Source organism: Hemiscyllium ocellatum, chromosome 7 (assembly GCF_020745735.1).
Source record: "Hemiscyllium ocellatum isolate sHemOce1 chromosome 7, sHemOce1.pat.X.cur, whole genome shotgun sequence".
NCBI lineage: Eukaryota > Metazoa > Chordata > Chondrichthyes > Orectolobiformes > Hemiscylliidae > Hemiscyllium > Hemiscyllium ocellatum.
Genome location: NC_083407.1, coordinates 12157642 through 12686242, shown reverse-complemented (window position 1 = coordinate 12686242; position 528601 = coordinate 12157642). Strand labels below are relative to the sequence as shown.

General features: G+C 43.6%; 1 protein-coding gene and 1 long non-coding RNA gene across 3 annotated transcripts; one reads left to right on the top strand and one right to left on the bottom strand.

The window, feature by feature from the left end:
* Positions 1 to 83543: 83543 nt before the first annotated feature.
* adcy5 (adenylate cyclase 5) lies at positions 83544 to 508124 on the bottom strand. Of its 2 annotated transcripts, none has more exons than XM_060828269.1 (21): positions 505865 to 508124; positions 317586 to 317735; positions 303832 to 303953; positions 236053 to 236164; positions 235049 to 235176; positions 207406 to 207564; positions 203993 to 204134; positions 202154 to 202279; positions 186122 to 186150; positions 172337 to 172484; positions 168639 to 168736; positions 167206 to 167293; positions 124299 to 124415; positions 116805 to 116969; positions 112770 to 112945; positions 105550 to 105576; positions 102561 to 102693; positions 95294 to 95557; positions 93392 to 93596; positions 90431 to 90555; positions 83544 to 86787 (listed from the first exon to the last, which is right to left on the bottom strand). In XM_060828269.1, the coding sequence occupies exons 1-21, from the start codon at positions 506804 to 506806 to the stop codon at positions 86659 to 86661; spliced, it is 3585 nt and encodes a 1194-aa protein (XP_060684252.1). In that variant the 5' UTR covers positions 506807 to 508124; the 3' UTR covers positions 83544 to 86658. The 2 variants fall into 2 exon arrangements, with proteins under 2 accessions (XP_060684252.1, XP_060684253.1); XM_060828270.1 differs by having other exon boundaries at positions 172337 to 172481.
* On the top strand, positions 507571 to 522476 carry LOC132817731 (uncharacterized). Its single transcript, XR_009644908.1, has 3 exons — positions 507571 to 507634; positions 512819 to 512869; positions 522262 to 522476. It is a non-coding gene; the product is annotated as an uncharacterized LOC132817731 (long non-coding RNA).
* The last annotated feature ends 6125 nt before the right edge of the window (positions 522477 to 528601 follow it).

Sequence of the window (528601 nt, the reverse complement as noted above, 5' to 3'; positions counted from 1 at the left end):
AGCTGTGCTGAGCTTCACTGGAGCACTGCAGCAAGCCTGAGACAGGGATGTTGTTAGGGAACAACATGGTGTGCTGAAGTTGTAGGCAATGGAAGCTCAGGGTCTTTTTTGCGGACAGAACATAGGTGTTCTGTGAAGCAGTCGCCCAGTGTATGCTTAGTTTCTCCAGTGTAGAGGAGACCACATCGGGGCAGTGAAGACAGTAGACTGGATTGAGTAAAGTGCAGATAAAACATTGGAAGGTGTGTTTGGGAACTTGGATACTGAGGAGGGAAAAAGTAAATGGGCACCTTTTATGATGGCAAGGGAAGTTGCCATGGAGCTGTGGGGGCATGTTGGGAGTGGAGGAGGATTGGGCCAGAATGTCCCAGAGGAAACTTCTTGGGGAAGGTTGACAAGAGAGGGGAGGGGAATATGTGTCTGATGGTGGCATTTGACTGGAGTTGGAAGAAATGGTGGCTAATGCGGGAGAGAGGGTGTAAGGGCTGAACTGTGGATGAAGGATGGACCCTGCTGAAGGCCCTCTCAACTACAGTGCTGGGGAATCCTCAGTTGAGGAAGAAGGTGGGCATTTTGAAGGCCCCCTTGTCAAAGTTGGCATCATCAGAATCACTGGTGAAATGGTTAGACTGTACAGTTAAGGTGAACCCTGAGTGTTGGTTTGAGGAAAGCCAAGTATGTTGGACTAGGAAAATGTGAATGTAAATTGCTGAAGACAAATCTTGCAAAAAATGTTAGGAAAATCAATTGTTGGCTGCATAAGTTTCTGGAATAATCTGATAATACTCCTTTCTAGTTAGTGCTTATCCCTTTGTTAGAAATGGATGGATTTAAGTCTGAACTCAAGACTTCAGTTTGTAATTCCAGCTACTTGTGTTACTAGCATTTTTAGAAATTCTGTCCTTAATAATGTATCTGCACAGACATAAAAGATGCTCCTGGCACTTGGGAAGAAGAGGGAATTCTGGCATAGCAACCAACCTAGGCACAGGAGCAGATTATTTGCTCTCTGAAGCCTGTTCTACCCTACTGCTTATAAGTTGAAACCAAAACAAATAATAAAACTATGTACCCAGTTTATTAAAATGTTGGTGTTCCACAGTTAATCATTCTCCAACAAAAGAAATACCAAAGCTGACTTTATTCTAATTACTTCTATGTAAATTAGCACATGAAATTCAATATAGAGACTGAGCTAAAGCAATTACAATAGCAGAAAAGCTGATCCTAGCATTTGCTGCAATCGATACTGAACTAAGACATGAACATCTAATTTGCTGTTGATTTTTATAAGGCACCAGCCCAGTCTTCATCAGTTTTGCAGTGAGAGTATTTGTGTTTGAGAGTAAATTAGAACTACATCAAACGGAAGTGTGGAGTTATGCCTTTAGGGAATTCAAATGCAATCTACAACTTTTCTTCCAAATGGTAGAACCATTTGCAACTTTGAAAGTTCCTTCTCAGGTGTAGCCCGGACTTCAGATTTAAAAACATAATTGTTTTCTCTTTATCAATGGTAAGTTATACCTAAGTATCCTTCTAAGCTCATTGGAGTGCGCTCAAAAATAAAATTGACAAAAATCAGTGTAAATGACCAGTAGTTATTTTAATCATACTGCTCAGAAATGTTATGACACACCTCTGAGACAGGAGGGACATGAAAACAGCTCTTCTGGCCCAGAGGTAGGGACACAATCACTGTACCACAATGCTATCGAATTTTTAAATAAAAGCTGGGAGAAACACATCTTGTGTTCCTGAGGGGATACTAAAGCTTTAGTGATATTTAGGTATGGTTTCAAACTGGGAGTGTTTGCATGTCAGATGTGATAAAATTCTACACTACAAAAATACACCATTCTGAAATGACTCGCCCAACATGGGGCTGGAAACTGGGACCTCGAGGTTAAATATCTCATGTTGTCCTAACTGGGCTAGTAAAATTCCAACCACTGTCACTGTAGGGATTGAACCCATGTCCCCAGAGAATTAACTGGGGTTGATGGATTGCTAGTCCAATGGCATTACCATGACACTACAATTTCCCCCAATGTGAGTTGTGTTCACCCGTTCACCAATGGGTCCAATGTGGGGATATCTGATCCTGGAACTTCTGGCCCAGAGGGAAGGGTGCTGTACCACAAAAGCCCTTCAACCTCAATGATCAATGGCCACTACCCCTCAAAAATGTCAAATTCAAATCACTGTATTCCTTCCCCATATCTTACACTTAGAGTTTTAATTCATTTAACATTGTTTGTGAAGCTAATCTGTAATTAACAAAGCTTTTCAGTTCTTCCATGACTTCAGCCATTCAAAGTTTATACAGACAGACTGATAGGTTAAGTAAGTGAGTACAAAGAAGGCAAATAGGTTATAACTGGGCAGCTCGGTGGCACAGTGGTTAGCACTGCTGTCTCACAGCGCCTGAGACCCAGGTTCAATTCGCGACTGACTGTGTGGAGTTTGCACGTTCTCCCCGTGTCTGCGTGGGTTTCCTCCGGGTGCTCTGGTTTCCTCCCACAGTCCAAAGATGTGCAGGTCAGGTGAATTGGTCATGCTAAATTGCCCGTAGTGTTAGGTGGGGGGTAAATGTAGGGTATGGGTGGGTTGCACGTCGGTGTGGACTTGTTGGGCCGAAGGGCCTGTTTCCACACTGTAAGCAATCTAATCTATAACATGTGAAATTGTACATTTTTGATGGCAGCACAAAAGAACAGTCTTATTTAAATGGAGATAAACTGCAGAAAGCTCCCATATAAAAGGTTTTGAGGGTAATTGTGCATGAAATATAGAGAGCTAGTACATAGGTGTAGCAGGTAATCGGGAATGAAATGTTAGCCCTTATTTCAAGGGGTTTAGAATATAAGATTAGGAAAGTCTAACTGTAACTGTACAAGGTGCTGGTGAGACCACATTTGGAGTATTGTGAGTAGTTTTGGTCTCCTTATTTAAGGAAAGACATTATTTAATTAGAAGCAGTTCAGAGAAGGATGGTTCCCAATACAAAGGATTGTCTTATGAGCAAAGGTTAAACAAGTTGGAAGTCTATTTGTTGGAATTTAGAAGAATGAGAGTTGATCTCATCGAATCATAAAAATATGACAGAGTCTATGCTGAGAGGATGTTTCCCCTCATAGGAGAGTCTTGGGCTGGAGGGCAGAGTCTCAGAATCAAAGGGACACCAATTTAAGACTGAGACGAGGAGGAATTTCTTCTCTCAGAGGGTTGAGAGTCTTTGGAAGTCCTTACCACAAAGAACAGTGACAGCAGAATCCTTACATATATTTAAGGTTCTTGATCAGTCCAGGAATCAAGGGTTGCAGGGAAAGGACAGGAAAGTGGGTGTGAGGAATATCTGATCAGCCATGATCCTCTTAAATAGCAGAGCAGGCTATGGTATTCAAGGAACAAAAAAATTCAAAGCATAGCTCCAGTGTGGATTCTTATGTGGGAAGGAGTTTTTAAAAAAAGGCCTTAAGAAATTGTTATTAAAATTCCAACAGCAGGTTTATTTCCTGTTGTATCTGCCAATTTGATACCCTTAAATGAGCAAAATTGAGATGTCATGGACCAGGCATGACCCCTTTAAAAAGTTTTGAGAATAGACAATATAGACAATAGACAATAGGTGCAGGAGTAGGCCATTCTGCCCTTCGAACCTGTATCACCATTCATTATGATCATGGCTGATCATCCTCAATCAGAGCGTATCCCAGACCTCAACTTTCATTGTTGTTTTGAACAGGTGAAAAGTGTATGTACCAGGAATGATGTAGCTGGCCCAAGTATTCCGTGTTGACCAAAACAGAATTTATTCATACTTGAACAAAAGAGAATATAGAATAACATAACTTATCTGAAAACCCAATCAACTGTATTGCAACTTAATGCTGTTCCAAATACTTGCAACATTCCATAAAAACCCCTTGGCAAAAAGGTAAGTTCAAACACAGGTTCTTACAGGAGAGAGATTGCAGAGAGATTTAACATGGAACCTCCTTCCACTGGAGCTGTTTCTTTTGATTCTGCAGTGTAAACTGACCAACAGCTTCAGAACAGGCAGACTGCTAAAACCAAAATAAAACAGAGAAAAGCTGAGCTGGGAAAAGTGGCCACTCTGCTTTCGTTGTACAAGTGATTTTTTTAAAGCTTGAACATCTGAGGCAGTATCTGTTGGTGATAATCAAACTGGCCTTAAAATCCAAACAAATCAGACACATTGGAACCTATGCATTTATGACCCCTCTCAAAAAACACAAGGACAGAATAACCTTGTCAAAGGAGCAGTATCATCATAAAGAAATAGTTAATTGATAACAGAGATGAATTCTAATGGAACTTTTAGAAGAAATAAAGGACACTTGTAGTACCTGGATAATTTGCTTATAACCAAAATTTCACAAGTTTGTGAGCCTTGTAATTTGCTTGTGCTTAGATTATGGGACTAGAGCATTATCAGATACAGACAGTACATTTATTGAATATTGTCAAAAAATATACATTATGTTGGAAGTTTTCATCTTGCACTCAGGAAATTTGTAACGATATCAGTGTAAAAAAATCTTTAAAATTGTTTAAATTTAAACAAAGCTTGACAGTTATCTGTCAGTCATCCTATAACTGGTACATTTAGCACTCTCTTCTCATTCAGTATAAAATGTTGTTCCCTTTTTCCATTTGTATTTCTTGCAAATGTCCAAATGAATGCAAGATCAAAAGCTTGAAAAAATGTATCTTTTAACAGAAGTACCCAAGGAATGAATGAGCAAAGTATATTTCCTTCCCTAAAGGATAATTGTGAACCTATTAAATTTTAATGATGATACATTTTTTTTTTCAAAACTGACATAAACTTTGATTATGATTTCAGATTTGTTTGTAATTGAATTCAAATTCTCGAATTTGATTTTGATTTGATTTTGATTTTTGGTTTGATTTAATTTATTATTGTCACATGCTGCGATACAATAAGAAGTATTGTTTTGTGTGCTCACCAGACAAATCATACGTTACATAAATATTTCAGGGTAATAGAACAGAATGCAGAAATATACTGTTACAGCTACAGAGATGGTGCAGAGAATGACCACATCCAATATATGAGAGGTCCATTCATAAGTGTGATAACAGTGGGGAAGAAGCTGTTCAAAAATCTGTTGGTACATGCTTTCAAACATTTCTATCTTCTGCCTGATGGAAGAGTGTGGAAGACAACATAACTGGAGTGGGAGGGGTCTTTATGTTGGTTGCTTTCCTGAGGCAGTGGGAAGTGTAGATGGAGTTACTGGAAGGACGATTGGATTTCATAATGGACTGAGCTGCATTCACAACTCTCTGTAATTTCTTGTGATCTTGGGAAAAGCATAGAACATAGTACAGAATAGCACAGTACAACAGTATAGGCCCTTCGACACATGATGTTGTGCCCGAGCATTTATCTTAATCTAAGGTCAACCTAACCTACACACCCCTCAAATTACTGCTAGTTGCCACACCAAGCTGAGATGCATCCAGATAGGATGCTTTCTATGGTGTATCGACAAAAATTGATAAGAGTCATTGTGGACATGCCGAAGTTCCTTAGCATTCTGAGGAAGTAAAGGTGTTGGCGTGCTTTCTTAACTGTAGCTAGACCAGGACAGATTGGTGGTGATATTTATGACCTATGAAGTTGAAGCTTTTGATCACCTCCACCTTAGCACCATTGACACAGTTAGGGGTATGTCCTCCACTCCGCTTCCTGAAGTCAATAACTAGCTTCTTCGTTTTGCTGACATTGAGAGAGAAATTGGTGCCTTTATACCATACCACGAAGCTGTCTATCTTTTTCCTATACTCTGTCCCGTCATTGTTTGCAATCCAACCCACTATCGTGGTGTCATCAGCAAATTTATAAATAGAGTGGGAGCCATACAGTTGTGTGTATATAAGGATCACATTAAGGGGCTGAGCACACACTGTTGGGGGCCACCGGTTTTCAGGATTATCATGGAGGAGGTCTTGTTGCCTATCCTTACTGATTGCAGTTTGCGGTCAGGAAGTCGAGAATCAAGTTGTAGAGGTGGGAACACAGTCCTAGGTCTCAGAGTTTGGAGGTGTGTTTGGTTGCAATTGTGGTCATAGAATCATAGAGAATCCCTACAGTGTGGAAACAGGCCCTTCGGCCCAATAGGTTTACACTGACCCTCCAACAAGTATCCCATCCAAACCCATTCCACATTACTCTACATTTACCCCTGACTAATGCACCTAACTTACACATCCCTGAACACTATGGGCAATTTAGCATGGCCAATTCACTGCACCTGCACATCTTTGGAATGTGGGAGGAAACTGGAGCACCTGCAGTAAACCCACGCAGACACAGGGAGAATGTACAAACTCCACACTGACAGTCACCCATACATCTGGGAAAATGGCATCTGCCATGGACCTATTGTGATGCTAGGCAAATAATAGTGAATCAAGACAATCTGGGAGGCTGGAGTTGATACGTACTATACCAACCTCTCAAAACACTTCATAATGGTAGATATCAGAGCCACCGGGTGGTAGTCATTTATGCTCATTGCCTTGATTTTTTCTTTGGTACTAAGTCAATGATGATCTTCTTGAACCAGGTGGAAACCTCACACTGCTGTAGGGAGAGGTTAAAGATGTCTGCAAATACTCCCAGCAGCTGGTCCAGGCAGGATCTGAGTGCACGGCTGGGGACTCCATCCAGACCAGTCACTTTCCATGTGTTCACTCTGAAGAAGACCGATAGGACTTCTGCAGCCGTGACTGTGGGTACAGGTGCACCCAAAGTGACATCAATTCACTGGCTTTTTTGAAACAAGCATAGAAAGCATTGAGTTCATTGGGGAGGGATGCATTGTTGCCAGCGATTCTACTCAACTTTGCTTTGTAGCGCATTATATTGTGTCAGTCTTGCCACAGCTGACTTGTGTTTGTGTGGTTAGTCTCATACTCTGGTTTAGTCTGGTATTGTCTCTTGGCATCCCTGACGGAAGATCATACTTAGTTTTCCTGTATAGGTCAAGGTCCCCCAACTTGAATGCCTCAAACCTGGACTTCAGTAGGGAGTGGATCTTCTGGTTCATCCATGGTTTCTGGTTGGGGATTAACTTCTTTGGCATACATTTAGAATTTGTCTAAATTTTTACTGATGAAATCTATGATAATAGTGATATGCTAATGTAGGTTGGCCACTGAGTTCTTGAATATATATCTGTCCACTGACTCCAAACACTCATGAAGGAGCTCAGACCAGCGATATATGACTTTTTGTACTGGATCCTCACTCTTCAGTTTCTGATGTAAACCAGGAGAACACAGTGCTACAGTTTGATTTACCAAAATCAAAAGGGGATTGAGCGATCTTTGATGGTTGTGTAGCAATGGTCATGGGTGTTTGGACCTCTGGTGGGACAGGAGATGTATTGGTGTTATCTTGGCAGCACATTCTTGAGATTGGCCTGGTTGAAGTCACCGGTTACAATGAACAAGATCTCGGAATATTCCAACTCAAGGCTATTTGTAATGGTATATATTTCATCAAGCGTGCTCTTCACTTCCGAATGGGGTGGGATGTAAACTGTTGCCAGGATAGCAGAAGTAAACTCCCATGGCAGGAGTAGGGATGGTACTTCACTGTTAGATATTCTAGGTTGAGCAGCAGTAATTTGCCAGGGTCATCAAGTCCAAACACTTAGAGATGTTGATCAGAAGGCAGATCCCTCCACCCTTTACCTTGCCCAAGGACGCCATGCGGTCTTTCTGGTGGATTGAGAAGCCCTCAGGTTGTAAGGCACAGTCAGATGAAGCAGGAGTGAGCCAGATCTCTGTAAAACAGGGCACATAGCAATCTCTCAATTCTCTTTGATTGGCTGTCGTGGTAGGATCCGGAATCATATTGCTTGGTAGAATATTTTGGCACAAAAATGAACAAAAAACTGGGGATGCTGGAGATCTGAAACAAAAACAGAAAGTCTTGGAGAAAGTCAGGAGCTCTGGCAGCATTAATGGAGAGACGTCAAGTCTGTTTTTATCTCCATAGATTCTGCCAGAACATTTAGGCATCTGGATTACTCAATCATTAATGTAAACATCACACCATTGTGATGAAGGGCTTTTGCATGAAATGTCGATTATCCTGCCTCTCGGATGCTGCCTGACCTGCTGTGCTTTTCCAGCACCACTCTAATCTTGACTCACACCACTGTACTGATCTGCAGGAAGGGGTTAAAACAGGGGAGAGGTTATAATGGGAAGGGGAAATGTAATGAGATGAGTGACCCTAGAGAATGAGTGACAAAATAAAGAGGTATGAGAAGAAGAGTGAAGAAAAATAGGGGACAAAAAAACAATCAATCCACTTGTGTTGTTTCAAAAGCAGTCACATGTCTTAACCATAAAAGAACTGTTTGGAAGATGGATCTGACAAATATTCAATGATTTGATGTGTACATGTCTACTGGTGGAGATTTGGTCAGCACAGATAGCAACTGTGTGGTTCAGAATGGTGTTAACAACATAGGTTCAAATCCTGGTCAGCTAAAATAAATTTGGGACTTTCATCTTCTCTTTATATTTAATAAGGAGTGGTGTCCCTCAAATTGTACCTATTAGAGCGATATGCCTCTACAGAGTCTTGTGAATGATAGCTAATTAGTTATCTACCTACTCCTGATGGTTTACAGAATGTTGGTGTTGCTGCTGAAAAATGTGATTTGTCCCCTGTTTTAGACTGTGTGGTATGGATGACATAGGAAGGTAGGCAGTGCGTACGCTGAAATGCAAATTACAGGAAATTTAGATTTAAAACATAAGGGTTGTGTTATGTCTCACAGTTTTTATTCAGTATACATTGAAGAGATAAGCTCATGATACCCTCACCATATCAAGGACATAAAGGTAACAGACTCCATCCGAATTGGGTCCACTTGAAGCATGACACGTTGGATAAAGGATGCTTTTCTTTTGTAACTAAAAGCTTAATATTAGCCTAGACGTCAAAGTTACTGTAATATATGTAAAGGGTAGAAGATTTAAAACAGATATGGAGAAATCACTTCTCTCAAAGGTTGTGATTCTGTGGAACTTTATCCCAGAATGTGGTGGATGCTGGGACCTGGAGTAAATTTGAGAAGACGGAAGACAGATTTTTAATTAGTAATGGGTTAAAGGGTTATGGAAAGTGGGCAGGAAAATGGAGTTGAGACCAACAAGAGATCAATGATAATCGTCTTGAATGCCAGAACAGGCTCAAGAAGCTGAATTGCTTACGAAAAATAGAAATTGCTACAAAACTCAGCAGGTCTGGCAGCATCTGTGGAGAGAAATCAGAGTTAACTTTTTTTTTGTAAATATACTTATTAGCAAATATTTTTTAACTTTAAAAACATATAAACTTATTGAAAAAAAAATCAGTAACAAATATTAGTATAATAAAAAGAAAAAAATCCACAAATTACAATACATCTACTATCTATTAACTACTGGCCTACCCTGTAATGCAAAGCAAACCCTAACACTGTGCAAAGCAACACCAGAAAAAAAGAAAGAAAAGCAAAAAAAACAAAAATAAACACAAAATTCAGAACAGCTATGCTTGGCGCAAAGCTCCCAAACAAAGGAACGGGAGCATTGTATATATACCCGTATTAACTCAGGAGACACCCTCCAGGGCCCAGGGCTTGACAAATCTAACCATTCTGGTTAAACAAACACCCTCGTTAAGATAACTGACAAATCTATATCCAAATAACTCAGTAGGGCTGCCATGTCTTATAAAAATGTCTGTTGTGTGATGCACCATGTTTGTAAAAAAATCCAAGTGAATGTGCTCCATAATTAATTTCTGCCATCCCAGCAAGCCCAGTGGGTTCTCAGACAACCAATTCATCAGAATATTCTTCCGTGCACAGTATTCAAGAATATTAAATAGTTTCTTCCCATGCCTGTCTAAAGATGGTAAATTCGGTAGACCTAAGAGGAGAGATTTCGGGTCTACTTTGACTTCAGTCCTCAATACCCTCCCTATCTCTCCCGCCACAGCATTCCAATAAACACGGAGCCTGTGGCATGTCCAGAAGCAATGGGTAAGACTACTTACACTTATTTTATGTTTGAGGCACACTTGCCCCTTTTTTAAACTTCCCCAGATGGTCTGGTGCCAGATGAGCCCTGTGAAGAACTTTTAACTGTGTAGCATGTCCTAATACTTGAGATCTTTCAAGTATTCTCCCACATGTTCTCCCATGTTTCAGAAGAGATCTCCACTCCCAGCTCTTGCTCCCAGACCTCACATAACCGGTTAATATCCTGCCAGGCCCTGCCACCCAGCAGGCGATAGAGGGCACTAACTGAAAGGGTGCTCGTGGAACATAGTAACAATCTCTCTGTATCGGGCTTATAGGGCTTAGTGAGAAGCATGGTCTTCTTCTGGATGAAATCCCTAACCTGAAAAAAACGGAAAACGTCTCTGCTGGGCAACCCGTTTTTGCAGCTCAGTTGCTCAAAAGACATCAGAACCTCCCCCTCAAACAAGTCTCCCAAACTAGAAACTCCTCTCGCTGCCCATAGTTTGAACCCTGAGTCCATCATCCCTGGTCGGAACCCTGGCATGCCAACTATAGGCGTAAGTGGCGAAGTCTTGGGTAAACAGCCCTCACTCCGACGCATCGCCCTCCATGCCTTGACTGTACTAATGACAATGGGGTTCTGGCAGTGGTCCATAACTGTCCTCATCTTATCCATGAACAATAGGTTAATAAGAGGGCACTTTGCCTGGGAGGACTCAATATCCAGCCATCTTGAGTTTGGATCGTTACCTACCCAGTCGCAGACAAAGGACAGCAGGGAACTGAATTGATACCTCCTGATGTCTGGGAAATCAACTCCTCCTCCTCCTTGAGGCAACTGCAATTTAGTAAGTTTGATGAGGGGCGGCCCACGATGCCAGACAAAGGAACCAAACCTTCCCATAAGTTTCCGCAGCATTGACTTGGGATACATTATAGGGAGCATACGCATGGGATAAAGCAAATGAGGAAGAACATTCATCTTAAAGAGAGATATTCGGCCCAGCCATGAAATTGGAAGATCCTCCCATCTCTGGGGATCTTACCTAATATTGTAGAGCAAGTGAGCAAAGTTAGTCCGAAATAACAGATCAAACTTGGGGGTAATAAAAATGCCGAGGTATCAGAGCCCTGCCCGTGACCACTTAAAAGGGAACTGAGAGCCACCTTCAACTTCTGGTACATCCTTAAGGTTCCCCAAAGGCATCGCCTCCGATTTTGCGAAGTTAATCTTATATCCTGAAATAGCCCCAAATGATTGATACGTTGCATCAAATGGGGTACGGAGGTCATCGGGTTCGATAAAAACAGAAGGACATCATCTGCATACAGTGTAATCTTGTGTGCCCTCGATCCCACCTCCGGAGCGGTTATGAGGACATTCTGACGAATGGCTTCTGCCAGCGGCTCTACCACCAACATAAACAACAATGGTGAGAGCGGGCAGCCTTGCCAACTACCCCTACCAATCCTAAAATCCCCAGACTTCACCCCATTGGTGATGACCGTGGTCAGAGAGTGGCGATATAAAATGTCTACCCACCTCACAAAGACTCCACCCAACTCAAACTGTTCTAAGACATAGAAAAGATACGGCCATTCCACTCGGTCAAATGCTTTCTATGCATCTCAGGAAATCACCAATCCCTGAAGCAATCATTGCTGACAAGCTTGGATCATATTCAGCAACCTTCTAATAATATTGGAGGATCCTTATAAAGCCTGTCTGGTCCTCTTTAATAATATGGGGCAACGACCTTTCCAATCGCAGCGCCAGGATCTTGGACAGAATCTTGAAATCTGAATTTAATAGAGAGATGGGCCTGTATGAGGCACAATCCTCAGGAACCTTCCCTTGCTTAAGAATTAGGGAAATATTAGTTTCTCTCAAAGATGGTGGTAGGCGTTCATGCATATAGGAGTGATTGTACATCTCCAACATCGGCTCTGACAGAATCACTATAAACTCCTTATAAAACTCATCCAGAAGACCATCAGGGCCAGGCGCTTTCCCACTCTGGAGTTGCCTAGCTGCCTCCTGTATTTCCTGAACTGGCAAGGGGGCATTAAGGAGAGAGGCCTGTTCCAAGGTTACCCCTGGGAGATCCCAGTTCTTAAAAAATGTCTCCATTTTAGTCCTCCTGGCCTCGCAACCTTCAGACCGATACAATTCTGAGTAAAAGCTCTGAAAAGCCTCATTAATTATTTTAGCATCATATGTAAGGACCCCAGCGCTGTCTCTGATTGCAGTAATGGATTGGGAACATGCTATTTCCTAGTCAGGTATGCTAAACACTTCCCTTGCCTATCCACATATTCGAACAGCCTTTGTCTAGCAAAAGCAAGTTCTTTCTTTGTGTTTTGTGTCAGTATTGAATTCAAGGCAGTCCGGAGGGTCGTGATCCACTGTAGCTTAGTCACCGAAGGCCGCACAAAATGTGCTGCCTCCGCGGCTTTCAACCGCATCTCAAGTAGACGCTGCTGTTCCTCCTTCTGTCGTTTCTGGCTAGCCGAATAGGAAGTAGCTAATCCCCTAGCAAAGGCCTTAGCAGTCTTCCATAGCAGAGATGGACTACTAGCCGTGCCTGAGTTGATAGTCAAGAATTCCTGAAACTCCTTCAAAAGGTATTCCACAAATTTGGAATCCTTAAGGAGAAAAGGGTCCAAATGCAAGTGCCGCAAACCTAGCCCCTCACTCTTGGCCTTAACCTCCAAGTACACTGCTGCATGATCAGAGATAGCTATATTCCCAATTTTACAATTCATAATCGAATCCAGAAGGGCCGAGGGAGCCAGAAAGAGGTCAATCCTCATGTGACATTTATGTGGGTTTGAAAAATAGGTGAAGTTCCTGCTGGTAGGGTGAAGACAGCTCCAAATATCCACCAGCCCCAACTCCACACATAAGTCAACCACCTGCTTGGCCTGCGAAGAAATAGTTGGGGGCCCACAAGGCATCTTGTCCACTGTCGGATCCAAAAGACAATTAAAGTCCCCACTATAATAATGTGCCGTGTTCCAAAAGCAGTCAATTTAGAGAAAGCACTAATCAAACATTTGAGGGGATGCGCCGGAGGACAGTGGACATTTAAAATGCCATATTCCTCCCCATGTATCAGGGCTTTAAGTATCACAAACCGTTCCTGCTCATCTTTCACTTGCTCTAATAATGTGAACAGAAGATTTTTCTGGATAAGTACCACCACTCCCCTACTTTTAGTAGTAAAGGATGAAAAGAATACCCGGTCATAACCCCCCTGTTGTAATTTCAAGTAAATAAAGACTCATAGAGTCGAAGAACTATATATACAAAAGCTACTCTATCATAACTATAAACAACTATTACTACCAAAAAACTATAAAAAAAACAACTATAAAACCTTGAATGGAAGACTCTTCCCCCTGCCCATAGGGGGCATTCACCCTACCCATCCCCTCCTTCATAGCTTCTTCAAACCCGGACTGTGCCCCAGCCTTAGGCCAGAAAAATAAACAAGGAGATGATCCTGAAATCAACAGAAAAAAACAAAGTCAGGATGAGCACTCCACCCATCCCTGGCTTCATGTCACCCCTACTTGTGATTAAAAGAGAAGCAGAACAAACAAAAAAAAGGGGGAGAGACAACAGAGAACATCCACAAAATTTCTCATCAGAAAATCCAGTTATTAAAAAAAAAGGAACAACTTATTCCAAGGTCTTCCCCCCCCTTTCCAAAATGGAAATTATTAGGGAGAAAGAAAGGAATTAAAACAAAAGGGAAAACATGGGGAAAGATAGAAAAGAGAACAAACATTAACCGTATTTTTCAGGCCAATCTGTCTATTTTAAAGTGTATACAAAGCTTTTAGCTTTATCTGCTGAGTCAAATTTATAAACTGAGTCCTCGTGGCTGAAATGGAGCACTGCAGGGTATCTCATGGAGTACTGGATGCCCAGGTTCCTCAGCCTCTTTTTAACTTCATCAAAGGACTTCCCCTTTTAAATTACAGCTGCAGAGAAATCCTGGAAAAACATGATTTTTGACCCCTTGTACAGCAGTGCCTGTGGATCTTTACCCAGGGATCTGGAAGCTTCTATGACTTTTGCTTGTCCTTATATGAATGGAAGTGCACTAGGACCGGGCAGGGGCGCGGCACTAGCCCTGACCTGTGCACTGTAACCTGATAAGCCCTTTCAATCTGTAGCCTCTTGGACTCGATGTGAAGGCCCAAAAAACTTCGGCAGCCAGTTTTCAAAGAAACTGACTGGCTGCTCACCTTCCTCACCTTCAGGGAGCCCAACAATTTGGAGATTTATCCTCCGACCTCGATTTTCGAGGTTGTCAATATGGTCTCGCAAGGCCCGCACCTCTCGCTCCAGCACCTGGATCCGACTGGATGAGGACTCCATTGCAGTTTCTGTGGCCTTAGTTCGACCCTGCACCTCCTCCAGCCTCTCCCCGAGGCCCTGGATCTCCTGCTCATGCTTCTGCAGCATGGATGCGATAGGTTGGACCTGGGCTCGAATCTCCCCACGGATTTCCTCAATCGCAGCCCCAACTTTCAAGGTAAGTCTCTCCATCACCGCAGCCAATTCCTGTGAGTCTGTCAGGTCCCCGGGGGCTTCAGGAGAGGCTGCTGCTGCTGCAGTCTCTGGTGTGGTAGGTGTTGTAGGGGAGTGTCCTCCCTGCTGTTGTTTGCTTGTTCCTTTTCCCTTTGGCATCCTTCCCACTCCCACATATTAACAAATATGTGTTCTGTAATGTTTTAAACTTATAATTCTACCACATAGGTTTGCCAGGGATGGCAAAAAAGCACCAGTATGCCTTGGCTGTTAGGCAGAGCTGTCCACAGCAGTTCTACAGAATCGTCACCATCTTCAGAGTTTTGGGTCAAGTGACCTTTCCTCATGCACTCCCTTCCTCCTCATGCGACCTGAAATGTTGACTCTGATATCTGTCCACAGTTGCTGTGAGAAAACATCTGCAATCCTTTCAGTTTGAATTGCTTATTCCTGCTTCCAGTCCTTATGTTCTTATGTGCAGTGATAGAATATGATTGAATTAACACTGCATTTTGAAAGGGAGGCAATAGAATCAAAAGAAATGGTTTTGGATTTAAAATATTAGTGTTGTGTTGTTTGGCCACCATACTCAACTCTGCCGCTGACTCTCTTGAATTTTTCAGAGATTATTCTTGTCTTCCACTGTGAAGACTGACATGAAGTAATTATTCAGTTCCTGAATAAAGGCAATTTCAGACATATGAGGGAGGAGCTGGGTAGAATTGACAGGGAGAGGAGCCTAGCAGAGAGACAGTGGAACAACAATGGCAGGGGTTTCTGGGAGTAATTCAGGAGGCCCAACAGAGATACATCCCAAGGAAAAAGAAGCATGGTACAGGGAGGATGAGGTAACCAGGGATGACTAGGGAAGTCAGGAATAGCATAAAAAGCAAAACAGAAAGCATATAATGTGGCAAAGGGTAATGGGAAACTAGACAATTGGGAAGCTTACAAAGACCAGTAGGAGGCAACAAAAAAGAAATAAGGAGGGAGGAAATTAAGTATGAGGATAAGCTAGTCAGTAATGTCAAGGAAGACTGGAAGAGTTTCTTTAGACATATAAAAGGCAAAACAGAAGCAAAAGTGGGCATTGGGCTGCTGGAAAATGATGCTGGAGAGATAATAGTGGGGAACAAGGAAATGGCTGAGGAACTGAATAATTACTTTGTGTCAGTCTTCACGGTAGAAGACAAGAGTAATATCTCATAAATTCAAGAAAGTCAGGGGCAGAGTTGAGTATGGTGGCCAACACCAAAGAGAACGTGCTAGAAAATCTGAATGGCCTGGAGGTGGATAAATCACCTGGGCCAGATGGATAATACCCCAGAATTCTAAGGGAGATAGCCAAAGAGATAGTGGAGGCATTAGTGGTTATCTTTCAGGAATCACTAGAATCAGGGAGAGTCCCAGAGGACTGGAAAATTGTTAATGTGACACCCTTGTTTAAGAAGGGAGCAAGGCAAAAGACGGAAAATTACAGACCAATTAGTCTAATCTTGGTCTTGGGTAAGATCCTGCAGGGTAAAAACAATGACTGCAGATGCTGGAAACCAGATTCTGGATTAGTGGTGCTGGAAGAGCACAGCAGTTCAGGCAGCATCCAAAGTGCAGTGAAATCGACGTTTTTTTTGTCCACATCCCATACCTCCGCCCTCAGACCCCACCCCTCCAACTGTAACAAGGACAGAACCCCCTTGGTGCTCACCTTCCACCCTACAACCTTCGCATAAACCGCGTCATCCGCTGAAATTTCTGCCACCTCCAAACAGACCCCACCACCAGGGATATATTTATCTCCCCACTCCTTCTGCCTTCCACTAAGATCCTGCAGTCTATTGTGAAAGATGAGATTTCTGAATACTTGGATTGTATGGTAAAATAAAGCAAAGTCAGCATTCTTCCATCAAGGGTAGGTCATGCCTGACAAATCTGCTAGAATTCTTTGAGGGAGTAATGAGCAGGTTAGACCAAGGAGAACCACTGGATGTTATCTACCTGAACTTCAGAAAGGCCTTTGACAAGGTGCCACATAAAAGGCTACTGAGTAAGGTAAAGGCCCATGGTGTTAGAGGCAAGATATTAGCATGGATAGAAGTTTGGCTAAATGGCAGAAAGCAGAGAGTGGGTATAAAAGGGTCCTTCTCAGGTTGGCAGCCGGTGACAATTGGTGTTCCACAAGGGTCAGTGTTGGGACCACAAATTTTCACTTTATACATTAATGATCTAGATGAAGGACTGAGGGCATTCTGGCTAAGTTTTCAGACAATACAAAGATAGGCAGAGGGATAGGTAGCATTGAGGAGGCAGGGGAGGCTGCAGAAGGACTTTGGACTGGTTAGGAGAGTGGGTAAAGAAGTGGCAGATGGAATACATTGTGGGAAGGTGTGAGGTCATGCACTTGGTAGGAAGAATAGAAGTATGGACTGTTTTCTAAATGGGGAGAAAATTCAGAATACTGAAGTGCAAAGAGATGTGGGAGTTCTAGTCCAAGATTCTCTTAAGGTAAACTTGCAGGTGAGTCAGTAGTTAGGAAGTAAAATGCAATGATGGCATTTATTTTGAGAGGACTTGAGTATAAAACCAGGGTGTACTTCTGAGGCTCTATAAGGCTCTGGTCAGACCACATTTGGAGTATTATGATTGTTTTTTACACCTTATATCTCAGGAAGGATGTACTAGCCCTGGAGCGTGTTCAGAGGAGGTTCACAAGAATGGTCCCAGGATTGAAAAGCTTAATGTGTGCGGAACGTTTGAGGACTCTGAGTTTATACTCGATGGAGTTTAGAAAGACATGGGGGGAATCTAATTGAAATTTACAGGATACTGAATTGCCTGGACAGAGGAGATGTTGGGAAATGTTTCCATTGGTAGGACAGACGAGGACCCAAGGGCACAGCCTTAGAATAAATGGAAGACCTTTTAGAAGTGATAAGGAGAAACTTCTTCAGCTTTAGCATGTGGATCAGTAGTGTGTGTAGGAGTGTTTGAGTGGCTGTGGTTGTCTGCATGTGTGCATCTGTCTATGTTTGTGCATCTGTCTGTTTGTGCGCACAGTGCAATGGGGTCACCTATAGTGTGACATGAACCCCAGGGCCCGGTTGAGGCCATCCCCATGGATACCGAACTTGGCGATCTGCCCCTGCTTGCCCACTTTTCGTTGTTGCCTGTCCCGAAGTCCGCCTTGGAGGACGGTCACCCGAAGGTCCGAGGCCAAATGTTTCGGACTGCTGAAGTGTTCTCCGACTGGGAGGGAACACTCCTGTCTGTTGATTGTTGTGCAGTGTCCATTCATCTGTTTCTGTAGCCCCTGTTTGGTTTCACTAATGTACCATGCCTCAGGGCATCCTTGCCTGCAGCGTACAAGATAGACAACATTGACTGAGTACCTGCCACCTACATGGTGGGTGGTATCCCCACGTGTAATAGTGGTGTCCATGTCAACACATCTTGCATCATCTACCGTGGCAAGGTTGTATGGTGTTGTTCTGAAAGCCGGGCAGTTTGCTACGAACAATGATCTGTTTGAGGTTTGTTGGTTGTTTACAGATGAGAAGTGGAGGCGTGGGGAAGGTCTTGGCGAGGTGCTCATCCTCATTGATAAAGTGTTGCAGGCTGTGAAGAACATGGCATAGTTTCTCGGCTCCTGGGAAGTACAGGACAATGAAGGGTACCCTGTCAGTTGCAGCTTGTGTCTGCCTCCTGAGGATTTCATTACGGTTTCTCATTGTGGTACATCGGAACTGGAGGTCGATGAGTTGAGCACTGTACCCTGACTCATGCGACTCAGCCAACGTTGTCTATATCATACGTTGCAGGCAAGGATGCTCTGAGGCATGGTACATTGGCAAGACCAAGCAGAGGCTACAGCAATGGATGAATGGACACCGCACAACAATCAACAGACAGGAGTATTCCCTCCCAGTCAGAGGACACTTCAGCGGTCCGGGACATTTGACCTCAGAGTTTTGGGTGACCATCTTCAAAGCGGACTTCAGGACAGACAACAACACAAAGTGGCCGAGCAGAGGCTGATAGCCAAGTTTGGTACCCATGGGGATGGCCTCAACCGGGACCTTGGGTTCATGTCAGACTACAGTTAGCCCCATTGGACTACACACACACACACACACACTTGCACACACACACACACACTACTACAGACAAATGCACTCTCTTACAGCCCATACACTCACGCAGACCCTCTCTCATACGATCACACATACACTCCCACGGTCACACGTGCATCCTCTCACAGACGTACACTGCTTTACATTCACACTCACACACATACCTTCTCTCACAGACACTCATAACCTCTTCCCCTCCACTGTGCCACACACATACCCACATGCACACATACACATATAAGTTTGTGGGGTGAATTCGTACTTGCAGAATTACATTTTACTTTGCTCAAAAACTGCGTGAATCCATGTAAGTACATTTATGAGATTAGAATCAGTCTGACCATTGTGACACAGACAGTCTCACACAGGGCAGCTCACACCTTAAATACATTATCTGGGCTGACATGACACCAATTGGTAAAGTTCACTTGAGAATGTAACTTTTAAGTAAAGATCTGCGATTTACATATGACAGAACCGAAACCAACATATTCATTCGAAAAGGTGAGAGACTTAACAAACAATCCAGGTCTTTTTCAATACATAACTTCAGTTGCACCACACTGTAAACTTTTGCTATAAATTCCGTGTCTTACGATCTTATACTACAGAACCACCTGATGAAGGAGCAGCATTTTGAAAGCTAGTGCTTCCAAATAAACCTGTTGGACTATAACCTGGAGTTGTGTGATTTTTAACTTTGTACACCCCAGTCCAACACGGCATCTCCAAATCATTACTTTGCTTTGTGGTTCACTCAGGGACTGTATGAGCAGCAATGCAGAATGCCTGGAATGGTGTGTGCTTCCTGAAGTAATTAAAAAATGTTGCCTCTGAACATTTGTTGCCTGGTTTTTGGATAATTTGTCCCAAAGGTTTGCTCTCAAGAAACAAGAAAATCACATCTTAAATGCCGCGAGTTAGAAGTGAATTTCCAATTTTAGTAATCAGCAAAATGGCCTGAATAATGAATTTTCCTCAACACTGGAATGTTAAAAGGAATAATTTGTACGATAGGATTGAGCAGATAAAATGATGTGCATTAAAGGTTGGTAATTTGCTTTTGAATTATATCTAAGACCAGAAATTATTTGCATTAATTGTGATAGGGATCACACAAAGCTCACACAGCTGAGGATATGCTGAATCTATCCCTGTTCAGCCTTTTTCAGTACTTAATGCATAAAAGAAAATTGAAACCTTTTCTCTTATAATTGTTTTGGCTTCATACAATGCCCATTAGCCAGCTGTTGGGGCACTGAACTTGGCTGCTGTTTAATCACATCATGTTATTGGTGCTTTACAAAACAGCAATCCTCTGCAGTTGGTAAGTCTTTGTTGGTTTCGTTACATTAAGAAATGAAATTTTATTAATGTGGTAAAATGTGTGACATAGGCAAGATGGGTTTGTGAGCTAGCTGCATAGATAGACTTTTTAAATCTTCCTTGATGCTATGAATCTGAACTCATCCAAAACAAGGTTCCACCAAATCTGATACCCCTTTTACGAGGTGGTGATGGTGCAGTCACTGGGCTAGTAATCCAGTAGTCCAGTCTATTGGTCTGGGGGCAATGGTTTAAATCCCACCATGACTTATGATATAATTTAAATGCAATTAATACAACCTGAAACTGAAAGCTAATCTCAGTGGTAACTGTGGTAACTATTACTGAGTATTGTACAGATTTTTTAATTCATTCACAGGATGAGGGCTAGCATTTATTGTCCATCCCTAATTGCCCAGAGGGCAGTTGAGAGTCAACTACGTTGCCATGGGTCTGGACTCACATTGGGCCAGACCTGTAAGAACGACAGTTTCTTTCCCTAAAGGACATTAGTGTGCCAGGTGAGTTTTTTTTAACAGCAATCAACAATATGGTCATCATTTGACTCTTCATTCCAGATTTTTTATTGAATTAAAATTCAACTAGCTGCCATGGTAGGATTCGAACTCAGGTCCCAAGAACATTACCTGGGTTACTGATATAGCCGTCTACTGATAACACCACGAGGCTATCACCTCCCAAATCTGATTCACTATTGTTCTTTAGGAAGGAAATCTGCCATCCTTACTTGGTAAAAACAATGACTGCAGATGCAGGAATTCTGATGAAGGGCTTTTGCCCGAAACGTCGATTTCGCTGCACCTTGGATGCTGCCTGAACTGCTGTGCTCTTCCAGCACCACTAATCCAGAATCTGCCATCCTTACTTGGTCTAGCCTAGATATAATTACCGACATTAATGAGGTGAACTCTTAATCATCCTCTTAAGTTATCTAGCAAACCACTCAGTTAGGATGAGTAATAAATGTTGGATTTGCCAGTTAGATCCGTAGTCCAGGTGTTAATGTTTTAAAAAAACGAACGTGACTTTGTATGCTGGCCTGTAATGGCCCCTGTTTTAGAAAATAGAACAATACAGCGCAGAACAGGCCTTTCAGCCCTTGATGTTGTGCTGACCTGTGAACTATTCTCAGCTCGTCATCCCATCATCATCCATGTGCTTATCTAAGGATTGTTTAAATCTCCCTAATGTGGCTGAGTTGACTACATTAGCAGGTAGGGCATTCCACACCCTTACCACTCTCTGCATAAAGAACCTGCCTTTGACATCAGTCTTAAATCTATCACCCCTCAATTTGTAGTTACATCCCCTCGTATAAGCTGACATCATCATCCTAGGAAAAAGAGTTTCACTGTCTACCCCATCTAATCCTCTGATTATCTTGTATGTCTCTATAAAATCTCCCCTTAGCCTTCTTCTTTCCAGGCAGAACAGGTCCAAGTCTCACAGCCTTTCCTCATAAGACCTTCCCTCCAGACCAGGCAACATTCTGGTAAATCTCCTCTGCACCTTTTCCAATGCTTCCACATCCTTCCCAAAATATGAGGACCAGAACTGTATGCAATATTCCAAGTGTGGCCACACTAGCGTTTTGTATAGTTACAGCATAATATGGCAGCTCCAGAACTCAATCCCTCTACGAATGAAACCTAACACACCATATACCTTCTTAACAGCACTATCCACCTGGGTGGCAACTTTCAGGGATCTATGTACATGGACTCCAAGATCCCTCTGCACATCCACATGACCAAGAATCTTTCCATTGACCCAGTATTCTGCCTTCCTGTTATTCTTCCCAAAGTGCATCACCTCACAGTTAGCTGCATTGAACTCCATTTGCCACCTCTCAGCCCAATTCTGCAGTTTATCCAAGTCCCCCTACAACCTGTAACATTCTTCCAAACCGTCAACTACTCTACTGACTTTAGAGTCGTCTGCAAATTTACAAATCCATCCGCCTATGCCTCCGTCTAAGTCATTTATAAAAATGACAAACAGCAGTGGTCCTAAAACAGATCCTTGTGGCATACCACTAGTAACCGGACTCCAGGATGAATATCTTCCATAAACCACCACTTGCTGCCTTCTTTCAGAAAGCTAGTTTCTAATCCAAACTGCTAAATCACCCTCAATTCCATGCCTCTGCAATTTCTCCAACAACCTACCATGTGGAACCTTATCAAAGGCTTTACTGAAGTCCATGCATACCATGTCAACTACGCTACCCTCATCTACATGCTCGGTCAACTTCTCAAAAAACTCAATGATGTTTGTGAGGCACGACCTGCCCTTGATGAAATCATGTTGACTATCTGAAATCAAATTGTTGCTTGCTAGATAATTATAAATCTTATCTCTTATAATCCTTTCCAAAACCTTTCCTACAACAAAAGTAAGACTCACTGGTCTATAATTATCTGGGTCATCTCTACTGCCCTTCTTGAACAAGGGCACAACATTTACAATCCTCCAGCCCTCTGGTACTAAACCTATAGACAATGACGACTTAAATATCAAAGCCAAAGGCTCTGCTATCTCCTCCCTAGCTTCCCAGAGAATCCTCGGATAAATCGCATCCGACCCAGGGAACTTGTCTACTTTCACTCCCTCTAAAATTGATAACGCCTGTTGGTAACTAACCTCAATCCTTTCTAATCTAATATCTCATAGCTCATTCTTTAATAGCTTTAAATTAAGGGGTGGTAGGTATAGGACAGATGTTAGGGGTAGATTCTTTACTCAGAGAGTCGTGAGTTCATGGAATGCCCTGCCAGTAGCAGTGTTGGACTCTCCCTCTTTATGGGCATTTAAACGGGCATTGGATAGGCATATGGAGGATAGTGGGCTAGTGTAGGTTAGGTGGGCTTGGATCAGCGCAACATCGAGGGCCAAAGGGCCTGTACTGTGCTGTATTTTTCTATGTTCTATATTCTTCTCCTCTACAATATTCTCCTTTTCCTGAGTGAAAACCGATGAGAAACGTTCGTTTAGCACCTCTCCAATCTCCATTGGGTCCACATTCAACTTCCCGCTTCTGTCTCTGTTTTGTTTCTTACACATTCATAGGTTGTGTGTATCACTTGCTAGATCAGCATTTATTCCCCATCCCTAACCACTGTGAGAAGGTGATTGTGAGTTACCTCCTCAGAACACTGCAGACCTTGAGCTGTAAGGACACCTGCCATACTGTTAGGGAGTTCCAGAATTTTGATCCAATGACACTGAAGCAGCAGCAATATATTTTCAAGTCAGGATGGTGTTTCTATCGTCTGCTCTTATCTTTCTAGATGGTGGAGGTTGCAAGTTTGCTGGCACTGTGTTAAAGGAAATGAATGTTAAAGGTGGTGGATGTGGCTGCTTTATCCTGGATGCCATTGAGCTCCCTGAGTGTTTTTGGAGATGCACCATCCAGGCACAACATTGAGGGCCAAAGGGCCTGTACCATGCTGTACTGTTCATTTCTATGAAATAAACAGCATGTACTCAATCAGCTGAATGATCGCCTTCCCTATCATTAATAAATCTATTGATTCAACATTGTGTTTTCCCCCTCTGTGTATTTTCATTATGGAGGCAATTAAATATGACAGCTGCTTAGCACACTACCTTCCTGCTCACCCCCAAACTGATTCCTTTTGATTTTAGGGTTGGGTAAGGCAGCCATTAAATGCCCTGACCTTTAGCCTATTGAAGCTGATTATTGTCCAGGTAGGGAACTCAATCTATACTGTTTGTTGGGAGACTGACAAGCCACTTCCTTCTCACCAAAGTTGATATAAAGATTGTACCTCTCTCCCTGTCTCCTACTTGGCCCACTTAGCCCAGATCCCCTCTTCCATTGGATACCTGATCCCACAAAAAAGCTCAGAACTTACCCATTTTGGTACCTGTGATGGGTGACTAGCTCACATCTATCCTGTCCATCCCTGATCTGATCCAATCCCATTAGTAGTGGTGAGGAGGTTGGTGGGGTAGAGGCTGGAAGAGGTGTAGGAGTTCCTTACAGTCCCAGCAGGGTCCACTACTCTTGTTTGGTGTTACTGGGCCTGCAAAATCACTCTCAATGATGGGGCTCCTTTTACTGAGGGGTAAATCAAATTCTGAGCTTGTTAAGGCCACCCAGAGTGCAGCTTAACTGCTGGACAGCCATTCTTCTAGAGAGGAGAGGGTTAGTGAAGTGGGAGGAGGGCAAGGAGTATATTCACCCCCTCCACCACCCCCCCAAACCCCCATTAAAAAGTCAGACCTATTACTCTAAAATGTAATTCTTTGACCATGCAGTATTTTGCTAATTTCTCTTAAAATTGCCCTATGTGTAATTCTCAAAGCTTGTTTTATTAACAGTCCTGTGAGATGCCTCAGGATGTTTTAGTCTGTTAAAAGGTTATAATATAAACAGAAACTTTGTGTTTCAATTAACTGAATCCCATCATGCATTTCCCATATATAGATCTGAAACCTAATGAGTTCCTTGAGGTTCTCTGAAGTTTTATTTCCATTTGCCATGCTAAGATGTGTATTGAACACATTTCCCAATAATCAACACAATTAGTTAGGAATGCCCCAGAGCTGCTGAGATGTTCTTCAAAACATGCATTGGGTTTAAAACAAATACTGTGAGAAAATGATGTCCTCCAGTGAAAATCAATGAATTTCTACTTTTCTTTCTCACTTCTTCATCCTGAATGAATCCAGTGCGTTAGATTTTGTTTTACTCCCTCTTGATAAGATTTGGTTGATATTTGTGTGGTTGCTGTGGCAAATGGGCCTATACCAGGCATCGCATGGGAGCCCACACTTCAATTATTTCTCTCACTTGGGACAGTAAGGTCTGGTGGGCCAATTTCAGAATGATAAGGTTTGACATAACAGTCATCATTTAAAAAAATAAAATAAATAAATGATTAATAAATATGACCTTTAAAAATTACCAGCAGCAGATCATTGACTGTCTCTTTGCCTTTCTAGGTTAAAAAGCAGAGCTAAAGAGACATAGGCTAAACCTCAAATCCTGATCAGCAAGGAGGGGGAGGGAAAATGGGCCTGCGCGAAGGAGTTGGAGTTTAACTAGAACAGACCTTGTTACATCTCTGGTGGAGCACTCTGCAAGTTGGCCTCGATACCACTCATACGAAGAGTTGGAAGTGAATTACCTTTCAACCTGGTTTCTTTGGTTCACTTTGGGAGAGAAAGGATGAGAAAAGAAAGGGTAGATATATGTCAGGTTCACTCTTATGCCTCAGAATTCATATACTTCCTTCCCATCCCTCTTCTGTTACAAGCTCACAGGACCATAGTTTTTATGGTATTGTATTTTATTGAATTCGCTGTAAGATGAATATTTGCAGTGAGCAGCTCAATAAAAGTGGCATGACTGCAGTAAACCAGGAGGTACATTTGTAGAGTATTAAATTTTGATCCCAAACATCCTCCTTTTCATACAAAAACAAAAAAAGTGCAAGAATTATCACTTACACTGCAAATCACTCAAATTACCAATTGTACACACCACTGTTAGCAGTTTGATAGTCAGTGATATAGTCAGATGCATGCCTGACCGTGACCAAAATTCCTGGACTGCATGTGGACTCTGCATTTGACGGAAGGTACTGAGAACCTGAATTACAGCAGCCCCTTAACTTGGCAAAGGACTGTGCTCCACATAATTTGAGACGCAGTTCAATTGCTTGAATGAAAATGCAGTGTATTCGCTGCACAGGCAGCTAACATATGTTACAGATGTAGGATTGACATATTGTTGTGCTATACAGCAAGCTATCCACCCCCTGGATTAATCTCTCCTGACAAGTATGACAAGCAGCCTGGCTTTGGATGTGCATGGACCAGTAATATAATAAAGCGGTACTATGAGCCTTTAGGCTCTGATTGAAGCACCAATGTATTAAAAGGCACAGCACAGCCTGGATGCTGTGAACATGCATGTAGGTGCTGAGTGAGTGAGAGCTAGAGTGCAAATAAGCAGATGTTTGGACCAAAACATGAGCTGGGTGCCTGTCCCTGTGCACAAAATAACTTTGCAGTTCCATTGCAATGCTAGACAAAAGTGAGGACTGCAGATGCTGGAAACCAGTTTAGATTAGAGTGGTGCTGAAAAAGCACAGCAGGTCAGGCAGCATCCGAGGAGCAGGAAAATCGACGTTTCGGGCAAAAGCCTGAAACATCGATTTTCCTGCTCCTGGGATGCTGCCTCTCCTTGCAATGCTAGATGCCAATGCCTCTCAAAGTACAAGTTTAAAATTCAAATGAATGCATTTGAGATGCATGTGCTGGTGACCTGAAGCATGCTCTGACACCATGATTCCAGGCATCTAAGATATTGGCCTGGAGGAACAACCAACTAGCTAAAGTTGGCAGATACCTACACAGACTTTCACATCAAGAATTGTTAACTTCTAATTTACTCACAATGAGTGATAGAACAGGCACCTGGATATTAATGTTCATGAACAATAATCCTTTTTAATAATCATCTCACTGCTTCCTGGCAAGAATCTTGTCTCAATGTCCAGAACTCTGCTTGAAAATGCAAAAAGGTACTCCCAGTATCAAGAAAGACTTTGTCCAAATTCTCACACCATTCTCTCACAGCCCATGCCATTTGTGTCTCTATAAGATTCTGCCAATAATATTTAAATTATGCCAATTTCTTAACAAGGCACACTCAGTTTGTCATTGGTTATTCATCTGAATGATGATACTTCTTTGGGGAGTGCTGTTCTTGTGTCATCTCTTGTTGCCGTAGTAAATGTTGCACTATTTCCTTTGTTGAAGTGCTATGGATCTCTTGGAACTGGGGGTTGATATGTGGTCAGTGCAGGTGGTGAGTTCACATCTTCCTAATCAGCTACATTGTCAGAATTTTGGAGTTTGGGATCACAGTTACTTAATATAAACAATTTCTAATAATCAATGATTGACTGCTTATGCTTGGGGAAATGACAGTTATTTGAACTCTCAAATTATGCTGAAAATGCTAGAAGAAAATCAGTTTTTAAAAAGAAATTTAATTTCCATCAGTTTGGGCGGCACGGTGGCACAGTGGTTAGTACTGCTGCCTCACAGCGCCTGAGACCTGGGTTCAGTTCCAGACTCAGACGACTGACTGTGTGGAGTTTGCACGTTCTCCCCGTGTCTGCGTGGGTTTCCTCCGGGTGCTCTGGTTTCCTCCCACAGTCCAAAGATGTGCGGGTCAGGTGAATTGGCCATGCTAAATTGCCCGTAGTGTTAGGTAAGGGGTAAATGTAGGGGTATGGGTGGGTTGCACTTCGGCGGGTCGGTGTGGACTTGTTGGGCCGAAGAGCCTGTTTCCACACTGTAAGTAATCTAATCTACAGTTGTGCTTATGTGCCAGCAGTTATAACAGGTACATTGTTTACTCCTACCATGTATGATTGAAGTGACAACTGCTCCACACAAGTATGAAATTAACACTTGGGCTGACCTTTATGGAGTGTTGAAGGTTTGTACCCTGACTGGCTCCCCAGTGTTCAACTCTGGCAAGATTTTGACTGTTTAGTCAAACTGTCATTTCATCCAGATTTTGTCCCTCACAGCTGTTACTACATCTGGCTTCAGCAGCACTATTGCCCTTGAAAGAGCAGTTTGGGGCCAGCAAGACATTAGTCATTGTAATGGATTACTTCTTCATCCATTCAGTAAGTGTATTTCTTCACTCAAACATTATCCTGTATACATCTGCATGTGATTTGCTTGACTTTCTTACAAGTCCTTTGGTGAGTTCACTGCCATTTCTACCTTTGCATTTGATTGGGGATGCTGTGGTGTATTGAATTTTGCATACATTTATGAATGAATGAGTTCTCCATTCATGAACTAAGGGCCATTGTTGCCCATCACAATGTTAGGAATGCCATAATGGCTTGAGTATACTTGTAGGCGTTCAACCATTAGATTAGATTAGATTACTTACAGTGTGGAAACAGGCCCTTCGGCTCAACAAGTCCACACCGACCCGCCGAAGCGCAACCCACCCATACCCCTACATTTACCCCTTACCTAACACTATGGGCAATTTAGCATGGCCAATTCACCTGACCATGTTGAAGGGAATTAGACAAATCCAGTCTGATTAGGTCATAATAAGATGGTCTTTATTCAAGCTTGTACCAATGTGATGTGGGAGAGGCCTCAGTCAAGCTCCAAGACATCGGCCATTTACAATTCAAAACAACATATTTATACATTTTTGCATCACAATGGTAACATTCAATATTAGCAAATATAAACCATATGTCTGTCATCAATTGCAAAAACAGGATTCAATTTAGTTTCTTGCAAAGTGCTGAATCCTCTGATTTCAACAGGACTTCCTTTTCAATGTTATCTTCGGGGCTTATCTGTCCCCACTATCTGCTCCTAGCATCCAAGTCTTCCCCTATAATTAATGCTTGCATGAATATCTTAGCTATATAATGGTCTCTGGACCCTAGGTAACTGCTGGCTACGTTGTATGTTGCTAATGATCTGTGATCTAGGCGTCGTATAGTACGACCACCTTGTCCAACACAAATAACAGCTGCTCCTTCAGTTAATTGCAAAATGATCCTCTTGTGGATGTGCAGTTAAACTACCTGAAACACACTATTTCCTTATATGAATATATCTCAGCAAACTGGTTACTTAAGCTATTTGCTGTATCCCATACACCACATTCCAGAACATACAACATTATTCCAACCTTATACCCATCTACCCTTCTTCAGTCCATCTCAGTGGAATACAGGAAGTCAGCTAGTCCAGCTCCCAGTAATTAGAATAGTAGCCCATAATAACAGTACAATCAGATTCTACAAGTGAGATCTATCCCAGCTCTAACTATGGTCCGTCTTGGATGTCATGTGCTGTCAGAGGCTCTTTAACTGGCTTAGCTTGGTATTCATTATAAGCAATACATTAGCTGATGTGGTCATTGATTTCATTGTTTAGATCAGAGTGGTGCTGGAAAAGCACAGCAGGTCAGGCAGCATCTGAGAAACAGGAAAATCGATGTTTCGGGCAAAAGCCCTTCATCAGGAATGGAGGCAGGGAGCCTCCAGGGTGGAGAGATAAGTGGGCGGGGGGAGGGGGGGGGGGCAGGGGTGAAGGTAGTAAAGAGTACAATAGGTGAATGGGGGTGGGGATGGAGGTGGTAGGCCAGAGGGGAGGGTGGAGAGCGGAATAGGTGGGAAGGGAGATTGGGAGGTAGGACAGGTCATGAGGACAGTGCTGAGCTGGAAGGATGGAACTGGGGTAAGGTGGGGGGTGGGGAAATGAGGAAACTGGTGAAGTCCACATTGATGCCCTGGGTTTGAAGTGTTCCGAGGCAGAAGATGAGGCATTCTTCCTCCAGGCGTTGGGTAGTGAGGGAGCGACGGTGAAGGAGGCCCAGGACCTGCATGTCCTCTGCAGAGTGGGAGGGAGAGTTTTTAGATTAGATTACTTATAGTGTGGAAACAGGCCCTTCGGCCCAACAAGTCCACACTGACCCACCGAAGCGCAACCCACCCATACCCCTACATTTACCCCTTACCTAACACTACGGGCAATTTAGCATGGCCAATTCACCTGACCCGCACATCTTTGGACTGTGGGAGGAAACCGGAGCACCCGGAGGAAACCCACGCAGACACGGGGAGAACGTGCAAACTCCACACAGTCAGTCGCCTGAGTCGGGAATTGAACCCAGCTCTCAGGCACTGTGAGGCGGCAGTGCTAACTACTGTGCCACCGTGCCGCCCTCTAAATTTTGAAATGTTGAAATGTTGGGCCACAGGACGGTGGGGTTGATTGATGCAGGTGTCCCGGAGATGTTCCCTAAAGCGCTCTGGGGGGAGGCTCCCCACTGATGAGAAGACCGCATTGGGAGCAACAGATAAAATAAATGACATTGGTGGATGTGCAGATGAAAATTTAAAGAGTGTGGAATTCTCCTTTGGGGCCTTGGATGGAGGTGAGGGAGGAGGTGTGGGTGCAGGTTTTGCAATTCCTGCAGAGGCAAGGCAGGGTGCCAGGACAGGAGGGTGGGTTGTTGGTGGGGGGGGGCATGGACCTGACCAGGTAGTCACGGAGGGAATGGTCTTTGTGGAAAGCGGAAAGGGGTGGGGATGGAAATATACCTTTGGTGGTGGGGTCCGTTTGGAGGTGGCGGAAATGTTGGCGGATAATGCAGTTTATGTGAAGGTTGATAGGGTGGAAAGAGATGATCAGGGGGATTCTGTCCTTGTTATGGTTGGAGGGGTGGGGCTTGCAGGAGGTGCAGGATGTGGATGAGATGCGTTGGAGGGAATCTTCAACCATGTGGGAAGGGAAATTGCGGTCTCTAAAGGAGGAGGCCATCTGGTGTGTTCTGTGGTGGAACTTGATCCTCCTGGGAGCAAGATACAGCGGAGGCAGAGGAACTGGGAATACGGGATGACATTTTTGCAGGAGGTAGGGTGGGAAGAGGTGTAATCCAGGTAGCTGTGGGAGTTGGTGGGTTTGTAAAACATTGATTTCATTGCTCATTGTTGGCCAGTAGAACACATCACTTTGCTTCCTCTGATTCAACTCAATTCCTTCATTGTTTGCTTGGATGCATTTCAATGTCTCGCTTTTCACTCCTTAGGAATGATGACTCTATTTTCTTTGTACAATATGACATCTTGGGCTGTCAATTATTTTCTGTATGCCCAAAATATACTTGTTAACACAGCGGTGTCTTGATGCTTTCTGGTCATCCTTTCATTACTGTGTCCTGCTACACTTGATTCAATGCATCTTGTTGGAGAGTTTGTTTGATTTGAAAAAGGTATCTTTCTGTTATATTCAGTGTCTCTGCTGGGGTGATGATATACAGAGTATAAATGTTGCTGCATATTCGATCTGCAAGATTTCTCACACTATCACAACAGCCTCTACTTTTTTCATAGCTAGTACAGCTCTCAACAACTTGTCAGTAACATACATCTGCTTTCCTTGCTAGTATGTCACATTCAGATGCTACCTCTTTAATCAAAGTAACATTATTTATGGATACTTTAGAGAAGATAACAGCAGCTTGAGAAAAAAGGTTTGGAGTGTCTTGCGGTCAGAATCCTCTCACTGTCACTTCGAAGTGGGTACTGATGAAACATTTTCATAAGCAAAGCCCTCTTTCTCTGAACAGAGCATTGATCTCCTTCCCTAGATACCCTGGATACAAATGTAACCAGTGCTGCACTCAGACTGCTCCAAGTCCTGCTTTGTAGGCATCATACTGCAAGGTGACATCACTATTTAAGATATATTATTTCAGCACTGATACTGCCTCTCCTAGCCGCTTGACTTTTTGTGAATGCTATTTCTTGCTGTATGCTCAATACCACTGCACCTCTTTGGCAGTGAGATGGCATGATAGTTCACACTCAAGAATTTTTCTAAATAGTTAATGAATCCAATAAATTAATGCATTGCTTTTATATCTAGGAGAAAGTGAGGACTGCAGATGCTGGAGATCAGAGTTGAGAGTGTGGTTCTGGAAAAGCACAGTCGGTCAGGCAACATCCAAGGAACAGGAGAATCGATGTTTCTGTTTAAGCACTTGGTCACCACATTGCTGCTACAGCTCTCAATATATTGTGATCTGGGTAAATAAGTTTTGCTGTCATGACCTATGCACTTCACTTTGGGCATTGTAATTTACACTTTCTTCTTGTTCAGCTTCAGGTTTATCTGGTGAATTCTATTGAGCAGTCACAATGGATTTTATTTGTGGTCAGCAACATCTTCCTCCATTGTCTCTCCACATCCATAAACTAGCAGTTCATTCACCATAGTTTCCACCCTTGGAAGAGCATTAACTATCTCATGTTGTGTGTATTGATATTCTTCATGCAAAACCATCTGTATCTTTCAAAAGTTCTTGTACTTTTCTAGGATATGTTCCATGATCAATAGCTTAATGACTGTGCCAAGTTGCAAATCTCCTTCAGCATTGAGAGTTACCTGTCCAAGTTTTAGACTAAGTCCAGATGAGTGGCTTTTGTTTGCTGCCTATGATCTGGAACTCTAAATCATTGTTCTCTTATGCATTGACTCTCAAATTAGATAGCGTCAACCCTACTTTTGAGGAATTCATTTTCTAATTCACATTTTGTGCTACTTTGCACATGTCTGTGAAGGTCATGATGATGCATGGTACATCAGTCTCTATCTGACATTTATGTCGATCTGATGTTCTCATCCTGCAGTTATCATTCTAACAGTCATAAACAATTTATCATCAATTGACCTGACTGAACCAACCTGTTATTTGGTGTACAGTGATTCATCAGAATCTTTCGTTGGTGGCTCTCCCAGACATGCTTTCTTTTCCTTTATATTCTGCAGTATTTGTATTGGTGTTTGTGATCTTTCTGCCCTTTCAGCCTGGAATGTCTATTAGCATTATACAAGACTTGGTCTGTTCTGCCATAAATATGCTGAAGCTGCTGACATATAACCTCTGTACTTCTCTCAGTAGATATGTTCTCATTGCAGATCTCTCATGCTTGATACAATCCTGTCTTTAATTAAATGACCTTTTTGTTGTGTCACAGGATCCTGCAAGCTGTGATAATGATCATATATTGATCAATTAACTTTCTTTCAACATGTGTCTTAATATTGAACACTTATCATTCATAAGCTACATTCAGTTGAGGTTCAAAGCATACTTGCAAGCATTCAAAATTTCAGCTACCCTTTTCTTTTTGACTTTTGGAGTGAAATAAGTTCACATATTTTCTAGTATGTTCTTTCCACCAAACAGTGATACAAGTGTAACGACACCAAGCTATTCTGGTCACAGAGTCATCCAGCATGGAAACAGACCCTTCAGTTCAACCAGTCCATGTCGACCATGTTCCCATAAGATCATAAGACATAGGAGTAGAAGTAAGGCCATTTGGCCCATCAAGTCCACTCTGCCATTCAATCATGACTGATAAGCATTTCAACACCACTTACCTGCACTCTCCCCCTATCCCTTATATCCTTGCAAAATTAAGAATTTATCAGTCTCTGCCTTGAAGACATTTAACGTCCCGGCCTCCAGAGCGTTCTGTGGCAATGAATTCCATAGGCCCACCACTTCCCAAACCAAACTAGTCCCACTTTGGCCCATATCCGTCCAAACCTTTCCTATTCATGTACTGATCCAAATGTCTTTTCAATATTGTAACAGTACCTGCATCCATCACTTCCCATGGCAGTTCATTCAACATATGAACCAGTCTCAGTGTAAAAAAAGTTGCCTCATCCTTTTTAAATTTTCCTCCTTTCACCTTAAAAATATGCCTGCACCCCGCTCCCTCCACACACCCCCAGTTTTGAACTCTCCCACCCTGCAGAAAAGACCTTATCTATGCTCCTCATGATTTTATAAACTTCCATAAAGGTAACTTTTCAACTTCCTCCATTCTAATGAAAAAGGTTCCTGCCAATCCATATAATCATACTCTCCATTCCCCACAATATCCTGCTCAATCTTTTCTGAACCCTCTCCAAATCTGTCCAAATTTTGTAATTCTACTAAAATGAATAGAAAAACTGCCAGTTCTACTTCATAACTTGTTTTGCCTCACCTAGTGCTAGGTGAGGAAAGCATGCAGCCATTGTGTCTTATCCAGTGCTTTCAGCTATGGTCTGTGCTTTCCTTTTTTTTGTGGCTCCATGTGACTTTCAGCAGCTTTCTGTAGGTCTGAACATTCCAGTGTCCCTCTTTTTGGGTTCCTCTGTCCTGAAGAAGTGTCACAGGACCTGAAACTTTAATTCTGATTTGTCCCCAGTGATGCTGCCAGACCTGCTAAGATTTCTTAGCAATTTCTGTTTTCATTCCTGTTTTAGTAATTATGCTTCTATACAGCTTTTCAACACAAATCTCAGCTCCATTCTAACCTTCAAACAAACAGAGGATAACAAAGAAAGTAATAAGGAAGGAGAGGATCAAATATGAAGGTAGGCTAGCCAGTAATATTAGAAATGATAGTAAAAGTTTCTTTCAATACACAAGAAACAAACGACAGGCAAAAGTAGATATTGGGCCACTTCAAACTGATGCTGGAAGCCTAGTGATGGGAGATAAGGAAATAGCAGAAGAACTTAACAAGTACTTTGCATTAGTTTTCACAGTGGAAGACATGAGTAATATCCCAACAATTAAAGGGAGTCAGGGGCTGAGTTGAGTATGGTTGCCATTACAAAAGAGAAAGTGCTAGAAAAGCTAAAAGGTCTTAAAATTGATAAATCTCCTGGCCCCGATGGGATACATCCTAGAGTTCTGAGAGAGGTGGCTGAGGAAATAGTGGAGGCATTGGTTGAGATCTTTCAAGAGTCACTGGAGTCAGGGAAAGTCCCGGATGATTGGAAGATCGCTATTGTAACTCCCTTGTTCAAGAAAGGATCAAGACAGAAGATGGAAAATTGTAGGCCAATTAGCCTAATCTCGGTTGTTGGTAAAATTCTAGAATCCATCATTAAGGATGAGGTTTCTAAATTCTTGGAAGAGCAGAGTCTGATTAGAACAAGTCAACATGGATTTAGTAAGGGGAGGTCGTGCCTGACAAACCTGTTAGAATTCTTTGAAGAGGTGACAAGTAGGTTAGACCAGGGAAACCCAGTGGATGTGGTCTATCTAGACTTCCAAAAGGCCTTTGATAAGGTGCCACACGGGAGGCTGCTGAGCAAGGTGAGGGCCCATGGTGTTCGAGGTGAGCTACTGGTATGGATTGAGGATTGGCTGTCTGACAGAAGGCAGAGAGTTGGGATAAAAGGTTCTTTTTCGGAATGGCAGCCGGTGACGAGCGGTGTCCCGCAGGGTTCAGTGTTGGGGCCGCAGCTGTTCACATTATATATTAATGATCTGGATGAAGGGACTGGGGGCATTCTAGCGAAGTTTGCCAATGATATGAAGTTAGGTGGACAGGCAGGTAGTACTGAGAAAGTGGTGAGGCTGCAGAAGGATCTAGACAGTTTGGGAGAGTGGTCCAGGAAATGGCTGATGGAATTCAACGTGAGCAAATGCGAGATCTTGGACTTTGGAAAAAAGAATAAAAGCATAGACTACTTTCTAAATGGTGAGAAAATTCGTAAAGCCAAAGTACAAAGGGATCTGGGAGTGCTAGTCGAGGATTCTCTAAAGGTAAACATGCAGATTGAGTCCGTGATTAAGAAAGCGAATGCAATGTTGTCACTTATCTCAAGACGATTGGAATATAAAAGCACCGTTGTGCTACAGGGACTTTATAATGCTCTGATTAGGCCCCATTTGGAGTACTGTGTCCAGTTTTGGTCCCCACACCTCAGGAAGGACATACTGGCACTGGAACGTGGTCAGCAGAAATTCACATGGATGATCCCTGGAATGGTTGGTCTAACATGCGAGGAACGGCTGAGGATCCTGGGATTGTATTCATTGGAGTTTAGAAGATTAAGGGGAGACTTAGTAGAAACTTACAAGATAATACATGGCTTGGAAAGGGTGGACACTAGGAAGTTTTTTCCATTAGGCGAGGAGACTAGGACCCGTGGACACAGCCTTAAAATTAGAGGGGGTCAATTCAGAACAGAAATGCGGAGACATTTCTTCAGCCAGAGAGTGGTGGGCCTGTGGAATTCATTGCCGCAGAGTGCAGTGGAGGCCGGGACGCTAAATGTCTTCAAGGCAGAGATTGATAGATTCTTGATGTCTCGAGGAATTAAGGGTTACGGGGAGAATGCAGGTAAGTGGAGTTGAAATGCCCATCAGCCATGATTGAATGGCGGAGTGGACTCGATGGGCCGAATGGCCTTACTTCCACTCCTATGTCTTATGGGCTTATCATGCTGCAAGCTCACGGGACAACAGTTTCTATTGTGCCATCATGGACCATTTGGCACCGACATAGGCACCAGAAATAACAACAGCAAACTCCGACCTAAAATTGTCCCTACCAAGGTCTGGGGGCCAATGTTAAAATTGGGATAGCTGTTCACATAAATTAGTTAAGCAACAGCCTGACATAATCATACTCATGGAATCATACTTTGCAATGTTTCTGAAAAAAAAATCACTATCCTTGAGCATTTCCTGTCCCATTGGGAGGGCAGAACCAGCACAGGTGGTGGTACAGTGGTGTACAGTCAGGAAGGAGTTGCCCTGGGAGTCCTCAACATTGCCTCTGGACCCCATGAAATCTCGCGGCATCAGATAAAACATGAGCAAGGAAATCTCCTGCTTATTACCACACACTGCATCACTCGGCATCCATGATGAACACTACTTGGAGAATAAACTGAGGGGGCAAGGGCACAAAATGCACCACGCGTGGCTACTGAGGGAGCTGGTCAATTTCTAAAGGAAAAGGCTACTAGACTGTGTCTTCTGCAGGTTGTGAGAGAAGTAATAAAAGGGTAAAACATACTTAACCTTATCCTCACCAATATGCCTGCTATACGTATATTTATCAATGACAGTATTGGTAAGAGTGAGTGTTGCATAATCCTGTGGATACACAAGAAGCTTGACATGACAGGAGAGGCAATGACCTGGTAATATTACTGCAGGACTGTTTATCCAGAGATCCAGATGATGGTTTGACTCGGTTTGAATTCTGCCATGGCAGATGGTGAATTTGAATTCAGTCTAAAAAACCTGGAATTAAGAGTCAAATGATGAGCATGATTCCATTGTTGATTGTCATAAAAATCCGTCTGGGTCACTAATATCTTTTGGGGAAGGAAACTGCCATCCTTACCTAGTCTGACCTAAATGTGACCTAAATGGGTAATTAGAAATGGGCAATTACAGCTCACCAGGCTAACAATGCCCTCATCCTGTGAATGAATTAATTAAAAAAAGAAATAAAGAAAGCATCACTCTGGACAAATCAGAAGCTTGACTGGCACCTAATCCACAACGTTCACTCTCTCCATCACTGATGATTAATGAGGCATGATTAGAATGTTTGCTGATGACACTGAAATAGGCAGTATCATGGACTGTGAGGAAGGTCCTTAGAAATTGCAGCAGGGCCCTGATCAGCTGGGGAAGTGAGCTAAGAAATGGCAAATAGAGTTTAATAAAGATAAGTGTGAGGTCTTGCATTTTGGAAAGTCAAATCAAGGTAAGAGTTTCATGGTGAATGGTAGGGCCTTAAGGAGTGTAGTGGAATAGAGGCATCTTGGAGTTCAGGTTCACAGTTCTCTGAAAGTGGAGTCACAGGTAGGCAGGATATTGAATGAGGCTTTTAGCACACTGGCCTTCATCAGTTAGGGCATTGGGAAATTATGGTGCAGTTATACAGAACGTTGTTGAGGCCGCACTTGGAGTATTATTTCAGTTTCGGTCACCTTGTTATAGGAAGAATGTTATTATAGAAAGAGTGCAGAAGAAATTTACAAGGATGTAGCCCAGACTCAATGGTCTGAGTTATATGGAGAGGTTGGACAAGCTAGGGCTTTTTTCTTTGGAGCATAGGAAACTGAAGGGGGATCTCAGAGGTATATAAGGTCACTAGAGGCATGGATAGGGTGAATGCACTCAGTCTTTTTCCCCAGAGTTGGGGAATCGAAGACGAGAGGGCAGAGGGGAAAGAATAAAATTGAACCTGGTGAGCTACTTTTCTACACAGAAGGTGGCACACATATGGAATGCGCTGCCAGCTGAAGTGGTTGAGGCAGATACATTAACAATATTTATTTGGCATTTGGACAAATACATGGATAGGAAAGGATTAGCAGGATATGAGCCAAGTGCAGGGAAATGGGTTTAGTGTGAATGGACATTTTGGCAAGCATGGGCCAGTTTGGGACAAAGGGCCTGTGTCAATGCTGTAGGACTCTGTGATGTGTGCTACCTACGATAAAAACAGAAATTGCTGGAAAAGCTCAGCAGGTCTGGCAGCATCTTCGGAGAGAAATTAGAGTTAATGTTTCGGGTCAAGTGACCCTTCTTCAGAACAGTTCTTAGGAAGCGTCACTCGATCTGACACGGTAACTCTGATTTCTCTCCACGGATGCTGCCAGATCTGCTGAGCTTTCCAGCAATTTCTGTTTTTGTTAATGATTTACAGCATCTGCAGATCTTTTGGTTTTATTTATGTACCATCTACAAGTTGCACTGCACCAAGACTCCTTAGACAGCTCCTGTCACACACAAGACTACCACCATCTATGAAGACAAAGAGCAGAAGATCCATGGGAGCGCCATCACTTGAAAATTTCCCTCCCAAGCCATTCACTATTAGATTAGATTTCCTACAGTGTGGAAACAGGCCCTTTGGCCCAAACAATCCACATCGACCCTCCGAAGAGTAACCCATCCCTCTCCGACTAATGCACCTATCACTATGGGCAATTTAGCATGGCCAATCCATCCTAATCTGCACATCTTTGGACTGTGGGAGGAAACTAGAGCACTCAGAGGAAACCCACGCAGACACAGGGAGAATGTCTGTATGGAGTTTGCACAATGTGCCCGAGGCTGGAATTGAACCTGAGACTGTGGTGCTGTAAGGCAGCAGTGCTAACCACTGAGCCACCGTGCCACCCCTTTGTAGCCTGGAAGTGTATTGCCATTCCTTCAGCAGGTCAAAATCCCAGAATTCTCTCCCTAATAGCACACTAGCACTAAACAGATTACAGTGGTACAAGAAGGCAGCTCAGCACCCCTCTCAATGCCACTGATGCCCACATCCCATGAATGAACTTTAAAAATACCATAGTGGAACAAAGAAAATGCAAAACTGGCCTATGCTTCCTAAAGTATATTGTTTTTATGATGACATCTGTAAATACCATTGCCTTCATTCCTTGATTGATTAAAAAGATGAAATTGTACCACTATTCCAGAATTTATTCACAATCTGGAAGTCTTTGAAGATAGATCTATCTTAAGTCTTTTCGCTGACAATATGCCTTTTCTTATTTAACTAACTGATAATGGATATTCCATCAAACCTGAATGGATGGTCCAAGAAGCTCCTGGCATTATTGATAAGGCCAGTATTCATTGCCCATCCCAAATTGGCCTTGAACTGAGATGAACATAGCACATGCTGGAGAAACTTGGCAGGTCTGGCAGCATCTGGTGAGTGAGAAACTTCAATAAAATGACTCTTCTTTGGAAGTTTTTGACTTTGAACTGAATGGCTTGCTCAGCTATGTGACAGGATGGTTAAGAATCAACCCACAAGTCACAATGTATGCTAAATTGGCTAAGGATGGCAGATCGTTCCCTAAAAAGCGCAAGTAAACCAGTGGTTACTATTGTTCAGGGGCAAAGTGAGGACTGCAGATGCTGGAGATCAGAGTCCAGAGTGTGGTGCTGGTAAAGCACAACCAGTCAGGCAGCATCTGAGGAGCAGGAGAATTGACGTTTCAAGCATAAGCTCTTCATTGGGAATTGTCCTGCTCCTCGGATGCTGCCTGACTGACTATGTTTTTCCAACACCACATGCTCGACGGTTACCATTATTAAGACTATCTACCACCTCTCAGAACCAACTGATGGAGGAGCAGCATTCCGAAAGCTAGTGCTTCCAAATAAACCTATTGGACTATTACCTGGTGTTGTGTGATTTTTAACTTTGTCCAGTTTTATTACTAATTGTGTTCAAACTTCCAGTAGTTGCTGTGGTGGGGTTTGAATTTGTGTCCCCAAAGAATTAGCCTCTGGATTATTAGTCCAATAACGACTACTGCATCGCCATCACCTTTAAGCATCCTTTTAATGCCATAGTTATGAGGTTGATCTATGCTGATACTAATCTCATTTGTACAAGTATGTTCAATGCATTATGGTTCACTTTGCTGGAATTTTACAGTAATTTAAAATATGGCTTCAGGATCTAATAACACTGTTTTCTTCAAATGTCTTTGAATAGACAACACATTCTTGAATGTCAGCACAGAAATGATGATTGAAAGCCTATTTTCCACACAACATGCATTCAGGCTCAGAACTAGAAACCATTGTTTTCAAGTTATAGCAGGTTAGAGGGTAACTTTAATTAATCGAATCTTTGGAATATAGCAAATAATTGTGGTCTAAGTGAACAGGCAAATAAACATTAACTTGGACTTTGACATTTCAAATGAAGCTTCTTTCTATGAAACTTTTAATTTTTCAAGAAAATTGTAGCTAAACAACTCCGTATTTCCTCATTTTTGACAAAACTGGGCAAATGCAGGTCAAGTCAAAACAGACGGTCAGGCAGCATCCAAGGAGCAGGAGATTTGACGTTTCGGGCATAAGCCCTTCTACAGGAATCCTGAAGAAGGGCTTATGCCTGAAACGTCGAATCTCCTGCTCCTTGGATGCTGCCTGACTTGCTGCGCTTTTCTAGCAACACATTTTCAGCTCTGATCTCCAGCATCTGCAGACCTCACAAAACAGACGTTTTGCAAATAACCAGAGCAAAACACTCTCAACATTCACTCTAAGGTCCTCTTTTTAAAGAATTTAATTTTACTTGTACAACCAAGTGAAAATTTAAGTTTATATTATGATATTGCAACATATTGGACCTTCCCTCCATCAGAAAGTCAGAAGTGGGGATGTTCACCAATGACTGTGCAATTTTCAGCACTATCCGTGACTCCTCAGCTACTAAAGCAGTCTATGTTCAAACACAAGAAGACATGAACAATATCCAGGCTTGGCCAACAAGTAGCAAGTAAAATGCGCACCACTTAAATGCTAGCAATGACCATCTCCAATAAGACACAATCAACATGTCACCATCACTGAATCCCCCACTGATATCCTGGGAGTTAACATTGATGAGTAACTGAACTGGACTTACTATATAGATAGCCAGTCAGGCAGCATCCAAGGAGCAAGAGAATTGATGTTTCTGGCATTAGCCCTTCATCGGATTCCTAATGAAGGCTTACACCAGAAATGTTGATTCTCCTCCTTCCCGGATGCTGCCTGATTGGCTGTGCTTTTCCAGCATCACACTCTTTGACTCTGATCTCCAGCATCTGCAGTCCTCACTTTCTCCTACTATACAAATATAGTGGCTACAAAAACACATCAAAGGCTAGGAATATTGCAGCAAGTAACTCGCTTGACTCCCCAAAACCTGACCACCATCTATAAGGCACAAGTCAGGAATGTAATAGAATACTTGCTTAGATGACTGCAGTTCCAACTACACTCAAGAAGTTTGACATCATCCAGGTCAAGGCAGTCCATTTGATTGGCATCACATCCACAAGCATCCATTCTCTCGATCACCAACGCACAGTAGTAGCAGTGTGCACTATCTACAAGATGCACTGCATAAATTCAAAGGTCCTTAGATGGCACCTTCCAAACTTATGACCACTTCCATCTAGAAAGAGGAGGGTAGCAGATACACAGGAAACCACCACCTGGAAGTTCCCCTCCAATCCACTCACCATCCTGACTTTGAAATATATACTACTGTTCCTTCACTGTTGTTGGGTCAAAATCCTGGAATTGTCTCCCTTATGGCATTATCGGTCAACCTCCAGCATGTGGACTGCAGTGCTTCAAGATGTCAGCTCACCACCAACTTCTCAAGGGCAACTAGGAACGGATGATAAAGTCCTGGCCAGCTAGCAATGTCCACATCCAACGAGTGAATTAAAACTAATTACGTATAGCATGTAACAAGATGCATTTAACTGGAATTGAAAAGATGTTTCTTGCGGGAGAGACTAGAACCAGGGGATACAGTGTAAAAATAAGGAGTCTTCCATTAAAGATGGAAATGAGGATTCTTTTTTGAACTTTTGGAATTCCTTTCTCCAGCATCAGTGGAGGCAGGGTTGTTGAATATTCTTAAAGCAGAGGTCAATAGATTCTTGATAAATAAGGGGGTCAATAGTTATCATGTGGAGCAGAAGTGGGAATGTGGAGTTCAGGCCATAGTCACAACCATAGATTCACAGAATGGCAGAGCAGACTCAAGGTGCCAAATATCCTGTTTCACTCTTATGGTTTCTATGTTTGTATTATGACCTCTGATCACCAGGGCAGGATGTGCTACAAGCCTTGGCCTGCATCTGGCTTCTTACTGTGGGCTGAGTCCAGCCACTTTTTCAATTCACTTGTCATCCAACCTGCATTATAGACATCACTGAAGCAACCAGGTCAGCTTAACTTCACAGTCAAAACAATTTTTGCTATACTGTTACATTATAAAAGGCAAATAAACTACTAACCTTTGGTCTCTGTTGAGTTCTCTTCACAATAAAATGAAGTCTACTTGTCCAGGACTTACTGTCTAAGGACATAAATCATGAAATGGTAATACTCTTGCAAATATTTTTAATGGCCCGATAATGATTGGAACTATACCTGAAGAATAAAGAATAGAAAGTCTTATTCCATAATTTATAAAAAGTGTGAAAATAAATCCAGAAGTGATAGACCAGTTAGTCTTTAATTGGGAGGATGCTCAAGAGACTTATATTGTATGATACAAATGTTTATCTAAGGAGTACAGATACCATCTGCAGTCGAGTTAGATTTAGAAGCAATTCGGCATGGCTCATTAATCTTCTTAAAATTTGAGCAGCTGAACTAGTGGACGAGGGTGTAATTTCCTTTGGTTTTCAGAAAGCGTTTAATAACATCTCACACCTGAAATACCTGAAAATGCTTCAGGCTCATGGAATCAATCAGCTCACAAAATGAGGCCATGATGATGCAAGACGCTGGATTCAAAGCAACAAGAAGTGATTTACAGATATGAATTTTGCTGGTTAAAGAGACATAATGTCAAAGGTGTTTTGATAACTTTGCACTCATCAGGTCAGACAGAAAATGTTAAATTTCGAATAGAGCAACAATTTCTACTGCATGAGAAAATAGTACTGATTGGTTGGTAACATAGAACATAGAACAATACAGCACAGAACAGGCCCTTCGGCCCACGCTGTTGTGCCGAACATTTGTCCTAGCTTAAGCATCTATCCATTTACCTATCCAATTGCCGCTTAAAGGTCACCAATGATTCTGACTCTGCCACTCCCACAGGCAGCGCATTCCATGCCCCCATCACTCTCTGGGTAAAGAACCTACCTCTGACATCCCCCCTATACCTTCCAACCTTTACCTTAAATTTTTGTCCCCTTGTAACACTCTGTTGTACCCAGGGAAAAAGTCTCTGACTGTCTACTCTATCTATTCCCCTGATCAGCTTATGAACCTCTATCAAGTCACCCCTCATCCTTCGCCGTTCCAATGAGAAAATGCCTAGCACTCTCAACCTATCCTCGTATGACCTATTCTCCGTAAATCTCCTCTGCACCCTCTCCAAAGCTTCCACATCTTTCCTAAAATGAGGCGACCAGAACTGCACACAGTACTCCAAATGTGGCCTTACCAAGGTCCTATACAGCTGCAACATCACCTTACGACTCTTGAATTCAATCCCTCTGCTAATGAACGCTAATACACCACAGGCCTTCTTACAAGCTCAATTCACCTGAGTGGCAACTTTCAAAGATCTATGAACATAGACCCCAAGATCCCTCTGCTCCTCCATCTTACTAAGAACCCTGTTAACTCTGTATTCCACATTCTTATTGGTCCTTCGAAAATGGACAACCTCACACTTGACAGGGTTGAACTCCATCTGCCACTCCTCAGCCCAACTTTGCATCATATCTAAAATCTTTTGCAGCAGACAACAGCCCTCCTCACTATCGACAACTCCACTAATCTTCGTATCGTCTGCAAATTTACTGACCCACCCTTCGACTCCCTCTTCCAAGTCATTAATAAAAATTACAAACAGCAGTGGACCCAGAACTGATCCCTGCGGAACTCCACTTGTAACTGGGCTCCAGGCTGAATATTTACCATCTACCATCACTCTCTGACTTCGACCGGTTAGCCAGTTCTCTATCCAACTGGCCAAACTTCCCACTATCCCATGCTTCCTGACTTCCTGCATAATTCTACCATGGGGAACCTTATCAAATGCCTTACTAAAATCCATGTACACTACATCCACTGCTGTACTCTCACCCACATGCTTGGTCACCTCCTCAAAGAATTCAATAAGACTTGTAAGGCAAGACCTACCCCTCACAAATCCGTGCTGGCTGCCCCTAATCAAGCAGTGTCTTTCCAGATACTCATAAATCCCATCCCTCAGTACCCTTTCCATTACTTTGCCTACCACCGAAGTAAGACTAACTGGCCTGTAATTCCCGGGTTATCCCTATTCCCTTTTTTGAACAGGGGTACAACATTCGCCACTCTCCAGAGCCCTGGCACCACCCCCATTGACAGTGAAGACGAAAAGATCATTGCCAACGGTTCTGCAATTTCCTCTCTTGCTTCCCACATAATCCTAGGATATATCCCGTCAGGCCCGGGGGACTTGTCTATCCTCAAGTTTTTCAAAATGCCCAACACATCTTCCTTCCTAACAAGTATCTCCTCTAGCTTACCAATTCGTTTCATACTCTCCTCTTCAACAATATGGTCCCTCTCATTTGTAAGTACCAAATCCAATATGGCCTCCCCTCTGGTTGGACAATCTACATACTGAGTTAGAAAAGCTTCCTGGACACACTGCACAAACACCGCCCCGTCCAATCTACTTGATCTAAAGAGCTTCCAATCAATATTTGGGAGGTTGAAATCGTCCATGACTACTACCCTGTGCTTCTGCACCTTTCCAAAATCTGTTTCCCAATCTGTGTCTCCCCCTCTCTGCTGCTCTTGGGGGACCTATAGTAAACACCCAACAAGGTGACTGCTCCTTTCCTATTTCTGACTTCAGCCCATACTACCTCCAAGGCAGATCCCCCTCAAACTGCCTTTCTGCAGCCATTATACCATTGCTAATTAGCAACGCCACCTCCCCTCCTTTTTACCACACACCGCCCCCCCCCACCCAATCTTACTGAAACATCTGTAACCACAAACCTCCAACAACCATTCCTGTCCTTCTTCTATCCACGCTTCCGTGATGGCCACAACATCGTAGTCCCAAGTACCGATCCACATCTTAAGTTCACCCACCTTACTTCTGATACTCCTTGCTTTGAAGTATACACACTTGAGCCCATCTCTGTGTCTGCAAGTATTCCCTGTCAGTGCTACCTTCTCCACAGCCTCCCTACATTCTTGGACATCCTGAAAAACAGCTAACCTACTTGCTGGATTACAAGTCCAGATCCCATCCCCCTGTCAAATAAGTAAGACGGAACTATTTGGTTAAAACGTAGATGTGGAGAATACACCAATTGTTCTTCATCTTTTTGTTTAATTCAAAAGGTGTTAAGTCTGGACAGATTTCTTATATCTGCAGAGGACAGATATGAAAAAATATTTTACATTCATTTATGGGATGTGAGCATTGAAGACTTGGCCAGCATCTGTTGCCCATCCCTAGTTGCCCATGAGAAAGTGTTGATGGTGATAAGCTGCCTTCTTGAATTGCTGCACTCATTGGGAGTCAAGAACACTCACAGTGCTATTTGGGAATGAGTTTCAGGATTTTAACACCGAATGCATGGTGATATGGTGAGCGTTGTAAGATGGTGAGTGGCTTGGAGCATGCATTTTAGATGTATCTGCATATACGCAGCTTCTGGCATGCATAACCAAAGTACATGGTGAGTCTAATTAATAGACTTGGTAATTAGCGTAATTCTCAGCACACTAAAGATTGTTCTGCAAGTGCTGACATTTGGCATCCTTATGTATGTAAGAGATCCTTCTGAAAGTAAGAGATATGTCTATCATGTAAAAATAAATAATTGAGGCAATTACACAAAGTGTAGTGGGAAGCAGGCTTGCAGCTTCCAATATAGGAATACACAACATTACTCCACTCAACTTAAGCTAGTTGATGGTATTTTTTCCCAACTCCATCTACACTATTTCCCTTGTTGGTTTTACATTTTTTTACCAAATACTTTTCATCATAGTTATACAATTAGTCTCTAGAATTTGAGGAACTTAATTGAAGACTGAGGTTTACAGGAATAAATCCAGGGACAAGGAACATCAATTAAGAGGATAGATTGAAGAAATTGGGATTGTGCTCGTTGGAGAGACAGGACCTCGACACCGTCCTGTCCCCCTTAGTCCAAGAACTCCCCACCTACGTTCAGGACACCACCCACGCCCTCCATGATTTTCACTTCCCCGGACCCCAACGCCTTATCTTCACCATGGACATCCAGTCCCTATACAACTCCATCCCCATCACGAAGGCCTCAAAGCCCTCCGCTTCTTCCTTTCCCACCGAACCAACCAGCACCCTTCCAATGACACCCTCCTTCGACTGACTAAACTGGTCCTCACTCTGAACAACTTCTCTTTCCAATTCTCCCACTTCCTCCAAACCAAAGGAGTAGCCATGGGCACCTGCATGGGCCCCAGCTATGCCTGCCTCTTCGTTGGATATGTAGAACAGTCCATCTTCCGCAGCGGCACAACATTGTGGGCTGAAGGGCCTGTTCTGTGGTGTACTTCTCTATGTTCTACGTACACTGGCACCCTCCCCCCACCTTTTCCTCCGCTACATCGATGACTGTATCAGCGCTACCTCAAGCTCCCACAAGGAGGTTGAACAGTTCACCCACTTTACTAACACTTTCCACCCCGACCTCAAATTTACCTGGACCGTCTCAGACTCCTCCCTCCCCTTCCCAGACCTCTCCATTTCCATCTCGGGCGAATGACTCAACACGGACGTTTACTATCAATCAACCAACTCCCACAGCCACCTAGAATACACCTCCTCCCACCCTGCCCCCTGTAAAAATGCCATCCCATATTCCCAATTCCTTCGTCTCCGCTGCATCTGCTCCCAGGAGGACCAATTCCAATACCGAACAATCCAGATGGCCTCCTTCTTCAAATACCGCAATTTCCCCTCAGACTTGGTTGACGATGCTCTCCACCGCATCTCCTTCACTTCTCGCTCCTCCGCCCTTGAACCCCGCCCCTCCAATCGCCACCAGGACAGATCCCCACTGGTCCTCACCTACCACCACACAAACCTCCAAATACATCGTATCATCCTTTGTCATTTCTGCCACCTCCAAACAGACCCCACCACCAAGGATATATTTCCCTCCCCTCCCCTATCAGCGTTCCAGAAAGATCACTCCCTCCGCGACTCCCTTGTCAGGTCCACACCCCCCACCAACCCAACCACCATTCCCGACACCTTCCCCTGCAACCGCAAGAAATGCAAAACTTGCGCCCACACCTCCCCCTTTGCTTCCCTCCAAGGCCCCAAGGGATCCTTCCATATCCGTCACAGATTCACCAGCACCTCCACACACATCATTTACTGCATCCGCTGCACCTGATGTGGCCTCCTCTACATTGCAGAGACAGGCCGCCTACTTGCAGAACGTTTCAGAGAACACCTCTGGGACACCTGCACCAACCAACCCACCGCCCCGTGGCTCAACACTTCAACTCCCCCTCCCACTCCGCCAAGGACATGCAGGTCCTTGGCCTCCTCCATCGCCAGACCATGACAACACGACGCCTGGAGGAACAGCGCCTCATCTTCTGCCTAGGAACCCTCCAACTACAAGGGATGAATGCAGATTTCTCCAGCTTCCTCATTTCCCCTCCCCCCAAATTTTCTCAGTCCCAACCCTCGGACTCAGCACCGCCTTTTTGACCTGCAATCTTCTTCCCGACCTCTCCACCCCCACCCCCTCTCTGGCCTATCACCCTCACCTTAACCTCCTTCCACCTATTGCATTCCCAGCGCCCCTTCCCCAAGTCCCTCCTCCCTACCTTGTATCTTAGCCTGCTCAGTACACCCTCCTCATTCCTGAAGAAGGGCTTATGCCCGAAACTTCGATTCTCCTGCTCCTTGGATGCTGCCTGACCTGCTGCGCTTTTCTAGCAACACATTTTCCAGCTCATTGGAGAGAAAGCTAGGAGAAGATCTGATCGAAGTTTTCAAAATCATGAGCAGGTTAAATGGATAAGGAGAAATTGTTCACATTCATAAAAGAAACCAGAGCTACAGAGCACAGCTTTAAAGTGATCTGTGACAGAAGCTAGGGTAAAGAAAAACATCTTTATTCGGTGCATGGCTTGCCTGGAAGTGTGTTGGAGGCAGGTTCAATGGAGGTATTCAAGAGGACATTGGATGAGTATTTGGATAGAAATAATGTGTAAGGGTATGAAAAGAAAAGCAGATTGGCACAAGGTAATCATTTGAGACAGTGCAGGTACAATCAGCTTCACATTTGAAGACCATGCAATTGATTTTCTTGACTGCAATCTATGCGGATGAGTGAAATAGAATATGCAAGTAACATGAACATAGAAAAATTATATGTGTAATCTGTCTCATGAGGTGACTAAGCCTCAACACTCCACAATGGTAACTTTTTTTGGATGGAGTTAGGAAAGGGAAAAACGCTAGCCCATTCCAGAACAGATACGTATAAGAAATGAGTGCAAATCCTAGAAATCAATCAAAGCAAAGCAATCTGAAACCATTTTTAAAAATCCAATTCTCCACCTACCAGGGGCAACTCTAGGCAATCCCAATGAGCAAAGTCCAGAATATCAGGTCTGGATATTGACTCGATATTGTATGGGAGTATTTCTGTTCAATGAATGTGGGCTTCTCCCACCACAGAGTGTAGGTGAGACTCCCCCAAGGTACTTCAAAGACAAAAATCAAGGCATGACATGATGTTACCTGAAATAGATACAAAGAATACAGAAAATAGTCAACAGGCCAGGGAGTAAACATAGAAAATGCTGCAGGAACTCAGTAGGCCTGGCAGCATTTGTGGAGAGAGAAAAACAGAGTTAACATTTCAAACTTGATATGACTTCTTTAGATTTTTTATTACCAGAAGGTCAAAAAGCATTTATGAAGAGAGAAAGCAAGTTAATTGTAATATGACAAAAGGTTGTCGACTTGAAATATTAACTCTGTTTCTCTGTGCAAACGCTTCCTGACCTAATTTAGGACTAATTAGATAACATTTTCAAAGAGGCAGCACAGGCTGGTTGATTTGAGTGAATTACTACTTTGCAGCAGGTTTCTGTGAATTTAAATAAAGTAAATTAAAGCAAACGGCTGCAGATATGATATAAATGCAGAGAGTGCCATGAAAGGCCAGCAGGTCTGGTAGCATCTGTGGAAAGAAAAACAGAGTTAATACTTCACTCCAATGTTTAATTCCATTTCAGCTCTGTTTTTCTCTCTAAACCTGCTGAGTTTTCCTAGCACTTTATAGTTTTGTATTAAAAGATCAAACGCAAAAAAAAACGTTGTGATGGAATAAGTCTCTTTTTCTTTCTTGCAAACATTAGCAAAGAGGGTCAGAATTTTTACACTCCTTTGACAAATCATGGCCATCAAGCATCTATTTTAATCTATTTCCATTTCTTGCCCTGTAGCCTTGTATACTACGATGTTTCAGTTGTTCATCCACAATGTCTTGAGGATTCCTGCCTCTACCACTCTTTCAGTCAATGAGTTACATATCCACACTACCTTCAAGGTTTAAAAGAAAACTTCCTCAAATCCCCTTTTGTCTCTCCTGCTTGTTACTTTAAAACATGGTTATTAATCCTTCTACGATGAAGAAATATTTCTCCATATCACTACAACTCATAACAAAACTTTCGGGGCTGGTTCACGAAAAATTAAAAGAAAACGTGGTTTTCCTATAAGATTGATTTCTTTACGTGGGTGTCGATTATATTCATTGACAGAAAAAAGGGTAAAGATTAGCAAGCGGGCTGGGGAAAAAGGAGGGCGCAAGGCGGGGGAGGGTCTCGGGCTTTCGACGAAAAGCCACGAGAAACAAAATGGCGCCCAGCAGCCACGCGCCGCCAACGGCTGTCAGTTCAATTCGGAAGGCGGGGAAGGCGGAAAGCGGGGCCGTTTTGTGGCAACCCACCAATCACAAGGGCGCAATGGCTTGAAGCCCCGCCTCCCCCTCCTGCGGCAAGGACAACGGACGGAGCGGACACCCACCCGCAGAGTCACGTGAGCGGCTAATTGTGGATCCTTCCATTTGCCAGTTGGCATCAACTCCCTCATAACCCCTGCAGCTGGTGACCACTGAAATTGGACAGGGTGGGTTAGCTCGGCATCCAGTGCAGGCAACAATCGCCACACCAAACCCCCTTTTCTGAAGAGAACAAAACAAAGCTGCCAAGATCCCAGCCTGTCTCAAATCCTCCAGCAGTTTTACAAAATAGAAAATAACACAATGAACATACTAAAGCTTCACCGCCCGGTAGGTACCTTTCTCTCATTTTGGCAACCCGTTTTATAACAAACGTAAAGTTTTTCTTCACATAGAGTCATAGAGATGTACAGCACGGAAACAGACCCTTTGGTCCAACTTGTCCATGCCAACTCTAAGATAAAAATCACACAACACCAGGTTATAGTCCAACAGGTTTAATTGGAAGCACACTAGCTTTCGGAGGGACGCTCCTTTGACACAATCACCTGATGAAGGAGCGTCGCTCCGAAAGCTAGTGTGCTTCCAATTAAACCTGTTGGACTATAACCTGGTGTTGTGTAATTTTTAACTTTGTACACCCCAGTCCAACATCGGCATCTCCAAATCAGAACTCTAAGATAGTCTTTGGAAGGTTGATTGAAGCTTTTCAAACCAAAATTTGTTCGTTTGTTTGGGGTTGGGACTGTTATGGGACTTTTTCATGTTTTTTATTCCATCTTCGGTTTCAGTTGAGGCTCAGTTCCTTACTAGCATCTCTATTCAATGCCTTTGTGTAAGCTAATGGATTTGTGGCTTCCCCTTAATGCTTCTCACCCTCCAAAGGGTAAAACCAGAGGAAAGCAAACAGCCATACTTGGAAATGAACATACCGGACCTCCATTTTGAGGCAGTCAAAGAGGGGTTGGATCAATATATGGCATTTGCAAGTGTTCAAGAATTTTTATTGCAGGCTGGCGCGGTCAGTTTTGAAGTATTGGTGGTATCAATGTGGTTTGCTTGTGACCAGTTCCATGCACCATAAGATCCCACCCCAAAAACAGCACCCCACCAAGCTTGTTTTGATAGCATGAAATCATTTGCATGAGCAGAAAAGTGCACAGCTGAAAATAAATTGCTCAAGAACTCCCTGAGGGAGGTGAGGCCAATTTTATACTGTGGTTGTTATGATTTGGATCATGCTGCCAGAATGGATGGCGGCAGATATTGTAATCTGTTCCAGAAGGGAATTGGATTAATATTTGAAAAGAGAAACATTTGCTTTGGGACATTTGATGCTATGGAGAATGGCCAGGAGAATGGGATTAGTTGTATAGTTAGTTATTCAGTGAGAGACAAAGAAACTGCAGATACTGGAATCCAAAATAGACAGACAGGAAGCTGGAAGAACACAGGAAGCCAGGCAGCATCAGCAGGTTGATGTTTCAGGTGTAACTCTTCTTTCAGGGCTGGGGATAGGTGTGGGGGAGCTGCAGATAAAGGGGTTGGTGGGGGCAGAGTGGTAAAAGTGGGGACAGCTGAAGACAGGTCGAGGGTACCATCCGGTTGGTAAGTGATAGGAATGAATCTGGTTGGTGGCAGGGAACAGTGGAAGGGATGGGGAGTGGCTGGGAAGGGAGTAGGGGGATGGGGAGGAAGGGTTATTTGAAATTGGAGAAGTCAATGTTGAGTCCTCTGGGTTGTAGCCTGCCCAGGTGCAAGATGAGGTGTTGTTCCTCCAGTTTGCACTGTGGTTCGTTGTGACAATGGAGGAAGCCAAGGATGGTCATGTTGGAAAGGGAGTGGTTATGGGAATTAAAATGGGTGGTGACTGGGAGGTCTGGTCGGCCTCTGCATGCCTCGCTGTGATGCTTGGCGAACTATTTCCTAAGTTTATGTTCAGTCTCCCCTAGACAGAGACTACTGAAATGTCTTTCCAAGTTTGCCTCTTCATTGATGTATAGGCTTTTCTGTCTGTGAAAAAGATGCTTAGGACTGGTTTGAGCAACTTTTTCAACAATTTAGCTAATTAATGTTGTGTGGAACCAGTCATGGATAACATAGGGTGTCAATAGATGTTGTCCATTTTTTGTTATGAATCAAATTAGTCAAATGGTAAAATAAAACTGGAGCAGAGCAGCTGTGAGAGAGTGAGTGGGTGCTACTGAAAAGAATGGATTGGTTGGACAGATGCATTCTGTTTCATTGCTGTAATTTCTGTGTATAACATAAGTGGAAATGAGAATGTGCTTTTTTGAGGAATCCCGGGTGAGCCCTGAGAACAGTTTAATTAATATGTTAAATAATGCTGACCATACAGTATTTCAGTTTTGTTGGCTTGATGCGATGAGACCAAAAACATCAAAATTGAAAACCTCAGTGGTGAAAACTGGATCCTTTGCCTGAATTATGGGCAAGACATGGCATATTTTAACATATTTTAACAGATTGATGAAAGGTGGCTGAGTGAGGTTGCTTCATGAATCATAATTATGTTTTTAATTTCTGTTCATATAGAGAACATTTGAAGAGAAGCGCAAGATTTGTTTATTTCACACATTAGTCATTTTACAACCACCGACTAAAATTGCCATTTCGAGTTGAGTCATTACCATTTCTTTTGTCTCTCTATGACGATAGTCTTGAGCTAAACTCAGGTCTCAAAGATCAAGTGCTATTTTCTAATACATTATACATACACATTTCCTGAAGGTGATTTCCTATTTTTGTGCAGACCTAAAGATATCTCATAATCACTTGATTTTATTCCCTTGTTCATAATTTTGAGTTAGAAAAGCATTTCATCACCTAGGAACCTCCAGGGACAATTTTTGTTGCTTAGACCATAGCTAATCTTTCTCTCTGCCATGGATGATATTTCATTTGGCAGATCTGTCTTGGCAGCTGGAACCTTTATTCCTTTGCCAAAGTATACTTACTTCTTGGCTGGAAGTCCTACTTTTACTCAGTCATGAACAAATTCTGGACAATACAAATTTAGTATGGAGAAAGATTGTTGAACTTGGCATTGTAAACAGCACCCAGTCAATTTGGTTCACCAAAATTCTTCAGGGAAGGAAAACTGTTCAGCTTACCTGGCCTAGCCTACATGTGACTCCAGGCCCACAACAATGTGGTTGACTCTTAGGTCCCCTCTGGGAAATTAGAGATGAGCAATAAATACTGGCCTAGCCAGTGATGCCCACATTCTCCAAATGAATAAAAAAGTTAACATAAGAATGCAAAATATTTTTTAAAAAGCGCAATGAAAAGACATACAAGACAATGGGCCAAATGCAAAAAAATGGGAATAGAATAGCTAGATGGTTGTTTTTGACGAATGCATCTGAAATGGGTTGAAGGGTCTTTTTCTGTACTGTAGGTCTCTGTCATTCTATGACTTTATGAAGTGGATAATTCTCACTAGGAGTGGATGAATTATACCCTAGGCTGTTAAAGGGAGCATGGGGAAATGGATGCTCTGATGATTTTCTTATCCTCATTAGATACAGGTGATTATTAGAGAATTGGAGTTCTGCAAATGCTATACCATTATTCAAGAAGGATGCAAGGGCTAGGCTAAATAATAGGAGAAAGTGAGGACTGCAGATGCTGGAGATCAGAGCTGAAAATGTGTTGCTGGAAAAGCGCAGCAGGTCAGGCAGCATCCAAGGAGCAGGAGAGTCGATGTTTCGGGCATGAGCCCTTCTTCAGCAATGAGGAAAGTGTGTCCAGCAGGCTAAGATAAAAGGTAGGGAGGAGGGACTTGGGGGAGGGTCATTGGAAATGCGATAGGTGGAAGGAAGTCAAGGTTAGGGTGATAGGCCAGAGTGGGGGTGGGGGCGGAGAGGCCAGGAAGAAGATTGCAGGTTAGGAAGGCGGTGCTGAGTTCGAGGGATTTGACTGAGACAAGGTTGGGGGAGGGGAAATGAGGAAACTGGAGAAATCTAGGTTCATTCCTTGTGGTTGGAGGGTTCCTAGGCGGAAGATGAGGCGCTCTTCCTCCAGCCGTCGTGTTCTATGGTCTGGCGATGGAGGAGTCCAAGGACCTGCATGTCCTTGGCAGAGTGGGAGGGGGAGTTGAAGTGTTGACCACAGGGTGGTTGGGTTGGTTGGTCCGGGTGTCCCAGAGGTGTTCCCTGAAACGTTCCGCAAGTAGGCGGCCTGTCTTCCCAATAGAGAGGAGGCCACATCGAGTGCAGCGGATGCAGTAAATGATGTGTGTGGAGGTGCATGTGAATTTGTGGCGGATATGGAAGGATCCCTTGGGGCCTTGGAGGGAAGTAAGGGGGGAGGTGTGGGCACAAGTTTTGCATTTCTTGCGGTTGCAGGGGAAGGTGCCAGGAGTGGAGATTGGGTTGGTGGGGGGTGTGGACCTGACAAGCGAGTCACGGAGAGAGTGGTCTTTTCGGAATGCTGATTGGAGAGGGGAGGGAAATATATCTCTGGTGGTGGGGTCCGTTTGGAGGTGGCGGAAATGATGACGGATGATACGATGTATGTGGAGGTTGGTGGGGTGGTAGGTGAGGACCAGTGGGGTTCTGTCCTGGTGGCAATTGGAGGAGCGGGAAGTGGAGGAGATGCGGTGGAGGGCATCGTCGATCACGTCTGGGGGGAAAATTGCAGTCTTTGAAGAAGGAGGCCATTTCGGTTGTACGTATTGGAACTGGTCCTCCTGTGAGCAGATGTAGCGGAGATGAAGGAATTGGGAGTATGGGATGGCGTTTTTACGGGAGGGCAGGGTGGGAGGAGGTGTAGTCTAGGTAGCTGTGGGAGTCGGTCGGTTTGTAGTAAATGTCTGTGTTGATTTGGTTAAGCTAAATAATAGACTAGGCTAGGCTAGTCTAAATAATAGGCTGTCAGTTCGACCTTAGCAGTGGAAAAATTACTGGAATCAATATTCAGATGGGATTAACTGTTTGTTGGAGAGGCGTGGATTAATCAAAGATAGCCTAGTTTTCTGAAGAGAATATTGTATCTTACGGACTAAATTGACTTTTTTGAGGAAGTAACAAGGACAATTGATGAGGGTGGATTTTGCAAAAGGTAAGCGGTTTCCAATGGTGTTCCACATGGCCCAGATCCGGGTCCCTTGCTATTTGTATTAAGCATGAATGGTTTAGATGTTTATTCAGGTGGTAAGATTGGAAAATTGGCAGATGAAACAAAAAATGACCATGTAGTTAATAAGGAAGGAGATGGCTATTGACTGCAGGAAGGTATCAATGGTCTGGTTCAGTGGGTGAAAAAATAGCAAATGGAGTTCAATCCGAAGAAGTGCTAGATTATACATTTGCAGAGAACAAATGAAACAAGTCAGTAAACCATAAATGAGAGGGTATTGGGGAGAGGAAGTGACAGAACTTGAAGTTCATGATCACAGGTCCCTTAAAATGGCAGATAAGTAGTAAAGAAAGTAAATAGAATGCTATCCTTCATTTGGAGAAAGTGAGGACTGCAGATGCTGGAGATCAGAGTCAGGAGTGTGGTGCTGGAAAAGTACAACAGGTCAGGCAGAATCGACGTTTTGGGCATAAGCCCTTTCTGTATTGGCTGAAGTTGTCATGAATATCTCTTTTGTAAGTCCTGATGAAGGGCCTATGCCTGAAACATTGATTCTCCTGCTTCGTGGATGCTGCCTGACCTGCTATGCTTTTCTAGCACCACACTCCTGACACTGCTTTCCTTCATTGGCTAAGGTATTGAGTATGAGAACAAGATTGTAATATTGGAACAATATAAGACTCTGTTTCAGACACATTTGGGGTTTTGTGCATGATCCTACTCACAGGTTACAGGAAAGACGTAATTATTCTTGAGATAGTATGAAAATGTTCTCGGGCTTGAAACTTACAGCTCTGGGGAAAGGTTGGATAGTCTGATGTTGTTTTCCTTTAGAACAGAGGAGGCTAAGGAATAACTTTATTGAGGTGTACAACTTACTGCATGAAAGAGTAGTTTTTAGTTCAGATGGCTGGATGACTAGTTTGCAATGCAATGTGATGCCCACAGTGCAGTTTCAGTTCCTGTACTGGCTAAGGTTACCATGAAGATCTGTCCTTCTCAACTTCTCCCCTTGCTTGAGGTATGGTGACCCTCAGATTAAACAGTTACCAGTAGTGTCTCTCTAATGGGAGAGCAGCCCCTATGGTCCTCTAGGAATATGGGTACTTTACAAACTAAGGCGAAACTTAGAGTGGAGAGAGACGACCTATTTTTTTTCCCCAGAGGAGAGATCGATTACCAGATTTAAAGTGATTGATTGATAGAAGAATTATAGGGAGTTTGAAAGCCATTTTCACCCAGCTAATGGCGAGTGTCTGGAATTTGCTACTTAGTTTGGTGATTGCAATGGCTACCCTCAATGGCGGCATGGCAGCACAGTGGTTAGCACTGCTGCCTCACAACACCAGGGACCCGGGTTCAATTCCCGCCTCAGGCGACTGTCTGTGTGGAGTTTGCACATTCTCCCCGTGTCTGCGTGGGTTTCCTCCAGGTGCTCCGGTTTCGTCCCACAGTCCAAAGATGTGCGGGTCAGGTGAATTGGCCATGCTAAATTGCCCGTAGTGTAAGGTAATGGGGTAAATGTAGGGGTCTGGGTGGGTTGTGCTTTGGCGGGTCGGTGTGGACTTGTTGGGCCGAAGGGCCTGTTTCCACACTGTAAGTAATCTAATCTAAACTCTTTTTAAACAATTCCTAGATCTGCACCTGAAACAAGATTACAGACTAAATGTGCTAAATGGGGTGAAATGAGTGGCTAGTTAATTCAACCATAATGGACATGATGAGCTGACTGGCCTTTTTCTGTGCTGTGACATTTCCATGGTTTCTGTGCTATTTTTTGTACCAGAAAAGTGAAATAATTCCACAAAGGACGGTTACCAAGTCATCCTTTATTTACACGTGCGTAGTACGTGACACTAGCCCAGCTAGCTCAGAGCCGCCTCCCAGATTGAATGGAGCTCCTGACACTTCTGTTTATGTCTGTCAGCTAGGACTCCCTGATTGGACATTGTTAACCCTATTCAGACTGACCTTGTTGCATTCACTACAAAAAGACGTTTACTTTCTGTTCTTTTGCTTCCTTTTCAGATCTTTGCCAGCAGTGTTCTTTCAGTCACAGTATATAGAGTCTTAGAGTTGTGCACCATAAAAACACACCCTATTGGTCCAACTCATCCAGACATCCCAATCTGATCTCATCCCATTTGCCGACATTTGGCCCATTTCCCTCTAAATCTTCCCTATTCATTTACCCATTCTTCTAAATGTTGTAATTGCCCACAAAGCTGGGTAACTGTTCAAAGAGGGAATAAACAGTCAGTGCAGGGATCCTCTGTGGTCGTTCCCCTGAAAACAAGTATACCATTTTGGATACACTTGGTGGAGTGGGGGGAGGAGGTGGGGAGCAGTATTGCAGGTCTCTGGGAGTCTGTCTCTGTTGCACAGAAGGGAAGGAGGAAAAGGAGGGGAGAGTGTTAGTCATTGGGGAGTCAATAGTTAGAGAGTCAGATAGAAGGTTTGTTGGGAACGATCAAGACTCGTGGTTCATGTGTTGCCTCCCAGGTGCTAGTATCCTTGATGTCTCGGATCGTGTCTTTGGAGTCCTGAAGGGAGAGGGTGACCACCGCCAAGTCATGGTCCATGTAGGTACCAACGACATAGGTAGAAAGAAGGATAGGGATGTAAGGCAGGATTTCAGGAAGCTAGGGTGGAAGTTGAGAGCTAAAACAAGCAGACGTGATATCTCTTGTTTGCTACTTGTGCCACGTGACAGCGAAGCAAGGAATAGGGAGAGATATCAGCTGAACACGTGGCTGCAGGGGTGGTGCGAGAGGGAGGGTTTCAGGTGCTTGGATAATTGGGGCTCATTCTGGGGAAGGTGGGACTTGTACAAACAGGACAGTCTTCACTTGAACCAGAGGGGTACTAATGTCCTGGGTGGGAAATTTGCTGATGCTATTCGGGTGGGTTTAAACGAGTTCAGCAGGGGGATGGGAACCTGAGGTGTAGATCTAGTGCACAGGAGGTTGAAAGTACGGAGGGCATGGACTGGATTTCATGCTTCACAGGAATGTGCTGGCAAGCAGCAAGCTGCTTTTAAGTGTGTCTACTTCAATGCCAGAAGTATCCAAAATAAGGAAGGCACGCTTACAACATGGAAAGGTACCTGGGACCTTCTGGCTATTTGTTGTGGCCATTTCAGAGACATGGATAGAGCAGGATGAGGAATGGATGTAACAGGTTCCAGGGTTTAGATCTTTCATTAAGCACAGGGAAGGTGTGGCCTTGTTAGTCAAGGACAGTATAACGGTGGCTAAAAGAACTTTTGACGAGGGCTCGTCTACTGAGGTGGTATGGGTTGATGTTAGAAACAGGAGAGGAGAGGTCACACTGCTAGGAGTTTTTTTATTGGCATCCGCAGAGTTATATGGATGTGGAGTAGATGATGAGCAAAACAATTCTGGGTAGGAGTGAAAGGAACATGTGATCATTATGGGGGACTTTAACTTTGACTGGAAATGCTATAACTGTAGTACGTCGTATGGATCAGTTTTTGTCCAATGTGTGCAGGAGGGTTTCCTGACACAGTATGTTGAAGGGCCGATAAGGGGGGAGGCCACACTGGATCTGGTGCTTGGTAATGAACCAGGCCAGGTGTTTGATTTAGAGGTAGGTGAGCATTTTGGAGAGAGTGGCCACAATTCAGTGATGTTTAGTTTAGAGATGGAAAGGGAGTGGTACATGTCACAGGGCAAGAGTTATCGATGGGGCAAGGGCAATTATAATGCGATTAGGCAGGAATTAGGATGCATAGGATGGGGTAGCAAAATGCAGGGGATGCAGACAGTGGAAATGTGGAGCTGGCTTAAGGAACAGTTATTGCGTGTCCTTGATAGGTATGTACTATTCAGGCAAGGAGGAAGTGATAAGTTAAGGGAACTGTGATTTACTACAGAAATTGCATCTCTTGTTAAGTGGAAGAAGGAGGGTTATGTGATGATGAGACAAGGTGGTTCAGATGAGGTGATGGAAAGTTACAGATTAGCTAGGAAGGATTTAAAGAGAGACTTAAGAAGAGCAAAGAGAGGACATGAGCATTCTTTAGCAGGTAGAATAAAGGAGAACCCTAAAGCTTCCTATAGATATGTGAGGATTAAAAGGGTGACTAGGGTAGGAACAGGGACAGTTAAAGACAGAAGTGGAAAGTTGTGTGTAAACCCTATGGAAATCGGAGATGTGCTAAACGAATATTTCTCATCAGTTTTAACTCAGAGAAAGGAGAATATTGTAGAGGAGAAGAATGAGATATGAGATGCGAGACTAGAATGGATCGAGCCTAGTGAGGAAGGAGTGTTACCAATTCTAGGAGGAGTGAAAATAGACAAGTCCCCTGGGCCAAATGGGATTTACCTGAGGATTCTCTGGGAAGCTAGGGAGGAAGAGGTGTTGGAGCCTTTGGCTTTGATCTTTGAGTCGTCATTGTCTACAGATTTAGTACCAGAGAACTGGATGATTGCAAATGATGTGCCCTTGTTCAAGAAGGGCAGTAGAGATGACCCAGGTAATTATAGACCAGTGAGCCTTACTTCTGTTGTAGGAAAGGTTTTGGAAAGAGATAGGATTTATAATCATCTAGCAACAATGTGATTGCAAATAGTCAACATCGTTTTGTTAAGGGCAGGTCATGTCTCACAAACCTCATTGAGTTTTTTGAGAAGGTGATCAAGCATGTGGATGAGGGTAGGTCTGTTGACATGGTGTACATGGACTTCAGTATAGCCTTTGATAAGAATCCACATGGTAGCCTGTTGGAGAAAATGCGGAGGTTGGGATAGAGGGTGATTTAGCAGTTTGAAATTAGAAACTGGCTTTCAGAAGGCAATGAGTGGTGGTTGATGGGAAATATTCAACCTGAAGTTCAGTTGCTAGTGATGTGCCACAAGGATCTGTTTTGGGACCACTGCTGTTTGTCATTTTTTTATAAATGACTTAGATGTAGGCTTTGGTGGATGGGTAAGTAAGTTTGCAGGTGACACTAAAATTGGTGGAGTAGTGGACAATGTTGCAGGTTGCAGGGGGACTTGGAAACGCTGCAAAATTGGGCTGAAAGATGGCAAATGGAGTTCAATGCAGATAAATGTGAGGTGATTCACTTTGGGAAGAATAATAGGAAGGTAGAATACTGGGTCAATGGACCGATTCTTGGTAGTGTGGGTGTGCAGAGGGATCTTGGAGTACATGTACATAAATCCCTAAAAGTTGCCACCCAGGTTGATAGTGCTGTTAAGAAGGCATATGATGTGTTAGGTTTTATTGGTTAGAGGTGTTGAGTTCCAGAGCCATAATGTCATGCTGCATTTATACAAAATGCTAGTACGGCCGCACTTGGAATATTGTGTACAGTTCTGGTCACCCCATTACAGGAAGGATGTTGGAAGCAGTGGAAAAGGTGCAGAGGAGATTTACCAGGATGTTGCCTGGTCTGGAGAGAAGGACTTATGAGGACAGGCTGAGAGACTTGGGTCTGTTCTCATTGGAAAGAAGAAGGTTAAGAGGCATACAAACCTTATGATAGAGACATACAAGATGATCAGAGGATTAGATAAAGTAGACAGTCTTTTTTTTAAGATGATGACATGAGCTTGTACGAGGGTGTCTAGCTATAAATTGAGGGGTGATAGATTTAAGACAGATGTCAGAGGCAGGTTCTTTACTCAGAGAATGTCCTGCTGCCAATGTAGTTAACTCTGCCACATTAGGGAGATTTAAACAATCCTTGGGTAAACACATGGATGATGATGGGATAGTGTAGGGGGATGAGCTTAGATTAGTTAACAGGTTGGCGCAACAAGGGCCTGTTCTGCACTGTATTGATCTATGTTCTATGTGTCAGCCTCCATCACTTCTGGCCAGAAATGCCCTACCCTTTGTGTGAAAAAGTTGCCTCTTATGTCTCTTTTCAACATTTCCCTCTCACCTTAAACCTGTGCCCTCTAGCTTTAGATTCCCCCACACTGGGGAAAGGCCTTATCTATTCACGCCATCCATGCCCCTCATAATCTTACAAATGTCTATAAGGTCACCCTGCAGCTTCTCTCATTCCAGGGAAAATAGCCCCAGCCTATTCAGCCTCTCCCTATAGCTCAAACCTGCCAAGCCTGGCAACATTCTTTTCTGAGCCCTTTTAAATTTCGCAACATCCTACCTATAGGAGGGAATTGCACACAGTATTCCAAAAGTGGCTTAACCAATTTCCTATACAGCCGCAACATGACCTCCCAACTCCTATACACAATGCACTGACCAATAAAGGCAAGCATACCAAATGCTTTCTTTACTATCCTGTCTACCTGGGACTCCAGTTTCAAAAAACAATGAATCTTCATTCCAAGGTCTCTTTGTTCAGCAATACTCCCAGGACCTTACCATTAAGTGTATAGTCTCTGCTCTGATTTACCTTTCCAAAATGCAGCACCTCACATTTATCTAAATTACACTCAATCTGCCACTCCTCGGCCAATCTGATAAGATCACGTTGTACTCTAATGTAACCTTCTTCGCTGTCCACTACACTTCCAATTTTGATGTCATCTGTAAACTTACTAGCTATGTCTCATATGTTCACATCCAAATCATTTATATAAATAAAGAAAAGCAGTGGACCCAGCATCAAGGCAGACATTGCTAGATATTAAAGTGATTGGGGATATTGTACGTAAATGGTGTTGAAGTAGTAAATAAGCCATAAGGGTGAACAGCCTTGAGGGACCAAATGGTTTAGAGGGATCTGGGCCAAATGCTGGCAAATGGGACAAGATCAGATTGGGATGTCTGGGTGAGTTGGACCAATAGGGTCTGTCTTTGTGCTGTATGACGCTATGCAGCTACCTAATTCCCATTTAAAATAACTTATGGTCTCTCCTACTGCCAGGACTGCATTTTAGTTTTTTGTTGGCTCCTAGGTTCTATGATTCTGTGTTTTTATTGCCTGTTAGGAATTTTATGGTCCAAAGACTCCCAGAAAGACAAAATAAAGAAGGAGTTGGTCTTGGTTTTCACTCACAGCTTAAATTAATTGTTTATATGCTGTACCTCATATTTCAGAAGGTTCCTTGTACTGCAAAATTTGATGAAGAATTACGTGAGGAGTCAATCGTAGTTATTAAAGGAAAATTGACTGATGATCCCCTCAGGTAACGTTAATTTTAAAATCCAATGATAGCATTTAGACAATAAAGAAATTGTATATTCATACAATTTGCACATTCATTATCATGCATGTGTTAATTTTCAAAGAAATGTTTGATCCAAGTTTTGTTTAACATTAGCTGCTAATATGGTTATAAATATTGTATCTAAAGGAATCGTTGTTTAGGTGCTGAACACCAAATTTGTCCCAAATATCTTATTTTATTGTGTGAGTGTGAACCTGGAATATATTCTCGACAAATCTGGTACATTCAATTATACTACAAGTAAGGTGGTATATTGTCATTTTAGGTTAAATGCACTGCTTATATTGCTATTTCACAGATATATTTAATGAGGAATATGGAAGTACAAAGTATACATTAATATGTTTTTACTTGCTGAAGTACATGTTTTCTTGAGGTAGCTTTTGGAGTGCAATGACCAGCATCTTAAGAAATCCATTGAGGCAGATATAGGAGGAAGAATGAAGAATAAATCATTAACTGCACCTTTTATAACAATTTAAGATTTTCAGTTTTGTATTTCACAATTGTAAAACATGTGGCACATAAATGTACTTATTATATTACAGCCTATATTTCTTTTCTTGATGATTAGCCATTTCCTCAAACCCTTTTTATTGCATCTTGATACTTGACATTCAATTCCAATATCACATGGAAAAATGCATCCAACTGCCTCCACCATGATTGGCCATGCTTCCCATTCCTGCCTATCAATTTCTTCCTTGTTTGCCTCATTAATCTCATGTAAAAGTTTTCTCATACTCCTTTGCCCTCTTTCATCCATATCAGAAGAATTTACAGTGGAAAACAAGGAAATGATAGAGAAGCTAAGCAGTTACTTTATACCTGTCATTATGGAAGATGGTACAGAAACTCTCCCAAAAGCAGTAGGCAATCAAGGGACTGGTGCATCTGAGGAGCTAAAAGAAATTGGTATTACTTGAATAAAATTAGCTGGATTGAGATGTTATAAACCTCCTGGACTAGATAAGCTTCATCCAAGAATGTTCAAGAAAATACATCAAAATCTCATTCTCCATGGTAGGTAGGGGCATGAAATCTGTGGATAAGAGCGAACATGGATACAAGCTACCCTGTAACTCTCCCATCTATTACAAAGCACTGTGCAATCAGAACAGACAGATCTGTGAGAAACAAAATGGGGCCTGGGGCTCACCTGGTAAGTACATCGATCCACAGGCAGCGAATCCACAAAAATAAACGAGTGAGAATAGTTATTGGGATAATGGGTGCATTGCTGATTATCTCTTATTATTCTACAGATTATGGAAAGGTTCTTGCTGACTGGAGGGCAGCAAATCTAACCCCATTGTTTAAGAAGGGAGGGGAGTTGATGAACTACAGGCTTGTTAGCTTAATATCAGTAGTAGTTATAAAGGATATAATAAACACTTTGAAACGAATGGCAGAATTGGGCATAGTCAACATGGATTTGTGAAATGGAAATAGTGTTTGACAAATTAGTTGGAGATTTTTGGGGATGTTACTTGTAACACGTAAATGAGAACTAGTGAATGTGGTAAATGCATGGCAGGTGAAAGATAAGGTAGATAAATGTGGGGTTAACCACTTTGAGGCGCAAACAAGAAAGCATATTATTATCTGGATGGCAATGGTTTGGGAAAGGGAGATGTCATGAGATTTGGGTGTCCATGTACACCAGTCTTTGAAAGTAAGCATGCAGGTGCAGCAGATGATAAAGAAGGCAAATGGTATGTTGGCCTTCCTAGTGAGAAGGTTTGAGTACAGGAACAGGAACGTCTTGCAGGGCCTTGGTAAGATCACAACTTGAGTACAGTAGCCCCTCCATACCCACGGGGGATACATTCAAAGACCCACTGCAAAAGCCCAAAACCATGGATAGGAGTGAACCCATTCATTTAAATGGGAAATTTACCTTCCCGGCTCCCCGCTTCGCTGGTTCTGAAATGTTCCCTGTAATATGTTCGGACCGCGGTAAACCGTGGGTAACTGAAATCACAGTAACAGGACCCACAGATACGGGGGTTGCCCTGTATTGTATGCAGTTTTGGTCTCCCTATCTGAGGAAGGGTACTGATATTAAGCTAACAAGCCTGTAGTTCATCAACTCCCCTCCCTTCTTAAACAATGGGGTTAGATTTGCTGCCCTCCAGTCAGCAAGAACCTTTCCATAATCTGTAGAATAATAAGAGATAATCAGCAATGCACCCATTATCCCAATAACTATTCTCACTCGTTTATTTTTGTGGATTCGCTGCCTGTGGATCGATGTACTTACCAGGTGAGCCCCAGGCCCCATTTTGTTTCTCACAGATCTGTCTGTTCTGATTGCACAGTGCTTTGTAATAGATGGGAGAGTTACAGGGTAGCTTGTATCCATGTTCCCTCTTATCCACAGATTTCATGCCCCTACCTACCATGGAGAATGAGATTTTGATGTACTTTCTTGAACATTCTTGGATGAAGCTTATCTAGTCCAGGAGGTTTATAACATCTCAATCCAGCTAATTTTATTCAAGTAATACCAATTTCTTTTAGCTCCTCAGATGCACCAGTCCCTTGATTGCCTACTGCTTTTGGGAGAGTTTCTGTACCATCTTCCATAATGACAGGTATAAAGTAACTGCTTAGCTTCTCTATCATTTCCTTGTTTTCCACTGTAAATTCTTCTGATATGGATGAAAGAGGGCAAAGGAGTATGAGAAAACTTTTACATGAGATTAATGAGGCAAACAAGGAAGAAATTGATAGGCAGGAATGGGAAGATTTATGAAATTTATTCCTGGGATGGCAGAACTGACATCTAAAGAAAGACTGGATGAGTTAGGACTATATTTACTATTGCTTGGAAGAGTGAGGGGAATCTTGCCTTCGAGCAGGCTCGAAGAGCCAAATAGAGCACATGGGTTGAAACGAGTATATGAATAAGGATTGAAAATTAGCTAATAGTCAATATAAAGTAGGATTAAACAGATCACTTTCAGGATGGCAGGCTGTTACTAGAAGGGAATCACAATGGTCACGGCTAGGTCCTTAAGTGTGAATTTATTCACTTTGACAGAAAACACAGAGAGAGAAAGTCATTCTTAAAAACTTGTTTTGGTGTCCAAAGGGATCTCTATGTCATGGAGTCATAATGATGTACAGCATGGAAACAGACCCTTCGGTCTAACTCGTCCATGCCAACCAGCTATCTCACTCCAATCTAGTTCCACCTGTCAGCACCCGGCCCAAATCCCTCCAATGCCTTCCTATTCATATACCCATCCAGATGCCTTTTACGTGTTGTAATTGTACTCGCCTCCACCACTTTCACACACACTGTACCCTCTGTGTGAAAAAGTTCCCTCTTAGGTCTCTGTTTCCATGAGTCATTAAAAGCTAGCATGTAGATGCAGTAAGCAATTAGGAAAACAAACAGTGTGTTGACTTTTATTTCAAGGGGATTTGAGGACAGAAATAAATATGTCTTGCTGCATTAGTAAAATGCCTTGAGGAGACCTCACTGGATTATCATGTACAGTTTTGATCTCCTCTTCTAAGGAAGGATACTCCTGCCGTAGAGAGAGAGTTTGTAGAGGTTCTTCTGAATAATTCCTGGAATGACAGGTTTGTTTTATGAGGAGTGATTGAGGAAACTGGGTCTATGTTCCTCAGTTTATGAAGAAGGAAAGCAGATCTAATTGAAACTAAATTCTTATAGAGTGTGACAGGCTGCATATGGGAAGGGTGATTCCCCTCTGGTGATTTGAGAATCAGAGAACAAGTCTCAGGTTAAGGAGTAAGGCATTTAAGACTGAGGTGAGGATTTTTGGTCAACTCAGAAGTTGATGAATCTTTGGAATTCTTTACTGCAGAGCAGTATGTGACTCCATAAATGATTATATTCAAGAGATTAATAGATTTCTAGTGATTAATGGCATGAAGAGATAGCGTGGGAAGATGATCAGCTGTGCTCTCATTTATTGTCAGGGTAGGCTCAATTGACTGAATGGCTTATTCCTATTCCTATGTCCCTATGACTTGATCATTCAATTTCCTTCTTGTCCCTGTTGCCAACTGACATTATGAATGGCTAGCTCTCTGTCTAATATCCTCAATGAGTCACAACTTTCTGCAACTAAATGAGAAGCCAAAGCCATTTTCAGCTCACAATGTGTGTAGGTGATAGTCCCTTAGAATAAGGATGGCACTTAGTCATGGTAAGGAATCTGCACATGGAGTCTTTCGATGTGTGGAAGCTGTTGTGCTACAGCTGCTACATGGTTCTAGCTGACTAGACAATTGACCCAAACTTACCACCTGCCATAAGCATATTGGAAGGATTTACAAATTAATAATCTGTTTATCAATGTTATGACATTCCTTCTATGGCCACAAAGTGGGATTTGAACCTGGAACCTCCAGCCTAAGGGCAGTATCTTGTAAAATTACTACATTTACAAACCACATTTCTGGTCAAACCAGTCTTGATGTTTCATGTTAGAGAAACCAAAAGTCTTCTCATATGTGCCATTTATGATGGATATAAGAGCAGATCAGGCAAGAATGTAAATGTGTTGGAGAAATGCTGAGAAGGTTTACCAGACTAATATCTGCTTGTTTTCTCACATCACTCTTGCTTCTTTTTCACATCACTTTACAACTATACCTCTCATTTTTGTTTCTTCATGGCATTGGGAACAGCTCCTCTTTGCTCTATCCAGGTGACAGAAAAGTCTAAACTTCTTCCATCTATCCTCATATCTGCAGTTTCTCATTCCTGGAGCCATTCTTGTAAATCAGTTCAGATCTCTCACCCATGTTTTCACGTTTCCTATAATGCAGCACCCTCAATTGTATACCTAACGTCTTTGATTTAGTTTTGATATTGGTTTGATTTTTATTGTCACAAGGCGGCTCAGTGGTTAGCACTGCTGCCTCACAGCACTAGGGTCCCAGGTTCAATTCCAGCCTTGGGCAACAGTCTGTGTGGAGTTTGCGCTTTCTTCCTGTGTCTGCGTGGGGTTCCTCCGGGTGCTCCGGTTTCCTCCCACTGTCCAAAAATGTGCAGGTTAGGTGAATTGGCCATGCTAAATTGACCGTAGTGTTAGGTGCATCAGTCAGAGGGAAATGGCTCTGGGTGGGATACTCTTCGGAGGGTCGGTGTGGACTTGTTGGGCCAAAGGGCTTGTTTCCACATGTTAGGGAATCTAATCTGTAGGGAATTGACTATGTACCGTGATGCAGTGAAAAGTATTGTTTTGCATGCAAACCAGACAAATCCTATCTTGCATATGTATATCGGGTAATAGAACAGAATGCAAAATATAGTGTTACAGCTACAGAAAAAGTGGAGAGAAAGATCAATTCTAATGTCTGAACAATCTGTCTGATAACAGCAGAGGAAAAGCTGTTCTTGATTCTGTTTGGTAGGTGTTTCTTTAAAGAGGTAACAGTGGATATTATCTATCTAGACTTCCAAAAGGTCTTTGATAAGGTGCCTCATGGGATAAGATGAGGGCCCATTGTGTTCAAGGTGAGCTACTGGCATGGATCAAGTATTGGCTGTCTGACAGAAGGCAGAGAGTTGGAATAAAAGGTTCTTTTTTGGAATGGCAGCTGGTGACAAATGGTGCCCCGCGAGGTTCAGTGTTAGGGCTGCAGCTGTTCACTTTATATATTAATGATCTGGATGAAGGGACCAGGGGCATTCTGGTGAAGTTATGCGAATAGGCAAGTAGTACTGAGGAGGTGGGGAAGCTGCAGAAAGATTTAGACAGTTTAGGAGAGTGGTCTAGGAAATGGCTGTTGAAATTCAACGTGAGCAAATGCAAGGTCATATACTTTGGAAAAGTGAGTACAGGCATGGACTATTTTCTAAATGATAAGAAAATTCATAAAGCCAAAATGCAAAGGGATCTGGGAATACTAGTCCAAGATTCTCTAAAGGTTGACTTGCAGGTTGAGTCCGTGATTAAGAAAGCGAATGTAATGTTGTCACTTATCTCGAGGGTTGGAATATAAAAGTAACGATGTGCTTCTGAGACTTTAAAAAGCTCTAGTCAGGCCCCATTTAGAATACTGTGTCCAATTTTGGAAGGACATACTAGCACTGAAGCGTGTCCATTTCACACAGATGATCCCTGGAATGGTAGGCCTAACACATGATGAACGGCTGCGGAACCTGGAATTGTATTCATTAGAGTTTAGAAGGTTGAGGGGAGATCTAATAGAAACTTGCAGGATAATGCATGGCTTAGAAAGGGTGGACACTGGGAATTTGTTTCCGTTAGACGGGGAGACTTGGACCCGTGGGCACAGCCTTAGAATTAGGGGGGGTCAATTTAGAACAGAAATGAGGAGACATTTCCTCAGCCAGAGGGTGGTGGGTCTGTGGAATTCATTGTCACGGAACGCAGTGGAGGCCGGGACATTGTCTTCAAGGCAGAGATTGATAAATTCTTGATTTTGCAAGGAATTAAGGGCTATGGGGAATGTGTGGATAAGTGGAGTTGAAATACCCATCAGCCATGATTAAATGGCAGAGCAGATTCAATGGGCCGAATGGCCTTACTTCCACTCCTGTGTCTTATGGTCTTAGGGTGTTTTCAAACTTTTTAAATTTTCTTCTTGATGGAAGAGAGTATAACCGTGGGCGGAGGGATCTTTGGTTATGTTGGCTGCTTTTCCAAGGCAGCGGGAAGTGTAGACGGAGTCAGTGAACGAAGGCTGGCTTGCATGGTGGACTGGGCTTAGTTTGCAACTCTCTAGTTTCTTGCAGTCTTGGACAGAGCAGTTGCCATACCAAGCTGTGATGCTTTCTATGGTGCATCTACAAAAATTTGTAAGAGTCATTGTGAACATGCTGAATTTCCTAAACCTTCTGAGGAAGTAGAGGCATTGGTGTGCTTTTTTTGACTGAAGCATTGACATGCATGGATCAGGATAGATTGTTGGTGATATTTACTCCTAGGTCTACAAATCTTATATAAATTGCTCCTTGCACTTGTACTTTTGTTTCTGATGAAGGCCTTATGCCCGAAACATAGCTCTCCTGCTTCTCGAATGCTGTCTAACCTCCTGTGCTTTTCCAGCATCACATTTTTCGACTCTGATCTCCAGCATCTACAGTCCTCATTTTCTCCTCCTTGTACTTGTTAATAATGCTGAGGACACTGTACAAAGTTAGAAGGGTCGTGGATTAAAAAAGTTTTGTGATTTACATATGAAAGAAGAGAAACTATCATGGTCATTCTAACACATGAGAGACTTAACAAAGGTATCTTTCAATGTATAATTTGTTACATCACGCCGTAAACTTTTGCTATAAATTCTAGGTCTTACAATTGTGCACTCCACAACCAGCTGATGAAGGAGCGGCGCTCCGAAAGCTAGTGTGCTTCCAATTAAACCTGTTGGACTATGACCTGGTGTTGTGTGATTGGTAACTTTGTACACCCCAATCAAACACCGACATCTCCAAATGAGGACACTGTATGCTTTTTGAACTGTTCTCTCCATCTGTCCTGCAATCTGCAATCCACATTTACATCCAGTTCCCTCTGCTCCTGTAATACCTTTAGTATTGTAACCCCTGTTTTATGTTGTCTTTCAATGTGCTTCATACCAATGTGCATCACTTCACACTTCTCTGCATTGAACTTCATCTGTCACTTGTCTGCACCAACTTGAAGAAAGTGAGGACTGCAAATGTTGGAGATAAGAGTTGAAAAGTGTGGTGCTGAAAAAGCACAGCAGGTCAGGCAGCATCCGAGGAGCAGGAGAATCGATGTTTCAGGCATATGCCCTTTGTCAGGATGCTGCCTGACCTGCTGTGCTTTTCCAGCACCACACTTTTCAACACTCCTCCAATTTGTCAATGTCCTTTTGGAATTTCACATTGTCCTCAGAATTTACAGTTCTTCCAAGTTCCATGTCATCTGCAAAAATTAGCCCCTGTGCATTAAAATCCAAATCATTAGACAAAGCATGGGTTCCAATATCAACCCCTGGGGAACTCCATGACAAAACTTCTTCTAGCCTGAAAAATATCCATTATTCTGTTTCCTATCAATCAGCCAATTTTGGATCCATGCTGCTACTGTTCTCTTCATTCCATGACCTATACCTTCCCTCACAAGTTTGTTGCGTGGCACTGCATCAACACCTGGAAATCCACATCTCCCACATCAACCATGTTATCCTCACAAAGCCTTTCTATTATCTCTTAAAAATACTCCAGCAAGACAGTTAAACATGATTTCCCCTTTAGAAATCCATACTGACTCAGCCTAATCAACTCCTTTCCATGTCACTAATAAATCTATCTTGAGTAATTGTTTCTAGATGCTTCCCACCATCGAAGCTGACTTGTCTGTAATTGTTGTGTTTGTCCTTACAAACTTTCTTGAACAAGACTGTAAAGTTTGTAATTCTCCAGTCTTCTCACATGTTCCCTGAGCCAGAGCAAGACTGAACATTTATGGTTCAATTCCTTATTGAATTGGACATGTACTGCTGTAGGAACCCTCCAGAACACAATCTAGGAACATTTGCCTCTTGTTGCCCCTTATACAGCCTGTATCCTAATCTGCATATGAGTAATTAAAATATCCTATTAATAACAACTCTTTAATGTTGGCATTTCTCTGTAGTTTCGTTGCAGATTTATTCCTCTGCATCCTTTCCATTAGTTGCTGGTCTGTAGCCTAATTGTGCTATATAATTGTATTCTTTTTCTTTCTTAGCTCCAACCAAATTAACTCTGTTCTTGACCCTTCTGAGACGTCTTAATTTTACTTTGTTAAAGGTGCTAAGTTGTATCTATTTTTTAATTCCTGACTAACCACCTGCTTTTGTTAGATAAAGTTAAGTTTCTATCACAAAAATCACGCAGGCAATGTTTGATCAATTGAGGGAAGGATGAGAGCTGTTACATATGTGATACAAGTCCCAATAAAGAGAAAATCAGTGCAAGATTTGGTTCTCCTCTTCAATGTATATTTGATTTCAAGAAGTTACTCAGTCTTCCATTTCCATGATATGGATGTGCTGGTGTTGGATTGGGCTGAACAAAGTTAAAAATCACACAACGCCAGGTTATAGTCCAACAGTGCTGTTTCTCCTAGCTACCTGACTAAGGTGCAGTGCTCTGAAAGTTTATACCTCCAAATAAACCTGTTGAACTATATCCTGTGATTTCCCATTTCCACGTAAGGGTTAGCAAGGCCACCAAGTTGTAATGTGACTAACCACGGTAGCTACCTGTTCCTAATATCAATTGTTTATTAAAGTGCTTTGAAGTCAATAATATGATTACTTCTTATCAAGAATATCTTTTCTTTAGATTCGATGTTAATTTTCAGAAGGGTGACCATCCTGATGCAGACATTTTATTCCATTTCAATCCCCGTTTTAAAGAGGACCTTGAGAAAGTGATATTTAATTCTCGGGGACCGGATGGTTGGGGATTTCAGGGTGAGAAGTATGAAAAGATTTCTTCCAGAAATTCTCCATTTAAGCTGGTGTTCATGGTGTGGAACAATTCTTTCCAGGTACTGTTTTACCAGTCTTATCTTTAAGGAGAATATCTACTATTAAAAATGACACATGATGGCATAGTGGAATACCAACATTCCGAATTCTAAAATATGGGCTGATGCCAACTATCTCTTACATCTCTGCTTATTTCACCATGTGGACATCCTAGGTAGAGTCTTGATTCTTGCCGAAAGAGTGATATGCTTTTACAGGGCACTTCTGGCTCAATAATGTTATTCTAGTACTTTTGGGTAATATTCATGTGAACATCCCCTTAAGGATAGTAACCTCAGGATTCCTCCTGGTTCCATGTGCTAATGAGAGTAGAAATTGGAGGATAGGGCATATGAATGCAGGGGACAGGGTTTCAGATTTTTGGGATCTCTTCTGGTGTACTGGTGTCCTGTGCAAGTGAGACTGGTTGCATCTGAACTGGTGGGGACCAGTATTCTAACAGGGTGATTTGCTAGAGCTACTTAGGAGGGTTTAAACTAGTCTGGGGGCTGGGGAGAGTCCCTAAACAATTGCCAGGCAGAAGAGAAGGTTGAGCTTAGTACGGAAGTTAAAGAGAGCAAGTTAATTAGGCATGGCAGGGGACGAGGGAAGACGATGAATTAAATGCATTTATTTCAGTGCAGGAGGCCTGATATAAAGTAGATGAACTCAGCATGAATGGGTACATGAGACTGAAATTACAGAAAGCTTGACTGAGGGAGGACAGGACTAGCAGCTCAGTGTTCTGGAGTGCAGATGCTACTGAAAGGATAGAAGGGGAGGCAAGAGAGAAGGGAATGGTGGTTTTGATTAGGGAAAATAACATAGTAGTACTTTGAGAGGATATTCCCAAGGTTTGTCCAGTGAGGCTGTATGTGTGGAACTGAGAAATAAGAAGGTGGTCACTTTGAAATTGTCAGTGGGAAATTGAGGACCAAATATGTAGGAGATTGCAGATACCTGTAAGAATAATAAGGTTGTAATAAAAGGAAATTTTAGCTTTTCAAACATGGACTGGGATTGTCGTAGTGTTAAGGGTTGGGATGGGGAGAAATTTGTTAAGTGTGTTCAGGAAAAAAATTCTCATTTCAATATGAAGATGGCCCAACTAGAGAAGGAGCAAAATCTGACCTCCTCTTGGGAAATAAGGCAGGGCAAGTGACTGAGGTGTTAGTGGGGGAGCACTTTGGGATGACTGACCATAAGTCTAATATTTTAAGATAGTTATGGAAAAGGATAGGTCTGGTTCACAAGTTAAAGTCCTGAATTATGGAAAGGCCAATTTTTGATGGTAGTAGACAGGAACTTTCAAACATTGATTAGGGAAGACTGTTTGCAGATACAGGAGCATCTGACAAGTGGAAGGCTTTCAAAAGTGAGATAGTGAGTGTTCTGGGCCTGCATGTTCCTGCTAGAGTAAAGAACAAAGCTGCCAGGAGTAGGGAACACTGGATGCTAGAGATTGGCTCTGATCAAGATAAAGAATGAGGCATATGTTAGGTAAGGTAGCTAGGATCAAGTGAATCCCTTGAGTAAAAAGGGTGTAGGAGTACACGTAAGAAGGAAATCAGGAGGGCAAAAAGTGAGTATGAGGTAGCTTTGACAGATAAGGTAAAGGGCAATCTAAAAAGATTCTACAAGTATAAGGGCAAAAGAGTAACTAGGGAGAGATTAGGGTCCCTTAAAGATCAATGAGGTTGTCCACATGGGACCCACAGGAAATGGGTGAGATCCTAAATGAATATTTCTCGTCAATATTTACCGTGGTAAAAGACTTGGAAACTAGGGAACTTGAAGAGGAAAACAGTGATGACTTGAAATGAGTCCACATTACAGAAGCAGAGGTGTTGAGGTCATAAAACGCATAAAGGTAGGTAAAGCCCTGGGACTTGATCAAGTGTATCCCAGATTAGATTACTTACAGTGTGGAAACAGGCCCTTCAGCCCAACAAGTCCACACCGACCCGCCGAAGCGCAACCCACCCATACCCCTACATTTACCCCTTACCTAACACTATGGGCAATTTAGCACGGCCAATTCACCTGACCCACACATCTTTGGACTGTGGGAGGAAACCGGAGCACCCGGAGGAAACCCACGCAGACACGGGGAGAATGTGCAAACTCCACACAGTCAGTCGCCTGAGTCAGGAATTGAACCTGGGTCTCAGGCGCTGTGAGGCAGCAGTGCTAACCACTGTGCCACCGTGCCGCCCACAAATGTTGGAGCTTTGGAAGAAATTGCGCAGCCCGTAGTGGGGCCACTGTTATACTAGAGATTTTCATAACCTCCTAATCTATGCCCCTATTTATGAAGCTTGGAATACTGTATGCTTTATTAACAGCTCTGACTACCTGACCTGACTTGTGCACATACACACCGCTGTGCTGTGCTCTTTATTTTGTGCTGTCTCTCTATGTTCTTTGTATTGAAGATCATGATCTCCCACATTTCTGCATTGGACTCCAACTGTACCCTATTCTTCCACTAACTTGTTTATGTTCTTTTGGAGTTCCATGCTCACCTCATTGCAGTTTACATTTCTCCCAAGTTTTGTGTCATCCACAAACCTTAAAATTGCCTCCTACATATCAAGATCTAGATCATTACTATATCAACAAAAGCGAGAGACCCAATACTGACTGCTGTGGAACTCCACTACAAACCTTCTTCCAGCCCTTAAAATATTCATTACCCAATTAGTTTTATTTCCCATCTGTTAGCCAATTTTGTATCCATGTTGTTACTATCCCATGATTTTTGTCACAAGTCTGTTGTTGGGCACTGTATCAAATATCTTTTAGATGCGTACACCACATCAACATCACCATCAACCCTTTCTGTCACCTCTTCAAAAATCTCCAGCACATTAGACAGAACTGCAGTTGCATTGGAATCTTTCTTAATTTGAGATATACTTTGAAAATGGGGTGGCCATCTGAGACTAGGATATTTTCAATCAGAGGGTGGTAAACCTTAGCAATTCGCTACCCCATTGGGCTGCAGAGCTTAATCATTGAGTACATTCAAGACCAAAATTGGTAGATTTCTGCATTTTAATGGCACCAAGAGATAGGAGTATCTTGAATGGTGGTGTACAGGTAAATTATCTTACATTCTTTGTTTAAATGACACAGCAGGCTGAATAGGCTGAATGTTTTCTATTTTTCTATCAAGTTATGTCAAGTGGCAATTTGTTGTACATTTTTACTTACTGTAATGTGTTAGATGTACTATTTGTTGGCTTTTGTTTTGAAATTTATCATTTATGAATTATCTATTTAGGTATCTGTGAATGGTAGACATATCCTTGACTATCCACACCGTTTAGAAGATTGGAAGCCAGATACTGTTATAGTATTTGGAGATATACAAGTAGAAAGTATTGATGTTCTCAAACTTTGAAGCTAAAAAAAGTAAGTATAATTTGTAATGTAATCCCATGAATATTAAATTATATTTGTGAAGGTAGATTTATGGGATGTGTGGATTATGGAATCTGTGCTTGTAGTTTACTTTATGACCATTGTAGATGAGTGCATATAAAAGTGATGATATGATTGGGTTATCCTATGTAAACTATTGATTCACTGTAAGTTTTCCATTTGCGTAATCGTTTTAATTGTTGCTGTTAGTTGGTATTGTAAGTGAGAGGCATGTGTGTATTTTGGTAGTTAGACACCTTTACAAAAATGACAATTACTTTTGAGTAAGGGGTTAGGACTTAACTCCAAGGAGGACTTCAACTAACGGGATTTGGTAGTGTTCATGCACATTGACCCTAAGTTGCTTGAGTGGAAACTTAATTTTTGCCAGTAGTGTAAAACACATGATATAACAGAGTTGCTGCCCCTAATGTACCTCTCCTCAAAGTTGGAATTGCAGATCATGAGGGGATGTCTGATGGATCACAAAATCAGTATCGCAGATTTGTATACCGTTGAATAAATTTAAAATTATCTCCATCTCGCTGTTGAAACCTACATCTTATGGGTTTGGGTAAAGCTCATGAAATGAGTTTTCCAAAAGTACAGCTCAGCTGTAGAGAATTAGATTGTACCCCACAGTTGAACGAATGTCTCCTGTAGGTGGTTAGGACACTTGGGACCTGTGAAACCAGCATTTCCAGAATAATGTTACTACTGCTCAGATTTGTGCCATGAGCATAATTGCAGAAATGGTAAAAGTTTGCTCCCCACTGGCAAAATGAGGGATTTCATATAGAAAAATGTTCATACTAAATCCAAGAGTTTATACTCCTAGAACCAATACAACATTCTTGAATTTAAATCACTACACTATATATCTTTTGTAATTACGTATTTTATGTGAACATGTTGGGGAACTTATTTGTCAAGGTTTGTATTATGTTGTAATTTACAAAAGTAATATCTAACTTTCATAGATGCCTATAGCTCTCATACTCTTAACTATTTTAAGTGTGAATCTCCAACAAGTGCCCTCAATTTATTGTACTCCTATTAACCTCTGCATATATACCAAGTATTATATTGGAATTAAACACTTCATTTATAATTAATTAGTTTATAATTTATTATATTGGAGTTGAACTGCCTTTATATCTAATTTATTATACTTCAATTAAACACTTCATTTATAATTAATTAGTTTAAAATTTAATATGCTGCAGTTAAACTCTTCATTGATAATGAATTAATTTATAATTTATTATGCTGAAATTAAGCACTGCATTTGCATTCAATTTATTCCACTGTCATTAATGTTATACCACGTACACCCATGTATTTATACTCAATTTATTGCACTGCTGTTAAACTCTACAGGTTGTCAATTCCTGTGTCCCAGTGTGGTTGTGTTAGTGTGGTGGCAAGCACCACATTTACCAAAATCAATTTTTCCTGCTCCTCGGATGCTGCCTGACATGCTGTGCTTTTCCAGCACCACTCTAATCTTGACCAAGTCAGAGTTACCTACATGATTCGCACTTTATTTATCAATTTAAACATTCACACCCTCTGCCACTGACAAACAATGACAGTAGCATGTACAATCTGCACAATGTACTGCAGCAACTCACCAAGGCACTTCCAACAGCACCCTAAGTTGCATGAGTGGAAATTTAACTTTTGCTAGTAGCGTAAAACCGATGCTATCTCTCCTGACGTTGGAATGGTGTATGAGGAGGTGATGTCCAATGGATGGCAGATCAAAATTGCACATTTGTATCTTGTTGAGTAAATTTAAAATGATCCCCATCTCTCTAATGGAACCCTACATCCACAGTTTGGACAAAACCCTGTCCTCCAAATGTATGGCCGAGCTGTAAAGAACTCATGACCTCTATCTTTTAGAACAATGAGACATCCGATCCATGGAAATACCATCTGCACGTTCCCTCCAAACCATACACTTTCCCGACTTGGAACCATATCGTTGTTCCTTTACCTTCTTTGGTCAAAAGTTCTGAACTTCCTCCCAAATATATCTCATCTCTGGTCATACCCATATAACATGCAGTGAATCAAGATGGTGACTCATCATCACATTAACCTGGTGCATGCAAATTGCACATATTCTACTGCACAATCCAACCCTGCATGTATAGACATTTTATCACACGACTAGTAATTTCATACTTGATTACCCAATTTAGTATAATGTAATTAACACAACATTTATATCCAATTTATCGCCATTGATGTTAAACTTTGGTTGTGTTTCCATTATTACCTTACCATTAATCTTGTGCACACACACCCAATTGTCTCACTTTCATTAAAATCTGCATCTAATTCCAATTGATTGCCTTACAATTAACCATCGTGTTTATACTCTATTTAATCTTGTACTTAATATCTCTATATGCAAATGATAATATTGCTATTAATGTCATTTTGTATTTTTTCCCCAATCCTACAGCTTAAGGTACAGAGTGAAACTTCTAAAGCAAAATTGAATTGCACATCAAGAGTTAAAGTAGCAGTTCATCAAATTCTGTATTTCTTTTTGTTTATACTTGAAAATTGTGTTAGTTCGTGATGACTTTAGATATATTTCTTACAAAGCCAACACTGATTCACTTTAAACCATAAGGAATGAAAAGGTGATTTATATTGGGCATGTGGAAGAGTTGGTTATGTATATCTCATTGTTCAGTCAATGTTATTTTCAACTGGATAATTAAAACGATATTCTCTTTAACAAATCAATGGTATTCCTTTCATTTTAATTTATGGTATTGTTTGCAAATTAAATATGTAACGATTGTGTAAGTTATTTGCAAATCCAAAAGAAAATAGAAATCAGCGAAGAAACTGACCCTTAAAAGAGGGGTAAGTGTTTTGGCGGAACTTTGCAAAACCTAATAAGAAAAAAAACAAAAAAACCTGGAAGTGACTGATGTTTTAATATGTCAGTGGTGTGATATGTCGGAGAAAATGCAGCATAGGTCCATGAGGTCAGCATCCATAATGAAACAAATGTTAGCCAGTTATAAAGAAAGTAATTCACAAGATTTGGCAAGAGAGTAAGCAATATATCTCAGCCAAAGTGGGTTTGTGAAAGGCAGGTCATGCCTAATAGACTCAGTGGAAATCTCTGAGGTAATGTGGCTGACCTGCTATATCTTAACTTTTTAAAAAATCCACTTGCAAAAGACTTATGGCTAAAGTAAAAGTTCCAAAGATCAAGGAGGAAATCATAAATTAAATGATAAATTGGCTAAGTTTGAAGCATACTGTAGTTAACAGTTAAACAGTTCTAACTGTAAGCATCCACCCACAGATTCTTACCATTTATCATCTGCTGAGTAATGGTTTCAGTGAGGTTGTTTTAGCCTCTGGATGATACCAAGTTATATGGCAAAGCAAGAGAAAATACATCTATTGAATAAATATCTTATCCTTGAATTGAGGCAGAGTTGCTAGTGTGACTTGATATTCTAAGTGGAAATTAAATCACATAAGAAACTTTTTAAAAAAAAATCCTTAAGCTGTATATTGCAATGGTGGTATATTGTAATAGTTATCAGTTCTGAGGTCAGGGATTTCTTCCAAATTTTGCCCAACCTTTTGATCTATTAAGAAGAATTAGGGTAGGTTTTCAATCCTATAATGTTTCCATGGTAACTATTAAACTTACATGAGTTGGAAACATCCAAAATCTCTGACTTTAATTCAGAGTAAGGTACATTTTTGGAGGGTTTCAGACCCTGGGTATTTCCCTTGAGACAATTTCAATTCCTTGGATAATTCCCACAGTGTGAGTATTTATTCATGGTCTGAACCTGCAGTTCCACTTCATTGCTGCTGCAACAACTATCTCCCATCAGAAATAATTGTATTTTGATGTTACATCTAATTTTGATCATCCTACTTACGAGAAGAAAGACCTTAGAAATGGCTCAATTTGAAATACAAATTATGCGGATCTGAGTGAGCAATCAATTATAATGTAGCACAATGTGAAATTATCCATTTTGACAGGAAGTATAAAGAAAAAATTCTAAATAGTGATAAAGCTCAGGTGCAGAAGGATCTGACTATGAATCACAAAAGGTTAATACGCAGGCACAAGAAATTAGGAAAGCTAACACAATGTTTTTGCTTATTGCAAAGAGAATTGAACTAAAAAGCAGGGAAATTGTGTTTCCCTAGGGCATTGGTGATGCCATGTATATCGTGTACAGTGTTGGTCTCCTTATTTAAGGAATAATGTAAATGGTTCAGAGAAAGTTTACTGGACTGATACCTAGAATGGATTGGTTGCTTTATGAGGAATGTTTGGGCAAGCTCGTCTGTATCTGCTGCAGTTTATAAGAGCAAGAAATAACTTTGTTGTGAAATATAAGATCCTGACAGGTGTGGACAGGGTGGACATAGAATGGATGTTTCCACTAGAATCTAGAACAGGGGTACTGTTTAAAATGGATTCACAACAAGAATTTTATTCACAAAACATCGCATTTATTGATACTTCCTGTTGCTAAATTATCTCCTATTTCTGAAAATGCCAAATTAATTTTGAAATGTTTAAGATATTTGATCACACCTGCAGGGGCTGAATACACTTTCATGTATTTACAAATACAAAGCATAACAGCTGCCTCAGAATATAAAACAGAATAAAAAATTCAAATTCAAACCATGATATAACCTCTCAAGTATATCCAATTGCAAATTAAATAAATATTGCCGGAGCAGAAGGGCTATGCACATTGGAATTTCATGTTCAACTAACTAACAGTGGTTCAAGGAATTGCAGATGGAGTGCCAAATCTTAAAACATCAAAATAATAAGGTAAATTGTAAAATGCACTCAACTAAATTGTTGTGATATAGGTGGCGTGGTGCCAACACATAGGGCTAGTGATTCACGGGTATTCATTTAGACAAGTAAAGTAGGAGAAGGGATCACAGTTGTGCATTTTCCAGGTAGTGGTTTATAGGACAGCATTAGCAGAACAATAAGGTTTCTGGTTAACATAGACGTGACATATGCATTAAAAAACTTGCATTTATGTAGCACCTTCCACAACCTCTACACATCCCAAAGTATTTTATAGCCCATGAAGGACTGAAAGTCACTATTGTATGAAAGAGACATGACAGCCAATTAGTGCAAGTTTCCACAGCTTGCAATGTGATTATGACCAGGTGACTGGGGGGGTTGTGACTTTATTGAGATTTTTAAAAACATGAGGGGCATGGATAGAACCTTTTTCGCAGAGAGGAGTCCAAAACTAGAGAGCATAGGTTTAAGGTGAGAGAGGAAAGACTTCAAAAGGCTGTAAGGAACATTCTTTTCGAGCTGGGGTGTGTGTGCGCGTGTGTGTGTGGAATGAGCTGCCAGAAGAAGTGGTGGAGGCTGATACAACTACAACATTTAAAAGGCAGCTGGATGGGTATATGAATAAGAAGGGTTTTGTGAAATATGGGCCGGGTGCTGGCAAGTGGGACTAGATTGGATATGGAGCAAATGCTGGTAAATGGGACTATATTAATTTAGGATATCTGGTTGGCATAGATTAGTTGGACCAAAGCCTAGGGAGTGTTGCTGAACAAAGAGACCTTGGAGTGCAGGTTCATAGTTCCTTGAAAGTGGAGTCGCAGGTAGATAGGATAGTGAAGAAGGTGTTTGGTATGCTTTCCTTTATTGGTCAGAGTATTGAGTACAGGAGTTGGGAGGTCATGTTGTGGCTGTACAGGACATTGGTTAGGCCACTGTTGGAATATTGCGTGCAATTCTGGTCTTCTTCCTGTTGGAAAGATGTTGTGAAACTTGAAAGGGTTCAGAAAAGATTTACAAGGATGTTGCCAGGGTTGGAGGATTTGAGCTATAGGAAGAGGCTGAACAGGCTGGGGCTGTTTTCCCTGGAGTGTCGAAGGCTGAGGGGTGACCTTATAGAGATTTATAAAATCATGAGGGGCATGGATCAGATAAATAGACAAAGTCTTTTCCCTGGGGTGGGGGAAGTCTAGAACTAGAGGGCATAGGTTTAGGGTGAGAGGGGAGAGATATAAAAGAGACCTAAGGGGAATATTTTCCCCCAGAGGGTGATATGTGTATGGAATGAACTGCCAGAGGAAGTGGTGGAGGCTGGTACAATTGCAACATTTAAAAGGCAACTGGATGGTTATATGAATAGAAAGGGTTTAGAGGGATATGGGCTAGGTGCTGGCAGATGGGACTAGATTGGGTTGCGATATCTGGTCGACATGGATGGGTTGGACCGAAGGGTCAGTTTCCATGCTGCACAACTCTATGACTCTGTTTCTAAGTAACGGTATGGATGCTAGTGATGGTTATTAGATGAAAAAAATACTTGGGGTGATTTGGTGAGGGGGATAAAAAATGTTTAGTTAGTGTGTAAGAGTAATTTTGGATATGCAAAAGAAAATTGGCCAGGCCACCAGTGAGAACTCAAAAGACAAAGTGCTGAAGAAACGAAGTAGGTCTGGCATTATCTGTAGCGAGAGAAATAGAGTTAACAGTTCAAGTCCATTATGGCAGTTCTTCAGTTCCAAAGAATATGCAATAAGAGGGGGCTATTGAGGCGCAGAGATAACTTTGAGGAAACGTTTGATACTCAGAAAGGATTTGAAGAAAATCCCTGGAGAGTGAGTTTGAGAAAGAAGGGAAGAGACTTGTGTGGGGTATAATGGCTAACTTGTCTGCTGTAAATAGCATGTGATTCTATGTAAGGAAAAGATTTTTCTTTTGTGGGATGTGGCTGCCCAGCATTTATTGCCTGTCCCTAGTTACTCTTGAGAAATTGTTGGTGACCTTGAAATACTGAAGTCCACCTGCTTTGGGTTGATCCACAATGCCATTAGGGAGGGAATGCCAGGAATTTGACCCAACAACAATGAATGAACAGTAATATATATTACCAAGTCGGGATGGTGAGTGGCTTGGAGGGGAATATGAGGGTGGTGATGTTCACACATACTGCTGCCCTTTTCCTTCCAGATGGAAGTGATTGTGGGTTTGAAATGTACTGTCTGAGGATCTTTGGTGAATTTTTAGTGCATTTTGTTGATATTACATGCAGCTACTACTATACATTGGTGATAGAAGATGTGGATGCTTATGGATGTAGTGCCAATCAAGCTTTGTCCTGGATGGTGTCAAGCTTCTTGGGGGTTGTTGTATTCCATCACACTCTTGACTTGTACTTCGTAGATGAAGCACATGCTGTGGGGAATCAGGCGGTGAGCTGCTGCAATATTCATAGCTAATGATCTACTCTGGTAGCCCCTGTGTTTATGTGGACAATGATAGCCCTCAGGATGTTAATTGTGGGTGATTCAATTATGATAATGCCATTGAATTGTCAAGGAATGGTGATTTGATTCTCTCATGTTGGAAATGATTATTGCCTGGCATTTGTGTGGCACAAATGTTATTTACCACTTAGAACATAGGATATTACAGCGCAGTATAGGCCCATCGGCCCTCGATGTTGCATTGACCTGTGACACCACTCTGAATCCCATCTAAGTTTTTCATTTTCATTCATATGTTTATCCAATGACCATTGAAATGCCCTTAAAGTTGGTGAATCTACTACAGTTGCAGGCAGGGCGTTCCACGTCCTATTACTCTCTGAGTAAAGAAACTTGGCTTGTCAGCCCAAGTGTAGACATTGTTCAGATTTTGATGCATCTGAACGTGGACCACTTCAGTATCTGAGGAGTCACAAATCGTGCCGAATACTGTGCAATCATCGGTGAACATCCTCGCTTCTGACCTTATGATGGAGGGGTAGGTCATTAAGGAAGCAGCTGAAGCAGGTTGGGCCTAGGGCACTACCCTGAGGAACTCCTGCAGAGCTGTCCTGGAACTGAGATCACTGACTTGGCAAACACCACCATCTTCCAATGTGCTGTCTCCAACCAGCAGACAGTTTTCCCTCAATGCCCATTGTTTCCAGTTCTGCTAGGGCTCCTTGTTGCCACACTCAATTGAAATGCAGCCTTGATGTGAAGGAATTCAGCTTGTCTCCATTTTTGAACCAAGGCTGTAATGAAATGAAGTTGTACTGAGCAGTTTGTGATGTGGTTGGTTAGGAACCATTGCCAGTTGAGCACATTTTGGGAACGATTTGAAACAGCTCCATTGACTGGTATACACAATAACAATGTCACAGTAATATCCAGACATATTCCATTTGGAGAATTTAAAAATTATCTTTATTTCAGCCAGATGCTTGCCTTTACTGTTACAGATAGGAGGAACAAAATATTCCTGTTCAAATAATGCCTTGCAGAAATAGATCGTTGAAAATAAATATGACAAAACAGATTAAATGACTATTACCAACAATAGATTTTTATTTTAAAATTAGTTATTCTTTGTTATGTATAAATATTACGAGGTCAGACACACATCTAGATGTGGTACAGTTTCAGCATTTTCAGTATTTGTTGACTCGATCACCACTTTGGGGGTGACACTCCAGTGCAGAACCAAAGGAGTACTGCACTACTGGAGTGCAGTCTCTTGAATAAGATATTAAACTGAGGCCCTGTCTGGCCTCAAGTGGAGACGAAAGATTCTACATTGGCAGAATTTTGAAAAAGACAGCAGAGGTGGCTCCAATGTCCAGGCCAATGTTTATCTCTCAGCATCACGAAGAGGAGAGTGTGAAAGAAAAGAGTGAAGAATAAAAGGATGGATAGAAGAATGAAAGAAGCAGAAGTGGCGGTGAAGGATAGTGAACAAAATAACTGTGGTTGACAGAGAGAGGGAAAATTGTGGTGGCAGAGGGCTGAACTCTGAAAATATGCAGAGTTACCCTTAGATTTGACTCGTCAATGTTGTCCTGGCCAGACTGCCATCTCCCACCCTCCAAAACATCAAGCTCATATGAACCTTTGGTAGCTATATTTTAACTTACACTACGTTACGTTCATCTGTCACCCCTGTGATACTAATCTACATTGGTCTCTGGTTGACCGATGCCTTGACTTTAAAATTCCCACCGTTGCATTTAACGTCCTCCAGCCATACAAATCTCCATGGTATTTGTGTTTGTCCACTTCTGCCTAGTGTGTATACCTGATTTTAATTATTCCACCACTGGGATCATGCCTTCAGGCGCCTGGCTGTAAGCTTTGTGATTGTCTTCCTGCTCCACTGTTCTTTTCCTTCTTTAACACACTCCTTAATATCCCTCCCTCTTCGACTAAGCTTTTGGCCTTTCTCTTACTATCTATTTATGTGACTCAGTATCAAACTTTGATTATCGCTTTTGTGAATTGTATTTATGGTGTTTTACTGCATTAAAGGTTTTATATAAATAAAGTTTGTTATCATGGTTCGTGTTTTGGATTACATTTTGGGTCAGAACAAGATTGACAATTATTTCCTTATTGAGTCCTAATTCTACAGCTAGACACACCGACAAACGACACACAGGACCCCTTTCCAGTGAAGCAATATCTTGTTTAATACAGTTTGTAATAAATTATTGAACACATTTCCATTTCCATGGGAAATTACCATAATGTCTGCAAGATGTGGATTTAAAAAAAAGTGCATTTCCCTCTTATAAATCACAAAATTTAATCTTTCCAATTACATTCCAGCAGTCAGAGACCCATAAATGACCCTCTCCGTTCACAAAATATTAATTGTGGGCTACTCAAACAGTGGAATCAGGTGTTTTAACATGAAGGGAGGAAAACCAGGAAGATGGGGAGTAAAGTGTTAGTGTTCAGAAGTGGTGGATACGTGAGGGTTGGTCAGAGATCAGTAAGTCTTTTAACCCACATGCAAAAAAGCCATATTACAATCAAAGATAATGTGTGATGGGAGAGAGAGAATTACACAGAGAGAGCGCTGCACTTAATCCTTGTAATAGCATTGAATACATCAGAATAATATACACTGGTGTACATAGCGTCTGCTATTATCATTACAAAATATAGAATTCTAGTGCTCTGCTAAGTCTGAAGTTTAATATTACAAACTAAAATAACAAGTGGTAAATTCAAAATTATTTTTGGCCCCCTGCAGCCTGTGGTGTGGAAGGCGCAGTCAGAAGAATATCCAAAGGTTCTCATGGCTGTAGACGCATAGTCGGACTCATGACAGTGCCCCAAGAAGTCTGTTGAATCCATTAAGAACAAGAAAACACTGTGAGAGTAATTGTCAGCAACTGATCCTCATTTCCACCAGGTATACCATTGGTGGAAACGATACCTGGCCTGAATTTAACCCATTCACACTGGGTATCTTCTGTGTCACATTGGCACTGATGGCAGTTCCCTGCATATTCCCAACATGTCAAAATGTAGCCGGGATGTCCGTAACTTGCTACTGGCACCAATCTGATATTCTGTTGAGCCTGTGTTTCATCCCAAAGGGGCTTTGCTTTGTGTGAAAGTCTTTATGTGTGTGTGTGTGTGTTTTATATATGTATATAAATGTTTACATGCATGTATGCCTGAAAGTTGAGTATAGTTAAGTGTTTGTGTGAGCATATGTTTGCTGGTGTGCATATTATGTGTTTATGTAAAAATGTGGCTATATCTGTTAGTGTCTTTGTTTATCTTTGTGTATTTATATGTAAATGTATGTGTGTTAACGTATTTACATGTATATATTTGCTTATGTATGTTTGCATGTGTAATTTGTAAGATGCATTTATGTAAGTGACCAGTGTGCGTGTATTTAAATGTTGCATATGTATATATGCTTGCATTAGAGTTCATGTGTAAGGTGTGTATGCGTGCATGTGAATGCATCTGTGTTTATATTAGTGTGTATGTGTGTTGTATATGTAAGACTGCATGTTTGAGTGTTTACGTGAATGCTTTTGTGTAAGTACGCGTTTATGTAACTGTGTATGCATACATGTATGTACTATGCAAGTGTTTGTGTGTATATGTAAATGATATGTGTGTATATGTATGTGTGGTTGTCATTAACACACTAAAATCTCCAGAACACTATTATTTAATATATATTCTTTGGTTGTGTGACATTAGAAGTGATAGGAGGGGAACAGTTATCAAATCAGATTGCTGGCCAGAGTCTTCGTCATGGTCTTTATGCCTTTGACTTTTATAACATTATGGGTGGATGGAGTTCAGCCACAATCTCACAAATACAGAGCAGGCTCAAAATGCTGAATGACCTCCTCTAGTTTGTATGTTCCCATTTTCTTCTAAGTATTTTTTGCTGGGGAAGAGGGGAGGGGTGTGTTCTTTTGGAAAAGTCTCTGTCTTTTGTTTATCCTGTTGAAGTCAAGAACATCACCCAGCTGTGATTCTAACATTGTACACCCTCAGTCCATTCCTCGCAATCACATGTAGGGCACAGGATTTCCAAGAGTTTTGACAAGTGTAGTTTTTTTTTGCTGTGCCTGTCGTTGCTAACTGATGTCAGGTCCCTCGTTCAGGAAATACGTACACATTTCTCCTTTGCCCTTGACTTTAACCAGTCCCCGATACTCCAAGTGGTAGTTTTCAGCTGACAGGACCTGGTACATATCTGTAGTCACCTGAGGAGATCATGGACAATCAAATTAAAGGATGACAACAAGATAATGCAGTTAGAGAAATCAGGGAAATTACAAATGACTGTAAATATATGAATAAAAGAAAAGTAAAAACAGCTATTACTTTGTGCATAATTGGGGGCAGAATTTATAAGGACTATTCAGGAGGGTTTCTTGACACAGTCCAATCAGGAAAGAAGTTATACTGGACCTGGTTTTGGGAAATGAGCCTGGCCGGGTGAGTGAAGTTTCAGTGGGGGAGCATTTCGGGAGTAGTGACCATAATAAGATCCTCATGGATAGGGATACCAGAGCCCTCGGGTGAAGCTGTTAAATTGGGAGAAGGCTAACTACAACAACATTGGGCAAGAACCTGGAGATGTGGGAGTACTTCAAATGGCTGTCGATATGAGTTCAGGAGCTGCACATTCCTGCGAGAACAATGGATCGGTCTGGCAGGTTATGTGAAGCTTGGATGACCAGGGATATTGTGACCTTGGTCTAAAGAAAAGGGAAGCATACATAAGGTCTCGGAGGATGGGAACTGACAAAGGCCTTGAAATATATAAGGAAAGTAGGAAATAACTTAAACAAGGAATTAGAAAGGCCAAAAAGGGTCATAAATACCTACAGTACAGAGGTAGGCCCTTTGACTCAAACTGGTCCATGCCAAACAATATGTCCATCCATGCTAACCCCATTTCCCAGCACTTGGCTCATATCCCTCTAATCCTTTCCTATTCATGTGTTTGTCCAAATGTCTTTTAAATGTTGCTAACGTGCCCAACCCCAACCACTTCTGTTGGCAGCTCATTCCGTACGTGTACCACCCTCTAAAAAACGTTGCCCCTCAGGTTCCCTTTTATTCTTTCCCCTTTAACCTTAAACTGATGCTCTCTAGTCCTCAATTCTCTAACCCTGGGAAAAAGACAGATTGCATTCATCCTTTCTATGCCTCTCATGATCTCATACAGTTCTTTAAGACGCTTCGGTTCAACCCGTCCATGCCGACATGATATCCCAACCCAATCTCGTCCCATCTGCCAACACCCAGCCCATATCCCTCCAACCCTTACTATTCATATACCCATCAAAATGCCTCTTAAATGTTGCAATTGTACCAGCCTCAATCACTTCCTCTGGCAGCTCATTCCATACACGTACCACCCTCTGCGTGAAAAGTTGCCCCTTAAGTCTCTTTTATACCTTTCCCCTCTTACACTAAACCTATGCCCTCTAGTTCTGGACTCCCTGTTTGTTGATATATAACAGGTTGTTAACTATACATTAATTACTTTGAATTTTTATTGAGACATCTAAGAACTGCAAAATGGACACTGTTTCCTCTTAAACCTCATTCTCCTCTGGATAAGCATGGAGTTAAACATAGTCTGGTAAGGAAGGACCCAGCTCTTTAGCCTCAGCGTGTCACCTTGATCACTTCATTCCATTCTAGCACTATCAACTGCAATGTCAGAGCTGGTTAAGCAGATGAGGAGGAAAGGGTTAATTCCATAGAGTCAGAGAGAGGTACCTTTGTTCCAACCCATCCATGCCGACCAAATATCCCAACCCAATCTAGTCTTACCTGTCAGCACCCGGCCCATATCCCTCCAAACCCTTCCTATTCATATACCCATCGAAATGTCTCTTACAATTGTACCAGCCTCCACCACTTCCTCTGGCAGCTCATTCCATACACCCTCTGCGTGAAAAAATTGCCCCGTAGGTCTCTTTTATATCTTTCCCCTCTCACCCTAAACCTATGCCCTCTAGTTCTGGACTCCCCGACCCCAAGGAAAAGACTTTGCCTATCCATGCCCCTCATAGTTTTGTAAACCTCTATAAGGTCACCCCTCAGACTCCGACGCTCCAGGGAAAACAGCCCCAGCCTGTTCAGCTTCTCCCTGTAGCTAAGATCCTCCAACCCTGGTAACATCCTTGTAAATCTTTTCGGAACCTTTTCCAGTTTCACAACATCTTTCTGATAGGAAGGAGACCAGAATTGCACGGAATATTCTAACAGTGGCCTAACCAATGTCCTGTACAGCCGCAACATGACCTCCCAACTCCTGTACTCAATACTCTGACCAATAAGGGAAAGCATACCAAACGCCTTCTTCACTATCCTATCTACCTGCAACTCCACTTTCAAGGAGCTATGAACCTGCATTCCAAGGTCTCTTGGTTCAGCAACACTCCCTAGGACCTTACCATGTTGGGAAGAAGTTTCCATTGGTAGGAGAGATTAGGGCCAGTAGGCACAGCGTTAGATAAAGGGAAGATCTTTTAGAACGGAGATGAGGAAAAACCTCTTCAGCCAGAGAGTGGTGAATCTATGGAATTCATTGCCACAGAAGGCTGTGGAGGCCAGGTCATTGAGTATATTGAAGACTGAGATAGGTTCTTGTGTATGAAGGGGATTAAAGGTCATGGGGAGAAAGCGGGAGAATGGGGTTGAAAAACTTATTAGAGTTGGAAAATGTGGTGCTGGAAAAACACAGCAGGCCAGGCAGCATCCAAGGAGCAGGAGAATCGACATTTCGGGCATAAGCCCTTCTTCAGAAATAAGGCTGGTGTGCCAAGTGGGCTGACATAAAAGGTAGGGGGGAGGGAATTTGAGGGAGAGGCACTGGGAACATGCTAAGTGGAAGGAGGTGAGGGCGAGGGTGATAGGCTAGAGAGGGGGTGGGGACGGAGAGATCGGGAAGAAGATGGCAGGTCAAGAGGGCAGTGCTGAATCCGAGGGTTGGGACTGAGATAAGGTGGGGGGGAGGGGAAATGAGGAAGCTGGAGAAATCTACATTCATCCCGTGTGGTTGGAGAGTTCCTAAGTGGAAGATGAGGCGCTCTTTCTCCAGGCGTCATGTGGCCAGGGTCTGGCGATGGAGGAGGCCAAGGACCTGCATGTCATTGGCGGAGTGGGAGGGGGAGCTAAAGTGGTCTCCTCTACATTGGGGAGACAGGCTGTCTACTTGCGGAACGTCTGATAGTTTACTTCCAAAATTTCTCTCAGCAGTTTCAATATTTAGTTTTTTAATATTCAGGGTTGGTGTGTCGCTGGCATGGCAACCATTTGTTGCCCATCCCTAGTTACTCAGAGTTTAGTGGTTTTCATGGGCATTTTGCTGGCCATCCCTAATCATGCTTTGAGAGTGGCCATATTGAGAACTATACTACTGAGGACCCCCCCTCCTCCGGCCCCATATTCTCAGAACTTGAATTTGGGTCTCTAGATTGCTGGTACAGTGACATTTTCACTACGCTTATCATCTTTCTGTCTCACTTATTAGGTAACCCCAGAGGGCCATTAATAGTCAATCCTGTTGGTGTGGGACTGAAGGCGTCTCCCCCACCTTTATGGTGATCAATTGATAATCGATTGATTAGTAGATGCTTGATTGGTTTTTCTCTCAGCTATGGAGCAATGCTGGATATGTGACCAAACGTGTAAGGGGTAAACAGCCATTAAATTAGGAAGAAAACAATTCAATAGCTCCTGAAAAGAACAAAATATTCATCTCAAAGCTATGGAAGTACGGTGGCTTAGGGAGAAACAGAAACTTGTTTTGCGTGCCATTTGCTTTCACTTTGTCATGAATTCAAAGTCAATTTAAGGCATAGGGCAGAGGTTTTTTTCATTTACCTGAATTCTGTCAGGGACTCCTGTACTGTCCATTCTACTTGCCACATTGACTGTGTTTCCCCAGATGTCATACTGAGGCTTGCGGGCTCCAATCACTCCTGCTACAACAGGGCCAATGTTGAGTCCTAGATAGTAAAGGAGAGATGAATTATCACTCCTGCGCACTCACATTTATTACAAATCTCCAATCTCTTCCCAGAACCTCAGGATATCGAACTGCTCATTCGTTGCTTCTATGATCCACAGATTTTCTAACCTCACATTTATTATCAGCTAACCATTCACTTTGATTCATCTCATGCTGATTTGAGAGATTGAGAATTGTAGGGCTACAGGATTAAAGTGGGAGAATAGGACTGAATAGATTGCTCAGCAGAGAGCTGGCAAGGACTTAATCAGTTCAATGATCTCTGTTATGTCATGACTCTATAATTTTATCCCAACTTGTTGTTTCTCTGCCTCAACCCTCGCTCACCCAAGCTCAAACAGCTACTGGACTATAGAAATGAGGAATTCACTATTGCCTGTCATCAATGCAATGAAACCCACAACTTGACTTTACTGATTAAACACATCAGTCAGCTCTTCTGCAGGATCCAAGTATGAGAAAGATTTTCACTACACAGAATAAGAGAAAAATGAAATATAAGTCAGAGTTACGATGCATGTATGTGAATACAATGAGAATGGCAAATAAGAATGGTGAGTTTCAGACCGGGAGAAAGTGAGAACTGCAGATGCTGGAGATCAGAGCTGAAAAATGTGTTGCTGGAAAAGCGCAGCAGGTCAGGCAGCATCAAGAGAATTGAAGTTTCGGGCATAAGCCCTTCTTTGGGAATGAAGGCCTGAAGGGCTTATGCCTGAAACGTCGATTCTCCTGCTCCTTCGATGCTGCCTGACCGGCTGCACTTTTCCAGCAACACATTTTTCAGCGAGTTTCAGACCAGATTGGCAAGTGGAAGTACGATGATGTTGCTACAACAGAGACTTAACTCAAAGAAGGGCAGGACTGGACATTAAACATTCCTGGATACAAGGTGTTTAGGAAAAAATGGGAAGGACAACACATATGGAAGGGTGGCAGTATTGATGAAGAAGAGCATGGCAGTACTGGAGAAAGTGGATAACCTATAGATGTCATGGACAGAATCAAATTGGATACAACAAAGGAACAGGAAAGGTGTAATTACATTGGTTGGTGTAGTTCATAGGCCACAAATAGTGGGAAGCATGGAGAATTTTCAAGGTAATTACAGAGGCATACACGTCTTACAGTAGTCACAATGGAGGATTTAACTAGACAAATATAAACTGGTATTGTAAGGTAGAGGGAAGAGAAGGGCAAACATTCCAACAAAATGTTCAGGGGAATTTTTTATAGTTCAATGAGAAAGGAAACACTTCAAACCTGTTTCTTAGAAATGAAGTGGGTCAAGTAAATCAAGTGCCAATGGAAGAACATTTGGTAAATAATAATCGCTTTATTGAAATATTTGGGTGACTATGAAAATGGATTACGAACAATTCAAAGTAAGAATAATTAATTAAGGGAGGCCGACGGTAATGGGGTGAAATGGATCTTGATCAAATAAACTGGAGTCAGAGTCTGACGTTGACAGGAAAACTGATTGCTGGACAATGGACTGCATTCAAAAAAGAACTTGTTCAGGCAGTCAAGTTATCTTCCCTTGAAAGGGAAAGGTAGGGCAATGAAATTCAGAACTTCCTGTATGACAAAAGAGGTAGAAATTTGATCAGGGACCAAATTGGGGATTTACACATCACAACAGATGGCTGGCTGCTTTGAAAGCCTTGATTAAATCTTTGCATCTGTCTTTAAAAAGGATCTGAAGTAATTAATAAAAGTAAAAGGTTATAGATTGGAAATCTTTTTCATGCAGTGAATGGGTAAGACCTGGAATGCTCTTCCTCAGTGTGGTGGAGGCAGGTTTGACCCAAGTTTTTAAAAGGGAAGTAGATGGTAATTTGAAAAGGAACAATGTGCAAGTTTTAAAGGGGAAGACAGGAGCGTGGTAATAAGTGGGTGGCTCATTCAGAGAGCCAGTGCAAATATGATGGACTGAATAGCCTCCTCTGTATTGTAACAATAATGTGAGTTTGTGACAATGTTTTTGCAAGAAGTGAACCCATACACTAACTGGCTGGCAACTCTGGATCATAGTTGAAAATGTGTTGCTGGTTAAAGCACAGCAGGTCAGGCAGCATCCTTCCTATTCCTTGGATGCTGCCTGACCTGCTGTGCTTTAACCAGCAACACATTTTCAACTGTGATCTCCAGCATCTGCAGACCTCATTTTTTACCCGAAGATTTTAACCTACTGCGAATCCTCTTGCAAGGATGCCTTCCTTGAAGAAGCTCTCTTGAATTTCCTATTCCTTGGATGCTGCCTGACCTGCTGTGCTTTAACCAGCAACACATTTTCAACTGTGATCTCCAGCATCTGCAGACCTCATTTTTTACCCGACAACTCTGGATCATAGGAGAGCACAGCACAGGAGGAAGCCATTCAACCTATCTTTCTTTGGGCTGGTCAATTAATTCCACTTACCTGCAATTTGCCACATTAAAAATAAAATGTTTCCTCATGCTACCTTTGTTTATTTTTCCATGATGATAAATCTGGTTACTGCTACTTGAAACATTCTTCTCTACGAAATGTCTTCCTAGTCGTGATCACCTGGATTAATTTGCCTTCTTAGCCGGTGATACTTAATGAGAGGCACTTGTGGTGCAGTTATAATGCACTTGTCTCTGAGCCAGGAGGCCCAGGTTCAAGTCCCACCTGCTCCAGAGGTATGTAGTAATGTCTCTGAACAGATTGATTAGAAAATATCTTGCTAATTTTAAAGGAATAATCTTCAGTTTCTCAGGTGCACCCACAGAATTGAAACAACTTATCCTGAGCACCATTTTGGTAATTGTCTTCTGGCTAAAATTACCTATTTTCATCTGGAAGTTATTGAACGAGTGCTCGTTGATGTACTTCATCTGGTCCATCAGCCTCATGGCATAGTCTGCCAGTGCCTTGATGTGTGTCTTCCCAACTTTGTCATAAGTGGAATCATTCAGACCCGATGCTGCCATATATGTACTACCTATAGTTTTAATCTTCTCCAGCTGTTGGAATTGTTCTTCGCTGATGATCTGCAATGAACCAAACAACATCGGATTGGAATTCGACCAGGAAAATAGTCGACTGGGAAAACTACCACCTTCAAGATCCCCTCCAAACTACACGTCATCCTGACCTGAAACGGTACAAACAAGGAGCGGGAGTAGACCATTCAGTCTTTTGAGTCCGCTCCACCATTTAATAATGTCATGGTTGATCCAATTCGATGCTGAAAATGTGTTGCTGGAAAAGCGCAGCAGGTCAGGCAGCATCTAAGGAACAGGAGATTCGACGTTTCGGGCATAAGCCCTTCTTCAGGAATGAATTCCTGAAGATTCCTGAAGAAGGGCTTATGCCCGAAACGTCGAATCTCCAGTTTCTTGGATGCTGCCTGACCTGCTGCACTTTTCCAGCAACACATTTTCAGCTCTGATCTCCGGCATCTGCAGACCTCACTTTCTCCTCCTGATCCAATTTTATCTCATATCTGCAAAGCTGCCTATTCTGATAACCTTTCAACCCCTTGCTTACAAGAATCTATCCACATCTGCATTAAAAATATTCAATGGCTCTTTGCCACTGCCTTCTGAGGATGTGAATTCCAAAGACTCATGACTCTGTGAAATAAAAAAATGCATCTCTTCTCTATTTTAAATGCGTGCATCCTTATTTTTAAACAGTGGACTCCTAATTTTAGATTCTCCCACATTCTTCCTTCCACATCCTCACTGTAAAGACCTCCTCAAGATTCTGAATGTTTCAATTAAGGCACCTCATACTCTTTTACAGTTCAATGGATATATGTCTAGTTTGTTCAATCTTTCCCCATAGCTAGCCCATTCTAGGTATTAGTCTGGTAATCTCTGAACTGCTTCCAACATATTTACATTGTTCCTTCAAAAGGATGACTGACACTGCACAGCACTCAGGTGCAGTTTCAGCAGTGCCCTGTATAATTGAAGCACTGTTGCTTGGTCCAAATTTTGGGCGTTATCCTCTCTCTGTAACAACAGTTCAGTGGACATGGCACAGTGGTGTAGTTGTTAGCACTGCTGCCTCACAGCACTGTGAACCTGGGTTTGATTCCAACCTTGGGTGATTATCTGTGTGGAGTTTGCACATTCTCCCCGTGTCTGCATGGGTTTCCTCTGGGTACTCTAGTTTCCTTCCACAGTCCAAAGATGTGTGGATCAAGTGAATTGGCCATGCTAAATTGCTCCACAGTGTTAGGTGCATTAGTCAGAGGGAAACGGGTCTGGGTGGGTTACTCTTTGGAGTGGACTTGCTGGGCCAAAGGGCCTGTGTCCACACTGTGGAGAATCTAATCTAAAAAAATAGTAATGAATACACTTGTACTCCAGACGCCCACGTTAATTATCTGAGGACATGGGGTTTAAGCCCCAAAATAGAAGCTGATTGAATTTAAATTCAGTGAATATAAATCTGGAATTAATGCTGTCATTAATTGTCATAAAAATCCTTCAGGTTCACTAAGGCCTTTTTGGGAAGGAAATGTGTCGTCCTTTCTCGGTCTAGCTTACACGTAACTCCAGACCCACAGCAATGTGGTTAACTCTGAAATGGTCCGGCAATCGGTTCAGTTCAAAGATAATGAGTAATGGGCGACAAATGAAGGACTTGTTAGTGACGCCCTCAAAACATTAGAGAATGTATTTTCTACAAGTCCTGTGTCCACTCAGCAAAGGTCAGTACCACCAGCAACACTTACCTCATCAAAGTCAGCAATGATCTCATTTAAAAGTCGCAGGCACTCGACTCCTTCGTTGTTTGCCTCCAACTCAACGTAAAACTCAGAGAAGTTACTGATGGAGGCGAACATGACAGCAACACATTCACAGGACTGGTAATACAGCTCATCATTACGCCGCTCACGTGCAAGAAAATGTGCCGCAACGTCTTTTGGCAGGATGTTGTGCAGAAGGCGTCTGTTGTAGGCCTGAAGTTCCTCCATTTCTTCTTTCTCTTCAGTCGCCTGGGCCAGGAAATGCAAACAGTCATTACTGTGTTGACAATCTCCAACACTTATTTTCGGCTCAAGTCAGGCTTACAGTGTGCCAGATCACATTTACTGTGCAGTATCTGACCACATCTCTCAGGTATGATAAATCATTTATTTTATTTAATAAGGTGGTCTTTCTCCAAAACACGAGTACACCATTGCTGCACATCTGGTTTTAATAATAACATTGAAGTTTAAGAAATTAAGATACACGTTGTTCTGGTAAAATGCCCATTTCGTTAATGCAAATTCACTATAACACAATTGACGAATTAGTGCGAACTTTTAAAGCATATAGTGGTTACAACATGATTCCAGCCCTATTTGATGCTGCTTCTACATGATTTTCTTATTACATGGGGTTGCATGAGAATGGATCTACCACATTATACCAGAACCGACTGTAAAGTAGAAGAAACCACACTACTTAGAATAAACACAATTTGTAAAATTTTGAGATGCACAGTAAAAGTAAAATCCTCAATCTATCCCAACAGCATCCCTTCACAGTACTCAAACATTAGAGAAAATTCCCTTCTCTATCACTTGTCTAGGTTAACTATTGCATTCAATTCCTAGTCTTGAAGGTGTGATGGCCCTTTCTTTAAGTATTCACACAACTTAGCTTAGAGTTATAACTAAACACTACCTGGTGTAGAACTTTCAAACTGAACCCTCACACTGAGTTAACCTATTTATAATTTTTCTGAACTAACTCCTTGCTCCAGGAAAACTGTGTTCTTAAATCTAACTTCAATCAGGATGTCTGCAACTGAAATCAAAAGATTCCAGAGCTTTGGGCACTTCAAACAAGAAAGAAAATAAATCTTGATACTTCTAACTGAAAGCAGGTTAATGTTATTTACTGTTTGCTCTGTCTGCTTGTAAAATTCTCCCTGTGCAAACAAAATCCCATTAACACTTCAGAAACTTTCTCTCTCATATTAATTTTAAAAAGACTCCAGAAATACTCACAAATTAATCACTAAATACCCTCATTCACACAGACCAAAACCCATATGCCACTAGTTCAAACCCTAAGCTCTAAAATGAATGACAGTAAAATAAATAAAATATATTAATGCTATTTACTGTTTGCTCTGTCTGCTTGTAAAATTCTCCCTGTGCAAACAAAATCCCATTAACACTTCAGAAACTTTCTCTCTCATATTAATTTTAAAAAGACTCCAGAAATACTCACAAATTAATCACTAAATACCCTCATTCACACAGACCAAAACCCATATGCCACTAGTTCAAACCCTAAGCTCTAAAATGAATGACAGTAAAATAAATAAAATATATATATATATATAAATAAAAATCACACACCTTACATGGCAATACTATGCATTTAAAATCAGTATATTAACACATGATTCGAGAATATTTAAATCCTTAAAAAGAAACAAAAGAAAAATAATACACAAACAAAAACAAATGCTGCTGGTAAAGTTCTGGTCTGGTAGCATCTGTGAAAAGAAATCAGAGCTAACATTTGGAACCACTGACCCTTCCTTAGAATTGATGGTAGTTAAGAAAATGTCACTTTACAGGCAGAAGATAGGGTGGAGGAGGGGTTAAGGAGCAAATGATAGGTGGAGATAGAGCCCAAAGGGAGAGAAGAACAGTTGGACAGAGAAAAGAGTTGATTACAATCTGGCTGGGAGGGTGAATAGCTGTTAGTGGAGACTGTTAGTGGCTAACTGTAAGTAATGGCAGACTACATGATAACAAGGCTTGGGTATGTGGAGTGGGTGATGAGGACACGGGAGTGTTCAGGCCCTAAAGTTATTGAAGTTGATATTGAATCCAGAGGGCTGCAGAGTCCCCAAGTGGAAAATGAGGTGTTGTTCTTCCAGCTTGCACTAAGCTTCACCAGAACACTGCATCAAGCCTGAGACAGAGACATTGGTCAGGGAACAGGGTGGTGTGTTGAAGTGGCAGGCAACTGAAGCTCAGGGTTTTTTTTGTAGACAGAATGTAAATGTTCTGCAAAGGAGTCATCCAATCTCTGCTGCGTTTCCCCAATGTAGAGGAGACCATATTGTGAGCAAATGTAGTACACTAGATTATGTGAAGTGTAGATAAAATCCTGCTTCACCTGGAAGGTATGTTTGGTCTCTCGGATGCTGAGGAGGAAGGGAGTAAATGAGCAGGTGTTACACCTTCGATGGTTGCAAGGGAAAGTGCTGTGGGGTTATTGGGGGATTGTTGGGAGTGAAGGAAGAGTGGACCAGGGTGTCCCGGAGGGAACAGTCCCTGCGGAAAAACAATACACCTGTCTTCATTTTATTCAACCCTGTTAAAACATCCTTATCACTTCATTTTCAAGCTTCAAGTTTCATTATGGGAGTCTAGACTCTACAAAATCTGCTAGGTCTATTTGTTAGTAGAACACAGATATATTGCCATGAAATTGAAGCATATTCTGTTTTTAATTTCAGTTTCTTCAAACATTTCTTGCTGACTCACAGAAAGCTTCCTGACTTTGCAACGAGTTGAAATTAAATTTAAAAATCACACAAAACCAGGCTATAGTCCAACAGGTCTATTTGGAAGCACTAGCTTTCGGAGCGCTGTTCGTTCATCGGGTGGTTCATCAGCCTTCATCAGGATCCTTCATCAGACCGAACAGAGGCTATGGTAACAGATGAATGGATACTGCACAACAATCAACAGACAGGAGTATTCCCTCCCAGTTGGGGAACACTTCAGCGGTCCAGGACATTCACACACTCCCTCACATATGCTTGCATACACACCCCCTCCCCACACTCACATGCACACATGCACCCTCACAAACTTATACTCTTTTACACTCACACTCACACACATACACACATTCTCTCACAGACACTAATAACTCCCCGTCCCCAACACAGTCTGACCATTGTGACAAAGACAGTCTCACACAGGGCACCTCACACCTTCAATGCATTATCTGGGTTGACATGATACAAATTGATGAAGGGCTCTGGCCCGAAACGTCGAATTTCCTGTTCCTTGGATGCTGCCTAACCTGCTGTGCTTTAACCAGCAACACATTTTCAGCTATGATACAAATTGTTAAAGTTCACTTGAGAATGTAACTTTAAAAAAGTTCTGCGAATTACACATGAAAGAACTGAAACTAACATGTTCCTTTCAAAAGATGAGAGACTTAACAAATAATCCAGGTCTTCTTCAATGTATAATTTGAGTTACATCACACTGTAAAAGTTTGTTATAAATTCTGTCTCTTACGACCTTTTACTCCACAACCACCTGATGAAGGAACAGCGGTCCTTTCAATTAAGCCCATTGAATTATAACCTGGTTTTGTGTGATTTTTAACTTTGTACACCTCAGTCCAACACTGGCATCTCTAAATCTTGCAACTAAATTGAAGAGATTTTCCTAAACAAAAAAAATCCTTTGAATAAATGTACTTCCCATTCTGAACCACTTGGAGGCACTATTGACCTTGGTTTGAATCCATCTTTACTCTTATTACTTAGCAATGCTGAACGGACCCATTCAACACAGTAATGTTCTATTTAATGCAACCAGTCAACGAATATCACACACTTTGGGCACTCGAATTTTGAACTCAAGATCAAGATGTTGTGAGTAATGTTAGGAAATGCTGGCAGAAACACTCATGGGAAAATAAAGACAGTGGGAAAATTTAGGTTTCCCTTTTATGGAGTCATAGAGTTGTACAGCACGGAAACAGATTCTTCAGTCCAACTTGTCCATGCTGACCAAATATTCTAAATAAATCTGGTCTCATTTGCCAGCATTTGGCCCATATCCCTCCAAATTCTTTCTATTCGTAGACCCATCCAGAATTGTACCAGCCTCCACCACTTCATCTGGCAGCTCACTCCATGCATATCCTCTGCATGAAAACGTTACCCCTTAGGTCTCTTTTAAATCATCCCACCCTCACCTTAATTCTATGTCATCTAGCTTTGGACGACACTACCCTGGTAAAAAGACTGTGGCTATTCACTCAATCCACGTCCCTCATGACTTTATAAACCTCTGTAAGGTCACCGAAAGCAAATCTTAGGAGGATTGATACACTTGATGGTAAGGTCCTAGGGAGTGTTGCTGAACAAAGAGACCTTGGAGTGCAGGTTCATAGCTCCTTGAAAGTGGAGTCGCAGGTAGATAGGAAAGTGAAGAAGGCGTTTGGTACGCTTTCTTTTATTGGTCAGAGTATTGAGTACAGGAGTTGGTACGTCATGTTGTGACTGTAAAGAACACTGGTTAAGTCACTGTTGGAATATTGTGTGCAATTCTGGTCTCCTTCCTGTCGGAAAGATGTTGTGAAACTTGAAAGGGTTTAGAAAAGATTTACAAGGATGTTGCCAGGGTTGGAGGATTTGAGCTATGGGGGAGGCTGAACAGGCTGGTGACCTTACAAAGGTTTGTAAAATAATTAGGGGCATGGGGAGGGTAAATAGACAAAGTCTCTTCCCGAGGGTGGGTGAGTCCAGAACTTGAGGGCACAGGTTTAGGGTGAGAGGAGAAAGATATAAAAGGGACCTAAGGGGTAACTTTTTCACGCAGAGGGTGGTACATGTATGGAATGTGGTGCCAGAGGAAATGGTGGAGACTGGTACAATTACAACATTTAAGAGGCATTTGGATGGGTATATGGATAGGAAGGGTTTGGCGGGATATGGGCCGGGTGCTGGCAGGTGGGACCAGATTGGGTTGGGATATCTGGTCGGCATGGATGGGTTGAACCAAAGGATCTGTTTCCATGCTGTACATCTCTATGACTCTATGACATCCCTCAGCTTCCGACGCTCTAGAGAAAATAGCCACAATCTATTCAGCCTCTCCTTGTAGCTCAAATCCTCTGACTCCGGCAACATCCTTGGAAATTCCTTTCTGAACCCGTTCATGTTTATTGTGCTTTCTGGTGGCTCAGCCAGTGCAATGGTCAAAGAGGAAAACCCAACATATAAGCCTAATGCTTTGGCAGAGATAATCTCTAACCCTAATCATTATCCAAGTCAAATCACCAAACCTAAACCCCAGACCCAAACTTACCTGCATTCTTGGCTGTAGCTAGATCTGACAGAAGTCCTGGATCACATCCTAAACGTTGCCTGAGCCTTAATTATTTTCTGATCCTAACCTTCAGAATGATGCTTTACAAAACGAACCCAAAAACTAGAGCGAATACTAATCATTGCATTAACTGTAGCTTTGACCCCAAAACCACAGGACTATCCATAACCCTAAAAGTGACCCAGGTTCAGATTGAATCCTACTTGCAATACTAACCTCAGCACCTTTCCTATCCCTATAATAACTGTAACCATAGGCCGCATCATAACTTTAACTCTCAATCTTATCCTAATCCTATCACTAGTTTCGATACCCAGCCCTGACACAAAATGCAATTCTATACATGTCAGTTGTTGCTTCCTGCCTGCAGCCAATAGAAAACAATATAGTTAATGTTTTATCTCCATTTTATAGCTGATTAGATTAGATTCCTGAAGTGTGGAAACAGGGTCTTCAGCCCAACAAGTCCATATCAACCGTCCGAAGAATAACCCACCTCGACCCATTTCCATCTGACTAATGCATCTAGTTCTACGGGCAATTTAGCATGGCCAATTCACCTGATCTGCATATCTTTGGACTATGGGCGGGGGGGAGGCCTGATGCAGACACAGGGAGAATGTGCAAACTGCACACAGACACAGCCTGAGGTGGGAATCGACCCAGGTCGCTGGTGCTGTGAGGCAACAGTGCTAACCACTGAGCCACTCTGTCACCCTAAATGAAGGTAACATTTTTCAAAATTATATTGCAAATGTTTTCAAACATGAAATGACACAACATTAACAAGAAAACATCTTCAACCCAGCATTATCAGATTAGTCATGATCTCACTGAATGGTGGAATAGAACTGATAGGCTTTAGTAGCCTACTTTTGCCCCTGTATCTTATGGTTTTATTAATATTTTGGAGCCACTGCTTTAAAATTAGGTTCACAGAACCTATTAAAAGGTCTGGCTGAGCATAAGTCTTGGGTGGTTTGATTCTTAAAGATCAAAGAAATGCTTTGGTTATTCCACTGAGAAGAAAGTGCAAAGCCACACACTTGGGAGACCATGGTAGCAACTCCTCATTTTGTGATGAGCAATCTCTAAGTTTCCTAAAGTCCCAGAAAGGTATTGCATGGGGGCGTGACCCTTGGATATGGACGGTCATTGGAACAGGGTTTACTACTGATGGTAGAAACTCTCTAAAAATTGAGGAACATGCCTAAAATTGGTCATTTTAAATTAAACCTTGGTGAAGCGACAATACAAAACCCATTGGAAGCCAGGATCAGCAGCGGACTGTTTTCTAGAACCATTGCATGGAGAGAGCAATATGTATAAAAGGGAAATGGTTCTCTCTGTGGGTTAACGTGTGAGTTGCCTACAAAGGGAAAATAGTGTCTTGCCAATAGTCATTGTCGTCATTTATTACAGTAAAAGTTTTAAAATCGTGACATGCCATTCGTTGAGCTCTTAACCAGAAGTTCAAATTTCTTGTTAAGTATTACCAGTCTATCTGGTGGAGATCATAATAAAGTCAAAGCTCTAACTCTTCCTTATTACTGCAATGGAATATCATAAATAATTACATGTTCAAATCTCCAAAGTGGGACTTGAGCCACTCATTGGGATTCACTTGCAACACACTACAAAGCTAACTTATTCATTTCAGTTATACCATTTCCTTTTTATTGTGCCTCCTTTCAACATCACCACATAAACCTTTAGAAACATCTGTAAGAACCACTGTGGTCCTCTGTTAACTTTCTCATTTGTCAATGCACGAACGTAAAGTGTCACTTGGACCTTGCACCATTGTTGAACTGACTGGGGATGTCATGTCATTGTTTTCAAATTGGAGTCACTTGGTGTTGAAGAAAACTTGGCAGCAGAATAATGGTTGTGGCTGACTTCCTACCTGCAGTTTCCAGAGGAAATCCAACCTGGCAGTTGATTCGACCTGCTGAGCATGTAGATAGAGTGCCAGAACAAACACTGTGATTACAATAGGAGTCATGATCTTCAAGGCGACCTTCGAGAACTTCAGGGGGCTGTTACAGGAAGGAAATAATACGAGCTAACAGCTGTAACCAAAGGAAGTCTTTGCTGAGTTCTCACATTATAGCCAAAAAAAAGTGATTGGGACATACACGAGCAAGTTAAAAGCTGAGCAACTCAACCGAGTTCTGTGCTTAACAATCAAGCTTCAATTTGTTTCTAATGCTCTTTCCTCACATCTCCACTCTCCAAGTCACACTGGCTCTGTGTCTGAGTTAGATGACTTTCAAACTTTATATACTAATGTTTTTGGACAATTTAAACCATCATCACATTATTTTAACTCTTTTATCTTCACTGATATAAAATATAAATACATTTTTGTTATTGTCTTAGCCTGATGACACTACCTGTGTGTTCTTGCTCTTCATAGGGGATAGATGTACCTTGTATGCATCCAGGATTGAGTGTGGTGCTGGAAAAGCGTAGCCGGTAGGCAGCACCTGAAGAGAAAGAGAATCAATGTTTCGGGCAAGAGCCCTTCAGCAGGAATTCCTGAAACGTCGACGCTTCTGCTCCTCGGGTGCTGCCTACCTGCTACGCTTTTCCAGCACCACACTCAACCCTGGATGCATACAAGGTACATCTATCCCCTATGAACAGCAAGAACACGCAGGTAGTGTCAGCAGGCTAAGACAATAACAAAAATGTATTTATATTTTACATCATACAGAGAAGATAAAAGTGTTAAAATAATGTGACAATGGTTTAAATTAAATTCCAGCACCACACTCTCAACTCTGATTTCAGCATCTGCAATCCTCACTGTATGCATCCAGTCTAACTTCGTGCGATAACAAATTTCCCATGAATACAAGAGCCTGAATGATAAGCCCAGTCCTGAATCCTCCAGAGACTGGATCCCCTAATTTCTCAGTTTGTCTCGACCACAATATATTCGAACAGGAAATGCCACAAGTAGAATTGGCATTTCTCTACAGCTGGGTCCCATGTGTGTGAGTTTTGGTGGCTGTGTTGGTATAACACTTCCCTTCTTTCTTTTGCTCCTGAAAAGAAATTGCGATTCTATTAATGCCTGGATTAGAAAGAGTATTTTCAGGGACTAGATTCAAACACATCACCCAAGCTGGAGAAAGAGGTCTGGACAAATGGAACACAACATTCCAATTTTGCATTTGTATTCTATTTCTGTGCTGTCAATTCAAAGTAATCCAATGATTCCCCCAATACCAGAGAACAAATACCAAGTGCTTTAAAGGTGCTGGCCTTTAATTTTCACTTGTATTGATTTTTTTTTGCACGCATTGCAAAAAATTAATTTCATTTATCATTAGATCATACCAGGAAATTGAAGAAATAAATACTATTGACTTCAAAGCAGTGAAGTGAGGAAATGAATCTTGCTGCTGACATACATGAGCAAACTTCAACTGTAAAACCAAGCTCATATAACCCTTTCAGACCTTGTGCAAGAAGAAATTTGATTTTTATTCTGGGTTCAAAACATGGATTCCAAGTGAAAGGATGGTTTGAATTTAATGCACATAATCTTTCTCCCAGAGGCAGGGGATCTTGTGGTTGGTCAGAGGGTATGGGTGGAGATTAGCTGCCTCCTCCAATCAAATACAGAGTAGAAAACTTTCAACTGCCCTTCCCACCTGGGGGCTCATTGAAGTCCTAAATGGCAATTAAAGGGGCACATCCTGACTCTAGCAAAAACCTCCAGCATTAGGTGAGGTTCGTCATCTGAAAAGATTAGATTCCCTACAGTATGGAAACAGGCCCTTCGGCCCAACCAGTCCACACTGACCCTCCGAAGAGCAACCCGCCCAGACCCATTTCCCTCTGACTAATGCACCTAACACTATGGACAATTTAGCATGGCCAATTTACCTGACTTGCACATCTTTGGGCTGTGGGAGGAAACTGGAGCAAACCACACAGACTCAGGGACAATGCGCAAACTCCACACAGAGAGGCACCCGAGGCTGGAATCGAACCTGGGGCTCTGGTGCTGTGAGGCAGCAGTGCTAACCACGGAGCCACTGCATAACAAACTTCAAATTCCACCATCCACTGTGGTGGGATTCGAATGCAGGTCCCCAGAGAATTAGCTGAGTTTCTAGATTAATAGTCTAGTGATAATATCAATAGGCCATCGCCTCCCCTACATTAGTAGGCCATCATCTCATTTGTTTGCAGTCTTCTGGGATTGGGTTGGTGGTATGGAGGGATTCCTCTCCCTCATGTATTCTGTGCCTGATTGAGGGACCCAGCATTGAGAAATGAGGACCAAGTGGAAAGCCAGACCGTGATGCTCACTAGCGACTCACCTCCCCACGCATTGTCACTGCGGTCTCACCACACTTACTCCAGGAATTCCATTCCACCTCACATCCCTGATTCCAATCTTCTGCTTGGCACCCAATGCAATACTAGCAGTGGCCACTACTCCAAGAGGCACTGCAGAGCTGCTGGCCTCTGACTGTGAGCAAGGACTTGGGAAAAGGGCAGCAGAGTAACAGTGGGTTTGAAAGTCATTTAAAAACTGCACGGATTGTAAAAGGCCTAGCATTTCTAAACCATCCAGACTCAAACCTACATAACACAGAGCCCAAGTTTTGGATTGAAACTGGATCTTGAGCAGGAAGGCAAGTCCAAGAGGGTAAAATGCAGTCAGTGATATGTGGGGGGGGGGGGGGGGAAAGGCCACAACTCAGAGGCTGGGGAGAAACCAATCGAGTTGTACAGGAACTGATGTTAAAACTAATCTCATAATGCTCAATAAAATTACAGGCCTCATGAACAAAGAAAAACCAAGTTAAATGGGACAAGTTTAAAGAAGATCTACTTTATAATAAATGTATCATAATCAGGAGAATACTCACCAAGTCCATGTTCCGTTGATGGGGCTACTGGAGAGGAAAAGAAAGAATCAGTCAGCAACAATTCACTAAAAAACATTCAAAATTACTCCAAAATTATTCGAAGTATTCTGGTGGGTCAGGTTGGAAACTTTCCAATAAAGTGCAAGCATGTGTATAAAGCATGGTTTTATAATCACATCACATTTGGAGCACTGAGACGATCTTCCCGTGAGTCAGAGATCTGTTTTCTGAAATTTACTCTTTCATGAGATGTGGGCATCTTTGCCGCCTATCACGAGCTGTCCTTGAACCGTGTGGTTTACACGGACTGGTTCTGAGGACAGTCATGAGTCAACCACATTACTCTAAGTCTGGAGTCATGTGGAGGCCAGACTGGGTGAGGATGGCAGAGTTTGTTTTCAGAATGGCATCAGTGAACAATATAATTACCATATATACTCGTGTATAGGTCAATCCCATGTATAAATTGGCCCCTTATTTTTGGCCAAGTTATCTTGTATTTTCCATTTATCTCGTGTATAAGTTGACCCTAGTTCTTCACAGTTACAGATCAACACTTATAAGTCAGTGTGCCTGCCCACTGCATTCCTCTCCAGCTTTCCAGTCTGCTAGCCGCATCGCTCCATTCTGGGTCTTCCAGTCCACCAATAGTCACTCTCCACTCTAGGTTTTCAGAATTACTGTAATGGTATGATAGTACAGGACAACCGGAATTGGTTTCAGTTACCCACGGTTTACCACGGCCTGACAGGGAATAATAGGGAATGTTCCGGATCCAGGGACTGGGGGCTGCCAGGTTGGTAAATTTTCCATTTTATCTAGTCTATTGATAAATACTCATCTCCTCGAAAACATTACCTCATGTATAAGTCGATTAAGATTTTTAAAAAGTCTTCAAAATTCGATCTATACATGTGTATACACAGTATCAGTGATCATTGTCACCATCATTCCTTTTGTATTCCAAATTCATTATCTAAATTTAAATAACACCAATTTAAATAACCTACCAGGCAGCCTCATGGCTCAGTGGTTAGGATAGCTACCCCTATATTGCCAGGAACCTGGGTTCAATCCCAATCTCGGGCAACTGTCTGTGTGGAGATTGCATACTCTTCCTGTGCCTACATGGGTTTCTGCCGGATGTTCTGGCTTTATCACACAATCCGAAGAAGTGTAAGTCAAGTGGATTGACCGTGCTAAATTGTCTGTAATGACCAGGAATGCCTTGGCTAGGTAAATCAGCCATGGTAAGTGCAGGGATAGGGTAAGGGCCTCAGGGTGTGGTACATTTTGGAGGGTCAGTGCATATTCAATGGGCGCATGGCCTCTTTCCAAACTAGGGATTCTATGCTGAGGTGGGATTTGAACTCAAGTCCCCAGAGCCTCAGAGTAAAGCCTCTTGTTTACTAGTCCAGTGATATGGTCACAATGTCACCAAATCTTTGTTTGCAAATTGGCTGCTGTGTTTTCTAGACTAACATGGTGACTACACTTTAAAAATACTTCATTAATCGTTTCTCATTGAAATACAAGTTTTTTTTAATGACAGATGGTCTCTATTGCTCAAACCTGCAACACCCTGCATGATTCCTTGAGGACACCCTTATTCTGGAAAATCCCAGACAATTTTCCTCAGTGAGGACTGACTTGCCTCCTGCTGGAGAGTTCCAGAATATTCCTGTGTTTATTTTCCTCATAAGGCTGTGGGTGGAACAGAATGCTCCAATATAGCTATGGGGTTTGAGGAGGGGGTGGAAGAGAGGAGGCGAAAGATCTCTGCTCATAAGTATCTGTTCACATGCTATTGTTCATCAGCAAGTCTGAAGCAACAGCACGGGGACAGACACAAATAATTGTACCACTCTGTCCCTTGACAACTGTCAATGAATTATGAGGTAAATTCAGATTGACAAATTTCACATTTACATTTCAATCCAGAGACCCATTATGATTCTGCTCATTAATCAGCCACAGTTTTCGCATTCCCTTCTGTTGCATTAATATTTCACTGCATCAAGCAGTCATTTCACAGCTTCATGATACCCAGCAAGCAATAGTAGGATGTAAAATCAATTGGAAAACGCATGTGTTCGTGTTCAAATGTCAATGAGGATTTCAGTAAAATGGGCAAATTAAATGTTTGAGTTAGGACAAATGCACTGCTTGAAATAGCATTGACTGAATAACCATAGCTCATAGTCATTTAAACACAACAGAATCATAATCTACTTTGTCCTTTTTTGATTATAATCGATTCCAATATTAAAAATCTCCTGTAACATTTTTAAATGTTGAATTTAAAGAGAAGGGAGCATCATCAAGCTTCTGCTTGTGAGCCAGAGACACTGGGAGATACCACAGCACAATGCTGAAGGGATGGCATTGAACTTTACCCATGTACCAGCCAGCTTTTATAATGCAATTTCGCAACACTGAATGGAAGTCAAATCAAAATATTTTCTTAGTGATGGGAAACAAAAAACTGTAAAGGCAGAAAGGAATTTTCATGGACCATGTGCGTATATCACTAAAAAGAAGTGTAATTTGTAAAGAATTCCTAAGAATCTATACAGAGGTAGCTTTCTATCTAAGATGGCACCGTAAGTGGCAATTTTGTAAAATTTTCACTGCACTCATGTGAGTTACATGCAACATGCATTACATAAATCTAATGTTAATTTTAATTCTAAAAGAAAGACATTTCAAAGCATTTTATAGCCAATGGAATACTCTTAGAAGCCAGCTGCCTTTGTAATGTAGAAAACACAGTTACCAATTAGCTCCCACGAACGACAATGTAATAATTACGGGATATTTTTATTGTGATATTGATTAATGGATAAATATTAAGCAGTAAGCCTGAGACAGCTCCCCTGCACTTCAAAATATTGACTTAGGATCTTTTACATTTTCCCAAGTAGGTATCTTTAAGCTTCAGCTGAAGGACAGCACCTCAGACAATGCAGTGTTTCTCTCAGTACTGAAATGTACTGCAAGTATCAATCCCGAATTTTGTGCATAAAACTTGAAATGGGACTTGAATGTTGGTCATTATGTCAATGGAACTTGAGTGCAAAAGTATGGTTCTCTTTCACACCTCCTTGGACAGAATCCATCTGGGGCTCAACAGAAATAAACATTGATTCTGGGTCAGGGGATGGTGGGATCAAGTTTCCAACTCCAGGACATAAACAGGAACTTTACGCTGACACTCCCAGTGCATTAGTGTGGGAGTGCTGCGCTGTCACATTTGTCACTTGGCGAATGAAATGTTAAAATGAGGCCCCTTCTCTGATGGAGAGTCAAATAGGTGCAGGTTAAATGGATTGGCCATGTCAAATTGTTCATAGTGGTCAGGGATGTATAGATAAGGTGGACAAAGTTAAAATCACACAACACCAGGTTATAGTTCAACAGGTTTATTTGGAAGCATTCACTTTCGGAACGCTGCTCCTTCATCAGGTGGTTGTGGAGAATAAGATTGTAAGATACAGAACTTATAGCAAAAGTTTACAGTGTGATGTAACTGAAATTATACATTGAAAAAGACCTGGATTGTTTGTTAAGTCTCTCATCTTTAAGAGTGACCATGTTGGTTTCAGTTCTGCGCGTTATAGTCTTATTCTCCACAACCACCTGATAAAGGAGCAGCGCTCCGAAAGCTAATTGGACTAGAACCTGGTGTTGCGTGATTTTTAACTTTGTACACCCCAGTCCAACACCGGCGACAGGGTAAGAAGGTGGGTGCAGGTGGGATGCACTTTGGAAGGTCGGTGTGGATCCAATGGGCTGATCGGCCTCCTTACAACTGTAGGATTCTATGATATATACCATTGTGTAAGTGAAGACCATAAGACCTACTGAGAGTGAGAAAAGTATCCTAAATTAAGGACAAGCTTGGGATGCAATAGATTCAGAGCAGAAGGCAGAGGCATAGTGGTAATGTCACAGAATCAAGTGTTACAGTGCAGCAGGAGGACCTTCAACCTTTCACACCTGCACCTGTTCGTAAAAAAGACCATCATTATCTAGGGCCAATCTCCTGAATTTACGCCCATACTCTTGCACATTATTTTTTCAAAGTAACAATCTCTTGAATGCCTCCACTACACTTCCAGGCAGAACACTCCATATCCTAACTGCTCTCTTTTGGAAAAGGTTTTTCCTCACTTCACCCTTCTTTCAATTGCAGATTTCTTTAAATCAACATTTTCTTGTACCTTTTATGAGTGGGAACACTCTATTCAGCCCACTCATGATTTTGAAAAGCTCTATCAGATCTCCTCTTAGTCTGCTTCTTTACAAGGAGAACTGTCCCAACGTCTTCACCCTATCCTCATAACCATCAATGGACTAATAACCCAGACCTTTAGGTGAAGGTTTTCTTGAATTCCAAAATGGGAGATGGTGAAATTTGAATTAAGTAAGGAAAATTATTGGAATGCAAGTTAAAAAGCTAGCCTGATAGTGACCATGTAACCTCTGTTAAAAATATATGGATCACTAATATCGTATAGGGGAGGACATCTGCCATCCTTACCTTGTCCGGCCTACATGTGTCTCCAGACTCACGTGAAATGTGGTTGACCCTTACCAATTAGGGATCTGTGATAAATGCTGGTCGAGCCAGTGGTGCCCACATCCCATAAATGAATCGAGAAATCCTCATTGACGTTTGAACATTAACACATGCATTTTCCAATTGATTTTACATCCTAATATTGCTTGCAGGGTATCACAAAGCTATGAAATGAGCAGTCTAGTGGGACATTGCAGTACAGACACCCAGAGGAAATGCCTAATGTAGCTACAGTGGGATAAAATCCATGAAGGACCAAGCACAAAGACATGAGTCTACAAGAGAAATATAATAAGACACAGCTGCTGTGGTACAAGGCATGGTCACGGGAGTTGAAACCTTGATCGATATTTACTCCTCAACATTAATCACTAAAATTAATGATGTGATCATTAATTTCACTGCTGTCGGTTACAGCTTGCTACATGTTCAAATTTATGCAACAATTTCCCTCTTTACAACAGTAACTGCGTTTCATAAAAGCATTTCATTGGCTGTAAATGTTGGTTCTATAAGTGTGAAAGACACTGTATAAATGCAAACTGCTTTCTTTTCATTCGTTCATGGTATATGGGCATTGATGTCTGGGCCAACATTTACCACCCACCATTTAAGGTGGTGCTGAGCTGCTGCCTTGAACTGCTGCAGTCCATGGAATGTAAACACAGCCACAGTGTGGTTATGAAGGGAGTTCCAGGATTTCAATCCATCTTATTTAGAAAGTTTCTACCTGTCTTTGAAATCTCATTGTGTTGAACTTGGGACATTGCTAATGGACAAGGTGTTTTCAGAGGTATGCTTGACTTTCGATCTTTTGGAAGTGTATGGTACTGTTTGGTTAAGAGAAACTGCTGGCTCGGATGATTTAAGAATTGTTTGCTCTTTACCTGATAGTTTCAGAGTCCTTGATATCTATCGGGGAGCAGGAGAGGCCTTGGTTTTAACAAGTATGTGGAGAAGATGACTCAGTCTGGGAAGAATCCACCCACTTAGTGAGAAAACTGTAAGGAAGCTACAAATAATGCTGGCCACACGCAGCAGGTTTATTGGTACGTGTCAACAGTAAGTATTGACACCTGCCAAATTAAACTGTCTTCACTCATTCGAAATGCTGACACCTCTGCATTTTCAGTGTCTGTTGCTTGCATGCTAAGTTTGTAATTTTCTTTGAGAATATAAGAAACCATCTAGCTCTCAGGAGTTAAAAATAAAACCGATGGGTTTGCAATTACTCATTGATTCTCCAGTTACTTTTGTATTGTTATTGCAGCATATTTGTTGACATGCTGACTCACTCTTCATCCATATCTTTGTCATATTTTAAACCCTCTGGTTGTGGGGAGGGGAAGATGGACTCTGAAGTTAATCAAAGAAACACATGGTAAACAGCTTGGATGAGTGGGGTCCCAAGAGCACTCAAGAAACTCAAGAACGTGCAGGACAAAGTTGCCTGCTGGATTGGAATCCTAAATGCCCCAGCGTGAGTCCCTACACCACCAATACTCAGTAGCAGCAGTGTGTACCATCTACAAGATGCACTGCAGCAACTCACTAAAATTCCTTCAAAAGCGCCTTCCAAACCTAAGACTTCTACCACCTAGGAGGGCAAGGGCAGCAGGTATGTGGGAGCACTACCAACTGTAGGTTCTTCTCAAAGCCATTCACCATGTTGAGTTAGAACACAGGATGTAGATGTCACCCAGCATTTATTGCCCATCCCTATTGCCCCCGAGAAGATGGTGGGGAGCTTTCTCCTTGAAACACTGCAGTCCTTGGGGTCACAGTCACATTTCAGTCTGATTCGAAACATTGACTCTGCTTCTCTCTCCACAGATGCTGCCAGATCTGCTGAATTGCACTCGCATTTTCTACATTTTACTTCAAATCTTCAGTATCTGTAGCATTCTGCTTTTATTTCTGATTGAATGGAACTGACTCAGGGGGCTGAATGCTCTCCTTTGGTTAAAAGCAAATTACTGTGGATGCTGGAATCTGAAACCAAAAGAGACAATGCTAGAAATGTCAGCAGATCTGGCAGCATCTGTAAGGAGAGAAAAGAGCTGACATTTCGAGTCTAACTGACCCTTTGTCAAAGATTTAACAAAGGGTCAGTTAGACTCAAAATATCAGCTCTTTTCTCTCCTTACAGATGCTGCCAGACCTGCTGACACTTTCTAGCATTGTCTCTTTTGCTCTCCTTTGGTTCCTGAGTTAATACGGTCGAATCCTTAAAATTGGACACCTTGCTGCAACCTAACCAGTGATTCAAAAAGGTTTACTACACACTCTTTGCTTGCATGACCGTATTTAGCAAGCTGGTAAAAACGATGACTGCAGGTGTTGGAAACCAGATTCTGGATTAGTGGTGCTGGAAGAGCACAGCAGTTCAGGCAGCATCCCAGGAGCAGCGAAATCGACGTTTCGGGCAAAAGCCCTTAATTCCCAATGAAGGGCTTTTGCCCGAAACGTCGATTTCGCTGCACCTTGGATGTTGCCTGAACTGCTGTGCTCTTCCAGCACCACTAATCCAGTATTTAGCAAGCTATCAGCCTCCTTTTAAAATTCATCATTTTGTCATGGTATCATAAATATACTAGAATTGCAAAATAAAGCAGTGGGTTCGTAAATGGCTACTTACAGACTGTTGGCAGTAACCAATAGGTCTGCATTATCAAAAAGGGTGACGCCAGGCAGCTCCATCATGACAATGTAAACCAGCTCAATGATCAGCATGAGAACGAGCTTTCCAATGCTGCTGATCTGGAGGAATACAGCACAGGCCAGTAAACTCAGCAGCACACAGTAGGTGAAGTACTGTTCAAAGGAAAGCAGACATAAACAGCTTCATTAGAATAGGTTTCCTTGTACAAAGGGAATCATTCCTACTCGTGTAACTTCTCCATCTACAGTGTTCATATGAGCCGCCTGCAGCCGTTACCTGGTTGTGAAAAGATCTGCTTTGGGCAGATCTGATGCCAACAAAACATCTTGTGACACTAGTCTGCAGGGTTTACTAGCAGTGAGTGGTGAAGGATTAACCACCAACAGGTCATCAGCAAAAGAGGCAGTGACAAGAAGTAGAGTCATAGAGTCACAGAGATGTACAGCATGGAAACAGACCCTTCGGTCCAACCCGTCCATGCCGACCAGATATCCCAACCCAATCTAGTCCCACCTACCAGCACCCGGCCCATATCCCCCTAAACCCTTCCTATTCATATACCCATCCAAATGTCTCTTAAATGTTGCAATTGTACCAGCCTCCACCACTTCCTCTGGTAGCTCATTCCATACACGTACCAGCCTCTGTGTGAAAAGGTTGCCCCTTAGATCTCTTTTATATCTTTCCCCTCTCACCCTAAACGTATGCCCTCTAATTCTGGACTCCCCGACCCCAGGGAAAAGACATTGTCTATTTATCCTATCCATGCCCCTCATAATTTTGTAAACCTCTATAAGGTCTCTCCTCAGCCTCCAACGCTCCAGGGAAAACAGTCCCATCCTGTTCAGCCTCTCCCTATAGCTCAAACTCTCCAATCCTGGCAATATCCTTGTGAATCTTTTCTGAGCCCTTCCAAGTTTCACAACATCTTTCCGATAGGAAGGAGACCAGAATTGCACGCAATATTCCAACAGTGGCCTAACCAATGTCCTGCACAGCCCCAACTCCTGTAGACTCTTACAAGATAACAGCTTAAAAGTAGCTTAGTACTGGTCAATTGCGTTAACATTAGGTAAGAGATATTATTATTACCTAATTCCTTATTTAGGGAAAGATAAAATTTCATTAGAGGTAGTTCAGAGAAAGTTCATTAGGATGATCCTCAGTATGGAGGGATAGTCTCATGAAGGAAGGCTACTGACTACTGACTAGAGTTTAGAAGAATGGAAGTGATCTCATTAAAGCATGCAGGGTTCTTAAGGAGTTGACAGGGTAAATGCTGAGAGGATGCTTCTCCTGCCCATCTCTAAGAACCCCGGAGAAAGTTGTTTTAGATTAGATTAGATCCCCTACAGCGTGGTAACAGGCCCTTCAGCCCAACAAGTCCACACCAACCCTCCGAAGAGTAACCAACAAAGACTCATTTCCTGACATTTATCCCTGACTAAAACACCTAACACTGTGGGCAATTTAGCATGGCCAATTCACCTGACCTGCACATCTTTTGGAATGAGTGAATGTCTTGAACCGCTGCTGGGTTTGGGGTGTAGGACATCCACAATGCTGTTAGGGAGAGAGTTCCATGATTTTGATCCAGTGACAGTGAAGGAAAAGCGATATAGTCAGTCCCCCTCCCACTCTGCCGAGGACATGGAGATCCTGGGCCTCCTTCATCATCGCTCCCTCACCACTCGACGCCTGGAGGAAGAACGCCTCATCTTCCGCCTCGGAACACTTCAACCCCAGGGCATCAATGTGGACTTCAACAGTTTCCTCATTTTCCCTTCCCCCACCTCACCCCAGTTCCAAACTTCCAGCTCAGCACTGTCCCCATGACTTGTCCTACTTGCCTATCTTCTTTTTCACCTATCCACTCCACCCTCATCTCTGACCTATGACCTTCATCCCACCCCATCCACCCATCGTACTCCTTCCTACCCACTCTCCTCCCTCACCTATCACCTCCATCCCCTCCCCCACTCACCTGTTGTACTCTATGCTACTTTCTCCCCACCCCACCTTCCTCTAGCTTATCTCTCCACCCTTCAGACTCTCTGCCTGTATTCCTGATGAAGGGCTTTTGCCCGAAACGTCGATTTTACTGCTCCTCGGATACTGCCTGAACTGCTGTGCTTTTCCAGCACCACTAATCCAGAATCTGGTTTCCAGAATCTGCAGTCACTGTTTTTACCCAATTGAGGTGGGGTGATCTGGAGGGGAACTTGAAGCTGGTGATGTCCCCATGCATCTGCTGCCCTTGTCCTTCCTTCTTAATGGTAGTGATTGTCTGTTAGGAAGGTGTTGTTGAAAAAGCCTTGGTGAATTTCTGCAGTGTATCTTGTAGATGATACACACTGCTGCTACTGAGCGTCAGTAGTGTAGGGAGTGAATGTGGAAGCTGATGGATATGGTACCAAGCAAGGGGGCTGCTTAACTCTGAATGTTGTTGAACTTCTTGAGTGTTTATGGAGATTTCCATTCTGAATGGCTTCACTCTAATATGTTCTGGACTTCACCTGCACAGGAAATAGTTACTCTCTATTTATCTTACTGAATCCTGGTAAATCTCCTCTGCACCCTCTCCAAAGCTTCCACATCTTTCCTAAAATGAGGTGACCAGAACTGCACACAGTACTCCAAATGTGGCCTTACCAAGGTCCTATACAGCTGCAACATCACCCCACGACCCTTGAATTCAATCCCTCTGCTAATGAATGCTAATACACCATAGGCCTTCTTACAAGCTCTATCCACCTGAGTGGCAACTTTCAAAGATCTATGAACATAGACCCCAAGATCCCTCTGCTCCTCCACCTTACTAAGAACCCCACCGTTAACTCTGTATTCCGCATTCTTATTTGTCCTTCGAAAATGGACAACCTCACACTTGACAGGGTTGAACTCCATCTGCCACTCCTCAGCCCAGCTCTGCATCATATCTAAGTCCCTTTGCAGCCGACAACTGCCCTCTTCACGATCCACAACTCCACCAATCTTTGTATCGTCTGCCAATTTACTGACCCACCCTTCAACTCCCTCTTCCAAGTCATTAATAAAAATTACAAACAGCAGAGGACCCAGAACTGATCCCTGCGGAACTCCACTTGTAACTGGGCTCCAGGCTGAATATTCTGGATTAGTGGTGCTGGAAGAGCACAGCAGTTCAGGCAGCATCCAAAATGCAGCGAAATCGACGGTTCGGGCAAAAGCCCTTCATTAGGAATCATTTCGCTGCTCGTTGGATGCTGCCTGAACTGCTGTGCTCTTCCAGCACCACTAATCCAGAATCTGGTTTCCAGCATCTGCAGTCATTGTTTTTACCTCCAGGCTGAATATTTACCATCTACCACCACTCTCTGACTTCGACCGGTTAGCCAGTTCTCTATCCAACTGGCCAAACTTCCCACTATCCCAAGCCTCCTGACTTTCTGCATAAGCCTACCATGGGAAACCTTATCAAAGGTTGATTAGAAAACAGCTGTAAATATAACTTTTCTGAGATCTTTGTTAGGTCTAGACATCAGTCCAACATCAAAACGACGGTAAGCTTCAGCTGAAACGTTATATCCCATCCTGGACTCCAGGAAGGATGTGAAGGCTTTACAGACAGTGCAGAGGAAGGTTACGAGATTAATACAACGCTGAGGATAATATTGGAGAGATTGGGGAAAGTGGGATGTTCTTCCCCAGAAAAAATCATTTGAGTTCAAAATAGAGTAAATATGGAGCAAATTTGGCAGGAAGGTTGTAACTCGAAGAGATTTATGGTAACTGGCAAAAGATCGAGGAAGTAAATGGTTTTACACAGCAAGTTATAATGATCTAGAATGCATTGTCTGGAACAAGTTGGTTCGATATTAAACTTCAAAAGGGAGCTGCATAAATACATGAAGCGGAAATGTTTTTACGTGAAATATTGGTGAAAAGTGGAACTGACTGGATACGTTTTCAGTGTGCTGACACAGAAGTGCTCGGCTGAATCGTTTCGCTCTGTATTAAGAAATAAGGTACCTCAGGGAAATTACAGCTGGGTTGAAGTCCCCCGCAGAGACCTGTCTCTAGGTCTAGACTATGGTTGGCAAAGGAATTGGCGACATGACAGGCATTGACATTGTTTGGAGTTGTGTTGTACTCTTTAGCCACACAGCTGTGCAAATCCTGGGTGTTGCACACAAACTGGAAGAAGAAACAAAGCAGAGAATCACAGGTTACTTATCAATTCACCTCGAGTTTTCACCCTATTTTTCTCCTCGGTTGTCTAATGCTCTTTCTCCTATGGGATACAGTTTCCCAGACAATGGCAGCCCTAAGATTGCTATTAACTTATTGGATGTTTTTCATCTGTGAGCCTAAAATATTGAGTGCATTTTTCAAATGTATTTGTTCATGGGACATGGACAGTCATCACTTAGTCATTGTCCTTCTAGAACAAAGAAGAACAAAGAACATTACAGCACAGCATCAGGCCCTTTGGCCCTCCAAGCCTGCACTGATCCAGATCCTCTATCTAAACCTGTCACCTATTTTCTAAGGGTCTGCTCCCCGCCTTGTGTATCTGTCCACGTACAACTTAAATGACACTATCGTGCCCATCTCTACCACCTCCATTGGCAACGTGCTCCAGGCACCCATCACCCTCTGCGTAAAGAACTTTCCAAATGTATCTCTCTTAAACTATTCCCCTCTCACTTTGAACTCGTGGCCCTTAGTAATTGAGTCCCCCACACTAGGAAAAAGCTTCTTGCTAACCACCCTGTCTATACCTCTTATAATTTTGTAGACCTCAATCAGGTGCCCCCTCAACCTCCGTCTTTCTAATGAAAATAATCCTAATCTACTCAACCTTTCTTCATAGCTAGCGGCCTCCACACCAGACAACATTCTGGTGAACCTTGTCTACACTCTCTCCAAAGCATCCACATTCTTTTAGTAATGTGGCCACCAGAACTGTACGCAGTATTCCAAATTGGCTGAACCAAAGTCTTATACAAGTGTAACATGACCTGCCAACTCCTGTACTTAATACCCCATCCGATGAAGGAAACTTTGCCATATGCCTTCTTGACCACTCTGTTGAACTGCATTGCCACCTTCAGGGTACAATGGACCTGAATACCCAGAACTCTCTCTACATTAATTTTCCCCAAGGCTTTTCCATTTACCCATATATTCTGCTCTTGAATTGGATCTTCCAAAATGCATCACCTGGTGCACCATTTGCCTGGTTTGAACTCCATCTGGCATTTCTCTTCCCAATTCTCCAATCTATCTATGTTCTGCTGTACTCTCTTACAGTCCTCTTCACTATCTGCTACTCCACCAATCTTAGTGTCATCTGCAAACTTGTCAATCAGATCACCTATACCTTCTCTATCCATCTAGCTAGTACACCTGGACTCCATGTGACTTCACTTTCTCCAGCAGCCTACCATGGGAACCTTATCTTACTGAAGTCCATGTATATGTCATCTACAGATATTCCCTCATCAATCAACTTTGTCACTTCCTCAAAAAATCCTATCCCTCAGTATCTTCTCCAGCAGCTTCTCACCAGTCTAAAATTACCTCTGTTACCCTTCTTAAACAGGTGAACAACATTAGCAATTCTCCAGTCTTCTGGGACCCAACCCGTGTTCAACAATGTTGCAAAGATATCTGTTAAGATCCCATGTATTTCCTCCCTTGCTTCCCTCCGTAACCTGGGATAGGTCCCATCTGGATATGAGGATTTGTCCACCTTAATTGCTTTTAGAATACCCAAAACGTTCTCCCTCCTTATGCTGACTTGACCTACAGTAATCAAACATCTATCCATAACCTCAACATCTGTCATGTCCTTCTCCGCAGTGAATACCGAAACAAAGTACTCATTAAGAATCTCACCCATTTTGTCTGACTCCACGCATAACTTTCCTCCTTTGTCCTTGAGTGGACTAACTCTTTCCCTAGTTACCCTCTTGCTCCTTAGATATGAATGAAAGGCTTTGGGATTTTCCTTAACCCTATTTGCTAAAGATATTTCATGATCCCTTTTAGTCCTCTTAATTCCTCGTTTCAGATTAGTCCTACTTTGCTGATATTCTTCCAAAGTTTCATCTGTTTTCAGTCACCTAGACCTTATGTTTGCTTCCTTTTTCCTCTGAGTCTTAACAGTTTCACCTGTGATCCATGGTTCCCTAATCTTGCCATTTCTATCCCTCATTTTCACAGGGACACGTCTGTCCTACACTTTAATCAACCTCTCTTTAAACTCCAGGCGGATGTGGGTACTGCAGATGCTGGAGATTACAGTCAAGATTAGAATGGTGCTGGAAAAGCACAGCAGATCAGGCAGCATCTGAGCAGCAGGAAAATCAACGTTCGGGCAAAAGCCTGATGACGGGCTTGTGCCCGAAACATCGATTTCCTGCTCCTGTGATATCCTCTCTGACCAGTAATACAATTCATCCACCCTTTTTACCTCCCTTTCTTACTGGTTAGTAAGTCTCCCTGAGGTCAAGGGGGATAACCCTTACAGGAAAGAGATATAAGTTCTTTGAAGTAAAATGAAACTAGACAATGTTTTGGAAGTTATCAATAAGTGTGGCGCTGGAAAAGCACAGCCGGTCAGGCAGCATCTGAGGAGCAGGAGAGTCGACATTGCAAGCATAAGCTCTTCATCAGGAATGGTGGGGTGGGGGTGTCGCAGGGGCTGAGAGATAAATAGGAAGGGGGTTAGGCGGGGGAGGGTAGCTGGGAATGCGATAAATAGATAAAGGTGGGGAGTGATAATGATAGGTCGGAGCAGAGGGTGGAATGCATAGGTGGAAAGGAAGGTAGGACAGTTCAAAAAGGCAGTGCTGAGCTGGAAGGTTGGATCTGGGGTCAGGGAGATGACAAAACTGTCATCAACATTGATCTTATGTGGTTGGAGTGTCCAAAGGCAGAAGATGAGGTGTTCTTCCTCCAGTCATTGGGTGGCTAAGATATGGCAATGGAAGAGGTCCAGGACTTGCATGCCCTTGGCAGAGTGGGAGGGGGAGTTGAAGTGGCCACCCTCAACTCCCCCTTCCACTCTGCCAAGAACCTGCAAGTCCTGGGCCTCCTTCACTGCCAAATCCTAGCCACCTGATGACTGGAGGAAGAACACCTCATCTTTTGCCTTTGGACCCTCCAACCACATGGCATCAACATCGATTTCACCAGTTTCCTCATTTCCCCTCCCCTCACCTTATCCTAGATCCAACCTTCCAACTCAGCACTACCTTCTTGAACTGTCCTACCTGTCCATCTTCCTTCCCACCTAATCACTCCACCCTCCTCTCCAACATATCACCATCACCCCAATTCATCTCCCTATTGCATTCCTAGCTATCTTCGCCCCAGTCTCACCCCTCCCATTTATATCTCAGCCCCCTTGGATCCACCCCCATACATTTCTGATGAAGTGCTCATGCTCAAAGCATCAATTCTCCTGCTTCTCGGATGCAGCCTGATCGGCCGTGCTTTTCCAGCGCCATACTTTTTGACTCTGATCTCCAGCATCTGCAGTCCTCACTTTCTCCTAATGTTTTGGAAGCTAGCAATGAAACATCAAAACATTAGCAGTGGTCACTCCAGCTGTACAAAACTCGGGTGTGGCCGGACTTGGAGTATTGCATATAGTTCTGGTCACCGCATTACAGGATGTGGAAGCTTTGGAAAGGGTGCAGTGGAGATTTACTAGGATGTTGCCCGGTATGGAGGGAAGGCTGAGGGACTTGTGGCTGTTTTTGTCAGAGAGAAGAAGGTTGAGAGGTGACTTAATAGAGACATATAAGATAATCAGAGGGTTAGATAGGGTGGACAGGGAGAGCCTTTTTCCAAGTATGGTGACGGCGAACACAAGGGGGCATAGCTTTAAACTGAGGGGTGATAGATATAGGACAGATGTCAGAGGTAGTTTCTTTACTCAGAGAGAAGCAGGGTGTGGAATGCTTTGCCTGCAACTGTAGTAGACTCGTCAACTTGAAGGGCATCCAAATGGTCATTGGATAAACATATGGATGAAAATGGAATAGTGTAGATTAGGTAGGCTTCAGATTGGTTCCACAGGTCAGTGCAACATCGAAGGCCAAAGGGCCTGTACTGTTCTATGTTCTAATGTTCTTTAAAATCCAGCCCCATAACCCTGATACTTCAGATAGCTCCAAGTGCTGTACTGCTGGAAGTGCTGTCTCTCTTGTGAGACATCAAAGTGAGCGCCCATCTGCTCTTCCAGCTGGGTGTAAAAGATCCCATGGCACTAAGTGACAATTAGCAGGGGACTTCTCCCCAGTGTCCTGGGCCACAGATATCTCTCCGCCAAAATCAGTGAAAGAAATTTTCAGGTCATTATCACAGCGTTGTTTGTTGGAGCTTACTATGCAACCACATTTCCTAAAAAAAGTCCTTTTTTTTCTTTAAATTTCATGGAAGGGTGTCATGACAGCATGAGAGACAGCGTATAAATGCACATGATTTCTGCATGTTACAGAGATTATTAGAAACTAAGGTTCATTCAGGTTTATAGGAGGCCTTACTGAAACATGTAAGATTCTTAACGGGACTTGACAGGGTAGATGTGGAGATGTTGTTTCCCCTTTTGGAAGAGCCAGAGGGCATTAGCTTAGAGTAAAAGAGTTGTCCGTTTAAGACAGAGACGAAGAGGAATTTCTCCTCTCAGAGGATAGTGAATCTGTGGAATTTTTTATTGCAGAGGGCTGGTGAGGCTGGGTCATTAAGTACATTCAAGGGTGACAGACAGATTTCTAACTAGTAAGGGGAGTAAATGTTGTAAAGACAGGGCAAAAAAGTGGAGTTAAGGCTTTTTAGATTGGCCATGATCCCATTGAACGGCAGACCCGATTTGATGGGCCAAATGGCATGCTTCAGTTCCTACGTCTCATGGTCTTATAACTGGGGAAATATTTCCATTTGATCAAACAATTGTTTCAGTCTGGGTCGGTGTGTGAGGATACATCCATAACTTATATGTCAGCTTATATATACATGTGTGTCCTTGCCTGTGTGTGCACGAGTGCTATGGATTTGTGTGGGTGTGAGTGTTGAATCCTTTGCATGTGTGGTTTAGGTTTGGGAAGTTAATTTTAATTTGCATTGTCTGATTGGAAAGGAAGGTTGGTCAAGTTGCAAACCTGCTCTTGGAGGATCACAAAGTTTAAGCCTACTCCATGTGCGCATTTATACGAGTAGTTGGTTTGAATTTAGGATTTAAAACCAAACAGCACAGCAGGATATAGCAGGAGCACGTGTGGCTAATTGGTTAGCTCTTTGAAAAAGCCAAAGGGCTGAATAGCTGTCGTCTGTGCAATACGTTTCCATGTATTAATAACATAGCATTCTGGCCGGGAGTAGTTACAGAGCCTGACAAGAGGGAACTGCAGTAATATCAGAAGTGATGAACTCGTTAACACAGGATGTTAGAAGAGGTCATTGACCTAGCCAGCAGCAGAGAGCTGGAATGAGATCAGTTGCAATATAATCAGGAACATGGAGGGGGAGGGGAGAGGAGGGGAGAGCGAAGGGGGAAGGATACTGAGAGGAATTAATGATCCCAATGGTATGAGGAGCTGAATTAATAATAGTTGAAATACAATGATTCAGAAGTCCAAAGGGGTTGTGTAATTGTAAACCTTCTATTGTGTGTTAATTCTATTCGCTATTATTCATTCATGGCTGATTTCCTTAGCTGTCGAGGATATTCATTCTTTTAAAGGAGAAATGAACTATACATGAGCAAATGATTTATATTTATACAGTTTCTTTCATCACCACATCCTAAAAGTACTTTAAAACCAATAAAGTACTGTGGAAGTGTAGTCACTGTTATAACTTCATAAGAATAATATCTGAGTTTGACACACTCCACACTTTGCATTATTTGTGAGTTTTTAAAATTCATTAAAGGGATGTAGGCATCATTGGTTGGGTCAGATTTTGTTGGCATATGAAAGAACTGAAACCAACATGTTCATTCTAAAAGATGAGAGACTTAACAAACAATCCAGGTCTTTTTCAATGTATAATTTCTGTTACATCACACTGTAAACGTTTGCTACAAATTCTGTGTCTTATGATCTTATACTCCACAACCACCTGATGAGGGAGCAGCGCTCTGAAAGCTAGTGCTTCCAAATAAACTTGTTGGGACTATAACCTGGTGTTGTGTGATTTTTAACTAATTAGACACTGCTGGTTTGTGCATTGGTGATGAAGGGTGTAAATGTTGAAGGTGATAGATGCCAATTAAGTAGGCTGCTTTGTCCTGGATTGAGCACAGTTCTAGCTGCCCTCTTCCAGGAGCTAGTGAGGAATATTCTATTGCACTCCTCACCTTTGTTTTGTACATAGTGGACAGGCCCTGGGGATTTAGATAAGTTATTTGCTGCAGGATTCCTAGCCTCTGACCTGTTCTTGTGACTACATTTTTTATTTGGCTTGTCAAGTTTGGTTTCTGGTTAATGGTAACCCCAGGATGTTGATGGTGGAGGATTCAGTGATGGTAATGCCATCAAATGTTGAGGGGCAGGAGTTAGATTCTCTCTTACTGGAGATAGTTATTGCTTGGCATTCAAGTGACACAAGTTGCCACTTATCAGATCAAACCTGGATGTCACCCAGGTCTTGCTGCAAATGGATGTGGACTGCTTCAGTATGTGAGGAGATTTGATTGGTGCTGAATATTATGCAATCATCAGTGAACATCCCCACGCTGACACTACCCTGACCAACTCCTGCAGAGATGTCCTGGAGCTGAAATGACTGACTTCCAACAATTATCTTCCTATGTGTTAGGTATGACTCCAACTTGTGGAATCTTTTCTCTGATTCTCTTCGAACACAATTTTGCTAAGACTCCTGTCAGGCAGGTTTCAGTCTTGTAAACACACTCTAATACAATCAAAACTCAGTGTTACCCTTGGTTTAAAAGATTCTAGGTTATTGTGGGTGTAACACACTGCTGGCTCTACCTACCATCGTTCTGAGGAAGGGTGACTGGACCCAAAACATTAACTCTGATTTCTCTCCACAAATGCTGCCAGATTTGCTGAACTTTTCCAGCAATCTCTGTTTTTGTTTCTAACGTATTCCAGACTCTGTTATCTTGGATCTAACACACTGCAGACTCAGTAGTGGGTCTAACACCCCTGATGAAGAACTTTTGCCTGAAACGTCGATTTTGCTGCTCCTCAGATGCTTCCTGAACTGCTGTGCTCTTCCAGCACCACCAATCCAAAATCTGGTTTCCAGCATCTGCAGTCATTGTTTTTACCTACACTGCAGACTATGTTAACCTGGATTGAACACACACTTCAGACTCTGTTATCCTGATTCTAACACGTATCAAACTCGGTGTCATCCTGATTCCAATGCATTCCTTACTGTGTTTTCCCAGTTTTGATGGTGGGGTATCTTCCTGTACTGATTTGTAATGGGATGTTAACGCTGTTGAACATAAGCTCCCCTCATGCAGACTCCACCTACCATATTAACGAATGCTGACAGGAATACCAGGGAGATGGTAAACACCCCAACTATGGTGCTGTTCAATTTCGACTGGACGATCTTCCTTGATAAACGTTGCAGAGGGTGAGGAAACAGCTGGGGGCAAAAGAAGGATCAAGATCTCAATTACTTAAAGTTTTAAAAAAAAAACTCAGAACCTTGTTTGTTACAGTGACAGAATCAACAATTTGAAATCCATTTCACAACAGCAAAGTCTAATCCCAACCCATGCAACTTAGTACCTGGGGGGTTTCACCTTGTCTGACATTCTCAGCATACTCCTTGTGGAATATTCTCCCGCCTCTTGATACAATCAGTGACTTCCCCGGGGAATTCCACCTTAATGCGTTCAATTCTGTAGAAGGGTCACGGGACCTAAAATGTTAACTCTATTTTCTCTCAACAAATGCTGCCAGATCTCCTGAGATTTTCCAGCAATTTCCTTTTTTCTTTCACAACACTCAGTGTTTAAATGGAGTTCAGATATAGACCAGCTACCATTGAGTTATAGAGAGGTACAGCACGGGAACAGACCTTTCGGTCCAATTCATCTTGTACCGACTAGAAATCCTAACCTAATCTAGTCCCATTTGTCAGCACTGGCCCACATCCCTGTAAACCCTTCCTATTCATACACCTATCCAGATGCCTTTTAAATGTGGCAATTGAACTAGCCTCCACACTTTCTCTAGCAGCTCATTCCACACATGTATCACCCTCTGCGTGAAAAGTTGCCCCTTAGGTCTCTTTTATATCTTTCCCCTATCACCGTAAACCCATTCCCTCTAGTTCTGGACTCCCCCATCCCAGGGAAAAGACCTTGTCTATTTATCCTATCCACGCCCCTCATGATTTTATAAATACTCTATAAGATCACCCCTCAGCCTCCGATGCTCCAGGGAAAACGACCCCAGTCTCTTCATCCTCCCCCTATAGCTCAAATCCTCCAGCCCTGGCAACATCCTTGTAAATTTTTTCTGAACCCTTTCAAGTTTCACAACATCCTTCTGACAGGAAGGAGACCAGAATAGCACACAATATTCCACAAATGGCCTAACCAACATCCTGTACAGCCGCATCTGAATGACAAGCTAGATTCAAGAGGCTGAATGGCTTCTATTATATGGTGTACGCATTATTATATATTAAATCCAGGAATTAAAGTAATGAATGACTGTTTCAGTAAGTTAAAGATCTCACAACGCCCAGTTATATTCAATAGGTTTATTTGGGTGCACTAGCTTTTGGAGTGCTGTTCCTTCAGCCCAATGAAGGAGCAGCTCTCTGAAAGATAGTGCTCCCAAATAAACTTGTTGGACCATAGCCTGGTGTTGTGTGACTTTTGACTTTGTCCACCCCAGTCCAACACCGGCATCTCCAAATCACATTTCAGTAAGGAACATTTTCACAGCTGCAGCTAGACAATGAGAGAGAACCAGTCTGAACTGGTCTGGCACGGCATGGACGGCGTTTCTCTCTTGCAATCAACTTGCAGAATAAACAAAATAGAGTTCTTCTGACTTGAAGCTTGAATGTTGACATTCAAACTTCACAGAACTCGTCTCAACATATCAGCTTCCTTTTCTTCCTATGCTTTTTTTCCATTCTAATTAAAGAAATTGGCTTAAAGATGATCCTGTAAATAATTTTTAATCCATTCCTCTCGGCCTGACGTTTCCAATCATGCCTGAGATTGTAGAATGAGCAAAGTGAGAGAAGTTTACACTGAACTGAATATTCATAATAAACATCGATTGAGTGGGCTTTTGTGATAGGACATGGGTGGGGGTGGGGGTGGGTGGGCTGAGTCTGATTGGGCTGTCTTCAGAGGGTCAGTGTAGACTTGGTGAGGTAAATGGCACTGAATTATCTGGTTCCCCCTACAATTATGTGTCCATTTGATTCAAAAGGAGCATCTGTCCAGCTTGAGCTCACTTTAACACACATTTTGTACAGTGTGACAGGTGTATTGCCCCAGTCAAATTAAAGCTATGTCCCCTCGTGCTAGCCACTGTCATCCAAGGAAAAAGGCTCTCACTGTCCAACCTATCTAACCCTCTGATTATATTATATGTTTCAAGTCACCTCTCAACCTTCTTCTCTGTAACGAAAACTGCCTCAAGTACCTCAGCCTTTCCTCGTAAGAACTTCCCTCTATACCAAGCAACATCCTAGCAAATCTCCTCTGAACCCTTTCCAAAGCTTCCATATCCTTCCTATAATGCGGTGACCAGAGCTGTACGCAATACTCCAAATGTGCCCACACCAGAGATTTGTACAGCTGTAGCATGACCTCATGGTTCCGAAACTCAATCCCTCTACCAATAAAAGCTAACACACCATATGCCTTCTTAACAACTCTATCAACCTGGGTGGCAACTTTCAGGGATTTATGTACATGGACACTGAGATCTCTCTGCTGGTCTACACTACCAAGAATCTTACCATTAGCCCAGTACTCTGCATTCCTGTTACTCCTTCCAAAATGAATCACCTCACACTTTGCCGCATCAAACTCCGTTTGCCACCTCTCAGCCCAGCTCTGCAGCTTATCTATGTCCCTCTGTAACCTACAAAATCCTTTGGCACTATCCACGACTCCACCAACCTTAGTGTCTTCCGCAAATTTATTAACCCATCTTTCTATGCCCTCATCCAGGTCATTTATAAAAAGGACAAACACCAGTGGACCCAAAACATATTCTTACGGTACCCCACTAGTAACTGAACTCCAGGATGAATATTTCCCATCAACCACCACCCTCTTTGTCTTCTTTCAGCTTGTCAATTTCTGATCCAAACAACTAAATCACCCTCAATCCCATGCGTCTGTATTTTGTGCAATAGTCTACAATGGGGAACCTTATCAAACACCTTACTGAGATCCATATACGCCACATCTACCATTTCACCCTCATACACCTGTTTGGTCACCTTCTCAAAAAACTCAGTAAGATTTGTGAGGCATGACCTACCCTTCACAAAGCCGTGCTGACTTTCTAATCAACTTATTCCTTTCTAGATGATTATAAATCCGATCTCTTATAACCCTTTCCAACACTTTATCCACAATTGAAGTAAGGCTCACGATCTATAATAACCAGGGTTGTCTCAACTCCTCTTCTTGAATGAGGGAGCAACATTTGCTATCCTCCAGACTTCTGGCACTATTCCGGTAGACAATATATAGTACCGTTGTAATGAGAGTTGTGTGATTTGTTTTATATAAATTCATAATATCGTTTTGAGAGTTTAGATTTCAAACAATGGCATATGGGTGGTAGTTACTTTGGTGAAAGGACTAACAAAAAACAAAGTCAGACAGTTCTTCCAATCCATGACCTAATCCAATATGTGTCAGATAGCAGATGATTGAAAGTCTCCTCGAGTGTTATAGAGTCATTGACACAGACACAGCACGGACACAGACTCTTCAGTCAAACTCGTCCATGACGAACAGATATCCTAACCTAATCTAATCTAGATTTGCCACCACCTTCTAAACCCTTCATATTCATATACCCATCCAGATGCATTTTAAATGTTGTAATTGTACCGGCCTCCACAACTTCCTCTGGCAGCTCATTCCATATCTGCACCACACTCTGCGTGAAACAGTTGCTCCTTAGAACCCTTTTAAATTTTTCCCATCTCACCCTAAACCTGTGCCCTCAGAGTCAAATATGGTGTCTCTGCTAGATAGGAATATTGTACCTTTCAGGGAGGGCTCAGTAACCTTGATGTACAGAACAACTTTGATTATCTGAACGAGATGGGTGGGGAGTACTTTGTTCAGATAACTGAGAGTTCAGATAACGAATTGTTGAGATAATGGATAGCGTTTTTACGGTATCTTGAGATCTTGTTCAGATAATCCGAAATTCGGATAATTGATGTTCAGATAATTGAAGTTATTCTGCAAATGTTTAGCTTGTGAAAGTTCCAGATCAGGAAAGATTGGCATAAATAGGCAAATTATTAAAAGATTGAGAATATTTAAACTTTCAATATTATACGTATACATTGAAACATTTTCAGAGTGCACAGGACAGAATTTGGGTTTGGCACTGATGTCAAAGCTAAAGATTTGGTCATTTTCTCTCTGTATTCATTCACAGACTGTTGGTGTTGCTGGCTAGGCAGTATCTATTACCACATCCTAATTGCCCAGAGGGTAGTTAAGAGTCAACTATGTTGCTGTGGGTCTGGAGTCACATGTAAGCCAGACCAGGTAAGGGTGGCAGTTTCTATTCCAAAAGGATATTAGTGAGCCAGATGGTTTTCCCTGACAATCAACAACTGATTCATAGTCATCATCAGATTCTTAATTCCAGATAGTTATTGAATTAAAATTCCACCATCTGCTACAGTGGGATTTGAACCTGGGTCCCCAGAATGTTATCTGGATCAACAGTCCAATGTTAATACGACAAGGCCATCACCTCCCCACTGTATGGAAGGATAATTTCTCTGGAACTGAAATGGTGCACATTAATGATATTGGAGAATATATTAGAGTTTTTCTTGTGTGCTTTAAGTTCATTCAAACTGTGCTCTATATTTAGATGGGCTTGCTTATTTTATTTTCCTTGTAGAGGTGTATGTCATAAACCTTTGTTTGAGAATGAAAGAGAAAGAATATAATGTGCCTATGTTTCTGTGAATGACGACCAAGTTAGTAAACTGAAACAGATCTATCAAGCTAGATTTCATTTTGGGATTTCACTTATCCAGTTGGAGCATGAGCTGGGATCATAACACCATTTTGTCAGTATCGCTGAATCCAAATCCTGATATCCCTTTCCAACAACTGTGGGTGCAATGATACCCCAAGGACTGCAGCAGCTGAAGAAGGCAGCTTAGAAATTCTAAGGGTAGAAAGACCCTAATGGGAGTTATCGACTGGCCCCCAAACAGTAATGTGGATGGAGGGTGTAAGTTGAATAAGGAGTTAAAATTGGCCTGTCGCAAAGGTATTACTACAGTTATTGTGGGGGATTTCAACATGCAGGTAGACTGGGAGAATCAGCATGATACGGGACTCAAGAAAGGGAGTTTGTGGAGTGTCTCCAAGATGGATTCTTAGAACAGCTTGTACTGGAGCCTACCAGCCTCTTACCCGCCCTCGATCTACTTATAGCCAACTGCCGCCGCGAGATTAACCGCCTCAACCTGTCCACCCCTCTCACCCACTCCAACCTCTCACCCTCAGAACGTGCAGCCCTCCACTCCAACCCCAACCTCACCATCAAACCGGCAGACAAGGGAGGCGCGGTAGTAGTTTGGCGCACCGACCTTTATACCGCTGAGGCCAAACGCCAGCTCGCGGACGCCTCCTCCTATTGCCCCCTTGACCATGACCCCACCTCCCACCACCAAACCATCATCTCCCAGACCATCCATAACCTCATCACCTCAGGTGATCTCCCATCCACCGCCTCCAACCTCATAGTCCCACAACCCCGCACCGCCCGTTTCTACCTCCTGCCCAAAATCCATAAACCTGACTGCCCCGGCCGACCCATTGTCTCAGCCTGCTCCTGCCCCACCGAACTCATCTCCGCGTACCTCGACACGGTTCTGTCCCCTTTAGTCCAAGAACTCCCCACCTACGTTCGGGACACCACCCACGCCCTCCATCTCCTCCATGATTTTCGCTTCCCCGGTCCCCAACGCCTTATCTTCACGATGGACATCCAGTCCCTGTACACCTCCATCCCCCATCACGAAGGACTCAAAGCCCTCTGCTTCTTCCTTTCCCGCCGCACCAACCAGTACCCTTCCACCGACACCCTCCTTCGACTGACTGAACTGGTCCTCACCCTGAATAACTTCTCTTTCCAATCCTCCCACTTCCTCCAAACTAAAGGAGTTGCCATGGGCACCCGCATGGGCCCCAGCTATGCCTGTCTCTTTGTAGGATATATGGAACAGTCCATCTTCCGCAACTACACTGCACCACCCCCAATCTTTTCCTCCGCTACATCGATGACTGTATCGGCGCTGCCTCGTGCTCCCACGAGGAGGTTGAACAGTTCATCAACTTTACCAACACCTTCCATCCCGACCTCAAATTCACCTGGACTGTCTCAGACTCCTCCCTCCCCTTCCTAGACCTTTCCATTTCTATCTCGGGCGACCGACGCAACACAGACATCTACTATAAACCGACTGACTCCCACAGCTACCTGGACTACACCTCCTCCCACCCTGCCCCCTGTAAAAACTCCATCCAATATTCCCAATTCCTTCATCTCCGCCGCATCTGCTCCAAGGAGGACCAGTTCCAATACCGTACAGCCCAGATGGCCTCCTTCTTCAAGGACCGCAGATTCCACCCAGACGTGATCGACGATGCCCTCCCCCGTATCTCCTCCACTTCCCGCTCCTCCGCCCTTGAGCCCCGCTCCTCCAACCGCCACCAAGACAGAACCCCACTGGTTCTCACCTACCATCCCACCAACCTCCGTATACAGCGTATCATCCGCCGTCATTTCCGCCAACTCCAAACGGACCCCACCACCAGGGATATATTTCCCTCCCCTCCCCTATCAGCGTTACACAAAGACCACTCCCTTCGTGACTCCCTCGTCAGGTCCACACCCCCCACCAACCCAACCTCCACTCCTGGCACCTTCCCCTGCAACCGCAGGAAATGCAAAACTTGCGCCCACACCTCCTCCCTTACTTCTCTCCAAGGACCCAAGGGATCCTTTCATATCCGCCACAAATTCACCTGCACCTCCACACACATCATCTATTGCATCCGCTGCACTCGATGTGGCCTCCTCTATATTGGGGAGACAGGCCGCCTACTTGCAGAACGCTTCAGGGAACACCTCTGGGACACCCGGACCAACCAATCCAACCACCCTGTGGCTCAACACTTTAACTCTCCCTCCCACTCCACCAAAGACATGCAGGTCCTTGGACTCCTCCATCGCCAGAACATAACAACATGACGGTTGGAGGAAGAGCGCCTCATCTTCCACCTGGGAACCCTCCAGCCACAAGGGATGAACTCAGATTTCTCCAGTTTCCTCATTTCCCCTCCCCCCACCTTGTCTCAGTCCTAACCCTCGAACTCAGCACCGCCCTCCTAACCTGCAATCTTCTTCCTGACCTCTCCGCCCCCACCCCACTCCGGCCTATCACCCTCACCATGACCTCCTTCCACCTATCACATCTCCATCGCCCCTCCCCCAAGTCCCTCCTCCCTACCTTTTATCTTAGCCTGCCTGGCATCCTCTCCTCATTCCTGATGAAGGGCTCTGGCCCGAAACGTCGAATTTCCTGTTCCTTGGATGCTGCCTAACCTGCTGTGCTTTAACCAGCAACACATTTTCACTCCTACCAGGGAGAAGGCAATTCTGGATCTGGTGTTGTGCAATGAACCGGGTTTGATCAGTGCCCTCGAAGTAAAGGAGATAGTGACCATGTTATGATAAGTTTTAATCTGCAATTTGAGAGGGAGAAGGGAGAATCGGAAGTGTCAGTGTTGCAGTTGAGCAAAGGGCACTATGGAGCTATGAGGGAGGAACTGGTCAAAGTTCAATGGTGCAATACCCTAGCAGGGATGGCAGTGGAATGACAATGGCAGGTATTTCTAGATATAATGCAGAAGGTGCAGGATCAGTTCATTCCAAAGAGGAAGAAAGATCCTAAGGGGAGGCAGGGATGGCTGTGGCTGACGAGGGAAATTAAGGACTGTATAAAGATAAAAGAGAAGTATAACACAGCAAAGATGAGCGGGAAGCCGGAGGACTGGGAAACCTTTAAAGAGCAACAGAGGATAACTAAAAAGGCAATACGCAGAGAAAATACGAAGGCAAACTGGCCAAAAGTATAAAAGAGGATAGTATAAGCTTTTTTTTTAGGTTATGTGAAAAGAAAAAAAATGGTTAAGTCTAAAACTGGGCCCTTGAAGACAGAAACGGGTGAATTTATTATGGGGAACAAGGAAATGGCAGAAGAGTTGAATAGGTACTTTGAATCTGTCTTCACTGGAGAAGACACAAGCAATCTCCCAGATGTAATAGTGGCTGAAGGACCGAGTAATGAATGAACTGAAGGGAATTTATATTAGGCAGGAAATGGTGTTGGACGGACTGTTAGGTCTGAAGGCTGATAAGTCCCCGGGGCCTGATGGTCTGCATCCCAGGGTACTTAAGGAGGTGGCTCTAGAAATTGTAGACGCATTGGTAATCATTTTCCAATGTTCTACAGATTTAGGATCACTTCCTGCGGATTGGAGGGTGGCTAATGGTGTCCCACTTTTCAAGAAAGGGGGGAGAAAGAAAACAAGGAATTGTGGACCTGTTAGCCTGACATTAATGGTGGGAAAGATGCTGGAGTCAATTATAAAAGATGAAATTACGACTCATTTGGATAACGTAACTGGATAGGTCAAAGTCAGCATGGATTTATGAAGGGGAAATCATGCTTGACTAATCTTCTGGAATATTTTGAAGATGTAACTATGAAGATGGGCAAGGAACAGCCAATGAATGTAGTGTACCTGGACTTTCGGAAAGCTTTTGATAAAGTCACACGTAGGAGATTAGTGAGTAAAATTAGGGCATATGGTATTGGGGGCAAAATACTGACTTGGATTGAAAAATTGGCAGGCTGACAGGAAGCAAAGAGTAACAGGTCCCTTTCAGAATGGCAGGCGGTGACCAGTGGGGTACCACAAGGTTCGGTGCTGGAACCTTAGCTGTTTACAATATACATTAAGGATATAGATGAAGGCATTAAAAGGAATATTGGCACATTTGCTAATGACACAAAGCTGGGTGGCAGGGTGAGGAGGATGTAACGAGAATAAAGGGTGACTTGGACAGGTTAGGTGAGTGGACAGATGCATGGCAGATGCAGTTTAATATGGATAAATGTGTGATTATCCACTTTAGTGGCAAGAATACGAAGGCAGATTACTATCTAAATGGAGGCAAGCTAGGTAAAGGGGAAGTACAATGTGATCTAGGTGTTCTTGTACATCAGTCAATGAAAGCAAGCATGTAGGTACAGCAGGCAGTGAAGAAAGCTAATAGCACGCTGGCCTTCATAACAAGAGGCATTGAGTATAGGAGCAAAGAGGTCCTTCTGCAGCTGTACAGGGCCCAGTGAGACCACATTTGGAGTATTGTGTGCAGTTTTGGTCTCCTACTTTGAGGAAGGACATTCTGGCTATTGAAGGAGTGCAGTGGGGTTCACACGGTAAATTCCCGGAATGGAGGGACTATCATATGTTGAATGATTGGAGTGACTGGGCTTGTATACACTTGAGTTTAGAAGGATGAGAGGGGATTTGATTGAGATGTATAAAATTATTAAAGGATTGGATACTCTGGAGGAAGCAAGTATGTTTCTGCTGATGGGTGAGTCCAGAACCAGAGGACACAATTAAAAAATAAGGGGTAGGCCATTTAGAATAGAGTTGAGGAAAAACTTTTTCACCCAGAGAGAGGTGGATATATCTGCAAATGTGTTGCTGGTCAAAGCACAGCAGGTTAGGCAGCATTCTCTATTCCTGAGATGCTGCCTAACCTGCTGTGCTTTGACCAGCAACACATTTGCAGCTGTGATCTCCAGCATCTGCAGACCTCATTTTTTACTCAGAGGTGGATATATGGAATGCTCTGCCCCAGAACGCTATGGAGGCCAAGTCTCTGGATACTTTCAAGAAAGAGATGGATAGAGCTCTTAAAGATAGTGGACTCAAAGGTTATGGAGATAAGGCAGGAACAGGATACTGATTGTGGATGATCAGCCATGATCATAATGAATGGTGGTGCTGGCTTGAAGGGCCGAATGGCCTACTCCTGTCACCAATATCTCGTCAAGGAAAACTAAGGATTAGCAAAAAAATGCTGACCTAACCAGTTATGGCCTTGAAAAAAATTCTTAAAAATTAGTGTAAATAAAACAAGTCACTGATTTAACTGTGCACAATGAGAATTCCAACACAAAAGGCTCTATGTAAAATAATAGATACAGACTGGTACTGGGCTGCGGTGGATCAACTCTAATGTTATTCACTGCAGATGGGGAGAACTACCTACAAGATAAACAAAACCAATTTCAGCTTTTAAACCACAAGTTAAAGTTTAAAAAAGTTAACTGGAGATGGAAGGAGGTTTGGAAGAAATTCTCACAAAAGCAGTCAAAGGTTGATTCAATTCTTTAACTCATTGGTAAAAAATCAGACCTGCTTACAAAATTCTTGTAGACCTTATGGGACAAAGGGCTGACTGGAATCATCATTCATACTACAATAGCTTCTAGTTCGTGTAATTATAAATCCCAAGACATTTGTGGGCGGCACGGTGGCACAGTGGTTAGCACTGCTGCCTCACAGCGCCTGAGACCTGGGTTCAATTCCCGACTCAGGCGACTGACTGTGTGGAGTTTGCACGTTCTCCCCGTGTCTGCGTGGGTTTCCTCCGAGTGCTCCGGTTTCCTCCCACAGTCCAAAGATGTGCGGTGAATTGGCCATGCTAAATTGTCCGTAGTGTTAGGGAAGGGGTAAATGTAGGGGTATGGGTGGGTTGCGCTTCGGCGGGTCGGTGTGGACTTGTTGGGCTGAAGGGCCTGTTTCCACATTGTAAGTAATCTAATCTAATTACAGAGAAAAATTCAACTTGAGGAGATATTAGGGCAAATGACCCAAAGGTTGGCCAAAGAAATGAGGAACAAAGCAAGATAGTGAGATAAGAGAGAGACCTAAGGATTGAATTCATGAGTTTGGGGTCTTCATGCCTTTTGAAGGCATGACTACCAATGGCGGAGCAATTAAAATCAGGGATATTCAAAAGGCTAATATTAGAGGGAGCTAGAGCAGTTGTCACCGTTTTAGGATAAAGGGTAGCAATTTAAAACAGAGATGAGGAGATATATAGAACAAAGAAAATTTATAGCCTAGAAACAGGCCCTTCGGCCCTTCAAGCCTGAGCCAATCCAAATCAACTGTCTAAACCTGTCGCCCAATTCCTAAGCATCTGTATCCCTCTGCTCCCCACCTTACTCATGCATCTGTTCAGACGCATCTTAAATGAATCTACCGTGCCTACCTCTACCACCTCTGCTGGCAACGTGTTCCAGGCACCTACCACCCTCTGTGCGAAATACTTGCCGTGTGTATTCCCCTTAAACTTTCCACCTCTCACCTTGAAAGTGTGACCTCTCGTTATTGAATCCTTCACCCTGGGAAAAAGCTTGCCCCTATCCACCCAATCTATACTCGTCATGATTTTGTAAACCTCAATCAGGTCCCTCCTCAATCTCCTTTTTTCTAATGAAAATAAACCTAACCTACTCAACCTCTCTTCATAGCTAGCACCTTCCATACCAGACATCATCCTCGTAAACCTTCTCTGCACCCTCTCCAAAGCATCCACATCTTTTTGGTAATATGGCGACCAGAACCGTACACAATATTCTAAATGCGGCCGAACCAATGTCTCATACAATTTTAACATGACTTGCCAGCTCTTATACTCAATACCCCGTCTGATGAAGGCAAGCATACGATATGCCTTCTTGACCACTCTATCCACCTGTGCAGCAAACTTCAGGATACAATGGACTTGCACTCCCAGATCTCTCTGCCCATCAACTTTTCCCAAGGCTCTTCCGTTTGTTGTATAATTCTTGTCTAAATGCATCACCTCACATTTGTCTGGATTGAAAACCATCTGCCACTTTTCCGCTCAACTCTCCAGTCTATCTGTATCGTCCTATATTCTCTGACAGTCCCTTATGCTTTCTGCTTCTCCCTGAATCTGTGTGGAGGATGATGCAACATTAAGTAAATTAAGGAGGAGGCAGACAGGTTTCTAATTAGCAATGAGTTGAAAAAGTTATGGAGAGCAGGCAGAAAATAAAACTGAAACTGAGATGAGATAAGCCTTAATTAATTGATAAGCCGTATTAAATAGTGGAGCAGGCTCAAGGAACAACGTTGCCTGCTTCTGCTCCTACTTCTATATTCTTGTGAAATAATAGAGATAGGAAGAGATGGGTTGATCAAAGGATTTAAAAGCAAAGCTGAGAGTTTTTAAAATTGTGGTATCATTTCATTGCGATCCAGGATACGTCGGAGTATAGGGCCTCAAAAGACTGGCATGGTGGTTCAGTGGTTAGCTACTGCTACCTCACAGCACCAGAATCCTGGGTTCAATCCCTGCCTTGGGTGACTGTCTGTGTGGAGTTTGCACATTTTCCCCTTGGCTGCGTGGGTTTCTTGCAGATGCTCTGTTTTCCTCCAAAGGTGGGCAGGCCAAGTGAATTGGCCATGCTAAATTGTCAGTGATGTTAGGTGCATTAGTCAAAGGTAAATGTGCGGGAATGGGTCTGGGTAGGTTACTCTTTGGAGGTTGGTGTGGACTTGTTGGGCCAAATGGCCTCTTTCTACGCTAGGGAATCTAATCTAAAATCTGCAAGTTTACAGAGGATGTAATACTGTAGACTGTTCAAGAATTCACTCGCCTGGTGAAACTGCATGTTACCCAATGCTCCCTTTCCACACAGTCCAGCAATTTTCTCCCCTTCAAGTACTCATTCAATTCCCACCAGGAGATTACTATTACATCTGTTTCCTCCATCATTTTTGGCAGCACATTATAAAAAGTGTCAAAAAAAAATTCTGTGCTCAATGGGATAATCAAAAACTTGTTTGAAAAATGGTTGAAAATTTACTTTTTATCATAATTGAGAACTGATATCATGAAGCTGTTCTGCATTATTTATAAACAGTGCACTAATAAAAATTCAAAGGTATTTATTCATCATGTGTACATTTGGAAGATTTACTAAGATTCGCCAAGCTCAACAAGAACACTTACAACTCAGGTTGCCAACTTAAATTTGACAGTTCCTGGACCTTTTGCTGCATGACCCCATGACCCGGACCCTCCACTCATACAGGATTTTCTCTTCCAAATCCAATATTTTACATTATCAATGAGTGAAAATGCTCAAAGGAAATGATTTAAAAACGCACAATTAATTTCAATGCCCCTGTGCCGACATTAATTTGTAATTGCAGAGTTCCATAGTGTCATAGAGTCATAGAGATGTACAGCACGGAAACAGACCCTTCGGTCCAACCCGTCCATGCTGACCTGATATCCCAACCCAATCTAGTCCCACCTATCAGCACCCGGCCATATCCTTCCAAACCCTTCCTATTCATATATCTATCCAAATGCCTATTAAATGTTGCAATTGTACTAGCCTTCATCACTTCCACTGGCAGCTCATTCCATACATGTACCACACTCTGTATGAAAAGGTTTCCCCTTAGGTCTCTTTTATATCTTTTCCCTAACACCCTAAACCTATGCCCTCTAGTTCTGGACTCCCCCACCCCAGGGAAGAGACTTTGTCTATTTATCCTATCAATGCCTCTTGTAATTTTGTAAACCTCTATAAGGTCACCCCTCAGCTTCTGATGCTCCAGGGAAAACAGCCCCAACCTGTTCAGCCTCTCCCTATAGCACAAATCCTCCAACCCTGGCAACATCCTTGTAAATCTTTTCTGAACCCTTTCAGGTTTCACAACATCTTTCTGATAGGAAGGAGACCAGACTTGCACGCAATATTCTAACAGTGACCTAACCAATGTCCTGTACAGCCTCAACATGACCTCCCAAATCCTGTACTCAATACTCTGACCAATAAAGGAAAGCATACCAAATGCCTTCTTCACTATCCTATCTATTACTTTCAAGGAGCTATGAACCTACACTCCAAGATCTTTTTGTTCAGCAACATTCCTCAGGACCTTACCATTAAGTGTATAAATCCTGCGAAGATTTGCTTTCCCAAAATGCAGCACCTCATATTTATCTAAATTAAACTCCATCGCCACTTCTCAGCCCATTGGCTCATCTGGTCAAGATCCCATTGTAATCCGAGGTAACCTTCTTCGCTGTCCACTACACCTGCAATTTTGGTGTCATATTCAAACTTACAAACTCTTATGCTCACATCCATATCATTTATATAAATGATGAAAATTAGTGGACCCAGCACTGATCTTTGTGGCACTCCATTGGTCACAGGCCTCCAGTCAGAAAAACAATTCTCCACCACCACCCTCTGTCTTCTACCTTTGAGCTAATTTTGTATTCAAATGGCTAGTTCTCCCTGTCTTCCATGAGATCTAACCTTGCTAACCATTTCTCATGGGAAACCTTGTCGAACACCTCACTGAAGTCCATATAGATCACGTCCACCACTCTGCCCACATCAATCCTCTTTGTTACCTCTTCAAAAAACTCAATCATGGAGTTGTAAAGCACAGAAGCAGCCATTTGACCCACCATATAAATGTTGGTCATCTACCCATATTCCACCCATGTTCAGCACTTGGCTTGTAGCTTTGCATGTTACGGCATTTTAAGTATTAACCTAAATAGTTCTTAAATGTTCTTGTGACAGCTCTTTTTTCTATCACTCTTTTCTTTCAGACAGTATGTACCAAATGCCTACCATCCTCTGAGTACCCATAAATCCCCTCTAAACTTCTCCCTTCACTTTAAATCAATGCCACCTGCTTATTGACCTGTCTACTAAGGAGAATTTTTTTTTCAATCTACCGTATGTATACTCCCAATAATTTTGTATACTTCAATCATGTGCCCCTCGGATTTCTCTGTTCTACAGAAAGCAATCCAGCCTATCTTATCTCTCTTCACATAAGTTTTTCAGTTATATCTGCCTCTCTGATTTCTATACCTGCATCATCCTTCCAAAAAAGGTAAAATCACCATAGTCACAGCAGACAAAATGGCTGCTCACTCATTAAACAGAGGTGAGTGATGGTGACTTTAACCAAAAGTTCACTACTCCTCAGGCAAGGGTTGAGGTTGACAAGAAAGGACCTTAATGTTAACCTCAACCAGTGCAAGAGTTGAACCTGCGCAGGCGAGGAACCCGAGGCACTACAGGGGTAGAGCCTCCCACCCGCCCTCCTCCTCTAACCTAATAATAAGACCCGTTGTGGTAAGCAGGTAAGTTCTGCATTTTGCTTGTTTGTTTCTTTAGATCTAGTTTTTAAAGTTTACCTTTTAGAGGGATGGCAGCGAAGGCAGTGCAATGTTCCTCTTGCAACATGTATGAGGTGAGGGAAGCCATTAGCGTCCCTGCTGATTACACTTGCAAGAAGTGCACCCATCTCCAGCTCCTCCAAGACCGTGTTAGGGAACTGGAGCTGGAGTTGGATGAACTGCGGATCATTCGGGAGGCAGAGGTGGTCATAGATCAAAGCTTTAGGGAAGTAGTTACTCTGAAAGTTATAGAGAGATGGGTGACAGTGAGGGGGAGTGGGAGGAAGAAGCCAGTGCAGGGACCCCCTGCGGTCATTCCCCTCAAGAACAAGTATACCGTTTTGGATACTTGTAGGGGGGATGACTTACCAGGGGTAAGGAACGAGGTTCAGGCCTCTGGCATGGAGCCTGTCCCCATTGCTCAGAAGGGAAGGGTGGAGAAAGGTAGATCGATAGTTACTGGGGACTCAATAGTGAGGGGCAATATGGGCGGTTTTGCGGGGGTGACAGAGACTCACGATTGGTATGTTGCCTCCCAGGTGCAAGGGTACGTGATGTCTCTGATCGTGTTTTCCGGGTCCTTAAGGGGGAGGGGGAGCAGCCCCAGATCGTGGTCCACGTTGGCACCAACGACATAGGTAGGAAGAATGGTGAGGATGTTAGGCAGGCTTTCAGGGAGCTAGGTTGGAAGCTCAGAGCTAGAACGAACAGAGTTGTTGTCTCTGGTTTGTTACCCGTGCCACGTGATAGAGAGTCAGGGAATAGGGAGAGAGAACAGTTAAATGCGTGGCTACAGGGATGGTGCAGGAGGGAGGGATTCCAGTTTCTGGACAACTGGGGTTCTTTCTGGGGAAGGTGGGACCTCTATAAACAGGATGGTCTACACCTGAACCTGAGGGGCACCAGTATCCTTGGGGGGAGGTTTGCTAGTGCTCTTTGGGAGGGTTTAAACTAACTCTGCAGGGGCATGGGAACCTGGACTGTAGCTTTAGGGTACAGGACCTTGAGTGTAGGGAGGTTAGGAACATGGCATCGATCTCGAAGGAGGGTGCCTGTAAACAGGAAGGTGGCTTGAAGTGTGTATACTTCAATGCCAGAAGTATAAGAAATAAGGTAGGTGAACTTGCAGCGTGGGTTGGTACCTGGGACTTCGATGTTGTGGCCATTACAGAGACATGGGTAGAACAGGGACAGGAATGGCTGTTGCAGGTTCCATGGTTTAAATGTTTTAGCAGGGTTAGAGATGGGGGTAAAATAGGGGGAGGTGTGGCATTACTTGTCAAGGATAGTATTACTGCGGTGGGAAGGACGATGGAGGAAGACTTGCCATCTGAGGTAGTTTGGGCTGAGGTTAGAGGTGAGGTCACCCTGTTAGGAGTTTTCTACAGGCCTCCTAATAGTCCGAGAGAAGTAGAGGAAAGTATTGCGAGGATGATTCAGGAGAAGAGTGAAAGTACCAGGGTGGTTGTTATGGGGGACTTTAACTTCCCAGAAATTGACTGGGAAAGCTATAGCTCGAGTTCGTTAGATGGGTCAGTGTTTGTCCAGTGTGTGCAGGAGGGTTTCCTGACACAATATGTAGACAGACCAACAAGAGGGGAGGCTATACTGGATTTGGTTCTAGGTAATGAACCAGGCCAGTTGTTAGACTTGGAGGTAGATGAGCACTTCGGGGACAGTGACCACAACTCGGTGACTTTTACTTTAGTGATGGAGAGGGATAAGTGTGCACTGCAGGGCAAGAGTTATAGCTGGGGGCAGGGAAATTATGATGCGGTGAGGCATGACTTAGGATGCGTGGATTAGAAAAATAGGCTTCAAGGAAAGAACACAAATGATATGTGGAGATTGTTCAAGGAACAGCTAATGCGTGTCCTTGATAAGTATGTACCAGTCAGGCAGGGAGGAAAGGGTCTTGTGAGGGAGCCGTGGTTTAATAAGGAATTGGAATCCCTTGTGAAAGGGAAGAGGGCGGCCTATGTAAAGATGAGGTGTGAAGGTTCATTTGGGGCGATTGAGAGTTATAAGGTAGCCAGGAAGGATCTAAAGAGAGAGCTAAGAGCAGCGAGAAGGGGACATGAAAAGTCCTTAGTTGGTAGGCTTAGGGAAAACCCAAAGGCTTTCTATAGGTATGTCAGGAATAAAAGGATGACTAGGGTAGGTATTGGTCCAGTCAAGGATAGTAGTGGGAAGTTGTGCGTGGAGGTGGAGGAGATTGGAGAGACACTAAATCAATACTTTTTGTCAGTATTCACTCAGGAACAGGACACTGTTGCTGATGTGAATATTGAGTCACAAGTGATTAGAATGGATGGCCTTGAGGTATGTATGGAAGAGGTCTGGAGAATACTGGAAAGGATGAAAATAGATAAGTCCCCTGGGCCTGATGGCATTTATCCTAGGATCCTCTGGGAAGCTAGGGAGGAGATAGCGGAGCCATTGGCCTTGATTTTTATGTCGTCGTTGTCTACGGGAATAGTGCCAGAAGACTGGAGGATAGCGAATGTGGTCCCCTTGTTCAAGAAGGGGAGTAGGGATAGCCCTAGTAACTATAGGCCAGTGAGTCTCACTTCTGTTGTGGGCAAAGTCTTAGAGAGAATTGTAAGGGATAGGATTTATGAACATCTGGATAGGAATAATGTGATCAAGGATAGTCAGCATGGTTTTGTGAAGGGCAGGTCGTGCCTCACAAACCTTATTGAGTTCTTTGAGAAGGTGACCAAGGAAGTGGACGAGGGTAAAGCAGTAGATGTGGTGTATATGGATTTTAGCGAGGCGTTCGATAAGGTACCCCATGGTAGGCTAATGCAAAAACTACGGAGGTATGACATTGAGGGTGCATTAGAGGTTTGGATTAGGAATTGGCTGGCTGGAAGGAGACAGAGGGTAGTAGTTGATGGTAAAGGTTCAACTTGGAGGGCAGTTACTAGCGGTGTTCCACAAGGATCTGTTTTGGGACCATTGCTGTTTGTCATTTCTATAAATGACCTAGAGGAGGGGCTTGAAAGCTGGGTGAGCAAGTTTGCGGATGACATGAAAGTCGGTGGAGTTGTGGACAGCGAAGAAGGATGTGGTAGGTTACAGCGGGATATAGATAAGCTGCAGAGCTGGGCAGAAAGGTGGCAAATGGAGTTCAATGTAGCTAAGTGTGAAGTCATTCACTTTGGTAGGAGTAACAAGAAGATGGATTACTGGGCTAATGGTAGGCTACTTGGTAGTGTGGATGAGCAGAGGGATCTTGGTGTTCATGTACACAGATCTCTGAAAGTTGCCGCCCAGGTAAATAGTGCTGTGAAGAAGGCATTTGGCGTACTGGGCTATATTGGTAGAGGAATTGAGTTCCGGAGTCCTGAGGTCATGTTGCAGTTGTATAAGACTCTGGTGCGGCCTCATCTGGAGTGTTGTGTGCAGTTTTGGTCGCCATATTATAGGAAGGATGTGGAGGCATTGGAACGAGTGCAGAGGAGGTTTACCAGGATGTTGCCTGGCATGGTAGATATTAGATTACTTACAGTGTGGAAACAGGCCCTTCGGCCCAACAAGTCCACACCGACCTGCCGAAGCGCAACCCTCCCATACCCCTACATTTACCCCTTACCTAACACTACGGGCAATTTAGCATGGCCAATTCACCTGACCCACACATCTTTGGACTGTGGGAGGAAACCGGAGCACCTGGAGGAAACCCACGCAGACACGGGGAGAACGTGCAAATTCCACACAGTCAGTCGCCTGAGTCGGGAATTGAACCCGGGTCTCAGGCGCCGTGAGGCAGCAGTGCTAACCACTGTGCCGCCCACGGTGGCACAGTGGTTAGCACTGCTGCCTCACAGCGCTTGAGACCCGGGTTCAATTCCCGACTCAGACGACTGACTGTGTGGAGTTTGCACGTTCTCCCTGTGTCTGCGTGGGTTTCCTCCCACAGTCCAAAGATGTGCGAGTCAGGTGAATTGGCCATGCTAAATTGCCCATAGTGTTAGGTAAGGGGTATATGTAGGGGTATGGGTGGGTTGCGCTTCAGCGGGTCGGTGTGGACTTGTTGGGCCGAAGGGCCTGTTTCCACACTGTAAGTAATCTAATCTAATCTAATTGGTAGGAAGATCGTATGAGGAAAGGCTGAGGCACTTGGGGCTGTTCTCATTGGAAAAAAGAAGGTTTAGGGGAGATTTGATAGAGGTGTACAAGATGATTAGGGGTTTAGATCGGGTTGACAGTGAGAACCTTTTTCCGCTAATGGAGTCAGCTGTTACTAGGGGACACAGCTTTAAATTAAGGGGTGGTAGGTATAGGACAGATGTTAGGGGTAGATTCTTTACTCAGCGGGTTGTGAGTTCATGGAATGCCCTGCCAGTAGCAGTGGTGGACTCTCCCTCTTTATGGTCATTTAAGCGGGCATTGGATAAGCATATGGAGGGTATTGGGCTAGTGTAGGTTCGGTAGGCTTCAGTCGGCGCAACATCGAGGGCCGAAGGGCCTGTACTGCGCTGTATTTTTCTATGTTCTATGTTAGTACCAGTCTGCATTGCAAACAAGTTGTCCAGCAAACTGAACTAATGAGCCCCAATCCTTCTCTCCACTGAATACAGATGCAAAGTACTCATTTAAAACCTTTTATGTCTCCTGACTATACTCACAGGTCTCGCTAATGGGCTCTATTCTTTCCTTGGGTTTTTTTTTGCCTCTTCTAATTGCTTTTGGATTTTTATTTACTTTAACTGCAGGAGTTTTTTCATGTCCCCACTTTGCTTTCCTAATTTCTTTAAATTAACCCCCTGCACCTTCTATACTTCTCCAGGCTATTTGGTGTTTTGAACCGGCGGTTATTGAGCTTAAGCTTCCAGAACATTCCTCAGCATCCAGGGGTCTCTAGACTTGTTGGTCCAACTCTTCAGCTTTATGGGAACATGCTGGCTCTGCAAATTCAATACAGTCCTTTGAATGCCTCCCACTGTTCTGATGTACATGTTCCAGCAAGTAGTTACTCCCAGGAGAAAGTGAGGACTGCAGATGCTGGAGATCAGAGCTGAAACTGTGTTGCTGGAAAAGCGCAGCAGGTCAGGCAGCATCCAAGGAGCAGGAGATTCGATGTTTCGGGCATGAGCCCTTCTTCAGGAATGAACCATTCCTGAAGAAGGGCTCATGCCCGAAACGTCGATTCTCCTGCTCCTTGGATGCTGCCTGACCTGCTGCGCTTTTCCAGCAACACAGTTTCAGTAGTTATTCCCAGTCCACTTTGGCCAGATTCTGTCTTACCTATTAAAATCAGCTTTCCCCCAACTCAGCTTTTATTTTTGGTCCATCTTTGTCCTTATCCATAATTAGCTTAAATCATACTTAATTATGGTCACTATCACAAAATGTTCCCCACTACCACTTGCTCAGCTTCATGCCCTTAAATTAGATCCAGCAGCCACACAATACCCCAAATGCAGCCTAACTAAAATTCTATATAGCTGCAACATGACTTGCCAACTTTTATACTCAATGCCCTGACTGATGAAGGCAAGCATACTATATGCTTTCTTTACCACCTTGTCCATTTATGTTGTCACTTACAGGGAGCTGTGGACTTGCACCCTCTGTATATCAATGTTCCTAAAGGTCCTGCCATTTCATCTATTGTTTCTTCTTATATCTGACTTCACAAAATGTATTATCTCACACTTGTCTGGATTAAACTCTACCTACTTATTCTCCACCCCAACTTTTCAATTGATCTATATCCTGCGATATCCTTTGACAGCCTTTTTTACTATCCACAACTCAATGAATTTTCATGTCATCTGCTAACTTACTGATCAGACCTTCAAAAAGCAGAGACCACCTTCACTCTGTGAAAAGCAAATCCCTGTTTGCTGCTCTCATTTTAGCCCCAGTCTATCGGATGAGTCATACTGCAGTCAGTTCTTATGTAAGCTTTATTACTAATTCAGAGTAAATTCTCTTTCAACACACAGACTGATCCTAAATATGTAACAGAACATGATGATACAGATCATATATTTTTAATCACTGTTGCATAAAATAAGGTACCTAATCGATTACCATTAATTACAAAGCAATTTTATTGAATTAGATTAGAAATGTTGTGTAGCTATGTTAGGTTATTTCCTCTGTCTTGTCTAATGGTTGAGAAATAGAGATTAGGTGGAGGTAACTGCACAAAGAATAGTTTGAAATTGCCGTTGATTAAAAGGATTCATAGAATTCAGTATACAGGGCAACTTCGATTATCCAAACGACATGGGCTTTGTTCAGATAATTGAATATTTGGATAATCGAATGTCCGGATAACATAGTTTACCCAAGCATCGTGACCAAGAGATTTTGTTCCGGTTTATTCGAAATTCAGATAATTGATGATCGAGTAACCGAGGTTTTTCTGTATAGGAATCAAAAGAAGATTCTTGTGGTGTCCTTACTCCGGAGTCAGGAGGCCAACATTCAAATCCCACCTGTTCTGGAGATGCAGTATAACACCTGGAAAATATCTAGGAGTCCAAAAGTACATCTCCCTACTCTTTTGTGTGGACCAGCAAGTATTGCCCACTCTAATTTCCCTTGAACTGTTCAGCGGCTAGTTCAGAGGTCAGTTGAGAGTCAAGTTCAGATTAGATAGTAATAGCAGATTTCCTTCCCTAATGGGGTATTAGTGAGCAGACATCATTTTTAAACAACCATTGACAAATATTCCTGAAGAAGGGCTCATGCCCGAAATGTTGATTCTCCTGCTCCTTGGATGCTGCCTGACCTGCTGCGCTTTTCCAGCAACACATTTTCAGACTCTGATCTCCAACATCTGCAGTCCTCACTTTCTCCCCCAATATTACCATTAGGCTAGATTTTCATTCCAGGTTTATTAAACTCACTTTACATCATCGACCATGGTGAAATTGGAACCCATGTCCCCAAATCATAAGCCTGGGGTGCTCAATTAGAAATCCAGTGATGTTACCTCTACACGCTCTTCTCCTCCCTAAACTTGGAAACTGAAAGTGACAGACATGTGTCTATGAAGACCCTGAGGTTACATGATTGGACTGGATGTTCAGAGTTCACATCCCACCATGGAAGACAGCCATTCCTGGACTAACTTGAACAAACTGTAATAAAACAAAGAACACAGATGCTAGAAATTTGGAACAAAAATGGAAATTGTTGGAGAAACTCAGTGGTTCTGCAGAGGGAAAACAGAGCAAATGTTAGGGTCATTGAGCTTGAAATGTTCACTCTGTTTTCTCTTCACTGATACTGTCAGACCTGCTGAGTTTCTCCAGCAATTCCTATTTTATTTGAACATGGTTTGCCATGAGAAGCCCCACATCTGGTAGACTGAAGATGGAATTTATGCAATCAAGACTAGAGTCATAGAGATGTACATCACGGAAACAGACCCTTTGGTCCAACCCGTCCGTGCCGACCAGATATCCCAACCCAATCTAGTCCCACCTGTCAGCACCTGGCACATATCCCTCCAACCCTTCTTATTCATATAACCATCCAGATGCCTCTTAAAAGTTGCAATTGTACCAGCCTCCACCACTTCCTCTGGCAGTTCATTCCATACACGTACCACCCTCTGCATGAAAAAGCTGCTCCTGAGGTCTCTTTTATATCTTTCCCCTCTCACCCTAAACCTATGCCCTCTAGTTCTGGACTCCCCGACCCCAGGGAAAAGACTTTGTCTATTTATCCTATCCATGCCCCTCATAATTTTGTAAACATCTATAAGGTCACCCCTCAGCCTCTGAAGCTCCAGGGAAAACAGCTCCAGCCTGTTCAGCCTCTCCCTGTAGCTCAGATCCTCCAACCCTGGCAACATCTTTGCAAATCTTTTCTGAACCCTTTCAGGTTTCACAACATCTTTCCAATAGGAAGGAGACCAGAATTGCATGCAATATTCCAACAGTGGCCTAACCAATGTTCTGTACAGCAGCAACATGACCTCCCAACTCCTGTACTCAATACTCTGACCAGTAAAGGAAAGCATACCAAATGCCGCCTTCACTATCCTATCTTAAAATTGATAAATCTCCTGGCCCCGATGGGATACACCCTAGAGTTCTGAGAGAGGTGGCTGAGGAAATAGCGGAGGCATTGGTTGAGATCTTTCAAAAGTCACTGGAGTCAGGGAAAATCCCGGATGATTGGAAGATCACTGTTGTAACCCCCTTGATCAAGAAAGGATCAAGACAAAAGATGGAAAATTATAGGCCAATTAGCCTAACCTCAGTTGTTGGTAAAATTCTAGAATCCATCATTAAGGATGAGGTTTCTAAATGCTTGGAAGAGCAGAGTCTGATTAGAACAAGTCAACATGGATTTAGTAAGGGGAGGTCATGTCTGACAAACCTGTTAGAATTCTTTGAAGAGGTGACAAGTAGGTTAGACCAGGGAAACCCAGTGAATGTGGTCTATCTAGACTTCCAAAAGGCCTTTGATAAGGTGCCACACGGGGGGCTGCTGAGCAAGGTGAGGGCCCATGGTGTTCGAGGTGAGCTACTGGTATAGATTGAGGATTGGCTGTCTGACAGAAGGCAGAGAGTTGGGATAAAAGGTTCTTTTTCGGAATGGCAGCCGGTGACGAGCGGTGTCCCGCAGGGTTCAGTGTTGGGGCCGCAGCTGTTCACATTATATATTAATGATCTGGATGAAGGGACTGGGGGCATTCTAGCGAAGTTTGCAGATGATATGAAGTTAGGTGGACAGGCAGGTAGTACTGAGGAAGTGGTGAGGCTGCAGAAGGATCTAGACAGTTTGGGAGAGTGGTCCAGGAAATGGCTGATGGAATTCAACGTGAGCAAATGCAAGGTCTTGCACATTGGAAAAAAGAATAAAAGCTTAGACTACTTTCTAAACGGTGAGAAAATTCGTAAAGCCAAAATACAAAGGGATCTGGGAGTGCTAGTCGAGGATTCTCTAAAGGTAAACATGCAGGTTGAGTCTGTGATTAAGAAAGCGAATGCAATGTTGTCATTTATCTCAAGAGGGTTGGAATATAAAAGCACCGTTGTGCTACTGAGATTTTATAAAGATCTGGTTAGGCCCCATTTGGAGTACTGTGTCCAGTTTTGGTCCCCACACCTCAGGAAGGACATACTAGCACTGGAACGTGTCCAGTAGAGATTCACACGGATGATCCCTGGAATGGTTGGCTTAACATACGAGGAACGGCTGAGGATCCTGGGATTGTATTCATTGGAGTTTAGAAAATTAAGGGGAGATCTAATAGAAACTTACAAGATAATACATGGCTTGGAAAGGGTGGATGCTAGGAAATTGTTTCCGTTAGACGAGGAGACTAGGACCCTTGGACACAGCCTTAGAATTAGAGGGGGTCAGTTCAGAACAGAAACGCGGAGACGTTTCTTCAGCCAGAGAGTGGTGGGCCTGTGGAATTCATTGCCGCAGAGTGCAGTGGAGGCCGGGACGTTAAATGTCTTCAAGGCAGAGATTGATAGATTCTTGATTTCACGAGGAATTAAGGGCTACGGGGAGAATGCTGGTAAGTGGAGTTGAAATGCCCATCAGCCGTGATTGAATGGTGGAGTGGACTCGATGGGCCGAATGGCCTTACTTCCACTCCTATGTCTTATGGTCTTGTGGCCTATCTACCTGCGATTCCACTTTCAAGGAGCTATGAACGTGCACTCCAAGGTCTCTTTAGAACATAGAACATTACAGCACAGTACAGGCCCTTCGGCCCTCGATGTTGTGCCGCCCTGTCATACTAATCTGAAGCCCATCCCATCTACACTATTCCATGTACGTCCAATGACGACTTAAATGCACTTAAACTTGGCGAATCTACTACCGATGCAGGCAAAGCATTCCATACCCTTACTACTCTCTGAGTAAAGAAACTACCTCTGACATCTGTCCTATACCTATCTCTCCTCACTTTAAAATTGTGTCCCCTCATGTTTGCCGTTCCCATACTTGGGAAAAGGCTCTCCCTGTCCACTCTATCTAACCCTCTGATTATCTGATATGTCTCTATTAAGTCACCTCTCAACCTTTTTCTCTCTTCAGCAACACTCCCTAGGACCTTACCATTAAGTGTATAAGTCCTGATAAGATTTGCATTCCCGAAATGCAGCATCTCGCATTTATCTGAATTAAACGCCATCTGCCACTTCTCAGCCCACTGGCCCATCTGGTCCAGATCCTGTTGTAATCTGAGGTAACCCTCTTCGCTGTCCACTGCATCTCCAATTTTGGTGTCATCTGCAAAATTACTAACTGTACCTCTTATGCTCGCATCCAAATCATTTATGTAAATGACAAAAAGTAGAGGGCTCAGCACTGATCCTTGTGGCACTCCACTAGTCACAGGCCTCCAGTCTGAAAAACAACCCTCCACCATCACCCTCTGTCTTCTACCTTTGAGCCAGTTCTGTGTCCAAATGGCTAGTTCTCCCTGTATTCCATGAGATCTAACCTTGCCAGTCTCCCACGGGAAACCTTGTCGAACGCCTTACTGAAGTCCATATAGATCACATCTACTACTCTGCCCTCATCAATCTTCTTTGTTACTTCTTCAAAAATCTCAACCAAGTTTGTGACACATGATTTTCTATGCACAAAGCCATGTTGACTATCCCGAATCAGTCCTTGCCTTTCCAAATACATGGACATTCTGTCCCTCAGGATTCCCTCCAACAACTTGCCCACCACCAAGGTCGGGCTCACTGGTCTATAGTTCCTGGCTTGTCTTACCGCCCTTCTTTTTTATATAATATATTTTCATTAAGAAAAAATAGATTTTTAAATATTACAACAAATACAAAACAATGCAATTCGAAACAGTAAAAGAAAGTACAAAACTAAACCCAAATAATAAAAACAAATTCCCCAGCCCACCCTCCTATACGAATGTATAAACATATACAGAGAAGTATAAAATTAAAAAAAACCTAAACTAGCTATTTAACTAACTAAATAAATACCTAACAACAAACAAATAAATAGTAATAACTCAGCCCAGCCAAATAATACACTCATACATTCACAGTTCCTCCTCCCTGGATATTGGACTCATGAAACACAATCGTTACGGCTATATAAAAGCCCTTGTTAGTGTGGCAGATAAATCTGTGTCCAGGTATTTCAAAAAGGGTTGCCATGTCTTGTAACAATTCTCAGTTTTGTGGTGTACCATATTTGGGAGAAAATCCAGGGGAATATGCTCCATAACAATCTTCTGCCAACCCGACAGGCCTGGGGGGTTTTTCTGATATCCAACCTAGCAAGATATTCTTCCTTGCACAAAATGTAAGAATATTGAAAAGTTTTTCCTTATGTGAGTTTGCAGGAAATATAATGGCTAGGTCCAAAAGGAGCAAAATAGAGTCCTTCTCCACCCCTACACCTAAAATCATCTCCATTACACCCACCACAGCGCTCCAATATGTTTGAAGCCTGTCACAAGACCAAAGACAATGGGTGAGAGTACCCGTACAGACCTTGCACTTGGGGCATGCTGAAGATGCCCCTGGTTTAAATTTTGACAAACGGTCTGGGGCTAAGTGGACCCTGTGGAGAATCTTCAACTGTAAAGCATGGGTCCTATTGCAAATTGATATCTTCCTTGCATTCTCCCAAATATCCTCCCATGCCTCTGAAGAAACTTCAACACCCAGCTCTCTTTCCCACATCTTGCAGAGTCGATCAGACTCATCTGAGGTGGCACCCCCCAACTGGTGATATAGAGTACTGACAGAGAGTGTACTCTTAACCCTTAGTACCCCTCTTTCTATGTCAGATTTGTAGGGATCAGTCAAATGCGTGGTCCTTTTTTGAATAAAATCCCTAACTTGAAAAAAACGAAAGAGGTCTCTATTAGGTAACTTGTACTTCCGTACTAACTGATCGAAGGACATTAAATCTCCCGCATATAAATCATCCATGCAAGATATACCCCTAGCTGCCCAATGTTTAAATCCTGAATCTATCATACCTGGTTGAAAACTCGGCATACCCACTAAAGGTGTCAACAAAGATGTTTTGCCAATATTACCTTCCCTCTGCTGAATTGCCCTCCATGCTTTAACAGTATTGATGACTATTGGGTTATGGCAATATTCCCTAACTATCCTCACCTTGTCCAAAAATAGCAAACTGGTAAGGGGGCACCGTGCCTGGGAGACTTCGATATCTAGCTGAAAATGTGTTGCTGGTTAAAGCGCAGCAGGTCAGGCAGCATCCAAGGAACAGGAAATTCGACGTTTCGGGCATAAGCCCTTCATCAGGAATGAGGAAAGTGTGTCCAGCAGGCTAAGATAAAAGGTAGGGAGGAGGGACTTGGGGGAGGGGCGATGGAGATGTGATAGGTGGAAGGAGGTCAAGGTGAGGGTGATAGGCCGGAGTGGGGTGGGGGCGGAGAGGTCAGGAGGTTAGGAGGGCGGTGCTGAGTTCGAGGGAATCGACTGAGACAAGGTGGGGGGAGGGGAAATGAGGAAACTGGAGAAATCTGAGTTCATCCCTCGTGATTGGAGGGTTCCCAGGCGGAAGATGAGGCACTCTTCCTCCAACCGTCGTGTTGTTATGTTCTGGCAATGGAGGAGTCCAAGGACCTGCATGTCCCCCTCCCCCTCCCACTCCACCAAGGACATGCAGGTCCTTGGACTCCTCCATCACCAGAACATAACAACACGACGGTTGGAGGAAGAGCGCCTCATCTTCCACCTGGGAACCCTCCAACCACGAGTGATGAACTCAGATTTCTCCAGTTTCCTCATTTCCCCTCCCCCCACCTTGTCTCAGTCGATTCCCTCGAACTCAGCACCACCCTCCTAACCTGCAATCTTCTTCCTGACCTCTCCGCCCCCGCCCCACTCCGACCTATCACCCTCACCTTGACCTCCTTCCATCTATCACATCTCCATCGCCCCTCCCCCAAGTCCCTCCTCCCTACCTTTTATCTTAGCCTGCTGGACACACTTTCCTCATTCCTGATGAAGGGCTTGTGCCCGAAACGTTGAATTTCCTGTTCCTTGGATGCTGCCTGACCTGCTGCGCTTTAACCAGCAACACATTGTCGGCTCCGATCTCCAGCATCTGCAGACCTCACATTTTACTCGAAGACTTCGATATCTAGCCATATTGAAAGAGGGTCCCCACAAACCCAATCACTTACATAGGTCAAAAGCGAGCTTAATTGGTATTTTTTAATGTCTGGAAGGTCTACTCCCCCCAATCTGTGAGGTAACTGCAGTTTGGCTAATTTAATGAGGGGCCATTTATGGTGCCAGATAAAGGAGCTGAACCAACTGTTCAGTCTCCTGAGTGTTTGTATATTGAAAATCAGGGGGAGCATCCGTATAGGGAATAGCAAACGAGGGAGAATATTCATCTTAATAAGTGCTATCCGACCCAACCATGAGACTGGAAGTGCCACCCATCTTTGGAGATCTTGTTTAATTTTTTTCAAATAATTGAGTAAAATTGGCTTCGAACAGCCAATCCAGAACTGGAGTAACGAATATGCCCAAATACACAAAACCGCCCTGTGACCACCTAAGTGGGAATCTATAGTCACTCTCAAGAGCCAACTCTTTCGTAAGACCACTCATAGGCATAGGCTCTGATTTAGCAAAATTAATCTTATGCCCTGAAAAAGCGCCAAACGTGTGAATGCATTGTATCAGACGAGGCACTGAAACTGCTGGATTTGTCAAGAAAATTAGAACATCATCTGCATTCAGCGAGATCTTATGTAATTTTGACCCCACTTCTGGAGCTGATATATTGAGATCCCCACCGAATGGCCTCTGCCAACGTTTCAATCACCAACATAAAAAGTAATGGTGAAAGGGGACAGCCCTGCCGGCTGCCCCTAGAAATATTAAAATTGCTTGATCATACCCCGTTGGTAATGATCGCAGCGAGAAGTACACTGTAGAGAACCTTTACCCATCTTATGAAAACTTCACCCAGACCAAACCGGTCTAGAGTATAGAAAAGGTACGGCCACTCAACTCGGTCAAATGCCTTCTCTGTATCGAAAGAAATCACCAATCCCTCTATTGACTGCTGTCGGCATGCTTGAATTACGTTAAGCAGCCTCTTAACGTTATTGGAGGATCTGCGACCCTTTATGAAGCCCACCTGATCCTCTTTAATAATAGAAGGTAACACAGTCTCCAGCCTTAACGCAAGTGCCTGAGAAAGGATCTGAAAGTCCACATTTAAGAGCGAGATGGGCCTGTATGAAGCACAGTCTTCCAGATCCTTCCCTTTTTTAAGGATAAGTGAAATATTGGCCTCTCTCAGAGATGGTGGGAGACAAACATGAATGTATGAATCATTAAACATATTCAGCATCGGGCCTGACAATATACTTATAAATTCCTTATAGAATTCACTGGGAAGTCCATCAGGACCGGGTGCTTTTCCACTCTGAAGCTGTCTCACAGCTTCCTGCACTCCTTGCTCTGATAATGGGGCATTGAGAAAGGACTGTTGTTCAGGAGGCACACCCGGGAGCTTCAGATCTCGAAAAAAGAATTCCATTTTGGCCTGCCCCTCTTCACAATTCTCAGACTGATATAATTTAGAGTAGAATCTCTGGAACGCCACATAAATCTTTTTAGAATCACATGTTAGGTTTCCAGACTCTTCTCTAATCGCTGTAATGGTTTGTGGGGCACTTCTCTTTCTGGCAAGGTATGCTAAGTATTGCCTGGCTTGTCACCATGCTCGTATAGCCTTTGCTTTGCAAAAGCCAGCTCCTTATTTGCCGTCTGCGTGAGCACAGAATTTAGTGTAGACTGCAGCACCGTAATCCTCTGTAGTTTGATCAACGAGGGTCTGTCAAAATAGGCCTTCTTGGCTGCCTTCAACTGTGCTTCAAGGAGACGTTGCTGCTCACCCTTCTGCCACTTCCTACTGGTGGAGTATGAAATAACTAACCCTCTGGCATAAGCTTTGGCAGTTTCCCAGAGAACAGATGAGCTATCAACCGAGCCTATGTTGATGTCTAGGAATGCCCGAAATTCTCTAGAGAAGTACTCCACAAACTTGCTGTCCATGAGAATAAAGGGGTCCATTTGCCAGTACCTTGAATCCACTGTAACATCTTTAATTTTAACCATGAGGTACACTGGAGCCTGATCAGAGATGGCAATCTTACCAATCGTACAGGATGCCACCAGATCCAGGGTTACTGCAGAGGTCAGAAAAAAATCAATCCTTGTGTGACATCTGTGCGGATCGGATCTGTAGGGTGGAGATACCTCCAGATGTCCACCAATCCTAATTCCCCACACAAACCCACTGTTTAGTTTGTGTCGAGGGTATCGAGGGATCTTTAGGCAACCTGTCTACTGTGGGGTCCATGAGGCAGCTAAAATCTCCTCCTATAATGATGTGCCGAGACTTGAAGACTTATCAATTTAGAAAAAGCATCTATCAAGAATTTAAGAGGATGAGCTGGGGGACAATAAACATTTAAAATGCCATATTCTTCCCCATTTATCAAGTCTTTAAGAATTACAAACTTCCCATTTGTGTCTTTAACACGTTTCAACAATTTAAATGAGAGATTTTTCCTAACCAATATAACCCCTCCCCTATTTCTGGTATTAAATGATGAAAAACAAACTCGATCAAAGCCATTCGACTATAATTTCAGATGCTCCTTGTCATCCAAATGTAACAAAGCAATATCCACCTTCTCCTTTCTAAGACTCAAGAGTACCTTCTTCCTCTTAATTGGAGAGTGACTTCCCTTGATATTCCAGGTACACCATTTAATTAAATCATTAGCCATAATCTTCTGCAATTATATTTAACTTCCAGAGGAGGAACCCGAACCACAAATTGCTGAGCCTTAGTGTTGCATGATCCACCAAATATAAAACTACATAAACTAAAACCACTACATTTAACAAACATACAAAATTATTAAAAATAAAAAACAACAAAAACCAGAAAACAAACCAACATATAAAGCGCCAATAGCGCTGAGCAGGGGAACTGACCCCCTGCCCGGAGGGGGCAACTACCCGTTCCAAACTGCCCATAAATAGGCATCTAACCATCTCAACCATCTTCACTTCTCCCAGCTAGAGCCGCATCGCAAGCACAAGCTAAAAAGAATAAACACCCCATAGAATTTCAATATGAATAAAAAAAAATTCTTTTATTAAAAAAAAGGGAATAAATACCCCACCCATCCTTTGGTATGTCCTAACTTAGAAATCTAAAATGTAGATCTTAACCACTGCCAGACATAGTTTGAACCAAATTATTATCAATTGAGGAAAAAAAAGGGGAAAAACAAAGCTCCAACCAGATTTCCTCCATTCTTTTACAGAATGATAAACGCATACCCAAGCAATGATATATACATACCAGAATTGTTTAACTTAGGTTAGTTTGTCCACAAAGTCTCTTGCCTTCTCCAATGTGTCAAAGAGATGCATGGATCCAACTAAGGTGATCTGAAGCACTGCCGGATATCTCAGGGAGTACTGAATCCCAAGCTCCTTCAATCTTCTCTTGACACCATCATATGGTTTTCATTTCTGGATCACCGCCGCTGAAAAGTTCTGAAAAAACATGATCTTCGATCCCTCGTAAATTAGGGCCTTTGATTCCTTCCCCTGGAGTCTGGAAGCCTCCATTACTCTCTCCTTATCCCAATAATGATGGAATCGCACCAGGAAAGGACAAGGGCGTTGACCCAGACCCGACCTCCGTGCTGCGACCCGGTGAGCCCTCTCTATCTTCAATCCTCTCAGGCCAGTCTCCAAATCAAGGAATTTCGGAAGCCGATCTTCAACAAATTCCGCAGGCCTCTCACCTTCCTTACCCTCAGGCAGACCGATGATCCAAATGTTTTTTCTCCTGCCCCTGTTTTCAAGATCATCCACTTGGTCATGCAAATTACGAACCTGCGTCTTCAGGGCTTGGATCTCTTCCTTGAATGAACTGGCATCAGCTTCCACCACTGTGACCCTGTGCTCCACCTCATCCATCCTCTTCTCCAGGTCTCCCAGCTGCTGCTCATGCTTCTGCAACATGAGAGAGACTGGAGCCAGCTTCTTTTCAATCCGTTTCCCCAAAATCTCACGAGATTTCGAGAGCTGGTTCACCAGATCCTGGAGAGTAATCTGCTCTGAGGCTGCTGCAGGCTGAGCTGCAGGCCTGGCCTCAGATGCTCCTCCTCCCTTTTTAGGCATTTCTGGACAGCTGAAAATACAGGTAAGTCAATTTTTAAATGTTTCTTGGGGCTCCACAATCTTTCCAACATCCCAAGAAATCCTGATGACATGGGTTGGGTGGGTTAAAGGACTGTCCTGCACCTGCTGCGATGCGAAGTTCTGCAGTGTGATCTTCTCAGATCGGCGCCATCTTAGATCCCGTTTAAGGCCCTTCTTAAACAGTGGCACCACGTTTGCCAACCTCCAGTTTTCCGGCACCTCACCCGTGACTATCGATGACACAAATATCTCAGCAAGGGGCCCAGCAATCACTTCTCCAGCTTCCAACAGAGTTCTCAGGTACACCTGATCAGTTTCTGGGGACTTATCCACCTTTAACCGTTTCAAGATATCCAGCACTTCCTCCTCTGTAAACAGGACATTTTGCAAGATGTCACCATCTATTTCCCTACAGTCTATATCTTCCATATCCTTTTCCACAGTAAATACTGGTGCAAAATATTCATTTAGTATCTCTCCCATTTTCTGAGACTCCACACAAAGGCCACCTTGCTGATCTTTGAGGGGCCCTATTCTCTCCCTAGTTACCCTTTTGTCCTTAATATATTTGTAAAAACCCTTTGGATTCTCCATAATTCTATTTGTCAAAGCTATCTCATGTCCCCGTTTTGCTTCCTGATTTCCCTCTTAAGTATACTCCTACTTTCTTTATACTCTTCTAAGGATTCACTTGATCTATCCTGTCTATACCTGACATATGCTTCCTTCTTTTTCTTAACCAAACCCTCAGGTTCTTTAGTCATCCAGCATTCCCTATACCTACCAGCATTCCTTTACACCCTGACAGGAATATACTTTCTCTGGATTCTTGTTATCTCATTTCTGAAGGCTTCCCATTTTCCAGCCTTCCCTTTACCTGCGAACATCTGCCTCCAATCAGCTTTCTGAAGTTCTTGCCTAATACCGTCAAAATTGGCCCTTCTCCAATTTAGAATTTCAACTTTTAGATCTGGTCCATCCTTTTGGGAGAGATGTTCTGCTTCTTTTTTTGAAGTAATGCCAAGGAATCTTTTTTGCCACCTGACAGACTGGACAGAACTTCTGTCAAACGCCCCATCTGAAAGCCATACCTCTGTCAATGCACAGGAGGGTTCAGGTTACATTCACCCTCAGTTCCTCTGAATTAAAGGCGGAGTGTTTTGCAAGTTTACAATTAGCCTTCAGCTGAGATACCCCTAGTTTTTCACCTCTGTCTTAAGCTACAGCTTGGTACAGGAGGTCAGTAAGAGTCGCAAACTCTTGTTCAGAATCATTGAAGAAAGCGTCAGCGCTGAATACAGGATTGTATTGTAGAGAAACATGACTTCAATGCTTCTTTTCTTGGCTGTGCGCAACAGATTCTAAGCAACAGCCTGGGTCTAAATTTAACGCTCAAGATATATAGGGGTGGCAGGCTGCAAATCCTCAATATCTTTTGAAGGATTTACTGATGAGATTGACCAATCAGGGAGAAATAAACAGAACTGAACGAAACAGTGAGATATGTTGTGTTATATGTCACAGTCAGAATGTCAGTGAGCCTTTAATAGATATGCTCATGATATCATCACTGTATGATAGCGTGTGATCTGGGGAGGGAAGAAGTCTCATTTTATCTGAGATACTTAAATCACAATATTCTACGGGAGCACACTGCTGTCCTGCAATCTAATTGCTTAATACTGGCTCGGACACTCGTACCTAAGGAATGTAATGTTTGCACATAATTGCTAACTGTTGTAAATATCTGACAGATTCTTCAATGCTATGATATCCACAGCCAGTTCCTTGTGTTACCGGCGATAAAGTAAGCATCACTGCATCAGGTAAAATGCCCTGCTGGAGGTAAAGTCACACCAGCTGCCCTCCAATCAGCGGCTGGTCCTCTCACATCTCTTGCTGCTGATAGGTTCACTGGTGAACCTCCCTTTCTCTACAATCCCATCCAGCCCCACTATCCTCTGTGCTCTCCAAATCTGGACTCTTGTACGTCTCCTCTTTTAATCATTCCACCTTTAGTGGCCATCTTTTCAGCTGCTTATACTCCAAGCTTTGGAACTCTCTTCCTCTCTCTTTCTCTCCTCCTTTAAAACAATAATCAAAAACTACTTCTTCGACCAAGTCATTGGTTTTCTGCACGAATAACTCCTTATGTGCTCCTTGGTGTCAAGAGAAAGTGATGGATTTTCTTTTAAAAATCACATAGAGAGAGTAATACAATCAACTGGGGATGCAGTGAACAATGGTGCAGTGGTAACTGCAGTGGACTGATAATCCAGAGGTGAAAATGTGTTGCTGGAAAAGCGCAGCAGGTCAGGCAGCATCCAAAGAGCAGGAGAATCGACATTTCGGGCATGAGCCCTTCTTCAGGAATGTTCCTGAAGAAGGGCTTATGCCCGAAACGTTGATTCTCCTGCTCTTTGGATGCTGCCAGACCTGCTGCGCTTTTCCAGCAACACATTTTCAGCTCTGATCTGCAGCATCTGCAGTCCTCACTTTTTCCTTGATAATCCACAGGCCCAGTTCTAAAGATATAAATTCAAATCCCACAAGGCAGCTTCAATTAATTAAATCTGGAATTGAAAGCTTTCAGCATTTGTTGTAAAAGTCTGTCTGTCCACTTCAGCTGTACTGGTCTACTCTTGATTCCAGATCCACAGAAATGCAGTCTGAACAAGGGTCACTGGACTTGAAATGTTTCTCTCTGGAGAGATGCTGCCAGACCTGCTGAGTTTCTCCAGCAATTTCTGTCTTTGTTTCAGATTTCTAGCATCCACATTTTTATCAACATAACTAATGAAATAGTCAAGAAAGCCACATTATTGAAGGGCAATTAGAGGTGGACAACAAAATGGTGGCCTTGCCAATGACGCCCACATGTAAAAAGTGAGATCTGCAGATGCTGGAGATCAGAGCTGAAAATGTGTTGTTGGTTAAAGCACAGCAGGTCAGGCAGCATCCAAGGAACAGGAAATTCGACGTTTCGGGCCAGAGCCCTTCATCAGGAATGACGCCCACATTCCATGAAAGAAGGAAAGAAAACACTTGCAACAACATGGGCTCCAAGGCCACTCACTGGAGAACTTTCGATGACCTTCACTCTCACATATGCTAAAGCTTCAGAAATTGGATGTAAGTTACACAGTAGTGAAAAACAAAATAACCAATGGAAGATGAAAAAGCAAATAAGGATCAAGTCAGGACCAAACACACAAACAAAAACTTGCAGTTCATTAAAGGTCAGGCACATACAAGAAAACATTTGACATTCTTCTCCTCAACCTTGTAAAATTCTTACGTTGATTGGTCACAGAGCAGAAATATGAACTATGTTTTTCTTTCTTCACTGATTTGTGTATGGGGGTGGGGATGTTATTGGCAAAGCCAGCATTTATTGTCCATTCTTCGAGGTCTCTAACATTCACAACATTTTACCTTTGAAATCAGATTGTGCTCCACACAATCCAGCATTTTATGATGAAAGCAGTTGTTAATTTGGTGCAAATGGTAAACCAGCTTGCACTGCAAGAACAGTAAACAACCAAAAAGCAATGAGACCAGAATAGACCAGCAATCAAACTGGACTAGGAAGAAACACGTCAATCACAGACTGGATATGGAGGTATTGATTTAGTAACATTAACAGGGACAAATTGTGTTGCTATGTTGGAAGAAAGCTAGAGACATTTGCTAGGTGTTGATCCCCTGACTATGCTTTTATGGAGCCCTGAGTTATTCAGGCTCCAGTGTGTTACTGCTAATTTCCTCTCACACGTTTGTTTAAATTTGTCACTTTTTTTTCAAGATTCAACGATACTGAGGATGAGTAATGAAGCAAGTATTGCTTCCATGTGTTTAGATGGTATCAGGTGATTGAAACACAACTGATTTTTAAGTGACAAGAAGTCCAAAGCTTGAACAGCTTCTATTAACCCAATGATTCTTAAATGTTTTTCATTGAAGGACCTTTTTCAAATGTGGTGAAAGGTGTGTGATTTATATACAATTATATAACTCTTTTGCAGAGCTTAGGTTTTAAACTAATGGGTCTTGGTCTCTTTTTGGGAAGGTCCTTAAAAATCTATCAGGTCTGTCTTTGTAGAACCATGATTTTAAACCAGTTTTGCCTCCTGAGTGTTAATCAAAGCTTCTTTATGCTGTAGGGGTTCATAACTGTACAGACAACAAATATTAGGCCACTAGTGAAGCAGAATCTAGAATAAGCAATTTTTTGATAAAAATTTTAAAAGCTTTGGGCAGTTCCAAGTCAACTTGCGTCAGAAACAAGTATTGCCTCCTCAGGACAAGGAGATTGTTTGAAGCAATGAAGGAAATAAGTTACTTCAGTGAAACAGTATTGTTTGTGAAATTTCCAGACCACGAGTGTTTGAATAGAAATCTGTATTGGTTATTCAAAACTGACGAAGTCTAAGGTTATATTTACGTGAATTTTCAAGGGAAAAGGGCTTCACGTCACAGGATTGGAACTGAGAGGAAGCCATTAAGCTAAACCTACGTATTTCATAGGCGAGGAATATTACTCTGGACTTTGATTAACTATAAAGGACGGGGATTTCAGGAGTTCATGGTGCTTTTATTTATCGTATTTTCTGAAATGAGTTGAACTGTGTTATATTTGTGCTAAATTGCCCGTAGTGTTAGGTGAAGAGGTAAATGTAGGAGAATGGGTCTGGGTGGGTCACGCTTCGGCGGGTTGGTGTGGACTTGTTGGGCCAAAGGGCCTGTTTCCACACTGTAAGTAATCTAATCTAATCTAATCAAATCTAATATTTGGATAGCTTGCTTTAGTTTATTTCTGAAGTGATTAGAACCAGGTGGATCACGTTGAGTACAAGATCTTTGTTTGGGGTTGTTTACCTGGGCCAATCAGGAAAGCCCTAGATGACCAATACAACCAGGAGATAACGGGACCATATATATATTGGAGGTGGGCATTTATACTCCCTTTTTGATTTTCTTAAAAACCTCCTCCTCTGCTTTTGGTTGCACTTCAGTCCCACGCTCCTGATCTTCGGGCACCCGGTGCGGAGGAGGGAGGGCGGGTCTGAAGACCTCCTCGTGGGTCTGCTCCTGGGCCTGGCCAAACTGGCCATAAACAGGTCCAGGCAGCGGGCCGTTGAGGGGGTCGTTAGGGCCGACTGCCTGCCCCTCTTCCGCGGTTACGTTAGGGCCCGGGTGTCCTTGGAGAAGGAGCACGCGGTGTCCACCAACACCCTGGAGTTGTTCAGGGAGAGGTGGGCGCCGCAGGGAGTGGAGTGCATCATTTCCCCCTCCAACTCTATTTTGATTTAGTCCCTGCCCTCCCCTTCACTGTTTTGATCACACAGCATTGCCCTTTGATGTGAAGGGCACTGCTCGTCACAGGCCACTCGGGTGTTTTCCTACTTTTCCTGGTGGTGGAAATTGAATAAAGATTCGTGCACCTTGTGTCTCACACCTGCACACACACACACCATGGGTGCTGGGGAAAAAATAAGCACTACCGCAGTTAGGCGGTAGTGTGGGGGTTAAAAAAAAAGTGTAAGGGCACTGCTTAAAACAAATACAACCAGGAGATAATGGGACCATGTATATATTGGGGGTGGGCGCTTGTACTCCCGTTTTTGATTTTCTTAAAAACTTACTTCTCTGCTTTTGGTTGCACTTCAGTCCCACGCTCCTGATCTTCGGGCACCCGTTACGGAGGGGGAGGGCAGGTCTGAAGACCTCCTGATGGGTCTGCAGCTGGGTCTGGCCAAACTGGCCATAAACAGGTCCAGGCAATGGGCTGTGGAGAGGGTCGTTAGGGCCGACTGCCTGCCCCTCTTCCGCGGTTACGTTAGAACCCAGGTGTCTCTGGAGAAGGAGCACGTGGTGTCCACCAACACCCTTGAGCTGTTCAGGGAGAGGTGGGCACCCCAGTGAGTGGAGTGCATTATTGCCCCCCCTCCCCACTTTTATTTTGATTTAATCTCTGCCCTCCCCTTCACTGTTTGATCATACAGCATTGCCCTTTGATGTGAAGGGCACTGCTTGTCCCTGGCCACTCGGGTGTTTCCTTTCTTCCTGGTGGTGGGAATTGAATAAAGATTTGTACACCTTGTGTCTCTCACTGTGTCTCACACCTGCACACACACAACATGGGTGCTGGGGAAAAATAAATAAACAGGAGATTTAGAGTTTCCTCAGTTTAGGGCACTGACAAAATACAACCTGGAGATTGTGGGAATTCTCCCCCTTTCTCTCGGGGATGGGGGGGGTGGGGGCTGAGGGTGCTGCACGCGGCACTCCCCTGCGACTGCAGATTGTGGTGTGTCACGGACTCCCAGCCCAATTGCTTGTTCTGTGGTGCTGCGGAGTCCGTGGACCAGTGTATATTGGGGGTGGGCGCTTGCACTCCCTTTTTGATTTTCTTAAAAACCTTCTTCTCTGTTTTTGGTTGCACTTCACTCCCTCACTCCTGATCTTTGGGTACCTGTTGCGGAAGGGGGAGGGTGAGTCAGAGGATCTCCTTGTGGGTCTGCTCCTGGGCCTGGCCAGGCTGGCCATAAACGGGTCCAGGCAGAGGGCCATGGAGAGGGTTGTTATGGCTGATTCGAGATCCTTTCCTGATGAAGGACTTACGCCTGAAATGTCGACTCTCCTGCTCCTCAAATGCTGCCTGACCTGCTGTGCTTTTCCAGCACCACACCCTCAACTCTGATCTTCAGCATTTGCAGTCCTCACTTTCTCACAAGTAGATAAAAGGTGACTTTATGATGGGATTCCTGCCTCTGTGCAGTTATTTCAATTGTGTGTAATCAACATCTTGGAGGGCCAGGTTAATGAACATGGCAAAACCGGTCATCTGATGTGTATTTATTTTAATGCAAGGAGTATAATAAGTAAGGCAGTTGGGCTTAGAGCCTGGATTAGTACTTGGAACAACGAAGTTGTAACTATTACAGTAACGTGGTTGAGAGAAGAGACTGGTAGATTAATGTTTCAGGGTTTAGATGTTTCAGTTGTGAGAGGATGAAAAAACGGTGGAAGAGTTGCATTACTGATTAAAGAGAACATGACAGGTGCAGTAAGAGAGGAGAGCTTGGAGAGTTCATCCAGCAAGGCCATTTGGGTAGAACACAGGAATAAAAAAGGTACAGTTACTGTGATGGGGTTCTACAGAGGCCTCCCAACAGCCAGTGGGAGGTAGAGGAACAGATATACAGGCAGGTCATGGAAAGCTGAAAAAAAGTGGGTGATTTAAACTTCCCCAATATTGACTGGGACTCCCTTACTACCAGGGGCTTAGATGGAACAGAATTTGTTGGGTACATCCTGGAGGGAGTCTTGAAACAAAACAAAGATAGTTCAACCAGGGAAAAGGCCATATTAAACCTTGTACTGGGGAATGAGCCTGGCCAAGTGATCGAAATTTCAATGGGTGAGCATTTTGGGAACAGTGACCATAATTCTGTAAGTGTTAAGACTGTTTAGATTAGATTAGATTAGATTAGATTCCCTACAGTGTGGAAACAGGCCCTTCGACCCAACAAGTCCACACTGACTACTGAAGAACAACCCACCCAGAGCCATTCCCCTACACGGTGGGCGGCACGGTGGCTCAGTGGTTAGCACTGCTGCCTCACAGCGCCTGAGACCCGGGTTAAATTCCCGCCCCAGGTGACTGACTGTGTGGAGTTTGCACGTTCTCCCCGTATCTGCGTGGGTTTCCTCCGGTTTCCTCCCACAGTCCAAAGATGTGCGGGTCAGGTGAATTGGCCATGCTAAATTGCCCGTAGTGTTAGGTAGGGGGTAAATGTAGAGGTATGGGTGGGTTTCGCTTCGGCGGGTCAGTGTGGACTTGTTGGGCTGAAGGGCCTGTTTCCACACTGTAAGTAATCTAATTTACCCCTGACTAATGCACCTAACACTACGGGCAATTTAGCATGGTCAATCCATCCTAACCTGCACATCTTTGGACTGTGGGAGGAAACTGGAGCACCCGGAGGAAACCCACGCAGACACGGGGACTTTATGGAAACGGATAAGATTGGTCCTCGGGTGAAAGTGCTAAATTGAAGGAAGACTCATTTAACCAGGATTAGGCAGGAACTGGAGAAATGCGGCTGTTTGAGGGTGTTCACGTCTGACGTGGAGTCTTGAAAGGCCAATTGATCAGTGTTCAGGACCAGCATGATGCTGTCAGAATGATAGATGGCAAGATTCAGGAACCTTGGATGGCAAGAGATGCTGAACATTTGGGCAAAAAGAAAAGGAAGGTATGGGAAACTAAAATCAGATGAGGCACTTGAGGAATGTAAAGGAAGCAGTAAAGAATTTTAACAAGGAATCAGGGCTAAAAGGAGCCATGAAATGTAGGATTATGCAGAATAAGCACCTGAAGACAGCAGGAAAAGTCTCCTGCTGCCAATAATAATGTGGTCATGACCAGGCCACCTCCTTATTATGTTGCAATCTCCTGGAAAGTCTCTACAGACCCCAGCCAGAGACCAGATGAGGATTACAGTTTTTTTCCCATAAGTGACATTAGTGAACCAGATGAGTTTTTCCAACAATCAATTCATGGCCATCATCAGTCTCTTAATTCCAGATTTTTACTGAATTTAAATTCCACCATCTGCCATGGCAGGATTCAAACCCAGGACCCTGGAACATTTCCTGGATCTCTGGAATAACAGTCCAGTGATAATGCCACTGGGATGTTGCCTCCCCCTAAATGCATATGATGTCTAAGTTGGGGCAACAGTGTGCTTGACAGGAATATATGGCCAGGACATGCATTTATATAGCACCTGTTCATAATAGGCGAACACGGTGAATACATGAAACACAGCAACTAAATTTATTCACAGCAAGCTCCCACAAGCAGCAAAGAGAGACAAAAATAGAAATTACTGGAAAAGCTCAACAGGTCTGTCAGCATCTGTGGAGAGAAATCAAAGTTAATGTTTCGGGTCAAGTGCCCTTTCCTCAGCAATGAGATCATGACTAGATAAATTTCTTTTGACTGTAGCTGGTTGAGAATAAAGTTTTGGCAGAGTATCCCACAGGCTCATCAGTCTAGGAGAAGAAATTTCTTCTAATTTCATTCCTCAATGGCCTCTCCTGCATCCTTACACTGCGATCCCTGCTTCTGGACTCCCCGGTTTTATAGGTTTTCATGAGATCCTCCCCTATTCTACTAAACTATATTGAATATAGTCCGAACTGATCTGAAGAGGGTTGGCAATGGACTTGCAGTTTTAAAGCTGGACTATCAATCCAGAGAGGCAAAAGTGAGGACTGCAGATGCTGGGAACCAGAGTCTAGATCAGAGTGGTGTTGGAAAATTACAGCAGGTCAGGCAGCATCCGAGGAGCAGGAAAATCGATGTTTCGGCAAAAGCTTTTAATCAGGAACAGAGGCAGGAAGCCTCCAGAGTGGAGAGATAAATGGGAGGGTGGGGGCTGGGGAGAAGGTAGCAAAGAGTACAATAGGTGAATGGGGGTGGGGATGGAGGTGATAGATCAGAGAGGAGGGTGGAGTGGAAGGGAGATTGGCAGGTAGGACAGGTCTGGAGGACAGTGCTGAGCTGGAAGGTTGGAACTGGGGTAAAGTGGGGGGAGGGGAAATGAGGAAACTGGTGAAGTCCACATTGATGCCCTGGGGTTGAAGTGTTCCAAGGCAGAAGATGGGCGTTCTTCCTCCTGAGCCTCCTTCACCGTGGTAAGGAAACGACGGTGAAGGAGGCCCAGGACCTGCATGTCCTCTGCAGAGTGGGAGGGGGAGTTGAAATGTTGGGCCACGAGGCGGTGGGGTTGATCAGTGCGGGTGTCCCAGAAATGTTCCCTAAAGCGCTCTGCGAGCAGGTGTCCAGTCTCCCCAATGTAGAGGAGACCACATCGGGAGCAACGGCTACAATAAATGACATTGGTGGATGTGAAGGTGAAACTTTGAAGAATGTGGAAGACTCCTTTGGGGCCTTGGATGGAGGTGAGGGCCTTCCCCCCAACCCCCTCCCATTTATCTCCCAACTCTGGAGGCTTCCTGCCTCTATTCCTGGTGAAGGATCTTGCCTAAAACATCGATTTTCCTGCTCCTCAGATGCTGCCTGACCTGCTGTGCTTTTCCAGCGCCACTCTGATCTAAACTATCAATCCAGAGACCCAGGTAATGGTCTGTGAGCCCAAGTTGGAATCCCATCACGGCAAATGGTGCAATTTGAATTCAATACATATCTAGAATTAAAAGTCTCTTGTTTTAAAACCTCCTCTAGTTTCCTTTAGGCAAAGAAACCGCCAGCTTTACCCGGTCTGGCCTACATGTGACTTCAGGCCCACAGGCATGTGGTTGCCCTCTGGGTAATTAGGGATGGGCTATAACTGCTGGCCCGGTCAGTGATGCCCACAACTCATGAGTGCATAAAAGAAAGGCTCTCTCTCAAGTCAGTCCTGCCATCCCCAGGAATCAGTTTTGTAAACTTTGGTGTGCTGCGTCTATCATCAGAACATCCTCCCTCAGATAAGGTTGAATGGTTTGCTCCTGTTCTCATGTTCATGTCAAACACTTACCTCTAGTGGACAGGAGCTGTAGAGGCAAGAGATAGTGCAAGGTGGGGAATTTCAGGCATTCTTAGTTGCTCACCTTGACACAGCAGTAGATGGTGGAAACGAACAGTACACTGGCCAGGACCAAAAGGCAGGACAGGTAAAAACCGAGCATTAACATAGAGCTGCAAGCAGAGGGTGAGGGAGTGGGGGAAGAAAAGAAAGATATATATGTATATATTTATACATTAGTTCCAAAATCATTCACACGATGCAGACATCACAGGCTGTGCCATTATAAAGTTAAAAATCACACAACACCAGGTTAAACTCCAACAGGTTTAATTGGAAGCACATTAGCTTTCGGAGCGACGCTCCTTCATCAGGTGATGAAGGAGCGACACTCCGAAAGCAAGTTTGCTTCCAATTAACCCTGTTGGACTTTAACCTGGTGTTGTGTGATTTTGAACTTTGTACACCCCAGTCCAACTCCAAATCATGTGCAATTATACTTTTTGACACTTCAAGTAAGTTCAACACATTTCATTCATTGTGAGACCCCCAGAGAGAGACTGTGCATCAAGAGTCCTTACCTCACAGACATGTCTAGTAACAGGCTAAAGCAACTGAAAGATATAATTTTAAGGGGAGGGGCAGGAACAGACACCTGGGAAGGTGGAACCCTCGACGATGGCAGTACAAGTTGAAGAAGCTTTTTTAAAAGATATCTTTCTTTTATCTTCTTTCAAAGTCTGTGGTTATTGCTGACTAAGCCTGCATTTATTTCTCTTGAAAAGGTGATGGTGAGTTGCCTCCTAGAACCATTGCAGTCTCTGGGCTGCAGATGTTCCCAAAGTAAAGTTAGAATGGGAGTTCCAGGCGTTTGACCTATTGAGCCCAACTGGGACTTTGTTAATAGTGCGGCATCTCCTCCAAGTGTAAAACAACAAATTTATGCCAAACATTTGTAAAACACCAGTTAGAACTTGGCTAGAGTATTGGGCGGACGTGTGCTGTCAAAATAAGGGTGAAGGCAATAAAGCACTCCATTTTTTCTGAGTAAATGGCACAGCAACCTCAGATGAGGGGCAAAGGTGTGATTAAACATGAATATCCAAATAATGCTGCACAAGTTGTGCTACAAAGTGGAAGCAGTCCATTCGGCCCATCAAGTCCAAACCAACCCTCCGAAGACTCACCCCATCCCTGTATTCCTGCCTTTCCCGTGACTAATCTACCTAGCCTGCACACCACTGGACGCTATGGGCAATTTAGCATGGCCAATCCACCTAGCCTGCACATCTTTATGGGAGAAAACCAGAACACCCGCAGGAAACCCACACACACATGGAGAACGTGCTAACTCCACATAGACAGTCACTCGAGGCTGGAATCGAACCCAGGTCCCTGGAGCTGGGAGACAATATTGCCATTGTGCATATGCATGTATATACTCCCAATTCATGGTGAGATAGTGGCTGAGACTAAATGAGAAACTTCCTTCAAGTAAAGGCAATGAAGCAGACTTACTGGGGCACTATGGTTATCTGAATACAGCAGATAAAGACGAAGACAAGACAGGAACAGGCTACATAGGCTCCAAATCGGTCATCCACCTCCTTTGAGTACTGCAATAAAGAAGACAATGACAATCAGTTGGATATACACTCATAGAAACCTACAGAGCGGCAGAAGGCCCCTTGGTCGACTGTGACTGAGCTGGCTCTTGGAAAGAGTAGTCAAGCTTAGACATCCCTCACCCCATGGTTTTTGTTCATAGCCCTGCAAATTCCACATTTTCCAATATCTGTTGGTTACATTGTTATATTGTTCAGAAAGAAATAGGATCCAACTATTGTGAGAATGTTTGTCCTGGAGACCACACTTCGCCGCTGCACTGTAGTCATGTCCTGGTCAGATAGCGAAATGTAACTATACACTCAATGAAGTTCCAGCATTTTGATTGTGATTACTTGTAACTAAAACATATAGCCATGTTTAGCTCCCTTTTAAAACTGTTTATTGATCTGCTTCAACTAGCTTTCAAATTTGAGAACTTTCCAGATCATAACTCACTGGGTGAAAATAGTTCTCCTTATCTCTACTCGAGATCCTTCATTAATGATTTTAAATGTATGAACCTACTCACCAGTTTAGATTCCCTACAGTGAGGAAACAGGCCCTTCAGCCCAACAAGTCCATACTGACCCTCCGAAGAGTAACCACCCAGACCCATTCCCCTCTGACTAATGCACCTAACACTGTGGGTAATTTAGCATGGCCAATTCACCTAACCCGCACGTCTTTGGACTGTGGGAGGAAACCGGAGGAAACCCACGCAGACACGGGGAGAATGTGCAAATTCCACACAGTCGCCCAAGGCTGGAATCAAACCTGGGACCCTGGTGCTGTAAGACCAGTGTTAACCATTGAGCCACCATGCTGCCCTGTTAGAATAGGTTTTTTTCCTCCAATAAAACCTATTAAAGAACAAGGACAGCAGATACATGGAACACAACCACTTACAAATACACTTTCAAATACTGCACCATCCTGACTTGGAATTATATTACCATTTCTTCAATGTCACCAGGTCAGAATCCTGAAACTCTCTCCAATAATAGCACTAGGGGCGTACTTACAACAAATGGACTTCAGTAGTTCAAGAGTGTAACTCATCATCACTTTCTCAAAGGTGATGGGTAATAATTATTGGCCAATCCAGTAATGCCCACACTGCATAAAAAAAAAACAAATTATCTTGAAAAACATGAGCAGGTGACCATTTAATATTCACTGTTCCAGGGAGTGCAGAAATTTTCCCAAAATGTTCTAATTTCTCCTCAGAGCTGAAGTCCATCATCCCAAATGATCTTAGTCTTTGCTACTGTCCAAACTCATACCTAGTCCCCTACCTGCCCTGTGCCCATTGACGACCTTTGACATCTGGTCAAGCAATAACTTTATTCCAAAATTCTCATCATTGTTTTCAAATTCCTCCATGGTCTCTCCACTGCCAATCGCTAGTACCCACAGTGTTCTGTGAGATCTTCAATCATTGTATTCTGAATTTCATTGCTGTACCAGTGGTGATTATGTCTTCAGATTCCTCAGCCCAACGGTTGGAATTCCCTCCTTACACTCTCCACCAAGCTGTTTTGGCCTTCCTCCATTATGACGCTCCATGAAACCTACCTCTTTGACTGATCACCCGACCTAATATCTCCTTATGTGGCCCAATGTCATATTTCATTTGGCAATGTGAAGCATCCTCGTATGTATTAAGGTGCTACGTAAACATTGATTGTTGTTGTTATTAGATGAGAAGCCAGTTTTGGGTACCAAGAGAAAGCTCACTCTGTGCCCCTGTCAAAATTTACAGGGTCAAGAGTCTCTAACCAATGTCTGAATGGCAGCTGTCTGCCTTATTGGATACTCAGGAGACCAATTCCAGATGAAACATTCAAGGGACGGTTTGGTTGTGGTGGCAAATCTGGAAGAACCGAAGAGGGGTGTGGAGAGAGTTGGTGCTGCTAGAGAGGAGATACAGTCATAGTGATAGAGATGTACAACACGGAAACAGACCCGTCAGTCCAACTCGTCCATGCCGATCAGATATTGTAACCTAATCTAGTTTCATTTGCCAGCAATTGGCCCATATCCCTTTAAACCCTTCATATAATATGCAGATACACTACTGCGTCCATTTGCAGTGTAGGTTACTTTCTCTTTCTCTCGCTCCATCCTGCTTCAGTCCTCAATGCCTCTGTCTGTCTTTCTTCCTTTTAAAGGTGTCACTGATCAAAGAGGAGAATGTGTTACAGATGCGTGGGTGTGTTCTCCCTTTGCACAAAGCTTCAAAATCACAAATACTGGTTCGCTGGCCTGAAACAATCTCGGGCAGTTAGCAGCTGCTCCAGATATGGGATGGCCATATAAGATTCAAGACTCTACCTCACAGCTAGGAAGCCTGGATTTGTCCTTCCTGCTCTACAACATGTCTCAACAGACGGATTAGAAAATATCTAAAATACTGGAACTGGAGGAGTCTTATTATGCAGTAGGGTGGTCCTATTATTAACCAGGAGGCCTGGCTTCAAGTCCTACCTGCTCCAGTGCTGTATCATAACATTGCTGAACTGGTTGGTTATACAATGCTGGAAATGATTAGCCGGCCCATGGAAAGAGGAGAAATGAGTTAATGTTTCTTAGTTTTTTACAAAATGCCAACCATCTGGTTCTCTATCCACTGAATGTTTCCAGCATTTTCTGTTTCTCAGTCAAAGGCAATTGACCGCAAATGTGTGCTGGTACAATCGACAGTTACACTACAAACCCTTTTGGGAATCGGTCTGTAGTCACCTGTGGAAACTTTTAACAAAATTGCTATGTGGTCACCATTATATATGCCGGCATTTATTGCAGAGAGGGCAGTTAAGAATAAACCACATTGCTGTTGGTCTGGAGTCACGTGTAGGTCAGGCCAAGTAAGGATCACAGCTTTCCTTCCCAAAAGGACATTAATGAACCAGGTAAATGACAACTGCCAGGAGTTACGTGGTTACACTTAGAGCCCACTGTTATTGCAGAATTGTTTTCTTGAATTCAAACTTTGCCATTGGCCATGGTAGGACTGAAACCCGTGTCCCCAGAACATTAACCTCGGGTTCTGGATTACTGGTCCAGTGATGTTCACTGCACCACCATCTCCATTAAAGTGTGCGGAGGTAAGTGCTGTGAAAATTTGTGCCACGTGTGTAGTTCATATTACATCTACATCATCTTGGACTGTGTCAGATGATCGAATTGGCTTGTTTCTGGAATGATTTTATTGTTGTCTGACCATAGTTTGAGCAGAATGGGTCTGTCCTCTCTAAAATTTTAAAGACTGAGGAGTGATCTCAGTGAGTTATAAAGACTTTGTAGTAGGTTTGATAGATTAGATGCTGACATCCCCAAGCCAGTAACTCTAGAAATAGGGGTCAGACCCATGTACGACTGCAATGATGAAAGATTTTGTCATTCTAACAGTGGTGGATTTTTAGAAGTGTCTATCCGAGAAGGTGCTGGTGCTTAGTTGTTGAGTATATTCAAGAAGGAGACTGAGGAACTTGACATGCACCCAAGGGCATCAGGAGAGAGGACATGAAGGTGGAGTTGTGGTTGACCACCCCTTATTGAAATGGCGAAGCAGTCCTACAGGACCATTTATTCCTGCCAGGATTTACCTTCTTCTCTAGCTCAGGTTTTCTGAACGTCAGTAGGAATTTCCGCACGTGCTCAGAACGTAGGCGATCAATGCTTCTTGCATCGATGGCTCGCCCAAGGAATTCATCCACTTCATCCTCAGGGTTCATGTTCTCTTGCGTGTTTCTGCTGAAGGAAGGAAGTCAAAAAGCAATTAGCAAACAACTCATTTCAAGTGTAAGTTAGCTCTTTCATCAGTAAAATATTTTAAATATCAATCCCTTTCCTTAAACCTCTTTTGCTCTATATGCTGCCCGATTCCCCTGCGCTGGCACACCTATGTTGGTGAACTATTTATTGGCCTTGATCTGTCAACAGTTGTTCTTCTGTTGAGTGCACCGTTCCTAAAAGGGTAATAACCAACATGCAAAGTGTAAGGCATTATTCTCGACTTCTTTCATCCCTGAATCTGAAAAGATTAAAACAGTCTGTTTGTAACTTTGGCATCACACAAAACAAACTTCTGACATCCTAGTTGTGCTGTCACTGAGACTCCCTGTTCCTAAACCTCTCCAAAATCACCTGACTCCATCCCTGTGTAAGCTTATCAGCTGCTGAAATCCTCATCCATGCCTCAGTTACCTCTAGATTTCAAAACAATCCTGTTTGGTCTTCTATATTCTACTGTCTGCAAATATAATACCCTGGATGTAAGTTTGTTCGCCAGAACCTCCTGAACCTCAACCTGAGCTACAAATCTTCTCAAAACTCACTTCACAAAACTCTGAACTTGCTGCTCCACTGGCTGTTGTATGTTGACCTGTAGTGACTCCTAGTTAACTGATATCTTGATTTTAACATTTTCATCCTTGACATCAAATCTCTTCATCACCTCGCCATTCCTCATCTCTAAATTGACCTTTGAGGTCAGGATAACAGCGAAGCACTACAGATGCTGAAAATTTGAAATAAAAACAGAATGTCAGAGAAATTCAGCACGTCTGGCAGCATCAGTGCAGAAAGAAAACAGAGTTAATGTTAATGTCCACTGTGACATTTTTTTCAGAACTAAATGGCAACATGGTTGCCTCTTAACGGCCCTGCAAAACAACTGTGCAAGCCAGTCAATTGAACTGAAACATTAAGAAGTCTCAAAATGTAAAAGGTTGAACTGGATGGTTCACCAGGCATCAGGCTAGGCATTGGAAAAGGCAATTGCAAACACAGCTCTGCCGACTCTGCAAAGTCCTTCTTACTGACACCTGGGGGCTAGTGCCAAAGTTCAGAGAGCTAACTCACAGACAAGTCAACAATAGCCCCTGACACTATCATACTCGTGAAATTATGTCTTACAGGTAATGTCTCAAAGAGACCAGCATTATGCTCTCTGGGCATGTTCTGTCTCACTGGCAGAATGTTGCAGCAATCACAACAATATTCAGCCAGAAGCGCTGAATAGATGATTCATCTTGGCCTCTTCCAGAGATGCCCAGCATCACAGGTGCCAGTCTTTAGCCAATTCGATTCATTCTATGTGATAGAAAAGAAATGGTTGAAGGCACTGGATGTTGCAAAGGCTATGGCCTCTGCCAACTTTCCAGCAATAGCATTAAAGATGGGTGCTCCAGAACTTGCCGCACCCTTAACCAAGCTGTTCCAGCTGCAAAACTAGCATCTACCCGACAATGTGGAAAATTGCCCAGGTATGTCCTGTACAGAAAGAGCACGAAAGATCCAACTCAGCTAATTACCACCCCATCAGTCTACCCTCAATCACTTGATCGAGGCATGGTGCGGCATGGTGGCTCAGTGGTTAGCACTGCTGCCTCACAGCACCAGGGTCCCTGGTTCGATTCCAGCCTTGGGTGACTATCTGTGTGGAGTTTGCACATTCTCCCTGTGTCTGCGTGGATTTCCTCTGGGTGCTCTGGTTTCTTCCCACAGTCCAAAAATGTGCAGGTCAGGTGAATTGGCCATGCTAAATTGCCCATAGTGTTCGGTGCATTAGTCAGAGGGAAATGGGTTTGGATGGGCCACTCTTTGGAGGGTTGGTGTGGACTGGTTGGGCCGAAGGGCCTGTTTCCACATTGTAGGTAATCTAATCTCATAAGTAAAGTGATGGAAGGTGTCATCAACAGTGCTGTCAAGCAGTACTAGCTCAGCAATAACACTGTTCAGTGACTCCCAGCTTGGGTTCCATCTGGGTCACTCAGCTCACTTCAGCCTTGGTTTAAACATGGACACAGAGCTGAATTCCAGAGGTGAGGTGAAAGTGATTGGCCTTGACATCAATGTCTCATTAGACCATGTGTGGCATCAATGAGCCCTAGCAAAACTGAAGACTATGGGAATCAGGGAGAAAACACTCCACTGATTGGAGTCATCACCTGGTACATTGGAAAATGGACGTCAGCCATCTCAGTGCCAAGACATCTCCACAGGAGTTCCTGAGGGTAGTGTCCTCAGCCCAACCATCTTCACCTGCTTCATCAATGACTGTCTTCCTCTATCAAAGGTTAGAAATGGTGATGATCACTGGTGACTGCACAATGTTCAGCACCATTCAAGACTGCTCACTTGAATTCAAGAAGCAACCCAGCCCACATATAGCAAGGCCTGGAAAATATCTAGGTTTGGCTTGAGAAGTGGCAAGTGAAATTTGAGATGCAGTGACTATCTCAAGAGCAACTAGGGGCTGGCCCAGCCAGCGATGCCCATATTTCCTGAATGAATAAAAGAAAAGTCGCTCCAACATTAGTTGCCTTGCCTTCAATTGCTTGGTCCCAAGGAGGTCCCTTTCTATACTCCAACTTATTGTACCTCCCTTATGACACTCTTTAATACAAAATTTATTCAATTAACCTGACCTAATAGCTGCTCATGTCTGGTTTGATACTGTTTCGGTAAGCAGAACAGTTTGCACAATATTGGCCACGTTCTACCAGTCCTTGAGGGACAGGCTGAGAGGTCAGGAGAGAGACTGTAAAATTGTGAGGCCAAATGGACATTTTCTAATCAATCTGTTTAGCAACGTTCTTATACACTTTTGAAGCAAGTGGGACCTGAATGCAGACTCTCCCAGCTCAGAGGCAGCGATAGTACCACTGAACTGCAACAACCCTGGTGTGGAGCACTGGGGAAGGTGGAAGATGACGTTCCTACACAGTGTGCCATTTATGTGGCCAATCAAGGTCCTCGCTGCACAGTGAGACAGCCTGCTAAGCCCTCTGAAGAGATGTGGCAGCAACTGTGGCACTCCAATTCAGCAGGAGGGCTGACCTCATGGTAATAGCCAACCCCATTGTGGCAACAGTGCTGCCTGCCTTCAGAAACCCATTTCCCTCCCAAACTTTGGGGCCTGTCCCATCAAAAACCACTTACCAGGTTGGGATGGTGTTTGGCCAGCAGTTACCGATGACAGTCCTTATGCTAAATAGCAGTGGAAACAAATACATTTATTCATCTTTATATATTGAATAGCAGAAATGCACTCCTGGAGAGGTGAACTGAGAGTTAGGAAACTGGACAGATTTCGGAAATAGTTGGGAGCTTAACCAGGGAGATTGTAGAATAGGTATTCAGGCTGAAAGAGACCAAGTGAACAGCAGGATATTCTTCATCTAATCAGATCCTGTGTTCTATTAAATGTGTCTATGAGTGTTTTGGAAAGTCGGTCTGCTATTCTTACTTGGTCTATATGGGCTTCAATCCTACACTGTCATAGTTGACTCTTAACTGTCCTGTGAATTAGCCAAGAAGGTCACTGGTTCTTGTCAAACACCGACTGAACACTGTCTCCATGGCCAAGACCTCTCAGGACAGCTGGTGATGGATAGTAAATGGTGGATTTTTCAGCGTCAGCCACATTCCAAGAATGAGTAAAAGTAAAAAAGCAAACCTATCTACACTGCATTTATAACCTTCCTTTATTACTGTCTCCTCCTCTCTTTAGTTCTGGTCAGTCTAATGAAGAGACTTCGCCAATGTCACCAAGATAGGTAGGAAAGTAAATTGTCAAGTGGTTGTAAAGAGCTCTAGATATGTTAAGTGAGTGAGCAAAACTTTGCCACATAGAGTAAACGTGGGAAAATGTGAACTGGTTTACTCTGGCAATAAGAATAAGGGTGGTATGTTTTTAAATTGCATGAGATTGCAGAACTTGGCAGATTTGGGTACCTTAGTACATGAATCACAGAAAGTTAGCATGCAGTAAATGTTGGGATTTACTGGCAGCAGAATTGAGTATAAAGGACGGCATCAGAAAATCATTATAGAACATAGAACATAGAACATAGAAGGATACAGCGCAGTACAGGCCCTTCGGCCCTCGATGTTGCGCCGACCGAATCCTACCTAACCTATACTAGCCCAATAACTTCCAAATGCCTATCCAATGCCCGCTTAAATGACCATAAAGAAGGAGAGTTCACCACTGATACGGGCAGGGCATTCCATGAACTCACAACCCGCTGTGTGAAGAATCTACCCCTAACATCGGTCCTATACCTACCACCCCTTAATTTAAAGCTATGTCCCCTAGTAACACCTGACTCCATTAGCGGTAAAAGGTTCTTAGTATCTACCCTATCTAAACCCCTAATCATCTTATACACTTCTATCAGATCTCCCCTAAACCTTCTCTTCTCCAATGAGAACAGCCCCAAGTGCCTCAGCCTTTCCTCATAAGATTTTCCTACCATTCCAGGCAACATCCTGGTAAACCTCCTCTGCACTCGTTCTAAAGCTTCCACATCCTTCCTATAGTATGGCGACCAAAACTGCACACAATACTCCAGATGAGGCCGCACCAGAGTCTTATACAACTGCAACATGACCTCAGGCATCCGGAACTCAATTCCTCTGCCAATAAAGCCCAGTACACCATATGCCTTCCTCACAGCACTATTTACCTGGGTGGCAACTTTCAGAGATCTGTGTACATGGACACCAAGATCCCTCTGCTCATCCACACTACCAAGTAGCCTACCATTAGCCCAGTAATCCATCATCTTGTTATTCCTACCAAAGTGAACGACTTCGCACTTAGCTACATTGAATTCCATTTGCCACATTTCCGCCCAGCTCTGCAACTTATCTATATCCCGCTGTAACCTACCACTTCCTTCCTCACTATCCACAACTCCACCGACTTTTGTGTCATCCGCAAACTTGCTTACCCAGCTTTCAAGTCCTTCCTCTAGATCATTTATAAAGATAACAAAAAGCAATGGTCCCAAAACAGATCCTTGTGGTACACCGCTAGTAACTGCGCTCCAAGATGAACATAATCCATCAACTACTACCCTCTGTCTCCTTCCAGCCAGCCAATTCCTAATCCAAACCTCTAATGTATCCTCAATGCCATACCTCCGAAGTTTTAGCATTAGCCTACCATGGGGAACCTTATCGAACGCCTTACTAAAATCCATATACACAACATCTACTGCTTTACCCTCATCCACTTCCTTGGTCACCTTCTCAAAGAACTCAATAAGGTTTATGGTGCAGAAGGCGACCATTTAGCCCATCATGCCGGCACTATCTATGTTATCTAATGTCAATCTCCTGCCTTTTTCCATACCGATGTGAAGTACCCATTAAGGACCTCATCCGCTTGGCTCCATGCATAAATTTCCTCCTTTGTCCTTGAGTGGAATTACCCTTTCCTTGGATACCCTCTTGTTCTTAACTTACATGCAAAATGTCTTGAGATTCTCTATAGTCTTACTGGCCAAGGACATTTTGTGGCCCCTTTAAGCTCTTCGAATTCCTTGTTGAAGTTCTTTCTTGCTTTCTTTATATTCCACAAAGGCCTTGAATATGCTTCCTTTTCCTTTTTGACTAATCTTTCAATATCATTCATCATCCTGGGTTCCCAAACCTTGTTATCTTTATCTTTCATTCTGACAGGAACACGCTGGCTCCCAACCTCTGATCAAGTGGCCTTTAAAAGATTCCTACATGTCTGAAGTATATTCATTCTTAAACAGCCACCCCCCCAATCTAATTTTCCAGTTCCTCCCTAATACAGTTGTAATCAATCTTCCCACAACTTAACACTTTAATCTGAGGATCATCCATATCCTTATCCATAACTATCTTAAAACTTACAGAATTGTGATCTCCATTCCCTAAATGCTCCCCCACAGAAATATCCTTCATATTCCTTCAGGGCCTTCTTGGATTTCAGTTTCTTAAACCCAAAATATGCTCCTTTTTCTTTTTGGCTAAACTTTCAATAACTCTTGTCATCCAGAGTTCTTGAATCTTGCCATCTTTATCAGTTCAAAAAAATTCCACTAGACAGACTCCTGACATGAAGATTCCAAGTCAGAACAGATTTTCAATCAGCAAGGGTCAAGGGTTACAGGGCAGGCAGGAAAGTGGAGTTGAGAGCTACAATCAGATCAACTATGACGTTAGTGAATTGCTGAGTAGGCCTGAGGGGCCAAATAGGTTATTATGGTTCCTAATTCCTCTGAGTCTTGTATGTTCTTTTTTTCCCAGTTCTGATAATGAATCTTGGGCCGAAAGATCTATCTCACAGGATTCTGACGGATGTGCTGTGCAGTCCCAATGCATTCTGTTTTTGTTGGAGATTTTCAAAGGGTATATTGTCAAATTTTTCATCTGCATCCAGGTCTTGGCTGGTAATTCTCAGCATATTGCTGCCTGGCAGGAACTTGTTTTGACAGCACCTCTGAACCCACAACCTCCACCACACAGTAGGACAAGAGCAGCAGATGGAACACCACCACCTACAACTGCCTCTCCAAAACACTCACCATCCTGATGTGGAGACGTATCACTATTCCTTCACTGTTGCCGGGTCAAAATCCTGAAACTCCCTCTCTGAAAGCATTGTAGAACTGCCAACAGCATATGGATTGCAATGGTTCGAGAAAGCATCTCATCATCACCTTCTGAAGGGCAATTTGGGATGGGCAATAAATACTGGCCAGTCAGCAACATCTATGTTGCACACATGAACGTAAAAAAAGTCACACACTATCCTAACTTGAGAGCTACACTGGAGTTCCTTCATCGCTGCTGATTCAAATCCCGTGACTCCCAACAAATTGCTACCTTCACCATAGGGACTGCAGCAGTTCAAGAAGGTCATTCACCATCATTTTCTTGAAGGCAGGATATTGGTTATCTTAGTTGGCTAGATGGCTGGTGAACGATGTCAATAGTGTGAGTTCAATCCCTATACCAGCTGAGGTCGCTATGAAGGATCCATAATTCTTATCCTCACTGCTCACCTAAGGTGTTCTGACCCTTAAACCATGAGTTATCTCTCTCTGAGACAGCAGTCCTCTGGGACAATGGTGACCTTACTTTTATCCTTGAGAGCAAGAGAAAGCTGCCATGTTAGTCCTCATTCAGAGAATAATTTGGTAAAAAATAATTATCTGTGGGATCAAACTGGGTTTTGAAGTTTATGGGATGAGAGTGTGCCAGTTCATATTGAACTTGCAGAGCGAATAAGGACAGTGCAAAGTACAACATAGATTATGTGGTGTGCTTACAGAATGGAAATGAAAGGTAACAGGATATTAGATTATGTATTTAGGTTTCTTTATTAGACAATTTGGGAATTTGAGAATTACACAGTACAAGTAAAAGAACTATAAGACTATAAGACAAAGGAGCAGATTTAGACCATTCAAATCCATTTCCAGCACAGAAGCAAGATTGTCATGGTTGGCAAAAGGAAATGCATAACGAGACAAATAAAGAGTATGTGCTTGACCCTCTCATACCTTGGGACAGTTCAGTGGACATGCATGTGAACAAATAATTTGGCATTCCACTATACCACTGAAAAAGGCAACAGATATGGCGAAATGAATATGGCTAAGACCTCTTATCAGGTGGTTAATCAGGTGAGGCTTCACTCTTACAATCTAAGCCTTTAAGAATGTTTTTCATAAGGAGTGGGAATCACTGGCTGGGCCAGTACTTATTGCCAATGCCTATTGCCTTTAGTGAAGAGCTATCTTTTTGAACTGCTGCAGTCCATGTGCTGTGGGTAGACCCATAATGTCCTTAGGTTGGGATTTCAGGAATTTGACCCAGTGACGGTGAAAGTATGGCGACATATTTCAAGTCAGAATAGTGATTGGGGTGGAGGAGAACTTGCATTTCATGTCTTTGCAATATATTTTCTGTCCTTGTCCTTCTAGATGGAAGTGGTCATAAGTTAGGAAGGGTCTTTGGTGAATTTCTGTACTGCATCTTATAGATATCACACAGTGGTATCTGTGGTGGATGGTGTGGTCGTTTGTGGATGTGGTGCCAATCAAGTGAACAGCTTTTTCTTGGTCAATTTCCTGAGTATTGTTAGAGCTGCACTCATCCAGGCAAGTGGGGAGTATTCCATGACTTGTGCCTTGTAGATGATGGACAGACTTTGGGGAGACAGGATGTCAGTTACTTACCGCTGTATCCTTAGCCTCTGACATTTACAAACAAGCCTGCATATGACTGAGACTTCTCATGAACTGGGTGACCCCTTGAGGCTCCACCCCTTACACCATAAGCATTTAACTACAACAAACAAGACTGCACATTACTGTGACCTCTCAAGGGTTAGTCGGCCCAGTGAGGCTTCATCCCATGCAACATAAGCCATTAAGAAATACAAGCAAGACTGCATGTGACTGAGACTTCTCATGGGCTGGTTGACATTGTAAGTGTAACTGCACAGAAGCAGCTTGGTTACAAAGGAGCCAAGTAACTGATAAGTGGAAGCACAGATGGCGTTGAGGAAGCAGGGAGGATGCAGAAGGACTTGGACAGACTAGGAGAGCAGGCAAAGAAGTGGCAGATGGAATACAATGTGGGAAAGTGTGAATATGGCAGGAAGAAGAGGTTTGACTATTTTCTAAATGGGAAAGGCTTTGGAAATCTGAAGCACAAAGGGACCTAAGAGTCCTAGTTCAGAATTCTCTTAAGGTTAACGCTCAGATTTAGTTGACAGTTACGAAGGCAAATGCAATCATTTCAAGAGGGCTTGAATACAAAAGCAGAGGTGCATTGCTAAGGCTGCATGAAAGTTTGGTGAGACTGGATTTGGAATATTGTGGCACTGTGTCTAAGGAAGGATGTGTTGCTGTTGGAGGAGGTTAGTACGAATGAAGGGCTTGTCATATAGGAGCGATTGAGCATTCTGGGTCTGTACTCGATAGAGTTTGGAAGGGTGAGGGAGGAATCTCATTGGAACTTACAGAAGACTGAGAAGCCTGGACAGTGTGGAAGTGGAGAAGATATTCCCACTTGCAGGAGAGACTAGAACTTGAGGGCACAGCCTCAGAGTGAAGGGACAACACTTTAGAACTGAGATGAGGAAGAATTTCTTCAGCCAAAGGGTGACTAATCTGTGGAACTCTTTGTTGCAGAGGGCTGTGGAAGCCAAATCATTGAGCGCATTTAAAACACAGATAGACAGCTTTTTGATTAGGAAAGTGATTAAGGGTTACAGGGAGAAAGCAGGAAAATGGGGTTTGAAAACCATATCAGCCATGTTTGAAAGGTGGAGCAAACTCAAGGGGCTGGGTGGCCTAATTCTGCTGCTATATCTTATAGTCTTGTGAAGAAATTTGTACTGATCAGAACTTGGATGAAGAAGTCTACCCACCGGTTACACGCCTCATGGATATGTTGGTTTTGTGAACACATGCTCTATCTTCTTCTGCCTACCACATTTGTCTATGGATATAATTCCAGTGATCTGGGATCTTAATGAGTATTTATGACATGTTAATTAAAATAGGTTTCCAAATATGAAGACTGAGAAAGCTGGCCCACCTGTAGGATTCCAAGAACAGAATAGCAAAACCTTAACCTGCTACGAAGAAATTCAGCTCAACAAGCTTAACAGCATCCAGAATAAAGCCACAAACTATACCAACTACAAAAATTCACCACAGATTCTTAAACAGAACCTTCCAAATCCACAACCACTACCCTCTGGAACGCAGCAGATACATTATTTGAAGCCACTCACCACTCTGATTTAGAAATATATCACCATTCCCTCTGTGTAGGCCAAAATTCTGGTACTCTCTCCAGAATAGCATTGTGGGTCTATCTACAGCACAAATCTACAGTGATTCAAGAAGGAATCTGACCACTACATTCTCAAAGGCAAACAGGGACGCGCGATAAATGGTGGCCCAGGTAGCAATGCTCAGACCCCACAGCGATTTTTAAAACAAGTCAATCTTAGCTCTTTGCCTAATTAAGTTTCTCTTGCCTGCTGTTTGAAAATGACCCCAGAAACTTTCACCCTCTGCACAAATATTGCCTGACCTGCTGAATATTTCCAGCATGGTCTGCTTTTATTTCTCAGCAGTGACAACTTCAATAACCACTCTCCGATACTTACATGTAACCCTATATCACATAAACCTACGCTTAATATAAATCCTACATAATAATGCAGAATATTTAACTCTCTCTATGTAACATTCCAGGACATATGCCCTGTGAATTGAAATCAGGCATGTTAAAAATAAAAACATACATTTATGTCATGCCTTTCACAACCTCAGGTTATCTTAAAACTTCAAATGCCAATCAAGTACTTTTTTGATATTGGGCGGCACGGTGGCTCAGTGGTTAGCACCGCTGCCTCACAGCGACAGGGACCTCAATTTGATTCCACCCTCGAATAACTATCTGTTTGGAGTTTGCACATTCTCCCCGTGTCTGCATGGGTTTCCTCCTGGTGCTCTGGTTTCCTCCCACAGTCCAAAGATGTGCAGGTTGGGTGGATTGGTCATGCTAAATTGCCCATAGTGTCAACGGATGTGTAGGCTAGAAGATTAGCCATGGGAAATGCAGGGTTACAGGATAGCGTGGGGGGAATGGATCTGGATGGGATGCTGTTCAGAGGGTTGCTGTGGCCTTGATGGGCCAAATGGCCTGCTTCCACACTGTAGGGCTTCTATGAAGTGCAGTCACTGTTAAAATGCAGCCAATTTGTAATAAGCAATGTTCCTTCAACAACTGTGCGTTGATAAGGTAGACAATCCGTTTTTCAGTGATGTTAATTGAGGGACGATTAACCATCATAACTAACCGTCATCTATCTGGTTCACATGACCCAGCCAGGAGATTCACCGCTAACCCAAACAGGTCAACTGACTAGGAATCCCTTCTTTCTAAGGGACCTCCACATTCAGCACCGTCTTTAGCCAAGTCATATCTCATATTCATTTGAGGCAGTGAGGGGATAACACTTCAGCCTCTCTCCTTGGCTTGTTTGGGTTCTCTGTGCTTCAATGCTATAAGGTGGGTGCTGAGAACACAAGACTGATACACATAGAGCTCTGCATATTTGGTTAATTTGCTATCGGCCCGCCGTCTCAACCTAGATGTGAATGCTATGGTGTTGGTAATCCTGATGCATCATAGGACATACATACATCATAGCAAGCTTGTCATAAGCACAATTCTGGATTAGTGGTGCTGGAAGAGCACAGCAGTTCAGGCAGCATCCCAGGAGCAGTAAAATCGACGTTTCGGGCAAAAGCCCTTCATCAGGAATAAAGGCAGAGAGCCTGAAGGGTGGAGAGATAAGCTAGAGGAGGGTGGGGTTGGGGAGAAAGTAGCATAGAGTGCAATAGGTGAGTGGGGGAGGGGATGAAGGTGATAGGTCGGGGCAGGGGGAGGGTGGAATGGATAGGTGGAAAAGAAGATAGGCAGGTAGAACAAGTCATGAGGACACTGCTGAGCTGGAAGTTTGGAACTAGGGTGCGATGGGGGAAGGAGAAATGAGGAAACTGTTGAAGTCCACATTGATGCCCTGGGTTGAAGTGGTCCGAGGTGGAAGATGAGGCGTTCTTCCTCCAGGCGTCTGGTGGTGAGGGAGCGGTGGTGAAGGAGGCCCAGGACCTCCATGTCTTCGGCAGAGTGGGAGGGGGAGTTGAAATGTTGGGCCACAGAGTGGTGTGGTTGATTGGTGTGGGTGTCCCGGAGATGTCAGGAGGCTCTGCTAGGAGGCGTCCAGTCTCCCCAATGCAGAGGAGACGTCATCGGGAGCAACGGATACAATAAATGATATTGGTGGATGTGCAGGTAAAACTTTGATGGATGTGGAAGGCTTCTTTAGGGCCTTGGATGGAGGTGAGGGAGGAGGTGTGGGCGCAGGTTTTGCAGTTCCTGTGGCGGCAGGGGAAGGTGCCAGAATGGGAGGGTGGGTTGTTGGGGGGCATGGACCTGACCAGGTAGTTACGGAGAGAACGGTCTTTGCAAAAGCCGGAAAGGGGTGGGGAGGGAAATATATCCCTGGTGGTGGGGTCTTTTTGGAGGTGGTGGAAATGTTGGCGGATGATTTGGTTTATGCGAAGGTTGGTAGGGTGGAAGGTGAGCACCAGGGGCGTTCTGTCCTTGTTACGGTTGGAGGGGTGTGGTCTGAGGGCGGAGGTGCGGGATGTGGACGCAATGCGTTGGAGGGCATCTTTAACCAGATGGGAGGGGAAATTGCGGTCTCTAAAGAAGGAGGCCATCTGGTGTGTTCTCTGGTGGAACTGGTCCTCCTGGGAGCAGATACGGCGGAAGCGGAGGAATTGGGAATACGGGATGGCATTTTTGCAAGAGGTAGGGTGGGAAGAGGTGTAATCCAGGTAGCTGTGGGAATTGGTGGGTTTGTAAAAAAATGTCAGTGTCAAGTCGGTCGTCATTAATGGAGATGGAGAGGTCCAGGAAGGGGAGGGAGGTGTCAGAGATGGTCCAGGTAAATTTAAGGTCAGGGTGGAATGTGTTGTTCAAGTTGATGAATTGCTCAACCTCCTCACGGGAGCATGAGGTGGCACCAATGCAGTCATCATTGTAGCAGACGAAGAGGTGGGGAGTGGTGCCGGTGTAATTACGGAAGATCGACTGTTCTACGTAGCCAACAAAGAGACAGGCATAGCTGGGCCCCATACGTGTGCCCATGGCTACCCCTTTGGTCTGGAGGAAGTGGGAGGATTCGAAGGAGAAATTGTTAAGGGTGAGGACCAGTTTGGCCTAACGAATGAGAGTGTCGGTGGAAGGGTACTGTTGGGGATGTTGGGAGAGGAAAAAAACGGAGGGCTTGGAAGCCCTGGTCACGGCGGATGGAGGTGTAGAGGGATTGGCTATCCATGGTGAAGATGAGGCGTTGGGGGCCGGGGAAACAGAAATCTTGGAGGAGATGGAGGGCATGGGCGGTGTCTCGAACATATGTGGGGAGTTTCTGGCCTAGGAGGGATAGGACAGTGTCGAGGTAGGTAGAGATGAGTTCAGTGGGGCAGGAGCATGCTGAGACAATGGGTCGGCCAGGGTGGTCAGGCTTGTCGATCTTGGAAAGGAGGTAGAATGGGCAGTGCGGGGTTCCCGGACCATGAGTCATTGTTTTTACCCTGTCATAAGCACAAGACCAGCATATCACCCGTATCGGCAATAGAAGGATATCAATGCATGGAATGTGGGCTGAACTAGCATTTATTGCCATCACTATTTGAGATGGAGAATGATGAACCACCTTCTTGAACTGCTGCAGTCCATGTGCTGTCGGTTGACCCACAATGCTGTTTGGGATGGAGTTCCAGGATTCTGAATCTGTGACACTGAAGAAATGGTGATTTATTTTTAAATCAAGATAGGGTGAGTGGCTTGAAGAAGAGTCACGTCAGACTCAAAATGTTAACTGTTCCTCGCTCCACAAATCTGCTGGATCTGCTGAGTTTCTCCAGCATTCTCTATGATTGTTTCAGATCTCCAGCACCTGCAGCACTTTGCTTTCATCATGAGAGTTTATGTACACAGTCTGTTAAAAAAGATCCAGCACTTACTTGTCCTTGCCCATGTAGTCCACAATGCCCTAGAAATGAGAGGAGAGAGAACAAATACAGCTCATTACTGTCAGCTAAGTGACCTTGTGATTTGTGCATTAATAGCTACTAACAATCTCCATCAGTCCCACAATGCCCTGAGATCCTGCACGCCTCCAATTCTGGCTTCTTACTCATGCTCATTTTCCACTGTCTACCATTGGCGTCTGTGCCTTCAATTCCACAGTTTTGGAATTCCAACAATAAGCCTCACTTACCTGTCTTTTGTCCTTTAACAAGATGCTCCTTAAACCCTACCTCTTTGACAATATTTTGGTGTCAATTTTGCTTGGTCGTCATACTTTTGAAACACCTGGGGAATATTTCTCTGAGTTAGCGTTTGATACATTACAAGTTCTTGCTGTTGGTGTAAGGCAATAAACCCTTTCCAAACATAAAGTATGAATTGAGTCAGGGTCTTCTGGACCTCAAGCACATTCCCCAGCAGACCACATGCTGGATTCTGCCAGATTAGCCTCCAGAGAAATAACTCTACTTGCCAAATTTTACCAAGCTTGGCTAAAAGACTTGTATCAAGCTCCAGTTAGTGAATCCTGTGTTGCTGGTTACAATTTCACCCTTGATACTCAACCCTACTGCCAAGAAAATAGAGTACTGAATTTTCTCCAGTCCAGATATAATCAGGTTCATTTTTGTATTTGTTCATGGGATTGTTGATTAGTAAGGGGATCAAAGGTTACAGGGAGAAGGCAGGAGAATGGGGTTGGGAAACGTATCAGCCATGATTAAATATGGAGCAGACCGCATGGGCTGAATGGTCTAACTCTGCTCCTATATCTGATGGTCTAATGGACATAGGCATTACTGATGAGGTAACGTTCATTGTCCATCCCTCACTCATTCTGAGAAGGTAGTGGTGTGCTGCCTCCTTGAACCACTGTCCCACAATGCTGTTCAAGAGGGAATTCCAGGATTTTGATCCAGTAACAGCAAGGAATATTAACATATTTCCAAGTCAGATGGTATATGGGTTGGAGGAGAACTCGCAGACTGTGGTGTTCCCATGTACATGCTGCTCATGTCCTGGATGGTAGAGGGTGCGGATTTGAAAGATGCAGTTGAAGGAGCCTTGGTGGGTTAATGCAGTGGATTTTGTAGATGCTGCTGTGTATCGATGGTAATGGGAGTGAATATTGATGGTGGTGGATGGGATGCCAATGAAGCAGGCTGCTTAGCTGCATTGATCTAGGCAAGTGGAGATTTTCCATCACACTTTGACTTGTGCCTTTGTTATTATTCATTCATGGGATGTGAGCTAGGCCCACATTTATTCTCCATTCCTAAATGTCCTTGATCTGAGTGGCCTGCCAGGTCATTTCAGAAGGTGGTTAACAGTGAACCACACTGTCATGGGTCTGGAGTTACATGTAAATGAGACTAGGTAGGAATGTCAAATTTCTTTCCCGAAAGAGGATTAGTGCACCAGATGGGTTTTTAACAACAATTACCAGTGGCTATATGGCTGCCATTAGGTTAACTTTAAATTCCAGATTTGATTGAATTCAAAACACCACAATTTGCCTTGGTGAAATTGGAATCAATGTCTCTAAAACGTTAGCCTGGGGCTTTGGATTACTAGCCCACTGACATTACCAATACAAACCAGCAAGTCTTTCAGATGGACAGGATTAGAGGAGACAGGAAGCACTGAATTGTACAGTGCCACATGAGTTTGTAGATCGAACTAATCATGACTATGTGGCTGCAGTGAATATTTCTCTGAATTATAGATTCAGAGGAGGTCTCTCTTTTGTTTTACCACTCTGTCAGGCATGGTAAAATCCATGCCTCTTGAGTTGGAAGGTCATATAGGCATAGACATAGACATGGAAATACACAGCACAGAACACGCTCTTTAGCCCACGATGTTGTGCCAAGCATTAATCCAAATGTAAAATAACTTAACCTATGCACCCCTCATGTGCAGGTCCAGCAGGTGCTTAAATGTCCCTAATGACTCTGCTTCCACCACCACCGCTGGCAACGCATTCCATGCATTCATCCTCTCTATACCTTTCTCCTAATATCTTAAAACTATGACCCCTCGTGCCAGTCAATCCTGTCCTGGGGAAAGTCTCTGGCTGTTGACTCTATCCATGCCTCTCATTAGCTTGCATACCTCGATCAGGTTACCTCTCTTCCTCCCTCTCTCCAGAGAGAAATGTCTGAGCTTAGTTAACCGTTCTTCATAAGGCAAGCCCTCCAGTCCAGGCAGCATGCTGGTAAACCTTCTTTGCACCCTCTCCAAAGCCTCTGCATCTTTCCTATAGCAGGGCGACCAAAACTGGACACAATATTCCAAGTGTGGTCTCACAAGGGACTTGTAGAGCCGTCGCAAAACCTTGCAGCTCTTAAACTTGATCCCCCTGGTTAATGAAAGCCAAAACGCCATATCTTTCTTAACAAACCTCTCCACTCGGGTGGCAACTTTGAGGGATCTATGTACTTGAACACCAAAATCCCTCTGTTTCTCCACACTGCCAAGAATCCTGTCTTTAATCCTATATTCAGCATTCGAGTTTGACCTTCCAAATGCATCACTTCACATTTATCCAGGTTGAACTCCATCTGCCATTTTTCAGCCCAGCTCTGCATCCTGTCTATGTCACGCTGTACCCTGCAATAGCCCTCGATTCTATCAACGGCACCTCCAACCTTTATGTCATCTGCAAATTTACTAACCCACTCCTCAACCTCCTCATCCAAGTCATTTATAAAAACTACAAAGAGCAGAGGCCCAAGAACAGAGCCCTCTGGGACCCCACTCACCACTGACCTCCAGACAGAATACTTTCCATCTACAACCACTCTCTGCCTTCTGTCAGGGAACCAATTCTGAATCCAGATAGCCAAATCTCCCTGTATCCCATACCTCCTAGCTTTATGAATGAGCCTACCATGGGGAATCTTATCAAATGCCTTGCTGAACTCCATCTATACCTCATCCACTGCTTGACCTTCGTCAAGCTGTCTCGTCACCTCCTCAAAGAACTCAATAAGGTTAGTGAGGCATGACCTGCCCCTCACAAAGCCATGCTGACTTCCTTTAATCAGGCTATACTTTTCCAAACAGTCATAAATCCTATCCCTCAGAATTCTTTCCAAAACCTTGTTGACCATAGACGTAAGACTAACTGGTCTGTAATTGCCAGAGATTTCCCTATTACCCTTATTGAAAAGAGGAACAACATTCGCCTCCTTCCAATCCTCCGGTACATCTCCCGTGGACAGTGAGGAAGCAAAGATCGTCGCCAGCGGCTTAGTATCCTCCTTTCTTACTTCCCGGAGCAGCTGAGGATAAATCTGGCCTGGCCCTGGGGACATAGCACTCTTAATGTTTGCCAAAATCTCCAGCATACCATCTTCACCAATCCTGATCTCTTCAAGCCTGTTTCCCAGCTCCTCAAAGTTCTCATTCACAACAAGGTCCCTTTCCTTCATGAAAACCAAAGCAAAAAACTCATTAGGGCTTCCCCTATCTCTTCACCCTACACACACAAGTTCCCTACGTTGTCCCTGATCAGTCCTACCTTCTCCCTGATCATTCTCTTATTCCTCACGGATGAATAAGATGCCTTTGGGTTCTCCCTAATCCTTCTTGCCAAGCCTTTTTCGTGCCCCCTCCTGGCTCTCCTTAGTCCATTTCTGAGCTCCTTTCTAGCAAGCCTGTAATCCTGTAAAGTTGTGCTAGATCCTTGCTTCCTCCACCTTGTGTAAACTGCCTTCTTTTTGACGAGAACTTTTCTGTTCTCATCATCCAAGGTTCCTTAATCTCACCCCTTCTTACCCATCTCAGAGGAACAAATTTGTGCATCACTCGCCACAACTGCTCCTTAAACAGTCTCCATATGTCTGCTGTGTCCTTTCTTTGGAACAATTGCTCCCAGTCTGCACTTCCCAACTCCTGTCTAATAGCGACATAATTTCTTTTTCACCAATTAAACGTTTCCCATGGTAACTGCTCTTTTCCCTCTCCAAGGCTATACTAAATGTGATGTCACTGTCACTAAAGTGTTCTCCCACTGCGAGATCTGACACCTGTCCTGGCTCATTGCTGAGAACCAAATCCAAAATGGCCTCTCCCAGTCTGTCTACATACTGAGTAAGGAAACTCTCCTGAACACACCTGACAAAAATGGTTCCATCCAAACAATCTTCACTAAGGAGGTTCCAGTCGATATTGGGAAAGTTGAAATCACCCATAACAACAACCCTGCTGCATCTGAATTTTTCCAAAATCTGCCGGCCTATGAGATCTTCAATCTCTCTACTGCTATTAGGTGGTCTGTAGAAAACCCCTAATGAGGTGGCTGTTCCCTTGCTGTTCCTATCTTCTACCCATACCGACTCAGTAGAGAAACCTTCCTCAATAACCTTCGTTTCTGTAGCTGTGACGCACTCTCTGATTAGCAATGCTACACTCCCTCCTCTTTTTCCACCCTCCCTGTTCTTTTTAAATGTTCTAAACCCTGGAACATCTCGCAACCATTCCTGAAACCCACGTTTCTGTTATGGCCACAATATCAAAGCCCCAAGTACTGATCCATGCTCTAAGTTCATTACTCTTACTTCTGGCACGCCTTACATTTAAACACGCTCATATCCTACTCTCAGGTTACACTCCCACTTATCAAAATGAGGCAATGCCGCTTTTAAAGCCGTTTTAAGTGAGCAGTGGAGCCTCAATTTCCAAAAATGGCACCACCAACAATGCAGCACTCCCTCCATATTACATGGGAGTAAGAACCTGATTTAGAGTCATACAGTCCTACAGAGTCACAGAGTCATAGAGATGTACAGCATGGAAACAGACGCTTCGGTCCAACCCGTCCATGCCAACCAGATATCCCAACCCAATCTAGTCCCACCTGCCAGCACCCAGCCAATATCCCTCCAAACCCATCCTATTCATATGCCCATCCAAATGCCTCTTAAATGTTGCAATTGTACCAGCTTCCATCACATCCTCTGGCAGCTCAATCCATACACGTGCCACCCTCTGCGTGAAAAAGTTGCCCCGAGGTCTCTTTTATATCTTTCCCCTCTCACCCTAAACCTATGCCTCAAGACTTTGTCTATGTATCCTATCCATGCCCCTCATAATTTTGTAAACCTCTATAAGGTCACCCCTCAGCCCCAGGGAAAACAGCCCCAGCCTGTTCAGCCTCTCCCTGTAGCTCAGATCCTCCAACCCTGGCAACATCCTTGTAAATCTTTTCTGAACTCTTTCAAGTTTCACACATCTTTCCGATAGGAAGCAGACCAGAAATGCATGCAATATTCAAACAGTGGCCTAACCAATGTACTGTACAGCCACAACATGACCTCTCAATTCTTGTATTCAACATACTCTGACCAATAAAGGAAAGCATACCAAACGCCGCCTTCACTATCCTATCTACCTGCTACTCCACTTTCAAGGAGCTATGAACCTGCACTCCAAGGTCTCTTTGTTCAACAACACTCCCTAGGACCTTACCATTAAGAGTATAACTCCTGCTAAGATTTGCTTTCCCAAAATGCAGCATCTCGCATTTATCTGAATTAAACTCCATCTGCCACTTCTCAGCCCATTGGCCCATTTGGTCCAGAGCCTGTTGTAATCTGAGGTAACCCTCTTCGCTGTCCACTACATCTCCAATTTTGGTGTCATCTGCAAACTTACTAACTGTACCTCTTATGCTCGCATCCAAATTATTTATGTAAATGACAAAAAGTAGAGGACCCAGCACTGATCCTTGTGGCACTCCACTGGTCACAGGCCTCCAGTCTGAAAAACAACCCTCCATCACCACCCTCTGTCTTCTACCTTTGAGCCAGTTCTGTATCCAAATGGATACTTCCCCCTGTATTCCATGAGATCTAACCTTGTTAATCCGTCTCCCATGGGGAACCTTGTCGAATGCCTTACTGAAGTCCATATAGATCACATTTACTGCTCTGCCCTCATCAATCTGCTTTGTTACTTCTTCAAAAAACTCAATCAAGTTTGTGAGATATGATTTCCCACGCACAAAGCCATGTTGACTATCCCTAATCAGTCCTTGCCTTTCCAAATACATGTACATCCTGTCCCTCAGGATTCTCTCCAACAACTTGCCCACCACTGAGGTCAGGCTCACCGGTCTATAGTTCCCTGGTTTGTCTTTCCCGCCCTTCTTAAACAGTGGCATGACGTTTGCCAACCTCCAGTCTTCCAACACCTTACCTCTGACTATCGATGATACAAATATAGGGTGCTGGTGTACACCAGCAACCATCCCAACACACACACACGGATGAAAAAAAACCACCATTTCGACTGGGACAACACATCCTGGGACAGGTTAAGCAAAGACATGCCAGAGAATTCCTAGAGACCTGGCATTCCAACCACAATGCCATAAACAAGCACATAGATCTAGATACCAGCTATAAACCCTTCAGAAAACGAACAGGAAATGACATCACCACAAACCCCAGGAACCCCATCCAGGAGAAAGATATATATAGAAAGCAGGAGACAACAGCTTCGCTACAAACCTTCACAAACCTTGTGATACAAATATTCTACTACATCCAATACTACCTCTGCTGTGAATGGACTGGCCCCAAGATATCTCCACTAACTTTGCCAAGTTCTCAAGTCTTCATGGTAAACACAGGAGAAATCTTCATTGAGAAACTCGCCCATCTCCTGCGGTTCTACACATACATGTCCACTTTGGTCCCTGAGGGTTTCCCCTTCCCCCACCTCACCTTAATTCCAAACTTCCAGCTCAGCACTGTCCCCATGACTTGTCCTACCTGCCTATCTTCTTTTACACCTATCCACTCGACCCTCCTCTACCCTGACCTATCACCTTCATCTCCTCCCCCAGTCACCTATTGTACTCTATGCTACTTTCTCCCCACCCCCATCCTCCTCTAGCTTATCTCTCCACCCTTCAGGCTCTCTGCCTTTATTCCTGATGAAGGGCTTTTGCCCGAAACATCGATTTTCCTGCTCCTCGGATGCTGCCTGAACTGCTGTGCTCTTCCAGCACCACTCTACTCCAGAATCTGATTTCCAGCATCTGCAGTCATTGTTTTTACCTGGGTCCTATTCTCTCTCTAGTTATTCTATTTCCTTTAATATACTTAAAGAATCTTTTTGGATTCACCTTAATCTTCTCAGCCAGGGCTATCTCATCCCCCTTTTTGTCCTCCGGATTTCCTTCTTTAGTAAACTCCTGTATCCTCTATATACTCCAGGGATTTCCTTGATCTCAGTTGCCTGTACCTGAGTCATACCTTCTTATTTTTCTGGTCAAAGCCTCAATATCTCTTGCCATCCAGGGTTCCCTATTTCTGTCACAGGAACATATAGACCTTGAACTCTAGCTATCTCACTTTTAAAGGCCTCCCATTTGCCGAAGGCCCCTTTGCCTGCGAACGATCTACTCCAATTAACCCCTGCAAGCTCCTGATGAATTCCATCCAAATTCGCCTTGCCCCAATTTAGAACTTAAACCTGTGTCCCTCTCCACAACTATTTTAAAATTAATAGAACTATGGTCACTGGTCCCAAAGTGCTCCCTCACTGTCACCTCAGTCACCTGTCCTAACCTATTTCCCAAAAGTAGATTGAATTTTACCCCTTCCTGAGTAGGACCCTCTATATATTGCTTGAGGAAACTTTCCTGAACGGACTTAACAAATTCCACCCCACATCAGCCCTTAATGCTCTGACAGTCCCGGTCTATGTTAGGAAAATTAAAATCCCCTACTATTAGAACCCTATTATAACTACAAGTCTCTCCAATCCCCCTGCACATTTGTTCCTCTAATTCCAGTTGACTATTTGGGGGCCTATAGTACAACCCCAATAACGTCACCATCCCCTGTTATTTCTTAGCTTCCCCCACAAAGCCTCACTGGATGACCCATCAGTTATTTTACCTCTGATCACTACTGTGATACTCGCCTTAATCAAAAATGCAACCCCCTCCCCCCTCCTTCCACCACCTCTATGCCGCCTAAAGCACCTGTACCCTGGCACATTAAGCTGCCAGTCCTGTCCCTCTCTTAGCCATGTTTCTGTGTTGGCTATAATATCCCAGTCCCATGTAACTATCCACGCCCTGAGTTCATTAGCCTTACCTGTCAACCCTCTTGCATTGAAATAAATGCAATTTAATCCAACAGGCATTCTTTGGTCCCTGTTGTGTTCCAGCCTGACCTGTATCTTCAACTTACTATTTCGGATGACTGTATTTCCTTTGAGCCTTACACCTGCCTCCCTGCTGTTGAGGATCCCACACCCCTCCCCCCCACACTGCCCCACCAATCTAGTTTAAACCCTCCCTTGCAGCCTGCCCGCCAAGATATTAGTCTCCCATCGCTCTTGAACAGGTCACCTCTGCCTCAGAAAATATCCCAATGATCTAAAACTCTGAATCACTGCCCCCTACACCTTCGTCTCTGCCACATCTGCTCCCAGGAGGTCCAGTTCCAATACCGTACAGCCCAGATGGCCTCCTTCTTCAAGGACCGCAGATTCACCCCAGACGTGATCGACGATGCCCTTCACCGCATCTCCTCCACTTCCCGCTCCTCCGCCCTTGAGCCCCGCCCCTCCAACCGCCACCAAGACAGAACCCCACTGGTTCTCACCTACCACCCCACCAACCTCCGTATACAACGTATCATCCACCGTCATTTCCGCCAACTCCAAACGGATCCCACCACCAGGGATATATTTCCCTCCCCTCCCCTATCAGGTTCCGCAAAGACCACTCCCTTCATGACTCCCTCGTCAGGTCCACACCCCCCACCAACCCAACCTCCACTCCCGGCACCTTCCCCTGCAACCGCAGGAAATGCAAAACTTGCGCCCACACCTCCTCCCTTACTTCTCTCCAAGGCCCCAAGGGATCCTTCCATATCCGCCACAAATTCACCTGCACCTCCACACATATCATCTATTGCATCCGCTGCACCCGATGTGGCCTCCTCTATATTGGGGAGACAGGCCACCTACTTGCAGAACGCTTCAGGGAACACCTCTGGGACGCCCGAACCAACCAACACAACCACCCCGTGGCTCAACACTTTAACTCTCCTTCCCACTCCACCGAAGACATGCAGGTCCTTGGACTCCTCCATTGCCAGAACATAACAACACGATGGTTGGAGGAAGAGCGCCTTATCTTCCGCCTGGGAACCCTCCAGCCACAAGGGATGAACTCAGATTTCTCCAGTTTCCTCATTTCCCCTCCCCCCACCTTGTCTCAGTCGATTCCCTTGAACTCAGCACCGCCCTCCTAACCTGCAATCCTCTTCCTGACCTCTCCGCCCCCACCCCACTCTGGCCTATCACCCTCACCTTGACCTCCTTCCACCTATCACATCTCCATCGCCCCTCCTCCAAGTCTCTCCTCCCTACCTTTATCTTAGCCTGCCTGGCACCCTCTCCTCATTCCTGACGAAGGGCTCTGGCCCGAAACGTCGAATTTCCTGTTCCTTGGATGCTGCCTAACCTGCTGTGCTTTAACCAGCAACACATTTTCACCCCTACACCAATTCTTTAGTTGTGCATTCATCTGCCATATCCTCCTGTTCTTTAAAGGAATTGTATGATGGCTGGCTGGACAGTGTGAATCCATGATCTTTTGACGCACAGAGTATTGGGTATGAGATCCAATTATTCCCTTGGAATGATCCAGAGTCCTTCCTATATGACTTTTGTAATGAACTCACTGATTTTGCAATAAAGCTAATACCCCTGTTGCTTATGTGCCATGTGAAGTTCATTGAGGCAAAAGCTACGAGATGTATCCTGACTTTTAATTAATTTTAGTGACAGCATTGTGTACAAATGTTTGGAAGTCTTCCAGTGGTCAAAATCACACAGTGAACCAACTCAGTTTGGATGAACTGCCCGAAGGGGCAGCAGAAGCAGATTCAGTAGTAACTTTCAAAATGGATTGGATACATCTTTGAAAAGAAATGGAAACATAGTGAATGTGAGTGTGAAGTGGCTGAGGGGCAGGATTGAAATGCTAATGGGATAGCTCTTTCAAAGAGATAGCACAGGCTTGATGGGCTGAATGATTTTTGACCTGTAAGATTCTTGTTGACATTTTATTGCTTCAAGTACAACCAACAGGCTCTATCGCTGTTTTATGAGGCTTATTGAGCACTGTCTTACAAAAATGTTCAAATGCTGTTTTACAAAGTTTCTCGGACACTGTTTTACGAGGCTAATACATTGGCCTCATTTCAGTGTTTCCCCACTTCAACAATATTCTTGTGCGGAATTACTGTTTACGTGAATGTTGGCTTCAGGTTTTCCGCTCAGAGATTTATGTTTGTATATGTCAAGCAGGTGTTGTAAAGATGTGTTGCCAAGAAAAAGGGCAGGTGTTTAAGACACACCTACACATTCAAAATGGCAACTGCCTTCATCAACACCAGCAGTTCTCATTTCAGATTCAACATGTAAGTTGATCTTCATTCTTGCAATTATTTTTCAAAGCTTCAATCTTTGAATAATGTTTCCAAGAAGGAGTTAGATATCATTCTTAGAGCCGCAGGGATCAAAGGGTATTCAGTACTGAATTAGGCGATGTTATGATAATATTGAATGGAGAAGCAGGCTTGAAGGGCCAAATGGCCTACTCCAGTTGTTTTTTTTTAGAACATCCATGTTTAACTTATATGTCATGAACTACAATAAATCTATCACTTACTGAGAATGACCAGTAAGATTAACAGCAAGCTTTCTGTCATAAGATTCTGAAGCTGCATTGTCTGTTGTTCGAACATGAAATGAATACCTTATTTTGTTTTCTTATTCCCTTTGGTTTTGTTCCCAATCCTCTCCTAAATGAGCTGACTGTGGCTAAAGCACACCATCATAAGTACCAGAGTACGTTAAGGTCTCTCAACCAGAGCAGATTTGAAAGTCAGTGAACAGATGGTCAACCATGTGTGGCATCACCAACAGCCATACACCTGCATCACCCACAATCCACAGCCATGGAATATATCAGGAATGGTAATTCTAATTGAGGTCAGCAGGGACTTATTGGATTGTACTCTCACCTCTGCGTTATGATCATTTTGGGTTTAAGTCTTCTCCAAAGATTTAAGCAGATAAATAGAATAACACTCCAGTGCTGTGCTGTTGAAGGTGACATCTTTCGCATGAGACATAGATTATCCCATTCGCCCTTGTAAATTATCACAGGGAACTATTTTCAAAAAGACCAGGGGAGTTCTCCCTCATGTCTTTTGTCAATATTTATCGTTCAACCAAGAATCACTAACAAAGAAAAGGACTGTCAAGTCATTGCTTTTGGGAAGATAGGTGGGAATCACCAAGTTGCACATTGCAAGCTCCCACAAACAGCAATGGAACAGTTACTACATTAGCGATTTTCACCAGGCTATCAGGGAGAATGCTTCTGAAAACAGCAAGTATGCAACGTATCACACCCAACAGATTGGGCAGTTTGGGTTTAATATCTGTTCAGCTTCTGATAGTGCAGCTTTTCCTCTGTACACTAGTGGAAGCATTAGCCTGTATGATGTGCAATAAATTCAACTGAGAATCTCTCAGCCAAACCTGAATTTGCCTAATTACTCTGACTTATCTCTTCACTTCTGCTCTCTCCAGTTAAACAGTTCTCCTCAACTTGGTTCCAAACCTAACATTTCTCAGGAAAACCTGATTAGTAGAAGGAGACTGATATGTGCTCAATTGCATGCAGTTGGTTCCATTTATCATTTCCTTGGAGATAAGGATGAATTTTAAAAGTAAATTATGTCCTCTTTTTGAACTTTTAATTCATCTTTCTGAACCTCTGCTATAACCAACATCCGTTCGGAGCCACATGACGTTGAAGTAAGTTCGGGAAACATGACAGACAAGTCGTAAGGAGAAGCACACAACAGTTTTTCTGGCATTTTTCCAGAATTTAAATCAGTCTAGGAGATAGTCTGGACACAGAACATAACATTGGACTGAATCCCAGTACTGGACCAGGATTCATGTTTTTTTTTAAATTTGTTCATGGGATGTATGTGTTTATAGCTAGACAAGCATTTATTTCTCATTGTCCTTGAACTGAGTGATTTGTTAGGCCATTTCAGACAGCAGTTAAGATTCAACCACATTGCTGGGGATCTGGAGTCACATGTAAGCAGGTTGGGAAAGGACAGCAGACTCCCTTCTCGAAAGGACATCAGTGAATCAGATGAGTATTTACAACAACTGATGATGGTTACAGGGCTGCCATTAAGCTAACTTTTAATTCCAGAATTTTACCAAATTAAAATCTCACAATTTGCCTTTTGGTGAGATTTGAACCCTTGTTCCCCTTAACATTAGTCCGGAACTCTGGATTATACTTAATGGATTTTCCAGCACTGGCCATATCTCATATCAGAAGAAGAAAAAAACAGTTATTCTTCCAGTTTTTAGCTGGAATATTGCGTGCAATTCTGGTCTCCTTCCTATTGGAAAGATGTTGTGAAACTTGAAAGGGTTCAGAAAAGATTTACAAGGATGTTGCCAGGGTTGGAGGATTTGAGCTATAGGGAGAGGCCGAACAGGCTGGGGCTGTTTTCCCTGGAGCGTCGGAGGCTGAGGGGTGACCTTATAGAGGTTTACAAAATTATGAGGGGCACGGATAGGATAAATCGGCAAAGTCTTTTCCTGGAGTCCAGAACTAGAGGGCATAGGTTTAGGGTGAGAGGGGAAAGATATAAAAGAGACCTAAGGAGCAACTTTTTCACACAGAGGGTGGTACATGTATGGATTGAGCTGCCAGAGGAAGTGGTGGAGGCTGGTACAATTGCAACATTTAAGAGGCATTTGGATGGGTATATGAATAGGAAGGGTTTGGAGGGATATGGGCCAGGTGCTGGCAGGTGGGACTAGATTGGGTTGGGATATCTGATCAGCATGGATGGGTCAGACTGAAGGGTCTGTTTCCATGCTGTACATCTCTATGACTCTATAAATAATGGGAGCCATTGGCGTTTCTGATAATGTTTTTTGAGATATTTTTTGGAAGAAAGACTAAAATCAAGCAAAATGAAAATCCTATACTTTTGACATTTTATTTTTCAAGGATGTGGAGCAGTATAGTTTAATAATATTTACACTGGTGTAAGAAAAGTGTTTATATATACTTCAGGGCATAGAAACAGGGCATTCAGACCAACATGCCTAGGCTGAAGACTATGCTACGCAAAAGCCTTCATCCACTCCTCTCTATCTAACTCTGGATATAGAGTTATGGAGTAAATAGAGTCACATGCAGTGTTACTTGCACGGAGTTAATTATAACACAGAAGGATAGCCATTCAGCCCATCAAGTCCATGCTGACATTTGATGAACCAAACTCAGTCAGTTCAGTTCCCTGCTCTGTCCACATAATTCTGTCAGTAGTTAAGTAATCCCTTTAAGCATCTCACCTTCAGGAGATCCTGCTTTTTTTTCTGCCTTCAATGCATCTGTTAACTCTCTCAATGGGCTGTTAAGGTTGGGTCATTAAATATATTCAAGACTGAGATAGACAGATTTTGAATCATCAAGAGAATCAAGGGTTGTAGGGATAAAGCTGAGAAATGAAATTAAGGTTTATCAAATCAGCCACGATCTCATTGAATGACAGAACAGACTCAATGGGCTGAATGACCTACTTTATGTCTTATGCTCTGTCTTCTTGAAGATTTTCATCAATGATTTTCTTTAGATTAGATTAGATTACTTTCAGTGTGGAAACAGGCCCTTCAGCCCAACAAGTCCACACCGACCCACCGAAGCGCAACCCACCCATACCTCTTACCTAACACTACGGGCAATTTAGCATGGCCAATTCACCTGACCCGCACATCTTTGGACTGTGGGAGGAAACCGGAGCACCTGGAGGAAACCCACGCAGACATGGGGAGAACGTGCAAATTCCACACAGTCACTCGCCTCAGGCGGGAATTGAACCCGGGTCTCTAGCGCTGTGAGGCAACAGTGCTAACCACTGTGCCACCGTGCCACCCACCGTTTCCTTCCATCATTAGTTCAGATATGGGGATTTTCACTGATGATTGTATAATGTTCAGTGCCATTCATCACTCCTCAGGTCCTGTGTCCAAATGTATCAAGACCTGGACAACATTCAAGCTTACACTGATAAGTTGCAAGTAACGTTCATGTCACATAAGTACCAGGCTATGATCATCTTCAACAAGGGTGAATCCAATCATTTCCCCATTACATTCATTGGTATTACCATCACTGAATCCTCACTATCAACATCCTGCAGTTGACCAGAAACAGAACTGGAAGAGTCACGGAAATAGCAACTACAAAGGTAGATCAGAGACTGGGAATTCTGTGGCAAGTAACTCACCTTCTGACTCCTAAATGCCTGTTCACAATCTACAAGACACAAATTTGGAGTATGATAGAATACTTTCCACTTGCCTGGGTAAATCTATCTCCAATAAACCCAGGAATCTCAATACCATCCAAGACAAAACTGTCACTTTAAACCCATACCCTAGCTATAACCATGTCCACCATTTTCGACACACACTTTGTTCACCACTGACACACAGTGGCAGCAGTACATACTATCTGCGTAACTCACCAAGGTTACTTCAACAGCAAATGTGTGACCTCTGCCACCTCGATGGACAAGGACAACAGATGAATGGAACACCACCATTTTCAAGTCTCCCTCTACCATCCGACTTGCAAACTCCCAGACCTAGCAGTACTGTTGTTACACAGCATAGAGTGCACCTACAATGCTAGGACTGTAATGGTTTAAGAATACTGCTTATTACCACTTCCAAAATAGCATTTAGGGATGGACAATAAAAACTAGCTACTTTGCATAATTAAATAAAAAAACACTTTTACCCTCTCCCTTGACTTTTCTTTCACGTCAACATTGTGCTTATCGGGCTTTGCTTATTACTGATTCCCTGACCACATGGGTGTTTTCCTGGTGGTGAAAATATCGAATGTTTTACACAATGGTGTCTTCACTGAGTCCCTGCACTTACACACACACACACACACAACATCGGTGTTGTGGGGAAAAAATAACAATTGCTAGTGTGGGGATGGAAAAAAAATATTTAGACAAAGGATTTTTAATCTCTTCAGTTAAAGAGACTGACTCCAACAGCCAGTGTCCTAAAAGAAAACTTTTAAAAGTTGCAAGAAAACCCTCTTTGTGCAAGTTTTTGATACTTGTCCTATTATCTCCTTATTTGGCTTCTCGTTAATTTTGTTGTCTGATCACATTCTTGTGAAATTTCTTGGGAACCTTGATCAAATTAACAATGCCGTACAATTGCAACTTCTTGTCCTACAATAAATTACTCACACTTCTACATTATGTGTTATTAGCTGTTCCATTACTGCAATGACATAAAATCATCTGGACACTGAAGAACCTATTCAACCCCTGCATTTGCTTCTGAACATTAAAACATTATATAGTCCAAATGTTACAAGCACCAGTCCCAAGTATCTTGCAAGAAGCAACACAGAATTGACTGGGCACATCTATGAGGTATCCCCAGTATGATTGTGGTAAGATGGTAATGCCCCTGGACTGGAAATAATCCAAGAGTCTTGGCTACATCTTTGGGATTCATGGGTTCCCAATTCTAGTGGGTGGAACTTAAATTCTCTTACTAAATTTGGAATGTAAGGTTACTCTCAGTGATGGTGACCATGAAACTGATCTTTTCATTGATGTCCTTCAGGGAAGGAAATCTGCCATCCTTACCCAGTCTGGCCTACAGGTGACTCCAGACATAAAGTGATGAGGTTGACTCTTAACTACCCTCTGAAGTGGTTCAGCAATCCATTCCTCATCATTAGGGATGGTCGACAAATTCTGGCCTTGTCAGTAACATCCAAGCATTGAGAAATGACTTTTAAAACTTGATTTGACAGTGAGATATGTGATTTATTTGCTTACCATGGTCTTCATCTCCTTAGAGATGTGCTTGTAGAATTGGCGCTCCACATTCCACGGTGAACCAATGTTGGATATTGAATTCGACCTTGTCCTGTTGAGCTTTGCAATCATTGCTTTCTCATCCTTCTGCAATGAAGATGAAGTATAGAAAGCATTAGTCTTGAAAGTGAAGGAAATTCTGGACCAAACCGGAGAAGAAGACCAAGGAAGGGGAGAGGCACAGCAATGTAATGGTTATAGCAATGGACCAATAATTCCACAGATCTAGACTAAACATCCAGTTGGAATGTGAGCTTAAATCTCAGTGGTTTGAGAACTGAGATTCAGTTTTTGAGACAATGGATGAAATGGCTCTGTTCTATACTAGATTATGGAAGGGACAGGCTTTACAAGGACAATAGCAGAATTGAAGGATAATGCCTCTTAATGTGAGGGACCCATCTCTAGAATAGACAAGAATAATAGGTGACATAACAAAGGTCTTTACAATTTAGAGAGAACTGATAAGCATAGATATGAAGAAAACGTTTCTATTTTTGTGTGAGGAAAAATATTAGGGACTATAAATATACAAATAGTATGTTAGTATTTAGTATAAATTAGTTACTTCTAAATTTAACAGAACTCAGGAGAAACCTCTTAACCCAGAGGGTGGTGTATTGTACAATACTCACACTAGAGTTCCTGTATCTAATGCTTTTGTAGATTTAAGTGACTTATGTCTTCAACTTACAGACTAGAACTGCAGATAACTTCTTCCTGCTGCTATTATACACCCGAGCTTCAATGAACTCAGCTTTAAGTGACCTCTTCAGAGTTTTATTCCAACACTTCAGGTCTGGGAGTAACCCTAAAGGCAATTGAACTGACAATATATCCTTCCCTTCTCAGAAGCACTGGTCTACACAATAATTCCATTCTAAGAACATCGCAGGACTGCCCAAAACCCAAAGTAAAACTGAAACTAAAAATCTCCCTCTCAAAGCTGTGAGTGTTTCTATTAATTTATATTAAAAAAATACAAGTTCTAAACCTTAAAGCCCCATTATTTACCTTGCTGTATTGCAAAACATTGCAAAACAAACAAAAAGTCAGTTAGTGGCGCACATTAACATATTCACTCTAAAGCCAAAGATTAAAAATAGTTTTAAAATAAATCATCATTTTTTAGACATACTTATAAGTTAATTTTTAACTTCAGACAACAGAAAATCCTCAGGTTGCTAACTCAAAACCCAAAAAGCTAAAACTTAAAATGTTAAAATATTTAATTCAAACAATTTGCATTATAATGCATATTTGGTGTATTCTGAAATATCCCCTTCCATTATTGCCACTGTATCTCTATTGACCCATTTGTTGACTATGATCAAGGCAGGGCTCAATAGAATTGTGGGGGTATTAAGGGTATGACTGGAATGTGTAAATGAAGTATAAAATGTGTAAAGTGTATACGTATAAAGTCATGAAAGGCATTAAGGGTAAACCCATGAGGGGCATAGATAAGGTGAATAGCCACAGTCTTACCACCAGAGTCGGTGAGTGCAAACTAGAGGACATAAGTTTAAGAGGGAAAAGATGAGGAGCAAACTTTTCTCACGGAGGGTGTTCTATTTATGGAATGAGCTGTCAGAGAAAGTGGTAGAAGCAGATACAATTACAGCATTCAAAATACATTTGGACAGGGTAGGAAAGATTTGGAGGGATGGGGCCAAATGGCCTGTTTCTGTGTTGTATGCCTACGCAGAATCATCTCTGATGCTAATGAATAGTGCAACAGGTTACAGAGACTGAATGGCTGACTTTTGCTGCAATTTCTTATGGAATTCTTTTATTTACCCGTTTTTGGCTACATCCCACAATGAGGTATGTCTCAATGTTATGATCCTTCAAATAAACGTTCCGCTCGCCTCCAAAACCTGCCTCCACTTCATAATCCCCGTTCAGATAGTTCAACGTGGCTTTTGTGATGTGGATTCGCCTAAAAGCAGGAAGAGACACTTATCAGAGAATGAAAGGATTAAGAATGGTCGAGCAAATTGCAAAAAAGAATCACCGACACAGCATTTTCCCTGGAGATTTCAGTCTCCAATGTGATTTAATCCAAGGGTTTAGAGACTTAGTGAATAGTGGGCATGAGGGTATAATTTACAGACTGGAATCTATTTGATGATTTAAGAGGTTTATAAATATAAAATTGGATGCACAGGAGAGAGTTATAGACTGGAATCTAATTGAGGGGTTCAAGTGTTTAATACCATGGAATGTAACATCATTTGAGAACACCATTTGTAAATTCCCCATCAAGACATGCACAATCTTGATTTGGAGCTGTTTTGCTGTTCCTCTACTGTCATTGGGTCAAAATCCTGGAACAATCCTCATAACTGCATCCAGGGGCTCAGGCGGTTCAAGAAAGCAGCCCACTATCACTTTGTCAAGGGCAACTAGGGATGGACGATAAATATTGGTCTAACAGTGACACTCACATCTGATGAATGAATCACAGGAGGAGATTATTTGGACTATCTTGCTTGCACCAGCTCACTGGGAGAGCTATCCGACCATACACACTTCCTCTGCACCTTTCTCCATAGTCCAGAAACTTGATTTCCTTTTACGTATTTCTCCAATTCCCTTCTGAAAGTTACTATCGAAGTTGTTCGCACCAGCCTTTCAAGCAGTGCTTTCTAGATTTCCAACTTTCTGTATTCAAATATTATTTTTCTTACGCTGCCATTGTTTCTTATGCTAATTTTCTTATATATGTATTCTCTGGTTGCTGATTCTTTTGCCATCTCACTAGCACATAGAATAATGGGCAGTTGGGAATGAGTTGCAGGTTAGTATTTTAATGTCCAAATCTGCAAAAATAAAACTTATCTATCAAGTCAAGCTTCACTCTAAGATCTATCACATCCAGTATTATCATCACTGGCTCAATCTTCCAATTTTTCTTTGATCATGGAATATGGCTGTCACTGATTCAGCCACCATTTTTGTTCATTGATTAATTGTGCTTGAGATGGTTGGGTTGAGCCAACCTCTTGCTGCTGCAGCCCATTGGGTGTAGGTTTACCCATACTGTTTATGTGGGAAAAGTTTCAGCACTGAAGGAACAGTGACGTTTTTCCAAGTCAGGATGGCGAGTGACTTGGATGGGATCTTGCAGGTGATGGTGATCTCATGCATCTGCTGCCCTTGTTTTTATAGATGATGTGGAGGTGCCGGTGTTGGACTGGGGTAGACGAGGTCAGAAGTTACGTGACCAACAGAAGTCACACCACACTAGGTTATAATCCAACAGGTTTATTTGAAATCACAAGCTTTCAGGGCACTGCCCCTTTGTCAGGAGAAAGTGTTCACCATTCAGTGTTTTGTAAAATTTCACCTTATGAAGGAGCAGCGCTGTGAATGCTTGTGATTTCAAATAACCCTATTGGACTATAACCTAGTGTGGTGTGACTTCTGTTATTATAGATGGTAGTGATGGTTGGTTTAGGAGGTGCTATTGCAGGAAGCTGGGTGAGTTTCTGCACTGCGTCTTGTGGGAGTGAATGTTGAAGGTGGTGTCAAAGAAGTGGGCTGTTTTGTCCTGCATGGTGCCAAGCTTCTTGAGTGCTGCTGGAGCTGCACCCATCCAGGCAAGTGGAACGTAGCCCATCGTATTCCCGATTTGTGCTCTGTCAATGGTGGATCGGCTTTGAGGAATCAGGAGGTGAGTTATCCTGGAACACAATGCTAACAACACATGGACTGCAGTGATTAGATGGCCCATCACAACCATCTCTTCAGAGTGATGAGAAATGGGGGTTTAAGTGATGGTTCTGCCACTGTTGTTTAAACTCCAAGAAAAAATTATAAAAATCTTTGTACGCAAGTTACAACTGTGATAGTAAACTATTCTAACATGGGGACATCACCGTTAGGGCGAATTTGGTCCACATACATATATACCTTTCAATTTTAAACTCCTTCAACAGCCCTTTGCCAATGCTTTGAGAACAATGTGCAGGAGCAAGGACTGAGCCAGAAGAGGCCCAAAATTTTTTAAAACTTTATTCGGTCAAAACTCTGGAATTTCTTGTATATCCCTCTACTATTTGCAACTTCTAGCATTAGCAAGAAGTCCTTCTGGTCTCCATAGCCCCAGTGCCTATGCTATTCTCCTACATTATCCCTCAGACACTTTCTCCCACTCAATGATCCCATGGGTCCCAGGCTTAATCTTGGTTTCATATTGGTGTTCTCGCTCCAACACTGATTTCATGGGGATTCAAGGGAAATTCACCAATATCAATTTCACCCTTTGTCTGCTCACTGCTGAGTTCAAACAAGCCCTATTTTTCTTGGAACATGGGTCTGATACTGTATTGCATGACTTTTTTTAACTACAGATGTAAATGCTTATAAAAATGGATTAGGTATGTGGTATTGTCAAGCTCTCAAATTAGTTAAATCCTTCGCCTTTTAAATTTCGATGAAAAAAACTTCATGTGAAAATAAATTTAATGTCTTTAAAGATCAGCTTTTTGATTACATAACCCTGGGAGCTAAGATTTTAGAATTATTACTGGTTGATAGCACCCATAATCTGTCATTATTTCAGTGATGGGTGGTATACATTGACAGCTTGATCAACCAAGTGGTTATTAAAGGATCAGCTTTTTTGATATATGACTTTAAGTAAAAATGTTTGTTTTTTTAATATAAAGGAATAATTCCTCAAAAGGCCTTACATCAATGAGAGCTTTTTTCTTTGTGATGCAGTCTGTAATAGATATTTAGATCTTTATTTTATTTCTTGTTTTGACAACCACCTGATGAAGGAGTAGCGCTCCGAAAGCTAGTGCTTCCAAATAAGCCTATTGGACTATAACCTGGCATTGTGTGATTTTAAATTTTATTTCTTCTCAGCTAGGTTCCTGACATCTGTTAAAGTACGTACTGGCTGAGGGGAGTCATGAATCCGCTAAGCGGGGAGTAAATGTCCACACGATACGCTCAGGGCAAAGGGACACGTTAACCAGTGTGTGAACATGTGCAGAACAGCCAACATGCTTAATATAGTTTAAGTGGTGCTACTGTGAATGTCACTCTATAATGATGACCAAAGGGCAGCTTTGTTGACTTAATATTGATGATCATGTGAGGAGGGCAGACAGGAGGTGCCAGTTTGTGGTTTACGAGGCTGAGGATAAGTGCCAGGTGTGTTGCGAGCAGCTCAGTTTTGGGCAGCAACTTAATCTTACCCAGCCTTGCCTCCTGCTTCCATGTGGTTAGCCAAGGTGACATCATTTGACCACACGTCAAATTGCCACTTGCGGAGTCCGAGGACTCCACAGTGTACTCGTCCGCTGTGAATCCCGACTCGCATGTTTACATTCACACCTGTCACCTCTCGGACCAACCTACACGGGGCAAGAAAAGAAATGATAGCAAATGATGCAGCATGTTCATGTTGCATGCATTAACATTTCAATGATCAGCATTTTCGTTTAAGAACACCATTCAAATGTTTTCTTTTGAGAAAATTATACAAAATTTAACACTTTTCTCTGAAAGTTTAAAGGAGAAACACAGTGGGGGCCAACCTAAAGAGAGAACAAATCCTTGCATTTGTATAGCACCTCTCAGTACCTCAGAATACCCAAAGGTCTTTCACGGCCAATTTAAGTACTTTTGATTTTGGAAATCGGTGTGGTAATTTAGGAAACACAGCAGCCAATTTGTGCAAAACAAGCTCTACCAAACAGCAGTAAGATGCCATCTGGATGGGTATATGAATAGGAAGGGTTTAGACGGATATGAGCCAAGTGCTGACAAATGCGACTAGGTTAGGTTAGGATATCTGGTTGCCATGGACGAGTTGGACTGAAGGGTCTGTTTCTGTGCTGTACATCTCTATGACTCTGTTAGGTAAAAACGAGGACTACAGATGCTGGAAACCCAAGTCTGGATTAGTGTAGTGCTGGAAAAGCACAGAAGGTCAGGCAGCATCCAAGGAGCAGGAAAATTGACATTTCGGGCAAGAGCCCTTCATCAGGAATAGATGAAGGGCTTTTGCCTGAAACGTCAATTTTCCTGCTCCTTGGATGCTGCCTGACCTGCTGTGCTTTTCCAGCACCACTCTAATCCAATCTCTATGACTCTATCAACCCATGTTGTGATACTGCCTGAACGAGAGAAAGGTGTTGCCTGAGGTTCGGGGAGAACCACTTCACTTCTATGGGATAATTTAAATCCATCTGTGAGGACACATAGCCCAGAATTTTAGGAAACTGAGAGGTGATTGTATTGAAACATATAGAATTGACAGGATATATTCAAACAGGTTGTTTCCCATTGTGGAAGAGATTAGGACCAGAGGGCATAATGTCAGAATAGAGGGTCACACATTTAAAACTGAGATGAGGAAGAATATTTTTCTCTTAGAAATTGATGAATCAGCGAAATTATTTCCAGCAGAGAGCAGTCGAGGCTGAGCTGTTAATTATATTCAAGGCTAAGATAGACACATTTTTAAGGAAATCAATGATGATGGAGAAAAGGTAAGTAAGTGGGATTGAGGATTGTCCGAACAGCCATGATCCCAGTGAATGATGGGCTCAATGGCATACATTTCTTTATTCATTCACAGGGTGAAAGTGTCGCTGACTATTGCCCATCCATAATTGCCCACAGGGCAGTTAAAGGTCAATCACATTACTGGGTCACATGTAGGCCAGGCCAGACCAGGCCTGGTAAGGATGGTAGTCTCCTTCCTTAAAGGAGCATCAGATGGGTTTTTCTGACAATTCATGGTCATCATTAGTTTCAGATTCTTTTTTAACGCACTCAAATCCCACCATCTGCCGTGACAGGATTCAAACCGGGATCCCCATAAAATGACCTAAGTCTTTGGATTAATAGCAAAAGTACCACTATTCCATGACCTCCCACCAACTGCTCCTATGACTTCTGGTCTTATGGTTCGTGCTCTGATCCAAAAGATGGCGCTTCCCTCAGCACTTCATTGGGATTGCCAATGTTAAATTTGTGCTCAAATCTTTTGAATGGCCTTGCACCTCCAATCTGCTGACTCAGGGACCAAGGTTTGCTGGAAGGGATTAAGGATCTCACCTCAAGGGAGAGAAAGATTCATGCATCTGATATTTAGCATGTCCTGTAAGGTCAGGACTCTTTCTAACACATGCAAAACATCCTCAGTTCTGACAGCTTTAATCTAAATATAAGACATAGGAGTGGAAGTAAGGCCATTCGGCCCATCGAGTCCACTCTGCGTGTGAACCCACGTATCTACACCAAGCTGGTCAGATATCGGCACTTTGATTACTGAGCAAAACACAAAGAGGCATAACCCAGGAAGAAATTAACAGAGAGCCAGGGTTCACTCAGCTGCCTGTCTTTAATTAATCTTGCTATAGACCTGCTAATGCCTAACAACCTTGCGCTGTGCAGATACTGAGAATGCCAGTGAGGGAAAGAAGGCACAGGGACCACAGTAAACAGGAAACCAACAGGATATCTCCTTAGCCACCAAAGATAAAAACTAGAAAATAAATTGTGCAACGAGAAATGAATTTCATGGCAAATCAGGTTTACATTCTTTAACGGGATATGGATGGTAAAGAGTCGAGATGGGTCCACAACTGGTAAGGTGATGGGGAACAAGTGCTAGCCTTTGCCATCCACATGGAGATAGTGAGGACTCCAGATGCTGGAAATTAGCATCGAGAAAGTGTGGTGCTGGAAAAGGCACAGCAGGTCAAGCAGCATCAGAGGAGCAGGGAAGTCCTGATGAAAGATTCCAAACTGAAATGTCGGTTCCCCTGCCCCTCTGGTGCTGCTTGAGCTGCTGAGCTTTTCCCAGCATCTGGAGTCCTCACTATCTCCATGTGGATGGCAAAGGCTAGCACTTGTTCCCCATCACCTTACTAGTTGTGAACCCAGAATCATATATAGGCCAGCCCTATCGGGAGGTAACAGTATAGTGGAAATGTCACTGGACTCGTAATCCAGAAATCCCAGAACATTAGTCTAGGGACATAGATTTGATTCCCACTGTGTGGTGAAATTTGAGTTCAAGGAAAATAAGGAATTATAAAGCAAGCTTAATGACTATCAATTGTTGTTAAAAACCCATATGGCTCACTAAAGGAATTCTACTGACTTATAAGTGACTCCAGACTCACATCAAACTGGCTGACTCTTAACTGCCCTCTTGGCAATTTGGGATAGGTAATAAATGTTGGCCCAGCCAGTGATGTCCAGGTATGAGTAAAAATGACAGCAGATCTCCTTCCCTAATGGGTAATAGTGAACAAGTTGGACTTATACAATAATCATTTCACGGTGACCATCACTGTGACAAGCTTTCAATTCAGGTGTTACTAATGAATTTAAAATCTACCAGTGATTTCAGTGGGGGGAATATGAATCCAAGCCCCAGAGCATTACCATAGATTATCTATCCAATACCACTCTCCCACGGTCTTTCTCTGCAGAGGGAGAATTAGAGAGAGAAAAAAAATGGAAAGAATAAGTTAGAAAGAAAAATCAATTCCAATTTGATCTTTAAAAACTGCCTCCAAAATTCCAAATGCTGAGAGAATAAGATTTATAATAACTAAATGAAAAAAAAATAAAGAACCGCAGATGCAGGAAATCAGAAACAAAATCAGAAATAGCTGGAAAAAGTCAGCAGGTCTGCAGAGAAAGCAGAGTTAACCTTTCGGGTCCAGTGACCCTTCTTCAGAACCTCTCCAAGTTTGACGAAGGGTCACTGGTCCCGAAATGTCAATTCTGTTTCCGCTGTGCAGATACTATTAGGGCCTGTTGACGTTTTCCAGCAATTGCTGATTTTGTTTGTAATAGCTAATGTTGGCACCAGACAGGTTACTTAGCAGTAACTAACACTTGGCACATTCTTAGAATCGGAATTAGTTCTGGAACTGCTACCAGAAGCCATTATTAAACAGTACTGGTCCCAGCAACAACCTTGCACAGAAAGTCAGCTGCATGCTAGGAGTCATAAATCTTAATCATTATTAACATGAGTTATTTCACTAGTTTCATAAAAGCTTGACCACATAATGGACCCATACCTCCAACAGAGGTAATCATTGACCCAGGTCACCTTAACATGGGGTATTTAGGCACATAATTTAATTTCTCTCGGCTAATCATATGATCTTATAGCAATTAAAGGGACCATTGATAGCATAGTCAAACACACTTAAGGGCAATATTTTTCTCCTTTCCAATTTTCCCCTGCTTCGTCCCAAGGCACACCAACTCACATTTCCTTATAGATGTAGGTTTAAGGTAAAACGGGGTAAGTTTAAAGGAGATGTGAGAGGCAAGGTTTTCTTTATACGGAGAGCAGTAAGTGCCTGGAATGTGCTGCCAGAGGAAGTGGTGGAGGCAGACACAATCGTAACGTTTAAAAGGTATCTTGACAGATGTTTGAATAGGCAAGGAATAAAGGGATATGTACTTCAAACGTTTTTTTGTTTAGAAAGGTGTTATGAGTCGGCACAGTTTTTGGTGCTCTGAAAGGTCTGTTTCTGTCCAGTACTTTGTATAAATAGTGATAGACAGATAAAGACTTTCTGGTCTGACAAATTTGCCACACACAATTGAGATATTCCTTGTATCATAATACATACAGCCTCCAATCTGGATCTTGGGTCCCCTCACTATTTCCAAAGGCTCACTGATTTTGTCTAGAATGATGGATTCCAGTTAAAACTTTGATTTGCATTTACAATGTGCCATTCACAACCACAGGACATCACAAGATGCTTTGCAGTGAATGAAATACTGAAAGGTAGTAATTGTTGTAATGTGGGAAATGTGCCACTAGTTTGAGCAAAAGCAATTTTGTTACTGAAGTGAAACAAGGTAGATTAACTTTGTTTGCATACTGCATGTCTTTTGGAATTTGTTCGTTAACTGCAAAACATTATTCTCCTATTTTCTGGAACTCCTTGGACTCTATGATTAAATTTCACAGAACACTTGCAAACTCAGTCACAAGATAAGCTTATGATAAGATAAAATAATTTGAAGAGAGAACTGTACAACGGCGATTGTTCCTGAATAGAATTGTGTGTCAATCATGGTCAGACAGAGATCTCTGATTTATGTTTGTTTTTATTCTGAGGACAGCTAGGTTAATAATGTTGCCACTGCCAGTTTGGCACAGGGCACAGAATAGGATTTTCTATTGTTCAAGAAACAGTCAGTGTTGTCAAGATTGTTTAAAAGTAAGGGGCCTTCCATTTAAGGGTGAGATGACATGAGAACATAATGGCATGGTGGTAATGTCATGGGTGTAGTAGTCCGAAACTGGGGGCTAATGTTCTAGACACTTTCCTGATGAAGGGCTCTGGCCCGAAACGTCGAATTTCCTGTTCCTTGGATGCTGCCTGACCTGCTGTGCTTTGACCAGCAACACATTTTCAGCTAATGTTCTAGAGACATGGATTCAAATCCCACTCTAGCAGATAGAGAAATCTGAATTCAACAAAAGTTTGGGAGTAGGAAAAGCATATAGTCTAGCCATTGTCACTTGTTTATAGAAACCCATCTGGTTTTCCAATGGAAAGGAAATCTGTATGGCCATACCTGATTGGCATATATGTAACTCCAGAACTACAACAGATCTGAACTGCCCTTTGGACAATTAGGGATTGGCAGTACATGCTGGCCTATATAGTGATATCCACATCCCATGAATAATAAAAAAAAGTTGTGAGGCTTTGGAACTCTCTTCCATAGAGGCAGCAAAGGCAAGTAATTAAATATGTTTAAGCTTAAATTAGACAGATTCTATGTTGACAAGGGAATCAAACACATCAGGAGTAGATATGAAAGTATCAGATCAGCCATGATGTTACACATGCCAGGACAGGTCTGAGGGCTGAGTAGCCAACTCCTGCTGTTAATTCATATTTTTGTATGAGATGGAGTTGGTGGAGGAGGCGAGGGTTGAGAAAGAAGGAATTGACTGAAGACAGTAAAGGGCAGAAGATTGTTCTTCCTTATAGCTGGTGATGAAAAGAAAGTAAAAGCAAACGTGATCCATGCAGTGAATATCATTTTCTTCTTTTGGTACATTTGTAATGAATGCCGGCATGCAATTTCAAGATCACAGTCAGTGTTGATTATTCCCTAAAATAATATCCATTTACTTGCAAGACGCATTGGACGGCAATCAACAACAGAACATGGTGATACTTATTTTTTGTTCATGCTGTAGCCTTTAGCCGCTATGTTGCATTACAATATATTTTGTCAACTGGCAGCAGAGTAGACCTAAGGTTCGTTGGAATATTTCCTGGTCTCAGTCAGTGGAAAAGGTGAAATTAGACAAGTGGGTTGGGTTAGTGGTGACTAAGAAGTAAGGCTTGCGGCTTGCTTGACAACTGCATAACATGGCTTATCATGATTAAATGCATTCAGATTTGTATATCAGGTAGCAATTCTGGCTGGAAAAGACTGTGATTGACAGTGTTTGGTTTAGGTGTCTTTGTGCAATGAAAGCACATGCAGGAATTTGACACTGAGTGCCAGTGAAAATTCCACTCATTAATTTTATTGTGTGGAATTCCTGTTATACTTCAAATCTTGAATTCCAATGTGAAAAGGGTGCATGTCTGAAAAATGGTCCTTCTCACGCTTTCAAGGTGAGAGGTCATGCTTTCAAAGTGAGAGGTAAAAAGTTTAAGGGGGATACACGCGGGATGTACTTTACACAGAGGGTGATAGGTGCCTGGAATGCATTGCCAGCAGAGGTAATAGAGGTAGGCACTGTAGATTCATTTAAGATGCGTCTGGATAGATGCATGAGTATGTGGGGAGCAGAGGGATATAGATGCTTAGGAATTAGGCAACAGATTTAGACAGTGGATTAGGATCGGCTCAGGCTTCGAGGGCCGAAGGGCCTGTTCCTGTGCTGTAAATTTTCTTTGTTCTTTGTTCTCCTACCTCCTGGGGAGAGAGTGAGGATTGCAGATGCTGAAGATCAGAGTCGAGAGAGTGGTGCTGGAAATGCACAGCAGGTCAGGCAGCATCCTGCTCCTCAGATGTGGCCTGACCTGCTATGCTTTTCCAGCACCATACTCTAACTCCTGTGGAGGTCCTAGAGAGTTGGAATGAAATCTATTTCAAAGCACTGTCTGTTTGTCGAGGAAACACATTTTTTAATTGCCATCTGTTGCATTTTCCTTCTGTGTACTAGAGAGATTTTTCTATCTGTGGTTTTAAATTCCTCCATCTGCACCATTTGCAAGGAACTCACAGGATTCCTTATCATCAAGATTAAGACCTTCAGAATTAGCTGCCTTTCCACTTGCTGAAACAGTAAAACTAATTTTAACGCTAACACCCTGCCCTACCTGAACCCTCAGCTTTCTTTAGTTTCTCTGCCATCTTCCCTCCATTACCTTCTCAAGCTTATCTTATGTATGAGGCCCAACTTCTGGCTTTCTCAATCCCGTTCCCAGTAAACGGCTGACCACCCAACATTCACTTCTGGTCTCCACCTTCGCCAATATTGTTCACGCTTCTCTTTCTTCAGGTATTCACCTACTCTCCTTTTCAGATGCGCTATCAATGTCCCTTATCAAAAAAAACCCTTGACCTCAATATCCTTGGAAATATCTCCAATTTGACTCCAGGTGACTTTTTCTTCGACATTGTGATGGATCTGGCCTGGGAATTTGACGATGGCTAGGGGTGGGGGAGGGGTGGAGGGGGTGGTGGTCAGAGGCTCAAGCCCAGAGCCATAAAATGAACTCAGGTGGACTTTGTCTTGAATTCATTGTTTTCTTTTTCTTTGTTATATTATGGTGGAAGGATTTATTCTTAACTTTTTATCGCTTTACTTTTGAATTTCTACTGTTGAAGGTCTGTAGTGCTGGACCTTTTATTTTCCTATTTTCTAACTTCTTTTCCCTAAGAATTTGTACTCAAGAACCCAGACCTAAGATGGCAGCTTAAGTGGTGACTTTTCTCTGTATTCAGGCAAGTACATGTGACAATAAAGCTAATTCAATTCAATTTCCACTTTTCTCCTCTCAATTCTCTAAATATCGCTCTTCAAATTTGTGCCCATCTTTCCCAGAACTATTAGAATTCCACAATGTATACAATTCAGAGCAGAGTTTGTTCTTTATATATTCACTCATGGGACGTGTGCATTGCTGGCTCAGCCAGCATTTATTGCCCATCCCTAGCTGCTTTTGAGCAGGTGATGGTGACCTGTCCTCTTGAACCACTCAAGTCCACAAGTTGTGGGTTGCCGTACAATGCCCTTTGGGAGACAATTCCAGGATTTTGACCCAGCGACAATGAAGAAACGGCAAAATATTTCCAAGTCAGGATGGTGAGTGGCTTGGAGGGGAACCTCCAGGTGGTGTTGTTCCCATGTATCTGCTGCCCTTGTACTTCCAGATGAAAGTGGCTGAATGTTTGGAAGTTGGTGTCTAAGAATCTTTGGTGAATTCCTCCTGTGCATGTTGTAGATAGCACACTGAGTGCTGGTGTCGTAGGAAGTGAATGCTTGTGAATGTGGTGCCGATCAAGCAGGCTGCTTTGTCCTGGATGTATCCAGGTTGTTGAGTGTTGTTGGGGCTGCACCCATCCAGGCGAGTGGGAAGTATTCCATCACTCTCCTGACTTGTGCCTTGTAGATGACGGAGTCAGGAGGTGAGTTCCTAGCTGCAGGATTCCTCGTCTATGGTTTGCTCTTGTAGTTATTGTATTGGCAAGTCCAATTGAGCTTCTGGTCAATGGTAATCCCCAGAATGTTGATAGTGGGGATTCAGTGACAGTAACACCATTTAATCTCAAGGGGTAATGGTTAGATTTGCTTCTTATTGGAGATGATCATGGCCTGGCTTTTGTGTGGACCAAATGTTACTTTTGCCACTTGTCACCCCAAGCCTGGATATTGTCCAAGTCTTGTTGCATTTGCACATCGACTGCATCAATATCTGAGGAATTGTGAGTGGTGCTGAACATTGTGCAAACATATATGGGTGGCACGGTGGCACAGTGGTTAGCACTGCTGCCTCACAGCGCCTGAGACCCGGGTTCAATTCCTGACTCAGGCAACAGATTGTGTGGAGTTTGCACATTCTCCCCGTGTCTGCGTGGGTTTCCTCCGGGTGCTCCGCTTTCCTCCCACAGTCCAAAGATGTGCGGGTCAGGTGAATTGGCCATGCTAAATTGCCCGTAGTGTTAGGTTAGGAGTATGGGTGGGTTTCGCTTCGGCGGGTCGGTGTGGACTTGTTGGGCCGAAGGGCCTGTTTTCACACTGTAAGTCTAATCTAATCTAATCTAATCTAAACAGCAAACATCCCCATTCTGACCCTAATTAGGAAAAGGCATTGATGAAGCAGCTGAAGATTGTTGGGCCTTGGACATTAACCTGAGGAACTCTTGCAGAGATGTCTGGAGCTAAGATAACTGACTTCCAACCACCACACCTGTCTTTCTATGTGCCAGGTATGACTCCAATCAATGGAGAGCTTTCCCCCCAATTTGCAATGATTCCAGCTTTGCTGGGGCTGCTTGATGCCATCCTTGGTCAAATGCAGCCTTGATGTCAAGAAATGTCACTCACAAATCACTTCTGCAATTCAGCTTTTGTCCATGTTTGAATCGAAGCTTTAAAAGGACATTGTTAAGTTGAGTGGACTGATAGGTGGCAGATAATTTTCAATTCAGAGAAGCATAACGTGACAAGTGTTGGTAGGAAGACCACGGAGAAATAATAAAACAATGAAATGTGCTATTCCAGTGAGGTACATGAACAGAAACTTAGGTGCATTCGTACGTAATGAATTAAAAATGGAAGGCCAAATGAGAGAGCTGGTGTTAAAGCATATCTTATCCTAAGAAAAACAGAAGTTTTAAATCTGACCAAAATGTAAAGGTAAAGTTGCCATAGTTTTACCAGACTATAGAGCTGCTCCCTCATTAGAGAGAGACAACTGGTGTTGTTTTAACCTGAGGGTCACTACACATCAGGTGAGGGTAAAGGTTGAGACAGAGAATCCTTCCAGATCACCTCAGTTGGTGAAGGAATTGATCCCATACTGTTGGTATCACTCTGCATTACAAATCAGCCATCCAGCCAAATGAGCTAACCTTCCTCCGATTTAGAACTTTAACTTTTAGATTCAGTCTATCCTTTTCCATCACTGCTTTAAAACTAAAAGAATTATGGTTGCTGGACCCAAAGTGCTCCCCCACTCAGTCACTTGCCCTGCCTTATTTCCCAAGAGTAGGGCAGGTTTTGCACCTTTTCTAGTATGTACATCTACATATTGAATCAGAAAATTTTCTTGTACACATTTAACAAATTCTTCTCCACTCGAGCCCTTAACATTCCAGTCTATGTTTGGAAAGTTAAAATCCCCTATCATAACCACCCTGTTATTCTTAGATAACTAAGATCTCCTTATAAATTTGTTTTGCAATTTCCCACTGACTACTGGAGGAATCTATAGTACAATACAAATAAGGTGATCATCCTTTTCTTAATTCTCAGTTCCACCCAAATAACTTCCCTGGACATATTCCCAGGAATATCCTTCCTCGGTACAGCCGTAATGTTAGCCCTAATCAAAAAAGGCACTCCCCCTCTTCTCATCCCCCTTTCGATCCTTCATATAGCATCTATAATCTGGAACACTGAGTTGCCAATCCTGTCCATCCCTGAGCCATGTCTCTGTAATTGTCATGATATCCCAGCCCCATGTTCCTAGCCATGCCCTAAGTTCATCTGGCTTCCCTGTTAGGCCTTTTGAAGTAAATGCAGTTTAATTTATCAGTCCTACCTGGTTCTCTGCTTTGTTCCTGCCTGTCCTGACTGTTTGACTTGCTCCTTTTCCCAACTGTACCAGTCTCAGATTGATCTTTTTACTTACTATCTCCCTGAATCCCATCCCACCTCCCCTCCGCACCCCCCAACCTTATTAGTTTAAATCCTCCTGAGCAGCTCGAGCAAATCTCCCTGCCAGTATATTACTCACCTACCAACATAGGTGCAATCCGTCCTTCTTGTACAGGTCACTTCTACCCCAGAAGAGATTCCAATGATCCAAAAATGTGAACCTTTCTCCCCTGCACCAGCTCCTCAGCCTAGAAGGAGCCAGGTTAATGCTTCCACACATGGCAAGAAACTATCATCAATTGTTGTGAAAACCTACATGTGACTCCAGGCCGATATGGATGCCCTCTGACATGGCCTAGCAAGCCACTCAGTTCACTAGTAGTTACGGATGGGAAACAAAGTGGCATTTAAAGGACTTTCAGGTCAGCACACAAAATGCAAGGAATGGAGGATGTCGACTGAGGGCAGGAAGAAGGGATTAGTCTAAATTGGCACAACATCATGGGTCGAAGGGCCTGTTTCTGTGCTGCACTGTTCTATATACCAAATGCTGGCCTTGCCAGTAAAGCCCACTTCCCACGAAAAAATATTTTAAAAAAGATTAACTTTTCACAAGGCTGCTGCTAGAAAGCCCCACAACAGAATCCTTAGAGAAATTCAGGTCTCAGAGGACATGGAGTAGACTGTAGAGAGTTAGATAATGGGCAGAAAGCAATAAGTCAGGATAAACTGATGTTCACTGAGATTGGAGAATGGATGGAAGTGCAGGGTTGAAGATGCGTCTATAGATAATTTGAGTTTGGATGTAGAAAGCACAATCTCTGAGTATGCCAAAATGAAGGAGAAAGCAGATAAAGGGGAGTGGAAGGCTGGTGGAACTGGCAAACAGATGGCAGACACATTTATTCCAGTGAACTGTGAAAAGTAATATATTTTAGGGAAAAGAAACAGGAAATGGGAGCATACAAACAATGGAATGACGTTGAGGGATGGGAATAAAAAGATAAATCTTTGTCAAGTCAGTTATGGCTCAGTATCAGGACAGGAGATTGTGAGTGTCGATTCCAAAAGCTTGAGCAAAACATCCTGGAATGATAACTGAGAAAGCACTGTACTATAGAAATGCTTTCTTTCAAATGAGATGTTATGTTTTCCATACGAGTGAACACGTTGGATCCAATGACATTATCTAGAAAGGAACAAGGTTGTTCTGTCAGGTTTCTGGGTCAATATCTATCCTACGTCACCAAAGCAACAGAAATATTTGTTATTGCACAGCAGTTTGTAGGAAAATTCTGCAAATGGCTGCCGTGATTTCTATATTATAACAGTGAGAGCACTTCAAAAGGTCTTCATCGGTTCTAAAGTTCTTTGGGGGACTTTGGACAGTCCTGTACAAATGCAAGCCTTCCTTTTTTAAAAGTCGTTCCATAAAAAGCGACCGAAGTCGGAATTACTTTGAAGAGTTCATGCTTGGAATCGGCAGTCAACTTGTCCATTCCAGATGTTACAGATTAAATCCATACAAAAGTCACCCCCCACATCTGAAAGCATTCTGCGCTGCTCTGTTAAATGCCAGAATGAAATTTTAATGTCGTCATGAATTAAGATAACATCGGCCCTGCTGGGTCATTTCCACTCAGTTTTAATTCTTTTTTATTTGTTTGAAATATTGATAGGTAACAGTGCAGGACAAGTTTATCATGATCAAATTGCTGTTAATAGACTATCGTTCTTTTTTGGATAGCTGCAGACATCAAACACTCATTCAAGAGAACAATGGACAAGAAATGTAATGTGTCATTTAAATCAAGAGATTGTGGGTTCAATTCCCACTCCAGGCTAGCATTGGCAGTGACAGCACTGAAGAAATGCAGCACCGATGGAGGGGCTTGTCTTTCTGATGTGATGTTAAACTGAATTGGAGACTTCACTGCCCACCCCCTCAGCACCACATCTTTCCTCAAATCTCCATATCCTTTTATAGCCACTCTTCTCAATCCCCCACAGTCACATCTTGTCCCCTAGATCTCCAAACCCATCTATCTCCAACAACCCCCTTTCCATGCCACAGCTGTTCTTTAAATTTCCACACTCCTCAGTCTCCATCCCCTCTCCCCAACTATATCTCTTCCTCTAACCCTTCACATCCCTTGATCTCCAACTCCACCTGCCACATTTCTTCCCTCAAATCTCCACAATCCTCAACCTCCAAAACATTCCACACCATTTCTATTTCCCCGGATCTCCACACAACTTCTCTCCAGCCACATCTTGTCCCCTAATCTCCAAACTGTTTGACCTCCACAACCCTCCTCCTCAGCTACATATCGTCCCCAGAATCTTCACACCCCTCAATCTCTACTACCCTCACCAACCACATCTCTTTCACTAAATCTCCAGTGCCTCTCAATTACTACATTATACCACCACTCCCAAAATTTATTGCCCTCTGCTGCCCACAGATCTCTCAGACTGAACAACAGGAAATTCTCCCAAATGTCTTTGGAACACATCCCAGTCTGATCCCTGAGCACAATGGATGCTCAGTCATTCAAGAGAGAGACTGACAGATTCTCACGCACTAAGGCAATCAAGGGGATGTGGGGTTATGTCGGGAAAGTGGATTTAGGTAGCTAATCATCCATGATTGCATCGAAAAGTCGAGCAGACTGGAGGGTCCAAATGGCTTACTCCCACTATATTTTCAACCAAAAAAGCAGATTGCCTGGTCTTTATCCTAAAGTTGGTGATGGAAACTTTCTCTGCAAAATTAGTCTGGACAACAGGAACAGAAACCAGTAGCAAGGTTAGCTATTCAGCCCTTTGAGCTTGTTCCATCCATCATTCAATTTGGCCACCGCTGATCATTCCAACTTAATACCCTGTTCCTGTATACTCCCCTTATTCCCTTTAGCCTTAAGAACTTTTCTTCAATGTTTTGGCCATTAACCACTTTCTGTGGTAGAGAAATCCACAGGCTTGCCATTCTCTGGCTGAAAAGAAAATCTCCTCATCTCAGTACTGAATGGCTGAACCTGGAACCTTAAACTGCAACCGATGGTTCTGGACTCCCTGGTTACTGGGAACATCTTTCCTGTATTTACCCTGTCAAATCATGTTGGAATTTTGTGGGTTTCTGAAAACTCCCCCCCCCCCCCCCCTCATTATTCTAAACACTAGTGAATCTAGTATTAACTGATCCAGTCTCTCTTCATATGTCAGTCTTGGCATCTCAGGAATCAGCCTGGCTAAGTTTCCTACTTCATAACAGTAACCACAACTCAAAGATATTTCATCGGTTGCAATGCACTTTGGGATATTCTGAAGTCAGGAAAGATGTCACATGAATACAAGCTTTCCTTTTATAATTAAACTTCAATAATAAGTACTTTTTATCTACCAATGTCACAAATTTAGGTATTTTTCCTTATAGGATTATTCAGCAATGGAGAAGGCTGTTCAGTCTGCTGTGTCTATGCAGTCCTTTCAAAGAAATACTTAACTAGTCCCACATCCCCAGGTCATTCCATATGCGCTGTATTTATGTCAAATATTTATCTAATTCATTTGAAAGTTACTATTGAAGATTTACTTCTCATTTACTTAAAATCCTTTTCATGTTGAACACCACTGCTAAAGTTCCCCTAAATCTTATCTGCCTTAAGTAACTACATTTCTGGATTCTCTTGTCTTTGTACTGAGTTCCCGCACGCTAATGGTTACCAAAGCCAGGCATCATCACTCAGTGCTGGAACTTATCTTTAGCATTATCTTGGCTTATTACGAAAGCCAGGCCTCATTATTGCTAGTGACCAAATCCAGGCCTAAGCGAGCCTCATTGGTCCTGGTAATTGTTTAGACAGAAAAAACCTTGGTCAGCCAATATAAACTGGCTCCTCACATTGTTCTGCTGACTGAGCTTCTTGGCCTCATTCTAATTAATTATGCAATCCGACTAATTACATCCAGCCTGAGCAGTCTCTGGGCAAACCTTAATCCAGACAGATTTTAGGATATTTTTCTGATCATTCTGTTCAGAGATGTTATTACACACTTCTGCAGCCATTGTGATTTGAACCTGGGCTTCCTGGTCTGAGTTAGGGACACTACCTCTGCACCACGAGTCTTTGTTCGAATTTATTAACCCCCAATTCTCATGAATTTAGAAGGATATGTTACAAACGAGGAATGGAGAAGTTAAAGATTGACTTTGAGAATGGAGAGATTGAGTCCTGAAGAAGGGTCTTGACCCAAAATGTCAACTTCTCCACCTCCTGGTGCTGCCTGGCTCACTGTGTTCTTCCAGACATCTATTTGTCTCATTTTTTTCTTGGTCTGATATGCCATATTGAAAACCTACATATATCAAATACCTTACATGTATGAAGATTTGGCAACTATGCCAAGTTGTCACAGATCAGCTCCTTAACTGCAGTCCATTTGACCTTTTTCCTCTTTTGAAGGCATCAAATTATGATAGTCTGTAGTCAACTATTGACAGCTCATCCGAATGACCACTCTTGTAGAATTGAGTCGATAGGGATGACTGTGAAGGCTCCCATCCTGTCCTTACTTGACCAGCCTCTCTCCAATGGAAGCTATCAGGAACACCAGCTGATAATTCGCTCTGTATCCATCCATCCTCTTTCTTCACCACGCCCCCTCCCCACCACCACTGTATTCTGTCTCCATCTCTCCAGTACCCCCATCCCTTCTCACCTCCTCCCTTCTTGATTATGACTATACCTCCAGCCTCCTGTTCCCATCCCGCCACTCCCGATCCACAATTCCCTCTCTCAACTGCTTCTTTGCTACCACAAAGTAGCAAACCTACAGCACACCCTAGTGGCAGGCTGGCTCAAGTCAGCAAATTCTACTTTAACCCTAACCCTAAACCTATCTCAGGTCTTAAACTGGGACTTGCCTGTCCTTCCAATTTCATTACCACAGCTGATGATACCTTGGTTAGTTAAACCATCAGGGAAAATTTATGCAGTCAATGCTAGTTACCTCTGGTGCTATTTATTATGCTTCTGGTGAGTATTTGGTAGCAAATTAATTTGAAGGAGTTCTTGATGACCAAGAGACTAAGATGTCTACTAGAATGACAAGAGTCAGGGGTGAGGTTAGTATAGTGGCCATCACAAAGGGGGAGGCGCTGGGGAAACTGAAAGTTCAAATCACCTGAACCAGATGGACTACACCCAAGAGTTCTGAAGGAGATAACTGAGAAAATTGTAGAGGCATGAGTGGTGATTTTTTAGGAATCACTGGAGTTAGCGGTGCCCAGAAGACTGGAAAGTGGCTAATGTAACACCCCTGTTTAAGAAGGGAGGGAGGCAGAAGATGGAAAATTACAGGCCAGTTAGTCTGACCTCGGTCATTGACAAGGTGTTAGAGTAGATTGTTAAAGGTGAGATTGCAGAGTACTTGGAAGTGCATGATAAAATAGGGCTAAGTTGGTGCAGCTGATTAAGGGGAGGTCATGCCTGGCCAATCTGTTAGATTTCTTTGAGGAGGTAACAAGCACATTAGACAACGGAGAACCAGTGAACGTGATCAATTTGGATTTCCCAGAAGGCCTTTGACAAGGTGCCATGAGGAAGCTACTAAATAAGATAAGAGCCCATGACGTTAAGAGCAAGGTACTGGCACTGATAGAGGATTAGCTGACTGGCAGAAGACAGAGAGTGAGGATGAAGGGGTCTTTTTCAGCATGGCAGCTGGTGACGAGCGGAGTTCTGCAGGGGTCTGTGTCGGGATCAATAGACAATAGACGTTGGTTCAGGAGTAGGCCATTCGGCCCTTCGAGCCCACACCACCATTCATTATGATCATGGCTGATTATCCTTAATCAGTATCCTGTTCCTGCCTTATCCCCATAACCCTTGAATCCACTATCTTTAAGAGCTCTATCCATTGCTTTCTTGAAAGTATCTAGAGACTTGGCCTCCACTGCCTTCTGGGGCAGAGCATTCCATAGATCCACCACTCTCTGGGTGAAGAAGTTTCTCCTCAACTCTGTTCTAAATGGCTACCTCTTATTTTTAAACTGTGTCCTCTGGTTCTGGACTCACCCATCAGCAGAAACATTCCTGCCTCCAGAGTGTTCAATCCTTTAATAATCTTATACATCTCAATCAGATCCCCTCTCATACTTCAAAATTCAAGTGTATACAAGCCCAGTTGCTCCAATCTTTCAACATATGATAGTCCTGCCATTCTGGCAACTGACCTTGTGAACCCACACTGCACTCCCTCAATAACCAGAATGTCCTTCCTCAAATTTGAAGACCAAAACTGCACACAATACTTCAGGTGCGGTCTCACCAGGGCCCTGTACAGCTGCAGAAGGACCTTTTTGCTCCTATACTCAATTCCTCTTGTTATGAAGGCCAGCATGCCATTTACTTTCTTCACTACCTGCTGTACCAGCATCCTTCATTGACTGGTATACAAGAACACCTAGATCTCCCCTTTACCTAGCTTGACTCCATTTAGGTAGTAATCTACCTTCCTGTTCTTGCCACCAAAGTGGATAACCACACATTTATCCACATTAAACTGCATCTGGCATGCATCAGTCCACTCACCTAACCTGTCCAGGTCACCCTGTATTCTCATAACATCTTCCTCACATTTCACTCTGCTACTCAGCTTTGTGTCATCAGCAAATTTGCTAATACTACTTTTATACCTTCATCGATATTATTAATGTAAATTGTAAACAGTTACGGTCCCAGCACCGAATCTTGTGGTACCCCACTGGTCACTGCCTGCCATTCTGAAAGGGATCCGTTACTCTTTGCTTCCTGTCAGCCTGCCAATTTTCAGTCCAAGTCAGTACTTTGCTCCCAATACCATGTGCCCATTTTTGATCACTAATCTCCTATGTGGGACTTTATCAAAGGCTTTCTGAAAGTCCAGGTACACTACATCCACTGGCTCTCCCTTGTCTATCTTATAGTTACATCCTCAAAATATTCCAGAAGATCAGTAAAGCATGATTTCCCCTTCGTAAATCCATGCTGACTCTGACCTATCCAGTTACTGCTATCCAAATGAGTCGTAATTTCATCTTTTATAATTGACTCCAGCATCTTTCCCACCATTAATGTCAGACTAACTGCACCACAATTCCCTGTTTTCTTTCTCCCTCCTTTATTGAAAAGTGGGACACCGTTAGCCACCCTCTAATATGCAGGAAGTAATCCTGAATCTGTAGAACATTGGAAAATGATTACCAATGCGTCCACGATTTCTAAAGCCACCTCCTTCAGTACCCTGGGATGCAGATCATCAGGTCCTGGGAGCTTATTGGCCTTCAGACCTAACAGTCTATCCAACACCATTTCCTGCCTAATATAAATTCCCTTCAGTTCATCCATTACCCTCGGTCCTTCAGCCACTATTACATCTGGGAGATTGTTTGTGTCTTCTCCAGTGAAGACAGATTCAAAGTACCTATTCAACTCTTCTGCCATTTCCTTGTTCCCCATAATAAATTCACCCGTTTCTGTCTTCAAGGGCCCAATTTTAGTCTTAACCACTTTTTTCTTTTCACGTACTTAAAAAAGCTTTTACGATCCTCCTTTATACTTCTGGCCAGTTTGCCTTCGTACCTAATTTTTTTCTCTGCGTATTGCCTTTTTAGTTATCCTCTGTTGCTCTTTAAAAGTTTCCCAGTCCTCCGGCTTCCCGCTCATCTTTGCTTTGTTATATTTCTTCTCTATTATCTTTATACAGTCCTTAACTTCCCTCGTCAGCCACGGCCACCCCTGCCTCCCCTTAGGATCTTTCTTCCTCTTTGGAATGAACTGATCCTGCACCTTCTGCATTATTTCCAAAAATATCTGCCATTGTTGTTCCACTGCCATCCCTGCTCGGGTATTGAACCATTGAATTTTGGCCAGCTCCTCCCTCATAGCTCCATAATTCCTTTTGTTCAACTGCAACACTGACACTTCTGATTCTCCCTTCTCCCTCTCAAATTGCAGATTAAAACTTATCATATTTTGGTCACTATCTCCTAATGGCACCTTTACTTCGAGGTCTCTGATTAGTGGGCGGCACGGTGGCATTGTGGGCGGCACGGTGGCACAGTGGTTAGCACTGCTGCCTCACAGTGCCAGAGACCCGGGTTCAAAACCCGACTTAGGCAACTGACTGTGTGGAGTTTGTACATTCTCCCCGTGTCTGTGCGGGTTTCCTCCGGGTTCTCCGGTTTCCTCCCACAGTCACAAAGATGTGCAGGTCAGGTGAATTGGCCATGCTAAATTGTCCGTAGTGTTAGGTAAAGGGGTAAATGTAGGGGAATGGGTGGGTTGCGCTTCGGCGGGTCGGTGTGGACTTGTTGGGCCGAAGGGCCTGTTTCCACACTGTAAGTAATCTAATCTAATCTAATCTAATCAAATCAGGTTCGTTGCACAACATCAGATCCAGAATTGCCTTCTCCCTGGTAGGCCACATTTATTCACATTAACGATCTGGATGAAGGAACTGAGGGCATTGTTGCTAAGTTTGCAGATGGCACAAAGAAAGGTGAAGGAGCAGAAAATGTTCAGGAAAAGCACAGGCTGCAGAAGGACTGAGACATGCTTCGAGAGTGGGCAAAGAAGTGTCCAGATGGAATACAATATGGGAAAATGTGAAGTCATGCACTTTGGTAGGAAGAATAGAGACATAGACTATTTTCTAAATGGGGAAAGGCTTCAGAAATCTGAAGCAAAAACTGAATTTGGAGTCCTCACTCATGATTCTCTCAAAGTTAACATGCAGGTTCAGATGGCAGTCAGGGAAGCAAATGCAATATTAGCATTGTTCTCGACAGGACTAGAATACAAGAGCAGAAGTGTACTGCTAAGGCTGTATACAGCTCTAGTCAGCATGCATTTGGAATATTATGAGCAACTTTGGGCCCAATATCTAAGGAAGCATGCTCTGGTGTTGGAAGGGGTCTAGAGGAAATTTACTGAAATTGCCCCAGGAATGAAGGGCCTGTCATATGAGGAGTGATTGAGGACTCTGGGTCTGTACTTGATGCAGATTGGCAGAGGGGGGTTTCTCATTGAAACTTACATATGACTGACAGGCCTGAATAGAGTGGGCGTGGAGAAAAGGTCTCCACTAGCAGGAGAGACTAGGACCCAAGGGCACAGCTTCAGAGTGAAGGGACAACACTTTCGAACTGAGTTGAGAAGGAATTTCTTCAGTGAAAGTTGAGTCTGTGGAATTCATTGCTGCAGAAGGCTTTGAAGTCCAACTCATTGAATATTTAAGCGAGAGAAAGATATCTTCTTGATTAGTCAGACCATCAAGGGTTAGAGGGAAAAGTCGAGAGAATGGGATTGAGAAACATATCAGCCATGTTCAAATGGTGGAGCAGACTCGATGGGCCGAATGTTCAAATTCTGTTCCTATATCTTTAATAAGGGATGCCCATTTAAGACAGAGATGAGAAGAACCTTTTTTCACAGTAAGTAGTTAAAGCAGAGGTTTTGAATGTTTTTGAGGCATAGGTAGTTGCATTTCCATTTAGTTTGGGACTGAAAACATATCAGAATTATGTGGGAATGTAGACTAATCATGATTTTACTAAATGTCAGAATGTGCTGAAGGGGCCTAGTCCTGTTCCTGTTTTGAATGCATGAGCTTATGTTCTTGCAAAGATATGATTCTTATTTTATTTCCACTGATTTTGCCCCATAATAATGATAAAATTTCAATTTACTCATGAGTAAAAATAGGGCAGTTTGTGATACCAAGACTGGATAACATTTCTGTGTCTCGTTATCAAAGGAACGTCCTTGGGATTAGCTAGTGTCTACAATGGAATCCGGTTTTTAAATAAGACATTTTACAATTACAGACAATTTGCTAATTAATTTGGATGATACCTTAATCTGAAAAGACAGGACAGCAAGGACTGTGTCAGCGCTCTTGTTAAATCTCTATTTCACAGCTTTTAATACATCTCCTCAGTGTGAAGCCAGAGAAGTCAGACCACAATGGGTCTGTATTTCTGAAACATTTCCTCCTGTCTGGTCCCTTCTCTCAGGGCCATTGCAACCTCGCTGAAGGCTAATTTTAATGTTTCTGGAAGGCTGCCTTCTCAGGCAGATGACATGTGCTGTCAAGATGAAAATGCAAGGATCCCAAAAGACCTGAAAGTAGCGATTGGCAAAATAGTTGACATGGCTCAGTACTTTCAATGCTCTTGCCTTTGGGTCAGAATGGTTGTGGGTACAAATCCAGACCAAGCCAGTATCATCATGGGCCGAAGAGCCTGTTCAGTGCTGTACGTTTCTATGGAAGATGACAATCTAGTACAGCAGTGAAAGACTGCTGCACTGTTTGAGATGCTGTTACTTGAATAATATGATAAACTAAGTTGCCAGGTGCCCTCTCAGGTAAGCATATGTCAAACAGGTAGAGAAGTCTCCCCCGATCGCCCCACCAACATCCCAAAACCTGGTTGATATTGCACTGCTGTTTATCGGAGATTTCTATGTACAAATTGAACATTGTACTTCCTAAATTACAAGTGAATCTCAATTTCAAAAATACTTCATTGGCTCAGAGTGTCTTTGGCATGTCTGTGTAGTTTTGAAAGGTGTTATTTAATGCAATCGTGACTTTCGTTCTTAAAGAGTTAGACAGTCCTTGTAGTTTATGATGAGAACAGGCAGACCTGTGGAGTCTGATTCCCAAAGTACTGTCAGAAGCCTGATGTAGTGAAAACTGAATTAACTTTGTCATGAGGCCCACAGCCAGCAGTTTCCGTTAAGACTTACCAAAGTGTACGGTGCATGTCCACCATTTGAGACTATGTCAGTGGTTATCGTGACTGGCTGCCACTTCTCCCGACACGTTTTAAGTACCTTTTTAAATTGTTCATAGAATGAGGGCTCAGCCACCATTTGTTTCCCATGTTGAACTGGCCCTTGATTTTAGTGGCTTACTAGGGCCAATTGAGGGGTCAGTTAAGTGTCAATCACATTGCTGGGGATCTGGTGTTGCTCTGTAGCATGCTGCCTCTAAGACAGTAGGTCATGTATTCAAATTCTATTTAAGTTTTTTTAAATTTGTGGAACGTGGGTGTTGCTGGCTGTGTCCGCATTTATTGCCCATGCCTAGGTACCCTTAAGAAGGACAATTTGAGAAGATGGTCATGGGCTGTCTTCTTGAATCTTGAAGTACATAGGCTAACACTCCCAATGTAGTACTGAGGGAATACCTGATGGAAACACTGGCTTTCAGTTCAGTTCTGTTCCAAAAACCCTATCTGTCATCTCAGATGATTTTGAAAAAGCACATGGAAATTTTTCGCCAGTGATCCTTCAATCTTTGCCTCAATTTAATTCAAAAAGAGGAATTGCTGGAGAATCTTAAGTGAATTAGCCTTGCTAAATTGCGCATAGTGTCCAGGGATGTGCAGGCTGGGTGGGTTAGACATACGAAATGCAAAGTTACAGGGTAGGGGGATTGGGTTGGGTGGGATGCTCTTCAGAAGGTTGGTGTGGACTTGGTGGGCCGAATAGCCTGCTTCCACACTATAGAGATCCTACGATTTTAACCCAACTTGCTGTTCTGAAGAAGGGTCACTGAATCTGATTCATGAATTCTGCTTTCTCTCCACAGATGCTGCCAGACCTGCTGAGTTTTTCCAGCAATTTCTGTTTTTGTCTCAGACTTCCAGCATCCACAGTCCTTTGTATTATATTATAACTTTTCATTGATGTATCTGGGTGCTTGCTTGGACAAACTGGCTGCTACTTCTCCAACATGTTATAAGTAACTTTTAGAATTGTTCATGGGGTGTGGGCTCAGCCACCATTTGTATCCCATGTCGAACTGGCCCTTGATTTCAGTGGCTTGCTAGGGCCAATTCAGGGGCATTTAGGTGTCAGTCACATTGCTGGGGGTCTGGTGTCACATGTAGGCTTCACCAGGTACGGACAGCAGATTACCTTCCTCAAAGGTTGTTAGTCAATCAGATGGCTTTTTATAACAAGACCGTTGTTATATGGTCATTGTTGGGCCAGCTTTTCAATTTCAGATTTTTATTGAGCTCAAATTTCACCATTTCTCATGGTGAGATTTACACCCATGTTGCTAAAGCATTAGCCTGGGGTTTTCAACAATTTGTCAATTGACATATAAAATCCAGGAACATAACCTCCTCCCCAAAGTACTGAAGCATCTTTGGATGTTATGAAAGGCACTTCTTCATTAAAAGTCTTCTTGTTATGTGGTGAGTTAGCAGTTACCTGAAGTGGATGATGACAAAGGAGGGAATGGAGTGACTGACCACGTCAGTGATGGAAGAGCCCCAGGCATCAGTGCAAAAGATGAGGCTGAAGCATTTGCCTTGATCTTCAGCCAGATATGTCAAGTGAATGAACCATCTTAGCCTCCTCCAGCGGCCCCCAGCATCAAAGATACCAGTCTTCAACCAATTTGATTTAGTCCATATGATATGAAGAAACAGTTGGAAGGGCTGGATACAGAAAAGGTTATGGACTCTGACAACATTCTGGCCATAGTACTGAAGACTGGTGCTTCATACCGTGCTTCACACCGTGGGCGGCACGGTGGCACAGTGGTTAGCACTGCTGCCTCACAGCGCCTGAGACCCGGGTTCAATTCCCGACTCAGGCGACTGACTGTGTGGAGTTTGCACATTCTCCCCGTGTCTGCGTGGGTTTCCTCTGGGTGCTCCGGTTTCCTCCCACAGTCCAAAGATGTGCGAGTCAGGTGAATTGGCCATGCCAAATTGCCCGTAGTGTTAGGGAAGGGGTAATGTAGGGGTATGGGTGGATTGCGCTTCAGCGGATCGGTGTGGACATGTTGGGCCGAAGGGCCTGTTTCCACACTGTAAGTAATCTAATCTAATAACTTGCTGCTCTCTAGCCAAGCTGGTCCAGTACACTTACAACATTGGCAACTTCATGGCAATTGTATCCTCTGTACGAAAAGCAGGATAAATTCAGCCCAGTCCAGTGACCACCCCATTAAGTCTACTCTTGATCATCAGTAAAGTGACAGAAGGTGCAACCAACAGTGCTGTCAAGCAGCACCTGCTCAGCAATGACGTGCTCAGTGTGTACTCCCGGTTTGGTTTCTGCCAGGGCCCCTCAGCTCCTGACTCATTACAGCCTTGGTCAAACATGGTCAAAAGTGCTGAAGTTCAAAGGTGAGGTGTGAGTGCCATCCCTTGACATCAAGGCCGTATTCGACCAAGTGTGGCATTGAGCAACCTGAGCAAACATGGAATCAATGGGAATCGGGACAATCTCTCTGCTGCTTGGTGTCATGCCTGTGTGACAATGCTGTCACTTTAAAAAAGGTTATTTTGTCCTGGATTTTTTTGAAGAGAGGTTGTAAAGGCGGATATGCCAAAGTGTCTACTGGAACCAGCCTAAGTCAACAATTTAAGAGACCTTTAGGGTTTTTTTAAAACAGATGTAACAACAGAAGGGAAGTGGCCAGTTCCCCCAGATCAGGCTTTTTAGGTTTTTTTTAGCTGTAGCAGTCGAAGCTATTTGCATCCCAGAAGAGTTGGAGCTGTAGGAAATGATCCCTAACTGTGACTTCCTCTGAAATCTCGCTTGATATTGAACGGCGTGTAAGAATCTGTGTCTGAATTTATCTTTTTGCCAAGTGGCATGATAATGGGATGCTGCTATATGGAACAGTTAATTAAAGATAGGTACTGTATCTTTTATTCCGCTGAGCAGGCTGGGGCTGTTTTTCCTGGACCATCAGAGGCTGAGGGGTAACCTTATAGAGGTTTATAAAATCATGAAGGGCATGGATAGGATAAATAGACAAGGTCTTTTCCCTGGGGTTGGGGAGTCCAGAACTAGAGGGCATAGGTTTAGGGTGAGAGGGGAAAGATATAAAAGGGATCTAAGGGGTAACTGTTTCACACAGAGTGCTGTGTGTATATGGAATGAGCTGCCAGGGGAAGTAGTGGAGGCTGGTACAATTGCAACATTTAAGAGGCATTTGGATGGGTATATGAATAGGAAGGGTTTGCAGGGATATGGGCCAAGTGCTGGCAAATGGGACTAGATTAGGTTAGGATATCTGATCGGCTTGGACAAGTTGGAGTGAAGGGTCTGTTTCCATGCTGTATATCTCTATGACTCTAAAAGCTAAGCTTTTTCTGAATTCCTCTTTTGTTTGTTTGTATTTTGACTATAATGCTTAACTAAATTGCTTTGCTTAACAGAGTGGTTTGACCAGTTGCATCAAAAATGGAACACCCACTTTGCATCTACCTTTAAAATAAGAAAAGGTTAGGGTCTAGGCTACCTTCTTAAATATTTTGAGGGGTCTGATCTGGTACATAACACCTGGCACTTAAGAAGATGGTCATGGTTGTTGGAGGTCAGTGATCTCAGCTCCAGGACAGCTCTGCAGGAGTTCCTTAGGATAGTGCCCTAGGCCCAACCATCTTCAGCTGCTTCATCAATCATTTCCAAAATTGGAGGTGTAGTGGACAATGTAAAAGATTTCCTCAGAGTACAATGGGATCTTGATCAGATGGACCAATGGGCTGAGGATTTGGCAGATGAAATTTAATTCAGATAAATGTGAGGTGATGCATTTTGGAAGGACAAATCAGGGCAGGACTTATACATTTAATGGTAAGGTCCTGGGGAGTGTTGTTGAACAGAGATACCTCAGAGTGCAGGTTCATTGTTCCATGAAAGTGGAGTTGCAGGTAGATAGCATAGTGAAGGAGGTGTTTGGTATGCTTGCCTTTATTGGTCAGAGCATTGAGTATAGGGGTTGGGAGGTCATGTTGTGGCTGTACAGGACATTGGTTAGGCCACTGCTGGAATATTGTGTGCAATTCTCCTTCCTATCGGAAAGATGTTGTGAAACTTGAAAGGGTTCAGAAAAGATTTACAAGGATGTTGCCAGGGTTGGAGGATCTGAGCTACAGGGAGAGGCTGAACAGGCTGGGGCTGTTTTCCCTGGAGCGTCGGAGGCTGAAAGGTTTATAAAATCATGAGGGGCATGGATAGTGTAAATAGACAAGGTCTTTTCCTCAAAATAGGGAAGTTCAAAATTAGAAGGCATAGGTTTAAGGTGAGAGGGGAAAGATTTAAAAGGGACCTAAGGTGTAATTGTTTCATGCAGAGGGGGTGAGTATATGCAATGAGCTGCCAGAGGAAGAGGTGGAGGCTGGTACAATTACATTCTCCCCGTGTCTGCGTGGGTTTCCTCCGGGTACTTCGGTTTCCTCCCACAGTCCAAAGATATGCAGGTTAGGTGAATTGGCCATGTTAAATTACCCATAGTGTTCATGGATCTGTAGGTTAGGCGCATTAGACAGGGGTAAATGTAGAGTAATAGTGTAAGGGAATGGGTTTAGATGGGATACTCTTCGGAGGGTCGGTGTGGACTTATTGAGTCAAATGACCTGTTTCCACACTGTAGGGATTCTATGAACTCTAAAAGGCATCTGGATGGGTACATGACTAGGAAGGGTTGAGAGGGCTATGGGCCAAGTGCTGGCAAATGGGACTCAATTAATTTAGGATATCTGGTCAGCATGGACGAGTTGGATGAAAGGGTCTGTTTCTGTGCTGTATGTCTCTATGACTACATGATTTTTTCCCCCATTCTAAGGGCAGAATTGGGAATGTTCAGCTATGATTGCACAATGTTCTGCACCATTGCCAGTGGCTACATGAGAAGGTCAAAGGCTAAGCACACTGCAGTCAGTAACTCACCTCCTGACTCCCCAGAGCCAAGCCAGCATGTACAATGGACAAGTCAGGACTGTGACGGAATATTCCCCACTTGCCTGGATGGGCGTAGCTGGAACAACACTCAATAATCTTGACACCATCCAGAGCAAAGCAGCCCAGTAGATTGGCACCACATCCACAAGCATCCCGTGCCTCCAACATTGAAGCTCAGTAGCAGCAGTATGTATTATCTACAAGATCTTTGCACAACTTTACCAAGGCTCATTAGACGTACATTCCAAACCATGACCACTTCCACCTCAAAGGACAAGAGCAATAGGTACTTGGAACCCCACTACTTGCAAGTTCCCCGTCAAGCCACCGGAAATGTATTGCTGTTCCTTCACTGCTGCTGGGTCAAAATCTTGGAATTACCAGTGGCATTGTGAGTCTCTCTACCACAGCATGACCTGCAGCATTTCAAGAAGGCAGCTCACCACTACCTTCTCAAGGGCGATGAGGGGACAGGCAATAAATACTGGCCCAGCCACCATGCCCCAAGTACCATGATTGAATAAAAAAAACTCACACTGTCTTATGAGGAGAGGCTAAGTGGAAAGGGCCCGTACCTGTCAGAACATAAAAGAGTAAGAGGCAACTTTATTGAAACATAGAACATTCTTAGGGCAGATATGGAAAGGTTCTTTCCCCTTGTGTGAGAGTCTAGAACTAGAGATCATAATTTCACAATTGCGGTCACACATTTAAGATGGGGAAGAGGAAGAGCTTTTTTTCAATAGGAAGAACTTCTGCTGTTAGAGGGTCATGAATGTGTGAAATTCTTCAATGCAGAGGGCTAGTGAAGCTGCATTGTTAAGTATATTCAAGGCTAAGATGGGCAGATTTTTAATCAGTAAGGAAACCAAGGGCACTAATGGGGAAAAGGCACTAAGGTGGAGATGAGGTTCATCAGAATGGCAGAGAAGACTTGATGAGCTGAATGGCCTACTTCTGCTCCTACGCCTTATGGTCTTATTGTCTCATAGTCATGAAAGAAGACAAATGTATTCTTTAGATCTGGGGTTATAAAGTGTGTGGGCAACTAGTTAGTATCGCGCTGTTGTCAGAAGATCACCATTCATCTGCTTGCTGCAGCTCCTAAACTCCTGGTTTGCCTCCTACACCAGCAGTTATTCAGTAAGACACAGAGAAAGAATGAACACCTCCCACGCAGCAAAGTGGTATATGGTTAAGGTGAACAGTTGTCATACTTACGAAATAGCCTCAATCATATCCACCCCCATTTCGACACAACAGTGCGCATGATCTGCTCGAGCTTCTGGTAGTCCCGACACACAGTAATAGCAATCACCCAGGATCTTAATTCGCAGACAGTGGTTCTCCTGGGAAAGTAACAGGAGAGAGAGAAACAAAATAAGGAAGCAGAAGACCGCTGGAGAAGGAACCAATTCAAGCCTGCAAGACCTAGTATTCTTGTTCACTTAGTTGTGGTCCCCTCACTTAGGGAGGTATACACTTGTATTGGAAGCAAACAGAGAAAGTTGGGCTATTTCTGGAATTAAGGGATTTGTTTCATGAGAAAAGGATAAGCCTCCACTCATTGGAGTTTACCAGAATAAATAAGTTATTGGAACACACTATATTCTTAGGGGGTTAACAGAGCAGGTGTTGAGAGGATGTTTCCTCGTGGGGACGCCTCAAAACAGGGGCTATAGTTTAAAGATACGAGGTCTCCCTTTTGAAAAGGAGAAGACGAAAAATCTCTCACAAAGTTTTTGGCATTCTCTTCCCTCAAAGTTAAAAATCACACAACACCAGGTTATAGTCCAGCAGGTTTATTTGAAAGTACAAACTGTCAGAGCGCTCCGAAAGCTTCTACTTTCAAATAAACCTGTCGGACTATAACTTGGTGTTGTGTGATTTTTAACTTTGTCCACCCGAGTCCAAAACCGGCACCTCCACAACATGGTTTCACTCAAAAGCAGCCGAGGCTGGGTCATTGATGATGTTCAAAGTTGAGTTAAATGGATTTTGTTTGACAGGGTAGCCAGGGTTAATGGGTGGAGGCAACAGTCAGAAAATTGTTGCCATGGTCACCATCAGATCAGCCATGATCTTATCGAACAGCAGAGCAGGTTCAAGGGCCAGAATTCCCTACACCTGCTCCTAATTCCTATGTTCTATGAATCTTGCGGCCACCGAAGTAACTACGGAAGAGGCAATAGCTGGATAGGACAAGGCAATCAGCACTCACTTACCGATGCAAGCTTGTCAAATCTGGCGAAGAGCTCGTTGAGTGTCATGACCAGTTCCTGGGCTGTGCACTGCGAGGCTAAACTGGTGAATCCTTCGATATCTGCAAAGAGGATGCTGGAACAGACAAACAGGAGACAAAGAAGAAAAGAAAGGAAAAGATTTTAATCATAGAACACCTGACTATAAAAGGTAATTAAGAGGTTTAAAGTATGCGAAATGATCTGAAACAACGAAGCACAGCAGTAACGGGCTCTCCTAATGGTCATGTCAGGCAATTTTAATCATTTAAACAGCAAAAGAGAAGCCTAGTCACAAACACTGATCATTAAAAAGGAAAATAAGAAATAACATTTTCTTTCTTCATTCAATGAGCCGAGGCTTCACTGAATGGGCCACCATTTATTGCACATGCCTTGAGAAGGTGGTAGTGAGCTGCCTTCTTGAAGCATGACAGTCCTTTAGCTTGAAGGAGACCCACTACAGAACAACCTCAATTATTCAAAGGGAGTATTTTGTTCAGATAACTGATTGTGCGGATAACTGATTGTTTGGATAATGGATAACGCTCTTATGGGACCTTGAGATCTTGTTCGGAAAATCTGAAATTGGGCTAATTGACGTTTGGATAACTGTTCTGTATACAATTAGGGATGGATTTTCAAGATTCTGACCCAGTGACATTCAAGAAATATATTTCCAAATCAGGGTAGTGAGAGATTTGAAAGAGAACTTGCAGGTGATATGTTTCCATGTATCTGCTGCCTTTGTCTCTCCAGATGGTGGTGGTTATGGGTTAGAAAAGTGCTGGCTTTGGTGAATTGTTGTGTATAACTTTTGTGATGGTGCATCAGTGGGAGAGTCACAGAGATGAAACAGACCCTTCAGTCCAACTCATCCATGCCGACCAGATATCCTATACTAATCTAGTCCTATTTGCCAGTACTTGATCCATATTCTTATAAACCCTTCCTATTCATTTACCCATCCAGATGCCGTTTAAATGTTGTAATTATAGAACATAGAACATTACAGCGCTGTACAGGCCCTTCGGCCCTCGATGTTGCGCCGCCCTGTCATACCAATCTGAAGCCCATCTAACCTACACTATTCCATGTACGTCCATATGCTTGTCTAATGTCGAATTAAATGTACTTAAAGTTGGCGAATCTACTACCATTTCAGGCAAAGGATTCCATACCCTTACTACTCTCTGAGTAAAGAAACTACCTCTGACATCTGTTCTATATCTATCACCCTTCAATTTAAAGCTATGCCCCCTCGTGTTCGTCATCCCCATACTTGGAAAAAGGCTCTCCCTGTCCACCCTATCTAACCCTCTGATTATCTTGTATGTCCCTATTAAGTCATCTCTCAACCTTCTTCTCTCTAACAAAAACAGCCTCAAGTCCCCCAGCCTTTCCTCGTAAGACCTTCCCTCCATACCAGGCAGCATCCTAGTAAATCTCCTCTGCACCCTTTCCAAAGCTTCCACATCCTTCTTATAATGCGGTGACCAGAACTGTACACAATACTCCAAGTGTGGCTGCACCAGAGTTTTGTACAGCTGTAGCATAACCTCATGGTTCCGGAACTTGACCCCTCTATTAATAAAAGCTAAAACACTGTATGCCTTCTTAACAACCCTGTCAACCTGGATGGCAACTTTCAAGGATCTGTGTGCCTGAACACCGAGATCTCTCTGCTCATCTACACTACCAAGAATCTTACCATTAGCCCAGTACTTTGCATTCCGGTTACTCCGACCAAAGTGAATCACCTCACACTTGTCCATATTAAATTCCATTTGCCACCTCTCAGCCCAGCTCAGCAGCTTATCTATGTCTCTCTGCAACCTAAAACATCCTACGTCACTATCCACAACTCCACCGACCTTCGTGTCATCTGCAAATTTACTAACCCACCCTTCTACGCCCTCATCCACGTCGTTTGTAAAAAATGACAAAGAGCAGTGGACCCAACACTGACCCTTGCAATACACCACTAGTAAATGGACTCCAGGATGAACATTTCCCATCAACCACCACCCTCTGTCTTCTTTCAGCAAGTCAATTACTGATCCAAACTGCTATATCTCCCACAATCCCATTCCTCCGCATTTTGTATAAAGTCCTACTGTGGGGAACCTTATCGAACGCCTTGCTGAAATCCATATACACCACATCAACCGGTTTACTCTCATTGACCTGTTTGTACCAGCCTCCACCACAGCTCATTCGGTACACACACCACCTGCTGTGTGACCCACCCTAGGGAAAATATCTTGTTAATTTATCCTATCCATGCCCCTCATGACTTTATAAATCTCTATAAGGTCACCCCTAAGCCTCCAGTGCTCCATGGAAAGCAACCCCAGCCTATTCTGCCTCTCCCTATAGCTCAAATACTCCAAACCCTTTCACAACACCCTTCCAATAGGAAGGAGACAGAATTGCATGCAATATTCCAAAAGTGGCCTAACCAATGTCCTGTACAGCCGCAACATGACCTCCCAACTCCTGTACTCAATACTCTGACCAATAAAGGAAAGCATACCAAACGCCTTCTTCACTATCCTATCTACCTGCGGCTCCACTTTCAAGGAACTATGAACCTGCACTCCAAGGTCTCTTTGTTCAGCAACATTCCCCAAGACCTTACCATCAAGTGTATAAGTCCTGCTCTGATTTGCTTTTCCAAAATGCAGCACCTTGCATTTACATAAATTAAACTCCATCTGCCATTCCTCAGCCAATTGGCCCATTTGATCAAGGTCCCATTGTACTTTGTGGTAATCTTGTTTGCTGTCCACTAAACCTCCAATTTTGATGTCATCTGCAAACATACTAACTATACCTCCAATGTTCACATCAATAATGAAAATCAGTGGACCCAGCACTGAAACTTGTGGCACTCCACTGGTCACAGGCCTCTAGTCTGAAAAGCAACCCTCCACCACCATCCTGTCTTCTACCTTCAAACCAGTTCTGTATTCAAATGGTTAGTTCTCCCTGTATTCCATGTGACCTAACCTTGCTAATCAGTGTCCCATGAGGGACCTTGCTGAGCGTCTTACCAAAGTCCATGTAGGTCACTTCTACCACTCTGCCCTCATCAATCCTCTTTGTTACTTCTTGAAAATATGAACTTCAGTCTACTGCTTTTCATCATTTATATAAATGATTTGGATGAGAGCATAAGTGATATTAGTAAGTTTGCAGATGACACCAAAATTGGAGGTGTTATTGACAGCGGAGAAGGTTACTTCAGAGCACAACAGGATCTTGATCAAATGGGCCAATGGGCTGAGGAGTGGCAGATGGAGTTTAATTTAGATAAATACAAGGTGCTGCATTTTGGAAAAGCAAATCAAAGCAGGACTTATACACTTAATGTTAAGGTCCTGGGGAATGTTGCTGAACAAAGAGATCTTGGAATGCAGATTCATAGTTCCTTGAAAGTAGAGTCACATGTAGATAGGGTAGTGAAGACGGCTTTTGAAGGCTTCTTGAGGATGGTGTCAAGCTACTTGAATGTTGATGGAGTTGTACCCATCCAGACAAGTGAAGGTTATTCTATCACATTCCTAATTAGTCCCTTGCAGACACTTGACCAGCTTTGAGGAGTCAGGAGGTAATAGCCTACTCATGATTCCTAGCTTCTGACCTGCTCTTGTCGCCACTGTATTTATGTGACTGAGGACTGAATTTCTAAAGCACCTTCCAAAGCACTTGACAGAATGAAGGACTTTAGAAGTCCAGTCATTGATGCCATGTAAGGAATGTTGCATCAAGTTTTGCACAACAGATTCTTTCAAACAACTAACAATCAGATAATCCATTGCAGTTATGTTATTGAGGGATGAATATTGCACAGGACTCCAAGATTATCCTCTGTTCTTCTTCAAAGTAATATCAGGGATCAATCTAAGTGTATGAGACAGGCCATTTAGGTTTGAGAAGAGGAAAAAGTTCTTCATCCAGTAGTTGGTGAGCCTGTGGAATTCTCAACACAGAAGGTGGTTGATACTGAAATAATAAATGTTTGCAAGAAGGCAGAAGACAATTCTTAGAGCTAAAGGGATCAAAGGGTATGGGGAGAAGGGGTGAAGAGAGTATTAAGTTGGATGATCAATCATGTTATAAGATCATTGGATATTAGAGCAGAATTAAGCCATTTGCCCCATCGAGTCTGCTGCACCATTCAACCATAGCTGATATGTTTCTCAACCTCATTTTCCTGCCTTCCCACCACTGACGCCTTTAGTAATCAACAGCCTGATCTAGCTCTGTCTTGACTTGACCTCCACAATCTTCTGCAGCAATGAGTTCCACAGATTAACTGCACTGACTCCAGAAATTCCTCCTCTCTCAGTTCTAATGGGTTGTCCCACTCACTCCAAGTCTGTGCCCTTGGTCTTAGTCTCTCCTACCAATGGAAACTTCTTCACCACAAACACTCTAAACAGGTTTGTCAGTATTCTGCAAGTTTCAGTGAAATCCCCCTTCATCCTTCTAAATTCGATCAAGTGCAGACCCAGAATCTTCAACTGCTGCTCATGTGACAATTCCTGGGCTTGTTCTTGTAAACCCCCCTCTAGACCCCCTCCAATACCATTATATCCTTCCTTAAATAGAACATAGGACGTTACAGCACAGTACAGATCTTTCAGCCCTCAATGTTGCACCGACCTGAGAAATTAATCTGATGCCCATCTAACCTGTACTATTCCATTATTATCTATATGTAAGACCAATGCCCATTTAAATGCCCTTAACGTTGGCGAGTCTACTACTGTTGCAGGCAGGCCATTCCACGCCTCTACAAGTCTCTGAGTAAAGAAACTATCCCCTAACTAACCCTAATATCTGTCCTAAATCTATCACCCCTCAATTTAAAGCTATGTCCCCTCATGTTAGCCTTCACTATCTGTGGAAAAAGACTCTCACTGTCCACCCTAGCTAACCCTCTGATTATCTTATACATCTCAATTAAGTCACCTCTCAACCTTAGAACATAGAAAAGTACAGCACAGAACAGGCCCTTCGGCCCACGATGTTGTGCCGTGATTTAATCCTAATGTAAAATATAGTAACAACCTATGCACCCCTCCACTCATTGCTATCCTTGTGCATGTCCTGCAGTCGCTTAAACTTCTCCAGTTACTCTGCTTCCACCATCACAGCTGGAAACACATTCCATGCATTCACAACTCTGCGTAAAAATCCTACCTCTGACAACTCCTTTATACCCTCCTCCTAATATCTTCAAACTATGACTTCTCGTACCAGTCAATCCTGCCCTGGGGAAAAGTCTCTGGCTATTGATTCTATCTATTCCTCTCATTATTTTGTACACCTTGATCAGGTCTCCTCTCTTCCTCCTTCTCTCCAGAGAGAAAAGTCTGAGCTTATTCAACCTTTCTTCATAAGGCAAGCCCTCCAGTCCAGGCAGCATCCTGGTAAACCTTCTTTGCACCCTCTCCAAAGCCTCTGCATCTTTCCTACAGTAGGGTGACCAGAACTGGACACAATATTCCGAGTGTGGTCTCACCAGGGACTTGTAGAACTGCAGCAAAACCTAGTGGCTCTTAAACTCGATCCCCCGTTAATGAAAGTCAAAACACCATATGCTTTCTTAACAACCCTATCCACTTGGGTGGCAACTTTGAGGGATCTATGTACTTGCACACCCAGGTCCCTCTGTTCCTCCACACTGCCAAGAATCCTGTCTTTAATCCTATATTCAGCATTCGAGTTTGACCTTCCAAAATGCATCACTTCGCATTTATCCAGGTTAAACTCCATCTGCCATTTCTCAGCCCAGCTCTGAATTCTGTCTATTCTCAGCCTTTCTTCTCTCCAACAAAAACAGCCTCAGTTCCCTCAGCCTGTCCTCGTTAGACCTTCCCTCCATACCAGACAACATTCGAGTAAATCTTCTCTGAACCCTTTCCAAAGCTTCCACACCCTTCCTATAATGCGGTGACCAGAACTGCACACAATATGTCAGGTGCGGCCTTACCAGTGTCTTGTACAGCTGAAGCATGACTTTGTGGCTCCAAAACTCAATCCCCCTACCAATAAATGCCAACACATCATATGCTTTCTTAACAACCCTATCAACCTGGATGGCAATTTTCTGGGATTTATCCACCTGGACACTGAGATCTCTCTGTTCATCTACACTGCCAAAAATTTTACCATTAGGCCAGTACTTTACATTCCTGTTATTTCTTCCGAAGTGAACTACCTCACACTTTTCCACATTAAACTCCATTTGCCACTTTTCCGCCCAGCTCTGTATCTTATTTATGTCCCTCTGTAACCCACAACATCCTTCGGCACCATCCACCTTCTGCCTACCTTAGAGTCATCCACAAATTTACTAACCCATCCTTCTATGCCCACATCCAGATCATTATAAAAATGACAAACAGTAGTGGTCCTAAAACAGATCCTTACGGCACACCACTAATAACTGTACTCCAGGATGAACATTTCACATCAACCACCACCCTCTGTCTTCTTTCAGCTAGCCAATTTCTGATCCAATTTTCTTAATCACCTTCAATCCTGAAAGTCCGTATTTTGTGCAATAGCCTACCATGTGGAACCTTATCAAATGCCTTACTAAAGTCCATATACACCATATAAACCACTTTACCTTCATCCACCTGTTTTGTCACCTTCTCAAAGAACTCAATAAGGTTAGTTAGGCATGTCCTACCCTTCACAAAATCATGTTGACTATTCATTTCCAGATGATTATAAATCCTATCTCTTATAACTTCCTACAACATCTTATCCACAACCAAAGTAAGGCTCACTGGCCTATAATTACCAGGGTTGCCCACACTCACCTCCTTAAACAAGGGAACAACATTTGCTATCCTCCAATCTTCTGGCACTACTCCTGTCAACAATGATGACATAAAGATCAAAGCCAAAGGCTCTGCAATCTCCTCCCTGGCTTCCCAGAGAATCCGAGGATAAATCCCATCCGGCCCAGGGGTCTTATCTATTTTCAGATCTTCCAAAATTGCAAAAACCCCCTCTTTATCAATGGCAAACCCGTCTAATCTTGTAGCCTGCATCTCTGTATTCTCACTAACATTGCCCGTTTCCGATGCGAATACCGATGAAAAGTATTCATTAAGCTCTTCCCCATGCCCTCAGATTCCACATACAACTTCCCACTAAATACTGATCCCAAAATTTCTGACAAATGCAGGCTGACCAGGGCCTTATACATCCCAGCTCTTGTATTCTCGCTCCCTTTAAATGAATGCTAACATTGCATTTGTCTTCCTAAATGCCAACCGAACCTACACGTTAGCTGTTAGAGAACCCGAAGCAGAACTCCTAAGTACCTTTGTCCTTCAGATCTCCAAACCCTTTCCCCATTTAAAAAATAGTCAATGTCTCCATTCTTCCCATTTAAGTAGATAACTTCGCATTTTCCCACATTGTATTTCATTTGCCAATTCTTTGACCCTCTCCGAGCCTGTCAAACTCCTTTCTGCAGCCTCCTTGCTTCTGCAACATGACCTGTCCCTTCACCTACCTTTGTATCATCTACAAACTTAGCAACGGTGCTCTCATTCCTTTGTCCAGATCGCACAATGTACAATATGAATAGTTGTGAATCCATGGCCACCGTCTGACATTCTGGAAAAGACCCTTTTATCCCCACTCTCTGCCATCTGCTAGTCAGCCAATGTTCTGTCCATGCAAGTTCCATGCTCTTATTTTGGAACACCCTAAGCAGTACCTTGTCAAAGGCCTTTGGCAGAGCAAGCTCAAAGGGACAAATGATCTACTTGTGTCCCTGTTTCTATGAATCATTTGACAGTCTTGAATTACCGACTGAGTTTGTCCTTAGTACTGCTGGATTTGTAAACAGTGGACACAAAGTCAAAATTCCTAATCCTCTTCAGCAGTTATATACTGCACTGCTAGAGGTGCCATCTTTTTGATAAGATTTCAAACTGTGATCCTGACTGACCTCATAGGTAAAAGACTCATCAGCAGCATTCTGAAGCAGAATGGGAGGGTTTTCCTCTGCACCCTGATCAATGTTTATTTCTCTGTCCAACTACCCTTAAATACAGGTGATCTGGTCATTCCAAGTTGTGTGAGCTTGCTGTGAGCAAATTGACTTCCCCACTTCCTACACTGCAACAGTAATTCTAGGTCAGATGCAGTATTCAGCTGTAAAATGGTTGAGGGCATCCTGGCTTTGAAAGGTGATAGAGAAATGCAAACACATTGTTATTGTCAAACTGGCACTGCAAGAAGTATGGTTGTCCAGATCATATGACAGTGGCAAGGCAACAGCACTAAGATTAAACACTTTCTCCCGCCCTCTGATCGTTCAGCCCCCGGCCGCTAAACTGCCAAATAACCTCCTGCAAGAGGCAAAATGACAGAAAGAAAAAATTCTTAATTTCAAAGAGGCAAAGAAAATTACTCTGGAAAATTGCATCTTTCTCATGCGGTTGAGAAAAGTGGAGAAAGGGAACAGGATGTGGAAGGGCAGTGAAAAAAGTTGTCTGGGTGAAGGAAAGCTGGGGGAGGGAAGGGAAGAGGAAGGGGGTTGGACAAGAGCAAGGGGTGCTGAGAGAGTGCAGGGAGGGGAATCACCAGGAGTGTGTGATAGAGTGGGGAAGGGGTAAAATGATGTCTTCTGGGGGCAACGACCGAGACCAGGGAAAGATGAGAAAAACAGGGATGTTTGGGATGAGTGTTAGAGAGTGGAAGAGAGAGGAGGGAGTGGGACAGATCATGGGGCGTGGAGGAGAGTGTGGGAGCATGAGAGAGTTGTGGAGGATTGGGACAATGGGTGGGGAGGGCAAATGGGAGAGACTGCATGCAAATGGGGGAGAAGAGGGGAGGAGTGGGGGAGAGCAAGGGGAGTGGGGTGGATTGGGTGATGGGGGCAGTGAGTGAAATGGGACAGACAGCGTGCGGGTGAGGGAGAGCAGGGGAAGGATTGGGAGAGGGTAAAGAGGGCTGAGCAGGGTGAGGGAGAAAGCATAGCAAGGTCTGGGGAAGTGGGAGAGGGTGGGAGGAGTGGAGATTGCATGTTTGGAATGAATAGAACAAGAACTCTGTCTATAAGTCTATGAACATTATAATTTCTGCACAGTGTCATCAGTTGTCTAAATCTGTCACTGTTCAGCAGCAAGGGTGTCACAGACATCCAAAAATGTAATAAAATGAAAACAAGTATTGACAACACACAGCCTATTGCCAAGACTTAATGCTTTTTACATTTATCCAAGGTACAGAACAGCACTGTTATTGTCTATTCACATCAATAAACAAAATAGTCAAATATGAATGTCAATTTTAAGCACATAATGATTTTCCTGTTTTGACAGATCTGAGTTTATGTGGACTATCAGGATAATAAATTCCCACACCATTTCCCTGTCTCGTTCACAAATAAATAACTCTGAATTAACTCTTTTCTGGTTAATTCCACACTTGTTCACTGGGGGAGGTTGCTGGACAGGGACTGAGGAATGCTGAGGAAGTGCTGAACTATCAGAGATATAGTCTTCTCTGTCAGGTATAAAACTGAGGCTCAGTTTGCCCTCCCAGAAGGATGTCACTACAGTGAAAATATCAGTGATATTCTTCAAACATATGAATTAAGAGCAGGAATAGATCATTCAGTTCCGTGACACTTGGATGTATCTGTGCACAGATTATTGAAGATGGTAGGGCAGATAGAGAAAGCAGTTATTAAAGCATAGTGTGCTCAGTTTATTTATAGGGGCAAGGAGTATGAGGTGATTTTGAAGTTGTGCTAGATTCTTGTTAGGAGAAAGTGAGGACTACTGGAGATCAGAGTCGCAAGTGTGGTGCTGGAAAAGCGCAGCAGGTCAAGCAGCATCCGAGAAGCAGGAGAATTAACATTTCGAGTATAATGAAGGGTTTATGCCTGAAACGTCGACTCTCCTGCTCCTTGAATGCTGCTTGATTGGCTGTGCTTTTCCAGCACCAGATCTATTGTGTACAGTTGTGGGCGTCACAATATAGGAACGATATTCCCTTGCATCAATAGCAAGGCTTCAATCTAGCTCATATCCAGTGGGCATTCGCCTCAGATCCTTAAAGGAAAAGAAAGGCTTATATTTGCATTATGTCTTCCACAACATCACAAAAGTGTTGAAGTCCTTTTGAAGCAAAGTTACAGTTGTAACATAGTAACCAACTTGCACAACAAGCCTTCACAAACAAGCAGCAAGATCATAAAGAACTCTTTTAGGCATTGATGAGACGCTGGGGAAGTCTTACCGAAACATAAAATCCTGAGAGGGCTTGACAGGATGGATGCTGAAAGGATGGTGTTGGAGAGACATGAACTAGGGTCTCAGTCTTAAAAAGAAAGGTCTCCAATTTTAGACAGAGATAAGGAAATTTTCTTTCTCACAGAGAATTGTGACTATTGTACCTTGTTCCCCAGACAGATGCATTCTTGACTAACAAGAAAGTTAAAACGTTTTGGGGGTGGGCATGAAAGTGGAGTTGAAGCAATAAGCGAATCAGCCATGGTCTGATTGGATGGTAGTGTTCTGTCATAGAATCACAGAATTGTACTCTCTCCAAGAGGGAGAGAGTACAGAAGTGACTTACAAGTATATTTCCAGGAATGAGAAACTTAAATTATGAGAACATTTTGAAGAAATTCGGGCTGTTCTTCTTAGAGAGAAGAAGGCTGAGAGGAGGTTTGATACAGATTTTCAAAATCATGAGCAGACAGGAAAGAGGAGACCGAGAGAAACTGCTCCCACAAAAGAATGAGATGACATAGATTTAAAATGGTGTGCAAATGTGAGAAAATAATTGTTTCACACAGTGAGGAGTTAGGCTGTGGAATAAACTACCTGAAAATGTGATGGATCCAGTTTCAATTAAGGCATTCAAAAGAGCATTGGATGATTATTTGGATAGAAATGGTTGTGCTAGGATATGGTGAAAAGGCTGGAGGCTGGTACCAGATCGATATGAGAACTGATGCAACTACAGTAGGCCAAATGGTGTCCTGCATCATTACAATTCTGTGATTCTATAACAGCATGCTACCATCCAATCAGACCATGACTGAGCTGCTTATTGCTTCAACTCCACTTTCATGTCCATCCTCCCCAAAACGTTTGAACTTCCTTGTGAGTCAAAAATGCATCTGCCTGGGGAAGAAAGTACAGTAGTCACGACTCTGCATGAGAAAGAAATTTTCCTTATCTCCGTCTAAATTTGGGGACCCTTGTTTTTAAAACTGAGACCTAGTTTGAGTCTCTCCAACAACATCCTTTCAGCATCCATCCTATCAAGTCCTTTCAGGATTTTATGTTTTACTAAGGCTTCCCCAGCATCTCATCAATGCCTAAAAGAGTTCTTTATGATCTTGCTGCTTGTTTGTGAGGGCTTGTTGTACAAGTTGGCTACTATGTTACAACTGTAACTCTGCTTCAAAAGGAATTCAGCGCCTTTGGGATGTTGTGGAAGACACAATACAAAACATGACTCTTTCTTTTCCTTTAAGGATCTGAGGCGAATGCCCACTGGATATGAGCTAGATTGAAGCCTTGCTATAGATGCGAGGGAATTGATCCTTTCCCACTCTTTGGTATAATGAAGTCCCTAGTGGGATGGACTTGCCTGCTGTGAAAAGTAGGGTCACTAACTGAGGTCATTGAAGCATTGTCACATGACACTCTGGTCTCCAACTGCCTGACATCCACTCACACCATTGGTCACCCAACAAATCCATCTCACAGCACACTATCTTCCTGCAGCCAATCAGGAAGCAAACAGACTTTCGGTTACTCAACTGGATGCCCCTTCACTCGGAGTTCATCAGCTTTATCCCTCTCCCTCAACATTTTTCATGCTGACATACAAGAAAATTAAAGTAAACACAATTTATTTTCATCGGCTAATGGCATTTTTCTTGAAGGTTCCTGGAGGCTGGGTTTAAGAGATGAATCTTTAATTCCCATAGACTCAAAGCCAGGGTTTTACAATTTGGGGGGTTGAAACCCCAATGAGGTCACAGGCTTAAGGTCTGGGGTCACAAGCTTCCAGGCAGCATAACTCTGACTGAGGTATTCTGGCTGTACACCTATTCCACCAGATCAACCATCCCCTCTCTCCTCCACCATGGCTGATCATCTGATTCAATATTCTGGATCAGTGGTGCTGGAAGAGCACAGCAGTTCAGGCTGCATCCAACGAGCAGCGAAATCGGCGTTTCAGGCAAAAGGATAACATCGATTTCGCTGCTCGTTGGATGCTGCCTGAACTGCTGTGCTCTTCCAGCACCACTGATCCAGAATCTGGTTTCCAGCATCTGCAGTCATTGTTTTACCCATCTAATTCAATACACTGTTCCCATTTTCTCCCTATACACTTAAGCCCTAAGAACTAAATCTAACCTCTTCTTGAAATCACTCAATATTTTGGCTTGAACTGCTTACCGTGGCAGAGAATTCTACAGGCTTACTACTGCATGCATGGAGAAACTTCCCTTTACCTCAGTCCGAAATGGCTTCACTTATATCCTTAAACTGAGGTCCCTGGTTTTGGTCTCCTGAGTCATAGAGTCACAGAGCACCGGAACAGACCTTTCGGTCCAACTCATCTGCGCCGACCAGGTTTCCCCAACCAAACTAGTCTAATTTGCCCGCATTTGACCCATATCAATCTAAACCTTTCCTATTCATGTACCTAATATCTTTTAAATGTTGCAACTGTACCCGAATCTACCGCTTTCTCTAGCAATTCATTCTATGTATGAACCACCCTCTGTGTGAAAAAGCTGCCCCTCAGGTCCCTTTCAAATCTTTCTCCTCTCATCATAAAGGGGGAAGGGAAAGGGAACGCAACAGGGATTATGGAAAGCTGGTTGGCCTGTGTGCAGGGTTTAAGTTAGAGGCAGACTAGGAATGAAGCAAAAACGAAAGATAACTTAGGACATATTACTGGAGATGTTGGAAATCACGAGGGTAAGAAAATTTGCATTAAAGTGCTTTATCTAAATGCTTGTAGTATTCATAACAAAGCAGATGAATTAATGGCACGAATAATCGTGAATGATTATGATGTGATAGGCACCACAGAGACGTGGTTGCAGGGGGTTCAGGACTGGCAGTTAAACATCCAAGGATTTACAATTTATCGAAAAGACAGGGACACAGGCAGAGGGGGCAGGGTTGCCTTTTCGGTTAAGAATGAGATTAAATCTATGGCACTGAATGACAAAGGGTCAGATAATGTGGAGTCTGGGTGGGTGGAGTTGAGGAACCACAAAGGCAAAAAAAACCCATAATGGGAGTTATGTACAGACCTCCCAGCAGTGGTCACGACCATGGATGCAAGATGTACCAGGAAATAGACAGGGCATGTCAGAAAGGCAAGGTCACGGTGATCATGAGGAACTTCAATATGCAGGGGACTGGGTGAATAATGTTGCCGGTGGATCCAAAGAAAGGGAATTCATGGAATGCTTACAGGATGGCTTTTTGGAACAGCTTGTGATGGAGCCCACAAGGGAGCAGGCTATTCTGGACTTAAAGTTCTATGTAATGAGCCAGACTTTATAAAAGATCTTAAAGTAAGGGAACACCTAGCGATCACAATATGGTAGAGTTCAGTCTGCAGTTTGAAAGAGAGATAGCAAAATTGGATGTAATGGTGTTACAGTTAAATAAATGTAATTACAGGAACATGAGAGAGGAACTGACGAAAATCAACTTGAAGCAGAGCCTAGTGGAGAAGACAGTTGAGCAACAATGGCAGGAGTTTCTGGGTGTAACTGAGGACACAGTACAGAGGTTCATCCCAAAGAAAAGAAAGATTATCCGGGGAGGGGTTAGACAGCTGTGTCAGTTGGGAAGGCTACAAAAACAGAGTGATAACAAAGAGGGAAATAAGGAAGGAGAGGATCAAATATGAAGGTATGCTAACCAGTAATATTAGAAATGATAGTAAAAGTTTCTTTCAATACATAAGAAACAAACGAGAGGCAAAAGTAGAAATTGGGCTGCTCCAAATTGATGCTGGGAGGCTTTTGCTGGGAGATAAGGAAATAGCTGAAGACCTTAATAAGTACTTTGTGTCAGTCTTCACAGTGGAAGACAGGAGTCATATCCCAACAATTAAGGAGAGTCAAGGGGCAGAGTTGAGTATGGTAGCCATAACAAATGAGAAATTGCTAGAAAAGCTAAAAGGTCAAAGGACAAGATGGTGGCACAGTGGTTAGCACTGCTGCCTCACAGCACCAGGGACCTGAGTTCGATTCCCACCTCAGGCAATTGCCTGTGTGGAGTTTGCACATTCTCCCTGTGTCGGTGTGGGTTTCCTCTGGGTGTTCCTGTTTCCTTCCACAATCCAAAGATGTGCAGACTAGGTGAATTGGCTGTGCTAAACTGCCCATAGTGTTAGGTGCATTAGTCATGGGCAAACATAGGGATTGGGTCTGGGTGGGTTACTCCTTCGGATGGAAAGTGGCACAGTGGTTAGCACTGCTGCCTCACAGTTCAATTCCTGAGTTCAATTCCCGCCTCGGGCGACTGACTGTGTGGAGTTTGCACATTCTCCGCGTGTCTGCGTGGTTTCCTCCCACAGTCCAAAGATGTGCAGGTTAGGTGAATTGGCCTGGCTAAATTGCCTGTAGTGTTAGGTGCAGGGATAAATGTAGGGGAATGGGTCTGGGTGGGTTGCGCTTTGGTGGGTCGGCGTGGGCTTGCTGGGCCGGGGTCCTGTTTCCACACTGTAAGTAAGCTAATCTAATCTAATTGATATATCTCCTGGCCCAGATGGGCTACACCTTAGAGTTCTGAGAGAGGTGGCTGAGGAAATAGCGGAGGTGCTGACTGTGATCTTTCAAAAATCACTGGAGTCAGGGAAAGTCCCAGATGATTGGAAAATCGCTGTTGTAACCCCTTTGTTCAAGAAAGGATCAATACAAAAGATGGAAAATTATGGGCTGATTAGGTTGTAGGTAAAATTCTGGAATCCACCATTAAGCTTGAGACTTTTAAATTCTTGGAAGTGCAGGGTCGGATTAGAACAAATCAGCATGGATTTAGTAAGGGGAGGTCATGCCTGACAAACATGTTAGGCTTCTTTGAAGAGGTAACAAGTAGGTTAGACCAGGGACACTCAGTTGCTGTTATCTATCTAGACTTCCAAAGACTAGACTTTGATAAGGTGCCTCACGGGAGGCTGCTAAGTAAGGTGAGCAGGGCCCACGGTGTTCGAGGTGAACTACACGGCATAGATTGAGGATTGGCTGTCTGACAGAAGGCAGAGAATTAGGATAAAAAGTTCTTTTTTGGAATGGCAGCTGGTGATAAGTGGTGCCCCGCAGGGTTCAGTGTTAGGGCCGCAGCTGTTCACTTTACATATTAATGATCTGGATGAGGAGACTGGGGGCATTCTGGTGAAGTTCGTTGATGGTACCAAGTTAGTAGTACTGAGGAGGTGGGGAGGCTACAGAAAGATTTAGACAGTTTAGGAGAATGATCCAGGAAATGACTGTTGAAATTCAATGTGAGCAAGTGTGAGGTCTTGAACTTTGGAAAAAACAAAATAGGCATGGACTATATTTTAAACAGTGGGAAATTTCATAAAACCAAAGTACAAAGGGATCTGGGAGTGCTAGTATATGATTCTCTAAAGGTTGACTTGCAGGTTGAGTCTGTGGTTAAGAAAGCAAATATAATGTTTTCATTTATCTTAAGAGGGTTGGAATATAAAAGCAGCGACATGCTTCTGAGACTTTATAAAGCTCTAGTTTGGCCCCATTTAGAATATTGTGTCCAGTTTTGGGCCCCATACCTCAGGAAGGACATACTGGCACTGGAACGTACCCAGCAGAGATTCACACAGATGATCCCTGGAATGGTAGGCCTAGCATATGATGATCGGCTGAGGATCCTGGGATTGTACTCATTAGAATTTAAAAGGCAGAGGGGAGATCTAACAGAAACTTACAAGATAATGCATGGTTTAGAAAGAGTGGACGCTGGGAAGTTGTTTCCATCAGGCGGGGATACTGGGATTCGTGGGCACAACCTTAAAATTAGAGGCGGTCAATTTAGAACGGAAATGAGAAGACATTTCTTCATCCGGACAGTGGTGGGCCGAAGAATTTAATTGCTATGCAGCACAGTGGAGGCAGGGACATTGGGTGACTTCAAGGCAGAGATTGATAAATTCTTGACCTTGCAAGGAATTAAGGGGTACGGGGAGAGTGCAGGTACGTGGAATTGAAACGCCCATTAGTCATGATTAAATGGCAGAGTGGACTCGATGGGCTGAATGGTCTTGCTTCCATTCCTATGTCTTATGGTCTTAGGGTCTTAAAAACATAATTTTGAACTCACCAATCCTAGGGAAAAGATCTTTGTTATTCACCTTATCTATGTTCCTCTTGATTTTATAAACCCCTCATCCTCCTATGCTCCAGGAGAGAAGGTCCCAGCCTATCCAGCCTTTACTTATAACCATACAGTCAGAGAGTCATAGAGTCCTACACGTGGAGAGACTCCCTTTGGCCCAAACTGGTCCATGCCAATCAAGACTTCATCCACACTAACCATTTCCCTGCACTTGGCCCATATCCTTCTAAACCTCTCCTATCCATATATTTGTCCGAATGCCTATTAAATCTTGTGAATGTATCCGCCTCAGTCACCTCCACTGGCAGCTCATTTCATATGCGTACCACCCTCTGTGTAAAAAAAATTGCCCCTCAGGTTCCCTTTTATTCTTTCCGCTCTGACCTTAAACTGATGCCCTCTAGTCCTCGATTCCCCAACCCTGGGAAAGAAACTGAGTGCATTCACCCTATGCATGCCTCTCATGATCTTATACACCTCTATAAGATCCCCCTTCAGTCTCCTACGCTCTAAAGAAAAACGAACTAGCTTGTCCAACCTATTCCTATAAAGTCAAACTGTTAAGGCCTGGCAATGCCCTTGTAAATTGTTTCTACACTCTTTCCAGTTTAATAAAATCTTTCCTATAAGGTGACCAAAACTGAACACAATACTCCAAGTGGGACCTCACCAACGTCCTGCAACATAACTTCTCAACTTCTATACTCAGTGCCCTGACTGATAAAGGCCAGTGTGTCAAAAGCCTTTTTGACTGCCCTGTCTACCTATGACTCCACTTTCAGGGAACTGTGAACCTGAACTCCAAGATCCCTCTGTTCTACTACACTCCTACCATTCACCATGAAACTTCTATCTTGATTTGGCTTTCCAAAGTCCTGCTGCAATTTCTGACAACCTTACTCACTGTCCATGATACCGCCTATTTTAGTGTCATCTGCAAACTTATTAATCATGCCTTGTACACTCTCATCCAAATCATTGATATAGATAACAACAGCAATGGGCACAATCGATCCCTGAGGCACTTCACTGGTCACAGGCCTCTAGTCCAACGAGCATCCTTACACTATTACCCTCTGCTTCCCACCATCAAGCCAACTGTGTATCCAATTTGTCAGATCCCTCTGGATTCAATGCAATCTAACCTCCAGTCCTGGCAACTTCCTGGTAAATCTTTTCTGAACCCTTTCCAATTTAATAATATCCCTTCTATAGCAGGGCAACCAGAAATGTACACAGTACTCCAAAAGTGGCCTCACCAATGTCCTGTAGAACCTCAACATGACATCCCAACTGATTTACTCAATGGCCTGAGCAATGAAGGCAAGCGTGCTAAACATGTTCTTACCTACCCTGTCTACAAATCTCAATTTTCAAAGAACTATGTACCTGAAACCCTAGGTCTCTCTTTTAAGACCATACAACCATAAGACATAGGAGTGGAAGTAAGGCCATTCGGCCCATCGAGCCCACTCCACTATTCAATCATGGCTGATGGGCATTTCAACTCCACTTACTAGCATTCTCCCCGTAGCCCTTAATTCCTCAAGATAACAAGAGTCGATCAATCTCTGCCTTGAAGACATTTAGCGTCCCGGCCTCCACTGCACTCTGCGGCAATGAATTCCACAGGCCCACCACCCTCTGGCTGAAAAAATGTCTCCGCATTTATGTTCTGAATTGACCCCCTCTAATTCTAAGGCTGTGTCCACGGGTCCTAGTCTCCACACCTAACGGAAACAATTTCCTAGCATCCACCCTTTCCAAGCCATGTATTAGCTTGTAAGTTTCTATTAAATCTCTCCTTAATCTTCTAAATTCCAATGAATACAATCCCAGGATCCTCAGCCATTCCTCGTATGTTAGACCTACCATTCCAGGGATCATCGGTGTGGCGAAAATGTCGGCAGATGATGTGGTTTATGTGGAGGTTGGTGGGGTGGAAGGTGAGCACTGGGGGGGTTCTGCCCTTGTTGAGGTTGGAGGGGTGAGGGTGGAGGTGCGGGACGTGGGTGAGATGCGTTGGAGGGCACCTTCAACTGTGTGGGAAAGGGAAATTGTGGTCTCTAAAGAAGGAGGCCATGTGGTGTGTTCAGTGGTGAAACTGATCCTCCTGGGAGCAGATGCTACGGAGGCAGAGGAATTGGGAATACAGGACAGCATTTTTGTAGGAGGTAGGGTGGGAGGAGGTGGGTTTGTAAAAAATGTCAGTGTTAAGTCAGTCCTCATTGATGAAGATAGAGAGGTCCAGGAAGGGGAGGGAGGTGTCAGAGATAGTCCAGATGAATTTAAGGTCGGGGTGGAATGAGTTGGTGACGTTGATGAACTGTTCAACCTCCTCGTGGGAGCACGAGATGGTGCTATTGCAGTCATCAATGTAGCGGAGGAAAAGGTGGGGAGTGGTGCCTGTGTAGCTCTGGACGACGGACTGCTCTACGTAGCCGACAAAGAGACAGACATAGCTGGGGCCCATGCGGGTGCCCATGGCTACCCCTTACATCTGGAGGAAGTGGGAGGATTGGAAGGAGAAATTGTTGAGGGTGAGGACCAGTTCAGCCAAACGAATGAGAGTGTCAGTGGAAGTATACTGGTGGGGACGTTGGGAGGGGAAGAAACAGAGGGCTTGGAGGCCCTGGTCATGGCGGATGGAGGTGTAGAGGGATTGGATGTCCATGGTGAAGATGAGGCGTTGGAACTGGGCAAATGGAAGTCTTGGAGCAGGTGGAGGGCATGGGTGGTGTCCTGAATGTACGTTGGTCTTGGAGGAGGTGGAGGTAAACCACCTGATGAAGGAGCAGCGCTCCGAAAGCTAGTGCTTTCAAATAAACCTGTTGGACTATAGCCTGGTGTTGTGTGATTTTTAACTTTGTTCACACCATCAGCCAATACTTTCAGAGCATTGAACAATTATCACCTCAGAGACTCACAGCACTTGGGAACTGATAAACAAGTTGAATGCAAACACCTATTATTTAGCTACTGCCTGTTTTGAAATGCAAAGGTAAGTGAAAGCAGTAAAAACCTAATGTTGGAAGCCATCAACCTGGATTCACAGAGCAGGCATCGGTAGCAATGATGAAGAAGAGTCATTCGGTGGTTATGATACTGGAATGTGTGTTCAAACCCCTTCTTGGCATCACTCTAGCAATCGGAACTGCTGCTAATCAGCATGATTAGATTATTTGAGCACGAGACCATTGTTGCAATGCACTGAACAAGTGGAGGGAGTGGAATGTATATTAACCAGAATGAAGTCTCGACGCTTAGTGTTAGGTTACAATGAGAGATTACACAAACTAGCTTTATACTGCTAGTTAAAAGGTTAAGGGATGGCTTAGTTTTCAAACTATTAAGGGGAAACAGAGTACAAACAGAGAGAAACTATTTCTGCCAGATGGGATGTCTAGGAATAACGTGCATTGTCTTTGGGGCTGTGGGGCAGGACCTTTGTGCAATGAGATATAGAATGCACTGAAGAAGACTGGAAACCTCTTCTATAAATGGCAATTGACGGAAGATCAATTTGGGTACTACTGGATCAAAACACATTTTGTCAAAATCTTTTGTATTCATCAGGACAGTTTGCAAGAATATCATTTCAAGGGGAAAACCAACACTTAATGCTGATTGATTAGCAAGTTCATCTGATTGGTAGGGGCATTGCTATTGAACATACACCAATTAATGATGAGTGACAATTAATTGTAAAGCCTTGTTTAAATTTCAAACCAGACAGTTGATTCGTACTGGTCAAGTTATTGCCCTGAGAAATTAACCTCCAAATGGTTATCATCTATTTTTTGGAATTGAAACAGGTTCGGTACACATACATGTCGTGACTGCCTATAGAGAACAGCGCCTGATGTATTGATAAATGGAGTTTTCAGTTCATTTCAAGCTGGACTGACAATCCTAAACTGACTATCAGTGTAATCCTTTACACATTGAGTTGCCATGATCTGGAATGTGGTTGAGAGTGTGGTGCTGGAAAAGCACAGCAGGTCAGGCAGTATCCGAGGAGCAGGAAAATCGACGTTTTGGGCCAGAGCCCTTCATCAGGAATGAGATCTGGAATGTACTGCCTGAAGCAGATTCAATAGTCACTTTCAAAACTACTCGGAAAGGAAACATTGTGTACAGGAAGAATACTGAGGTGGAACCAACTGGAGTGTAATGGGTTGAATGGACTCAGACTACACTGTATTAATGAAACACTGGTTAGGCTTTGGTTAGGCTTTAGCTGGAGTACTGTATTTGGTTCTGTACTCTTACTTATCTCCACTTATGAGAATGGTTCCAGGAATTAGGAATTTCAGTTCCATTGATAGATTGTAGAAGTTAAGACTGTTCTCCATGGAGAAGAGAAAGTTAATAGGAAATTTAATTGAGGAGCTTATGAGGGCTGTGGATGGAGTGGAAAGGGAGATACTATTTCCTCTGGTGGAAAGATCAACTATGAGATGGCACAGACTTAAGGAGACTGGCAAAAGATGCAATAAGAGCCATGAGGAAAATCTATTTCATTCAGGTGGTTGGGATCTGGAGTGTGCTATCTCAGAATGTGAGAGGCAGGTTCAATCAAAAGGGAACCAGATCATTATTTGAAAAGGAAAAGTTTGCAGAGCTACAGGGAGAAATAAGGGAAGTGACCTTGATTGGATTGTTCCTTCACAGGGCCAGCACAGACAAGACAGGCTGAAAAGTCTCCTTTCAAGCTTTAAACATCCTCTGATTCTACGGTTTTCCTGTGTTGGAAGGCTATTCTATATTACTTGTTCAAGGCTGGATGTGGTACTTCAAGAGGAAAAAAAGACTGCTGCCAAAGGATAAAACTAATTATTTCAGCTCCTTGCCTCAAAGCAATGTCTCCCCAAAGACATGGCAAAACAGATGGGACAAAAATGAAATAAGAGGAGGTAATCCATGCCAATTTCATGATTTAGGAAACAATGCTGTGTCACTCCCGAAAACCTAAATATCTCAGTTCCAATCTCTGAGCACAACAGTCTGCTTTGTTAGGTTTTACTGTGTGGAACCTTTCACCAGAATGAGACTTTGCAATAATCTCTTCATGGGAGGTGATGGCTTTGTGGTATTGCAAGGCTATTAATCCAGATATACTGGCAATGTTCTGGGGAACTGAGTTTGAATCCTGCCATGGAAATATGGTGGAATTTAAATTTAATAAATATCTGGAATTAGGAATCTAAAAAGATCATAAGACCATAAGAAATAGGAGTGGAAGTAAGGCCATTCGGCCCATTGTGGCTGATGGGCATTTCAACGCCACTTACACACACTCTCCCCATTTCCCTTAATTACTTGCTAGATTAAGAATTTATCAATTTCTGTCTTGAAGACATTTAACGTCCCCACCTCCACTGTACTCTGTGGCCCACCACTCTCTGGCTGAAGAAATGGCTTCTCATTTCCGTTCTAAATTGACCCCCTCTAACTCTAAGGCTGTGCCCACGAGTCCTAGTATCCCCGCCTGATGGAAACAATTTCCCTGCATCCACCCTTTCTAAGCCATGCATTATCTTGTAAGCTTCTATTAAATCTCTCCTCAACCTTCTAAACTCTAACAAATACAATCCCAGGATCCTTGGCCATTCATCATGTGTTATGCCTATCATTCCAGGGATCATCCGTGTGAATCTCTGCTGGACACGTTCCAGTGCCAGTATGTCCTTCCTGAGGTGTGGGGCCCAAAACTGGACACAGTATTCTAAACGGGGCCTAATCAGAGCTTATTAAAGTCTCAGTAGCACATCTCTGCTTTTACATTTTAACCCTCTTGAAATAAATGATAATATTACATTTGCTTTCTTAACCACGGACTCAACCTGCAAGTCAACCTTTAGAGAATCCTCGACTAGCACTCCTAGATACCTTTGTACTTTGGCTTTATGAATTTTCTCACCGTTTATAAAATAGTCCATATCTATTTTCTTTTTTCCAAAGTGCAAGACCTCGCATTTGCTCACATTGAATTTCATCAGCCATTTCTTGGACCATTCTCCTAAACTGTCTTAAATCTTTCTGCAGCCTCCCCACTTCCTCAGTACTATCTGCCTGTCCACCTAACTTTGTATCATCGGCGAACTTCGCCAGAATGCCCCCAGTCCCTTCATCCAGATCATTAATATGTAAAGCGAACAGCTGCAGCCCCGACACTGAACCCTGCGGGGCACCACTTGTCACCGGCTGCCATTATGAAAAAGAACCCTTTGTCCCAACTCTCTGCGTTAATGGTGACTGTGAAACTGTTGGTAATTGTCAGGATAACACCATCTGGTTCACTAATGTCCTTTAAGGAAGAAAAGTGCCACCCTTATCTGGTCTGGCTTATTGTTGACCCCAGATCAACAGCAATGTAGTTGACACATAAATGTGTAATAAATACTGGCCTAGTTAATCACATCAACATCCCATGAATGAATATAATTCAAAAATGGAATCCAAACAGATTGATTGAGTTATTACAGGAGGTTCACGGTCACTGTAAAGTCAATCTTTCCTCATCAAAAAGTAAGTCTTCTTATCAAGAGAGACTTGTTCTACCCAGGAATTTACCACCATTCTCTCCAGGGGAATTAGGGGTGAGCAATGAACAGTGGCCTTGCACCACACGACACCATATCCCAAGAATGAATAAAAAAAAAGTCTCTTTAAATGATCCTCTTGAAAGAACCAATCACCAGGAATATTTCTGTCAATGCATTAAAATGGTGAGAGAAGGACAAATGGATGCAGCAGTGAAAAAGCAAATGAAGTCAGGAAAGCCTTCACTTCAAAATAAGTGAGGTCAGGAATGGTGAAAACAAAAATTTTGAAACCATTTAAGAATGGCTTTCTGGATGGATGTGTGATGGTGGGACGAAGGTCCATCTTCATGTGTGAATCTTGTGATCACAAATGATTGATGTCCCCCAAAGCACTTAGTAATCATGCCCATTATATCTCTGGGCAGACTCCCAATGCAGGAGGTGAATCAGCACGATATTCACTCTATCTGCACCAGAGCAGAATGAATTCCAGTTACACCACAGGATGGAGTTCAGGGTGTGACTGAAGCAGCAGCTCATAACAGCAGGATACGAACTTTCATAGAGTCAGAGAAGATACAGCACAGAAAATAAAGGACATTGAGTCTGTGCTGTTTAAAAACAACCACCCAATTATTCTATTCCAATTTTCCAGCAGTTGTCCATTGTCTCGTTTACCTAAATGCTTCATAAATGTTGTCATAGATTCTATCTCCACTGCCTTTACAAGCAGTAAGTCCCAGATTCCCATCATCCTCTGGATGAAAATAGTTTTCCTCACATCTCCCCTATATCTCTTGCCCTTTACCTTAAGCCTATGTCCCCAGTCATTCAACCCTCCAAGTCAAAAAGTTCCTTTCAATCTACCCTCTCTATATCTCTCGTAATTTTATACATCTCAATTATGCCCTCCCTCAGTCATCCCTGTTCCATGGAAAACAACCCCAGTCTAACCAATCTCTCTTCATAATTTAAACTTTCCAGGCCAGACAGCATCTAGTAAACTTCTTCTGCACCCTCTCAGCCCTCTACGTCTCATCATCATACACTGAAAAGAGGAGAATGGAGCTGGGGAGGAGAGTGGAGATGGGGATGAGGCACAGCAAAGGAAAGGGTAGCCCTCTTATTCAAACAAGGTGCTGCTACTTCACAAAACTGATGGTCAGACTGGAAAGAGAAGCAGAGCGCATTCTGGAAATGCCATCCCAAAGTGCCTCGGTCAACGCACAATCATTCGTTTTGATTCTTTCATGAAATGTGGGTCTTACTGACAAGACTTGAGTGGCTTGTGAGATCATGTCACAGGACAGTTGAGACTCAACCATGTTACTGCGGGTCTGAAGTCACATGTAGGCCAGACTAAGCATGGACACCATATTTCCTTCCCTAAATGACATCTGTAAATCAGGTTGGTTTTCACAACAGTTGATGATGGTTGTCATGGTGATCATTACAGATTCTTATATGTCAGAATTTTGAATTTTATTTAAATTCCAGCTGCTATGGTACGATTTGAACTTGTATTCCCACAGCATTGATGAATTAGATTAGATTACTTACAGTGTGGAAACAGGCCCTTCGGCCCAACAAGTCCACACCGACCCGCCGAAGCGCAACCCCCCATACCCTTACATTTACCCCTTTACCTAACACTACGGACAATTTAGCATGGCCAATTCACCTGATCCACACATCTTTGGACTGTGGGAGGAAACCGGAGCACCCGGAGGAAACCCACGCAGACACGGGGAGAACGTGCAAACTCCACACAGTCAGTCGCCTGAGTCGGGAATTGAACCCGGGTCTCAGGCGCTGTGAGACAGCAGTGCTAACCACTATGCCACCGTGCCGCCCACAATTAGCCTCAGGATTATTATGTAGCGGTGTATGGGAGCAATATCTGACATCAAATGGAACCAGGTGAACATATGATGTTAACTAAGGGATAACTGGTGAGCACGTGACTGGGTGAATATGTAAGTGAAACAGGTAATAGGTGTAGTTTGATTTTGTGCTGTGTGAATGAAAATTAAACTCTTGACTGGAAAAGTATGTGACTCGACTTTGTCGAGCTCATATATTAACCTCTGGCATTTAACAGTTGTCGCGGAAGATATTATAAATTAAGAATTTTAAAGCTGTTTGTAGATCAAAGAGAAAATTATGTCATATTCCAACCAAAAAGTGATTTGGAGATAACTTCAGCAAGATGAATCTAAATGTAAACTATCAGGCTGTGATTACGCCAGCCCTGTTTTCTGAACGCGAACATTATGGCCTATGGAAGAACAAGCTAGTCACATGGATCTGGGTAATTTTGTTAGTAAAGAAGAAACAAATAATGGTTGTGATACTTCCACTATCACACAAAAGCAAGTAAACAAGCTTTTTCAGAATTAGAACCTGATGATTTGGTCATGGATGAAGTTTTTGACATGGACTTTCATGGATAAAACTGATTGGACAGAAGACTTAAATACTGCCTGTGGGGCACTAAAAAAGTACATAAAGGAATTCAGTAGATTGTATACAAGACTGCACAAATTTCCTCTGGAAATTCTCAACTGTGCTGGCAGTTGAGTTATTAGGCCAGAGTACGGACTTTTGACAGACCTCTGGTTTTGTCCAGAGTCAAATCGCAAATTTCCATTTTCCAAATCCACTTTCACCTGTGATTTTATTCAGTATTGACCTACTGAATAACAAGTTTTTTCAGTGTATGCTATACACTGCTAGAACAAAATGTCAGGAGCACTGACAAAAAAAAATCCACGGAAATCATTCCTTTCCAGCAGCATTCATGGTTCAGTGGGAAACTGGCTATATGAGAGAAAACAGAGGCACAATATTAAGTGGAACCATCTAGATACAGGGAGAAAGTGAGGACTGCAGATGCTGGAGATCAGAGTCAAGAGTGTGGTGCTAGGAAAGCACAGCAGGGCAGGCAGCGTCCGAGGAGCAGGAAAATCGACGTTTCAGGCCGGAGCCCTTTATCAGGAATTCTCCTGCTCCTTGTATGCTGCCTGACCTGCTCTGTTTTTCCAGCAACACACTCCCATCTAGATACAGGTTGTAGGCAACATTATGAAAGAAGAATGTTAACTAACTGAAATGAGGAAGGAAATGCTTTCAACAATTTTGAGAAGTGAGGAGAATTTGTGGTTTACAATAAAAAGACTGTACCCCAGAATAGTCCAGGGTGTGGTCAATTTTGCTTGTTTGAAATGTGATTTAAAATACCATTGTGCCATATACTGTTCCATTTGTTACAAATGAGTATTTAAAACTAAACACAAAATGGAAGGTTCAGTGGAAAATGATGATAATATGGATCAAAGAGAGGACATTGTATTGACACATATTGTATTAGACCAGAGATGAATGTGGCAGAATCTTTAATTTGTACAGCGTCAAAGTAATAAGGTTCAGAACAGGAGTACAGGAGTTGGGAGGTCATGTTTCAGCTGTACAGGACATTGGTTAGGCCACTGTTGGAATATTGCATTCAATTTTGGTCTTCTTCCTATCGAAAGATGTTGTGAAACTTGAAAGGGTGCAGAAAAGATTTACAAGGATGTTGCCAGGGTTGGAGGATTTGAGCTATAGGGAGAGGCCGAATAGGCTGGGGCTGTTTTCCCTGGAGTATCGGAGGCTGAGAGGTGACCTTATAGAGGTTTACAAAATTATGAGGGAGCACTGATGGTGTAAATAGACAAAATCTTTTCCCTGCGGTGGGGGAGTCCAGAACTAGAGGGCATAAGTTTAGGGTGAGAAGGGAAAGATAAAAAAGGGACCTAAGGGGCAACTTTTTCACACAGACGGTGGTACGTGTATGGAATGAGCTGCCAGAGGAAATGGTGGAGGCTGGTACAATTGCAACATTTAAGAGGCATTTGGGTGGGTATATGAATAGGAAGGGTTTGAAGGGATATGGGCCAAGTGCTGGCAGGTGGGACTAATTGGGTTGGAATAACTGGTCGGCATGGACAGGTTGGACCGAAGGCTCTGTTTCCGTGCTGTACATCTCTATGACTCTATAACAAAATTAAGGAATTTGAGAGTTCCACCAGATTCAGGATTGGGCATGATAACACATGAAAATCTTTAAAAGAAGTTATTATTCATTGTAAGGTAACCAGCATCAATCACTTTATTAGCACAGATGTAGTGTCCAGTTATTCAGTAGGCTAATGCTGAATAAAACCACAGATGAAAATGGATATGGAAAATGGCCAAACTATTGTATTAGGAAAATGTCTGGAATTGCAAGTTACACAATGGGGACATTATTCTGTTTCTTTAATGGAACATAAACTCTCCACTAAAGAAATTAAATAAGTGCGATTAACATCAGGGCAGAAATTGAGAACACAAAATGTCAAAGTAAGGCCTCACAAATAATGCAGTGGTTTCCCCAACTGAAATGGAGGAATTGCAAAGTCTAATTGAATAAAACTTAAAGGTCTACTGTACTCTGCATTACTGTCCATACAGCATATGCTGTCATCTTGAGTTCATTATGTTCCCAATCATTTTAATATAAGAGAGTCTAGGACCAAAGTGTGTTTCAGAATAAAGGCTCACACATTTAAAACAGAGATGAGGAGGAATTTCTTCTCTCAGAGGGAAGGAGATTTCTTGAATTCTTTACTGCAGAAGGCTGTCAAAGTTGGGTCATGAAGTATAATCAATGCCAAAGTAGACAGATATTTAATCAAAAAGGGAATCAAGGGTTATGGGGAAAAGGCAAGAAAATGGAGCTAAAGATTATCAGAGCAGCAATGATCTTACTAAATGGTGGAGCATGCTTAGTAGGTTGAATGGCCTGCTTCTATTCCTACATTTTGGATGTAGGTTTGCTCACTGAGGTGGAAGGATCCTTTCCAGACATTTTGTTACCTTACTAGGTAACATTTTCAGTGGACCTCATGCAAAGCACTACTGAAAATTCCTGCTTTCTATTTATATGTTTGGGTTTCTTTGGGTTGGTGATGTCATTTCCTGTGGTGATGCTATTTCCTGTGGTGAAGTCACTTCCTGTTCCTTTTCTCAGGGGGTGGTGGATTGGGTCTAACTCGATGTGTTTGTACCATCACCACAGGAAATGACATCACCAACCCAAAGAAACCCAAACATATAAATAGAAAGCAGGAATTTGCAGCATTGCTTCGCATGAGGTCCAATGAAGATGTTACCTAGTAAGGTAACGAAACGTCTGGAAATGAACCTTTCAGCTCAGCGAGCAAACCTACATCCAAAACCTCAAACTGAGCTAAAAATCTTCTCAAAACCCGCTCTAGTCCTACATCTTATGGTTTATAATGTTTATGATTTTGATAAAACATGTGCAGTAGTTTCTTGGAATGAGGATGAAACCTGCACATGTTGGAGTATTTTGTTGCAGGTAGGCTGTCACACTCCTTTGATAGCAGTTTCTTGGGCAGAGGTGGGTACTGCAGATGCTGGAGATTAGAGTCAAGAGTAGAGTGATGCTGGAAAAGCACAGCAGGTCAGGCAGCATCCTAGGAGCAGGAAAATCGACGTTTCGGGCAAAAGCCCTTAATCAAGAATGCAGTTTCTTGTTGATCAGGAAACCCTTGTACTCTGCCACAGAAACAATTTAAAGGTCAACAATCAAACTGGCTGCACTACACGGCACCTTTGCCATCCATCAGGTCATAGGCTCACAAAGTATGATCTGTACATCCATGCTTACTATCGTTGGCCTATACTGTTCATAAACAAAGATTTTCACTGTACTTCAGTGCGTGTGACAATAAGCCAATCAATCAGGCAAGCACAGAAACAGACCCTTCAGTCCAACTCGAGCATGCCACCCAGGCATCCTGAATTAATCTACTCCCATTTGCCAGCATTTGGCTGATATCCCTCTAAACCCTCCCTATTCATATACCCATCCAGCTGCCTTTCAAATGTTGTAATTGTACCAGCCTCCATCACTTCCTCTGGCAGCTCATTCCATAAACGCACCACCCTCTGTGTGTAAATGTTAGCCCATAGATTATTTTCAACCATTCCCTGTCACCTTAAATCAATGCTAGTTTTAGACTCCCCTGCCCTGGGAAAAAGACCTTGGCTATTAACCCTAACCATGCTTCTCATGATTTTATAAATCTCTATAAAGTTAACCTCCACTCCCGGCACCTTCCCCTGCAACCTCAAGAAATGCAAAACTTATGCCCACACCTCCCCCCTTACTTCCCTCCAAGGCCCCAAAGGAGCCTTCCATATCCACCACAAATTCACCTGCACCTCCACACAATCATTTACTGCATCCACTGCACCCGATGTGGCCTCCTCTATATTAGGGAGACAGGCCGCCTACTTGTGGAACGTTTCAGAGAACACCTCTGGGACATCCGGACCAACCAACCCAACCGTCCCGTGGCTCACCACTTCAACTCCCCAACCACTCCACCAAGTATATACAGGTCCTTGCACTCCTCCATCGCCAAACCATAGCAACACAATGGCTGGAGGAAGAGAGCCTCATCTTCCGCCTAGGAACCCTCCAACCACAAGCGAGATGAACTCAGATTTCTCCAGTTTCCTCTTTTCCCCTCCCCCCACCTTATCTCAGTCCCAACCCTCGAACTCAGCACAACCTTCCTAACCTGCAATCTTCTTCCTGACCTCTCCGCCCCCACCCCCACTCCGGCCTATCACCCTCACCTTATCACCCTCACCTTAACCTCCTTCCACCTATTGCATTTCCAACACCCCTCCCCTAAGTCCCTCCGCCCTACCTTTTATCTTAGTCTGTTTGGCACACTTTCCTCATTCCTGAAGAAGGGTTCATGCCCGAAACGTCGATTCCTTGAATGCTGCCTGACCTGCTGTGCTTTTCCAGCACCACATTTTCAGCTCTGATCTCCAGCATCTGTAGTCCTCACTTTCTCAAAGTTACCCTTCAGCCTCCATCACTCCAGAGAAAATAGCCCCAGCCTATTCAGCTTCTCCCAATAAAAAACCGTATAGTCCTGGCAACATTCTTGTAAATCTTTACTACACCCTTTCAAGTTTAACAACATCTTTCCTACAGCAAGGAGACCAGAACTGAACACAGTATTCTAAAAGTGACCTAACCAATGGCCTGTACAGAAACAATATGGCATCCCAACTTCTACAGTCAATGCACTGACCAATAGAGGCAAGGGTACCAAATGCCTTCTTCACTATCCTGTCAACTTGTGACTCCACCTTCAAAGAACTATGAACCTAGACCCCAAGCCCTGGACTGCAACTTGGAGGAGAGATGCTACCCATTGCATGACAAGACCTCCATTATTATGCAGGGGATTGAACTCCATCATAGTCTAAAAAGTCATATTGGACTCAAAATATCACCCTCCTTCCTCTCTCCACAGATGTTACTACACTTGCAAAACTTCTCCAGGATTTTGTGTTTTTATTTCAGACTTCCAGCATCTGCAGTATTTTGCATTCATATAATTATGTATTGTAGTCTATTCATTCCAGACCTTATTTGTGGATTGTATTGTGAATGTATTGCCCCCTTTAATATATTTCTGCTTTATGTTTCAGCATTCATAGAATTTCCATTATGTCACATAATGTTAAAGATTCCTGCAAGCTATGGGCAACACCATAGAAGGTCAGAAAATGAGCGGTGACCTTTTTTTTAATTCACTTGTGGGACATGGGTGTCATTGGCTGGCCAGCATTTATTGTCCATCTCGAGCTGCCTCTGAATACAATGGCTAGCTATGCCATTTCAGACAGTTTCCGAGAGTCAAGCACATTGCTGTGGGTTGGGAGCCAGACCAGATGAGAATGGCTGATTTTATCCCCAAAGGGCATTTGTGAATCGAATGGGTTTTTCTGACAATCAATGATGATTTCATGGTCATCAGTAGATTCTTAATTTCAAATTTTTAAAAGTGAAATCGATTTTCCCAATTTATTTGTCTCTGTGCATGTCCAAGTGCATATGTACATGTATATGTAAGGGGGAGTTTAAAATAGAGTTTGAGTTTTAGTTAGTAGTGCTATATGGCAATGAATTAGAAATGCTTACTTGTAGCTGTGGTCTAGTCACTCATAATAAATAATAATTCTTGTTTCATATCTTTCTTTCAACTTTATGCTTTCTATCAACTTTAATCTGAAGGTCCAGAAAATCAGGATACTGTGCTTACCTTGAACATATGTTACCTGGAATGGCAGGTCTTGATTTACGGTGCACTGTCCCAGTGGGGGGTTATAACATTTTCTATCTGCCCTTTGATATGGCCTGAGGTTGTATGTGAGCCACATGAGGGAGGGAGCAAATGTTGCCTTGCCAACTACTTCCACAATTCAAGAAGGGGATGCCTTCTGAAATAGCCAAGTTGACCACTCAGTTGTAACACACCAGTGCAAAGCTGAAAGCTTTCTGGAAGGACCACCTAACATTGATACTGGGAATCAACAGCAGAAAATCTGGCTCAGCTGACCATGCAGAGTCCTCCTCACAAATACCTGATTCAGTCCAATCTCCCACTAACCAGTGCCAGGCATTGGCCACCTCCAACAATAAGAAATCTAACCATACCTCCTCGACCTTCAATAAAATCATCGTTGCTGACTACTCCACTAACAGCAACCCGCAAAAACTGAACTGGAGCAAGCAAATGAGCACTGTGGCTACAAGAGCAGGCTAGAGGCTAGGATTTTAGTAAGTCAACCCCCACAGCCTGTTCACCATCTACAAAGCTCAAGTCAGAAGTGCAATGAAATTCTCTCCACTTACCTTCAGCAACACAAAAGCATCTCTCAAAAAGGGACACCTCAAGCCTGTTCTGTCATTCAATAAGATTAGGTCTGATCCGACTGCGGTCTCAACTCCACTTCTCCGCCTAGCCCTTACACACTGACTATTGTGTCAATCAAGAAACTACACAATTCAGCCTTGAAATATTCGCCAACTCTGCCTCCATTGCTCTTGGGGATAGAGAGTTCGACAACTGAGGGGAACAAATTCTTATTACTGTCTCAAATCCTTATTTTTAAACTGTGTCCACTGTTCTAGTCTTTCCCACAAGGGGAAACATCATCTCAACGTCCACCTCAAGTTCCCTCAGAATTTTACACATTTCAATGAGATCATCTCTCATTCTTCTAAACTTAATGGATACTGACCCAACCTGTTCAACCTTCCGTCTTAAACAATGTTTCATCCTTAGTAACAATTTCTTTGATTAATCTCTGTCCATTTTTCTTAACGTTTCGTCGTATGGATCCATGTGAAATTTGCTCCCAGGAAGTGCCTTGTAATGATTTACCAACTGTAAGGACTATATCTCACAATTATTTGTCTTTTTGTGGTATTGCTGTTATTGGGAGCTTGCTGAGTGCAAATCGATTGCTGCATTTCCCACTTTACAACAGTAACTACACTTCACAGGTCATTCATGTGCATGAGGACATCCTGAGGTGATGAAGATGCCATTCAAATGTAAGTTCTTTATTTTTCTTGTTGGAAAATTCAGAACAAGGGATGAACTTGAAATCATAGTGGGGGGAAAGTTTAACTCTGACAAAGTGGCTCAGATTAGTGTCAACAGCGCACTGTTTAATCCCCATTCCCACTGACCTAGGTTTGAGGTACGCTGCATTGCCCTCCCTATAGTGAGGGACCATTTCTGAATCATGACATTTTTGCCATGAGTCAGCGAATAGTCAGCAAACACATTCTTCCAAGGACAGAACTCAACAAGAAGATTCCTGAACTAAAAGTGAAAACACTGAATTATCCTGTAACACTCACAGAATTCAATTTAATTTGATCATGCTTGTTAACATCCAAATTGATAATATCTTTCTTCGTATAAATACAGAATGGAAAATGTTACGAATTTTGTCTGAAGTCATTTTTACAGCTGCTATACTGGACATGAAGCACATTTGGACCAATGAAATACAGATGGAAGCTTCCTGAAAGCACTGATAAACCACAGTGCTAATCCTACTGTCTCCGCTGATTCTGAAAAGGACAACTCATTCCATTTAGAAGAACTCTCCCTGTGTTTTGCAGGGAGCTAGATTCGGAGGATGATGTCCAACTTGACATTGAATTAACCCACCCCTAGCTGTGAAAATCTGATCAGTCATGATTCACTCTGATCACATGAAGAAAACAACGTTGTGTTGCAACCCTGGAATATCCCAAAATGTTTTACAACCGATTAACTACTTTTAACATGCAGCTGCTGCTTTATTGTTAGGAAACTGGCCGGCAACCAATGCATTGCACAGTGTCACAAATAATAATGGAATAATGGCCAAATATTATACTGCCTTCTCAGTGACACTGGATAAGCAATATATATTGACAGAGATATCAAACATCCACTCTAAAACTGAGAAGGCAAAATACAACCTTGATTTAAGATCTGTTCAAAAAGACAGCACCTATGACAGTGTAATGTTCCCTGAGAACTGCAAAGAGACATTCAAGAAGTTTGACACAAGCCAGGACAAACAGCTTGGCACCCCATCTAACACTTCCAACATTCAAAAAAATCATGTCACGTAAATACCAGGCAACGACCAACTCGCAACAATAGAGATTCTAACCACCTTCACCTTGAGATTAAATGACAATTCCATCACTAAATCCCCCACTATCCACATCCTGGAGTTACCAGAAACCATTGAACGGAAACTAAATTGGACTCACCATATAAATACAGTGGCTGCAACAGCTGGTCGGAAGCTAGAAATTTTGCAGCTTGTGACCTCTCAAACCCTGTCCACCATCTCAAAGGCATAGGTCAAGAGTGTGATGGAACACTCCCCACTTGCTTGCATGAACGCAGCTCCAACTACACTCAAGAAGCTTTATATCATCCAGGTCAGAGCAGCCAGCTTGATTGGCACCACATCCACAAATATTCACTCCTTCCACCACTGATGCTCAGTAGCAACAGTGTGTAACATTTACAAGTTACAATGCAGAATTTCTCCAAGACTCCTTTTAGACATCAATTTCTAAACCAATGACCAATACTATCTGAGAGCAGCAAATATACGGTAACACTAACTCTTGCAAAATTCCCCTCCAAGCCATTTGCCATCCTGACTTGGAAATACACCACTATTCCTTTAGTGTGAGTGAACCCCTTCCCTCACAGCATTCTGGGTTACTTACACACTAGGGACTGCAGTGGTCAAGAAGGCAGCTCATCAAATCAGAGGCCAATTAGGGCGGTGTAACAAATGCTGGCCAAGGCGGTGATGCCCAAATCCAAGGAATGGATGAAACAAAGACCTTGTGCTTATGGAAGAGTGGGATTTGAATCCAAGGACCTCTGACTCTGAAGCTGGACTACTTACACTGCGATGCTTCTTTTAACTGATATTATCATGCTTCCTTTTCTATTTTTTCTTGAACAGCTTATTTCCAGGAATATATAACACCTAGTCTTGGCCTTCCTTCTATTGTCTCTGTGTCATATTACCTTAATGTTTCTGGCCCTGACTTTCAAATTTTACAGTAAGAATAAAATGGTCTGAATGATTTTTGCCTTTGGGAGTTTAATTTTAAACTTAGCATGTGAAGCCAACTATTTTACAGATGTTTTCTGTGAGAGGATAAACCAGCATGTCCCAAAGTGTGATTCTTGGCTGACAGCGAGTCTCCTAAAGCACTGCTCCTCTCTCATACACAGGTATCTCAGCTCATTCTCAAACCTTTCTGTCTACATATCGCATACCATTGCGAGGTGGAGCAAAGACCCCACAGCCCAGGAACCAGTCCGAACCCACCCATGTTCACTAACTACCCCACAATAAAACCCAACGGAATTAGTGAGGAATTATAAAAATCAAAAACATTCCCTTAGCAAAACTGACTTTGAATCATGCCGAAAAGAGAGGCATGTCACTGAAGCTTTGTCTCTTGCACTCATAAGAACATAAGAACTAGGAGCAGGAGTAGGCCATCTGACCCTTCGAGCCCGCTCCGCCATTCAATAAGATCATGGCTGATCTTTTCCATGGCCTCAACTCCACTTACAGCCTCTCACATTATCCTTAAATCCTTTACTGTTCAAAAAACACCTTAGCTTGAAAAACGTTTACTGAGGAAGCCTCAACTACTTCACTGGGCAGGGAATTCCACAGATTCACAACTCTCTGGGTGAAGAAGTTCCTTCTCAATTCTGTCCTAAATCTGCTCCCCTTAATTTTGAGACTGTGCCCTCTTGACCTAATTTCACCCATCAGTATAAACATCCTCTCTACCACTATCTTATCTATTCCCTTCATAATTTTATATGTTGCTATAAGATCCCCCTCATTATTCTAAATTACAGTGAATATAATCTCAGTCTACTCAGTCTCTCCTCATAAATCAATCCCCTCAACTCTAGAGACAACCTAGTGAACCTCCTCTGTATACCCTCTAGTGCCAGTACATCCTTTCTCAAGTAAGAAGACCAACACTGCACACGTGGCCTCACCAGCACCCTGTACAGCTGCAACATAACCTCCCTGCTTTGAAACTCAATCCCTTTAGCAACGAAGGACAAAATTCCATTCGCCATTTTAATTACCCATTGTAACTACAGACCATCCTTCTGTGATTCACACTCAAGGACGAACAGATTCTTCTGTACAGCAGCATGCTGTAATTGTTTTTAACCATTCAAGTACTAGTCCTTTTTCCTGTTATTCTTACCAAAATAGATGACTTCACATTTATTAACATTGTATTCAATCTGCCAGACCTTTGCTCACTCACTTAAACTATCTATGTTCCTTTGCAAAATTTCACAGTCTTCTGCACACTTTGCCCATCACTCATCCTAGTGTCATCCACAAACTACATGTGGTTCCCCCCATTCCAATTATTTATGTAAATCATGAATAAGTGCAGTCCCAATACTGACCCTTGCGGCACTCCATTAGTCACCAATTGCCAACCAGAAAAGCACTCATTTATTCCCAATCTTTGCTTCCTGTGAGTTAACCAATCCTCTATCCATGCTAATACATTACCCATAACGTCAAGCATCTTTATCTAATGCAGCAGCTTTTTGTGCAGCACTTTGTCAAATGTCTTTTGGAAATCTAGATACACCACGTCTACTGGGTCCCCATTGTCCACTGTGCTCATAGTGTCTTCATAAAATTCCAGTAGCTTAGTTAAGTATGAACTGCCTTTCATGAAACCATGCTGCTTCTGCCCAACTGGACAAGTTCTATCCAGATTTCTAGCTATTTCTTCCTTGATAATAGATTCAAGCATTTTCCCCAATGCAGATGTTAAGCTAACCAGCCTATAATTCCCCATACTTTGTCTACCTCCTTTTTCAAATAGTGGCATCACATTTGCTGCTTTCCAATCTGCTGGAACTGTCACAGAGTCCAGCAAATTTTGGAAAATTTCTACAAGTGCATTTGCTATTTCCCCCACCATCTCTGTTAGTACCCTGGGATACATTTCATTAAGGCTGGGAGACTTGTCTAACTTTAGCTCCATTAGCTTGCCCAACACTACCTCTTTCATGATAATAATTGTTTCCAATCTTATCTTCATTTCCTTGTCAGTATTTGGCATGTTACTTGCGTTCTCCACTGTGAAGACTGACACAAAATACCCATTCAATGTCTCGGCCATTTCTGCATATCCCATTACTAAATCCGCCACTTATCTGCACAAACGCAATAATGTCAAATTTCAAACAATCATGCCAATTTATACTATTCTAGGCAAGAGTACTGATGGGTTGGCTCTGAATGTCCATGGAAAAAACGGTAGAGAACTATAGATTCCTAAACTCATTTATTGTTGCTTGAAGCAGAAGATCATAAAACTAGGGGAGAAAGAGGCCATTGGGCACATCAAACCTACTCTGCCATTCAATGAGATCACAGACAATCTGATAATGCTCAACTCCACCTTCGTGCCATTTCCTCAAAACCCTTGATTTCTTTACTGATTAAAAATCGCAATAGAATTGGTCGCTGACTGTACATGGTGACAGAGGAGGCGTTAGAGGAGGAAACTCTGTCACTAGAAGGGTACAAGATTAAAGAGAAAACAATCTTGGAGAGAGATTGGTGCTTGAAGTTGACAAAGTACTAAGACCAGATGAGATGCATCCAAGGATTTTGAAGGCAGAAATTTCAGGGGTACAGATCATAATTTTCAGTCTTCTTTGGACTTGGGAGAGGGGGTGCCAGAAAATTGGAGAATTGCCCTGCTCAAAAAAGGTTGTAAAAACAATCCTAACTATTATAGACCAGTCAAGTTTCATTTCAGATGTGGGGAAGCATCTACAAACAATTTTTTGGGAAGAATTAGTAGTCATTTGTAAAAAGGTTGGTTAATTAGGAAAAGTCAGCATGAATTTCTCAAGGGAAATCATGCTTAGCTAACTTGCAGGAGTTTCTTGAAAAGGCAATAGAAAGGCTCAATGAGGATAATGCTTTCATTTGGAGGAGTTTAATAGAGTGCTACATAACAGGCTTAGGAGGAAAGCTGTAGGTCACGGGGTAAAATGAACACTAGCAACATGATACAAGCGATAACTGATAGGTAATAGACAGTATTGGTTAATGGATATTTTTCAGGCTGGAAGAAGGTTTGCAGAGTTCCTGAGAGATTGGTAATGGGATCCTTGCTTTTCCTCACGCATATTAATGAGTTGAATCTTGGTATACAGGGAACAATTTCAAAGGTGACAGATCTCTCACAACTTGGAAGAATTGAAAGCTGTGAGAAGGGCAGTGTGGAACTCCAAAAGGACATTGACAAATTGGTGATAGGTGATAGATGAGGTTCAATACAGAAAAGTGTAAGGTGATGCACCTTGGTTGGAAGAACACTGAAAGACAATACAAAACAGGGCACACAATTCTAAATGGGTGCAGGAGCAGATGGAACTGATAAATGGCCATTGGTTAGGCCACTTTTGGAATATTATGTGCAATTCTGGTCTCCCCCCTATAGGAAGGATGTTGTGAAACTTGAAAGGGTTCAGGAAAGATTTATAAGGATGTTGCCAGGGTTGGAGGATTTGAGCTATAGGGAGAGGCTGAACAGGCTGGGACTGTTTTCCCTGGAGCGTCGGAGGCTGAGGGGTGACCTTATAAAGGTTTATAAAATCATGAGGGGCATGGATAGGGTAAACAGACAAGGTATTTTCCCTGAGGTGCAGAACTAGAGGGCATTGGTTTGGGTGAGAGGAGAAGGATTTAAAAGGGACCTAAGGGGCAACATTTTCATGCAGAGGGTGGCGCGTGTATGGAATGAGCTGCCAGAGGAAGTGGTGGAGGCCGGTGCAATTACAACATTTAAAAGGCATCTGGATGAGTATATGAATCGGAAGGGTTTGGAGGGATATGGGCCAAGTGCTGGCAAATGGGACTAGATGAGGTTTGGATATCTGGTAGGCACGGACGAGTTGGACCGAAGGGTCTATCTCAGTGCTGTACATCTCTATGATTCCATGTTGTTGTAGCAGTACCTTTACAGCCAATTAAGGTGTTTGCTTACTAAATGTCTCAGTCGCTTTGCACATAGTTTCGCAAGCAGTAACATATTCATTTCACAGAGTCACAGAATTATTGCGTTGCATAGGAGACCATGTGTCCCATCATGTCTGCACCAACTTCCCCATACCCTTGAAAACCATTTCTATCCAAATAATCCTCCAATGTCCTCTTCAATGCCTCAATTGACCTTGCATCCACTACATTTCCAGGCAGTGGGCTCGTAACTACTTGCTGTGTGACTTTATCGTTGAAAAGGGCAGGTAAGTTGGAATGAGCAGTTAATGAAGCATATACTGCCCATGGTTTAATTAATAGGAGCATCGAACATAAGAGCAAAAAGGTGATGTTGAATTTGTGTACGACACTCATTACACCTCAGCTGGAGATTTGTGTACAGTTGTGGATACTACATAATAGGAAAGATGTGAATAAATTGGAGAGTGCAGAAGCAATTTACACAAATGGTTCCAGGAATGAGAATCTTCAGTTATGAGCATAGGTGGAAGAAGTTGGAACTGTGCTCCATGAAGAGAAAAGGGATTTGTTCGAGGTTTTCAAAATCACGAGTAGAATTGATAGGGAGAAGCTGTTTGTAAAAGGAATGAGAATGAGTGGACACAGATTTAAGGTGATGTACAAATGAAGCTAGGGTGATGTGAGAGAAAAGAATAATGGGTTTCACACAGCAAGTAGTTAGGAGCCCACTGCCTGGAAATGTAGTGGATGCAAACTCAATTGTGGCATTGAAGTGGGCATTAGAGGATTATTTGGATAGAAATGGTGTTCAAGGGTATGGGGAAAAAGCAGGAGATTGGCATTAGGTAGCAATGCTTCTTTGAAGAGTTGGTGCAGATATGATGGGACACATGGTGTGCAAAGCGACTGAGACATTTAGTAAGTAAATAACTTCATTGGCTGTAAAGATACTACAAGCATAACTTGCATTAACATGGAGCCTTTAAGATAGTCAAAATTCCTAAAGCACCTGACAAGAATGCAATTAGACAAGATGTGACCCCCCAACAAAGTAAAATATTTTGGGAAAACTGACCAATCAAAGAGGTGGCTTTTAAAGACCTTCTTCAAGGGGAAGGAGTGAGGCAGCAAGGCAGTGAGGTTGGGAAGTGTGTTCCTGAGCTTAGGGCAAGGGCAGCAGTAGGGATTTTCTGCAACTTGCCGTGAAGCCTCAGAGTAGGAGTGCTGGGAGATGAGCTCAAGCCTTTGGGCGTCAGGACAAATTGAAAGTGACCCTCACAAAAGAAGGGCAGCAGAGAACACCTCCAACTCAGCACAAGGTACAGTCCCATCTGCTTCAGCTTTCAAACCAGGATCTCGTAGCTGCCTCCAAAAATAATTGCAGTTTATCCAGTACATTGTGAGGATTATGCTGTCTTGTGGGCTTGCAACTTGTGACAAAGCCAGGCCTGAAGGAATCTGGCTACCGTGTGCCACCTTGTTGCCAAGATGTGTGCACTGAGTGTCACACTGAATCAATTTAAGATGGAGCTTTAAAGCAAAGGCTATTGCGGCATCCACACAGGAACAGCCCGTTTCACTAGAGTTTCTGCCTCCCCACAGCTACAGGCTTTCACAAACCCAGGTCGACATCATCTAATCCTCTCAAACATACAAATGAGATCTATTTTGAGCATAAGCAGAACTATTTTCCCCAGTGTCTTGGCCAATATTTATTCCCCAACCAACGTCACTGAAACAGATGATCTGATTGTCATCAGCAGGGACTCAGTGGGTAGCACATTTGCCCCTGAGTCAGGAGGCTTTGTGTTTCAGGTCCCAGTTGTACAAATGAGCTCAAAACCTCAGGCTGACACTGTCAGTGCCACTTATCTGTACTGTCATGACGCACAGTCTTCCTGTCGTGTATTAAACTGAGGGTCCCATCCTCCTTTGCAGATGGGTGTAAAATATCCCACTATTTCCAAGAATCATGGAGGATGGTGGTGGTGAAGAGTAGGGGTTTGTCCTGGGTGTGTTTTGGCCAAAACCTATTCCTTGATCAACATTGCGATAAAAGAATAGATGAATGCTTTGTTAAGCCATCAGTGCTGGTGGAATCTTGATATGTGCGATTTGGTGGCTATTGCTTCCTCCAATACAACAGCTGTTCAGTAAAGCCTCTGACAAAGTTTTGCATGGTACACTAATTAGTAAAGTTGGATCACGTGGGATTCATTGCTTAACGGCAGGAGACACAGAGAATGGAAGAGGGTTGTATGTTGGACTGAAGGACTGTTACCAGTGGTGTTACACAGGAATCGATGGTGGGTTCACATTTGTTTGTCATTCATAGGTGAGAATATAGAGGTATGGTTCGTAAATTTGCAGATGACACCAAAATGGTAATTCAGTGGACAGTGAAGAAGGTTATCTAAGATTACGAAGAGATTTTGATCAATTGGGTCAATGGGCTGAGAGTTGGCTGATGGAGTTTTATTTGGATGAATGCAAGGCATGGCATTTTAGTAAAATAAACATGGGTATGACTGATACAATTAAAGTAGGACCTTGGGTAATGTTGCCAAACAGTGAGACCTCGGGGTTCAGGTCCATAGTTCTTTGAAGTTTGTGTCACATTTTAGACAGGGTGGTTAAGAAACAACAAAAAGAAATTACTGGTAAAGCTGAGCAGGTCTGGCAGAGTTTGTGGAGAGAAATCAGAGTTAACGTTTCAGGTCCGATGGCCCTTGAGTCCTGAGGAAGGGTCACTGAACCTGAAATATTCACTCTGATTTCTCTCCACAAATACTGCCAGACCTGCTGAGCTTTTCCTGAAATTTCTGTTTTTTTCCTGATATACAGCATCCACAGTTCTTTTGGTATTTATTAGGGTGGTTAAGAAGCAGTTTTAGTACCTTTGGGGGTGTAATGTTCAGGTTGTATAGGTCGCCAGTGAGTACTGTGTCCAGTTAGGTCACCATGTTACAGGAAGCTGGAAGAGGGCTCAGAAAAGATTCACCAGGACATTGCCAGCGATGGAGGGCTTGAGTTATAAGGAGAGGCTGGATAGGCTGGGACGGTTTTCACTGGAGCATCAGAGGTTAAGGGGCGACCTTATAGAGGTTTGTAAAATCATGTAGTATAGATAAAGTGAATGATAGATGTTTTCTTTCATTATGGTGGGAATTTCAAGACTAGAGGGCATATTTTAAAGATGAGAGGAGGAAGATTTTAAAGAAGACATGAGGGGCAACTGAGAGTGGTTCATGGGCGGAATGAACAGAGGAAATGGTGGATGCACGTCCAGCTACAACGTATAGAAGACATTTAGATAAATACATGAATAAGAAATGTTTGAAGGGATATGGGCCAAATGCAGTCAGGTGGGGCTAGTTTACTTTGGGATTATGGTCGGAATAAGCTGGTTGGACCGACAGGTCTGTTTCCGTGCTGTCTAATTCAATGAGTCTGTAACAGTGACTTACAACAGTACAGTGCAGCACAACTTTGGAACAGTACTTTATTGGCCATTGGCATTTTGCGATGTTCTGTGGTTGTGAAAGGCACTGTGTCTATGCAAGTCTTTGTCTTTTATTACTCGCCATATGGTAGTACAAGAGAGAAGTCAAGGGGGTCAAAATATATTAAAACAGTAGTTGAACATCCAACAGCTGTGGTGAGAGTCATGAATATGGACCTCTGAGACTGAGAACCCAATGATTTCCCAGCAGCGAGCTCCGTGATTTTGATAATTGCTAATTGCTTTCGTCTGTACGCAGAGAACGCTTATTGCTGAGGCCCTTTCCCACGCATTAGCAGAACTGTCTACAGATCATAGAAAGTGCATAGCTGACTGGGAAACAGCTGGTTTCTATCATACCAACTAGCCAAAGTAATGCCTTTCACCATTCATTGAAAAAAAAAGCAATATTTTCCATGCCTTTTGCAGAATACATTCTATTTTAGGACAATGCAGTTGCAAAAATTCATTGCTGGTATTAGTAGGTTAAGGCGATGGAGAGGAGCAGTGATAATATAATGACTTATCACTTCCCTTCCCCAACCCCCATCTATTGACTTTTGTTTGATGTTTAGCTTGCCTCCTGATGCTCTCTCTTTAATGAGATAAGAGCAATGATTTGAATTTTGAAGGAAACGATCTCAGTTATTTCTCAATGTAGGAGTGAAGAATTGCTAGACTGTCAGAAATTCCAGTCTTTCAGGAGTATGGTGTGTGAAATTACTCATTTTTATTTAAGGGGGTCAGCGGCAGTGGCAATCACTCATTAACAAATACGATTGTCCATCCAGGAAATTCCATGTGCTCGGTGGGATCTTACATTGTAGAAAGTGGAGTCGCAGGTGGACAGGATAGTGGAGAAGGCGTTTGGTATGCTTTCTTTTATTGGTCAAAGCATTAAGTACAGGAGTTGGGAGGTCATGTTGTGGCTGTACAGGACATTGGTCCACTTTTGGATTATTGTGTCCAATTCCGATCTCCCTCCCATCGGAAAGATGTTGTGAAACTTGAAAGGGTTCAGAAAAGATTTACATGGATGTTGCCAGGGTTGCAGAGTTTGAGCTATAGGGAGAGGCTGAATAGGCTGGGGCTGCTTTCCCTGGAGGGTCGGAGGCTGAGGGATGACCTTATACAGGTTTATAAGATCATGAGAGGCATGGATGAGATAAATAGACAAGGTCTTTTCCCTGGGGTTGGGGGAGTCCAGAACTAGAGGACATTGGTTTGGGGTGAGAGGGGTAAAATTTAAAAGGGAGCTAAGGGGCAACTATTTTCACACAGAGGGTGGTGCAGGTATGGAATGAGCTGCCAGAGAAAGTGGTGGAGGCTTTTAAAAGGCATGTGGATGGGTATATGAATAAGAAAGACTTAGAGGGATATGGACCAAGTGCAGGCAAATGGGACTAGACTAGTTTAGGATATCTGGTTGGCATGGACGAGTTGGACCAAAGAGCCTGTTCCTGTGCTGTACATCTCTATTATAAACATAATCCTCGTGCCGCATCTCAGACCGCAGATTTGGCAGGTGTTTCTGGAGATGGAATTGGACCTTAGCTTTGGTGTTCTCAAAGAATTGTGTCTCTTCATACAGGTGCTTTCTCCAAGTCAGTTTCTTCAGAACGACGATATGTTGACATTAATATAGCACCTCTGAGGAGGCTCTCAGGGAATCTTTGAAAAGTTTCCTTGTCCTCTTCTCATTCAAGTGCCTTCCTTGAGCTGGGCAAAGAAGATTTGCTTTGTAGTTGAACTCAGGCATATTCAGCACCTGTGTGGCTCAGTGGACTTGATCACGGATGATCATGGTTTTGATGCTTGTACTATTGGTTGATTCAAGGGTGTTACCACACTTGTTCTCCCAGCCGATCAGGGACTCCTTCTCAAACAGCATTCATTGTATTTCTTAAGGGCCTTCAGGTAGTCCCTATAGTTTCAGAGCCATAGAGGAGAATTAGAAAGGTGACTACCTTATATACAATGATCTCAGTATCTGCACAGATGTCACAGTCATTGAGAACTCTCATCTTTAGGCATCCATAGACAGTGTTCACACCAGAGATATGATGTTGAATCTCTGCATCAAGTAAGCATTGGATGAGAGGTATCTTGAGAGTTAGGAGAAATGTTCTACATTTGTGAGGATTCAAGATCAAGATGGCAGAGTAAGGCGCTCCAGCCAGAGCTCCATTGCTCTACCCGTTACTGTTCTTGTTTTCTCTTTCTGCAGTTTCAATTTCTTCACCTTTAACTTGAATTTACCTGGAGAGGAATGGAAGAGCCAAGGGCATTGCTAATGTGTCCTGGAGGCGAGTCCCAGACCACGCCAGTGAGTCCCAGAGCCAGCCAGTGAGTCCCGGAGGAGAATCCCAGACCAGGTCAGTGAGTCCCAGAGGAGAGTCCCAGACCAGGTCAGTGAGTCCCGGAGGAGAGTCCCAGACCAGGCCGATGAGTCCCAGACCAGGCCGGTGAGTCCCGGAGGAGAATCCCAGACCAGGCCAGTGAGTCCCAGGGGAGAGTCCCAGACCAGGCCGGTGAGTCCCAGACTAGGCTGGTGAGTCCCAGACCAGGCCAGTGAGTCCCAGAGGAGAGTCCCAGATCAGGTCAGTGAGTCCCGGAGGAGAGTCCCAGACCAGGCCGGTGAGTCCCAGACCAGGCCGGTGAGTCCCAGACTAGGCTGGTGAATCCCAGACCAGGCCGGTGAGTCCGGGTAGAGAGTCCCAGACCAGGTCAGTGAGTCCCGGAGGAGAGTCCCAGACCAGGTCAGTGAGTCCCGGAGGTGAGTCCCAGACCAGGCCGGTGAGTCCCGGTAGAGAGTCCCAGACCAGGCCAGTGAGTCCCGGAGGAGAATCCCAGACCAGGTCAGTGAGTCCCGGAGGAGAGTCCCAGATCAGGTCAGTGAGTCCCAGAGGAGAGTCCCAGACCAGGTCAGTGAGTCCCGGATGAGAGTCCCAGACCAGGTCAGTGAGTCCCGGAGGAGAGTCCCAGACCAGGCCGGTGAGTCCCGGTAGAAAGCCCCAGACCAGGCCAGTGAGTCCCGGAGGAGAATCCTAGACCAGGTCAGTGAGTCCCAGACCAGACTGGAGAGTCCCGGAGGAGAGTCCCAGACCAGGCTGGTGAGTCTCAGACCAGACCGATGAGTCCCGGTAGAGTCCCAGACCAGGCCAGTGAGTCCCGGAGGAGAATCCTAGACCAGGCCGGTGAGTCCCAGACCAGACTGGAGAGTCCCGGAGGAGAGTCCCAGACCAGGCTGGTGAGTCCCAGACCAGGCCGATGAGTCCCGGTAGAGAGTCCCAGACCAGGCCGGTGAGTCCCGGAGGAGAATCCTAGACCAGGCCGATGAGTCCCCGTAGAGTCCCAGACCAGGCCAGTGAGTCCCGGAGGAGAATCCTAGACCAGGCCGGTGAGTCCCAGACCAGACTGGAGAGTCCTGGAGGAGAATCCCAGACCAGGCCGACAACTCCCAGACCAGGCCAACGAGTCCTGCAGGTGAGTCCTAGACCAGACTGGCTCGAGGCAAGTGTGTCCTCGAGCAGAGACCAGTGTGGACAGGCGGAAGTTGGTGTGGGGAAAACAAGTCTCAGACTGGAGGTGAGGCCTTTTGGAATTGGAAGCAAGGCCTTGAAGTTTGAAGGCCAGCATGGTCTGGAGGCCTGGCCAGGGTAGTCTGAAGTCTAGGTGCTGGAACGGACTTGGTGAAAAGACTAAAATTCGGGTACTTTTTAAAAACCTCTTTATTCTTATGCTGAACTCTTATTTTTATTCTTTCAAGTCCGTAACACATCCTTAAGTATCTGTACCTGGGTACCCTGTACCTAACATGGTACCAAAGCAGTGACGTTACAAACTTTCCACTGCACTCATTTGAGTGCATGTGACAATAAAACAAATTCATTCATTTCTCCATTGACCTTAAGGAAGGATGGACCAGAACTTGCTCCAGTATGGGTCGGTAACGTATTTGATTCTTCTTAAAGTTGAGGTTGAGAGCAAGTCATCAGTATGCTTCTGCAAAGGCATTAAGCAAAGCTTGACATTCTCTTCCAAGAGAGCAGAGATGACATTGTAACTCACGTACCGATGTTCCTCAAGGTTAAGTTGTTTCTTCTTGGTTTTCAACCTGTTGAGGTTGAAAGACTTTCTGTCTGTCCTCTAGACAATGATCACACCACTGGGAAAGGTTGTCCTTCATAAGCTGAAGAATGCTGGTGATGAAGACAGGGAAAAGGTGGATGTGATAACACATCCCTGATTGACCCCTGTCTTGACCTCAAAGATTTCTATCATATTACCATTTGTGAGGACCGTTGCCAATATCTTGTTGTGAAAGAGAAGGAGTATCTTGATGAATTTCACTGGATAGCTGCCCTTTGACAGTATCTTCCATTGCATTTCTTGATGGGTAGAGTCAAAGGTCTTGGTCAGATCAATAAAGGACAGGTGCAGTGGTTGGTGCTGTTCCAGGTATTTCTTTTGGAGTTGCCAAGCTGTGAAAATCATCTCCATAATTCCACAGTTAAGTCAGAAGCCACACTGGCTTTCACGAAGGATTTCCTCTGAGACTGGGAGAAGGTATCGAGTGAGGATTCTGGCAATGATGTCCTGGCAATGGACAGCAGGGAGATTCCCTTTTACATTCCTACAGTGCATTTTTGTCCTCTTTCTTGAAGACAGTGGCGATGACAACATCCCCTCAGGAACACTGAATGGTGGAGAGGACAGATAAGAGGACAGTGAAGTTCATCAAGATACTCCTTCTCCTCCACAACAAGATTTTGGCAAAGGTTCTCACAAGTTGTAATATGATAGAAATCTTTGAGGTCAAAACAGGGTCAATCAGGGATGTGTTATCACGTCCACCTTTTCCCTGTCTTCATCACCAGCATTCTTCAGCTTGTGAAGAACGACCTTCCCCAGTGGTGTGAGGACATTGTCTAGAGGACAGACAGAAAGTCTCTCCTCCAAATCTGAAAATCTTCGTTGGTATCCCATCTACTCCAGCAGCTTTTTCATTCTTCATGTGCCTAATGACAGTTTAAATTTCTGCCACACCAGTTGTGAGTCCCAGATCATGGTCGATAAGAAGTTGGGGATTTCATCAAACACATCCTTGTCAATATCATATTACAGTTTTGAAGATATTTCATCTGTTCGCTCCATCATAGGCTGATGTTCTTGTTGTCTTTTATAGAGAAACATCCTTACTCTGCACCAGTTTGAGGCCAAGAGTGTTGGCTCCATACATTATCATGGTGGTGTTGAAGAAGCCCTGGGTGATGTACTTATTGCATTCCCTTTGCTTTCTCAGTCCATCACTACTTCTTGATGTGCCTAGATCTTCTTCAAAACTGTACCTAAGCTGTTTGATGTGTTCTCTTTGCCTTGTTGATGATGTCATTTTGTCGGACACAGAAAGCTTTCCTATTCTTTTGGATGAGGGCGTGGACGATGTGGTCATTCTCCTCAAAACAGTTTAGGTGTTTCCTGGTTTTATGGTTGATGGTTTCTTCACAGCATGAGATGATGTCTGTCTTCACCTCTTTCCAGATTTCCTCCACTCTATTCAAATGGATTCTGGTGATTTTGGTGAAGACATTGTTGGAAGTTGACTAGGCTGCTTGGCACATGAAGCCACTCAACAGTGAACATTTTTCTGAACTGTTTCCTCATCTTCAGTCGCTGCTGGTTGCATTTGATGAACATAGAGGAATGGATGTGCCAGTGGTGTGTCCAGCAATTGTCTGCACTGGTCATCACTTTGGGAATGAGGACATCCTCTCAATCTCGGGATCAAATGCTCACATAGTTGGTCCTGTGCTGGTGCTTTGATTGCAGATGCCTCCAAGAAATCTTGAACTTGTCTTTTTCAAAGAACAGTGTGCTGGTGATGACCAGCTGATGTTCTGCACATTTAGTCAGCAGGGGAATCGGGTTGGAGTTGCTATTCCTGACTCCTTCCTTTCCAATGGCTTCTTTCCAAAGTTGAAAACCCTTTCCAACCTTGGCACTGAGATCCCCAAGGAGGATAATTTTATCTTCCTTCAGGATATTGCTAAATATGGTGTCCAAGATCAAGTTGATGCAGTACTTTGCATGGGACTGGTCTCCTTGTTTAAGGAAGGACGCAGTTCAGAGAAGGTGTACCAGACCAATATCTGGAATGGGAGAAAGTGAGGACTACAGGTGCTGGAGATCAGAGTCGAAGAGTGGGGTGCTGGAAAAGCACAGCCAGTCAGGCAGCATCTGAAGAGCAAGAGAATCAATGTTTCAGGTATAAGCCCTTGGGGGGTCGAAACGTCGATCCTCCTGCTCCTCAGATGATGCCTGACTGGCTGTACTTTCCCAGCAGCACACTCTTCAACTCAATGTCTAGAATGGACTGCTTGCCTTATAAGGAAAGGAAGACAAGCTACGCTGTATCTACTAGAGTTGAGACGGGTTAAGAGGGATATGTGCTCAGCATTGGGATTATTGTCAGAGTGGCATGGTTGGACCAAAGGGACTGTTTCCATGCTGTTTGACTCTATGACTCTATAATGGTAACAAGCAATGTGATTCTAACATATGAAATCCTGGAAGGTCTTGACAGGGTGGATGTGGAGAAGATGCTTTATCTTATGAGGGAATCCAGAACTACAAATGACTGTTTTAAGAATCAGGGGGCGGCCCACTTAAGGCAAACATTATAATAATTTTTTTTATCTGTCAGAGGGTCATGGGTCTGAGGAACTCTCTTCCTGAAAGGGTGGTGAAACACAATATTTTTAAGGCAGAGATAGATAGATTCTTGTCAAGGGATGAAAGGTTATCAGGGACAAACAGGAAGAGTTGAGATTACAATCAGATCAGCTGTGATCTTTATTGCATTCACGTCTGGGATAGGGGCATTGCTGGCTGGACCAGCATTTATTATGAGTCAAAGCTGGCCCTGAGAAGGTGGGGGTGAGCTGCCACTTGAACTGCAGCAGTCCATGTGCTATGGGTAAGTCTAGAATGTCCTTAGAGTGCGAATTCCAGGAATTTGACCAGACAACTGTGAAGGAACAGTGATATATTTCAAAGTCAGGATGTTGAGTGGCTTGGAGGGGAACTTGCAAGTGGTGCTGTTCCCATCCATCTGCAGACCTTGTCCTTCTTGATTGAGTGGTCATGGTATGGAAGGTACTGTGGAAGGATCTCTGGTGAATTTCTGCAATGCATCTTGTAGTAAGTACACACTGCAACGACTGAATGACAGTGGTGAAGGAATGGATGGTTGTGGATGTAGTGCCAGACAAGTGGGCTGCTTTGTCCTGAATGGTGTCCAGCCTCTTGAATGTTGTTGAAGCTGCACCCATCCAAGCATATACTGTCATAGAGTTGCACAGTACGGAAACAGACCGTTTGGTCCAACTCATCCAAGCCGACCAGATATTCTAAATTAATCCATTTGCCAATCCATAAAGCCTTCATATTCATGGACCCATCCATGTGTCTGCTAAATAAAAGGGGAATATTCCGTCGTACTCCTGACTTGAGCCTTATAGAGGATAAGACAGAATCTGGGGAGTCAGAAGGTTCATTACTTGCTACAGAATTCCTCGCCTCTGACCTGCTCTTGTAGCCGTAGTATTTATGTGTGAACAGGTGAATGGTAACCCACATGATATTGATAGCGGGGGAATTTAATAATGGCAACACCATTGAATATTAAGGGGCAGTGGTTAGAATCTTTCTTTTTGGAGGTAGAGATTGGCTGGCATTTGTATGGCACAAATGTTACTTGCCACTTGTCAGCTTCCTGCTGCATTTGAACACGGACTGCTTCAGTACCTGACGAATTGCAACTAGTCATCTATATTATCATTGGCAAACATCCCTACCTTTGATCCTATGATGGATGTAAGGTTTTTAATGAAGTATCTGAAGATAGAGGGGTTCAGAATACCACTCCTGCAGAGCTAAACCAGAGATGAGATGACTGGCCTTCCACAATCATAATCATCTTCCTATCTACCAGGTATGACTCAAACCAGTGGAGAGGTCGCCCTCTGATTCCCACCGATTCCAGTTTTGCTGGGGACCCCTTGGTGCCACACTTGGTCAAATGCAGCCTTCAGTAAAATCTGAGAGAGGTAGCACCATCAATACATCCGCAAGGTCCTGCAAGTCCTTTGGCAGGATAGACACACAATTGCCAACTTCTCACTTAAGGCCAAGATCGCCATCATTGAAGCATTGATCATGTTCAACCAGCTCTGCTGGGCAGGCCACATTGCCCACATGCCTAACACAAGACTCCCGAATCAAGCTCTCCCAGAGATGTGACATGACAAGCAAACCCAGGAGGAGAGAGGAAGTGCTTCAAGGAACTTTAGAATCTCCCTTGAAAAAGTGCATCATTGCCATTATCATCTAGAAAATGTGGCACAATCCATCCTGAAGTTGAGGGAAAGCAACTGGGAAGGATTTGCATATAGTTATACATAGAAATAGTGAAAATAGGAGTAGGAGTGCACAATCTGGGCCTTTAGCTGCTCCACCATTCAACATGATCATGACTAATCATCCAATTCACTTCAATTGGTTCCTACTTTCTTTCCATACCCTTTGATCCCTTTAGCCTGGGAACTGTATCTATTTTCAAGAAGGAATTACTCAATTTTCTGGCCTTAAACATTTCTTATGGCATAAAATCCCATCAGCTCATCATTTTCTTGATTAGATTACCTACAGTGTGGAAACAGGCCCTTCAACACGTCCACACCAACCCTCAGAAGAGCAACCCACCCAGACCCATCCCCCAAGATTTAACCCTGACTAATGCAACTAACACTACGGACAGTTTAGCATGGCCAAATCACCTGACCTGCACATCTTTGGACTGTGGGAGGAAACTGATGCAGACATGGGGGGAATGTGCAAATTCCACACAGACAGTTGCCTGGGAATTGAACCCAGGTCCCTGGTGCTGTGAGGCAGCAATGCTAACCACTGAGCCACCATGCCGCCCGCCTCTCTGGATGAAGAAATTTCTCCTCATCTCAGTCCTAAATAACCTATCCCATATCCTTAGATGGGGGCCTTAGTTCTTTGAATTGGGGATTCCCAATCGTGGGGAAGGTCCTTCCACCATTTACCATGTCCAGTCCTATTAGAATTTTACAGGATTTTATGAGATCCTCCCTCATAATGGCATGGTGGCTCAGTGGTTAGCATTGCTGTCTCACAGCATAGGGACCTGGGTTCAATTCTGCCTTTGGGCAACTGTCTGTGTGAGCTTCCTCCCACTGTCCAAAGATATTCAGGTTAGATAGATTGGTCTTATAAAACTGCCCAGAGTGATCGGGGTGTGTGTAGGTTAGGTGGGTTAGCCATTGGCAATGCAGGGATAGGATGGGGTGGGTCTGGGCTCTTTGGAGGGTTGGTGTGGATTTATTGGGCGGAATGGCCTGCATCCGAAGTGTAGGGATTCTCTGATACATTCTTCTAAATGCTGGTGAATATAATCCTAAATGATCCAATGTCTCTTTATACATCAGTTCTGCTATCTCAGGAATCAGTTCGGTAATTTTCGGACTTCCTACATAGCCAGAACATTGTTCCTTGGATATGGAGACCAAAACTGTACACAATACACCAGACGCGGTCTCACCATAGAACATAGAACAATACAGCGTAGAACAGGCCCTTCAGCCCTCGATGTTGCACCGACCTGGAACTATTCTCAGCTCATTCCCCTATACTACCCCATCATCATCCATGTGCTTATCCAAGGATTGTTTAAATGTTGTGGTTCTGCTCGCCGAGCTGGAAGTTTTTGCTGCAAACGTTTCGTTCCCTGGCTAGGGAACATCATCAGGGCTGTTGGAGCCTCGTGTGAAACGCTGCTTTGATGTTTCTTCCGGTATTTATATTGGTTTGTTCTTGCCGCTTCCGGGTGTCAGTTTCAGCTGCAGTGATTTGTATGTGGGGTCCAGGTCGATGTGTCTGTTGATGGATGTTCTTGCCATTTCCGGGTGTCAGTTTCAGCTGTAGTGGTTTGTATATGGTGTCCAGGTCAATGTGTCTGTTGATGGAGTTTGGGGATGAATGCCATGCTTCTAGGAATTCTCTGGCTGTTCTCTGTCTGGCTTGTCCTATGATAGTGGTGTTTTCCCAGTCAAATTCATGTTGCTGGTTGTCTGAGTGTATGGCTACTAGAGATAGCTGGTCATGTCGTTTTGTGGCTAGCTGATGTTCATGGATGCGGATTGTTAGCTGTCTTCCTGTTTGTCCTTTATGGGACAATCAGGAAGACAGCTAACAATCCGCATCCATGAACATCAGCTAGCCACAAAACGACACGACCAGCTATCTCTAGTAGCCATACACTCAGACAACCAGCAACATGAATTTGACTGGGAAAACACCACCATCATAGGACAAGCCAGACAGAGAACAGCCAGAGAATTCCTAGAAGCATGGCATTCATCCCCAAACTCCATCAACAGACACATCGACCTGGACCCCACATATAAATCACTGCAGCTGAAACTGACACCCGGAAGCGGCAAGAACAAACCAATACAAATACCGGAAGAAACATCAAAGCAGCGCTTCACACGAGGCTCCAACAGCACTGATGATGTTCCCTAGCCAGGGAATGAAACGTTTGCAGCAAAAACTTCCAGCTCGGCGAGCAGAACCACAACAACGGATACCCGAGCTACAAATCTTCAATCAGATTTTAGATTGTTTAAATCTCCCCAATGTGGCTGAGTTAACTACATTGGCAGACAGGACATTCCACACCCTTACCACTCTCTGAGTAAAGAACCTGCCTCTGACGTCTGTCTTAAATCTATCATCCCTAAATTTGTAGCTCTGCCCCCTCGTACATACTGACAGCATCATCTTAGGGAAAAAGACTTTCACTGTCTACTCTATCTAATCCTCTGATCATCTCGTATATCTCTATCAAATCACCTCTTAGCCTTCTTCTTTCCAATGAGAATAGACTCAAATCTCTCAGACTTTCCTTATAAGACCGTCCCTTCAGACCAGGCAACATCCTGGTAAATCTCCTCTGCACCTTTTCCAATGCTTCTACATCCTTCCCGAAATATGGCGACCAGAACTCAAGCAACACATTTTCAGCTATGCATATAAGTCACTTGGTAACTCATTTCCTGCCTTATTCACCATAACCCTTCATTCCCTTACTGATTAAAAAACCTGTCTATCTCAGCCTTGAATGTATTTAACAATCCAGTTTCAACAATTCTCTCTGGTAAAGTATTCCACAGATTCGCTACTTTCTGAGAGAAGAAATCTCTCCTCATCTCTGTCTTATATGTGGGACCCCTTATTCTGAGATTATACCCTCTGGTCCTCGACTCAACTACAAGGGGAAAAATCTTTCCACATCTATCTTGTGAAGTTCCTGAGAATCTTGTCTGCCTCAGTAAGGTCACCTCTCTTTATTCTAAAGTCCAATGAGTACAGGTCCATTCCTAGGTCCTTAGCGCTGGCTTTGATTTTAGCTTGTTTTTCTCCATTTTCAGTTTTAGACAACAAAGCTAGCAGATTGCTCTTACTCAGTTGAATTTGTTTAAACTACAGTCCACTGAATGGTTGTAAAATTCTTCGATGCTATTATTAAGTGCCTTTAATTAGCACTTCAACTTGAACAATGTTAGTAAAACAAATATATTTAACCTGTATGCTGCAAATAGTAGAAACAGAGACATCGTCTGCTCAAAATGCTAAACTGACTACCTGCTGTGAAGCAAGCCATCAAAAACTGGTGTGTTTAATATAGAAGGAGAAAGTGAGGACTGCAGATGCTGGAGATCAGAGCTGAAAATGTGTTGCTGGAAAAGCGCAGCAGGTCAGGCAGCATCCAAGGAACAGGAGACTCGATGTTTCGGGCATAAGTCCTTCTTCGAGAGCTTATGCCCGAAACATCGACTCTCCTGCTCCTTGGATGCTGCCTGACCTGCTGCGCTTTTCCAGCAACACATTTTCAGTTTTTAATATAGAGGCAACATATTCAAATTCATGTAGTTGCTAATTCTGTTGCTGTTTACAGCTCCTCCCACCCTCCCCCTCCCAAACCCTGTTACCCCCTACAGTTCCACGACTCTCTGAGATCTCTCAAAGAATCTCTATAGTGCTGAAAGAGGCCATTCAGCACACTGAGTCTGCAGAATCCCTCCCAAGAGCATCCCACCCAGCCCCTAACCTACTCCTGTAACCCTGCATTTATCATGGTTAATGCAGCTAACCTGCCAATCACTGGATGCTATGGACAATTTAGCCTGGCCAATCCACCTAACTTGCACATCTTTGGACTGTGAGAAAAAAAACAGAGCACCCGGCAGACATGGGGAGACAGTCACCCAAGGTTTGAATTGAACCTGGGTCCCTGGCGCTATGAGGCAGCATCACTAACCATTGAGCTACCATACCACCCAAAATCTGGCCTTTTGCATGCCTCTTACTCTCTTTGTCCCCACCTTGCAGACCATGGCTTCGCCAAGCCACCTCATCCATAGAACACTTCCTTAGTCCCTTTTCCATGAATATATCTCCAGCAAAGACAGTCCATAAAAACCATTACATTGACTAAGTATTTAGACAACCTGTCCTCAATATTTCCTTCTTTTATTGTCTGATTAATACCCCTGCAAAGAATAATCGGATATTTTACTACGTTAGGAGTGATATTTAAATGCAGCATTTGTAGAATTTCTATAGTGCAGAAACAGACCATTCAGCCCACCAAGTCTGCACTGTCCTCCAAAGAGCATCTCACCCAGATCCAACTCCCCATCCTAGCTCCGTAACCCTGCGTTTACCATGGCTGATCCACCTAACCTCTGCACATCCCTAGATGCTATGGGACAATTTCCCACGGCCAGGCGAATGTGAGGATTGCAGATGTTGGAATTCAGTATCTAGATTAGAGTGGTGCTGGAAAAGCACAGCAGGTCAGCCAGCTTCTGAGGAGCAGGAAAATCAACGTTTAGGGCAAAAGCCCTTCATCAGGAATGAAGGCAGGGAGCCTCCGGGGTGGAGAGATAAATGGGAGAGGGTGGGGCTGGGAAGAAGGTAGCTAAGAGTGCAATAGGTGGATGGGGGTGGGGATGAAGATGATAGGGTGGAGCAGATAGGTGGGAAGGAGGATTGGCAGGTTCCAAACTGCCAGATCAGCACCATCCTCATGACTTGTCCTACCTGCTAATCTTCCTTCCCATCTATCCGCTCCACCCTCCTCTCTGACCTATCATCTTCATTGGACAGAGACAACTAGTGATGGTTTAATCTGAGGGGCACCACGCTTCAGGTGAAGTATGAGGTTGAGAAGGTCTTTTGTACTGACCTCAACCAGTAATGGAATTGAATCCACTGATCGTGTCAAACATCACAAACTAGATGTCCATACAACTGCGCTAACCACAAAAGATGCTCCATACAACCCTGTTTCGGTCGGCGCTGCAAGACATGTCAGAGTGTGGATATGGATACCATCATTATGCGTGGGACACCTCCCACCATGTACGTGGCAGGTAGTCATGTGACTCAGCCAACGTAGTCTATCTTATACGTTGCAGTTAAGGATGCCCTGAGGCATGATACATTGGGGAAACCAAGCAAAGGCTACAGTAACGGATGAATGGGCACCGCACAACAATCAACAGACAGGAGGGCTCCCTCTCAGTTGGGGAACACTTCAGTGGTCCAGGACATTTGACCTCAGACCTTCGGGTGACCATCCTCCAAGGCGGACTTCGGGACAGGCAGCAGAGAAAAGTGATCGAGCAGAGGCTGATAGCTAAGTCCATACCTATAGGGAGGGCTTCAACCGGGACCTTGGGTTCATGTGACATTACAGGTGACCACCATTGCACTATATACACACACACACGCACACATACACATACACAGGCACTCTTATACACACACATACACACGGACACACATATACAGACATGAACACATACCCTTACAGACACACACACTCCTACACTCACACATGCACCCCCCCTCACAGACTTAAGACACTGTACACTCACATACACACTCTCTCTCACACTCACAACCCCCCAACCCAGACAGACAGATAGACACACACACACACACACATATATGTTTGTGGGGTGAATTTGTACTTGCAGAGTTACATTGTACTTTACTCAAAAACTGCATGAATTCATATAAAACTCTGTTATCTCACTTTTTAGATTAGAATCAGTCTAAATATCATGGCATAGACAGAGAACACGGGGGCTAACACTTTCAACATATTGTCTGGCTAACACCAATTGTTACAGTTAACCTTAGAATGCAACTTTAAAAAAACGTTTTGTGATTTACACATGAAAGAAGTGAAACTATCATGGTATTCGAACAGATAAAAGACTCAACAGATAATCAAGGTATTTTTCAATGTATAATTTCAGTTACATCACACTGTAAACTTTTGCTATAAATTGTGTGCCTTACAATTGTATCCTCACAACCACCTGATGAAGGAGCATCACTCTGAAAGCTAGTTAAACCTGTTGGACTATAACCTGGTGTTGTGTGATTTTTAACTATATAAATTCAAGTCTTCCTATTCCTTGTCATCACAAAAGCGCTCAATAGCTTTATTCTCACAAGGACAAACATTATCTTTTATTCACAGGATGTGGGTTTGCTGCCAGACCAGCATATATCACCCATCCCTAATTGCCAGAGAACAGGTAAGAGTCAACTAAATTGCTATGGGTCTGAAGTCACATATAAGTCAGATCCAGTAAGCATAGCAGTTTCCTAAAGGATACTGTGTGAACCAGATGGGGATTTTTTTCACCTGAAAATCATTTTATGATCTTCGTTAGACTCTTAATTTTTAAAAATTCAATTCACATTCTACCATCCACCATAATGGTATTCAAACCCCAGATTCCAAACCAGTACCTGGATCACTTGACTAATGGTCTATCGATAACACCACTAGGCCAATGCCTCCCTTTCTTCCAAAAAATACAAAAGACAGAAGGTCACCTTATTATATTGTGGAGTTTCAGAACTCAAGAGTACTGCTCAGAATACTAAGCTGCTTGAAGTTTCAAGAAACCAAGATCTTACTGAAGTCAATGTTCTATATGCAAGATCCCTGTGGCTAGTTCCTCTATTCTTCTGTACAATGTGACTCTGTCTCTGTCCGGCGTTCTCAATGCCTAATAGCATTCCAGCTGGGAATGTAGCCCATCACACGGAGACCAGGAATAGAACAGGCTGAATAACACATCATAGACATTTTTCTCTGTAGTGTCTGAACCCATCAAAATCCATGAAAATCATGAGAGACAGAGAAAAGGCAGATAGCCTATCACTTTTCCCCATGGTAGGGGAGTCTGAAACTCGAGGGCATAGGTTTAAGGTGAAAGGGGAGAGATACAAAAGGGTCCAGAGGGACAATTTTCTCACCCAGAGGATGGTGAGTGCCTGGAACGGGCTGCCTGAGGTAGTGATGGAAGGGAGTGGAATTACATTATTTAAGAAACATTTAGATAGGGTACATGGATGGGATAGGTATGGAGGGATAGAGACCAAATGCAGGCAAACGGGATTAGTTTAAATTGTGAAAACTGGGCAGCATGGACACGTTGGGCCAAAGGGCCTGCTTCCATGCTGTAGACCTCCATGACTCTATGACAGTGACAGCCACACATGCACCCCATTCCCAGCTGGCTCCCCCACACTCCTTCACCCATCCCTTAACTGCTCAACTGGACATTATTCTTATTCTCTTAAGTCATCTTTTCATTCTTACTGTCACTAGATGACTTAATCTTCAGGTGGTGAAGGCTAGTGCAGGTGAACGCTGGGGATGGTCCACCAGGCATCAACCTTGGGACCAAAAATGACATCGGCAAACAGCCATGCCCTTCTTACTGGACATGTGCCAAAATTGGAGGAGCTGTCCCACACTGTAGTCAAGCAACAGTCTGACATAGTCATACTCATAGAATCAGACCTTACAAATAATGCCCCAGACACCACCATCACTATCCCTGAGTATGTCCTGCTCCACTATCAAGACAGACCTAGCAGAGATGGTAGCGCAGTAGCCTCCAGTTGGAAGGCACCTGTCTGGGAGTGCTCAGCATTGACTCTACATTCCATGAAGTGTTATGGCATCAGGTCGATTATGCAAGGAAACATCCTGCTCATTACCACACACTGTCCTCCTTTGGCTGATGAATCAGTACTCCTCCATGTCAAACAACACTTGGAGGAAGCATTGCAGGTGGCAAGGGCCAGAATGTACTTTGGATGGGGGACTTCAATGTCCATCACTAAGAACACCTTGGTAGCAGCTCTACTGATCAAGCTGGTATGGTCTTCAAGGACATTGCTGCTAGACTGGATCTGCAGCAGGTGATGAAATGACCAAGAAGAGGTAAAGCCATATGTGGCCTAATTCTCACCAATCTGCCTGGCACAGGTATATCTGTCCTTGACAGTATCGGTAAGAGCAACCACTGTACAGTTCCTGTGGAAACAAAGTCCTGCCTTTACACCGAGAATACTATTCATTGTGTTATGTGGCATTATCACAGTAGTAGTGGTTCTGTTCGCCGAGCTGGAAGTTTTTGTTGCAAACGTTTCGTCCCCTGGCTAGGAGACATCATCAGTGCTCTGGAGCCTCCTGCGAAGCGCTTCTTTGATGTTTCTTTCGGCATTTATAGTGGTCTGTCCTTGCCGCTTCCGGGTGTCAGTTTCAGCTGTCCGCTGTAGTGATTGGTATATTGGGTCCAGGTCGATGTGTCTATTGATGGAGTTTGTGGATGAATGCCATGCCTCTAGGAATTCCCTGGCTGTTCTCTGTCTGGCTTGCCCTATGATAGTAGTGTTTTCCCAGTCGAATTCATGTTGCTTGTTGTCTGAGTGTGTGGCTACTAGGGATAGCTGGTCGTGTCGTTTCGTGGCTAGTTGGTGTTCATGTATGCGGATTGTTAGCTGTCTTCCTGTTTGTCCTATATAGTGTTTTGTGCAGTCCTTGCATGGTATTTTATAAACTACATTAGTTTTGCTCATGTTGGGTATTGGCTCCTTTGTTCTAGTAAGTTGTTGTCTGAGCGTGGCTGTTGGTTTGTGTCTAATCACTACAGCGGACAGCTGAAACTGACACCCGGAAACGGCAAGGACAGACCACTATAAATGCCGGAAGAAACATCAAAGAAGCGCTTCGCAGGAGGCTCCAGAGCACTGATGATGTCTCCTAGCCAGTGGACGAAACGTTTGCAACAAAAACTTCCAGCTCGGCGAACAGAACCACTACAACAAGCACCCGAGCTACAAATCTTCGCACAAACTTTGGGCATTATCACTGTTGTAGATGGAATAGACATTGAATGGATCTAGCAATTCAAGACTGGGCATCCATGAGGTGGACATCAGAAGAAGAATTACACTGAATCACAATCTGCAATCTCATGGCCCAGCATATCCACCATTACCATCAAGCCAGGCAATCAACCCTGTTCAATAAAGAATGCAGGACAGTACTGGGCCCACCTAAAAACGAGGTATCAATCTGGTGAAGCTACCAAACAGGACTACTGTATCCCAACTGCAGAAGCAGCCGGTTACAGGACTAAACAATCCCACTACCAATGGATCAGATTTAAGCTCTGCAGTCCTGCCAAACCTGGGCATGAAGTTTGGAGATTTAAAAAAAACTGCAGATGCTGGAATCCAAAGTAAACTGGCAGGTTGCTGGAAGAACACACAAGCCAAGCAGCATCAGGAGGGGGAGAAGTCAACGTTTTGGCTATAACTCTTCTTCAGGACTAGATGTTGGCGTAGGGGCAGCTCCAGATAATAGAGAGGGTGGGTGGGGTGGGGAGAGTAGCAGAATGTTGGGGTAGTGATAGGTGAACACAGGTAGGGGTATGAGCTGGCTTGGCGATGGGAGGGCTGAATCTGATTGGTAGCTGGAAGAAAGTGTCGGTAGGTGGGATGGAAGGGAGGAGGCAGGGCTATAAAGAGTGGAAACTTTATTTGAAATTTGAGAACTCAGTGTTAGGTCCTCTGGGCTGTAGATGCCCAGGCAGAAGATGTGCAGTCGGGTTCACTGTGGTAATGGAGGAGGCTGAGGATGGACATGTCAGAGCGGGAGTGGGAGGGGGAATTGAAATGGGTGGTGACTGACAGATCAGGCTGGCCACTTTAGGCACAGCAAAGATACTCTGTAAAAAGGACACCTAGTTTACACTGGACCTCACCAATATAGAGAAGACTGCATCGGGAGCACCAGATACAATAGAATAGTTGGAGGAGATGCAGGTGAACCTCTATCCCACCTGGAAAGACTGTTTTGGGCCCTGGTTGGAGGTGAAGTAAGGTATGTATGGGCAGGTGTTACATCTTTTTTGCTTACAGGGGAAGGTACCAGGGGTTGGTGGAGAGTGTGGCATAAACCAGGCAGTGTCGAAGGGAACAGTCCTTGCGGAAAGCAAGATATTCTGGGTGGAGAGGTCTAATTTGGCGGGAGTATTTCAGGATGATACATTGGAGTGGAAGCTGGTGGGTTGATAAGTGAGGACAAGGGGGACCCTATCTTTATTATGTTAGCGGGGGCAGATGTTTAGAGCAGTGCAGTGGGGAATAGGCCTTTACCTCATCTACCTCTCCTGTACTTTAGTCAATTTATTTAAATCTCTGTTTCCTTGTTATTGCCTTCCTTGCCAAAGGAAATAGTTTTTTTCCCAATGAATCAAAATCCTTCAAAATTTTGTCTGTTAAATCTTCCTTTAATTCAATTCCACTTGTCTATCCAGAGAACCTTGGCATTTCCTTACCCCTCCCCTGCCCCAACACCATTCTCATAGATGTCTTAAATTTTCTAAGGCCGTGACATCCTGCTTAAAATGTAACACCCAGAATTGGACACAATACTCCAGCCAAGGCCAATGTAATGATTTAGTATGACTTATTTGATTTTACACTCCCGTATGCACCATGAACAGATTTATCAACCTGTCCTGTCATCTTCAGAGATTACTGCACATTCACTCCACAGGGCCCTCTGTTTGGGCATATCATGCAGAATTGTGCCATTTATGTTCTATTGCCTTTCCTTATTCTTCCAAACACTTTTTCTTCACTGAGTCGCCCGAGATGGAAACAGAGAGGTCAAGAAAGGGGAGGGAGGTGTCCAATATAGACCAAGTGAATTTGAGCTGACACACTTTTCTCATTCCTGATGAAGGGCTTTAGCCCGAAACATCGAATTTCCTGTTCCTTGAATGCTGCCTGACCTGCTGCGCTTTAACCAGCAACACATTTTCAGCTCTGATCTCCAGCATCTGCAGACCTCACTTTTTACTCTAAGTGAATTTGAGGGCAGGGTGGAAGTTATTAGCAAATTCCATGTACTGCTCCCTTTCTGGAAGTTGATGGTGAAAAAACACTTTTTCTTCACTGAGTATTCCTCTGCATTAGATTTTATGAATATGTGTCCTACCCATTTCAGTGGTAAATGTTCTCCTTAAATTTCTTTCTGAAGTAACTCCACAGAGGCTGGTGCCCCTTCCCCAAGTCATCCATTATTTACATATAGAAAGTGCTTAACACTGGTCCAGCTCCCTCACATTCAACTCTCAGTGTCAGAATGTCTGACACACCTCTTGTAATCTGTCAGACCAGATGTACAACCCCAATCAGAGAACTCATATTCTGAGGTTTACCTGGCTGACCTTGTTATAATCACTACATCCTAACCCTTAAGCGTCTGAGGATATATGCCAGTCCTTTTCCTTTTGGCACTTTCTGGGGTGTTTTTTCTGCACCCGATCAGGTTACTCTGACTCTGTATCGGATACGGACAGTGTGTAATGCACAGGAGCTTGGCTCTTGCACCCAGAGCACCTCAGCAAGAAATTCACTCTCCTCTTCAGACAGCAAAGGCTTTGATGCAGCGAGATCTGCCGTGTCCATCTCAGATTCAGAGGTTACTTCAACACTTGACAGAAAGATGGAACCAAGATTAGAGTGGTGCTAGAAAAGCACAGCAGGTCAAGCAGCATCCGAGGAGCAGGAAAATCGAAGTTTCGGGCAAAAACCCTTCATCACGAATCCTGGAATGCAGTACCCACTTCTGCCTAGAAAGGTAGAACTCACAGGTTCTCACAGCCTTTCCAAGTGTTCTGAGGAGCAGGGCACATTTTGTTCCCACACCGTTTGTGAGTTAGTGGCTTTTATATGGTCCACGTGCTGTTTCAGGACCATCGCTCTGACCCAAACCTTTTACATCATTGGTCTTGACTTTGCATCAACCAAGCTTCTTACCCATGCAGGGCCATCTTCGTGGTTCCTGCACCAAACCTCATCCTAAGTAGTAAACCGTCTCTCTCACTTGGTGGAGTCTAGCGTCTGGCACTGGCGTTCCTGATGCCATTTCACTCTGACCCCACCCCAGGTCCAGGAAGATCAGGTTTAACTTGGTGCAGAGTCTTCTCCTCATTAGCTAGAGCTATGCTAGAGCGATCCCTGTTGTTGATGGGTGCTCCCATAATCAAATAGGAACCAGTTGAGTTTGCTATCTACTGAAGCTGGAGGCTGTTTCTCTAAGCCTGCCTTCAAGGTTTGGACTGCTCTTTCTGCCTGATTATTGGACGATGGATGGTTCGAACCTGTCCTTTTGTGCCTAATTGATTCGACTTCAGGAAATATTCAAATTCCCTGCTGGTGAATGATGCCCTATTATTGACCAGCACTCCCAGGAGTCCGTGTAATGCAAAAGATGCACACAGTTTTTCTATCGTTGTTCCCATGTTTGTTGAAAGAACTCTATGCACGTCCAACCACCTTGAGTGAGCACCTACAATGACTAAGAACATTCAGCCCATGAAAGGATCTGCACAGTCGAGTGTGTAACTGAGTCCAGGGTTTACCTGGCCATTTCCCTGGATATGGAGGAGCTGCTGGTGGTAACTTTTGTCCTTGATGGCACTCTGGGCACCGCCCTATCCACATGGCTATGTTTGCATTCAAGCCTGGCCACAAGACATAACCTCCTGCGTACATCTCCCTTTTGGAAATCCCTGGATGACCCTAGTGGAGTTCGGACAATACGTGGCAGTGAACCTTGCTCAGGGCAATCATTCTTGCTCCCCATAATAATATGTCATCCTCTATGTGATCTGGTCTCTCCAAATCCAAAAAGGTTTCAATACTGATTGTGAAAGCCCTTTGTTTTCCCCATCACCACCAACTGATTCAGTTTTGCCAGGACCGAATCTTTCGGCATCCAAAGACTGAGAATGTCAGCGGTGAAAGCAAGTGTATCCAGGAAATTTAAAACCACAATGGACTCTTCCAGTGGCAGAATTACCAATGCCAGTTTCTGCCAGTAGGAGATAAATGGCCTCCCAGACAGAGTTCCAATTTGTAATTATATGCACTTAGTATTCATGCTCACCATTGAATTCGGTCTGAAATATGGGCAGCACTGCCTTGTCCTCTTTAAGTGGACCTAGCAGGGACTTATGATCCATTATTATTTCAAATTTACATTCATAAAGGCATTGGTGGAACTTCCTGACTCCTAACATGACCACCATACCTTCCTTTGGTATTTGGGCGTACTTACATTCCGCATTAGCCGAAGTCTTGTACGCATACATTATTGGGCATTCCTCTCCATTGGGCCACCTATGAGCTACTACTGCTCTGATGCCATGTAGGGGGGGCATCACGTGTCAATGCCAGATCTCACTTGGGATCACAGTGTGCCAATGCCTCAGGAGGATGATAGCTATTTCTTCACTTCCCTGAAAGTTAAGGCTTGGCCATGCGACCATTTCTAAGCTGGCCCATTTTTAGGAGTGCTAGAAAAGAGGCCAGGTTATGAATGAACTTTCCATATTAATTCATCTGTCCAAGGGTAGGCCTAAGCTTCACTTGTTAACTCTTGTTAACTCTGTAGCCCAAGTAGGTCCCTTGTGATGCCTGGAACATACTTTTTTCCCTTCTTAGGCATACGTCCACCAGGGAGAAATGTCTAAGGACTATGTCAAAGTTCTCTAAGTGCTCTTCATTGGTCTTCCCTATTAGCACATCATCTAGATAAATGGTGACCAGGGTTAGAGCTTGTAAAATGTTCTGCATCATCCACTGAAAAATGGCATGGGCTAATGATACCCTAAATTATAGTCTTATATGGGCATACTTCTGAGAATCCTCATCTAACCACAACCGCAATTAAGTGTGGCTCATGTCCATCTTCGTGAAGGACCAGCACCCCCTGCCTCCACCAGATTTGCGTGTAAATCATCTATCGAGGATTGGGTATTTATCCAGCTGTAAAAAGCAGTTTATCATTTTTTTAAAAATGCCCACAAAGGTGAACTGACTGTCCCACTTCATAATTGGTGTGACTGGTGCTTCCCATTCCACAAACCGGACTGCTTTGATGGTTCCTTCACTTTCCAGCCTTCTGATTGCTGCCTCTATTTCTGCATGTAAGGCAAATGGCACTGGGCAGGCCTTGTAGAGTTGTGGAATTGCTTCCTGGTCAACATGCAAGGTGGTCTTGTCTTCTTTGATAGTCCCCAGGCCTTTGTGGAAGACTTCAGTGTATTTAATTCTGACCACACTCAGGTAGCCATTCTCTAATGGAAAAATATTGAACTAATCTAGGTGAATCGTTCTCAACCAGTTTCACTCCATCAAGCCTGGGCCTGAGCCATTTACTACAATCACTGGGAACTGAACCAGCTGCTTCTTATAAGAGACCGGAATCAAAGTGGTTCCATTAATCTATAAAAGTTCCCCAGGCTAGCCAAGGACTTACACAAGCTGAAGAGTTGAATTCCAGAACGAATTTTGTTAAAGACTGATTCTGAGATCGCTGAATCGGCCGCATCGGTATTGATCTCCATTAGAATTGGGTGACCATTTAACCAGACATTTATTTTGATTGCTTCTGACCTGGATGCTACTAAGCATTTTAACAGTTCTAAACCAGACGTAGGTGGACTTTCCAGAGTGTGCACTCTCCTGGATACCAGCCTCTCACTCAATTCAGGCCTAGTGACACTCTTTTGCTGTCTCAAATCTGCATACCAGCATCAACTACAATGACATCCCTGCCTGGATTCTGAAGTAAATTGTAACCATTTGGCCAAGGCTTGGCTTTGTTTTGGAGTTTTGCTGTGGGTTAGCTTAGAGCTCCTTTGTTCAGATACATCCTGAGTGTGGCAAAGCAATTGTCTTCAAGCTCAGTCAGATTGGCGAGGAGGTCCATTTCCATCAAAATTCCCTGCAACTCATAAGTTCCACTTGCCACATTTTCCAATGATAAAGCCAATTATAGTTCCTATTTGAAGTTCAGAGTCAAGAGTATGGTACTGGAAAAGCACAGCAGGTTAGGCAGAATCCGAGGAGCAGGAGAATTGACGTTTTGGGCATAAGCCCTTCATCATAAAACTTTCCTGATGGTGTCTGACTTGCTGTGCTTTTCCAGCGCTACACTCTTTTGTCTAACCTCCAGCTTCTGCAGTCCTCACTTTCTCCTATTTGAGGTCCAATTGGGCTTCGCTTATAGGTGCTTTTGCATGGTTACATTATTCATCCCACTTACCAACCAGTCTCTAAGCATCTCTTCAAGAGTTAAACAAAGTCACATGCCTCTGCCAGTCACCTAAACCTAGTCAAAAATCCCGATTTGCATTCCCCTGATTCTCGAATTGTTTAATAAAAACGATAGCGTATCAAAATTAGAGGTGGTTGAGGGTCATAATATTCCTTAACTAAATCTGTCAACTCGAGAAAGATTTTAATATCTGGCCCCTTAAGAAACGTCAGGCTCCTAATAACTGAAAAAGCTGCAGGTCCACAAGCTGTCAGGAGAATTACTCATTGGTTTTCACCTGCCCCAATGTAATTCACCTGAAAAAAATATCACATTCTAACCACATACTGGACCCAGTCTTTAGCTGCAGGGTCACACGAGTCAAGCTTCCCAAGTAATGGCATGATGCCAGAAATGCTTACCCCAGCTCAAAGATGACTACTGCAAATGAGTTTCTTCCGGAACTTACTTTCATTTCGTCCCCACTAAATTACCTCCACAGAGGCCAGTATCCTGTCACCAAGTCACATTTTATTTACACATGGAAAGTCCTTGACACTGGTCCAGCTCCCTCAGAGCCAGCTCTCAGAGTGTCAGAACATCTAATACAGATTTTATTATCTGTCAGCCAGGGCTCCCTGATGGGACCAGACTAACAGCCCTAATCAGGGAATTTATATTTGATGAGGTCCACCCAGCTGATTGTTACAATCACTACACTTTCTGTATTCCTCATTGTTTATTATATCACCGAACTTCTAGTCCGTTGGTTTGAAGATGTGCCTTATGGACATCTGAAATAGAGGCAAGAGTAGGCCGCTTGGCCCCTCAAGCCTGCTCTACCAGTCTATAAGGTTGTGATTGATCTGATTACTCCAGCTTCCCATCTATTTTTCATAACACTTACCCCTTGCTTATGAAGAATCTGCCTTAAATATATTCAGGGACTCCATTGTCTTTTGAAGAACAGAGTTCCAAAGACTCATGACCACGTGCAAGAAAAAAAAAGTTTCCTTATCTCTGTCTTAAGTGGTTATCCCTGATTCTGGATTCATCCACAAGAGAAAATATCTTCTCCAAATCTATCCCGTTAAGGCCAATCATGATCTTCAATGTCTCAATCAACTTATCTGTTAGATCTTCTGACGTTCGGTAGATACAAGCCTCGCAGCAACATTAAATGTTATAGGGTCATGGGGGTCTACAGCGCAGGCAAAGGCCCTTCAGCCCATCAAGTCTGCACCAGTCAAAAGCAACTCACCTAACTACTCAAATCCCATTTTCCAGCACTGAGCCGATATATCTTGACAGTGCAAGTGAGCGTTGAAGTCCATCTAAAGACTCATTAAATATTGTGAAAGTTTCTGCCTCTACTGTCCTTACAGGCAATGAGTCTAAGATTCTCACCACAGTCCCAGTGAAAAGAATTTTCCTTACATCTCACCCTAAACCTCTGTACTTTATCTTAAATCTATCCTATCCTTCAAAACTATAATTGTGAAGTGTAACCAAAGCATAACCTCCCTATTTTATATTCAAATCCACCCTGCAATAAATAACATTACTTCCTAATTACTTCCTACATCTTTTACAATTCATGCGTCATAAAAGCTGTATAATTCTAACAAGGTGAGACAGAATAGATGCAGGAAGGATTCTCTTGATTACCAGGAAATCCAGAACCAGGTGTCAGAGTCAAAGGAGAAGGGACAAACCTTTCAGGACAGAAATGAGGAGAGATTTCTTCAGAGATTGATGAGCCTGTGCAATTCTCTGCCAAAATGTTGAGATCAAAGCATTGGAGACTTTCAAGAAATATGTAGAAATAGCTCTTAGGGCTAAAAGATACAGTGTGAAAATGGGAACAGGATATTGAGTTGGATGATCAGCCACAATCCTATTGAACAGTTACAGAAGGCTGGAAGGGCAGAATGGCCCACTCCTGCTCCTATTTTTCTAAATTTCTAAGATGCACAGATCCCTCCACATCTGTGAACGCTTCAATCTTGCACCATTTAGATAATATGCCTAGCATTACACCCAGGTTCATGGCATAAGTAAACATCGAAAACAGATGTAACCTAATTACCACTCCCTTAGGGGACACAACTGTATACCTCCCTCTGAACTAAAAAAACAGTCACTGCCTGTTTGGATTCCTCTATAAAGTGCACTGGTATTGATGAACTGGCCATAGAGGCCAAGTTGAGACGTATTACCTACCTGACGTTGTCATGCTTCTGTATATAAATCTTGTGGAACATCATATCCTCTTGCTTGGCATTAATATCGGCCTTCATCTCCATGGCAACATGCCTCGGAAGTACTGACAACAGAAGACGTTCCTGTATAGGGAGGAGTAATTGAAATGGTCAGACAGACTCGAACGCAAAAGATAAATGCCCTCACTTTTGCTCCCAAACATGTTGCAGACACCAGGGATCACAGTCTATGAATGGTGTCTAACCTAAGTCGATTCTATCCATGCAGGCTTCTCAATTAGAAAAGTCAAAAGAGACAATCTAGAACAGCAAACACACCTGGCTTTGCCCGAATGAGTCACAATTTTTTTTGCCCTGTTGTAGGAAGGATGTAATTAAACTGGAGAGGCTGCAAAAAAGATTTAAAAGGACGTTACCAAGACTTGAGGGTTTGAGCTATAAGGAGAGGATGGATAGTCTGGGACATTTTTCCCTGGAGTGTCAGAGGCTGAAGGGTAATCTTATAGAGGTTTATAAAATCTTGAAGTGTATTGTAAGGGGAACAGCCAAGGTCTTTTCCCAAAGGTAGAGAAGTCCAATATTATATGGCATAGGTTTAAAATGAGAGTGGAAAGATTTAAAAAGATCCTGAGGGGCACCTTTTTCACACAGAGGGTGGTGTGTGTACTGAATGAGCTGCCAAAGGAAGTGGCAGAGGTGAGTACAATTATAACATTTAAAAGACATTTTGACAGGTACATGGATAAGAGAGCTTTCGCGGAATATGGGCCAAGTGCAAGCAAATGGTATGATTCAGCTTTGGAAACCCGGTTGGCATGGATGAGTTAGTCAAAGGATCTATTCTATGACTCTATAATCAAGCTAAGCTGTATCTGGCTGTGAAAAGTGTTCATTTTTATTTACTATTCCTTCAAAGGATGTGGGCATCACTCTTTGGGTCAGCATTTACTGCCTTTGAGAAGGTGGTGGTGAAGTGTACTCTTGACCTGCTTCATTCCATGTGCTGTAGGTAGACCTAGAATGATACTTGGTGGTGGGGGTGGGGGAGGAGTTCCAGGATTTTGACTCAGCCATACTGAAGGAACTGCGATATATTTCCAAGTCAGGATGATGTGCGGCTTGCAGGTGATGAGGTTACCACATGCCTGCTGTCCTTGATCGTGGGTTTGGAAGAGTTTTGGTGAATTTCCGCAGTGCATGTTGTAGATGCTACATACTGTTGCTACTGAGCATCAGTGGTGGAGGGAGTAAATATTTGTGGATGTGGTGCCAATCAAGTGACTGCTTTGACCAGGATGGTGTTGAGCTTTGTGAGTAAAAAGTGAGGTCTGCAGATGCTGGAGATCAGAGCTGAAAATGTGTTGCTGGTTAAAGCGCAGCAGGTCAGGCAGCATCCAAGGAACAGGAAATTCGACTTTCGGGCTAAAGCCCTTCATCAGGAATGATGAAGGGCTTTAGCCCGAAACGTCGAATTTCCTGTTCCTTGGATGCTGCCTGACCTGCTGCGCTTTAACCAGCAACACATTTTCAGTGTTGAGCTTTGTGAGCCTTGTTGGAGCTGTCCTCACCCAGAGGCGAGTGAGAACTCTATCACACTACTGACTTGTGCCTTGTACTCAGTGGACCAGCTTTGGGGAGGAAGGGGTGGGTTTCAGGAGGTGAGTTATTTGCTGCAAGATTCCTACCCACTGACCAGCTCTTAAAATAATATATATTATATTGCATGTTTCATGACCTCAGCTGGACCCAGAGAGTTTCACAGCCAATCAAGTTTATTTTGTAATGTGGGTCTCTGCTGATATGTAGAAAACACTGCAGTCTTTATGTAAAAGCTACATACTGTGGATGCTGGAACTCTGAAACAAACACAGAAAGAAACTCAACACATCTGGCAGCATCTCATATGACTCTTCAGCCAGTTTATACACAACAGGATCCCATAAACAAGTATGTAATAATGAGCAGAGTTAAAAATCACACAACACCAGGTTATAGTCCAACAGGTTTATTTGGAAGCACTAGCTTCAACTACCTGATGAAGGAGCAGCGCTCAGAAAGCTAGTGCTTCCAAATAAACCCGTTGGACAATTACCTCGTGTTGTGTGACTTTTAACGTAACACCGGCATCTCCAAATCATAATGAGCAGATAGTTTGATTTAGATGACAATGGACAGGACATTGGGCTGGACTCTGCCATTTGTCCATTAAATTAATATCTTTCAAAAACACTTTTTACTGATCATTTACTGGACAGAAATAGGCCAATCTGCTAAGTGTGTCTATGTTGATGCATATGCACCACACAAATCTCTTTGCACTAACTTTCACCTAACCCATTAATATATCCTTCCAGCCCTTTCTCCTTCTTGTGTATATCCTCAAATGCGTGGGTGCAGGGCTGCTTAGCTTTGGTGGTCTGCACATGGTCTAGATTAGTGCTGACAGTGCAGGTTTGATTCCTCTTCTAGCTCAGTTTGACTTGAGACCTGTCTCCTTGCCCTACCTAAGTCGAGAAGACAATGGCAAAACACCACCGACAAAACCATGCCAGGAAAATGGTTCAAGATGAGCATCAAGTGACAATGGGCCAGGTACCAGCTCTCAGGGCAGAATAAACGTGGGAATGGAATAAATACATCCATTCTATTTGCTTTAACTACTACCTGTGATTACAAGTTCCACATCCTCACCACTCTCTCAATTAAAAAAAATCCTCAAGGTTTCCCTATTGAAATGAGTGGTATGATCAGATCTACCAAGTCATCCATCAGCTCTTTCTCTGTCTCAACTTCATCAGTTTTTCCCGATATAATCTCCCAGTTCTAGTATCAGTCCTGGAAACCTCTGTCACATTATCTCCCAACACCCCTCTATCTCTTTTGTAAAAGCAGTGGACAGTACGCCAAGTGTGGCCTCAACAAGATTGCACTATTTATTACACTATATCAGCTGCAAAGTGCTTCGGGATACACACTGAGGTCATGAAAGTTCTTATCTCATTCTTAAACGAAGGCAAAACACTGTGATTACTGGAAATCTGAAACAAGCACACAGAATGCTGGAGAAACTCAGCAGACATGGCAACATCCATGAAGAGAGAAAGAAATCAATCAGTTCTGAAGAGTCATGCCAGATTTGAAACGTTAACTTCCTTCTCTCTCCACTAATGCTGCCTAGGCTGTTGAGTTCCTGCAGCATTCTCTGTGCTATCTTTTCCTTTCTGTCGGTGTAATGGGTGTTGATGAGGAATTGTTCCTCCTGTCTTTCTTGGGCATTCATACTGACTAATCAGCAGTTCATACAGTTCAAGGTGAGCTTGCCAATTGCATACAAAATTAGCTTGACAGTAGGAGATAGAGGGCAGTGGTGGAGGGTTGTTTTTCGGACTGGAGGCCTTTGATGACAGTGGTGTTCGACAGGGATCGGTATTGGGTCCACTTTTGTTTGTCGTTTATATAAACGATTTGGCCGAGAATTTAGGAGTCATGGTTAATAGTTTGCAGTTGACACCAAAATCTGTGGTATAGTTGAGGGTGAAGAAGGTTACCTAAGAGTGCAAAGAGATCTTGATTAATTGGGTTAATGGGCTGAGGAGTGGCAAATGGAGTTTAATTTGAATAAATGCGAGCTCTTAAACTATGGTGAAACAAACAAAGGCAGTGCTTTTACAATTAACGGTAGGGTCCTGGGTAGTGTTGAAAATGTGTTGCTGGAAAAGCGCAGCAGGTCAGGCAGCATCCAAGGAACAGGAAATTCGACGTTTCGGGCATAAGCTTATGCCCGAAATGTTGAATTTCCTGTTCCTTGGATGCTGCCTGACCTGCTGCGCTTTTCCAGCAACACATTTTCAGCTCTGATCTCCAGCATCTGCAGACCTCACTTTCTCCTCCTGGGTAGTGTTGTTGAACACAGAGACCTAGAGGTTAAGGTACATAGTTCTTTGAAATTTTTGTCACACGTAGTCAGGGTTAAGAAAGAATTTAACAAGCTGACCTTCATTGCTCAGACCTTTGAGCATAGGAATTGAGAAATCACACTGAGGTTGTGCTGATGTTGGTGAGACCTTCTCTGGAGTACTTTGCGCAGTTCTGATCGCCCTGTTATAGGAAGGATATAATTAATTTGGAGAGGGTTCAGAAAAGATTTACCAGGATGTTGCCAGGAATGGAGGGTTTGAGTTATAAAGACAGCTGGGATGTTTTTCACTGGGGCGTGGAAGGTTGAGGGGTGACGTGATAGAGGTTCATAAAATCATTTGGGGCAAAGATAAGGTGAATAGCACCTAAGGTGGGGAGTTCAAAACTAGGGGGCATATTTTTAAGGTGAGAGGAGAAACATTTAAGAAGGCCGATGTTTTTTCAGAGTGTGGTTCATATGTGGAATGAACTGCCACAGGAAGTAGTGGATGCAGATAGTTACAACATTTAAAAGATATTTGGATAAGTACATGATAAGGAAAGGTTTGCAGGGATATGGGCCACGAGCAGGCGAGTGAGACTAGGTTGGTTTTGGAACACAGTTGTCATGGACCAGTTGGATTGAAAGCTCAGTTTCCAAGCTACGTGACTCAATGATCAGGAGTTGTGAATCTTCGCAGATTTAATGCTTTCCCACCTGAATTGCAGGCTGACCTTTTTTAAGAGTTAAATGTTTTCGTTGTATGCTCATTTAACTTATCCAGAAGAGGCTTTCAAGGAATATTCATTATTCATTCATCATACATGTAATTTATGAATTATTCAGGTACTTAGCACAATTAGCAACACCCACTTTTCTCTCTGTGTACTACAGTTTCCTGATAATTAAACCTTGTTGTTCAAAAGAAACCCTGAATTAATCAACAACTTCAAATGATCAAGTGGAGACTTTTTTTTAAGATAAAGCCAATATAATGTCGAATTCTGTCTAATTAAGCATCTTCAAATCTTTATGTTCCTCAGCTAGCAAACTACGCAATCAGGTCCCCACACTGACTCGCTCTCCAACCCCCAACCTTTGTAGCGATTTTCCCCAATAAAACCCTGAGCCTCATCCATCTTCAGCGCCAACTTCGCTCCCTGCTCTCCTCTGCCAAAACTATTGCATGGTCACCATGGGAAGCAAAGGCAACATCTTCATTATCAACCATCTCCCACCTCTCTCTCTCCTTATCTCTACCATCATGCGTCCAGAGCTTACGGACTTCTTAGATTGAGACCATCTAATCATCTACCCCCTGCCACATCCCTCCGCTTCCTGAGTCCAGCAAATTAAGATGTATCTAACGTTCTTCCTTGCACTGGGCTCAGGTTTCCTCCATCACTCTCCTCGTCCTCTTTCCTGGGCTCACAATGTTAATGAAATCCTGCTGTTCTGTTTGCCCCAGTCCTCCCTAACTGATGACCACCTAACTCCCCTTTTTAGTCCCCATGTTGGCTGATGTGGTTCATCGTTTCCTCTCCTCAGGTACCATTCTCCTTCCCTCTAAATTTGCAGCTACTAGCCTCCTTCTTCAATGACCTAGCAAACTACATTTTTTGAATTCTTCTGTGGGATGCAGATATTGCTAACACGGCCAGCATTTGTTGCCTAGGCTCTGCAGTCCGTTTCAGAGGGCAGTTCGGGGAAGCAAGGATTATAGGGTAAAGATAGGAAAGTGGATGTGAGGAATGTTGTCTGATCAGCCATAATCCTATTGAATGGTGGAGCAGGTTCAAGGAGCTAAATGGCCTACACTTGTTCCTATTCCTTATGGTCTTACTTCAGCACTTGCATTTCCACTTACACTTGTATCATCTGCAAACCTGGCTACATCACATGCACTTTCCTCATCCAAATCCTGAAGGGCATGGATAGGATAAATAGACAAAGTCATTTCTCTGGGATGGGCGAGTCCAGAGCTAGAGGGCACAGGTTTAGGGTGAGGGGGAAAGATATAAAAGAGACCAAAGGGGCAACTTTTTCACGCAGAGGGTGGTGCAGGTATGGAATGAGCTGCCAGAGGAAGTGGAAGAGGGTGGTACAATTGCAACTTTTAAAAGGCATCTGGATAGGTATATGAACAGGAAGGGTTTAAAGGGATATGGGCTGGGTGCTGGCAGGTGGGACTAGCTTAGGTCGGCATGAATGAGTTAGACCAAAGGGTCTGTTTCCATGCTGTACATCTCTATGCCGCTATAACTTTAAGTCATTAATATATTGTGACTAATTGTGGTCCCTGCACAGACTGTTAAATCTTTCTGTTAGTTACCGGTTGTCATCCAGCTTATTCCAACACTCAGTTTTCTATTGATTAGCTAATCGCCTATCTATGCTAATATACCACCTCCAAAACCACAGATTCTTACCTTATCAAGTAGCCTAACTTGTGATACCTTATCAAACCTTCTGAGATGACATCCACTTCTTCCCTCTTATCTACCTCCCTGTTTCCTCCTACAAACTTCCAATAAATTTGTCAGGCATGATTTCCTCCTGATGAAGCCATGCTGTCTCTGCTTGATCATTATATGTATTTCTAAATGGTGTTTCTATATCTTTTATAATAGGATCTAATGTTTTCCCAATAACAGACAAAGGTATGAAGCTGGTTGAAAATGTGTTGCTGGTTAAAGCACAGCAGGTCAGGCAGCATCCAAGGAATAGGAAATTCGACGTTTCGGACATAAGCCCTTCATCAGGAATGAGGGCTTATGCCCGAAACGTCGAATTTCCTATTCCTTGGATGCTACCTGACCTGCTGTGCTTTAACCAGCAACACATTTTCAACTGTGATCTCCAGCATCTGCAGACCTCATTTTTTACCCTTACAGGTATGAAGCTACCTGTCCGGAAGTTACCTATTTCTCATCTCCTACCATTTTCAAATAAAGATACCACTTTGGTCGTTTCGCAATCCTTTGGTACTTTTTCAGTATTTGAGGATTCCTGCAAGATTACTACCAGTACATCCATTATCTCTGCAGCTTCCTTTTGTAATACTTCTCTGAAGGTGGCCAGGAAATTTGAAACAATTATTAAGAAGGCATATATATGGGTTTATAAATAAAGGCATACTGTATAAAAGCAAGGAAATGATGCTACGCCTCTACAAAATCACTGGTCATAATACATTTGCTGAAAAATGTGTTGCTGGAAAAGCGCAGCAGGTCAGGCAGCATTCAAGGAGCAGGAAAATCGATGTTTCGGGCATAAGCCCTTCTTCATAATACATTTGGAATATTGTGGTTAGTTTTGGGCGCCTTGTTTAAAAAAAGTATATTAAAGCCCTGGAGACAGATCAAAAGAGATTTACTAGAAACACACTCAGAATGATGGATTTTAGATACAAGGAAAGATTCAAGAAATTGGGTTTATTCTCCTTGGAACCGAGAAGATTAGGAGGTGACCTTATGAACAATTTTGACAGGGTAAAGAAGGGCATTATGTTTCCACTAGTTGGTATGTCAGTAGTTAGAGGTTATGACTTCAAGACTGTCAGCAAGAGCTAGGAGTGAGATGAAGAGAAACTTCTTTACTGAGAGAGTTGTTAAGACTTGGAATGTGCTGCCTGGGAGAGTGGTAGAGGCAGATTCCATACAAAGTTTCAAAAGAGAGCTGGATATATTTGCAAGGGATGAATTTAGAATGCTACGAAAATAGGGTTGGAGAATAGGACCAAATGGTCGCTCTTTCAGGAGCCAATACAGATACAATGGGTCGAATGACCTCTCTCTGTACTGTGAAATTCTATGGTTCTAATATCCTCGGATGAATCCCGTCAGGTCCAGGGGATATATTCAGTCTTTCACCTCATTACTTGTACTTGTACTTTTTTACTCTAGTGACCATGAAACAACCACTGATTGCAATAAAAAGGCATCTGGTTCACCAATGCTGCTTTGGGAATGAAATCTGCCATTCTTAGCAGGTCTGGCCTAGATATGATTCCAGACTCACACCAGTGTGGTTAACTCTTAATTGCCCTCTGGCAAATAACACTGGCAAGTTGAATTACTCAGGTTAAGGTCTGTTAGGGATGGGAAACAAACGTTTGTCTTGCCTATGGTCCCACATTCCATGAAAGAATAAAGGAAAAACTTCCGCTTGCTCAACAATCTCAAAGATCTCTGTATTCCTGCAATTCTGGTCATTTCTGAATCATTGCCTTCCACTGCTGCAGTAATAGCAAACATGCCTTGAGTCTGGAATTCCCTCTTTCAACCACTCAGCCTCTCTAACACTGCATCTCTTTAAAGATGCTTCTTAAAAGCTATTTCACCTGTCCTAGTATCTCTTTCTTTGGCTCAGTGTCAGTTCTTAACTGATTACACTCCTGAATGTTTTACTCAGTTCTGGGCAATACATAAATGCAAGCTATGGTGGTTGTGGCCCTTGCAACACTCCATTGCCAGCTCACTGACCTGACTCTATTTGCTGACGAATGTCCCTTCCTCAATCCTTCCTAACTTCGATGGAAGAGTTCAACCTCAATTTTGCCGTTTCATCTCCCAGTTGAGAGCATGCTCACCCTGAGTCAGAGGTTCATAGAAACATAGAATCCCTACAGTGTGGAAGCACATCATTCAGCCCATTGAGTCGACACCAACCCTCTGAAAAGCACCCAACTCAGACCCTGCATTTCCCATGGCTAATCCACCTAGCTTGCACATCCTCGGACACTATGGGCAATTTAGCATGGCCAATCCATCTGACCTGCACATCTTTGGACTATGGGAGAAACCCACACAGACAGGGGGAGAATGTGTAAACTTTACGCAGTTATCCAAATCAAAACTGGGTCCCTGATGCTGTGCTAACTGTTGAGCCACCACACCGTCCTTGAGTAGATCCCACTCCAGGGAATTCTAACAGGACCAGACAGGGCGAACAGAGGAAAGATATTTCGGATGACCAAGGAGACCAGAACCAGGAGTCATATTTTAAGGATCCAGGAAGGCCACTGAGGACTGAGGAGAAATTTCTTCACCCAGAGAGGGGTGAGCCCGTGGAATTCTCTGCCACAGAAAGCAGTCGAGGACAAAACATTGAATGTTTTCAAGAAGGAGTTAGATATGGTTCTTAGGACTAAAGTGATCAAAGGGTATAGGAAAGAAGGGAACAGGATGCTGAGTTGGATGATCAGCCATGATCGATTGAGTGGCGGAGCAGGCTGGAAGGGGCTGAATGGCCTCCTCCTGCTCATATTTTCTACATTTCTACTTAAGCACATGGTTTGGGCTGACATTGCAATGCAGTACTGAGGGAGTGCTTCCCCTTCACCGATGTAGCTTCTCAGAAAACTATTAAACATAAATCCTGTCTGGCCTCTTAGCAAAAAAATTACTCTTGGCACTATTTCAAAGTAAAGGTGGCGAGTTCTCCTTTGTACCCTGGTGAATAATTATGCCTGAGTATCAAGATTATGTAGCCCTGATGACATTCCTGTTTGAGGAAGCTTGCTGTACAGCAAACTGGAAATTATATGTTTTTAAATTCATTCATCGGATGTGGGTGTCATTTGCTGAGCCAGCATTTATTCCCTGTATCTAGTTGTCCTTGAGGTAATGGTGGGCTGTCTATTGAACCACTGCAGTCCACGTGCTATTGGTGGACCTGCATTAGGACACTTGGCTATCTGGTGCTTTGGAATGCCCTGCGATCATGATAGGTGCTATACAAATGCAAGGTGCGAGGTATTATTGCTGTCATTGTGGTCTGCACACAAATGTAATAGAATACAGAACATCGAACAGTACAGCACATAACAAACCCTTCAGCCCACGATGTTGTGCCGACCATTGATCCTCATGTAAGGTAAACCTAATATACGAACCCACAAATTTCTGTGACCATATTCATGTCAAGCAGTCTCTTAAATATCCCCAATAACCTCGTTCCACAACTGCTGCTGGCAATGCATTCCATGCTCTCACAACTCTCTGTGTAAAGAAACCGCCTCTGGCATCCCCTCTATACTTTCCGCCAAACAGCTTAAAACTATGAATCCTCGTGTTAACAATTTCTGCCCTGGGAAAAAGTCTCTGGCTAGCAACTCTACCTACGCCTCTCATTATCTTGTGCACCTCAATTAGATCCCTTTTCTTCCTTCTTTTTTCCAATGATAAAAGTCCGAGCTCAGTCAAGCTCTCTTCATAAGATAAGCCCTCCAGACCAGGCAGCATCCTGGTAAACCTCCTCTGAACCCTCTCCAAAGCATCCACATCTTTCCTATAATAGGGCGACCAGAACTGGACGCAGTATTCCAAGTGCGGTCTAACCAAAGTTTTATAGAGCTGCAACAAGATCTCACGGCTCTTAAACTCAATCCCCCTGTTAATGAAAGCCAAAACACCATATGCATTCTTAACAACCCTGTCCACTTGGTGGCAATTTTAAGGGATTTATGTACCTGCACACCAAGATCCCTCTGTTCCTCCATGCTGCCAAGAATCCTATCCTTAATCCTGTACTCAACTTTCAAGTTTGACCTTCCAAAATGCATCACTTCGCATTTATCCAGGTTGAATTCCATCTGCCACCTCTCAGCCCATCTCTGTCCCGCTGCAGCCCACAACAGTTCTCTATATTGTCAACGACATCTCCAACCTTTGTGTCATCTGCAAACTTGCTAACACATCCTTCAATCTCCTCATCCAAGTCATTAATAAAAATTACAAAGAGTAGAGGCCTAAGAACAGATCCCTGTGGAAACAACTCACTTCCAGGCAAAATACTTACCTTCCACTACCACTCGCTGTCTTCTGTCGACCAGCCAATTCTGAATGCAGACAACTAAATTTCCCTGTATCCCATTCCTCCTGACCTTCTGACGAGCCTACCATGGGAAACCTTATCAAATGCCTTGCTGAAGTCCACATACACCACATTCACCACTCAACCCTCATCAACTTGTTATAGAGTCATAGAGTCATAGAGATGTACAGCACGGAAACAGACCCTTCAATCCAACCTATCCATGCCAACCAGATATCCCAACCCAATCTAGTTCCACCTGCCAGCACCTGGCCCATATCCCTCCAAACCCTTCCTATTCATATACCCATCCAAATGTCTCTTAAATGTTGCAATTGTACCAGCCTCCACCACATCCTCTGGCAGGTCATTCCATACATGTACCACCCTTTGCATGAAAAAGTTGCTTCTGATTGGAAGGAGACCAGAATTGCACACAATATTCCAACAATAGCCTAACCAATGTCCTGTACAGCCGCAACATGACCTCCCAACTCCTGTACTCAATACTCTGACCAATAAAGGAAAGCATACCAAACGCCTTCACCATCCTATCTACCTGCGACTCCACTTTCAAGGAGTTATGAACCTGCACTCCAAGGTCTCTGTTCAGCAACACTCCCTCGGACCTTACCATCAAGTGTATACATCCTGCTAAGATTTGCTTTCTCAAAATGCAGCACCTCACATTTATCTGAATTAAACTCCATCTGCTACTCCTCAGCCCATGGACCCATCTGGTCCAGATCCTGTTGTAATCCTCAAAGAACTCAACAAGATTTGTGAGGCACGACCTGCCCCTCACAAAGCCATGCTGACTGCATTTGATCAAGCCATTCTCTTGCAGATGGTCATAAATCCTATCCCTCAGAATCCTTTCTAACACCTTGCAGACGACAGATGTGAGACTTACTGGTCTGTAATTGCCGGGGATTTACCTATTTCCTTTCTTGAAGCGAGAAATTACATTTGCCTCCCTCCAGCCCTCAGGTACGACTCCGGTGGAGACTGAGGATGCAAAGATCTTCTCAAATGGCGAAGCAATCACATTTCTCGCTTCTCAAAGCAGCCAAGGACAAATCTGGTCTGGCCCTGGCGACTTGTCAATCTTAATGTTTGTCAAAATTTTCAGCACATCAGCTTCCTCAATCTCTATCCATTCCAGCATGCACATCTGCTCTTCAAAGGTTTCATTCACTACAAGTCCTTTTCTTTAGTAAAGACAGAAGCAAAAAACTCATTTAGGACTTCCCCTACCTCCTCAGACTCTATACACAAGTTCCATATGCTATTCCTGATCGGCCCTACTCTTTCTTTGGTCATTCTCTTATTCCTCACATACGTGTAAAATGCCTTTGGATTCTCCCTAATCGTTCCTGCCAAGCCTTTTTTGTGGCTCTCCTCAGGCCATTTTTGAGTTCCTTCCTCACGTGCCTGTAATCCTCTAGGGCTAAGCAAGACCCTTGCTTCCTCGACCTTATGTAAGCTCCCTTCTTCCTTTTGGTGAGAAGCTCCTGCGCTCTCATCATCCAAGGTTCCTTTATCTTACCCCTTCTTGCCTGTCTCAGAGGGACACACTTATGCGTCACTCGCAACAACTGTTCCTTAAACAGTCTCCACATGTCTATAGTGCCCTTTCCATGGAACAATTGCTCCCAGTCCATGCTTCCCAACTCACGTCATATAGCATCATAGTTTCCTTTTCCCCAATTAAATATCCTCCCATTGTGCCTGCTTCTCTCCTTCTCCGTAGCTATGTAGAATGTGAGGCAGTTGTGGTCACTATCACCAAAATGTTCTTTCACCACAAGATCTGATAGCTACCCTGGCTCATTGCCGAGCACCAAGTCTAGACTGGCCTCTCCCCTCGTCGGCCTGTTAACGTACAGAGTTAGGAAACTCTCCTGAACACATCTTACAAAAACAGCTCCATTCAAATCTTCTGCTCGAAGGAGGTTCCAATCAATATTGGGAAAGTTAAAGTCACCCATTACAACAACCCTACTATGTCCACACTTTTCCAAAATCTGCCCACCTATGCTTTCTTCCATCTCCCTGCTGCTACTGGGGGGCCTGTAGTAAACCCCTAACGAGGTGACTGCTCCCTTGGTGTTCCTAATTTCCACCCATACTGATTCAGTAGGCAGACCCTCCTTGACAATGGTAACTTCTGTAGCTGTGATAGCCTCTCTGATTATTAGTGCTGCACCCCCTCCTCTTTCTCCCCTCTCCCTATTCTTTTTAAATGCTCTAAACCCTGGAACATCCAGCAACCATTCCTGCCCCTGAGAAACCCATGTCTCTGTTATGGCCACAACATCATAGCACCAGGTACTGATCCATGCTCTAAGCTCATCACTTTTATTCCTGATACTCCTTGCATTAAAGCAAACACACTTTAACTGATCCCTTGGTTCCTTCCCAGGAAAATCCTTCCCACTGGCTGCGTTACCTCTTGCTATTGCCTCATCTCCATCAACTCTCACCTCTGGGATACAGCTCAGGTTCCCACCCCCCTGCCATACTAGTTTAAACCCTCCTGAACCACTCGAGCAAACCTTCCACCCAGGACATTGGTACCCCTCCAGTTCAGGTGCAACCCGTCCTTCATGTACAGATCCCACTTTCCCCAGAAGGCATCCCAATATCTACATATCTGAAGCCCTCCCTCTTGCACCAGCTGCGCAGCCTCATGTTAAACTGCGCCCACTCCCTGTTCCTCCCCTCGTTATCTCGTGGCAACGGTACTAAACCCGAGAACAGTACTCCACCCTAACTCCCTGAAATCACTTTTTATATCCCCGATCCTTTTCCTGGCTATATCATTGGTGCCAATATGTAGCACAATTTCTGGCTGTTCGCCCTCCCCTTTCAGAATCTTATACACCCGATTGGAGACGTCCTGGACCCTGGCACCAGGGAGGCAACATACCTTCTGGGGATCCCGGTCCTGATCACAAAATCTCCTGTCAATTCTCCAAACAATCGAGTTTCCTACCACTAGCGCCAACCACCTCTGACACTGACACCCTGATTCTTACCTGCTGCTGGTTTTCATTCTGAGAGTGCAATCTTGCCTGGATACACTCTCGCGTCTCCTGAAACGCCTGCCTCTGGGACACCTCTGCTGGGTAGTGGGTGCAGACCCCAACAATGTTGGTGCAGGAGAAGATCATCACGTTGCAGATCAGCTGAAAAGAGGAGAGATTTGACAGGTTCAGAGCAGGTAACCTTGATAACTCATTGCATATAGATCACCACATCCAAAACAGTGTAGGTCAGCAAAACAGCAGACATAAACAGTCACTGGTTTTGAAAATTGTTCGATCCTATTTTTCCTAATGTGATACTGTTGCTTCATTTTCGTTCTCCCTCTCTACACCTCTAGTTTTAATCTGCCACACCACTCTTCTCCATCAATGATCACATCCTGCTCCCACGTGTAATACACACTCGGTTATCTGAGATGTCAGTCTACAATATTGTATCTTCAGCGCAACACCCAACAAGGTTGGAGTCATTGGGAATTCATCACAGAGTTTAACATTGGCTATTCAATGCCCGCACAATGCCGATTCATATAGTGACTCTAATGTGATAGACATCTCCCAAAACACTTTGTAGAGATGTTTATTAACAAACAGGAATGAAAATTTTAAATTAAAGCTTTTGGATAGGAACGTTAATGGTAAAACAAATGCTTAGATTAGATTCCCTACAGTCTGGAAAAGGCCATTTGGCCCAACAAGTCCACACCAACCCCCTGAAGAGTAACCCACCCAGACCCATTTCCCCCTGACTAATGCACCTAACAGTATGGACAATTTAGCATGGTCAATTCACCTGACCTGCACAACTTTGAAATGTGGGAGGAAACTCACGCAGACACGGGGAGAATGTGCAAACTCCACACAGACAGTCGCCTGAGGCTGGAATCAAACCTGGGTTCCTGGTGCTGTGAGGTAGCAGTTATTGGAATGAGTATTGAGTACAGGAGTTGGGAGGTCATGTTGCAGCTGTACAGAACATTGGTTAGGTCACTGTTGGAATATTGTGTGCAATTCTGGTCTCCTTCCTATCGGAAAGATGTTGTGAAACTTGAAAGGGTTCAGAAAAGATTTACAAGGATGTTGCCAGGGTTGGAGGATTTGAGCTATAGGGAGAGGCTGAACAGGCTGGGGCTGTTTTCCCTGGAGTGTCGGAGGCTGAGGGGTGACCTTATAGAGGTTTACAAAATTATGAGGGGCATGGATAGGATAAATAGGCAAAGTCTTTTCCCTGGGGTCGGGGAGTCCAGAACTAGAGGTCATAGATTTAGGGTGAGAGGGGAAAAATATAAAAGAGACCTAAGGGGCAACTTGTTCACACAGAGGGTGGTACGTGTATGGAATGAGCTGCCAGAGGATGTGGTGGAAGCTGGTACAATTGCAACATTTAAGAGGCATTTGGATGAGTATATGAATAGGAAGGGTTTGAAGGGATAGGGGACGGGTGCTGGCAGGTGGGACTAGATTGGGTTGGGATATCTGATCGGCATGGACAGGTTACACCAAAGGGTCTGTTTCCATGCTGTACATCTCTATGACTCTATGACTCTATGTTAGCCATGGTACCACCCTACGAGAATCAAGGTGCGAAGGCAGCCATTGCAATAGTCAAGTCTGGAGCGAACATCAGCATTGGATAAAGGCTTGTGGCAGAATGCAGACAAGGGATGTTATGGATATGGGATTAGACATTGTCAGCATTGGAGATGTGTAGGATTGGATGATCATTTCAGGGTCAAATAGGGCAACAAGGTGGATTCAGACTTACAGGTCAATAAATGGGAACTTTTACTGACCTTTGTGAGTGCAACTCAAAGAACGCTCAGCCAAATTAAATGCCAGGAACATTCCCCCAAAACCCATCACACCCACCAACTGGGCACAGATTGGAGATGCTACTGGGTTATCTAGAAGGGCAGCACCAGTAAACTGGATCAGCAGCTTTGCAGGTGTGTATTGGAATCAAGTCACCAGGTGCTCAAGAATATGGTTTAAACCCAAACCTTATGACTCAGAGTTTACAGCACCATGAATGACTCACAGCTACACTCACTGCTTCTTCTTCTTTCGTGGAGATTAAAAGTTTGGCTACTGTTGGGCCAACGTAATTGGTATTAGACTATAAGGCATAGGTGCAGAAATAGGCCATTCAACCAACTGACTCAAACACACTTTCCTGCCTTTTCCCCATAAGCTTTGAGTCCCTCACTCATCAAAAATCTGTCTGTCTCTGCCTTGAACATACTTAACAACACAGCCTTGGCAGCTCTCTGAGGTAAAGAGTTCCACAGATTCACATACCCTCTGAGTTCCCCCTTACTCTGAGACTCTGTCCTCTGCTTCCAGACTCTCCCGTAAGGAGACAGTCTAGGACCTTGCTGCACTTATGCTGTCAAGTCCCCTAAGAATCATAGAGTCATAGAGATGTACAGCATGGAAACAGACCCTTCAGTCTAACCCGTCCATGCCGATAAGGTCACCTCTCATTCTTCTAAATTCCAACAAGTACAGGCCCAACCTACTCAACCTCTCCTTATAAAAAAGTTCCTCCGTACTTGGTATCTGGACTGTCTCCAACACCAGGATATCTTTCCTTCGATGAGGGGCCCAAAACTGTTCACAGTATTCCCTATTTGTCCTCCAGTTGAAATATCTCTGATTTTTGAAACCTAATGGGGCAATATTTTGTCGCACCAGGAATCTAGTACCCCAGAGATCTGAACTAATAATCTAGATTTATGTGTTCAAATCGTACCACAGCAGTCTGGGAATTTAAATTTAAATGGGGAGGTAGGGATGTAGTGGTAAGACAATGTGCTCTATCTGCCCTCTTAAATTGTTAGGAAACTACTCAATTGTAAGGCAACTACAAGTGACATAGATTGCAACATGTTAAGAAGGCACTCGTCACTATCATCTCGAAGGGAATTAAATCATAGCCTTGCCAGCATAGTTCACATCCTGTGAATGCATCGTGAGACAGAATTTGAGAACACTGAAAAAATATTCACAAAATAGGTTCCAGGAATGAGAAACTTGAGGGCAACATGGCTCAGTGGTTTGCACTGCTGCCTCACAATGCCAGGGACCCAGGTTTGATTCCTCCCTTGGGCAACTGTCTGTGTGGAGTTTGCACATTCTCCCCGTGTTTGTGTGGGTCGCCTATGGGTGTTCCAGATTTCTCCCACAGTCCAAACATGTGCAGGAATGGTGGATTGGCCATGCTAAATTGCCCATAGTGTCCAGCGATATGCAGGCTAGTTGGATTAGCCATGGGAAATGCAGAGTTACAGGGATAGGATACGGAGTGGGATCTGGGTGGAGTGCTGTTCAGAGGGTCGGTGCATAATTGATGGACCGAATGGACTGGTTCCCCACTACAGGGATTCTGGGATTCAGTTACAAAAATAGTTTGATGAAGTTTTGTTTGGTGAAAACTGACAGGAGATTTGATGGAGGCATTCAAAATCATGAGGGGCCTGGCCAAAGTTGATGGGGAGAAACTGTTCTCCCTCATGAAAGGATTAAGAACAAGAGAATACATAGTTGAAGTACTTGGCTAAAGAACCAAGAGAGACATGAGGAAGGTTCACACTGTCCCCATAACTTGTCCTACCTGCCTATCTTCCTTCTCACCTATCCACTCCACCCTCCTCTTTGACCTATCACCCTCATCCCCGCCCCATTCACCTATTGTACCCTATGCTACTTTCTCCCCACCCCCACCTTCCTCTCATGTATCTCTCCACTCTGCAGGCACTATGCCTCTATTCCTGATGAAGGGCTTCTGCCCAAAAAATCGATTCTCCCGCTCCTCAGATGCTGCCTGAGCTGTTGTGCTTTTCCAGCACCACTCTAATCTAGAATTCGGTTTCCAGCATCTGCAGTCCCTGTTTTTACCATGAGGAAGGTTCGCGTCTGGAATACACTGTCTGAGAGTGTGATGGAGGCAGACTCAATCCCCGATTCAAGAGGGGATTGGGTGGTCACGTGAAAAGGAAGGATGTACAGGATTATGGGGAGCAGATGGGAGATTGACAAAGTGAAATGCTCAGACAGCAGGGGTGGACATGATGAGTCAAATGGCCTCCATCAGCGTTGTAACAATTCTATGATTCTGTGAATTAAAAACAAGCTAAAAAATTCTCATTTTGCGCTGCAAGAATCCAATGATTTGGTGAGTTAAAAACAAACTAACGACATCTCCCATTTTTTAGTCTGCCCCGAACTCATTGGGTGAGAGATTATTGAAATCTGAAACTTGACCAACACAGTGCAACCAACACAGTATCTCTTCAATTAATGAGATTTGAGGATGGGAAATGAGTAGAGGAAGAAGGGTGAATTAAGGAGGATGAATTCAAGATAGTTTTGGATTAAAAATCCGAATGAAGAGAAATGAAGAGAAAAAAAGGGCAGAAATCAAGAGCAAATACACTTCTTTTAAAAATGATTTGGAGATGCTAGTGTTGGACTGGGGTGGACAAAGTTAAAAATCGCACACAACACCAGGTTATAGTCCAACAGTTTTATATGGAAGCACTAGTTTTCGGAGCTCAGCTCCTTCATCAGGTGGTTGTGGAGAATAATCTTATACTCAATAACCACCTGATGGAGGAACATACCTCCGAAAGCGACTGCTTCCAAATATACCTGTTGGACTATAACCTGGTGTTGTGTAATTTTTAACTTTCTTTCAAAAAGAGTACTTAAAGTTATTTGTAAGGTGACAAAGTGAGACTCCACACTTTCTGCATCAGTCGATCGATTGATAATCAGAAACACTGACCATATCATCAAGAAGGATATGTATCCTTTTAATTTCTGAAGTATGTTTAGCTCATATTAACCACATACAAACCAGAACAGGCAGAAGATTAGTCATGATCTTATGAAAGGATGGAGCAGGATTGATGGGCCAAATGGCCTATTCCTACTCTTCCTTCTCACGTAGTTATGTTTCTGTGTTCATACAATTCAATGGAAAGTAATGGTGAGACAGACACAGGAATGCCATTTCCACAAAGCCAACAGTGGAAGGATGGCAATTTTGTGGTTAACTGAGTTTCACCAATGAACTACTCTGAGGCAGTAGCTCCTATGTTATTCACACGTATATGATGAACAGTAAAATTAGCTCCATCATACATTTTACAGCATAGACCCAGCCCATTCCTTCATCCTGTCAGCAAAAAAACAAAACAGTTTTAGCCCAAAGCAATAGCGCCTTAAAAACTCCTTCGATTACAACAGAAAGTAAAACTCAGTTGTTCACTAAATCCACCTTCATCACATAGAATTGAAAATGTCTCACTCACAGAATGAGTTCACAGAACTTTGCATTAATTCTTTGTGTACTATTACCAATTACAAGGAATTCAAGTCAACAATACGATAGCCAGCAAAAATAGCAAATTTTTTTGTCATAATGACATTCCAGGATTAATCTCCTACAAAGGTAACATTTCCCTTAGAACTTCTGTTAAATTCTAGGAAATTTATAATGGGAATTTTCTGAATGTGTTGCCATTACTTTGGTGGGAGATCAGATTGAATGGCAGAACAGGTTTGAGAGGCTGAATGGCCTCATCCTGTATCTGGAAACTACTGAGAAATAGCGTGAACACCATTTAAGCCATTATCCACAAACTTACAATCAGTCAGGAGATTCCCAATGCAGCTCCAACGGGTGCTCAAGAAAAATTGCACCCTTGTTATTCCGAAACAAGTACACATTGCTATTGACATATACCTATTGTCCAATTAACATCCATCCATCCATTCACCAGTTCAGGACAGACATTCACTCCTTCCTTTCTAACTCAATCTGAAGACAGGGCCCAGGAATCTCATCAGAAGATGCTGATCAGGAGTAGCTGCTCTAATTGATAATTAAAGTTTTCCCTGGCTGTGCCTCTCTGGGTTGATGAACCCCATTACATGCTTCAAGTGTTCCCAACACTGACAATGCAAAGAATTTCACAGCTAAAGCCTGCCATGGTCTTCTAAAACATCCCAATTTTCAGCCACTTGCATCCTCTTCCCTCCACACAAGAATGGAAAGCTCTTTCGTGTGAATGTGCAGCCAACCTGCTTACTTGATGCAAAATTGACACGAAAGCATTGAGGGATCGTCGGTTTCCGATGCTCCCCCAGTTATAGTGAAACAATAAAGATGCAACTTGTTCATTTTTTATGCGGAGGTGTGCTTTCCCAACCAAGTCTTTTTTGAAATACCTTTCTGTTGGCACCTCTTAAGCTTTTTACTTGTGAGACCAAAGGTGACAGAGATCATCCTAACCTTTTGATGAAAGGCATGAACTTCATTGGGGTCTGCTGGACTAAAGTACCCCTTTGCTACAGAAAGGGAATAATGCTTAGATCTTTAGAAGAAGCTGTCTTCCTGACTGATGCATGAAACACTCAAGATTATAAATATAAAACACACCCATTTCATTATTAACACTTTATAACGTCATAATAACTGGAGACCAATATTGACAAGACAACTAATAGGGTAGCAATCTGTGAATGTAATGTGAAGGTAATGAGTTACATATAAACATTGTTAAAATGAGACACAAATTTGAAGCTATTTATCTTGCACTCATCAGGACAGCAATGCAAGAAATTAAACTTAGGAAAGGAGCAGAAATTTCTTCAGCACTGGTGGATGGTACTGTTTGGTTGGACCATGGAGATTCAGCAGGAATTATTAACTGTCAACGTTAGCTGATTTAATTTAGTCCAGGCATGTAAACGCTGAATGCTCAAGGTGTTGCCATGGTAAGTGCAGCAAGGACTGGCAGCTCTCCATAACACTTCCCTCAATTTAAAGGATGCAATATATAGACAAATTCCTATTGTCTAGAAAGAAATACACAGTAAAAAGGCAGTGAGTGTAATTGACAGTGATTGCATAAATCCTTTTAAAAACAGGTGGCCATGAGTGTTTAAGTTATTTGATCCTTTCTTCTCTAGCTCTCCAATTCTGCTCAAACACAAAGAATGCTGGAGAAACTCAGCAGGTCTGGCAGCATCTGTGGAGAGAGAAGCAGAGTTAATGTTTTGAGTCCGGGATGACTCTTCCACAGAACTGCTCAGTACTGCTCTGCTAATCCTCCTTAAGACGATGATTTACATGCGACAACAGCTTTTTTTACATGGCTTCATGGACATGAATACCAAGCAACATTTGAGTCACACAAAGAGATCCTGGAAATTCTGACTGAAGTCTTGGCCAAAGAAATAGATTTTAAGAGGCATTGTGAAAAAACAAAGATGGGTATAGATGCAGACAGGTTCTAACAAAGGGGCGGGGGGAATGGGCTAGTGGGCTGACATTAAACAATTGTTGGGAGATGACAGCAATCATATATCAAGACAATTCTACCTTGAGCGATCATTAGCAATGCAAATATATAGCACCGATATATGCAAACTTTCTTTTTGTTCTTATTGTCCTCAGTCTTTTTAGCAACCTTCAGTTTTGTTCAATTTTCAGAAATCCTTTCCTAATGGCGTTGTGGGTCAACTCCCAGCAGGTGGACTGCAGCTGTTTAAGAAGGCAGCTCACCATCACCTTCTCAAGAGGCAATCAGGGGCAGGCAATACAGTCAGTTCTGATATAAAGCAACAGTTCCGTTCTTGTGCCATCTCATGTTGTAAGAAAATCACCAGGCCATTGAAATTAATGGAGCCGGAGTCGTGCTATAGCCAATACAGGTAAGGAAAGTTCGCATTCTACAAATAATGGTCTGAATTCTTTAATCACGTTAAAGCCAACTTGTGTTGAAGAAACACGCATTATAGTGAAACCAACTGTAAATGTTGGCAAGCCAGCCATGCTCAAATCCCACAAATGGAATTTTATTTTTTTAAAAGTTGCAAATTCAGGAAATCTGTGTTCAGTCAATTTTAGGATTACATAGTTAGCCTCAGCCTAGAACAGCATCAGAGCTCAGAGTTACAATTTCCAGGCTTTGGTGTCCCATGACATCTCAAGACCTCATATTCCATTTCAAGTGCATCTTCTACTTACCCAGTGTCTAGTTAAAAAAAAATGATCTTAGGACCATAAAAAGACAATATTCACATCTGGGGAGAATATTGGCATTAACATGGTGGAAATACTATATTTTAAGAAATCAGTTCACGTGAAATCCATACTAATAGCATGATGCGAAAAATGTCTGAAAATAAACACAAGCCTCTGGCAAGATCATAACTGAAGGGTACACATTGCCTTGTACTCAGCAGTTTTTTAGAGCATTATTACTTTTAATTTCAAGGTTTGATATCAATATTGTTCATTATGTTTCAACTGAAAGGGAAATTAAAACAGTGTTAAGTAATTAAAATAATGGAAGTACCTTTAACAAACGCAGGAAATACTCCAAAGTTCTGGTAACTTCTATGAAAAGAAGAAACAGACTCAGATTTCAGATCATTGGCCCTTTGTCAGTTATATGCCCCAGTACTTTCAGATGGAATAAATGGTCAGTAAAGCCAAAGCATATTTCCTTAGAGACAAAAAAAAACTGCAGATGCTGGAATCCAAGGTAGACAAGCGGGAGGCTGGAAGACACAGCAAGCAAGGCAGCATCAGAGGCGTCTTCAAGCACATTTCTGAGCAGATGTTATTCTGCTCTCTGGTCTGGGTTTACAGAAGCCATTTGTAGTAAGCCAGATGAAACTAGGTAATGCAATACAACTTGACAACAACTCTGGCAGTGTTCAACTCTGCGATGGCTCAGTACTATGCCAACACCAAAGCAATGACCAAGGAAACTGCATTTTGTAGTAGAGAAATTGAGTACTGCTAAATAAAAGACATATTGTTGGACCTTTTCATCTTGCACTCATCAGACACTTCACAAGAATTCAAAAATAAATGAGGAACCCACGATTTTCCCTCACCTTGGTATATTTTGTGATTGTCCTGATGAATGAAAGGCAAAATATCTTTAACAACACCTTTTTTTACTCAGGATAAATACGTATTACTACCTTCATTGGGTAGTTGCTGAGAGGATGGTTCCTGTGTCGGACAGACTAGGTCTACAATTAAAAATAACGGGTTTCCCGTTTAAGACAAGATGAGGAGAATTATTTTCTCTCAGAGGCTCGTGAGCCTGTGAAATTTGTTTTCTTTGGAGAGAAACAGAGGCAGGGCCTTTGAATACTTGTAAGGAAGAGTTAGACAGATTATTGACTGAGAAGGCAGTCAAAGAGTGCAGAGGCCACAATCGGACTACCCACAATCTTATCCAAATGACGAACAGGTTTGAGGGGCTGAGTAGCTTCCTCCTGCCCTTACTCATATGTTCGTCCATTAGTATAATGGTATGACAGAACAAGTAGTTTGAAATGTAATAGTTATTGATCCCATTGCTGTTTTATGTAATCAATGTGCTTGTTTACATAACAATAAGTATACCCTTCAAATTTATTTACTGTCACAATGCAATTGGAGATATTAATGACAGAATTACAGGACAAATCATTGATTCAACCACACTTACAGTGTTTTTTTTGTTCTTGTATTGATATTGTCCAGTACTGAATTGTCAAAGTACATAAAGGATATTGCAGTCACTGTAAGGATGCAGAATCGTCAAGGGTATGAAGAGAAAACAAAATAAAACCTAAAGCACCGCAGACGTTGGAAATCAGAAACAAAATCTGAAATTACTGGAAAAACTCAGTAGGTCTGGCAGCAACTGTGCAGAGAAAGCAAAGTTAATGTTTCGGGTCCAGTGAACAGGTTGGATTATGAGGATGCAACCAGTAGCTTGGTAGGAAAGCATTTCAGAGGCTACTTGAATGCAGTTTCAAGGATTCAAAAAAGGAACAGATCATGTTAGATCAGGACAAAGCATTTCATATTGTCCAGAACCATGAAGTCAGACAGATACAAACTGCACTTAAACGGATGAATTCAAAACTGATATGTAGAAACAATACTTTGATGAGCGAGTGGCCAATCTCTGGAATAAGTTCTCCAGGGAAATAGTGAAGCAATTGGTGTTGATGTATTGAATTACAAAACTTCTTTTAGAAAAATAACTTTTTGGGATGTAATTTATGAGGAACTTCATAGAATCCCTACAGCATGGAAACAGGCCATTTGACCCAACAAGTCCACACCAACCCTCTGAAGAATATCCCACCCAGACCCATTCCCCTTCCATATTGCTCTACGTTTACCCCTGACTAATGCACCTCACCTACACATCCCTGAACACTACGGGCAATAGGATTAGATTTCCAGACTAGATTCCCTACAGTGCGGAAACAGGCCCTTCGGCCCAATCAGTCCACACCAAACCTCCAAAGAGTAACCCACCCAGACCCATTTCCCTCTGACTAATGCACCGAACACTAAGGGCAATTTAGCATGGCCAATTCACCTGACCTGCACATCTTTGGATTGTGGGAGGAAACCAGAGTAAACCATGCAGACATGGGGAGAATGTGTAAACTCCACACAGACAGTCGCCCAATGCTGGAATCGAACCCAGATTCCTGGCGCTGTGAGGCAACAGTGCTAACCAATGAGCCCCCTAATTTGGAACAGAACATATGATGAATGTCTTGTGCTTGAGAGGAAAAATATGGATTTATGCCCATGGTTCCCAAAGCTCTCCAGCATTTGATGCTCCATTAGATTCTGTTATAGATTCACTGATAAAGATCATTCCAATTAATCAATATCTCTTATTGATATTTGCTTGTAGTACAGAACTTGATAGCATTTGGGAAAAAAAACTGTACTCACCAGGTCAGACACAAGAATATTAAAGTGAACAACAATTTATTCTGCAGAAGAGAGGATGTTGATTTGTTGGCGACCCAACACTGATTAGCAAAATACTTTTAGGGGACTTGACAGGGCAGATGTGGAAAGGTTGTTTCCCCTTTTGAAAGTGTGTGTGGCTAGCGAGCTTTGAGAAGATTTGTAGCTCAGGTTGAGGTTCTGGATGTAGGTTTGCTCGCTGAGCTGGAAGGTTCATGTTTAGACGTTTCGTCACCATACACCAGCTTCGTCTTGCGCCTCACTGAAGATGTTATCTAGTATGGTGACAAAACGTCTGAACATAAACCTTCCAGCTCAGCGAGCAAACCTATATCCAGAGTGTGTATGACTACAATCTCAGAATAAGATGTTGCTCATTTAAGATTGAGATAAGGAGAATAGGTTAGCCACTAACGTCCCTGAGGCTGGTTTCTCAGTTGAGAGAAAGAGACAATTGGTAATGAGTTTAACCTAAGGATCACCACACCTCAAGAACAAGACAAGGTTGAGAAGGCAGGACCTTCATATTGATGTCAGCCAGTACAGGAATTGAACTCATACTTCTGGCGTCACACCGCATCACCATTCAGTCAACTGAGCTAAAAGACTCCCAGTGCAAGAGACAGTTCTTAAAGCTAAAGGAACAATGGGTATGGGAGAAAAGCAGAAACAGGGTAATGAGTTGGATGATCAGACATGATCATGGAGTCATAGGGTCAGACAGCACCAAAACAGACACTTTGGTTCAACTAGATATAAAAGAGACCTAAGGGCCAACTTTTTCAGTGGAACTTAGGAGATTTAGAGGCAATCTTATGGAAATATCTAAAAAATGAGGGATATAGATAGAGTTAATAGTGATTGTCTGCTATGTAGGATGGGGGCACATTTTTAAAGTGAGAATTTAAGAGGCAATTTTTTTACACAGAGGGTGGTACATGTATGGAATGAGCTGCTAGAGGAAGTGGTGGAGGCTGGTACAATTGCAACATTTAAGAGGCATTTGGATGGGTACATGAATAGGAAGGGTTTAGAGGGATATGGGCTGGGTGCTGGCAGGTGGTACTAGATTGGATTGAGATATCTGGTCAGCATGGACGAGTTGGACCGAAGGGTCTGTTTCCATGCTGAACATCTCTATGACTCTATGACTTTGAGTCATAGAGATGTACAGCATGGAAGCAGATCCTTCGGTCCAACTCGTCCATGCCGACCAGATATCCTAACCCAATTTAGTCCCACCTACCAGCACCCGACCCATATCCCTCTAAACCCTTCCTATTAATGTACCCATCCAAATGCCTCTTAAATGTTGCAATTGTCCCAGCCTCCACCACGTCCTCTGGCAGCTCCATGTCGAACATAATCCCAAGCTAAACTAGTTCCACATGCCTGCTCTAGGCCCATACCCATCCAGATCTTTCTTATTCATGTGCCCCTATTCCTGAGATGCTGCCTAACCTGCTGTGCTTTAACCAGCAACACATTTTCAGCTATTCATGTGTCCATCCAAATGTCTTTTAAACGTTGTAATTGTTCGCACATCCACCACTTCCTCAGGAAGTTCATTCTGCACACGAACCACCCTCTGTGGAAAAAAATTGCCTGTTATGTCTTTTTTAAAAATTTCTCTCCTCTCACTTTAAAAATGTGCCCCCCATCCTACGTAGCAGACAACCACTATTAACTCTATCTATACCCCTCATTTTTTAAAACCTTCCTTAAGCTTGCCTCTCAATCTCCTAAGTTCCACTAAAAGACGTCCCAGCCCATCCAGCCTTTCTTTATAATTCAAACCTTTCATACCCAGCAACGTCCTGGTAAATCTCTTCTGAACCTTCACCATCTTAATAATATCCTGTAACTGGGCAACCAGAACTGGACACAGAAGAGGCTTTACCAATATCCTGTACAACCTCAACATGATTTCCCAACTCCTATACTCCAAGTACTGAGCAATGAAGGCAAGCATGCTAAACATCTTTTTATCATATTGAACGACAGAACAGGCTTGAAGGGCTGAGTGGCCTACACTTACTCCAATTTTTCTGTTTCTGAGTTTAGAAGCATGAGGGGCAACCTTATAGAAACAAACAAGATTCTTAGATCAGAAGTATTGGTGCTTGTGGCAAAGGGACATTAATAATAATTATGGGTTATTTTAATCTAGGTATGTACTGGAAAATCAGATTGGCAATTGTCACCTCAATGAGAAGTTCATTGAATCCTTTCAAGGTACATTAGAAAGCTACACATTCTGGAGTGAGCCAGAGAACAGGCTGTACTAGACTTGGAACTGGGAAATGGGACAAGATTAACCTCAGAATAAAGACCACCTCTTAAGTAGCAGTGATCATAATTGAATTGTTCATCCAGGCTGAAAGGGGCAAGAGTGGATTAACACTAACAGTTTAAACTTTCAAAATAGCAAATCCGTGGTTATGAATGCTGAGCTCGCTGAAGTTAGGTTCTGGAAAGTTCCCATTGGACCGGGAGGTAACAAATATGTGTTCAAGAAAGGACAGAAGCAGGAAGCTGTTGGCCAGCTAATTTGACAACTGCCATTAGATTAGATCACTTACAGCGTGGAAACAGGTCCTTCGGCCCAACAAGTCCACACCGACCCTCCGAAGAGCAACCCACCCAGACCCATTTCCTACCACTAGGCAATTTAGCATGGTCAATTCACCTGACCTGCACATCTTTGGAGTGCGGGAGGAAACCAGAGCAAACCCATGCAGACACGGGGAGAATGTGCAAACGCCACACAGACAGTTGCCCAAGACAGGAATTGAACCCAGGTCTCTGGTGCTGTGAGGCAGCAGTGCTAACCACTGTGCCATCATGTCATGGAGAAGGTGTTCGTATTGATCATTAATGAAGCTTCAGCAGGGCCCTTGGAAAAACTCAGGTAATTGGAGAAGTTAGCATGGTTTTGTGAAAGGGAAAATTAAACAATTTATTAGAACTGTCTGAAGGAATGACATGTTCTGTCATAAAGGGGAGGCTGTTAATGTACTGAAATTGGATTTCCAGAAGGCAAGATGCCACATAAGGGGTAACTGCAAAACAGGAGGAGATAACATACAAGCATGAATAGAAAACAGGGAGAATGCACAAATGGATCTTTTTCAATTTGACACAATGCGATAAGTAGGCCTGCAGAGATCTGTGCAGCGACCTCAACTTATTACAATTTATATCAATGACATGGGTGAAAGCATGGTAGCTAAATGTGCAGTTGATGCAAAGCCACTACGAAAGCATGTTATGAAGACATAACAAAATAGATTAAGTGAGTGGACAAAAGTGTGGAAAATGAAGAATAACATGGGAAAATGTAAAAATGTTCACTTTGGCAGGAAGAATAAAATAGCAGAGTATTATATAAATGGTGAATGACTACAGAATTCTGAAGTTCAGAGAGATCAAGGTGTTTTAGTACATGAGTAACAAAAAATATTATACAGGGTAACATAAGAGACTAAGAAGGCTAATGGAATGCTAACCTTCTGTACAAGAGAAATTGAACATAGGTTGTTGTGTTCCAGTTGTACAGGAGAAAATGAGGTCTGCAGATGCTGGAGATCAGAGCTGAAAATGTGTTACTGGAAAAGCGCAGCAGGTCAGGCAGCATCCAAGGAGCAGGAGAGTCGACGTTTCGGGCATAAGCCCTTCTTCAGGAATGAGGCAAGTGTGTCCAGCAGGCTAAGATAAAAGGTAGGGAGGAGGGACTTGGGGGAGGGGCGATGGAGATGTGATAGGTGGAAAGAGGTCAAGGTGAGGGTGATAGGCCAGAGTGGGGTGGGGGCGGAGAGGTCAGGAAGAAGATTTCAGTTGTACAGGGCAACAATGGCACCACAACTCAAACCTTATCAGCAGTTTTGGTCTCCTTATTTAAGGATGTGAATGTTTTGAAGGTAGTTCAGAGAATGTTTACTAACTTGATATCTGGAGCGAACACGTTGCCTTCTGAGGATAGGTTAGACCGGGCTGGAGTTTAGAAGAGCTCAGGTGATTTGATTAAAGTTTATTAGATCCTGAGTGGGTTGACAAGATGGAGGTAGTCAAATTGTTTATTCTTGTGGGCAAGTACAGAATTAGGGGACAGTGTTTTAAAATTAGGCTTTGCCCTTTTAGGACCGAGATGCCATTTTTTTTTGTCTCTTGGAGGACTATGCGGCTTTGGAACTCTCTGCTTTAAAAGGAAGTGAAATCAAGGGTCATCAGGAATAAATGGAAATGTGGAATTTGAAACACAAACAGGGCAGCCATAAACTTATTCAAAGGTTAAAGGACCAAATGGCCTGCTTCTGCTCCTAATTTGTATGTTTGTATGGAATCTGACATTTTCAGTATTACTATCAGCTAGGATCATAAACTGGTACAGAGCAGGAAACAACACTGCAGCCATTTGCAAACTCTAGATCACATTTATTTATGATGGGCAGTTTAGTTTTGGCACCAATGCAATTGAAAATACAGATAGATCTTATTTATTGTTGTCACCAGAGGGCAGTTGATCTGTGTACAGGTAAATGATCAATGCCACATCGATTGTAAATAGGATGGGCTGTCACGCAGCTTTGCTTGACCCTGAATGAATTTTAGAGGCACCTGTTTCAGATCTCCTCAAGACATTAGACACATTTTGCAGTTGCACATCCACATACATACATACATATATACACTCCCAGGCACAGATGTGCAGAAACATAGTTACGCAAACCGTTTAAGTGCACAGTATACACAAATACAAATTATATATACATAATGCACATTATACATAGGTACTGAAATGCATAACACTTATAGTTTATGTATATACAAATAGGTATGACAGACTTGACAAGATTGTCAAGGCACACAAGGTCATAGGTCAAGTGTTGGAAAATACAATTAGAATAGTTAAATGCTTTCTTTCCACCAGCACAGACTTGATGGCCCCCAAGGGTCTTTTCTGTGCTGTAGACTCTATGATTCTATGACGTTGATCATTAAACAACAATTAAACTTTTCACTCGTGACCAACTTCAGAAAGATCCATTAACATATCCAGAAGATTCCACAATGTGCATTCTAGCCCACAGCTCAAAACATGATTAAGTCATTAAGAGCCTTCTGTCCTGCTTAAAATCCACATCTCCCAACGCACGCCCCAACACCAACAGTAAGAAAGCCAAGTAGAGGAAAGGCCAATTGCTGGGTTTTGTACATACTTAATTATGCTACAGTGTGTAAAACATCTGAGGCAGGACAACATAGACAGAACCCTCAAGGTTTGGTTCCGATGTTATCAACATTAGCTGTGCATTCGCCATGTGTCACAGAACAGATTTAATCATCCTCTATTTACCATTTCCAGCAAGTAGTCACTAATGCCCATCAACCTTTGCCAAGTTTCCCGAAAGTGCAACATCATTTCGGCTCCAAATGAGTTTCATGTGAAGTCTTGGTTTATCTTTTTCTACAGTTGCATTTGACTTGCTGAGCAGCTGACTGAATGAGTCATAAAAAATGAGCAAATTGGCTGCTTTGCTCGGAGACTTATGAAAGTCTGTACCAAACAAAACCTTTCTTGAGTGAGCTTATCAAGTTCCAAATGCCATTAGGAACATAATCGTAATTTATATTATAATATGGATAAAGTAATGCTCCTTGTTCCAAGAAATGCTGTCTCTAAGGGAATGTTGTGGATCATTCCAGGGGTATTGCAGAGTTGTTTAGGAGAATTAACCAGGCAAAGTGGCGTCCCTGCATGGTTCTCTCAGTCAGCTGACACGTGCTGGGATTAGTTTATCAGAAAACTGACTGGCTGGGTAGATACAGACAGCATCAACTGGGGGCAATCAGGCCTTGTGGAGCAGCATTACTGAGCCCAGAATCTTCCCTCATTTGTCACAAGCACCCATCTGCTCCCCATTAGGTCCCATTATGATTGGAAGGGGAAACTGTCCAAATTCCTCCTCCTGCTCCTTAAATGCCCTCCACCTCACTCAAGAGCAGCCAATCAAATCTAAGCAGAGATGCAGTGGGGCAAATGGCCTCCCTCTGTGCCATATGATGCTTTGACTCATTTTCATTTACAGAAGCTGAATAAGGAATATAAAGTGAGATTGATGGGCCAAAATAAATTAGGATGAGGGGAGGCCTATGTGCAGTACAGGCTCCAACATTGCAGGTTCAATGGCGAAGTAGTAGTTTCCCTAATTCTGAGCCAGGAGGCCAGGTTCACATTTCACCCGTTCCTGAGCTACACAAAAACACATCTGAACAGATTGGTTCCAACATATCTAAACCCCGGCACCAAATTTGGGCTGAATGTGCCATTTGCCAACTGTGTTTGCTTTGTAATAACGTTTTGCAGCCTGCAGTGTGGTAGTAAGGTTGGGATTCAAATCCATAGTTAAGATTTGATAGGGAGTTTCTTAAATCTGCCTCTGTTTTTTTCTGCCTTAGCTGAGTTGCTGGTTTCAGGCACTAGGTTCTGCTGTTACCGGGCAATGTCGGTTATCGAACCCGTGACGGGCAGTGAGAAAGAAAAAGCCATTAATTTAGCAATATCTCGCCAGAACCATGACTGGGGCTGTCTGCTTGATGAAATCATTGCAGCCTGCTGCGTTAATTAGAAAAAAAAATCATCCCTGGTCACGACGCTTGTGATTTAAAGGCATGGCTCACACGGAGACCTATTGTACACCCTTAACTAGTGAAGCTGAACTGACATCACAAAATAATATGAAAACAAAAACTCCCTTTTCTTCGAGGGGGTCCAGACATGGTGGAGAAGCATCTGGCTAATTCATTTTATTTTCTCTGGGAAGCGAAATATGGAAGAGCTGTGTGTTACTTCCCTGTTTGAATCATTGACTAGGAGTTAAGAATGCTGGCTGACACAAACTGACTAGGGAGGCCTATATTTTCACACAGGGAGGCAATTCAGCCCCTACCCAGCCCCTATTGTCTATTGTCTACCCACCACCTAGAAACTGAATGAATGAGTCAATGGGAATGAGACCAAACATCAAGTTAGTTAGGCTCATTAAGAAGTCCAGATTAGAGTGACAATAGACAATAGGTGTAGGAGTAGGCCATTCTGCCCTTCGAGCCTGCACCACCATTCAATATGATCATGGCTGATCATCCTTAATCAGTATCCTGTTCCTGCTTTATCTCCATAGCCCTTGATTCCACTATCCTTGAGAGCTCCATCCAACTCTTTCTTAAATGAATCCAGAGACTGGGCCTCCACTGCCCTTTGGGGCAGAGCATTCCACACAGCCACCACTCTCTAGGTGAAGAAGTTTCTCCTCATCTCTGTCCTAAATGGTCTACCCCGTATTTTTAAGCTGTGTCCTCTGGTTCGGCACTCACCCATCAGCGGAAACATGTTTCCTGCTGCCAGAGTGTCCAATCCTTTAATAATCTTATATGTCCAAATCAGATCCCCTCTCAGTCTTCTAAACTCAAGGATATACAAGCCCAGTCGCTCCGGTCACTCAGTGTAAGGTAATCCCGCTATTCCAGGAATTGGCCTCGTGAACCTACGCTGCACTCCCTCAATTGCCAGAATGTCTTTCCTCAAATTTGGTGACCAGAACTGCACACAGCACTCCAGGTGTGGTCTCACCAGGGCCCTGTACAGCTGCAGAAGAACTTCTTTGCTTCTATACTCAATCCCTCTTGTTATGAAGGCCAGCATGCTATTAGCCTTCTTCACTACCTGCTGTACCTGCATGCTTACCTTCATTGACTGGTGTACAAGAACACCCAGATCTTTTTGTACTGCCCCTTTACCCAAATTGATTCCATTTAGGTAGTAATCTGCCTTCCTGTTCTTGCCATCAAAATGGATAATCATACATATATCCACATTAAAATGCATCTGACCACTCACCTAACCTGTCCAGGTCACCCTGTAATCTCCTAACATCCCCCTCACATTTCACCCTGCCACCCAGCTTAGTATCATCAGCAAATTTGCTAATGTTATTACTAATACCATCTTCTATATCATTAACATATATTGTAAAAGGCTGCGGTCCCAGCAATGAACTCTGCGGTACCCCACTGGTCACTGCCTGCCATTCCGAAATGGAGCCATTTATCACGACTCTTTGTTTCCTATCAGCCAGGAGAAAGTGAGGACTGCAGAAACTGGAGATCAGAGCTGAAAATGTGTTGCTGGAAAAGTGCAGCAGGTCAGGCAGAATTCAAGGAGCAGGAGAATCGACCTTTCGGGCATGAGCCCTTCTTCAGGAATGAGGAGAGTGTGCCCAGCAGGCTAAGATAAAAGGTAGGGAGGAGGGACTTGGGGGAGGGGTGTTGGAAATATGATAGGTGGAAGGAGATTAAGGTGAGGGTGATAGGCCGGAGTGGGGGTGGGGGTGGAGAGGTCAGGAAGAAGATTGCAGGTTAGGAAGGCGGTGCTGAGTTCGAGGGTTGGGACTGAGACAAGGTGGGGGGATGGGAAATGAGAAAACTGGAGAAATCTGAGTTCATCCCTTGTGGTTGGAGGGTTCCTAGGCAGAAGCCGTCGTGTTGCTATGGTCTGGCGATGGAGGAGTCCAAGGACCTGCATGTCCTTGGCAGAGTGGGAGGGGGAGTTGAAGTGTTGAGCCACGGATGCTTGGGTCGGTTGGTCCGGGTGTCCCAGAGGTGTTCTCTGAAACATTCCGCAAGTAGGCGGCCTGTCTCCCCAATATAGAGGAGGCCACATCGGGTGCAGCGGATGCAGTAAATGATGTGTGTGGAGGTGCAGGTGAATTTGTGGCGGATAAGGAAGGATCCCTTGGGGCCTTGGAGGGAAGTACGGGGGGAGGTGTGGGCGCAAGTTTTGCATTTCTTGCGGTTGCAGGGGAAGGTGCCGGGAGTGGAGGTTGGGTTGGTGGGGGGTGTGGACCTGACGAGGGAGGCACGGAGGGAGTGGTCTTTTTGGAACGCTGATAGGGGAGGGGAGGGAAATATATCCTTGGTGGTGGGGTCCGTTTGGAGATAGCCGCAATGACGACCGATGATGTGATGTATATGGAGGTTGGTGGGGTGGTAGGTGAGGACCAGTAGGGATCTGTCCTGGTGGCGATTGGAGGGGCGGGGCTCAAGGGCGGATGAGCGGAAAGTGGAGGAGATGCAGTGGAGAGCATCGTCGATCACATCTGGGGGTAAATTGCGGTCTTTGAAGAAGGAGGCCATTTGGGTTGTTCGGTATTGGAACTGGTCCTCCTGGGAGCATGCGGCGGAGATGAAGGAATTGGGAGTATGGGATGGTGTTTTTACAGGGGACAGGGTGGGAGGAGATGTAGTCTAGATAGCTGTGGGAGTCGTCGGTTTATAATAAATGTCCATGTTGATTCGGTCGCCCGAGGTAGAAATGGAGAGGTCTAGGAAGGGGAGGGAGGAGTCTGAGGTGGTCCAGGTAAATTTGAAGTCGGGGTGGAAGGTGTTGGTAAAGTGGATGAACTGTTCAACCTCCTCGTGGGAACACGAGGCAGCGTCGATATAGTCATCGATCTAGCGGAGGAAAAGGTGGGGGTGGTGCCAGTGTTGCTGCGGAAGATGGATTGTTCCACATATTCTACGAAGAGTCAGGCATAGCTGGGGCCCATGCGGGTATCCATGGCTACTCCTTTGGTTTGGAGGAAGTGGGAGGATTGGAAAGAGAAGTTGTTCAGAGTGAGGACCAGTTCAGTCAGTCGAAGGAGGGTGTCGGTGGAAGGGTACTGGTTGGTGCGGCGGGAAAGGAAGAAGCGGAGGGCTTTGAGTCCTTCGTGATGGGGGATGGAGGTGTACAGGGACTGGATGTCCATGGTGAAGATAAGGCGTTGGGGACCGGGGAAGCAAAAATCATGGAGGGCGTGGGTGGTGTCCTGAACGTAGGTGGGGAGTTCTTGGACTAAAGGGGACAGAACCGTGTCGAGGTATGCAGAGACGAGTTCAGTGGGGCAGGAGCAGGCTGAGACAATGGGTCGGCCGGGGCAGTCAGGTTTGTGGATTTTAGGCAGGAGGTAGAAATGGGCGGTGAGGGGTTGTGGGACTATGAGGTTGGAGGCGGTGAATGGGAAATCCCATGAGGTGATGAGGTTTGGATGGTCTGGGAGATGATGGTTTGGTGGTGGGAGGTGGGGTCATGGTCAAGGGGGCAGTAGGAGGAGGTGGTCCACGAGCTGGCGTTTAGCCTCAGCGGTGTAAAGGTTGGTGCGCCAAACTACTACTGCGCCTCCCTTGTCTGCCGGTTTGATGGTGAGGTTGGGGTTGGACCGGAGGGAGTGGAGGGTGAGAGGTTGCAGTGGGTGGGAGGGGTGGAGAGGTTGAGGCGGTTAATGTCGCGGCGGCAGTTGGCTATGAAGCGATCGAGGGCGGGTAAAAGGCCAGCACGAGGTGTCCAGGTGAATGGGGTGTGTTGGAGGTGGGAGAAGGGGTCGTCAGAGGGTGGACGAGAATCCTGGTTGAAGAAGTAGGCGCGGAGGCGAAGGCGGCGGAAGAATTGTTCGATATCAGCCAACCAACTTTCAATCCAAGTTAGTACCTTGCCCCCAATACCATGTGCCCTAATTTTGCTCACTAAACTCCCATGTGGGACTTTATTAAAAGCTTTCTGAAAGTCCAGGTACACTACATCTACCGGATCTCCCTCGTCCATCTTCAGAGTTATATCCTCAAAATATTCTAGAGTGGTGCTGGAAAAGCACAGCAGGTCAGGCAGCATCCGAGGAGCAGAAGTCAGGGCACTGGAATCAAATTAGAATTAGAATCCCTACTGACCCTTTGGCCCAGCAAGTCCACACCGAACGTTTGAAGAATATCCCACCCAGACCAATTCCCCTACATTTACCCCTGGCTCATGCACCTAACCTATACATCCCTGAACACTCTGGGCAATTTAGCATGGCCAATTCATCTGACCTGCACACTTTTGGATTGTGGGAGGAAACCGGAGCTCCCGGAGGAAACCCACGCAGACACGGGGCAGATGTGCAAACTCCACACAGACAGTCACCAGAGGCTGGGATCGAACCCGGGTCCCTGGTGCTGTGGGGCAGCAGTGCTAACCACTGAGCTACCACTTCGCCCAAAATTGAGGAGGAAATAGACAGATTTTCAATTAGTAATGTGTTGAAGGGCTACGGGGATAGCAGGGAGCGTACAGCTAACTGGTTAACTCATTCAAAAAACCAACAAACATATAATCAGCTGAAAGATCTCCTTTTGAGCAAATTTGCCAAAATGCCCCAGCCCCATCTCTGCGACCCAGGACCAGCCCATACTCCCCTGCATCCAGTGATGGTCTTTCTCCCCATTGAGGGTTTCCATAAGACCATAAGATGTAGGAGCAGAATTAGGCCATTTGATCATGGTTGATATGTTCCTGAATCCCATTCTCCTGCTTCTCCCCTTACTAATCAAGAACCTATTTACCTCTGTCTCAAATACAACATAGCCTTCTATAGCAACTAGCTTCAGTTTCACCAAATCACCAGCAGCAGCCACATTCCCAGTGCCATCGCCAATAAATGGGAAAGTGCTAACTGCTGACTGACTGGCAACTTGCAAAGACATGATTTCCATCCTGCTGGAGACTCCACTGCATTATACAACACAGAAATAGGCCATTGGGTTCCTGAAGAAGGGCTTATGCCCGAAACGTCGATGCTCCTGCTCCCTGGATGCTGCCTGACCTGCTGCGCTTTTCCAGCAACACATTTTCAGCATTGGGTCCATTAAGCTTGCACCAGCTCTGTTACTTAACATCAGTCTCCTGCCTTTTCCCCATATCCCTGCACACCACCTTAGTTCTGCAGGAGGCCTGAATCTGTCTAAGCAAGTGCCTGACTTTTTAAAAAAATATTCATGGAATGTGGGCATCACTGGCTAATCCACCATTTATTGCCCTTAGGGCAGTTAGGAGTCAATTACACTGTTATGATTCTGGAGTGTCAGTCAGACCATGTAAGGATGGCAGATTTCCTTCCCTAAAGGGCATGAAGTAACCAGATTTTTTTTACTGACAATCATCAGTTGTTACATGGTCACCATTAGGTCAGCTTTTAATTCAGATTTTGATTGAATTCATCTACCTTCGTGGATTTCAAACACATGGCACCCAAACATTAGCCTTTGAATCTAGATTACAGTAACACTACCCCTACACTATTACCTTAAATTGCATCAAATGCACCTAGGTGAGGTAGCAGGGTGACCCACTGTTAGTCTGTGTCATACGGAACCCTTCTGACCTACACCAAATTTTGCACCTTCAAACATTAATAACAAATGTGCTTCAGACTAACAACGCTCTGAGTGAAAACATTTCTCATTTCCATCTTAAAAGGGTATTGTCATATTTGACTTACCATTTTCATTCCCCTACCTCTTATCTCTTCCATGAGATAAGAGTGCAGAGGAGGTTTACCAGGATGTTGCCTGGCATGGTAGGAAGATCATATGAGGAAAGGCTGAGGCACTTGGGGCTGTTCTCATTGGAGAAAAGAAGGTTTAGGGGTGACTTGATAGAGGTGTACAAGATGATTAGGGGTTTAGATCGGGTAGACACTGAGAACCTTTTTCTGTTAATGGAGTCAGCTGTTACTAGGGGACACAGCTTTAAATTAAGGGGTGGTAGGTATAGGACAGATGTTAGGGGTAGATTCTATACTCAGCGGGTTGTGAGTTCATGGAATGCCCTGCCAGTAGCAGTGGTGAACTCTTCCTCTTTATGGTCATTTAAGCGGGCATTGGATAAGCATATGGAGGTTATTGGGCTAGTGTAGGTTATGTAGACTTTGGTCGGCGCAACATCGAGGGCCGAAGGGCCTGTACTGCGCTGTATTTTTCTATGTTTTCTATGTTCTAAACATCCTTCAGGTATCCACTCTATCAAGCCTTTCAAGATTTTATGAGCTATTGTGAGATTAAGTTCCTTTCTTCCAAACTCCAATGGATATAGACATAACCCGTTCAACTTTTCTTCATAGGATCAGCCCTTCATCCAGTGAACCTCTTTGAGCTGCTGCTCATGTAACCTATCCTTTTTCAAACCAGAAGACCAAACCTGTACACATTACTCCATGTGAAGTGCCACCAAGTGCACAAAGTACAGGTGCAATAAAACCTCCCTATTTTTCTATTCCACTCAATATGTTATTCTCTTTTAGAAATCTAAGTACACCAGCACTACGGGTTCTTTTTTATCCATTTTGCTTATTAGATTAGATTACTTACAGTGTGGAAACAGGCCGTTCGGCCCAACAAGCCCACACCGACCCGCCGAAGCGCAACCCACTCAGACCCATACTCCTACATTTACCCCTTCACCTAACACTACGGGCAATTTAGCGTGGCCAATTCACATAACCTGCATATTTTTGGACTGTGGGAGGAAACTGGAGTACCCGGAGGAAACCCATACAGACACGCGGAGAATGTGCAAACTCCACACAGTCAGTTGTCTGAGGTGGGAATTGAACCCAGGTCTCTGGCACTGTGAGGCAGCAGTGCTAACCACTGTGCCACTTCCTCAAAGAACTTTAATAAATTTACTAAACGTGATTTCCTTTTCATGAAACCACGCTGACTCTGCCTGATCCCATTATGATTTGCTCACCATTTTGCGACAATCTCCTTAATGATAATTCTCAATTTCCTAGTGACAGATATTAAGCTAAATAGCCAACAGTTTCCTGGTTTTTTTAGTGTCTCTCCTTTCCTGAAGTAGATCTGCTATTTTCCAATCTGCTTGGACCTTTCTAGTGTGTAAGGAATTTTGTAAGATTATAACAAATATCTCTGTTAATTTTCACAAAGGTTGGAGGTGTCATTGATAATATAGACGGCTACTGCAGGCTGCAGCATGACATAGATAGGATGCAGAGCTGGGCTGAGGAATGGCAGATGGAGTTCAACCTGGATAAATGCAAAGTGATGCATTTTGGAAGGTCGAACTCGAATGCTGAATATAGGATTAAAGACAGGATTCTTGGCGGAGTGGAGGAACAGAGGGATCTGGGTGTGCAAGTGTATAGATCCCTCAAAGTTGCCACCCAAGTGGATAGGGTTGTTATGAAAGCATATGGTGTTTTGGCTTTCATTAACACAGGGATTGAGTTTAAGAGCCACAAGGTTTTGCTACAGCTCTACAAGTCCCTGGTGAGACCACACTTGGAATATTGTGTCCAGTTCTGGTCACCCTACTATAGGAAAGATGCAGAGGCTTTGGAGAGGGTGCAAGGAAGGTTTACCAGGATGCTGCCTGGACTGGAGGGCTTGCCTTATGAAGAAAGGTTGAATAGGCTCGGAGTTTTCTCTCTGGAGAGAGGGCGGAAGGGAGGAGATCTGATCGAGGTATACAAAATAATAAGAGGAATAGATAGAGTCAATAGCCAGAGACTTTTTCCCAGGGTAGGATTGACTGGTACGAGAAGTCGTAGTTTGAAGATATTAGGAAGAAGACATAAAGGAGATGTCAGAGGTAGGTTTTTTTACGCAGAGAGTTGCGAATGCATGGAATGCGCTGCCACTTGAGGTGGTGGAAGCGAAGTCATTGGGGACATTTAAGTGACTGCTGGACATGCACATGGATAGCAGTGAGTTGAGGGGTGCGGTAGGTTAAGTTACTGTATTTTACATTAGGATTAAGTCTCGGCACAACATTGTGGACTTAAGGGCCTGTTCTGTGCTGTACTTTTCTATGTTCTATGTTCTAAATCTACAACCACTTAATCTAAGACTTTAAAATGCAAGTCAGCAGATCATTGCGACCTATCAACCTTCAGGTCTAATAGCTACCCCAATACTTTTTTCGTGTTGTTGTAACTATTTTATTTTCTTCCCTCTCGTTCATATATTGATATTCAATTATCTTGGAAAGTTTTTAAGTCTTCTAAAGGAAGGTGTCTTCAATGTTTCTGCCACAGTTTCAAGTCTTCTTGCCGGAAGCCATTTCGGGTGAAGACGGTGCAGCACGGTTCAATATTTCCCCAATGCTGTGTTCAGTGCCTCATGAATCCAAACCCATTTCTCTCACACTAGCTTTTGCATTCATCTCTATAAACTTATGAATCCTTTGCCAATTTGCCTGTGGCTCAAGTAATAAGGCTGAGATTACTATTTTTGAGGTAATGCAGAAACTCTTTCCTCTTCCTAACTAATGTCTTTGGGATCCATTTGTACCATGACAACTCAATCATCCCCCTACTACTTCAGCTTCCTCTCCAGCCCAGAGTAGATATTCTGAACACTCATAGCAGGCAAGCAACACAATCTTTTGGAAGCTGTTCCCCAATAGCACTACCTTCCTTTCTACTCCCACCCTTGACTCCTATACTATGGTGCCATGATCAGTTGACATTTTCGCTAGCAGCCCCTACACTCATCCACACACAGCCTTGAATCTGCTCAATAACAGGAAGGACTGAGGGCCTTCAACTTCCATCTTCTTGCTCTCTTAATCTTCCTTATTTGCAGGTACATGTTCCTGACCACTGTCCAAATCAGAAGACCCTATTCTAAAGGGTGTGACTTTCTTCTGCAGCAAAGCATCTCAGTAGACTTCCACCTGAGAGTTGCATCATAGAGTCCAGTAGCTTGGCCTCAAACTCAGTGACTCTGAATCACAGCCCCTCAAACATCTGACACTTACAACAGATGTGTTTGCCGAACATTACGCTAGCATCCCCCAGCACCCACATTCTACAATTGCAACGCAGCACCAGCCCTGTCACCTTTATTACCTGTTTAATCATTACATTTTCTTAGTTAGCCTTACACTGTAAGATTGAGGAGTAGAGAGGTTTCAAAAGAACGTCTAGCATATCTGGAGTGCTTTTCATGATGCCATTATATTCCAAAGCACTTCATGACCAAGCAATTCTGAAATATGTACATGACAGCCAAGACTGAGGCTGCAATCAGATCAGCCATGATCTCGTCAAATAGTGGAGGAGACTTGTGGGGCAACCTTGGAAGTGTTACGATGTGGAAAGAGGCATCGTTGGACCAATGTTTGGCCAGTTATATCTGTAGCAGCTCTTTAAATGAGCATCATTAACTATTGCCAGTCTCCTGTTTTTCTCCCCAAATCCCTGCACATTATTTCCATCCAAATAATCAGCCAATGCCCTCCTGAATGTCTCAGCTGAACCTGCCACCACTAGATTTCCAGGTAGTGCATTCCGTAGCGTAGCTGTTCATTGTGTGAAGGTCATTTTTTTCTCACATCACCCTTGCTTCTTTTGCAAATCGCTTTAAATCATTGCCCTCTCATTTTTCTTCCTTTACCAGCAGGAATAGTTTCCACCTATCCACTCCTTGATGATTTTCAAAATTTCTCTTTATTCTCCTCCTAGCCTTCTTCTCTCCAAGGAGAACAGTCAAAACTTTCCAATACATCCTGAACCTTTTCAACCTTGGAATCATTCTTGCAAACCTTTTTGCACCTCTCTCCGGTGTGTTCACATCCTTCCTATATTATATGGTGTCCAGAACTGTACACAATGCTCCAGCTGAAGTCAAAGAAGCATCTTATATGAGATTTTAGTATCACTTCCTTGTTCTTGTACTTAATATCCTATTAAGAAAGGTGGGGATACTGTCTACTTGATTCACTGCTTTCCTGCTGCACTGACATTTTCAATGATATTAATATATACCCAGGTCCCTTTGCTCCACCCACTTCAGAAATGTTGTTCCTATTTTATATTGCCTTTCAATGTTTGTTCAACTAAAGTGCATTCCCTCACACTTCTCTACTGCTCCGTTGCCTAACTTTTATATTCATATGAAGCGCAATCAACATTGTTATTTGGAAACAGTGCAGCCAGTGTATACTTAGCAAGCTATCACAAGCAAATGAAAGATATTCATGGAATCATAGAGATATACAGCATGGTAACAACCAGTCCTTGCCGACCAGATATCCTAACCTAAACTAGTCCCATTTACCATCACTTGGCCCGTATCCCTCTAAACCTTTCCTACTCATATATCCATCCAGGTGGCTTTTAAAATGTTATAATTGCACCAGGCTCCACCACTTCCTCCGGCAACTCATTCTATACACACACCATCCTCTGAGCAAAAAGGTTGTCCCTTAGGTCCATTTTAAATCTTTCCCCTCTCACCTCACTCTCTAGTTTTGGACTACTCCTCCCCATCCCTGGTAAAAGACTCAGCTATTTACTCTATCGACACCCCTCATGATTTTATAAACCTCTGTAACATCACCCCCTCAACTTCCAATGCTCCAGAGAAAAACAGCCTCAGCCTATTCAGCCTCTCCCTACAGTTCAAATGCTCCAACCCTGGCAACATGCTTGTAAATCTTTTCTGAACCCTTTCAAGTTTAACAACACCCTTTTGATAGGAAGGAGACCAGGAGTGAACACAGTATCCCAAAAATGGCATAATCAATGGCTGTACAAATATTGTACTGCCGCAATATGATCTCCCAACTCTTATACTCAATGCACTGACTGAGCATACCAAACTCCCGCCCACCCTCTGACGACCCCTTCTCCCGCCTCCAACACACCCCATCCACCTGGACACCCCGTGCTGGCCTCCTACCCGCCCTAGACCTCTTTATAGCCAACTGCCGCCGTGACATTAACCGACTCAACCTGTCCACCCCTCTCACCCACTCCAACCTCTCACCCTCAGAACGTGCAGCCCTCCACTCCCTCCGCTCCAATCCCAACCTCACCATCAAACCCGCAGACAAGGGAGGCGCGGTGGTAGTTTGGCGCACTGACCTGTACACCGCTGAAGCTAAACGCCAGCTCGCGGACGCCTCCTCTTATCGCCCCCTTGACCACGACCCCACCTCCCACCACCAAACCATCATCTCCCAGACCATCCATAACCTCATCACCTCAGGGGATCTCCCATCCACCGCCTCCAACCTCATAGTCCCACAACCCCGCACCACCCGTTTCTACCTCCTGCCCAAAATCCACAAACCTGCCTGCCCCGGCCGACCCATTGTCTCAGCCTGCTCCTGCCCCACCGAACTCATCTCCCAATACCTCGACACGGTCCTGTCCCCTTTAGTCCAAGAACTCCCCACCTACGTTCGGGACACCACCCACGCCCTCCACCTCCTCCAGGATTTTCGCTTCCCCGGTCCCCAACGCCTTATTTTCACTATGGACATCCAGTCCCTGTACACCTCCATCCCCCATCACGAAGGACTCAAAGCCCTCCGCTTCTTCCTTTCCCGCCGCACCAACCAGTACCCTTCCACTGACACCCTCCTTCGACTGACTGAACTGGTCCTCACTCTGAATAACTTCTCTTTTCAATCCTCCCACTTCCTCCAAACTAAAGGAGTTGCCATGGGCACCCGCATGGGCCCCAGCTATGCCTGCCTCTTCGTAGGATATGTGGAACAGTCCATCTTCCGCAACTACACTGGCACCACCCCCCACCTTTTCCTCCGCTACATCGATGACTGTATCGGCGCTGCCTCGTGCTCCCACGAGGAGGTTGAACAGTTCATCAACTTTACTAACACCTTCCATCCCGACCTGAAATTCACCTGGACTGTCTCAGACTCCTCCCTCCCCTTCCTAGACCTTTCCATTTCTATCTCAGGCGACCGACTCAACACAGACATCTATTATAAACCGACTGACTCCCACAGCTACCTGGACTACACCTCCTCCCACCCTGCCCCCTGTAAAAACGCCATCCCATATTCCCAATTCCTTCGTCTCCGCCGCATCTGCTCCCAGGAGGACCAATTCCAACACCGCACAGCCCAGATGGCCTCCTTCTTCAAGGACCGCAGATTCCCCCCAGACATGATCGACGATGCCCTCCACCGCATCTCCTCCACTTCCCGCTCCTCCGCCCTTGAGCCCTGCTCCTCCAACCGCCACCTAGACAGAACCCCACTGGTTCTCACCTACCTCCCCACCAACCTCCGCATACAACGTATCATCCGCCGCCATTTCCACCACCTCCAAACGGACCCCACCACCAAGGATATATTTCCCTCCCCTCCCCTATCAGCGTTCCGCAAGGACCACTCCCTTCGTGACTCCCTCGTCAGATCCACACCCCCCACCAACCCAACCTCCACCCCCGGCACCTTCCCCTGCAACCGCAGGAAATGTAAAACTTGCGCCCACACCTCCACACTCACTTCCCTCCAAGGCCCCAAGGGATCCTTCCATATCCGCCACAAGTTCACCTGTACCTCCACACACATCATCTATTGCATCCGCTGCACCCGATGTGGCCTCCTCTATATTGGTGAGACAGGCCGCTTACTTGCGGAACGCTTTAGAGAACACCTCCGGGCCGCCCGAACCAACCAACCCAATCACCCCGTGGCTCAACACTTTAACTCTCCCTCCCACTCCACCGAGGACATGCAGGTCCTTGGACTCCTCCACCGGCAGAACACAACAACACGACGGCTGGAGGAGGAGCGCCTCATCTTCCGCCTGGGAACCCTCCAACCACAAGGTATGAATTCAGATTTCTCCAGTTTCCTCATTTCCCCTCCCCCCACCTTGTCTCAGTCGGTTCCCTCAACTCAGCACCGCCCTCCTAACCTGCAATCCTCTTCCTGACCTCTCCGCCCCCACCCCACTCTGGCCTATCACCCTCACCTTGACCTCCTTCCACCTATCCCACCTCCATCGCCCCTCCCCCTAGTCCCTCCTCCCTACCTTTTATCTTAGCCTGCTTGACTCTCTCTCTTATTCCTGATGAAGGGCTTATGCTCGAAACGTCGAATTCTCTATTCCTGAGATGCTGCCTGGCCTGCTGTGCTTTGACCAGCAACACATTTGCAGCTGTGATCTCCAGCATCTGCAGACCTCATTTTTTATACCAAACATCTTCTTCACCACCCTGCTTACCTGCAACTTTACTTTCAAGGAGCAATGAATCTGCACTCCAAGGTCTCTTTGTTCAGCAATACTCCCCAGGGCCTTACCATTAAGTGTAGAAGTACTGCTAAGATTTGCCTTTCCAAAATGCAGTGCCTCGCATTTATCTGGATTAAACTCCATCTGTTACTCCTCAGCCCACTGGCCTTTCTGGTCAAGATCCTGTTGCACACTGAGGTAACCTTCTTCAGTGTCACTACATCTCCAATTTTGGTGTCATTTGCAAACTTACTAACTATACCTCCTATACTCACATCCGAATCTTTTATATAAATAACGAAAAGCAGTGGACCCAGCACCAATCCCTGAAGCACAACGCTGGTCACAGGCCTCCAGTCCAAAAAGCAACCCTCCACCAACACTGTCCATCACCTACTGCCTAGACAATTTTGTATCCCAATGGCTAGTTTCCCTCTGTATTCTATGTGACCTAAACTTATTAACCAGAATCCCATGGGGAACCTTGTCAAACGCCTTACTGAAGTCCATGAAAATGTCCACCACTCTGCCTTCATCAATCCTCTTTGTCACTTCTTCAAAAAACTCAATCAAGTTAGTGAAACACTATTTCCCATGCACAAAGCCATGCTGACATCCCTAATCAGTCCTTGCCTTTCCAAGTACATGTAAATCCTGTCCCTCAGAATTTCCTCAAACGACGTGCCCACCACTGTGGCATTTAAGAGACCTTTAGATAAGCAGATGCACATGCAAGGATTGGACCAAGGGTAGGCAGATGGGATTAGTCAAGTTTGGTGTCATGTTTGGCACAGCTTCATGGGCTGAAGGGCCCGTTGCTGTGCTTTATTGTTCGATATTCAATGTACCACTGTCATCAGGCTCACTGGTCTATAGTTCCCTCGCTTTTCTTTACTACTTTCTTAAATAGTGACACAAGCTGGCAACCTTCAGTCCTCCAATAATCACCCTGTAGCTATCCATGATACAAATGTCTCTGCAAGGGGCCCAACAGTCACTTCCCTATCTTCTCACAAAGTTCTAGGGTACACCTGATTGGACCCTGAGGATTTACTCAACTTTGTGCATTTTAAGATGCCTGGCATTTCCTCCTCTGTAATCTAGACACTTTCCAAGACATCACTATTCATTTCCCCAAGTTCTCTAGCTTCCATCTCCTTCTCCACAGTAAACACCGATACTCACTTAGTATCTCACCTATCTCCTGTGGTTCCACACACAGGTGGCCTTGCTGATCTTTAAGGGCCCTAATTTTATCCCTAGCTATTCTTTTGTCCTTAATGTATTTGTAGAAACCCTTTGGATTTTCCTTAGCCCTATTTGCCCAAGTTACCTCATGTCTCTTTTTGCTGTCCTGATTTCCCTCTTCAGTATACTCCTACTTTCCTTATACTCCTCTACGGATTCACTGTATCCCCTCTGTCTCTGGCATTTGCTTCCTTCTTTTTCTTGACCAGAACCCTAAGTTTCTCTTGTCATTTAGCATTGCCTGCCTTGCTCTTCATCCTAACAGGGGCATATTGTCCCTGGACTCTCATTATCTCATTTTGAAGGCTTCCCACTTTCAACTGTGAATATCTGCCTGCCCCCAATCAATTTTTAAAAGTTCTTATCAACTACTGTCAAAATTGGCCTTCCTCCAATTTAGAACTCTGGTCTATCCTGTTCCATAACTATTTTATAACTAATAGACTTATGATCACTTGCCCCAAAATCCTTCCCTCATTGACACCTCAGTCACTTGACATGCCTTATTTCTCAAGAGTGGGTCAGGTTTTTCTCCTTCGCTCGTAGCTACATCCACATACTTTAAAAAAGAATTTTCTTGAATACACTTATCAAATTCCTCTCCATTCGATCCCTTAACACCACGGCAGTCCCAATAGAATTGGAAAGTTAAAATTCTCTGTCATCATCATCCTATTATTCTTACAGATAACTGAAATCACCTTACAAATTTGCTTCTCAATTTCCCTCTGACTACTGGGGGGTCTATAGTACAATCTCAATAAGGTGATCATCCCTTTCTTATTTCTCCCTAAGTACAGCCATAATGTTATCCCTGATCAAAAATGTCTCTACCTTTCCTTTTTTGCCCTCCCTTCTATCCTTCCTCAAGCATCTATACCTTAGAATATTAAGCTAGCCGTCCTTTCTAACCCTGAACCATGTTTCTGTAATTGCTATGACATCCCAGTCCCACATTTCCAAACATGCCCTTAGTTTATCTGTCTTACCTGTCAGACCTCAGAAATAAATGCAATTTAATTCATCAGTCCTACCTCGTTCTCTGCTTTGTTCCTGTCTGCCTTGTCTATTTGACCTGCTCCTTATCCCAACTTCACCAGCCAAAGGCCGATACCTTTTCTCCCCATCTCTCTGGATCCCACCTCCCCCCCATTACTAGTTTAAATCCTCCTGGGTGGCTCTAGCAAATCTCCCCGCCAGTGTATAGTCCCCTTCCAATTCAGGTGCAATCCATCTTTCTTATACAGGTCACTTCTGTCCCAAAAGAGATTCCAGTGATCCAAAAATATGTATCCTTCTACCCTTCACCAGCTCGTCAGCCACACATTCATCTGCTCTATTCTCCTATTTCCACCCTCACTAGCACCAGGAGTAATGGTGCTGGGCGGCACGGTGGCACAGTGGTTAGCACTGCTGCCTCACAGCACCAGAGAGCGGGGTTCATTTCCCTCCTCAGGTGACTCTCTGTGTGGAGTTTGCACATTCTCCCCGTGTCTGCGTGGGTTTCCTCTGGGTACTCTGGTTTCCTCCCACAATCCAAAAATGTGCAGGTTAGGTAAATTGGCCATGCTAAATTGCCCGTAGTGTTAGGTGAAGGGGTAAATACTTCGGCAGGTTGGAGTGAACTTGTTGGGCCAAAGGCCTGTTTCCACACTGTAAGTAATCTAATCTAACCTAGATATTACTATCCTCCAAGAACTACTTTTTAACCACCTGTCTAATTTCCTATATTCTTTCTTCAGAACCTCGCTCTTTTCTCTTCTTATATTATTGGTTCCAATGTGTCTAATGATTCCTGCTGGTCCTTCTCCAGTTCAAGAATATTCTGCATCCTCTCCAAGATATCATTGACCTTGGCACCCAGGTGGTAACACACAATTCTGATATCTTGTTGCCAGCCACAGACACATCGAACATAGAACAGTACAGCACTTCGGCCCACGATGTAGTGCAGAGCATTTATCTTCATTTAAGATCGACCTAAAATACACACCCCTCAATTTATTGCTATCCATGTGTTTGTCCAGCAGTCGCTTAAATGTCCCTAATGTCTCTGACTCTACCACCACTGTTGGCAGTGCATTCCATGCACCCACCACTCTCTGCGTGAAGAACCTACCTCTGACATCTCCCCTAAACCTTCCTCCAATTCCCTGAAAATTATGACCCAGGTGACATCCATGTTTACCATGGTGAAAGGTCTCTGGCTATCTATTCTATCTATGCCTCTCTTTACCTTGTATACCCCTATCAAGTCACTTCTCTCCTTCTTTCTCTCAAATGGGAAAAGCCCTAGCTCATCAACCTCTCTCCTTAAAACAAGCCCTCCAATCCAGGCAGTATTCTGGTAAATCTCCTCTGCACCCTCTCTAAAGCATCTACATCTTTCCTGCAATGAGGCGACCAGAACTGAATACAGTATTCCAAGTGTGGTCTAACCAGGGTTTTATAGAGCTGCAGGAAAACCTTGCAGCTCTTAAACTCAGTCCCCCTGCTAATGAAAGCCAAAATGCCATATGTCTTCTTAACAACCCTATCAAATTGGGTGGCAACTTTGAGGGACCTATGTACGTGGACCCCAAGATTCCGTGTTCTTCCACATGTCTGCTTGTGACTCTGAGTAGTGTCCCCTATTACAATCGATCTCTTGCAACCTTGCATATCCCTCTGTACAGGAGAGTGAATATCAGAAACTCAGCTGTCAGTGCTTTATTGCCACAGTAGAATTCATTGCCGCAGAATGCAGTGGAGGCCGGGATGCTGAATGTCTTCAAGGCAGAGATTGATAGATTCTTGATGTCACAAGGAATTAAGGGCTACAGGGAGAATGCTGGTAAGTGGAGTTGAAATGCCCATCAGCCATGATTGAATGGCGGAGTGGACTCGATGGGCTGAATGGCCTTACTTCCACTCCTATGTCTTATGGTCTTATGGTCTTATTCCCATGAGAGTCCATCACCCTACATTTTCCAAAACAGCAGAATTTTTTGAAATGGGTTAGTCAGAGGACACTCCAACACTACTTACCAACACATTCTACCTTTCGTAGGGGTAGCCCATCTATCATAGGGGTAGCATTGATAGTTTTTCTATTTTCCTGAAACTGCCATCCATCACACTCCTGGCTCCTGTAAGTGCCATTCTAATCTATCCATGCAAACTGATAGGATTCGCAACCAAACACACTTCCTGCAGACATAATCATTAGTAACATGGAAATTCTCCCTAATCTCCCACATCCAACAGGAAGAGTACATTAGGAGAAAGTGGGGACTGCAGATGCTGGAGATCAGAGTCAAGACTGTGGTGCTGAAAAAGCACAGGCAGTCAGGCAGCATCTAAGGAGCAGGAGAATCGATGTTTCAGACATTCTTCTGCCCCTCGGATGCTGCCTGACCTGCTGTGCTTTTCCAGCACCACACACTTGAGGAAGAGTACATCACTCTACTAAAGATCATCTTTGTACCTTAACAATCTACAGACCCGGAAAATAACAGATTAGATTAGATTCTCTACAGTGTGGAAACAGGTCTTTCAGCCCAACAAGTCCACACCGCCCCTCCGAAAAGAAACCCACCCAAACCCATTCCTCTACCCTATATTTACTCCTGACTAACACACCTAACACTGTAGGCAATTTAGCATGGCCAATTTACCTGACCTGCACACCTTTGGATTGTGGGAGGAAACCGGAACACCTGGAGGAAACCCATGCAGACATGGGGAGAATGTGCAAACTCCACACTGACAGGGGGAATCAAACCCAGGACCCTGGTGCTGTGAGGGAGCAGTGATAACCACTGAGCAACCAGTCAATTGCTCTAAAAACTCTGCTCTCGGGTAATATAGTACCTACATTTTATATTTTAAAAAACAGTTTAATCTAGAGACAGATCTCAGTAAAGCATATTTTAAAAACATACCCTAATTACTATTATAGATTAACCATTTTGATGATGAGGGGAAAAAAATGTGAGAACATTATATGACATCTCACTCAAAAGATTGTAACTCCAACTGGGTCAGCATTCCCTTGGTACTACACCGGACCTAGGTGGGGGTCGAACCCAGTGACCTTCATCTCAGAGTGTGCTACCAACCAAGCTACCTGACACAGGGCAGGGATTCTTTGGAATTCTCTTCCTGGTAGCAGAGTCCTTGAATATGTTTAAACAGAAGTGTTTAAATTCCTGTTAAGGAAGGGGTTGAAAGGTTATCAGGGGTATGCAGCAGTACAGATTGGAGGCTAAGTCAGATCAACAATGATCTTATTGAATAACCTCCTTCTGTTCCTTGTTCATATGTGTGTGAGAGCGAAGGGTACTTGCCAAATTATTTTACATGGTTCTGCTGTGTCTCAGGACTTTCCGGCTGGCTTATAAATTGGGTGAGCTGTAATTGATTAAATGGATTGTAAATTTTATCTGCATTGATCCAACAACTTATGTAATTTGTGCAAATTAAATTGTGGGGAGCAAGTTCAATTGCATTGCAAAGTACTTTCAATATTTACAGCAGAGCGATTGATCATTTGGCCCAACAAATCCAGCGTGAAATCTATTTTTTTCCTTGTTTCATTTGTTCTGATGAATGTAAGACCAAATGTTTTGGCAACACCTCCCTCTTTTCAGCACAGCTCATGCTCTATGATGCAAAAATAAGTGACATTTTTTAAAAAATTCATGCACAGAATTTCATTCATTCACAGGACAGCATGGTGGCTCAGTGGTTAGCACTGCTGCCTCACAACACCAGGGTCCCAGGTTCGCTTCCAGCCTCGGGTAACTGTGTGGAGTTTGCACATTCTCCCTGTGTCTGCGTGGGCTTCCTCCCACAGTCCAAAGATGTGCAGGTCAGGTGGATTGGCCGTGCTACATTGCCCATAGTGTTAGGTGCATTAGTCAGAGGAAAATGGGTCTGGGTGCGTTACTCTTCAGAGGGTTGGTGTGGACTGGTTGGGCCGAAGGGCCTGTTTCCACACTGTAGGGAATCTAATCTAATCAGAATTCAAGTGTGCTAGCTGGTTCATTCCTTAAGTTCTCTGGAGAAAATGGTGGTGAGCTGCTTTCTTGAACCAGCCCAACCCTTGGTGTAAGTTTACCGATTTGTGTTACAAGAGATGGAGTTCCAAGATTTTGACCCAGAGACACCAAAGGGAAATGGCTAGGAGTGGAAATTGCAGGCGCTGGTGTTCTCATATCAGCTACCTTTGTGTTCTTGGTGAGAACAGTCGTGGTTTTGGAAGATTTTATTGAAGTAGCCTTGGTGAGTTACTGCAGAGCACCTAGTACATACCCTATGCCAATGGTGGGAGTGAATATCTAAGGTGCCAAAAGCAATTCAAACATTTTATACTCCCCACAAGCTTCCTCCTAACCCCTCATCATCTAACCCTACTAAAACGTTCTTCTCCATTTGTATCAACTGCTCACTGCGATTCCTCATTATTTCCAATTTCGGGGTAAAGAACACCCTTCTGAATTCCCTGTATTGTACAGTTACTTCACCTGCCCGCCATTCTGTTTTGACTGAATTCACAGTGATAGTTGCATCAGATTCACCCTGCAATATCCTGCGACCCCTTGCGAGCAAATGGAATATACAAACTTGGCAAAGAAATAATCATTCACTTTAGGAACCAGGAGAATGGTGGAGGTCATAGAGATGGACAGCATGGAAATAGACCCTTCGGTCCAACTCGTCCATGTCGGTCAGATATCCCAACCCAATTACGTCCCACCTGCCGGCACCCGGCCCATATCCCTCTAAAACCTTCCTATCCATATACCCATTCAGACGCCTTTTAAACATTGCAATGGTACTAGCCTCCACCGCTTCCTCTGGCAGCTCATTCCATACATGTACCACCCTCTGAGTGAAAACATTGCCCCTTAGGTCTCTTTTATATCTTTCCCCTCTCACCCTAAATCTATGCCCTCTAGTTCTGAACTCTCCCACCCCAGGGTAAAGACTTTGTCTATTTATCCTATTCATGTCCTTCATGATTTTATGAACTTCTATAAGGTCACCCCTCAGCCTCTGATACCCCAGGGAAAACAGCCCCAACCTGTTCAGCCTCTCCCTAGAGCTCAAACCCTCCAACCCTGGCAACATCCTTGTAAATCTTTTCTGAACCCTTTCAAGTTTCACAACACAATAGGAAGGAAGCCAGAATTGCACATAATATTCCAGCAGTGGCCTAACCAATGTCCTGTACAGCCACAACATGACCTCCCAACTCCTGTACTCAATACTCTGACCAACAAAGGAAAGCATACCAAACGCCTTCTTCACTATCCTATCTACCTGCAACTCCACTTTCAAGGAGCTATGAACCTGCACTCCAAGATCTCTTTGTTTAGCAACACTCCTGAGGACCTTACTATTAAGTGTATAAGTCCTGGTAAGATTTGCTTTCCCAAAATGCAGCACCTCGCATTTATCTGGATTAAACTCAGGTGATCAACTAGCAGAATGTTTTTCTCGATTAAGATTTTCATTGATGTTCCACACCACCCGAAAGGCAATGCTTAATTCCTTATAAAGTCAGTTTGCTGATCCTGTTCATTAATTAGCGGTATTATTTCACATGACAACCACTTCATTGTTACTAATTGCTCACCACTCACAAACAAATCCTTTCACCGTTCAAAAGTCAAAGTAGCAAATACCCTGCAGTGTGATGCCTTTGCTTCTTCGAACAATTCCTCCATTTATCTGATACTTGTTTATGATCTGACATATGACCGCAGACACACTGTATTTATCCATGTGTCCGTTCAGGTGATATTTTTATTTATCAATTTTTTTTGCTTTCATTTTTTTAAAAATAGGGCTGTTTTGCCGAAATTTCTCAGGGAGCATTTAGAGTCAAAGTTTTACAAAGTCGGAAAAGGGATCCTTCAATTAGAAAGATTAGATCTCATGGAATACAGGAAGAACTAGCCATTTGGATACAGAACTGGCTCAAAGGTCGAAGACAGAAGGTGGTGGTGGAGGGTTGTTTTTCAGAATGGAGGCCTGTGACCAATGGAGTGCCACAAGGATCGGTGATGGATCCTCTACTTTTTGTCATTTACATAAATGATTTGGAAGCAAGCATAAGAGGTACAGTTAGTAAGTTTGCAGATGATACCAAAGTTGGAGGTGCAGTGGACATTGAAGAGGGTTATCTCAGACTACAACAAGATCTTGATCAGATGGGGCAATGGGCTGAGAAGTGGCAGATGAAGTTTAATTCAGATAAATGCGAGGTGCTGCATTTTGGGAAACAAATCTTAGCCGGACGTATACACTTAATGGTAAGGTCCTAGGGAGTGTTGCTGAACAAAGAGATCTTGGAGTGCAGGTTCATAGCTCCTTGAAAGTGGAGTCACAGGTAGATAGGATAGTGAAGAAGGTGTTTGGTATACTTTCCTTTATTGGTCAGAGTATTGAGTACAGGAGTTGGGAGGTCATGTTGCAGCTTTACAGGACATTGGTTAGGCCACTGTTGGAATATTGCGTGCAATTCTGGTCTCCTTTCTATCGGAAAGATGTTGTGAAACTTGAAAGGATTCAGAAAAGATTTACAAGGATGTCGCCAGGGTTGGAGGATTTGAGCTATAAGAAGAGGCTGAACAGGCTGGGGCTGTTTTCCCTGGAGTGTCGGAGGCTGAGGGGTGACCTTATAGAGGTTTACAAAATTATGAGGGGCATGGATAGGATAAATAGGCAAAGTCTTTTCCCTGGGGTTGGGGAGTTCAGAACTAGAGGGCATAGGTTTAGGGTGAGAGGGGAAAGATATAAAAGAGACCTAAGGGGCAACGTTTTCACACAGAGGTTCATACATGTATGGAATGAGCTGCCAGAGGAAGTGGGTGGAGGCTGGTACAATTGCAACATTTAAGAGGCATTTAGATGGTTAATGAATAGGAAGGGTTTGGAGGGATATGGGCCAGATCCTGGCAGGTGGGACAAGGTTGGGTTGGGACATCTGGTCGGCATGGACAGGTTGGACCGAAGGGTCTGTTTCTATGCTGTACATCTCTATGACTCTATGATTCCTAATTCATTATGTTCACACCAATCCATGAGCATTTATCAATGCGACTCCTACCTTGCAGCATCTCCTCTTGCATAACGCAGAAGAATAACGTAGACTAACACAGCACAGAAGGAGGCTATTCAACCCATCATGCCTACGCTGGTTCTTTGAAAGAGCTAAACAGTTAGTTCCACTCTCCCCTCTATATCCAAGAGTGTGTAAATGGTTTCCTTCTTATACAACATACACACGCATAAACATACGAATTAGGAGAAGTAGGCCACTCAGCCCCAAGAGGGTGAAAGTGAGGACTGCAGATGCTTGAGATCAGAGTCAAGATTAGAGTGGAAAAGCGCAGCAGGTCAGGCAGCATCCGAGGAGCAGGAAAATCAACATTTTGGGCAAAAGCCTGATGAAGGGCTTTTGCCTGAAACATCAATTTTCCTAGTCCTCAGACGCTACCTGACCTGCTGCGCTTTTCTAGCACCACACTAATCTTGACACTCAGCCTCAGAACCTGCTCTATAATTCAATGCGATCATACCTGCCTGATTGCTTCACATTCCCACCTTTTACCTCCTTGCTTAACAAGAATCTATCTACTTCTGTCTTAACATTATTCAAGGATTCTGTTTCCAACACATTTTCTGGGAGAGAGTTCCAAAGACTCATAGTGCTCTAAGAGAAATTATTTATCCTCATCTTGATCTCAATAGGACAACCCCTTAATTTGTATCCGTGACCTCCAGATCCTAGATTCTCTTACATCCACCTCGTCAAGACCACGCAAGATTTTACACTAATTAATTATCTAATTCCACTTTTGAAAGTTGCAACTGAAATAGATTCCACCGCCTGATCAGGGTGCCTTCCATGTCTCCTCATCTGTCATTCTTGACCTTTAGTTAATTCTCTGGTTATTGAACCTTCTGTCAGCAAACACATTTCCTGCTTCTTTTCAGAATTGTTGACACCTGTATTAAAATCACTTCTTAATCTTTTCTGCTCCAGATGTCTCCCCACTTTTATTACATTATTTACTTTGCAATATGTCTGAGATGAGGAGGGATTTCTCTCCAAGGGTAAGAGTCTTTGGAACTCCTTGCCACAGAGAGTTGTGGGGCAGAGTCATTATGTGTATTCAAGGTTGGGATAGACAGATTCTTCATCAGTCGGGGAATCAAGGGTTAAGGGGGAAAGGCAAGCAAGTGATCCTAATGAATGATGGAGCAGGCTCAATGAGCTCAATGGATTTTCCTGTTCCTATTTTTTATGGCGTAATGTTCCTGCGTTCCTAGTGGGGGGAGGGGTGTGCTGTGACTAAACACTATCTTACAGAGATGGCTGATGACCAGTGACTTTCTAAACCAAGCCATGGTCACTTTGACAAGAGAAAGCTTATGGCAACATAGAAACTAGGAGCGGGAGTATGCAATCTGGCCCTGCTCCACTGTTCAATATGATCACGCCTATATTAATGCTACATGCCCACGGGTATTGCTGTCATATTTGACCAGAGATGAACTTCCAACCAAATATCTGTGCCGTTTGTAATGTCTGTTTGATAGGCTGATAGCCAAATGTTGAATTAGGCAGCAAAAGACTGTCAGAGGTTTACAAGGGTTTAACTGCAAATATACAGTCTAGCACAGACCTCAGTTTTCACCTATTCCTCTGACCATTTGCCCGCCCAGAAGCTAAGCCCTCTCTACAGATGAAATCAGCTGTTTTTTTAAAAAATTACATGGCAACAAAATTGCCCTTGTCACTTAATAAATTATTGAATTACCAGCACTGCCTTCATTGGTCAGAGTAAGTTGGACATCATGTTGCGACCATACAGGACATTGGTGAGGCCATTTTTGGAGTAATGCGTGCAGTTCTGGTCGCCCTGCCATAGGAAGGATATAAATTAAACTGGAATGGATGTTACCAGGACTAGAGGGTAGATAGGGAGAGGGTGAATAGGCTGGACGTTTTTTTTCCTGGAGTATTGAGAGGGGACCTTACAGAGGTTTATAAAATCATGAAGGGCATGGATAATTTGAATAGCCAAGGTCTTTTCCCTCAGATAAAAGAATTCAAAAGTAGAGGACATAAGTTTAAGGTGAGAGAGAAAGATTTAAAAGAGACCTGAGGGGCAACATTTTCACACAGAGGGTGGAATGAACAGCTGGAGGAAGTGGTAGATGCAGGTACAGTTACAACATGTAAAAGGTATTTCGACAGGCAAGTGAATACGAAAGATTTCGATGGATATGTGCCAAACGCAGGTAAATGAGCCTAGTTTAATTGAGAAACTTGGTCAGCATGGGTGAGTTGGGTCTGCTTCTGTGCTGTATGATTCAATGACACTGCCACCAGTTGCAGTGCGACAAAACCAAAAAGGAAGGATAGGAAATTATAGTTAATATGGAGATGGAGGGACATTTAACCACAACAGCCCTCAGAACAGAGCTCTTAAAAACAGTCCAATGAGCATCACCTCAATCAAATCTGGAACTGCTCTGGCACATTATAGTCACAGAATATTTAGCATGAAAGAAGACTCTTCAGGCCAACTAGTCCTGGATGAACATAATCCCAAACTAAATTAGTCCCACTTGCCTGCTCTTGACTCAGATCCCTCCAAACCTTTCCAATTCATGGGTCCATCTATTCATGTCTTTTAAACGTTGTAATTGTACCCACATCCACCACTTCTTCAAGAAGTTCACTCCACATGCAAATCACCCTCTGTGTAAAAACAAATTGCCTCTTATGTCTTTTCAAATCTCTCTCTTCTCACCTTAAAAATGTGCTCCTTAGGCCTTGAAACTCCCCATCTTAGGGAAAAGACAGCTACCATCAACTCTATCTATACCTCTCATTATTTTATAAACTTCTATCAGATCGCCTCTTAACCTCAATGTCCTGTAAAACTTTAACATAACACCCCAACTCCTATACTTAAAAAATTGAGCAATGAGGGCAAGCATGCCAAACGCCTATTTAAACACCCTGTCTACATGTGATGCAAACCTAAAAGAATTATCTACCTGCAGCCCTAGGTCCCTCTGTTCTACAACACTACCAAAGGCCCTACCGTTACCTATACAAGCCTTACACTTCTTTGTTGTCCCAAAGTACAATAGCTCGCATTTACCCAGATTGAACCCCATCTGCCATTTTTCAGCCCACTGGCCCATTTGATCCAGATCCTTCTATAGTCCTGGAAAACCGTCTGCTATGCAATCAACTTTGGTGTCATTGCAAACTTATGAACCGTGCCTTCTATAGTCTCATCCAAATCATTTGTATAAATGACAAAGAAAGGGGATCCAGACCTGATCCCTGTGGAACACTGCTGGTCACAGGTCTCCAGTCTGAAAAACAACCCTCCGCCGTTACACTCTGTCTCCTGCTGTTAAACCAATTATTTATCCAACTGGCAAGCTCAGGCTTTTGTCCAAATCATCGATTTTCCTGCTCCTCGGATGCTGCCTGACCTGCTGTGTTTTTCCAGCACCACTCTAATCTTGACTCTAATCTCCAGTATCTGCAGTACCCACTTCTGCCTAGTTTTACTAATTAGTCTAACATGCAGAACCTTATCAAAGGGTTTACTAAAATCCAAATAAACAACATCTACAGCTCTGCTATCATTAACCTTTTTGGTAACTTCCTCAAAACATTCAATCAAGTTTGTGAGACATGATTTTCCTTGCACAAAACCATACTGATTATTCCTAATTAATTTTTGCCTCTCTAAATATTCATAACTCCTTACTTATAATCACCTCCAACAATTTACCCACAACCAGAGTCAGACTCACAGGTCTATAGTTCCCCTGTTTCTCCTTACAAACTTTCTTAAACAAAGGTACAACATTAACCATCCTCCAGTCATCAGGCACCTCACCTCAAGTTATAGATGATGGAAATACTTCCACAAAGGGTCTCATGATTTCCTCCCTTATTTTCCACAACGTTCTGGGATATATTAGATCATGTTCTGAAGATTTATCCATCTTTATAATCTCCAAGACCTCCCAAACTCCCTCTTCTCTAATTGTGAACTGTTTTTAAAACATCAAAGGTTATTTCTCTGCATTCTCTAGACTCCCCTTCTTTCTCCACAGTAAAAACTGATGCAAAATATTTGTTTAGTATCTCTCCCATCTCCTGGGGTTCAACACAAAGATGACCTCCTTGATCTTTAAGAAGCCCTACCTTCTCTCTAGTTACCCTCTTGTTCATAATGTGTTTGTAGAATCTGTTTGGATTATTAGATTAGATTACTTACAGTGTGGAAACAGGCCCTTCGGCCCAACAAGTCCACACCGACCTGCCGAAGTGACAACCCACCCATACCCCTACATATACTCCTTACCTAACACTACGGGCAATTTAGCATGGCCAATTCACCTGACCCGCACATCTTTGGACTGTGGGAGGAAACCGGAGCACCCGGAGGAAACCCACGCAGACACGGGGAGAACGTGCAAACTCCACACAGTCAGTCGCCTGAGGCGGGAATTGAACCCAGGTCCCTGGCGCTGTGAGGCAGCAGTGCTAACCACTGATTATCCTTAACCTTATCTGCCAATACTCTCAAATCCCCTCTTTGCCTTCCTGATTTCTCTCTTAAGAATGCCCCTACACTCTTAAAGGCTTCGACATTTTTATCAGTGATTCCACCTATTTGCAGTTCCATAACATCACCCAGCTCAACAGATTATCTGTACCTTTGGTGACCTCTAGACTTGACTATTCCAGTGTACTCATAACTCAAGACACTCCAGTATCACCACCCCAACTCACCACACCACCCTTGGGCTCACTAGTTTAACTGCCTTCCAATTAAGCAACATCAATTTGAAAATTAACAGCACTCTTTTCAAATCATTCCACAGACTTGCCCTTCCCTATCTCGGTGTCTCCTCTAACCATCACAATCTTCCTGGATACCTGCACATATCGAACTCTGACACATTAAATGTCTCCTGTTATAAATGCCCCACCATTGATGGACACATCTTCAACTGCCTGGGAGTGGGTATTCTTTGCCTACACTGCTCCATCTTTCAAACTTGCATTCCTCTTTTCAGACACAATATCAATGATCAGGATTTTAGTCATTTGATCCAACATCGCTTTATGCCACTCAGGGTCATACTTTTGTTTTATAATGCTGCAGTGAAGTGCCTTGGGACATTTCATTGTGTTAAAGGCACTATATTAATGCAAGTTCTTCTTGGTGCTGAATGGGACAAAGGAAATGGAACTCACCCCACTCTATGTTACCCCAAGTCTTTGGCCCGTACATAATAAAGTCAGGCAGTTAATTTGAAGCCTTTGTTTCAGGGTTGCTATCTTTCTAGTACTAACATGCCCCGTAGTGTTTAGGGATGTGAAGGTTAGGTGGATTAGCCATGGTAGATGTGAGGTAACGGGGACAGGGTGGGTCTGGGTGGTTTGCTCTTTGGAGGGTTGGTGCAGATGCGATGAGGCAAATGGCCTCTTTAAGAATTCTACGATTGATCTTATCGCTGTTTGTCGGGTCTTGCTGTACACGAACTGGCTGCCATGCTTCCCATGCTACGGTTTTTAAAACTCACTTATGGGCATTGCTGACTGGGCCAACATTTATTCCCCGCCCCTAATTGCCCTTGAGGTGATGGTGATGAGCTGCCTTCTTGAACCACTGCAGTCTGCCTGCTGAGGGTCGACCCACAATGTCCTTAGAGAGGGAATTCTAGGATTTTGACTCCGCGACAGTGAAGGAACAATGATATTTCTGAGTTTGGATAGTGAGTGACTCAGTGGGGAACTTGTAGGTGGTGGTGGTCCCTTGTATCTGCTGCCCGTGTGGTTCTCGATACAAGCTATTGTGGGTTGGGAAGATGCTGTATAGAATCTTTAGTGAATATCGGCAGTGTATCTTGTAGAGAGTACACATTGCTGCTACTGAGCATCAGTGATAGAGGGACTGCATGCTTGTGGATGTGGTGCCAATCAAGTGGGCTGCTTTGTCCTGGATGGTGTCAAGCTTACTGAGTGTTGCTGGTGCTGCATCCATACAGGCAAATGGAGAGTATTCCATCATACTCCTGACTTGTGCTTTGTAGATGGTGGAAGGCTTTGGGGAGTCAGGGGGTGAGTTACTCGCCACAGTATTTCTAGCCTCTGACCTGTACTTGTAGCCCCCGTGCTTACGTAGTGAGTTTCTAGTCAATGGCAATTCTAAAGATGTTGATCGTGTGGAATTCAGTGATGGTAACACCACTGAATGTTACGGGGCAGAGGTTAGATCGTCTCTTATTGGAGATGGTCATTGCTTGGTATTTGTGTGGTGTGAATTTTACTTGCCGCTTGTCAGCCCAAGCCTGGATATTGTCCAGATCTTGTTGCATTTGAATATGGGCTGCTTCAGTGTCTGAGGAGTTGTGAATGGTGTTGAACACTGTGCAATCATTGGCGAACATCTCCACTCTGAGCTTATGATGGAGGCAAGGTCGTTGATGAAGCAGCTGAAGATGGTTGAGTCGAAGACACTCCCCTGAGGAACTTGTGCTGGGATGTCCTAGGGTTGAGATAACTGACCTTCAACAGGCAGAACCATCTTCCTATGTTGCAGGCATGACTCTGACCAGTGGACAGGCTGCACCCAGTACCACTGATTTCAGTTTTGCTAGGGTTCCTTGATGTCACACTCAATCAAGTGAGGTCCTGACGTCAATGTTTCTCAACTCGCCTCTGGAATTTAGCTCTTTGTCCATGTTTGAAAGAAGGCTGTAAAGAGACCAGGAGCTGAGTGGCCCTGGTGGAACCCAAACTGGGCAACACCACTGCTGTACAGATGATAGCACTGTTGATGCCACCTTCCACTACTATACTAACGATTGAGTGGATTCTGATGGAGCAATCAATGGCTTGGTTATATTTGTCCTTTTTTTTGTGTACAGGGCAAAAACGTGGGCAATTTTCCACATTGACAGGTAGATGCCAGTGTTGTCAGTGTACTCTCAGAGCTTGGCTTGGACAGTGGCAAGTTCTGGAGCACAAATCTTCAGTGTTATTATCAGAATGTTGTCAGGGCCTGTAGCCTTTCCAGTTTGCAGTGCCTCCAACTGTTTCTTGATGACTTGTGGAGTTAATCAAATTGGCTGAAGACTGGTATCGGTGATGCTGTGGACCATGGGAAGAAGCCAAAATGGCTGATTCACTTGGCACTTCTGGCTGGAGGTTGCTTCAAAAGCTTCGGCCTTATCTCTTGCACTGATGTGTTGGGTTCTTCCATCACTTAGAGACATGAATGTGGGGCAAACAGATGGATAGATACCGCATATGGACAATAAGCCGAGGTCAAAATAAGGATTAGGAATCAGCGCAGGCTTGGTATGCCGAAGGGCCTGTTCCTGTGCTGTATTATATTATATTGTATCATTGAGAATTGGGATATTTGTGGTGCCTCCAGTTGTTTAATTGTCCACTACTATTCAGGACTAGACAGTAGGACTGCAGAGCTTAGATCTGATCCAATAGTTGTGAGATTGTTTTGCTATGTCAACCATTTGCACTGAGGCTGTTTGGCATGCAAGTAATCCTGTTTGGTACCTTCACCAGGTGGACACCGCCTTTTCAGGTATGCCTGATATTGCTCCTAGCATTATCTCCTGCACTCTCCTTTGAACCAGGATTGGTCCCCTGGTAAGGGCTGAATGGTGAGATATGCTGGGCCATAAGGTTGGAGATTGTGTTGAAATACAATTCTGCTCCACATGATGGCCCACAGTACCTCATGGACGCCCAGTCTTGAGTTGTTAGATCTGTTTGAAGTCTGTCCTATTTAGCACAGTGGTAGTGACACAGAACATGATGCAGAGTATTCTCAATTGGAAGGCAAGGCTTCATCTCCACAAGGACTGCGCGCTAGTCACTCTTACTGATACTGCCGACCTAACCTAGTCCCATTGCCAGTATTTGACACATATCCTTCGAAACCCTTCCTATTCATATACCCATCCAGATGCCTTTTAAATCACAGCTGAGGTGCCGGAAGACTGGGGGGTTGTGTAAGAACGAGGAGCAGGATGAGGCTATCTGGCCCTTGGAGCCTGCTCCGCCATTTAATAAGACCGTGGCTGATCATTTTGTGGCCTTAGCTCCATTTACCCACTCCCTCATTCTACCCCTTAATCCCTTTATTGTTTAAAAAAAATCTATCTTAGCTTTAAAAACGTTTACGAAAGTAGCCTCAACTACTTCACTGGGCATTGAATTCCATAGATTTGCATCCCTCTGGGTGAAGATGTTCCTCCTCAATTCAATCCTAAATCTGCTCTCCCCTAATTTTGTGGCTATGCCCTCCTGTCCTAGTTTCATCTGCCAGTGGAAACATCCTCTCTACTTCTGTCGTGTCTATTCCCTTCATAATTGTATATGTTTGTAAAGATTCCCCCTCATCCATCTGAATTCCAATGAATGTAATCCCAGTCTACTCAGTCTCTCCTCATAAACCAATTCCCTCAACTCTAGAAACAACCTCGTGAACCTCTTCTGCACCCCCTCTAGAGCCAGTACATCCTTTCTCAAGTAAGGAGGCCAAAACAGCAGACAGTATTCCAGGTGTGGCCTCACCAGCACCCCGTACAGCTATAACATAACCTCCCTGTTTAAAATTCAATCCCTTTAGCAATGAAGGGCAAAATTCCATGTGCCTTCCTAGTTACATGTTGTACCTGCAGACCAACTCTCTATGATTCATTGTTAGCTAACACAGTGGCACAATTTTAAAAAGGTGGTAAGGAAAAGCCAGGGAACTATAAATTGGTGAGCCTGACATCAGTGGTAGGCAGGTGGTTGGAGGAAATCCTGAGGGACAGGATTTACATGTATTTGGAAAGGCAAGGACTGATTAAGGCTTTGTGCATTGGAAATCATGTCTCAATACTTGAAGAAGCGACGGAAAGGATTGATGAGGGCAGAGCAGTGGAAGTGATCCATATGGACTTCAATAAGCATTCAACAAGGTTCCTCATGGTACACTGGTTCGCAAGGTTAGGTCACATGGAATACAGGGAGACCTAGCCATTTGGATACTGAATTGGCTCAAAGGTACAAGACAGAGGGTGGTGGTGGAGGATCGCTTTTCAGACTGAAGGCCTGTGACCAGTGGAGTGCCACAAGGTTTGGTGCTCGGTCCACTGTGTTTCATCATTTATATAAATGATTTGGAAGTGAACATAGGAGGTATAGTTAGTAAATATACAGTGACACCAAAATTGACGGTGCAGTGGACAGCGAAGAAGGTTACCTCAGAGTAAAATGTGATCTTGATCAGGTGGGCCAATGAACCAAGGAGTAGCAGATGGAGTTTAATTTAGATAAATGTGAGGTCTTGCATTTTGGAAAGGCAAATCAGGGCAGGACTTATACACTTAATGGTAAGGTACTGGGGAGTGTTGCTGAACAAAGAGACCTTGGAGTGCAGGTTCATAGCTCCTTGAAAGTGGAGTCGCAGGTAGATAGGATAGCGAAGAAGGTGTTTGGTATGCTTTCCTTTATTGCTCGGAGCATTGAGTATAGGAGGTCATGTTGCAGCCGTACAGGACGTTGGTTAGGCCACTTTTAGAATATTGTGTGCAATTCTGGTCTCCTTCCTATCGGAAGGATGTTGTGAAACTTGAGTTTAGAAAAGATTTACAAGGATGTTGCCAATGTTGGAAGATTTGAGTTACAGGGAGAGGCTGAACAGGCTGGGGCTGTTTTCCCTGGAGTGTCGAAGGCTGAGGGGTTAACTTGGAGAGGTTTATAAAATTACGAGGGGCATGGATAGGATAAATAGACAAAGTCTTTTCCTTGAGGTGGAGGAGTCCAGAACTAGAGGGCATAGGTTTAGGGTGAGAGGGGAAAGATTTAGAAGGGGCTCAAGGGGCAACCTTTTCACACAATGATGGTGTCTGTAGGGAATGAGCTGCCAGAGGAAGTGATGGAACCTGGGACAATTACAAGATTTAAAAGACATCTGGATGGGTATACGAATAGGAAGGGTTTAGAGGGATATGGGCCCAGTGTTGGCAAAAGGGACTAGATTAATTTAGGATCTGGTCAGCGTGGATCGAAGGATCTGCTTCCCTGCTGTAAATCTCTATGACTCTATGACTCTGGACGTTATCATTGTAGCAGCCACCATTCTTTTTCTTTAAATAACTCATGTGTTTTGATGTCGCTGGCTCGCTGCAGTATTTATTGCTTAACACTAGTTGTCCTTGAATAGGTATTGGTGAACTAGTTTCTGAATTTCTGCAGTCCACTTGCTGTTAGGGAGGTAATTTAAAGATCTTGACCCTGTAAAAATGAAGGAATGGTGGTATATTTCCAAGTCAGGACAGTGACTGCTTGGAGGGAACTTGCAAATGGTGGTGTTCCCATGTATCTGCTGCCCTTGTCCTTCTAGATGTTACTGTAAATGGTTTTGGAAGTCGCTGTGAAGCAACCTTAATAAATTTCTGCAGTGCATCTTATAGGTGGTACCCACCACTGCTATTAAGTGTCGATGGCAGTGGGACTTAATGTTTGTGAATGTGGTGCCAATCAAGTGAGTTACCATGTCCTGGATGGTGTCAAAATTTCTTCAGAGTTGTTGGAGCTGCACTCATCGAGGCAAGCGGAGGAGTATTCCATCACATTCCTGATTTATGCTTTGTAGACAGTGCTCAACTTTTGGCCACCTCCTTCCTGCAGACCATTAATTGCCTTCTCCTAGCAATATCCTAGGGTAAGGACCACTTCCTGTCATGGAATGTGGAAACCACCCAGAAACTACCCCACTATGGACCTTACCCTACCCATTAAGCAATGTAACTGAAAGCTGGATAATCCAAGAAAGGGGTGGATAGAAATGTATCAAACATTCTAGGTATTCACATAGCAATGTGGCTAGCAACAATTCCTAAACCTGTCCTTTATATCTAAAGAACATGAGTGTCTGGAGCAAATATACAACCAAGTTGAAAATGTGTATTTGTTTCTTTCTTTAGCTAAATATAAGACATCATTAATCATAGCAAGAGATTCTTGCTTAGAAATCAGTGGTGCTTTGATATAGATTGTGAAAAGTCACAGGGAATGTGGGTCTCAGTTGGACATTCTCAGGATACCAAGGAGCAGGGAGGTCATCCAAATGATAGATTTGATACACTGCACAGAATCGGTGGCATCCCACATAATATGTTCAACATTCCCTGGGTATTACTTTCAAAAGTGTACGCTGTAATATACATTTATGACTAAACTTAAAGTAAATCTCTTTTCATTCCAACTCTCCATAACTGAAGTTTGTCCTCTCTGGATCCATTCTTGACTATTTCTCCTACACTCTCTTCAATGCATTCACACCCTTTCTAAACGTACCACCCAGGAGAGTCCATAATATTCTGGATGGGGAGGTCTAACTAATGTCTTATACAAGTTCAGCATCACTTCATGGGTGGCATGGTGGTTAGCACTGCTCCTTCATAGTGCCAGCACCTATGTTCGGTTCCAGCCCGCGATGACTGTCTGTGCAGAATTGCATGTTTTCTCTGTGTCTGTGCTTGTCTCCACTGGGTGCTCCATTTCCTCCTGCAGTGTAAACATGTGTGAATTGGCCATGGTGAATTAACTATAGTGTCTTGGGATGTGTGGGCTCGGTGGATTAGCCATGGGAAATACATGGATAGGGTAGGGTACAGGTGGGATGCTCTTTGGAGGGTCGGTGCGGACTCAATGGGCCAAATGGTCTTCTTCCACACTGTAGGGATTCTATGATTATTCCCTATTCTTGTGCTCTGTGCAGAAACAATGATGATGAATAAAAATGCCGCTTTCTAGATTGCAACTAGTCCTGTGAGGTTCAGTTCTCGGGCCTTAGTACAATTTCTATCAGTTATCGGTGAAGAAAACCAAGTCCCAAGTTGTTGGCAGTGTAAAGTTGGCTGGAAGAGTGAGCTGTGAGGAAGATGCAAAGCAGTTCTGAAGGAATATAGGAACATTAAGAAAAATAGATAAGATGGTGGCAGTTAGGAAATGAATTGGAGTTACATGAAATTATTCACTTTGGCAGGGATAAAACAGAAAGTAGAACATCTTTTCAAAGGGGACAGGTTGGGAAATTTTAGAATTTAGAGTTTGAATTAGAATGGTAAGGTTTCTGCACTGAAGTCACAGTATTTAAAAATTTGTTACAGTGCATCAGAACATTCACTATCGCCATGTCTGATGTTCAGGTAATTACTAATCTAAGGTTCTGAGGACTTGGGTTTGAATCTCACATGATTGTTGGTGAAATTTGAATTCAATAAATTCTAGTTGTGACCATGTGGTTTGATTGTGGTTCATTCAATGGGCCGAATGGCCTTACTTCCATTCCTATGTCTTATGGTCTTATTAATGTCCTTTAGGAAGGAAATCTGGTATTCTTACCTGGTCTAACCTACATATGACTCCATACCCACAGCAATGTGGTTTACTTTTAAGTGCCCTGAGGGCAGTTAGGGGCTGGCAATAAATGTTGCCCTAGCCAGAGATGCCTACATCACATGAACAAATAAAATGAAATCACTAATGATATCCAATCATGATTCATCTTCAATCACCATCATTCTCCAATCACTACCTGTCTCCAATATCATCAATACCCAATCACAATTAATCCTCAAGGAAAAAATTGTGAATGCTGGAAATCTGAAACAAAAACAGAAGTTGTTGAAGAAACTCAGCAGAACTGGAGCACCTTTTTAAAGAAAGCAGAATTAATGTTTCAGGTCCAGTGAATAATGGTCATCAATTCCTGATGAAGGGCTCCAGCTTGAAACATCAATTTTCCTGCTCCTCAGATGCTGCCTGACCTGCTGTGCTTTTCCAGCAACACTCTCTCAAAGCTGATCTCCAGCATCTGCAGACCTCACTGTCTCCAATGGTCATCAATGTCCATTCACCACCAATTTCTGATCTCCATCTACCGCCAGTCTCCACCATATAATTAGATTAGATTAGTTTCCCTACAGAGTGGAAACAGGCCCTTTGGCCCAACAAGTCCACACCGACCCTCCGAAGAGTAACCCACCCAGACCCATTTCCCTCTGACAAATGCACCTAACACTATGGGCAATTTAGCATGGCCAATTCACCTGCACTGCACATCTTTGGACTGTGGGAGGAAACCCACGCAGACACGGGGACAGTTGCCCAGAACTGGAATTGAACCTGGGACCGTGGTGCTGTTAGGCAGCAGTGCTAACCACTGAGCTACCATGCCGCCCATTTTTTTCATAATTCAAATGATGGGATAGAAAATCACATATCTTTTCGCCATGAACAAATTTTGATAATCTGTGGTGGTGCCTTCAGTGAAATTGCCATTCCAATGCTGTCATTTATTTTACAGCATTGTTTTTGTTCGATGTTCGACGGACATCTGTTCCTTGTTTATTGATAAATAGCATCAGATTGTTTTCAATATTATTTAACAATCACTGCAATTAAATAATAAAAACCATCCAATATTCATTACACTGATACAGTTATCATCATTAGTATGGATACTCTGTCTGCCAAATGTGACTGCCAGTTCTCGGGCTCAGAAACTTCAACTTTCTGTCCCACTAGATTTGGCTACCAGAGTTACCTTTCCATTACCAAAGACACACTAACAGAAACAACCTAAGTTTATAAAGTGCCCTGATAATAAAACTCCCAAAGCCTATTCCAGGAGTACTTGTCTGGCAAAACATTAACACCAAACCAAAAAAAGAAGCAGATTCTGAACCCTTCTCTTTCAGACAGAGATTCATAGAATCCCTATCCTGTGAAAACAGGCCATTCAGCCCAACAAGTCCACACCAACCCTCTGAGGAGCAAGAGATTCGACATTTCGGGCATAAGCCCTTCTTCAGGAATTCCTGAAGAAGGGCTTATGCCCGAAACGTCGAATCTCCTGTTCCTTGGATGCTCCCTGACCTGCTGCGCTTTTCCAGCAACACATTTTCAGCTCTGATCTCCAGCATCTGCAGTCCTCACTTTCTCCCCTGAGGAGTGAACCAACCAGACCCATTTCCCCTAGCCCATATTTATCCCTGACTAATGCATCTAACCTACACATTCCTGAACACTATAGGCAATTTAGCATGGCCAATTCACCTGACCTGCACATCTTTGGACTGTGAGCGGAAACCGGAGCACCCTAAGGAAACCTACATAGACACAGGGTGAATGTGCAAACTCCACACAGACAGTTGCCCAAGGCTGGAATTGAACCTGGCTCCCTGGCGCTGTGAGTCAGCAGTGCTAACCACTGATCTTTTCATCACTATGTGTGTGAGAAAGTCACACCTTCTGACTTCTGGTCCCGAGCTTTGCAATTTAATTTTTTTTTTAAGAAAATACATTTTCCATACATTTAGTACTTTTTTCAAAAATTCTTTCATGGAATGTATGTGTTGCTGCTTAATACAGCATTTCCTGCCCACCCCTAATTGGCCTTAAAAATAAAATGGTGGTGAGCCAGAAATGATGTAGTCCTTATGGCAGAGGGAAACCCACAATGTGCTGTTTGGGTTGGAGTTTCAGGATTTTGATCTAGTGATGGTGAAAGAACAGCAATCCATTCTTAGTGAGCAAGGGGGTGAAAGGTTATGAGGGGAATATGGAGTAAGCAAATCAGTCATAATCTCATTGAATTCCCGAGCAGGATGAAGGAGTTGTGTGGCATACCTAATTTGTATGCTCATATGATACATTGTTTAGGGTATTGGGCAAAACTTTCCTGCCATCCTTTGAACTAGCACCAGAGGAACTTTCATAAGAGGACAGATGGGGCCTTTATTTAATGCCTTATCCAGAAAATGAGACCACAGAGACTAGAGCAGAGATTATGATGAAGCCTACTCCTCCTGATAAAGATGTCCCAAATTATAAAAAAGTTTTGATGAGCTACATTGAGGTAAACTCATCCCATGCATTGGTGATTTGGTAAGTGGAAAATATCAATTTAAGATCATCATCAAAAATGAAGTTAGGAAGGTTTTTCTGCATCACCATGATTCTGATTCCAATACTACTGGAAGCAAGTGAATAAATGCTTGAAAAAGAAAAAGAAAATAGGGTTGCAGGATCACAATAGAGAGAAATGACTCAAGTCAGTAGGACAAGCATGAATTAAGTGGGGCCAAGTGTTACCCTTCTGCATGGCAGTATTCTGTATTTTTGACATTCGGCCTTTTAAAATGATATGCCTGGTTTATAATCCTCAGTAGTCCAGAACATGTCAAACTTAATCATTTCATGGTCCCTAGTACCCATGACTGCCACTATTTCAATTCCCTTTATGTTCTGTGGTTCACTTATCATTAACGAGTTGAGTTGTGCATTGCCTCTTGAGGTATCTCTGACGCATTAGGTCATGAATCATTTATCCATTAAATTTACCAACTCATGACTCCAAACCACTAGAGCGTTCCCAATTTAGAATGAATTGACCAAATATGACTTTATTAAGAACTACATTCTTATCTCTGTTAGGAAGTGTGTCTTTCTTTGTAATTGGTGGCTTGTGCTGTGACATCAGCCTTCCATAATTTATAAAGTTCTAACCTTTTAGCAACATGTTGTTCTTCTATTTACTAACAATTCTGACTTATGGGCTACCGGCTGAATGTCTACATTAATGTCCAATTCAAAATTCAATGTTTTCTCAAAATGGGAGGCTTCCCTTTATGACTCCTCAGTATATTAAACTTTATTACACTTCATTCTTCCTACATCACATTACGGTTGGAATCACAGTTCCAAAAGGTATACTTCCATTACAGATTTAAGACCATTGACAAAGCAACTGGAGGTGACATAGAGTCATAGAGATGTACAGCACGGAAACAGATCCTTTGGTCCAACCCATTCATGCTGACCAGATATCCCAACCCGATCTAGTCCCACCTGCCAGCACCCGGCCCATATCCCTCCTAACCCTTCCTATTCATATACCCATCCAAATGCCTCTTAAATGTCACAATTGTACCAGCCTCCACCATATCCTCTGGCAGCTCATTCCATACACGTACCACCCTCTACATGAAAAAGTTGCCCCTTAGGTCTCTTTTATATCTTTCCTCTCTCACCCTAAACCTAGCCCTCTAGTTCTGGACTCCCCCACCCCAGGGAAAAGACTTTGTCTATTTATCCTATCCATGCCCCTCATAATTTTGTAAACCTCTATAAGGTCACCCCTCAGCCTCCGACGCTCCAGGGAAAACAGCCACAGCCTATTTAGTCTTTTCCTATAGCTCAAATCCACCAACCCTGGCAACATCCTTCTAAATCTTTTCTGAACCCTTTCAAGTTTCACAACATCTTTCCGATAGAAAGGAGACCAGAATTGCATGCAATATTCCAACAGTGGCCTAACCAATGTCCTGTAAAGCTGCAACATGACCTCCCAACTCCTGTACTCAATACTCTGACCAATAAAGGAAAGCATACCAAACACCTTCTTCACTATCCTATCTATCTGCGACTCCACTTTCAAGGAGCTATGAACCTGCATTCCAAGGACATGGTGGGAAGTTTTTTTTAATGCAGCCAGTTATGATCTGTGCATGATCAAAAAAGACAACAGAAGCAGATCCAGTCATAATGTTCTAAAACATTCTTGAAAATAAAATGTACACAGAGTTTGGAGCAAAGGAACAGGAGTAGGCCATTAGCCACATAACCCTGTATGCCACTGGTAATCAGAAATCTATCAAACTCCAACAGTGCTCTAGAAAAGGAAAAGGTGGTGAAAGGGACTAGTGAATAGCTTTTGCAGGGAGCCAGCAAAAATGCAATGGGACGAAAGCCACATTCTGTGCTCTAACATTGTATGAACACACCATTAAATATGAATGGTTCTTGGACAGTTTGTGATAGACAATTACCACCATACGCCCACCACATAGAGAAGAATTATCTGATACAGATTCAGGACAGCAGTGACAAGCTGTTAATGGGTTTACTTTCTGTTATCGGTTACTGATTGCACTGTGTACACTGCTGCTCAGTCACAACTCTCTCTCCACGGGAGTTGATAAATTGAAACAATCAGAAAAACAGCGAGGTCAGATGTGCCAGGCTAACGAGTTTTAAATGGATTTATTTATCCCGTAAACACTGAGCATTGTTGCCCGACGGTTGTATAACGTCTTATGATCAAGTGATCGTTTTGTGAAACAATTTTGAAACTTTCTCAACATATTCAACAGCAACCAAATTCAATCAACAGATTTCCATCCCATTTTTTTCCTAAGGACAATGATGGAAGGTCACGTTGCTGGGCTAGTTAGCTAGAGATTTGGGGTCAAGAGTTCAAACCCTGTTCTTCCACACGCAACAGATTGTGGAACTTAAGTTTCATTAATAAATCTGGAATTGAAAGCTCATCTCAGTAATTGTGGCTGTAAATAAGTAGGTGGTGATATTGTGAAAATGTTATTGGCCTTGTAATTTAGAAACCCAGACAGTACTTTCAATACATAGGTTCAAATTCTATCACAGCAGATAGTAAAATTTAAATTCAATAAAAACATGGAATAAAAAGCTAGCCAGTGTGGCCGACATGTGATTTAACTGTCCTCTGAAGGACCATGGTTTATCCCACATCTTGACACCTTCGGCTGAGTCTAGACATCCCAACCAGGAAAATATCCTCCCTGCGTCTCGCCTGGCTTGTGTGTCTGGTTTAAATTAGCAGAAAGGTTTACCCCATGTCGTAGCACCAGTGACACCCAAATTCCATGAAATAATAACCAAGCAAAGTGCCTCAAACAACTGGCCATTCTTTATGCATTATTCTAAGCAAAGAATGCTTGCCAGTTGTTCAGCCATGATCAGCATGGACCATGAGAAATCAGAACAGGTGTCGGTCATTCAGACATCAGCATGGTCCGCCATTCAATAAGATCATGGCCAATCTGAATGCTGCCCTAACTCAACCTTCCTGCCTTACCCCCATGATTCTTGACTCCTCTGTGGATCAAATGTCTGTCTGACTCGATCGTGAATACATCCAAAGCCATTTTTTCCACTGCTATCTCAAATAGAGAATTCCAAAGATTAATGACCTTCAAAGTGATGAAATTCCTCTTCCATTCCATCTGAAAGAGGAGACCCCTTGTTGTGAAATGGCAGTCCCCAGTTCAAGACTTCCCCTCAAGTGGAAAGATCATCTCAGTATCCAATCTGTCGGGGCCCCCTCAGGATCTGATACGTTTCAATGAGATCACCTCTCATTTTTCTGAATCTTCCTGAGTACAGATTCAAACTCTGCCAACCATTCCTTTTTGAACTGAAAATGTGTTGCTGGAAAAGCGGAGCAGGTCAGGCAGCATCCAAGGAACGGGAAATTCGATGTTTTGGGCATAAGCCCTTCCTGATGAAGGGATGCTGCCTGACTTGTTGCGCTTTTCCAGCAACACATTTTCAGCTCTGATCTCCAGCATCTGCAGACCTCACTTTCCCCTCGAAGATTTATTTCTTTTTGAACAACTCCTTCATGCCAGGAATTAACCTATTAGACAGTCAAAGCAACTTCTGTCCCCAAATTAGCCCCAAGTGATATACCAAATTCTTTCTTGAAATCATACAATGTTTTGGCCTCGACTGCTTTCTGTGATAGTGAACTCTACAGGCTCACCACTTCCTAGAGGAAGACATTTCTCCTCACTCCATCTGAAATAGTTTACCCTGTATCCTTAAACTCTGTGACCATTGGTTCTAGATTCCCAGCCTATGGCTCCCCAGTCCAACACCTGCATCTCCAAACCTAGCCTTTGGAATATCCTTCCTGCATCTACCCTGGCTCACCCTGTTAGATTTTATAGGTTTCTGTGAGATCCATCCTCACTCTTCTGAACTTCAGCAAATAGAATACTAACCAATTCAACCACTCCTTTTACATCAGTCCGGCCAGCCCACAAAGTATGAGTTAAATGAAGGAAATTCTTTACCATAGAGGGCTTTTAAGGCTGGATCATTAAGTATTTTCAAGGTTGAGATGGATTTTTAATCAGCAAGGGGAATCAAGAGTTATAGGGACAAGGCAGGAAAGTGGAGTTGTGGTTTATCACATTAGCCACTGAAAGGTAGAGCAGACGCGATGTGCCGAATGCTATACTTCTGCTCCTACATCTTATGGTCAATCCAAAGGCCCCAGCTGATTGGATGGCCTCACATCCAATCTCTCCCACATCTCCAGCCCTCTCTACTATGGCCCACCTCCTTCTTTCCTGAGAGGAGCTCCCCATTGAACTCAGTAACCCAGGCAGTCAGGCAATGACACTTCCCACCCATATGTCCCAATTAGCCTCAGTAAACCGACCCATTTGAGAAGCATTGAGTAGGTCTTTAATTAACCCCATCCTGTGATAGACAGCCTAATGCTACCAAGACGAAATGACAATGACTTTATCATAGTTTCAGAATGGTTACAACCCAACAAGGAGTCTTTGAGTCCATTGATGCTGTTTGCTGTGCGAGCTCTTTGCAAGAGCAAATTAGCTACTCCCCACCCCTGCCCATTCTCTTCCTAACAGTAAGGTGGGTGTACCTACATAACATGGACTACAGCTGTTCACCATCACCCTCCCCAAGGCAACTAGGAAAGGTCAATAATTACTTGCTTAACCGGTAATATCCTCATCCCACAAACATCTTTAAAAAATGATCCAAGTGGAATAGTAGAAAGGGTTTAAAGGGCTGAAAGGCCCACTTGGGCTCCTGATTGCTACATTCCCAGAACTTCATCACCACTTTTTGCAAAAAAAAGCACATCATTCAATTCCTGGAACTGACAATCTGATTCCCCAGCTGCAAATTGACATGGTGGCTGAGAAATTCTCACCAAATGTAAATCCTGAAATTTTGTTTAGTTCGACACAGCTAATTGTGTTCCAATTTATGTCAAGCAAACTAAAGGTATTAACAGCTAAGGACCATGACCGATAGATTGAATTAAGTTAAAATTCTTGTGTTTGTATAGTACTTTGCATGATCACTGAATAAACCAAAAGGGCTTTGGAGCCAATTATACATTTCAAATGTAGTTACCATTGTAATGTAGGAAACACAAAAGTCAATTTGAGCATAGCAAACTTCCATGGATTGTACCAAGTTGACTTTTATGCTCTGTCAATGGAAGGAATGAATTCAAACAACGACACCCCCACCCATATGGTCCAAGTCACTCCCCACCCTCCCCCCCCCCCCCCCCCCCCCCCCCCCCCAGCCAAGTAAGCCAGCCCATTCGAAGAGCTATCAAAGTAGGACTTTAATTAACATCTTTCTACGATGGACAGCCTAACGCACCAAGATTAAGTGACAATTATTTTATCATACAGTCATGGAATGATTATGGCAGACCATGGAAAGTGCTAGTCTGGTGGTATTATCACGAGACTATTAATCCAGCAAACAGGTAATATTTCTGGGCAGAAACAGAAGCTGCCGGAAATGTTCAGCAAAAATCAAAGTTAACATTTCAGGTCCAATGACCCCTCCTCAGAATATTCTGGGGACCTGCATCGAATGCAAACCATTGAAGATGGTGGAATTTCAATTCACTGAGGAAGAAATCTGGAATTAAGAGTCTAATGATGTTCATGAAACCCATCTGGTTCACTAATTATTGTTATGGTATTATTATGGATGGCATGGTGGCTCAGCAGTTAGCACTGCTGCCTCTCAGCGCCAGCGCCAGGGCAACTGTCTATGTGGAGTTTGCACCTTCTCCCTGTGTATGCATGGGTGCTCCGGTTTCCTCCCACAGTCCAAAGATTTGCAGGTTAGGTGAACTGGCCATTCTTAATTGCCCACAGTGTTCAGGGGTGGGTAGGCCAGATGCATTATATAGGGGAAATGTTGATTAATAGGGTAGGGGAATGGGTCTGGGTGGGATTTAATCAGCCATGATTAAATGGCAGAGTGGACTTGATGGGCTGAATGGCCTTGCTTCAACTCCTATGTCCTATGGGCTTATACTCTTTGGAGGGTCAGTGTAGCCTATTTCCACAGTGCAGAGATTCTATGAGAACTAATGTCCTTTGGGGAAAGGAATCTGCCATCCTTGGTGAAAGTGAGTACTGCAGATGCTGGAGATTAGAGTCGAGAGTGTGGAAAATTGACATTTCGGGCAAAAGGGATTTTCCTGCACCTCAGATGTTGCCTGACCTGTAGTGCTTTTCCAGCACCACACTCTTGAATCTTCCATCCTTACTTGGTCTGGCCTACATGTAATTCCAGAACCACAGCAATGGCTTGACAATTAGGGATGGGCAATAAATTCTGGCTTGGCCAGTGATGACCACATCCTGTGAATGAATTAAAACAAATTGATGGAAACTCTCCAGCTCTACTTTGAAGAAGTGTTGGGTGATCTTTTACATCTACATGTGGGGGAAAGACAGTGCCTCTTGTCTGAAACAGCACCTCCAGGAGTACAGCACTCCCTCAGTCCAAATACTGCAGTGTTACTCACTGAACTAGAGTTGATAACAGTCAAGTCACAATCTGAATGAATGGCCCACTTTCATTGTTATGACCCTATGTGACTGTGTATTGATGCTTTTGAATATATCAAAATAGAGACATAGTCAGCACTCCACACCATATCTCCACAGTCAAAGTAATTCTTAAGCCTTTTGTGTTATATTAAAAACCCTTTAAACCTTGTTCTGTCACTTGCTAGAAATTAAATCTGCTATAAATAGAATTATTTTGAATGGCTTCTCACTTCTGCTATTATCCGGGTGTGGATGGTTCAGTCCTGCTTGTCCTGGGATGAAGTCCTGCCTATTATAGTGTAATAGCATGTCTAAAACAGGTTAATTAAAAGGTAATTATTTTTCTTTACCATGACTAAACTTAATAGGAAGCTGAATAATATGGAGTATAATGGTATTATTTATCATTGCATTATTTGTTATGCAGAGAGTGATGCAACTCTAAAGTACGCATGGTGATTTTTAAAAATTCATTCACAGAAATAAGGTTTCACTTGCTAAGCCAGTATTTCTTGCCCATTCTTAATTTTGCAGAATCCTAGAGTTGAGAGTCAAGAAATTGTCAAACCACGAAAGAAAAAAAAATACTGCAGATGCTGGAATCCAAAGTGGACAAGCAGGAGGCTGGAAGAACACAGCAGCCAGGCAGCATCAGGAGGGGGAGAAGTCCAATGTTTTGGGTATAACCCTTCTTCAGTCCTATACTGTGTTCTGTCCAGCCTCCTGCTTAACCGGGTAAGAACAGCAGTATCCTTCCCTGAAATATATTAGCGAATTCTTTAGATTAGATTACTTACTTACAGTGTGGAAACAGGCCCTTCAGCCTAACAAGTCCACACCAACCCGCCGAAGCACAACCCACCCAGAGGGATTTAGCATTGCCAATTCACCTAACCTGCACATTTGTTTGTGCAGGACTGTGGGAGGAAACCCACGCAGACACGGGGAGAATGTGCAAACTCCACACAGAGAGTGGCCTGAGGCGGGAATTGAACCTGGGTCTCTGGCGCTGTGAGGCAGCAGTGCTAACCACTGTGCCACCGTGCCGCCCACAAATTATATTTGTTTTTCCTGACAATCGGTAACAGTTTCATTGTTATCTCTTAATTCCAGATTACTGAATTCAAATTCCACCATCTTCCATTATGGGATGCAAACCCAGGTTCCCAGAATATTACTTTAGTCATTGAATAAATAGTCTTGCGATAAGCACTGGGCCATTTGCCTCCCCAGGGACATTTGGACTAAAAACTTTGAAAGTTTTCTCGAAAGAGATGCCCAGACAAATTTCAACATTAGAAAACTGAGCCCCAGATTCATAGGAGCTCAATTCTTTTCCCAGTTTGTGCCAGACACAGATATCGCATTCTGAAGAAGAGTCACTAGACTCCAAAAGTTAACTCTGCTTTCTCTCTACAAATGTAGCCAGACCTGACTTTCTCTAGCACTTCCTGTTTCTGTTTCAGATTTCCAGCATCCACAGTTCTTTGTTTTATTTAACCCGGAATTCTGGATTACTAATCCAGTGATGTTATACTATGCCACAGCCATGCCAGTCCATTTCAGAGGGGATTTAAGAGTTAACCACATGGCTGTGGTTCTGGAGTCATATGGAGGGTAGAGCAGGTGAGAATGGCAGATTTCCTTCACTAAAGGGAATTAGTAAACCAGATGGGTTTTTACAACAATTGACAATGGTTACATGCCTGTGTTTAGGCTAGCTTTTCATCTGAACTAGAAGCTTCATTAGATGTACTAATAGACTGTGTGGGCATCAAGGCCTATGACATGCTTCAATTCAGGTTGATGAATTTTGGTCAGCACAACTTGAGGAAGAAACAGCTAATGCTCCACAACTGAAGGCATGATGGAAAGTTATCAAAGTGTGGCCTGACACAATGCAAGAGGTGTCAGACAATCTCAGATATTTGTAACCCAGGTAGAAGTGCTAGTTAACTCAAGAGGCATAAGAAACAAGTGTTTGTACCCAAATGCCTTTGCCAGGACATATCATCACAGCTACGTCAGAGACATCTGGCATAGGGATATGGGTGTACCAGCCAGGAATCAACAATGACGCTTAGAAGACAGTGAGGATATGCAGTGAGGGTGCAAAGGTCACTCACCACAGTAACACAAAATATATTACATCCTTATGAGATTTCATCAGTCCCTTCATCCAAAACCATTACAGATTTATTCACCACATGTCATGATTTTCACCCGGTGACCGAATATCTTTCCAAATTTTCAACTGTCAAACTGTTCAAGAACACTTCAAGAGCAATGAAGGCAAGCCGATGGCCTAGTGATATTATTGCTAGACTATTAATCCGGAAACGCGAGTTTGAATCCTGCTGTGGAAGATGGTGGAATTTGGATTCAATTAAAGAACACTGGAATTAAGAATCTACTGATGACCATAAAACCATAGCAACTGTCAGAAAACCCATCTGGTTCACTAGTGTCATTCAGGGAAAGAAATCTGCCTCCTTACCTGATCTGGCCTACATGTTGTAATGTTAAAAGATTAAATGGGAATATCTCTCTGGACATTAATGTAATATTTAAAGAGTTAGGCTGCAAAACTGAACATTCTGGAAGTGGGTGGGGGTGATATTCTGACTCACAGACAGCATGCAGGAATGTGAATGACTATCCGTTGTAATTTACACTTCATTTAGACAGTCGTTTACTACGTTTCCTGATGAAGGGCTTTTGCCCGAGGCGTCGATTTCGCTGCTCGTTGGATGCTGCCTGAACTGCTGTGCTCTTCCAGCACCACTAATCCAGAATCTGGTTTCCAGCATCTGCAGTCATTGTTTTTACCTTATTATCAAAGTAAACTATCACTTAATCTCTTCCATACTTTCATAGCCATTCCCAACCAATCAGGTTTCCTTACATGATTATCCCCAATGCTGAGGCCATGACACCCACACTGTCTAAGGAAGAAGTGGAACCAGAACTCATTTGCAGGGCCACCCCAAAGCTAGGGCACATCACACCTACATTGTCTTGGGGAAATCACTGAGTCAGTCAGGAAATTGTGTGCATAACGATTCCCCAGGGTTAGGGCATTAGCATTTGTATTATCTCCTAGGATGATCTCATCCTACCATTGTATCTGGGTACCATGTGACTGTGAGTTGTCTTGAGTGGCATGTGACTGTGGGGGAATGGCCAGAGTAAGCATTGCCAACCGACCTGTATAAAGGGGATGTATTTTCTTTGTGGGGCTCTCTTCAGACTCGAATGAAGGGCTCTGGCCCGAAATGTCGAATTTCCTGTTCCTTGGATGCTGCCTAACCTGCTGTGCTTTAACCAGCAACACATTTTCAGCTCTGATCTCCAGCATCTGCAAACCTCACTTTTTACTCTCTTCAGACTCGACTTCACATGCCTGCAAAGAGGGTCAAAGGGGGTCACCTAGCTTGTACAAGTTTTAATAAACTGTAACTACTTGCAGAAGTTGGAGTGTGTGAATTGCACCTCGTGTGAAACCTTGGGAAAAGAACCTAACATAGTAACTCCAGACCCATAACCACGTGGTTGACTCTCCATTGACCTTTGAAATGGCCAAGCAAGCCATTCAGTTGTATCAATTGCTACAAACCCTCAAAGAAATGAAACTGGATGGATCATTTGTCATTGACCTAGTCATCAGAAAAGACAATGGCAGAAACAGCCCTGAGAACCCTGCAAAGTTTTCCGTCCTAACATCTGGGGGCTAGTTCCAAAATTGGGAGAGATATCTCACAGACTAGTCAAGCAATAGCCTGACAAAGTCATACTCACAGAATCAAACTTACAAATAATGTCCCAGAAACCACCATCACCTGGATACTTCCCATTCAGGCAGCAGAATAGGCTTGGCAGAGGTGGCGTCACAGTGACATGAAGTCTCATGGCTTCAGGTTAAACATGGTCAAAGAAGCCTCTCATTGATTATCACATACCGTCCTCCTTAAACTACTGAACGAGTACTCCATGTTGAACAACACTTTGAGGAATCACTGAAGATGCCTTGGGCACAAAATGTAGTCTGGCTGGTCAATATCCACCACCAACAGTAGCTTGGTAGCAGCACTACTGATCAAGATGGTCAGATCATAAAGGGCACAACTGTGACCAGGTGGTGAGGGAACCAATAATGGGGAAAAACATACTTGACCTCATTCTTACCAATCTGTCAGTTGCAGGTGCATCTGTTCACGACAGTGTCAGTAAGAGTAACGACTGCACAATCCTTGTAAAGACAAAGTCTGCCTTTCATATTAAGAATACTCTCCATTGTATAGTGTGGCACTATCACCATGCTAAACGGCTCAGACTACAAACAGATCTAACACCTCAAGACTGGGCACCCATGAGGAGCTATGTGCCAACAGCAGAAAAATTGTAATCCAGCACAATCTGCGATCTCAGATGACCCAGTACGTCCCTCACTCAACCATTACCATCAATCCTGGTTCAATAGAGAGGGCAGGAGGGCTTGCCAGGAGCAGCAGACATACCTGAAAATGAAATGTCAACCTGACAAAGCTACCAAACAGGACTACCTGCATGCCAAAAAGCATAAGCAGCAACTGAGAGACAGAGCTAAGCAATACCACAGCCAACATATCAACTCTAAGCTCTGCAGTCCTGCCACATCTAGTCATGAATGGTAGTGGTCAGTTAAATAACTCACTGAAGGATGCTGCTCCTTAAATATCCTCATCATCAGTGATGGAAGACCCAACACATCAATGCAAAAGATAAGGCTGAAGCATTAACAGCAAGCTTCATCCACAAGTGCCAAGTGTATGATCCATCTGGTCCTCCTCCAGTGGTCCCCAGCATTGTAGATGCTAATCTTTAGCCAATTTGATCCACTCCACAATCTCAAGAAATAGTTGGAGACACTGGGTATTGGAAAGATTACAGGCCCTGACAACATTCCGACAATAGCACTGAAGACTTGTGCTCCAGAACTTTCCACTCCCCTAGCCAAGCACTTCCGGTACACTTCAACACCGGCATCTACCCAACGATGTGAAAAATTGCCTATGCTATGTTCTGTATATAAAAAGCAGGACAAATCCAATCCAACCAATTACTATCCCATTAGTCTATTCTCAAGCAGTAAAATGATGGAAGGTGTCATTAATAGTGCTATCAAGCAGTACCTGCTCATTGACGTTCAGTTTGGCTTCCATCCAGGGCCACTTAGCTCCTGACCTCATTTTAGCTTTGGTTCAAACGTGGACAAAGCTGAATTCCAGACGTGACAGCCCTTGATATCAAGGTAGCATTCAACAGTATTGTGGACTGTGACAAAAACCCATCAGGTTCACTAAAGTCCTTTTGGGAAAGAAACCTGTCACCCTGAAATAACTCCAAGGAGGCAGTTATCACATCATCAAGTCACTCTTTATTTACATGTACACAATACATAGGCTCTAACTAAACTAACTAAAGCTCAGAGCCGGTCCCCAGAATGAAAAGATTCTCTGAATCTCCTGTTTATATTTTTTTTCTTTTGGAAACTGGTAGATGTAGGGTACATAGAACATAGAAAAATACAGCGCAGTACAGGCCCTTCGGCCCTCAATGTTGTGCCGATCCAAGCCCACCTAACCTACATTAGCCCACTATCCTCCATATGTCTATCCAATGCCCGTTTAAATGCCCATAAAGAGGGAGAGTCCACCACTGTTACTGGTAGGGCATTCCATGAACTCTCGACTCGCTGAGTAAAGAATCTACCCCTAACATCAGTCCTATACCTACCACCCCTTAATTTAAAACTATGCCCCCTCGTAGTATCTGACTCCATATGTGGATACTTGGTACTTGGATTTCCAGAATGCATTAACGAAGTGACACATAAAAGGTTACTGAACAAGATAAAAATTTACAGTATTGTGGGTAATGTATTGCATGAATTGAGGATTGGTTAACACAAAGAAGGCGCAGAGTTGAGATTAACAGGGTTTTTCAGATTCGAAAGTGAAATAACTGTATTTCCTGTTTATATCCATCAGCCACGGGATCCCTGATTGGCTCAGGTGATCAACCCCAATCAAAGATCGTATTTTCAATGAAATTCACCTGGACTGCATTCCAAACACGACACACCCTTACCTCCTCTGGCTTACATGTGATTTCACTCGCAGAAATATAGTTGACTCTTAACTGATCTCTGGGAAATTAGGGATGGGCAATAAGTGCAGGCCCAGCCAGTGACACCCTCATCCTCTGAATCAATTAAAAAAAGGCAGGCCTGTTAGGGACATGACTAATGGGGCATTACCTTGTGAGGTCATCCCTATGAAACCAGACATTGTCTCTAGAAAAGATAAATAGTTTGCACTTATTATGAAGTGCAGGACAATGAAACAGCATGCCTGTATTGCAATGCTACATTGCCAAGCTACAGCTCTGGATTAGGGCAGAGACAATGTTTGGAAGGCAGATGAGGACAATCTTACCAAGTCCAACTTCTCAGAAATATAGGAGTAAAAAGTGAGGTCTGCAGATGCTGGAGATCAGAGCTGAAAATGTGTTGTTAGTTAAAGCGCAGCAGGTCAGGCAGCATCCAAGGAACAGGAAATTCGATGTTTCGGGCATAACCCTTCATCAGAAATATAGGACAGACTTCTTGAAAGACAACTAAGGCTCACCCTTATCTTACTGATGGATGCAGACTAAACTGTGTTTTGTTTCTATCACTCACTTGCCTGGCCCTTTATCATCCTATCCAGAGTATATGTACTATACTTCTGTTCTACTTACATTTATTTTATTAAAACAAAACACTTCTAACTGAAAGTGCTGTTTTTGTTTCAAATTTACAGGATCTACAGTTCTTTGTTTTTATTTCCTTCTAACTGAGGAAATACTTTTTCACACAAGCAGCGGTATGGAATGCATTGGCCAGGAGGGCAGTTGAGGCAGGAGGCCTTGTAACCTTTAAAAAGAACTTGGTTGAGCACTGAACTGTTGCAACATTAAGGCCTTTGGGCCTAGTGCAGGAAAGTGGGACTAGTATGGGTGGAAGTACAGACTTGAAGGGCCTCTTCTGGACTGCATGATTCTATGACTTTATGATTTAATATTTTTAAGAGAGATGGTGCATGATCAACGCACAGGTGCAGAACAGCTTAATCTGTATGCAGGACAAAGAGTCAGAGTTGTACATGCTTATGCAAAGAACCTGGATACCTGCTGAGGTATCAAAAGAATGCAAGTTCCGAAATCCTTCCAAAGTCACAACACTGAATGAAACAACATTGAGGGTAGACAGCACTGAAACCCTGATCACGCACTCCTGTTATACTAAATTCCAATAGCATTCCAAATATCCAGTAAATTATCCATTGCACAAATTCAAAATAAGCAGAACAAACCTTGCATTTATAAGGACTTACATGATCCTGAATGTCCAAAACTGACAACAAAATACGCTAGAGGTGCAGTCATTATTGCAATGGAAGAAACGGAACAGCGAATTTGCACACAGCAAGCTCCCACAAACAGCAATGGGATAATGAGCAGATAATCCTCTTTGTTGTGATGTTGCAAAGATATACATTGGCCAGGACACCAAGAGCTCCCCAGTTTTTTTTTTAAATTATATCATGGAATCTTTTGTGCACACACTGCACTGGAGGTATCAACCCATAAGACCACAAAAAGTAGGAGTAGAATTAAGCTATCCAGTCCATCGAGTCTGGTCCACCATTCGATCAGGATTCATGTTTCTCAATCCCATTCTTCTGACTTTTGCCCATAACCCTTGATCCTCCTGCCAATCAAGAACCTATCTATCTCTGTTTTATAAATGACTTCCACAGAATAACCACCTACTAAAGAAATTCCTCATCTCAGTTCTGTAGGTTGTCCCTTCATTCTAAGGCTGTGCCCTCAAGGCCTAACCTCTTCTACTAGAGGAAACATTTCCCCACGTCCACTCTACCCAAGACCCTCAGTATTCTATAAGTTTCAATCAGAATTCCCCCTCATCTTCCTAAACTCCAGCAGAGTCCAGTGCAGAGTCCTTAACCACTCGTCATATGACAAACCCTCCATCCCTGGGATCATTCTTGAAAACCTCCTCTGGTCCCATCCAAAGCTAGTACATCCTTCCTTAGATACAGGGCTGAAAACTGCTCACTATATTCTAAATGCACTATATTCTAAAGTTTCCTGAAGAAGGGCTTATGCCCGAAACGTCAAATCTCCTGCTCCTTGGATGCTGCCTGACCTGCTGTGCTTTTCCAGCAACACATTTTCAGCTCATATTCTAAATGCAGTCTGACCAGAGCCTTACAGAGTCTCAGCAGTACACTTCTGCTCGTTCTAACCCTCTTGAAGCAAAACTAACATTGCATTTGCCTTTCTAAACGATACTGCATGTTAATGTCTGAATCTTACGAGAATCCTGAACTAGGACTCCCAAATCCCTTTGTGCTTCAGATTTTTGAAGCTTTTCCCTATTTGGAAAATAGTCTGTGCCTCTATTCCTCCATGAAAGTGAATAACCTCACACTTGGCCTCATTTAATTCCATCTGCCACTTCTGTACCCACTCATCGAGCATGTTCAAGTCCATCTGCAGCCTCCCCCACTTCCTCACCACTACCTGTCTCTCCACCTATCTTTGTGTCATCTGCAAACTTAGCCTCAACGACCTCAGTTTTCTTCGAGCAGATCGTTAATGGATAACGTGAATAGTTGTGGTCCCAACATGGATCCCTGCGGAGCTCCACAAGTCATTACCGTTCAAAAGACCCCTTTATCCCCCTTCTCTGCCTTCTGCTAATTAGTCAATCCTCTATCCATGCCAGTACCTTGCCGTGGGTTATTATCTTATTTCGCAACCTCTGGTGCAGCTCCTTGTCGAGGGCCTTTTGGAAATGAATTCTTGAGTGAAACTGCTTTCTGACAATGAGACAAACAGATGCAATCCACTAAATCATAGCTGATGTTTCACTGAGCTCATTATCTCGATGTGACATTTAAATTTGAAATGTAAACTATTCCTTAATTCCATAATTTGAGACATACACTCCATCAAGATGTTTTTATATTCATAGAGTTTGGATGGCGATACAAAGTGAATGATGCATTGGGTCTCAGTACAAACATTCACAAAGTAGCTATTTTTAACCTTCGTTTATGGAAAATCTTGTTCTCAGCATAAACAACCGACAAGTTGGTTTTAACAAAATAGACACACTTGAGTTCAGTATAACCCACTCACATTAAATTGTTTGAAAAATTATTCTGTTAATGAGAACTCTTATGGTAATTAAACTACAAGAGTAGACGAAGAAAAGATAGAATTTTGGTCCCATGTCCAAAAGTATTCCTTTTTGAATGATCGCCACTCTGTTCCTCAGCGAGATTGTTGGTTATAGACCTGAAGAGACAGATGGGGAAAGGGAAATAGTTCTGAACCGGACTAACTTGAAATAGCTCAGCAATCTGCAGCCAAGATCAACAAAGTAGATTATCTCAACACTGAGTCAGCTTGGTGTTTGTAGCTAAAACTGATGATATTCTTTTGCACAAACATAGTTTATGGTCCCTAACTGGCCCCATCATCTTATTTGGTGATCTCGAAGTGCCGACTCACTCTCAGGCAATACAAAGGCTTTGGGTTTAGCTGAAGTAATGTGTCCAATGTTGGTATTCCACCCTTAAAGAAGGTAGTCAAGGTCTCGGATGGGATATGGAGATTTACAAGCAGAGATGAGGAACTTTAGTAACACACAGAGGTTAACGAACTTGGGATTAGCAAAGGTGTTCATGGAATATTTGATAGAGGTGATCAAAATAATGGGTAAAAACAATGACTGCAGATGCTGGAAACCAGATTCTGGATCAGTGGTGCTGGAAGAGCACAGCAGTTCAGGCAGCATCCAACGAGCAGCGAAATCGACGTTTCGGGCAAAAGCCCTTCATCATCCTGATGAAGGGCTTTTGCCTGAAACGTTGATTTCGCTGCTCGTTGGATGCTGCCTGAACTGCTGTGATCAAAATAATGACAGGACTTTGACTGTGTATGATGGAAAACTTGCTTCCACTGTTGGGAGAACAGGTTACAGGAGATGCAGGAAGATCAGTAGAAAAGGTGAATTTATTTTTTGTTTACTATTCATTCATAGGATGTGATTATTTGAGAGGTGTGCAGGTTAGGTTGATCTTCGGTTAAGATAAATGCTCTGCATAACATCGTAGGCCGAAGGGCCTGTACTGTGCTGTACTGTTCTATGTTCTATCTCTAGCTGCGCCAAAATTTATCGCCAATCCCTACTGGCCTTGCAAGGTGACGGTGAGCTGCCCTTTTGAATCACTACAGTCCACTTAGTATAGGTACATGAGCATACATGGCACGAGCATACATGAGCATACATGGGAGAACAGGAAAATTAAAAAAAAGTCCCTCCCATACTCAGAGACAAACGAGCAGAGCTGAGAATCATTAAGTTCACATGAGTGACCACAACATACCAATAAAGGATTCGCTGCCCTCAAACTGTGCCTCTCAAAAGCAAAGTTAATAAGTGGTGTTCGTCTGCAATTTCCATTTCTCCCTCAGACAGAGCTTGCTGTGCTGAGGTTCTGAGGTTTCCTCAATTTCTAGACCTTCCATCATTTTGAATACAACAACAGAAAGGTAGAGAGTCCAATCAAAGCAAAGTGAACTTCCTGAGACCTCAAACATATGAACGCTAGCAAGAGGACTCTTAAACAGGGTGGCTGAGTGGGGGACTTTACAGAGGTTTATAAAATTATGAGGGACATGGGTACGCTGAATAGCCAAGGTCTTTTTCCCAAGATAATGGAATCCAAAACTAGAGGGCGTAGGCTGAAGGGAGAGAGGAAAGATTTAAAAGAGACCTAAGGGGCAACCTTTTCACGCAGAGGGTGGTGCGTGTATGGAATGAGCTGCCAGAGGCAGTGGTGGAGGCTGTTACAATTGCAACACTTAAAAGGCATCTGGATGGGTATATGAATAGGAAGGGTTTAGAGGGATATGGGCCAAATACTGGCAAATGGGATTAGCTCAGTTTAGGATATCTGTTCCTGCCTTCTCTTCATTTCTTCTGATCCCTTTAGCCCTCAGAAGTATATCTAACTGCTTCTCAAAGCATTCAATGTTTTAGACTCAACCGCTTCCTGTGGCAGAGAATTCCACAGGCTCATCACTGCCTGGGTGAATATATTTCTCCTCATCTCAATCCTAAATGGCTTCCTCCATCTCCTTAGACTGAATTCCTTGGCTCTGAACCCAAACCAATCTTTTCAGCCCTGGCATCCCAGGATTCAGTTTGCTAAAATCAGTCCCTCGAGCATGCTCTGCCATTCAACAAGATCAAGATTGATCTTCTACTTTGGCTCCACAATATCACCATATTCCACGATTCTCCGAGCCCACAAGCCCAACTATCGACCTCTGTCTTGAATATATTGACGATGCAGCATCCACAATCTCTAGTGTCAACCATTCCAAAGATTCACATCCCTGAAACAATTTCTCCTCATCACGGTTCAAAACAGCTGACCCCCACAACTCCCCGTGGGTTTCTATGTTAAGGTCATCCTTGCTCTTGTGAGAGATCAACTATTATATAAACACAGATCTCAAATTACAGTCACAGAGGCCTGCATGTAAGTACTGCGTATCAAATTTCTGTCTTTGTTCTTTTAATAGAAGAATAACATTGTTTGGGAGCAGGAGAACTTGGGAAGACAGATGCGATATGAGCATGTTGAGCAGTAATACAACATTCCCAACAGTAATTTCCAGTTTGTGGAATGTGGAGTGATGACTTTGGTAGCATAGCAGTTAACTTACTGGACTAATAATGTTAAGAATAGTGAACCAATCAAGAATAGCGAGACATCAGTTCACAATCCCATCACATAAACTAAGGGATTTAAGTACAGTTGATTAAATATATCTGGAATTAAAAACCATGTATTTGTAATAGTGATCACAAAACTATCAGAGTGTGGTAAAAGCCCAACTGGTGAACTAATACACTTTAGGAAAGAAATATCAGACCCTTCCCTGGTCTGACCTGCATGTGATTCTGGATCCACGGCAATGTGATTGACTCTAAAGTGCCCTCTGAACCAGCCCAGCAAGTACAGAATTGTTGCTAATCAACAAATCAAAATGGTTCACCATCATAACCACGTTCTCGTGGGCTCCGTACCACCAGCAGCAGTTACGTCTTGTAAATGAATTTTTAAAATCCTTAACAAAAGAACTGCAGATGCTGGAAATCAGATATGGAAATTCAAAAAGCTCAACAGGTCTGAAAGCATTTCCAGAGAAAAAGCACAGTTAACATTTGGGGTCCATCTGGAGTGGCATGGTAGCTCAGCGATTAGTACTGCTGCCTCACAGCGCTAGGGACCAGGGTTTAATTCCAGCCTCGGGCGACTGTCTGTGTGGAGTTTGCACATTCTCCCGGTGTCTGTGCGGGTTTCCTACGGGTGCTCTGGTTTCCTCACACAATGCAAAGATGTCCAGGTGAGGTGAATTGGTTATGCTAAATTACCCATAGCATTAGGTGCATTCATCAGGGGAATGGGTCTGGGTGGGTTACTCTGGAGGGTCTGTGTGGCCTTGTTGGCCAAATGGTCTGTTTCCATACCGTAGGGAATCTAATCTAGGTTGACCATGCTAAATTGTGCCGGATAGGTGGATTAGGAATGGGAAATGCAGGGATATAGAGATAGGGTGGGTCCAGGTAGCATTCTGCTCAAAGGGTTCGTGTGGACATGATAGCCTGCTTCCACACTGTTGAGATTCGATGAACTTCTGAAGGAGACTCACTGGACCTGAAACATTAACTGTTTTGTTTCCAAACCTGTTAAATTTTTCCAACAATTCCGTTTTCAAAAAAAAAGAATGAGAATGGAATAGTGTAGGTTAAATAGGCTTCAAATTGGTTTCACAGATCAGCACAACATCGAGGGCCGAAAGCCTGTAACGTTCTATGTTTTAAAAAGTCCTTGCTACCTCATGAATTGGTTAAAGCAAGAAGCATTCACCAGGAAGCAGGTAAGCACATGAGGCAGAAATAAATTGAAGGAAGTGCTGATAGGCTGAGGTGAGGAAGGACAAAAGGAAACCGGTATGGAGCATTAACATTGGTCAGAACCTGATGGGCTGAATGGCAAATGTTTTTGTGTTACTCATTCTATGTTTTCGTCAATCAATATGGATGGCAGTGGTTGGGACTGCATTTATTACACCACCCTCAATGCCCATGATAAGCATCAAAGCATTAAAAATAGTACAGGAATAGGCCATTCAGCCCTTCAAACCTGCTTCACCATTCAACATGATCATGACTAATCATCCAACTCAATATCCTGTTCCTGCTTTCTCCTCATACCCTTTGATTCCTTTAGTCCTAAGAACTATATCTAACTCCCTGAAAGCATTCAATGTTTTGGCTTCAAACACTTTCTGTAGCAGAGAATTCCATAGGCTTACCACTCTGAGTGAAGAAATTTCTCCTCAACACAGTCTTAAATGGCCTACCCTATAACCTTAGGCTGTGACCCTCAGTCATCAGAAACATCCTCATTGTATTTATCCTGTCTAGACCTGTTAGAATTTTAGAGATTTCCATGAGATTCCCACACCTTGTTCTTCTAAATTGCCGTGAATAAAGTTCTCAGCAATCTAGTCTATCTTTATACTGCCATCCCAGGAATCAGTCTGATAAACCTTTGATGCTCTCCATCCATAGACAGAACATCCTTCTTCAGGTAAGGGTGTGCTGGTGAAAATGTGCTGGGGTCATTGAGTCACTGCAGTCTATAGGCTGTAGGGACCCTGAAAGTGCTGTTAAGAAGGGCCTTCCAGGAACTTTGACCCAGTGACACTGATGGATCAGTGAGAGTATGTAGATAGGAACACTAGAGGGGAGGCCATATTGGATTTGGTGCTCGGCAACGAACCACGCCAGATGTCAGATCCCTCGATGGGAGAGCATCTTGGTGACAGTGATCACAACTCCCTGACCTTTACTGTATTCATGGAGAGGGATAGGAGTAGATGGTAAGGGAAAGTATTTAATTGGGGGAGGGGGAATTACAATACTATTAGGAAGGAACTGGGGCACCTAATTGGATGTACTTGCTGATAGTGCTGGACATGTTTGTCTCTTGTCCTGAGGCAAGGAAGGGATGATAGATTGAAAGAACCTTGGGTGACAAAGGATGTGGAACATCTAGTCAAGAGGAAGAAGAAAGCTCACTTGAGGTTGAGGAGGCAAAGATCAGACAGGGATCTAGAGGGTTACAAGGTAGCCAGGAAGGAACTGAAGAATGGACTTAGGAGACCTAAGGGGACATGAGAAAGCTTTGGTGGGTAGGATTAAGGGAAATTCCATGGCATTCTACACTTATGTGAGGAACAAGAGGATGGCCAGAGTGAGGGTAGGGTCGATCAGGGATAGTGGAGGGAACTCCTGGAGTCAGATGAGGTGGGGAGGTCCTCAATGAATACTTTGCTTCAGTGTTCACTAAAGAGAGGGACCTTGATGTTTCTGAGGACAGCGTGAAACAGACTTATATGCTCGAATAGGTTGATATTAAGAAGGAGGATGTGCTAAATTTTGAAAAACATACGGATAGATAAATCCCCTGGACCAGATGGGATATAACCGAGATTACTACAGGAAGCAAAGGAAGAGATTTACCAGGATGCCATCTGGATTGGAGGGCATGTCTTATGAAGAAAGTTTGAGGGAGCTACAGCTTTTCTCATTGGAGCAAAGAAGGATGAGAGGTGACTTCACAGAGGTATACAGGATGATGAGATGGATTTGGAGTTACCAGTGTTAGACTGGGGTGTACAAAGTTAAAAATCACACAACACCCGGTTATAGTCCAACAGGTTATCACCATTGTTAATAGCTAACCCGAGAATGCAACCTTTTAAAAAAAAGGTTTTGTGATTTACACATGAAAGAAGTGAAACTACACTGTATTCTAACAGATGAAAGGCTTAACAATCAATTTTTCAATGTATAATTTCAGTTACAGCAGACTGTAAATTTTTGCTATAAATTCTGTGTGTTAGGATTGAGCCCTCCACTATCACCTGGTGAAGGAGCATCACTCCAAAAGCGAGTGTGCTTCCAATTAAACCTGTTGGACTATAACCTGGTGTTGAGTGATTTTTAAGGATAATGAGAGGCACTGATAGAGTGGGTAGACAGAGACTTCTTCCCATGAAGGGGCATAACTTTAAGGTGACTGGAGGAATGTTTAGGGGATATGTCAGAGGTAGGTTATTTACTCAGAGAATAGTGGGTGTGTGGAATGCACATCCAGCAGTGGAAGTAGAGTCAAATACACTAGGAACATTTAAGCAACTCTTCAATATGCACATGGAAGATAGTACAATGAAGGGTATGTACGTCAGTCTGATCTTAGAGTAGGATAAAAGGCCAGCAACAATATCAAGGGCCAAAGGGCCTGTACTGTACTGCACTGTTTTATGTTCTATGAGTCTGGATGGTGTGTGGTTTAGAGGGGAAGTTGGGTGGTGTCACCATCTATGTAACACCCGCAAGTTCTTCGGTTTGGAAATGAGCAACTTCCCAGAGACAAGATGAGATACCAAGATGCCTGAATGCTGGCTGTATCTCAGAACAAAAATATCCATATATTTATATATACACACAATAATAAACAAGTCACACACTGCAGTCTTATTGCAAGCATGGAGCTGTGCAATTATTGTGGTTCAGCATGCATTTTCGCTGCCCTAATCGTTTCACCACTATGTGTCATTGTGTATTTTGCTTGCTAGTTAACCTGACAGATGGTTCTCCTTTCTCTACAAGTTGCTGCTGAATTTTCCCATTCGTTAATGATTGACATCCACTTGGTTCCTTATGGACCCTCTCAGTGTTGACATTGGCAACGCCCTATTTTCGTCACACAGCTGTTTTGTTTGAATGCCTGCTCAGTGCCCCTTGGTCACCATGAAACACTGGAATAAATGTCCCATGACATGTGGATGTACATTGAGATTGTCTATGTGACTGCTATCTACAATTCCTTGATTAACACCACAACCAGCGTGTGGTCTACTTATTGATACACATTAGGTCCTACCTTTCTGCCTGTCCACTTGTGTTTAACTTCTCTGCCTTGCTAATTTTCTCCTCTCCTTGCGGGACAGAGTTTTACCGGGTGGGGGGGGGATGTATGAATTTGCTGGTTGGTCCTGCCACCCGACCTGTTTGCAATTATATGTTAAGATGGTTGAGACCTAATTGGTAAAAACAATGACTGCAGATGCTGGAAACCAGATTCTGGATCAGTGGTGCTGGAAGAGCACAGCAGGTCAGGCAGCATCCAACGAGCAGCGAAATCGACGTTTCGGGCAAAAGCCCTTCATCAAGAATAAAGGCAGTGAGCCTGGAGCATGGAGAGATAAGCTCGGGGAGGGTGGGGGTGGGGAGAGAGTAGCATAGAGTACAATGGGTGAGTGGGGGAGGGGATGAAGGTGATAGGTCAGGGAGGAGAGGGTGGAGTGGATAGGTGGAAAAGGAGCTAGGCAGGTCGGACAAGTCCGGACAAGTCATGGGGACAGTGCTGAGCTGGAAGTTTGAAACTAGGGTGAGGTGGGGGAAGGGGAAATGAGAAAACTGTTGAAGTCCACATTGATGCCCTGGGGTTGAAGTATTCTGAGGCGGAAGATGAGGCGTTCTTCCTCCAGGTGTCTGGTGGTGAGGGAGCGGTGGTGAAGGAGGCCCAGGATCTCCATGTTCTCGGCAGAGTGGGAGGGGGAGTTGAAATGTTGGGCCACGGGGCGGTGTGGTTGATTGGTGCGGGTGTCTCAGAGATGTTCCCTAAAGCGCTCTGCTAGGAGGCGCCCAGTCTCCCCAATGTAGAGGAGACCGCATCGGGAGCAACGGGTACAATAAATGATATTAGTGGATGTGCAGGTAAAACTGGGCCAACCCACCCTTTACCCAATTGAGGTCAATGGGCAATTAGTGACCAATTAAGGGTCAATTTCTGCTCCGCCTCAATTTTTTGGCTGATAGGAGCTCAAAAGGCTTTTGGGGGTCTAACGAAAGTCAGTCAGCATAGGCTTTTGAATTGGAAGGAGGAAAGGGAGTACTTTTGTCGATGGCCTCTTTTCAACATTAGGTACCACCACATCCCCACACTCACTTAGACTAATCACACTCTCTGTAAGTGCTCCCTCTCCCCTGGCATCCCCATCAACAACATCCCAAACCCAGTCCCTCCCATGGGCTTCACTTCCCCTCCCCAAATTCACCACTTCCCCTCCCCAAATTCAGAACCCACACCCAGCACTTTCTCTGGCCCTGGATGCCTGGATTTCGACGCTAGAAGATAAGAGCAGGAGTAGGCCTCTTAAGCCTGCTGTGCCTTTCTAGACCATAGCCAAGGACACCTTGTCATCCAGCAGAGGGCTCTATTGTTTCTGGCGATGCTGGACCACCAGGCCTATTGGCCAATCAGATCACCTAGCAGCTTTCTGAAGTGGGAATCAGGGGCAGAGTTCTTGTTTCCAACTATGAATGCTCCTTTAATTAAATGACTACAATATGGCCAATGTCAGCAGGGGTATGTTTCTCACTAACTCTCTGTATAAGAAAATAAGCAAATAGCACCATCTGAGTAATTCTGGCCTAGAAAAAATTGAAACATAGGAAACAGGAACAATAGTAGGCCATTCAGTTCCACTAAAAAATGGCTTCCAATGCCATTTTTCTTAGAATCCATACAGTGTGGAAGTTGGCCATTCAGCCCTATAATTCACACTGACCCTCCGAAGAACATGCCATCCAGACCCTGCATTTCCCGTGGAGAAAGTGAGGACTGCAGAAGCTAGAGATCAGAGCTGAAAATGTGTTGCTGGAAAAGCTCAGCAGGTCAGGCAGCATCCAAGGAGCAGGAGAATTGACATTTCGGGCATGAGCCCTTCTTCAGGAATGAGGAAAGTGTGCCAAGCAGGCTAAGATAAAAAGGTAGGGAGGAGAGACTTGGGGGAGGGGTGTTGGAAATGCGATAGGTGGAAGGAGGTTACGGTGAGGGTGATAGGCCGGAGTGGGGGTGGCGGTGGAGAGGTCAGGAAGAAGATTGCAGGTTAGGAAGGTGGTGCTGAGTTTGAGGGTTGGGACTGAGACAAGGTGGGGGGGGGGAGGGGAAATGAGGAAACTGGAGAACCACCCCACCAACCTCCATATACATCGTATCATCCATCGTCATTTCCACCACATCCAAATGGACCCCATCACCAGGGATATATTTTCCTCCCCTCCCCTATCAGTGTTCCGAAAAGACCACTCCCTCCGTGACTCCTTCGTCAGGTCCACACCCCCCACCAACCCAACCTCTACTCCCGGCACCTTCCCCTGCAACCACAAGAAATGCAAAACTTGCACCCACACCTCCCCCCTTACTCCCCTCCAAGGCCCCAAGGGATCCTTCCATATCCGCCACAAATTCACCTGCACCTCCACACACATCATTTACTGCATCCGCTGCACCCGATGTGGCCTCCTCTCTATTGGGGAGACAGGCCACCCACTTGCAGAATGTTTCAGAGAACACCTCTGGGACACCTGGACCAACCAACCCAACCACCCCATGGCTCAACACTTCAACTCCCCCTCCCACTCCACCAAGGACATGCAGGTCCTTGGACTCCTCCATCGCCAGACCATAGCAACACGACGGCTGGAGGAAGAGCGCCTCATCTTCCGCCTAGGATCCCTCCAACCACAGGGGATGAATGCAGATTTCTCCAGTTCCTCATTTCCCCTCCCCCCACCTTGTCTCAGTCCCAACCCTCGAACTCAGCACCACCTTCCTAACCTGCAATCTTCTTCCTGACCTCTCCGCCCCCACCCCCACTCCGGCCTATCACCCTCACCTTAACCTCCTTCCACCTATCACATTTCCAAAGCCCCTCCCCCAAGTCCCTCCTCCCTACCTTTTATCTTAGCCTGCTTGGCATACCCTCCTCATTCCTGAAGAAGGGCGCATGCCCGAGACGTCGATTCTCCTGCTCCTTGGATGCTGCCTGACCTGTTGCGCTTTTCCAGCAACACGTTTTTAGCCTTGCATTTCCCATGGCTAATCCACCTCGCCTACACATCTTTGGACACAATGGGGCAATCTAGCTTGACCAATCCACCGAACCTGCACATATTTGAACTCTGGAAGGAAATCGTAATACCCGGAGAAAACCTACACAGACACGGGGGGAATGTGCAAACTCCACACAGTCACTTGTGTGGATCCAAACCCGGGTCCCTGGTGCTGTGAGGCAGCAGTGCTAACCACAGAGCCACATGGCTGATCATTCAACTCAGTACACTGTTTCTGCTTTCTCCTCATACCCTTTGATCGTCTTAGTCATAAGAACTTTATAAGATCATAAGACTTTAAGAAATAGGAACAGGAGTAGCCCATTCCAACTCTAGAGCCTGTTCTGCCACTCAATAGGATCATACAGGAGGCTGGAAGAACACAGCAAGCCACACAGCATCAGGAGGTGCAGAAGTTGACATTTTGGGTGTAACCCTTCTTTAGGACTGGGGGTAGGTGTGGGGGGAGTGCAGATAAAGGGGGTGGCAGGCACAGGACGGTGGAGTAGGGATAGGTGAAGACAGGTAGAGGGAACAACCTGGTTGGTCAATGGGAGGAATGAATCTGGTTGGTGGCAGAGAGCAGTGGAAGGCAGAGGGAGGGACTGGGAAGGGAATCGGGTGATGGGTAGACAGGTTATTTGAAATTGGAGAGCTCAATGTTGAGTGCTCCGGGCTGTAGCCTGCCCAGGTGCAAGATGAGGTGTTGTTCCTCCAGTTTGCGGTTTGGTCCATTGTGACAATGGAGGAGGGTAAAAAATGAGGTCTGCAGATGCTGGAGATCACAGCTGAAAATGTGTTGCTGGTTAAAGCACAGCAGGTTAGGCAGCATCCAAGGAACAGGAAATTCGACGTTTCGGGCATAAGGAGGCCAAAGATGGTCGTGTTGGTAAGGGAGTGGTTAGGGGAATTGAAATGGGTGGTGACTGGGAGGTCTGGTCAGCCTCTGCAGGCCCGGCTGTGATGCTTGGTGAACCATTCTCTAAGTTTATGTTCGGTCTCCCCGATGTAGAGAGAACATATCGGGAGCATGACACAGCAGAAGGGTAGAAGAACACAGCAGGCCAGGCAGCATCAGGGGTGCATGGCAGATCTAATATTCCTCTAATTTCTTCTTGAAAACATTCACTGTTTGGTGCTCAACCACTTCCTAAGGTCAAGAATTCCACAAGCTCACTACTCCGGTGGATAAATAGATCCTCCTCTCAGTCCTAAATGGTCTACAACATCCTTAAACTGTGATCTTTAAGTCTGGACTCCCTGATCATCTCAAATATCCTTCCTGCATTTATCCTGTCTAATCCTTTTAGAATTTGATAAGTTTTAATGCCTCATTCTTCTAAATCCAGTGAGCAAAGTCTTAACCAATTCATTCTCTCTTCATAGGTCAGTTCCTCCACCCCAGGAATCAAAATGTAAATCTTCATTGCGCTCCCTCCATAGACAGAATATCCTTCCTCAGATAAGGAAACCAATAACTGCGCACAATACTCCAGGTTTGTTCTCAACAAGGCCCTCTGGAGGAATCTGACCCCTACCCACCCAGGGTCAGAGTTTCTCAGTACCTTCCTCTCAGACTGAGCAGTGCTCAGATGCTGGGTCTAGATCACCGCTCTTAAGAATCATGTGACCATACTGGGACTAACCAAAGAGGAACCCTGTTCCCACCAGGTTGCCAACTCATTTGGCCTGCTCCCTTCCCCACTCACTCCTGCCATTGATCACCCAAAACATCAGTCTTCGCGATGCATCACTTCCTAAACCAACCTGAAAGCCACAACTCCTCATTGTCCCACTGGTCGACTCACATTTTTCATTTATTCTTGAATGGGACATAGACAACACTAACCCATTCAATACCCATCCCTAGTTGTCTTAGAGGCCATTTCAGATGACCATTAAGAAACAATTCGCAAGGACAGTAGATACATGGGAACACCACGGCCTACAATATCTACTCACTCTACCACCGACACTCAGAAGAAGCAATATATAACATCTACAAGATTCACTGCAGAAATTCACCAAAGGTCCTTAGACAGCATCTTCCAAACCTATAACCACTACCAAGAACAAGGGCAGCAGTTACATGGGAACACCATCATGTGCAAACTCCCTCCAAGCCATGCACCATCCTGAGTTGGAAATCACAGAATTGTTACAGCTCAGAAGATGGCCATTCAACTCATCGGGCCTGCACCGCCTCTTCAAACAAGCATCATTGTCAAGCGCCAATTTCCTACATTTTCCCCAAACCCATGAACACCCTCAAATAATCATTCAATATCCTCTTGAATGTCTCAAGAAATATATCACTATTATGGGGTAAATATCCCGGAACCCCCACCCGAACACCACTGTGGATATAAATAGGTCGCTGACCACCATCTTCTTCAGGGCAATTACAGATGGGCAATGAATGCTGGCCCAGCCAGTGATGCTCACATCGCCAGAACAGTTAAATAATTTGTCTGGGTACTACATGTTTGAAAGGATGTGAAGTCATTGAAAACAGTGCAGAAATGATTCACAAGAATGGTTCCAAGAATGAGGAACTTCAGTTATGAAGATGAACTGGAGAAGTCATCCATCTTTAGAAGGAAAAGGGGGTATCTAATTGAAAATTACAGAATACGGAATGGCCTGAACAGTGTGGATGTTGGGAAGATGTTTCCACTGGTAGGAGAGCACAGCCTTAGAATAAAGGGAAGACCTTTTAGAACGGAGATATGGAGAAACTCCTTCAGCTAGAGAGTGGGGAATCTATGGAATTCATTGCCACAGAAGGCTGTGGAGGGGTCATTGAGTATATTTAAGACCAAGATTGATAGGTTCTTGATTATCAAGGGAATCAAGTGTTACAGAGAGAAAGTAGGAGAATGGGATTGAGAAAATTATCAGCCATGATTGAATGATGGAGCAGACCCGATGGGGTGAATGGCCTAATTTCTGCTCCTATGTCTTATGGTCTTGTGATCTTTACATACCTTGAGAGGATTTGTGATCATAATACAATAAGACTCAATATTAAGTTGGAAATGAATAAAATCAGTCAATAATTAGGGTTCCAGACTGGATAAGAGCAGATTTTAGGACTCAAAAAGTTGATTTGGAGCAGGTTGATTAGAAACACATTTTGGTGGATAAAGCAATGAATGAAGAATGAGAAAATTAAAAAAGACAGCTGAATATGGTGCAAACTGGGTCTGTACTCATGAAAATTAAATACAGGCTATCCAAAACAAGATCATGCTAGATGACTAAAGATATAGACATAGACAAGGAAAAGAACTGGAGGCATATACAGGCACATAGGCACAAAGATGTACAGCACAGAAGCAGGCCATTTGGTCCAAATCGCCTATGCCAACCAGATATCCGAAACGAATCTACTCCAATTTGCCAGGATTTAGCCCAAATCCCACTAAACCCTTCCTATTCATATCTCCATCCAGATGCCTTTCAAATGTTCTGATTGCACCGGCCTCCACCACTTCCTCTAGCAGCTCATTCCATACACGCACCACCCTCTGCGTGAAAATGTTGCCCCTTAGATCACTTTTAAATCTTTTCCCTCTCACCTTAAACCTATATTCTAGTTTTGGACTCCCCTACCCTGGGGAAAAGACCTTGGCTATTCATCCTACCCACACAGCTCGTGATTTTATAAAGCTCTATTAGGTCATCCCTCAGCCTGCGTGCTCCAAGGAAAACAGCCCCAGCCTTTTCAGCCTCTCAAATCCTCCAACCCTGGCAACATCCTTGTATATCTTTTCTGAACCCTATCAAGTTTCACAACATCATTTCTATAGCAGGAAGACCAGAATTGAACAAAGTATTGCTGAAGTGGACGCACTACTGTCCTGTACAGCCATAACATGACCTCCCAACTCCTATACTCAATGCACTGACCAATACAAGCAAACCTACCAAATGCCTTCTTCAGTACCCTGTCCACCTGTGACTCCACTTTCAAGGAACTATGAACCTGCACCCCAAGGTCTCTTTGTTCAGCAACACTCTCCAAGACCTAACCATTAGGTGTATAAGTCCTGCCCTGATTTGCCTTTCCAAATTGCAGCAGCTAAGACTTATCTAAATTAAATCCATCTACCACTTGCTTGGCTCATTTGCCCATCAGAGTGCAAGGTTTCGTTGTATTCTGAGGTAACCTTCTTCGCTATCTACTACACCACCAATTTTGCTGTCATCTGAAAACTCACTAACCAATACTCCTATATTCCTCCTATAAAATTATTTATATAAATGACAAAAAGCAGTGGACCCTACACTGATCCTTGCAGCACACCGTTGACCGCTCGTTTGAAAGGTAGCCCTTCACTATCATCCTCTGTCTCTAACCTTCTAACCAGTTTTGTATTTAAACAGCTAGCTCTCCCTGAATTCCACATGATCTAACCTTGCTAAGCAGTCTGCCATGTGGAACCTTGCGAAATGCCTTGCTGAAGTCCATGTAGTCAATGTCCACTACTTTGCCTTCATCAATCTTCTTTGTCGCTTCTTCAAAAAATTTAATCAAGTTAGTCAGACACGATTTCCCATGCACAAAGCCACATTGACTATCCCTAATCTCATCTTGCCTTTCCAAATATATGTACATCCTGTCTCTCAGGATCTCTTCCGACAACTTACCCACCACTAATGTCAGGCACACCAGTCAATAGTTCCCTGGATTTTCCTTCCCACCTTACTTAAATAATGACACCATATTAGCCAACCTCCAGTCTTTTGGCACCTCATCCATGTCTACTGATGATATACTATTTCCGTAAGGGGCCCAGCACATCCCTATGTATCGAAGTTGAAGGCATTAACTGTATCTTTAAGAGAGAGTGAAAGCTGTTTTGCACTGAGAGCTTGCAGGTACTTATCATTGTGACTGAATAGCAGTCTGAGTGTGCTAGAAAATTGAAAATATGTAACATTTGGCTGTTATGTTCACGACAGTTCAAAGTTTAACCAATCAGTTTAAATTATACCTCAGGATACTAAAACCCAATCAAATTTGAATTTACTGTTTTGACAACATTAAACAAACAAGACAATCTGATGTTTGGGGTATAAAGAAGCTGGCATTTTGAAAGTCAGCTAGACAGTAACCAACTGTCATTGCCAGAGTAACTACCTGATAAACACTCTCTATCAAAGGGATCTTTTTCAGATGAAGCATCTTTGTAGCAAAAGACTGAAAATGGCCCAAGAAGATCTTCAGCTGAAGGAAGAAAGACACTGACGATGACAGCCACTGTCCTAGATCTTTAAATAAAACATAGAGGAGACAATTTGTTTAATTGCGGTTACTTGTGATTGGTTAAATTAAAAGTGAGAGAAATGGCTCTTAAGATTGCTAAAGAGGTTCTGGGGTTTGAAGATGATTCCCAAATCTGCCAAATCAGAGTCATACCCAATACCAAAATTGAAGGACTGTATACAGAAAGTTCGACAAGCCAGTTACATCACAAAGTTGGACTGACTGCATGGTTAATGGCAGGTACCTTTATCAGAGAAAGTGAAAGAAGTTTCTGTGTTTGTAACCCTGAATGGACTATGTCAAGTCAAAGTAATGCCTATTGGGATGAAAAACGTACCAGCCACATTCCAAAGACTCATGACCAGAGTTGTGGCTGGGTTAACAAACTGTGCAGTCTATCTGGATGATGCAGTGGCTTTTAATGAGTCATGGAAAGATCACATGATACAGTTGACAGAGCGCTTTGAATGATTAAGAGAAGCAAAACCAGTAATAAACTTAAAGAAAACAGAATTCACGAAAGCAGAGGTAAGGTTCTTGGGACATAACATCAATCATGAAAGGTTGACCCCAAGGAGTGCAAAGACAAAGGTCATCGAGGAAATTCCACAACTAACCTCAAAGGAAGAGGTGTTTTGATTTTTGGGACTAAGTGGATTCTACCAGAAGTTTGTTTCAAACTTCAGAAGTGTAGTGCCACCACTAACAGATTTGCTCAAGAAGAACACAAAATTTCAGTGAACAAAACAATGCCAGGAGACATTTGAGAATTTAAAAGCAGTATTAAGCACCACACCAATTTTAGCTGCATCTATTTTTTGAAACTCTTCAAAGTTGCAATTGATGCTCCTGCCACAAGAAGATAATGATGGAATTGAATGGTCAGTTGGTTACTTTCAAAAAAACTCAACACTCACAAGGAACATAGTCTGCCATCGAAAAGTAATTATTGAGTTCAGTGCTGGCCTTCCAACATTTTAACGTTTATGTGATAAACAATGTGTCAGAGACAGTTGTGTACATGAATCAAAACCCTCTTACATTCTTGGAATCTAATGACAAGAAAATGAGACTACTTTGTTGGAGTTTTATGTTACAGACTTTTTAATTTACAAATTGTACATGTTATAGGTCATAAGAATGTGATAGCAGTTGCATTATCGTGGATTTAATGGATAAAGTATAGATAAGATTGAATAGATACCAATGTTATGTATATGTGTGTAGATATTAATATGAACTTAGATTAATGTCCTATGCATTTCATTGTAATGGGATTAAGAAAAAAATGAAGCCATCTTTTCTTTATGATAGTTCTTTTTTTTCTTAGAGGGAGATGTTATGAAGTTGAAGGCATGTATTGTATCTTTAAGAGAGAGTGAAAGCTGTTTTGCACTGAGAATTTAAAGGAACCTAGACGTCTCAGAGTGTACTGGAAAATTGAAAATATGTAACATTTGGCTGTTATGTTCACGACAATTCAAAGTTTAACCAATCAGTTTAAATTATGCCCCAGGATACTGAATCCCAATCAAATTGGAATTTACTGTTTTGACAACATCAAACCAACAAGACAATCTGATGTTTGGGGTATAAAAAAGCTGGCATTTTGAGATTCAGCTAGAGGGTAACCAACTGCCATCACCAGAGTAACTGCCTGAAAAACAATCTCCATCAAAGGTACCTTTTTCAGATGAAGCATCTTTGCAGCAAAAGACTGAAAACGTCCCAAGGAGACCTTTAGCTGAAGGAAGAAAGACACTGATGATGACAGACAAACCACTGGATGGTTTTGAAATTAAGTTGATGTAATTTTAATAGGGGCTTGTTTTTTGGAACAGTATAAATAGAGTTGGAGGTAAGTAACAAACCTTTAAGAGAAAGGATGCTTAGAGTTATAAATAATTCTTGTCTAATGTTCACTTTTAGAGTTAAAGAATACATTTTGGTATAAGAAACAACACACTCTCAATGGTACAACTTTGAGAGGAATACAGGAGCAGAGGGGCATTAGGATCAAGTAGATAATTCTTTGAAGGTGGTCATGCAACTCGAAACAGTTGTTAAGAAGGCTTATAAGATCGTTGGAGTTTATACAATGAGGCATAGAGTATAAAAGCAAGGAGGTGATGTTACACCTCTGCAAATCATTGGTCAGACCACATTTGGAATGTTGTGTTCAGTCTGTGCACCTTATTTAAGGAAGGATGTTAAAGTTCTGGAGATAATTCAAAGGAGATTTACTAGACTGATACAAGGAGTAATGGTGGCTCAGTGGTTAGCACTGCAGCCTCAGAGCACCAGGGACCCAGGTTTGATTCCAGCTTTGAGTGGCTATCTGTGTGGAGTTTGTATGTTCTCTCTGTGTCTGTGTGGGTTTCCTCTGGGTGCTCTGGTTTCCTCCCACAGTCCAAAGATGCGCAGATCAGGTAGATTGGCTGTGCTAAATTGCCCATAGTGTTAGGTGCATTAGTCAGAGGTGGGCTGTTTGGGCTGAAGGGCTATTTCCACACTGGAGGGAATCTAATCTAAATAAAGGATTTTAGATACAAGGAAAAAAATAGAGAAATTGGGTTTATTCTCCTTGGAGCAGAGGTTAAGAGGGGTGTCCTGACTGAAGTGTTCAAAATTATGAACAATTTTGACAGGGCAAAGAAGGATATTCTGCATCCACTAATTAGTATGTCAGTAAATAGAGGTCACAATTTCAAATTTGGAATGCACTGCCTGGGAGAATGGTGGAGGCAGAGTCCATTCAAAGTTTCAAGAGAGAGCTGGATATATATTTGAAAGTGATGAACTTGGAGAGCTACAGAGATTGGGCTGAAGTATGGGACTGGTTGGGTAACGTTTTCAGGAGCTAGTACAGCCACAATGGGTTGAATGGCATCCTTCTGTACTGTAAATTCTATAATTATGTCATTTGAATTACAAGCAGAGAATGGATTGGCAAACAGCCTTCCTCAAAACTAAAGCATTGGAACGCGGAAATGCTCAGGAGATCGGTTAGCAACTATGGAGACAGAAATTGAGCTATCAGAGGTGGACTTATTGCAACATGGTGCATTCTGAGCAACCTGGATATTGTGGATACTGGGAGGATGCTTCCTCTTGTCAAGGGATATTAAAACTAGGGACCATAGTTTCAGAACACGAGGCTTCCCTTTTAAGACGTAGATGATGTTATTTTTCCTCTCAAAAGATAACTCGAGTGTGGAATTTAGCAAGTAGTGGAGCCTTGGTCTTTAAATCGGTCCAAGTTTGAGATAGGAGAAAGTGAGGACTGCAGATGCTGGAGATCAGAGTCGAAGAGTGTGGTGCTGGAAAAGCACAGCCAATCAGGCAGCATTTGAGAAGCAGGAAACGTCGACTCTCCTGTTCCTTGGATGTTGCCTGACCGGCTGTGCTTTTCCAGCACCACACTCCCCAGGCTTGAGATTGATAGATTTTGATCAACATGGGAGTTGAGAATAATGGGGTTCCCTCAGGAAAATGCTGTTGACACCACAACCAGATCCATCATGATCTTTTTGAACTGCAGAGGGGGTTCAAATGGCCTACTTCAACATCCAATGTTCATCAAAATGGATGCCAAATGGGTCCTTCTGAAATGTCATGAAACACTAATTGTCAGGTACGGCCAGACCTGTGAGTATTGAAGCTAGTTTTTGTATTGCAGGCCATTCACAAATCAGTCAAGTTTTTGTAATGAAGCAGCACCACCTCTTTCCTCCCATACCAGATCACAAACAATCACAATTCTTTACTCTCATGCTGGATTATGCAGCAATTTAAATACACAATTTCTAATTCGCAGGACTGACAGCATAATCATTAGGCTACTTGCGCATGAGATGAAACCCAAGTTAATATCATTTTTCCGTTTACAATATTAAATAACACTGGAGCAATATGTAGCCACCAGGCCATAATAAGCAGCGCAGGAGAATATCAATCTAAACACTGCTCAAACAGATTTTCACACAGCAATGGAAACTTTACTTGAACCTAAGCCATCTGCCATTCCGCAAGCTCTCTCCTCGACGGCGACGGTCTCCCTGTCCCTGATCACTGCTTAATGTAAACAAAAGGCAGCAGAATGCTTACATGTAGCCAAACTGTCAGTCATGGCAAGCAAGGACACTTTATCTAATCCCAATCCAGTATTGGAGGAAGGAACCAGAAAATAAAAGGGGATTGCCTGTCGATGGAGAGTGTACAGCTCACCCCCAGACATCCCAAAACGCTTCCCTCCACCTGGCCTCATGGCACGCAAGGCAAGTAAAGCCAAGTGCTGGCGACCATTGCTTTCCCTGGAAGACGCCATTAAGGCATTGAGGCTCTAAGGAGCACCATTGTCACATGAATCCCACAGCTGACCAGGTATCTCTCCTGCTCTTTACCACTTGCTGTCAGGTAGGTCAACCCGAAGGTATTCAACAGAATTGTAAGGGAGCATAAGGAGGCTATTCAGCCCATCGCGCCTGCACTAGTTCTTTTTTATTTATTCATTCATGGAACGTGGGCTTCACTGGCATTCATTGCCTATCCTTTATTGCCCAGAGGGCAGTTAAAGGTCAACCACATTGCTGTGGGTCTGGAGTCACATATAGGCCAGACCAGGTAAGGATGACAGATTTCCTTCCCTAATGAGTGTTTACAACATTTGACAGATTACACTGTCACAGTTACACTAGCGCTTCATTCTAGATTTCCTTAACCGCATTAAGTGAACCAGACTGGATTTTTCAACAAATAGCAATGGTTTTAAGGTCAATATTAATTCTAAGATGGCAACAGAGTAGGACTCCTGAGCTAATGCACATCTGCTCCATCCGTTTGTTTTCTTTTTTCTCTCTCTTTTCGCATTTTAATTTTCTTTTTCTTCTTACCTCTTGTCCTTGGGCTGCATCAGCAATGTCCTAGGTGAAAGTCAGAACTGACTCCCAGCCTCATCACGGCCTCAGCGTGGACTCGAATCCAGACCTCAGTGTGGACTCAACTCCCGGTCTCAGTGTGGACGTGAATCCAGGCCTCAGCATGGACTCGAATATAGGCCTCAGTATGGATTTGACTCCAGGCCTCAGTGTGGACTCGACTCCTGGCCTCAGTTGGACTCGACTCCTGGCCTCAGTTGGACTCGACTCCCAGCCTCAGCGTGCACCTGACTCCAGGACTCAGCATGGACTCTAATCCAAACCTCAGTGTGGACTCGACTCCCGGTCTCAGTGTAGACTCGACTCCCGGCCTCAGTGTGGACCTGACTCCCAGCCTCAGTGTGGACTCGAATCCAGGTCTCAGTGTGGACCCGAATCCAGGTCTCAGCGTGGACTCGACTCCCAGCCTCAGTGTGGACTTGACTCCTGGTCTCAGTGTGGACTCGGCTCCAGGCCTCAGTGTGGACCCGAATCCAGGTCTCAGCATGGACTCGACTCCAGGCCTCAGTGTGGACTTGAATCCAGGTCTCAGTGTGGACTTGAATCCAGGCCTCAGTGTGGACCTGAATTCTGGTCTCAGTGTGGACTCGACTCCTGGCCTCAGTGTGGACTCGACTCCCGGCCTCAGTATGGACTTGAATCCAGGCCACAGTGTGGACCCGAATCCAGGCCTCAGTGTGGACTTGAATCAAGGCCTCAATGTGGACCTGAATTCTGGTCTCAGTGTGGACTCGGCTCCCTGGCCTCAGTGTGAACTCGACTCCCTGCTTTAGTGCGGACTCGACTCCCTGGCCTCAGTGTGGACTCGACTCCCGGCCTCAGTGCAGACTCGACTCCCGGCCTCAGTGCGGACTCGACTCCCAGCCTCGCTGTGGACTCGATCAGGCATTTCCGACCTCGAGGTGAAGCATGGTGCGGTCTGGCTGAAAGGACTGACTGTAATTCTGAAGTCTTATTTCCTTATTTTTCTAATTTATTGGCGGACTTTTTTAGTTATTTATTTTTCTTTTCCTCTAAGAATTTGTACTTAAGAATCCGTACCTAGGTACCTGGATCCCATAAATGGCATCATAAGTGGCGAGTTGTAGGCTTTTCACTCGACTCATGTGAGTATGTGCCAATGAAGCTAATTCAAATTATAATTCTAGTTAGACTTTTAATTCAGATTTTTTGTTGGATTCAAATTCCATTATCTGGCCTGGTTGGATTCCAACCCAAAACTGCAGAACATGAGCTGGGTCTCTGGATTTATAATCTAGTGGTGATACAACAAAGCCATTGCTTCCCCATAACTGGCTAGTGCAAATTGCCTGCCTTTATCCCCCATATCCCTGTGTACCTGATTCGCAGGCAGGTGAGACTAGTTTAATTTGAGATTATGGTCAGCATGGACTGGTTGGATGGCAACCTTTGCTGGCTGACTGACTTTTCTCATTCATTCCAGGATATGGGCTTCACTGGCCTGAGACAAGCATTGCATTGCCCATCCCCAATTGCCAAGTGGGCAGTTAAGAGTCAACCACATTGTTGTGGGTCTGGAGTCACATATAGGCCAGACCAGGTAAGGACAGCAGTTTCCTTCCATAAATAGAGTCATAGAGTCATAGAGATGTACAGCACGGAAACAGACCCTTTGGTCCAACCTGTACAGGCCGACCAGATATCCTATACCAATCTAGTCCCACCTGCCAGTACCCGGCCTACATCCTTCCAAACCCTTCCTATTCATATACCCATACAAATGCCTCTTAAATGTTGCAATTGTACCAGCCTCCACCACATCCCCTGGCAGCTCATTCCATACACGCACCACCCTCTGCGTGAAAACGTTACCCCTTAGGTCTCTTTTATATCTTTCCCCTCTCACCCTAAACCTATGCCCTCTAGTTCTGGACTCTCTGACCCCAGGGAAAAGACTTTGCCTATTTACCCTATCCATGCCCCTCATAATTTTGTAAACCTCTATAAGGTCACCCCTCAGCCTCCGGCACTCCAGGGAAAACAGCCCCAGCCTGTTCAGCCTCTCCCTGTAGCTCAAATCCTCCAACCTGGCAACATCCTTGTAAATCTTTTCTGAACCCTTTCAAGTTTCACAATATCTTTCCAATAGGAAGGAGACCAGAAATGCACGCAATATTTCAACAGTAGCCTAACCAATGTCCTGTACAGCCGCAACATGACCTCCCAACTCCTGTACTCATTATTCTGACCAATAAAGGAAAGCAACCAAATGCCCTCTTCACTATCCTATCTACCTGCGACTCCATTTTCAAGGAACTATGAACCTGCACTCCAAGGTCTCTTTGTTCAGCAACACTCCCTAGGACCTTACCATTAAGTGTATAAGTCCTGCTCAGATTTGCTTTCCCAAAATGCAGCACCTCGCATTTATCTGAATTAAACTCCATCTGCCACTTCTCAGCCCATTGGCCCATCTGGTCCAGATCTTGTTGTAATCATGACATTAGTCAGTTTTTTTCCTGACGCTCAACAATGTTTTCATGGTCACCATTAGACTCTTAATTTCAGAGTTCTAATTGAATTCAAATTCCATCATCTGGCATAGCAGAATTCGAACTAAGGTCCCCAAAACATAACCACGATCTCTAGATCAGTTATCTAGCGATAATACCACTAAGCCATTGCCTTCCCCCCAGGGGAGGGTATCGTCCCTGTGTAATTGCTTGTGAGAAGTTGATGATAAACTGCCTTCTTAAACTGCTGCAGTCCTGAGGTTGTACCCCCTGAGGACTGCAGCTGTTCAAGAAAGCAGATTGCTGTTGCAAAGGGAGTGTCAGGATTTTGAACAATAAATAAATGCTCGACAATCAATACTGGCCTTGTTAATAATGCTAACATCCTGAAAATTAATTTTTAAAATAGAGCATTTACAAGAGGGTTCATGGTGATGTGACAGAGTTCGTCTTGTGTACAAGACTAACAAATGTCCTGATGTACGTTCTAATAAGTACAATGTGCCTTTAAGCAGAAGTCAAGTGACCCTCTAAGCTGCTGACCCATGGGTTATTTAAATATCCCTGGGTACAGCTTCCCAAAGTAGTTCTCATATTTTAAAAAGACAGGCAAAAAAAAAAGCCTGGCCCTTATTCAGAAGACTGTCTGAGAGAAGAAATACGTGGCCTTAGCAAATTAAGGAAGTTAGGAATTCTCATTTTCCACAACAGCTCTCTTTACCATAACCAATAGATTTGAGGCTTCAATATTAACCTTTGTTGTCAGACTGAACAAAGGGGTCAAAATGAATAGAACAGTCCCTTTTCAGAGTCTCTTTCTTTCAAGAGATTCTACCGTGCTACAGTGCAACACCATATGCAAATGCAACAAAAACAGAAGTTGCTGGAAAAGCTCAGCAGGTCTGGCACCGTATTTGAAGAAAAATCAAAGTTAATGGTTTGGGTCCGGTAACCCTTCCACAAAACTAAGATTCGAGGAAGGGTCACCGAACCCAAAGTTTTAATTTTGATTTTTTTTCATGGATGCTGCCAGACCTACTGAGCTTTTCCAGCAACCTCTGTTTTTGTCTTTGATTTCCAGCATCCGCAGTTCTTTTGGTTTTTACTGTGTGCAAGTGTTTGACATTCCCACTCCCCCCCAAAGCCATGGTTGATTGTCTCTAACAAACTGAATCACGATTTGTTAATGGGTTTGTAGGGTAACGATATCCTGACTTTTCATTTTTGACAGGAAAGTCCAGGCTTCGTGCTGCAATTCATCCAGGGTAATTAATAAAATGGATGAAAAGAAATGTGAGACTCACACTGGGACACACTCAGGATGTCTGAATTGCCTGAAGTCTTTTTGGAGTGAAGTATTTGGATGAGTATTCCAGATTCCTTCATTCCTGATGAAGGGCTTTTGCCCGAAACGTTGATTTTCCTGCTCCTCGGATGCTGTCTGACCCGCTGTGCTTTTCCAGCGCCACTCTAATCTTGACTCTGATCTCCAGCATCAGCAGTCCTCACTTTCACCTAGTATTCCAGAGTCCCAGGCTATTGTCCTGAGTCAATCCCCACACCAGGAGAAGGTGAAATTTAAATTGAGTCAAACTCTGGAATGTTTAAGCCAGCCTAATAGCATCATGTAACCATTGTCAATTGTTATAAAAACCCAGAGAGCTCCTGGGGGTTCTGAAGAAGTCACATCAAACTCAAAACATTAACTGTGTTTCTTTTCGACAAATCCTGCCAGATCTGCTGAATTTCTCCAGCATTCTCCGAGTTTAGTTCAGATTACCAGCAACTGTAACATTTTGCTTTTATTACTGCTTTAAAAGCCCAGTTGGCTCGCTAATATCCTTTAGGGAGGATGAAATAACTCCAGAGGCCCGTATTTCATCACTAAGTTACCCTTTATTTATAAGTAGAGAGTCCTTGACACTGATCCAGCTTCCTCAGAGGCAGCTCTCAGTAAACAGGATGTCTGACACTCCTGTTTATCTTTTGCACTTTATGAATTGCCCTTTAAACAAAGTGCAGTTATCCCATATTTAAGGTGGACAGTCCTTGACACTGATCCAGCTTCCTCGGAGCAAACTCCAAGTGAACAAAACCTCTAACACTCTTGTTTGTATCTGTCAGCCAGGGCTCACTGATTGGAGCAGATTAACAGCCCCAATTAGAGAACTCATATTTTGATGTCCACCCAGCTGACCTCATTACAATCACTACAGAGGGAAATCCATCATCCTTACCTGGTCTGGCCTACATATGACCTCAACATGTGGCAATGTGGTTGACTCTTAACTGCCCTGTGGGCAATTAGAGATGCGACATAAATGGCAACTTTGCCAGTGATATCCATGATCGTGAAAGAGTGAAAAAAAAACTGTTGTAATATAGAAAACAATGTAGCTGTATTGTGTGCAGCTAGCTTCTAGATAATCTGGTTGCCTAATGTTTGGGGTTGAGTGATAAATATTGAGCACGACCCTTCAAAATTGAGCTATGGCATCTTTTGCATCAACCCAGCAAGCCAAACTGGCCTGGGGCTAATGAAACATTGGAAAGATGGCATGTCTGACAATGCAGCACTCCCTCAGTCAAGAAAGTCTCCACGGTGGGATTTAAACACAGGGTATTCTCACAGAATATTATCACCAGTTTACTATCAGTTGGATCTGGATTATGAGCTATGGCCTCACACCCCAACCCAGAGCTGCATCAGAGTTGTCCTTTTTGTAGAGCCATAGAGTTGGCAACACAAGCAGACTGAAAAATGTGTTGCTGGAAAAGCGCAGCAGGTCAGGCAGCATCCAAGGAGCAGGAGAATCGACGTTTCGAGTAGAAGCCCTTCGTCAGGAAGCAGACTGCCAATATAATGGGCCAGGTCGGTTTCCCCACACTTTCTCTTAGCTGCGAGGTTCTGGGGCATGCAGTTCTCTGCCTTCTCGGGTTATGTGCCCTCCAGATTGTCCATGAGGTTTCTACAATGGAAACGCAATCTCCAAAGTTGCATGTGTATGCCCCATGTTCCATCTTCTTCTCCCTGCATTCCCACCTGGATTCTCCAAGCTTGGCCTCCAGGAGCTTGGGAGGGAGCAGGGTCATGAATCCAAACTGTCTATTGTTGTAAAAAAGAGATAGACTATCAGAATAGAGTCATAAATCTCAAAGGGATCAACAATTTACATTGCATAACAATATGCAATATAAATTGTTATTACTTTGAAATTTGGCATTCTTGTGCCAGTCCTGATGGTTTCTGCGGACAGGTTTTGACCTCCTTGTCTGAATAAGAATGTTCTGGCAATGGAGGGTGTAATGAACCCTTACCAAACATTCCTGGGATGGCAGGAGTGACATACAAAGAGAGATGAAATCTTTTCAGACTATAGGGGTGGCACAGTGGCGCAGTAGTCAGCACTGCTGTCTCACAACGTCAGGGAGGTGGGTTCAACCCCAGCCTTGGGTGAGTGTCTGTGTGGAGTTTGCACATTCTCCCTGTTTCTGCATATGTTTTCTCTAGTGCTTTGATTTCCTCCCTTACCTAAAAGGTGTACAAGTTCGGTGGATCAACCATGCCAAAGATTGCCCTGTCGTGTTCAGGGGTGTGCAGGTTTTGTAGGTTAGCCTACCATGGTAAAAACCCCTTGTGGGGTTGGGGTATGAGTCTGAGTGGGATGCTGTTCAAGGGTCAGTGCAGACTTGATGGACCAAATGGTCTCTTTCTGCACCGTAGGGATTCTATATTCAAAGGGATTAAAAGAATGAAGGTAGATCTCATAGAAGCCTATAAAATCCAAACATGACTAGACAGGTAAACACAGGAAGTAGGTTCCTGATGGCCAGGGAAGCCAGAACCAAAGGCCACAGCATTAAAACAAGGAGCAATTTCTTTACCAAGAGAGTGGCAAGCCTGTGGAATTCCCTGCCTCAGAAAGCAGTTCTGAGGCCAAAACATTGAATGTTTTCAAGAAAGAGTTAGATACAGGGCTAAAGGGATCAAAGCGTATGACAATTAAGTGAGAATACGGTACCGAGTTGGATGATCAGCATTGACCATATTGAATACCGTGGGCTGCTACCTCACAGTGCCAGGGACCTGGGTTTGATTCCTGTCTGTGTGGAGTTGGCACATTCTCCCCGTGTTTGCGTTGGTTTCCTCCCACAATGCAAAGATGTGCAGGCCAGGTGAATTGGTCATGCTAAATTGCCCATAGTGTTAGGTGCATTAGTCAGGGGTAAATGTAAGGTAGGGGTATGGGTCTGGGTGGGTCGCTTTTTGGAGGGCCAGTGTGGACTTGATGGGCCAAAGGGCCTGCTTCCATAATGTAGGGAATCTAATCTTTAAAAAAGATGAGAGCAGGCTCAAAGGGCCAAATGCTTTACTCCCGCTCTGCCTTCTACGTTTCTCATTTAGTAAAGATTGTTCACTTTGATATTTGGCATTCTTGTGATTCTATCCTGATGTGTGAAACACACAAACATTTCAACATCATTCTTTCTTCAGCAACATTTAAGATTTGTATTACCAAAGTCAGACTGTCCTCCCCATGCAGGCCAGTTGTATAATGCAAGCACAAAGCCAGCCTGACACTCTCTGCTTTAGTGATTTGAGAGGTGCAGACAGTCTGGTGGTATATCAGCTATGTTACCAGACAAGTCATCCAGAGGACACAAACACTAAACTCCATTTAGGTTCACTTGAGCTATGAACAAAGAGAACAAAGAAAATTTACAGCCCAGGAACAGGCCCTTTGGCTGTCCAAGCCTGAGCATTAAATCGAGGAAAAACAATGACTGCAGATGCTGCAAACCAGATTCTAGATTAGAGTGGTGCTGGAAAAGCACAGCAGTTCAGGCAGCATCCGAGAGCAGGAAAATCGACGTTTCGGACAAAAAGCCCTTCATCAGAAATTGAGGCAGTAGAGAGATAAGCTAGAGGAGGGTGGGGGTGGGGAGAAAGTAGCATAGAGTACAATAGGTGAGTGGGGGAGGGGATGAAGGTGATAGGTCAGGGAGAAGGGTAGGGGAAGGTAGCAAAGAGTACAATGGGTGGATGGGGGTGGAATGAAGGTAATAGGTCAGAGAGAAGGGTGGAGTGGATAGGTGGAAAAGAAGATAGGCAGGTAGGACAGGTCATGGGGGCAGTGCTGAGCTGTAAGTTTGGAATTGGGGTGAGGTGGGGGAAGGGAAAATGAGGAAACTGGTGAAGTCCACATTGATGCCCTGGGGTTGAAGTGTTCTGAGGCGGAAGGTGAGGCGTTCTTCCTCCAAGAGTCCGGTGGTGAGGGAGCGGTGGTAAAGGAGGCCCAGGATCTTCACGTCCTCGGCTGAGTGGGAGGGGGAGTTGACATGTTGGGCCACGGGACGGTGGGGTTGATTGGTGTGGGTGTCCCAGAGATGTTCCCTAAAGCGCTCTGCTAGGAGACGTCCAGTCTCCCCAATGTAGAGGAGACTGCATCGGGAGCAACGGATACAATAAATGATAGTGGTGGATGTGCAGGTAAAACTTTGATGGATGTGGAAGGTTCCTTTGGAGCCTTGGATGGAGGTGAGGGAGGAGGTGAGGGCACAGATTTTGCAATTCCTGCAGTGGCAGGGGTAGGTGCCAGAACAGGAGGGTGGGTTATTGGGGGGGCATGGACCTGACCAGGTAGTCACGGAGGGAATGGTCTTTGCAGAAAGGGGTGGGGAGGGAAATATATCCCTGGCAGTGGGGAGCTATTTCTTTACCAAAAAAGTGGCAAGCTGAAAATGTGTTGCTGGTCAAAGCACAGCAGGCCAGGCAGCATCGGCTTATGCTCGAAACGTCGAATTCCCTATTCCTGAGATGCTGCCTGGCCTGCTGTGCTTTGACCAGCAACACATTTTCAGCTGTGATCTCCAGCATCTGCAGACCTCATTTTTTACACAAAAAAGTGGCAAGCCTGTGGAATTCCCTGCCTCAGAAAGCAGCTAAGAGGCCAAAACATTGAATGTTTTCAAGAAAGTGTTAGATACACGGCTAAAGGGATCAAAGGGTATGACGACTAAGTGAGAACACGGTACCAAGTTGGATGTTCAGTCAAATGTACTGTCTAAACCTTTCGGTCAATTCCTAAGTATCTGTATCCCTCTGCTCCCCACCTACACATGCATTTGTCCAGGCGCATCTTAAATGAATCTACCGTGCCTGCCTCTACCACCTCTGCTGGCAACGCATTCCAAACGCCCACCACCCTCTGTGTGAAGTACTTGCCGCGTGTATCCCCTTTAAACTTTCCACCTCTCACCTTGACAGCGTGACCTCTCGTTATTGAATCCTTCACCTTGGGAAAAAGTTTGTATCTATCCACCCTGTCTATGCTTTTGAAAAACATTGAGAATTTGAAAAAAACGGGACAATTCTCAGCAAACGTGACTACAAAGCTGTCAGCTCAGAGAAAGATGGTTCATGCATGCCTTTTAGAGAAGGAAATCTGTCAGTCTTAGCTGGTCTCGGTCTGGGGTTTTGGAAGATTCCCACCGCAATGTGATTAATTCCTACATGCTCTCTGAAATTACCTAACAAGCCACATAATTGAAGGGGTGAGAAAGAAATCCCAGGCTTGGCATCGATGTTCAATCTCAAGAATGGGTAAAACCAAAAGAAACCCACAGCGACCATGAGGAACATGGATTTTTCTTTGAGTCTTAATAAATCTTTTAGCTCAGTGCAAGGAAAAGTAAAAAGAAAATCTCATTTAGAGTTCATATGCTGGATTTCACATGTAGCTGACAGAGCTGCAGCTACGTAATAGTTAGTATGCTCACAAGTCAGCTACTCTTTCAACCACATATTGAATTGAGGCACTAAATTAAATTAATGAATATTACTAAACCCAATGGAGTCCAGTGGCTCAGGAACTTTTTGAAGCCTGTGGTTAAGGGTTTTAAAGTTATTTTTTCTCTCTCTCTCTCTCTCTGTTAAACAGTTTTCACAACACCCTTCGTTCTCAGGATACCAGTTGTCGTAGGCCTCATTCTCTGAAAGGGGCTTTTCTCTAGAGTGTACAGGTAGAGCAAAGAAGGAGTACATTAAGTCCAGATCAGGCTTGCTCAGTCCTACTGCTAGCCACATCGGGAACCTATTTCCTGTGTTTACCTTTCTAGTCCTGTTAGGATTTTATAGGCTTCTATGAGATCTACCTTCTGTTATTTTCAGTTTCCCAACCTGGCCTACAAGCGTTGAGTAACCTTTATAATGTAGATTACTGGGGTAAATAGAGACATTATAGCATGGAAGAAGTCCATTCAGTTCATTAAGTCCATGCCAGCCTTCTGTACAACCATCTAGTCAATCTCAAAATCACCCACTCTATTCCAGGACACTTAGTAATGTCAACTTCATATGACTCATGTGTGACCAGAGTTGCAAACGCTCTCTGAATTGAGGATTCTACTCTTGAGCATTGCTTCTATGACTGAAAGTTTTCCTAAGCCTCTCAGTATCTTACTATTTTCTTTTCAATTTCTGTCATACAACTTCATAAAACTCCAAAGTTTTGCAAAGTCATGCATGACCACAAACTGAACTGAATGAGTTGTATGGATACAAGAGCATTTCAGAGACTGGGAATGCTGCAGTGAGTAACTCATCTTCTGACTCCCCAAACCTTGTCCATCATCAACAAGTCAGGGGGGTGATGGAATACTCCCCATTTACCTAAATAAAAAGCAAAGCAGCCAACTTGATTAGCACCATATCCACCAACATCTCCCCCTCCACCACTGGCGCTCAGTCGCAGCAATGTGTATCATTGACAGAAATTTACCGAAGATCCTTAGGCAACACCTTCCAAACCCATGACCAATACATTTTAAAAGAAGGGCAGTATACATGGGAATACCACCATCTTCCTCCAAGCCACTCATCATCCTGATTTGGAAATATTTTGCTGTTATCTCAGCATTGTTAGGTCAAAAACCTAATTCTAGACTAGAGTGGTGCTGGAAAAGCACAGCAGTTCAGGCAGCATCCGAGGAGCAGGAAAATCGACGTTTCGGGCAAAAGCCCTTCATCAGGAATAGAGGCAGAGTGCCTGCAGGGTGGAGAAGTGACCTGGGAGATGCAGGTCAGAGAGGGACTCCCTGAGATTCTTGTCCAGAGAGGAAAACTTCTTCAAGGCAGGCATCCTTGCAAGAGAATTTGCAGTAAGGTTAATTACCTAGGTCAAAAACCTAGCATTTCCCCCCGAATGGCATTGTAGGTCTACCTACAGCACATGGACTGCAACGGTTCAAGCCATTCCTTATTGTAAAGATATTGTTTTATCAAGGCTTTGCAGAGTCTCCTCTTTTCTAAAGAATGAAAACCTGTTTAGTCCGTGCTAAAAGCCATAATTACCACTTTTTCTTCAGCACCACCCTTATTTATGCTTCTTGCACATTCTCCAGTTCTTCCTTATAGCATAAAGATTGTACGCAGAAATGTAATGGGTGGCCTGACCTACCTAAGAGGGAGAGGTAACTGGCCACAATTCAAGAACTTGACTGGAACGCATGGCTCAAGTGAATGCACAGGGGTCAAGGTCAATGTTGCTCTAACCTTTCATAAGTCACTGTTGGGGCCGGAGCATGGTGTCCAATTCTAATACCACACTTTAAGAAAGATGTCAAGGTCTTGCAAAGAAAGCAGATGCAATTTACCAGAATTATATCAAAGGCAAGGGACTTCATCACTAGATTGGGCGTCTGAAACGTTGGGGAGATTAAGGCAAAGTCTAATAGAGGTGTTCAAATTCATAAAGAGCTTTGATAGCATAAATGTACAGTAGTTCCCCAGTACCTGTGGGGCATGCGTTCGACGACCTTCCACAGAAGCTCAAAACCACGGATAGGAGTGAAGCTATTCATTTCAATGGGAAATTTACCTTCCTGCAGCCGCCTGGTCCCTGGTTCTGGAAGGTTCCCTATAACATGTACAGGCCATGGTGAACCACAGGTAACTGAAACCACGGAAACAATTCCACAGATATGGGGTCGCCCTGTATACATCAACAGAAGCTTGGTAACCAGAGGATAGAGATTGAAGAGAATCAGCAAAAGAGCCAGAGATAGCGATGAGATTTTATTTCAACACAGCAAATTGTCCTCATTTGGAATGTGCTCTCTGAAAGTGTGGTGAAAGTAGATTCAATTGTAAATTTCAAATGAAAATTGGATAACAAAGGGGGGAAAAGGCTCTTTTAAGAAGTCTTTTAAGAACTAACTGGATGATTCTTTCACAAGGATGGTTCGGGCTTGATGGGTTAAATGGCCTCCAATGATGTGTGAGCTACAATCAGCCACAACGTACAGTCCGAAAAGCACATCTAAGCTCCCATATGGATGAAATGAAGTTGGAATTAATCTGCGACAGATATAATCCAGACATCTGTTTGTACTTTTTAACTTGGCTTCCCTCCATGCTGCTACTCAACAAATCACCACACCCTATATGGCTCACAACAGAGATCACTTACCCATCACACAACCACAGTGTGCTAAAACACAGCTAAAACATCCAGCCACTTGACTGGAATCACCAAGGAATCACAGAAGTGTTATGGAATGGCGGGGGGGCACTCAGACTACCGCATCAGCACTAGCTCCTCCCGTGAGGAGAAAGTGAGGACTGCAGATGCTGGAGATCAGAGTTGAGATTGCGATGCTGGAAAAGCACAGCAGGTCAGGCAGCATCCAGTAGCAGGAAAAGGGCTTATGCCCGAAACGTCGATTCCAGCACCACACTCTTCGACTCTAGCTCTTCGCATGAACAAAGAGGCGTGAGTGGTGATGAGTGTAGGTGTATCTTCCTTTGCTTAGCCAACCAACCACCAGGCCCCTTCTCTATTCTAATATTCACCCAACTACAGTTCAAACAAAAAAAAAACAAAGATTAACAATCTCATCTGAACTGGATGGAAGTAGTGAAAATTAAATTGTACTTTGCAAGGACTGAACATCATTTTCCTGACAAAAAAAAAGACTGTTTGGTTTTTCTTTCCTTTTATTCTTCCTTGGGATATGGCATCATGGGTAATACGATGGCTCAGTGGTGAGCATTGCTGCTTCGCTGCACCAGGGACTTGGGTTTGGTTCCAGCCTCGGGCGATTGTCTGTGTGGAGTTTGCACGTTCTCCCTGTTTCTGCGTGGGTTTCCTTCCACAGTTCAACAACGTGCAGGTCAGGTGAAGTGGCCATGCTAAATTGCTCATCACGCTAGGTGCATTAGTCAGAGGGAAATGGGTCGGGGTGGGTTACTCTTCGGAGGGATGGTGTGGACTTATTGGGCCAAAGGGTCTATTTCCGCACTATAGGGAATCGAATCTAATCACTGGCAAGCCCAGCATATGTTGTCCATCTTGAATTTCCCTTGAATGAGGGCCATTTCAGAGCTAGGCACATTGCCAAGGGTCTGAAGTCACATGCAAACCCCCACTAGCTGAGGTTACTATGAAAAACTGTCCATCTCAACCTCTCCCCTCACCTGAGGCTTGGTGATCCTTTGGTTAAACCACCACCAGTCATCTCTCTTTTATGAGACAGCAGTCCTATGATCTGGCCAAACTATGGCAACTTTATTTTATAGGCTGAATTGCATAAATGTCGCAAATTTTCTTCCCTTTAAATATTAGTGAACCAGATAGGTGTTAATATCAATCAATTGAAATTTTTATGGTTACCATCACCGAGACTCAGCTGAATTGCTATGATTTGAACACAAATCCCCAGACCATTAGCCCAACATTAAGAATCCAGTGATATTGCCATAACATCTCCACCTTTATCCAGACAACTTTTAGAAACTCGGGAGATCTGAAAGCACTTGACAGTTTCACAGTGAAGTTTCATTGAAGAAACATGGCAGCCAATTTAGTGCATAGCAAGATCCCATGTACAAAAATAAACCAAAGAACTGAAGATGCTGGAAATCAGAAATAAAAACAAATTGCTGGAAAATCTCAGCAGGTATGGCAGTATCTGTGGGAAGAAAGTGGAGCTAACCCTTCAGGTCCAGTCACCCTTCATCAGCGCTGTTTTCCACAAAGGTAATTTGCCTTAGACACTCATAGATGAGGGCGCCACTGGCTGGGCCTGCATTTATTGCCCAATGCTGGTTGCCCTTGAGTAGCTGGTGGTGAGCTTCCTTCTTGAACTGCTGCAGTCCATTTGCTGTTGGTACACTCACAAGGATGCTAGGGAGGGATCTTGACCCAGTTACATTGAAGAAATGGCAGTATATTTCCAAGTTAGGATGGTGAGTGGCTTAGAAGAAAACCTTCAAGTCCTTGTGTTCCCATGTATCTACTGTCGATATCCTTCTGGATAGTAGTGTTTGTGGGTTTGGAAGGTCCATCTATGGAGCCTTGGTGAATTTTTGCACTGCACCTTGTGAAAGATACAAACTGTTGCTCCTGAGAGTCAATGGTGGAGTGACTGAATGTTTGTGGAATGTGGTGCAAATCAAGTGAGCTGCTTTGTTCTGGATGGTGTCAAGTTTCTTAAGTGTTGTTGGAGATTCACTTATCCAGGCAAGTGGGAAGTATTCTAAAAGATTTGTAGTTTGGAAAATACACTTGGGCGTCAAGAGGTAAGTTACTCGTGGTAATATTCCTAGTTTGTGACCTGCTCTTGTAGTCAATATACTTAATGATTAGATTACTTACAGTGTAAAAACAGCCCGTTCGGCCCAACATGGCCACACTGACCCTCCAAAGAGCAACCCACCCAGACCCATTCCCCTAAACCTAACACTACAGGCAATTTAGCATGGCCAATTCACCTTACCTGCACATCTTTGGATTGTGGGAGGAAACCAGAGCACCCGGAGGAAACCCACACAGACAGTTGCCTGAGGCGGGAATTGAACGCGGGTCTCTGGCACTGTGAGGCAGCAGTGCTAATCACTGTGCCACCATGCCGACTGGCTAGTCCAGTTCAGTTCAGTTTTTGGGATCAATGTAATCCCTGCACGTTGATAGTGGGGAATTCAGTGATGGGAATGCCATTGAATGTCAAGGTACGATGGGTTAGCATCTCTCTTATTGGAGATGGTCATTTCCTGGCATTTGTGTGGCATGAATGTTATTTGCCACTTTTCAGCCTAAGCCTGGATATTGTCCAGATCTTTCTGCATTTAGACATGGACAAGGTCGGTGTCTGAGGAGTTGCAAGTGGCACTGAAAGCTTTGCAATCATCAGTGAACATACCTACTGCTGACCTCAGGTGGACGGAAGGTCATTGATGAAGCGGCTGAAGATGGTTGGGCCAAGGACTTTAACTCAAGGAATTCCTGCAAAGGTGTCTTGGAAGTGAAATGACTGACTTCTAAAATTCACTACCATCTTCCTTCATGCCAGGTATGACTCTGACTACCAGAGAGTTTTCCCCCAATTCCCATTGACACTAGTTTTGCTCGGACTGTTGTGTCACTCTCACTTCACCTTTCTAAATTAGTTCTTGTTTGAACCAAAGCTCTAATAAGGTAAGAGGACGAGTAGCCCTGAGCAAAACCCAAACCAGGTGTCAATGGGCACAGTATTGCTGAGCAGATGCTGTTTGATGACACCATTGACGGCAAATTGTATCACTTTATGACTGATCGAGAGTAGATTGATGGGGTGTTAATTAGCTGGGTATGACTATGTCAAGCTGTTGCTTGGCTAGTCAGGAGAAAATATAAAAGATGTGAGTGTGGTGCTGGAAAAGCACAGCAGGTCAGCCAGCATTCGAGGAGCAGAAGAATTGACGTTTCATGCAAAAGCCCTTCATCAGGAATTCCAGATGAAGGGCTTTTGCTCGAAATGTCGATTCCCCTGCTCCTCGGATGGTGCCTGACTTGCTGTGCTCTCCCAACACCACACTCTCGACCCTAATCTCCAGCATCTGCAGTCCTCACTTTCACCTTGGAGAAAATATAACATCACTCAATACAAGAACAGTGTATAGCATCACTGTTTCGTGTCAAGGAATGTAGCATTACAGTTCCCTGCAAGAGAATATAGCATCACTCTATACCAGGAGATGATGTAGCATTAAGTTATACCAAGAAAAAAATATAGTAACACTTTATACCAGGGGAGAACATAACATTAATGGAACTATTGGAGAAACTCAGCAGGTCTGGCAGCATCTATGTGAGAAAGCAGAGTTAACATTTTGAGTCCAGTTACTTTTCATCAATGCTTCAGATCTCCAGTATCTCTGCAGGTCGTTGTTTCATCACATTTATACCAGAATGTAACATTCACTTATAGTGGGAGGGAATACAATATCAGTTCATACCAGGGAAAATAAAGTATCATTCTATGCCAGAAGACAATAAAAACGTCACTCGATATTTCAAGAGAAATTTGCATCACTCTATACCAGAAGACAATATCCATCCATACCATGAAAGTATGTAGCACCACTGTTTCCTTGAAGATAATCTAGAATTTCCTAATACTAGGAGAAAATACAACATAGAGTCATAGAGATGCACAGCATGGAAACAGACCCTTCGATCCAACCTGTCCATGCCAACCAGATATCCCAACCAATCTAGTTCCACCTGCCAGCACCCGGCCCATATACCTCCAAACCTTTCCTATTCATATACCCATCCAAACGCCTCTTAAATGTTGCAATTGTACCAGCCTCCAACACATCCTCTGGCAGCTCATTCCATACACGTACCACACTCTGCGTGAAAAGTTGCCCCTTAGGTCTCTTTTATACCTTTCTCCTCTCACCCTAAACCTATGCCCTCTAGTTCTGGACTCCCCGACTCCAGGGAAAATACTTTGCCTATTTACCCTATCCATGCCCCTCATAATTTTGTAAATCTCTATAAGGTCACCCCTCAGCCTCTGATGCTCCAGGGAAAAAAGCCCCAGCCTGTTCAGCCTCTCCCTGTAGCTCAAATCCTCCAACCCTGGCAACATCTTTTTAAAATCTTTTCTGAACCCTTTCAAGTTTCACAACATCTTTCCGATAGGAAGTAGACAAGAATTGCACGCAATATTCCAACAGTGGCCTAACCAATGTCCAGTACAGCCACAACATGACCTCCCAACTCCTGTACTTAATACTCTGACCAATAAAGGAAAGCATACTAAACGACTTCTTCACTATCCTTTCAATCCGCGACTCCACTTTCAAGGAACTATGAACCTGCATTCCAAAGTCTCTTTGTCCAGCAACACTCCCTAGGACCTTACCATTAAGTGTATAAGTCCTGCTAAGGTTTGCTTTCCCAAAATGCAGCTCCTCACATTTATTGAATTAAATTCCATCTGCCACTTCTCAGCCCATTAGCCCATCTGGTCCAGATCCTGGTGTAATCTGAGGGAACCCTCTTCGCTGTCCACTGCACCTCCAATTTTGGTGTCATCTGCAAACTTACTAACTGTACCTCTTATGCTCGCATCCAAATCATTTATATAAATGACAAAATGTAGAGGGCCCAGCACCAATCCTTGGGGCACTCCACTGGTCACAGGCCTCCAGTCTGAAAAACAACCCTCCACCACCACCCTCTGTCTTCTACCTTTGAGCCAGTTCTGTATCCAAATGGCTAGTTCCCCCTGTATTCCATGAGATCTAACCTTGCTAATCAGTCTCCCATGGGGAACCTTGTCGAACGCCTTACTGAAGTCCATATAGATCACATTTACTGCTCTGCCCTCATCAATCCTTTTTGTTACTTCTTCAAAAAACTCAATCAAGTTTGTCAAACATGCTTTCCCCCGCACAAAGCCATGTTGACTATCCCTTATCAGTCCTTGCCTTTCCAAATACTTGTACATCCTGTCCCTCAGGATTCCCTCCAACAGCCTGCCCACCACCGAGGTAAGGCTCACCGGTCTATAATAGTCCATGTTAGGATACAATATGCCATCACTTTATATCAGAAGAATATAACATATTTTTATACTATGAAAAAATATAACATCACTCTGTATGAAGACAGAATATAGCATCACTCTATACCAGGAGAGTATATAGCATCACCGTGTACCAGGGGAGAATATAGCATCACTTTATATCATGACAGAATATAACTACTTTGTACAGGAGACTATATAGTATCACTCCACATCAGGATTGTATATAGCATCACACTATACCAAGACGGAATATAGAAGGAATATTTGCTGATGAAGGGCTTTTGCCCGAAACGTCGAATTTCCTGCTCTTCGGATGCTGCCTGACCTGCTGTGCTTTTCCAGCACCACTCTGATCTGGAATATAGCAACACCCAACAGTGAGGCAGAAAATCACATCACTCTACATCAGGAGGGAATATAACATCACTCTGTACCAGAAGAGAATTTACTATCACTCTGTACCAGGAAAGTATATAGCATCACCGTGTATATATAAGGGAATATAACATCATTCTATAGCTAGACGGAATATAACATCACTCTGTCAGCTTCTAGAACTCCCCAGCCAGGATGTTCCAGGAACCACCCACCTCTGTAAAATGCCTTCATCTCACATCTCCTTTAAAATTTTCCCCCTCACCTTAAAGCTACGCTCTCTAGTATTTAATACTTCCACCCTGTTAAATTGACACCAACTATCTATTTTGTTTGTGCCTCTCATAATTTTATGTACTTCTACCAGGTCAATCCTCATCCTTCAGTGCTCTTGCAAAAACAATCCAAGTTTGTCCAACCTCTGCTTACACTCCAATCCAGGTAACATCTTGGTAAATCTCTTTTGCATCCTCTCCAAAGGCTCCAAACCTTCCCATAGTCGAAATGTAATCTTATTTATTATTCTATACCAGGAGAGAATATAACATCACTCTATACCAGGACACACCAATAGCATCACTGTTTTTCATGAGAAAAATATGGCATCACAATTTCCTACAAATCAACATAATGTCATTGCATACCAGAAGAAAATATAACATCATTCTACATCAAGGTAGAATATAAAGTTCATCTATACTAGAAGAGAATGTAATATCATCATACAGCAGGAGAGGTGTTGTACATAAGAGAATGTAACATCACTGTTTAAGGAGACAATATAACCACTGTTTCTCGTAAGCAAATATAGCATCATTTTGTAATAGGATAGAATATAACATCATTCTCTACCAGAAGACAAGAAAATGTCATTCGACACCTGAAAATTGTATCACTCCATATCAGAACAGAATATAATATATTCTGCTAGGACAATATATAAAATCTCTATACTAGGAAAGAATATGGCATCAATCTATACCAGGAGTGAATATAATATTATTCTATACCAGCAAACAATATGGCATCATTCTATACCAGGGGAGATGTAACATCACTCTGTACTAATAGAGGATATAGGAAATAACTTCAAGTTTTTGAAGTCACTGTAGTCCAGAGGACCAAACAGCTGCTGTCTCATTAGAGAGCTATGACTGATGGTGGGTTTAACCCAAAGATCATCACACCTCAGATAAGGGGCAAGGTTGAGAAGGCAGGACTTTAACGATAACCTTAGCCAGTCCATGAAGGTTACCAGGAGATAAAATGGATTCACTCTAAACTGGAAGAGAACACAACATCACTCTAACAGGATATGTGATGGTACTGTGCCTTTAAGAGAGATTTGTTCTGTGCTGTTTCTCTTACAGAGAGGTGTTGCCACAGTGGTGTCAGAATGTCTGTTTCAGAAGCAGTGGATCAACAGCTTTGAGATCCCTGAGTGTGTTTTTTTAATTACACAGAAGAAGCCTGACTGTGTGGAGTCAGGCTCTCACAGACCTAGGGTTTTAGTTTTGATTTCAGTTGGCTAAGGCAGCTGATAGACACAGCTGTCTCTCCCTGCTACAGCAAAGAGCTTGAGTTCTCTCTCTGCTACTAGATTGTTTCTTTCAATGTGAACTTTCTCCTGGACTGGAGAGGAAGTAGTAGATGAGGAAAATCTGCTTTGTTGAATTTGCCTTTGCCAAGGGTGTGTCTATGGGATGCTCCTATATTGGAACAGTAGTTAAATCATACATTATTTAAAGTATTTCAGTAGAGTTAAAATTATGTCAATTCTTCTTTTTTGTTGGTATTTTAGCTTTGTTGTAAGAATAAAAGGTGTTTTGCTTAAAGTCTACTCGTGGATCTACTGAATCACATCTGGAACACAGTGTCTTACACTTGCCTTTAAATACAATAGTTAGGGTCTAGGCTACTTTCTTGATATATTTTGAGGGGATTTGGTTTGGTCCATAATAGATACTGTTGTGCAGTGATAGCATCTCTGCCTGTGGGCTGGAATCTCCCAGTTCAATCTTATCTGCCACAGGTTATGACAGGTCTGAATGGGAGAGAACATTACATCATCCTTTTGTTCGTGAGAACATATTGGGACAGAAAATTACATTCTTCTATAACTTAGTGATTCTGAAAGAGTTAATGTTGAGATTGTGTTAGCTGCATCATTCTGATTATGTCATACAATCTTTGATGGAGGAACTTGGTACTTACCTGAAGGCACCCTGCACAACCTCAGAGAATCTTGTAATCATCCGTGACTAGTATTGTAAACTTCACTCATTCTTATCACACAAGAAGATTAAGGCAGGTGCCCCATCTGTGGAGGCTTTCTGGTGGTTTATCTGCTATCACTGATAATGAGACAGCCTCTGGACTCAAGTCTCCATAAAAGAGCATTGGTAGTTGCAAATTGCCTTAGATGCCCTTATCCTATTACCCATATATTGGCAGTGATAGCAAATACTACAAATGTCATCTGTACCTGGAGATAAATAACTTCACTCCCTACTAGTATTAAATTGCTTTACAGCAGTAGGAAATATAGTTTGGAAGATGGTAAGAAAATGGTAGCATATGTAATGTAGTAACAAAGTGTAATAATAATCCTGAAACTTGGAGTGTTGCTCCACAGCTATCAATTCACGTTGTACCACAGTCATTGGAGACATTTAAACTAATGGTGAATACAAAATCTGGGAAAAAAAAGTACTAGTAATGTTAGTAATGATCTGAAAACAATCTTTCTTTTGCAACTAAAAAGTCTCACTCAGTAATTACCTTCCGGGAATAAGAAATCTTCCACAGTTCCCTTTTCTGACCCATCTTTCACTTCAGTTCCACTCCAATGGGGTTGAGTTGGAAACAGCCTGAGAAAGTAGATTAGATTCCTTACAGTGTGGAAACAGGCCCTTCGGCCCAACAAGTCCACACTGACCCTCCGAAGAGCAGCCCACATGGACTCAGTCCCCTACACCTAACACTACGGGCAATTTAGCATGGCCAATTCACCTGACCCGCACATCTTTGGACTGTGGGAGGAAACCAGAGCACCCGGAGGAAACCCACGCAGACACGGGGAGAATGTGCAAACTCCACACAGTCAGTCGCCTGAGTCGGGAATTGAACCCAGGTCCCTGGCGCTGTGAGGCAGCAGTGCTAACCACTGTGCCACCGTGCCGCCCACTGTGCCACCGTGCCGCCCATGGTATTTAGGTCTCAGCAGCTTGTCACAGACTTGCTCAAGGCCAAATTAGATGGTCAATAACGCTAGCCCTGCCAGTGACAGTCACTTCCCAGGGACTAATATTAAAGAAAAAGCTTTACACCAGGAGAGAGCAGAACAACACTTTATATGGAGAGAACTTGACATTACTTTACACTCAGTGAATATAACGTCATTCTACACCGCAGGAGCACGTAACACTATCGTACAACCAAGCATACCATCCTGTTCAGATTCATATTGCTACTGATGAAAGTCTCTAAGCTCTTCAATTCAGCAAGCACATTTTATTCTACATGTCAATGGTTACCAGCTATTGAGTGGAAAAGCTGAAATCTGTGCTCCTCTCATCAAACATATTTTAAGCCCCACTCAGCTTATAATGAGCTCTCCATCACCAACCTACCACACTGAAGTTTAGTTGAGGTTCTGACAGAGTGACTTCTCTCCAGTCGTCCTTGTGGTCAATGGTTAATCATGGACAAAATACCGTAGTTCCAGGAGAGATGCAAGAGTGTCTCCTTGAGCACTGAACTGAGTGTGGCATTACACCCGAAACGTTGAGTTCTCCACCTCCTGCTCCAGCTGCCTGGCTTGCTGTGTTCTTCCAGCTACCAAGTGATTCCAGCAAAGTTGAAGACAATGGGAATCAGAAAGAAACTTGGCTGGAATCTTTGCAGGTGCAGAGGAAGGTAGCTGTGATTGTTGGAGACCAGTTATCAGTCATAGGGCCATTGTTGCAGGAGTTTCTCAGGTGAGTGTGCATGGCCCAAACATCTTCAGTTACTTCATTAGTGAACTCTTTGAGTTAAAAGTGAGATATTTACTATTGATTTTGTAACATTCAGGTCCATTCGCTATTCCTCATGTGAACCAATCCATGTGCAGTAAATCAGAACATGCTGGCTTGCGCTGACAAACAGCAAGTCATGTTTCTGCCTGACAAGTACAACGCAATGAACACCACCAACCAGAGAGACAAACTACCTCCCTTTGACATTGGATTGCTTACCAGCAGCATTCTGAGTGCCAGAATGTCCATTGATGAACAGCAGCCAAACTAAGCAAGCTTCATACCTACTGTGAACCAGGTCAGAGGTTGGGAATTCCATAACTGACCTCCTGACTCCCCAAAGTCTGCCCATCCTCTTGTAGTTGAAGTCAGGAGAAACATATTGTAACATTCTCCATTTCTCACAGGCCCAAAACAGGACCATGAAAATACTTGCCCACCTGGGTCAATGGCAATGGTAGCCATGAGTTTGATTTGTCCGTTCTGGAACAATCCCAGGCATTCTGGAAGGGTTGGCAAATTCTATGTAGGAGAAGTATAGGATTAAGAGGCAATAGCTCTTAGCACAGGTCAGAGATTAGATTAGATTACTTACAGTGTGGAAACAGGCCCTTCGGCCCAATAAGTCCATACTGACCCGCCGAAGCGCAACCCACCCATTTCCTTACATTTACCCCTTTACCTAACACTATGGGCAATTTAACATGGCCAATTCACCTAACCTGCACACCTTTGGACTGTGGGAGGAAACCAGAGCACCCAGGAGAAACCCACACAGACACGGGGAGAATGTGCAAACTCCACACAGTCAGCCACCTGAGTCGGGAATTGAACCCAGGTCTCTGGCGCTGTGAGACAGCAGTGCTAACCACTGTGCCACCGTGCCACCCATGGGATGTCAACAGGTAAATTAGTGAGCTATCCCAGAAACAATACCTGTTCGCTCAACACTATCGAAAGGTGCAGTGGCAGTGCCCCACCTCAGGGCCAGAAGATCTGAGTTGATGTCCCACCTGTCCCAGGCTATGTTAACACATGTCTGAAAGGGCCGATTAAAACAAATCCAAAGGTACTGATTTTATAGCCTGGCAATCAAATTAAATAGCTTGCATTGATATAGCACTGACCAATTCCAATCACTTTTGAAGTGTGACCAAGGGGAAGTGGGCTGAGAAATGACAAATGGAATTTAAAATAGACAAGTGTAAGGTTTTGCATTTTGGAAAGTCAAATCAAAGCAGGACTTTCATGGTGAATGGGAGGGCATTAAAAAGTATCATGGAACAGAGGAACCTTGGTGCTCAGGGGCACTGTTCTCTGAAAGTAGAGTAACAGGTACACAGGGCAATGAAGAAAGCTCGTGGCTCACTGGCCGTTATCCGTCAGGACACTGAGTATAAAAGTTGGGAAGTTATGTTGCAACTGTATAGGACATTGGTGAGTCCACACTTGGAGTATTGTGTACAGTTTTGGTCACCTTGCTGTCAGAAGGATGTTATTAAACTGGGAAGAGTGCAGAAGAAATTTACAAGGATGTTGCCAGGACTCAACCGTTTGAGTTATAGGGAGAGGTGGGACAAGCTAGAGATTCAGAGCATAGGAGACTGAGGGGGGGTCTTACAGAAGTGTATAAGATCATGAGAGGGTGAATATACTCAGTCTTTTTGCCAGGGTGGGAGACTCAAGGACTAGAGGGCATCAGTTTAAGTTTTGAGGGGAAAGAATAAAAGGGAGATTGGGTGGTGTGGGGGCAACGTTTTTACACAAAGAGTGGTATGCATTTGGAATGAGCTGTCAGTGGAAGTAGTTGAGGCGGGTACATTAACAACATTTAAGAGGAGTTTGGCCAAATACATGGATAGGAAAGGATTAGAACATAGAACATAGAACATTACAGCGCAGTACAGGCCCTTCGGCCCTCGATGTTGCACCAACCTGTCATACCAATCTGAAGCCCATCTAACCTACACTATTCCATGTACGTCCACATGCTTGTCCATTGACGACTTAAATGTACTTAAAGGTGATGAATCTACTACCGTTGCAGGCAAAGCATTCCATACCCTTACTACTTTCTGAGTAAGGAAACTACCTCTGACATCTGTCCTATATCTATCACCCCTCAGTTTAAAGCTATGCCCCTCGTGTTCGCCGTCCCCATACTTGGAAAAAGGCTCTCCCTGTCCACCCTATCTAACCCTCTGATTATCTTATCTGTCTCTAATAAGTCACCTCTCAACCTTCTTCTCTCTAACGAAAACAGCCTCAAGTCCCTCAGCTTTTCCTCGTAAGACCTTCCCTCCATACCAGACAACATCCTAGTAAATCCCCTCTACACCCTTTCCAAAGCTTACACATCCCTCTTATAATGTGGTGACCAGACCTGTACACAATACTCAAAGTGCGGCCACACCAGAGCTTTGTTCAGCTGTAGCATAATCTCATGGTTCCGGAAGTCGATCCCACTATTAATAAAAGCTAAGACACTGTATGCCTTCTTAACAACCCTGTCAATCTGGGTGGCAACTTTCAAGGATCTGTGTACCTGGACACCGAGATCTCTCTGCTCATCTACACTACCAAGCATCTTACCATTTGGCCCAGTACTTCGCATTCCGGTTACTCCAACCAAAGTGAATCACCTCACACTTGTTCGCATTAAACTATCATTAGCCCAGTACTTTGCATTCCGGTGAAAGATTAGATTAGATTACATACAGTGTGGAAACAGGCCCTTCGGCCCAACAAGTCCACACCAACCCTCCGAAGAGCAACCCATCCAAACCTATTCCCCTACATTTACCCCTCACCTAACACTACGGGCAATTTAGCATGGCCAATTCACCTAACCTGCACATCTTTGGACTGTGGGAGGAAACCAGAGCACCCGGAGGAAACCCATGCAGACACAGGGAGAATGTGCAAACTCCACACAGTCAGTTGCCTGAGGCAGGAATTGAACCCGGGTCTCTGGCATTACTCCGACCAAAGTGAATCACCTCACACTTGTTCGCGTTAAACTCCAATTGCAACCTCTCAGCCCAGCTCTGCAGCTTATCTATGTCTCTCTGTAACCTGCAACATCCTTCGTCACTATCCACAACTCCACCGACCTTTGTGTCATCTGCAAATTTACTAACCCACCCTTCTACGCCCTCATCCAGGTCGTTTATAAAAATGACGAACAGCAGTGGACCCAACACTGACCCTTGCGGTACACCACTGGTCACTGGACTCCAGGATGAACATTTCCCATCAACCACCACCCTCTGTCTTCTTTCAGCAAGCCAATTACTGATCCAAACTGTTACATCTCCCACAATCCCATTCCTCCGCATATTGTACAATAGCCTACTGTGAGGAACCTTATCAAACGCCTTGCTGAAATCCATATACACCACATCAACCGGTTTACTCTCATCTACTCGTTTGGTCACCTTCTCAAAGAACTCTAAGGTTTGTGAGGCACGACCTACCCTTCACAAAACCGTGCTGACTACCCCTAATCAAATTATACTTTTCTAGTTGGTTATAAATCCTATCTCTTATAACCTTTTCCAACACTTTACCAACAACTGAAGTAATCCTGATCTATAATTACCAGGATTGTCTCTACTCATCTTATTGAACAGGGGAACCACATTTGCTATCCTCCAGTCTTCTGGCACTATTCCAGTAGATAATGACGATTTAAAGATCAATGCCAAAGGCTCGGCAATCTCCTCTCTGACTTCCCAGAGGATCCTAGGATAAACCCCATTCAGCCCAGGGGACTTATCTATTTTCACACTCTGTAGGATTTCTAATACCTCTTCCTTGTGAACTTCAATCACACCTCGTCTAGTAGCCTGTATCTCAGTACTCTCCTCGACAACAATGTAATTTTCTCGAGTGAATACTGTCGAAAAATATTCATTTAGTGCTTTCCCTATGTCCTCTGACTCCACACACAACTTCCCACTACTATACTTGATTATCCCTAATCTTACTCTCATCATTCTTTTATTCCTTAAATACCTATAGAAAGCTTTAGGGTTTACCCTGATCCTATCTGCCAACAACTTCTCATGTCTCCTCCTGGCTCTTCTGAGCTCTCTCTTTAGGTCTTTCCTGGCTACCTTGTAACCCTCAAGTGCCCTAACTGAGCCTTCACATCTCATCCTAACATAAGCCTTCTTTTTCCTCTTGACCAGAGATTCCACTTCCTTCATAAACCATGGCTCCCATGCTCTACAGTTTCTTCCCTGCCTGACAGGTACATACCTATCTTGGACACTCAGGAGCTTTTCCTTGAATAAGCTCCACATTTCTAATGTGCCCATCCCCTGCAGTTTCCTTCCCCCATCCTATGCTTCCTAAATCTTGCCTAATCGTATCGTAATTGCCTTTCCCCCAGCTGTAACTCTTGCCCAGTGGTATACACCTATTCCTTTCTATCACTAAAGTAAACATAACAGAATTGTGATCGCTATCACCAAAGTGCTCACCTACTTCCAAGTCTAACACCTGGCCAGGCTTATTACCCAGTACCAAATCTAATGTGGCTTCGTCCCTTGTTGGCCTGTCTACATTCTGTGTCTTGAAGCCCTCCTGCACACACTGGACAAAAACTGACCCATCTATAGTACTCGTACTATAATGTTCCCAGTCAATATTTGGAAAGTTGAAGTCCCTCATGACAACTACCCTGTCTCTCACTCCTATCGAGAATCATCTTTGCTATCCTTTCTTCTATATCTCTGGGACTATTCGGAGGTCTATAGAAAACTCCCAACAAGGTGACCTCTCCTTTCCTGTTTCTAAGCTCAGTCCATACTACCTCAGTTGACGAGTCCCCAAACATAATTTCTGCAAATGTAATACTGTCCTTGACCAACAATGCCACACCTCCCTCTCTTTTACCATCTTCTCTGTTCTTACTGAAACATCTGAATCCTGGAACCTGCAACAACCATTCCTGTCCCTGCTCTATCCATGTCTCCGAAATGGCCACAACAGCGAAGTCCCAGGTACCAACCCATGCTGCAAGTTCACCCTCCTTATTCCGGATGCTCCTGGGGTTGAAGTAGACACACTTCAAACCAACCTCTTGCTTGCCGGTGCCATCTTGCATCCCTGAAACTTGATTTCGGACCTCCCTACTCTCAACCTTTTCTATACTTGAACTACAATTTTGGTTCCCATCCCACAGCTGGATTAGTTTAAACCCACCCCAATAGCCTTAGCAAATCTCACCCCTCCCCCCCAGGATATTGATACCTCTCTGGATCAGATGAAGATCATCCTGCTTGTAGAGGTCCCACCTACCCCAGAAAGAGCCCCAATTATCCAAGGATCCAAAACCCTCCCTCCCAACCATTCCTGCAGCCACGTGTTCAACTCCTCTCTCTCCCTATTCCTTGCCTCACTAGCATGTGGCAGGGACAACAAACCAAAGCCAACAACTCTATTCGTCCTAGCTCTAAGCTTCCATCCTAGCTCCCTGAATTGCTGCCTTAAATCCCCATTTCTCTTCCTACCTATGTCATTAGTGCCTATGTGGACCACGACGTGGGGCTGTTCCCCCTCACCCTTAAGAATCCCAAAAACACGATCAGAGACATCATGAACCCTGGCACCTGGGTGGCAACACACCAACCGCGAGTCTCTCTCATCCCCACAGAACTTCCTATCTATCCCCCTTGAAGGATTAGAAGGATATGGGCCAAGTGTAGGGAAATGGGGTTAGCGTCAATGAAACTTTGGTTGGTATGTGCCAAAGGGCCTGTCTCCGTGTGTAGGACTCTATGTTCATGGTGTAAAACAGCAACTAATTTCTGCATCCAGCAAATTCTAGCAAAGAACACTGAAATAATTAACAGATAATAGGTTTTAGTTCAGAATAGTGGCTCAGATATAGGTGGATATCTCCCCTGTTCCTCTCATAAGATCTTGCATATCTTCCTGGGCTTTCTCACAGAGACTCCTGTTAATACCGAAGCAGTTGGTGAGATGGAAACCAAGATACATTACTTTGTGGTGAGAGTTTGAACAATTTCTCAGTGTTACCATTCTCATCCGACCACATCCCCGCCACCCCATCTTCCATGCTTTCCTTCATTGTTAGTTGTTTGAACAACCTACTTGAACCCACTGATAGGGACACTACCACTTTGCCACAAGATGCTTTCCCTTATTTATGTGTGGATATTTACTAATCAGCCTGTTCAGCAACGCTATTACACATTTTTTGGGCAGGTGGGACTTGAACCCAGGAGAAAGCTAGGACTGCAGATGCTGGAGATCAGAGCTGAAAATGTGTTGCTGGAAAAGCGCAGCAGATCAGGCAGCATCCAAGGAGCAGGAGAATCGACGTTTTGGGCATGAGCCCTTCTTCAGGAATCTGAAGAAGGGCTCATGCCCGAAACGTCGATTCTCCTGCTCCTTGGATGCTGCCTGACCTGCTGCGCTTTTCCAGCAACATATTTTCAGCTCTTGAACCCAGGATTCCTAGATCAGAGGTATGGACAGTACCACTGCACCTTATTTCTATACCTATTTCTTATACCAGCCTTTTCAGATACATGTATTGGGCAGTCAGGATTTGAACTCAGGCCTTCTGGCTCAGAGATGGGACACTACTGCTGCATAAGAACCCTTTGGATATTTTCTTATCAACTTGTTCAGTGATGTTTTTACATATATCTGGAGCAGGTGGGACTTGAATTCAGACCACCTGGCTCAGAGGAAGTGACATACTACTGCACCACAAGAGTTCTCTTATTTATTTATATGTGCCAGTGTGTTTCTGACTCTTGATGAAATTAGATTCTCTACAATGTGGAAACAGGCCCTTCGGCCCAACAAGTCCACACCAACCCTCTGAAGAGTAACCCGCCCATACCCATTTCCCTCTGACTAATGCACCTAACACAATGGGCAATATACCATGGCCAATTCACCTAACCTGCACATCTTTGTGACTGTGGGCGGAAACCGGAGCACCCGGAGGAAACCCACGCAAACATGGGGAGAATGTGCAAACTCCACACAGACAGTCACCCAGGGCTGGGATCCGAACCTGGGACCCTGGTGCTGTAAAGCAGCAGTGCTAGCCACTGAGCCATCGTCTGGATTAGTGGTGCTGGAAGAGCACAGCAGTTCAGGCAGCATCCGAAGAGCAGTAAAATCGACGTTTCGGGCAAAAGCCCTTCATCAGGAATAAAGGCAGAGAGCCTGAAGGGTGGAGAGATAAGCTAGAGGAGGGTGGGGTAGGGAGAAAGTAGCACAGAGTAAGAGCTGCAGGGCAGAGGAATTGACTTGGGAGTTGCAGTGGGAGAGGTACTCCCTGAGATTCTTGTAGAGAGAGGAGGAAAACTTCTTCAAGGCAGGCATCCTTGCAAGAGGATTCGCAGTAGGGTTAAAATCAACGAGGTAAAAGCAATGACTGCAGATGCTGGAAACCAGATTCTGGATTAGTGGTGCTGGAAGAGCACAGCGGTTCAGGCAGCATCCGAGGAGCAGGAAAATCGATGTTTTGGGCAAAAGCCCTTCATCAGGACCTCTTCTACCAAAGCAAATAGTTTCTCCAGATTTCTGTGCTCAAATGTCATCAATATATTGAACTCTCCACTGCAGCAGATGGAACTTGAATCTGGTCCTTTCAACTCAAAGGTAGGGACACCGCCGCTGCACACAAGAGCCCTTTTATTTATATGTGGTTTTTTTCTCATCTATTAACCACTACCAGTAACTAACCCATGATTCCAAATGAATAATTTACATCCAAAGCTCGTTAAGTGCAATGCAAACCATCAAAGATGAGGAAAGGGTAGGGAAAAAGGGAGGGGACTAAATAAAAATGGAGTTGGAGGGGGGGAGATAAAGCACGCTACCCCCTATTGTGCCCAGCTCTCTCGGAAGGCATGGAGAGTATTGGTAGAGACCATGTGTTTTCTCTCTCAGGAAACTCAGCCACGAAATGTAGCTGTGAAAGAGGGGCAGTCAGTCAGCAGCCAAGGCCTGTCCATAGCCTGCTGCCTGCACCTGTTAACAGCCAAATTGGCCTATCCCAGGAGCAGACCAAAGAGGAGCTCTTCTGACTTGCATCTTATTTATATGTGGAGATACCTTCTAATCGATCTGTTAAAAGATGTTATCACACAGCCCTGGAGCAGGGAGGACTTGAAGTCAGGCCTCCTGGCTCAGAGATAGCAACACAACCACTATACCACAAAAGCCTAAGAGTTGCTCATTAAATCTGTTTTTCTCATTAACCTGTTTAGAGATAATATTACACCGGCCACCACCCCCCCCGGAACCGCTCCCCGGTAGCAGGTGGGACTTGAACCTAGGCCTAGATTACAGTAGTGCTGGAAAAGCACAGCAGGTCTGGCAGCATCCGAGGAGCAGAAAAATCAACATTTCGGACAAAAGCCCTGCATCAGGAGTGAGTCTCCTGATGAAGGGCTTTTGCTCGAAATGTTGATTTTCCTGCTCCTCGGATGCTGCCTGACCTGCTGTGCTTTTCCAGCACCACTCTAATCTGGACTCTGATCTCCAGCATCTGCAGCCCTCACTTTCGCCTAGTTGGTTTGAACCTAGGTCTCCCAGACCAGAGATCAGGACACTACCACTGTTCCGCAAGAGTCTACTTTTTTTTAATTGTACCTATTTTTCAAATCAACCCGTTCCGAGATGTTATTGCACACTTCTGGAGCAGGTGGGACGTCAACTCAGGCCTCCTAGTCCGGGGTAGAGACACCATCACTGCACAACAAGCAGGTCAAAATTTAGATGGCTGACAGTTACAGCATTAGACAAACTTTTTTTAAAATATATTTTTCATCAATCTGTCCAACGAAGTTATGACACATTGCTGCAGCAGGTAGGCCTTGAACCCAAACCTCCTGTCTCAGAAACATGGAGACAATCACTACACCACAAAAGCCTATTATTCTTATGTGACCAAAGGCAATCAATACCCACCACTTGTTTCTCTTAATGTTAACAACAAAATTAATAACTGCTGCAAATGTGTTGCTGGTCAAAGCACAGCAGGTTAGGCAGCATCTCAGGAATAGAGAATTCGACGTTTCGAGCATAAGCCCTTCATCAGGAACCTAACAACAGGACATTAATAGATTCCCCTCTTTAAATTCAAACTCTCGAACAATCTCTCAAAAACTATTTAAAATGAAATAAAATTATCTTTTCATTTGTTTTCTATATTATAACACAACTAAATATTAACAGATCAAATATTCCTATTCCTTTTAACAAATCTTTCCCACGTGTATGAACAATTTCAAAGCAATTACAGGAAAATACGATATTCTTATTTTTATGATACAATATTCCATGCTATGAAAAGAGGTTTCTATTTGACAGCAATAATTTCGTTTTGCAGATATTTTCCTCACTGTTAAAAAGCACAGCCTGACGAGGGGTTACGTTTGAAACATCGGCTCTTCTGCTCCTCGGATGCTGCCTGACTTGCTGTGCTTTCTCTAGTACCACTCTTTATCAACTCTGACTCTCCAGCATCTGCAGTCCTCACTTTCTCCTTGATATTTTCCCAAGAAACTTGCTCAGAGGTGTTATTATACATGACTGCTTTCATGTAGTTTCCAAATCCATGGTTTCCAAGTGCTCTCGTCATTGCCGAGTTATCAAGGTGAACTCCAGTATTGAAATTGCCAAGAATGAGACTTCTGAACTTGGGATGGACAATCCGGGTAATCTGTCAGGCTGCCTTACTCCAACTAATAGACCTCCCTCAGGGCTGCTATGTTGATGTCTAGTGATGACCACGCATGGGTCCCCAGATCGAAACATGATTGGGGCAACTGTTCTCACAAGAGTCAAGCATTGTTCTCATATTCCAGCAGGAGAAAGTGAGGGCTGCAGATGCTGGAGATCAGAGCTGAAAATGTATTGCTGGAAAAGCGCAGCAGGTCAGGCAGCTTCCAATGAACAGGAGAATCGACGTTTCGGGCATAAACCCTTCTTCAGGAATGAGGAAAGTGTGTCCAGCAGGCTAAGATAAAAGGTAGGGAGGAGGGACTTGGGGGAGGGGCGATGGAGATGCGATAGGTTACCCAAGTCCCCCAAGTCCCTCCTCCCTACCTTTTATCTTAGCTTGCTGGACACACTTTCCTCATTCCTGAAGAAGGGTTTATGCCCGAAATGTCGATTCTCCTGTTCATTGGAAGCTGCCTGACCTGCTGCGCTTTTCCAGCAACACATTTTCAGCTCATATTCCAGCAGGTGAGTTTCAGAAAATTTTCATTCTTGTCCACCTCTGGAAGTGCTGTTGACCAGGTAGTGGGGACTCAAGTATTTGTTTCAATCACCTATTCCAGATCCCTCTGATTCCAGAGCAAGAAACTCTTTCAAAAAGATTGCTCAGATTACGGTGAGCATCTTGAACCACCTGCATGCAGGATTGGAACTGGGGCTCTCAGTGTTCTTACACCGACTGGTTTTATTCTTTTCCTGATCTTCCATAACTTAATTGTGTTGCAGCTTGGGTGGAGGTTTAAGGTAGAGTACAGTTTGTGGTTGATTCTTAATTATACTCTGAAATGACTGAGCAAAGTTATTCAGCTCATAGGCATCTAGGAATGTGCAATAAATGCCAGCCTTGCCAGCAACACCCACATTTCATGAAAGAATAAAGAAAAAGTAAATGCCAATCAGCTCATATTTTATAGTTTTTCTGCAACTTTTCTCTAACATTGCTACCACAGCCAGCAGTTAGCATAACACCAAAAGATATAGCAGCAGAATGAGGCCATTCAGCCCATCAAATCTGTTGAGCCATTCGATCATGGCTGATATATTTCTCAACCACATTCTCCTGTTTTCTCCCCATAATCTTCGGTCCCTGTACTAATCAATGTCACAATCTCTGGTTAGACTGCGTTTGGAATATTTTGGGCCCCGTATATAAGGCAGGATATGCTGGTATTGGTGGGGGCCTGCAGGAGGTTAACAAGAACGATCCTGGGTATAAGACCATAAGACCATAAGACATAGGAGTCGAAGTAAGGCCATTCGGCCCATCGAGTCCACTCCACCATTCAATCATGGCTGATGGGCATTTCAACTCCACTTACCAGCGTTCTCCCCGTAGCCCTTAATTCCTCGAGACAACAAGAATCTATCAATCTCGGCCTTGAAGACATTTAGTGTCCTGGCCTCCACTGCACTCTGTGGCAATGAATTCCACAGGCCCACCACTCTCTGGCTGAAGAAATGTCTCCGCATTTCTGTTCTGAATTGACCCCCTCTAATTCTAAGGCTGTGTCCATGGGTCCTAGTCTCCTCGCCTAACGGAAACAATTTCCTAGCATCCACCCTTTCTAAGCCATGTATTGTCTTGTATGTCTCTATTAAGTCTCCCCTCAATCTTCTAAACTCCAACGAATACAATCCCAGGATCCTCAGCCGTTCCTCATATGTTAGACCTGCCATTCCAGGGATCATCCGTGTGAATCTCCGCTGGACACGTTCCAATGCCAGTATGTCCTTCCTGAGGTGTGGGGACCAAAACTGGACACAGTACTCCAAATGGGGCCTAACCAGAGCTTTATAAAGTCTCAATAGCAATCTCTGTTTTTATATTCCAACCCTCTTGAGATAAGAGACAACATTGCATTCGCTTTCTTAATCACGGACTCAACCTGCATGTTTACCTTTAGAGAATCCTCGACTAGCACTCCCAGATCCCTTTGTACTTTGGCTTTACTAATTTTCTCACCATTTAGAAAGTAGTCTATGCTTTTATTCTTTTTGCCAAAGTGCAAGACCTCGCACTTGCTCACGTTAAATTCCATCAGCCATTTCCTGGACCACTCTCCCAAACTGTCTAGATCCTTCTGTAGCCTCCCCACTTCCTCAGTACTACCTGCCTGTCCACCTAACTTCGTATCATCAGCAAACTTCGCTAGAATGCCCCCAGTCCCCTCATCTAAATCATTAATATATAACGCGAATAGCTGTGGCCCCAACACTGAACCCTGCGGGACACCGCTCGTAACCGGCTGCCATTCTGAAAAAGAACCTTTTATCCCAACTCTCTGCCTTCTGTTAAACAGCTAATTCTCAATCCATCCCAGCAGCTCACCTTGAACACCATGGGCCCTCACCTTGCTCAGCAGCCTCCCGTGTGGCACCTTATCAAAGGCCTTTTGAAAGTCTAGATAGACCACATCCACTGGGTTTCCCTGGTCTAACCTACTTGTTACCTCTTCAAAAAATTCCAACAGGTTTTCAGGCATGACCTCCCCTTACTAAAACCATGTTGACTTGTTCTAATCAGACTCTGCTCTTCCAAGAATTTAGAAACCTCATCCTTAATGATGGATTCTAGAATTTTACCAACAACCGAGGTTAAGCTGATTGGCCTATAATTTTCCATCTTTTGTCTTGTATGAAGGGCTTGTCATTGCAGGAGCATTTGAAAACTCTGGGTCTGTATTCGAAATTTAGAAGGATGAAGGGGAATCTCATTGAAACTTACTGATTACTGAGAGTCCTGGGTAGAATGGAGTTGGAGAATATTTTTCCATTTATAGGAGAGATTAGAACCTGAGGGCCTAGCCTCAGAGTGAAGGGATAACGCTTTATAACTATATGAGGAGGAATTTCTTCGGCCAGAGGGTGGTGAATCTGTGGAATCTACTGCAGAAGGTTGTGGAGACCAAGTCATTGAGTATATTTAAGACAGAAATAGGTAGATTCTTGATTAGCAAGGGGATCACAGGCTATAGAGAGAAGATAGAAGAATGAGAAACACATCAATCATGATCAAATGGCTGAACAGATTTGATGAGCTAAATAGCCTAGTTATGTTCCTGCATAATACTGCAGGTTTTTAAAGCCCCTTACAGTTCTGAAGAAGAGTCATATCACATTCAAAATGTTAATTCTGTTTCCGTCTCCACAGAAGATAGTACTTGACTTTTATTGTGGCCTAACCTCCACTTTTCACCCTCCCCCGTCCAAAGTCCTTACCACCCCCACTTTGATTTAAAAAAATCTGTCAAACTCAGCCTTGAATAAACTCAGTGACACAGCATCCACTGCTTTTTGAGGAAGAAATCACAGTGGGCAATCGAGCCTCTGACAGAAAATAATAATTTTATCCCTGCCTTTTTAGAAAGCATCTTATTCTTGAATTGCATCCCCTGTTTCTGGTCTGTCCCACAAAAGAAGGCATCCCCCAGTATCCACCCAGTCCAGCCCCCTCAGGATCTAATACATTTCAATGTGATCACCTCTCATTCTCTCTAAACTCCAGTAGATGTGGGCCATTCTGTTCAAATGGAGCCATCAACTCTGGGTAGCTGCTATAGATGAATGCACGATGGCTCAGTGGTTAACACTACTGCCTCGTAGCACCAGAGACTGGGTTCGATTCCAGCATTGGGCAACTGTGTGGGCTTTGCACATTCGCCCAGTGTCTGTGTCAATTCACCCATAGTCCACAGGATGTGCCGGTTAGGTGAATTGGCCAAACTAAATTGCCCGTCGTGATTAGGAATGTGTAGATGTAGGTTAGGTGCATTAGTCAGAGGAAATGTAGAGCAATAGGGAATGGATCAAGATGGGTTAATCTTCGGAGGGTCGGTGTAACTGGCCTATTTCCACACTGTTGTGATTCTGTTAAAAAACCCTGTAATAGTAATCCATGTACCATCATGTTCAGTGAGATTTGATTCCCCAAATGGATTCATTACAGAAAAGAAAATTACCATAAGATCAACATGCAGGCAGAAAAATCCTTAACATTGAAATGAATGAGACACTTCCACTCGAAACTTTGCTAGGTTGCCTGTAAATTGTGGTTTAAAAATCTAATTACCACATTGGTGACTGCCTCTGGTTCCATGTTAAACTGCAACATGGAAACAGCTCACAAGTCAAAAAATGAGATGATGATCAGTTGTAAAACTTGCCTGGGCAAGTAAACAAATCTGACTGCACACAATTTGAGTTATTAGTTTTCTCTTAAGTTCGCTCACGGGATGTGGCTTTGCTGGCTGGGGTGGCATTTATTATCAACTCCTCAATCCCCTGAAGGAGAAGGTAAGCAGCTGTCTTGAACTGTTACAGTCCATGTGGGAATAGGGTTGGGGGGGGGGGGGGGTCAGTTCCAAAAGTTTGACCCAGCAACTGTGAAGGAATGACCTAAGTAAGATCAAGTCAGGAATGTGATGGAATACTTCCCATCGCCTGGATGAGGCCAGCTCCAACATAGTCAAGATGCTTGATACTATGTATGACAAAGCCGCCTGCTTGGTTAGCACCACATCCCAAACATTCACTCTCTGCATCACCAAAGCCCAATAGCAGCCGAGTGCGCTATTGACAAGATCCACTGCAGGAATTTGCCGAAGATCCTTAGATAGCTCCTTCCAAACCCACAATCACTACCTACCAGAAGGACAGGGACAGCACACATGTGGGAACAACGCTTCCTGCAAGTTCCCTTCCAAGCCACTCACCATCCTGATTTGAAAATATATCACCATTCAATCAATGCCTTCTCTGGATCTAAATTCCTGGAATTCCATCCCTACTGGCCTTGTAGGACTACCTGCAGTTCATGAACTGTCGTGGTTCAAGAAGGCAGCTTACCACTACCTCCTCAAATGCAATGAGGGTTGGGCAATAAATGCTGGGCGCAGCCAGTGAATGAAAGAATAATAATTTCCAAGCTAGGATGGTGTGTGGTTTGAAATGGCACTTGCAGAAGGTGGTGTTCCTATGTGTCTGCTGCCTCGGTCCATTAGAAAAAGGAGCTTGGTGAATGATTCTGTTGAATGAGCCTTGGTAAATTGTAAGCTCAATTACATTTGTCATCCTTTCAAGACCTTTGGGGGAACTACAATCAGGCGGTAATCACCCTGTTAAATACCCTCTCTTTTTCTCCTCCGTCCACCTCATTAATCTGGTCCACTGATACTGAGATTGGAATTTACTTTCTCCCTATCAAAATGCCCCATTAATTTGAACACCTCTGGTTCATAGTACTCTGTACAGCTCCGTTCAAGGCAAATATTGAACATATATCACCTCCAGTAGGGCCCTTTGTGGTTTATTGAGGTATCAATAATATTGCCACTGCTCCGTGCTGACTTAAAATATATTCCCAATCGGAGGAGGAAGGAGTTAGAACATTAAAATACAGTGCTTAGAAATCACTGTACTGTCAGAGGTTCTGTCTTTCAGATGGAATGTTAAATTTGGGCTTTTACAACCCTATCAAGTGGATGTAAAAGATCGCATAGAAATGTTTTGAAGAGAAAGGGATTTATTCCTGGCCAATATCCATCCCTCAACCAACACTTAATGCTGTTTGCAGGTGCTGCCATGTTTCCTACATTCCTACACCAAATACCCTTGCCCACTTTTATAGGTGCGCCATCGAGAACATTCTGTCTGGATGTATCACTACCTAGTATGGCAACTGTATCATTCAAGATCAGAGACGGTTACAGAGAGTGGTGAACTCAGCCTGGACAACCACAAAGGCCAACCTCCCATCTACAGAATCCATCTACCAGGCCCGCTGTCAAGGAAAGGCCATCAGCATTCTCAAAGATCCATCCCACCCTGACAATGTTTTTCTACAACTCTACCATTGGGGTGAAGGTACAGAAGCCTGAACACACGCACCAGCTGGTTTCGAAATAGTTTCTACCCTAATGTTGTTAGAATACTGAATGGACTTCAAACTCTTAACATTCACTTGTACCTGTGATTTTGTTTTTGCTGCTGTTTACCTATTATTTATTTATCTATGCTACTTAACTCTATGATCTACTTGTATTGCTTGCAAGACAAAGCTTTTCACTGTGCCTCGGTATACGCGACAATAAATTCAATTCAATTCAATTATAACAATGATTCAAACGTGCTTCATTGGGACATTGTGTGGTCATGAAAGGTGCTATATAAATTCAAGTTTCTTCTTTCTGCCTTTGGTTCCATTCTATAGGAAATGATTCAAAGTAGTTTGGAGTTCTGAAGTATGAAAAGTCATTTCTATAAAGAAAGTTTGCTGCAGGTTTTTGGAACTCAGGACTGGAGATTATTCAGGTTTAGATATCAAGAGAGCAATAAACTGAATTGCTGACTGCAGAGCTATGCTTAACTGGAGATTTCCATGTACTGGGACAAAAATAGCCAGTTTGAAAATGTGTTCATTACAAAGCATTTAATTCCTTGATTCAGCAATTCTCCCTGCACAAAAGCAAGCACCAAATATAAATAAACCTTAACAAAAGAGATTGGGTCTGTAAAATATGCAACTGCTAGCAGGCCAGAATTAGAAACAAGTTGGTTATGTTCCCTGCGACCAGCAATAAACCTCTCTCCTCAATGAGCATTCAAAGAACCAACTCAAGTACTGTGGGCTGAATGGCCTCCTCTGATTCAGAGATTCAGAGATTTTTCTTATTCATACAATGTGAACATCGCTGACCAGGCCAGCATTTATTACCCATCCCTAATTGCCCAGAGGGCAGTTAAGTATAAATCACATTGTTGTGGGTCTGAAGTCACATGTAGGCCAGACCAGGTAAGGATGGCAGTTTCCTTCCTTGGAATGACATTAGTGAACCAGATGACGTCTTCCCCAACAATCAATAATCATTTCATGATCATCATTAGACTCCACCATCATTAAATCCCATTAACTGCCACAGCAGCATTCAAACCCAGGTCCCCAGAATATTACCAGAATCTCTGGATTAATAATCTAGTGATAATACCAGTAGGCTATCACCTCCCCGTGTATCAGTTATGAATCATAGCCTTGCAAGTGGCTTTAATTCACTGGAAAATCTAATAATGAATAGGAAAGGATATTATTTATTGAAATTTTCTACAATGGGGACAAACAAAAAAGGTACTGATGTGTTTTCTTCCTGATGGCCTCTCAGTACAAAAAGAAACACAAGCTAATTATTGCTTTGAATAGATTTGCTCACAAAGTGAAAGAAATCATAGAATTATTAACATCACAGAAGGAGGCCATTCAGATAATTTTGCCTACATCAGTTCAATTCTTTAGTGTGAATGTCCTGCCTTTTCCCCATGTCCCTGCATACAATTTCTATCCAAATAATCATCCCGTACTCTCTTGTATGCATCAGTTGAACATGCCTCCATCATATTGGCATGGCAGAGCATGATGTCTCAGTGGTTAACACTGCTGCCTCATAGTGCAAGGGACCCGGGTTCAATTCCAGCCTCAGGTGACTGTGTGGAGTTTGTACATACTCCCCGCGTCGGCATGGATTTCCTCCAGGTGCTCCGGGTCTCTCCCACAATCCAAAGACATGCAGGTCAGATGGATTGTCCATGCTAAATTGCCCATAGTGTTAGGTGCATTCATCAGAGGGAAATGGGTCTGGCAGGTTACTTCTTGGAGGGTCAGTGTGCACTTGTTGGACCAGATGGCCTGTTTCCACACTGTAGGGATTCTAATTTCCAGTCAGTGCTGTCCAAAACTTAAGTACTTGCTGAGTAAAACAGATTTGAGCTTGCAGATCCCTTTAAAACTGTATCGTCTCATTCTTATTTTTGTGAGTGGGAAACAGCTTCTCCCTACCTACTCCGTCCTGTCTGCTTATGATTTTTTTTAAAATCTCCAGCAAATCTCCTCTGAACCTCTCCTCTCCAAGGAGAGCAGTTCCAACTTCTTCAAACATATATCCACCTTCCAACTCACTCCACCACCCCCTTGTTCATCAGTGTCCATTTACCTCCTGTTGGAAAACAAATTACCTCAAAAATCTAATCTAAGTAATCAGAGATGAAATAACGAAAGGATCATCCAATAAGGCTTTGTGGGTGGAGCTAAGAAATAAGAAAGGGATGGTGACGTTATTGGGGTTGTTTTATAGGCCCTCAAGTAGTCAACGGGAATTAGAGGAACAAATGTGCAGGGAGATTGGAGACACTTTACCGACATAGACTGGGACTGCCAGAGCATTAAGGACTTAGATGGGGTGGAATTTGCTACATCTATTCAGGAAAGTTTCCTCGAGCAGTATATATAAGAGAGTCCTACTCTGGAAGGGTAAAACGCAACCCATTCTTTGGAAAAAGGGCAGGGATTGTGTACAATTCTGATCTCCCTCCTTTAGAAACTTGTGAAATTTGAAAGGGTTCAGAAAAGATTTACAAAGGTGTTGCCTGGGTTGGAGGGTTTGAGCTATATGGAGAGACTGGGGTTGTTTTCCCAGAGCGTCAAAGGCTGAGGGGTGACCTTATAGAGGTTTATAAAATCATGAGGGACATGGATCGGGTAAACAGACAAGGTCTTTTCCCTGGTTTGGGACAGTCCAGAACTAGAAGGCACAGGTTGAGGATGAAGGACAAAAGATATGAAAGGGACATAAGGGGCAACTTTTTCACGCAGAGAGTGGTGCGTGTATTGAATGAGCTGGTGGAGGATGATAAAATTACAACATTTAAAAGGCATCTGGATGGATATATGAATAGGAAAAGTTTAGAGGGATATGGGCCAAGTCTGGCAAATGGGACTAGATTAATTTAGGACATCTGGTCAGCATGGAAGAGTTGGACCAAAGTGTCTGTTTCCATGCTGTACGCCTCTATGACAGGTGACTGAGGTGACGGTGGGGAGCACTTTCAGACCAGTGACCACAGTTCTACTAATTTTAAAACAGTTATGGAGAGGAACACTACTGGTCCACATGTTTATGTTTTAAATTGGGGCAAGGTGAATTTGGATGGAATTCAAATTTGCAGGGGTTGATTGGAGTAGATTGTTTGCAGGCAAAGGCATCTCTGGTAAGTGGGAGGCCTTTAAAAGGGAGATAGCTAGAGTTCAAGGTCTATATGTTCCTGTGAGGGTGAAGGGCAAGGTTGACAGGAATAGGGAACGCTGGATGACAAGAGATATTGAGACTTTGACCAGAAAGAATAAGGAGGCATAGCTCAGGTACAGGCAGCTGGGATCAAAGGAATCCCTGGAGGTATACAGGGGATACAGGAGTTTACTGAGGAAGGAAATGAGGAGGGTGAAAAGGGAGCACAAGATAGTCTTGGCTGAGAAGATTAGAATGAATCCAAAGCGGCACTTTAAGTATAATAAAGGAAATAGAATAACTAGAGAGAAAATAGGACCCCTCAAGGACCAAAGTGGCCATGTGTGTATAGACATACAGGAGATGGGCGAGTTCCTCAATGAATATTTCTCCTCTGTGTTAATGTGGAGAAAGACATGAAGACTTGGGAACTTGGGGAAGTTACTGGTGAGGGGCATGGATAGGGTAAATAGGCAAAGTCTTTTTCCCTCGAGTCGGGGAGTCCAGAACTAGAGGGCATAGGTTTAGGGTGAGAGGGGAAAGTTATAAAAGAGACCTAAGGGGCAACGTTTTCACACAGAGGGTGGAACGGGTATGGAACAAGCTGCCAGAGGAAGTGGTGGAGGCTGGTACAATTGCAACATTTAAGAGGCATTTGAATGGGATGAATAGGAAGGTTTTGGAGAGATATGGGCTGGGTGCTGGCAGGTGGGACTAGATTGGGTTGGGATATCTGGTCGGCATGGACGGGTTGGATCAAAGGGTCTGTTGATGCTGTACAACATCAAAGATGCTGTACATCTCTATTGCGCTATGACTCTAAATCTTGGGGCCAGTCCATTTCGCAGTGGATTAGGTGTTGGCCATATGAGAATGTATGAAGGTAGATAAATCTCCTGATTCTGACCACATGCATCCAAGAACACTGCAAGAGGCTAGAGAAGAAACTACAGAGGCCCTGGGTGATATTTTTGTATCAGTGTTAGCCATGGGTGAGGACCCAGAAGACTGGAGAGTAGCGAATGTTGTGCCCTTATTCAAGAAGGACTGCAAAGAAAAGCCTGGGAACTACAGACCAGTAAGCTTAACTTCTGTGGTGTGTAAGTTACTTGAGAACATTCTGAGAGATAAACATGCATTTGGAAAGACAGGGTTTGTGCATGGAAGATCATATCTCACAAATTTGTTAAGAGTTCTTTGATAAAGTGACCAGGAAGGTTTACAAGGGCAGGGCAGTAGTCTACATGCATCTCAATAAGGCCTTTGATAAGGTTCCATATGGTAGGCTGCTCTGGGAGGTTAGATTGCATGGAATTCCAGGGGAGCTGACAAATTGGATACACAATTGGCTTGATGGTAGGAAGCAGAGGTCAATACTGGAAGGATGCTTGTCAGACTGGAGGCCTGAGACTAGTGGAGTGCCTCAGGGGTCAGTGCTGGGCTGATTACTGTTGTTATCTATATCAATGATTTGGATGAGAATTTAGAAGGCATGATTGCAGATGACACTAAAATAGGCGGTATCGTAGACAGTGAGGAAGGTTATCAGAAATTGCAGCAGGACCTTGATCAGCTGGTGGAATGGGGCGAGAAATAGCAAATGGAATTTAATATAGATAAGTGTGAGGTATTGTATGTTGGAAAGTCGAATCAAGGCAGGAATTTCATGGTGAATAGTAGGGTCCTAACGAGTGTAGTGAACGGAGAGACATTGGAGTTCAAATGCACAGTTCTCTAGACAGGACAGTGAAGAAGGCTTTTGACACACTGGCCTTCATCAGTCAGGGCACTGAGTATAGAAGTTGGGAAATTATATTGCGGTTGTACAGGACACAGTTGTAGTATTGTGTTCACTTTTGGTCATCTTGTTTTAGGAAGGATGTTATTAAACTGGAAAGAATGCAAAAGAGATCGACAAAAATGTTGCCAGTTCACAATGGTCTGAGTTATAGGGAGAGGTTGGACAAGCTAAGACGTTTTTCTTTCAAGCGTAGGAGGGGTATCATACAAAAGTGTATAAGACCATGAGAGGCATGGAATAGGCTGAATGCACTCACTCTTTTTCCCAGGTTTTTGGAATCGAGGACTAGAGGGCATTAGTTTAAGGTTAGAGGGGAAAGAATAAAAGGGAACCTGAGATGCAACATTCTTACATAGAGAGGGATATGCTTATAGAATGAGCTGCCAGTGGAAGTGGTCGAGGTGGGTATATTAACAATATTAAAAAGGCATTTGGACAAATATATGGATAGGAAAGTTTTGGAAGGAGATGGGCCAAGTGCAGGGAAGTGGGGTTAGTGTGGATGGACATTTTGGTCGGTATGGTATAGTTTGGGCCAAAGGGCCAGTCTCTGTGCTGCAGGACTCTATGACTGTGTGACTGAGGAAAGGGAACTTAAATTTAAAGAGTAAAAAATGAGGTCTGCAGATGCTGGAGATCACAGCTGAAAATGTGTTGCTGGTCAAAGCACAGCAGGCCAGGCAGCATCTCAGGAATAGGGAATTCGACGTGGAAACGTCGAATTCCCTATTCCTGAGATGCTGCCTGGCCTGCTGTGCTTTGACCAGCAACACATTTTCAACTTAAATTTAAACCAAAGAAACATTTGTGGGCGTGGGAAATAATGTACTCTTATCGCCATGACTCTGCATGCTCTTTTTAGAAGACAATCAAACCAAACAAACAGTCCTTTAACAGGGCACTATAAGCAAAATGAAAGTATAATAAGTACAAGAATAAAATATAATAAGTTAAATTAAAACATCAATGTGAGGGGGATGGAGGAAGAGAGTTTATGTACTCCAGCATTAGCAGTGTACACTGGCCAGGGGAGAATGTCTTTTTTCATGTGATCGTGCAACCATTCAGTTTATGTCCTTTATCTGCATATCATCAATTGATAGTTAACCGAATGCAGCTGAATCCTATGCTTTGATTTTGATTTATTTTGCTCTATTGGTATTAAGCTCGGGTCATTTAGGGAGAACAGACCCAACCTGGATGTTCCCTTTAAACCTCTTACCTTCTTGCTTTGTGCCTGTAGCTGCCTCCAGCCTCAATGGGATTAAGGTCATTGAGGGCAGGTGTTGGATGTGATGATGTGTCCATTTACTACCACTCTTGGGCACTCACTTTCTGCTCTGGGTCAAGGGAGGCGATGAGGAGTATGCACTCTGCTTGCTGCCTGAGTTGTAAATAGATATATGTTCTTACAACCAGCATCTTGTATCATGAGGCCAGCCATCTCAATCTGGGATTCCCTTTCCCACTTCTCTGTATCCCATAGAAATGTGGTACAGGAGGTTTGCACAGGTGTTCTTTACAAAGACTTCAGCAGAGCTTAAATTATCTCACTCCTTCAGTCAATTTCCATAATGACACCACACCAGAATTATTGAGATTTTGTTGGAAGAATCAAGACTCTTAGAGGATTTGACAGGTTAAATGTGGAAACGTTGCTTTCCCTTGTGGGAGAGTCTAAGACATTTAAAATAGACATGAGGCAGAATTTCTTCTCTCAGGGACCCTGAGAACCTGTAGAATTCTTTACTACAGAGGGTTGCTTAGGCTGTGTCATTAAGTATGTTCAAGGCTGAAATAGATGTTTAATCAGTAAGGGAATCAAGGGTTTTAGGGAGAAAGCAGGAATATGGAATTAGATTAGATTATTTACAGTGTGGAAACAGGCCCTTCGGCCCAACAAGTCCACACCGACCCGCTGAAGCGCAACCCACCCAGACCCACTCCCCTACATTTACCCCTTCACCTAATACTACGGGCAATTTAGCATGGCCAATTCACCTAACCTGCACATTTTTGGACTGTGGGAGGAAACCGGAGCACCCGGAGGAAACCCACGCAGACACGGGGAGAATGTGCAAACTCCACACAATCAGTCGCCTGTGGCGGGAATGTGGTGGAGGCTACTCAATGGGTTGAACGGCCTACTTCTGTTACTGTGCCATATAGTTTTAAAATTTCTAACCTCCTTTCAGGAAACAACACTCGCAGAGCATTGTCCACATCCAATTCTTGCGTCCCATCATTGGTGACGGTGTCTTCAGCTGCCTGGTCCCTAAGCTCTAAAATTTCCTCTTTTATCTCCTCCACCTGTTCCTCTCATGACTTCTTTGCCAAGTTCATTGACAATGGCCCTAATATCTCCCTTTGCGTCTTCATCAAAGTTTCATTTGGTAACGCTGCATGAAGTACCTGGCATAAGTTACTATCCTAATAGCACTATATAGACAGACAAATTGTTGTTTAGATCAGAGTGGCGCTGGAAAAGCACAGCAGGTCAGGCAGCATCTGAGGAGCAGGAAAATCGATGTTTTGGGCAAAAGCTCTTCATCAGGAGTAGAGGCAGGAAGCCTCCAGGGTGGAGAGAGAGACACATACACTGAGATTCTTGTGGAGAGAGGAGAAGTTCTTCAAGGGAGGCACTGTTGAACTACAGTACTAATAGCATTATACAGACAGACAAATTGTTGCTGTTGAACTACAGTATGTGCTTTGTTGGAACGTTTCTATCTATGAAACCCTGCCCCATTTGAAGTTACTGGAGTAGAATTTGGTGAGGGTCAGTATTGGAGGCTCTGCCTAAATAAGGCTTTGGGCTTTATTTCATAGTTTACACATATAACGATGCTGCTCCTTTAACAAGGTTACGTTGTCATTTTTTTTTCAGGAGGTCGTAAAGACACCGGTTCTGAAATATCTGGAATTGATCTACTTGAAAAGGCATTCAAGTTTAAAAAATAAAACAATTGTACAATGAAAGGTAAGTGGTCAGTTCTCCCAGCCCAGAAATTCTCTGGTATGGGTTTGGTTTGATTTTAGTCAGCAGAGTATTGAAGCTGCTGGACCCAAAGGTCCAAGCTGGTACTCTCTCTCTGACATCTCTCCTATAAGACCCTGTGTTTGATTTTACCTTTTGTGCCAAGGGGTGCTTATGGGGATTGTTGCAAATAGTTGGAACAGCATCATTAAGTTGGGATACTCTGTTGGGTTTTTGAATAGGTTAAGTTATTCTGTATTCTGTTCTCTTTTGTTTGTGTTTCATTTGGTAATTGGTTGGTTGGGCCCGCTGCATCACTCCTGGAATATCCACTTTACACCTGCTTAAAATTACTGGCAAAAGTAGGATCTGGGCTACTTTCTTGAAATGTATTGAGGGGGTCTGGCCTGGTTTATAACACACAGAATATACAGCTCAAAGCATGTCTATGGTAGTACTGATGCTCTGCATGCACCTACTGTTCCCTGCAGTTTACAAAGTACCCTTTTAAATCTTGACACTTTGGCTAAGTTGCTGGCTTGTTCCCAGTTTGAATTTCTTGGCCTATGGGTTTGCATTAAGCTTTCGCTCGTGTTATAGACATATTAATCCGAAATCAGAATCCCTGTCTATAATTTAGTGGTTAGAGTTAGAAGAGCAAATATTGCCAAAGGAGCCAAGCAAATTTAAATCATGACCAGTAAGGCCCTATTCTATGCATTTAGCCTTGACCCTTTTGCTTAAGTATTTCCTCACAGCACCAAGGACTTGGGTTTGATTCCTGCCTTGGGCAACTGTCTGTGCGGAGTTTGTACATTCTCCCCATGTCTGCGTGTGTTTCCTCCGGGTGCTCCGGTTTCCTCCCACAGTCCAAAAGATGTGCAGGTCAGGTGAATTGACCATGCTAAATTGACCTCCAGCATCTGCAGTCATTGTTTTTACCCCATAGTGTAAGATGCATTGGTCAGGGGTAAATATAGGGGAAATGTGTCTGTGTGGGTTACTCTTCGGAGAGTCAGTTGGACTTGTTAGACCAAGTGGCCTGTTTCCACAATATAGGGAATCTAATCAAAAAAATCTTTTAATGTGAGAAATGGGGTGGTTTGTGCACAGCAAGCTCCCACAAACAGGTAATAACAGTCAGATAATCTACTGTAGTGATGTTGATCAGGATACAGGGCAAAATCCCCCTCTTCCTCCTTGAAATAGTGCCACGGGATTTTCATTATCCACCTAAAACAGGTTACTTGGAACTCTGGTGAATACCTTGCACCTCCACTACTGCAAGGTAGGACCAAATGATCATCCTTGTGACTTATGCTCAGATCCCAGAGTGGGACGGTGAGCCTACAAGTTTCCAACTCCCAGTCAGGAGTGCTACAAACTGAGCCATGGCTGACGCTGTTATTATAGCAACAATTAGATTTTCTGCCTGTTTGTGGAGCTAAACGGTGAAATCCTACCCTGCACACCAAGGCTTTTCTGACGAAATCATGCAGTTTGCAAGATGGCACGAGTCCTGTATTTGATGAAGAGACACAGTATTATTAGAGCTGTGGTGTCAACTTGACCTTCAGTGCACATTGCCTTGGCATACCTCGTATAGACTGTCAAACTCACAAATACAGATGTTTTTTTCCTTTGAAGTCCATTTCTGTTCTTAAGTATATAATCATCTTGAAGTGCTGGATAATCTCAACATTTTTGACTTGAAACCTTTTACCTTTCATGTCCTCCTCTGACAATTAGCTTGTCAACTGAAATGTACAAACTGGAAGTTCTGACAAACTGGGAAAATAAATTCTGATGCAAAGAATTAAATGTTGTTTCCGACTCTAATGTTTCATTTCTGAGACTTTATCTCTTAAATATCACGCTGACCATTTTCTTCATGCCTTAATCCCCAATTCTTGGAATTTAAAACCCTTTGTCTGATGCTTTGCAAGTGAATAATAAGCTCACTGACTCAACAACAGCAATGTGCATTTATATATTGACAATAACAAAATAGAGTCATAGAGATGCACAACACGGAAACAGACCCTTCAGTCCAACTCGTCCATGCCGACCAGATATCCCAACCCAATCCAGTCCCACCTGCCAGCACCCAGCCCATATCCCTCCAAACCCTTCCTATTCATATACCCATCCAGATGCCTCTTAAATGTTACAATTGTACCAGCCTCCACCACTTCCTCTGGCAGGTCATTCCATGCACGTACCACCCTCTGTGTGAAAAAGTTGCCCCTTTGGTCTCTTCTTTATCTTTCCCCTCTCACCCTAAACCTATGCCCTCTAGTTCTGGACTCCCCTACGCCAGGGAAAATACTTTGCCTATTTACCCTATCCATGCCCCTCATAATTTTGTAAACCTCGATAAGTTCATCCCTCAGCCTCCGATGCTCCAGAGAAAACAACCCCAGCCAATTCAACCTCTCCTTATAACTCAAACCCTCCAACCCTGGCAACGTCCTTGTAAATCTTTTCTGAACACTTTCAAGTTTCACATTATCTTTCCGATAGGAAGGAGACCAGAATTGCATGCAATATTCCAACAGTGGCCTAACCAATGTCCTGTACAACCTCAATATGACCTCCCAACTCCTGTATTCAATACTCTGGCCGATAAAGGAAAGCATGCTAAACGCCTTCTTCACTATCCTATCGACCCGTGACTCCACTTTCAAGGAGCTATGAACCTGCACTCCAAGGTCTCTTTGCTCAACAATTACTCCCTAGGACCTTACCATTAAGTGTATAAGTCCTGCTAAGATTTGCTTTCCCAAAATGCAGCACCTCACATTTATCTGAATTAAACTTCATCTGCCACTTCTCAGCCCATTGGCTCATCTGGTCCAGATCCTGTTGTAATCTGAGATAACCTTCTTCACTGTCCACTACACCTCCATTTTTGGTGTCATCTGCAAACTTACTAACTGTACCACTTATGCTCACATCCAAATCATTTATATAAATGACTAAAAGTAGTGGACCTAGCACCGATCCTTATGGCACTCCACTGGTCACGGGCCTCCATTCTGAAAAACAACTCTCCACCACCACCCTCTGTCTTCTACCTTTGAGCTAGTTCTGTATCCAATGGCTAGTTCCCCCAGTATTCCATGAGAGCTAACCTTGCTAACCAGTCTCCCATGGAGAACCTTGTCGAACACCTTACTGAAGTCCATATAGATCATATCTATCGCTCTGCCCTCATCAATCCTCTTTGCTACTTCTTCAAAAAACATGATTTCCCACGCATAAAACCATATTGCCCATCACCGAGGTCAGGCTCACCGGTCTATAGTTCCCTGGCTTGTCCTTACCACATTTCTTAAACAGTGGCACCACATTTGCCAACCTCCAGTCTTCCAGCACACCTGTGCCTATCAATGACACAAGTATCTCAGTAACGGGCCCAGCAATCACTTCTCTAGCTTCCCACAGAATTCTAGGGTGCACCTGATCAGGTCCTGGGGATTTATCCATTTTTATACATTTCAAGACATCCAGCACTTCCTCCTCTGTAATATGGACATTTTTCCAGATGTCACTATCTATTTCCCTACACTTTACATCTTCCACGTCCTTTTCCACAGTAAATACTGATGCAAAATACTCATTTAATATTTCCCCCATCTCCTGCGGCTCCACACAAAGGTCACCTTGCTGATGTTTGGGGGCCCTATTCTCTCCCTAGTTACCCTTTTGTCCTTAATATATTTGTCAAAACCCTTTGAATTCTCCTTAACACTATTTACCAAAGCTATCTCATGTCCCCTTTTTTGCCCTCCTGATTTCCCTTTTAAGTGTATTCCTACTGCCTTTATACTCTTCTGAGGATTCATTCGATCTACCCTGTCTATACCTGAATATGCTTCCTTCTTTTTCTTAACCAAACCCTCAATTTCTTTAGTCATCCAGCATTCCCTATACCTACCAGCCTTCCCTTTCACCCTGACAGGTATATACTTTCTCTGGTCTCTCCTTATCTCATTTCTGAAGGCTTTCCATTTTCCAGCCGTCCTTTCACCTGCGAACACCTACCTCCAATCAGCTTTTGAAAGTTCTTGCCTAATACCGTCAAAATTGGCCTTCCTCCAATTTAGAACTTCAACTTTTAGATCTGGTCTATCCTTTTCCATCAGTATTTTAAAACTGATAGAATTATGGTCACTGGCCCTAAAGTGCTCCCCCACTGACACCTCAGTCACCTGCTTGACAGAAGCTTAGTGATGCAAACTTGGGCCCTCAGCCACACCACAAAAACCATCTGGCCTGTCACAATCAATGTAATTTGGATATGAGATCAGGTGACCAAAAGACTGGTCAAATTTGTAGGTTTCAAGGAGGAAAGGAAGTAAAGACGCAGAAATTCCAAAGCTCGGGCCCCAGAACATTGAAGGCATGACCAAATATTGGGGACGTTCCAGAGGTTAGAATTAGATTAGATTAGATTACTTACAGTGTGGAAACAGGCCCTTCGGCCCAACAAGTCCACACCGACCCGCCACCCACCCGTTCCCCTACATTTACCCCTTTACCTAACACTACGTGCAATTTAGCATGGCCAATTCACCTGACCCGCGCATCTTTGGATTGTGGGAGGAAACCGGAGCACCCGGAGGAAACCCACGCAGACACGGGGGGGATCATGCAAACTCCACACAGACAGCTGCCTGGGTCGGGAATTGAACCCGGGTCTCTGGCGCTGTGAGGCAGCAAAGTTAACCACTGAGCCACCTTGCCGCCCAAAATTAGTTGAGCGCAAATATCCTGGAATAGTAACAGGGCTGCAAGAGAGAATTGAAAACTAAAATCGGAATTTTAAAGTCAAGATGGTGAGCTACTCATGTAGGTCAGGGAGTACAGGACTCATAGGTGGATAGGATGTGGTGCAAGGAAAGCACAGGCAGCACAGTTTTAATTGAACAACGCTTAAGCATGGCAGAATGTGGGAGCATAGTCAGGAGTGTGGTCAAATAGAGACTTGAGATAATTCAGCTATAATATGCACCACCATAGTTAATTTATCCTTGTTCAAAATTTCTGGGGCATTTTATGACACTAAAAAGTCATTATTTGAAATACAAGATATTGTTTGTGATTTTCACAAATCCAACTTTCTATTTCAAAGTGTTATGAAGGTGTAGAGGTACTGTACCTGAATGAGAGTTGAAAATCTAGCAAAACTACCTGACACAGCACAAAGTGTTCCACGCAAGGTAACAATGCAACACATGGTCATCGCAAATAGAGTAGCTGAGTTGCCATGAGACAAAATTAAATTCAAATTCGGTCAATCATTTTAAATTATGCCCCAAGATACCAAACTCCAATTCGTGTTTGAATTTAGTATTTTCGTAATATTAAACCAATGAAACGATCTGATGTCTTGGGGTATAAAACCAGAAATTTTGAACAGTTAGTGGGAGAACTACCATCGGGACTGCTAGCTCAAGAGCTCTTTGAAAGGTACCTGTCTGGGGAAGGAGTTTGCACTGCAGAACGTCAAAATTGACCTGGAGAGAAGATACAGAGGAAAATCTACAGAGGAAACTAGGTAAAGCTGACTGGTTTTGAAGCAGGATTTTTGTTTATAAATCTTAATCGTGATTTTTTTAAATCAGACTAGTTCTGTAGAGTGGGAGGTAAAAGATAGGTTTAAGAGAAAGGAGTTGTAAATAGACATTGGTTTTAATTCTGTATTAGACTTAAAGAATAAAGTTGTTAATTTTACTTTAAGTAGTGACCTCTAGGACAGCTCTTTGCCTCTTGAATTTTAACAGATTAAAGCACAGGGTGAATTTTTTTGTGTTGCTAGTTTAAATTAGCAAGGGGGTTTACCACGTGTTGTAACAAAAGGATGAATTTACGTTTATATACCAGCCCTTCCGAGCCTCTGACTGTCCCAAATCACTTCACTGTCAATATTAGGGGAGATTTGATAGAGGTGTATAAGATGATTAGGGGTTTAGATAGGGTTGACACTGAGAACCTTTTACCGCTAATGGAGTCAGGTGTTACTAGGGGACACAGCTTTAAATTAAGGGGTGGTAGGTATAGGACAGATGTTAGGGGTAGATTCTTTACACAGCGGGTTGTGAGTTCATGGAATGCCCTGCCAGTAGCAGTGGTGAACTCTCCTTCTTTATGGTCATTTAAGCGGGCATTGGATAGGCATTTGGAAGTTATTGGGCTAGTGTAGGTTAGGTAGGATTCGGTCGGCGCAACATCGAGGGCCGAAGGGCCTGTACTGCGCTGTATCTTTCTATGTTCTATGTCTATGTTCTATTATCGGTTTTCAAGAAGAAGTTAAGGCAAAAGGGTATGGGGACAAAGCTAGAAAGCCATGATCATGGTGTAGCCATGCTGAAGCAGGTTCCAAAGGCTAAGTGGTTGAGACCTGCTCCCATTTTCAATGATTCTGTGTTATTATGGTAGCTTTTTAAGTGTTGTAATGTCGGAAAACTTGGCCAACAACTGATGCGCAGAACGTTTCAAAAACAAGTGAGATATTTTAATGTTATTTGTTGAGGGATCAAAAACATTAGCTATGACACCAGGGAGCACTCTGCTCTTTATTCATTCACAGGCTGTGGGCACCACTGGTTGGGCAAACAGCATTAATTGCCTATCCTAATTGCTCTTGAGAAAGCAGTGGCAGCAAATGCTAATCTTCATGCACTGCAGTCCTTGGGGTACATGTACACCCACAGTGCCATTAGGGAGGGTATTTCAGGATTTTGACCCAATGACAGTGAAGGAATGGCAATATATTTCCAAGTCAGGATGGTGCATGGCTCTTCTTTGAAACATAGTACAACAGGAGTTCTTAACATACATCTGAATAGAGAGACAGGGCCTCAGCACAATGGCACAACAGAAAGACGACATCTCTGATGGCGCAGCACCTCCAAAGTACTGGCACTGTGTCAGCAGAAACGTTGTGCACAAGAGCTTAGTGTAAAGTTTAAGCGCACAGGTTCAAAATCAGCGGTGACAGTGCTACCAACTAAAACACAGCAACAAAGTAAGTGAAGAAACGGCCAAAGCTGTTAAACAACTGACTAAAATCATTTGGATATCAGAATCCTGTGCTTCATAATTAGACCATTATCACTCGGCAAAACTCAGCCAGAAAAATTAAACTCTGACTGTAAATGCTGAAAGTAAGGGCTGTTTTGGAACTAAAACTAAAATGGTTAGTCACCAGACTTCAACACTAGAAACCACTTTATGTTACGTATGAGCATATGAATGAGCAGCAGGATTCAGCCCCTCAAACTTTCATCTGTCCTTTCAGCCATAACTCTTTGCATGACATTCCACCATCAAAATGTCGTCGTGTGTGAACTTCATATATGGAGCTAGGGCAGACACCGTTGACACATCGAACTATTGTGGGTTGTCTCCAATATCTACATCCTGTCTTATGCCAAGTTCAGCTTTCCTTTGTTTTTGATCCTAAGCAATGTCCATCGGTTAATGCTCTCCCTTCTATGTGCTAGCTTAAAAGTTTTTGTTTTAATTTGAACTGCACAGTTTTCCTTGGAGATGTAACCTCAGCCTCACCTGCCCTCTCAACGGAATGCAAAATATATCACTGCACTGTTTCAAAGAAAGGGCAAGGGCTACTCTCCTAAATGTCCTGGCCAATTGTGCTCACTTAATCTACAACAGCAAAACTGGTTGTGAAGTTAGTACTGCATTGCTGTTTGTGGGATCTTGCTGTGCAGATATTGGCTGTTCCATTTTTCTTCAGAATACAAGAGACTGCAATCATTACAAAGCACTTTGGGTGCATTAATGTTGAGAAAGATACAATGTAAGTGCAAGTCTTCTTCTTTTTTGTAAATCCCTTCAATGTTTCTGCCCAACATCGTCCAGCCCTACATGGCAACATGCCCTCCAGGGCTCAGTCACTGCCCTCCCTCTCACTGCTCTTCACGCTCCTCCTTCCATGTCAGTTCACAGCTACCACTTCAGACCTGACTTTTCCTGTCTTTCATACAGGTACAATTGGCTATTTACACATACAGAGGAACCTCGATTATCTGGCATTCGATAATCCAAATTTTGGATTATCCGAACAAGATCACAAGGTACCAATGCATGGCTAAACTACGTTATCCGGCTTTTAATAAACCAAACAAAATACTCCCCACCCACGGCCTTCAGATAATCGAGTTTCTTCTGTATATATTTCAATGACCACTAATGTTTTCTTTTTCATTTGGAGATGCGGGCATCACTGGCTAGGCCAGTATTTCTTGCCCATTCCTAGTTGCCTTTGAAAAGGTGATGATATGCTACCTTCTTGAATTGCAGTCCTTGTAGGTATACCTATTGTACTATTAGTGACAGTGAAGGAATGGCAATGTATCGGGCAATGGGAACAGGATGCTGGGTTTGATAATCGTCCACTGTCATACTGAACGGCAGAGCAGGCTCAAAGGGATGAATGGTCTATTTCTACTCCTATTTTTTATGTTTCTAAGACTTTGAGAGGAAGTTGCTGGTGGTGGTCCCACGTATCTGCTGTTATTGTCCGAGGTAGTAGAGATTGTAGGTTTGGAAGGTGCTTTTTAAAGAACCTTGACAAGTTGCTGCAGTACATCTTGTAGATGGAACACAATGCTGCCATTGAGCATCAGTGTTGAACAATGGTGAATATATAAGGTGCCAATCAAGTGTGCTCTTTGTTGGGCAATAAAAATTGTTCTTTTAAAAACATTTTCTTCCCAAGAATTTTTTTTTAAACCTTTGAAATCGATGAAAGTAATTATCCATATAATAAATAACTTCTCTACCAGTTTTGAAGAATTCTGGCAAATCAAACACTATCGTCTCTAATTCTACATCTGGGCCTTCATGCAAAATTTTAATATTATTATCTTTTAATAAGAAACTATAAATACATTAGACACTCTGCCTCTCCACAGGCCGCTCTCTGAATTTTAAATTCACTTATTTAAGTAGGCTACAAACCTCTGTTTGAATAAATATTAAGCTAACACACCCTGTTAATGATATTGAACCAGAACATGCCCGAAGATTGTAGTCTGGATTCCAACAACACGTTTCCAATGATGCAAACCAGCCCTTACCGTCACATTATCAATCCACCTAGACCACTGGCTGATAGCAACAAGAGGGAGAAATACTGACGTAACAATTCAGAAATCAGAGAAAAACCTTTCTCGTTACTCCTTGTGCACATGAGAAAGTGTGTGAGTTAGTGTGCGAATTGTGAATGAGTCCATGTGCATAAGTGTGTGAATGTTATGAGTCTTTGTAACGGGATGAATGAGGAAGTGCGTGTGTGCAAGTGGATCTCCTTGTGTGTCTGTGCATGTAACATGTCTAATGATGTATGCAGGTATTCCTGCCATTGTGAGTGTATGTGATTGTGAATTCGTGAATAAGTGCGTAAGCATGGGTGAGTTTGTATGAGTGCTTTGGGACGTACATGTGCGTCAATGTGTGTGCATGTTTGTGTGGGGTGTATATTTGAGTGTATATATGGTGAATTTGTATATTTCAGCCAGTGTATATTTCAGACTGTGTATATTTGTGTGTATATATTGAATGAGTGTGCATATTTTAGTGTGCATGGAAGTGTGACTGCATATTAGAGTTCATGTATATATTTGAATGAGTGTGTGTATTTGAATGTTTAGATATTATTTCTTATGAGTCTTTCATTCCCTCTTCCCCCCCCTTGTGGTTAATTAAAATGTGGAAAGGAGACGTTAAAAACCTTCAGGATGAGCTGGAAACATTTATTTCCTTTGAGATAGAACAAGATGATTCATTTCTTGGCTATAATCCAGCATAATATAGTTTATTAAATAAACTATTTTACCTGACTTCTGTTTTAGCTCCTTTCAGTCCAAGCACTTCGCAATCTCAGCTCCCCTCACCCCTAGCCCCCCTCACACTCAGTTCCCCTCACGGATGGTTCCCCTTGGCCTCAGCTTCCCACAGCCCTAACTCCTCTCTCTCCCCCCCATTCAACCCCACATCCTCTCACTCCCACCTCCAGCCCCTCTCATCCCTGTGAAGCAGGCTCAATGGGCTGAATGGCCTCATCCTACTCCTATACCTTGTGGTCCTATAAGTGGCGAGGATGTGGAATTTACTGACAGAGGGAGTGGCTAAGTTGCCAAGCGGTTAAGGGCCAACTGGGTAAACGCATCAGATGAAAGAAATGCAAGCAGACTTGATGCTAGCACATTTAATGATCTTAAGGAACAGAGGGATAAATTGATGCGGTTAGCTGAAGAGGGGTGGGAGAAGACTATTAAGGGGGAATAAACACTGGCATGGTCTATTTGACCGGAATGGCCTATCTCTCTACTGTGTCTTCATGATCGATCCCTCCCATCAGTTTCTGCTGAGGAGTCCACGACCCTTAGTGGAGTTTCTTTAGGTCAGCTGCGACAGCTTCTCATTTTCACAGCCGGTTCAGCTGGATTCCACCTCTCACTTTCACTTTAATCTTGTCTGTTGGCCTTGCTTCCCACATTGGCGTTCTCATTTTCCCATTTCCTTCAAACAACACCCTCAGTATTAGCCCATTGCCATGCCAACCAGGTGCACTGCTGGATGTGCTGGTCGCTAAGCATTCTCTGCTGACCCAGTCTCCTTGGTAATTGATTGCCACATTAATCATGTATTCTGACAGGGTGACTTGTTGCTTTTATCTGTAGGACCGATCAATGCTGGTGACCTACACTGGAGGGGAGTGTTGTATGAGGCTAGCAAAGGGTGCCTCTCCTTTGTCTAATCATCAACACAACCTTTTGATGTAATAACAAGCAAAGACTCCAATCTTCAACACTCCACTGATCAGCGGTGTTGCAGTAAAATTACCAAAAAAAATGACTTGCATTTATATAGGTTCCTTCACAATCTTGGAACATTACAACATATTTGACAGCAGAGAGAGCAGGCAGGTGGAATTAGTTTAGTTTGGGATTATGGTTGGCATGGACTGGTTGGACCAAAGTTGTTTCCGTGCTGGATGTCTCTATGATTCTCTATGATTCCTGAAATGCTATCGGCTTTTTAATGCCAGAAGAGGAGCACCACTAATTAATGAACAAGAGCCCCACCCACACAAATATGTGCGGAGCACAGGATAGCAGAGGTATCGTAACATGAGCATAGTTGTTGCCAGAGTGAGAGTTTAACAAGAAGAGGGGCTCATAGATGAACAGGATTTAGTGCAAATTAAGAAATGAGCAGCGGAGATTTGAATGAGCTGAAGGATTCTTATTCAATGATGGGGTTTACTGAGAATTTGACAAATCCTTGAGCTTCACAAACTGCCTTCCATGTGGGTGTTGATCAAATATCACACTGCTGCCTATGGGCAGGGGAGTTTTTTTAAATATCACTCTTGAGATGAAGGTCAGTGAAGGATCAAGGTCAGTGTTTATTGTCCAAATCAATTACCCTTGGGAAACTGGTAGTGAGCTGCTTTTTGAACTGCTGTAAATCAGCTTGATTATTGAATTCTGAAACCACAATGGTGTGCTGGGTTGCATTTTCCCCTGCAACCCACCAACTTTACTTTGAAAACAATAAAATCCTATTTGTCTACAGGAAGTCAAAATAGATGCCTTATTCTCTTCAAAAAGCCACTCAGTCCTGTTCCTTGTGTTAACCTTGCTAGGGATGGGAAAGTCTCTAAATCAGACTTTACATTCAGCAGAGATACTTTCCCGAAGTATTTTAGTTTGTAGCTGCCTTACCCTTTCACAGGATTAGCACAGTTCATCTTCCTGAGACTGAGGACTTCAGGGCAACACGGTGGCTCAGCTGCTTCACAGTGCTGGGACTTGGGTTCAATTCCATCCTCAGGTGACTGTGCGGAGTTTGCACATTCTCACCGTGTCTGTGTGGGTTTCCTCCCAGAGTCCAAAGATGTGCAGTTTAGGTGGATTGCCCCACAGTGTTCAGGGATTAGAAATACAGGGATAAGGTAGGGAGTGGATTTGGTGAGGTCGCTCTTTGGAGGGTCAGTATGGATTTGAATGGCCTGCTTCCACACTGCAGGGATTCTACAATCCTAATACCAATGTTCTGTCTTTTCAACATATCCCTGCACACACAGTTTCTATCCAAGCAACCATCCAAAGTCCTCTTGTATGTTTCAATTGAACCTGCCTCCACCACATTTCTAGGCAGTGCACTTCATCTCCTAACTACCCACTGTGTGAAAATGTATTTTTCCCCTCACATCACCCTTGTTTCATTTGCACGTCAGTTTAAATCTATTGAATTGAATTGAAGTGAATTGAATTTATTGTCACATGTACCGAGGCACAGTGAAAACCTTTGTCTTGCAAGCAATACAGGCAGATTACAGAGTTATATGGCCTCTTGTTGTATTTTCTTTTGTGAACAAGAACAGTTTCTCCCCATCTCCTCTGTCCAGCCCACTCATAATGTTGAAAACTCCCATCGATATCCTCGGAACCTTTTTTTCTCCAAGGAGAATAGCCCCAACTTATTCAATCTATCCTCCTAACTCAGGCTTTTCATTCCTGGAACTCCTTCTTTGCTGACTCCATTTCAGTCAGATCTTTCCTATGATGTGGCACCACAGATGTACACAACAGTCCAGCTGAGATTTAACAAAATGTCTCAAATTAGTTCAAAATCACCTTCCTGCTCTTGCACTCTATGCCTCTATTAACAAGGCCAGGAACACGGCATGCTTTCCTAAACAGTCTCTTCACCTTTCCTCGGGTAAAAAATGAGGTCTGCAGATGCTGGAGATCACAGTTGAGAATGTGTTGCTGGTTAAAGCACAGCAGGTTAGGATGCATCCAAGGAACAGGAAATTCGACGTTTCGGGCATAAGCCCTTCATCAGGAATGAGAAGAGTGTGCCAAGCAGGCTAAGATAAAAGGTAGGGAGGAGGGACTTAGGGGAGGGGCGATGGAGATGTGATAGGTGGAAGGAGGTCAAGGTGAGGGTGATAGGCCGGAGTGGGGTGGGGGCGGAGAGGTTAGGAAGAAGATTGCAGGTTAGGAGGGTGGTGCTGAGTTGAGGGAACCGACTGAGACAAGGTGGGGGGAGGGGAAATGAGGAAACTGGAGAAATCTGAGTTCATCCTTGTGGTTGGAGGGTTCCCAGGCGGAAGATGAGGCGCTCCTCCTCCAGCCGTCGTGTTGTTATGTTCTGCCGGTGGAGGAGTCCAAGGACCTGCATGTCCTCGGTGGAGTGGGAGGGGGAGTTAAAGTGTTGAGCCACGGGGTGGTTGGGTTGGTTGGTCCGGGCGTCCCTGAGGTGTTCTCTGAAGCGTTCCGCAAGTAAGCGGCCCGTCTCCCCAATGTAGAGGAGGCCACATCGGGTGCAGCGGATGCAATAGATGATGTGTGTGGAGGTGCAGGTGAACTTGTGGCGGATATGGAAGGATCCCTTGGGGCCTTGGAGGGAAGTGAGGGAGGAGGTGTGGGCGCAAGTTTTACATTTCCTGCGGTTGCAGGGGAAGGTGCCGGGAGTGGAGGTTGGGTTGGTGGGGGGTGTGGACCTGACGAGGGAGTCACGAAGGGAGTGGTCTTTGCGGAACGCTGATAGGGGAGGGGAGGGAAATATATCCCTGGTGGTGGGGTCCGTTTGGAGGTGGCGGAAATGACGGCGGATGATACGTTGTATACGGAGGTTGGTGGGGTGGTAGGTGAGGACCAGTGGGGTTCTGTCTTGGTGGCGGTTGGAGGAGCGGGGCTCAAGGGCGGAGGAGCGGGAAGTGGAGGAGATGCGGTGGAGGGCGTCGTCGATCACGTTTGGGGGGAATTGATGATGTGTGTGGAGGTACAGGTGAACTTGTGGCAGATATGGAAGGATCCCTTGGGGCCTTGGAGGGAAGTGAGGGAGGAGGTGTGGGCGCAAGTTTTACATTTCCTGCGGTTGCAGGGCAAGGTGCCGGGACTGACTCCCACAGCTATCTGGACTACATCTCCTCCCACCCTGCCCCCTGTAAAAACTCCATCCCATATTCCCAATTCCTTCGTCTCCGCTGCATCTGCTCCCAGGAGGACCAGTTCCAACACCACACAGCCCAGATGGCCTCCTTCTTCAAGGACCATAACAACACGACGGCTGGAGGAGGAGCGCATCATCTTCCGCCTGGGAACCCTCCAACCACAAGGGATGAACTCAGATTTCTCCAGTTTCCTCATTTCCCCTCCCCCCACCTTGTCTCAGTCGGTTCCCTCAACTCAGCACCGCCCTCCTAACCTGCAATCTTCTTCCTGACCTCTCCGCCCCCACCCCACTCCAGCCTATCACCCTCACCTTGACCTCCTTCCACCTATCACATCTCCATCGCCCCACCCCCTAGTCCCTCCTCCCTACCTTTTATCTTAGCCTGCTTGGCACACTCTTCTCATTCCTGATGAAGGGCTTATGCCCGAAACGTCGAATTTCCTGTTCCTTGAATGCTGCCTAACCTGCTGTGCTTTAACCAGCAACACATTTTCAACTCTTCACCTTTCCTGCCACCTTCAATAATCTGGTCAAAAGTCACACGACATCAGGTTATAGTCCAACAGGTTTATTTGTTGACATGAGCTTCCAGAGCATTGCTCCTTCATCAAGTGTCATGAGAGAGGAGGCATCAGACACAGAATTTAAAAGTAAAAGATCAAAGGGTCATACAACTGATGTGAATGTATTCAACAAACCTAAAATGGCTGACTCCCTACTGTTAAATCTTTAATCAGTTGGAAAGGAGAGGCACGTTTTGTTCGATTCAAATGCAAATCCTCGAATTTCTTTCAAGTCACTGCCCCGTGATAACTGTAGATTTTATCAGTGTGTACAAGCAGTGACATCTCAGGTCGGAGAATGCATTTTAGGTGTGAGGGTTTGTTTAGACTGTGTCTGTGTTCCAGCCTAGAGTCACATTGGTTTTATTTCCACAGGAGGGATTTATAAAATGCCACACGGACTGACTGTGTCTACAAATTGTGAGCTCTTCTGAACAAAATAGAATGTATCCGCAAATACAAATCTGCAAGTGTAAATTCATCCCATAGATTTGTATGTCTGTGTGTGTGTGTGTGTGTGTGTGTGGGGGGGGGGGGGGGTGAGGGAAGCGAGAGTGTGTGTGTGTGAGCCTGTGTGTGTGAGTGTGAGGGAGTACGTGTGTGAGAGAGTGTGCATGCACGTGCATGAGTGTTTGTGTGCGCTTAAGGGCAAGTGTGTGTGGGTGTGAGGGAGTATCTGTGTGTGAGATTGTGCTTGCGGGTGTGTGCATGTGAGTGTGAGTGTGTATGTGAAAGAGAGAGTGCGTGCATGTATGTGTGCGAGTGTGAAGGAGTATATATGTGAGAGAGTATGCATGTGAGCACGTGTGTGTGTGTGAGAGAGAGAGTGTAAAGTGTGGTAGGGTCACCTGTAGTGTGACATGAACCTACCATCCCAGTTGAGGCCATCTTCATGGGTACCAAACTTGGCTATCAGCCTTTTCTTGGTGACTCTGTGTTGCTGTATTTCCTAAAGTCCGCCTTGGAAGACATTTACTCCAAGATCGGACGCTGATTGCCCTTCATAGATGAAATGTTCCACCACTGGGAGGGAAGACCCTCGCCTAGCAATTGTTGCATGGTATCCGTTCATCCATTGTTGTAGCGTCTGCTTGGTCTCACCAATGTACCATGCCTCAGGGCATCCTTGGAAACTGCACAACAATCGTTAGACAGGGTGTTCCCTCCCAGTGCGGGTAGACTTCAGCTGTGAAAGGCATTCAACCTCAGATCTTGGGGTAAATGTCCTCCAAGGTGGACTTAGGGATACATAACAATGCAGAGTTGCCGAGCAGAGGCTGATAGCCAAGTTTGGTACCCATGAGGACAGCCTCAACTGGGATCTTGGGTTCCTATCTCACTATAGGTGACTCCATCATACTATATAATCTCACACACTCACTCTAATGCAAATGCACTCACACACACACATACAGTCTCTCTTAGACACGCACTCATACACACATACCCAACACATATACTCACACACACACACTCTCTCTTTCTCTCTCACACACGCTCTCACATACTCACACACTTTCTCCCCCCCTCACACACATACTCTCTCTCACACACACGCAAACACACTCTCTCTCTCACTCCCCCCCCTTTTTTCACACACACACACACACACACACACACACACACACACACACACACACACACACACACACACACACACACACACTCTTCTCTCCCTCAAATACACACACTCATACATATATATATACACGTCTGTGGGGTAAATTTGCATTTACATACGTAGATTTGTATTTGCAGATACATTCTATTTTGTTCAAAAAGCACATAATTTAGAGACACAATCAGTCAGTGTGTCATTTTATAAAGCTCTGCTTTGGAAATAAAACCAGACTGGCTTCAGTTTGGAACAGACACATTCTAAACAAGGCCTCATACCTAAAATGCATTGTCTGACCTGAGATGTCACCTCTTGTATACACTGATGAAATCTTTAGTTATCTTGGGACAGTAACTTGAAAGAAATTCTGAGATTTGCATTTAATAGATCGAAACCTGCCTCTCCTTTCTAACTGATTAAAGATTTATTGGGAGGGAGTCAGTCATTTTAGGTTTGTTGAATACATTCACATCAGTTGTATGACCTGTTGATCTTTGACTTTTAAATTCTGTGTTTGATGCCTCCTCTCTCATTACATGTGATGAAGGAGCAGCGCTCAGAAAACCCGTGTTTACAAATAAAACTGTTGGACTATAACCCGGTGTGGTGTAGTTTTTGACCTTGTCCAACCCAGCCCAACACAGGCACCTCCATCTCTTCAATAATCTGTGTGCGTATCTAGCCAGCTCCCTTAGCACCTACGTTCCCTTTAGAATTGCACCCCATTTTTCACACTGTCTTTGAATCTTCTCCCAATGTTATGTCAGCAACAATGACAGCTTAGTTTTATATCACACATTTAAAGTAATTACATGCTCCAAGGTGTTTCAATGGAATGTCGTAGAGCGAGATCTAACGCTGAGTCCCTCAAGAAATATTCGGGCACGTGGCCAAAGGTTTGGTCAAAAAAGATAAGCTTTAAGCATTATATTAAAGGACAATAAATAAAAAGCAGAGAATTTTAAAAATGATATTTCAAAGACTCTGGAGCCATAGCAACTGGAGACATGGCTGCCAATGGCTGAGCAATTAAAATCATGGATGCTCAAGAGATGGTATTGGAGGACTGCAGAGGTGGGGGTTAGATGGTTGTGACCCTGTGGGGGATTAGAGAAACAGAAGGTGAGAAGCACGTCATGGGTGGATTTGAAGCGAGGATGAGGATTTTAAAAGTGAGGCTTTGTTTGACTGCCAATGCCTGGTCTTTTGAGAGCGTTTTGAAAGCGCCAAGGAGCAAGAGTGGATTAAATCCAGATAACAATGCCAGCCCTGAGTGGTGGAATTTGAGTTCCTACAGGACACCCCTGTTCTGTGCACAAACTTAAAATGAAGCCCAGTTGTACTCTTGATCCAGGGCCAATGAACACAAACCACCAAAGCCCAGAATGACAACATACAGGGATCGAAAAAAAAAATCCTCAGGGAAGTTTTCAAATATCATTAAAAGTACTTAACATTTCCACAACGAAAGCCAAGCAACAGAACATATTCACTGACCTAGTAGGAACTTTTAAGTGATCCATTATTTATTTATCAGTCATGAGATTGCAAATAAATTGCCTGAATTCAAACTGGTTTCGAAACAGAACACGATGTGCCTTGCTTCTTGAACAATCTGGGAGGATTCTAATATCCATGCAATGCTGATTCTGACAGGACTCAAGATTTTCTAGATTCACTTGAAACAAACAAGTTTTTAAATTCAGAATGAGGGGTTTCAGTACTAGAAAGCAAAATACTTTTCTGATGCTGCACCCTCACTCAACATCTTATCAAAAAGTCATAAAGTACAAAAGAAGACCATTCACTCCATCATTCCTGTACTGGTTCTTGGAAAGAGCGAATCTATTAGTCCAACATGCCTCTATAACCCTTTTCAAATATTTACTCAATTCTCCTGTGGACACTACTTCAAATTCAGAGTGATCAAAGGGTCAGAAAGTGTGGCTGTTCACTGATGACTGCACCATGTTCAGTACCAGTCAAGACTTCCCAAACAATGAAGTAATCCGTATCTGGTGATGAAAAGCTTCAGTTATGAGGCAAGATTGGAGAATTTGGAATTGTTTTCCTTGAAGAAGAATAGGATAAGAGAAGACTTGACAGAAATTTCCAAATCATGATGGGTCTGGACAGAGTAGATAAAGCCAAGCTACAAGACACAATATGCAAACAGTCCAATTCTTGATACAATATGTAAACAGCTGAAAAATGTGTTGCTGGAAAAGCACAGCAGGTCAGGCAGTAAGCAAGGAGTAGGAGAATCGACATTTCGGCATAAGCTCTTCTTCAGGAATGAGGAAAATGTGCCAAGCAGGCTAAGATAAAAGGTAGGGAGAAGGGACTTGGGGGAGGGATGTTGGGAATGCAATAGGTGGAAGGAGGTTAACGTGAGGGTGATAGGCCGGAGAGGGGGTGGGGGCGGAGAGGTCGGGAAGAAGATTGCAGGTCAAGAAGGTGGTGCTGAGTCCGAGGGTTGGGACTGAGATAAGGTGGGGGGGAGGGGAAATGAGGAAACTGGAGAAATCTGCATTCATCCCTTGTGGTTGGATGGTTCCTAGGCAGAAGATGAGGCGCTCTTCCTCCAGGCGTCGTGTTGCCATGGTCTGGCGATGGAGGAGGCTAAGGACCTGCATGTCCTTGGCAGAGTGGAAGGGGGAGTTAAAGTGTTCTGCCACGGTGCGGTTGGGTTGGTTGGTGCAGGTGTCCCAGAGGTGTTCTCTGAAACGTTCCGCAAGTAGGCGGCCTGTCTCCCCAATGTAGAGGAGGCCACATCGGGTGCAGCGGATGCAGTAAATGATGTGTGTGGAGGTGCAGGTGAATTTGTGGCGGATATGGGAGGATCCCTTGGGGCCTTGGAGGGAAGTGAGGCGGAAGGCGTTGGTGCAAGTTTTGCATTTCTTGTGGTTGCAGGGGAAGGTGCCGGGAGTGGAGGTTGGGTTGGTGGGGGGTGTGGACCTGATGAGGGAGTCGCAGAGGGAGTGGTTTTTCCGGAACGCTGATAGGGGAGGGGAGGGAAATATATTCCTGGTGGTGGGGTCTGTTTGGAGGTGGCGGGAATGACGAAGGATGGTACAATGTATCTGGAGTGGTAGGTGAGGACAAGTGGGGTTCTGTCCTGGTGGCGATTGGAGGGGCGGGGTTCAAGGGCGGAGGAGCAGGAAATGGAGGAGATGCGGTGGAGAGCATCGTCAACCACGTCTGAGGGGAAATTGCGGTCGTTGAAGGAGGAGACCATCTGGATTGTTCGACATTGGAATTGGCCCTCCTGGGAGCAGATGCAGCGGGGGGTGGGTGAGAGGGATGGACACTCCAACCTCTCACCCTCGCAATGTACAGCCCTCCACTCCCTCCACTCCAACCCCAACCTCACTATCAAAGACAAGGGAAGCGCGGTGGTAGTTTGGCGCACCGATCTTTACATTGCTGAGGCTAAATGCCAGCTTGCGGACACCTCCTCCTACTGCCTCCTTGACCATGACCCCACCTCCCACCACCAAACCATCATCTCCCAGACCATCCATAACCACATCACATCAGGGGATCTCCCATCCACCGCCTCCAGCCTCATAGTCCCACAACCCCGCACCGCCCGTTTCTACCTCCTGCCCAAAATCCACAAACCTGACTGCCCCGGCCGACCCATTGTCTCAGCCTCCTCCTGCCCCACCGAACTCATCTCTGCATACCTCTACACGGTCCTGTCCCCCTTAGTCCAAGAACTCCCCACCTACGTTCGGGACACCACCCACGCCCTCCACCTCCTCCATGATTTTCGCTGCCCCAGCCCCTAATGCCTTATCTTCACCATGGACATCCAATCCCTGTACACCTCCATCCCCCATCATGAAGGCCTCAAAGCACTCCGCTTTTTCCTTTCCCGCCGACCAACCAGTACCCTTCCACTGACTTGCTTCTTCGACTGACTGAACTGGTCCTCACCCTGAACAACTTCTCTTTCCAATCCTCCCACTTCCTCCAAACCAAAGGAGTAGCCATGGGCACCCGCATGGGCCCCAGCTATGCCTGCCTCTTTGTCGGATATGTGGAACAGTCCATCTTCCGCAGCTACACTGGCACCACCCCCCACCTTTTTTTCCGCTACATCGATGACTGTATCGGCGCTGCCTCGTGCTCCCACAAGGAGGTTGAACAGTTCATCCACTTTACTAACACCTTCTACCCCACCTCAAATTTACCTGGACCATCTCAAACTCCTCCCTCCCCTTCTTAGACCTCTCCATTTCTATATCGGGCGACCAATTCAACACGGACATGCACTATCAATCGACCGACTCCCACAACTACCTAGATTACACCTCCTCCCGCCCTGCCCCCTGTAAAAACAGCATCCCAAATTCCCAATTCCTTCGCCTTCGCCGCATCTGCTCCCAGGAGGACCAATTCCAATTCCAAAAAACCCAGATGGCCTCCTTCTACAAATACCGCAGTTTCCCCTCAGACATGGTTGACGATGCTCTCCACCGAACCTCCTCCACTTCCCGCTCCTCCGCCTTTGAAACCCACCCCTCCAATCGCCACCAGGACAGAACCCCACTGGTCCTCACCTACCATCCCACCAACTCCAGATATATCGTATCATCCTTCGTCATTTCCGCCACCTCCAAACAGACCCCACCACCAAGAATATATTTCCCTCCCCTCCCCTATCAGCATTCAGGAGAGACCACTCCCTCTGCAACTCCACTCCCTCCGTGATTCCCTCGTTAGGTCCACACCCCCCACCAACCCAACCTCCACTCCCGGCACCTTCCCCTGCAACCACAAGAATTGCAAAACTTGCGCCCACACCTCCCCCCTCACTTCCCTCGAAGGCCTCAAGGGATCCTTCCTAATCCGTCACAAATTCACCTGCACCTCCACACACATCATTTACTGCATCTGCTGCACCCGATGTGGCCTCCTCTACATTGGGGAGACAGGCCGCCTACTTGCGGAACGTTTCAGAGAACACCTCTGGGACACCTGCACCAACCAACCCAACCGCCCCGTGGTTCAACACTTTAACTCCCCCTTCCACTCCGCCAAGGACATGCAGGTCCTTGGCCTCCTCCATCGTCAGACCATGGCAACACGACGCCTGGAGGAAGAGCGCCTCATCTTCCACCTAGGAACCCTTCAACTAGACGGGATGAATGCAGATTTCTCCAGCTTCCTCATTTCCCCTCCCCCCACCTTGTCTCAGTCCCAACCCTCGGACTCAGCACCACCTTCTTGACCTGCAATCTCCTTCCCAACCTCTCTGCCCCACCCCCTCTCCAGTCTATCACCTTCATCTTAACCTCCTTCCACCTATTGCATTCCCAACGCCCCTCCCCCAAGTCCCTCCTCCCTACCTTTTATCTTAGCCTGCTTGGCACATCTTCCTCATTCCTGAAGAAGAGCTTATGCCCGAAACGTCAATTCTCCTGCTCCTTGGATGCTGCCTGACTCGCTGCGCTTTTCCAGCAACACATTTTTCAGCTCTGATCTCCAGCATCTGCAGTCCACACTTTCTCCACAATATGTAAACAGTCCAACCAAGGGGTTATACTGGACCCTGGTTTTGAAAAATGAGCCTGGCCTGGTGGGTGAAGTTTCAATGGAGGAGCATTTCGGGAGTAGTGACCATAATAATGTGAGTTTTAAGATACACATGGATAGGGATAACAGAGGTCCTCGGGTGAAGGTGTTAAATTGGGGGAAGGCAAATTACAATAATATGATGCAGGAACTGGAGAGTGTTTTTGGAGGCAGCTGTTTCAGGGTAAATCTACATCAGACATGTGGGAGTACTTCAAACAGCAGTTGACAAGAGTTCAGGAGCAGCACATTCCTGCAAGAATGAAGGATAGGTATAGCAAGTTACATGAACCTTGGATGACCAGCGATGTTATGACTTTGGTCAGAAAGAAGACGGAAGCATACTTAAGATATGGGAGGATGGGAACTGATGAAGCCCTTGAAGTATATAAGGAAAGTAGGAAAGAACGTAAGTAAGGAATGAGAAGGGCTAAAAAAGGTAATAAAAAGTGGTTAGCAAACAGGTTAAGGAGATTGACTGTGTGGAGTTTGCACGTTCTCCCCGTGTCTGCGTGGGTTTCCTCCGGGTGCTCCGGTTTCCTCCCACAGTCCAAAGATGTGCAGGTTAGGTGAATTGGCCAGGCTAAATTGCCCGTAGTGTTAGCTAAGGGGTCAATGTAGGGGAATGGGTGGGTTGCGCTTCGGCGGGTCGGTGTGGACTTGTTGGGCCGAAGGGCCTGTTTCCATACTGTAAGTAATCTAATCTAATCCCAAGGCTTTTTATAAGTATATAAAAAGCAAGAGAAAGGGAAAGGGTTGGCACAGTCAAGGTCAAAGGTGGGAATGTATGTTAGGACCTCACTTACCTGAAGAGGTAAGTGAGGTCCTAAATGAATACTAAATGAATACCAAAGATAAGGAATTGGTGGAGGATAATCTCAGGGAAGGGAGTGTCAAGTTTCTAAACCAAGTTGCAATTAAGAAGGAAGAATTATTGTGCATCTTAAGTAGTATTAAGGTAGACAAGTTCCCAGCACGTGATGGGATCGTTCCCCCCAGTATATTGAGGGAGGCAAGAGAACAAATTGCTGGAACATTGACAGACATCTTTGTATCCTCTTTGGCAACAATGAGATCCCAGAGGACTGGAGAATAGACAGTGGTATCCCATTGTTTAAGAAGGGTAACAGGAATAATCCTGGGAATTACAGGTCTGTGTGTCTCATGTTAGTGGTAGGGAACCCTTTGGAAAAGATTCTCAGGGACAAGATTTATACACATTTAGAAGCAAATGGACTCATTAGCTTCTAAATGGTTTTGTGCGGGGGAGGTCGTGCCTCACTAACTTGATCGAGTTTTATGAGGAGATGAGAAAGATAATTGATGAGGGAAAAGCAGTTGATATTGTCTACATGGACTTCAGTAAAGCCTTTGACGAGGTGCCTCATGGCAGACTTGTATAAAAGATTAAGTCACATGGTATCGGGGTGAGCTGGCAAAATGGATACAGACCTAAATGGGGAGAAAATTCAGACATCTGAACGACCAAGAAATTTGGAAGTTCTAGTCCAGGATTCTCTCAAGGTAAATTTGCATGTTGAGCCAACTGTTAGGAAGGAGAAAGTGAGATCTGCAGATGCTGGAGTATCAGAGCTGAAAATGTGTTGCTTTAAAGCGCAGCAGGTCAGGCAGCATCCAAGGAACAGGAAATTCGACGTTTCAGGCATAAGCCCTTCATCAGGAACGAGGAATTTCCTCATTCCTGATGAATGGCTTATGCCCGAAACATCGAATTTCCTGTTCCTTGGATGCTGCCTGACCAACTGTTAGGAAGGCAAATTTAATGATGGTATTTAGTTTGAGAGGACTTAAATACAAAAGCAGGAATGTACTTCTGAGGTCCTATAAGGCTCTGATCAGACCACATTTGGAATGTTGTGCACAGCTTTGAGCCCCATATCTCAGGAAGGATGTACTGTTCCTGAATCATGTTCGGAGGACGTTCATGAGAATGGTCCCAATAATGAAAAGCTTATTATATGAGGAACGTTTGAGGACTCTGGGACTATACTTGATGGGGTTTAAAAGGATGAAGTGGAATCGAATTGAAACGTACAGAATACTGAATGAAGAAGGGCTTATGCCTGAAATGTCGATTTTCCTGTTCCTGCCTGACCTGCTCCGCCTTTCCAGCAACACATTTTCAGCTCTGATCTCCAGCATCTGCAGACCTCACTTCCTTCTCAAAGAATACTGAATGGCCTGGATAGAGTGGATGTTGGGAAGACATTTCTACTGGTAGGGGAGACTAGGGCCCAAGGGCCTTAGGGCCTTAGAGTAAAGGCCTTTAGAACTAAGATAAGGAGAAACTTCTTCAGCCAGAGAGTGGGGAATCTATGGAATTCATTGCCACAGAAGGCTGTGGAGGGCAGGTCATTGAGTATATTGACGACTGAGATAGATAGGTTCTTGAGTATCAAAGAGATCAAAGGGTTGCGGGGAGAGGGCAGAGAATGGGGTCGTGAAACCTGTCAGTCATCACTGAATGGCAGAGCAGACTCGATGGGCTGAATGGCCTAATTTCTGCTCCTGTATCTTATGGTCTTACAGAATTGGCTTAGTCAGAGGAGACAGAGGGTAGCAGTGGAAGGATGCTTTTCAGAATGGAGGGCTATGACTCGCGGTGTTCCACAGAGATCAGTGCTGGGGCCTCTGCTGTTCGTTAACCACTTAAATGATTTGGAGGAAAATATAGCTGGTCTATTTAGTAAGATTGTGGACAATACAAAGATTGGTGGAGTTGCAGTTAGTGAAGAAGATACACCAGGATATAGTTCAATCAGAGACATGGGCAAAAAAATAGCAGATGGAGTTTAATCCAGACAAATGTGAAGTGATGCATTTTGGAAGGTCAAGTACAGGTAGAAATTATACAGTGAATGGCAGAACTATGCACAGGGATCTGGGTGTGCAGGTCCACAGATCACTGATGGTGGTAGCGCGGGTCGGTAAGTTAGTCAAAAAGGCTCATGGCACATTTGTCTTCATAGGAAGGGACATTGTGTATAAGGATAGACAAGTTATGCTGCAGCTTGATAGAACTTTAGTTTGGCCACACTAGGGATATTGCATACAGTTCTGGTTCCCACTCTACCAGAACGATGTGGATGCTTTGGAAAGGGTTCAGAAAAGGCTTACCAGCATGTTGCCTGGTATGGGGGATTTTAGCCATGAATGAAGGTTGAATACATTGGGCTCGTTTTCACTGGAACACAGGAGATTGAGAAATGACCTGATAGCAGTTTGTAAGATTGTGAATGGCACGGATAGAGTGGAAGGTATGAGGCTTTTTCCCATGGTTGACGGGTCAATTACTAGGGAACACAGGTTCAAGGTGTGGGGGTTGGATGGGGGGGGAATTCAAAAGAGATTGCGAGGCACGTTTTTCACGCTAAGGGTGGTGAGTGCCTGGAACGCATTGCTAGAGGAGGTGGTGAAAGCAGACACTTTAGCAGCATTCAAGAGACACTTGGATGGACACATGGATAGGAAGGGAATAGAGCGATGTGGATTCTGTAAGTGAAGACAGTTTTAGTATTGAAGGGCAAAATGTGGTGGCACAGGCGTGGAGGGCTGAAGGGCCTGTTCCTGTGCTATGCTGCTCTTTGTTCACAAGTCACGGGAATGATGGAATACTCTCCACTTGCCTGGATGAGAACAGCTCCAACAACATTCAAGAAGCTTGACACCATCCATGACAAAGCAGCCCACTCACTTGGCACTACATCCACAAACATCCACTCTTTGCATCACCAAAGCTCATTAGCGGTGCTGTATACCATTTGTAGATGCAGCACAGAAATTCACCAAAGCTTGTCAAACAGCACCTTCCAAATCCGCAACCACTACCACCCAGCAGCATTGTGGGTCTATCTACATGGACTGCAGCGGTTAAAGAAGGCAGCTCATCACCAACGTCTGAAGAGCAACAAGGCATGGTCAACAGCGCCCACATTCAATTTATGAATAAAAATAAGCTGTTCCTGTTCATAAATTATCAAGAACCAGAGGTCAAAGTCTTAAGTATTTTGCAAAAGAAGCTATGAGAGGTTAGAAAAATTACTTTTTCACACAGTCACTGCCTGGAAATGTGGGGTCAGGTTCAACCGAGGCATTCAAGAGGGCATTAGATGACTATTATAATCAAAAGAATGAGCATGATTCCTGGGAAAGATAGGAGACTGTCACTAATTTAAGATGCTCAGAGAGCCAGTGTGGACACAATGGGGCTAATGATCTCCTTCTGCACTCTAACAATTCTGTGTCTTTATGCAGCAAGACCTGAACAATATCCAGGATGGACTGATAAGCGACAAGTAAATTTCACACCACTCAAGCACCAGGCAATGACCATCTCTGACATAAGAAAATCCAAACATTGCCCATGGACATTCAATAGCATCATCATCGCTGAGTCCCCCACTATCAACATCCTGGGGAGTTGCCAAAGACCGGAAACATTGTGATGCCAATAAAGAGATAAAAGGTAAAGGTGCCATAATCCTACCAAAGCATAGGACTGCTCTTTCATTAGTCAGATGACAATACAGTTGACTAACTGAACCCACATTGCTAGCATCACTCTACATTACAGACCACCCATCCAGACAACTGAGCTAACCAACCTACCATTTAAGATATATCAGGAGAGCAGGAATAAACTGCTTGGACCTCTATGAAATTACATCATGGGATCTTTAATGTTCCCTCAAGCAGCTAGGTGGTTTAATGTTTCATCTGACAGTACCTCCAACAGTGAAGGACTCCCTCAATCGTGTAATGGCATGTCAGTGCGGTGCTCAATCCTTGAAGCGGACTTGACCTTTGAAATCTTGTGACTTGAAAACAACTGCACCTCTAACTGAGTCCACACAATTCAAGCGATGTTTTGTGACTGCCCTGTGGAGTGTTGAACAACACCCTCTGGGAAACTTCATAACTTTGAAGGTGACATATGAATACTTGCTCTTGTTACTGTTCATATTTTCCATTCAGTATGGACAATCGCACTGTGAGGAGGGTGGTGCTAACAGTACAGAGGCTCTATTGAAGAACAAGGCTTTTGATGATATCTTCGTCAAAATCATACATCTGCATTAACCACAGATGTTATTCAATTTGTTCTCAACAAATTGGCATTGTACAAAAGGACACTATTCATCACCAATCTTCAAGTGCTCGATGCTGTGCGTGTGACCAGGATCTCCCTAAACTCTTGTCTGCTTAAAAATTCATTCACAATGCACCTGGTCCTGTATTTATTCAGTCACATTGCTGGCCAGGTCAGCATTTATTACCCAATCCTAACTGTCCACAGACAGTTAAAAGTCAACCATATTGCTGGGGGTCTGTAATCACAAGTAGGCTAGACCAGATAAAGAAGGCAGTTTCCTATCCTGATGGATATTAGTGATACAAATAGAAGTTTCTCCAACAACTGACAGTGGTTACATAGTTATCATTAGACTCTTCATTCTAGACTTATTGAATTCAAATTCCACCATCAGCAGGATTTGAATGCAGGTCCCTGGGTTTCTGGATTAATAGTTTAGTGACCACTAGGTCACTCACCTCCTCATATTGCCCATCCTTAGCTTCCCTTGAGAAGCTGGTGGTGAACTGACTTCTTGAACTAATACATTCTCACAAACTTTTCCTAAATTTGAACACCTTTATAAAATGCCCACTTCACTCTCACCCCACAACAAGAACATCTTGGGGGCCAGTCACCTGCAAGTTGAAAGTCCCCAACAGTTTGCCCATTAACTCTAATTTAACCAAGAGCATTCCTCTTGAAAAAACCTTGCACAATGAATGGAAATTGGATGGGGATAATCAACTGTTGAGCAGAAAAGCAAGACAGACTGTTCATTCTACAAAGAGCCAACATTGCCTCAATGGGCTGACTGTCCTCCTTGTGTGATGTACTGGCTCTGTGACTTTATGATCAGTTATCCCTGGACCGCTGTCATGGCTAAAGTCATATTTTTTGCATCAAATGATGGCAAGATAGAGGCAATATCCCTTCGCGCAGAGGTACCTGTATCTCCGAGTGGTGTTATGCAATAAGGAAGACCATTGTTCGTTGCCATGACAACTGAATATGCCATTCCTCATCATTGCCTGGTAAAAGCCCTCAGTTTCCCTGCTCTTCCCCAGCACCTCGAGTACACCTTCGACGTGCAGACTACTATAAGACCATCAATTGCACTGCAGTGGTCTCACTCTGAACTAAATGGTCAGGGGTTCAAGAGACCTGAGCACAAGGGAGGTTTGCAGCTTGCAATCATTTGAATAAGATGTTAAAACCAAGATCCCATCTGTCTTTTTAGATCGCTGTAGAAGATTTCATCACACTGCACAAAGTTCTTTCTACTGTCCTGGGCAATATTGACCCCTCACCAACACTTAAAACAGATCACATGGCCAGGATCTTCGTGAAATCTTACAAACTGGGTTGGTGTGTGTTGCCTACATCATGACATTTTGAAAGTCTTTAACTGATTGTAAAGTGTTTTGAGACATCGTGAGGTCTCATATGATGTTGTACAAATACAAACCATTCCATTCTTCCTTCAGGAGTAAATGGGGGTATGCTTCCAGGCTGCTGACTTTACAAATGATGCTGATATTCTGAGGATGAATTGAACAAATTGTGTGGTTAACACAGATGAGCAGCTGCTACTCATTCAGAGATCATCAATCATCCTGCTCTTAAGAGTCTTTGTCTTAAGCACCAACTTACTCACATTGTGATTATTCATACGGGAGCAAAGATATGAACTGCAATAATAACAACTCATATTTATATAATGCCTTCAATGTAATAGTGTACAAACATATATGAACATAAGAAATAGGAGCAAGAATGGGCCATTCATCCATTCAAGCCTGCCCAGCTGTTTAACAACAATATGACTTATTTGCCCCAGGCCTCAACTCCTCTCTTTTGTCACCTCATCTTAGCCTTCAATGCCTTGAGGTTTCAAAAGTCACCTTCTTTCAGTGATGTAGCTTAGACAACTCCGTTGAGTCCAGAATTCCTAACATCTGGGAGAAGAAATTCCTTTGCATTTCAGTTTTAAATGAGTGCCCCCTTAATCTATAACTATGTCCCCTAGTTCAAGATTCTATCACTACTGGAAACATCTTCTCAACATCTACCCAGTGAAGCCCCTTCAGAGGGTAGACAAGAGTCTGGAGTTACATGTAGGCCAGAAGACTGCTTTCCCCAAAAAGGACATTAATAATAGTTGATGCTATCATCATCGTTACTGAAAATAGCTTTTAATTCCCAAATTCATTAATTGAAGCTGGATTCCAGCAACCACGATGGGATTTAAACTCACAGTCCTTGAACATTAACTTGTGACTTTGGATCACTTGACCAGTGACATTATCTCTATGACACTGTCTCCCATATTAAACTCAAGCTCTTTCTTTGTCCTTAACTCACTGGATTCCCCAAAGTTGGGATGAGTCATTTTCATTGATATCAAAATCGCCTCTGTCTTCCAGCCTCAGTGAATCATTTTTCTTAAGTGTTGATGTGGGCGCTGCTAGCATTTGATGCGCATCCCTAATTTTCCTTGAACTGAGCAGCTCACTCAAGCATTGAAGCCAGTGACAAGTCAACTTGCACAGAAAAGTAACACAGGGGCCACACAAATGGCCAGCAATGATTATTCCCAATAAGAGACTAACTAACCACTGCCCTTTGACAATGGTGTTACCATCACTAAATTCCCCACTATCAACATCTTGGGAGATACCACTGACCAGAAAGTCAAAGTTGACCTGCTATATAAATGCTGTGGCTACAAGATCAGGTCAGTAGTGAGACATGTTCCAGCAAATAACTCAGCAGCACGGTGGCATAGCAGTTAGCACTGCTGCCTCATAGCACCAGAGACCTGGGTTCAATTCCCAGCTCAGGCAACTATCTGTGTGGAGTTTGCACGTTCTCCCCGTGTCTGCGTGGGTTAGGTGAATTGGCCATGCTAAATTGCCTGTAGTGTTAGGTGTATTAGTCAGAGTGAATGGGTCTGGGTGGATTGGCTCTTCAGAGGGTTGGTGTGGACTTGTTGGGCTGAAGGGCCTGTTTCCACACTGTAAGTAATCTAATCTAAAAAAAAACCCACTGTCTAATTCCCTGAATCCTGTCCATCATCGATAAGTCAGGAGTCTGATGGACTATTGACAACAATAGTTAAGACACTGCCCAGAATATAGCAGCCCACTTGATTGGTACCACATCTACAATCATTCACTCCTTCCATCTCCAATGCTCAGGAGCAGCAGTGTACTACGGAAAATCACCAAAGCTCCATTAGACAGCATCTTCCAAACCCACAACTGCTAGCATCTGTAAGGACACAGGCACATGGGCACACCACCTCCTGTAAGTTTCCTTCTCAGCCACCCCTCACCCTGACTTGGAAATGTATCGCTGTTCATTCAGTTTCATAGTCAATAAAATGTGGAGCTGGAGAAAGCACAGCAGCAGCAGGAGAGCCGATTTCTCAGTCACTCCTGGTTAAGGGAGCTGCCCGAAACATCGACTCTCCTGCTCTTCTGATGCTGCTTGACCTGCTGGGCTTTATCCAGCTCCACATTTTATCAACTCTGACTTTCCAGCAGCTGCAGTCCTCACTATCTCCATTCAGTTTAACTGGATCAAAATCCTGGAATTCCACCTGTAATGGTTTTGGGGTCTACCTACAGCACGCAGATTGGAGCGGTTCAAGAAGGCAGCTCAACACCATCTTCTCAAGGGCATCTAGTGTTGGGGAATAAGTGCTGGCCCAGCCAGCGACACCCATATTCCAAGAGTAAATTTTTTAAAAATGATATATTGCTATAGGTATGGAGTCACATGTAAACCAAACCAAGAAAGAATAGCAGTTTTGCCTCCCTAAAAGAAGAGCAATGAAGCAGATGGGGTCTTTTTAATGATAACCGAGTGTAGTTTGACAGCCCCTGTCACAGAGGCTAACTTTTAATTCCAGGTGTTATTAATCAGAATGAAATTCCACTGTGTGTGAGTGTGTGTGTGAGTGTGTGTGTGTGAGTGTGCGTGTGTGTGTGAGTATGTGTGTGGGTGTGTGTGTGTCTCTGTGTGTGAGTATGTGTGTGAGTGTGTGCATGTGAGTGTGAGAGTGTATGTGTGTGAGTGTGTGTGTGTGTATGTGTGTGTGTGAGTGCGTGTGTGTGAGTGAGTGTGTGAGAGAGTTTGTGTGTGAGTTTGTGTGGGTGTGTGTGTGTCTCTGTGTGTGAGTGTGTGTATGTGTGTATGTGAGTGTGAGTGTGTGAGTGTATTTGTGTGAGAGTGCGTGTGTGTGTGTGTGGTGGGTGAGGGGGACCTTGATGCACATGTCCATTGGATCTTTAAGTAGTCAGACTGGTAGATAAAGTGGTTAAGAAAGCATTGGAGTCACTTGCCTCTATTAGTCAGGGTGTAAGAGTTTAAGAGCAGGGAGGTGATATTAGAACTGACTAAAATGTAGATTAGACCACAGCGAGAGTACTGTATGCAGTTCTGGAAGCCGCATTACACGTGAATGCACCAGAGAGGGTGCAGAGAAGATTTACCAGCATGTTGCCTCAGCTGTCTCATACTTTAACACTATGATTGGACTGGACTGAAATGAAATGAGGACAGTGAATACCGGAGATTAAAAGTCGGTTGTAGTTATCCTAAGGCAGGATATGACCAGTAGAGTTTTAGATAAGCTCAAGCTTTCATTGGATGAATCATGTCAGGTCAGCCAGAGAGCACTGGAATACTCAATTAAGGCAAATTGAATTTGCATCCAAATTCAGGAGATGAAAGGACGTACTTTTCTAATAAAAGACCAATAAGCCTCATGCTTGCGACAAATTAATTCTTCAGGCAATTATCTGATTTATGTCCAGAAATGTTTCTTTAACATTAGGTTTTCAGGTGTGTAGCAGTGGGGGTAAGAATTGCAACACTAAGTGGAACTTTAGATAAACTAAGTGCAGAGAACAGTGTGTACTTATTCAAGTTAATTCTAAGGCAATTTATTTCTTTATTCAATGCAGTGCTACAAAGAGCACTGCCTATCCAGGCAGCAATCTTAACAGGTCAGAAAGATGATTGCTCAACCCCCCTCCCCCACCGAAGTCTAACGACTGCCAAAAGGTGTTTGTCACTATCAGGGGCACCTGGCCAGAACTGGTCAACCAAGCAGCACCTCAGGGGGCACACGGAGCTTGTTCTCCGAAAATCTGAAATGGTGAAGAAGCATCCCGCTGTCAGCAGTTGGAGCTGATCTCAGAAGCCCCAGCAATATGCACAGGTCACATCACTGGACTAACAACCCAAAGGCTCTGGGAACATGGGTGCAAATCCCACCACAACAGCTGGTGAAATTTGGACTCAATTAATAAATCTGGAATTGAAAGGTGTGTCCTTCTTTGTGAAAATAAATCTGGTCTACTAATGCCCTTCGCAAAAGAGAATCTGCCATCCTCTTCTGGCCTACATGAGACTCTTAACCCCCAAATGTGACTCAAGGAGGTTTCAGGAACAAATGCTAACCTGAGCAGTGATGCTGAAAACCCATGAAAGAACAAAGAGAAATCTTCTTCACTGTGAAGAATACCATGACAGAAGGAGATATTGCAGTGGTGATGAATCTTCACCATTGTCTATAAAGAAGATCTCTCTCGGCACTATCTGTAGAGGGATCAATAGTGTAAACATTGCCAATTGTAGCCAGAGACCAAAAACAAAATTCCAGTTAAAGAGGAGAAGCTACAAATATCTTATTTCCCAAATACTGGAAATTTCAGGTTAAAACTTAGAACTTGCCCAATATACACAGTAGATCTATAAGAAGGTGGACAACTCAAACTAAAGTTCTCGAAACATAACATTAGCTTCTTTCTCTCTCTCTCCAGCAGATGTGTTTTGGGGAGTTGTTACTTGAATAGCAGAATGATGGTCATGCTCCTATTTCTTCTCTTAAGGGCAGGCAGACTCATAGAGTCACAGAGCTGTACAGCATGGAAACAGACCCTTCGGTCCAACTCGTCTGCGTCATCCGGATACCCCAACCTAATCTAGTCCCACTTGCCAGCTCTTGGCCCATATCCCTCTAACCCCTTCCTATTCATGTACCCATCCAGATACCTTTTAAATATTGTAATTGTACCAGCTTCCATCACCTCTGGCTACTCATTCCATACACGCACCACCCTCTTCGTGAAAATGTTGCCCCTTAGGTCCCTTTTAAATCTTGCCCCTCTCAACTTAAACATATGCCCGCTAGTTTTGGACTCCCCCACCCAGGGGAAAAGACCTTGTCTATTTACCTTATCCATGTTCCTCATGATTTTATAAACCTCTATAAGGTCACACCTCAGCCTCCGACGCTCCAGGGAAAATAGCCCAAGTCTATTCAGCCTCTCCCTATAGCTCGAACCCTCCAAACCTGGCAACATCCTTGTAAATCTTTTCTGAACCTTTTCAAGTTTCTCACTATTCTTCCGATAGCAGGGAAACCAGATTTGTACACAGTATTCCAATAGTGACTTAATCAATGCCCTGTACAGCTGCAACATCATCTCCCAACACTCAATGCACTAACCAATAAAGGAAAGCAGACCAAATGCCTTCCTCACTATCCTGTCCACCTAAGACTCCACTTCAAGTAACTATGAACCTATACTCCAATGTCTCTTTGTTCAGCAACAGGCCCCAGGACCTTACCATGAAGTGTATAAGTCCTGCCATGATTTGCCTTTTCAAAATGCAGCATCTCACAATTATCTGAATTAAACTCCATCTGCCATTTCTTGGCCCATTGGCCCATCTGATCAAGATCCCTTTGTACTCTGAGGTAACTTTCTTTGTTATACACTACACTTCCAATTTTGGTGTTATCTGTAAACTTACAAACGATACCTCCTATATTCGTATCTAAATCATTTGTATCAATGACAAGAAGCAGTGGACCCAGCATCGATCCATGTGGCATACTGCTGTTCACAAGCCTCCAGCCTGAAAAGCTACCCTCCACACTTTTACGTTGTTGATATATAAGTTTGGAGAATCTTGAGTTCCTTGCTGAAACTCAAAGTAACAGCATGTTATCTCATTGTTTCTCATTATTCACAGGTACAAGTCAATCCCCACAATAGCAACTGTTGCACCAAACACAGTAAGTCGAGGCCTTCAGTAAATTTGTTTTAATTCCAGTAGACAGATCTAATGAACCGTACAACACATAATGTAATCTCAGTATAATCATGCTCATGGATGTAAGTACTCCATATGGATCCTAACAACACAAAAGGAAGCTATTCTGCCAAGTCTGGAGAAAGTGAGGACTGCAGATGCTGGAGATCAGAGTCAAAAAGTGTGGTGCTGGAAAAGCACAGCTGGTCAGGCAGCATCCGAGGAGCAGGATCGATGTTTCGAGCATAAGCTAGATGAACAGTTTATGCTTGAAACGTGACTTTTCTGCTGCTCGAATGCTACCTAAGCAGCTGTGTTTTTCCAGCACCACACCTTTTGACTCGATTCAGCCAATTACGTCAATTCTGACTTTCTGAATGACCACGCCCGAAGCCCTGTAATTTATTTACTTGTCAGACAATTATCTAATTTCATTTGGCAATTTTTTATTAAATCTGCCTTTACCACCCTTAATTGGCAGTGCATTGCACGTCCTAACAATTTATTGCAAATTTTAAAAAGTGCTCATCTTCCCTCTGGTCTTTTGTCAATTGTCTCAATCTGAGTAAGGGGTTGCCTTTTAAGACAGATGAGGAGGAATTTCTTCTCTTTGCGGGTGGCAAATCTGTGAAATTCTTCATCGTGGAGTGTTGTCCAGACTGGCTCATTAAGTATATTCAAAGCTGAGATAGACAGATTTTTAATCATTAAGGGAATTATGCGCTTTGGGGATAAGGCAAGAAAGTGGAGATGAGGATTATCAGATCAGCCACGATCTCATTAAATGATGGAGCAGACTTTATTAATTCACTCACGGGATCTGGGTTTCACTGGCTGGGCCAGCATCTATTGCCCATCACTAGTTGCCCATTGGACAGCTAAGAGTGAACCAAATTGCAACAGGTCTGGAGTCGCATGGATGGCCAGACCAGGTAAGGATGGTAAAGATCACCTTCTTTAAAGGACATCATGCAACTAGATATTGTTTTCCTGATATTCGGCAATGGTTTCATGGTCATCATTAGACCCTTAATTTCAGATTCTTTACTCAATGCTAATTCCATCATCTGCCATTGTGGGATTTGTATCCAAGTCCCCAGAATATTTGCTGAATCTAGCAATAATACCACTAGGCCACTTCCTGCCCAGTCAATGGTCTGAATGGTCTACTTCACCTCCCGGATTTTTTGGTCTTAACTCTCCACAGCATTGAGTGATAGCATCGGTCACACATGTGAAAAGATGCTCCAATGTTTACCTTCGTTTCTTGCTCCAGGCCAATGGGAGATGTTGCCCTGTGTCATTTTGCTCCACCTTCAACTACAGGCTCATCAAGAACCAATTCAGAAGACATCACTTCAAAGCGCCACTATCATTTGCAAAAAGCAGAGAGCCACTGTATCCGGGACTGAACATCTGCACTCGCCAGTGTGCTCACATCACCTATTACAAGCCGACAAGAGAGTATCAGTATTGAGACAGTAAATCAGAATAGTGCTCAGCAGTGTCAATGCCCCTTTGAGTTTCAACGCTACAGGTAATTGAGTACTTTCCTTCTCATACATTAACATACACATGATTTGGTTTGGGTGGTACCTTTGTAAACATCAGTGGAGAATTGAATAAGTCACTGTGCTCACAAAGTGTTTCAAGATACAAGCTCCATTCAATGAGAGACTACATCCAAACCATCCCACTTTCTGTGTGAAAATGACAGAGGGGAATTAAATGAAAATGTATGTTTAGATTGCAAATGGTTTCTACAGCAACTGCAGCTCAAATATAACTGCAATGCCGGTTATGAGAAATGTAATTGTGTCGCATTATGCAAGCAGAGCTCTTAGTGACTTACCCACACTTCTGACAGGAGTTGGTGGTGAATGGTGACAGCATATTGACAAGTCAAGCCACCCTGGGTGAAGGCTTGAATAGGGACAGAACAGAACGCACCAGAGAAAAAAATCCTGCCAAAAGACTGCAGCAGTTAGATCATAGACACTTACCTCACAGAAGAAGGTCGTTTGTCCCATCTTTGACGAGTTAACCATTTGGTTCCACACCCCTATGGTTTCGCCCTAGATATTTTGCATCAGTTTTTATTGTGGAGAAAGAAATGGAGGCTAGGGAGCTCAGGGAAATAAATATTGATGGATTGAAAATAGTCCATAATACAGAAGAGGAAGTGAAGGAGGTCTGAAATAACATAAGGATGAATAAAACTGATCAAGTCTAACCCAGGATGTTGTTGGAATTTGGGAAAGAAATTGCACGGCCCTAGCAGAGATAGTTGTATCATCTACAATCACAGATGAGGTGCAGAGGATTGGAGGATGGCTAATGTTATGCCTTTATTTAAGAAAGGCTGTAAGGGGAAACTTTAGGAACTATAGACCTGTGAGTCTGACTTAAGTGGTGAGTAAGTTGTTGGAGGAGTTTCTGAGAGAAAGGATTTACATGCATTTGTGTCGGCAAGGACTGATTAGGCATAGGTAGTCAGCTTTGCACATGGGAAATAATGTCTCACAAAACTGACTGAGTTTTTTCTGAGGATGGGCGGCACGGTGGCACAGTGGTTAGCACTGCTGTCTCACAGCGCCTGAGACCCGGGTTCAATTCCCGACTCAGGCGACTGACTGTGTGGAGTTTGCACGTTCTCCCCGTGTCTGCGTGGGTTTCCTCCAGGTGCTCCGGTTTCCTCCCACAGTCCAAAGATGTGCGGGTCAGGTGAATTGGCCATGCTAAATTGCCCATAGTGTTAGGTAAGAGGTAAATGTAGGGGTATGGGTAGGTTGCGCTTCGGCGGGTCGGTGTGGACTTGTTGGGCCGAAGGGCCTGTTTCCACACTGTAAGTAATCTAATCTAATCTAATGTAACCAAAAGAATTGATGAAGGCAGAGCAGTAGATATTGTCTACATGGACTTTAGTAAAGGCATTGACAAGTTTTGCATGATAGACTAATCAGTAAAGTTAGATCACATACAGCAAAAACTTGCTCACGGTAGGAGACAGAGAGTGGTGGTGGGCGGCTGTTTCTCGGACTGGAGGTCTGTGACCAGTGGTGTTCTGCAGGGATCAGTACTGGGTCCACTTGGTTGGCATTCATATAAACAATTTGAATGAGAATTTAGGAGGCACAATTAGTAAGTTTGCAGATGACACCAAAATTGGTGGTATAGTTGACAGTGAAGAAGGTTATCGAAGATTACAAAGGGATCTTGATCAATTGGGCCAATGTGCGAAGAAGTGGCAGAAGGAGTTGAATTTGGATAAATGCTGGTGTATTGCATTTTATTAGAACAAACAAGGTCAGGACTTATACAGTTGATAGAACGGGACTGGGAAGTATTCTTGGACAGAGAGACCTAGAGATTCAGGTACATAGTTCTTTGAAAGTTGCAGGTAGATAGGGTGGTTAAGAAAGCATTTAGCACACTTGCCTTCATTGTTCAGATCTTTGAGTATAGATGTTGGGACAACATATCGATGTTGTACAGGACGTTGGTGAGGTCATTTTTAAAATACAGTGTACATTTGTGGTCGCTCTGCTGTAGGAAGGATGCTATTAAATTGGAGAGGGTTCAGAACAGATTTTCCAGGATGTTGCCAGGACTGGAGAGTTTGGGTTATAAGGACAGGCTGGATAGGCTAGGACATATTTTCACTGGAGTGTAGGAGGTTAAGAGAATTCGACGTTTCGAGCATAAGCCCTTCCTGATGAAGGGCTTATGCCCGAAACGTCGAATTCTCTATTCCTGAGATGCTGCCTAACCTGCTGTGCTTTGACCAGCAACACATTTGCAGCTGTGATCTCCAGCATCTGCAGACCTCATTTTTTACTGTAGGAGGTTAATGGGTGACCTTACAGTGCTTTATAAAATCTTGAGGGGCATAGATAAAGTAAATAGCAAAGATCTTTTCCCTAGGATTGGAGAGTTCAAAACTAGAGGGCATATTTTAGAGGTGGGAGGAGAAACATTGAAAGGGTCCCGAGGAGCAACTTTTTCACACAGAGGGTGGTTCATGTGTATAATTAACTGCCAGAGGAAATGAAAGATGCAGCTACAGTTACAACATTTAAAAGACACTTGGATAGGTACATGAATAGGAAACGTTTGTAGGGATATGTGCCAAATGCAGGTTAGGGGACTAGCCTAGTTTGGGAAACTTGGTCAGCATGGACGAACTGGATTGAAGGGTCTATTTCCACGCTGTGACTTGCCCAACCATGCTTTGATGGCGAGATGGCTAGAGGATGACGCTTACAACCTGGGTTAAATTTTTACACTGCCTGTGATAGTCGAACAATGCCTGTCTCTGCACCTTATTCCACACTCGTTGAGTGGTGCCCTATGATGGCTATACGTAACCCATTGTGTTTCTTGAATGAACAAATGGTCCTTTGTGGTGCATGGAAGCAGGCAGAGCCCCCACCTCTGTGCCAGTGACTCAAAATTCAAATCCCACACAAGGATTAATGGTCAAGAAAGCTATGGCCAAAGAGACAGAAGAGTGATTGTGGAGGGTTGTTTCGCTGGTTGGAGGCCTGTGACCAGCAGTGTTCTGCAGGGATCGGTACTGGGTCCATTTTGGTTGGCATTTATATAAACAATTTGGATGAGAATTTAGGAGGCACAATTAGTAAGTTTGCAAATGACACCAAAATTGGTGGTATAGTTGATAATGAAGAAGGTTATCTAAGATTACAAAGGGCCAATGGGTTAAGAGGTGGCAGGTGGAGTTGAATTTGGATAAATGCCAGTGTATTGCAACTTCCTGGAAAATCTGTTCTGAACCCTCTCCAATTTAATAATATTCTTCGTACAGCAGAGCGACCACAAATGTACACAGTACTCCAAAAGTGACCTCACCAACGTCCTGTACAACATCGATATTTTGTCCCAATATCTATACTCAAAGATCTGAGCAATGAAGGCAAGTGTGCTAAATGCTTTCTTAACCACCCTGTCTACCTGCAACTTTCAAAGAACTATGTACCTGAATCTCGAGGTCTCTCTGTCCAAGAATACTTCCCAGTCCCGTTCTATCAATTGTATAAGTCCTGACCTTGTTTGTTCTAATAAAATGCAATACACCAGCATTTATCCAAATTCAACTCCTTCTGCCACTTCTTCGCCCATTGGCCCAATTGATCAAGATCCCTTTGTAATCTTAGATAACCTTCTTCACTGTCAACTATACCACCAATTTTGGTGCCGTCCGCAAATTTACTAATTGTGCCTCCTAGATTCTCATCCAAATTGTTTGTATAAATGCCAACCCAAGTGTATTAACCATCACAATCCTTCCTACACACACTGATGGCAAGTGTTAAAAACAGGAGAGATTCATGGTCAGCTCCATGATGGAATTTTGAAGCCTCCACCATTATCATCCATAGCTTAGCTCCCTCAGTGAACTGTATCCCACATAGGCCACTGTCATTTACAAGCTCTTACAAAATCTGTTACATCCCCCATCTCATTCTAGATCTTTAAACTTACCAAATGGCAAACAATTCTCCTCATCTCCTCTGTAGTAATTTTGCCTATTATTTTAAATATGAAAACTCTGATGATGAATCCACCTCAACAAAATGTTTTTTCCCAATTTGTTCCATGAAATGTGCAAGTTTATGAACAGGAGTAAGAGTTGGTCATTTGGTCCTTTGAAACCAATCTGCCATTTATTTATATCACGGGTGATCTGGTTGCAACATCATTCCACAGTCCCACCAGCTCTCTAGTCTGCCTTTAATTGGAGAAGCTTTACTTTTCCACAGCAGACCCCTAGTTCTAGATTCTACAACGAAGGAAAACACCCTGCCTACCTCCTGGTGATGCATCAGAATCTTATATGTTTCCACCAAACCATCACTTACTCTTCAAAACTCCAACAGATACAAGCCTAGCCTGTTCAACTTTTCCTTGTAAAACATCAAAATCCTTCAATTAAATCTCTGCTTATTAATCTCTGCTCAATGAAAGTCAATCTCAGGTTCTCCAATGTTTCTCATGAAGACATTAATTTTGCAATCTCAACTCTCCAAATTGCACCATTTTTGACACATGTCCCTGCATCAATGTCAAAGTCATTGTAAATATACTCTTAGTGCTTCAGACTCAACATTTAGAAAACCCAGGTGAAGGAAAAACAGCCAAATACATGATAACCTTTTTCTCTGTCATTAGAAATGTCTCAACGCAAACTATACTAGAATGTTGCTGAAACGGGGGCATGTTGCCAGAGCTTTTTGTCTATAGTCATCAGGACAAATGCAAGAATACTAAACTTCAAACAATCGTAACACACAACCATAGAAAATAGGAGCAAGAGTAGGCTATACAACCCTTAAAGTAAAAAGTGAGGTCTGCAGATGCTGGAGATCAGAGCTGAAAATGTGTTGCTGGTTAAAGCACAGCAGGTTAGGCAGCATCCAAGGAACAGGAAATTCGACATTTCGGGCCAGAGCCCTTCATCAGGAATGACCCTTAAAGCCTATTCCAGCATTGAACATCACCATGGCTGATTGTACAACTCAGAACCCTGTTCCTGCTTTCTCCACATTTCCTTTTAACTTTTTAACCCTCCAGGGTTATATCTAGCTCTTTCTTGAAAATATTTAATGTTTTAGCTTCAAGTGATTTCTGTGGCAGAGAATCTTTTTCTGAGTGAAAAGAATTCTCCTCATCTCAGTCCTAAGTGGTCCATGCTGTTAGACTGTGATCCTTGGCCCTGGACTTCCTCGTCATCAGGAACATCCTTCCTGCGTTTATCCTGTTCAGACCTATCAGAATTTTATAGATTTCTATGAGATACCCCTCATCTTCGAAATTCCAGTGAATTTATACTGCAGGAGAGAAAGGTTCTAATTGGTTGTCAAGTTGACATGGAGAAACCCACAAGGAACTCTTGGCTCTCCAAGCTCTTGGGAAATTCCAATGGGTACAGCTCTCATTGCAAGGTGCCCTTTTGTTGTACCATTGCAATCTTGCATTAGTGCACAGACCATGCTGTTATAATACGGAGTTCCAGGTTTTTGACCCAGTGATGATAAATAAAAGCAGTTGATATTCTTTCAGTGCAGGATAGTGAGAGACTTGGAGGGCAAACTGATAACAGGTGACACTTAACTGAAAAAAGAAACCTCTCTTCTCTTCCCAAAGATTTACAATTTGGCCTACATTGGTTCAGTACAACAAATAACAACATTTTATATAAACGAGTCCAATCAAACCAGATAAGAGCAAAACACTGTGGATGTTGGAAATCTGAAAAAAAATCATAAAATGCTAGAGAAACTCAGCAGGTCTGGCAGCATCAGTGAGGAGAGAAATAGAGTTAATGCTTCGAGCTGAAAAATGTGTTGCTGGAAAAGCGCAGCAAGTCAGGCAGCATCCAAGAAGCAGGAGAATCGACGTTTCGGGCATGAGCTCTCTTCCTCCCTCTACAAGGATTTCAGTGAGTCCCTCTCTCACTGCACCCTCCTCTGCCCTTAATGCTTCGAGTCCTGTATGGCCCTTCTTCAGAGTTAAAGAAGAACTGAAGAAGTTCTGAATAAATGTCATGCCAGACTGGGAACATCACATCTGCTTCTCTCTCCACAATCAAACCAGATGTGAGTTCTACAGGAAAAACTGGGAGACAAGTCAGTGAGTTAGAATCATGATGAAGTGATATTTAACAACTGGCTTGATTTTGGCAGACAGTGGTGCAATCATCTCCCAGTATCACTGCAGCATTGGACCGTGAATCAGAGCAATGAGTCTCCAACATCGAGAATCCATGTGAACATTTGACCCATTTGCCGATACAGAATATTTGATGTTCTTGCATGAAATGACATTTGCTGGGTTAAGCTCTAAAGCACCCCTGAGCTCGTTTACATAGACTCCTGTTTGCAATGTCAAACGTTCATAGGAAGATAAGAAGTGGGAACAGGGTAGGCTACATTGCTTCTTGAACCTGGCCCACCATTCCATAAGAGTCACGGCTAATCTTCCAGCTTAACCCCACGTTAACAGCTTCAATCAACAATCTTAAAGAAGCAATGTTTTTACTTGTGAATTAATATTCAAAATCATAGGGTTAACAAGATTGAAAGTAAATATTCAATTATTCAACATCTGAAAATAACAATATTTAAACATATAAGTTCGGAGTAGCACTTACCGTAAGATCGAGGGCGTTCACCAGCGTGACAGGAGACAATCGTTGTGGGCTGACTGTGTCTCATTGAACTCTGAATTCCTTTATTTCCTTTCCCATTCTCTTCATTATTGATTTTGATTTATGGCCCTTCTTGATGATATTTTTGGACACCTTGTTTCAAATGTTTAGACTGAAGATAGTTCCAGAAACCCATGAATTATTAAAGTGTTTCAGCCAACCTTGTGTGAGTCCATTTTTCTATCATTCCTCTCTTCCTTCTTAGGTCGTCTACAGACATCACCAGAACTCTCTTACTTCACTCGGAGATCTAAACATTAACAGCCTCCAAACTTCCATTCAAAGCAGCTTGTATCTGCAAGTTCCTGACAGCTTGCTGCAGCATAGGTTCCCATCAGAGGGAAAATAAATCTGCTCGGGCGAAAAATTCCAAAAGTTCTGGACACAATTAAATGAATATGAAGAAAGCCAATGGTAATGTGTTGTCAATCACACTGTTAACCCAATGCTAACATAACAGTAAAGAGGCGGTGGGTTTTAAGTGGCTTTGAGCACATATAGATAAGGGACTGGTGAAACACTGATGTTGTGGGATATGTGTTATAAGACTGCGCATCTGAAAAAAAGCCTCTCTTTCTCTCTCTCTCTCCACATTGAAAAGCTAGTTGTCTTGGTTCCTGTCTCACCTATTAACAGCTGACAGCAATTCCATTTGGTTAACCATTCCACACCAAAGACACATCATTCAAATCAAAGTGCAATGACACATTTTATGAAGCACTGGCTAGATTAGACGTTTTAGGCTTTCAGCACTAGCATTTTACATTTTAGAAGCCTTGGGTGTAATGCACACCTTCTGTAGCCATTACACTTACTTGTCACACTGCGATGCATCTAGTTATTTATCCACATCACTCCGCTAAAGAAGAGCATCAAAGGCCGCCCCAATCTGCTGGCCAATATTTAATGGTAAACCTTATACTTAAGCCTTCATGCGGTGAAACTGTTAAGTAAGAAAGGTAAAAACAATGACTGCAGATGCTGGAAACCAGATTCTGGATCAGTGGTGCTGGAAGAGCACAGCAGTTCAGGCAGCATCCAACAAGCAGCGAAATCAACGTTTCGGGCGAAAGCCCTTCTGTTAAGTAAGAAAGTCCAGGAGTCTGGCCCAGAAAGGAACAGCTGATATGTGACCAAGAGACAACAGCGTATAACTTCATAGGTCACTGAGAAGTGATGTTTCTTTGCATTTTCAAGTGGCTGGGATTTTAAAAATCAGTTTGCTTGTTTCTAGCAATTTGCTAATACTATGCCTCGTGCACTGTACAATTTGCTTGAACAATTCAATCATTGAGTCTGAAAGTCAGCAGCAATTCAAGACTGAAGGGTCAGTAGTGTATAAGCATGACAGTAAAACAAAACTAGGAAAATATATAGTTTTCATAGTACCTTATGTGTTACAAGGCATCATACCTGATTGTTATAAATCAGTGCATCCTCCAAAAGCCTTATGACTAACTCCACGGTAGTCATGTCTCACATGACTGCACGTCTTGTGCATCATTCTTCCAATGTGTCCACAGCAGAAAAGAATGCTTTTAATCTGTTCAAATAAACTTTGGATTCACTCAAGCCCAGTTCTATAGGAAATGTTAGTATACTACATTCTCAGACAACTTTACCAAACAAAACATAACATGCACAAAATGCAAGAAACCACATAAAATTTACCAATGCAGAGTATTGCCCTATATCTCACCAATTCTTATCTCACTTCTTGAAAGGCTCAGCCTTATGTTCAGCTTTTACCTTCTAATGCTGTGTTGGATATACGCTTTTCAAGTCTGTGATGGGATTCACACAGATATGGTTTCTTCTGCACCATTTTTTGCTGAGTGACCTGTGATCCCTGAGCACTGAGGTATCCTTACCTAAGATGGCTGAACCATCTCACAATGTTAAGGGTTGAATGGTTGGCTTTGCTGCTGCCCACTGACAGCAATGCCACAGGAGATGTAAAGTGCTGTTGCTACATTAAAATAAACATCAAACATACGAACAAGCTAACTTCCACTTGATTTATATGGAAAACATTATTTTCTTTTGAATCAACCAGTGTAACGTTGAACTGAGATACACAGAAACAAGAGGTGAGCATTCAGCCCTTCAAATCTGCTCTCCCAAACTGATCACACATGTTGGAAAACTTCCACTTATTTCCCAATTCAGAATAAAACATCATTAAACACACAGGAAGGCATTTTATCAACACAAACCCTCAAGAGTGCTCGACCATTCAATTATATGTAGGGACACTACCACTGCACCACAAGAGTCTACAGAAGTGGTGAATGTGACCATTCATGACTGATCTGTAACTTTACTTCAATTATCTCCCTTACCTCTCTATCATTTAAGAGCCTTAGTTCACGCCTTTGTATTGTCAGTTACGTAACACATTTGTTACACATGTACTGCTTTCCACCACTTCTCTGACCCCAATAAAATCGTTACTCTCTCCAAATAATTCAGCATGTCAATGCATGCCCATTGCGCGGCCACGTTGTACAGATCAAGTTGCATATTTCGCTCATGTTGCATTGGACACTAGAGTTTGCTTCAGTGCTCTTGGACTGAAAAGGAAAGATTAGTTCAAATTTCTGGAGGAAACAGGTGCTGGTTGATGTTAGGAGAGGATCTGGTGTATCACTTGGCAGCAAGCTCACCGGTTCTGATGTCTTCTCAGACTGGCCACCAAGGGAGTGTATCAGAGTCCATGGAACTACTTGAAGAAGATAATGATGGAGCTCTTTTAGAAACATGCTATTTTCCAACTTCTATTGACACCAATAGCACATGATTGGTTTCTTTGCTGAGTGATAGGCCTTGCTGTGCAAAAGGACAGTTATATTTGCTAACAAGCAAATGCTATGACTAAGTCACTAACTGGTAGGTAAATGCTCAGAAATGTGTCAAATAAAACCAAAACACATAATGATATTCACAGAAAAAAACACTTTTCATTCACCATTGAAATATTTTGTGAATCTGTTCTTTACAATCTGCCAACACTCAAGCCTAAATGTTCCAATCAGCATGTCAAACCAAATGGGTGACACGAGTTGGAGAGCTTCATCATCTATGTGCATGGAGGGGATGAATGCCCAATTAGGTGAGGTACTTTTGTTCAGCTTCAAAGCCTTCAGGAGGATGAGACAGAAGTAGCAAAAACCAAATTTGAGCAACAAGAGAGGATTGAATCTCACTTTCTTGCAGTCAGGAAACTAACTCCACAATAGAATGGTCCAACATAATGGAAGCCCTGGTCACTTCCCGAGAGACTAAAAGATTAGTAGTTCAACTTACTGTCTTTTTCTCTTCCTTTTCAGCTCTCTACCCATTTAAAAAGTTACGCATGCTGGTACGGAAAATATTAAATCCATAAATAGTGAGTGGATAAACAACAGGACATCGCATCAGAGGCACAGAAAACTTCTCCTTGTAAAGGTCAACCTTGACTGCAGAGAGGAAGTTAGTAACAAATTAATTTATTTCCAAACGCCATTCTGGCTGGGAGGGAGATGGTGATGTAGTAGCATTGTCACTAGACTAGCAATCCAGAGGCCAGGTGAATGGTCTGTGGACATCGGTTCAAATCTCATGACAATACTGAGTGAAATTTGAATACAGCTAATGCATCTGATATTAAAAGTTACTTTCAGTAATGATGGCCATGAAATTATTGCCATAAGAAACCCATTTGGTTCATTAACACTCTCTGGGGAATGAAATCTATTGTCCTTGCCTGGTCTGGCTTTCATGTGACTACAACTATGTGAGCTGCCCACAAAATGCTTAAGCAAGTCTCTCAGTTCAAGGGCAATTAGGGATGGGCACCATTCTTGCCAGTGATGCCTATATCCCGTGATAGAATGAACAGCTAAAAACTGTTTATAGTCCCTAAAACAAATCAAATAATTGATAAGAACGAAAGTGCTGTTCAGCAAAAGGCAATATGCATGGAAATAGTTTCATTAAAGATACAAATGCTGTTTGCTTGTTAAATCTGTGCACGTCACTCATGCTTTGCAAAGCATTTAGGCCAATCTGCAGGAAGAATGAAGATCTGGATTTGATTATGCCCCATGATTAATGAACAGGTCGACTTCACATGGGCATAGCTCAGTAGCTCGTACTTTTGCCTAAAGTTAAAGGGTCTGTGTACAAGCCTGAGTCTAGAGGTTTGAGCACAACAACCCAGGCTTGCCACTCCATTGAGGATCATTGTTGAGTGTGGTGTCCTTCAGATGAGGTATTAAAGCTGAGTACCCAGTCTGCACTCTCAGTTATCACATAGAATACCATGGTGCTATTTCAAAGAAGTGCAGGGGTGTTCTGGCCAACATTTATCGCTCAACCAATACAACTAAAATAAGTATTTCATTTCTCGGATACTTTATGAGGGGCCCTGCGCAAATTGATTGTTAATTTTCCAAATTTACAAACAGGAATTCTGCTTCAAAGGTAATTCAATGGCGCAGGGACACCCGAAGGTTGTGAAATACATTAAATATACGCAGGTTCTTTTAAGTCAGCCAGGATGACCCTCCAACTCACCTCAACAGCCAACAAACAACAGTCAGGGATGCTTTTACTGACCAGCATCCTTGCTGGTGGGGACTGGGAATGTGAGGAGAACTTGGTTGAGTCATTTTGCTCTCACTAGTTAGACTCTGACACTTTATGCTAAAAATGATTGGCATATAAATCTGTGTGTGACATTTGGGAAAATCTTTTCACACAGCAAATGACCAGAGCCTAGGCCGTGTCCACTGAATGATTACCTGAGAAAAGTTCAGGGGAGAAGGTACTAGGTGTATTGTTCATTCAGAGAGTTGGTGCAGATATTACGGGTGGAATGGTCTCCTTCTGTGAAGTAACAATTCTTTCATTTGATGAGTCAGAGCCAATGAATTCATAGAAATTAGGGAAGACGAAGTCCAAAGCTGCTTTCTGCCACTAGTCTAAATTGGGACGCTCAGCATTTTAGGAATTGTTTTGTCTAACACAGTGGAACATTCATTCTGCAAATTCTTCAGCTACAACAGCAAGTTATTCTGACCTCCTCAAAGGTCTCCCTTCCCCTTAAAAAGGCAAAATCCCATTTCTCTTCCCAATAGGACAGAAACCAATTACCAGGCAGACAGCTCAGAATGTTGCCTATAGCAAATCATTTCCCAATTCTTCCCCACCCTCTGTTAAATCATTGTAGCATAAATTTAGAGGATATTCAATTCTGGACTAACTACATGCTCATACATGTCCAGGGATGGCCACCAGGACACAAGGGAGACATTCAAGGCAGAGAAGTACAAAGAAGAACAGGTTACATATTACTTTTCTTCAAAGTTGACAGCAGCTTTCGAGGCTCTTTTTGTACATCTCCTCTTCCCCATCTCACCCCCAATTCATTCTCTCTTCATATTTACGAGAATAATAGCTTCCAAGCTGCGCTTTTGCCATTGGTTTGCACATCACTGAAACATAATTAAAAGTACACCACCTAAGCCTGTTAGATGGTCCACTGGAAGAAATGGGCTAAATGCAGTCAAGATCCTTTGCCTCTTCCTCATGTCGCACATAAATATAAAACCCAACTATGCCTCATTTCATTTCCAACTCACAAAATCTGAATGTGATTTTTCCTGTTGAAAACGCAACTCTCCTGGACTGTTGCTTGTGAGTACCTTGCGCTGCCAATCTTTGGCTGCCACATTTACCTGTACCTTTGAGAGTAGTTCAAAACTTGGCAAATCGAAGCTGTTCCTAAACAGCTGAGGTCTGCTGTTTCTGCTGGTAAAATTCCCAGGCTTTGCATGTGTCACAAGAAGTATATCATTGGCCATGATGGGCACTCTAGCTCATACACACTCCTATAACTTAGGATGTGACAGCAAATTTGGAATATGGGCAACAAGACATGTCTGGAGCAGTGCTGCTTGTACCCGACCCCAGAGATGTGCAAACACAAAGATCAAACGTGCGTTCAAATCTTCTTACAAAAAGTACTAGTTTCAAGATTGATTTTTCTCATCCTTGAGCGCAGTGGCCAGAAGAGAGAGGAATGTTGAGGGTTTTTTTGAAAAATGTAGACTGCCTGCCCCCAGTCCACAACCCAGAAGGAAAAAACTAGTAAAACCCATGAATGACACACACTAGTCCAACTCATCTTGTATAAATCAAACTGAAGCTTCAGTGTGTGCATTCCAAAGTATTACTGTTTTCCTTTTCCCTCTGGGATGTGACAGTCCATGCTGGAATGTTGATAACAGGCATGGGCAGCAGATTCTGAACACTCAAATCTCTCCATCTGCACTATAGTTGACCAGTCTACATAAACCTGCAAAGGATGAGCGAGACTGAAAAACAAGTACTGATGTCTTTCTGGAAAGATTTTTGCTTTATGCAAGGATGCTGGCAAACCAGCAGTTAAAAGGTACTTTTATAATTAAGGTAACATCCCTTTAAATGGCTAACCTTGAGGAATTGAGAATTGTTCCTTTAAAAGGGGTAAGGAGACCAGGCACTGAAAACATACAAAATCGCCTTTCAGTAAAATGCTGGATGTTTTCTTTTCTACAGACTTGACAGTCTCGCTGTGCCGCCCCCTCTCTCAACCCACCTCCGCGGCCCCATTAATATTATAGTCCTACCCGCCTACATATCCTCAAGAATGGAATACACTTATTTGGCTTCAGGATCCACAGAATGTAAAGTGGAGATGAGGTTTCCATGGTAACCCACCATGGCATCAGGGCCTAGAGCCAGGCATCAGGCCTGCCCTTAAGAGAGCTGTTTATCAAAGTCACTAAGATAACAGGGTTCAATTATTTATTTGCTGAGGGAAATGTGATTATTAAATCTTTAAACATCTGCAATTTTACAATAAATTGTGTAACTTCTACAGACAGAAAATATAAAATAGCATCATTATGGGAAATGAAAGTCCTAGAGCCCAACATTTTGTTCGTGAATGAGGCTGACTTTATCAACAAGAAATTAAAATAAAATGGCATTTTGGAATTTTCTACGAGAACTCAATTTCCATCAACTTAATAAGTCAGACTCCTCCGTCCTTCATTACCTGCATACATACTGTCCATTGAGTTTCATGCAATGGGTTTCCATTTTAATTTCCTTCATTCAGCGCCTATGAATTTGGAAGCTGTATCAATATTATCACAAACTAGTGATTCTTGTTAGAAAATGCATGTGTGAGAATGACAATGGGACTTTCATCATACTATAATCAAATAACACATCAAACTTCATCATCATATCTCAAACATGAGAAGAGATCCACTTAAAGCAGTAACTTTATAAACGTTTGAGGGCTGTCAGTGTATAAGTTCTCAATTTGTTAGTGGCTCTGTGTGGCGACTGAGATGGGCAAGAGAGAAAACATCCAGGACTCCATACATAATATGTATAACTTGCTTAGGAAACAACCTCTTCTCTTCTCTCCCCATCGTTGCAAACATTATCTTCAAATATTCAGTTTTGGATACATATGTTCACTGTCCTCAATATATTTGGTTCCCCTCAGTCAATATAAATTGGGAATAGCACTAAAGAGACTAAATATTAGAACTCAGTATCTCAATTCTCCAACTTTAATATCAGTCATTCCAATTTAAGTCTGCCAGCATTGACAATAAGAAGACGTGTTTAAATTGTGCTCCCACAGGGGCCTGTACACTGGGACAAACTTGGGGGCTACATCAAAGAAGTGCTTGGATTAGAGTCAAGAAGCTTGATGAAAAACATTCATTGGAAACATCATTTTCTGGTACATTGGTGTTCTAAATGTAAACATTCTACAAAGAATGCATTAGGATATATGCATAAATGTACATTTTGTAGGCGATGAGAAGTTCCAGTTGGGATCTCAGAAGATGGCCTGAAACTAAGTTTTTGCGTGAAATAATTTTGTATGTGTTTGGAAATCAGATTTTGAAAATTCAAAGAACCACAGGGTTTCTGGGTGTGACAGGGTCAGTAAGCGAGGACAGGTGAGCAAACTGAAACAACAGTTTTCTTGAGAGGGACAGATATTGGAGACTGTACCTTTATAAAGGAACATCTAGTGTACACAGCAAGTGGATCAGTTAGTCTTGTGAAAATAAAAATACCTGGTTTGATCAGTGCAGAGTTAGCTAATATCACCTGAAAAAGAGGATGGGGTTTGTTCAAATATTGCAAAGGAGGACAGAGGGAAACATTCAACATATACAAACGCGTAAATGCACAATGAAATCTTTCTAACGAAATTGGAGGACAATGCTCCTTTAAGAATAATAATCCTGCTTTTTCAACATTGCAACTAGCCAGAGAAGCCACCGAGACAGTATAGTTGACTAAAACCTTGGCTCTTCTTTTCATACCATTTTTGCAAGACTCAAAAATAAAAATGACTTTGTAAGCTGTTGCATAATATAGGGAGACTCCTCTCAAGTCCACCTCAGCTCAATAAACCGCTTCATTAATTAAAAGTTGGAAGGTGTGCCAATGTCGACAGCAGTCATTGGTAAAGGAGCCAGACCTGGACATGACCCAGTGGAATTGTAATAAAATGGAGAATGGATTTTATAATTGCCTTGGCAGGCTGCTTTGCGTTGTGGTTAGTCCTGGCTCTGTTAATACTCAGAATACTTAACTCAGCTTTTCCATACAGAGCTGATGATTTGGTGTAAACCAATTCATTAGCTACATGAACAAGAACATGAGGACATAGTGAGTTGTAATGTATGGCCCAAGAATTTGGTCCCAAAGTTTGCAAATACCACACACCACTCCATCAGTCCAGTTTGCCTGCCAACAATATTCAGTCCCAGTGGCTAGTCTCACTGTCAGTTTAATATATTGACCATTCCTAAGTTAGCTATTTAATTGAAACCATATGCTCTCTCAATATAAGACTTTAAAGCCTATTTATAGATTATACAACACCCATATTTAAGGTTCAGTATCAAAGTACTATTTAGAATCAAAAATACCATAATGGGATCATTCATTATGATAACATCACTGTACAAGCAAATCAGAAACCAAGCAAATGCAACCATGGCAGCTGATGGAATTTACATTCAATACTAAATGTAATTAAGCTTTGAAAGTCTACAGTTGAAAGCTAATGTGATCACGAAACTATCACTGGGTGGCGTAAAAACTCATTTGGTTCACTGAGATCCCTTAGGGAAGAAAATCCATTGTCCCTGGCTACACTTGACTCTAGAGACCCAGCAATGTAGTCGAGTCTCACTGCTCCCTCTGGAAAAGCAGGATGGGCAACAGATGATGACATTGCCAGTGATGCCCACATCCCATGCTTAGAATAAAGAGAAAAAAATTCAAGAGGCAAATCAAGATGGTCTTCATGAGGACAAATGCTGACCAATTATGTCATAACACTGAAAAGCTTGAACAGCTCACCTAAGATGCCCCAACATGTATCGATGTCTCAGTAGTAACCCCGTCTTCTAGAGCACTACTGTATTAGCTCCAGAAGCAGTCAATAAAATAGTTTTTATTTGCAAACAACATAGACTGTAATAATTCAAGAAGGCAGCTTATCACCATGTTCTCAAGGGCAAATAAGGATGGGCAATACTGTAAATGTTGGCCCAGCCAAAGATGCCCACATCCATGAGTGAATAATAAAGAAACTAAGCAAAAATCCATCCTGGCACAGAAATGATGGACCAAACAGCCTTGTTCTGCATTGCACTTTGGTGACTCTGTGAGAAGTGGTAGACCACACCAACGCCATGTGTACCCAATCCATTCAAGGAAGAGCAGTAATAAGGAAAATAATAAGGAACTAGCCAAACCCCCTTTAAAGCACACCTTTTTCAATTAGAATCTTACCTGTTTCCACAGGAAGGGGTCCACCAGGTTCCTCTGCCAAGATATACCAAGGTGGAGGGCTGACAAGAGAATTCCACTGATAACTGCTGCTCTCATTCGGACGGGCAGCAAGGTGTAGATGATATAAATGAAGAAGATGGTCCACCAGATCCCCTCCGATGCAGAACGTGGCTCTACCAACAGCAGCCCAATGATTTCCACCGTCAGGATCACCAAAATGAGCAGGTAGCAGATGATCCACATGTGGTCCTGGTGGAAGCCGTTACGATTGCAGACCACCATCAGGGTGAGCACCAGGACGATGGTCACGGCCAAGACCACCAGGTACGGCAGCTCGTAGCTCCCCTGGACACAATGGAAAGCCAGCAGGACGGCGCAGACTAGCACCAGAACCCCCATCAGCATGGTCAAGCTGCTCTGGTTCAAACGGAAGAAATAACGCTGGTACAGCCTCTCCAACTTCTCGGACTGGAACTTCTTGGACTGGAAGATCCGAAACAGTCGGTGACAACAATCCGCAAAGGAGATGTCAACATCAGAGGCCGAGGAGTCAATATCAGTCAACTTCGACATGGCCCCTTCCTCTAGTCCCACCTCCACTGACTTCGGTCGCACCTCCCCGTCCAGACGGAACTGATGCCTGGCCCGGAGCACGCTATTTCGGCTTGCTGACCCACCTTCCCTGTCTAGCTGCTCCTGCCAGGCAGACTTGGATCGGAAGCTGAGCCTGCTGGATTTCCCGGGCCGTCGCTGGCCAGCCTCCTCATCCTCCTCTTCACCCTTCCATCGCTTATCCCTGGCTCTTCCGCTGGGGATCGAGATCCCATTGGCTCGGGACTGCAAGGTGCCCACCTCGCCCTCAGTCCAGGCTGCCCGGTGCTCGTTACCTCCTGCAGGAGCTGACCCAGCGCCAGGAGGGCTCACACTGTTTGCTCTGGACATGGCCTCCAACCTCCCACCCTCCCCTCAAGTCTCCCTCTTCAAACTGCTTCCTCAAAATCCAATTCTCCACACGCGGAAAAGCACTCCTGATGCCGCTTGGTCCCAATTTCAATTTTAATTTTAATAATTGTGCTCCTTCCTGGAAGAATTCTCCCAAATCGCTTAATCCCATCAACTCCGGGGCAAAATTGCAAATTCCTGCCTTTTCTTAAAATATTGGTACATCAGCAGCCCTTTAAATTGGGCAGAAATCTGAAGTTTTTATTTTCTGGATTGACCATTACCTCCCAGATGTGTCACCAGTTGATCTTCAGCTAAATCCAGCTTTAAGGAAAATTTCTCTGAAGCTGGTTGGTGGCTTCTCCATTTTAAGCCTATAGCTCACTAAGGATATGCAATATAACATATGTATTTCTCAGTTAAAATGAAACCTTCTGGACGTACACAGCCTGCAAGGCGGTTATGACGGTCCTGAAAGAGCTCCCATTTACTCCCCTCTCAATATTCCTCGTCCACGGGTCAGGAGAATGGAAAGTTCGGCAATGTTGTCTCTTCTGATTAGTCAGCGGGACGTGGAAGCAACCGCACCAGTCAGTTCTTCTCCCTTTCTCTCGGGGAAGTGCTCACACTCGTTTAGTCCCTCCATCGCTCCGGCTGAGTGAAGGAATAGCACTGACCATTCATCGCCCCCTCGCCTGGACACCACTGGGGCGGCGCAAGACAAGAGAACAGCGTTTTATAGACTGGCAATAATGTCACATAGGGAGAGAGGGAGAGGGAGATCAGCGCTGCTCCCTCCAGCGCGGCTCCTGTCTAAATGCAGGCGAGGTATGGCCATCAGATCAGCAGCAATTCTGTCGTCGATTTGCACATCAACGATGCGTGAGCGTTTTGTCCTGTTTTATTTTAAACAGAGAGAGAGAGAGACTCTCAACACGTTGCCGATGGTGCACTACAGAAATCATATGTGTTCCAGCTACTTCCAATATTGTCTCTTGACCACCCTCCTCCCCATCCAAATGAAACGGCATTGGTTTTGCACAGAGGCTAACAGGGAGACATCTTGCAGGATGGTAAAGATCGATTCTTAATGGGGGAAAAAAAAGGTTGAAATATTGCGGAATGCAGTTGAGCAGGGAGGGGAGAAATGGACTGGGGGGAGGAGAATGCTTAAATCTTAAATAAAAATGAAAGATCCGACTGAAGCAGTTAGAATGAGATGAATGGGGGTGCACCTTCTCAGAATGGACATTGTGGTGAGACTCCGCAACCTCTTTTGTTACATCTCAGTCACTCAAACTTGATACACGGCCAAGTGGACCCGCCTTTCTACGGGCTCTCATTGGTCCGCTCTCCCCTGGCTAGCCTCTCGATTGGCCGGTGACGTCACAATGGCTCAATCAGGTTTGACTGCGGCGGCCCTCGCCCAGCCCCAATTCCGGGCCCGATGTTAACTCCGGCAGCGCTGGGTCGCTTCGCCCTCCCGTTGCCGAGCGCTCTGCGCGAAAGTCCTACCCATCATCACTGAATGGATACTAGCGCACGGTACAGGCCATTTGGCCCCACTGTCTCTGCCCTGTTTCCAAAGCCCCAGTGTCAAACTCCTGCCTTTCTCCCCCATATCCATAATCGACGAATTCAACCTGCCCCCAACACATTTCCAAGCAGTGCATTCCAAACCCTTAACTACTCACTGTAAAAATGTGTTTTTCTCACATCACCCATGCTTCTTTTGAACTTCGCTAAATGGCATCAGAATTATTGGATGCTGCAAATGTGTTGCTGGTCAAAGCACAGCAGGCCAGGCAGCATCTCAGGAATAGAGAATTCGACGTTTCGAGCATAAGCCCTTCATCAGGAATAAGAGAGAGAGCCAAGCAGGCTAAGATAAACTTAGATAAACTAAGATTTACTCAGAATTATTGGATGGTTGTTTTTGGCTGGTGCAGATTCGATGGGTCAAAGGACTTTGACCTGCATTGTAGACCTCTGTGACTCAATGCATGCCCTTTTTTTTGGATTATCAATTCAACCATCATGGAGGTCCAACCAAGCAAGGAGGGCAGATTTCCTTCTCTAAAGGACATAAGATTGGGTTGGGATATGGGGTCGGCATGGACGGGTTGGACCAAAGGGTCTGTTTCCATGCTGTACATCTCGATGACTTTAAGTGAACAAGATGTTTGTTTACAGCCATCAGTCTAAAACCAGGGCGTTATGCATAAACAAGGGAGACTATAAAGGGATGAGGAAGGAGTTGGCTAAATCAGACTGGGAACACAAGTTATATTTTCCGCCGCCTTCGCCTCCGTGCCTACTTTCACAACCAAGACTCCCGCCCACCCTCTGACGACCCCTTCTCCCGCCTCCAACGCACCCCATCCACCTGGACACCCCGTGCTGGCCTCTTACCCGCCCTCGATCTACTTATAGCCAACTGCCACCGCGACATTAACCGACTCAACCTGTCCACCCCTCTCACCCACTCCAACCTCTCACCCTCGGAACGTGCAGCCCTCCACTCCCTCCGCTCCAATCCCAACCTCACCATCAAACCGGCAGACAAGGGAGGCGCGGTAGTAGTTTGGCGCACCGACCTTTATATCGCTGAGGCCAAACGCCAGCTCGCGGACGGCTCCTCTTATCGCCCCCTTGACCACGACCCTACCTCCCACCACAAAACCATCATCTCCCGGACCATCCATAACTTCATCACCTCAGGGGATCTCCCATCCACCGCCTCCAACCTCATAGTCCCACAACCCCACACCGCCCGTTTCTACCTCCTGCCCAAAATCCACAAACCTGACTGCCCCGGCCGACCCATTGTCTCAGCCTGCTCCTGCCCCACCGAACTCATCTCCGCATACCTCTACACGGTCCTGTCCCCTTTAGCCCAAGAACTCCCCACCTACGTTCGGGACACCACCCACGCCCTCCACCTCCTCCAGGATTTTCGCTTCCCCGGTCCCCAACGCCTTATTTTCACGATGGACATCCAGTCCCTGTACACCTCCATCCCCCATCACGAAGGACTCAAAGCCCTCCGCTTCTTCCTTTCCCGCCGCACCAACCAGTACCCTTCCACCGACACCCTCCTTCGACTGACTGAACTGGTCCTCACCCTGAATAACTTCTCTTTTCAATCCTCCCACTTCCTTCAAACTAAAGGAGTTGCCATGGGCACCCGCATGGGCCCCAGCTATGCCTGCCTCTTCGTAGGATATGTGGAACAGTCCATCTTCCGCAACTACACTGGCACCACCCCCCACCTTTTCCTCCGCTACATCGATGACTGTATCGGCGCTGCCTCATGCTCCCACGAGGAGGTTGAACAGTTCATCAACTGCAAATGTGTTGCTGGTTAAAGCACAGCAGGTTAGGCAGCATCTCAGGAATAGAGAATTCGACGTTTCGAGCATAAGCCCTTCATCAGGAATAGGAGAGAGAGAGCCAAGCAGGCTAAGATAAAAGGTAGGGAGGAGGGACTAGGGGGAGGGGCGATGGAGGTGGGATAGGTGGAAGGAGGTCAAGGTGAGGGTGATAGGCCGGAGTGGGGTGGGGGCGGAGAGGTCAGGAAGAGGATTGCAGGTTAGAAGGGCGGTGCTGAGTTGAGGGAACCGACTGAGACAAGGTGGGGGGAGGGGAAATGAGGAAACTGGAGAAATCTGAATTCATACCTTGTGGTTGGAGGGTTCCCAGGCGGAAGATGAGGCGCTCCTCCTCCAGCCGTCGTGTAGTTGTGTTCTGCCGGTGGAGGAGTCCAAGGACCTGCATGTCCTCGGTGGAGTGGGAGGGGGAGTTAAAGTGTTGAGCCACGGGGTGATTGGGTTGGTTGGTTCGGGCGGCCCGGAGGTGTACAGTTCATCAACTTTACTAACACCTTCCATCCCGACCTCAAATTCACCTGGACTGTCTCAGACTCCTCCCTCCCCTTCCTAGACCTTTCCATTTCTATCTCAGGCGACCAAGTCAACACAGACATCTACTATAAACCGACTGACTCCCACAGCTACCTGGACTACACCTCCTCCCACCCTGCCCCCTGTAAAAACTCCATCCCATATTCCCAATTCCTTCGTCTCCGCCACATCTGCTCCCAGGAGGACCAGTTCCAACACCGCACAGCCCAGATGGCCTCCTTCTTCAAGGACCGCAGATTCCCCCCAGACGTGATCGACGATGCCCTCCACCGTATCTCCTCCACTTCCCGCTCCTCCGCCCTTGAGCCCCGCTCCTCCAACCGCCACCAAGACAGAACCCCACTGGTTCTCACCTACCACCCCACCAACCTCCGTATACAACTTATCATCCGCCGTCATTTCCGCCAACTCCAAACGGACCCCACCACCAGGGATATAGTTCCCTCCCCTCCCCTATCAGCGTTCCGCAAGGACCACTCCCTTCGTGACTCCCTCGTCAGATCCACACCCCCCACCAACCCAACCTCCACTCCCGGCACCTTCCCCTGCAACCGCAGGAAATGTAAAACTTGCGCCCACACCTCTTCCCTTACTTCCCTCCAAGGCCCCAAGGGATCCTTCCATATCCGCCACAAGTTCACCTGTACCTCCACACACATCATCTATTGCATCCGCTGCACCCGATGTGGCCTCCTCTACATTGGGGAGACGGGCCGCTTACTTGCGGAACGCTTCAGAGAACACCTCTGGGCCACCCGGACCAACCAACCCAACCACCCCGTGGCTCAACACTTTAACTCTCCCTCCCACTCCACCGAAGACATGCAGGTCCTTGGACTCCTCCACCGGCAGAACACAACAACACGACGGCTGGAGGAGGAGTGCCTCATCTTCCGCCTGGGAACCCTCCAACCACAAGGGATGAACTCAGATTTCTCCAGTTTCCTCATTTCCCCTCCCCCAACCTTGTCTCAGTCAGTTCCCTCAACTCAGCACCGCCCTCCTAACCTGCAATCTTCTTCCTGACCTCTCCGCCCCCACCCCACTCCGGCCTATCACCCTCACCTTGACCTCCTTCCACCTATCACATCTCTATTGCCCCTCCCCCAAGTCCCTCCTCCCTACCTTTTATCTTAGCCTGCTTGGCACACTCTCCTCATTCCTGATGAAGGGCTTATGCCCGAAACGTCGAATTTCCTGTTCCTTGGATGCTGCCTGACCTGCTGTGCTTTAACCAGCAACACATTTTCAGCTATAGAACATTGCAGCACAGTACAGGCCCGTTGGCCCTCGATGTTATGCTGACCTGTGGAACCAATATGAAGTCCATCTAAATTACACTATTCCAATCTTGTCTTTATACCTATCTAATGACCATTAACTGCCCTTAAAGTTGGTGAGTCTACTACTGTTGCAGGCTGTGTGTTCCATACCCCTACTACTCTGAGTAAAGAAACTCTGACATCTGTTCTATATCTATCACCCCTCAATTTGAAGCTATGTTCCCCTCGTGCTAGCCATTGCCATCAGAGGGAAAAGGCTCTCACTTTCCAACCTATCTAATCCTCTGATTATCTTATATGTCTTAATTAAGTCGCCTCTCAACCTTCTCTCTAACAAAAACAGCCTCAAGTCCCTCAGCCTTTCCTCATAAGACCTTCCCCCCCATACCAGGCAACATTGGTTGAGGAACACTGGAGGACTTCCAAAGAGATTTTCCACAGTGCTCAAGGAAAGTATATTCTGGTCAAAAACGAGGATAGCAAGGGTAGGAAGAGCCAGCCTTGGATAAGCAAGGAAATAAAGGAAGACAATTAAAGGCTCAGGCTCACAAGAGTAGTGGGAAACAAGAAGATTGGGAAAACTTTAAAAAGCACAAAGAACCTTGAGAAAGCAATAAAGAAAGGAAAGATAGATTATGAATGCAATCTAGCACAGAGTGTAAAAACTGGAAAATGTTTTTCTATATATAAAATCGGGAGAGGGTGGCTAAAGTGTACATAGGTCCCTTGCAGGATGAGAAAGGGAATTAATATTGGGTAATGCTGAAACAAGGCCTTGAATAACTATTTTGTGTCCATATTCACAGTGGAAGATGTGTCTAACGCGCCAAAGAATGATGTTCGGGATACGATGGGAGGTGAGGACCTTAATTCAATTGTTATCACTAAAGGAATAGTGTTGAGCAAACGTGAGGGTCTAAAGGTAGATAGGTCCCCCTGGTGCTGATGGAGTGCATCCCAGGGGGCTGAAAGAAATGGCAGAAGTTATAGTAGATGCGTTAGTGGTAATTTACCAAACTTCACTGGACTCTGGGCAGGTCCCGGTGGGGTGGAAGACAGTGAATGTCACACTCGTTTTAAAAAAAAGTGTAGGCAAAAGACAAGTAACTATAAGCCAGTTAGCTTAACATCTGTAGTCAGGAAAATGCTGGAGTCTATCATTAAAGAAGAAATAGTAAGACATTGGGATGGAAAGGGTTCCATCAGTCGGACGCAGCATGGATTCAGGAAGAGAAGGTTATGGAGCTCTTTGAGGATGTAATAAGTGAGGTGGATGGAGAGGAACAGATGGATGTTGTATATTTGGATTTCCAGAAGGCATTCGATAAGATGCCACATAAAAGACTCATCCATAAGATAACAATGCATGGAGTTGCAGGGAATGTACTAGCATGGACAGAGGACTGGTTCACCAATAGAAAGCAGAGAGTTGGGTGTTTCTCTGGTTGGAGATCAGTGGTGAGCAGGTCAGTGTGGGGCTCACAACTTTCCATGATATATATAAATGATTTGGAAGAGGAGACCGAGTGGAATGTATCCACGTTTGCTGTTAACACTGAATGGAAAGTCAAATTGTGCAGAGGATATGTAGGGTTTGCAGAGAGATTGATATTGGTTAAGTGAGTGAGCAAGGGTCTGGCATATGGAGTACAATGTTGGCAAATGTGAGGTTTTCCACTTTGGAAGTAAAAATAGTAGGTCAGAGTATTATTTAAATGGTGGAAGATTGCAGTATGCTGTTGTGCAGAAGGACTAAGGAGTGCATGTACATGAATTGCTAAAAGTTGATATGCAGGTGCAACACATAGTCAGGAAGGCAAATGGAACATTGGCTTTCATTGCGAGAGGGATTGAATTGAAGAGCAGGGAAGTTCTGCTGCATTTGTTCATGGTGTTTGTGAGGTCACACCTGGAGTATTGTGCGCAGCCTTAGTCTCCTTACCTGAGGAAGGATACACTAGCTTTGGAGCTGGTGCAGAGGAGGTTCGCCAGATTGATTCCAGAGATGAGGAGGTAACCCTGTGAGGACAGGTTGAGCCGCCTGGCACTGTACTTGCTAGAACTTAGAAGAATGAGAGGGGATCTTATAGAAGCATATAAAATTATGAAAGGGATAGATAAGATAGAGGCAGGCAAGTTGTTTCTGCTGGCGGGTGAGACTAGGACTGGGGACATGGCCTCAAGGTTAGGGGGAGTAGATTTAGGACAGAGATGAGGAGGAACTGCTTTTCCCAGAGAGCAGTGAATCTGTGGAATTCTCTGACCAAGGAAGCAGTAGATGCAGCTTCATTAAGTATATTCAAGACACAATTGGATGAGTTTTTGCATGGTAGGGGAATTAAGGGTTATCGGGAAAATGCAGGTAGGAGGAGCTGAGACAATGGATAGATCAACTGTAATCTTAATGAATGGCGGAGCAGGCTTGACAGGGCAAATGGCCTACTCTGCTTCTATTACTATGAAACTACGAAATCAACAGTGGTTTCATGGTTGCCATGAGACTAGCTTTTAATTCCTGGCTTGTAATTGAATTTGAGTTTCACCATATGTCTGGAATGACTTGAAATCAGGTCTGAGGGAGTTTGCGCATTCTCACCATGTCAGCGTGGGTTTCCTCTGGGTGCTCCAGTTTCCTCCCACAGTTCACAGATGTGCAGGTTGGCTGTGCTAAATTATCCATAGTGTCCGGGGATGTGGAGGCTAGGTGGCTTAGCCATGAGAAATGTGGGGTTGCAGAGATAGGGTGTGTGTCTGGGTCTGGGTGGGATGCTCTTCAGGGGGAGCACAGATTCAATGGGCCAAAATGGTCTGCTTCCTCACTTTAGGGGTTCTATGGTTCGAGAGGTCAGGAAGAAGATTGCAGGTTAGGAAGGTGGTGCTGAGTTCGAGGGTTGGGACTGAGACAAGGTGGGGGGAGGGGAAATGAGGAAACTGGAGAAATCTGAGTTCATCCCTTGTAGTTGGAGGGTTCCTAGGCGGAAAATGAGGCGCTCTTCCTCCAGCCGTGTCATGTTGCTATGGTCTGGCGATGAAGGAGTCCAATGACCTGCATGTCCTTGGTGGAGTGGGAGGGGGAGTTGAAGTGTTGAGCCATGGGGTGGTTGGATTGGTTGGTCCGGGTATCCCAGAGGTGTTCTCTGAAACATTCCACAAGTAGGCGGCCTGTCTCCCCAATATAGTGGAGGCCACATCAGGTGCAGCAGATGCAGTAAATGATGTGTGTGGAGGTGCAGGTGAATTTGTGGCGGATACTACCACCCCACTAACCTTCATATACATCATATTATCCATCGTCATTTCCGCCACCTCCCACTAAGCCTAAATTGAGTAAGAGAACTCATAGGCTAGTATCCAAAAGAGTGCGCACCCTGGAAAGTCCACCAATACCTTTACACACTTACATTTGTAATAATAACAGACACAAACCCTTAAATAAAAACTGAAAGAAGTGCGAATGCTGTCAATTAGAAACAAGAAAAGAAATTGTTGGAAAAGCTTAGAAGGTCTGGCAGCATCTGTGGAGAGAAATCAGAATTAACATTTCGGGTCGACTGACCCTTACTCAGTTCTGAGGAAGGGTCACTTGACCTGAAATGTTAACTTTAATTTTTCTCCAGCGATGCTGCCAGACCTGCTGAGCTTTTTCAGCAACTTCTGTTTCAAACTCCTGCTGGGTCGACTTAGAGAAGACAAGGCAGTGCTGTCCATAGCTTCAGACCAAGTTCAGCATTGTTCTCTAATACTGAGTGGAGACCAAGTAGCAAACGCAGATGTATTGAGCTGCCTCCCACTGGCCTATGAGTTCTCTTACTCAATTTAGGCTTAGTGGGATTCTTTTGCTCTCTCGAATCTGCATACCAGCAGCAACTACAATGGCTTACCGGTCAGATCCCGTTTGGCTGAGGCTTGGCTTTGTTTTGGAGTTGGGCTGTGGGCTGGCCTATCGAGACCCTCTGTTCAGGATGGGTCCTGAGTGACATTATGCAATTGCCTTCACTCATGTGGTGTTCCCCAAGCTCAGTCAGATTGGTGAGGGTATCCACTTCCATCGGAATACCCTGCAACTCAATATGTTCCACTTTCTGCATTTTCCAATGATAAAGCCAGTTGTAGTGCCAGTGTGACGTCCAGTTGGGTTTCAGCTATTAGATGCTTTTTCACGATTACATCATTAATCCCATCTACCAAACAGTCTCTCAGCATCTCATTAAGAGTGAAACCAAAGACACATGCCTCTGCCAGTTGAATTAACCTCATCAAAAATCTGAAAGCAGATTACCCTGGTTCTTGAATTGTAAAACCAATAGTATACCAGAATTAGAGGAGGCTTAATATTCCTTAACTAAATTGTCAACTCTTGAAAGATTCTAGTATTTGAAGCCTCAGGGAAAGGTAGGCTCCTAATAATCGAAAAAGCTTCAGGCCCGCAAGCTGTCAGAATTACTGTTGCTCTTCATCTGCTCCAATGTCATTTGCCTGGAAAAAATAACACATTCCTTCCACATACTGGGCCTATTCTTCAATGGCTGGATCAAACTAGTCAAGTTTCCAGAATAACAGCATGATGCCAGAAATGCTTACGCCAATTCAAAGACAACTACTGCGAGCAAATTTATTCAGGAGTGTGTTTTTCTCTCATCACCATTGTAATAATGACACAGAGGCCAGTATATCATCACCAAGTCACCCTTTATTTACACGTGGGGATCCTTGACACTGATTCAGCTCCCTCAGAGCCAGCTCTCAGAGTGAACAGGATGTCTGACACTCTTGTTTTTCTTTTGTCTTTTTTACCTTTTTTCTTTGTCCCCCACACTACCGCCTACAATGGTAATGCTTATTTTTTCTCAGCAGCCATGTCATGTGTGTGCAGGTGTACAACACAGTGAAGAACAACAAGTGTGTAAATCTCTATTTATTTTCCACCACCAGGAAGAAAGGAAACACCCGAGTGGCCAGTGACAAGCAGGGCCGTTCTCGACAAAGGGCAATGCTGCGGGATCAAAAGAAAGTTAAGGGCAGGGCAGCGATTAAATCAAAATAGAGTTGGAGGGGGAATTAAAACTCTCCACTCCCTGTGGTGCCCACCTCTCCCTGAACAGCTCAAGGGTGTTGGTGGATACCGTGTGCTCCTTCTCCAGAGACACCCAGACTCTGACATAACCGCGGAAGAGGGGCAGGCAATCTGCCCTAACGATCCCCTCCACGGCCCGCTGCCTGGAACTGTTTATGGCTGGTTTAGCCAGGCCCAGGAGCAGACCCACGAGGAGGTCATCAGAACACTCCTGTTTTTTTTTCTCTTTTCTTAGAACCTCTGACACTCTTGTTTATTTTTCCCCCAATCAGGGGATATTCTATGAGGTGTAGTTGGCTGACCTCGTCAGAATCACTACACCCTTCTCTTTCATAAGCTTATTTATCCTCCCCATAAATTTGTCTCTATCATTCTCTTCAACCATTCTCTGTGGTAGGACTACCTTTTGAATAAACAGGTTTCTTCTGAATTTCCTACCAGTTTATCAGTTGCTGTGCCTTATACAGATAGTAGGTGACACAGTGGTTAGCACCGCTGCTTCAACAGAGCCTAAGACCCAGGTTCAATTCCTGCCTCAGGCGACTGTCTGTGTGGAGTTTGCATATTTTCCCTGGGTCTGCGTGGGTTTCCTCCCACAGTCCAAAGATGTGCAGGTCAGGTGAATTGGCCATGCTAAATTGCCCATGGTGAAGGGGTATGGGTGGGTTGTGCTTTGGCGGGTCGGTGTGGACTTGTTTCCACACTGTAAATAATCTAATCTAATCTCTATTTTGGTACTGCCCCCACAAGTGGAAACATTTTCTCTTTGTCTGCTATTTCAGAACTTTCATAACCTTAAAGGGCTCAATTAAGTCAGCCCTTCTTTTTGGGTGACGAAAGAGATTCCATCCGTATATCCTTTCACAACAGGTTTTAATTACTTATTCTTTCACATAACTGTTGGCAAGGCCAACATTTATTGCCCATCCCTAACTGCTCTTTGAGGTGAGTGGCTTGCTCATCCATTTCAGAGGGCAGTTAAGAGTCAACCACATTACTGTATTTCTGGAGTCACACGTAGGCCAGATTAGATTAGGATGTCAGATTAGTGAACCAGATGAGTTTTTAATGGCAATTGTTACATGGTCACCATTAGGCAAGCTTTCCTCTTGTTTTAGTTCCAGATCTTTTGTTGAATTCAAATTTCTCCATCTGTCAAAGTGAGATTTGAACCAGTGTCGCTGGGGCATTAGCTTGGGTCTCTGTATGACCAGTATGACCTGAAGAAGGGCTTATGCCCAAAATGTCGATTCTCCTACTCCTTGGATGCTGCCTGACCTGCTGCGCTTTTCCAGCAACACATTTTTCAGCTCTGTATGACCAGTTCAGTTACCATGATGTCAGCACCTCCACTTATATTAGAGTGCGGGTAACATTTCTTGGAAATTTATTTGAAATTTGTGGTAGGTGGGAAATGAGAGACTAGCCGGGACAATATTGAAGTAGCCAAATGTCTAGAGAAGGTAGAGGGGTGTATGAGGAGGTAGGGATGGGCAATTTGATGGAGATGGGTCTTGGTGATAGACAGCAGATAAGATGATTGGAATGGGATGATAGGACAGCGAGCCTGTGTACATCCTGGTTGAGCAGCAGACAATAGCCAAGGAGGAGGGAGCAGCGGTGGGCGGAGAATCACATCCAAAAGCAATGGCTTTGATTTACAAATGTGAAATTGGAGGAAATTTCTGCTTATCCAGTCCTGGACTATGGACAAATCATCTGACAATTTAGAGGCGGTACAACGATCACGAGAGAGCCAGAGGTGGGCACATGACTGGGTGCCCTCTGTGCGAATCCAGGAAAGAGAGCATCGTCCTAAAAGTGGAAATATTCCAAAAGTGAACCATTTGTGGACAATTAAACCTTTCAGCACCATTCACAATTGCTCAGATAGTGAAGGAGTCCTTGCCTGTATGCAGCAAGGTCTAAACAACTTGCTAAGTGGCTTGTGACATTCATGCCAGAGAAGGGGCCTTCTCTGAGATGGAGAGAGAGTCTAACCACTTCAAATTGACCTGCAATGGCATTAACATAATCAAACCCCTGCCATCCTCTACATCCATTATGTATTGGTAAGATTGAAGTTACTGTCTTAGGTTTTGACCTATGGATTACAGTCACTAGTGCAGATTTCTCTGAGAAATGCTATTATTAATATTGTACAGACATGCTGCTTTTTTCAAAAGAGATGTACCAGTAAGTAATTTATTTTGCAGATTCGATCTCATCAAGGATTTCCAAAATAGCGATGCCCTTGTATAGCACTACCAGAATGCCAGGTTTAGATAGCATTGTTAGCAATGCTACAAATATTTAGCCTGTACAGTGTACAACGACTGATGACAGCTGTTTCTGGCAGAAGTTATAAAACAACAGCAGTTGACATGCAAAAGACTTCAGTCTATGACAGATTGTTTGCGCTGGATTTGAATTTTAATTCATGCATGAACAGTATAATACACTTGTCCGATGACCTCAATGCTGCGCAAAAGGAGCATCAACAAAGATCAGAATTTGAAATAAAAGACTTTCATTTGTAAAAATACTTGATCAACTTTCTGGAAAGTATCTCAAAGAAGAGCCACTATCGAGATAGCAAGATCCCTAAACTAGCAGAAAATTGAATCTCAGAATGTCGTGGAGTCATGCCATTAGGCCCATCAACCCTGTGCCATCTCCACATGAGTCACTTTACCTATCTCTACTCTCTTTACTATTCATTTTACTCAGTGGTCACATCCCTATATTTGGGAATTAATTAATTCCTGGGTTTATTACCAACTTTAAGGACTTGAGGGCAAGATGCTGACACTCCAGTGAAGAACTGAAAGCTGTAGCACTGCCAGAGGTGTGATCTTTTAGGTAAGGTGTTAACCCAAATCCCTATTTACTCCCTCATAAAAGTTCCCATGACTTTGTTTAAAACAAAAGCCCCTGTTGTCCTGGCTGATATTTATCTTCAACTATTTTCTGCATTTGACACACTACAGCTACAGCTGCACTTCAGAAATACTTAATTATTTTAAATAAAATATTTGGAGACATCTTGAGCTCATTAGGACATTAGGAGCAGGAGTAAGTAATTCGAGCCTGTTCCTCCAGTTAATACAATCATGGCTGAAAGCTGTCAGCCTCAAGTCCATTTTCCAGTCCGTTCCCCATAACCCTTAACCCATTTCTAATTAAAAATCTGTCTATCACCTCCTTAATGTCCCAGCATCCACTGCACTCTGAGGAAGTGAATACCACAGACTCATGACCTTTTTAGAGAAAGTAATTTCTCCTCAATTCTGTTTTAAATCTGCCTTTAATTTTTTTTTATGTGGAGGTTGGTGGGGTGGTAGGTGAGGACCAGTGGGGTTCTGTCCTGGTGGTGATACCTGAAGAAGGGCTCATGCCCAAAACGTTGACTCTCCTGCTCCTTGGATACTGCCTGACCTGCTGCGCTTTTCCAGCAACACATTTTCAGTTTAAATCTGCCACCCCTTACCATAAACCTATGGCCTCTCGCTCTGTATTGCCTCATGCAAGGTATTATATAAATGCAAGCTTTCTAACTTTAAGTCTGTTTTTGGTGGCATTTGGCAAGAAGGAATGTGTTTGGGAGACTGAATTCTGAATTTTTGTTAAGATTGCGCTAAAGGACTGATTCTAAAAGTCCAACCAGTAAAACCAGTAACCACCATTTTCAGCAGAGAAAGAATGAGGGCATGTTGCAATTTGCACATCCACGTTGCAGGTTCAGTTCTGTTTTTGAACGACCCTTGATTGTAAAATACATAAAAACATGACCTGTAGGCTTTACAATTTGCAGGAGGTCCAATCTAACCACAGTTTTTTTGGAGCAGTAAGACATCCCTTTGGGGAGGTAAAATATGTTTTTAGATAAGTGCAGTGATATCTCTGTGAGATGTTAAATGAGTAGACATTTAGAATTATAACAAGGGGACATAAATTTAAGGTGAAGGGTGGAAGGTATAGGGGGGATATCAGGGGTAGGTTCTTTACCCAGAGAGTGGTGGGGGCATGGAATGTGCTGCCTGTGGGAGTGGCAGAGTCAGAATCATTGATGACCTTTAAGCAGCAATTGGATAGGTACATGGATAGATGCTTAAGCTAGGACAAATGTTCGGCACAACATCGTGGGCCGAAGGGCCTGTTCTGTGCTGTATTGTTCTATGTTCTATGTTCTAACACTTTTCATCTCAACTTAGCTCCTGAGATCTGCTATTTATAGATTAGGTGAGTTGGTGTTGAGGCTGTAATGGCATTGGCTGATATGGATGTATGATTAGAGTGGTGCTGGAAAAGCGCAGCAGTTCAGGCAGCATCCGAGCAACAGGAAAATTGACAATTTTCCCGAAACGTTAATTTTCCTGCTCCTCAGATGCTGCCTGAACTGCTGTGCTTTTCCAGCACCACTCCAATCTAGAATCTGGTTTCCAGCATCTGCAGCCCTGATATGGATGTATGCCAAAGTGGCATAAGGACTGTACAGGATCATGGGGATGAGTAAACAGTTATGGGTTAACACATGCTTAGGGATGATGGAGGTGTGTACAGGGACATAAATAGAATTGTGAGTAGGGGTCATTGGGTAAGAATAAGCTGACATGGGTGGAGCATGTGGAATGTGTGGGTTTGGGGTTTGAAAACTAACTGAATAAGGGGCAGAACTTCATTCTTTTCCTTACATGTCCCAGGGCACCAGGGCCCAGCTTTTGCAGAATTGATCCAGCTCTACACATTTTGAGAATGGAAATTCAGGCTCTGCATCTCCTCTGTCTTCAGGTTGGACAAGAGTTGGTTAAGAGGTGTCAGGAAAGGTGGCTGAAGGTTTGGCCAATTTGAGGAAGGGCCGGAAGAGGTTTTTAAAGCTGCAACGGGATGGGTTAAGGAATTGAGAAGATTAAAGAGAAGAAATCCTTCAGAATATTTCAGAAACATAATAATGTGAAAAGGCCATTCAACCCCTCAAGCCTGTTCAACCATTCAGTCAAATCATATCAGATCTGTAGCTTAACTCTGCCTTGCTTCCTTAATCTTTATTACCGTAGGAGAAAAAAAATAATGAAACATATTCCATATTTGCAAGAGGTATAATATCAAAAAATATGGTTGAAAGGATTTTCAAGTCAATTTCAAAACTCATTTTGCCTACTTTCCCCCCTACAGCACCCATTAAAATGCTGCAAGGCATCCAGTATTCGTGGAAATAAGCTTGCAGTTGCTGTAACAAGCATGTTAACTGTGATTGATTCCAACTGTGAAGGGAAATGAATGACAAGGGAAGATTAAACAAGAGCATGCTCAACCGTCTCAAGAGAAAAAGGTTAAAAGGAGAGCTCAGTAGGTACATAAAATACCAAGTGAGAGAGATGAGGTGAACATAGAACCTTCTCTCAAGACAAGTGCGACGTGCTGGATAACCAACATCAGTTTGCATTACTGCAAAGTAAATTTATGGCAGATCATAATAAATATTCCTTTACTTAATCATGAAAGAAATGCATGGAAAAAGAAATCACAAGATATGACTGAAGAGTCAAAGATATGACAGGCTGGATGGTCTGGACTTCACAGGGGGGTTGCCACACTCCGGGACTATTCTGGAGTTCTTTTCATAATTTTTTCATGGGATGTGGGGGTTAGTGGTGAGACAAGCATGTCTAATTAGCCTTGACAGCCTGTTCAAACCATTTGATGTAAATAAGCCTATAGTGTTAATGTCCTGAACACTGCTTCCACCCACCTCTGAAAAAACAATATTCAGACATCTTTTAATTTTGTTTGAATGTTTTAATTTATGAGTTGCTTGGTGAGGAGAGTGGTGCAGGGTGATGGGAGGGTGAGGCCATTCTTATTGACAAGGTTGTCAGGAGGCTGTTCACTATAAACAGAATTTCAATCAGGATAATGGAGAAAAGGCAGGGGAATGGAGTTGAGGATTCTCATTGAATGGCAGTGCAGACTTGATGGGCCAAATAGCCTACTTCTGCTCCTGTATTATGGCACAGGAAGGCAGAGCACAGTAAGGTTGATATACCAGGTGTCCAATGGCAGGAGTGTGGTTGGGGTAAGGCAACAAATAAATGAGTGTCACATGACAGTACGTCTGGGAAGATAACTGAGAACAGTTGGCACACACTAGTCCACGGACTACAAATTGGATGATGCTATGATCATTTAACAGGAGTGAAGTGGGCACCAAACTGTCTGATAGATCACAGTCAATGTACATGGTTTAGGGCAGATCAGTGTGCATCCAGTGTGTTGGCAAAGATAGTGAAAAAGGTGATCAGAGCCTGTGGCTGAAATAGGCATTTGGAGCTTTGCATTATGAAAATGTGAGGGTCTAACATTTATTTGAGGCTCTGTCCTCGACAAAGAAAAATTGTGTCAGATCCTGCCATTCAAGAAACTATGCTCTACATGTGAACTATCCTTACAAAGACCAATGAGAGTTTCTACCAGGGAAATCTTTCAAAATTAATTTGTGTGACGTAGGTGTTGCCAGCATTTATTACCCATCCCTAACTGCCCTTTCAACTGAATGGCTTGCTAAGGCCATTTCAGAGGGCAGTTAAGAGACAACCACATTGCTGTGGCTCTTGAGCCACATGTAGGCCACCATTGTCAGTCACTTGTGAACAAGACTGATCAGGCAAAAGTGAGGGCTTTAGATCAGAGTGGTGCTGGAAAAGCACAGCAGGTCAGGCAGCATCCGAGGATCAGGAAAATCATCAGGAATCCTGATGAAGGGCTTTTGCCCGATTTTCCTGCTCTTCGGATGCTGCCTGACCTGCTGTGCTTTTCCAGCACCGCTCTGATCTAAACAAGAATGATTGTCCACCTAAGAAAGTCATGGGTTCTGTGGGTCCTTGCGTAGCTGATGAGCTTGATCTGAGAGTCACATCTCCAACTGCACATTTGGCAGGAGAGGCGGAATTGATCGTTGGCCTTGAAATTGCTGGCATTCCTTTCTCGATAGGTGCCTTGTTAAATAACCCCACAGAGGCCGGCAGCCTGTTGCCAAATCACCCTTATTTACATGTGGAGAGTCCTTGACATGATCCAGCTCTCAGAGTAAACAGGATATTCACTTGCTTTTTGAACGTCCTGAAATATGTTGATATGAATAGCACTACGTGGAGATAGTGAGGGCAGCAGATGCTGGAAAGTCAGAGTCGATAAAGTGTGGAGCTGGAAAAAGCACAGCAGGTCAAGCAGCATCAGAGGAGCTGGGGAGTTGAAGTTTCATCAGGACTCACAAATTTAAGCGTTATTAATTTCTAACAGCATTTATGGTCAAAATAGGTTATCATTGATCAGAAAGTGAACTGTACAAGCCATAAATACGGCTACAAGAGCAGGCAGTTCTGTATGTAACATCTCACCTCATGGCTCCATAAGCCCATTCACCATCTACAAAGCAGAACTCATGAATGTGATGTGACACTTGCCTGGATGAGTACAGCTCCAATAACATTCAAAACACACATCACCATTAAGGGTAAAGCAGTCTACTTAATTGACACCCTCATCCACCATGATGAAAATCCCTTGCCTCTTCCACCAACACACTGTAACAACAATGCCTACCTTCTAAAAAAAATCACTGCAGCAACTCACCAAAGCCCTTTCAGCAACACATTCCAAACGTGCAACCTTTACCATCTAGAATGACAACAGCAGCGGGTACACCATCATCTGAGTCCATTTCAAGTCACACATAGACCTGACTTGGAAATATGTTGTTCTTTCTCAACTGTCACTGGGTCAAAATCCTGGAACTCCCACCCGAATCAAACCTGGATGTCCCTGCACCAAATGGACTGTGGCAGTAAAAGAAGGGCAGCTCACAACCACTTTCCCAGACCCATTAGTGGTGAGCTCTTTCCTATCCTATGTTCTGTGTAAAGTAGGAGAATTCTCTCACAGTGAATGAGCACTGCACTTAGTTACTGGAGCAGAGCATGAGCGACTCCAAGGAATTTCTGGTTTTGATTTATATCCAGTACAAACAGCGTAATGTGGATTTGGGGTTATCAATTTCTGACATTGAATGAAAGGTTAAGCAAACCATTTAGAAACAAAAACTCTAGACTCCAAGTAATTTCTGTTTAAAACAGAAAATACTTCTCCAGCATTAAATTCTGAACATCATTTTCTTTCCTATCTGCACATTAAAGACACATCGAAAAGGCTTATGTTTCAGTCCCTGTAAGCAGCCATTTACTGTTCTAAGAGGCAGCTCATTAACAGCATATGGTACCATAAGGATGTGACTGTGACTGCTGGAGAGAATAAAACAGCGGAAGGGAAAAAAAATGTTTAATTCCTTATCATGTCTTCCAGAAACATTCCAAGTCACTTTACAGGCCATAAATTACTGTTTGCAGTGCAGTAATACAGGGGAAAAAAACAGCTAATCTCTTACACACAGCCAGCATCCCAGACGCAGCAGTGAGATGTGGTCAAATGGTTTCTCTTCAATTAACTACTCAAAATGTAGGTGCTGCTAGCCAGGCCAACATTTATGTTCCCATCCCTAACTGCCCTTTGAGAAGGCGGTGATGAGGTGCCTTCTCAAACCACTGCAGTCTGCGGGGTTAGGTACACCTACAGTGGCTTGAAAGGCTATTTAAGACTCAACCCCATTCCATGGCACAAGTCAGGCCACAGTGGGAAAGCTGTGGACAGCTTTAGGTCTAAGGAAAGATATGCTGACATTGGAGGCAGTCCAGACAAGGTTCAGGTTTGGAGAGACTGTCTTATGAGGAGAGGTTGAGTAGGTTGGGCCTGTTCTCATCAGAATTTACAAAAATTGTGTGGTAGCCTTATTGAAACATAGAAAATTCTTAGATGTGGAAAGGTGTTGCCCCTCATGAGAGAGTTTAGGACCAGAGGACATAATATGAGAATAAGTTATCGCATATTTAAGACAGATGTGATGAAGAATTTTCTCTCTCAGTGGATGGTGGAGTGTCTTCAAGGCTAAGGTAGACAGATCTTGAATCATAGAATCCCTACAGTGTGGAAGTAGGCCATTTGGACCAATGAGTTCACACCAGACCTCTGAAAAACATTTCACCCAGACCCCCACCCCAGCTTACCCCTATAACCCGATATTTCCAATGGCTAATCCATCTAGCCTGCACATCCCTGGACACTATGGGCAATTTAGCATGGCCTATCCACCTATCTGCACATCTTTAGACAGTGGGAGGAAACAAGAAAACCCAGATGAAACTAACGCAGACACGGGGAAAATGGTCAAACTCTACATCAGACAGTCGGCTGAGGCTGGAATTGAACCCGGGTCCTTGGTTCTGTGAGACAGTGGTGCTGACCATTGAGCGACTGTTCTGTCCCAGAAATCAGTAAAGGAATCAAGATTTATGAGGAAAAAGCAAGAAAGTGGAGTTGAGCAACATCAGATCAGCCATGATCCCATTAAATGGCCTACTTTGGCACCAATGTCATATGAATTGATGTTATAACATGATCACCAATAGACTAGATTTTAAGTCCAGACACTTTAATTGAAATTACATTCTATCAGCTGTGGGGATGAGATTTGAACCCACATCCCTAGACCATTGTTCCTCGACCACAGAATTAAAAACAAAATGTTAATTTATTACCCTTCCTTAATCACAGCTAAGATTCTGCTATGTGAATGGAGTCTTATTTAAGCTGGACCATGTCACAAGACCAGAGTTCTTTCCCTAAAGGACATCACCACCTCTTGGTGTTGCTTGGAGAAGAACTTCATCCCTTGAATCTTGCCACTGAAGATAGACCCTAAACTGTACATAACTTCAAATGTTTGAAATGCCAATTGTCACCTTCCCATTCCTCTACCAAAACGGTGAGATATAGGAACAGAATTAAGTTGTTAGGCCCATCAAGTCTGATCCACAATTTGATCATGGCTGATGTTTCTCAGCCCATTCTCCTGCTTTCTCCCTGTAACCTTTGATCCCCTTACTAATCAAGAATCTATCTATCTATCTCTGTATTAAATACACTCAATGACTTGGCCTCCATATCCTTCTGCAGCAATGAGTTCCACATATTCATCACTCTTTGGCTGAAGAAATTCCTCCTCCTCTCAGTTCTAAAGGGTTGTTCTTCAAACATGTTCTCCATGTCCATTCTATCCAGGCCTCTCAGTATTCTGCAAGTTTCAGTCACATCTCCCCCCTTCCCCCCAACCGCCTCATCTTTCTACACTCCATTGAGTACAAACCGAGAGCCCTCAACTGCTCTTCATTGAAGAAGCCCTTCATCCTGGGATCATTCTTGTGAACCTCCTCCAAGCCCATAATAGCTCACAAAATTGCAAGTGCGTTCTGACCAAGCCTCATACGGCATCAGCAGTACATCTCTGATCTTGTATTCCAATCCTCTGAAGTGATTGCTAACATTGCATTTTCCCTCCTAACTGCCAACTGAACCTGCATGTTGACCTCAAGAGAATCCTGATCCAGGACTCCCAAGTCCCTTTGTGTTTCAGATTTCCGAAATCTTTCCCCATTGTGAAAACTGTCTACGTCTCTATTCCTCCTTCCTACCAAAGTGTATAATCTCACACTTCCCCTCATTGTATTCCATCTGCCACTTGTTTACTCACTCTCCTAGCCTGTCAAATCCTTCTTCAGCCTTCCTGCTTCCTCAGCACTACCTGTCCCTCCACCTATCTTTGTGACATCTGCAATTTTAGTAACAATGCCCCCAGTTCCTTCATCCACATCGTTAATGTATAATGCGAATAATTGTGGTCCCAACACTGGCCCCTATGGAACTCCACTAGTCATCATAGCAATCCTGAAAGAGATCCCTTTATCCCCACTCTCTGCCATCTGCCAGTCCACCAATCCTCTATCCATGCCAGTACCTTGCCCCTAACACCATGGGCTCTTATTTCATTCAGCAGCCTCCTATGTAGCACGTTGTCAAAAGCCTTCTGGAAATCCAATTTCCAAGTACAATGGCTCTCCTTTAAGTAGCAATTAGCATTGTTAAAAATCAACTTTCTCACATTACAGTATTTTTAATCATTTTTGTGTTGTTGCCATCCTTAATTTTCCCTGAGAAGGTGGTGGTGAGTTGCCTTCTTGAATTAAGGTTAATTCCACAGTGCTGTTGGGTCATGGGTTCTAAGGTTTGGACTTAGCAATGATGAATGAATAAAGGCAAAATACTGCAGATACTGGAAATCTGAAACAAATACAGAGAATGCTGGAGAAACTCAACAGATCTGGCAGCATCTGTGGAGACCGAAAAATAGCGTTAATATTTTGAATCTGGTATAACTCTTCTTCAGAAGTTCAGTCACAGATGCAGCCAGACCTGCTAAGGTTCTCTGATGATGAATGAAAGGTTGGAGCTGAAGCTGGATGAACTTTGGATCATTCGGGAGGCAGAGGGAGTTATTGAGAGGAGTTACAGGGAGGTAGTCACTCCTAAGGTACAAGAAAAAGGCAAATGGTTTACAGTCAGGGGACGG

Coding starts and splice junctions, on each gene's coding strand:
- adcy5 (XM_060828269.1), bottom strand. CDS start 506,806: ATGTCCAGAGCAAACAGTGTGAGCCCTCCTGGCGCTGGGTCAGCTCCT. Junction 303,954..317,585: donor AGAATGAAAACCAGCAGCAG/GTAAGAATCAGG, acceptor CTCCCTATACAG/GAACGTCTTCTGTTGTCAGT. Junction 116,970..124,298: donor TGTCAGCATTCGTTAATATG/GTAGGTGGAGTC, acceptor TTCTTCTTCCAG/TTTGTGTGCAACACCCAGGA.